Source organism: Heptranchias perlo, chromosome 22 (genome assembly GCF_035084215.1).
Source record: "Heptranchias perlo isolate sHepPer1 chromosome 22, sHepPer1.hap1, whole genome shotgun sequence".
Lineage (NCBI taxonomy): Eukaryota > Metazoa > Chordata > Chondrichthyes > Hexanchiformes > Hexanchidae > Heptranchias > Heptranchias perlo.
The window spans coordinates 12,750,266-13,310,462 of record NC_090346.1 but is presented as its reverse complement, the minus strand read 5'-3'; the positions used below and the strand labels follow the sequence as shown (position 1 = coordinate 13,310,462).

Here is a 560,197-nt window from a genome sequence, read left to right as displayed (position 1 = left end):
CACTGCACTGAAGTGTCAGTCTAGATTTTGTGCTCATGAGTGGGACTTGAACCCATTTCCTGACCTAGAGGCGAGAGTGCTGCCCACCGATCCTCAGCTGACAACTAATGTATGGATGTGAATGATGGGCTTTCAAGAGGTGCCTTTCAATCCCAAGTGAACTTTAATCTTCTTCACTGTTTCATATCAATAGCACGGAATCTGAATATGAACAGGCCTAAACAATTAAAGTAATCTGGAAATAGAAAGCTGGTTCAGTAAAAAAAAATGACCATGAAGCTGTCGGATTGTCATAAAACCCCAACTGCTTTACTAACTTTAGGGAAGGAAACCTGCTGTCCTTACCCAGTCTGGCCTATATGTGACTCCAGTCTCACACCAACACGGTCGACACTTAACTGGCCTCTGAAGTGACCGAAATTTCTGACAAATCGTCCGGTATATGGATGATATTTTGTTACATACTGAAACTATGGAACAACATTACAATCCGTTAAGAGAACTGTTAGAAATGATCATTGTGAGTGAATTAAAATTAAACCCAAAATAGCCATAAGTGGCCTGTGATCAGGTAGACTATCTCAGAGTGAGTTTAACTCCGGGGCTCAGAAAGATTCCGACCTATAAAGTAGCTGCTGTAGCTGCCACCCCCATCCCAATAGATGTACCAACTCTACGGTCATTTTTGGGGCTGGTAGGATATCACCGAAACTTTATTGAGGATTTTGCAACTAAAACCACCCCGCTGTACGCCTTGCTTAAAAAGGGGGCAGCATGGGAATGGGCTCCCCCACAGGAAGAAGCGATTGTGGGCTTGAAACAAGCTATTGACACTTCCCCAGTCTTAAAAACCCCAAAGGGTGGCGAACCATACTCGCTCGAAGTAGGGAACAGTGACATTGTGGTCTCGGCTGTTTTGCTCCAAGAATGACATGGTGTTAGGTGCCTGTAGCATATGCCTCTCAAGCACTGTCATTGGTGGAACAGACGTTCACTGCCTGTGAGAAACACCTTTTAACCGTCTACTGGGGCGCTGACAAATTTGCCTATATCACCGGATTAGATAAAGTCGTACTTCTGACTGCCCACACCCCCACCCAGTTGTTACTGTCAGGTTCATTAAAAGATGGTACGGTGTCCAATAACTGAATAGCTCGCTGGACGCTTGGGTTGCAGGAACGAAATCTGGAAGTGCGTCACACGCGCATCCCCCCGTACCTTATCTGCAGACATTGGCAGATATCAAATATCACAGCATGGTGACGTTTTGGACTAAAACTTAAGACCTGGATTTTGAAAATTCAAAATTACATAGAGATGGAAAAGCATTCATCAGCCTTGATCTTCTTTACTTAACCAAGAATACACCAAGTTGCTTTTCCTCTTTTGAAAATGTTTTGATTTGTTCTGCTTTAACCCATTTATTTTCCAAGACAGAGTGCTTATGGGCAGGTGGGGGGAAAGGGGGAGATATATCCAAAAGTAATTACAAGCACTTCTGTCTCTACTGTAAAACCACAAAGCCTGGACATAATTGGTTTCTGAAATTGGAATTGATAAGATAAATTAATCTGAGTTGTGGTTCAAGCACTCGAGAAGGGAAAATTTACCTGTAGTTTAAGGGGATAATCAAATTAAATTTTAAAATAAAAGAAGTCCAGTCTAAATGGTCCCTGCCCAATGCTGTGTATCTTGGAAGAAAGTATTTTGGGGGGAAATAAAATCGTACATTGAGAAGTCCTGTCAGTCCAACAATACTGCCCTCTGGAATTGGGATAATTTTGAAATAATGAAACGGACTCCGTCACAATGTAACGGGATATTTTAGGAAATAAATGCAGTCCTAGAAGAAATTTAAGTAAAATAAATTTAAAAATGTATTAAGATATTAGACCAGACTGTAAACATTGTATCGGACAGTAAAGTTCCTCCAGGGCTCATGAATGAGATGAAATGGTAATATAATGGGATGTGTAAAATTGGATGAGAGGAAGTGATTGAGAATATAAGACAGAAACACGGAAATTACACCACCAAATGGGAATTTTTCTAAAGTCATCACCCTGGGTGATGTTGAGGAAATAAATCACCTGGGCATGATTTACCAAAAGATACCAATCTGGTATAAATGTACAATCTATTGAAAGTCAGGAAAGCGTAGTTGAGAATAGTTAATTGATAGCTTGCCTATACTGAACAATGAGAAAACTGCATTTGATAACCTGGCTACTACCCAGACATCGGAACCATGCAGGGGGAGATAAGCAAAGACCTCCAGACAGCCCTCCCACCCACCCCGATCTTTTGATAAAATAACCTGAAAGCCCAAGAATGGCTACAATGGACGTGAAAGATACAAATGTATGTTGCCATCAATTGGAAACGGAGTCCAGATGAAGAATATGATTACAAAGGCCTATGGCCTGGTGAGCTATTGGAACCAATCTTCAAACAGAGCGTTGCTCTTACAGGATTGAATCTTACTGGACATATGATGTGTGCCATGGAAAACACATTCGGAAATAACATGAGGGAAAAGAAACTGGCCATTACCTGTGATATGTTTCATGCGAGGCAACTAGTATGCGGAAATGTGTGAAGAAGATGCACTGAAGAACGGGTCTCAGACATGCTCAGTTACTTGACAACAGCACGACATGAAATGGTTAATGTGGCTCAGGAGAGTGAGAAAACCTTTTAAACAAGGCACTGACACATGCTGCATAGAGAAACCGACTAATTAATGAAATAATCATGAAACACTGATACCAATCAGAGGGATTGAAATTAAAGTAAAGAGGGACATAGTAATTGGGATTTCCAAAATTCAGGGTTAAGTTCCTTTCAGCTAACAATGAAATTGGGCTAGGGAGAAATAATACTTAGCAAAAATATCCACAAGATGGATATTAGTAAAAGGAGAGCTGGAGAATCTTGTAAGTCCATGATTTCTTGCAATGTGTGTATGTTATGTGTGCTTAAGTGAACCTAATGTTGATAAAAGGTAAACTCAAGATGATCTTAGGCAAGACCAAGAAGAGAGTTGAGAGATAAAGTGAAAATTGAACCAGAGTGTTTCACTCAGGTTCAAGAGGAGGGAGATGTAAGAATATGGTTTGAAACAAGCATGGGCAAGAATACCGGCTCGCATAGCACCTGGCATCTTAGCAAGAGATGTTAAAGGGGAGTGGGGCGAAGATCAGAATGAGAAAGATAACTTACAGAAACCCAAGAGGTCATTGAAAGAATGCTGAGGCATTAGAATGGTGAAAACAACCAAAAGTCAGGAGACAGTTCGTACCAGATAGTTGCTAAGAAACCACATACTAAGACCTGATAACAGTGAAAGGCTACATAAACAGTAGACATAACGGGGCCTTGCAAGGCCATCCTTGGTTGTTTTCACAGAGTTAGCACAGTGGGATGTTTTACAACCAGGAGATAAGGACGGAGATGCTTGCATGCAGAACAATGTAGTTGAATAGTATAAAGATAGCGCATGCTCCCTCCCAAAATTAAGAGCACTCGAGAGGGAACGGTTGGAAGTCCATTGCCCAGGCAACCTACGGAGGTCAGATTTGATCAGTCTGAATTCGGGGGAAAAATCAGGTTGTATTGATTGCTTGTCATTTAATGTAATTTGAAGACAGTTCTAGTATAACTATAATACCATTGTGAGTCAATCTATTAAAGCTTGCTATTTTACAACTACTCGGGCTTGTATCAAGCAGCAGTTATTGTTGAAGGACTAACAACCCTTTTGTAGCGACAGTAACAGGAAAATCCACTAACACCTAGCAAGCCACTCAGTTGTATCAAAACCACCATAAAGAATTCTTTCAGGGATGGGCAATAAATGCCGACCTTGCCAGCGACGCCCACGTCCCGAGAATGAATAAAAAAAACCATCCATTGTATTATTTTTTCACTCGCACTGTATACACAGGTCCTGGTTCAAGGTGTAGGAATTCTTAGCATCTGTGCTGTACATTTACTGAGTCCTGAATGAATTCTTGCTTGGCGCCTTACTCAATAGCCCCAAAATTTTATTTAAGGTCATCATGGCTAGGTAATAGCCTGGAAGGGGAAGGATAGGGGAGAGGTCCTAGGTGGGACCAGGGCTTGAGTTTTGACCCTTATTTTGCAGCCGATAAACATCTTAACAAGATCAAACTGCCTGCTGCCATTCGCTAGCTGGGTTCATGCACAAAGGTGGTCGCGTCGGAGTTGAACCGAGGCCCCGTCTGCCCTCTCAAGTGGACCTAAAAGATCCTTTAAGGCACTATTCAAAGAAGAGCAGGGGCATTCTCCATGGTGTCCTGGCCAATATTTACCCCTCAATCAACATCACTATGATGATCTGGTCATTATCGCATTTCTGTTTGTGGGATCTTGCTGTGCGCAAATTGTCTGCCGCGTTTCCTCCATTACAACAGTGACTACACTTCAAAAAGTACTTCATTGGCTGTAAAGCGCTTTGGGTCATCCTGAGCTCATGAACGCAAGTTCTTTCTTTATTTTCACCTTCACCGATTAGACGGTAAACTATCGGGGTGAATCGCTCGCCCGTTTACAGACCCCCGCCTGTTTACAGACCCCCCCTCCGCCTGTTTATAGACCCTCCTCCCGTTTACAGAACCCCCCGCCTGTTTATAGACCCTCCTCCCATTTATAGACCCCACCTCTGCCCGTTTACAGACCCCCCACCCATTTACAGACCCCTCACCCGTTTACAGACCCTCGCCCGTTTACAGACCCTCGCCTGTTTACAGACCCCCCCCCCGCCTGTTTACAGACCCTCCTCCTGTTTACAGACCCTCCTCCTGTTTACAGACCCCCCCGCCTGTTTATAGACCCTCCTCCCATTTATGGACCGCACCTCTGCCCGTTTACAGACCCCCCATCCATTTACAGACCCCTCGCCCGTTTATAGACCCTCCTCCCATTTACAGACCCCCCACCCATTTACAGACCCCCCCGCCCATTTACAGACCCCCTCTCTGCCTGTTTATAGACCCCCCACCCGTTTATAGACACCCTGCTCATTTATAGATCCCCCTCCCGTTTGCAGACCCCTCCCTGCCCATTTACAGACCCCCCCATCCGTTTATAGACACCCTGCTCATTTATAGACCCCCCTCCTGTTTGCAGACCCCTCCCTGCCCATTTACAGACCCCCCACCAGTTTATGGACACCCGGCTCGTTTATGGATCCCCCTCCCATTTACAGACCCCTCCCTGCCTATTTACAGCACCCCCCCACCCGTTTACAGACCACCCCCCCCCCCGCTTCCCGCCCGATTTTCACTACCATTATGTGCAGATGATTTGCTCAGTCAATTTATTACCCAATAGGTGAAAATTACTCCCAAAGAATGGCCACTTTATATCAAAGCATGGGACGTTTGCCCAGGACTATGGAAACAAACCAGAGCAAGAGTCAGCACCCATCGACTGGGGGGAGGGCAATAGAAAGAAGGAGTGGGGGTGGAGGGGGGTTAATTCAACTGAGAGCCACTTGTTGATACCTTAGTCTTGGTGTAGGACTATTTTAAAATTCTCATCCTTGTTTTCAAATCCCTCCATGGCCTCGGCTCTCCCTATCTCTGTAACCTCCTCCAGCCCTACAACCCTCCGAGATCTCTGCGGTCCTCCAATTCTGGCCTCTTGCACGTCCCCGATTTTCTTCGCTCCACCATTGGCGGCCGTGCCTTCAGCTGCCTAGGCCCTAAGCTCTGGAATTCCCTCCTTAAAGCTCTCCACCTCTCTCTCCTCCTTTAAGAAGCTCCTTAAAACCTACCTCTTTGACCAAGCTTTTGGTCGCCTATCCTAATATCTCCTTATGTGGCTCGGGGTTAAATTTTGTTTGATAATTGCTCCTGTTACATAGATAGAGTTACAAAGCGTCTACAGCACAGAAACAGGCCATTCGAAGCAGCTGGTCTAAGCCAGTGTTTATGCTCCACACGAGCCTCCTCCCACCCTCATTCATCTAACCCTATCAGCATAACCTTCTATTCCTTTCTCCATTGTGTGTTTATCTAGCTTCCCCTTAAATACATCAATGCTATTCGCCTCAACTACTCCATGTGGTAGCGAGTTCCACATTCTCACCACTCTCTGGGTAAAGAAGCTTCTCCTGAATTAACTATTGGATTTATTAGTGACTATCTTATATTTATGACATCCAGTTTTGGACTCCCCCACAAGTGGAAACATTTTCTCTATGTCTACCTATCAAAGCCTTTCATTATCTTAAAGACCTCCAGGTCACCCCTCAGCCTTCTCTTTTCTAGATAAAAGAGCCCCAGCCTGTTCAGTCTTTCCTGATGAGTATATCCTCTCAGTTCTGGTATCATTCCTGTGAATCTTTTTTGCACCTTCTCCAATGCTTCTATATCCTTTCTATAATATAGAGACCAGAAATGTGCACAATACTCCAAGTCAAGGTTCGGTACAAGTTTAACATTAACATCACGTGGGATAGGACGCAGATTGCAGAGTTTTATGATGAACTGGAGTTGTTGCTTTTGTAATCTTACGCCCCCACTTAGAAAACCCAAAATATTACTTGCCTTTATGACATTAAGCAAGCACTTTCGAGGAATTATGTATTTGCAGCCCAAAGTGTCAGTTACTCTACCTCCTTCAGCATCTTTCCATTAGGTGCAGGTGAAGTGCCTTTGGACATTTTACGACATTAAAGGCGTTTTATAAATGCAACTTGTTGTTGTATAGTTTGGACTGATGGTGGTAGCGTTCCAGACACACACTGTCTCACGGAGGGAGAGAGAGCAGACACAATTATGAAGTGAGCACGCACGCCATACAATTTGAACCAAAACAGACAGTAATTCCTCTGCACTCCGGGTAATTTAACACCGAGAGCTTTTGCTAAACAGATGAACGCAGTGAAATAATTTAAAAATGAAAGAAAGATTTAAAAGTAAAAGGCAGTAAATGGAAAAGTAATCAAACAGATGGGGGCATTGCTTGATTCTCTGTGCCTGTTAACACAGGACCTGTGAGAGGCACTGTGCAGGTTATGTGATTTCAAAGCAAGTCAAAATAAATAGTATTTTATTGTGTTGTTTCCCTGTTTACAAGCAAAATGCAGAGAAAGCATCTTCTCTTGTAGGAGGTGGGTGTGTGTGGTATATACAAGAGTGCATGCATTGGCTAAACCTGACACACAATAAATATCTCCATAAGTCACTGACTAGTTAAGACAGGAGTGATAATGCCACAAGTGGAAACAGACATCGCTGCATTGTATTCATGATGTGGAGATGCCGGTGATGGACTGGGGTTGACAATTGTAAACAATTTTACAACACCAAGTTATAGTCCAGCAATTTTATTTTAAATTCACAAGCTTTCGGAGGCTTCCTCCTTCGTCACATCGTTCACCTGACGAAGGAGGAAGCCTCCGAAAGCTTGTGAATTTAAAATAAAATTGCTGGACTATAACTTGGTGTTGTAAAATTGTTTACAATTGTATTCATGACATTGCGGGAGGTTGTGATTGGGGGAGCTTTTGCGGATCAAGAAGATAATGGTACCAGGGATGAGGGACTTCAGTTGCGTGGATAGACTGGAGAAACTGGGATTGTTCTCCTTAGAGCAGAGAAGGTTAAGGGGAGATTTAATAGAGGTGTTCAAAATTATGAAGGGTTTTGATAGATTAAATAAGGAGAAAACGTTTCCACTGGCAGAAGGGTCAGTAACCAGAGGATACAGATTTAAAGTAACTGGCAAAAGAACCAGAGGGGAGGTGAGGAAATTTTTTTTTTAACGCAGCGAATTGTTATGATCTGGAACGCACTGCCTGAAAGGGCGTTGGAAGCAGATTCAATAATAACTTTCATAAGGGAATTGGATAAATACTTGAAGGGGAAAAATTTGCAGGGCTATGGGGAAAGAACAGGGGAGTGGGACTAATTTGATAGCTCTTTCAAAGAGCCGGCACAGGCAGGATGGGCCAAATGGCCTCCTTCTGTGCTGTAGGATTCTATGAGTTGATGTTTTTTCCTTTGTCACTTTGCCACATTTGTTGACACATCCACGGAATCTGATCGTCAACGCTCCACTTTCATCTCCGCTGAAGGTGCCAACTGGGCTGGGGTACGTGCCCACGGGTACTGGCAACCCTTCCAGCATCTTTCCCCAATTAAGACTTTTCAACCAAGGGGGCCATCGCTGCGAGCCCAATCCTGCTTTCACTCAGCGCCCATGCATCCAGCTGCTGAGATCAACTGGCTCAGCACAGACAGGGGATCGAAACTGGGGACCTTCCTGGTCAGTGTGGCTCAGTTACATAGAACTCCATAGAATGTACAGCACTGAAACAGGCCATTCGGCCCAACTGGTCAATGCCAGTATTTATGCTCCACACCCTACTTTACCTCACCCTATCAGCATATCCTTCTATTCCTTTCTCCCTCATGTGTTTATCCAGCTTCTCCTTAAATCCATCAATGCTATTCGCCTTAAATACTCCATGTGGTAGCAAGTTTCACGCTAGACGGGTACAATCACTCACCAATCCATTGGGGCCCTAATTACTATTCGCTTTGTGCAACACACAAGGCAAAATAAATAACATTTGATAATATAATTATTCCCTTCCCTCACATGAACACAGCATGCATTGAATGATGAAACTGTTGCATTTCTAGGCTACAGAACATTATACACTAAACATAGCTCTGCTGTCCTTGTTTATATACCATTTATTTTGCTTCTGGCTGCTGAATAGACATTGTGGCCATTTAGACTCTGGTGGATTTGCCATTGATACTGCCTCATATATGGTCTCTCTTGGCATTGCTCGTGGGCAGTCTTGGATCTGGGGCACGTAGGAACAGGAGGAGGCCATTCAGTCCCTCAAAGCCCCATCCGCCATTTAATTAGATCATGGCCGAACTGTACCTCAACTCCATTCACCTGCCTTTGCTCCATATCCCTTGATACCCTTACCCAACAAAAATCTGACTATCTCAGTCTTGAAAATTTCAATTGTCCCCCAGCATCCACAGCTATTTAGTTGATAACCGGGCCTGTGCCTCTAAATGGAGCAAATCCAGGAAATTGGAGGTGCTTCTCAGAAAGCAGTTGCAGCTGCTTGTAAATTTCAGCTTCCAGATCGGTGCCTTTCTTTTATGAGATTGTTCCGCTGTCACTTCTGCAATGTGATGGCTAGTGTTTTACTTATCGACTAGTGAATTCCCTGGGACGTTGGTCGTGTTAAGTGAGGTGATACACTGTTTTATAAAGACGGGAGTGTATTAACATGTAAAAGCACAATGCATTGTTGTGCTGCTAAAATGAAGTTGTGCTTTTTAAGCTCACAAAGCCTAACTGCTGTTAAGTAAACACTACTTGAGTTTCATACAGACTATTCGGTTTGGAGAACTCGTTTTGTTTGTGGGAAGATCAATGAAAAGGCTGCAGACAATGTGACGTTGGTGTTCTCTGCTGCTGGAGGTTTTCTTTGTACATTCCAAGTGATTCTCTTTCCCTCTTTATACTTCCCTCCCGTTCAGTTATTGTTCAGTGTCTCCCGTTGATGGGATTGGTAATGCAGCATATTTAGAAATAAAGGACATGCATTTATATAGCGCCTTTCACAACCTCAGGATATCCCAAAGCGCTTTCCAGCCAATGAAATACTTTTTGAAATGTTGTAATGTAGGAAACACGGCAGCAAAGTTCTACAAACAGCAATGTGATAATGACCAGATAATCTGTTTTAGTGATGTTGGTCGAGGGATAAATATTGGCCAGGACACCGGGGAGAACTCCCTGCTCTTCTTCGAAAAAGTGTCATGAGAACATTTACGTTCACCTGAGAGGGCAGATGGGGCCTCGGTTTAACGGCTCATCCGAAAGGCAGCACCTCTGACAGTGCAGCACTCCCTCAGTACTGCACTGGGAGTGTTGGCCTAGTTGTGTGCTCAAGTCTCTGGATTGGGATTTAAACCCACAACCTCCTGACCCAGAGGCGAGAGTGCTGCCCGCTGAGCCACGGCTGGCTCCTTTTACCTCCTGCTCCAAATTTTGGGGCCTTTGAAGGTTTTAAACATTTTTGATATTGTACCTTTCTCTAAAAGAGTTTCCTTTCCCTCTCTTCTCCTGAAGGCACTAAGTCCTGCTGGTTACAGCACTGCAAACACTAGGCACCCTCATTACATCACTCAACTGGCCATTGTGTGAGCTTAGACCCCCAAGGGGGTGAATTTCCTCGGGGACGCATGGGTTTCCGTTGAAGTTACAGTGGCAGAAGCCCTGAGGGCCTGGTTCAGGAGAGGGCGCCCGGTCTGGTTCGGTAATGGGGGCCCGGCCTGGTTTGGGAGGGAGGGCCTGGCTTGGTTCGGAACTAAATATTCCAGGGAACTTGATGTTTCGAAAAGACAAGCAGAATGGAAAAGGGCAGGGGGAGAGGTGGTTGCCCTGATAATAAAGGATGACATAAGGACAGTAGTGAGAAAGGATCTTGGCTTAGAAGATCAGGAAGTAGAATCAGTATGGATGGAGATAAGAAATAACAAGGGGCAGAAAACACCAGTGGGAGTAGTTTATAGATCCCCTAACAGTAGCTATACCATTGGACAGAGTATTAATCAAGAAATAATAGGAGCTTGTAACAAAGGTAATCCAATAATCGTGGGCGATTTTAATTTTCATATAGACTGAACAAGTCAAATTGGCAAAGGTAGTCTGGAGGACGAGTTCATGGAATTCATTCGAGACAGTTTCCTAGAACAATACATCATGGAACCAACCAGGGAACAGGTTATTTTAGATCTTGTCTTGTGTAATGAGACAGGGTTAATTAATAATCTCATAGTTAAAGATCCTCTGGGGAAGAGGGATCATAATATGATAGAATTTCACATTGAATTTGAGAGTGACGTACTTAAGTCCAAAACTAGAGTCTTAAACTTAAATAAAGCCAATTACATAGGTATGAGGGGCAAAATGGCTAAGGTAGACTGGGAAATTAGATTAAAAGGGTATGACGGTAGATAAGCAATGGCAAACATTTAAAGAAATATTTCAAAATTCTCAACGAATATACATTCCATTGAGAAATAAAAACGTCACGGGAAAAGTGATCCATCCGTGGCTAACTAAAGAAGTTAAGGAGAGTATTAGGTTAAAAGAAGAGGTTTATAATGTTGCGAAGAAGAGTAATAAGCCTGAGGATTGGGAGAGTTTTAGAAACCAACAAAGGACGACCAAAAAATTGATCAAAAGGGAGAAAATAGAATACGAGAGTAAACTAGCAAGAAATATATAAACAGATTGTTAGAGCTTCTACAAGCATGTAAAAAGGAAGAGAGTAGCAAAAGTAAATGTTGGTCCCTTAGAGGCTGAGACTGGAGAAATTATAATGGGGAATAAGGAAATGGCAGAGACGTTGAACAAATATTTTGTATCTGTCTTCATAGTAGGAGACACAAAAAAAATACCAGAAATAATGGGGAACCAAGGGTCTAATGATAGTGAGGAACTTCAAGTAATTAATATCAGTAAAGAAAAAATACTGGAGAAATTAATGGGACTAAAAGCTGATACATCCCCTGGGCCTGATGGCCTACATCCTAGGGTTCTAAAAGAGGTGGCTGCAGAGATAGTGGATGCAATGGTTGTGATCTTCCAAAACTCCCTAGATTCTATAAGGTCCCAGCAGATTGGAAGGTAGCAAATGTAACACCGCTATTCAAGGAAGGAAGGAGAGAGAAAACAAGGAACTACAGGCCAGTTAGCCTGACATCAGTCGTCGGGAAAATGCTGGAATCCGTTGGTAAGGAAGTGGTAACAGGGCACTTATAAAATCATAATATGATTAGGCAGAGTCAACATGGATTTATGAAAGAGAAATTTATTAGAGTTTTTTGTAGATGTAACTAGCAGGGTAGATAAAGAGGAACCAGTGGATGTCGTATATTTGGATTTTCAAAAGGCATTTGATAAGGTGCCACATAAAAGGTTGTTACGCAGGATAAGGGCTCATGGGATTGGGGGTAATACGTTAGCATGGATAGAGGATTGGTTAACGGACAGAAAACAGAGAGTATGGATAAATGGGTCATTCTCAGGTTGGCAGGCTGTAACCTGTGGGGTGCCGCAAGGATCAGTTCTAGGGCCTCAGCTATTTACAATCTATATTAATGACTTAGGTGAAGGGACCGAGTGTAAGTTTGCTGATGATACAAAGCTAGGTGGGAAAGTAAGCTGTGAGGAGGATCCAAAGGGCATGATTTTGACTCTGAATCGGGAAGGGTGCGGTGGGGTCAAATTGCGGACAGGAATCCTGGAAATACAGGTTTCACGGACGTCCTTAGGATTTTGGCACTTGGCACAGGGCACAGGGTCATGGGGCACAGGGGTATGGGGGGCACAGGGTGATGGGGCACAGGGGTATGGGGGCACAGGGGGCATGAGTTGGCATGGGGCATGGGTTGGTATGGGGGAGTCAGTCATGGGGGGAGGGATCGGGGGTCAGTCACGGAGGGGCGGATGTCGGGATCGGGGGTCATCACGGGAGTCTGCGATCATTGGTGGGTGAGTCGGGGTCGGGGGTCTGTGATCGTTGTGGGGGGGGGGGGGTCATCGCGGGGATCCGCGATCGTTTGGGGGAGTTCGGGGTCGAGGGTCTGCGATTTTTGGGGCGGGGCCGAGATTGGGGGCAGGGGTCCACTATCGTTGGGGGGTCGCAGTAGGTTGGCTTAATGGGCCTGTGGGAAGCACTCCTGCTCCTCCGGGCCCACAGGCTGTGCCAGAAAGGCACCTATCTATTAGTCTCGGGCCTTCTCGCCTCCTTTCATGTGGCGTGGAAGAGAAGGCCCAGCAATCCCGGCCCCCCGGGGCTGAAATCGGAAACTGTGGGAAAATGGAGACCTGTAGCCTCCTTGAAAGTTTTTAAGGCCTGACCTGCCTCATGGGAGCTGGTTGGTTGCCCGCCCCTTGTCCTGCCCTGGTGATAACCGGAAATGGGTGGGTTGGAGGCAGGTTGGGGGGGTGGGTTGGAGGCGGGTCTGAAAAGGTTGCGATTTTGAATGTCCCCCGCCCCCAACCCACCCGTTCTTCACTTTTAAAATCGAGCCCAAAGAGTCTGTAAAGGGATATAGACAGGTTAAGTGAGTGGGCAAGGAGGCGGTGGGGAAATGTGAGGTTATTCACTTTGGTAGGAAGAATAGAAAAACGGAATATTTTTTACATGGTGAGAAACTATTAAATGTTGGTGTTCAAGAGATTTGGGTGTCCTCATACAAGAAACACAGAGTTAACATGCAGGTACAGCAAACAATTAGAAAGACAAATGGTATGTTGGCCTTTATTGCAAGGAGGTTGGAGTACAAGAGTAAGGAAGTCTTGCTAATATTGTACAGGGCTTTAGTGAGACCTCACCTGGAGTACTGTGTATAGTTTTGGTCTCCTTGTATAATGAAGGATATACTTGCCTTGGAGGCGGTGCAAAGAGAGTTCACTCGATTAATTCCTGGGATGAGAGGGTTGTCCTGTGAGAAGCGATTGAGTAGAATTGGTCTATACTCTCTGGAGTTTAGAAGAATGGGAGGTGATCTCATTGAAACATATAAGATTCCGAGGGGGCTTGACAGGGTAGATGGTGAGAGGCTGTTTCCCACGGCTGGAGAGTCTAGAACTAGGGGGCAAAGTCTCAGAATCAGGGGTCGGCCATTCAAGACTGAGATGAGGAGGAATTTCTTCATTTGGAGGGTTGTGAATCTTTGGAATTCTCTACCTCAGAGGGCTGTGGATGCTGAGTCGTTGAATATATTCAAGGCTGAGATCGATAGATTTTTGGACTCTAGGGGAATCAAAGGAAACGGGGATTGGGCGAGAAAGTGTTGAGGTCAAAGATTAGCCATGATCTGATTGAATGGTGGAGTAGGCTCAAGGGGCCATATGGGCTAGTCCTGCTCCTATTTCGTATGCTCTTATGGTAGAGGGGCCGGCCTGGTTCCCTAGAGGGGCCCGGCCTGGTTCGGTAGAGGGGTCCGGCCTGGTTCGGTAGAGGGGCCCGGCCTGGTTCCCTAGAGGGGCCCGGCCTAGTCCGGTAAAGGGGCCCGGCCTAGTCCGGTAGAGGGGCCCGGCCTGGTTTGGTAGAGAAGCCCAGCCTGGTTTGGGAGAGAGGGTGCGTTCTGGTTCCCTAGAGGGCCCTGGCCTAGTTCCCTAGAGGGCCCTGGCCTGGTTCCCTAGAGGGGTCAGGCCTGGTTCGGTAGAGGGCCCCGGCCTGGTTTGGGAGCAAGGGTCCGGCCTGGTTCGGTAGAGGGGCCCGGCCTGGTTCAGTAGAGGGGCCCGGCCTGGTTCAGTAGAGGGGTCCGGCCTGGTTCAGTGGAGGGGCCCGGCCTGGTTCAGTAGAGGGGTCCGGCCTGGTTCAGTGGAGGGGCCCGGCCTAGTTTGCCCGTCTGAAGAGTGGAATTTTTTCTCTCTTTTATTTAATTTCACCAATTCTATCCACGTTTTTTTTGATTGAACTTCACCTGTTTTCTGCGCACTTCATTCACAGGCTGTACCAACTACAACAGTGTATTGATTTCACAGTGATGGATAACAACTACAAAGAACAAATTACAGGTTCACACCAGATGGAGCAAATTCTCATCAGAACCACAGCTTCATGGTGATGAAAGTTTTTTTGTGGGGTGGGGGAGGCGAAGAGTCGTTCTTATTGATAATAATGACTGTAATTTAACGGTGAGTGCTGAAGTGACGATAGACACACACCAACATTGGAACCCTAGTGTCAGGATCGAGTGTTGCCAGGTTACATTCAGCACAGGTTAGACACGGAGTGAAAATCCCTCTGCTCCACTGATGTGCCTTAACTCCTGAAGTAGTGCCCCCTGCTGCTGTGGTTTGACATTTCCCACACCAACCATCCTTCAGACCCCCTGAGCGGAAGTGCCAATGGTGCCAAATGAGAAGCATTTTTATTCTTTATCTCAAGGGGGCTGGAATATAAAGGGGAGGAAGTTATGTTTCAGTTGTACACAGCCTTGGTCAGATCCTATCTGGAGTACTGCGTTCGGTTCTGGGCACTGCACCTCAGGAAGGATATATTGGCCTTGGAGGGGGTGCAGCGCAGATTCACCAGAATGATACTGGGGCTTAAAGGGTTAAATTATAAGGACAGGTTGCATAAACTTGGCTTGTATTCCCTTGAGTATAGAAGATCGAAGGGGTGATCTGATCGAGGTATTTAAAATGTTAAAAGGATTTGATAGGGTAAATATAGAGAAACTATTTCCTCTGGTGGGTGACTCCAGAACAAGGGGGCATAATCTTAAAATCAAAGCCAGGCCATTCAGGAGTGAAATCAGGAAGCACATTTTCAAACAAAGGGCAGTGGAAATCTGGAACTCTCTCCCCCAAAAGGCTGTGGATGCTGGGGGTCAATTGGAGCTTTCAAGACTGAGATTGATAGATTTTTATTAGGTAAGGGTATCAAGGGATATGGAGTAAAGGCAGGTAAATGGAGTTGAGGTTCACTCGACTGATTCCTGGGATGAGGGGGTTATCTTATGAGGAAAGGTTGGACAAGTTGGGCCTGTATACATTGGAGTTTAGAAGAATGAGAGGTGACCTTATTGAAACATATAAGATCCTGAGGCGACTAGAAGGGGAGGATGCTGAGAGGATGTTTCCCCTTGTGGGAGAAACTAGAACTAGGGGCCACAGTTTAAAAATGAGGGGTCTCCCATTTAAGACGGAGATGAAGAGAAATTTTTTCTCTCAGAGGGTTGTGAGTCTGTGGAACTCCCTGCCCCAGAGAGCGGTGGAGGCAGGGTCATTGAATATTTTTAAGGCTGAGTTACATAGATTCCTGATTAACAAGGGAGTCAAAGGTTATAGTAGGTAGACGGGGAAGCAGGGTTGAGGTCACAATCAGATCAGCCATGATCTTATCAAATGGCAGAGCAGGCTCGAGGGGCCAAATGGCCTACTCCTGCTCTTAATTTGTATGTTCGTAAGTAGGTACAGATTGGCCATGATCTAATTGAATGGAGGAGCAGGCCCGAGGGGCTGAATGGCCTGCTCCTGTTCCTACGTTCTATGGACCCACCCACCAGAAACTGGCCAACCTTATTTTACATGAGACATTTTATTGCTGTTAATTAAAGATGAGTTTCATCCCAACAATCCCTCAATTCCAAATCACATCCCAGAGACATGCTAACCAATTGCTTTACTCGGTCCCCGTGTGTAGTTAAATGCTACCCATTCCTCTCAGCCTTTATGGTCGATAAAACAATGATAGCCAAGGTGCAAAGCAACCAATCTATTTCTAGCCCTGTGCTTGAAACACTTCAAGCCAACTGCCATTGGATGCTCAAGAGTGACGTGGTGTCGTCTCTCCCCAGGACTACAATGTCCCTGTTCAGCTCCTTCACACAGTTACACGCCTGAAGTTGGGAACTTCAGTTGAAGTTGAATTGCGAGGATGAAGCAGGGAGGGAAAGCAAACCAGCATCCCACACGGTCAAAAGAAAAACCATAGAAACATGCAGCACAGAAGGAGGCCATTCGGCCCATCGTACCTATCCAATTAGTCCCACACCCCTGCTCTTTCTCCATAGCCCTGCAAATTTTACCTCTTCGAGTACATATCCAATTCCCTTTTGAAAGTTACTACTGAATCTGCTTCCACCACCATTTCAGGCAGGGCGTTCCAGATCATAACAACTCGCTGCATAAAAAAGATTTCTCCTCATCTCCCTCCGCTGGTTCTTTTGCCAATTATCTTAAATCCCTGTCCTCTGATTACCAACCCTCCTGTCAGTGGAAACCGTTTCTCCATATTTACTCACGAGACACACACACAAACGTCTGGGAAAAAAAGGTCCTTTATAGATTGTTAGTCGTACTCCCTGTGTTTTTCGAAGAAAGCCAACAAAAAGAAAAATCGACAGCTCTTAGTTTAATGAAACTTGGTTGAGCAGGGCCGCCTCAGTTTAGCATTAACATTCACCCTCAGTGCTGCGGCTGGTATTTGAATGCCCCTTGCCCTATTGAATTCTTTTTGAACTTTAAATTCCATACATCAGTGGGTGTAAAGTAAAGGTCAGTACATCACAGTGCAGTGTTCCCTTCATTTTGTTGGGAAAAAAAATCAAAGGGGAAAGAAAAGAGTAGAAAGAAAGAAGGACTTGCATTTATATAGTGCCTTTCACAAACTCAGGATGTCCCAAAGCACTTTATTGCCAATGAAGTCTTTTTGAAGTGTGGTCACTGTTGTAATGGAGGAAACGCGGCAGCCAAATTGCGCACAGCAAGATCCCACACACAGCAGTGTGATGATAACCAAATAATCCTGTTTTTAGTGATGTTGGTTGAGGGATAAATATTGGCCAGAACACCAGGGAGAACTCCCCTGCCCTCAAATAGAATCATCATAGAATCATAGAAGTTACAACGTGGAAACAGGCCCTTTGGCCCAACATTTCCATGTTGCCCAGTTTATACCACTAAGCTAGTCCCAATTGCCTGCACTTGGCCCATATCCCTCTGTACCCATCTTACCCATGTAACTGTCCAAATGCTTTTTAAAAGACAAAATTGTACCCGCCTCTACTACTGCCTCTGGCAGCTCGTTCCAGACACTCACCACCCTTTGAGTGAAAAAATTGCCCCTCTGGACCCTTTTGTATCTCTCCCCTCTCACCTTAAATCTATGCCCCCTCGTTATAGACTCCCCTACCTTTGGGAAAAGATTTTGACTATCTACCTTATCTATGCCCCTCATTATTTTATAGACTTCTATAAGATCACCCCTTAACCTCCTACTCTCCAGGGAAAAAAGTCCCAGTCTATCTAACCTCTCCCTATAAGTCAAACCATCAAGTCCCGGTAGCATCCTAGTAAATCTTTTCTGCACTCTTTCTAGTTTAATAATATCCTTTCTATAATAGGGTGACCAGAACTGTACACAGTACTCCAAGTGTGGCCTTACTAATGTCTTGTACAACTTCAACAAGACATCCCAACTCCTGTATTCAATGTTCTGACCAACGAAACCAAGCATGCCGAATGCCTTCTTCACCACCCTATCCACCTGTGACTCCACTTTCAAGGAGCTATGAACCTGTACTCCTAGATTTCTTTGTTCTATAACTCTCCCCAACGCCCTACCATTAATGGACTAGGTCCTGGCCCGATTCGATCTACCAAATGCATCACCTCACATTTATCTAAATTAAACTCCATCTGCCATTCATCGGCCCACTGGCCCAATTTATCAAGATCCCGTTGCAATCCTAGATAACCTTCTTCACTGTCCACAATGCCACCAATGCCCTTCCTTATTTCCCAAGAGGAGGTCAAGTTTTGCCCCCTCTCTAGTCAGGCCATCCACATACTGAATGAGAAATTCCTCCTGAATACACTCAACAAATTTCTCTCCATCCAAGCCCCTAATGCTATGGCTGTCCCAGTCAATGTTGGGAAAGTTAAAGTCCCCTACTATTACCTCCCTATTTTTCTTGCAGCTGTCTGTAATCTCCTTACATATTTGCTCCTCAATTTCCCGTTGACTATTTGGGGGTCTGTCGTACAATCCTATCAAAGTGATCTCTCCCTTCTTATTTTTCAGTTCTACCCATATAGACTCAGTGGGCGAACCCTCGGATATATCCCCTCTCACTCCTGCCGTGATGTTCTCCCTAATCAAGAACGCAACTCCTCCTCCTCTCTTACCTCCTGCTCTATCTTTCCAATAGCATCTGTACCCTGGAACATTGAGCTGCCAGTCCTGCCCCTCCCTTAGCCATGTTTCAGTAATAGCTATAACATCCCAGTCCCATGTACCCATCCATGCCCTGAGTTCATCAAATAGTGCAGTGGGATCTTTTACATTCATCTGAGAGGGCAGGCAGGGCCTCGGTTTAATGTCTCATCTGAAAAACAGCACCGTTTGACAGTGCAGCACTCCCTCAGTACTGCACTGGGAGTGTCAGCCTGGATTATATGCTTAAGTCTCTGGAGTGGGGCTGGAACCTATAACCTTCAGACTCAGATACAACAGTACTACCCACTGAGTCACGACTGACACCTTAGAGTAAAGACTGACTCAGAGATGACTCACTGAGTGAAGGTCCTTTATTAAAAGTGTCACTAAGTGCTTCAAGGCTCAAAGAGGTTTTCCCTTAAGTTTGGCACTTGCATACTATGGTCTGTTCATGAGTTGAGAGATATTAGAATGTGCTAAATGCAGGGTGGGGGAGGGGACACATGAAGACTGGATGATACTATTGGGCTTGAATGGAACCAATGTCCTAAGCATCAACATACAGACTGGTGGGACAACAGTCTTCACACTCTCTGCCGATTGAATGGTCCCAATACACTAAATAGCACTAAACGAGTCAGCGCTACACAGAGAACCTACAAGGTGGCTCACACGGAAAGGGAACTGTCATACCAGTAGATTCGGGGTGCTCTTCTGAAGTTGGGGTTATGTCACCTTGGGGCTAAGTAGACACTTCACTCTGCATCCAGCCATGCCACACATGACCCCGGGAATGCTTGTTGCTGACACTGCAGGCTAGAGATGAAAACAAGTTGTAGTTCTTGACAATCCTCAGCTTGCTGAGCACTAAAGTCACCAAAATAGCATCGGCTCAATTAGCAACAGATTAAGTGTGATTATCTCTAAAAGACCCTTGCCCCCTCGTTACTTTAACTAGGCTGCAATACATCATGGGTTGGGGTGAGGTGGGGGGGAGGGTCCAACTCCCTGTAGACCTGTTGATGATGGTGATGCCAAGCATTGAATTTTACCTCATCCGTGCCTTTGTTACCTCTAGACTCGACTATTCCAATGCTCTCCTGGCCGGCCTCCCATCTTCCACCCTCCATAAACTTGAGCTCATCCAAAACTCTGCTGCCCGTATCCTAACTTGCACCAAATCCTGTTCACCCATCATCCCCTGTGCTCGCTCACCTACATTGGCTCCCGGTCCGGCAACGCCTTGATTTTAAAATTCTCATCTTTGTTTTCAAATCCCTCCATGGTCTCGCCCCTCCCTATCTCTCTAACCTCCTCCAGCTCAATAACCCTCTGAGATCTCTGCGCTCCTCTTGCGCATCCCTGATTTTAATCACTCCACCATTGGCGGCCGTGCCTTCAACCCACGCCCCAAGCTCTGGAATTACCCCCCCTAAACCTCTCCACCTCTCTACCTCTCTCTGCTCCTTTAAGACACTCCTTAAAACCTACCTCTTTGACCAAGCTTTTGGTCACCTGTCCTAATATCTCCTTATTTGGCTTGGTGTCAAATTTTTTTTGATAATCACTCCTGTGAAGCGCCTTGGGATGTTTTACTATGTTAAAGGCGCTATATAAATGCAAGTTGTTGTTGTTGTTGTTTACAAATCACAATAAAAATATTATTGCATTAATAATATGGGTTGAAGGACTTAGGAACATAGGAACAGGAGGAGGCCATTCTGTTCCTCAAGCCTGTTCTGTTATTCAATTGGATCATGGTTGATCTGTACCTTAACTCCATTTACCTGCCTTGGTTCCATAACCCTTAACACCTTTACCGAACAAAAATCTATCAGTCTCAGTTTTGAAATTTTCAATTGGCCCCCAGCCTTAACAGCTTTCTCGGGAGTGGGTGGGGGAGTTCCAGATTTCCACTACCCTTTGTGTGAACACATAATCTGGACTGACAGTGCAGTGCAGTACTGAGGGAGTGCGGCACTGCCACAGGGACCATACTTCAGATGAGACACCAAATCGAGGTCACTGCCATTTGTGGGACGTTGCTGTGCAGAAAATGGCTGCCGTGTTTGCCTGCGTAACTCAAGAATGACCGCACCTCAAAAAGTAATTTATTGCACGTGAGGTGCGATGGGATTCTCAAGTCGGACAATAAGGAGCTAAATAAATGCAGGAGTCTTTCTTTACCAGGCTCTTGATGCAGGTATTGTGGCTATTAAATAAGAAAGTGTGGAACAGAAAAATGGCCCTCAGCCCATTGGGTCCAAGCCCTCTAATGGACCAAGTACAATTTGTAACGTCAAGGTGTGTCTCCATAACTCATTTAAATTTTCCTGAGCAACATGATTAGGCACACAGTGTATTTCTTCCTTGGTATATCCTGAATATTGCTCCATAAACTATCTAATCATCGATGACTAAATTTATCCATATTACCATCAATCCCATTTCGAGCCAGATACCCATCCGACTCCTTTTTAAAGGAGCTCATTGATTTAACACTAACTTACTTCAACGGAAGCCTATTCCACACAGCAACCACTCAGATATTTTTTTAACGAACCCCTAGCCTCATTTGGCACTTGACTATTTTGTATTTATGTCCTCCAGTCTAACAATAAAAGTTGAAGTTAAAAAAAAACTACTCGCATCGATATTCTCCATTTCCGTCACCGTTTTAAAGAGCTGGCTCATGTTGCCTCATCGGTAATGAGCACCTCTGGGTGGATAACAAGTCTGTTGTCTGAAGAGAACACAATCATCAATCACTATATCACTAATCAGATCTTTCCAGTGAGGGGCCCTGGCTTGGGTATTCTCCCAGGCCCTGGAACAGTTACCACTTGCATGTTCAATAAGGAAACATCAAATCCATGCCCAAGTAACTCAAAATAAAATGAAAAAGAAAGAAACAACTTGCGTTTATATAGCGCCTTTCTGACCTCAGGACATCCCAAAGCGCTTTACAGCCAATGATGTACTTTTGAAGTGTGGACACTGTTGTAATGTAGGAAACGTGGCAGTTAATTTGTGCACAGCAAGATCCCACAAATGAGATAATGACCAGATAATCTGTTTTAGTGATGTTGGTTGAGGGATAAATATTGGCCCAGGACACCGGGGAGAACTCCCCTGCTCTTCTTCGAACAGTGCTATGGGGTCTTTATCGGTCACCTGAGAGAGCAGACGGGGCCTCGGTTTAAGGTCTCACCTGAAAGACAGCACTCCCTCAGTACTGCACTGGGAGTGCCAGCCTGGATTATGTGCTCAAGTCTCTGGAGTGGGACATTTAGGCATTCGATCAGGACAGGATTGGGCATGTTTGGGAGCCTCCCACAGTTGACCAGCTTGCCAACATTTACTGTCTAGACTCGCACATGAAAAATAGCTATTTGAGTGACGTGCAGCTGGCACCTGTGGTACGGTACCCAGGTCAAAGGCTGAACCTTAAGGAGAAAATTATGTGCACTTGTGGAGAGAAAAGGGAAATAAATGGATTGGTATGAGCTGAGATTGCAGTGGTAAGTGACATTGGGTTCTACCCTGATTCATATGGACAGGAGAGAGGAAAACAGCTCAATCAAATCAGTCTAGTTCAGGATTCCACCCACTTGCACAGCATATCACATCTACATAGACAACTGTTCCCTGCAACTTGCAATCCACTGTGTAATATAGTGTGAAAGCAATCAAACTGTATTGAAAAACAAATGAATATGAGTTTGGAAAAATACAGAATGAATATAAATGTGATTAGTGTTTCCCTCAGTGGTAGTTTTATTTGATAATTCTGGTGATAATTCTGTTGTCAACTCTGGGCTGGGACCAACAGTGTGAATCTTGCATGCCACTAGCAACGTTTCTGTGTTGCAATATCATTGGGCAAATTTGTTTCACTACAAAGCTGCCACAGGATAGACATTACATAAATGATAACAGGGTGAAATCAAACATAGATTTACATAGAATTTACAGCACGGAAACAGGCCATTTGGCCCAACTGGTCTATGCTGGTGTTTATGCTCCACATGAGCTTCCTCCCTCCCTACTTCATCTCACCCTATCAGCATAACCGTCTATTCTTTTTTCCCTCGTGTGTTTATCGAGCTTCCCCTTAAATGTATCTATGCTTTTTGCCTCAACTACTCCTTGTGCAAGCAAGTTCCACATTCTCACCACTCTCTGGGTAAATAAGTACTTCCTGAATTCCCTATTGGTGACTATCTTATATTTATGGCCACTAGTTTTGGTCTCCCCTACAAGTGGAAACATCTTCTCTATGTCTACCCTATTGAACCCTTTCGTAATCTTAAAGACGTCTATCAGGTCACCCCTGAGTCTTCTCTTTTCTAGAGAAAAGAACCCCAGCCTGTTCAGTCTTTCTTGATAGGTAGAACCTCTCAGTTCTGGTATCATCCTTGTAAATCAGTTTTGCACCTTCTCCAGTGCCTCTGTATCCTTTTTATAATATGGAGACCAAACACATTAACAGACAATGTCACCAAGGGGAACATGTAGACAAGAGAAAGGAGGGGACCAAGGATGGAGCACTGGGGCACATCGGAGGTGATTGTGAAGGATGGGATTAGAGACAGTTCCACACAAAATGGCTGCCTCTAATCAGAAGTTTTAAAACCAGAAATGACTATGTTTCAAAAGTAATTTCATTGGCTGTGAAGCACTTTGGGACATCATGAGGAACAGAAGCTCTTTCTATCTTTCACCGTTATGATACAAGAGAAGGTGTCTGCCTTTGTACTGTTGAAGACTGTGACAATTAGGTGAACCCAGGTTCTTTTTAATAGTAAACTTTATATTTGTACAGAGGCTCCCTATTTAAAGACTCAACTCTCACCCCGACCTGACCCTTTTCATCTGATGCAAAAAATTCAGCACCAGGGACAGCGGGTAGAGACCTGTCAGTGGTCCAGCACATTGATGCTCAAGCTAAACCTGCAGATCGGCCCCAATCTGGACTGAAACTGTCCTGATGACACAGAGACATACCAAGAGAGGCACACAGATTTAGGCAGAGAGAGAGACACACACACAACAGAGAGAGAGGGAAAAAGATAGAGATAGATGCAGACATAGACACACACCTATTGAGACACACAGACATGCATACAGAAAAAGAGAAAGAAAGACATTCATGCAGAAGGTGACAGAGACACACACAAAAAAAGAAAGATAAATAGGGAGAGGGGCACATAGATTCAGAGTCACAGGGAGAATTTAAGGGAGAGAACACACACACACACACACGCGCGCGTGTGTACTCTATCAAAACTCCCCAAATTTTGATCACCTCTATTAAATCTCCCCTTAACCTTCTCTGTTCTAAGGAGAACAACCCCAGCTTCTCCAGTCTCTCCTCATAACTGAAATCCCTCATCCCTGGTGCCATTCTAGTAAATTTCTTCTGCACCCTCTCCAAGGCCTTGACATCCTTCCTGAAGTGCGGTGCCCACAATTGGACACAATAGTCCAGCTGAGGCCTAACCAGTGATTTATAAAGGTTTAGCATAGCTTCCTTGCTTTTGTACTCTATGCCTCTATTTATAAAGCCATGCATTCCATATGCTTTTTTAACAGCCTTCTCAACTTGTCCTGCCACCTTCAAACATTGGAGTACATACACCCTCAAGTCTCTCTGTTCCTGCACTCCCTTTAAAATTGTACCATTTAGTTTATATTCCCTCTCCGCATTCTTCCTACCATTCATAACGTTGTATCATGTCAGCAAACTGCTTCACACGATGAGCTACTAGTTGAAGTGCAATCAGTTGTTGTGTGGGTGAACTCAGCAACTAATTCTGCTGCAATATTTCCCCACTATGGGGAAGTGAGATGCATGGCCAGTCAGTCTGCCTTTAGGTCGTGTTAGATGAGGAAGGAATGCTGGGTAGGATACTGGGAGAGCCCCTTGCTCTGTTTAATGTCACCCTGTCGATGTGACAGGAGTTCTGCCTGGCGCCCTGGCCGACATTTATCCCTCAATCAACACCATCAAAAAACAGATTGTCTGGTCATTTCATAGAATGATGCAGCAGAGAAGGAGGCCATTCAGCCCATCGTGCCTGTGCCGGCTCATTGTTCATTTATCTCATTGCAATTCATGGGACCTTACTGTGCAAAAAATGGATGCCATGTTTGCCTACATTACAACAGTGACTGCCCTTCAAAAGTAATTCATTGGCTGTAAAGCGCTTTGGGATGTCCTGAGAACATGAAAGTGCACTATTTAATAATATAAAATTATATAATGTGGAGTAGCGATTTGCACAGGCGCATTTAAAGGGAAGCTTGATAAGTACATGAGGGAAAAAGGAATAGAAGGATATCCGAAGCTCTGGAATTCCCTCACTAAACCTCTCCACCTCTCTCTCCTCTTTTAAGACACTCCTTAAAACCTACCACTTTTTCACCTGTCATAAAATCTCCTTATGTGGCTCGGTGTCAAATTTTGTTGGATAATCGCTCCTGTGAAGCACCTTGGGATGTTTTACTACACTAAAGGCGCTATATAAATGCAAGTTGTTGTTGTTAATAAGGTGAGATGAAGTAAAGTGGGAGGAGGCTCGTGTGGAGCATAAACACCGGCATAGACCAGTTGGGCCGAATGGCCTGTTTCTGTGCTGTAAAATTCGATGTAATTCCATTTAATTTTAAAACGGAAGTTCTTTTTCCTTTTCTTGATTCAAAATCCTCTCCAGGCTTTTACTGGGCCAAGGCATAATGAAACAGTGACTGTGATTAGGCAGCATCCTTCCAGTAGAAAATTTTATCTTAAACATTGGCACTTCTTTACATTTAATGAAGTTTTATTTTAGCCCCTTCCCTGTTTGTTGGGTTGAGTGTGATCACGTGGCACAGCTGGTGCTCGCACTGAGTTATTAACCTACGACCTTGGGGTCAGGCCTCCGGGAAGTGCTGCATGATTTTATTTAAAGGTGCTTTGCTCTTCTCAGACCTGCCTTTGCTGCTCTGCACCTGCCGTCTCAGCCTGTCAGTCTTCATTCCAGCACGTCAAGTTGCGTTGCCTGCGGTGACCTGGATTTTACTGTGTGGCCTAGTTACAAGTGGCCCTGGCAGCAGGATTTACGGCCCAAGAGGTAATCAGAGTTAGCGAGACCGGATGGTGTTGCAGAGAGAGGATGATATTATTGAGGTGGCTACAATACTGTGCATTGCAGAAGGTCTGACAACAAAATATTTAAAGGGGAAGGCATGTCTAGTGCTAGTGCTGTCATCCAAAATGATCCCTTATTTTGTACAGTGCACAATAAGAAACTCGTAAAAAAAATCCGTGCTCTCTCTAAGCAGAGGCTGGTGAACAAGCTTGGCAAACTGATAGGGAAAATCTGAGACCATAACAGTTATACTCACAACGCAGGGTGGTGCTGGGGGAGGGAGGGACAGCTGGTGAGCTGGTACATCAAACTGGGGCCACTAACAAAATCGACAACTCCTTCACCCCAACCTCGTCATCTGTTTTAATTATAAGCGGTTTTTTTGTTGGTGATAAAATAACAGGACAACATCCCCCCAGGAGCTAGTTAATTAAGGATCAATCAAGGGGAAATGTTTTTCCCCCTCAAGTTTGCTCCCCCTCCTCTCCTGAAGGCATCGACCCAGGCTGGGGTACAGTTCCACGGGCACCGGCCCCAGAATGGCCCCTCTCAGCCAAGCCCTGTGTCGACAGCTTGTTCAATTGCAGAGGCATCACAGCTCAGCGTGACCCTTTTTACGTTCAATATGCACACAATATGGCCGATCGTTCCTCTCCTGCTCCCGGATGTGGTGAGACCGACACCAGCACTTGGCCCCTCCGTTCCGGCTGAGGCCAACACAGATCAGGAATCGAATCTGGACCTTCCGGTCTGTGTGGGGCTAATTCTGACTTTGGGGCTAGAGGGTAAAACGGACGATATCAGATCACACACCTCTCCCGATTTTATTTTCCGTTAACTTCAATCAGGAGCATGTACAACGGGACGTCCAATCCCATCTCGCCCGCTTTACACTATCGCCCAAAATCAGAATTATCCCCAGTGTAAAAAGCCAGGTAGCCAGGTGGTGAAGGATAGACTACTAGAGCCTAATCTTCAGTTGCTTCCAAGCCTTTATTCTCAGATCCCCCTTACACACCGTGCACCGCCTAGATAAGCTCCCTCCTATAAATGGATACAAAAGAGTCCCCAATTGATACTCACCACCTGAATACAATTAACACTAATTGAGATAAATCACATGGATACAATTACCCTCCCAAGGGCCGAGAACTTGGTCCATTTATCGGGTGCTGCTCGGATTCGTGAAGCCCCAAAATGACGGGCAGGAAGCATGCGTGCATTTCCGGCCGGAAGTGCACTGCCCACAATATTGGGTAAGGGTAAACAAGAGGTGTCCTTTACCCACACCTGAAACGGGTGTTAGACCCTTTGCATGTGCAAATAATGGGCCTGATGCCTGTTTGGGGCTCCCTTCTGTCAGACTGGTTTGCCCTGAGGCAGCCAGCACCAACTCAGTAAAACCAGACCTCAGGATTGCCTGTAACCAAGAAGGCAAGTAAAGAAAAACAGAATATTTTTTAAGCGGTGAGAAACTATTAAATGTTGGTGTCCATAGAGAGTTGGGTGTCCTGGTACAAGAAACACAAAAAGCTAGCATGCAGGTACAGCAAGCAATTAGGAAAGCAAATGGCACGTTGGCCTTTATTGCAAGGGGATTGGAGTAAAAGAGTAAGGAAGTCTTACTACAATTGTACAGGGCTTTGGTGAGAGCACACCTGGAATACAGTGTACAGTTTTGGTCTCCTTATCTAAGGAAGGATATACTTGTCTTAGAGGCGGTTCAACAAGGGATCATTTGATTAATTCCTGGGATGAGAGGGTTGTCCTATGAGGAGAGGTTGAGTAGAATGGGCCTATATTCTCTGGAGTTTAGAAGAATGAGAGGCGATCTAATTGAAACATATAAGATCCTGAGAGGGCTTGACAGGGTAGATGCTGAGAGATTCTTTCCCCTAGCTGGAGAGTCTAGAACTAGAAGGCATAGTCGCAGGAAAAGGGGTCGGCCATTTAAGACTGAGATGAGGAGGCCTTTCTTCACTCAGAGGGTTGTGAATCTTTGGAATTCTCTACCCCAGAGGGCTGTGGATGCTGAGTCATTGAATATATTCAAGGCTGAGATAGATAGATTTTTGGACACTCGGGGAAATCAAGGGATATGGGGATCAGGCAAGAAAGTGGAGTTGGGGTCGAAGATCAGCCATGATCTGATTGAATGGCGGAGCAGGCTCGAGGGGCCGAATGTCCTACTCCTGCTCCTATTTCTTATGTTCTTATGTACCTGAATGTGGAGCAGAGAGGAGCAGGGAGGAAGTCAATGGAAATAAAAATCAGGAGAGATGTAAAATAGGCTGCTGATTCGCTATCACCCATTTTACACTATCGCACAAAGTCAAGATTTACCCCACTGATTTTTCACTCCCTACCCCCTTTTTTAAAGGAGACATTAATGAGTCAAATCACTCGCTCAGGAACATTTTTGCACTGAACTATTCATAATGAAAATGACAGAGTCTAAACTCTGCCATCTGCTGGCAGAAACCAATACTACACAAACAGAAGTTCTTGATTTTAAGCCACACAAATGTAAAGGGTATTTGCCTCACTGTTACCCCTTTAAAGGGAAGTAAAATTCAAGTATTTTTATTGACGTCAGATATAAACTTTTGGGGTGGGGGTGGAGGTTCTTGGTCACCAGGAAGGGATAATGTTTGGGAAAGTTGCGCAATATTTACATCAAAATGCAACGATTGGTTTTGATGTAAATTGAATCATCACATTGACTGTTTGTCGAAACACTCCGTTGCACAAATTGATGAATATTGTGCCCCTTTAAATAATCACCATTTTAAAATCAGCCTGTCTGGAAACATGAGCTAGGAACTCCCTGTGTAGGGCAGAGAAACCTCACCGAGTGACAGCAGCACTCACCGGACAAAATGGAGTCAGTCAAAGAAAATTCCATTTAATTCTCAGCCCCCCCTCCCCCAACATGGCGAATGAGCAGGATGCTGAACGAATACAAGGTGGTTTGATTCATCGGTGAGATTCTCCTCCGAGGTGCAGTCCTAGACTCATTTACATTCTAACTGTCTGAAACAATCAATGGCGGTGAGTCGATATGACTTATTTCCATTCTCTTTCTCTCCATCATCACTCAGGCAGTCCAACTTATGGGAACACCATCACCTCCAAGTTCTCCTCCAAGTCACACTTGGAACTATATCGGCCGTTCCTTCATCGTCGCTGGGTCAAAATCCTGGAACTCCCTCCCTAACAGCACTGTGGGAGAACCTTCACCACACGGACTGCAGCGGTTCAAGAAGGCGGCTCACCACCACCTTCTCAAGGGCAATTAGGGATGAGCAATAAATGCTGGCCTCGCCAGCGACGCCCACAGCTTGAGAATGAATTTTTTAAAAACTTGTTAATGTCAGCAATGCCAGTCCTTGACCAATTTTGCCAAAAGGCTAGTTCGAGGGTTCAGGAAACTAGTCCCTCCTGACTAACCCAGGCCGGCCTCTTCTCTCTTTACGTAACGCATTCACAACTGACAAGTTCCATCTGCTGCCTAAATCCTAACTTGCACCAGGTCCCGTTCACCCATCATCCCTGTGCTCTCTGACCTACATTGACTCCCGGTCTGACAATGTCTCGATTTTAAAATTCTCCATCCTTGTTTTCAAATCCCTCTATGGCCTCACCCCTCCCTATCTCTGTAACCTCCTCCAGTCCTACAACCCTCCGAGATCTCTGCGCTCCTCCAATTCTGGCCTCTTGCGCATCCCTGATTTTCATCGCCCCACCATTGGCAGCCGTGCCTTCAGCTGCCTTGGCCCTAAGCTCTGGAATTCCCTCCCTAAACCTCTCCGCCTCTCTACCTCTCTCTCCTCCTTCAAGACGCTCCTTAAAACCTACCTCTTTGACCAAGCTTTTGGTCGCCTGTCCTAATATCTGATTATGCGGCTCGGTGTCAATTTTTGTTTGATAATCGCTCCTGTGAAGTGCCTTGGAATGTTTTACTATGTTGAAGGCGCTATATAAATGCAAGTTGTTGTTGTTTTGTACACTGGCTCTCCTAAGTTCCTCTGAGTGAAAGAGCCAATTCAGAGTTGAATGAAGGGCAGTTTTGTACTGTGGGCCGATGCCCACTTGGAACTGGGTTGAGACTGTCACAACTCACTTCGCGTGAGCTATTTAAGGTCATAGATTTGTTTATAAATTCAATTTTAATCATCAGATTTCTCAGAGAATTTATCCAGTGAGTAACTGAGCCAGACACATTAGGAAGGAGAGGAACTCAACCTTTCATGTCTGAAGGATGTTTCAAAGTGCTTCACAGCCCAATAATTATTTCTGAAGTGTAATCAGTGCTGTTGTGTAGTAAAAAAAAAAGCAGGATTCAATTTGTGCACAGCAAGATCCCACAAACAGCAGTGAGATAGATGACCGGTTCATCTGTTTTTTTAGTGATGTTTTTTGAGGGATGAATTTTGGCCAGAACACCAGGAGATAACTCCTCTGCTCTTTTTTGAAATAGTACCATGGGATCTTTAATTACCATCGTAGAATCAGACGAAGCCTTGGTTTAACAACTCATCATGTTGACTGAGAGGAGTCACTGAGTCTGATAGTGTGAGGCAGCTGTGGGGCACAGTAACCCCTCCCAGCCATCTCCCCCTGTTACTGACTGTATCTCTGCTGATGTTAATCCAGCTGCCTGCATTTCTGACTGTATCTCTACTGATGTTAATCCAGCTCCCTGCGTTTCTGACTGTATCTCTACTGATGTTAATCCAGCTCCCTGTGTTACTGACTGTATCTCTACTGACTGTATCTCTACTGATGTTAATTCAGATCCCTGTGTACTGACTGTATCTCTACTGATGTTAATCCAGCTGCCTGCATTTCTGACTGTATCTCTACTGATGTTAATCCAGCTCCCTGCGTTTCTGACTGTATCTCTACTGATGTTAATCCAGCTCCCTGTGTTACTGACTGTATCTCTACTGACTGTATCTCTACTGATGTTAATTCAGCTCCCTGTGTACTGACTGTATCTCTACTGATGTTAATCCAGCTCCCTGCGTTTCTGACTGTATCTCTACTGATGTTAATCCAGCTCCCTGTGTTATTGACTGTACCTCTACTGATGTTAATCCAGCTCCCTGTGTACTGACTGTATCTCTACTGATGTTAATCCAGCTCCCTGTTTTTCTGACTGTATCTCTACTGATGTTAATCCAGCTCCCTGTGTTTCTGACTGTATCTCTACTGATGTTAATCCAGCTCCCTGCGTTTCTGACTATCTCTACTGATGTTAATCCAGCTCCCTGTGTTACTGACTGTATCTCTACTGATGTTAATCCAGCTCCCTGTGTTACTGACTGTATCTCTACTGATGTTAATCCAGCTCCCTGCATTTCTGACTGTATCTCTACTGATGTTAATCCAGCTCCCTGTGTTACTGACTGTATCTCTACTGACTGTATCTCTACTGATGTTAATCCAGCTCCCTGTGTTACTAACTGTATCTCTACTGACTGTATCTCTACTGATGTTAATTCAGATCCCTGTGTACTGACTGTATCTCTACTGATGTTAATCCAGCTCCCTGCGTTTCTGACTGTATCTCTACTGATGTTAATCCAGCTCCCTGTGTTATAGACTGTACCTCTACTGATGTTAATCCAGCTCCCTGTGTTACTGACTGTATCTCTACTGACTGTATCTCTACTGATGTTAATTCAGCTCCCTGTGTACTGACTGTATCTCTACTGATGTTGATCCAGCTGCCTGCATTTCTGACTGTATCTCTACTGATGTTAATCCAGCTCCCTGCGTTTCTGACTGTATCTCTACTGATGTTAATCCAGCTCCCTGTGTTACTGACTGTATCTCTACTGACTGTATCTCTACTGATGTTAATTCAGCTCCCTGTGTACTGACTGTATCTCTACTGATGTTAATCCAGCTCCCTGCGTTTCTGACTGTATCTCTACTGATGTTAATCCAGCTCCCTGTGTTATTGACTGTACCTCTACTGATGTTAATCCAGCTCCCTGTGTACTGACTGTATCTCTACTGATGTTAATCCAGCTCCCTGCATTTCTGACTGTATCTCTACTGATGTTAATCCAGCTCCCTGTGTTTCTGACTGTATCTCTACTGATGTTAATCCAGCTCCCTGCGTTTCTGACTATCTCTACTGATGTTAATCCAGCTCCCTGTGTTACTGACTGTATCTCTACTGATGTTAATCCAGCTCCCTGTGTTACTGACTGTATCTCTACTGATGTTAATCCAGCTCCCTGCATTTCTGACTATCTCTACTGATGTTAATCCAGCTCCCTGTGTTACTGACTGTATCTCTACTGATGTTAATCCAGCTCCCTGTGTTGCTGACTTGTTCAAATAAAAAGAAAAATTAACCTGCAAATGCTGTAGAATGTGAAACAAAGCAGTAAATTCTGGAAATACTCAGCCTGTCCCTCAGCACCTGTGAGGGGAAAGGACATTAAATGCTTCAGGTATCGATCCTTTCTCTGAATCAGTTTTAACTAGAAGGTCTAACCTGAAACCTTAACCTGTCTGTTCTCTTTACGGCTGTATCTGCACTGATGATAAATCGAGCTCCCTCGCACTGTCAGTCTGACCCAGAGGGGGATGAATGTTATTGGGTACCCGTCATGCCTGGGTACCTAGCAGGCACTCTCGTCCTTACATTACTCGCTCCGCAATGTGTCAGCCTTGGGAGAGGTGAGGAGTGAAAACAAAACAAAAAACAAACAAAATGAAATTATGCTAATGTGCTTTCACTTCCAGTTCATCATTAATCATTAGAAGGTGCGCTAACGAGAAACATGCTGGCAGTGCGGAGTGCTGCGGTTGGCGTAGTCACCATGGAGATGCCCAGCTCGTTGCAGGCAGTGCCCTCGATGGTCTGTATTACCATAATACCCCATGATCAGAGACAGTACCTCCAACATCTCAAGTTATTACGGCGTTGGTTAGTGCACTGCCCATGGATCTGTCTGCTTTCTCTCCTCACGGCTCATACCGGGCACAAGGGGCATCGGGCACTCTTTCTGCATTCCAGTGGTTGTTGAGATAATGCCTGGCCAATACTTATCCCCTCAACCAACATCACTCCCTGACTTTCGGATGAGACATTAAACCGAGGCCCCGTCTGACTTCTCGGGTGGACTTAAACGATCGCACGGCCACTCTTCTGAAGAGGTGTCCTGGCCGATATTTGTCTCTCAACCAACATCTAAAAACAGATTATCTGGTCATTATTTCATTGGCTGTTTGTGGGACCTTGTTGTGCGCAATTTGACTGCTGTGTTTCCTACATTACGAAAGACGGCACCTCCGACAGTGCAGCGCTGGGAGTGTCAGCCTGGATTGTGTTCTCAAGAAAATTGGGGATGGGGAGGAAAGAAATTCCCTTTAATAAATCCTTACTGATGGGCTTCTTAAAAGAATGTTGCCCCATGCATAATTAAGAGAGAACGCGCGGGTGAAAGGCTGCAGGATAATTATGCAAATCACAGCTTTAAATCATTGGCAAGGAGAAAACGGATTCATCAGGCTACAAAATAAAAAAACCCATTCAACTCTCTGCATTCAAAGCAAGGCTGTGAAAGCTCTTAATTAATAGACAGAGCAAAGATGACTGGGAGAGACATACAAAAAGGGCCCATAGAGCACGCAAAGCAAAACTGTGACAGAACAACACAATTAGCAGTTTATGCTAATTGGACCCAGGTTACGGAAGGCTCCCCGTGTGCAGCCTGCACAGTGGAGAGAGGGACCTAATTAGGATCATGATGTATTACTGGGGAAATGTTTCTGGAGTCAGTAGGCGTTTGGAGTTCGGGGAAAAAGAGGAGGAAGAAGAGGAGCTGGAGGAGGAGAAGGAGGAGGAGGAAGAAAAGGAGGAGGAAGAGGAGCAGGAGGAGGAGGAGGAAGAAGAGGAGGAGGAAGAGGAGGAGGTGCAGAGGAGGAGAGGAAGGAGGAGGGGAAGGAGAAGGAAGAGAAGTAGGAGAAGGAAGAGGAGGAGGAGGAGAGGAAGGAGGAGGGGAAGGAAGAGGAGGAAGAGGAGGAGGGGGCGGGGAAGGAAGGGGAGGAGAAGGAGCTGAAGGAGGAGGAGGAAGAGGCAGAGGAGAAGGGGGAGAAGGAGATGGAGGTGGAGGAGGAGGAAGAGGAGGAGGAGAAGGAGAAGGAGGTGGAGGAGGAGGAAGAGGTGGAGGAGGAGGAGAAGGAGGAAGAGGAAGAGGAGGGGGAGAAGAAGGAGGAGGAGAAGGAGAAGGAAGAGGAGAAAGAGCAGAAAGCAGCACAACAGTTTCACAAACTGACACAGTCTTGGCTCCTTGTGAGGAACAGTTCACTATAATTAGCTGTTCGAATGTGACCTGCTTTTCATCTTGAAATTGGATAGAAATTAAATGCCTGCAAAAAACAAAATAAAGGAGACATATATTTTTTTCAATCTCCCTGAGCAGCTGTCGAACCAGCTCTTGAAAGTTCTTTACCGTGAAACGCGATAGCGGGATCTTTTTGCAGCTTTTAATATCTTTCTGTCGAGAACGCTTTGCAGAGTTTTGATGCTGCCTTAACCGGGTCGCACCCCTGCGGGGGATTGAGTCAGACGGTTTAACCAGATGATCTCTGCCCAGCAGGGAGGCTGCTTCCTGAGGACCAGCCTGCAGGAGATCAAACTCGTTAAGCTCCTCCGCCGCTGAGCTCGATTAAAAATGGATGAATTCTTTTCAAACGACGCTGCAAGTTCCGTCCAATTCATTGACGACCTTCAGAAAGGCACCAAGTAGTAATAAAAGAAAGAAGGAGCTTGCATTTATACGGCGCCTTTCACGACCTCAGGCGCTTTACAGCCAATTAAGTATTTTTGAAGTGTAGTCACTGTTGTAACGTAGGAAAAGCAGCAGCAGGTTTGTACACAGCAAGATCCCACAAACAGCAATATGATAATGACCAGATCATCAGGTTTTTTTTCACACAGCTTTTAAGGATGGGGGGATGGCGGGCAGTGGGTTAGCACACTGCCCTTTCACCTCTGGGCCATTGGTTAGCATACTGCCCTTTCACCTTTGGGTCAATAGGTTAGCACACTGCCCTTTCACCTCTGGGTCAATAGGTTAGCACACTGCCCTTTCACCTCTGGGTCAATAGGTTAGCACACTGCCCTTTCACCTCTGGGTCAATAGGTTAGCACACTGCCCTTTCACCTCTGGGTCAATAGGTTAGCACACTGCCCTTTCACCTCTGGGTCAATAGGTTAGCACACTGCCCTTTCACCTCTGCTGTGAAACAGATGGGATTGGTTAACCGCTCGTTTTTACCTTCCACTGAAGTCAATGAAAAGTAGAATCTGATGGGGTGAGTGATGGGCAGACGATCCAATCCCGGTAAGTTTCCTGCCGGTGGTTTAAGTTAAAATTACTCCTCCATCTTTTCACCTGTGGGGCCTGAGTTTGAATCAAATCTGAATCGTTGGGAAGAGAATCTCGACTCTCTGATGAAAGGGTCCAAAATGAAATGGATACGAGGGAATCACAACCCAGTTCCTAGTGTGTGTGAGTCCACAGCAAAAAAAAAAACACCTGCAATTCAATACTAATCTGGCAGGTTTACCCAGTCTGTCTGCAAGGCAGGCTGGCATGTGAAAGAGAGTGGGAACCAGAGCAATAGAGTGAGCCTTTGGCTTAGTGGTAACATTACCTACATCTTAGTCAGAAGGTCTGGGGTTCAGACCCTGGCTCCAGACAGTCGCAGCGAGCAATGGCTCAGAATTCTGGGTTGACTTTGAGTGGGATACTTGTGTCCCCTCGATGGTATCAAGGGATATGGGGATCAGGTGGGAACTTGAGTTGAGGCTGAAGATCAGCCATGATCTTATTCAATGGTGGAGCAGGCTCGAGGGGCCATATGGCCTGCTCTTATGTTCTTATGTAGGGGCTGTGGGAGCCCATAAAACCCTTCCGCTGTACAGGACTAACCGCCCTATCAGCTGGTATGAAGATGGTTACGGCCATGGAAGGAGCATTCATGTTGTGGCCTGTCAGACTGTTAATCAGCCTGTGAATCCTCCCACTACTTCACACCATTCTCCAAGGGAATAGTGCGAAGATACGAAAACAATAACTAATGCAGTACAGAGGACTTGGGTTGATAGGACTTTGATGAATGTTAACCTATACCTAACCCATGTTCAATATGAACATTGGGTGTCAGAACAGGATGCATGCCCCAATTCCCCAGTATAGGCATCCAGCACCTTGGGAACTGGATGATGCAGTGGCCCATCAATAACTGGGACCTTCTGGGACCTAGGTTTGAATCCTGCCTAGACTAATGGGATGACCGCTAGTTTGGGTAGTCTCACTGCGTATGGGCCAACACACAAAACTGGCACAAATTCAACAACGAGGCCGCAGGAAGCCAGGCATGGGAATTGGAAAAATAAAACACATTGGTGCAGTGAAGAGTGTTCCTCTGAGGTTTGGGCTGTGCCACATTGTTCATAGATAAGAGCTTAACTATGTTGTACCTGACCTGGGCATACCTGATGCTAAGCACATTTATTCCCCAGCTTATTATCAAGACTGACACTTCAGTGCAGTACTGAGGGAGTGCGGCACTGTCAGATGTGCCGTCATTAGAATGAGCTGTTAAATCGAGGCCCCGTCTGTCTATGTAGGGAAATGGAAAAGATCCTATGGAACTATTCAAAGAACATAAGGGAATCTTGTCCAACATTCCACTTGCAACCAATGCCACCAAGAGCAGATTACCTGGTCATACATCTTGTTCGCTGTTTGTGTACACAGACTAGCCTAGTGATTATGGCACTGAACTAGCAAACCAGAGGTCAAGAGATCAAATTCAATAAAACTTGCATCAGAAAATTGACCATGAAAGCAGCCAGATTGTTCCAAGGGGTTTATGAATGTCCTTCAGGGAAGGGAACCTGCCACCCATGTGACTACATGTGACTCCAGTCCCACAATAGGTGGTTGACTCCGAAAGGCCTAGAAAGTCAATTGTAGAACAACTCCTATGGAACAGTAAGGAGAGTGAGAGCCACACGGACTGCAGTTCAAGGAGAGGGCCCACCACCACCTTCTCATGGCAACTAGGGGATGGGCAATAAATGCCGGCCTTGCCAGCGTTGCCCACATCCCAAGAAGGAATGAAAATAATTAATTTATTGTGAAGTGCTTTGGGACACCCTGAACACATCATGAGCTGCTACATAATTGCAAGTTCTTTCTTTCCCTGCAATCCCTCATCTGGAAAAAATAAACACACTCTGTCGGAGCTGTAAGAGCATTGAGTTGAATATTAACACTGGCTCGACTCCAGTATCATATAGCAGATAGGAAGAGGGGAGAGTATTGGACCAAAAGCCACAAGGGTACATCACTAAACCTTTACAATCCTCAGCTCTCCTGGGTGTAAAGTAAAAGTCCATCATTTCTTTAAATATATAATCAATTCCCCACCCCCATTCTCGCCAAGTCCTGTTCAATGCTGGGAGCAGTCATGTTTGGTTGGTAGCTAACCCGTCATAGAATCATACAGCACAGAAAGAGGCCATTCGGCCCATTGTGCCTGTGATGGCTCTTTGAATGAGCAATCCTATTAGTCCCACTCTCCTGGCTGCTCTGGGAGGGTCAGCGATAGGTCCAGAGAAGAACGCCAGGGGAGGCCCAGCGGGAAGGTGCCAGCTCGCTCAAGATGGACTCAAGCCTGAGGCGAAGGCAGCAGAGAAGGTAGGCTGTGGAGTAGAGATCAAAAGTGGCATAGTTGGCTGACAGGAAGAGGGGGGAAGAGGAAGAGGGAGAGAAGAGAGAAGAAGAGCAAAATAGCACTAGGCTCTGTTATGGGGAGGCAGCCATGGTGAATGGACACAGAGGTAACCTGAGTTCGATAAACATGACAGAGATGATGTTAAGGCATGGAGGGATCGTAGGTTGAGAATAGAGAGGAGAGAAGGTAAAAGTGCAAAATTGGAGGGGGTGGGAGGCAGCAGTGGGTCAGGGAAGCTTGGAGCAAACACCTGCCAGGTAAGAGAAGAGGTCAGGTTCTGAGCCAGTAGAGAAAAGAGAAAGATCCCAGGAGCTGTCGGAGGATAAAGAGTATTGGCCAAAGCACTAGTGGAGAGTGATCCAAGGTGCCCAGAGGAGATGTGGAGGTAGGTGCAGATAAATAGCGGAGGAGCAGAGATCACTCTAGGTATCCAGCAGAGGAACCTAGGAGCCATCATTACATAGAATTACATAGAATGTACAGCACAGAAACAGGCCATTTGGCCCAACAGGTCATGCTGGAGTTTAAGTTCCAAACAAACCTCCTCTCTCCCTACTTCATCTAACCCTATCATCATATCCTTCTATTCCTTTCTCCCTCATGTGTTTATCTAGCTTCCCCTTTAATACATCTATGCTATTCGCCTCAGCTACTCCTTGTGGTTGCAAGTTCCACATTCTAACCACTCTCTGGGTAAAAAAGTTTCTCCTGAATTCCCTATTGGGTTTGTTAGTGACTATCTTATATTTATGGCTCCTAGTTTTGGTCTTGCTCACAATTGGAAACATCTTCTCTATGTCTACCCTATCGAAGCCCTTCATACATTGTAAAGACCTCGATCAGGTCACGCCTCAGCCTTCTCTTTTCTACAAAAAAGACCCCCAGCCTGTTCAATCCTTCAATCTTTCCTGATAGGTATAACCTCTCAGTTCTGGTATCATCCTTGTAAATCTTTTTTTGCACCTTCTCCAGTGCCTCTATATCCTTTTTATAATATAGAGACCAGAACTGTGCACAATACTCCAGGTGTGGTCAGTTATCTGATAATGTATCAATGGGATAAGTGATTGGAAGGAGCCTGCTCCACCCGGAGACTGAAGATGGAGATACTGTTAGTGGAAGTTAACCAGGTGAATGCCACTGTGTAATGGCGTCTTACACCTTGATAAACGTTATTCCCTTTCTCTTTCAACCTTGAATTGCAAGTTGCTGAAGAAAAGTCTGCAATTAGCGGCAGAGAATGATATTCGGGAATGTGGTGGATCCCTTTAACAAGTTTTATGAGCTCTGGGAGTTCACGGTGGGAGTCACGTGGCAACCCAGTCCCACAATGCACAGGATAGGTCATTCAACAAACCTGGACTCCAGGTTTCTCACGGTTAGGTGCTTAAGTGACTGCACTTCCTCAGTACTTTAGTTTGTGGGGGAGCATAGAATCTTACAGCATACAAAGAGGCCATTTGGCCCATCATGCCTGTGCCAACTCTCTGAAAGAGCTATCCCCTTGCTCTTTCCCCATAGCCCTGCAAATTTTTTCTTTTTAAGTATTTATCCAATTCCCTTTCGAAAGTTACTATTGAATCTGCTTCCACCGTCCTTTCAGGCAGCGCGTTCCAGATCATAACAACTCACGGAGTAAAAATATTTCTCCTCATCTCCTCCCTGGCTCTTTTGCCAATTATTTTATATCTGTGACCTCTGGTTACCGACCCTCCTGCCAGTGGAAACAGTTTCTCCCTATCTACTCTTTCAAAACCCCTCATTATTTTGAACACCTCTGTTAAATCTCCGCTTAACCTTCTCTGCTCTAAAGAGAACAATTCCAGTTTTTCCAGTCTCTCCACATAACTGAAGTCCCTCATCCCTGGTACCATTCTAGTAAATCTCCTCTGTACCCTCTCCAAGGCCTTGACGTTTGTTTGGATGTTTGGACAACGTAATTGATGTCGAAAAGAGAGCAAAATAACAATTGCTTTCTTAGTGTAACCGGACATGAGGAGATGCCAGAGCATGTGACAAGGGGGGCGGGAGGGGGGGGGGGTGGGTAGAGGAGGAGAATGTGGCTTAAATAGAAAAAGATTGACAGCTGACAAAAATACAGCAGCAGATTTTTATTTTGTATGAGCTATCGAAGGAGGCCTCAAACAGGGACTTTATTCAATAGTCCAGTAACTGAACATCCATTGCAGACAAAGAGTGACAGAGAGAGACACAGCGACAGATAAAGAGACAAATACAGTGACAGAGAGGAATAGTGTCAGAGACACAGCACCAGATAAAGACAGACACGATGACTGACAGACAGAGAGACAGACAGACATGGAAGCAGACAGATGGATAGGAATAGCGAGGAGCCCTTTTGCACCTCATTAAGTACATTTTTGTCTAGTGAATTAAAGTGATCCGGTTCGATGACTTAAGACAGGTTGTCAACATGATTCTCAGTTAAATGGCACCTTAAGGGTGGGAGCTGAAAGAGAGAAAGAGAGAGTGAGAAAGAGAAAGTGAGAAAGAGATCCAGAGAAAGAGTGAGAAAGAGAGAGTGAGAAAGAGAAAGAGAGAGACAGGGAAGGAGAGAATGAGAGAGTGAGTGAGAAAGAGAGAGAGTGAGAAAAAGAGAGAGTGAGAAAGGGAGTTAGTGAGAAAGAGAGTCAGGCAGAGTGAAAAGGAATGAGAAAGAGAGAGAGTGAGAAAGAGAGAGTGAGAAAGGAAGAGTGAGAAAGAGAGAGTGAGAAAGAGAGAGTGAGAAAGAGAGAGAGTGAGAAAGAGAGTGAGAGAGAGAGAAAGACAGAGAGGGAGAAAAAGAGAGAGAAAAAGAGAGTGAGACAGAGAGAGTGTGAGAAAGAGAGAGAGAGAGAGTGAGAAAGAGAGAGTGTGAGAAAGACACATGATATAAATTTCATGCCAGCCTCAGAATGACACCACTATGATCACCCATGTGCCTACGCTGTAAGCTGGTGCCAGGCTTCCTTTATTCGTGAGTTGGCTTCTTTACTTCATAAACACTGAGCCTCCCACGTGGTCGAGTCCCTACACACTGAAAGAAGAACAAGACTTGCCATCGAGTCATTTCACGGCTGGGGTTTAAGGTGTTTGAGCTCCTCGAGCTTGTCTGCTCCAAGGTAGAATGCTAACGTGTCATGGGGACCTTACATAACGTTCAGGTTTTCCCCTGACCTACTTTGCCTGCAGTCTGCCCGAGAGCGCTGACGTTTGCAGCATCGAGTTGCCCAGTCGGGGTCCCGAGCCTGTGCCCAGGTACCAATCTGGTGCTATCCGCAGCACGAGGCTGGTGTAATATGCCACACGACAGTTGATTGATGCTTGCTTCAGCGTGTGTCTGGAACTGGACAGGTACACAGTCCACAGACGTGTAATCTCAATAATAAACACAGCAAAGGAAATAACTCTGTATGAGTAACATTACCACAAGGAACGGGAAACTTGGCACCTACAAAGCTTGCTATAAAACTGTCAATCTTCCTCGTAGATGGATGGATGCCTTGTGTCCCAGCCACAATCGTTTGATGGACAGATGTCAGTCTGATAGGGATTCGCTATTCAACAGCTCCACAACCTCAGTGCCAACAAGTTAACAAGGGAGAAACCGTAAGGGGCAGGCGGCTGTGTGAATATTATTATTTTAATAAAAGTGCTTTGCCATTTCTACTGGACGGATTTCACGGCTTTACGGTCAGATGGATCGCTGTGGGTGAGATAATTGGGGAGTCTAGTTGGAGCCAGCAAAAAAGCTACATCAAAATCAAGAGGCACTCCCATCAATCAGCAGCAGCAATTTTCTGATCTACATCTGAAGCAAACTCAATCCATCAAACGTTTTTTGACCGACTAGAGTAAAATAAGTGAATATGCGCTCTCCATAAAGCCCACACCGTAGAGGTGAACGAGGAGCGGGCAGGGGGAGGGGGGGGGAACATTGGCTCCGCCCTGTTTCTTCACCCACTTGCAATCTTAGAATGCTGGATGCAGAGGGGGCCATCTGTTAGGCCCCTCCCCAGGGGATAGAAAGTGAAGAGGGGCCTCTGTCAGGAGGCCCAGAGAATGGACATACTTGCACCTCATTAGTGAAATTAAAACATTTTATGTTCAAAACATTTTTTTTAAACAGGCAGCTCACTGGCCACCTTTTTCTGCCTCAGCCCCTCCCTCCCCCCCCCCCCCCCAAAGGATTACTACAGTAAGTCTCTGCCCCCTTTACTGGGGCAACTCCCCGGCTGAAGCCTGTCTCCCATATGTAGGTGACCTCCTGTGTTGAATAGCTTCGATTTGGGGTTCGGATATCCAGCAGGGAAGCAGCAGTTTTTCCTCCTCTTCCCACCCCCCCCCCTTTTCTAACTTTGCACCCTCCCCTACTGAAGGGAGGGGGCTCCTGCGCTCCCCCCGCGGTACCTCACCCAAAAGGCCATTCCTCCCGCGTCAGACCTTGGGTGAACAACACAGCCCAATTCTGCCCTCGTTCGATGTCCGCACACTCGCACTTTCAAGACGCACCTTTCAGCAGAGCTGGCCGGATAACAATGAAGAGTTTCTCCCCTCTCCCCTGAGGCTAATTGTGGCAGTCCGACCTCTGCCCTGGCTGAGACCAAGAGATTGAACCTTAGGCTTTCCTGGTTTATATGGCTTCGTTCCACACTGAGCGGTGCATTTACACATTGAGCCATCGGGAACGCTGCATCGGTTTTACGGATCAATAATCACTTACATTACAATTTAGATGATGCCACAAAATGGCTCACACACAATCAGGAGCATTAGGGAAACATGGGTGGGTTCTCATGGAAACTGATTATATTCGTATAATTTCTGTGGAATAGGCCCAATCCTAAACTTTAAAATAAGCAAAGCAAAGAAATTAAAGGAAAAATTTGGACTTACCGTTTGAATTTCGTTGTCCAATTGTAGATCACACTTTTAAAATGGCTTGTCGTCAGAATGAAAATGGCTGTAAATCTCCAAAATGCACCAATAAACTCAATGAAATGGCAGTTGCGTCACTCAAAATGGCTGCCGCATCACTCAAAATGGCTGCCACATCACTCAAAATGGCTGCCTGCCCCGTCTACACAAATCAAAAGGTGAAAGTAAGATCCTGATGCACCTGCCAGTTTTCACTTCAGCTCCGGTCTGTGCTGTAGCCTCCGTCGATGGCAGCCTTTGATTTTGGACTCGACTGTTAAGTAGCCTGCTATGTGTCAATGAAAATTGGAATTCTAAATTTAGGTCAAGCGTGAGCCAATAAAACACAGGCCGACCTAATAGATCTGATTCCTAAAGGCAGTGATGCTTAACACAAGGCTTGAATGCAGGGACCGTTCTCCACGAGGGGTTGGAGTGGCCAACTCTCCAGGATCGCCCTGGAGTCTCCAGGAATTAAACACTAATCTCCAGGACACTGCTGCGAGCAAATCCGGGAGAAAAATCTCGGGTCGTTAAAAAATTGTGTGTGTTTTTCATTTTCTTTGAACTCTTTTGTTTACTAGTTATAAAAATGCCAGAGATGGGGGAAAGAAAGACTGACTGACAGTTTATCCAATTGGGTAACGAAGAGTCTGTTCGCTATCCAATTGGTGTGGGAAGGCGGGATGGATGTGTCAAGTGACCAATAGCGGGAGTGGTGGGGGGGGGGGGGTGGGGTGGGGGCGGAGCGGTTGGAGGCGGGAGCTCACGTGATGAAATCTCCTGGAATACGTCCAACCAGGGTTGGCAACCCCTAAGGAGAGAGGGAGGGAGAGAGGGAGGGAGAGAGGGAGGGAGGGAGGGAGGGAGGGAGGGAGGGGGAGACTGCAGTAATAGTTTTGCTGGTGAAAATATTTGTACTCTCTGGCTCGATAGCACCTGCTCAGTGACAGGATTGATAAATTTATGAATGCACGGGCCCAGCAAGCGGACTTCCCGTGCTAGGGCCACAATCTTCTTTGAACGTTACTGGGGCTTTTAATTCTCCGATGCAACAGGCAGCGGCAGTTCCACAGCGGAGGGAAGACTCTGAGATCGGAACGACGGCTTCCTGGGGTTAGTGTTGCCACCTGCCGGTCTGGTTTTGGACGGGAGAGCTTCGGAGTTTTTGAATATTGTGCCCAGAAATTTCTATGGTGAAAACCAGACACCAAAAAGTCTGATTTTTTTTTTTAAAAACCCTTTTTATTTGCCTATTTCCTTCTGTGATCTCCTGGGCCGGTTTTGATATCCTGAGGTGGGGGGAGTAGGAGAGGAATTTTCCAGATTTTTTGTCCTTTGTTTTAATGGTTTTTTTTGGCCACTCCCAGGAGATTACATGCCTGCAAGGGGGGGGGAGTGGAGGGGCGGGAAGGGGGGCGTGGAGGGGCAGGGAGGGGAGCAGAGGAGCAGGGGGGGACCGGAGGGGTGGGGGGGAGCGGAGATGCTGGAGGGGGAAGCGGAGGGGCAGGAGGGGGGAGCGGAGGGGCAGGAGGGGGGAGCGGAGGGGCAGGAGGGGGAAGCGGAGAGGCAGGAGGGGGAGCGGAGGGACAGGAGGGGGGAGTGGAGGGGCAGGCAGGGAGCAGAGGGACAGGAGGGGGGAGTGGAGGGGCAGGAAGTAACAGTGGAGGGGAGGGGGGGAGCGGAGGGGGGTGGGGGAGCGGAGGGGTGGGGAGAGGGGGAGCAGAGGGGCGGGGGGGGAAAGCGGAGGGGCGGGGGGGGAAAGCAGAGGGGCTGTAGGACGGGAAGTGTTTAGTCACGATGCTCTGGCCATCCTGGTGTGTGGGCCAGGCTTGATGGACCAGCTGGTCTTTTCCTGCCCGTCAATTCCGTTCTGTGTCTCATGATGTGGAGGCTCTCGATGAACGTTCAACATCAATAAAACATCAGGACTCAAGCCGTGATCATCGCCCTCCCTGATCTTTTGGACATGCCGATCCTACATGGGGAGATGTTTTGTTGCCCAGTGGATGGCGAGATGAGTTTTTATCTTGTTCTCATCTCCTTGAAGCAGCAACACATGCAAAAAAAATAAATAAACTTAAATTGAAATAAATAAGATGGCATGGACCCCACCTCTTGGTGTTTTGTAGCAGGTTTCCAATCCCAACATTTGAAATTGGAACCAGAGACGCCTTGGTAGAAGATTGGGGCTGGTTTCCAGCCTACCCTCTTGACCAAGGAACCAGCGCAATGGGGAGGAAGGGGTATATTACGAAAAAAAATCTACTGAATCTTCTCTCCCAAAATTAGGATTGCTTCCAGATTAGACTTGGGCCGAAATATTCCTCCGGCTTCATTCCCGAGCAGATCAGAACGGTTGGGTTTAGGTCATTGGGCGTGGGGCAGCCTCTCAGTTATTTGCCAAGGTACTGCAGAGGTCAAGACCAAAGTCCTCACACACAGGTGGGAACTCAAAATGTGGAATACGGAACTGGATCATGAATGGGATGTTCTACGTTCAGTACACAGCGAGCGTTTGACCCTGCCCTAGGAGTAAGTGTGACACAATATCAAAAGTGGCGCAGAATGCAAGTCCGCAGACGGCTAGTTGGGAAGTCTCTGCCCAACTTGAACCTTGACAGTGATTGGCCTGATGTGCTTTATTATTGTGCAGTCCTCAAAGGGTTAAGTTGTGCCTACAGTTATTTGTAAAAGCAACACCCACAGCACCAGAGCCCCAATGTAACGTTGCACATTTGATAACTAACGTCGAGCTTTTTCAGACACGTGTCCATCCCCAGACACTGGTGAGAAGGATTATGGACACTGGATGATATCTCCATCCCTCTCTGAATCCACTGGGAATTGGGTCACAGCCTGGACTGACTCATTGGGCTATAGAAGTCTTTCTCCAATCTCCTTCTCCCAACAGGGAGGCTGCATTTGAAGGCAGTGTGGGTCAGAGATTGGGCTACATTGTAACCTTCATTCCCCCAACCCATGCTCTCTCCATGAGTGCAGCCCAGCCCTCCTCTGGGAATACCGGATTAGAGAATCACTCCTTCCCTCTCCAAAACCTGTAGCTCTCTTTCCTCCTCAAATCCCACCAATTCTGTTTCCCTCCCACCATTTTGCCTCCAGCTGTTGTTTAAGTTGCTCCCTCCTTCTCTTTACCATACATGTTTCTAATCCTGTTTTTTTTAACCCAACCCCAAATCCTCAATTTCACCTCTTCCAATTACATTTTCTTTCAATTATGTTTTTATTTTTTTCACTTTCTCTGCTGTATCTTTTGTTTTGCTTTTTGTTGTCTGAATCAGCTTCAGAATGTTCAACTCTGATTTAACCTTCTCTTGGGACTATTTTGCACATCTGACATGTTTTCCTACAATGCAGACCAGCCCAGTGAAGAGGTAGGGCCTGGTCAGTATTGGTCATCGCTGTGCCTGGCTCCGATGAGTTGCCTCTCACACAATAATCCCTAGTTATAGGTAGCATGCAATTGTCAATTAATTAATCTTTAGCCTTGAATGCCTCTCCAGATGCAACTCTGCGTTAGAGAGACTATGTGGCTAGATAGTACAAGTATGTACATGAGACAAGTACTCATGTCTCTCAACATCGGTACTTCATGGCTTCCAGTTTTTCATCAGTTCCAGGTACCTATTTACCTGCCACAAGAGTCAAAACCGTTCCAGAAGGATAATTAAAAATTAAATTAATAAATGCATCATAACTAGCGCTTTGGGGCCTGTTAATCTGTTAGCTGTAAGTGGGTGTTAATTAGATCAACACGTGCCCCATTGAGGGAGAGAGCTTGAACTCCATGCACTTTATCAGCAGACTGAACATCTCCTGAAGGGCACTCAGAAACCTATGAATCTCCAGCACAAACACACACCTAAACTCTATTTATATACAATTTATTTTTAATCAGCACAAAGCCTAAGGTGTGAATGACTTGTCAATTAACAATGCTCAGAATACACAGGCGTGTGAGGAGATCGGGCCTTTGCAATCTATCTTCTCTCCTCTTTACTTTCTCCTCAACATCCTTTTTTTATGTCTGATACTTTGGTTTCCATCAGTTTTTTTTGTCCCTCCAATTTTCTCCGCTCTTCTATTGAAGACACTCACTCATGCTGGGCTACAGCCCCTCTGATACTTTGTCCAAGTGGCCATTATTCATGTCTGAGCGTTGGACGATGAGAGTTAGTAGGCTATTCAACTATAGGGGGCATCGCAGAGTCCAATCCTATCCTCGCCAAATGCCCAGACAGCACTTTCCAGTAGTTGGGGGGTGGGGTGGGGGGAGGTCAATGGATAGCGATCGGTATTGGAATCCTGACTTATGAACTTACAAAATTGACGGGCAGGAAAAGACCAGTTGGTCCATCAAGCCTGCCCCACACACCATGATGGCCGGAGCATCGTGACTGGACACATCCCCCCACCCCTCCTTCTGCTTCCCTAGCCCAGCGTTGTTGAAGCTGACTATGGAAGCCATATTGTTACTCAGGCTAAGAACAGCTAACTGAGTATTGACCAGGCATTGAAGCTGGAAACTTCCTGTCCTGTTTGGCTCAGTTCCCACATTGGACAGCAAGTTTTATCAAGTTGAGCCACTTCCGTTGATACACCCTGTGCGGAGGGGTGGGGTTGGTCAAGGGAGGGTCGGGTCAGTGGCTAATGCAAGAGGGCAAAGAGAATGGGGGTATGGTCAGTGCGGGCGAGCTGAGTGGGAAAGTGCTGGGATTGTCATTTTTCCTTATGGGGGTAATGGAATGGTTTGATGAGATTCGAGGAGTCTGTCCAATATCTTTCCTCCCAACACCATTTAATGTCACTTTCAGGGTTGCCAACATAAATTATTGGATTTCAAATTAATTCACTGTGCGTGAAACACTTTAAGATGGTTGAGAGATATGATAAGGTGCTATATAAATGCAAATTTGTCTTTAAATATTCTCATTCTTCAAGTAGCCTTGAGATTAGTGTGACTGATTTGAACTGGCCCGAGATATTTCATATTATAATACAACGTCACTTGGTTGGTGCAAATTTCCTTTTAAAAAGCAACGCACTTATTCGAACAGTTCTATTCTCATTTCTTTTATGTGTTCAGAACTCCTGGGGAAGGGGCCAAGACCCCGGCACGGGACACCAGCAAGGATGAAAAGGGCAGGAGGGAATTCGAGATAAATCAAGGAACCGTGGTTAGGTTGGGCTTTAAAAGCCCCCAGATTGTGGAGTGAGAAGACTGAGGGAGGGGAAGGAATTCCATAGTTTGGAGATCCTGGGAAAGAATGAGTTGGAGCAGGAGGTGATGTGATGAGCCGTAGTTTTAGGGTAGTTGTTCAGTGATGTTAAAGGATATCAATTAATGTTTAATGAATTGATTATGACCCCTGGTTTTGGATTCCCCCACAAGTGGAAAGTTCTTACTCATGAATGACGAAAGCCAATTATTTCAGGTCAACAGTGATGAGAAATCTTTTTAGGTCAATGACTGAAAGTTACATAGAATTACATAGAATTTACAGCAAAGAAACAGGCCATTCGGCCCAACTGGCCTATGCCAGCGTTTATGCTCCACACGAGCCGCCTCCCTCCCTACTTCATCTGACCCTATCAGGATATCCTTCTATTCCTTTCACCCTCATGTGTTTATCTAGCTTCCTCTTAAATGCATCTATACTATTCACCTCAACTACTCCTTGTGGTAGCGAGTTCCACATTCTAACCACTCTCTGGGTAAAGGCGTTTCTCCTGAATTCCCTATTGGATTTATTAGTGACTATCTGATATTTATGGCCCCTAGTTTTGGATTCCCCCACAAGTGGAAAATTCTTACTCATGAATGATGAAAGCCAATTATTTCAAGGTAGGCGACATTATTCACTAAATTCAAAAATAAAAGCACCCTCGGGGTATTAGTGCCTCCTGCCGTGTACTGTACCCACGTACCCGTTTGGCTAGTCAAATATGGGGCCTAGGCCTCATTAGTGAAATTAAAAATGTTTTAAGTCCAAAAAATGTTTTTAAACAGGCAGCTGGCCGGCCACCTATTTTTGCCTCAACCGCCTCCCTCACCCCCACCCCCACCCCCCATGGATTATTGCAGTAACTTTTCCCCCCCCTCCCCCCCCCCCACCTTTACTGGGGCAACTCCCCGGCTCAGACCGAGGAGCCTGTCTCCTGCATGTAGATGATCACTGGGCCTGAAATCTGGCCAGGGCCAGTGGGGCATCTCTGGGGTGGGCGAGGACCCTGCTCTGCTGGAAATGTGCCTTAGTCGGAGAGGGCGGGCAAAAAATAGACGAGGCTGGTACGTCATTGACAGTTTAGTGCTCGAGATTTTCCTTGTCCTTAGTTGAAGTATTAAGAGAGCCAGAAATACGCAGAATCTGGCTATCAATCTTACTCCATCATAACCTTTCTTGTTTTGTAATATTTTATTGACATTCTAGAGTCATTGCTCTTCTGAACTTTCTTCTCTTATTCTTCTTAATAAGTAACAAGTATGGCATCCCATGAACTTTCCTTCCTCTCTGCATTAACATCAAGACTCGTTGGACTACCTCCTTGTTTTCCAGAATCTCAAAGCTACCCAACTCCTGACCTACATTAGTTTTCCTTCCCCCCACTCTCCTCTGGTCAATTGTCCCTCTGGACTGACCCCCCCACCCCCACACTTTCCTCTGGTCAATTGTCCCACTGGACTGCCGCCCCCACTCCCCTCTGGTCAATTGCCCCTCTGGACTGCCCCCCCCCACTCTCCTCTGGTCAATTGTCCCTCTGGACTGTCCCCCCCAACTCTCCTCTGTTCAGTTGTCCCTCTGGACTGACCCCCACCTCCACTCTCCTCTGGTCAATTGTCCCTCTGGACTGCCCCCCCACCCTCTCTGGTCAATTGTCCCTCTGGACTGCCCCCCCCCCACCCTCTCTGGTCAAATGTCCCTCTGGACTGCCCCCCACCTCCACTCTCCTCTGGTCAATTGTCCCTCTGGACTGCCCCCCACCCTCTCTGGTCAATTGTCCCTCTGGACTGCCCCCCCACCCTCTCTGGTCAATTGTCCCTCTGGACTGCTCCCCCACCCTCTCTGGTCAATTGTCCCTCTGGACTGCCCCCCACCTCCAGTCTCCTCTGGTCAATTGTCCCTCTGGACTGCCCCCCCACCCTCTCTGGTCAATTGTCCCTCTGGACTGCCCCCCACCTCCAGTCTCCTCTGGTCAATTGTCCCTCTGGACTGCCCCCCACCTCCACTCTCCTCTGGTCAATTGTCCCTCTGGACTGCCCCCCCACCCTCCTCTGGTCAATTGTCCCTCTGGACTGCCCCCCACCACCAGTCTCCTCTGGTCAATTGTCCCTCTGGACTGCCCCCCACCTCCACTCTCCTCTGGTCAATTGTCCCTCTGGACTGCCCCCCACCTCCACTCTCCTCTGGTCAATTGTCCCTCTGGACTGCCCCCCCCCACTCTCCTCGATTGTTCCTCTGGACTGCACCCCACTCTCCTCTGGTCAATTGTCCCTCTGGACTGCCCCCCACCTCCACTCTCCCCTGGTCAATTGTCCCTCTATTGCCCCTACTCTCCTCTGGTCAATTGTTCCCCTGGACTGCCCCCCCACTCTCCTCTGGTCAATTGTTCCCCTGGACTGCCCCCCCCCACTCTCCTCTGGTCAATTGTTCCCCTGGACTGCCCCCCCCCACTCCCCTCTGGTCAATTGTTCCCCTGGACTCCCCCCCCCCACTCTCCTCTGGTCAATTGTTCCACTGGACTGCCCCCTCCACTCTCCTCTGGTCAATTGTTCCCCTGGACTCCCCCCCCCACTCTCCTCTGGTCAATTGTTCCCCTGGACTGCCCCCCCCACTCTCCTCTGGTCAATTGTTCCACTGGACTGCCCCCCCACTCTCCTCTGGTCAATTGTCCCTCTGTACTGCCCCCCCACTTTCCTCTGGTCAATTGTCCCACTGGACTGCCCCCCCACTCTCCTCGATTGTTCCTCTGGACTGCCCCCCACTCTCCTCTGGTCAGTTGTCCCTCTATTGCCCCCACTCTCCTCTGGTCAATTGTCCCTCTATTGCCCCCACTCTCCTCTGGTCAATTGTCCCTCTGTACTGCCCCCCCCCCCCACTCTCCTCTGGTCAATCGTCCCTCTGTACTGCCTCCCCACCCTCCTCTGGTCAATTGTCCCTCTGTACTGCCCCCCCACTCTCCTCTGGTCAATCGTCCCTCTGTACTGCCCCCCCACTCTCCTCTGGTCAATCGTCCCTCTGTACTGCCTCCCCACCCTCCTCTGGTCAATCGTCCCTCTGTACTGCCTCCCCACCCTCCTCTGGTCAATTGTCCCTCTGTACTGCCTCCCCATCCTCCTCTGGTCAATTGTCCCTCTGTACTGCCCTGCCACCCTCCTCAGGTCAGCTGTTCTTCTATGTTATCTACCCAATAGCTCCAGTAGTCGACTCTCAACAAGGAGATCAACTTTAAATTGACTGACAGGCCACACATTCATTGCACAAAATGGAGATACATTAAATACACAAACTGTAATGGGTGTAAGAAACACATTGAACACATTCAGCTGGTAGCAGAATATTGGACTAAAATGTGAACTCGGAATAAAAAACCACAAGTGAAGGTTTAGGTTAAAGCGAATCACATTTGGTTACATAACTTACAAACCTAAAGGAGGGATGAGGTTTGCTGAAATGACAAGGAGGTAAGGAACAGCATTGAGAGCAGGAGGTAGGGAGAGGTCAAGGGACAGGACTGAAACAAGAAAAACAATATACGGATGGAGGGAGAGTAGGAATCAAAGACAAACACAGCAAGAGTATGGTGGTTGGGAGAAAGAGATCTGAGTGAGGTGGGCAAGAGAGACCAAGAGCCCCCAGGTGTATTGACCACAGATTAGCAATGAATACTTGAGAGATCAATTCAATGCAGGGGCTTCACAGTTTTCAAAAGCAAAACAAGGAAGAGTGCAATTGATGCTAAGCAAAGCCTCCAGCCTGTTCTACTCAAGCTTGCAAGGAAAGAAGGAAACATATGGATCAGTGCCACAGTGATGTCTCCCACTTTGTACAGTGTGGTCAGTAGAAGACTGAAAATTTGGAGGGCTACGGGGAAAGAGCAGGGGAGTGGGACTGATTGGATAGCTCTTTGAAGGAGCCGGCACAGCCACGATGGGCCAAATGGCCTCCTGTGCTGCATCACTCTATGATTCTAAGACATTAAGGATAGAAATGTTATACTCGATGTATCAGGTGACTGTTGATCAGCACCAGGGCTGGGATTGGTCCTCACCACTCTCTACTATTTGTCCTCCGCTTTCCTGCCTTGCACTTCCTGAAGGCACCTGCTCGTGCTGGAGTACCAGGCATGACTTTGCGAATGGGAGGCTCCTGCTGTGGAGCTTCATTCACTGGGAGCGTGATTTGATTTTTTAAAAAAATCAGCTCTATGGTCCTGCAGGGATTGGCCACATCCTCAGGTCCAAAGTGACCATCCTTCAATGGTGGACCTGGACAGCGAGTGTCAGAGCACTATTTCACCAGGGGAGAGGATATCCCAGCCCAGCTCAACCCTCCCTCACTCAATATCCACTTTCCAGCAGGGGTCAACAGAGAGTGATCAGGAAGTGGAACTCTGGCAGAATTCTTCTCTCTCCACCTCAGGGGGACTGAGGCCAAATATAGAGTATAGTTTCTGTACATCGCAGAAACAGGCCATTCAGCCCAACTGGTCCATGCTGATGTTTATGCTCCACATAAGCCTCCTCCCACCCTACTTCATCTCACCCTATCAGCATATCCCTCTATTCCTTTCTTCCTCATGTGTTTATCCAGCTTCCCCTCAAATACATCCATGCTATTCACCTCAACTACTCCATGTGGCAGCAAGTTCCACATTCTAACCAGTCTCTGGATAAAGAAGTTTCTTCTGAATTCCCTACTGGATTTATTAATGACTATTTTATATTTATGGCCCCTAGTTTTGGACTCCTCAAGTAGAAACATCTTCTTTATGTCTACCATATCGAACCCCTTCATAATTTAAAAAACTTCTATATTAGGTCACCCCTCAGTCTTCTCTTTTCTGGATAAAAGAGCCCCAGCCTGTTCAATATTTCCTGATAAGTATAACCTCTCAGTTTCTCTGACTTTGGGCGATAGTGTAAAGGCAGGCAATATTGAATCAGCCGCCTGTTATACACCCCCCCCATGTTTCCATCACCACTGGGAGCATTGGAGCAGTTGTCGTAGCCTCTAGAAGGACCTCGTATGTGTGGAAACAGAGATTTGGAATTTTAATTTTGCTTTATGCATGTCTATTGTTCCTGTTATTGTGATTAACTGGTCATCTTTTGCCTGAGTCAGCTATTTCTTACAGTCGCTGTTATATGGTTATTTATAACAGGCAGGAGAACAGAATGCTTAATGTATTGATCTGATGTTAATAATTATCTCCGAGCCCTGCATTGGTTGCTATGTGTTTTTTAAACCTGGCTTTGTGTTGTGGCTAAGCATTTGAGGAGTGGGTGCATACTGGGATTTTCCCGAATAGTCCTATTCCTCAATTTGCATATCTAAACCGCTTTAGGTTCAAAGGTCAGGCTGAATGGGCTACGAGAGGAGGAGAGGGCCCTGTTAGTTTATTCTTTGTCAAAGGAAAGTTGCCAGAGAAACTTTAAGTGTGAAGGATGTCAAGGCCTTGGAGTGAGTACAGAGGAGATTTACCAGAATGGTACCAGGGATGAGGGACTTCAGTTGTGTGGAGAGAGTGGAGAAGCTGGGATTGTTCTCCTTACAGCAGAGAAGGTTATGGGGAGATTGATAAAGTAGCTAGGGAGAAACTGCTTCTACTCACAGGAGGGTCAGTAACCAAAGGACACAGATTTAACATAATTGGCAAAAAAGCCAGGGGGTTGATGAGGAGAATCCGTTTTATGCTGCGAATTGTTATGATCTGGAATGCACTGCCTGAAAGGGCAGTGAAAACAGATTCAATAATAACTTTCTAAAGGGAAATGGGCCTCTACTTAAAAAGAAAAAAAGTGGGACCATGGGAAGGAGCCATGTTTTCAAATCCCTCCATGGCCTCGCCCCTCCCAATCTCTGTAACCTCCTCCAGCACTCCAACCCTCCAAGATCTCTGCGCTCCTCCAATTCTGGCCTCTTGCGCATCCCCCAGTTCCTTCACTCCACCATTGGCGGCTGTGCCTTCAGCCACCTAGGCCCTAAGCTCTGGAATTCTCTCCCTAAAGCTCTCTGCCTCTCCGCCCCTCTCTCCTCCTTTTAAGACGCTCCTTAAAACCTACCTCTTTGACCAAGATTTTGGTCACCTGTCCTAATATCTCTTTATGTGGCTTGGTGTCAAATTTTTGTTTGATTATAGTCCTGTGAAGTGCCTTGGGATGTTTTTACTATGTTAAAGACGCTATATAAATGCAAGTTGTAGTTGTTGCAAGCTGAGTTTCCAATGCAATTCCGGTGAAGTTACGGCAGGGGAGCAGGAGCAGCTCCGAGGAAATTCCTGGCCCAAATTTCCATTTTCCTTATTCTGAAGAAGATTGGCAGGAGCGGTCCGGGGAAGTGTCGACTGTGGGGAAGGTTCAGAGACTTGGAGACATACGTTGAAAGTTGCGAAGTTAGGAGTAAGAAGGGAAATGATTTCTTTTTAAAACACAGAAATTTGCCCTTCCTCTCCTGCCCCCCCCCCCACTCCCCACATACCCAAATTTGACACCATTTGGGATATTTGGCAAATTGTGATGAAAATTCTGAAGGTCTACAGGAAAACATAGATCGGCTAGTAGGATGGGCGAATAGATGGCGATTTGAATGGAATCATTGCTTCTGTATCTAGAAGCAAAGAACGCAAAGGCAAAGGAGGTCATGTTGAACATGTACACAGAAGACCACGATGGAATAACCATATGTAAACTTTGGAGGCAGCGGAGTTGATGAGCTGAGTGACCTTAGGGTTGCCAACCCTCCAGGATTGGCCTGGAGTGTCCAGGAATTAAAGATTAATGTCCACAACACTGCTGTAACCAAACACCCCGGAGAAAAATCATAGGGGCATTAAAAAAAGTTGTGTTTTTTTTCATTTTCTTTGAACACTTTTGTTTATTTGTTATAAAAATATTGGAGATGGGGAAAAAGGCTGTTTGGATGATTCAAGAATCATCCAATTGGATATTGAAGAGTTTTTTCGCTTTCCGATTGGCCGTGGGAAGGCGGGGCTCCGCTAGGATTGACATGTCAGGCAACCAATGGTAGAAGAGCAGAGCAGGGCGGTTGGCGGCAGGAGGTCACGTGATGAAACCTCGAGGAATATGTCCAACCAGAGTTGGGAACCCAAGTCTCACTCCAGACTTGATGTTCTTGTTATTTTCAGCATTCCGGTAAACCAACTGGGGCCCAGTTCACACTTAAGGACAACATTTTTTTTTGTTGAAAAGAAACCCTTTCCCAAAGAACAAAATGAGCCATTGTGAATAGACGCAGTAAGCCTCCTGTGTTTGATTGAAAAAGCTCAGCTACCCGGGTGTGGGACCCAGTCAGTGATGATTCCTCCCCCACATAGAAAGGATATAGAGGCACTGGAGAAGGTGCAAAAAAGATTCACAAGGATGATACCAGAACTAAGAGGATATCCTTACCAGGAAAGGCTGAACAGGATGGGGCTTTTTTCTCTGGAAAGGAGGATGAGCTGATAGAGGTCTTTAAGATAATGATAGGGTTTGATAGGGTTTGATAGGGTAGATGTAGAAAAAAATTTTCCACTTGTGGGGGAGTCCAAAACTAGAGGCCATAAATATAAAATAGTCATTAATAAATCCAATAGGGAATTCATGAGAAACTCCTTTACCCAAAAAGTGGTTAGAATGTGGAACTCGCTGCCACAAGGAGTGGTTGAGGCAAATAGTAAAGATACATTTAAGGGGAAACTAGATAAGCACATGAGGGAGAAAGGAATGGAAGGGTATGTTGATTGGGTGAGATGAAGTAGGAAGGGAGAAGGCTCCTGTGGAGTATAAACGCTGGTACAGACCAGTTGGGCCAAATGGCCTGTTTCTGTGATGTACTTTCAACGTAACTTGATGTAACTCGATGTTCTTTGGTGACAGATTGTGGTTTAATGAGTAATGACGACTGCTAGTTGGGAGTGATGAACGGGTACAGCTTGCTACCAATTACCTGTATTGATTTATGGTGAGGATTCTTTTCAATTATTTTCTCACAGAACCAGTCATTTTTTTTTGCTTCTTCATTCTCTCGCCCGCCCCTCCTCCCTTTTGAGGTTCCATCATACTTCATTCCATAGGCAAGAGGGAAAGTCGATGGGTTAATCCCTGGCTCCAGCCATTTCATCTGAGGCAACCTCGTGCACAGAGATGTCCAGCCTTTTGAAGCTGGACGTTGGACACATGTGTTAAAAGCAGTCATTGTCTGCAATGGATCCTCATTTCCTAGAGAGGAGTGAGCTTCTGGAACGCGTTTCCAGCTGGTGGGGTGGATGCTGACTCTCTCCACGCCTTCAAGAGAGAGCTGGACTGGTTCCTGACTTGGGGCAGAGATTGCGTCATATAGATCAACAGATAAGGAACGTGTGGTCCATGTGATCTCCTGGACTGGTTTCGGTCTCCTGAGGAAGATGGAGAGGAATTTTCCAAGGTATTTTTTCCCTTATTGGCCCTGGGTTTTTTCTCTGTTTTTTTGACCTTTCCCAGGAGATTACATGGCTGTGGGGCCGGTGTGGGGGAGGGTGGGGTGGGAGGGAAGGAAGGAAGGAAGGGAGGGAGGGAAAGAGGGAGGGTGGAGGGAGAGATGGAGGGAGGGAGGGAGGGGGGTGGGGGAAGGAGGGAGGAGGAGGGGGGGTGGGGAGTGGGGGGGAGTGTCTAGTTCCGATGCTACAGATATCATGAGTACAGGCCAGGCTTGATGGACCAGCTGGTCTTTTCCTGCCCGTCATTTTCTTATGTTCAGATGAGTCCTTGAACACAAAAGACCAAACCGTACAACGTCCCCCATCATCGCTCCTCCTTTTTCCCTATTCCTCAACGCCTCATTTTTTCACCCTCCTCTTCTCTTCCCATTCTTTCTCTATCTTCCCACCTCCCCTCTTCGCGTACTTTCCCTCTCCTCTTCTGGTCCCCTCTCTCTCTCGCTCTCTCTCTCCTTCGTTCCTCTCTTGCTTCCTCGTTTCAGCTTCCTTCCCTTCCACTTCAGGTCATTAGACATTTCAAAAGTATCCCATTATCTTAAGGAATATGAGCCCCCACTTCAAAAGAAATCTCCTCTGCGAACATGGAGTGGGAGAGAGCTGGCTGGGGCCTGTAACGGATCCTGGGGAGTGGGCTAGAGCAGGCTAGGACCTGTAATGGAGCACAGGGAATGAGAGAAGCAGGCTGGGGCCTGTAACGGAGCACAGGGAATGGGAGAGAGAAGGCTGGGGCCTGTAATGGAGCACGAGGAGTGGGAGAGAGCAGGTTGGAGCCTGTAATGGAGCACGGGGAGTGGGAGAGAGCAGGTTGGAGCCTGTAATGGAGCACGGGGAGTGGGAGAGAGCAGGCTGGAGCCTGTAATGGAGCACGGGGAGTGGGAGAGAGCAGGTTGGAGCCTGTAATGGAGCACAGGGAGTGGGAGAGAGCAGGCTGGAGCCTGTAATGGAGCACAGGGAGTGGGAGAGAGCAGGCTGGAGCCTGTAATGGAGCACGGGGAGTGGGAGAGAGCAGGCTGGAGCCTGTAATGGAGCACGGGGAGTGCGAGAGAGCAGGCTGGAGCCTGTAATGGAGCACAGGGAGTGGGAGAGAGCAGGCTGGAGCCTGTAAAACAACACGAAGAGCAGGAAAGTATGAGTCAGCTCTTTAAAATTGGCTGGTCTGGAGGACTAATAAAGGATGACTCCTGGTCAAAATCAATCAATCAAGGAGCAGCCTTTCTCCTGTCCTTAAGGCCTGGGATCTTTTAACAGTTTGACGCTGCCAAAGTTGGTTTTAGTGCACAAGCTCAAGTTTGGCTAAGATCAGAAACTCATCATGTGGGAGGAACAGACACAAATCCAATCCAATCCCTACACAAGCAGAACTGTCTAAAATAAACTGAGTGTTCAATTCACACATGGCTGGAGGGGTGGTAATTGGATAGTGCCAGGCTTCCCTGGACACAATCAAAATTGGGCCTCATTTAAATTAGACAGGCGTGTTGCGGACACCTAACCCGTTCATCGCTGACGGATTTTCAAAAGGAGTCCTTTAACGGGAGTTAGGCCCCTAATTTACATATTCAAGGGGCCTATCGCTTGTTTTAGACGTCCTTTTTCTTTATTCGTTCATGGGATGTGGGTGTCGCTCGCAAGGCCAGCATTTATTGCCCATCCCTAATTGCCGTTGAGAAGGTGATGGTGAGCAGTCGCCTTGAACCGCTGCAGTCCGTGTGGTGACGGTTCTCCCACAGTGCTGTTAGGTAGGGAGTTTCAGGATTTTGACCCAGCGATGATGAAGGAACGGCGATATATTTCCAAGTCAGGATGGTGTGTGACTTGGAGGGGAACGTGCAGGTGGTGTTGTTCCCATGCGCCTGCTGACCTTGTCCTTCTAGGTGGTAGAGGTCGCGGGTTTGGGAGGTGCTGTTGAAGAAGCCTAACCCGGAATGCCTAAAAATTGGGCCCGGTGAATTTAGCAGTGGGACCGATGCCTGCACAGGTTGGGTGCAGGCCGCTTCACCGCTAAATTGGTATGTTTCACAGCCGAGAAAATGGACGCAACGCACACCAATTTCTACCCCCCAAAATCTTACTTTTGACGAATATTGCTCCAGATGTATTCATTACCAATGCTCCAGGACAGGTAAGTACTTTGTGACAAGACCCTCTGTGTAAAAAACATTTTAAACACAGGCAATTTTTTTTTAACAGGAAAAAATAAGATATTTAGGGAGATGTAAGGACTACAGATACCTCTCGTCATACTCAATAAACTTGGCAATCTCGTACCTGAAAAGTGCTGTGCTTTACAGTAAAAATCACTCTGGCAGCCTGAGGATTGTTCAATTGGGGCCTAGTGTGTTGAAAATCGGGAGGGCAAAGGGCACAGAAAGAATGAGTTCAACTGAATGGAAATCCAGAGATTCAGAAGGGCTTGGGGACAGAGCGACTCTTGTGATGCGCACAGAATACCCGAGAAGGAACAAATTGCTCGTGTTCTGTGTGGGATTACGATCCATCGATTCCTCTCGGGTACCTGCATTTGATACCAGCTGCCACCTGGCCTCTTGTGCATCCTCCACTCCCTTCGCTCCACCATTGGTGGCCGTGCTGTCAGCTGCCTAGGCCCTAAGCTCTGGAATTCCCTTCCTAAATCTCTCTGCCTCTCTCTCCTCCTGTAAGATGCTCCTTAAAACCTACCTCTTTGATTAGGCTTTTGGTCACCAAAGGGATGCGACACTTTACCTTAAAACGAAGGTGTTATTATTCGCTGCTTAATTGGACTATGAAGTGCGGGCTGGCAGCATTTCACTATGGCGAACAATTTGCCTGGCTCAACTTTGTCAATTCTCCTTGTAAATATAAACAGCTGCAACGACTTGCATTTATATAGTGTTTTTAACGTAATGAAATGTCCCAAGGTGCTTCACAGAAGTGTAATCAGAAAAAATTGACACTGAGCCAAAGAAGGAGACTGTAGGACAGACGACCCAAAGCTTGGTCAAAGAGGTAGGTATTAAGGAGTGTCTAAAAGGCGGAGAGAGAGGAGAGAGGTTTAGGGAGGGAATTCCAGAGCTTAGGGCCGAGGCAGCTGAAGGCACGGCCGCCAAAGGTGGGGCGATGGAAATCGGGGATGCGCAAGAGGCCAGAATTGGAGGAGCGCAGAGATCTCGGAGGGTTGCAGGGCTGGAGGAGGTTACAGAGATAGGGAGGGGTGAGGCCATGGAGGGATTTGAACACGAGGATGAGAACTTTAAAATTCTAAAGTTTACGAGTAAGGTGGGAAGTGAAGTTATTGGTTTTAAATGTGATCGATGTAAAAATTGGGTAGTGGAAAAACAGAACAACCGTACAAATCATCAGAAGCGATTTTTGGCGGGGTGGGGGGTGCTAGATCGGAATCCTCCCATCCCCCTCCATAAGGAACAGTTCACTGGTGTGTTTTAATAAACAAAAGCCCTGTGATATCTGAGTGAGAATTTGGAATGCTTCCTGTCGCTCTGCGGACCACCGGCTGAGGTTTTCTGTAGAAAGCCAATTAAAAAAAAGAAAATAATTTCCCAGCAGCCACTGCAAACTGTCCCCTTAGAAGTGAAAAATAGCAATTTCTTATCTTAAAAATAAAATAACCCCCCCCCCCGCCCCTACGTGTTTACAGCTCAGACAGTGCTGCTCTGCTGGGTCAGTCAGAAAGCTCAACAGATAGGAAAGCTTGAAATCTACCCATGTGTTGCCATGGTGACTTGGAGCAAGTAAATGCACCACCTAGAGCAAAGCAGGAAGGCACCAGGCCTGTCATGATAACTGTACGGGTTATCAACCCCCCAGGATTGTCCTGAACACTGCTGCGAATAAATCCTGGGAGAAAAATCATAGGGACATTAAACAAAATTGTGTGGATTTTTTCATTTTCTTTGTTTTGTTCGTTAGTTGTAAAAATATTGGAGATGGGAAGGGAAAAGGCTGTTTGACTGACAGTCAACAATTATCCAATTGGGTAATGAAGAGTCTTTTTGCTTTCTGATTGGCCATGGCATTGTGAGGATGGACATGTCAGGTGACCAATGGGGGGATTGTGGGGTGGGTGGGGGGGGAACATTGATATGTCTGGCGACCAATGGCGTGAGTATGGGGGCGGGGCACCACAAAGATGGACGTGTCGAGCGACCAATGGCAAGATTTGTGGGGTGGGGCGGTGACCACCGTGAGGATGGACGTGTCGAGCGACCAATGGCGGGAGTATGGGGGGTGGGGGGGTGGACACACTGCGAGGATGGTTGTGTCGGGCGATCAATGGCGGGAGTGTGGTGGCGGGGCACCACGAGGATGGACGTGTCAGGCGACCAATGGTGGTGTGTGGGAGCGGGCCACCACGAGGATGGACGTGTCGGGCGATCAATGGCGGGAGTGTGGTGGCGGGGCACCACGAGGATGGACGTGTCGGGCGATCAATGGCGGGAGTGTGGTGGCGGGGCACCACGAGGATGGACGTGTCAGGCGACCAATGGTGGTGTGTGGGAGCGGGCCACCACGAGGATGGACGTGTCGGGAGTGTGGGGGTGGGGTGGTTAGAGGCGGAAGTTCATGTGTTGAAATCTCCAGGAATATGTCCAACCAGAGTGGGCAACCTCAGGTTGCAATGAGGAACCAAAACTGGCCTCTGTACCTCTTGGTTAGAGTGGAAAATACACAATCTAGGCTTGCATTCCTGGTACCAAGAGCCTGATTAGTCTTTTTTTTCTACTTCTGTGGCTTACAATATAAAAAGGTATGAATCAGGGAGATTAGCAGCAAAACAAAACATGAGAAATCGAGTCATCAATCTCACTGTTTGTCCAGTTGGAGATTTGGCAAATGGAGTTTAATCATAAATGATGCTCGACACAGGGTGAGCACAGAGGAGAATCCAGCAATACTGAAATATTCCTTTATTTCATTCTAGCGATGCCGGCATCGTTGGCAAGGCCGGCATTTATTGCCCATCCCTAATTACCCTTGAGCAGGTGGTGGTGGGCCTTCTTCTTGAATCGCTGCAGCCTGTGTGGTGAAGGTTCTCCCACAGTGCTGTTAGGGAGTGCGTTTGACCCAGCGATGATTTATGTATCGATAGAATCGGGGAACTTGTACGTCACTGCCTGAACCAGCCAAGCTATTGGGGAAGCACTGAACTTTCCTTTTTTTTTCTAAATACAGCTGCGTAGTTGCATGAATCAGAGATCGGGGAATCCAGGGGCTATAACTCCTGATTACACAATACCATACAAGTTTGTTTTTCTCCCAGAAGAGAAAGATTAGCGTTCCAACCTACTGCATCAATCAAGTCTCCAGCAGACAGAGCAGAGATTTTTCATCCGTCTCCTCTGCCTGGCGTGGTATCACACCCAAGGTCCCACCGGGGGACGAGAGAAGCTGACATTCCTTCTCTGCACAATTCCAAGAGACGAATGAGTGGGCAGTATCTTAATATACTGCACCACAAAGTCTCAATCAAAGTGATGAGACCCTCATTCATTTCCTCTGTTTGACCCAGATTCACATCCGACTCCCAGAGGCCAATGAGAGAGACAAAAAGAGAAAGACTTTGCTTGTTAATTCTGAGATGAACGGACAGTAACTTAATGCATGCTAACACAACAGCCTCAATTTTCCTGGGTTTGGGTGGGGGGGGGGGGGTTTGGGAAGGGTATGGGGGAGCCCGGTAGTGAGCGATGAACCTGGCAAGGCCGGGGATGTGCAAGCCCTGCCGATCTTAACAGTGGGGCCTCATTTAAATAAATCTATGTACAGATTGACTACCTGGCCGGCTGGTGGGAGTATGCATCTAGTGCCAGGAGGTCGCAGACGGGGACCCGTGTGTACGGTCCCCAGCAGTCAGTGGGGGAGTGGAAGCATCTGTCGGCAGGAATCGGGAGGGGGAGGCTTTGGGCAGGGATCGGGAGGGGGGTGGGGAGGGTGGCTAGCGGCAGGGATCAGGAGGGGGATGGGGAGGGAGGCTGTTGACAGGGATCGGGAGGGGGAAGGGGAAGCCTCTGGCCACCATCGGGAGGGGGAGGGGTGGAAAGACCTGTCAAAATTCGGGAGGGGGTTCTGTCCATCAAATCTCAATCAAGCACAGGAAACCTTCCTCCGTCTGTTCTGTCTTGCCTGTTTTCATCACTAACTCTCAGGGGAAGGAGACAGGCCCTCCACACTCAAGTCCGAGTGAATGAGTGATCTCCATCAATAAAAAGGAACTTTTCATCCCTTCTGTTTACCCTGCATTCACAACCACTCACTAAAACAATAACATTCTTATCAAAGAGTCACATTGTTGAACTTGTATTATAAACCCCTGGTAATTTCTGGTTTGTTGTTGAACTCTTTATTTCCCACTGTCTTCTCTTTAGGCTTTTAAAAACCCACACTTGGCACCATGTAGTCATTACTTACTTTACACAAGACTGAAGCCTGTCAGAACCTGATTGGTTGCAGTCCCACCCTCCAATCTATCAGATAATTACCGTCTCCTATTGTTTATTGTGTACAAACTCTTGGCAGAAAAAATTTAAAATGAGCTGATGGTTTCTGAGAGTCCCAGTTATGAGCGTGTTTATTTAGTGTTTGTCCCCAAGGAAGTTGATAGATGCACCTTCTAAAAAACCTTCTTTTAAAAAGAAAAGGAGCTTTCTGGGGCATGACTGAATGTCGTCTTGTGTGGCAGTTTATTTTCTTGGTTGCAGCTGCTTTTCCGAACTAAAGGTAGACGTTCCCTGGTGTGAAGGCATTCATTGGCTTTATGCAGCAATTCCTGTCACTGAACCTAACGCAATTGCCATGCTTTGGAACTAAAATGGCGGGGTGGGGGGGTGGGGGTAATTGTGACTTTGGCCGATAGTGTAAAATAGGCAATATCAGATCAGCCACCCCAATATACATCTCTCACCATTGAAGTCAATCAAAATCAGGAATTACACTATCGCTCTGATTGATGCAGTTGGTCAATTCTTGCTAGTTATCTAGATTGGCTTTGTATAACTTTAATCTGGTTTCTAGTCTACCTTTTGAAATTTGTGCTGTCCTGTATTGTGAGTCTTGTGAGGGTGGGGTGCAGGGGAGGGCGGTGGGGGGGGGGCGAGGAAGATTATGGGGAAAAGAAAGCGTTTCAATTTTTTATTTTCTCAGAATATCCACTTGGCATCCAGCATTACCTGGGTACAAATTTGCTCTAAGATGCTGCCAATTCTGCCCCTTATACAGGAGGTGAGTGAATACAGGGGGTTAGGGGAGGAGTTGAGACATGAAAACCCACCTCCTTCCGCCTAGTGTCCCAGCATATCGCTAGACCACCCCGGTCCACTTTCCAAAGTGTTTTTAAGAAAACAGCTAAGGACAACCATGGATTTCTCCAATCTGGCATTCCCGCCAACGTTAGATTCTAGATATAAATCGCCCTGTTTTATAATCAAGTCGGGTAAAAATGAGATATAATTGCACAGATTTATAATCAGGTCTTCACAGTTTTGCCTACACTTAGAATAGAAATAAGTGCTGAACATTACACAGTGACCTTAAACCTTGCTTTGCCCGTCAGATAGCTCATAATGAATAGTCCTTGTGAAGGATGAACTTTGTGGAGTGGTTGCCATAGTAAATATTTGACATTTATTCATAAAACTTGACTGGGTTGATAATTTGTATGTGTCTTGAATTGTTTTTTGGGGGGTTTTTTGGCCATCCAACACAGACAATTGTTTATCGTTTTAATTGCAAAAGATTGGTGCAGGACACCATCAAGACCGAAGAGAGTAGGAAAAAGACGAGATAAATCAAAAAGTACAGGTTAAGCAACACAAATCTTGGGCCTTAAAAACCTGAGTGAGGTGAGGAGTTCCACAGTTGTGAGAGGTCCTGGGGAAGAATGGGTTAGAGCAGGAGATAGTGATGAATCTTAATTTCAACATGATGGAGGATGGAGGGAGGAGGTGGAGTGTGCAGGACAGCAAATTTGGAGCTTGGAAGGATGAAGTGTGCCACCCCATTCCAGAAAATAAATTTTAAAAGTGAAATTTCATATGTTCTGCCCCTCACTTTGGGGCAAGACCTGAGTGACAACTTGTTAAATTGCCATGGTCTTAGAGACACAATTTCATCTTGTTCCGTAAGATGTGATCTTATCAAGCATCTGATTGTTTCAGCAACAGCCTGTCAACCATTCACTGCACGAGTAGTGTACAGCACGTTAGATACAAACAATTCTAACCATGCATGACTTTTATATATAATGAGGAGGAGTGGGGTCCCTCGAATGGTTCAGTTTGTAAATGCACCTCATGGTGAGATACTGAGCCAGGCTCGATCCTCAGTCCGTGTTTAATTACTTGATCTCAACTTAGATCTTTGTGGAAAGGCAGTTTTGATGCATTTATTTGTAACATTATTTGGTTTTAGTAAGTCTCCTGTGGCATTGCTCACTGATTAACTTGGATTGGAGTCTTGATGCTCCCCATTGCCGAAGGTGGGTAGTGCCTAGCGCATTAGGCTTGAAAGTGGCGCATTGCTGTCTCCCAGCTTATTCCTGTGTCCAAAACTTTCTTCATACTCCTCCCCTGCCCCGTTTCCCTCTGTGATCTCCTTCCCTCTCCCTATCCCATGAGCACCTTCTCTACCTCTTTATCTCTCTTTGAGCTCCTTCTCTAACAGTCTCTCTCTCTTCCTCCTCCTCCTCCTCCTCATGCGCTCCATCACTACTTGTTCTCTTACTGTGAGCTCCATCCCTGACAGTCCCTCTCCTGGTGAGCTGCCCCCCTCTCTCTACCACCGTCAGCTCATTCTTTCCTCTTCCTCTGAGTTCATTCACTCCCTTTCTTTCTCTCTGTGGGCTTCCTCCCTGCTCCTTTATCCTTCCCTGATGATGTTAATTTAGATTACAATTCCTTTTCTCCACTTCACAGCTCCGTTAGAGTTGATCTGTTGTGCACTCGTACATTGTTTTAGGGCCTGGTCACTATCATGGTCTGCTTTCCTCAACCGGACAGTTCAAAAAATTAATTCAAGTTGGGAGTCCAGCTGACGCTGCAAGAAACTCCAAATGTTATACAATAATTTTACCGGATTATGCAAGAAATAAATAGCTGGGGTGGGGGAGGAGGGGGCACAACCATTTTAAGCAGCGGGGGAGAGAATGAAGAGACAGTGCCAGAACATAAAGTATCAGGGGGATACTTGTGAGTTCCATGTGTCAGGTTGTGTGTGGGAAAGATGTTGGGAGTGACTGGAAGACGGGATGGGTAAGTTAGATTTTTTAAAAAATTTTTGTGTGTGTTTATTATGTTGCAAATTTTATTTTTAGGGTTACATACTGGGATGGTGAGCAACTGATTGGTTGAGGTTGTGGTTTTAGGGACGTGATTGGTTGAAAGGACAGCAGTCCCTAATTCTGCAATTAAAGGGACACTGCAACTCATGGACATAAGACTTGATAAATGTGACAGATTTATAACCAAATAATGCCATATTTTTAAAAACGATTTGTAAAATATACCAGGTTAACTTTTTCCTGTAGATTCTGAAGGAGTTTGATTTGTAAAGGGGAGAGATTCTATCGGAGGTTTTCTTAATAAATACTCTAGGTCCTCTGTATTTTTTTTGGCGCCGTAGAAATCGCAATGAGTGACGAAGGATTACGGCAAAGGCTCATCACAGGGGAGGGTATGTCGCAGGTTATCACTCTTGGAGAGAGGGGCAGTCCCTACCGGAGTGTTAGGAAAGGGTTCATAAGGTTCTTCCAGTGAGGCGGTGGGGGAGAGCAAGGAGTAATCTCCATCACGTGAACATTCCCGGCAGTAGCCATTACTCACCTTGCTGTAGTTAGGTGCTGGCTGGTGGGCCCCTTTAAACTGCATTTCACAGCAGGGCTCTGACATATCGGTGGGCTGGCTGTGTGTGTTTAAAGTATGAGGAGAAGGAGGTGGAAGTGGATGCAGTGACCCTAGGTCAGACTCTGTGCTGCTGCTGCTGGGAATGACATTTACACCCAGACAAAAACTGGCATTAAAAAGGGAATGCGACAGCAAGCCAGTCACGGTGAGCTTTGGTAAGTGTTTCACACAGTTCAAAATGCTTATATGCTGGTAACATTTTATCAGTGCGGGTCTTAACACCCTCCTCAAAGTACAAGAGATATTACCAGGGCTTTTGGAAACATGATGGCAAGAGTCTCTTCTGTTCAACGCAAGCTTGAACAGTTTGATGGGTGCCACCTGATTAGCTCACAGCTGGTAAATATACTGCCCCAATGTTACACTGAGCCACTCAGAACAGGTAGGCCCCAAGTCAGATCCCATAATCCGTGCCGAATTAGTTGTTAATTAATGAATTAATTAGTAGAGAAGATGTTTCCACTTGTGGGGGAATCCAAAACTAGGGGTCATAAATAAGATAGTCACTAATAAATCCAATAAGGAGTTCAGGAGAAACTACTTTATTCAGGGAGTGGTTAGAATGTGGAACTCGCTACCACAAGGAGTGGTTGAGGCAAATAGCATAGATGCATTTAAGGAGAAGCTAGATCAGTACATGAGGGAGAAAGGAATAGAAGGATATGCTGATAGGGTGAGATGAAGTAGGGAGGGAGGAGGCTCGTGAGGATAATAAACACCGGCATAGACCAGTTGGACCTAATGGCTTGTTTCTGTGCTGTAAAATTCTATGTAATTCTATGTAATAATTCAGCAGGAGTGGCAGTGCAGACAGTCTCAGAGCCCAGGGCTACAGAGGGTTCCTGCTCCTGACCTCCACCCAGTGAAAAATCTGGGTGTATAGATGTTGGGCGAGGACATGGTCAGGTTTAGCTGCGCTGTTCCCACGGTTGAATAGCCTGCTGACACTCGCCGTCTTAGTTGGCACATGAACAACGGCCACTTGAGAGAAGTACGAGAGAGAGCAGCTGACTCCCGGAGAACCAAATCCCCAGCACGAGTTGGCATCTTCAGGAGAGGAAGGGAGGAAGTTGGAGGGGGGGAGGGAGGGAGAAATCGGAATGGTATTTTCTGCTCTTGTTTTCCCCACAGAAACCTAAACCTTCAAACTGTTAGAAGTGTGAATCACCTAGAGATCTGAGGCTGTGAAAGGAAAGGTTTTAAAGCCTGAAAGGACCTTTCCTGAATAGAACATTATATAAAAGCTGTTTTTGCGTGAATAATGTTAGCCTTTATTTCTTCGCCGATAAAAAGGCTCTCAAAGATCCTGTTTTGCACAAGAATGAGAAAGTGATGGTGTTTCTGAAGAATTTGGGAGATGGAACCTCTTCCGAATCAGCACAGCATTAACTATATTTATCTACAAAGCGAAACGCTCAGCCTTTGCCCAGCTCTTTGCAAATAATTTTTAAGAGATGCCTATAATGGGCACTGTGACTCATGACCCTGAGGATCTGGTGAAAGAAAGTCTTTGGAAATCAAACTGTGGGTTATCTGCGACCATCTAATTTAAGGATTATAGTCGAAGACTTGAACAGTGCGCGTTGTAAGTAGACAAATGACAGAAAACTCTTACCTCAGGTCCACAGGGTTAGCTGCCTTTGCGAAGGGTTTCCTCTGATATAAGGCCAGGGCAGGATTCTGCTCATTTTCACCTGTGTCAAGAGAACAAGAGAAACATTGAGAGGTTGGTTGGACACAAGACGAGCATCACTACAGCTCCCTCCATGTTCTAACCCCCTGTGGTCCTCGATTTGGCTCAGTCGGTAACAGAGTCAGAAGGTTTCGGGTTCAGCCCCACCCATCAGTGCATAATCTGAGGGGGTGCTGTATTGTCAGAGGTGTCGTCCTTTGGATGCAGCATTGAGCTGAGGTCCTGTCTACCAGTACGTAGTTCAGGTGACTGTCTAAGAGTCCACAGCACTATTCAAAGTGGAGCAAGGAGTTCTCTTAGTGTCTTGGGGCATAAAGTGCCTTGGGACATTTCACTAGGTTAAAGGCGCTATATAAATGCAAGTTGTTGTTGTTGATGTTGTCCTGGCCAACATTCCTCCCTCAGAAAACACCAAAAAAAGAGATGAACAGCTCATTCATCTCATTGCTGTTTCTGGGTGTAAAATGGCTGTTGCATTTGTTTACATAAAAACAGTCACTGTACATTGAAAGTAATGAATTCTATATGAAGCGATGTGAAGTGTTTCTGAGGGTTTGTGCCACATAAATGCAAGACTTATTGACATGTGAGGTTAGTTTTAAGGTTTCTGAGAAACCCTCTCAAACTTAATGGATTGTAGGGAGGTACTAGCTGAGTGCGACATGGAGCCAGGAGATCTGAGTTATACTGCCGGCTCTGCACATACTCTCTAGTCAGGAAAGTGAGCTGTGTGTGCGCACTTGCATCCAGGGTCCTTCGCCACTGGCATCTGAATAACGGTTGCAGCTTTGAAAGTTAGTGGAGACCTGATTGTCCCCCTCCTCTCTCTGCTATCATCAAACAGAGCTCACACCACAGCTGCTGTGATGTGACAAGTGCTGTGCGACTATTTCCTGGAGGTGGGCTGCCAGCTTTAGCTTACATGCGCTCAAGGTGAATTCACGCTTGAATTACAACTCACACTTTACAACGAGGCTGAGCCAAAGCTATTTCATATTGACAGATTGCATCGGATAGCAGGCCTGTAAGATATATAAATATTGGGGCCTATTCCAGTGCGGTGTTCTGAGACCTAACTAAACCAGGGTGTTTAAAAGCTGTAGTCCCGCACATGATAACGTCAACGTGGTTTAGGCAGAAAAGAGATGACAGGTGTGTACTCACACTGGTCACACTCTGTCACTTTCACTACACAGCATGAAGCTAGATCATTAACATCAGTCTATAGGTTATATATCAGGAAAGACTGAACAGGCTGGGGCTCTTTTCTCTAGAAAAGAGGAGGCTGAAGGGTGACCTGATAGAGGCCTTTAAAATTATGAAGAGTTCGATAGGGTAGACGTGGAGAAAATGTTTCCACTTGTGGGGGAGTCTAAAACTAGGGGCCATAAATATAAGATAGTCACCAATAAATCCATTAGGGAATTCAGGAGAAACGCCTTTACCCAAAGAGTGGTGAGAATGTGGAACTCGCTACCACAAGGAGTAGTTGAGGTGAATAGCATCGATGCATTTAAGGGGAAGCTAGATAAACACAAGAGGGAAAAAGGAATAGAAGGATATGTTGATAGGGTTAGCTGAAGAGGGGTGGGAGGAGGCTCATGTGGACAATAAATGCCGGCATAGACCAGTTGGGCTGAATGGTCTGTTTCTGGCATCATAGAATTGTACTACACAGAAAGAAGCCATTTGGCCCATCATGCTTGTGCCAGCTCTTTGAAAGAGCTGTCCAATTAGTCCCACTCCCCCGCTCCGTCTTCTGTCAGCGTACTCTGTCGAGGACTGGTCTGTCACATGGCGGGGGGGGGAGGGGGGAGGGGGGGAAAGATCCAAAAGGATGAATTTTTGTTTGGAAAAAATGTTTGATAATTAAAATATATATATATATATGTTAGATCTAAACTAATTATCTTTTCCAATCTTCCGTGTCCCCTACTGGTCCAACCCTCCCACCCCTAAACGCCATTAGCTGATAGACTTTGCTGGAAAACATCTGTACCTCTGCAAGCATGGCTCCCAGCTCCCGCTGGGCTTTACAGGATCGCTTGCTCTGCGATGTATTTTAATTATTATATGCACATTTCAAATTGTGGCAGCTGGTTAGCTGCAGAAGCAAAATATTGGCAGGCGTGCTAGCAGCACCTCATTAAAGGGGAAAAGCTCCCCTTTAAGACATTTATACATCAGGTCCTTGGTGACATGGTTCTTCTAGTTAATTGGCTGATTTTTAAATTTCTGCTTCTCTACAGAGCTGACTGCCGATTAGATTGACTGCCCTTTGTAATGGGTGCTTGCCTGTCCTCTAATGTACAGTGTGTCTGGGTTTGGCAGCCGTGCCTTCAGCCTTCTAGGCCCTATGCTCTCGAATTCCCTCCCTAAGCCGCTCCGCCTCTCTACCTCTCTCTCCTCCTTTAAGACGCCCCTTAAAACCTACCTCCTTGATCAAGTGTTTGGTCTCCCTCTTTGGTTCAGTGTCAAATTTTGTCTGATAACCCTCCTGTGACGCACCTTGTGAAATTTTACTACTTTAAAGGCATGATAAAAATGTAAATTGTTGTAGTTGTTTACATCATCTACCTCAGAAAAACCCAACAACGATTCATTTACATTGCTTTGAGGTTTTTATACAGAAACAAATGCAGTTACCTCACTTCTGAGCTTTTCTACTGGATTAAAAAGGGGCAGGACTCAAACAGCAACAGAGTGAATGTTTATTGGACTCAAAGGAAAGATCCTTCACCTGCATTCTGCAGCTGAATTGAAGACAATTGCAAACAATTTTACAACACCAAGTTATAGTCCAGCAATTTTATTTGAAATTCACAAGCTTTCGGAGGCTTCCTCCTTCCTCAGGTGAATGTGGAAATGAAATCCTCGAACGTTCCAACGGGCAGTTGGAAAGACTATCTGTAATCACCAGGTATTGTTCTGTGATTTATAAATGCGAGAGGTTCGAGGATTTCATTTCCACATTCACCTGAGGAAGGAGGAAGCCTCCGAAAGCTTGTGAATTTCAAATAAAATTGCTGGACTATAACTTGGTGTTGTAAAATTGTTTACAATTGTCAACCCCAGTCCATCACCACATCACGAATTGAAGACAGGAAGGGCTTGCAGTGATTGGCATGACAGCAGCCAATCAAGATGAACCAAGACACAAAAAAAGTAGCCAACAAAAATCAAACCAATCATTCAAGCCCTTCAAATTGAGCCTTAGGCTCACAAGAAAAAAACTGCAGAGCTTTCTAACACTACGTACCTAACTCTGTGAGTAAGAATAAGAATTTAATTTAGAATTATTTAATATTTTTGAGTGTTTCCTAGGTCATAAAAATCAATTTTACTGCTGCTTTCACTGGGGGAAAAATTCATGATAGAAACTGACGTCACAATTTTTTTGACAATTTGATTGGTTTACTGGTAGATATCCCTGGTTTCTCATCCTTGATTTGTCGCTTTCGTAAATGTCGCCATTGCTACGTTTCCAGCTGCATTTGATTTCATTCCCCACCTGAGTTCTGATTCGTTGCTGTTTTGTGAATATAAACCTTGAGCCAATTGGAAATTGTGATGCCAAAGTGTGCACGTGTATAGAAAAGTCATGATCGCTACAGTTTAAATCACCCATCTTCAATGTAGGCAATCTGCTGTCTCCTTAAATCACAAAATGATTCATTCACATTCATTTATCAACAGAGCAGAGGGCTAGTCAAGTGAACCAATCAAATAACTCCCAAAAGTCCTTCTGACTGCCATTTCTTTCCTCGGTAACTGAAATTTTCAATGTCTAAAATAAGATTTTAAAATCACCGAAAACATGTATAATTTCACAGCAGCATGGTTACATTTATCTGTAGATTTTAATCTTGTATTTTTAATACCTTTATAAAGTTTTTACTTCAAAGCCTCAGCCTCTTTGAAATTCCTGGGCTTAAAGTTTGTATTTTGAGCTAAGCTGATGCCACAGTCTCAGCGTGTGTGCTGTGTTCAATTTTCCACCAGTAGAATTTTCCCAATATTATTTATCCTTTGAGAATATTCCTGATTCTCTCTCTTCCAAATGATTCCAAGACACATAGGAGAATAACATTTCAGTTCTTTTTCCTTTATTTGCATTTGTCCATTATCCATTATTGAATTAAACTGCTCACATTTTAACCTCAAGAGACAGACTATCCTCTGTTAATGCCAAAATAATTTGTTTACTTTCCCTCGATGAAAAGCTCACTCCCATTTCATTTTCCCTTCCTGTACATCAACTATTTCACGAATTATTTTTCTTTCAGTCAAATGAACATTCCCAGTGATAAAACCCCAAAAGATTGTGAAATAATTGTTTTTTTTTTGGATAAAAGCCTGAACATAACCCATGAAATAGTGCAACTTTTACCTGAAGAGTTCTGAGATAACTTTTGGAATTTTTCACACAAAGGGGTAGTGGAAATCTGGAACTCTCTACCCCCCAAAAGGTTGTGGATGCTGGGGATCAATTGAAACTTTCAAGACGGAGATTGATAGATTTTTATTGGGTAAGGGTATCAAGGGATATGGAGCAAAGACAGGTAAATGGAGTTGAGGTTCAGATCAGCCATGATCTGATTGAATTGATCATGGGGCTGAATGGCCTCCTCCTGTTCCTATGTTCCAGTTTTTCCAACTGATAGATTAGGCTGTGAGAGCGAAAGAGTCTGACTTGTTGCGAATTCTTCCCAGTCATCACCCGCCCCCCTCTTCCCCGGCCCTGTTCCCCCTTTTCATCCCCGATAAGCTGCCCGCTGTCAACAAAGTCTGTTGGTGACACAGGGCCTTGGAAAGTCTCTTGAGTTCAGGGGACATTGAAAAGTCCCCCAAATATTTTTTTGACACAATCTTAACCTTTTCAGATTGTGGGGACGTCCAGGGAATTTCCGAGTTTACTGGGTCAGCCATTTTGTTTTCTGTTTTCAGCTCACTCACTAGGACCCTGCATCCAACATTAATGTTCCAACATTAAAGATACTCAGATTACGGAAGGTACAGTGCCGACCCTATACAGTTGAAATACCCATCAACATCCTGTGGGTGGGGGGTAGATTTTAACCCTATTCGCCCAGCAGAAACCAGGCGGGTGGGCAGTTAAAATGGCCCAGGGTTACTTAACGCAGGAATTCTGGCTGGATCCCATCGTGCCCGATTTTAACCCGCTCGCTCCTGGTCACTATCCAGTGTGCACTTGTGCTGACATTGGGGGAAGGCTGAATCGGGCTTGTCAGTGATGCACACCAAGATCAAATATCATAGAATTGAATAGAATTTATAGCACAGAAACAGGCCATTCGGCCCAATTCGGCCATGCCGGGGTTTATGCTCCACACGAGCCTCCTCCCACCCCTCTTCATCAAACCCCATCAGCATAACCTTCTTTTCCTTTCTCCCTCATGTGTTTATCTAGCTTCCCCTTAAATGCATCTATGCTATTCGCCTCAACTACTCCTTGTGGTAGTGAGTTCCACATTCTAACACTCTCTGGGTAAAGAAGTTTTTCCTGAATTCCTTATTGGATTCATTACCAACTATCTTGTATTTATAGCCTCTAGATTTGGTCTCCCCCACAAGTGGAAACATCTTCTTTACAACTATCCTATCGAACCCTTTGATAATCTCAACGACCTCTCAGTATCCCGTTGATACTCATCATCAAAGTTCACGCAACAGGAACAGCTATTTTTGTAGAGATACCCCTGGGTTGCTGCAATTGTGGAACGGAATCTCCGCCAAGAGTGAACCTTTTCAGGAGGGGAGAACAAAAAAAATCTTTAAAAGAAATTAAACTACTGCTCAGTTTTTTCTTTTTGCTTTTCGTTTTCTTCCACTGTCGCTCTCTCTTCTACTTTTATTATTTTAACCTTGCCTTTCTCGAAAGTACAACCAATGGATAGCAAACCAGTTACTCTACATATATAACCCCCTCCTTCAGATTCCAGCCTGTAGCTCGCTCCCGAGTATCATTTTCCAATACTTTCAGTTCAAGTCGTGCTGGAGGACCCCTTTAATTGGTGCACAGAGAGGGTGAGGTGATCTAGGAGGTGTGAGGAGAGCTGGGACAAGATCTTAAGAGGCACCGAAAATTAGTGCACAGCAACGTACAACACTGCCTGGTATCTGAATATTACTCACAGATATTTCACTGCTGAAGGGGACCTGTGAATCACAGGTACGACGCTGTGAGTGAGCTGGGCAGTTAATTCATATTATTAGTCAGGATCACCTACACAGCTCACTCATAACCTCATACTTGTGATGTCTGAGCTCCCCCCTCAGCAATAAAATGGCTATTAGTCAACAGTCTCGTCACTGGGATCGATGATTCTATAATTCACCAGAATTCACTTTTCTTTTGAAGAGTGTACAGTTTGGGCCCTGATACAGCAACTTCTTTTACATGTAGAATAAGGATGTACCTTTGTGTCCATACTTATAGCACTGGGCGTTCATCCCTCTCTCTAAAGCAGTGCCCAACTGTATTATTCAAATTAATCTGTACGAGTTGATGATTTTTTTGCACTGATCTGTTGACAGACCCAGGAACATAGGAACAGGAGGAGGCCATTCAGCCCCTCGAGCCTATTCCACCATTCAATTAGATCATGGCTGATCGGTATCTTAACACCATCTACCCACCTCGGTTCCCTAACCCTTAATACCCTTACTAAACAAAAATCTATCAATCTCAGTTTTGAAATTTTCAATTGACCCCCAGCCTCAACATCTTTTTGAGGGAGAGAGTTCCAGATTTCCACTACCCTTTGTGTGAAGAAGTGCTTCCTGACATCACCCCTGAACGGCCTAGCTCTAATTTTAAGGTTCTGCCCCCCTGTTCTGGACTCTCCCACCACAGGAAATAGTTTCTCTCTATCCACCCTATCAACTCCTTTAATCACCTTAAACACGTCAACTAGATTGCCCCTTAATCTTCTATACTCGAGGGCATACAAGCCTAGTCTATGCAACCTGTCCACATAATTTAACCCTTTAAGCCCCAGTAACATTCTGGAGAACCTACGGTGCACCGTCTCCTAGGCCAATATATCCTTCCTGAGGTGCGGTGCCCAGAACTGAACGCAGTACTCCAGATGGGGTCTAACCAGAGCTTTATATAACTGGAACATCACTTTGTATTCCAGCCACATTGAGATAAAGGCCAACATTCCATTAGCCTTTTTAATTATGAATCTTTACCCGTCCTGGAGCAGCTGGTGAATACATGAAGCCAGAAAGCTGACTAGCGGCCGTCACAAACACAACCTGCCCATCAGTTCAATGACACAGTGTAAACACGAGCAGCCTCTTCTCCAAATTTCTAATTGGTTTTTGTCCAATTTTTTTCCACCTTTCCCAAGGCATTGGCTGTTGCCGTGATATAGTCTGTGGGTGGCAGCAGCCCCCCGGTACTTCACCCGACTGGTCATTCTTCACATCCAAGTTTAGACAGTGAACGTCGGCGAGGGAATTCAACCATGAGGTGCAGCACAGCCCAACTCAACCCAGTCGGTATCTAAGTGAGCCTGTTCTGCCATTCAATCAGATCACGGCTGATCTGTACCTCAACTCAATTGACCCGCCTTTGCTCCAAATCCCTTGATACCCTTACCCAACAAAAAATCTTTCGATCTCAGTCTTGAAAGCTCCAATTGACCCCCAACATCCACAGCCTTTTGGGGGAGAGAGTTCCAGATTTCCACTACCCTCTGTTTAAAGAAGTGCTTCCTGACATCTCCCGTGAACGGCCTAGCTGTGATTTTAAGATTATGTCCCCCTCATTCTTGATTGTCCCACCAGAGGAAATCGTTTCTCTCTATCTACCCTATCGACTCCTTTTAGCATTTTATCCTACGCTATGGGCCTTGACCTGTTGCCTGGGTAGCTCAATTAAAAAAAAAAGAGGGGGATTTATACACGCAATGCACTTTCAAGAAACAGTCGATATAAACACTGGGATCAGAACTGTCAAACTCGTGGACTTTGCTACTTTGCTCTCTCTGACGCCTTCAGTTGTGGTGACTTTGGGGAAATAACCAGTTTCTGTGAAACTTTATTGCTGCGAAAACTCAAATGTTTCATTAAAATGTCACTCTTTTCACCTTCCTTTCACTGAAGGATGTGAATGAATATCTTAATTCCGATGTCACTGAGACGAAGCCAAATGTTAATAGCCGCCCCTTCAATCTATCTCAACAGAAGTGGGCAGCTAATGACTTCAAATACCACAGCACTATACCTGCTTTGAGATGTTATTCAATGCCATGCAATGTGGACTGCCTGACTCGAGTAGGAGTTACTTCGGGAGAAGAGTATCCAGGGTAACTCGAAACCAGAAGAAACTCAAAGTTCATTGACAGACCAAAGAAAGAAAGTCTTGCATTTATACAGCAGCTTTCATGATCTCAGGACGTCCCAAAGTATTTTACAGCCAATGAAGTATTTTTGAAGTGTAGTCACTGTTGTAATGTAGGAAACGCGGCAGGCAATTTACGCACAGCAAGATCCCACAAACAGCAACGTGATAATGACCAGATAATCTGTTTTTTAATTATGTTGGTTGAGAGATTAATATTGGCCAGGACTCCCCCACTCTTCTTAGAAATAGTGCCGTGGGATCTTTTACATCCACCTGAGAGGGCAGACGGGGCCTCGGTTTAACGTTTCATCCAAAAGACGGCACCTCTGACAGTGCAACGCTCCCTCAGTACTGCACTTGGGGTATCAGCCTAAATTTGGTGCTCAAGTCTCTGGAGTAGGACTTGAATCCACAACCTTCTGTCTCAGAGGCAAGAGTGCTGTCCACTGAGCCATGGCTGACAGATGACCGTCCAAATTCGAACCTTCATACCAATTTAACCAATTCTTCTTCCTGGGCTGTTGGAGGACACCTCCTCGTCAGCACTGCTCTGCTCCGCCTTCTGCCTCACCATTTGTTTCTGTGATCCAAGTGCAGCCAATCAGATGGGGAATCCAGTTACATTGAGCCGTGCTCTTTATTGACTTTGTGTCAAGACTAATGTTTTGGTGCAAGGGTCACTCCCAAGAGGCGGTGCAACGAAGGTTCACTAGATTAATTCCTGGGATGAAAGGGTTGTCCAATGAGGAGAGATTGAGTAGAATGGGCCTATACTTTCTGGAGTTTAGAGGAATGAGAGGTGATCCCATTGAAACATGTAAGATTCTGAGGGGGCTTGACAGGGTAGATGCTGAGAGGTTGTTTCCCCTGGCTGGAGAGTCTAGAACTAGAGGGCATAGTCTCAGGATAAGGGGTCGGCCATTTAAGACTAGATGAGGAGGAATTTCTTCATTCAGAGTGTTGTGACTCTTTGGAATTCTCTACCGAAGAGGGCTGTGGATACTGAGTCGTTGAGTATATTCAAGGCATCAGCAATTCCACCCCCCCTCCCTCAATGTGAGTTCTGCTGTCAATCAGGTCACTGTCAGCACTTGCCAAGCGGAGGCCTGGCACCTACCCACAGGAATAACCAGCAGAAAACCATAATGGTTTTTTTTTTATTCATTCATGGGCGTCGCTGGCACAGCCAGCATTTGTGGCCCATCCCTAATTGCCCTTAAGAAGGTGGTGGTGAGCCGCCTTCTTGAACCGCTGCAGTCCGTGTGGTGACGGTTCTCCCACAGTGCTGTTAGGAAGGGAGTTCTAGGATTTTGACCCAGCGACGATGAAGGAACGGCGATATATTTCCAAGTCAGGATGGTGTGTGACTTGGAGGGGAACGTGCAGGTGGTGATGTTCCCATGTGCCTGCTGCTCTTGTCCTTCTAGGTGATAGAGGTCGCGGGTTTGGGAGGTGCTGTCGAAGAAGCCTTGGTGAATTGCTGCAGTGCATCTTGTAGATGCTACACACTGCAGCCATGGTGCGCCAGTGGTGAAGGGAGTGAATGTTTACGGTGGTGGATGGGGTGCCAATCAAGCGGGCTGCTTTGTTCTGGATGGTGTCGAGCTTCTTGAGTGTTGTTGGAGCTGCACTCATCCAGGCAAGTGGAGAGTATTCCATCACACTCCTGACTTGTGCCTTGTAGATGGTGGAAAGGCTTTGGGGAGTCAGGAGGTGAGTCACTCACCACAGAATACCCAGCCTCTGACCTGCTCTTGTAGCCACAGTATTTATGTGGCTGGTCCAGTTAAGTTTCTGGTCAATGATGACCCCCAGGATGTTGATGGTGGGGGATTCGGTGATGGTAATGCTGTTGAATGTCAAGGGGAAGTGGTTAGACTCTCTCTTGTTGGAGATGGTCATTGCCTGGCACTTGTGTGGCACGAATCTTACTTGCCACTGATCAGCCCAAGCCTGGATGTTGTCCAGGCCTTGCTGCATGTTGGCACGGAATGGTTCTACTCGAAGAGTTCTATCTCAATAGAGCCCATTCACTCGGTGTATGGAAGATGGGCTCAGCCTGCCTACTAGCATTCCTTAGCTGGAGAACCAAATGGCATGAGAACACTGAATGGCAGGTTAGTTAACAGCTGGGCAGGAATTGAAGGGAGACCCTGTGGCACATGGAGCAGCAAGCCTGGCAAGGGGCATAAAACAGTGGGTAAAGTCTCCTACTCCAGAAACTGCCCACTAACTGCTCGGCTGAGTAATACTTATTGGCTGGAGAGAAAACCCTCCACATGTCAGGTTGAAACCGGTGGCTCCTACTGGACATTTTTTGCCTTGTAAGTTTGACGAGAAGAGGATGTAGTGGGATTTGATCGGAGTGTAGCTGTCTGTCATCTTTCACAGAGCAGGAAACAAGAACGTAGTGATTGCTGGGTGTTTTTCCAGACTGGTCAGATGTAGAAACGGTGGTGTCCCCCAGTGATCAGTGTGGGAACTATTGCTCTTCTCTAAATGAACTGGACTTGGGTATAGGGGGCACAATAATCAAAATTTGCAGATAACACAAAAAACAGGGAATGTGGTTAACTGTGAAGAGAACTGGGAACATAGACAGGCTGGTGGATTGGGCAGATAGATGACAGGTGAAATTTCATCTGGAGCAATGCATGATAATACATTTTGGGAGGAAGAATAAGGAGAGGACATATACACTAAATTATAAAACTTTTATAATGGAAATAAAAATCGGGAGAGATGTAAAATGGATGGCTGAATCGACATTGCCTGTTTTACACTCGCCCAAAGTCAAAATTACCTCCAAGATTTTGAAAAAGAGCAGGGAGTTCCCCTCGTGCCTTGGCCAACGTTCCTGCCCTCAGCACACACTACCAAAACAGATGAACTGATCAAATCATCTTATTGCTGTCGGTGGGTTCTTGCTGTGTGCAAATTGTCTAGGATGAGACAAAATAAAGTACCACTGGGATGTTTCTGAGATGTGATAAGCATGTCTTCCTTCGTTTGTAACCTTCATTGAACATAAATAATGGAGACTGAGATATGCGTAGAACAGGAGTTTAAAGAAAGTGGTTTTGCCTGAAAGATCCTTGGGATTCCATGCACAGGTCAGAAGTTTCTCTCATCTTTAGTAACACAGAAAAGTTCTGCTCGTCAAACTGCAAGTGTTCCCCCAGCTACAAAGGTCAGGACATTCGTACAGGCAGAAAATAAAAATGATTTTCCTCTCTGTTGATAACTGCAGCGTGTGGGTGTGCGAGGCGATGTAGGAGAGGTACAAACATCTCTTCAAGGGGCTGACTGACTCACTGTAACAGGCACAGGGACTTCATTTGGAACAGATCCATTGTTCAGCAAGATGGGAAAGGACAGAAGCAATACGCCAACGTGCCAAGAAGCCCCCGCCACAGGCAAGTTTAAAGATCTATAGTTATTTAGGAATCAATGCAGAACAGTTTATCTCGATGTTGTAGCCAATATTCAACAACCAAGAAGTTCAGTGTTTTGAACCTCAAGTCAATCGTTGGCCCAGGCACTTTGTAGAAAACACTTGCATTTATACAGCATTTTAATATGTCATTGAAATATCCCAAAGCTCTTCACAACAAAAGGAAACTACCCCATAATATAAATGTGATGGTTTCTGTAGCAACTACTTCAGGAGACCATTTTGCACTGGAAAGGCAACACAAGGGGTTACAGAGAATGTTGGTTAAATCAGATTTATATGCAAGGAATGCATTTGAGCGCACCATTGAAAGGGTACATTAAATTAACCTTCTTATTTCGAATTTACATTATTTGGTGAATGTTTTTGCTCACTGAGATTTTAGTGCTCAATAAGTTGAACTCTTCCCACTTGTGGCACCCAATGTTGATACCGACACTCCAGGTCAGGTGTCGCACGCATTAAGTGCAGACTGAAAACTTGGCCTCCTCGACCCCAACAGTACCTTAGTCCTAACCTCAGAAGAGCATCTACTGCTGTACCAGGTTGTTACATTTTTCAATTCCCACAGCGACTAAACCTGTGGCTTTCCTTAGCAAAGCCACCATTTTTCATCTGGAATCTGAATATCCAGCCCAGACAGGTGGAAGAGAATCTTCTCTCTACTGGCAGTAAGGACCTAAAATTGATGTCAGCCATGGCTCAGTGGGTACCAATCAAAACCAGGCCACTGCATATGCCCATTTGTGGCCAGGATCCTGCGTAGCCGCATCCCAGTGAAGCTTCCAGCTGTTGCTCCAGACTCCTGCCAGAGGCAGACTGCAGGAACGGCTGAGTAAACTCAACCCCATAATCACCAGGAACAGGATTGAGACTGAAAGAAAAGAAAGAAAGACTGGCATTTCTATAGCGCCTTTCACAACCTCAGGACGTCCCAAAGTGCTTTACAGCCAATGAAGTACTTTTGAAGTGTAGTCACTGTTGTGATGTAGGAAACGTGGCAGCCAATTTGCACACATCAAGATCCCACAAACAGCAATAAGATAATGACCAGATAATCTGTTTCTGTGATGTTGGTTGAGGGATAAATATTGGCCAGGACACTGGGGAAGAACTCCCCTGCTCTTCTTTGAACAGTGGCTGTGGGATCTTTTACATCCACCTGAATGGGCAGACAGGGCCTCAGTTTAACATCTCATCTGAAAGATGGCACTTTTGACAGTACAGCACTCCCTCAGTACTGCACTGGGAGTGTTGACCTAGATTTTGTGCTCAAGTCTCTGGAGTGGGACTTGAACCCATAACCTTCTGCCTTGCAGGTGAAAGTGGTACCCACTGAGCCATGGCTGACACCAATTTTGGGTCCTTAACTCCAGTGGAGAGAAGATTTTCTTCCACCTGTCTGGGTTGGATATTCAGGTTCCAGATGAAAGGACAGCATGCTGGCAGATTAAAACACATAGTTTCTCTCCCCCTAAGCTCGCCTAACGAATTAACCACACAATTACTGCAATCATTGAAGACAGCATTAGGGAGACCCGGTATGGCTCAGTCCAAAGTGAGCCACACGCACCAGGAAGGTCACAGGTTGGATCACTGGTCCATGAGGAGTTGGCAAATCTTGGCTGGGGAGTGGGGGGGGGAGGGGGAGGGAGGTGGCAGTGAGCAAGTACACTTAGCCTCAGTGTGAATTGAGGGGAAGGGGGTGGGGAATGAACGGGAAGAGAGAAAGAGAAACATACTCCTGTGAAACGAGCCCATTGGACTGGTTGGGCAAAAGAAATTGTACTCGCAAGTATGTGCATCCATGGAAACATTAAACAATGCCTCTTGAATGCTGCAGACAACAGGTTGAGTAATTTCCCAGAAGACTAGTCATTACTGCTCCCTCCAAGTTGGAACATTCCGAACATAGGCGTCAATTCTAAACATTTTTCATCAACGACAAATGATGCATCTTTGGTGCATTCATGTACAGAACCCCACTGCGACTCCAATTTACAGCTGTGCGTAGTTAATCAAATTATTTTTCAAGAATAATAAAGGAGGAGGTTAAAATTATGATGCAATTTTCTCTGACAAACATTACTGGAAGATGAATTCATTCCAACAGCAATTAAACAAGTTATCCCGGCAAACACAAGGAAATGATTTACAAAAGATAATTACAATCATAAATCTGTTCAACTTAAGATGACCAGTTAAGCAAGTTTCCCAATCATTCTCCAAACCACTTCCATCCTTGTATTATGTAACTCAGTCTCAATCTGGAAATTTCTTAACTATCTGAAGGGACCCAAGTATTAAAGAAAGAGTTTAAATCCTGCCATAAACTCGAACCACTCCTGGTTTACATTTACCGGCCCAACGTGTGACCCCCTAGGGTTGGATCCTGAACACAAGAGCAAAAGTGTATGGGTTTGAAATGAAAATGCCTCAAGACTAGAGACCAGAACAAACCTTCTCCCCCAAGATAAATAGGAAAGTTACGGAGACAAAGCTCATCTAATCCCTTCAAAAAGGAGCTGGATAAATATCTGACTGGGAACAGGATTGCAATCTATATACATAGTATGGAATGAGATGGTCAAATATTTTACCAATGCCAGGAGTAGGGGGCGAGAGACAAGGGCCTAGAAATTTGGTTGCTCAGCGCCCGATTTTCTGGTGCGATGGGGTTTCTAGGCCGTGTCACCTGTGGAGGGCAGCAGGCCAGGATTGAACAGCGGAGATACGAGAATGGAGAAATATTCTGGAGTTTTGCACTATCATCTTTGGGGATCAGGGAGTATTTAGGCAGAACTTTCCCCTCAGGAGGTGCAACAATGGTCCATAATCAGGAAGATTTCACATAATCTGTGAAAGTAGAAGTTTGATGGACCAAACTGCATTTTCTTGTACCATTTAAAAAAAAATGTTCTTATAATCCACAAGGTATATGGACTCCCGGCAAGGACCTGTTGGGCCGAATGGCCTTTTTCTGTGCTGTACATTCTATGTAACATATTTCCAAGTTTCATGTACAACTCTCAGTCAATAGCACCCCCAAGGCTAGTAGAGTTTTAATTGTCTTCAGTCAAATGTGTCATAGATAAGTTTCCCATCTAGGGTTTCTGAGCATTCTGATGATGGCCACATGACCCAAAATATAAACAATCTCAGACCAAAAGTGATCCAGTCTGAGATACTGCAACAATAGATCAGTTACATCTCCAGCAATCCCTGAGAGAGCAGGTTTAATGTGAGAAATCACCTTAAAATAAATTAACTGTCGCCTAACATTTAGAGTAACCAGTGAGGATCTGTATATCTTTTATCGCCATTCCTTCATTGTCGCTAAGGTTCTACTTGTGTGATGGCACCCCTCCGTCCTGATACACTGTACTAAGGCAACTTGAGTGTTATGTTGAGAGTTGATTTTCCTCCCTGCATCTAAACCCAAAACTTCCTTGAAAGAAAACGATTTTAAAATTCCTGGGTGTGATTTTACACTCTCCCCTCCCCACTCACACTACAGTTTAGAAACATCTTCAACCATCTGGGTGCAGTGTTTGAGCAAAATCCTTGAGGTTAATCTCCATTTAATGATGTAGAATAAATGGAGAATTTTGATGGCAGCGAATGGTGACCGCAGACTGCTGAGTGACAGAAAGCAGGACTTGCATCTCTTTTCTTACATTTGTTCTTGGGATGTGGGCAATGCTGGCAAGGTCGCATTTATTGCCCATTCCTAGTTGCCCCTGAGGGCATTAAGAGTCATCCATGTTGTGTGGGACTGGAGTCACACGTAGGCCAGACTGGGCAGGGGTGCAGGTTCCCTTCCCTGATGGACATCTGTCTGGTCTGATATTATGGAGGTCTGCTGATATATTTCAGCTTATACTGAGAAACTATATGACTAGAGTTATCGACAGTTACCAACTCCAAAACTGGAATGATTGGCAAGATAGGGATAGGCCTGAGGGTTGGGATTATGCCTTTTGTGACTTTTAGTTTGCTGTTATTGGAAATTCAATTAAAACCTTACTAACTATCATATAACAAGGCAGATGAATCAGTGGGAAAAAATTGAGTCTTTCCAACCTCGAAACTTCTGGACAGCTGCACAAAAACCAGAGTCTCCGGCCCAAAGCCAGAGAGGTGGTAGCCTAGGGAGAAAAAGAGAGAGGGGGAGAAAAAGCAAGGAGAGAAAGGGGAGAAAAAGGAAGAGAGAGAGGAAGAAACAAGAGAAAGAGAAAAAGAGAGCACAAAAAAAGAAAGGATAAGAATAAAAGGAAGACTGAAAATAAGAAAGAACAATGGGTGTGAGGGATGTATGAGAGAGAGAGAGAGAGAGAGAGAGAAAGAGAGAGAGACAGACACGCACACAAATGCAAACACTGAATGAAAGACAGGAGCCTTTCTCACCCCTACCTTTGCTTTACAATAAGCTGGTACAAGCTCCAGTTGTGTTATATTACTGATACAAATCACTGGCCCAAAGCCAGGGAACATCAACAGAGATCTGGTCCAATGCAATAGAAATATTTAAAAATCTTCCCCAACTGAGTTTTTTTAATTAACTTCTTTTCCCAAAGGGACAAAGACTCCAACAAAATACGTTAGATCTCTGTCATTATCGGGATGTCCCGATGCAGACCTGTAGTTTGATGAATTTTTAATCTGTTTTGTTTTTAACTTGTTCATTCCGTAATGGATAGCAAGTTGGCTACAAAACAGAAAACAGAGTGTAGGGATTATGGGTAGCTACTCAGACTGGCAAAAGGTGGGAATTGGTGTTCCACAGGGATTGGTACTGGAACCACTGTTGTTCACGATATGCATTAATGATTTGGATTCGGGAAACAGAAGTACAATTTGAAAATTTGCGGACGACGCCAAATTGGGGGTGTAGTTAATACAAAGGAAGAATGCATCAAAATGCAAGAGGTCATTAATAAACTTGCAGAATGGGCGTGTAATTGGCAAATGAATATCAATATAGATAAATGTGAGGTGGTGCATTTTGGTAGGAAGAATAAGGAGGCCACATACTGCTTGGATAATAAGAGTCTAAATGGGATAGAGGAGCAAAGGGATCTGGGGGTACAGATACACAAATCACTAAAGTAGCACTGCAGGTTAATAAGCCACAAAAAAGGCAAATCAAGCACTGGGGTTCATTTCTAGAGGGATAGAATTGAAAAGCAGAGAAGTTATGTTAAACTTGTACAGAACTTTGGATGGACCACACTTGGAGTATTGTGCACAGTTCTGGTCTCCATATTATAAAAAGGATATAGATGCATTGGAAAGGGTGCAAAAAAGATTCACAAGGATGATATCAGAACAGAGAGGTTATACTTATCAGGAAAGGCCGAACAGGCTGGGGCTCTTTTCTCTAAAAAAGAGAAGGCTGAGGGGTGACCCGATAGAGGTCTTTAAGATAATGATAGAGTTTGATAGGGTAGACGTAGAGACACTTTGGGGGAGTCCAAAACTAGAGGTCATAAATATAAAGTAATCGCAAATAAATCCAATCGGGAATTCAGGAGAAACTTCTTTACCCAGAGAGTGGTTAGAATGTGGAACTCGCTACCATTAAGGGTAGTTGAGGCAAATAGCATAGATGCATTTAAGGGGAAGCTCGATAAACACATGAGGGAGAAAGGAATAGAAGGTAACCTGATAGGGTTAGATGAAGTAGGGAGGGAGGAGAAATCTGTGGAGCACAAACACCAGCATAGACCGAATGGTTGGACCGAATGGCCTGTTTCTGTGCTGTGGACTCGATGTAATTCAATGTAACAAGAAATTCAGACCACGGCACTAAATAAATTATAAGCCAAATTTTTCTAAACAATTTTAGTTCAGTGGGTTTAAAATTGACCCTCCCCCTCCCCCCACCACTGCCCCTGTTGTCAGGCTGCTTGTCCGACATCCAGTCCTGGATGAGCCACAATTAAACATTGAGAAGATCGAAGCCGTTGTCTTTGTTCCCCACCACAAACTCCATTCACTCGCCACTGACTCCATCCCTCTCCCTGGTCACTGTCTGAGGCTGAACCTGACCATTCGTAACCACGGCATCCTACTTGACCCTGAGCTGAGCTTCCGACCCCATATCCACTCCATCACCAAGACCGCCCACTTCCACCTCCATAACCTCACCCGACTCCACCCCTGCCTCAGCTCATCTGCTGCTGAAACCCTCATCCATGCTTTTGGTACCCCCAGACTCGACTATTCCAATGCTTTCCTGGCCGGCCTCCCACCTTCCACCCTCCGTATAATTCAGCTCATCTAAAACTCTGCTGCCCATATCCTAAGTTGCACCAAGTCCTGTTCGACCATCACTCCTGTGCTCGCTGGCCTACATTGGCTCCCAGTACACCAAAACCTCAATTTTAAAATTCTCATCCTTGCGTTCAAATCCCTCCATGGCCTCGCTCCTCATTATCTCTGTAACCTCTTCCAGCCCTACATACCCCTCCAAAATCTCTGCGCTCCTCCAATTCTGGCCTCTTGCGCATCCCCGATTTTCATTGTTCCACCGTTGGTGGCCGTGCCTCCAACCGCCTAGGCCCTAAGTTCTGGAATTCCCTCCCTAAACCTCTCCACCTCTCTCTTTTCCTTTAAGACACTCCTTAAAACCTACCTCTTTATGTTGCTCGGTGTCAAATTTTGTCTGATAATGTTCCCGTGAAGCACCTTGGGAAGTTTTTACTTTGTTAAAGGTGCTATATAAATGCAAGTTGGTTGTGAAGTTCTTGCTCCTGTGACATTGTGAATAGTTGTGTGCTGGTCACAATCCACCATCTCACTGAGACAATTGTTGGAGCGTGAACTCAATGTCACCATTCAATAAACACAAAACAGAAATTTAAGGAACATTCCATTAGATTAAACGGGAACTCACAAGACATTTTGATGGGAAAGTTACCCACTAAATTACATCTCCCCTCATACATCAGAAAATACATCACACACACGAGTTCAGAAAAACATCTTTAAGCATTCACACTGGGATAACGTTAGGAAATGAATGGTTAAGAATATGTGAATTAATGCACTTCATTCAACTAGGCCAGATATTGAATCTCTGTAGTCTTATTAAAGCCGGGTCAAGGGGCCTTTTTCAAGAAAAACTAATTAAAATTGGGAAAAGGCATTTGCATTAAACACTGGACTTCTCTCCGTCTCCTTCTCCTGTTCCCCTTAAAATCCACTTTCAGCTTACCGACCCATCTGCTTCTTAATTTTATGTGTGTGTGTGTGTTATTATATACATCTCCCCTCTCCTCTCTCTCTCTATATTTTTCCTCTCTAAGGGTCTCAGCTTTTTCCGTTCCACATTTTATCTGGTACATTTTTTCTTGAAAAATCTCTCCCACCCCCCTCCTCAGTGGACTTTGGGCTCAACACAAGGGATAGTGCTGGAAATGAACACTCCATGACAGCATGAAACACTCCTGGGTCAGGTGGACCATAGGTTGGATGTGGAGGAGACCTTTCTGCTTTGCCTAATCAATATGCCTAAACCTCAAAGTCAGAACAGCTGCCCCTAGTGGACTAATAGGGCCTTTCCATTCCCCACATCAGCCATCCTGATAACTTCTCCAGGTAACACTGCCATCTTAGTGGCAGTTTACATTGTGGACCCAATAGGTTTCGACTGCTTGAAAAACTTATTTCACATAAGGTGAAAGGGTGCCTTTTGATCCCATTAGTCCAACTGGATTTGAACCAAGGCTGCAGAGGTTAAACTGCAATGGTCTGACTCACTGTATGAGCTAGGCCCCAAAAGAGTGCATCATTTCAGCTTAATCATTGTGTCTATGCATCTTCATCAACAGAATATCCACTAGTTTCCTGGCACATGTTATAAGTGACAGCACTCAGAGAAATGGTCACATTAAGTACTTATTTCCAGCAGAGTTTAATGCCTGAAATTATTTAGAATTATATAGAGTTTGCAGCACAGAAACAGGCCATTTGGCCCAACAGGTCTATACTGGTGTTTTTATTTCCACACAAGCCTCCTCCCACTCTACTTCATCTAACCCTATCGGCATATCCTTCAATTCCTTTCTCCCTCATGTACTTATCCAGCCTCCCCTTAAATGCTCCATAAATGGAGAAGTACTTTTCCTACCTGCTAATACCAACGCAATATCTTTATCATTAATGCACTGTCACAACTACCAAATTCATAAGTTAACCTGCACACTAATAACTTTCAGCCAAAAGTCATTTCCTAATCATAATTCTGCTGGTGACCGAGATCAACTGCAAATATCACCTGGCTATTGGACTATGAGCTTCCCTTCTACATTTCATCTGTCATCCAACACCATCAGCAACTTGCCTTTAATGTAGCAAAACGTCCCAGGAGCGATTATCAAACAAAATTTGACACTGAGCCACATAAGGAGATATTAGGACAGGTGACCAAAAGCTTAGTCAAAGAGGTAGGTTTTAAGGAGCGTCTTAAAGGAGGAGAGAGAGGTAGAGAGGCGGAGAGGTTTAGGGAGGGAATTCCAGAGTTTAGGCCTAGGCAGCTGAAAGCACCGCCACCAGTGCAGCGATGAAAATCGGGGATGCGCAAGAGGCAAGAATTGGAGGAGCGCAGAGATCTTGGAGGGTTGTAGGGCTGGAGAAGGTTACAGAGATAGGGAGGCCATGGAGAGATATGAACACAAGGATGAGAATTTTGAAATTGAGACGTTGCTGGACTGGGAGCCAATGCAGGTCAGAGGCAGAACAAAAATCGAGGGCACGGGGTGGGGGAGAAAATGATAGTCCATAACCACACCCCATCGCTCTGTGGTCTGAACTGATGTTCCCAATCCCACTCTTACCACTTTTCAAATTTCTCTCCCTTTTGACGTCTTTCACTCCTCTCCCTTCCATTTCTTTCCAGTTTATTTTTAAAAAAAATACTTTTCTACATTTCTGTCACTTTCTTTCAAATTTTCTGACTCCATGGCTAACTTCCAGTGCCACACAGGATATTAAAAAAGAAAATGTATTTATTGGTAAGGGATGAGATTTGCAGTAAATTTATAGGTTCTTTTTTTCAAGTCGGCTCCCACGTCAGAATCTGTAAATAATGGTTAAAATTCAACCAAATAAAAAATAGGAAATCCTACAGTAACAGCTGATAAAATAAAAACATGGATATTTGATGTCTGATAGTCGCAGGTTCAGTCCAAGCAGAACTATGGAGAAGTTATCTACAAGCCCACAGGCTGAAGCAAATCAAATTGGAACAGCTTCTCTATAGTAGTCATGATTGAGAACTGAAAGCGTTCTGCCAGAACACTGGGGCCCTGGGCGTTCTATCAGATCAGAAGCGCGTTAGTGTCTGGAATAAGTACGATAATGTCCAATTCACGGAGATGTCAACAAAGCTTTTCAAAACCAGGAATGGGCTACATGCCTCACGCCATAGAGGAACTGCTGATGTGTTGGAACTCTCTCAGCCGTGGCTCAGTGGGTAGCACTCTCACCTTTGACTCAGGAGGTTGTGGGTTTGAGCCCCACTCCAGAAACTTGAGCACAAAATTCAGGCAGACACTTCAGTACTGAGGGAGTGCTGCACTGTCAGAAGGTGCTGTCTTTCCTATGAGATGTTAAACCGAGGCCCTGTCTGTCCTCTCAGGTGAATGTAAAAGATCCCATGGCACTATTTCGAAGAAGAGCAGGGGAGTTCTCCCCGGTGTCCTGGCCAATATTTATCCCTCAACCAACATCACTAAAACAGATTATCTGGCCATTATCACATTGCTGTTTGTGGGATCTTGCTGTGCGCAAATTGGCTGCCACATTTCCTACATTACAACAGTGACTACACTTCAAAAGTACTTAATTGATTGTAAAGTGCTTTAGGATGTTCTGAGGCCATAAAAAGGAGCTATATAAATGTAAGTCTTTCTTTCTTTCTCTGTGGAACCAGCTCAACTAAGACCGCTCCCCACTTTTGGTACAGTTTGGTAGCACGCAAAGGGATTGACAATGAAAGAACTCCCTCCTCCGCCATCATTTTCATTTCCAATGAACCTATCATCTCTTTTCCACTCTGCTCCGTCTATCAAGATCAAGAGTAAGCTCAACAGTCAGGAACAATTAAAAGGGGGTCACCGCTGGGTGGAAGGGCAGAATGTTCTAGAACAGGTCACTCCCATCAGCCATGATCTAATTAAATGATGGGGCAGGCTCGAGGGGCTGAGTGGCCTACTCCTATTCCTATGTTCAGAAAATGACAAAATCCCTGTAAAATCTAATCTATCTGGGGATGTCCCAGCATTTGCAGATTTCGTTCTTTTTATTTTTAGAGCCAATTTTCTTACAGTTCTTTTACCATGCAAAAAAAGATCACCACTCCATATGGAATTATTAGAGACTCCCATAAGTCAACTAAGTAGATCTCATCAGTGGTTAATCTGATTGAGGTTTGGAAGGCTCCAACATGTGGTTTCATCCTCAATGATGAAGAAGTTTTATATGGGAAATGAGGACTGTTGTGTTAATCAGTAATCAATAAATAGATGGTGTGGTGACTCGAGCTTGTGCTTACAATCTGCCTGCTGAATGATGGGTCAGCGGTGATTCTATGTTAAGTTGCAGACTCACCAGATTTCCCCTCACCCGACCAAAGGTATGAAGAAAAAGAGAGAGAGAGCAGTCACTCACCCCTTCACCTCATTCCCCCTGTGTTTCCATTATCTCGTCGCTACCTTCCACCGGCATTGCCTTCTCCGTCGTGCTGTACTCCATAATCCTTCTGTTTCCACTCACTCCCCCACTGCATATACCCTCTGTTTCCACTCACTCCCCATCACCATATACCCTCTGTTTCCACTCACTCCCCATCACCATATACCCTCCGTTTCCACTCACTCCCCCACTACAGATACCCTCTGTTTCCACTCACTCCCCCACTACAGATACCCTCTGTTTCCACTCACTCCCCCACTACAGATACCCTCTGTTTCCACTCACTCCCCCACTACAGATACCCTCTGTTTCCACTCACTCCCCCACTGCCATATACCCTCTATTTCCACTAACTCCCCACACACCCTCCATTCACCTCCCATTCACTCCCCACTCACCCCCAATCACTCCCCACTCACCCCCAATCACTCCCCACTCACCCCCAATCACTCCCCACTCACCCCCATTCACCCCCCACTCACCCCCAATCACTCCCCACTCACCCCATTCACCCTTCACTCACCCCCCACTCTCTCTGTGTTCCCACATTCTTGCTATGCACTCAGCTACTTCCTACAGTGAGCACTTCCTCCACTCAGCAAATCACAACCAAAACTGTGAAGGGTCATCAAATCGGGAATCCTTCTTTGGCTCAGTGTCAATTTTTGTCTGATTACGATCCTGTGGAGCACCTTGAGACGTTTAACTACGTTAAAGACGCTATATAAATGCAAGGTGTTGTAAAATGATTAGGATATCATTTCATCAAGTGTTGGTAAACATGTAATGGATTCCATTAAAAAAAATAGAAATAGTGCAGCAGTACAGCAGCACACTAATTGGCACTGCAGTATGTATGACAGCTAAGTTATCTCATTAGAAACACAACAGATTTCAAACAGTCACAGGTTTCTTTTCTTTTTACCTATTTGTACAGCAAACCTGTAACAGCATTTGTAAAATGCCATACCAAGGGGTCAGTCTGACTGCTGAGAATATAAATACATCTATTAGAGAAAGAAATTAAACAAAACGGCTTGAACTGGCAAAAAGAAACAGAAAAAAATAGCTTTAAATTGAGAGAACCTAAGCAAAAAAAAGGATAGAACATAGGGGAGATGAGAAGAATTTTTTCTACGCAGCGAGTTGTTTTGATCTGGAACGCGCTGCCTGAAAGGGCGGTGGAAGCAGATTCAATAATAACTTTCAACAGGGAATTGGATAAATACTTGAAGGGAAAAAATTGCAGGACTATGAGGAAAGGGCAGGGCGGAGTGGGACTAATTAGGCAGCTGTTTCAAAGAGCTGGCACAGGCACGATGGGCCGAATGGCCTCCTTCGGTGCAGAATGATTCTATGATTCTAGGTGCAGTGAAAATTTTTGTTTTAGTTTGGAGTCGACTCTAATTGAAACGATTTTTTGTGTTTGTCCTGTTCACTGTGCTCCGTCGTCACGGGCTGGCTCCGTGTTATTTTGGGAAAAGCAAACTTAACACAGATTGTTGTGAACACCCACTGGGGCCAAAGAGCAGGCCTGAGCTCACGGCTCACAAGTCTTGAGGGAAGCAGACAGAGCGGAGGAGTGGGACTAATCGGATAGCTCTTTCAAAGACACGGCACAGGCACAATGGGCCGAATGGCCTCCTTCTGTGCTGTATGATTCTAACTACTCTTCCAACTGAAAATGCCTTCTGTGTTGTAGTTTCCATGTAACTCGATGTAACTCAGTATTCAAAACAAGGTTTAGGGTTTGCAAGTGAGGAGGGCCTCCAAAAATGCTGCACTACACTCAAATCTCCTCGATCTTTTACGCCCGTTTATCGTTCCCTCTGCCTGAACGCGTCTCTGCCTATAAACCTGGCCCTGCCCCCAAATTCCAGAGCCTCATAAACGAGATTCCTGCAATGGTGCTTTGCTCAAAGGCTCTCTTAAAATTACAGCCAGATTTTCAGGCACAGCAGGAAACAAAAGTCTGGCCTTTTAATTGCAATTTTTTGAGTGCTTATTTTTAAAATGGTCCTAACTGAGCCCTGCTCTATATTTTCAAATTTCTTTCAATGCGTTTTTATGCCATCAGTGTAAGTCACATTAAAAATTGAAAAGCTTCCCCGATTGCGGGTTCTTAAATATGCTGTGCCTACTTTGCATGAATGATGGTTGAAACTTCCATACTTAAAGAAGAGGAATATATGGTATGAGCTCAGCACTTTCCTCAGGCCGCTGACTGTTTACACTGATATTACGCCCCTATTATGTTTGGGGAGTATTCGAATGAGATTAGCAGGAAATTTGAGCGCAACTTGACGTCGGCAGAATGGGCGGAAAACGGGCGTGGGAACGGGCGCGGGAGCGGGCGTGGGAATGGGTCTGACCTCCGGGTTGCGCCCACGGAAGAAATTCCAGGCCCTAGTCTCTTGACCTGGGCTTAAGCGCAAGTCAGATAGGCTGCAGCTTGAGAGGATCATTTACTGTGGCAATTATTGTTATTTTATTGGAAAACAGTAGGTATTTAAAAGAGAGTAGGGGTACAAAAGTTATATTTGTTGCACTGCTTTTGCATCTTTGCACATGTACGCTTGCTGCAGTACACAGTTTTCTGATTAGATGCATGCTTGAGTTTTAGTTGATGATGTTATTTCCACTTTGCTTTTAGCGTGGCTGCATTTTTTTCGGTTGCGTAGAATTGCTGGTTTGCAGAGAATGCACTTTCAGAAGCGACAGCTCCTTCCACAGGCTTTGGATCTGGGTTGGCACTAATAATTAATAGTTCAGCATTTTCTGCTTGAGCACTTCACTTAACTTTAGTTTCAGTCCTGAGAGCTTGTTTACTTATTCAGCTGAAATCGTAGCGATGCAAATGGGAATGGTTAAATATTAAAAATAAAATTCTCGAGTCGCTTATTATTTTATTGCAAATTTGCTAGAAATGACAGGACTGCTTGAGAGAACAGGCTGCTAAAAGGGTTGTCTGTAATATTGCTTTTGTTTTATTTTCTCTTTTTTAAAAAGGAGCCTCAAATTTAAAATTCTCGTCCTTGGCCACGATATATACAGGGAGGCGGGGGTGGCGGCTGGGAGGGTGGGGGGAGCGGGGAGGGAATGGGGGAAGGGGGAGCAGGGGAGGGAGGGAGCAGTGGGGGCGAGCGGGGAGGGAGTGGGGGGGAACGGGGAAGGGACCAAGGGGAGCAGGGGGAAGTGGGGAGGGAGAGATTGTCGGGGGGTAGAGTTTGCGGGGGGAGAGATCGCGGCGGGGGGAGATCATGGGAGGGAGAGATTGCGGGGGGGAGGGAGAGATCGCAGTGGGGGGGGAGAGATCGCGGGGGGAGAGATCGTGGGACGGAGAGATCGTGGGACGGAGAGATTGCGGGGGGAGGGAGAGATTGCGGGGGGAGGGAGAGATTGCAGGGGGGAGAGATCACGGTGGGGGGAGATTGCGGGGGGAGAGATTGCGGGGGGAGGGAGAGGTTGCAGGGGGGGAGAGATCGCGGTGGGGAGAGATCACGGGGGGGGGAGATTGCGGGGGGAGGGAGAGGTTGCAGGGGGGGAGAGATCGCGGTGGGGAGAGATCACGGGGGGAGAGATTGCGGGGGGAGAGATTGCGGGGGGAGAGATTGCGGGGGGAGGGAGAGGTTGCAGGGGGGGGAGAGATCGCGGTGGGGAGAGATTGCGGGGGGAGATTGCGGGGGGAGATTGCGGGGGGAGAGATTTCGGGGGGGAGAGATTTCGGGGGGGAGAGATTTCGGGGGGGAGAGATCGCAGGGGGGAGATTGTGGGAGGGAGAGATTGCGGGGGGAGGGAGAGATTGCAGGGGGGGAGAGATTGCGGTGGGGAGATCGCGGGGGGAGAGATCGCGGGGGGAGAGATTGCGGGGGGAGGGAGAGGTTGCAGGGGGGGAGAGATCGCGGTGGGGAGAGATCGCAGGGGGGAGATTGTGGGAGGGAGAGATTGCGGGGGGGAGAGATTGCGGGGGGAGGGAGAGATTGCGGGGGGGAGAGATCGCGGGGGAAGAGATCGCAGGGGGGAGATTGTGGGAGGGAGAGATTGCGGGGGGAGGGAGAGATTGCAGGGGGGAGAGATCGCGGGGGGAGATTGGGGGAGGGAGAGATTGCGGGGGGAGGGAGAGATTGCAGGGGGGGGAGAGATCGCGGGGGGAGATTGGGGGAGGGAGAGATTGCGGGGGGAGGGAGAGATTGCAGGGGGGGAGAGATTGCGGGGGGAGGGAGAGATTGCAGGGGGGGAGAGATTGCGGTGGGGAGATCGCGGGGGGAGAGATTGCGGGGGGAGGGAGAGATTGCAGGGGGGGAGAGATCGCGGGGGGAGAGAGAGATCGCGGGGGGGGAGATCGTGGGAGGGAGAGATTGCGGGGGGAGGGAGAGATTGCAGGGTGGGGTGGAGGGATTGCAGGGGAGGAGGCAGATCTCAGCAGGCTAGCTTGGGGGACCAGGGAGAAGCATGTACCTGCGGAATCCGGCAGTTCTCCCCTTCCTTTAGCTGCCGCATTTCCCGAGCTCTGGGAATCCCGGCCCACAGCCGCTAAAACCAAACGGCTGACAAAATCTGAGGCCCAGAGCCTCATTAACATATTATAAATACCAACCTGCCTCTTGAGACAGGGTTACTCGCCTGGCCCTGGTTAAATCGGAAGTAGGCGCATTCGCAGTGGGTTGGAGTTGGGTTTCCCACTTTTAACAATTGAATCCCCCCCCCCCGCCACTCTCCCACCCATCCTCGGGGGGGGGGGGGCGGGGGGAGGGTTAAAATTCCCTCCTTGTTTTCAAATCCCTCTATGGCCTCACCCCTCCCTATCTTTGTAACCTCCTCCAGCCCTACAACCCTCCGAGATCTCTGCGCTCCTCCAATTCTGGCCTCTTGCGCATCCCCGATTTTCATCGCCCCACCATTGGCAGCCGTGCCTTCAGCTGCCTCGGCCCTAAGATCTGGAATTCCCTCCCTGAACCTCTCCGCCTCTCTACCTCGCTCTCCTCCTTTAAGACCGTCCTTAAAACCTACCTCTTTGAACAAGCTTTTGGTCACTTGTCCTAATCCCTCCTTATGTGGCTCGGTGTCAAATTTTGTTTGATAACTGCTCCTGTGAAGCGTCTTGGGACTTTTTAACTATGTTAAAGGCGCTATATAAATGCAAGTTATTGTTAAAATTGTGTGTGGAGCCTTATTTCAGTGACTGTTAGAGCACAGAAAATCCAATTTGATTGGATTTTTCTCTCTCATTACAGCAAGTCTATGTTTCCATTTCCCCTCCTCTTGCCCTCCCTGATGTAAAGTTATTTGCAAATTCCAATCAACAGTTAAAAATAATGGAGTGAGAGAAACAAAAATATAACCGCTCCTCAATTAGGTGCCAGTTTATTGGCATCCACGGATCAGATTCATTGGCGAGTAGTTAAACTAAAACCCTTTTAATTTGATTTTAAATGTAATCGATGATTATCTACATTAAACTGTCGGAGAGAGTGGGAGGAGTGAGGGGCTGTTTCATCGTTGCTGCTGATAACTGTCGGGACATAAAATACTGCAATCATTGTTTAAATGTCCTTCTGACGTGAGGACTGTGTGACCACTCTGAGAGATCCTAGCACCGGTGGTCAAAGCAGAGGGAAGCTTGTGTCAAACGGATAACCTTGTGTGTGCACAGACCGCTGTTTCCCCAGGGCTAGTTACATCAGCTCGGGTGGGGGGGGGGGGGGGGGGGGGTTTGGGGGGGTGGGGAGTATTCTTGCTGCTGATCCCACTCCAGGCCAAGTTTTGATAAGAGGTGCAACCCGCAGGAGGTACTTTCACACTCTTGACCTTTCACATCAGCTGCAGCAACCTTTAACCTAATGAAAGAATGTCCTGTGGTGCCCACATATTAAAAGAACTTGCATTTATATGGCGCCTTTCACGACCTCAGGACATCCCAAAGTGCTTTACAGCCAACGTAGGAAACGCGGTAGCCAATTTGAGCACAGCAAGATCCCACAAAGTGCGATGTGATAATGACCAGATAATTTGATTTTAGGTGTTGGTCGAGGGATAAATATTGGCCAGGACACCGGGGAGAACTCCCCTGCTTTTCTTCAAAATAGTGTCGTGGGAACTTTTACCTCCACCTGAGAGGGCAGACATCTGGTTTATTGTCTCATCTGAAAAACGGCACCTCCAAGAGTGCAGCACTCCCTCAGTACTGCACTGGGAGTGTCAGCCTGGATTATGTGCTCAAGTCTCCAGAATGGGGCTTGAACCCATGACTTTCTGACTCAGAGGCAAGGCTGATATTGCAGAAAGCTACAAGCAAACCAATGGACACGACATAGTCTGTGTCAATGTGTCATATCAGTTTGAGTGTGTAATTCAGAGGCATTCAACAATTTGCTTGTATAGGTACATAGGAATGGCTGGACGATAAAGACCAAGGTCCATCTAGTTGACCTCTACCATCCTGGTAGTCACATGATACAACGATAATGGAGTTGTTGACTAATCACAGTGATCAATCTCTATCAATTAGTCTACAACAGACCCAGACTGGAGGAAAACCCCCCGCAGTGGAGAGCTTTGGGAACCATAGGTCTAAAGTCACCTGTTCCTTCCAAAACTGAGACTGATAGATTTTTGTTTAGCAATGGTATTAATGGTTATGGAACCAGGGCGGGTTGATGGAGTTAGGATGCAGATCAACCATGATCTAATCGAATGGCGGAACAGGCTCGAAGGGCTGAATGGTCTACTCCTATTCCTACCTTCCCGAGCATGCTACACTTACCACATATCATGATTCAAATTACTCATAAACTGTATCCCAAATGTTAGTTTCTGAAAGAAACCTATCTAATTTGCATTTGAATGAATCAATACCAACCGCTTACACCATCTCTCTCGGGAGCCTGTTACTTTGATGGGTGAAGTTGTCCCGATGTACATTTATGGGCCAATCGATCTCTAAAGTGGTTTGATGTGGAATTTGGGAGACAGATTTTAAATGGACAAGAAAAGAGCAGCCGGCAATGAGAAATATTACAATTGGAATTCATCACAAATCAGATAGATGGCAAACCTGAATATTGCACTGTGCCCCCAATCTCATTACATTTCAGTCTGACCATAGAGATCCTAATAAAATTTAACTGCGGTTCAGAACATAGCTCTGGCTGAGCGTGACACGCCTGGCAGTGTAGCTCAGGCTTGGGACCAGTATCTATAGTGCAACTGCCCTCAACTCCCGGGTCTGTGAATAGGAAATGAGCACCTCCTAAAAAGAATTTCAGAATAACGTGTTAATCCACAACCTAATTTCAGGGCCTATATTTTTAGAGAGCGATACTGGGGATGGATGAGCTTTGGGGACTGTAGTGGAGTGAGCACTTTAAGGCCTAATGTAGCCTGCAGATGGGTTCCAGTAAGCTGTGGTCTGTGGGTTGGTTCTGTCTCGAGAGTCATGGGACGCAGCCCATTTCAGCGTCACAAAGATGAGCTAAAACCGTCCTGGCAATTGCATAATCCCCTTGACCATCCCTCAGTGCATCAGTCAGCAGCCGATTTAAAATTTACATTTTCCTCCAGTGGATATTCTTGACCACTTGGATACCAAATTAATAAACGCATGATCTAAAAAGGAAAGGAAATGTGTTCTGCTGAAAGGCTCCGAAGCATTGTATCGGGGCTTGAAAATGTCTCTCGGTGGCCTTGTGTTGCTATGTTTTATGTGTTAAGTTGGCTGTTGGAGGCAGCCTCGGAGCGGCCATTTTGTCTACAATCCCCGCCCCTCCCCCCTCGATGTGACATCACGAAGTCCTGCTCCAGTGACATCAAAAATGGATTGACTACTTTGAAGTATCGTCTCGTATTCATGATTTCACATTAGGGAGAATCGTCACGTAATGTCTAGTGCCAGGCTGCTGCAGACGGCTCATTTCAAAGCATAAAGCACACATGCACAAAGAACATCAACTTGCATTTATACAGTGTCTTTAACGTAGTAAAAACATCCCAAGGCGCTTCACAGGAGCGATTATCACACAAAATTTGACACCGAGCCACATAAGGAGATATTAGGACAGGTGAAGAGGTAGGTTTTAAGGAGCATCTTAAAGGAGGAGAGAGTGGTAGAGAGGCAGAGAGGTTTAGGGAGGGAATTCCAGAACTTAAGGCCTAAGCAGCTGAAGGCACAGCCACCAGTGGTGGAGCGAGGGAAATCGGGAACGTGCAAGAGGCCAGAATTGGAGTGCAGAGATCTCGGAGGATTGTAGGGGTGGAGGAAGTTGCAGAGATAGGGAGGGGCAAGGCCTTGGATGGATTTGAAAACAAGGATCAGAATTTTTAAATCGAGGCAAGAGGATTTGAGTATAGGAACAAGGATGTCTTACTGCAGTTATGCAGGGCCTTGGTGAGACCACACCTGGAGTATTGTGTGCAGTTTTGGTCTCCTTACCTAAGAAAGGATATACTTGCCATAGAGGCAGTGCAGCGAAGGTTCACCAGACTGATTCCTGGGATGACAGGACTGTCATATGAGGAGAGATTGGGTCGACTCAGCCTGTATTCACTCGAGTTTAGAAGAATGAGAGGGGATCTCATTGAAACATATAAAATTCTGACAGGGCTAGACAGACTGGATGCTGGGAGGATGTTTCCCCTGGCCGGGGGGGTCCAGCACCAGGGGTCACAGTCTCAGGATACAGGGTAGGACATTTAGGACTGAGATGAGGAGAAATTTCTTCACTCAGAGGGTGGTGAACCTGTGGAATTCTCTACCACAGAAGGCTGTGGAGGCCCAGTCACTGAATATATTTAAAAAGGAGCTAGATAGACTTCTAGACACAAAAGGCATCAAGGGGTATGGGGAGAGAGCGGGAATATGGTATTGGGATAGAGGATCAGCCATGATCATATTGAATGGTGGAGCAGGCTCGAAGGGCCGAATGGCCTACTCCTGCTCCTATTTTCTATGTTTCTATGAGGCATTGCCGGACCGGGAGCCAATGTGGGTCAGCAAGCACAGGGGTGATGGGTGAATGGGACTTGGTCGAGTTAGGATTTGGGCAACAGAGTTTTGGAGCAAACAAGGGCACACATATCACTCCTTTATAACACTTGTGATTGTGTGACAATTCAGTGATGGTCCTGCCCTATTTAACCAGACAGGTACAGCTTAAAGAGTTTAATTTGTTGTCTTGAACGCACCATGTGATTGCTGTATTCATACAAGATGCTGGAAATGCAGAGCCGGTCCATAAGCATCTAAAAGGGAACGATGGGTCACACCCAAAATCTAAATTTCAAATTGATGAGAGACCTGCTGTGCAGTCCCACTCGTCGCTGGTCTTTGGGTTTTCAGACTGTGCGTTCTATCCTGGGACGCAGCCTGTGTCGTGAGTGAAATGGGACCAATGCCTTGAAGATAAAAGTGCTAATTTTATACCTGAAACTTGACTCGCTCTGTGCTTTCCAGAGACTGAGTTTCACCCACTGTCAAATACATGAAGCACTCAATTCCCAGCCTTTCAGGGTAACTTGAGTTTTAGAAAGCTCTCCCTCCCTGTTGGCTGAGGATAATGATGACGCTGAATCAGATGCCATTTCTTGTGATTTTACAATTGTTAGCTCTGTCTTTAGCAGCATCATCCATGGCTGTCATCTTTTTTACACAGAATTTACAGCACAGAAACAGGCCAGCACACAGTGCTCCACTTTAAAGGAAAGGAAATGCCAACAAAAGAAAAAAACAGTGCAAGTACCATCTATAAGTTACTCTGCCTCGCCAGTGTGTACAAATAGTAAAATATAGTTAACAGTTACAGCTGGCTGTACATGGGGTTTTACAGCTTGTTTAAAGAAGTGACCTGTTCACAGGATATTACAGTAGCTATAAAAAAGTGACCTGTACATGAGATCTTACAGTAAGTATAAAGAAGTGGCCTATACACAGGATATTATGGTAAGTATAAAGGCGTGACCTATACATGAGATATTACGGTAAGTATAAAGGCATGACCTGTACACGGGATATTATGGTAAGTATAAAGGCGTGACCTATACATGAGATATTACGGTAAGTATAAAGGCATGACCTGTACACGGGATATTATGGTAAGTATAAAGGCGTGACCTATACATGAGATATTATGGTAAGTATAAAGGCATGACCTGTACACGGGATATTATGGTAAGTATAAAGGCGTGACCTATACATGAGATATTATGGTAAGTATAAAGGCGTGGCCTGTGCTACTTCAATAAACTGTCTGGACTTGTAATAAGAAAAGCTGCTGAGGAGATAAGAGGAAATGAAGTTAATAATCCACATTTTCCTCTTAAGGCTCCTACACACTCTTCCTCCTCTCTGAACCTTCACTATGTCAAAACCAAATCTCATCACTCCACCTCCTACTATTTCCCAGGACCCCACATCAGTGCCATTCCACACCTCCCTAGTCTTCCCTTCTTTCTGCAATCGACAGACTTTTCAAACCACACACTTGGCATCACCCTAATCCCTGTTTCTTGATTTACCCCACCTTCTCTCCTACTCTTTCTCTCTTGGTGTCTTGCTCTATGGGCCTTGGCTCCTCACGTGGGATTCTGAATATTAATAATAATTTTAAAAGTTACCAACAAAAACAGCAATTCGGTTCAAATTTAAAGAAGGACGACACTCAATAGATTTTTCGAAGCTGAAAATTCCTGTTGAATAAAAAAGGTGCGGATTTTCTATTTACAAACCCTGCCTGTTAAAGTTTGATAACTCGCACTCGAAATTCAATTTTGCTGCTATACAGCGATTTTTCACACTCCTTCAGCCAGTGGGGTTTCCAAACATTTCCATTAATATCAATGCTTATTAAGCCTACTCATAACTTGGCATGACAACTCAGATTGTCACAATTGAAGGTTTTGTATGATTGGAATGCATTTTAAATCGGGATTAGGAGAGCCAGTGAAAGAGATATAGTTACAAAAACATCACATCACAAGGGACTGTGATCATTTCCCCTCTCTTTTCGTCTTATATATACTGTGCACAGTTCTGGTCATATTACAAAAAGGAAATAGAGGCACTGGAGAAGGTGCAAAAAAGATTTACTAGGATGATACCAGAACTGAAAGGTTATACCTATCAGGAAAGACTGAACAGGCTGGGGCTCTTTTCTCTTGAAAAGAGAAGGCTGAGGGGCGACCTGATAGAGGTCTTTAAGATTATGAAGGGGTTCGATAGGGTAGGCGTAGAAATGTTTCCACTTGTGGGGGGTGATCAGAAATTTATAAAGTGTTACTACATTAAAGGTGCTATATAAATGCAAGTTTTTGTTGTTGTAAACTGATTTTTAAAGATAAAAGTCTGTTTCTCTCCACCACCTCCCCCCACCTCTATTTCTGTGCCACATGATATGGAACTATCATCTAAGGTTTGTAATGAATTTTCAGCAACGAAGCAAAGCTCAGAACTCGAGTCACAATCTCACCACCTCTTGTCCATACCTGTCCCATTTAAGATCTGTCAAAAGGTGTCAACCCCAGCGATCGTTAATTGGCACTAGTGGAGGTAAGACATCCTCCTGTGAAACCCTCTCTCAGTGCAGAACCATGCTTGGTGATGGGAGAAAGCCCCCGCAGTGTTTCACTCCAACTTCTGTCACTCAGCTTACAGAGGATTGGTCATTTAAATGCTGCTGGCTCTTCACAGGCATGAGATTGAAGTCTGCAGTCAAATTAAAATTAAAACACAGATTCTGTTCTGTTGACATTTCTGTCACTGCGCCCTCTCCATTACTGCTGTGACAGATTGCCACATACAAGCTTTATGCTTAATCAGCCTGTAGCTCTTCTCCCAGAGTCCTGGGCCGCTGGAGCCTGTTCCACTTTGCCGGGTTTTCTGTGTTTCCATTTCTACTGTCTGATCCCCCATCCCCAAATGTATTCACACATTCTCTGTGCCTTGTAAATGTCTTTCATTTCATTGATTTCTCTCATTATGCCTCAGGTTAATAATATGACTTGCGCCATTTAATCATCTCCTATTTTTCACTTAAGCACTCTACAGGTCATTCTAGTGACATGTGTCTTGTGTTTATACTTGCCCTTCCCTTTTAAATGCTATTCATCTGGAATATCCTCCAGTTCTAATGAAGAGTCAATACAATCTCTCTCTCTTCTCTCCACAGGAGCTGACTGACCTGCTGAGTGTTGCCAGGACTATTATGGGTATGGTAGTGTCGTGGTTTACGTTACTGGACTAATAATCCAGAGAACAGGGGGGTAAATTTTAACTGCGAGCCAGGAAGGGAGCGGCGGGAAAAATGTTCGGGTGCGAATCCCGGAAGGTAAGTGGGCGGGTCACGGTCACAATGAGGCCAATCAATTTCACTTCCGGGCTTTGCGCCCAGCAACCAGTCTGATTGAGGCGGTCCTGCTCCTCCGGGCCCACAAGCAGTGCAATAAAGGCCCTCCCCTCCTGGATCGGGCCCTCCCCGCCTGCTTTCACCTGACGTGATTCGGAAACGATGGGAAACCCAAACAGGTAAAGTTCAATTCATTTTAATTTTCCAATACACAAAATATTAAGTACCTCAAGTATTTCAATGAGGTACATTGCCCCTTTAAATATCGGCCTGCCAGCTTTAAGTGGGGGCGGAACTTCCTGGTGTCCGTTGTCCACACGCAGACAAACCTGCCTTGGTTAAACCCAGAAGAGGGCGAGTTGGAACTGAGATGTGGTCCTGCTCCATAAACCTGTTATTTTAACCACCCACCCACCTGTTCTTGGGGGTTAAAATTTACCCCATGAGTTCAAATCCCACAGAAGCAGTTTGAGAATTTGAATTCAGTTTTAAAAAATCTGGAAAATGAAAAGCTGGTATCAGATGAAACTGTCGGATTGTTGTAAAAGTCCAGCTGGTTCATTAATGTCCTTCGGGGAAGGAAACCTGTCGTCCTTACCTGGTCTGGGCCTATACGTGACTCCAGTCCCACATCAACATGGTTGACTCTTAACTGTCCTCTCAAGCGGCCTAGCAAACCGCTCAGTTCATATCACCACCTTCTGAGGGTGACTAGGAATGGGCAATAAATGCCGGCCTTGCCAATGACGCCCACATCCCGAGAAGGAATAATTTCTTAAAAACCATTTCCTGTTTTTCTGTCAAATTTCCAGCATCCACAGATTTTTTTGTTTTTTGTTTCTGCCTGAAGTTCCCTCTGACCTCGACCACTTGTCTGATTGGAAATGACATCGATCCCACCCGTCCCCCCTCACTCTTCTGATCCAGTCTCTCCCCCCAAAACTCCCCCCTCCCCCCTCCCCAAAACTCACGCAGTCCCTCACACCCCCCCTCTCCCACACCTCCCCCTCTCCCACACCTCCCCCTCCCCCACACCTCCCCCTCTCCTCACACACCTCACCCTCTCCCGACACCCTCCCAACCCCACACCTCCCCCTCACCCCCGCACCATCGCCCCCCTCACCCCCGCACCATCTCCCCCCTCACCCCCACACCATCTCCCCCCTCACCCCCACACCATCGCCCCCCTCACCCCCACACCATCTCCCCCCTCACCCCCACACCATCGCCCCCCTCACCCCCACACCATCTCCCCCCTCACCCCCACACCATCTCCCCCTCACCCCCACACCATCTCCCTCCTCACCCCCACACCGTCTTCCCCCCTCACCCCCACACCATCTCCCCCCTCACCCCCACACCATCTCCCCCCTCACCCCCACACCATCTCCCCCCTCACCCCCACACCATCGCCCCCCTCACCCCCACACCATCTCCCCCCTCACCCCCACACCATCTCCCCCCTCACCCCCACACCATCGCCCCCCTCACCCCCACACCATCTCCCCCCTCACCCCCACACCATCTCCCCCTCACCCCCACACCATCTCCCTCCTCACCCCCACACCGTCTTCCCCCCTCACCCCCACACCATCTCCCCCCTCACCCCCACACCATCTCCCCCTCACCCCCACACCATCTCCCCCCTCACCCCCACACCATCGCCCCCCTCACCCCCACACCATCTCCCCCCTCACCCCCACACCATCTCCCCCTCACCCCCACACCATCTCCCTCCTCACCCCCACACCGTCTTCCCCCCTCACCCCCACACCATCTCCCCCCTCACCCCCACACCATCTCCCCCTCACCCCCACACCATCTCCCCCCTCACCCCCACACCATCTCCCCCTCACCCCCACACCATCTCCCCCCTCACCCCCACACCATCTCCCCCCTCACCCCCACACCATTGCCCCCCTCACCCCCACACCATCTCCCCCTCACCCCCACACCATCTCCCCCCTCACCCCCACACCATCTCCCCCTCACCCCCACACCATCTCCCCCCTCACCCCCACACTATCTCCCCCCTCACCCCCACACCATTGCCCCCCTCACCCCCACACCATCTCCCCCTCACCCCCACACCATCTCCCCCCTCACCCCCACACCATTGCCCCCCTCACCCCCACACCATCTCCCCCTCACCCCCACACCATCTCCCCCTCACCCCCACACCATCTCCCCCCTCACCCTCACACCGTCTCCCCCTCACCCCCACACCGTCTCCCCCTCACCCCCACACCATCTCCCCCTCACCCCCACACCGTCTCCACCTCACCCCCACACCGTCTCCCCCCTCACCCCCACACCATTGCCCCCCTCACCCCCACACCATCTCCCCCCTCACCCCCACACCATCTCCCCCCTCACCCCCACACCATTGCCCCCCTCACCCCCACACCATCGCCCCCCTCACCCGCACACCATCTCCCCCCTCACCCCCACACCATCTCCCCCCTCACCCGCACACCATCGCCCCCCTCACCCCCACTTCCCAATGACCCACCTGCCAATTTCTGGTCACCACCTTCAATCCAGAGTCAACCTGTTTTTTTGAGGCTAAATTTCAAATTGAGACAAATGCAAGAGAGGGGGGAAGGGGAAATACCGGACCTGAGAGCAGTAAACCTGCTGGAACATCATCAAACTGAAACAATGGCGGAAATTCAAACTGCTGTAAAAGGCTTATGCTGTTAAATAACCAAGAAGTCTATTGGGTCACCACAATAAAAAGTGACAGCATTAAATATTACCCAGCTGAATAAAGAGCTCCACAGGGTAAATCAGCTCCTGCAGGTCAGGTGAAACATATCAAACCTTTCACAGGTCACAGGCCAGGCCATTGGATTACTACATCACTCACGGTCGAATGTCAGATCAGAAATGCTGGCAAACAGGAAAGGAGAAAGAACACCCCAATGCAATAATAGTTTTTCGAGAGTCCCTCATTTCTGAGAATGGCCACTTTAAAGAAAGAAAAAGAAAGACTTGTATTTATATAGCGCCTTTCACAACCTCAGGACGTCCCAAAACGCTTTACAGCCAACAAAGTACTTTTGAAGTGTAGTCACTGTTGTAATGTAGGAAACGTGGCAGCCAATTTGCGCAAACAGCAAGGTCCCAGAAACAGCAATGGGATAAATGACCAGATAATCTGGTTGAAGGATAAATATTTCCCAGGACACCAGAGAGAATTCCCCTGCTCTTCTTGGAAATAGTGCCGTGGGATTTAATACATCCAACTGAAAGGGCAGACTTGGTTTAAAAGGATGATAAATTGGCTGCTGCGTTTCCCTACATCACAACAGTGAGTAAATTTCAGAAAAGTACTTAATTGGTCGTAAAGCACTTTAGGACATCCGGAGAGTATGAAAGGGGCTATATAAACACAAGTTCTTTCTTTCTTTCGTTCGTAGTTGGGTGCAGACACCATGCACCCACCAGTACCTTGTCTGAGTGATCATTCTGTATGTGCCAGCCTGCGCATTGAGAGTTGTGAAGCAATTTGAGGACATCACAGCCAAGTTCACCCATCATCCTCACACACACACACACACACACACACCACACGGCCGCCACACACACCCACACTCATACACACCCACACACACACACACACACACACACACACCACACGGCTGCCACACACACCCACACTCACACCCACACACACACACCACACGGCTGCCACACACATCCACATCCACTCTCACACTCATATACACCCACACTCACACACACACTCACACACACACACACACACAAACACACACACACCCCCACACACAAACACACACACACACCCCCACACTCATACGCACCCACACTCATACACACCCACACACACACCCCCATTCACACACACCCACACTCATATACACCCACACTCACACACACACTCACACACACACACACACAAACACACACACACCCCCACACACAAACACACACACACCCCCACACTCATACGCACCCACACTCATACACACCCACACACACACCCCCATTCACACACACCCACACTCATATACACCCACACGCACACATACACTCACACACACCCACATTCATATACACCCACACTCACACACACCCACACTCACACCCACACACACACACACACACCACACGGCTGCCACACACATCCACATCCACACTCACACTCATATACACCCACACTCACACACATCCACACACCCACACTCACACACCCGCACACCCACACTCATATACAACCACACTCACCCACACTCACACAAACCCACACTCACTCACACCTTACTGAAGTCATCGGAGCAGCTCGATCTGGTATTGATGACTCTTAACGAGAGTCTTTCCTACGTCTAAGAATGAAGAGGAATCTCCAAAAATAAAACAGGGGTAAATAAAATGAAAAACAAGATCAAAAATAAAAGAAAATCCTAGAAGGAGAAAAAAAACCCAGAAACTAGAATACAAGAAAATTAAATTAAAAAGTCGCAGAACAAGTTGATCAATGATTAAGATGCTTCTTTATATTTCTACAGAGGGTAGGCCCCAAAGCTGCATCCAGAGATATGAATGGCCAATCAGTTGAGTGTGTACATTCTAATTAGACAATATGGAAAGAGTCCAAAGCATCTGGACTGATCAGCCAGTTGACAAGAGGATGGAAATAAAGGGAGCACAGTATCAATATAATGTTTTACTGGATGTGGTGCATCATTAAACTTACAAAGGAAACTCTAGTCGGAGAGGAATAGCCTCATTCCCACAGCTCTGTCCCCGCCCGGAACTCTGAATTTGGGGAGATAAATAAACTCCTCAGCATCAGATCAGTTCGGACTTACAGATGATGCCCCAACTTGTTTGTGGTAAACAAGTCCATCTTCAAGGCACGGCCTCTTACTGTGCGTAAAATTGATTAACACACCAGTTTTCAATGCATTCAAGACTGGAAATCTAATCTGGAAGAAAGGACAGATTTGGAATGGCATTGCCCTCTTTCCCAGGGTGAACTGAGACAGTGCCCAGAATTCCCTGATTATTTCTCATTTTACCTGCATCATTCTTGCACCTCCTGTAAGTTAGGAATACCGTATGGTAACAGTCATTCCTATAATAGCCAAGGAAAACCTCTGCTTACAATGACAGTGGAGTGAGAGATGAGAGATAGAGTGATGTGGGATATTTCAGCTGTTAGCTGAGGCTCAGTGGGCAGCACTCTCGCCTCTGAGTCAGAAGGTTGTGTGTTTTGGTCCCACACCAGAGACTTGAGCACAAAATCTAGGCTGACACTCCCAGTGCTGTACTGAGGGAGTGCTGCACTGTCAGAGGTGCCGTCTTTCGGATGAGATATTAAACCGAGGCCCAGTCTGCCCTGTCGGGTGGATGTAAAAGATCCCATGGCACTATTCAAAGATGACCAGGGGAGTTCTGCCCGATGTCCTGGCCAAAATTTATCCCTCAACCAACATCACTAAAACAGATGATCTGGTGATTTATCACATTTGTGGGATCTTGCTGTGCATAAATTGGCTGCCGCGTTTCCTACGTTACAACAGTGACCATACTTCAAAAGTACTTCATTGGCTGTTAGGCACATTGGGATGTCCTGAGACGCTATACAAAAGCAAGTTCATTATAGCCCTGACTTACCTCAGCTGGGATAACCTTTTTCAGTCCTGTGCATAATGATCCCATTAGACATGGGCGAACAAGGATTTTATGGTTCTGACTCACTGACCAGGAATCTTTCCTGAGACACTTAAGGTTGGAAATTACCAGGGGACAGAGGAATGTCACATGAACACGTTGGGGGTAAATTTCACCTTCACCACCTGGGCAGTAATCTGACAGAGCGGATCGCACGCCTGCTGTACAGCCCATCCTGTTTTAATCCCGTGGCATGAAAATCGTATGGGTTCTACAAATGGCGAGTGATCTGCTCCGTCAAGTTCCTGCTCAGGTAGCAAAGGTGAAAATTTACCCTCTTAGGTGATCTCCCACTAATAACACCACCAATAGTTTCTACGCTTTGTTTTTAGGGTTAAGGACACCCTCCGATGACTCAGGTTGACCTGCGACTGAGTCATACAGTTCAGAAAGGTCCTATGTTTGTTTTCTGCTTTGTTACAGATATATAAAGCTCTGGTAAGACCCCAGCTGGAGTACTGTGTTCAGTTCTGGGCACTGCACTTCAGGAAGGATATATTGGCCTGGAGGGGGTGCAGAGCAAATTCACCAGAATGATACTGGGGCTTAAATTATGAGGACAGGATTGCTTGTATTCCCTCGAGCATAGAAGGTTAAGGAGCGATCTGATCAAAGTGTTTTGGATGATCAAAGGCATGGATAGAGTAGATAGAAAGAAAGTATTTCCTTCGGTGGGGGAGTCCAGAACAAGGGGGCATAACCTTAAAATTAGAGCTAGGCTGTTCAGGGGTGATGTCAGGAAACACTTCTTCACACAAAGGGTAGTGGAAATCTGGAACTGTCTCCCTCAAAAAGCTATTGAGGCTGGGGGTCAATTGAAAATTTCAAGACTGAGATTGATAGATTTTTGTTAGGTAAGGGTATTAAGGGTTACGGAACCAAGGCGGGTAGATGGAGTTAAGATACACATCAGCCATGACCTAATGGAATGCCAGAACAGGCTCGAGGGGCTGAATGGCCTACTCCTGTTCCTATGTTAAGTTAGCTGATCACTGTGGGAGCAGCAACAGGGGCTCTTCAATTGGTCTCAGAAACCCAGGACTGGGGATGAGATCAGCCCGAGTTCCCATCCATGGTCACTATCCATTGGCTTCAGATTGAAAGCCACATCGGACAAGGATTTGGATTGAGCTGTGAGGTTCTCCAGAGTTGAATAGCCTGCATTCATAGAATTCATTCTCTAGGCACACTGAAGAATGATTATTTAGAGGTTAACTGAGGCCCAACGAACAGTACTCTAGGCTGAGGGAGTGCCCTCAGGAGGTAAGGGATGTGCTGGGGGAAAAAGGTGTAAGGGTAAAAATGAAACCTAACTGAAAACAACCTCAAAATCTGGATCGAGACGAGAAAGAAAAGTCAATAAATATTTGTGAAAAATACAGAACCAAAACGGGGCACCAATAACACGACATCATCCACCAATGATAAATCATCCTTAGCCTCAGCCCAGCTGCTGAGTAAAATGCAAGGTCAAATTTCAGAAAATTCAATGGATGAGGCAGGAAATAGGAGAAAAATAGGAAAGAAGAATGAGAGAAGCCCTTTCACACAGGCCTCACAAAGAACTCATTGAACAATTTCAACCTTCCGCCAATAAGAGTGGTGAAAGGCAGCCAATAGATCCAAGGACAGTGTGGAACGCTGGGAAACGTTGCGAAACAAGGAAGACCAACACTGCTACTGTGATCAGGATAGAACAGCTGGCCGTTCCCCTCCCCCACCTGAACTACAACGAAAATCAGAAACAGATCAGTCTGCAAGAAGAAAAATCTACTGGGAGTTTCTTTCATTCTTACATCTCCTTTCTTTCGAAATCAAATAATGCACATGGGATAAAGAGATACTTGGCTCGCAGAGAACCTCTTCTCAGGAGGTCCGTGGGCACTGCTTTCATCTGCGACTGCTGTTTGAAGTGAAGGGTTTCTGCACACAGTCTGCCTGAGTTCCTGGTCTCCAGATACTGTACATCCCTCTCTTGTTGCTGGTCTGCCCACTGGTTTCCTGCTGTTCACCTTTAAAGAGCCGGTTCGAGACTTCCTTCAATCTGCCCCGTACACCCAGATGAAAACACGCCATCCCAAACTTCACAACCGTTGGCCGCAAGTGTCTATAGAGCTTCAGATCCTGAGGGGTGGGGCACTGCTAATTGGTTGGAAAGATCAAGCAGGAACATTCTGCTTCTAGTAATTCAAAGCAAAAGATTCCAGAATTACGACGGACTGGATTTAAGCAGCTTACAGCTCAGAAACCTTGACGAGAGACAGATTGAATCAGAAGAAGAATGTGTAAGGTCTAGAAGTGAAATCGCTACCCTCTAACAACAAGTGAGTGAGTGAGTGAAGAACAGAACGCATAGGGTAATGGAATGAAGGGCCCATTGACCAGGGACCGCAGGCAGCAATGGTGACAAAAGATTTGTGTTCATCTCTTAATAAATCAGCAAGTGTCAGAGGCTTTCAATGATCAGGCACCGCCGGCCTCGAAATGCCAACATGTTTGACATAGGGTTGCCAACCCTCCAGGCTGGCCCTGGAGTCTCCAGGAATTAAAGATTATTCTCCTGGACACTGCTGCGAGCAAAACACCCAAGAGAAAAATCATAGTGGCGTTAAAAATAAAATTGTGTATTTTTTTTTACATTTTCTTTGAAAACTTTCATTTATTAGTTATAAAAATATTGGAGATGGGGGAAAAAAGCAGTTTAACTGGGTGGGGTGGTTGGAGGGGGGGAGGCCATGTGATGAAACCTCCTGGAATACGTCCAACCAAAGTTGGCAATGCTAGTTTGACAAGAGGAAGTGCATTGCACTGAACTCTCTGAAAATCCTAAAATGTAATGGAGGGAGACAGATACTTGTCATTCTTATTGCGGAGTTGAGCTTGCTAATCAGTCATTTAGGAGGGAGACATTTTGTGTGGAACGCTCCTCTTCACCCTCCCCCACCCCCCAATCCCCCAGTGTGATATCATGAACAAAGAGCATTGGCCACACACTTAGCATTCACATTCATGGTTCCAGAATTGGAGGCGAGGAGGGGGAAGAAGGGACTAGTTTTACCCAAAGTATCTGCTTCCTGACTGCCTCTAACCAGCAGTTGAAAATTTTGACATACAAGAGCAAGGAATGGCCAAGGTTCATTGATGAAGTACAGATGTTTCCTTTTTGTGGATTATGGGGCAGTTCATTAGAACACTCTTCCCCATTAATGATAAAGGAGCAGAACCTGGCTGCATGCATGTCAGGATAGGTTGTAAAATGTCTCTCGAACATCCCAGGGCAGATCACCTACAATCAACGACTTGGCGCAAACAACAAAGAGATAAAATGACCATTTACTGTTCTGGTTGTATTGCTCGAGGGAAGAACGTTAGCCAAGACACCGCGAGAACTCCCTGCTCTTCAAATAGCACCACGGAATCATTAAGGGCATGTTTCAAGGACGCATCTGAAGGATGGCACCTCAGTCAATGTAGCACTCCATCAGCACTGTCCTGAAATGTCAGCCTAATGTCTCTGGAATGGAACTTGAACCTACAACCATCGATCTCAAGATACAAAAGCGCTAACAACTGAAACAAGCCAACGGTTGCACACAACTGGTCTGAACACAAATGAGGCTAGAAAATGTCAAAATTCACCGCTAGAGTGTTTTTTTTTCTGTTGCAGTATTGCCAATATTTATTTAAATATGTAAATATTTTCACCCCTATTCTCTGTAATGGTCTGTTGAATTCCACTGATTTTCAGGTTGCCATCTTTCCTCTGTTCTGGAGCAGACAGTCTGAAAATTTGTAAAATGTGAACCAGGCAGCAAAAATGCGATTTTTAAATTGAAATCCATTTCTTCCGCTTATTTCTGTGTTTCACATTGAGGCTGGGAGGGGCGGGGAGTGGAAATCAGCCAAGGTTTACACACTTGATTGGTAGCCAGTAGCCAGTTGCCAGCTGGCAATGCTGGTCCCCCCGCTCATTGAAGCTCGATACATGTTGGTGCAATTGAGCCATTCAGGTGGAATAGGAGTCAATTTGTATAATTTTCAAGGATCAAAATTTAGAAGGGAAAAAAGTTAATTTTAAACTTCACTATCGGGAACCCAAATGAAAAATGAACAACAAAAAACAAATTAAAACAAAAATGAACGACTTTGAAAAATGTTATTGATCCAACAAGGTCAAGCAGAAAATGAATGATCAAGATAAATTTGGCAGCGACCTAAAGCGAAGACTTGGCAACATTCAGTTATGAAGAAGAGGGAAAGGAAAAGGTCAAAGGAACCTTGAAAAGATCAGGAGAAGCAAAGTTACTCGTGAAAGAATAATGATTAAACCCCAGCACAGTCAGTGAAGGGAAGTGTTGGCAATGTTAATACTTGACTTGGAATTTAATGACAGCAATTGAAGAAAGAACGATTAAAGACTTGGGGACATGTTCACTGTGAGGAGCTAGCTCATTGATGGGGACATGTTCGCTGTGAGGAGCTATCTCAGTGATGGGGACATGTTCGCTGTGAGGAGCTATCTCAGTGATGGGGACATGTTCGCTGTGAGGAGCTATCTCAGTGATGGGGAGCATACTCCCAGTGAGGAGCTATCTCAGTGATAGGGAGCATACTCCCAATGAGAAGCTATCTCAGTGATAGGGAGCATACTCCCAATGAGAAGCTATCTCAGTGATGGGGAACACACTCCCAGTGAGGAGCAGACAGTGATGGGGAACACACTCCCAGTGAGGAGTAGACAGTGATGGGGAACACACTTCCAGTGAGGAGTAGACAGTGATGGGAACACACTCCCAGTGAGGAGCAGACAGTGACGGGGAACACACTCCCAGTGAGGAGTAGACAGTGATGGGGAACACACTCCCAGTGAGGAGTAGACAGTGATGGGGAACACACTCCCAGTGAGGAGTAGACAGTGATGGGGAACACACTTCCAGTGAGGAGTAGACAGTGATGGGGAACACACTCCCAGTGAGAAGCAGACAGTGATGGGGAACACACTCCCAGTGAGGAGCAGACAGTGATGGGGAACACACTCCCAGTGAGGAGTAGACAGTGATGGGGAACACACTCCCAGTGAGGAGCAGACAGTGATGGGGAACACACTCCCAGTGAGGTGTAAACAGTGATGGGGAACACACTCCCAGTGAGGAGTAGACAGTGATGGGGAACACACTCCCAGTGAGGTGTAAACAGTGATGGGGAACACACTCCCAGTGAGGAGCAGACAGTGATGGGGAACACACTCCCAGTGAGGTGTAAACAGTGATGGGGAACACACTCCCAGTGAGGTGTAAACAGTGATGGGGAACACACTCTCAGTGAGGAGCAGACAGTGATGGGGAACACACTCCCAGTGAGGAGCAGACAGTGATGGGGAACACACTCCCAGTGAGGTGTAAACAGTGATGGGGAACACACTCCCAGTGAGGAGCAGACAGTGATGGGGAACACACTCCCAGTGAGGTGTAAACAGTGATGGGGAACACACTCCCAGTGAGGAGCAGTCAGTGATGGGGAACACACTCCCAGTGAGGTGTAAACAGTGATGTAGAAAACGACAGGCAGAACAAAGAGAGGAGTTGCAGTTAATACAAGTGAAAGCGAGGCATTGGAAACACAAGACAGCTCAAACCGTTCACCAATTGCTTCTACTCTAGTCTTTAGAAGAGCACTCTCAGCAGTGCCAATGGGCCCTCCCCCTCATCCCCCGACACTCCAGTACCTCAACCAAGCAGAAATTCTGAAGAGAATTACAGATTCTCTTTCTTGCTTCCCCTTCGCATCAGTGAACTAAAAGGATGGCTGCCCGTATCCTAACTCGCACCAAGTCTGGTTCCCCCATCACCCCTGTGCTCACTGACCTACATTGGCTCCCAGTCCAGCAAGGCCTCGATTTTAAAATTGTTATCCTTGTTTTCAAATCCCTCCATGGCCTCGCCCCTCCCTATCTCTGTAAGCTCCTCCATCCCTACAACCGTCCGAGATCTTTGCATTCCTCCAATTTTGGCCTCTTGCGCATTTCCGAATTTCTTCGCTCCACCATTGGAGGCTGTGCCTTTAACTGCCTAGGCCCTAAGTTCTGGAGTTCCCTCACTAAACCTCTCAACTCTCTCTCTCCTCCTTTAAGACACTCCTTAAAACCTACCTCTTTGACCAAGCATTTGGTCACTTGTCCTAATATCTATTTATGTGGCTCGGTGTCAAATTTTGTTTGATAATCGCTCCTTTGAAGCGCCTTGGGACATTTTACTATGTTAAAGATGCTATTTAAATGCTTTAAAGAGTTTGCATGGTTGTGACGTTTTCCAGCACCACGTACAGAAGTCAAGACTAATACCATCTGCAATTCAACTTGTTTGGACCTACACCTGGCTTGGTGCCAATTAAGGAGCTAAGAGAGTACGGAGAAGGCTCCCTTTACATCAAAATTGCTTCGGGGACAGAGCCCGAGGATGATAGTTATGTGACAGAGAGCTCAGGCAGCCAGGCTGGTTGCTAGGATACGGAAAAAGCAGAATGCTAATTGAGAAGTCTTATTTTCCAGAATGATTATTTCTCTCACTGACCAAATCAGTTTTGATTAGAATAAATTTTGGAACATTTTTTTTCCAACGCAGTCAATTAAAATTGTTTAATTTGTCAAGAAAAATGATCTTCTACCAAGAATGTCTCATTAGGAATTCCCCTTTCCATGGTTATTAATTGCCCCCCTGAAATGTTACACAGGGTTAAATCAGTTTGAGATCAAATGCTAATGTGGAGGATCAACCTCGGGCAAGTACAGTAGGTATGTCCCCTGAGATGGGTCTAGGTATTGAGCAGCTCGTTTTAAATATGGTTTCATCCTCTGAGGGAGTCTCCTCCCAGGGGCTCCTCCCCCAGGGATTCCTCCTCCCAGGGGCTCCTCCCCCAGGGGCTCCTCCCCCAGGGATTCCTCCTCCCAGGGGCTCCTCCCCCAGGGATTCCTCCTCCCAGGGGCTCCTCCCCCAGGGATTCCTCCTCCCAGGGGCTCCTCCCCCAGGGGCTCCTCCCCCAGGGATTCCTCCTCCCTGGGGCTCCTCCTCCCAGGGGCTCCTCCCCCAGGGGCTCCTCCTCCCAGGGGCTCCTCCCCCTGGGGTTCCTCCTCTCAGGAGCTCCTCCTCCAGGGGTTCCTCCTCTCAGGAGCTCCTCCTCACAAGGGCTCCTCCTCCCCGGGGCCCTCCTTTGAGGGGGTCTCTCTATATCGTCCATTTCAGTAGCAAATAGACATTTCATATGTTATCAAGCAAGGATTCAATCAGCATCATCATATTGGTATCAGCTCAACTTGGGAATAAGAACTTGCATTTATATAGCACCTTTCACGACCTCAGGACGCTCCAAAGTGCTTTAGAGCCAATTAAGTACTTTTTGAAGTGTAGTCACTGTTGTAATGTAGGAAATGCTGCAACCAATCTGTGCACAGCAAGCTCCCACAAAACCCTTCATGACCAGCTCATCTGTTTTAGTGATGTTGTTTGAGGGATTAATATTGGCCAGGACACTGAGGTGATCTCCAACTCTCCACCCCTCCTCCCGCGATCTCCGACTCCCCCCACCCCTCCTCCCGTGATCTCTGACTCCCCCCCACCCAATGTCCGACTCCCCCCACCGTGGTTAAGCCTTAGCTGAAGTATTGTGTTCAATATTCATTTTAATAAGGATGTCAAGGCCTCAGACAGAGTGCAGAAGAGATTTACTAGAATGGTACCAGGGATGAGGGATTTCAGTTATGTGGAGAGACTGGAGACGCTGGGGTTGTTCTCCTTAGAACAGAGAAGGTTAAGGGGAGATTTGATGGAGGTGTTCAAAATCATGAAGGGTTTTGACAGAGTAAATAAGGAAAAACTGTTTCCAGTGGCAGAAGGGTCGATAACCAGAGAACACAGATTTAAGGTGATTGACAAAAGAACCAGAGGTGACATGAGGAAACATTTTTACACAGCGAATTGTTATGATCTGGAATGCACTGCCTGAAAGGGTGGTGGAAGCAGATTCAATAGTAACTTTCAAAAAGGGAATTGAATAAATACTTGAAGGGAAAAAATGTACAGGGCTATGGGGAAAGAGTTGTACTGGTGTGTAGTGTGTATGTGTAGTGAGTGTGTGTGTAGTGAGAGTGTGCAGTGTGTGTAATGAGTGTGTGTGTTGTGTGTCGTGAGTGTGTGTAGTGAGAGTGTGTGTAGTGTTTGTGTAGTGAGTGTGTGTGTAGTGTGTATAGTGAGTGTGTGTAGTGAGTGTGTGCTGTGTGTGTAGTGAGTGTGTGTGTAGTGAGCGTGTGTGCAGTGTGTGTAGTGAGAGTGTGTGCAGTGTGTGTAGTGAGTGTGTGTGTAGTGAGCGTGTGTGCAGTGTGTGTAGTGAGAGTGTGTGCAGTGTGTATAGTGAGAGTGTGTGCAGTGTGTGTAGTGAGAGTGTGTGTAGTGAGAGTGTGTGTAGTGAGAGTGTGTGCAGTGTGTATAGTGAGAGTGTGTGCAGTGTGTGTAGTGAGAGTGTGTGTAGTGAGAGTGTGTGCAGTGTGTATAGTGAGAGTGTGTGTAGTGAGAGTGTGTGTAGTGAGAGTGTGTGTAGTGAGAGTGTGTGCAGTGTGTATAGTGAGAGTGTGTGTAGTGAGAGTGTGTGTAGTGTGTATAGTAAGAGTGTGTGCAGTGTGTGTAGTGAGAGTGTGTGTAGTGAGAGTGTGTGCAGTGTGTGTAGTGAGAGTGTGTGCAGTGTGTATAGTAAGAGTGTGTGTAGTGAGAGTGTGTGTAGTGTGTATAGTAAGAGTGTGTGTAGTGAGAGTGTGTGCAGTGTGTATAGTGAGAGTGTGTGTAGTGAGAGTGTGTGTAGTGAGAGTGTGTGTAGTGTTTGTGTAGTGAGTGTGTGTGTAGTGAATGTGTGTGTATTGTGTGTGTAGTGTGTATAGTGAGTGTGTGTAGTGAGAGTGTGTGCTGTGTGTGTAGTGAGTGTGTGTGTAGTGAGCGTGTGTGCAGTGTGTGTAGTGAGAGTGTGTGCTGTGTGTGTAGTGAGTGTGTGTGTAGTGAGAGTGTGTGCAGTGTGTATAGTGAGAGTGTGTGCAGTGTGTGTAGTGAGAGTGTGTGCAGTGTGTGTAGTGAGCGTGTGTGCAGTGTGTGTAGTGAGAGTGTGTGCAGTGTGTGTAGTGAGAGTGTGTGTAGTGAGAGTGTGTGTAGTGAGTGTGTGTGTAGTGTGTGTAGTGAGAGTGTGTGTAGTGAGAGTGTGTGCAGTGTGTGTAGTGAGAGTGTGTGCAGTGTGTATAGTAAGAGTGTGTGTAGTGAGAGTGTGTGTAGTGAGAGTGTGTGCAGTGTGTATAGTGAGAGTGTGTGCAGTGTGTGTAGTGAGAGTGTGTGCAGTGTGTGTAGTGAGCGTGTGTGCAGTGTGTGTAGTGAGAGTGTGTGCAGTGTGTGTAGTGAGAGTGTGTGTAGTGAGAGTGTGTGTAGTGAGTGTGTGTGTAGTGTGTGTAGTGAGAGTGTGTGCAGTGTGTGTAGTGAGAGTGTGTGCAGTGTGTATGGTAAGAGTGTGTGTAGTGAGAGTGTGTGTAGTGAGAGTGTGTGCAGTGTGTGTAGTGAGAGTGTGTGCAGTGTGTATAGTAAGAGTGTGTGTAGTGAGAGTGTGTGTAGTGAGAGTGTGTGCAGTGTGTATAGTGAGAGTGTGTGTAGTGAGAGTGTGTGTAGTGAGAGTGTGTGTAGTGAGAGTGTGTGCAGTGTGTATAGTGAGAGTGTGTGTAGTGAGAGTGTGTGTAGTGAGAGTGTGTGCAGTGTGTATAGTGAGAGTGTGTGCAGTGTGTGTAGTGAGTGTGTGCAGTGTGTGTAGTGAGTGTGTGCAGTGTGTGTAGTGAGAGTGTGTGTAGTGAGAGTGTGTGTAGTGAGTGTGTGCAGTGTGTGTAGTGAGTGTGTGCAGTGTGTGTAGTGAGAGTGTGTGCAGTGTGTGTAGTGAGTGTGTGCAGTGTGTGTAGTGAGTGTGTGCAGTGTGTGTAGTGAGTGTGTGCAGTGTGTGTAGTGAGAGTGTGTGCAGTGTGTGTAGTGAGTGTGTGCAGTGTGTGTAGTGAGAGTGTGTGCAGTGTGTGTAGTGAGTGTGTGCAGTGTGTGTAGTGAGAGTGTGTGCAGTGTGTATAGTGAATGTGTGCAGTGTGTGTAGTGAGAGTGTGTGCAGTGTGTGTAGTGAGTGTGTGCAGTGTGTATAGTGAGTGTGTGTAGTGAGAGTGTGTGTAGTTGTGTAGTGAGTGTGTGTAGTGAGAGTGTGTGCAGTGTGTGTAGTGAGAGTGTGTGCAGTGTGTGTAGTGAGTGTGTGTGTCGTGAGTGTGTGTGTAGTGAGAGTGGGTGCAGTGTGTGTAGTGAGAGTGTGTGCAGTGTGTGTAGTGAGTGTGTGTGTAGTGTGTGTAGTGAGAGTGTGTGTAGTGTGTGTAGTGAGTGTGTGTGTAGTGAGTGTGTGTGTAGTGTGTGTAGTGAGTGTGTGTGTAGTGAGTGTGTGTGTAGTGTGTGTAGTGAGAGTGTGTGTAGTGTGTGTAGTGAGTGTGTGTGTAGTGAGTGTGTGTGTAGTGTGTGTAGTGAGTGTGTGTGTAGTGAGTGTGTGTGTAGTGTGTGTAGTGAGTGTGTGTGTAGTGTGTGTAGTGAGTGTGTGTGTAGTGAGTGTGTGTGTAGTGTGTGTAGTGAGTGTGTGTGTAGTGAGTGTGTGTGTAGTGAGGGTGTGGAGTGTGTGTGTAGTGGGAGCGTGTGTAGTGTGTGTAGTGAGTGTGTGTGTAGTGAGTGTGTGTGTAGTGAGTGTGTGTGTAGTGAGTGTGTGCAGTGTGTGTAGTGAGAGTGTGTGCAGTGTGTGTAGTGAGTGTGTGCAGTGTGTGTAGTGAGAGTGTGTGCAGTGTGTGTAGTGAGTGTGTGCAGTGTGTGTAGTGAGAGTGTGTGCAGTGTGTATAGTGAATGTGTGCAGTGTGTGTAGTGAGAGTGTGTGCAGTGTGTGTAGTGAGTGTGTGCAGTGTGTATAGTGAGTGTGTGTAGTGAGAGTGTGTGTAGTTGTGTAGTGAGTGTGTGTAGTGAGAGTGTGTGCAGTGTGTGTAGTGAGAGTGTGTGCAGTGTGTGTAGTGAGTGTGTGTGTCGTGAGTGTGTGTGTAGTGAGAGTGGGTGGAGTGTGTGTGTGTGTAGTGAGTGTGTGTGTAGTTGTGTAGTGAGTGTGTGTGTAGTGAGAGTGTGTGTAGTGTGTGTAGTGAGAGTGTGTGTAGTGTGTGTGTAGTGTGTGTAGTGAGTGTGTGTGTAGTGTGTGTGTGTGTAGTGTGTGTAGTGAGTGTGTGTGTAGTGAGTGTGTGTGTAGTGAGTGTGTGTGTAGTGTGTGTAGTGAGTGTGTGTGTAGTGTGTGTAGTGAGTGTGTGTGTAGTGAGTGTGTGTGTAGTGTGTGTAGTGAGTGTGTGTGTAGTGAGTGTGTGTGTAGTGAGGGTGTGGAGTGTGTGTGTAGTGGGAGCGTGTGTAGTGTGTGTAGTGAGTGTGTGTGTAGTGTGTGTAGTGAGTGTGTGTGTAGTGAGTGTGTGTGTAGTGAGTGTGTGTGTAGTGAGGGTGTGGAGTGTGTGTGGTAAGTATCGTAATTGGAAGAGTAGAACATTAGCTGGAAGGAGGGGTCTAAAGATTTCAATTCACATTCTCAGTGAGCACACTTCATTCCCCAATTTCTGGATTTATCCTTCAGATAGCAATCAGCACAGGACCACATCCAATTGGTCTTACTTCCTGGCATAGGTCAACCCATTTTCGAGGCATTTTGGTCCATTAAGATATTAAACCTTTGAGAGAAACAAAGGCAATTCAGCAGTCATCAGCACAGCGTCAATCATATTAACTCGGCAATTATCCAAGGGCACTTCGGAAACTCATCCTGGAATTGGCTGGGTGGGGGCGGGGAGGGGGAGGGAGGAAAGAGGAAAGGTTCAATTTGAATGATAATTACATTCTGAATTACATAGAATTACATAGAATTTACAGCACAGAAACAGGCCATTTGGCCCAACTGGTCTATGCCGACATTTATGCTCCACACGAGCCTCCTCCCACCCTACTTCATCTCACCCCATCAGCATATCTTTCGAAGATCAAAAAGCCCAAATTTATTTCCTTGTGAGGACACTCTTTCATTCTGATTGGAAACTGTGGATCAAAGGATCTCTTTTAGAGCCAATCAGAAACAGATTGAAGGGAGCTGATCGAACAATCTACTTCAAATCACCATTTGGAAACTAGATTTCCTTCTTCAAAGCTGGTTAGATTGACACAGTGACTACACATTCCTGTCTGGAAAGAAACCTGGCTCTGATTGCCAGAAAAATCTCAGAATGTCGGCCCATTCTGAGCAGGCATAGCAATAAAGTGAGATAATTAGACCAGCAATTAACTTGGTCTTTCAACTTGGGCTGGCATATTGGGTGAGCTCAACTCCAACCAGCTCAAACCAATGGAATAAATTCTCCTCTGTGGTCTCCAAGGCTACACGGGATGAATTTGGCAGGTTCAACCTCCAGTGGATGCTGACCCAAAGCCCTAAAACTTGCCACAACCGGAACAAATAAGCACTGAAGTGGCAGTTTCACTCAGAGAGGCCACACAGTGGCTAGAATATTGGTCACTCTTCTAAGATTGAATTTAAGGTACCTTGTTGGAGCACGGTAACGGAAGCTGGCTGTGCTGTATCCAGTCTGGGAGTCCTTGACCTGCAGACCAGCTCTCTCATGCCTCCATTCAACGCCCTTGCTCTCAGCAAATTGATCACCATCCCCCACACCATCGCTCCCCCGATATAGCTTCCTGTTTTGCAGCTTCAAGTCAGAGGAGTACAAACATGAACGCATAACTGACCTGGGCATCGATGGTCACATTTAGTCTGATCACGTCAAGCTTTACCAAACCTGTGCTCCTCAAAAAAACCCAGATACTACTCCAAGATGATCCTGGAGAGCAAGGACAACCCCTTTTCATGGCTAACCACCTCCTCAAACCCCTTCTCCACCTCCCCCCAAATATCACGTCCAATTCCAAGTAGGAGGAAGTCATGGCTTTCTTCCTCTCTAAGAATGAGATCATCCACACAGCTGCCTTGGCTACTTGCTCCTCCTTTAGAGACATTGTCAAAACCCTTTTTTTAAAATTCGTTCATGGGATGTGGGCGTCGCTGGTGAGGCCAGCATTTATTGACCATCCCTAATTGCCCTCGAGAAGCTGGTGGTGAGCAGCCTTCTTGAACCGCTGCAGTCCGTGTGGTGAAGGTTCTCCCACAGTGCTGTTAGGAAGGGAGTTCCAGGATTTTGACCCAGCGACGATGAAGGAAGGGTGATATATTTCCAAGTCGGGATGGTGTGTGACTTGGAGGGGAACGTGCAGGTGGTGTTGTTCCCATGTACCTGCTACTCTTGTCCTTCTAGGTGGTAGAGGTCGCGGGTTTGGGAGGTGCTGTCGAAGAAGCCTTGGCGAGTTGCTGCAGTGCATCCTGTGGATGGTACACACTGCAGCCACTGTGCGCCGGTGGTGAAGGGAGTGAATGTTTAGGGTGGTGGATGGGGTGCCAATCAAGTGGGCTGCTTTGTCCTGGATGGTGTCGAGCTTCTTGAGTGTTGTTGGAGCTGCACTCATCCAAGCAAGTGGAGAGTATTCCATCACACTCCTGGCTTGTGCCTTGTAGATGGTGGAAAGGCTTTGGGGAGTCAGGAGGTGAGTCACTCGCCGCAGAATACCCAGCCTCTGACCTGCTCTTGTAGCCACAGTATTTATATGGCTGGTCCAGTTAAGTTTCTGGTCAATGGTGACCCCCAGGATGTTGATGGTGGGGCATTCGGCGATGGTAATGCCGTTGAATGCCAAGGGGAGGTGGTTAGACTCTCTCTTGTTGGAGATGGTCATTGCCTGGCACTTATCTGGCGCGAATGTTACTTGCCACTTATGAGCCCAAGCCTGGATGTTGTCCAGGTCTTGCTGCATGCGGGCTCGGACTGCTTCATTATTTGAGGGGTTGCGAATGGAACTGAACCTAGCCTTCAGTCACCTCTTCAAACCTCTCTTTCTTGCTCAGCTTCTGTTCCTCTTACATTTGCTCTGTGAAGCCCCTTGGGATGTTTTCTATATTAAAGGTGCGAGTTGTTGTTGTTGTTGTTGTTGTTGTTGTTGATGATGATGATGATGATGATGATGATGATGATGATGATGATGCAGGCACTGAGCCCCCAGGTCAGAAATACAGTCCCACTGGCCAATACCAGCACCCTTTCACATTGACAAGCACATGCTTCACCCAAAAGAACTGACAGACAGGAGAGGGTGCAGCGCACATTCACCAGAACGATACCGGGGCTAAAAGTGTTAAATTATGAAGACAGGTTGCATAGACTCGGTTTGTATTCTCTTGAGTATAGAAGATTAAGGGGTGATCTAATTGAGGTATTTTAGATGATTAAAGGATTTGATAGAAACTATTTCCTCTGGTGGGGGGAGTCCAGAACAAGGGGGTATAACCTTAAAATTAGAGCTAGGCCGTTCAGGGGTGATGTCAGGAAGCTCTTCTTCACACAAAGGGTAGTGGAAATCTGGAATTCTCTCTCTCAAAAAGCTGTTGAGACTGGGGGTCAATTGAAAATTTCAAAACTGAGATTGATAGATTTTTGTTAGGTAAGGGTATTAAGGGTTAGGGAACCAAAGTGGGTAGATGGAGTTAAGATACAGATCAGCCATGATCTAATTGAATGGCAGAACAGGCTCGAGGGGCTAAATAGCCTCTTGTTCCTATGTTTCTATATTCCTAATAGATGCAGAGTGGTTTCTATGCAGAATGAACTGCATCAGAAAGGAGAGGGTGGAGTTGCAAGTAAAGCAGCTTGAACCTCTCAGCAGTCATTAATGTCTTCATCAATCAATTGTTGCAAAGGATTAAGCATCTACATACATGAACCAAGCTGAGGAGAGGAGCATGGTAATGTTTTGGACAAGAGAAACCCATTGGTGAATCTACCCTTCCAAACCTCCTAATAGATTCCTTAACTGATTCTAGACTGAACGGGGATGAAAATCGTCGTGTGCGGTAATGCAAAAGAGGTGATAGTAAATCAGCAGCCTGTTCTACACTCTGCCCGACTTTCTTTTGCATTGATATCAGGGGGTAAAAGAAATGCCTTTACCTCACATTATAAAATCCACAGAATGGGAGTGTTTACCTGTGCTGGAGTCATATCCATGTATAATAGCTATGTACACCAGAGTTATATAAATGTACAATGGGTACATGTGCCAGAATTACATCTATTTGCAGTGAGTATGCATTTAGGATCGTGTCTATGTACAGTGAAGTTCCTCTCTTAAATTTCATCTTAATTCCATCGATGACGGGAATGGAATTAGCTATAGGTGCAGAAAATAAAATAAAATGGGAGAAAGGGAGTCAGGCTTTTGGGGACTGCCAGTGTAACCTGAATTGTGATGAGTCAATACCATTAACTGCTCGAGAGGGCCAACTTAAAATCAAGACTGAATTTACTGAGCAACACGAATAGGAAACTCCATTTAACACTGTCTAATGCCTTTTTGGTGTCCAGATAAACCAATCAGCATTGTCAGGAAGCCAATCTTATTTAATGGCCTCTGTAGGTGAGTGATTGGGTGCGTCATGCACACACTTAGCACAATGCATTCACTCATTTCAGCAGCTTCAATATTCACCATCGCATTTATGACATCTGTTTGGTATTGTATGTATGTATCGTTGAGCTTACCTACCTAGAAACCTCTACATCTAGGAGTTAACATAGATGTTGTTTCTGAGGCCGAAGATTTTAAAAGCAGGAGTTTGAAACAGTTCTTCTGAAAGCGGGTGTTTCGTCAGAACAAGAGGATTGGTTTTCGCTCCTTGCTTACAGGACTAACTTGTACAGAAGGTTTGTGAATTGATAAAACAGCCTGATCCTTCCATCCAAAAACCTAAACTTTGTTCATTGAGTTTAGACAGACTTGTGCTCAATCTGAAGTAGGGCTGCCAACCCTCTAGATTGTCCTGGAGTCTCCAGGAATTAACGACCAATCTCCTGAACACTGCTGCGAGCAACACCCGGGAGAAAAATCATAGGGGCATCGAGAAAAATTGAGAGTTTCCTTTCATTTCCTTTGAACACTTTTGTTTATTAGCTAAAAAAATATTGGAGGTGAGAGAAAAAGGCTGTTTGACTGACAGTCAAACAACCATCCAATTGGGTAATGAAGTGTCTGTTAACTCTCCAGTTGGCCGTGGGAAGATGGTGAGCCACAAGGATGGATGTGGTGGGCGACCAATGACCGGAGTGTGGGGATGGGGCGGTTGGAGGCAGGAGGTCATCTGATGAAACCTCCAGGAATATGTCGAACCAGAGTTGGCAACCCTAATCTGAAACCATGCTTATGAAAGACAGCTGATCCATTAAGGACTTTTGTTCATATGTATTATTATGCTTCGCAGTGCTAGTTAATTGTAAATAACAAGATTAGTCCCTTTAGTCTTCAAACCTTTGGTCTGGGCCATGATATTCATAATTTCAAAAGAGAATTTGGTAGCGCTGTGCAAACCTATGTTAAATAAGCAGATTACTGCAAGTGTGGAAATAGTTAGCCCTCATAACTACTGCTGTGAGGACAGAGTGTAGAAAATGTACAGCTTCCAGATTTTAGGGGGCAGTTCTGCTCATCAGAACCACAGTTGGACCATAAGAGAGAACACTGTACAAAAAGCCTTTGTTCCTATTCCTGTTGTGACTGCTGGCCATTACATTGTCTTCCTCTCTTACTGGGGAGGGTTCAACAGTCTAGACTTCTCCACAGTACCTTGTAGTATTGCTTGGTAATTAGAGTTGGGGGGGGGGCAGTCTTCTGACTTTTGTCAAATAACATTTCCCCTTCCTGCTTATCACACATTCATGAAGCACAAAGCCCAGCTCAAAACCTGACAATCCCCATCTGTTTGAGTGATGCCAGTTTAGTGGCAGGATTGTCCTGGGTTTATACTCATTAGCTCCCGGTCATTTGCTTGAGCTGCTGAACCATCTGTAGAACCTGATCATTCCGCAGGGCCAGAAGTAAAGTGCAAGGAAGGGGTGGGGGGGAAGTGTTGGAGCATGTTCTTTACTGCACCATGCGGAAATCCTGGCTATTCAGCATTTGTTTTCTTAATCTAACCAGCAGGAACTTTCCAGGTTTGTCTTTTTTGCAGCTCAGCAAGTGTTGAGTCACCTGCAGGTCTCTAATATCTAAGCTTGGCACCACAGAGGAACAGGAGGAGGCCATTCAGCCCCTCGAGCCTGTTCCACCATTCAACTAGATCGTGGCTGATCTGTATCTTAACTCCATTTACCCACCTTTGCTCCATATCCCTTGATACCCTTCCCTAAGAAAAATCTAGTGATTTCAATCTTGAAAATTTCAACTGACCCCTAACATCAACAGCCTTTTGGGGGAAGAGAGTTCCAGATTTCCACTACCCTTCTTCCCAAGTCACTATATCCTGATTTAGGTTTGTTCTTTTGCTCCGAAAATTCTAGGCCCTCTCCCTTCACCCAAGTTTCTCAATTTCTTGTCACGGCTTGCTGTGGTTCAGTGCCCGAGGAGCAAGGATTCCAATTTTCTAGCTACAGAGCATTGCTGACATAGTCCGATATCAGGAGGCTCCATTTTAATTTTCAAAATACAGAAATGCACAGACGGCGAAAAGAGAAAGCAATTTCAAAAGAGACTTTGCTCTCTAGCCGATTACAAGCTACGGAGGATTTTTGTAAGTCCCAATTGAGTAGAAACAGCAGCTGTTCATTTGGCAATGAAAGGGTTAACTGGGGAGAAGTTTTAGTTGGGAGCCACGGTGGTGACACTCATTTCCGAGGGTTTGACACTTCACAAATTAGATTTTAAAATGACAACTCTGCTCCCAGGCAGGAACCTGCTGATGAATAAACTGCCCGATGTTTAATGACTTCAAATCAGTCTGATTCAAACTGAACCAAGCAAACTCGACTCCAGAAACTGGGCTGGTTTTAACGCCATCACGAACCCAGTCAAAAATGCTAAGCCTCTCTACCAGGACCCCCAACACAATGGGGTACAATTTCATCTTTGGGCAGAGCACAGAACGGGCGGTATCAGATCGGCCGCCCGTTATACCCTCGCCTGCCCGTTATACCCCTGCCCGTTATACCCCTGCCCGTTATACCCCTGCCTGTTATACCCCCTGCCTGTTATACCCCTGCCTGTTATACCCCTGCCTGTTATACCCCTGCCTGTTATACCCCCTACCTGTTATACCCCTGCCCGTTATACCCCTGCCTGTTATACCCCTGCCCGTTATACCCCTGCCCGTTATACCCCTGCCTGTTATACCCCTGCCTGTTATACCCCCTGCCTGTTATACCCCTGCCTGTTATACCCCTGCCCGTTATACCCCTGCCTGTTATACCCCTGCCTGTTATACCCCTGCCTTTTATACCCCTGCCCGTTATACCCCTGCCTGTTATACCCCTGCCTTTTATACCCCTGCCCGTTATACCCCTGCCTTTTATACCCCTGCCCGTTATACCCCTGCCTGTTATACCCCTGCCTTTTATACCCCTGCCTGTTATACCCCCTGCCTGTTATACCCTCACCTGCCTGTTATACCCCTGCCTTTTATACCCTCGCCTGCCCGTTATACCCCTGCCCGTTATACCCCAGCCCATTATACCCCTGCCTGTTATACCCCTGCCCGTTATACCCCTGCCCGTTATACCCCCTGCCCGTTATACCCTCAGCTGCCTGTTATACCCCTGCCCATTATACCCCAGCCCATTATACCCCTGCCCATTATACCCCTGCCCGCTATACCCCTGCCCATTATACCCCCTGCCCGTTATACCCTCAGCTGCCTGTTATACCCCTGCCCATTATACCCCTGCCTGCCCATTATACCCCTGCCTGTTATACCCCTGCCTGCTATACCCCTGCCTGCTATACCCCTGCCCGTTATACCCCTGCCCGTTATACCCTTGCCCGTTATACCCCTGCCCGTTATACCCTTGCCTGCCCGTTATACCCTTGCCTGCCCGTTATACCCTTGCCTGCCCGTTATACCCCTGCCCGTTATACCCCTGCCCGTTATACCCTCACCTGCCTGTTATACCCCTGCCCATTATACCCCTGCCCGTTATACCCTGGCCTGCCCGTTATACCCCTGCCTGTTATACCCCCTACCCGTTATACCCTGGCCTGCCCGTTATACCCCTGCCTGTTATACCCCCTACCCGTTATACCCTCACCTGCCTGTTATACCCCTGCCTGTTATACCCCTGCCCGTTATACCCCTGCCCGTTATACCCTGGCCTGCCCATTATACCCCTGCCTGTTATACCCCTGCCTGTTATACTCCTGCCCATTATACCCTTGCCTGCCCGTTATACCCCTGCCCGTTATACCCCCTGCCTGTTATACCCCTGCCTGTTATACTCCTGCCCATTATACCCTCGCCTGCCTGTTATACCCATGCCTGTTCTACCCCTGCCTGTTATACCCCCTGCCAATTATACCCCCTGCCCGATATCCAGTTCCGTTGATTGAACTGGATAAGCAGTTAAAAATAGAACTGGATATCGGGCCGGGCATACAACAGGTGGCCAATGCAATACCACCTGTTTAGCACAACTACCCAAGAAGAAGAAGAAGAAGAAGAAGAAGCATTTATACAGCATCCTTAACGTAGTAAAGTGTACCATGACGAATTTTTACCACAGCATAGTAAAGCATCTAACATTTCCCAGTATTAAATCTCACCACTGGCTTCTCCCAACCCATAAGTGATTGATCCCTGGACGATCAGTCTCCACAGAGACTTAAGCAAGAATGTCAGAAGTGCATTCCGCTGAGCTGCAGGATACGATTTACATGCCACAAGTCAGGCTAGCCCCAGGTCTTCTCAAGTAGCGATGAGTTCTGGTCAACACCACAAATGAGACATAAGTTATATCCCACAGGTCTTCATAATCTATTCTGTTCATATCATTCATTAAAGAGTAATTAGGTCAAGAATTGGGTAAAGTTAATTGGGTGAAGTGATGAAAGAGAGTGGTTTAATGCTGCATTGTACTCCTTTGTGGAGTCAATCCCAGTCCAGTCAGAGGCAGTGCGAGTGCTAATTAGTCTATTTTTTGTATGGTGAGGGGGGGGGGGCGTTCAGGAGGTTTATGCTTTGAACATTCCATTCACATTAATATTCAAGGCAAAATAATGTAGTTCCAGCAATTAGGATGTAATGTCATCTCCATGGAATGGAAAAATATTTCATGGAAAAGACACAATATACTTTTTAAACAAAAGCTTTACAAAAGCCAGGTTTCCCTTGAAGGGAATCTCAGATTGGCCAGGACAATCCCAGATGGCAAATAACTCCCCCAAATGGGCCCATTTAACACTAAATCCCAATGCTTCGCTAATCAAGACCAGAGTCAGTAGACATCTGTAGAGGCTCACTGGTGAAATCTGGAAGACTATTCTCTTGCATCAATCTAGGTACTCTCAGTTAAACATGAATTATAGCTCACTGGACACACTCTATCTCCTTGATTAGGTTCCCGCCTTGCGAATCATCCCTGCTATAAAGACCAGGCCAAGTCACTTCAGGTTGGATCTTACCATCATTTCCCCAGTGAGTTTTAGCTGGCTATTCTGCTCTGGGGCATCAGGGCCAAGCTCAATCCTGCCCCCATCCAATGCCCAAACAAGCCCACTGGATAGCCCAGGGGTGCTGTGACCAATGACAGCACCCGTAGTGGGGGACTGACGCTGGGATTGACCTAGCCAGTGTGACTCAGTGCCATACAAGATGGCACACTTACGAACATATGAAATTGACAGGCAGGAAAAGACCAGCTGGTCCATCAAGCCTGCCCCACACACCATTATTATTACCACAACTTCTATCAAAATGCTGTAACAAAATATCACATCCAGCTCCAATGAAACCCATTATTTCCGTCAGATTAATTTTGGCGCTGTATTAAATCCCAACGTGTAATTCAGGCACCCGCTGGATTTGATAAATTGTGCAACAGGTGGACTTAGTGTCATAACTCACGAGTGATTGTGTGTAGTTTGCGAGATTGGCTCCACTCATTAGATGAATGTTGTAACCAAAAGAAAAAGGTGTTTGATGTGTATCCCCTATTTATCATTAGCTGTCAGCTAAAGGTTAGCAAAACACTAGCTCATAATAAGCACCATCAGTAAATTTGAACAGAAACAATTTTTATTTTTTTTGTTTCCCAACATCTGTGCTGTTACGCCAGTACGATGAGACTGCCTAGTGTCAAACACGATTATGAAATGTTCATAAAAAGAGAAAAAAATTCTTAAATGCTCAGCAGCCTGTAAATTAAATTTAGAACATAGAGATTAAAAATAAGACTCTTGGCTGTGTGCCCAAGAAAACTGCAGTGACAGTCTAACCTCAAATAATCCCCCAAAACCCTACAGCCACTGACGTACAGTGTCTAATGCCTCACGTTCAGCAACTTGGAAGCTATGATTAGGCCCTGGGATGACGGTGTCAGCCGTGGTTCAGTGGGTAAGACTCTTGCCTTAGAGCCATAGAGGTCGTGAGTTCATAGTCCTTCTCTTGAGCCGCAAAAATCCAGGCTAATATGTCTGGTACTGAGGGAGGTGCTGTCTTTTGGGTGAGGTGTTAAACTGAGGCCTTGTCTGCCCTCGCAGGTGGATGCAAAAGATCCCATGGCACTATCTTGAAGAAGAGCAGGGGAGTTCTCCCCGATGTCCTGGCCAATATTTATCCCTCAACCAACATCACTAAAACAGATTATCTGGTCATAATCACATTGCTGTTTGTGGGATCCTGCTGAGTGCAAATTGGCTGCTGCATTTCCTATATTACAACACTTCAAAAAAGTACATAATTGGCTGTAAAGCACTTTGGGACATCCTGAGGTCGTGAAAGGCACACTATAAATGGAAGTTCTTTCTTTCAATGACAACATAAAGCACCTCAAGTGACGAGCAATCCTTTCTCCTCAAATCTCCAACCTTTAATTTCCTGGTCACAACCTTCCTTGTCTCTATTTTTCAATGTTACTGTGGTCATTGCACCATGCATCTTCGGTCCCTTGTGGCTCAGCTCCAATTACATCGCCCTCCATATTCGTCCTCCTCTCTGCACTGATAGAAGATTCAATGCATCATCTTCTACTTTAATTTATTCTTTCCCTGGAGCTCAAAACTCTGGAATTCCTCAACACCCTCCAGCCTTCCCTTCTTCTTGCAATCAAACCCAAGAATGGTGTCGACCAACCAAACGCAACTTGTCTCTTCTTCTCTCCTGCACTTTTCAACCTTGCTGGTGTCCTGCGCCGACCGTGGGCCTTAGCCCCTCCCCCACTCCACCTAGCTTCACAATTGTAAAAAAGCCCCCGGACCCAATGCTTTGCCATTTTAATATAAACATAGCAAGCTCTTTCCGACATTCTTCAAACAATATCCACAACATTCAAGTGAGATCACAATGTACGTTATTCGTGGAAATGGATGCAGGCTGCAAGTTGGAGTTCCACTACTCTTCCCCCTCCCTCAGGAGAGAGAAGGGGAGAAGGGGAGAGAGAGAGAGAGAAGAGGGAGAGAGAGAATGGCGGAGAGGGAGAGAAGGGGGAAAGAAAGAGAAGGGGAGAAAGAATGAAGAGGGAGAAAGAGGGAAGGGGCGAGGGGGAGGGGGAGAGAATGAAGGGGGAGAAAGAGAGGAGAAGAGGGAGAGAAGGGGAGAGAGAGAAGGGGAGAGAGAGAGAGAGAGAGAAGGGGAGAGGGGGAGAGCAATAGATATATTGAGATTGATTAGAGGATAGAGGTGAGAGAAGGTTTGATATTAAACAGGACAATATCTTTTCTCCTATTCAAGGAGAATGGTTCCTGTGTAGGATCTCACCACTTTGCCTGCTCTGAGCTGCAAAGTTCCTTTTTGTTGGACTCCAAAAGCTAATTTTATGCTGCACTTTTCAAGATGTCATAAAAATGACTGCATGTCCCTAAGCATGTAAGCAGTTTCTGGCATCCCCAGCCCGGCAGATAAAGAAAAATCACTGACAGTTTTCAGTTGCCATCACTTTTCCAGGTCAGTAAAAAAAATTGATTAGCATAAATACATTTTATTTTCTCTTTGCAAAGAAATATCAAATCAATGAACTAATGGCAAGGGGAATTTTAAAAAATGTACTTTTAATAATCTAAAATCTAAAATGCTTCTCGACAGGGAGAATACATCGTAGTTATGGCATCTTTGTTGAATCATAGACTCATAGAAAGTTATGGCACAGAAGGAGGCCATTTGGCCCATCGTGTCCGTGCCAGCTGAAAAAGAGCTATCCTCCTTAATCCCACGTTCCAGCACTTGGTCCGTAGCCCCGTAGGTTGCAGCATTTCAAGTGCACATCCAAATACTTTTTAAATGAGTTGAGGGTTTCTGCCTCTACCACCCTTTCAGTCAGTGAGTTCCAGACCCCCATCACCCCCTGGGTGAAAAAAATTCTCCTCAGCTCCCCTCTAATCCTTCTATCAATTACTTTAAAGCTATGCCCCCTGGTCACTGACCCCTCTGCTAAGGGAAATAGGTCCTCCCTATCCACTCTATCTAGTCCCCTCATAATTTTATACACCTCAATTAAATCTCCAAAGAAAACAACCCCAGCCTATCCAATCTTTTCTCATAGCTAAAATTCTCCAGCCCTGGCAACATCCTTGTAAATCTCCTCTGTGCCCTTTCTAGTGCAAGTGCATCTTTCCTGTAATGGGGTGACCAGAACTGTATGCAGTACTCAAGCTGTGGCCTAATCAATGTTTTATACAGTTTAGCATAACCTCCCTGCTCCTATATTCTATGCCTCAGCTAATAAAGGAAAGTATCCTGTATGCCTTCTTAACTACCTTATCTACCAGTCCTGCTACCTTCAGGGATCTGTGGACATGCATTCCAAGGTCTCTCACTTCCTCTACACTTCTCAGTATCCTTCCATTTATTGTGTATTCCCTTGCCTTTATTGCCCTCCCCAAAAATGCATTACCTCACACTTCTCTGGATTGAATTCCACTTGCTACTTTTCTGCCCACCTGACCAGTCCACTGACATCTTCCTGCAGTCTACAGCTTTCCTCCTCACTATCAACCACATGGCCAATTTTTGTATCATTTGCAAACTTCTTGATCAAGCACCCCACATTCAAGTCCAAATCATTAAAAGCAAGGGACCTAGTACTGAGCCTTACGGAACCCCACTGGAAACAACCTTCCAATCACAAAAACACCCGTCGACCATTACCCTTTGCTTCCTGCCACTGAGCCACTTTTGGATCCAACTTGTCACTTTCCCTTGAATCCCATGGGCTTTTACTTTTTTGACCAGTCTGCCATGTGGGACCTTCTCAAAAGCCTTGCTAAAACCCATGTACACAACATCAAATGCGTTACCGTCATCGACCCTCCTTGTTACCTCCTCAAAAAATTCAATCAAGTTATTCAGACACGACCTTCCCTTAACAAATCCATGCTGACTACCTTGATTAACCCGTGCCTTTCTAAAGGCCGTATTATTGCTGTCCCTCAGAATTGATTCCAATAATTTGCCCACCACTGAGATTAGACTGACTGGCCTATAATTACTCAGTCTATCTTTTTCTCCCTTTTTAAACAATGGTACAATGTTAGCAGTCCTCCAATCCTGCGGCACCACGTCTGCAGCCAGGGAAGATTGAAAAATGGTGGTCAGTGCCTCTGCTATTTCCTCCCTTGCTTCTCTTAACAGCCTGGGATACATTTCATCCGGGCCTGGCGATTTATCTACTTTCAAAGATGCTAAACCCTTTAATACTTCCTCTCTCACTATGTTTATCCCCATCCAATATTTCACACTTCTCCTCCTTAACTACAATCTCTGCATCGTCCCCCTCTTTTGTGAAGACAGACACAAAGTATTCATTAAGAACCATACCCATATCTTCCGCCTCCACACATAGGTTACCTTTTTGGTTTCTAATAGGCCCTACTCTTTCCTTAGTTATCCTCTTGCTCTTTATGTATTTACAAAACATTTTTGGGTTTTCCTTAATTTCACTTGCCAGTATTTTTTCATGCCCTCTCTTTGCTTTCCTAATTTCCTTTTCAATTTCCCCCCTGCACTTTCTATATTCCTCTAGGCTTTCTGCAGTATTGAGCTCGTGGTGTCTGCCATAAGCTTCCCTTTTTTTGCCGTATCTTACCCTGTATGCTCCTTGTCATCCAGGGGGCTCTAGATTTGGCAGTCCCACCTTTTTTCTTTGTGGGAACATGTTTATTCTGAACCCCTTGAATCTCCCCCTTGAATGCCTCCCACTGCTCTGACACTGATTTACCTTCAAATAGCTGTTTCCAGTCCACTTTTGCTAAATCACTTCTCAGCTTAGTAAAATTGGCCTTTCCCCAGTTTAGAACTTTTACTCCTGTTCTATCTTTGTCCTTTTCCACAACTATGCTAAATCTAACTGAATTATGATCACTACCAGCAAAATGCTCTCCCACTGATGCTTCTTCCACCTGCCCAGCTTCATTTCCTAAAACTAAATCCAGAACTGCCCCACCTCTTGTTGGGCTTGTTACGTACTGGCTAAAAAAGTTCTCCTGAATACAATTTAAGAATTCTGCACCCTCTATACCTTTTGCACTGATTGTATCCCAGTTAATATTGGGGTAGTTGAAATCCTCTGCTATTACTGCCCTATTGTTTTTGCACTTCTCAGAAATTTGCTAACATATTTGTTCTTCTATCTCCCTCTGACTGTTTGGGGGTCTATAGTACACTCCCAGTGTGACTGCCCCTTTATGTTCTTTAGCTCAACCCATATGGCCTCATTTGATGATCTTTCTAACATATCATCCCTCCTCGCAGCCGTAATTGTTTCTTTAACCAATATCGTCACCCCCCTTCCTTTTTTATCCCCCTCTCTATCTCATCTGAAAACCCTGTAACCAGGAATGTTGAATCATAGAATCATAGAATCTTAGAAAGTTACGGCACAGAAGGAGGCTATTCACCCATCGTGTCTGAGCTGCCATTCCTGCCCCTCTTTAAGCCATGTTTCAGTAATAGCTAAGATATCAAACTTGACTTTGAAAGTTTTATTGGAACCTTTTAAAGAGGATGGCTTAAAGATGAGAGAGAAAGAGGGGGAAATTCTGATTCCTTCCCAGTTACAGAAGCTCTAGTCCAAGGTAATGTAACCATGATCAGTCTTTGGCAATGATTACACAGTTGCTCTGAGGGATTGTTTGCAGCTCTGAGAAGAGGTTTTAAGACCAAATCAAATGTTTTGCGAAAGAAAAATAACTCAGTGCATTGTGCCATGCCTTGGATGGTCAGATGGGGTTTATACCCGTCAGTCCCCAAAGCCTATTCTCAGCAACGGAGGGTGGGGAAAGGATCCTGAATGGAAGGCGAGCACGTCTCCCAGAGGCAGTTAGGAAATATAAAGATCTCCTAGCTTTCGATCGCAGAATGTTAATGTCCCGACAGTAAGCTGTCGGCCACTTCTCATTCTCCCTTTCCTCTCTCCTCTCTTATTGGGCAATGAGGTGCTACAGTTTGTGCTCTCTTCCAGCTCTCTCTGTTTGTGCAAAATCCACAGGCAGTCGCACCTGTCCTATGATGTGAAACTTAATAATCGGGCACTTCTTGCAATATTTCACACCAAAGATTGCACAGGCTGTCTACCATGCACACTTGTCCACTCTAGAAGGTGGAAAACAACAAGCTGCTTGGCTGTTTTGTTCAGGCTAAAACTAGAAGTCAAATTTATTTACACTATTTATAATTACACAGAAGGAAAGGAATACGGCAGATTATCAGCAGCGCAATTCTTTGCTAACACAATGCTTAAGAAACTGCCTCAGAATAATATTGTCCAATATCTTGCATTCCTTTTTATAATCTTTCAGCAGACTTTGATGAACACAATATGTTTGCTCTTTTGCTCTACAGGGTCTGGTTATAATGTAGAAACAAATGATTGAAGCAAGTGAACCCCAGATTAGAGACATCCAGCAGCATTTATCCTACTTCAAGCTGGGTTTTGACATCCCTAATCAAAGCAGCCCTCTTACACTAGGCATAGAAATATACTATTAATTTATATTGTTGTTTAGGTGGATAGAGTGTGTAATCCAGACTTCTACACTTGATGAGTTTTGATAATCTATGATCTGATTTATATACCAAATTATTGCCTGTACTCAAACAGATAGCTTGACACCAGCATAAGACTGCAAACTTGCATGCATTTGCATCTCAAGAGCAAATGAATTGCTGATGCAATTAACTTGCAATATAGGCAATCAAGAAACTGGAAACTGAAACTAGTGGCTTCCTCCCTCCATAACCCAGAGCTGCCTCTAGACAGATTTATAATGTCTCACTTTCATCACACAAAGACAAAAAAATTCTTTGGTAGCCAAGAGAGCTCCGTTTTAAATTCAACATTTTATTATGCTTTCATATGAAAAGAGACAGATTTTGCAGTTTGGACAATAGCCTGAAAGAAGGAAGAGGGAAAACAAGCTTGAAGTTTTTTCTCCCCTATCGAGTTTTCTTATGCCACATGTTTTCCACAGCTGGTCAGATGGTCTGACAACCTGTAACTGAGCCTTCACCAATTCTGCTCTAAACCTAGCAAGGTAGGGCGACTGGGCAGAATGGGGGCATGTTATACAGGGCTACGGACCAAATGCTGGAAAGTGGGATTAGGCTGGATAGCTCTTTTTCGGCCAGCACAGACACGATGGGCCAAACGGCCTCCTTCTATGCTGTAACTTTCTCTGATTCTATGATTCTATGTCATGACTGAGATCAATAGGTCATTGCATGCGTCCCAAACACACACTATGGTGCCACACAATAGGGAGGTCATTTTGACTTTGTGTGAGAGTGTAAAACGGGCAATAGTGTATCAGCAGTCCGTTTTACTTCTCTCCCGATTTTCACTTCCATTGAAAAGAAAGGACTTGCATTTATATATCGCCTTTCACAACCTCAGGACGTCCCAAAGTCCTTTACAGCCAATGAAGTACTTTTGAAGTGTAGTCACTGTTGTAATGTAGGAAACACTGCAGCCAATTTGCACACAGCAAGATCCCACAAACAGCAATGTGATAAATGACCAGAGAATCTGTTTTAGTGAATATTGGTTGAGGGATAAATATTGGCCCAGGACACCAGAGTAAATTCCCCTGCTCTTCTTCGATATAGTGGCCATGGGATCTTTTACACCCACCTGAGAGGGCAGACGGGGCCTCGGTTTAACATCTCATCCGAAAGATGGGCTGTTGATTCACTTTTGCCTGTTTTACACTATTGCCCCAAGTCCAAATTACCACCTAGGTCTCAGTACCACTTTGATAAATGCAAATATAAATAAAAATGGTGTTGCCAGACGAATGTTATCATTCTTGACCTCAACCTTTGAGGAGTGCTGGGATACCCTTGTAAACGTTTTATGGCATCATTAGATACGTGGACATCGAAGATACCAACAGCGCCCTCTATAGGGCATGGCACACAACACGGGTCAGCACATCTGAAAAATCAGAGGCACAGCACTGGGCAACTTAAAACAACAAAAGCAACGGGTGAGCACAGAACTGGAGACCACGGCCCCAATTCTATCTCCGATGACGAGTGTCGCAAGTTAGAAACAAGATCAGGCTCGAGTGAGATGATGCTACCACCCAATAGCCCACCTGCACTTGTGGTTAGGGTCACACATAAAACACGCCAACCGGAGGAGCTACTGGAAGACTGTGGTCACTCTGGGGAGCTGTACCTCGGCATCAGTCACAGCAAGACACAGAGAGCCAACAGTTTCTAAAATGTAAACTAAATACCAAAAGACTATAATAGAATTCCATTCCTCTCCGCTGCCCCCCCACCCACCACTCCGCCAACTTACTTCTTGGGTTTTGCGACGTGTGCAGGCACGGATGATTAAAATTAAAATGATCATTGGCATTGGGAAAAGAAAGTGAATATTTTGGTTGCGATCCCTTATCAAAATCATCGATAACCCATTTTTTTCCTTTCAGACGCTGAAGGACTTAAGTTTGCTACCCTGCGTTCTCAATTCAGATTTCCAGTTTCTCTTTTTGTTTCTATTGATTAAAGTTTGTAACAGGTTTATTAGCAAATATGAGAACAAATCCACGACCCCACTCCATGCTCCCTCTCCTTTCTTTCCTTTTCTGCAGCCTCCCCACTCTCCAATTTTGGACTTAGTCAGATAATAGCCCTATAGAGGTGGGGGGGGGGGCAAGAAGAAAAGAGAAAAATCTCTGGTAAATCTTTGCTTGAATTTTCAGTATCTTCCGCTGCGGGATAAGTTCCTTAAATTTCGCTCAGTACTGTCAGTCTCAGTTATCACAAGCACACAGAACAAGGCTGTTCATCACATCAGCGGTTAATCTCAGAGTTTCAGGCTCCTCTGTAACTCCTATGGACCTTCCAGGCAGGACCAGGAAGAATCTTGTTATATTAATGGGAGATTTGTAATATCATTACATCAATGCTTGCACATGATACAGTGTGAAGTGCAAAGTGCTGATTCAGTAATTATCCATCAACACTTCTGGGTAGGGAGCATATATGAACACAAATATCTCTGGGATCAAAAGTGCTTCCTAATGAGTTAAGAATTTGCTCTCCACACTCTTCACTTCTGCACTTTTCAAATACTGCATTGTAAATGTCACTTAACTTCCACCAGGTGTCCTTTGAACTATACTTATTCCCTCGCAGTTCCTGCTGCAAGATATTGCACTGTGTTGATTAATTTGGCACATTTTCAAAGGTGGAATATTATTTCTCCAACAGGTTTACCTATTAACTACTGTCGACAAAGGTTATGTCAAACACCTAACGGATTAGCCTCATACTTTGTTTCAGTCTCTTTCACTACCCCATTGCCTCTGTTTTCTCTCCCTCACCCACTTTTGATGACTTGTGTGATAAGCAATCTGTTGACAGGATTTTTTATTTTGTTTAACGAGTCTTAATGGCCTATTATTCTGCAATGAAATATGAGGGCAACAACTTGTAAACATTGACATCTGCATTTCAAATCCTATCAAAACACAGTAATTATGCATCATTTACAAATCTCTGCAATTAATTGTATTGTTGTACTGAATTCTCTTTATTGGAATCTGAGGTTTGTTGCAAGAACTGAATTAATTCTCTGTGGAGCAGGAGGGTGCTTTAACAAAGTAGTAACTGCATTCTCAGTGTCATGCTTTCCGATTAGCACATTATAAGTGGCCATGCCATTTTCAATGCGCCACCCTATCACATGGCAACTGTGCCTCTACACTTCACCTTCTAAGTACAGGTTGGAGTTATGGGGACTGGTTTCTACGGGCCCCCTCCACACCTTATAATCGGGGAATCAGCTGTGACTCAGTGGCATGATGTCAAAATCGATCCCAGGGAATTTGTTTTGCATGCATTAGCCCCGTGTGCTTTTCAGCGTTCTATATCCAGTACTTTAATCTTGCTGGAAGCAAGAGAAAGCCCATTCAGTCCAACACACGACATCTGGAGAGGAAAAAAAGCCACAAATACCAAATATTGGTAATGAAAACAGAAAATGCTTTGACGTGGAGAGGTGATTAGCTATTGGCACCAGTGACATTTTTGGATGGGATGTGAACCTGCATCAAACCGATCTGAATAGCCAAAACAGTAAGGGAAACACTACAATACAGTATATCTGTAAAAGAAGGATAAGAAAGACTTGCATTTATATAGTGTCTTTCACAACGCCCCAAAGCACTTTATACCCAATGAAATACTTTTTGAAGTGTAGTCATTGTTGTAATGTAGGAAACGCGGCAGCCAATTTGCACACAGCAAGATCCCACAAACAGCAATGTGATAATGACCAGATAATGTGTTTTAATGATGTTGTTTGAGAGATAAATATTGACCAGGACACCAGGGAGAACTCCTCTGCTCTTCTTCAAGAAGTGCCATGGGATCTTTTACATTCACCTGAGAGGGCAGACAGGGCCTTGGTTTAACATCTCATCCGAAAAATGCACCTCCAACAGTGTAGCACTCCCTCAGTACTACACTGGAAGTGTCAGCCTGGATTATGTGCTCAAGTCTTGAGAGTGAGGCTTGAACCCATGACCTATTAACTCAGAGGTAAGAGTGATACCAACTGAGCCACAGCTGACACCTAGACAGGCAGCACTCCACTGATACCAATATTAAGGAACTGACAGGGCATCAGGTCTGAGAAGACATTTCTGTGCCTTTATATTAGTTTTTGCTGCACAGGCCTTTTCAAAATTCTATAACTTCATGTGTATGTCTGTGTGTGTGTGTGTGTGTGTATGTCTGTGTGTGTGTGTATGTCTGTGTGTGTGTGTGTGTATGTCTGTGTGTTGGGGGTGGGAGAGGAGCATTTCTTGGTGTTATTTTCCACAGGCGACTAGGAATCAATTGTCAATATAAACACCGGGAATCCACAGCTTTAACCACCGGAAAGGTAATCCCTCTACATCCTGGTGATTTCCCCAAGTGCAGAGGGGCAGTTTTATTGTGGACAGGAGACACGGCAGGAGCTGATTATAATCCCGAGCGGATGTCGGTCAGTTGACGTTGGGCAGTTCAATCACGCCACCTGCCCGACGTCGTCGCCATGAGGCCCAAGCCTCATTTCATTCTTTGCCGGCGAGCTATGAGGGATGTTCCGGTTCTCACAGGCATCTCACAGGTCAAGGGTGGTGGGGTGGGCTTGCAGCAGGTTGGAAGATTTCTGTGGGGTCTGGAGGAGAATTCATGCTCCTCCTGAGGGAGTGCTGCACTGTCGGAGGTGCTGTCTTTTGGATGAGACGTTAAACCGAGGCCCCATCCGCCCTCGCAGGTGGGCATAAAAGATCCCATGGCACTAATTCAAAGTAGAGCAGGGGAGTTCTCCCCGGTGTCCTGGGCCAATATTTATCCCTCAACCAATATCACTAAAACAGATTATCTGGTCATTATCACATTGGTGTTTGTGGGATCTTGCTATGCGCAAATTGGCTGCCACATTTCCTACATTACAACAGTGACTACACTTCAAAAAAGTACTTAATTGGCTGTAAAGCACTTTGGGACATCCCGAGGTCATGAAAGATGCTATATAAATGCAAGTTGTTTCTTTTCAAATAGGGTCCTGTCTGTGCATCCCATGCTGAGGCCCCAGCCAAAATGGGAATGGGCGGGAATCGGGGAGGTTAGGGTGGGGTGGGGCGTAAATGGATCACTGTAATTTTCAGAGCACTACCACCCCTATTCCCAGCAGCAGTTAAAATATCGACCCCAGCGTCTCAGGAATAAAGAAGTTTCCCTCGATGAAATGCCCTGTTAGCCTAGTCTGTACATTCATACAATCATTACAGCCCAGAAGGAGGCCATTCGGCCCATTGTGCCCATCACTTCTCTCAAGGTTCACCAGCTTCTGATGGATTTACATTTGATGAGAATCTTTTAATCAGCAAGCTCCCCGTCATGCCTTTAGTTGCTGTAACCCTTCATCTCAAAGTCCAATATGGCTCCTGCACAGCAGATGTTCAGACCGTCAAGTCTGAGTCATTTCAGTTAAATTAAAAATGCAAAATCTTATTTTGATATATCTCACTCCTAAAAATAAACACAGCTGCATGGGTCTGCAATTTGTCTCACTCTTTTGGATCAGAGAACTCACTATTAAAATTCTGATGCTGACAGTTCAGGCGCTGGTACAGGTAATCGGGCACCGGTACAGGTAGTCGGGCACCGGTACAGGTAGTCGGGCACCGGTACAGGTAATCGGGCACCGGTACAGGTAGTCGGGCACCGGTACAGGTAATCGGGCACCGGTACAGGTAATCGGGCACCGGTACAGGTAGTCGGGCACCGGTACAGGTAGTCGGGCACCTGTACAGGTAGTCGGGCACCGGTACAGGTAGTCGGGCACTGGTACAGGTAGTCGGGCACCGGTACAGGTAATATTAACAGTAACAAAAGTGGGGGAGGGGAAGAATTTTCATCTGCACAATTTGGAAATAATGAACTTTAAACAAAAAGCCATGGCTTTTGGAAAAAAATAATCAAATTGCAGAGTCCCCTAGTTCCAGAATTGTGGTTGTTTTAAGCAGGTCATGCTATCTTAACCACTCATTATATCCCACCTGAAGCTTCACACACCAATAGTCCAAGGTAGGCTGTACATAATCATTTTGCAAATAGTCTTTTCTAAATATATGATTTCGCGACATGAGGTGCAATAATGAAGCATTTCGATGAGCTACCTGGTTGCTCACACATCAAGATTAGACTGTCTGTACTTGCACAGAAAAATCCTGTTGCAAGTTAATTGCTTATATTAACGTTAAAAAAAAGCAGAGAGGGCGCATGTCACAGACATACTGCATGCACTATATACCTGTCACATAGGCTTATCCGGTTAACACGAGCAAAATATTCAAACTGTCTTTATTACCGGCTGTGCGGGGAGTAAGACAGATTTGGTAAGAATTTGCATTTTGTCATCTAGAGTAGAGGGAAGGGTCCACCCTTTTGGCTTTTGTCATCAGGTAAATTGCAAACCTGCCTTTATACAAACGTTTCAAACTGGGATTCAAGCTTATTGTCTCAGTTCATGGAGGAGTGTGTTGCTGTCCACCAGCACGGTTCTTTTTAGTGTGTGCGCGGAGCTGTAATCAGATGCATTAAAACAGCAGCGTGCTCTCAATAATACCATTTATTATAATAACCGATACTTGCATTTCTTGCACCTTGTCACAGTGTCCAAAAAACCCACAGACTGCTTCACTGTGAAATTTTCTTTCTCAGTACAGTGATTTACATTGATAAACCCAACAACCAGTCTATGCAGCGAGCGGATTAATAAGAACATAAGAACATAAGAAATAGGAGCAGGAGTAGGCCAATCGGCCCCTCGAGCCTGCTCCGCCATTCAATAAGATCATGGCTGATCTGATCCTAACCTCAAATCTAAATTCATGTCCAATTTCCTGCCCGCTCCCCGTAACCCCTAATTCCCTTTACTTCTAGGAAACTGTCGATTTCTGTTTTAAATTTATTTAATGATGTAGCTTCCACAGCTTCCTGGGGCAGCAAATTCCACAGACCTACTACCCTCTGAGTGAAGAAGTTTCTCCTCATCTCAGTTTTGAAAGAGCAGCCCCTTATTCTAAGATTATGCCCCCTAGTTCTAGTTTCACCCATCCTTGGGAACATCCTTACCGCATCCACCCGATCAAGCCCCTTCACAATCTTATATGTTTCAATAAGATCGCCTCTCATTCTTCTGAACTCCAATGAGTAGTGTCCCAATCAACTCAACCTCTCCTCATATGTCCGCCCCCTCATCCCCGGGATTAACCGAGTGAACCTTCTTTGTACTGCCTCGAGAGCAAGTATGTCTTTTCTTAAGTATGGACACCAAAACTGTATGCAGTATTCCAGGTGCGGTCTCACCAATACCTTATATAACTGCAGCAATACCTCCCTGTTTTTATATTCTATCCCCCTAGCAATAAAAGCCAACATTCCGTTGGCCTTCTTGATCACCTGATGCACCTGCATACTAACTTATTGATTTTCTTGCACTAGGACCCCCAGATCCCTTTGTACTGCAGTACTTTCCAGTTTCTCGCCATTGAGATAATAACTTGCTCTCTGATTTTTCCTGCCAAAAAAAAATCAGTTAATCTGTTTTTTCTGTTGGTCTTGGTTGAGGGAAGAATGTTGGCCAGGACACTGGGGAGAACTCCCTGCTCTTCTTCAACCAATGCTATAGGATCTTTTAACAGGCAGACGGGGCCTCGTCCCAAAAATGGCACCTCTTGACAAAGCAGCACTCCCACAGTACTGTGCTGGGGTATGACAGATAGTTGCTGAACTCCCAAGGCCCACAGTGCAGGGCACCACCAAGAGGGCGAGCAACTGAGCCACAGCTGATGCTAAACGGACTTGTAGCATTTTCTTCTTTTTATTTTGAATCGCTAGGAGACACAAAAAAATCGCATGCCTACCCGAGATGGAGGGGGAAGAGGAGGATGATACAGAGGGGCAGGATGTTTGTTGTCTTCGAGGCGAAGATCTCTGGCCTTCACCTGCCACCTCCCCTGAGCACAGCGGAGATTGTGAACCGAGTGAGTGGAGGGTGACGAGTGTGAATTGACACCCACTACAAGGTAGCTCCCAACCTCCTACACCAGCATGGCAGCTCCTCCCCGGGATTGGTAATGGACGGATGGGAACAGAACACCAGTCGTACAAGTCTTTATAAAACCTTTTCATTAGTACCAATTATACGCCGTAAACTGGTGCAGTGCTGATGCACGAGAGTATGAACTCCTCAGCACTAGAGATAATCACAAGTGCAGGCCTGTGCTGACTGCTCAATGGGCCGGTTACGCAGCGAGACACCCGCTTTAAATTAAAAACAAATTGCTATCAGGACACCTTCCAGGAGTCAAACTCTTAAAATTCTGTTCAACTAGCACACTTTTATCTCTCCGAATGTTGGATATTTCTGTTTTAGATGGGAGGCTTTGACAATGCCACCGACAGCACTGGTTATTGATAGCTAAATTCTTGAAGTACCCCCTCAGGTTAATGACCATCTCTGGTGCTATTAATGAGAGGGAGTAGAACAGGCGAGATAGTCATTAACCCAAGGTTGATGATGCTGATATCAAATTTATTTCCTTGTCATCCTCAATAACTCACTCAATAAGGAAGCATTCCCAATTTGAATAAAAATATGCCAAAGGTCAACGGAAGTGAACAGGGGTAAAATTTATATTAATCATTCTTTGTGGCTTTTTTTTAAAAAAGGTGTTCCTTTTAAATAAAAACTTGCACTTATACAATGCCTTTAACATAATAAAACATCCCATGGCACATCATAGAGGAAAAAAAGTTGTGGGTACAGAGCAGCAGCAAGAGTTCAGGGAGGAGATCAAGCAACGGTTAAATGGGAGATTTGTTTTGAGGAAGTTTTTGAAGGTGCGGGAGGAAATATTGAGGCAGAGGGTTTATGGAGAGTGTTTCAGAGTAAGAGGACAAGATGTCTGAAGGCTGTGTCACCAATGGTGAAGGAGATGGGGGAGGGAAGAGGTGGAGAACAGTAGACCAGGGTCAGAAAAGAAGGGGAAGCCCTAAATGAGAACAAGAATTTTGAAGTCAATGCATTGGGGGATAGGCAGCCAGAAGCAGAAAAATTGGTTTGTATTTAAGTCATAGTAAAAAAAGAGACTAGATTGCACAGCAGGTTGGCTTACTAACCTTTCATCTAGGGAGTAATGTTTGAATCTAGCTCAGATTCTCCGCCAATTTGTAAAGGACCTGTGGGAAATGAGTTGGTGCAATTCCAAATCAGTTGCTAGTGGGTACAAGTCCAAACACAACCATCCATAATTCTCAACAAGTGGATCAGTCTCAGAAGAAGCCACAATGATGGGTGGCATGGGATGTAGAAGCATCATCACACTGGCACAATATGGATTATTGTGCTGAGGCTGGAGCTAAGTCACATTGAGGCCAGAGTGAAGATAATTGGTAGAATGATTGGAGGGGAGTTGAGGAGAAATTTTTTCACCGAGAGGGTGGTGGGGGTCTGGAACTCACTGCCTGAAAGGGTGGTAGAGGCAGAAACCCTCATCGCATTAAAAAGTACTTGGATATGCACTTGAAGTGCCTTAACCTACATGGCTACAGACTAAGAGCTGGAAATTGGGATTGGGCTGGATAGCTCTTTTTTGGCTGGCACAGACATGATGGGCCGAATGGCCTCCTTCTGTGCCATAAATTTCTATGATTCTATGACAGGTAGTTTATCATGCATCTGGCCATACTAAACCTGACCTGTTCTGTTCTCCACTGTTAACAGCCCTCATCACAAATGGGCTGTTTCTTATATAAATTAGAAGTAAAACTTGTTGCACAGGGAGAGTGCTAGGAGGCCAATCACATTAAACTGTCAGGCTATAAGGAACGCTGTGTCTAGATTCACTTGGTAGGCTTTGTTAAGTTGTAACAACTGCCACAGATGGCACGAGAACAGAGTCGCTTACCAGGGCAATTCATTACATCACTGCATCTGGGATGGACAAAGAGAACATTTTCGGTGGAACAATACGTGACCTGATACCTGACTTAAAACAATTCCAGCTTTGTTCCTTAGGGGCTCTTCACAGTTCCGCCTCCATTTCATCTCCAGACAAGCTTTAGCGACAAGCACTTAGGAGGGAGGACAGACCATTATTTGCAAATTTCAGTGTTGAACTAAACTTTAAGGCAACTTTTTCTCTCCCTTGACCTTGAACAGACGGGAGGGGAAAACCTGGTGTTAATCGGAAAATCGGCCTTACTGGTGTTCTGGCCAATATTTATCCCGCAACCAACGTCACTTAAAAAAAGAACAGACTATCTGGTCATTATCTCATTGCAGTTTGTGGGACTTTGCTGTGCATAAAATGGCTGCCGCGTTTCCTACATTACAACAGTGACTACACTTCAAAAAGCACGTAATTGACTGTAAAGTGTTTTGGGGTGTCCTGAAGTTGTGAAAGACGCTATATAAATGAAAGTTCTTTTTTTTATATGATAAAATTGGTGCCAATTAATGCTAAGCCAAGTGATTGCTTTACAATTTCTGTACGTTAATTCTGGTCCTCGGAGAGCAGGTTTTATAGATCCTGTTACAATATATTGGCTCTAGCTACATCAGTTCTTTGTTGCTCAGCAGGAGTCGATAGGTAGGGATGGTGAGCTCTTACAACCCAAGTTTTTGATATTTATTGATGACTTGGACTTGGGTATAGAGGGTATAATTTCAAAGTTTGCAGATGACACGAAACTTGGAAATTACATAGACAATGTGAAGGATAGTAACAGACTTCAGGAGGATAAAGACAGACTGGTGAAATGGGCAGACATATGGCAAATGAAATTTAACTCAGAGAAATGTGAAGTGATGCATTTTGGTAGGAAGAATGAGGAGAGGCAATATAATTTAAATGGCACAGGAACAGAGAGACCTGGGGGTGCACATACACAAACCTTTGAAGGGTGGAAGGACAAGTTGAGAAGGCTGTTAAAAAAGCATATGGGATCCTGGGCTTTAGAAATAGAGGCATAGAATGCAAAAGAAAGGAAGTTGTGTCCTAGGCCCAACCATCTTCAGCTGCTTCATCAATGACCTTCCCTCCATCATAAGGTCAGAAATAGGGATGTTCGCTGATGATTGCACAGTGTTCAGTTCCATTCCCAGCCCCTCAAATAATGAAGCAGTCCGTGCCCACATGCAGCAAGACCTGGACAACATCCAGGCTTGGGCTGATAAATGGCAAGTAACATTCGTGCCAGACAAGTGACAGACAATGACCATCTCCAACAAGAGAGAATCTAACCACCTCCCCTTGACATTCAACGGCATTACCATCATCGAATCCCCCACCATCAACATCCTGGGGGTCACCATTGACCAGAAACTTAACTGGACCAGCCACATAAATACTGTGGCTACAAGAGCAGGTCAGAGGCTGGGTATTCTGCAGTGAGTGACTCACTTCCTGACTCCCCAAAGCCTTTCCACCATCTACAAGGCACAAGCCAGGAGTGTGATAGAATACTCTCTACTTGCCTGGATGAGTGTAGCTCCAACAACACTCAAGAAGCTCAACACCATCCAGGACAAAGCAGCCCGCTTGATTGGCACCCCATCCACCACCCTAAACATTCACTTCCTTCACCACCGGCGCACCGTGGCTGCAGTGTGTACCATCCACAGGATGCACTGCAGCAACTCGCCAAGGCTTCTTCGACAGCACCTCCCAAACCCGCGACCTGAAGGACAAGAGCAGCAGGCACAAGGGAACAACACCACCTGCATGTTCCCCTCCAAGTCACACACCATCCTGACTTGGAAATATATCGCCGTTCCTTCATCCTCACTGGGTCAAAATCCTGGAGCTCCCTACCTAACAGCACTGTGGGAGAACCTTCACCACATGGACTGCAGCGGTTCAAGAAGGCAGCTCACCACCACTTTCTCAAGGGCAATTAGGGATGGGCAATAAATGCTGGCCTTGCCGGTGACACCCACATCCCATGAACGAATAAAAGAAAAAGTTATGCTCAACCTTTATAAAACACTGGTTAGGCCACAGCTGGAGTAATGTGTTCAGTCCTGGGCACCACACTTTAGGAAGGATGTCAAGGTCTTAGAGAGGGTGCAGAAGAGATTTACTAGAATTTATGTGGAGAGACTGGAGAAGCTGGGGTTGTTCTCCTTAGAACAGAGAAGGTTAAGGGGAGATTTGATAGAGGTGTTCAAAATCATGAATGGTTTTGACAGAGTAAATAAGGAGAAACTGTTTCCAGTGGCAGAAGGGTTGGTAACCGGAGGACACAGATTTAAGATGATCGGCAAAAGAGCCAGAGGCGACATGAGGAAACATTTTTTTACGCAGTGAGTTGTTATGATCTGGAATGCACTGCCTGAAAGGGCGGTGGAAACAGATTCAATAATAACTTTCAAAAGGGAATTAGATAAATACTTGAAGGGATAAAAATTATAGGGCTATGGGGAAAGAGCAGGGGAGTGGGACTAATTAGATAGCTGTTTCAAAGAGCCGACAGAGGCCCAAAGGTCCGAATGGCCTCTTTCTGTGCTGTACCCTCTATGTTACTATGATACCATGAAGTCAATATCAGAGAGAAAGGAGCAGCCAATGAGTAGGAGCTGAGGAGCATGACAATTAAAAGCAACGGGTCACAAATAACAAAAGCCCAGTTGTGAAAATGGGAGGCTTGGTAATGAAAGGCTGCCTAGAGCTGAAAGCAGATAGAGAGAGAAGATCGTTCCAGGAGGACCTTCAAGCAGGGATTGCAATTTGCAACAAATCACTTCAAGATCTGGAAGTGATCCAGAGATTTGGCAAAAACAAAAGAAAGGGCTCTTTTCTTTGGAAGAGAGAAGGCTGAGTGGTGACTTAATAGAGTTCTTTAAAATTAGGAAGGGGTTTTAAAGGTAAACGTAGAGAAGATGTTTTCACTTGTTGGGGATCCAAAACTACGGGTCATAAATATAAGACGGTCAACAATAAATCCAATCGGGAATTCAGGAGAAACTTCTTTACCCAGAGAATGGTGAGAATGTGGAACTCGCTACCACATGGAGTAATTGAGGCGAATAGCATCGGTGCATTTAAGGGGAAGCTTGATAAACACATGAGGGAGAAAGGAATAGAAGGTTATGCTGAACTGGTGAGATGAAGTAGGGAGGGAGGAGGCTCGTGTGGAGCATAAACGCTGGCATAGATCAGTCGGGCCGAATGGCCTGTTTCTGTGCTGTAGACTCGATGTAATCTTGTAACCGGCACAAATGGATTTCTAATTTCCTCTAAACCCCCCCTTTCTTTTTTCTTCTTATCTCTTGAAGGCAGCTTATGGTGGAACATGGTACCAGAACTGCCTGGTGCCCTGTTCAGGTGAGCCAAGATGATGAGTATCAGCAGCCTTTTTGGGAGAGGCATTGCAGCTGAACTTGGTCCTATCCTCGTGTCCACATGTGCACTTTTCCCCAGGGTTTATAGATGCCAGGCTTATTTCTTCCGCCCCCTCCCCACCCCTCCATTCCCTAACTAGGAGCTATTGGACCAGTTGTAGTGCCCTTACTGCAGCTCTGGCTAAGATCTATTTACTCAGCACAGTCTGGGAGACGAGTATGTAATGTTTGTGTTCGGTGTATATGGCTCCGTTCCACACTAAGTGCCCTTACTGCCTGAGCCATTGCAGGCGGATTTCTGGTCGTAAAATACCATCATGGGTCTAAATCTGAGAGTGAAAAAATACTTCCTGCAAGGCTGTGGCTTTTTTAAAAAAAAGTAAAAGCCATAATGAAGTTTGTATTGAAAGTTTTGGATGCGGAAAATAGATTGAATTTTCCAACTGGATTTTCTAAGCTTGAAACAGCTTGCTCCTGTGTTCAAATTATTAGATCAGGGTCTGGTCTTGGCAGAGTTGTTTGACCACAATGTTCTAACAGAGTCTATTAATAAGTCTCTTAAATACAATGGATAGTTCAGACCATCTATCTCTATAAAATTTTACATCATCCATCCATCACATTTGGAAATGTCATGCGTACAAAGTCAGTGTTGTACTTGCATCTGACTGGCTCAAGTATATGCAGCAAACAGCAACAAACTAAAGAGACAGGGAAAGAATCAAAAAAACAGTTCAAATCTTAAATGAAAATCATGAAAGAAAGGAAGAGTGTTTCCAATAGTTAAGGGGCTAAAGATACAACAACAATTTGCGTTTATATAGCGCCTTTAACATAGTAAAGCGTCCCCAAGGAGCTTCACTGGAGCGATTATCAAACAAAATTTGACACTGAGTCACATAAGGAGATATTAGGACAGGTGGCCAAAAGCTTGATCAAAGAGATAGGTTTTAAGGAGCATCTTATAGGAGGAGAGAGAGGTAGAGAGACGGAGAGGTTTAGGGAGGGAATTCCAGAGTTTAGGGTCTAGGCAGCTGAAGGCACGGCCGCCAGTGGTGGAGCGATTAAAATCGGGGATGCGCAAGAGGCCAGAATTGGAGGAGCGCAGATTAAATGCAAGAGAAACTTGTTTACGCAGAGAGTTGTGAGGCTGTGGAATTCACTTCCAAGGTTAGTAGTTAAGGCAGAACCCTTGATTTCAATGCCCTAAGGGTGAAACGAGGAAAAAGAGCGTGTGTAGGACAATTTTTTTGGAGCTTACAAGAAACAAGAGGAGACTTCAGAGGTGCAATGTAGTAGTATCAATGAAAGAGAGCAAAAGCAAGCGAGAGAAACAGAGAGAGAGAGGAGCGGGGGAAATGAATGGAGCAGATTATAAAGATATCTTTCCTTTTGACTAATTTCACCAAGTTAGAGACCAACAAAAATTAAATCCAAGGTTTTTGGCGAATGAGTAAAAGGGATACTCGAGATCTTTAGATGCCCTGCTATCCTTTGAAGGAAGAGGCAGGAGCAAGAAGCCACTTTTCCTCTCTCAACTTGCTGTTTATGAAATCCAGCTTACTGCACAAAGAAACATTAAAGCAAAAGAACTAGGTCTGCAGACAGTACCAATGGGAATTGAAGAGTAAACTGATTGTTCCATTCTGCATGTAACTCTGGCATCTTCACAGCTGGATCAAGGAAACAGTTTGAAGGATTAGCAAAAAGGGCTTTTGGTTTATTAATAAATTAACTGGATTGGAAGTTGGAGTGCTTCATAAAATAATTGGACTGGGTTAGTCTTTCGTACTCCTTTGAAGTCAAACATTCAGCAACTGCAGTGTGGAATTTTTTTTGAGGAATATTTTTAAAACTTCTACCCAGAAACACCAGTGGAAATTAAAGAGAAATTAAATATTCCACAGACAGAGAAAGCTTCCGGCTAGTGATTCTTTGTCATTGCGATGTCGTGACTTTCGTAAGCAAGTTTTTTTTATAAAAAGAAAAGGTGATTCTTGTTCAGTTGAGATGTATCGCAGGTTGTTATACAGGGAATAGATATGGGGCAGAGTCCCATCAATATCAGTAAACTGCGCTGAGCAGAACCTACAAGCAGAATATTTTTTAAAAGGTGAGAGACTAAGAAATGTTGGTAGTCAGAGGGATTTGGGTGTCCTTGTACATGAATCACAGAAAGTTAACATGCAGGTACAGCAAGCAATTAGGAAGGCAAATGCTATGTTAGCCTTTATTGCAAGGGGGTTGGAATATAAGAGTAAGGAGGGCTCTGGTGAGACCACACCTGGAGTACTGTGTACAGTTTTGGTCTCCTTACCTAAGGAAGAATATACTTGCCTTAGAGGGGATGCAATGAAGGTTCACTAGATTAATTTCCAGGATGAGAGGGTTGTCCTATGAGAAGAGATTGAGTAGAATGGGTCTATACTCTCTGGAGTTAAGAAGAATGAGAGGTGATCTCATTGAAATGTATAAAATTCTTAGAAAGCTTGACAAGGTAGATGGGAGAGGCTGTTTCCCTGGTTGGAGAGTCTAGAACTAGGGGGCATAGTCTCAAAATAAGGGGTCGACCATTTAGGACCGAGATGAAGAAAAATGTCTTCGCTCAGAGGGTCGTGAATATTTGGAATTCTCTACCCCAGAGGGCTGTGGATGCTCAGTCGTTGAGTATATTCAAGGCTGAGATCAACAGATTTTTGGACACTAAGGGATAGGACAGGAAAGTGGAATTGAGGTGGGAAATCAGCCATGATCTGATTGAATGGCTAGCAGGCTCAAGGGGTCGTATAGCCTACTCCTGCTCCTATTTCTGGTGTTCTTATGTTTTTCAGACTTGGAGTTACGACAATTTATGAAAGAGTTATTCAGCGCTAATGTACAGGCTCCCAATCGGTGTTGGAACTATCTTAATGCTTTACACTACAGGTGCTCGAATTATAAATCCACAAGTTTCACAAATATTAGACCCAGCAAAGAGGTAGCTCAGTTAGAGGAATACAACAGTATTGTTCCTGTCAAAGGTTCTCGCTCTCCCAAAACTCCCCCCTTCCCTATCTGCCTGCATTTCTTACCGAAATAGTCTGCAGGGCAAGGGATCACACTGTGACAACGCAAGAGATTGCACCGTGACGGGGCGGGAGATTGCACTGTGACGGGGCGGGAGATTGCACTGTGACGGGGCGGGAGATTGCACTGTGACGGGGCGGGAGATTGCACTGTGACGGGGCGGGAGATTGCACTGTGACGGGGCGGGAGATTGCACTGTGACGGGGCGGGAGATTGCACTGTGACGGGGCGGGAGATTGCACTGTGACGGGGCGGGAGATTGCACTGTGACGGGGCGGGAGATTGCACTGTGACGGGGCGGGAGATTGCACTGTGACGGGGCGGGAGATTGCACTGTGACGAGGCGGGAGATTGCACCGTGACGGGGCAGGAGATTGCACTGTGACGAGGCGGGAGATTGCACCGTGACGGGGCAGGAGATTGCACTGTGATGGGGCGGGAGATTGCACTGTGACGGGGCGGGAGATTGCACTGTGATGGGGCGGGAGATTGCACTGTGACGGGGCGGGAGATTGCACTGTGACGGGGCGGGAGATTACACTGTGACGGGGCGGGAGATTGCACTGTGACGGGGCTGGAGATTGCACTGTGACGGGGCGGGAGATTGCACTGTGACGGGGCGGGAGATTGCACTGTGACGGGGCAGGAGATTGCACCGTGACGGGGCGGGAGATTGCACCGTGACGGGGCGGGAGATTGCACTGTGACGGGGCGGGAGATTGCACCGTGACGGGGCGGGAGATTGCACTGTGACGGGGCGGGAGATTGCACCGTGAGAGGGCGGGAGATTGCACCGTGACGGGGCGGGAGATTGCACCGTGACGGGGCGGGAGATTGCACCGTGACGGGGCGGGAGATTGCACCGTGACGGGGCGGGAGATTGCACTGTGACGGGGCGGGAGATTGCACCGTGATGGGGCAGGAGATTGCACCGTGACGGGGCGGGAGATTGCACCGTGACGAGGCGGGAGATTGCACCGTTAAGGGGCGGGAGATTGCACCGTGACGGGGCGGGAGATTGCACCGTGACGGGGCGGGAGATTGCACCGTGACGAGGCGGGAGATTGCACCGTGACGGGGCGGGAGATTGCACCGTGACGGGGCGGGAGATTGCACCGTGACGGGGCGGGAGATTGCACTGTGACGGGGCGGGAGATTGCACTGTGACGGGGCGGGAGATTGCACTGTGACGGGGCGGGAGATTGCACTGTGACGGGGCGGGAGATTGCACTGTGACGGGGCGGGAGATTGCACCGTGACGGGGCGGGAGATTGCACCGTGACGGGGCGGGAGATTGCACCGTGACGGGGCGGGAGATTGCACCGTGACGGGGCGGGAGATTGCACCGTGACGGGGCGGGAGATTGCACCGTGACGGGGCGGGAGATTGCACCGTGACGGGGCGGGAGATTGCACCGTGACGGGGCGGGAGATTGCACCGTGACGGGGCGGGAGATTGCACGGTGACGGGGCGGGAGATTGCACCGTGAGGGGGCGGGAGATTGCACCGTGACGGGGCGGGAGATTGCACCGTGACGGGGCGGGAGATTGCACCGTGACGGGGCGGGAGATTGCACTGTGAGGGGGCGGGAGATTGCACTGTGACGGGGCGGGAGATTGCACCGTGAGGGGGCGGGAGATTGCACCGTGACGGGGCGGGAGATTGCACCGTGACGGGGCGGGAGATTGCACTGTGACGGGGCGGGAGATTGCACCGTGAGGGGGCGGGAGATTGCACCGTGAGGGGGCGGGAGATTGCACTGTGACGGGGCGGGAGATTGCACCGTGAGGGGGCGGGAGATTGCACCGTGAGGGGGCGGGAGATTGCACCGTGACGGGGCGGGAGATTGCACTGTGACGAGGCGGGAGATTGCACTGTGACGGGGCGGGAGATTGCACTGTGACGGGGCGGGAGATTGCACCGTGACGGGGCGGGAGATTGCACCGTGACGGGGCGGGTGATTGCACTGTGACGGGGCGGGAGATTGCACTGTGACGGGGCGGGAGATTGCACTGTGACGGGGCGGGAGATTGCACTGTGACGGGGCGGGAGATTGCACTGTGACGGGGCGGGAGATTGCACCGTGACGGGGCGGGAGATTGCACCGTGACGGGGCGGGAGATTGCACTGTGACGGGGCGGGAGATTGCACTGTGACGGGGCGGGAGATTGCACCGTGACGGGGCGGGAGATTGCACCGTGACGGGGCGGGAGATTGCACTGTGACGGGGCGGGAGATTGCACTGTGACGGGGCGGGAGATTGCACTGTGACGGGGCGGGAGATTGCACTGTGACGGGGCGGGAGATTGCACCGTGACGGGGCGGGAGATTGCACTGTGACGGGGCGGGAGATTGCACCGTGACGGGGCAGGAGATCATACCATGACAGGACAACAGCATTGTAATTTCACCGTCATAGAACCACAAAACGTTCCTGAACTATAAAAGATCTTTCTCTCTCAGGTGAAGAAATGGCAGTGAGACAGTCACTGCTGGAATGAGTTCTATTGATTTCCTGGAGCTCTGTTTTCTTGCTTCATTTAAAGTAGTCCCAGAATGCTTTGCACGCTTAAGTGAGCATATGCGGCTGTGAACTTTTTTCCTTCTCCCCCTATCCCAGGTGAATATTTACATTTTGACAGTTTGTCAAATATAACAGAAAGGCCTGTATTGGATATATGCATCTCATATCAAGAACTCTCTGTATCTATAAGGGAACAATGCTGGTCAGTGCATAGCTGCACACAAAAGCTGAGTTAGCCAGGATCTGGTAAACATCGAGTCCAATAATGGGGACTTCTCGGGTCTTTCCATGCCAGTTAGGTCCCTCTCAAGATGCTGAAGTGTCAGCTTTGGCTGTCAGTAGCACTCCCACCTCTAAATCAGAGAGGTTGTGGGTTCAAATCCCACTCCAGAGACTTGAGCATATAATACAGACTGACACTTCAGTGCAGTACTGAGGCAGTGCTGCACTGTCGGAGGTGCCATCTTTCGGGTGAGACGTTAAACCGAGGCCCCGTCTGCCCTCTCTAGTGAATGTAAAAGATTCCACGGCCACTATTTCGAAGAAGAGAGAGGAGTTCTCCCCGGTGTTCTGGCCAATATTTATTCCTCAACCAACATCACGAAAGACAGATTATCTGGTCATTATCACATTGCTGTTTGTGGGATCTTGCTGTGCGCAAATTGGCTGTGGCATTTCCTACATTACAACAGTGACTACACTTCAAAAGTACTTCATCGGCTATAAAGCACTTTAGGAAGTCCTGAGGTTGAAAAAGGCGCTATATAAATGCAAGACTTCCTTTTTCTAATCATCCCCGCTCAGGTAATGATTGACTTGCTGTGCATTTCTACCAGTTTGTGTGTTTTTTTCTCCACAGTTCCAGTATTTGCCGTCTTTTTTTATCTTTCATAGATATAAAAGCTCAGGACCCCCTGGAATATATAAAGTACTTACAGCCGATCTCCACACACACAGTGCATATTTTGGATGTTAACATATAATTAAGAAAGAAAGAACTTGTATTTCTAAAGTGCCTTTCACAACCTCAGGATGTCCCAAAGCACTTTACACCCAATGAAGTACTTCTTGAAGTGTAATCACTGTTGCAATGTAGGAAACACGGCAGCCAATTTGGGCACAGCATGATCCCACAAACAGCAATGTGATAATAACCAGATAACTTGTTTTTAGTCGTTGGCTGGGGAGTAAATATTGGCCAGGATACCGGAGAGAACTCCCCATCTCCTCTTCGAAATCTTTTACGTCCCCGTGATGGGGCAGACATACCCATAAGTACCCATCGTTTCAAAATGGTCCTTTGGCTCAGTGAATGTGATTCAACCCCTGCAGCCTTTTGATGAGATCAGCTGGGTGTTTGCTACCTGGCCGTAGGATGATGAATCTTAACAGTTAGGAGATTGATGGAGCAATTACACAGAGAATAATAAGCTGCATACACAGAATTTCTGAATGCAAATTTCAAAGAAAAAATAATCCATCCTCGACCCCTGTGGTATAGTTACCTAGTCTCAAGTGATGGCTTATTTAAATGGCAGAATAATTAGTATCTTTGAATCAAACAGCCATTCGGCCCATCTTGCCTGTGCCGGCTCTCTGGAAGAGCTACCAATTAGTCCCACTCACTCTGCTCTTCCCCCATAGCCCTAAAAAAAATTTATTTTTAAGTAGAAATCCAATTCCCTTTTGAAAGTTACTATTGAATCTGCTTCCACCTCTCTTTCAGGCAATGCATTCCAGATCATAAGAACTTGCTGCATAAAAAAAATTCTCCTCATCCAACACCCCTCTGGTGCTTTTTTGCCAATTATTTTAAATCTGTGCCCTCTGGTTACCGACCCTCTTACCAGTGGAAACAATTTCTCCCGAGCTACACTATCAAAACCCCTCATAATTTTGAATACCTTGATTAAATCTCCCCTTAACCCTCTCTGCTCCAAGGAGAACAATCCCAGCTTCTGCAGAAAGACAAGGATCAGTAAACAAGAGTAACTAGGGAGAGAGTCGGGCCTCTTAAGGATCAACAAGGTCATCTATGTGCAGAACCACAAGAGATGGGTGAGATCCTAAACGAATATTTCGCATCGGTATTTACGGTTGAGAAAGGCATGGATGTTAGGGAACTTGGGGAAATAAATAGTGATGTCTTGAGGAGCGTACATATTACAGAGAGGGAGGTGCTGGAAGTCTTAACGCGCATCAAGGTAGATAAATCTCCGGGACCTGATGAAATGTATCCCAGGACGTTATGGGAGGTTAGGGAGGAAATAGCGGGTCCCCTAGCAGAGATATTTGAATCATCGACAGCTACAGGTGAGGTGCCTGAAGATTGGAGGGTAGCAAATGTTGTGCCTTTGTTTAAGAAGGGCAGCAGGGAAAAGCCTGGGAACTACAGACCGGTGAGCCTGACATCTGTAGTGGGTAAGTTGTTAGAGGGTATTCTGAGAGACAGGATCTATGGGCATTTGGAGAGGCAGGGACTGATTAGGAACAGTCAGCATGGTTTTGTGAGTGGAAAATCATGTCTCACAAATTTGATTGAGTTTTTTGAAGGGGTAACCAAGAAGATAGATGAGGGCTGTGCAGTAGACGTGGTCTACATGGACTTTAGCAAAGCCTTTGACAAGGTACCGCATGGTAGGTTGTTACATGAGGTTAGATCTCACAGGATCCAAGGTGAGGTAGCCAATTGGATATAAAATTGGATTGACGGCAGAAGACAGAGGGTGGTTGTAGAGGGTTGTTTTTCAAACTGGAGGCCTGTGACCAGCGGTGTGCCTCAGGGATCAGTGCTGGGTCCGCTGTTATTTGTTATTTATATTAATGATTTGGATGAGAATTTAGGAGGCATGGTTAGTAAGTTTGCAGATGACACCAAGATTGGTGGCATTGTGGACAGTGAAGAAGGTTATCTAGGATTGCAACGGGATCTTGATAAATTGGGCCAGTGGGCCGATGAATGGCAGATGGAGTTTAATTTAGATAAATGTGAGGTGATGCATTTTGGTAGATCAAATCGGGCCAGGACCTACTCCGTTAATGGTAGGGCGTTGGGGAGAGTTATAGAACAAAGAGATCTAGGTGTACAGGTTCATAGCTCCTTGAAAGTGGAGTCACAGGTGGATAGGGTGGTGAAGAAGGCATTCAGCATGCTTGGTTTCATTGGTCAGAACATTGAATACAGGAGTTGGGATGTCTTGTTGAAGTTGTACAGGGCATTGGTGAGGCCACACTTGGAATACTGTGTACAGTTCTGGTCACCCTATTATAGAAAGGATATTATTAAACTAGAAAGAGTGCAGAAAAGATTTACTAGGATGCTACCGGGACTTGATGGTTTGACTTATAGGGAGCGGTTGGATAGACTGAGACTTTTTTCCCTGAAGAGTAGGAGGTTTAGAGGTGATCTTATAGAAGTCTATAAAATAATGAGGGGCATAGATAAGGTAGATAGTCAAAATCTTTTCCCAAAGGTAGGGGAGTCTATAACGAGGGGGCATAGATTTAAGGTGAGAGGGGAGAGATACAAAAGGGTCCAGAGGGGCAATTTTTTCACTCAAAGGGTGGTGAGTGTCTGGAACGAGCTGCCAGAGGCAGTAGTAGAGGTGGGTACAATTTTGTCTTTTAAAAAGCATTTGGACAGTTATATGGGTAAGATGGGTATAGAGGGATATGGGCCAAGTGCAGGCAACTGGGACTAGCTTAGTGGTATAAACTGGGCGACATGGACATGTTGGGCCGAAGGGCCTGTTTCCATGTTGTAAACTTCTATGATTCTATGAAATCTCGGGCTGGGTGCCCAGGAAACCCTGGATTGTTAATATATAATCCCTCTGAAAATATCAGGAGGAGGGACACGGCCTACCTGCTCAACCCACCTGAAGAAAAATAAAATTAAACTAGCCTGTTACTGAGTCAGCTGATATCAATTAGGGGCCAGTCTTGAGGCACACTACAATAGTCCTCAGACGGTAGGCTGGAGATCAGCCAAGAGGGTCCTGCTCCAGGTCACTAGCCAGTGACCGGTGGTGGAGCATGCATGTATGGACATTGGGTGGGAATGAGATTGGGGTCAACTACAATACAAATGGAGGGGTGATGGGTTAAGCTGGAAGGCTGGGCTGCCTTGCTTTAAGACGGACTGCATATTAACTATGCACCTTAGGTTTCTTTTCCAGATCCTTATCTATTTAGAGCAGTAGTTAGTGATCCGGGGAGTCTTGAGACATCACTGAACAGTTAAATGACACTCACCTGGTGTGACTGGATCTATTACAATGGATATGAGATAAAAATGCCTTTGGGCATTTTCAGGGCAGAATCATAGAATCATACAGCACAGAAGGAGGCCACTCGCCCCATCGTGCCTGTGCCGCCTCTTTGAAGAGCTATCCAAATAGTCCCACTCCCCATAGCCCTGCAAATGTCTCCTTTTCAAGTATTTATCCAAATTCCTTTTTGAAAGTTACTATTGAATCTGCTTCCACCACCCTTTCAGGCAGTGCATTCCAGATCACAAAGAGAATGGAGATCGGATTAGAGAAGTTGTGCAGACCATAAAGAGCTGGGGCAGAGAGAAGCCAATGTGCAGATACAGCGCTCCCACCACAAGAATAGCTGGGATGGAAAGTGACAGTCAGTGTGCACTCCATCCCCCACCCCTCACCCCTCACCCCTCCAATAATTGGGTCAGATGAGGCATGGGGTTGGATTGAATGGGATTTATCCCTTTTTTTCTAAATAGAGTAGGCAGGGCTAGTTCCCATTAACATTCACATGGTTGCAGTGAGGACTGGTCCAACAATTACAATCTATTCTCATTGCCAATATGTTTCTAATGAACACAATAAATTCACACAAACTCTTTGCATCTTGCTGTTAAGTGTGACAAATAAAATAGTTACCAAGTGAGAAGGACTACACTAGGGATCAATGCTGCACTGAATGTTACTCAGGCATTATTATAAAACAGCCAGCTCACAGTCAGAAACAATATTAAAATAAACAATGCATTTTCAACTCCCACAAATGTCAAAAAGAATTTTACATTTTTACTCTCTCCACCACCACATTCCCCGAACTTTCCCACTCTTCTAAAGGCAGGGTATAGCCCACAATCTCCACCCCACTCTGGAGCTTTGCCCAAGTGTGTGAGGCTAAACAAAGAAGCTAGTCGTGGCTCAGTGGGCAGCACTCTTGCCTCTGAGTCAGAAGGTGGTGGGTTCAAGTTCCTGCTCCAGAGACTTGAGCACAAAATCCAAGCCGGCAGAACTGAAGGAGTGCTGCACTGTCAGAGGTGCCCTCTTTCAGATAAGCTGTTAAACCAAGGCCCTATCTGCCCTCTCAGGTGGATATAGAGGATCCCATGGCACTATTTCAAAGAAGAGCAGCAAAGTTCTCCCTGGTGTCCTGGCCAACAATGTCAGGACAACCCAAAGTGCTTTACAGTCAATGAAGTGCAGTCATTGTTGTAATATAGGAAACACAGCAGCCAATTTGTGCACAGTTATCAGATAATCAGTTGAGAGATAAATATTGGCCAGGACTCCCCTGCTCTTCTTCGAAATAATGCCATGGGATCTTTTACGTTCACCTTAGAGGGCAGATGGGGCCGTGGTTTCATGTCTCATCCGAAAGACAACACCTCCGATAGTACAGCACTCCCTCAGTATTGCACTGGAGTGTCAGCCTAGATTTCATGCTCATGTCTTTGAAGTGGGAACTTGAACTCACAACCCTCTGACTCAGAGGTGAGAGTGCTACCCACTAAACCGTGGCTGACGCCTAATGATAGGGTTACAGGGGAGAGTTCAGAACCAGAGTATTCACAGGGTAGGGGGGAGCAAAGAGAGAATCAGCTGTGGCCGATCTCAATACCACCTTGAGGTAACAGAGACTACGAAGGAGCAAAGTGGGAAAAAGGGATCTAACTTGCAGCTGGTTCGAGCTGAAGGTACCTACCCTACCATTCTAGTCCCCCGCAGAGAAAAATATCACAGTAATATGTTAACACCACTATAGCACAGCTGAATCTTAATAAGTGTCATACTGGGGACCAGATGTGCATTCATCCTCACTCAAGTATGCTACTAAAGAATAAAAAGACCATTAAAACATGGAGACAACTTACGGTCAGTGGGTACAACAGTTGCAATTGAACTCCCTGTTGAATGGGACGGGCGAGTTGGGGGGGAAGAAAGGAGAGAACGAAGATTATGTGAGTAGTGCTGATGTCAGTAAGTAAGCTGCTGAGATGTGCTGGTCATAGTCCTAGTCAGAAGGGTTGTCACAAAGCCCATGAACCTTCAAAAGAGCAGCAAACCTCACAGCTTCTACCTTTAGTCACCTAGTTGGGCCAGTGGAATAAATAATCCAACAGTAGCCGTCTGGTCTTCTATCCCTGCCCAGAATTGAACACATGGCAGAGTTAATAACCTTGCTTATTTTGGAACAGAGTGTTACTATCTACCCATCTCTTCAGATGTTATAGAGTGCATAAAGTATAAACACTGAACTAATGAACCAATTCTCCCTAGCTATTCAGAGCTCTTAAAAGCTGGCTTGGCCAAGAATCATAGGCCATTGAACAAAAGTTATACCACACAATGGGTCAAGGTAAGCTCAAAACAACTTCACCAATAACCAACTGGAAATGGGAAAGATATTGTTTATATATATATATATATATGTATGAGAGAGAAGGCTGAGGGGTGACCTAATAAAGGACTTTAAAATTATGAGAGTTTGATAGGGTAGACGTAGCGAAGATGTTTCCACTTGTGGGGGAATCCAAAACTAGGGGCCATAAATATAAGATTGTCACTAAAAAATACAATAGGGAATTCAGGAGAAACTTCTTTACCCAGAGAATGGTGAGAATGTAGAACTTGCTACCACATGGAGTGGTTGAGGTGAATAGCATCGATGCATTTAAGGGGAAGCTAGATAAGCACATGAGGAAGAAAGGAATAGAAGGTTAGGATGATCGGATTAGATTTAGTGGCTTCACTGACTGGGGAGCAAATCTGGGACCTCCCTGGGCTGTATGGCTGGGACCCACAATTCATGCACTGAGCTGTTGGGAAACTGCAACGTAGGCTTCAGAGTTAAAGAAGTTCATATGCTCCTATCCCATTAAATATTTCCATCATAGAATCATACAGCACAGAAGGAGGCCATTTGGCCCATCGTGCCTGTGCCGGCTCTTTGAAAGAGCCATCCAATTAGTCCCTCGCCTCCTGCTCTTTCCCCATAACCCTGCAATTTTTTTTCCTTTTCAAGTGTATATCCAATTCCCTATCGAAACCCCTCATAATTTTGAATACATCTATTAACTCTCCCTTTAACCTTCTCTGCTCTAAGGAGAACAAATCCCAGCTTTGCTAGTCTCTCCACATAACTGAAGTCCCTCATCCCTGGTACCATTCTGGTAAATCTCCTCTGCACCCTCTCCAAGGCCGTGACATCCTTTCTAAATCCATCAGAGTGAATAAATGTGGGATTTGCAAGCTGTAAGGAAACTCGATGGTTTCGGTGATTACATGTCAGAGCTCCGTGAATTTAAGATAACAAACGGCTCTTGCCTGCTGAATAAATGCCTCGGCTGCTAGATTATTTTTTATTGGTATGATTTTCAAGCTGGCAAAGGTTTGTCCAGTCTGTGGTGGTGGCTACCTTGAGCAGATCTCGTTTTACTGGTGAGTCCTGAGTTGGAAGCTCAGAGAAGTGCTCACTTCCGATTGCTATGTAATGAACCATACTGGAAAGTGCGCGTGTGCATCAGGTGATAGGTTACTGCTACAACGCTTCCTCCGATGGTTGAATGGCCTCCTGACACACAAGGACACCTTGGGCAAGGAGCGAGGGATTGACTGGTGGTCATGGCATCTCACTTCCTCTCATGAAAATGCTGACACAAGCGGGAGGATAAGAAATTTGGAGGGGAAAAAATTTTTGGGGCAGAAAAACCAAACAATTGAAGAGCTAGCACTGGCAAAAATGGGCTGAATGGCCTCCTGTTGTGCTGTAATTTGTAATTCTATGAAATGTGAACTCATTTTAAAATCCAGACTGAGTCGTCCAGTTCACTTAGAAGGTTCCAGAAATCCTGTTCAAAAGCTGGACCAGCTTGGTGCCATATAAATACAAATCTTTCTTTAAAAAAATAAGTGTTTTGTCGTAAATGGAGGGTTACACAAAACAAATTGTTTCCACCTTATTTCAGCAGCACATGGACGATGGGACCAGTGAACCAGTGATCCAGGTTATTCATCACAAATTAATACTTCCTCACACAGACTGTCAACAAGGGGTAACAGACAAGGGCAGAATGCTGAGCAAGACACCAGCCAGCTAGTCCAAATGCTTTTGAAAAGTACAAAGTTCCTTTCAGGATATTTGAACTGCCTGAAGTCTTAGAGATTTGGCTTGTCTTCAGTTACAGTCTCACAAAGATAAGTAGAGATGAGGCGGCCATTCAGCCCATCTAGCTCATTCCTCCGTAGGATCTTATGGCCCCTCCTCCATCACAATATCTGGCTGCCCCTTCAATGATTCATCTTTTTGCTTCCACTGCCCCTACCCAGAGCTCATCCTATAAGTAATGATCACTTTGTGAAGAAGTGCTTCCTGATATCAGTCCTAAACTTGTCAGTTTATACCCATGTTCCTTGTCCTCACATCATGGTTTAGCTTGAAGCAGTGCTCCAGGTTAATATTTTCTATTCCATCTGGTATTTCATGTACCCTCTATTAAGGTGCAAACTCATTCACCTTCTTCCATGCTTGGTATGCCAATATCTTTGCAGGACATATCAGATGGTCCTGAACACCAGGACGGACCAGCTCCCTGGTTTCAGCTAAAGTCAGGGAAGAACACTAGTTGCCATATACCCACATCACCCCTCTCTTCCCCACACTAAACTAAACTAGGAGTTCGATGGAGAATCATAGGCACAAATCTGTGGCCACAGTTAGCGCAGTACAGAGACACACCAACAGCTCACTGACCATTCTGCCCATGTTATGGCATTGACAAGTGGGAGAGGTTCAAAAGTCCCAAAGGTTTCTAATGCCGCAAGAGCCGGGCAAAAGAAAAATTGGACAATAAGACATTTCTGAGTAAGCAGCACTGCTCCAGCTCCAAACAATACTTGCATTGAACATCTCCTTTCACCCCACACTGACCTTTCTTAGTTTTTCATGGGGCGCTGGGTTGATTGTTTTCTTTGTAATGTAACACAGGGGTCAACTGTAGTGGAGCTCAGACAAGCAGTGGATTAGAGAAAGAAAACACTTCATTTAACTGCAGGCTCCTTTCTGCTGAGCGCTGACACGCGAGCACAGCTGCACTCACTGCCTGCGCCTCCTCATAAACCCTCGGCCTGCAACTTCAATTTTAACCCTTCAGTGCCAAGGGCAGGTTGTTCCGTCTTGGCTGACGACAACCGCAGATATGGCAACTCGATTTTTTTTTCTTTTTAATTAATTTGTGGGCGCCGCAGACAAGGCTGGCACTTATTGCCCATCCCTAGAACCGAGGGGCTCCCTGGACCACTTCAGAGGGCAGTTTAAGAGTTGATGTGGCACTGGAGTCACATATAGGCCCAGACTGGGTAAGGACGGCAGGTTTGCTTCCCTAAAGGACATTAGTGAACCAGTTAGGTTTTTATAACATTCGCGCCACACAAGTGCCAGGCAATGACCATCTCCATCAAGAGAGAGTCTAACCACCTCCCCTTGACATTCAACAGGATTACCATCGCCGAATCCCCTACCATCAACATTCTAGGGGTCACCATTGACCAGAAACTTAACTGAGCCAGCCATATAAATACTGTGGTTGCAAGAGCAGATCAGAGGCTAGGTATTCTGTGGCGAGTGACTCCCCAAAGCCTTTCCACCATCTACAAGGCACAAGTCAGGAGTGTGATGGAATACTCTCCACTTGCCTGGATGAGTGCAGCTCCAACAACACTCAAGAAGCTCGGCACCGTGGCTGCAGTCTGTACCATCCACAGGATGCACTGCAGCAACTCGCCAAGGCTTCTTCGACAGCACCTCCTAAACCCGCAACCTCTACCACCTAGAAGAGCAAGGGCAGCAGGTGCATGGGAACAACACCACCTGCACGTTCCCCTCCAAGTCATACACCATCCCGACTTGGAAATATATCGCCGTTCCTTCATCCTCGCTGGGACAAAATCCTGGAACTCCCTACCTAACAGCACTGTGGGAGAACCTTCACCACACGGACTGCAGTGGTTCAAGAATGTGGCTCACCACCAGCTTCTCAAGGGCAATTAGGGATGGACAATAAATGCTGGCCTTGCCAGTGATGCCCACATCCCATGAACGAATAAAAACAAAGACAACCCAACAGCTTCATAATCATTCTTTTCTTTACTGATATCAGATTTTTTTAAAAATTGAAGTCAAATCCTCAAACGGCCATGGTGGGATTTGAACTCATGTTCTCTGGACTTTCTTATTGACCTCTTTAAAAGGGTGGGGGGGGGGGGGGAGGTCAAAAAGAAAGTTGACCTGCTCGAACTTTTGGGACAAATGTATCAGTTTTGAGACTTCTGTCACACAACTCACTGTGGAGTCATTTCAAGCCAGTGACGAGTTTCTCTTATTGAAGTCCCACCCCCAAAATGGATCGTGAGATTCAGGAGATTCAAGGGGATGTGGGGGGAGGGGGAGGAGAAATGTTTAAATTTTAACAATTTTACAGTCACGTTAATCAGAAGAAAGAGGTGGCAATAGGAATGTAGAGGGTGGGAAAGAGAAGGGAAGACAAATGGAAAACAAATTTAATTTTTTTTTCTGAATCTAAACAGTTAACACGACAGCAATAGCTACTCCTGATCTCTGAGCAGCTGTGTTGCTGTAATGGGCCAGTTATACCCATCAATGTAATAGGCCAGTTACACTGCAATTTCTGTATCAATTCAATGTTTTCTCTCGGGTCACAATCAACCCAGATTCTGCAGTAAAACTGTGATTTTAAGTCAGCCCTTTCTTTGAGTGCAAATTGCATTTCGGCAGGCAATGCGAGACCACCTGAGAGGAAGGGGCCTGGCACTGTTTGGGCTCCACAGCCACTGTCAATGACCACAACTGGTGTGAAGACACCACTTTAAGCTTTTGAAAAAACAATACAAACAAACATTCAGAAGTGTTTCAATCAGAGTTCAAATTCAGCTCAGGCTAATGGGATGAAAGTGCCTGCTGTCTGGAAGGGTTCTACATAAAAATAGCTTTAGGCAGTCTTGATCTGGTTCCTTGTGATGATGGACCCAGAACATAAAACTGGAACTAACTGGCAATCTCAGTCATGAGAGGCTTTAGGTTGGCTGATGTAGCAGGTTGAAAAACCTCACGTTAGTGCGGTACGTGATGCTTTTGTGAGGTCGGTGCAGAGTAAAGGCAGATTTACACTGTGTACAATCTGGATACAACAGTGACTACACTTCAAAAGTACTTCATTGGCTGTAAAGTGCTATGGGAAATCCTGAGGTCCTGAAAGACACTATATAAATATGAGTCTTTCTTTCTTTCTCTTTTATTTCCCAGTGCCAAATGTTGAGCTACTCTCTCTCCCACCTCCATCTTGAGGCAAGAAAATGGGGCTCTTCAAGGAAAAAAATCACAGACCCATTATGGACAGACGGTAAGAAAAAACTTACATAGTGCCTTTCATGACCTCAGGAGGTCCCAAGGGCTTTTCATCCAATGAAATTCTTTTGAAGTGTAGTCACTGTTGTAATGTAGGAATCGCAGCAACCAATTTGCACACAGCAAGCTCCCACAAACAGCAATGTGATAGCCACGCCTCCAGCCAAGCTGTTCCAGTACAGCTACAACACTGGCATCTACCTGACAAAGTGGAAAATTGCCCAGGTATGTCCTGTCCACAAAAAACAGGACAAATCCAATCTGACCAATTACCGCCCCATCAGTATACTCTCAATCATCAGCAAAGTGATGGAAGGTGTCGTCAACAGTGCTATCAAGCAGCACTTATTCACCAATAACCTGCTTACCGAAGCTCAGTTTGGGTTCCGCCAGGACCACTTGGCTCCAGACCTCATTACAGCCTTGGTCCAAACGTTGACAAAAGGGCTGAATTCCAGAGGTGAGGTGAGAGTGACTGCTCTTGACATCAAGGCAGCATTTGACAGGGTGTGGCATCAAGGAGTCCTAGTAAAATTGAAGTCAATGTGAATCAGATGGAAAACTCTCCAGTGGCTGGAGTCATACCTAGCACAAAGGAAGATGGTAGCGGTTGTTGAAGGCCAATCATCTCAGCCCCAAGACATCGCAGCAGGAGTTCCTCAGGGCAGTGTCCTATGCCCAACCATCTTCAGCTGCTTCATCAATGGCCTTCCCTCCATCATAAGGTCAGAAGTGAGGATGTTTGCTGATGATTGCACAGTGTTCAGTTCCATTTGCAACTGCTCAGATAATGAAGCAGTCCGTGCCCGCGTGCAGCAAAACCTGAACAACATCCAGGCTTAGGCTGACAAGTGGCAAGTAATATTCGTGCCACACAAGTGCCAGGCAATGACCATCTCCAATAAGAGAGAGTCCAACCACCTCCCCTTGACATTCAGCAGTATTACCATCGCCAAATCCCCCACCATCAACATCCTGGGGGTCACCATTGACCAGGAATTTAACTGGACCAGCCACATAAATATAGTGGTTTCAAGAGCAGGTCAGAGGCTGGGTATTCTGTGGCGAGTGACTCACCTCCTGACTCCCTAAAGCCTTTCCACCATCTACAAGGCACAAGTCAGGAGTGTGATGGAATACTCTCCACTTGCCTGGATGAGTGCAGCTTCAACAACACACAAGAAGCTCGACTCCATCCAGGACAAAGCAGCCCACTTTATTGGCACCCCATCCACCACCCTAAACATTCACTCCCTTCACCACCGGCGCACTGTGGCTGCAGTGTGTACCATCCACAGGATGCACTGCAGCAACTCACCAAGGCTTCTTCGACAGCACCTCCAAAACCCGCGACCTCTACCGCCTAGAAGGACAAGAGCAGCAGGCACATGGGAATGCCACCACCTGCATGTTCGCCTCCAAGTCACACACCATCCCGACTTGGAAATATATCGCCATTAATTCATCATTGCTGGGTCAAAATCCTGGAACTCCCTTCCTAACAGCACTGTGTGAGAACCTTCACCACACAGACTGCAGCGGTTCAAGAAGGTGGCTCACCACCACCTTCTCATGGGAATTAGGGATGGGCAATAAATGCTGGCCTTGCCAGCGGCACCCACATCCCATGAAAAAAAATGGTTTAGTGATGTTGGTTGAGGAATAAATATTGGCCAGGACTGCCATACTCTTCAAATTAGTGCCATGGGATTTTTTACAACCACCTGAGAAGGCAGACAGCGACTTGGTTTAACATCTCATCTGAAAGACAGCAATTCCAACATTGCAGCACTCCCTCAGTACCACACTGCGAGCATCACCCTGGATTATATACTCAAGCTGCTGGAGCAGTGCTTGAACCCACAACTTTCAGACTCAAAGAGGTGAATGTGCAAGCCACTAGGCCACTGGCTGACTCACAAATAGTGATTTTATAGTTCTCCAATGTACTATACCAGGAGACGTCAATTTTCCTTCAGGCCCACAGCTCGCAAACATATGTACAAAATGCCAGACGTCCCAGTGAAAATAATCACTATGTTTGATCCTGTTTATCTATCTAAGTTGCATGACACTATCCCATGCATCAAGGAACACTGGGAAGAATCTGAAGTTCCATTTTCGAACTCCAGGAGGATCAGAGTGAAAAAAAGTTAGGTACAGTGGGCTACTCTCCCCCTCCCCCCACTTACTGTTTAGGACGGGATGTCCGAGAATAAATGGGAACGTTTGTGAATTTTACATGACAAGAGCAGTCACTCGGAAGATAAAAAACCATTGCAATCTGCTGCAAGCACCAGGAAATTTTTTTTTAAATCTGCTGGAAAATAAACAAGCAAGACTGATTTTTTTTTTTAAAGATTTTTTTTTAAAACAAGGAATGAATGAAAAGGAAAACACTGCATTAGAATGAAGTGAATGGCAGAATGAGAAGGAAGGGTAGCTAAAAATACCCTTCAATAATTCCCTACAAAAATACAAGAACTTCAATAAGTCTGCAGTTTTTTTTTTAAAGTCTTAATGGAGGGTCGGTACAGTTTTAATAGTAGGAACAATGCTGTAAATCCAAAATAAGATCATAAAATGCTGGACAGTCACAGTGTACGTCAGCACCTGAAAGAGAAAACAAAAAGGGCAACTTTTCTGGTGGGTCCAATCTGCATGAACCTGTCTATCAGATGCAATGAAACTTCAGCATGTTGCTTGAGAGGGGGGAATGGGAGTGGGGAAGCATCCATAGGAGCAGAACACATCTATATGTGGAGTACAATGTATGCAGTTTCTCCCTTCCTTTTTAAGCCAGCCGAGAGAGCAAAAAGGTAACCTATGTGCGGAGGTGGAAGATGTTGGTATGGTTCTTAATGAATACTTTGCATCTGTCTTCACAAAAGAGAGACGATGCAGACATTGTAGTTAAGGAGGAGGAGTGTGAAATATTGGATGGGATAAACATAGTAAAAGAGGAAGTATTAAGGGGTTTAGCATCTTTGAAAGTAGATAAATCACCAGGCCTGGACGAAATGTATCCCAGGCTGTTAGAAGAAGCAAGGAAGGAAATAGCGGAGATTCTGACCATCATTTTCCAATCCTCCCTGGATACAGGCATGGTGCCGGAGGATTGGAGGACTGCTAACATTGTACTATTGTTTAAAAAGGGAGAGAGGGATAGACCGAGTAATTACAGGCCTGTCAGTCTAACCTCGGTGGTGGGCAAATTATTGGAATCAATTCTGAGGGACGGGATAAACCATCACTTAAAAAGGCATGGATTAATCAAGGATAGTCAGCATGGATTTGTTAAGGGAAGGTCGTGTCTGACTAACTTGATTGAATTTTTTGAGGTGGTAACAAGGAGGGTCGATGTAGTCTACATAGATTTTAGCAAGGATTTTGACAAGGTCCCACATGGTAGACTGGTCAAAAAAGTACAAGCCCATGGGATCCAAGGGAAAGTAGCAAGTTGGATCAAAAATTGGCTCAGTGGCAGGAAACAAAGAGTAATGGTCGACGGGTGTTTTTGTGACTGGACGGCTGTTTCCAGTGGGTCCCGCAGGGCTCAGTACTAGGTCCCTTGCTTTTTGTGGTATATTAATGATTTGGACTTAAATGTAGGGGGCATGATTAAGAAGTTTGCAGATGATACAAAAATTGGCCGTGTGGTTGATAGTGAGGAGGAAAGCTGTAGACTGCAGGAAGCTATCAATGGACTGGTCAGGTGGGCAGAAAAGTGGCAAATGGAATTCAATCTGAAGAAGTGAGGTAATGCATTTGGGGAGGGCAAACAAGGCAAGGGAATACACAATAAAGGGAGGATGCTGAGAGGTGTAGAGGAAGTGAGGGACCATGGAATGCATGTCCACAGATCCCTGAAGGTAGCAGGACAGGTAGATAAGGTGGTTAAGAAGGCATATGGAATACTTTCCTTTATCAGCTGAGGCATAGAATATAAGAGCAGGGAGGTTATGCTAGAACTGTATAAAACACTATTTAGGCCACAGCTTGAGTACTGCATACAGTTCCGGTCACCACATTACAGGAAGGATGTACTTGCATTAGAGAGGGTAGAGAGGAGATTTATGAGGATGTTGCCAGGGCTGGAGAATTTTAGCTGTGAGAAAAGATTGGATAGGCTGGGTTGTTTTCTTTCGAACAAAGGAGGATAAGGGGAGGTGTACAAAATTATGATGGGACAAGATAGAGTGGATAGGGAGGACCTAGTTCCCTTTGCAGAGAGGTCAATAACCAGGGAGCATAGATTTAAAGTGATTGGTAGAAGGATTAGAGGGGAGCTGAGGAAAAAAATCACCCAGAGGGTGGTGGGGGTCTGGAACTCACTGCCTGAAAGGGTGGTAAAGGCAGAAACCCTCGTCACATTTAAAAAGTACTTGGATGTGCACTTGAAGTGCCGTAACCTACAGGGCTGCGGACCAAGTGCTGGAAAGTGGGATTAGGCTGGGTGGCTCATTTTTGGCCAGCGCGGACAGGATGGGCCGAATGGTCTCTTTCGGTGTCGTAAATTTTCTATGATTCTATGAAATCAATTTCTCGTTAATCGTTTGTTGATGCCTGTTTGCATAATCGACGTCCTTTCCCATAATCAAAATCTGAGCAGAAGTGGTTGTGATGTATCTCACTGGGTTAATAGTTATCGCTGCCTGCATGGGTAGTTACTGCTATTTCTAAGGCAAAATGCAAAACGGAAGGGACGGGATCGTTAAAAACTTTGGAAAGATTTAGTTGGACACCAAAGGGCCTATTTGGGTATCAGCAGCCAGGTGTAGAGCGCAGCCGTGTGACAGCATCTGAGAAGCAACCAGGAATCCTCACTTATCACCCAGTTACCTAGCAACCCAGACTGTACACTTGCAGAGTTATGTGTGAAAGGCAGCTCTCAATGGAATTGCAGACCCAGAAAGTATGAAAACACCAGAAAGCAGGTAGACAACAGGTAGAGATTGGGAAAATATTTAGAATCTCACATCGAAGTCTGTATTAGAGGCAAAAGTTGTTTTACAGCGAGCCCCACTTGAACATGGCCATATAAAAGGGCAACACACAACAATGTTTCCTTCCATTGAAGAGTCTACCCTGTGGTTCCTACAGAAACGTTGGGATTTAACTGGAAGCAAACTGCGGATTGAATTCATAATGGGAGGACACCCTACAATCAGGAATTACATCTGAACTGGAAATGCAATCAATGCCAAGGAAGATGAACTTGTATTTATACAGCGCCTTTCCTGGCCTCAGGATGTCCCAAATCGCTTTACAGCCAATGAAGTACGTTTGAAGTGTAGTCACTGTTGTAATGTAGGATACAGGACAGGACAGATCATGAATGGCAGAGTAAGGGTGTTGCTCTCTGATGCTTGTCGTCATTTACCATTTGAAACAAGTTTTTTTAAAATTGAGAGGAATGTTTTTGTTGCCTGTTTAACGAGAGCGTTATACCTGCTCTCGTCACTTTTCTCATATCTTGCGAGTTAAAAGGGCGTCTTTTTCTTTATAGATTATGTTACTTTGGAAGCAGATGGTTTTGCGAGAGTGGATTCGAGGCTCGTAACGAGGCTTGTAATCCTCTCACCGGTTCCCCACAGCGAACCACCGTGTTGGTTTCAGAAAGTCCAAAAGAAAACTGATAAATGAAGAGATGGGTCAAAGGCAGGGTCACCTCATTAAAACGGATTGCTGGAGCGTGGGGACTAGAGAGAGGTCGGTCCGTTAAACGACCCGGGTTTCCATGTCTACGATTCAATCTCAAGCTAAAGGAAAATCCAAGTAAGGGTTGAGGAGTGAAAGGGATACAAGAAGACCCTAGCGTTTGGGTTGTGCAAAAAAATTCAGATGGAACTTGCATACAAAACACAGCTGGGAACAACTGGGAGAGAGGGAGAGAGGGAAAAGGAGAGAGAAAGAAAGATAAAAAGAGGAGAGAGAGAAAAAGAAAGAGAAAAAAGAGAAAGAGAGAGGTTTCAGAGATTGGATCTGCTGGTAACAAATACAGATACCAATAACCAAGTCGCACATTCCCCAGAATCTAAATCGATACTCCATCTCCATAATGTACCTTGGTTTTCCTTAAACGACATCGACCCTTTCACTTGACTGGTGTGATAGCCACGAGCACAGGAGCCCTGCAATCAGGCTCCATTCAACCTACTGGTAATTCAACCAGAGATGTTAAGTACAATAGGGAATTTAGAAAAAGATTGAAAGAGAATTCTTCTTTACCATCCACGGTGACAAATTTGCCTCAAAACATCCTACAAGTGGTTTTCTTGGCATATGTAAAAAAAAAATCCTCATTTAAATGTTGTTTCCAGTTGATATCTTGCCTCGAATGAAACAGAATATACCCCGGCAACTCGGGGCACCTCAGTTTGTCCCAGGTCATCCCTGGCCAGGCATTTACAGCATCGGCCGTATTGTTCAGCCCAGCTGAACTCCCAGTATGAGTTTTTATTTTTGACAGAACGAATCCTTATGCAATTGAAATAGAATGCAATACATTTATTAAAAAATCCAACACCCACATTAAAACATTCAAAGTTGCCTACAATAAACAAAACTTTTAACTAAACGCTTACGTTTGATTGCAAGGACTGTTGGTAACACAGAAAGTATATTACCCACTCCCCCACCCCGCTTTCAGAGCCTTACCAAAAAAGTCATTACATGCGGCTTCCTCTTTAAATGACAGCATGGCTGCCTCACTCTAAGCTACAAAAATTGGCAACTTCAAAACGATTGTAATGTGTACAGGTATACACATTGGGTGTTAGTGATTGTAATATGTACAGGTGTACATGCTAGGTGTCTGGTAAACCTGCACTGTACCCCCTCCAAAGCCAATATATCCTTCCTGAGGTACTGTGCCCAGAACTGAACTCAGTACTCCAGATGGGGTCTGACCAAGGCTCTGTACAACTGAAGCATAAAATCCTCCTTCTTGTACTCCAACTTTCTTGAGATAAAGGCTGCCATTCTATTGGCCTTTTTGATTACTTTTTGTACCTGTGCTTTTGTACCTAGCTTTTAGTGATTTGTGTACCTAAATCCCTTTGTTCCCCCACAGCTCATAGTCTCTCACCATTAAGAAAATATTCCGACGTGTCTTTGTTGGATCCAAAAGTGGATGACCTCACATTTCCCCACACTGAACTACATCTGCCACAGTTTTGCACACTCAGTTCGTCCATGTCCCTTTGCAACTTCCTGCTCCCATCGACACAACTTATTGTTGCTTATTCCTCCTAATCTTAACCGGTGGACAAAAAAAAAGACAGTTATGGGTGCTTATCTGGATAACCTTTTCGATCGAGAATATAGAGAAAGATAACAACAGGCACACGCAGTGCTTCAAGTCCATCCTGATGGCCAAAGTAATCAATGTTTTGGAGTCGGCGAGGAAAGGAGTGAAACCTTTTAAACCCTAAAATATACTTCGCCCTTTGTTTAACAGTACATTGACCCAACCAATTCAACTAACGATTCAGTTTCACAAACAAGACTACGCCCCGTGGCCAAAGGCTGCAAACTTGTTGAAACAATCATGTGCGAGTTGTCTTGATTCATTATGAAGAGGCCTCCGGAGAGTTGCGCCAGACCAAGGACTTGTTAGCAAGCCTGGTGTGACCGCAGTTGAGCTGAAAGTGCCTGCTAGAGTTTCTCGGTGAGTCTCAACGTTAATGTCCCACGCGATCATAAATGTAATTCTGAGAAAATTACACGAAGACGAAGTACGGACTCCACTATTTTATTTCATCCCAGTGACCCGTCTCTCCACAATAATTCAGTGCATTTGGCAGCTGCTAAAAGTAGAAGGGGTGGTGGCGGAGAAAGGGGTGCAAAGATACGAACGTACGATTTCAAGGACCTCGCTTCTTCTCGAAATTCATTAGAAAAAAATCTTATCCTGGAACTCAAGGGACCAACGCTATGAAATGAGTACATTTTACTTAGAAATGAGATGAACAACGAAATTACTATGGTAGATTTCTTTACGCTACATGGCTACAATTGATGATTATACAGAACAAAAAATAAAATATATTTAGATCAAAGTGTACATTTTAATATTTTAAACAAAAAGGCAATAGCAATCTGTGCTGGTGACACCAGCAGTTTTCCACAACTAAAAGTACAACTGGATTGGCTGTGGAGAGGTATGAAACACTGACGTGTCAAGGTGCATTATTTCAGTAACAGAGAACCTGGATGTAATGCTGCCTTGGACACAAACAGCCAAAGTAGTGGCAACAGAGGCCGGAACACTCAATCAGCACCATGGACAGAGACACCAACCATAGGAACTGTACAGTAATCAATACCATGGACAGACACACCAACCATAGGAACTGTACAGTAATCAATACCCTGGACAGACACACCAACCATTGGAACTGTACAGTAATAGTGGGAACTACATCAACACCATGGGCAGAGACATCAACCATGGGAACAGTAGTGACAAAGTGCCGACTCCACCCAGTGAAAGTCCAACCCAGTCACAACTATATAGAGGAGGGCTCATTAATCATGTAAAGTGCCAGACATCCACAAAAAAAACATAATAAAGCAAGAATGAAGAAATACTTGCATTTATATAGTGCCTTTCACGACCTCAGGGTGTCCCAAAGTGCTTTACAGCCAATAAAGTACTTTTTGAAGTGCAGTCACTGTGGTAATGTAGGAAACAGAGCAGCCAATTTGTGCACAGCAAGCTCCCATAAACAACAATTAAATAAATTATCAAATAATCTGTTTTAGATGTTTGTTGAGGGGTACATGTTGGTTAGGATATCTGGAGAACTCTCCTGCACTTGACCGCATCTCCCACAATGCAAGAACTCCCGCTGTACTGCACAGAAGTGCTAACCTACAATATAGGCTCAAGTCTCTGGAGTGGGGCTTGAACCCACGGCCATTTGACTCAGAGGGGAGAGTGCGACCACTTAGCCAAGGGTGACACCGTATGCATATACAACCCAAATGTCAGTGCATATTGGAGGAATCCAGGCAATCCACAATTCATCTAATATATGCAGGAGGATATACATTCATCCCTAAAGCTTCGGTTTTACAAAAAAGAACGAGGTCAAACAACTTGTTTCCAAGTGTAAGAGTTAAAAAAAACATCACCTCTCCATTTACTCTGGACCTGGAGACAATAACTGATTTATCACCGATGGAAACTCACCTTTGGTTAGAAATAATCCCCCCCTCCCCGCTAGTTTTGGGGAAACTCTACATTGTACACCATACATGTGCAGTATAGTCGGAATTACAGACCTTTTTCATTAAACTGGCCTTGATAAAGCAACTTGAATTTATATAGCGCCTATATCATAATCTCTTAGAAACGCCCCAAAGTGCTTCATATGCCATGAATTAGTTTGAGATTACTGCCCACGTTACTGTTTTGGAGGCTATGGTGGTAGCCACGCTGTGCACTGTAATGAGATGAACAACCTGTTCATTTCTCTTTTTTTCCGGTAATATTGGTTGAGGGAGGAATTCTGGCCAGGACTTCAGGAGAATTCCTTCGGGTAGTGGGATCATTAACACACGAACCTCAACACAGTCACATCTCTACAGACTGAGACTGAAATATCATACAGCCTTTGACCCACTGTTCAGGTATCCCCAAGCCTTCTTTTCATTAATAGCCAACTAATTACAAAAGTCAAAAGTAATTTCTCTGCATCATTTGAGAAATCGACTACCACAGCCGGAAACAACATCTTATCCCCGAGTCTGCTTTTTGGAGGATCTCTCGAAATCCCTTTTTAAATACAACCAACTCCTTCAATCCATTCTATCGAAGTCTGCCAAGATCATCTCTCTCGCTATACGATCTATTATAAATGCCCATTACAAATATGCCATTTTAGAAATGCAATGTAATTGTTAAGAGATAACATAGACTTTGAAACTATCGATATTTTCCCCCTTCGGCATGCTCTTATCTGCTTTTTTTCTGACTTTTAAGAATCTGCAGCTCTCCAAGATAATTCTACACAACTAATAATTCCTCACTTGGACTGAAATTCTGTTAAACTCTCTAAACCCAGATCACCTAGATCCCAAACCCTTCAGGCCGTTATTGCTCGCTGCTTTCGCATAGATGAAGCGCCCTGGGCTATGCTGGTGCTAGGATTCTTTGAACCAACGATATCTATCATAATCCAAGAAAAAAATGGAGAGAGAGACGGTTTTTTTGCCTACACACCGTGGGCCACTTTTCTCCTTACAGAAGAAATTTCTGCTGACAAACTGATTAATGTTCCTAGGAAGTAATCTAGGAGTTAGGGTTGAGGCTGGACAGAGACTCCCATTTCCCTGAAGCGCTTCGGTTTGACACAAGTCGAGTCTGTTGATTCATTTGTTTAAAAGGCAATCCCTCATGTTAAATCGGGATGACGATAAACACAGGCCCGCAAAATAAAACTCCACAGAAGATGAATTCTGTCATGTTTAATCCAACATAAAGAAAGCAAAATTGTGCGCGCGAAGTGGGGAGCGAGAACACATTGAAGTTTCCACCTGTTAAAATGAATAACTGCATCTCGGGTAGTTTGTGCAGTTTGATAGCCAGCCCGGCATTGTCAACAAGAAGTGTTCACCTTCTTAAAACAGACCATAATTTTTAAGCAATGCCGTATTTTCAATTCTACCCATACTGGGGCCAAGTCTAGGGCATCTCATTGCTCCTTTTCTATACTTCACCACCGGGTGATGGGACTGCGAATGGAGGTACTTTGGGATTAAGCTTGTGCTCGTCAAATCTGTGAGTGGTCTGAACTGTACCTGAATGGAATCCACCAGATTTTAAAGCGTCCGGGTATGGAACAGATGGGAACCGGCTGGAGTGAGAATGTAGCCAGCAACCCCCTACCCCCCAAAAAAAAACCAGACCGCCTGTTTGGACCAGGTATAGTAAAGTTTCCAAGTGAGTTATTTTTTTTAAAATCATTTACTATGAAAGGTAGAATGCTAACTTTTTAAAACTTAAAGTGTATATATTCCAGTTAACCATTTAATAGTGTAACTCCTTCTCCAAGCAATAATGGGACAGTAAATCACAGAATAGAAACGTACAGCACAGAAGGAGACCATTCTGCCCATCGTGTCGGCTCTTTGAAAGAGCTACCTAATTAGTCTCAGCCCCTGCTCTTTCCCCATAGCCCTGCAATGTTTTCCTTTACAAGTCACCATTGAATCTGTTTCCACCGCCCTTTCAGGCAATGCATTCCAGATCATAACAACTAACTCGCTGGGTAAAAATTTCTCCTCATCTCCCACCTGGTTCTTTTGCCAATTGTCTTAAATCTGTGTCCTCTGATTACTGACCCTCCTGCCAGTGGAAACAGTTTCTCCTTAGTTACTCTATCAAAACCTCTCATAGTTTTTCTTGAAACTTCTCCTGGAGGCGGGTAGTTTCGTGCTGATTGGGATTACCAGCTTTCTGCACTGTGGGCCTCGGCCCTTCTCCTCGGGTCAACGCTCTTGTACACTGTGGGCCTTCTCCTCGGTTCCTTAAATCAAAATCCAATATCGGGTATTGTGCCAGAGAGCGGCTTTTTAAGAGCCCTTTTTAAACGTAAGAGGAAGATAGTTTCTACCAAACAGAAACCTCCTGGGTATTTCATCAAAGCTCAATCAGCTGCCTGGACACTTCAGACATGAGTTAAGATGACAGTGCAGCAGTGAAAAGAGCCTGTTAATTAAGTGTTCAGGGAGACCTCATGATACCGTGGTCCGAAAATCACAAATCCTATCTGTGTCAGAGTCTGCATCGAACACTGTCTTAGCGATGACTTACGTTTCAGTATAAACCACTTTACTGTATACCTATACGCGCGTACGCAATGTATAGCATTCGGCCAAGTGAACCTCACCTTAAGCTCTGTAGACTCCATCGCAGTTCCGATAGATGCAAACTGGTGAAGTCCAGCTCCCAACTTACACTCCGAGTAATATCATAAAATGTTATATTACATGCAGCTTTAGTCCATCTCAACCTGTTGCAAGCAAGAGGATTCCACCATCTACCAGACGCTTTAAGAGAATCTGGACGGTCTATCTCTCGACAGCCTGCAGTGAAACCTCGCCTTAGTTTGGACATGGTTCACCACCGCCCCCTCCTCCCCCCAGTTAGTCAAGCTAGCTCATGTTCACTATGCGCAGACCCCTTTTCGTTTGTGCTGTGATCACGGTGTGAGCTCCATTCACACCGGGCGTGGCACAGGGTGGTGTTAGCGTTGGACTAAGCCCGCCCCCGCCCTAAATCCGACGATGCAGCTGAGCTCCGTCCCAGCCCCAGCACCCTTTCCCAGAACCAGATGGACTGGCAAAGAGGAGAGAAGTAGAGACATCGCCCATCCATAGCACACATATCCAGGCCTGGAGAACTGTTTGCTTTTGAAGACCCAACTCCACAACAGGAAGTCGGGTTACTCGGTTACATTTATTCCGCTGTATTCAATATTTTGGGCCACAATTCACACACTCGCCTTCTCCACATACACACACTCCAATAATCCCAAGCCTACGCCTTACTGACATAGCCCATCTTGTTTAAGCATCTGAATACAACAGACGCGCTTAAATATAACGCTGGCACCCCATTAACCCACAAACAACACCAGGTACCTTATGGGCAAAATTGTGCACAATTCCAGGACCACACGATCTCAATTTGTCAGAATAAGTGTGGGCGTCTATCCAATTCATCTTGTGCTGATTCACACCACACGCTCACACACACGCATTTGTGTGTATTCATTCTCCCGTTGTTTGTAATATAGAAAAAATTAGGAATCCATCACCGTCCGCTTTGCAGTTTTGGCAACAGTCAGAGCGGCGGTTTAATGTTGATTCCCATCTCTTGACAGGGAGATATTAAGATGCTTGCGTCTGTGTGTTAACTCTATGCCGAGACCAACAGGAGGGATTGGAGAGATGTCTGCTCTTACTGCAAAGTGAGGTATTGATCCGATTTTAATCAACAGCAAAAAATGTGGTGTCTTTTTGGCAACCAGAGACGAGAGATGGGTGGCGGGGATAACTCGACACTTGAGCTCTTGAACATTAAGTCGATTTTAATAAAATTCACCATTTCAATTAATTACAATTTTCAAAAAAATAAGACACTTAAGTATCACGAGATGAAAAGTTTGGATTTAAGGACAAGTTACAACACAGGGGCACCCCAGAATATCCCGCGCTCCCGTCCGCCAAGAACGCGAGCCTCTGGAACTGAGACTGAACCCAGCTTTGGGCTGCGAGACACTGCTCCTAGTGAAGGGTTTGGTAAGACACAAAAACCATCACACCCCATTGCCAAAACACAGCCTGTACATCGAATCATAAAATGATACAGAACAGAAGGAGGCCATTGGGCCCATCGTGTCCGTCCTGGCTCTTTGAAAGAGCTATCCAATTAGTCCCACTCCCCCGCTCTTTCCCCATACCCCTGCAAATGTTCCCCTTCAAGTATTTATCCAATTCCCCTTTGAAAGTTACTATTGAATCTGCTTCCACCATCCTTTCATTCCAGATCATAGCAACTCGGTGCTTAAAAAAATCTCCACATCTCCCCTTTGGTTCTTTTGCCAATCACCTTAAATCTGTGTCCTCTGGTTACTGACCCTCCTGCCACTGGAAACAGTTTCTCCTTAGTTACTCTATCAAAACCCTTCACTATACACACCAACAATCCCGTATGCACCATTATATACAACGGGCACGTAGACACGAAGGGCGATATATATATACACACACACATCTATAATCCATGCACAACTTCCTTAAAGTTGGATGTGTACAGGAAGACTTGTAAAGTACACCAGTACTAAAGGATTGTCAGAGAGCTGGTTAATCCCCGACTGCCTACAGGTTTGAGTCTTTCTGCGGAGTTTCGGAAGTTCTTTTGCCGGAGGTTGGGGGGGTGTTAACGCGAACTGTAATGGGCAGACTCTGTGGTGTGCAGTCCCAACACTGCTGATCTGATGGGACCCACGGACCAGTGCTACCGAGGGGATGCACGCGTCAATAGGCGGACGCTCCCTCCCAGTCCTGCCCGATAGTTTCTTGCTCTGCACGAGTCCCAATCCACCGGTTAGAAGACATAATAAAAGCCCACCACACACACACCGCGTCTTTCAGCTCGATAAACAATCCTTCCCATAACTACTCAACACCTTCCCTCGCAGGTTGAACGTAACCCGTCCTTAGCCCAGGTCCAATCGGGTTTTACCGTTTTAACCGGCGCTGTACTGATCTCGCTTTTAAACGGGGCTCCTTTACACCGCCCTCGACAAGCGGAGTGAACTCGTTAGCCGCTTCTCCTTCATCCGGCGCCTATCCCGGAGATGTCGGGCCTATTTAAATTTGATATCTGAGATGGGGACCAGGGTTAGAGAGATTAAGATTGCCACACTACCTGGGATGGGAGTTTCTCAGATCCCAGCGCCGGTCCCAGTCGCCTCTCCTCAGCACGAAGTTTAGCCGAAGGATTATTGAAATTCGTTTAGTGCACTCAATCGATTTTCGCGCATTATCCAAATGCCTGCGAAGCAGAGAATTGCGCCTTTCACATTTAGATCTATTTTCTCATTAAGGCGAGAGCGACCGAAGTCGTGATCGGATCCAGTGGGTCGCAGTCACGGCGAGTCAGCGATGCAGAGGCTCAGCCGGAGGACACCGACATCCCTTCCCACACATACCCACTGTTATCCCCGTGTCCGCTCGCAGGCTTGTTCTCCCGAGGCGAGGGTGTTCAGGGTTAGAATATCAAGCTGGACAATTTCGTGATGGGCTTTTCAATCTCCGGTGTGCTCTCCTCTCCCTCTCTCCTCCTTTTCAATCCTCTGCCTTTTGGGAGGGTTTTCTCCACGCTCTAATTATGAAGTCCCTTTGGTGTTACAGTCCTTTCTCGCCCGCCCCACCACCGCCGCCCCTGTTCGCTCACCAATTCCCTGAGCTCGGAGTCTCCTTTAATCCCCAGAGTAACGGGCCTCGCAGGGGAGAGCACATGGCGAACGGTCACAGTAGGTAGCGGGCTTGAGATCCTACCAACCGGCTCAGAAGTAGTTCTGCTCTCGTCCCCCGGCACCGCTCACACAGTCCCCCTCCCGCCTGTCCTCCTGCATCTTTTTTTTTTGTCCCGGGGGATAATGAACTCGCTTGCCTGCCTGTCTGTACAATCTCTCCGACCGGCAGCCTCCTTCTCCTCTCTGTTCAGTCCACTTTGCTAAAGCTCGGCTCTTCTGTATCCACTGCACACGCTCTCTCTCACCACGAGTCTTTGCTTAGATACCTCGCATACAAAACAGCTGACTCAATCGACCTGACATCAAGATAAATAAGAGAGCACAGTCCATCGTTGGATACGGACAAACTAGCCCAGGCGAGCGATTGGGTTTGGTGCAACACCCGTGCCTCTCTGGGTAGCAGAGCTGGCGACAATCTCATATCACTGGCAAAGCTGTTTTAATTTGTAGTCAACTCAATACCGTGCAAACCACCAACTCAGACTACCAGGCCCACTGACGTTCCTTTGGATTCGTGAAATAAACCCAGGAGGGGAAGCTCACTATGTAAGAGTGACAAAAATCACAGAGATGCCTCCCTTAAACGGGGTTTGCCGTGTTTTATAATGAAAAACAGTCTCTTAACGTTCATCTAAATCTTCTCATCCAGCATTTACTACATGTTAAACTATGATACAAAATTACCTTTTAACACTCCCTAACCCCCTCCTCCTCCTCCCTTTCCTTCCTTCTCCCATAACCGCCTCCACTAACTCACTGTTTAATTACCACTCATTCGGTCTCTCTGATTTAATGGCTTTTGTTCAGGAACTGTGAGATTGAGACCGAAACATTTACATTCACATCAATGGTCCCATTTACACCGAACCGCAAACTTCTAAATATTTGATACGCTGTAAAGAGTTGAAAATTGAAGTACGGAGAGTCAATGTGGGCATTCCTGTGTGTCCGGAGAATGGCACTCGCAATGGGCCTACATTCAATCTGTGGCCATTAAGCACATTTTGTCTCTCTCTCTCTGCGATTATAACCTGCCCGGTTCAAGCAATTTGTATCAAGGCACTGCAGTAAATTACTTTAATTCAGAGCTGGATGTTAACGTGTTATTTTCATTAGCTGGTGTGGTTGCGTCAGCTAGACCATAATTTATCAGAACTCTACAGTCAAGACCGTACTCCCTCCCTCTCTTTTCCAGAAAAGTATAACAGGAGAAAGAAGCAACATACAGGCAGTTGGAACAAGAACTTAAATACCATCTCCCCCTCAATAAAGTCATGACAGACAGTGGTCTGGATTGGAAACGCTGGCTGGTTTTAAAGTCTATCAGTCATTCTGATCAATCCTGAACTGTTAGCTCGAAGATCGGAAGTTAAGAGCGGACCAACATATGAAAGGGGAGAGAGAGGGGGAAGAGAGAGGAGAGAGAGAAAGAGAGAAGGGGAGGAGAGAGAGGGGGAGGGAAGAGAAAGAGAGCGGGGGAGGGAGAGAGAGGGGAGGGAGAGAAGCGGGGGAGGGAGAGAGCGGGCGTGAGAGAGAGAGAGCGGGGGAGGAAGAGAGAGCGGGGGAGGGAGAAAGAGCGGGGGAGGAAGAGAGAGCGGGGAGGGGGAGGGAGAGCGGGGGAGGCAGAGAGAGCGGGGAGAGAGGGGGAGGGGCGAGAGAGGGAGGGGAGGGAGAGACGGAGAGGGGGAGGGAAGGAGGGAGGGAAAGGAGGAGTGGGAGAGATGGAAAGTGGGAGGAGAGGGGATGGGAGGAGAGAGAGGGATGGATGAGGAGATGGATGGGAGGAGAGGGGGGGTGGAAGGAGGAGAGGGCAGGAGAGGAGAGGAAGGGTGTGAGGGAGAGTAGGAGCGAGGGGGACAAAGAGGGAGGGAGAGAGAGAGAGGAGGGAGGGAGAGAGAGAGGGAGGGAGGGAGGGATGAGGAGGTAGAGAGGGAGGCCAGGCTCCTGGATCTCCTTTTAACCATCTATCTGACCACTGAAATCGCAGGCAATCGCCTTCAATGTAATTTAATTTGATCCGATTGAGGGTTGTGCCCTAATTATTAACTGCGTGCTTTGTTTTTCCCTAGCTTTGGTGAAAGCACATGAGCAGCTGGGTTTTATTTTGTGTGTTCTGTTATTTAGTGTATGGCGGCCTGAGTGTCTGTGTGTAGCGTTGATTGCTCCGGATGTCAGCAGCAACAGACGCTCCACGCTTGCCAGACACACACACGCTCCTGCACGGACAATGAGGCGTGAGCTGCACACTGTGCTCGCATGATTGTCACACGATAGAACGGGTTACATTTTGTGCTGGGCATAATTACTGCCTTGCTCATGAATCAGTGACTGGGAGACGCCCCTGCTGCTTCCTGGTGTTCCACTGACGACCACACTTGGCAGCTTATTTCGTTAATGGTCCGAGATACACGTCGTATTCCAGGACCGCCTCATGGGGCAGCGGACACGAGGGCCCTAAAGCCCATCTAAGGAATAGCCCGCGGACGTTGAATCAGAATTCAATTTACCAGTCTTGGAAAAGAGACGGCAACACCCTCCTCTTCACCTCCTCCCTCCCATATAACCATGATCGAGGGCGATGCATAATAAGGCAGCACGCTCCTTGTTATATAATTATTAAAGCACATTTCAGTGACAACGTGCCTCTTCTGTACTCTAGCTCCAATGTCCCTTCCTATCTTGGACGGCGGAGCGCTTCGGGGCCATAATAAGTGTCAACTGCTCCGTCCAACCAAGCCGGTGCTGAGAGGGACAGCAACATGTGTCAGTGGACGCGACTCTGCTCCAGTGTGCCGCAGGGAGGCTCCTTACCCATTATCACTGAACCAGCTACAGTACCACAATGTTTATTTTATAGGGTTGGACAACTGGACCATACACGAAAAGGGTGGGGGTGGAGGGTGTTAGGACGAGAGAGAGAGAGAGAGAGTGAAAAGAAACCCCAACCATAAACATAAAAGTTATCTGGGACAGGCAGGATGTCAGGTCGGATCGGATCAGCTCGGCCACTGCGCTCAGTTTCACTTTCCCGCCAAGTCCCTTTGGCACGGGTACAGAAAGTTGCCAGTTTGCGAGAGACGTGCGCTTTACAAGCATCGATGCCTGACGGAGTGAGATGATCGCAGCGCGAATCTACCTCAATGTTGCAACAAAGTCGTTCGTCCTGAAATTCGTTCAGGTGTAAACACAAGGCAAAAAAATAAGTGCAACCCCATCGCCTTATGAGTGAGGCGGCCAGGCAGGGAGCTGTCCCGGGCTCCCGGTGCTGAAATATCCAGCTTTTAACTTTCCCCCACCCACCTCCCGCACAATTTCAGTCTGTGCCCGTTTCATATATCGATGTGTTGTTATTATACAATGGAGATGGGTACCAGAGATGCGATCTATTGTATATTCTCTCCCCCTCCCCTCTCCTCCCCACCCACCCACCCCCGCCTGCTTCAACCCCATATTCCACCCTTTCCGCAGTCTGTCACTTACCCGGAGGAAAGGATCCCAGCGCTTCACTTCGGAGCTTTTTGCGTCTCACACCATTGCTCAGAAAGGTCCAGTTCAATTCAAACTCGTACAGAAATCCAGGGGCCGGATTCGGCCTGAGAGGCTGCGGCTTCTCGCTGCGCTCCGGCTCTGCGTCAAGCGGAGATTCCACAGATTATTAAATAGGAAGTGATTGATTTAAACCAAAACTGATTGAAGACTTGACCTGTTCTGTTTGAAACGTGTCGAACCTGGGCGAGAGATGTAAGCGTCCTGCATCAGCCGTGCGTTCTTGTCTATCGTGGTAATAAGAGGGGGAATAACACATCTAACATCGTGATCAAGTTCTTAATATTTTTCACTGGAAGCAAATGGGAATGGACCGGAGAGCGAGGCAGAAAGGAATGTGGTCCAGTACGTTGATGAAAAAAAGGTGAGGCTAAATCAGGTAATCAGCTTGTTAATAATGTCAGTCCATACATGGGTGTAAGGAAACAAACAACACGTAATGTAATCCCAATCCTACCACAACCTGCCTCTGATATTACATTACTTCCCAATTCTAGTAACCCATCTGCAAGCAATAAACTGGGCTGCGCCGAGGCAGATTCATCTCAAAGGATCGTTCTTTTTAAACAAGTCGTGGATAGGCGAAGCTCTGTATTAATAATTCAAAATATTTGAAAAATTTAAGGTTGGGAGTATACGGCAGCAATATTCACTGGGAACACAAGGGCGACTAGGTCGATAGGTGGAGCATTAGAGGTTGATTTATTCAAATCCTCGGTTTATTTGCTAAGCCCATTACGCTCTTAAATTAAAAGGAGTGCAGCTTGGATCCTGTTAGTTACTATTCAGCAGAGATTGACAACAGGCTGTATTTATAATGGGCCAGACTTCGCCGCCCGCTGCTTTGCATTCTAAGCATTGCCTACACACTCTTCAGATTGAATCACACTGCCTGACATTTAAGGCACCCATAGCATTTACTAGTGTGAGTGGATTTACAGGCACGTCTTTATCTGTGCCCGTGCACACAAACACACACACACATAAACACACACACAAACACACATACATACAAACACACACATATACATAAACACACAAACACACATACATACAAACACACACATATACATAAACACACACACAAACACACATACATACACACAAACACACGTACATACACACACATAAACACACACACATAAACACACAAACACACATACATACAAACACACACATATACATATACATAAACACACACACATACACATAAACACACACACAAACACACATACATACAAACACACACATACATACACATAAACACACACAAACACACATACAAACACACACAAACACACACATACAAACACACACATAAACACACACATACATAAACACACATATACATAAACACACACACAAACACACACACGCAAACACACACATACAAACACACACAAATACACATACATACAAACACACATACATACAAACACACACACATAAACAAATACATACATACACACGAACACACACACAACACACACAAACACACACAGATTTAAAATGTAAGCAGGATCTTGATGCTTCTTGGACTTCCTGTCAATTTCACACAAATTCCATTGGTAGGCACGTCAATTTATTTTCTTCAAAAGTTAAAACTCCACATATGGTTAACTGACAAATGCTTATAATATGCTGTTAACGAAATCCATTTAAATTCAGTTAGTGTATAAGATAGTGTTACCCTGTGATGTCACTTTCGAGTTGATCCTGCCTTCACCTTCCCCCACCCCCCACCCACCCTTTTATAAGAGCCAATTGTTTGAATTTGTAATGATAACATAGTTTGAAAGGGGGCGGGTTATAAATTATTAAAATCATTATATAAAGATGATGGTGTTTTTTGCATAATTGCCAATGCTGGTAAATGTGATTAAGGATAAGAGCCAGAGAAATTGATATCGATCTGTACGGACACATATCCGATGTAAGAATCCAAACGTGTTCTCCCTTTGGAAAATTCTCCGCAAAGAAAGAAAGACTTGCATTTATATAGCGACTTTCACTACCTCAGGATATCCCAAAGTGCTTTACAGCCAATTAAGTACTTTTGAAGTGTAATGTTGTAATGTAGGACAGGCCACAGCCAATTTGCGTACAGCAAGGTTCCACCAACAGCAATGAGATAACGGCCAGATAATCTGTCTTAGTGATGTTGGTTGAGGGATAAATATTGACCGGGACACCGAGGAGAACTCCCCTGCTCTCCTTCCAAATAGTGCCGTGGGATCTTTACTTCCACCTGAGAGGGCAATCGGGGCCTCGATTTAACATCTCATCTGAAAGACAGCACCTCCGACAGCGCAGCACTCTTTCGGTAATGCACTGGTGTGTTAACCTAGATTTTGTGCTCAAGTCTCTGAAGTGGGGCTTGAACCCACAAGTCTTAGGTACTTGAAACAATAATACGCGCAAAAAGATCATCTCAATATTCTTTTGTTTCCTGAAGTGACTGCCACCAGCATGAGGGTTAGGATGGTCCTTGTGAATAATGGGCACATTATAATCAATAAAAAGGTTTAATGGGATGCCATCTGCTTATGTTGTGCTGTGGTGGAGATGGAGGGATGTGCTTTATTCTCTTATTACACAAACAAATCATGAATCGAGAGGAGAGAGGTTGATTAACGGAGTGAAGTTCCTTCGTTTTACGTAATGAAACCCATTATAGTCACTGGACAGCGGATTGATTTTGCCTGGTCAGTATAAGTGGACTCTGCATGAACTGGAGATCTTATGACTAGACAAAAAAGGAATTACTAAAGAAGAATACTGTCTTCTTCATAGCCTGAGATATTTTGGAGAAGCATGGACTATTGTGATATTAACAGAGCCTTGTTATAAAGAATCTCAAATTTTTCATTGAAAAAGAGCCTCGCTATTAAGGCATTGTGTTTTAACCATGGATGCCTTTTTGTATTCACTGTTCACCTGTCCTGCCTAAAAAGGTTCCACCCAAGTTGATGGGTGGATAGACCTGCTGGTCTTGCCTCGATTCCAGCAATGGGGGAAAGGGGACATTCTACAAAATCTGTTTTCGTCTTTTGTATGATAAATATAGGGTAAGATATAACCTGGGGTGGATATCAAGGTGAGTATTTCACCAGACACCCTGTGAGGAAATCTCCAGTTATTTATCAACGTCCTCTCAGCTCTGAGCAGTGTCACCCATTTGAAATATACCGCAGCTTGTGTCCTTTGAGACATGTGTAGGTGGAGTGTGTGTGCGGTGGGTTTATTCCATATCCATCAAGTAGTTTGTTCAGCCTTTGGGTATCATGGCAGCAGTGATGGACAGTTATTGATTTGAACTGAAGTGACACTGGGTTTTAGTTCACTACTTCATACAGAGGAATAGCACTCCATGTGTATATTATATCCATGTTATCATACACAAGTGTAACATAAAAAAACTCTGCAGCCCCCAATAGCTCAGTTGGTAAATGCACATTGTAACAGCACACTGGAGCACTGATGCACAGTCACAAACAATGGTGTAACCCAGGTTTAGTTCTGTCACTGTGATGAGTTTTTTTTTCAAAAAATATACTTTATTCATAAAATTTGCAACAATACATACAATACAGTTGTCATATCTCATTCCAAACATACACGATACAGATTATACAATTTACAGGTTACATCAAGTACAGTTCAATGAACACATTGGACATAGTTACAGTTCATGACACTCTAGGGTGCCTCATTGCAACACAATCAATACAGGTGATTCATTACAGATTCATTACAGGTACATTACATTTCATTACATCAATTTGTATTTTACATTCTGCCCGAGGGGTTTTTCCCTGATTTTAGCCCCTCGGTACACAGTGGCGGGAAGACTCTAAACAGTTGCCTTTCCCCACAGAGCCTTTGCGGCGGCCGCACCCATCCTCAGTGCATCCCTGAGCACGTAGTCCCGGACCTTGGAATGTGCCAGTCTGCAACACCCTGTCGAGGACAGTTCCTTGCACTGGAAGACCAGCAAGTTTCGGGCAGACCAAAGTGGGTCTTTCACCGAGTTGATGGTCTTCCAGCAGCAGTTGATGTCCGTCTCAGTGTGCGTCCCCGGGAACAGCCCGTAGAGCACAGAATCCTGTGTTACGGAACTGCTCGGGACGAACCTGGGCAGATACCACTGCATCTCTCTCCAGACCTTCTTTGCAAAGGCACGTTCCAGAAGGAGATGGGTGACGGTCTCGTCTCCACCGCAGCCTCCTCGGGGACAGCGCGCGGTGGCGCTGAGACTCCGGGAGTGCATGAAGGATCTGATGGGAAAGGCCCTTCCCACCTCCAGCCAAGGTGGGTCTTGGTGCTTGTTTGACAGCTCTGGCGATGAGGCGTTCTGCCAAATGACATTGACAGTCTGCTCGGGGAACCAACCGACAGGACAGCTCCTTGCACTGGAAGACCAGCAAGTTTCGGGCAGACCAAAGGGCGTCTTTCACCGAGTTGATGGTCTTCCAGCAGCAGTTGATGTCCGTCTCAGTGTGCGTCCCCGGGAACAGCCCGTAGAGCAGAGTCTCGAGGACGTTACGTGCGGACCACTTGCTGATCGCCTTTTGGTCAAAGGTGTTTTTCTGCACAAACTTTTCCACGAAGGACAGGTGGGGCGGAACGGTCCAACTGGACGGAGCATTCCGTGGCAGCGTGGCCAGGCCCATCCTTCTCAACACCGGGGACAGGTAGAACCTCAGCACGTAGTGACACTTTGTATTTGCGTACCGAGGGTCTATGCACAGCTTGATGCAGCCGCACACAAAGGTGGCCATCAGGATGAGGGCTACGTTGGCAACACCTTTCCCCCCTTTCTCTGGCGATTTGTACATTGTGTCCCTGCGGACACGGTCCATTTTTGATCTCCAGATAAAGTGGAAGATGGCTCGGGTGACTGTCGCGGCGCAGGAGCAAGGTATGGGCCAGACCTGCGCCACATACAGCAACACCAAGAGCACCTCGCACCTGATGACCAGGTTTTTGCCCATGATCAAGAGGGATCGTCGATCCCACAGTCCCAGTTTCTGCTTAACCTTGGCAATGCGCTCCTCCCAGTTTTTGGTGCACGCCCCGGCCCCCCTGAACCAGATCCCCAGCACCTTCAGGTAATCTGACCTGACGGTGAAGGGGACAAAGGATCGGTCGGTCCAATTCCCAAAGAACATGGCCTCGCTCTTGCTACAATTTACCCTGGCCCCCAAGGCCAGTTCGAACTGGTCGCAGATGTTCACCAATCTGCGGATCGACAGCTGATCTGAGCAAAAGACGGCGACGTCGTCCATGTACAGGGAGGCCTTGACCTGAGTGCCTCTGCTGCCTGGGATTGTCACCCCTCTTATGCCCGCATCCCTCCTGATGGACTCGGCAAAGGGTTCGATGTAACACACGAACAAAACGGAGGAGAGAGGACAGCCCTGCCTGACTCCAGATCTGATCGGGAAGCTTTCTGATTCCCACCCGTTGATTGAAACAGCGCTACTGATGTTTGTGTAGAGCAGTTGGATCCAATTGTGGATTCCCTCCCCAAACCCAATTTTGGAGAGCACGTCCATCATGTATGTGTGGGATATTCTGTCAAACGCCTTCTCCTGGTCCAGGTTGATCAGGCAGGTATCCAGCCCCCTGTCCTGTACGTAGGCGATCGTATCCCTGAGTAGCGCCAGGCTATCAGAGATCTTCCTGCCGGGTACAGCACAGGTCTGATCGGGGTGGATCACCACCTCCGGGGCTGACTTGACCCGATTGGCGATGACCTTGGACAGAATTTTGTAGTCCACGTTAAGTAGTGAGATGGGTCGCCAATATTTGATTTTTTCCCTCTCCCCCTTCTGCTTGTAGATGAGGGTGATGATGCCTTTCCTCATGGAGTCTGACATGCTGCCTGCCAGGAGCATACCCCCATACACTTCCAGCAAGTCTGGGCCTATCCAGTCCCACAGAGCCGAGTACAACTCCACCGGTAAGCCATCGCTTCCGGGAGTCTTACTCTTCTCAAAGAAACAGACGGCCTTTGTCAGTTCGTCCAGAGTTAGCAGGTGATCCAGACTCTCCCGCTTGCTGTCATCTAGAACCTCCGTGATAGACGACAAGAAGGACTGGGAGGCCGCGCTGTCTGTGGGCTTCGCATCGTACAGTCCGGCATAAAAGGATTTGCAGATCCTCAGTATGTCGGGCTGCAAGGACGTGACCGAGCCGTCCTCTTCCTTCAGGCTGCTGATCACAGAGCTCCCTCTGTGCACTTTATGGAAGAAGAAACGCGAGCAAGTCTCGTCCTGCTCCACGGAGCGGACTCTGGACCGGAAGATGATCTTGGAGGCCTCAGAGGCAAAGAGCGAGGCTTGCTGGTCCATCACCTCTCTGAGTTCCTCCCCGACATCGATCCCCATCGACTGCAGCAGGAGAAGATTCTGCATGCTTTTCTGGAGTCGGGACGTTTCCCTCTGCCTCTCTCTCGCCTTCTGAACACCTTTGAGGATGAAGAACCTCTTGATGTTCACCTTGATGGCTTCCCACCAGTGCACTGGGGAATCAAAGAGGGGCTTTACGGTTCTCCAACCTTTGTAATTCCTCTTCAGTTCCTCAATGTTTCCCGGGGTCAACAGTTTCACGTTCAGCTTCCATGTCCCCCTGCCCACTCTCTGATCTGTAGGTGACAGTCGGCCAGGAGGAGGCAGTGGTCAGAGAAGAACACCGGTGTGACCTTGGTGGATCTGACCTTGAGCGTCGGGGACGCAAACAGGAAGTCTATCCTGGAACGGACGGACCCGTCTGGTCTGGGCCAGGTGTATAGACGCGCCGCTCCGTCTGCAGGGTTGCTGAAGACGTTGCACAGCTTGGCGTCTTTCACCGCTTCCATCAGGAGTTTGGACGTGGCGTCCAGTTTGCTGTCGGCTCTGCCGGATCGTCCAGCCGCATCGATGATGCAGTTGAAGTCACCGCCGAGAACGACCGGCCTGGACGTCGCCAGCAGCAGTGGGAGCTGCTGGAAGACGGCCAGCCGCTCGCTCTTCAGAGCCGGGGCGTACACGTTGATCAGCCGGAGCGGAGCGTTTTTGTACCTTACGTCTGCTACGAGGAGTCGACCCCCCACCACCTCCTTTACTTCGGTGATGGTGAAGTTACCTCCCCGCAGCAGAATCCCCAGGCCGGAGGCATGGCAGTCGTTGCCTCCCGACTAGATCGACAGCCCGTGGGCCCACCACTGCGACCATTGCCGGTAATTGCTGAGGTGCGGCCGCACTCCTGCAAGAACAGCAGGTCGCTCTGGACCTTGGCGAGGTAGTCCAAGGTCGACACACATCGCGTAGTGCATTTAACATTACACACATTAATGGATGCGACTTTCAGACCCATTTTAACAACAGTTTAAAGTCTCACCCGACAGCCCGTTTATTGTTTCCAGCTCTTGGCCGTGTCCCTGCATCCAGGCGATCTGTGCAAAGTGTTCCACGCTCCCTGAGCTGAGGTACGAGTCCTGTTCTGCCACAGAGTGGGGGTCGTTGTTCCGCCGGGGTGACATCGGCGGCGTGGTGTCGGGTGAAGAGTCCGTGTGATCCTCGATAGGTTGGAGCTCCTCGTTGTTGCTGCTCCCGGTTTCCTGGAGCCGTTCTTCGCTCTCTGTGGTGCTGCTCCCGGTGTCCCGAAGCTGGTGTGCGCTGGGTACTTTGCTGCTCCCGGCATCCTGGAGCCGGAGGGTGCTGGAGGCGTTGTCGCTCCCCGTGTTCTGGAGATGGGGGGTGTCGATCGCGTCGGTGTCGCCTTGGACGTTTGACGCTTTCGGTGGGAAGCCTGGCTGCTTCGCTGCTGTCGTCCCTCCTCGTCAGACGCGGGGTAGTCGCTGCAGTCCGACTGCGACTCGAGCGCTCTTTTACCCCTGGTTGCAGTGTCGGCAGGAGCTCGTTTCCTTTCCTCTGGCTTCCTCTTTCTGCTCTTCTTGCTCACGAGCTGCCATTCTTGCTCTGCTGCCTCCTCGTTCATGGACTCTGTTGGCTGGTGGGGAGTCTCGGAGCTGGGTGTCAGGGTCTGGCAGTTTTTGGCTTGACCCTTTTCTCGCTCCTTGTCTTCCTGGGTCAGGGACTTCTTGGAGTGGGCCGTGGTGGAGCAAGGGTTCTTGGCCTTCTTTGGGGCAGCCTTGCTTGTTGCCCCCTCCTCCGCTGTGGTGCTCTTGGTCGCCTGGGCGTAGCTGAAGCTGCTTTTGGGGCAGGCCCTGTCGAGATGGCCATCCTCCCCAGGTTGCAGCACTTGCTATCCTTGCAGTCTTTAGTCTGGTACCCTTCCTGCTTGCAGTTCTTGCAGACGGTTGCAGTGCAGGAGGCCGCCACGTGGCCGGATTTGCCGCAGGTGCGACAGACTCTGGGTTGCCCCACGTACAAGATGTACCCTCGACTTCCTCCGATGGTGAAGCTGGAGGGGGGGGTGAAGGATGTTGCCTTGTGCGTCCACTCTCAACGTTGCCGTGACCTCCCTCTTGCTGTTCCAGATCCCGAACTGGTCGGTGACGTCAACGCTGTTCTCCGCCCTGTTGTCGTATCTGGCGAGGAACGTCAGCATATCGACGACCGGGACATGTGGGTTGTACATGTGTACGACCAGCTTCCGATTCCTCTGCGTTGGGAGGGTGAAGAGCGGCTCCGCAGTGAGAATCGCCAGCGGTCCTTCACTCCCCTTCTCCTCGAAGACCTGAAGAAGCTTCTGGCATCCAGCGACAGTCTTAAAGGTGACATCAAAGTATCCGCTTCGAGGGAAATCCTGTAGGCAGAAGATGTCCGCTGCTTTGAATCCACAGCACTCGACCAAAACTCGTCTCACGAAAAACGCACGATCCATCAGCGTAACGCTTTCAACCGTCTTTACCGTCACCCTGACGGTGTTTGGCACACCATGGCCGAGTGCCTGGGTGCCCTTCACTGCCATTGCAGTATTGATTTCATTCCTATGCAAATTTAGGGGCGGAGCCAGCACATGAATCGACCAATCGCAGCAAAGTCCACATTTTGCGAGTGCATGAGGTCGCAGCCAGCTTTCCGATCCGCTCAGATCCAAATAAGACCGAATAGGAACACACTTGACCTTAGCCAAAAGGTCGTGATGAGTTCCCAATCACAGCCACACTGCCAACCCCCTCTCCAGAATGAGGGGAGAAATGTTCAGAGGGTCAGCCAAACCCTGACCACTGACTGGTGCCACCTTACACTTGGCTCACAGCAGGATTGGTGGAGGGCGGCCTTGGAGCACATTACATAGCAACCACAATGCATAGCATCCATTTCAACCACTTGTGTTGTATGACCTAGAGAGGTGGGTGGGGGTGGGGGTGGGGGGGGGTGGTGACGAAATTAGAATATAAGACCTTTTATGGTCAAGAAAAAGGCCATTGGACGCAATGAGCAGTCCCTTTTTGATTGATGTCAACCATAAGTCCAGTTCCCCCTCTATCCAGGAACACATTCGTTCCCTCTTGAATCTACTTCAAATGTCTATGTTCAGAAAGCCAAGATGCTGAAGAAGCCCAAGTTTGAATTGGGCAAACTGATGGAGCTGCACGGTGAAGGGAGAAGTAGCTCAAGCAAGCCATCTGGTGAAGAGACTGGTGCTAAAGTAGATCAAGCTGACAAATATGAACCCCTGTCCAAGAAACTGTCTAAAAACTTGTATAGTAAAATACCGCTTCTATGAAAAAATTATTTCCACTTCAATGACCTTCCCTGGTAATATATTCTTAGCTAAAAAAAAGTCTCTTGCTCCTACATTCTTCATTTTAAACTTGTGTTTCCTGATATTTAAATACTTCACCATAACAAAGAAGAGTTAAAAGGGAAAAAAGAACCCTTAAAACGATGGTATTTGTTCAGCACAGAATGTTTCACATCTCCTCCTGTTCCTTTCTAATTCAAATCTTCAATAGTCGGGAACAAAATGTAATCCCAGCAAAAGAATGGCACAAATGTTTTTTTTTATTCGTTCATGGGATGTGGGCGTCGCTGGCATTTATTGCCCATCCCTAATAAATGTGGAATAAGATACATTAGTGCAGGCAGTAGGAAGGGGCTTTTGAAAAATAATGTGTAAATAAGAATTATTTTTGAAAAAATAAATCAATTGTACAATCGTTTTGAATGTTTACAAATAAAATTCAAATTTTCCTTCTTCAACTGTCGAACTGTATATAACCATTTCTGTAACAGTTGCAGAGGCATTAAGTGATAACAATAGTAAACTCTCTCCCTCTCTCTTTTTTAATCCACATCATTGACATGTGGATTATAGGACAAGAAATTATCTTTCTGAATATGTATTGCATGGCTATTGATATCATTTTTAATCTTTTTAATTTTTTTTTTGCAGACCAATGCATTTTAGTTTCATAAGAAATGACTGACTGTTTGGGAGTTAGTTGAAGGTGCAGAGCCCTGAATTTGTCAGAATATATTTTTCTGATGTATAAATAGAAGGCAGAAGCTAACCCGTTGCAACAAATTCTACCCAGGAGCATTAACAATACATTCAAGACTCCATATCTCTCTGATGCATTTTGTGTACATCACACGTCTCTGACATGTACTCATATCACATTATTTTGATATTTAGTGTATTTGATTCAAAACAATTTTATTAACACCTTGACTTGTCTTGTCACTCCTGTTTACCTCCCATATATCTAGCACACATCTCACAGTCTGGACAGGATAGAACAAGCTTGTCATTTGATCATTCTCTCACCGCTAACCTATACTTTCTCTCTCTCTCCATTGCAGCCTTTCTTGTCTTATTCTGAACATTCCTCTCTTATTCCTCCTAAGTTCCAAATATGCTAAACTGTCTTTTGCTCTTTCTCCTCCTACATCTTCATTGTGTTCAAATCAAGACTCATCGTACAGACTCCTCCTCTAAGTCATTCTTTCTCAGGGGTCTCAAAACTGAAGACTTCCTTCCTCTGTTCACAACAACAAACAACAATAACTTGCATTTATATCGCACCTTTAACATAGTAAAACGTCCCAAGGCACTTCACAGCAGTGATTATCAAACAAAATTTGACACCGAGCCACATGGGGAGATATCAGGACAGGTGACCAAAAGCTTGGTCAAAGCGGTGGGTTTTAAGGAGCGTCTTAAAGGAGGAGAGGTAGAGAGGCAAAGGGGTTTGGGGAGGGAATTCCAGAGCTTAGGGCCTAGGCAGCAGAAGGCATGGTTGCCAATGGTGGAGCGATTAAAATCGGGGATGCGCAAGAGGCAAGAATTGGTGGAGCGCAGAGATCTAGGAGGGTTGTAGGGCTGGAGGAGGTTGTAGAGATAGGGAGGGGTGAGACCACGGAGGGATTTGAAAACAAGGATGAGAAAACAGCCAAAAAAGGGACCAGTGACTTTCAAACACAATGGACATGAGGTGATTATTGATTGGGTAATGACCCGCTTATTATTTACAATCTATGGGAAAACATCAAAGCTAACTCATTGGCATCTTACTTACCAATCATCTCAGAGCTCTTTTACCAGGTGATTTCTCAGTCTTCCTTAGAAGAGATTGAAGAAGCTCACATCTGAAAGACACAAATATATATTCCTGATCGCAGGTGGAGACTATTGCTACAGGCCTGGTTCACGCTATCATCTTGTTCGATATTGTGAAGTGCAGGCATACCCCTAAACGTAAGGCACGTAGAACGCTTATGGGAGTGACCAGCACCATTGTACCCAAGAGAACATATGAGCCAAGACCCAAACTTGTAACAGAAGTCACAGAGACACCTCCACTCTTTCCCCAAATCAACAACCACAGTTTGAAGTATCAAATCTCCACATAAAATGGGAGTCTGCTGTGCAGTTTCACTCCTGGTTTACAAAGTATCTCCAGATGTGTTGAGAATTCTAAATATATCCCTGTAATTCTATTGTGCTGTATATTTTTCCACCTGCAGATTGTGTAGCAAGCTGAACATGTCAAAATACTGCCCACCCAGAAACATAACTCACACAAAAAAAGTTTTTTTTAATAAATATAGGTTGTCAGGAGACAATTTTTATTTTAGTTCACCCATGAAATGTATCTTCAGAGTGGATTCATCATATTCGTGTCATGTTACCCCACCTCCAATCCCATGAGCAGTTATTTTCTCCTCTCCTGAGGTTGCTGGTTTGTCCCGAGGTATGATTCAACAGGTGTTCAGTCAACCCTACGGTATCTCATTCAAATGATCGCACTCTGCGTCTGCACCTTGGCTTGTGAGCATCAGCAAGCTATTGTACTGTGGGGAGGAGCAGCATTGAAGCCGAGTCTCTCATCCCATCGTGCTGGATGCTTTCCATTTGCTGACATGCCATCGATAGTTTGTCACTGGATCCTGATACCTGAGCATCTCCCAGCAGCTGAAATGATTAGGAAACTTGTTCTGTGTGTTTTGCTGTTTACCTCATCCTACAGTACAGTGTGACCACTAACCTGCAGTGAGCTTCTGTATTGATTATTCGCAGTGAAAGCCTGCCTTTATGAAAAGAAAAGCTCAACTGTTGACATTTCTAGTTTCCCTGTGTATTCCAGCAATCAGTGTGACACTATCACCTAGAGGCGAAAGCCCAACAGTCCCTTCTAAGCAGTAATCGGCTGCTGTCAGGAAGTGAAAAAGATTCACCTTTAAGCTATTATAGTTTGAACTGCAGATGAAAGGATCAAAATTAATTGGTTTCAAGGAGTAGAAGGGAGGAATCTTTATTCAGAAATCATGGGGAAGAGCCAAGGGTCAGATTGCAGGGCACCAACAAGGCTGAGAAGAGTAATAGAGAAGAAGAGATGAATCAAAACATAGCGATTAGACGATGCCACGTTTGGGTTTCAAAGCTTTAGGAGGAACGGAAGCCTGAAGGAGGTCAGGAGTTGAGAGGTCCCTGGGAAAGAAAGAGTTAAAGTAGGAGACAGTGTGTCGGGTCTTGATTTCAACATGGTGAGGATGCAGGGAGGATGAAGATCATACATGAGTATACGTCAATAAAATAGACCAAAAAATGTTGCAAGGGAGAGAGGGGAAGGCATTCTACTGGTTGCTAAGTGTAGAAGCATCGTAAATGCATTCACAAAGGAGATGCTTATTATGCTGCTACACATAGCAACTGCAGAACCCTTCCTCCAGTGAGATTAGAATTAGAGAAAGATCACCCATCAGACAACAAGCTTTTTCTCAGGTCCTCTCTAGAAGCGGGAGAGGTGCTAGGAGAACCTACTGCGTTATAGGAGAAATAGTGAAGAATAAGCAGACTTCGGCTTTATAGAATGTTAAGAGCCATTGAAGGGAAAAAGAAGATTGGATGAGTGGTCTGTAGGTTAAAAACAAGTAGTTTGGAGCAGGGAGTTCCATTTGATTTGTCTCCCTGATGTGTCCATCTCACCTGGAGATGTGTAGAAATCAGCATCCACACCCAAATTCCACCATCTCTACCACATAGGTAGTCTGCATTATACCATCCTCCAAAATACCCATGCTTGAGTACTGATAGCTATTTGTCAATAGATTAATGTAATTCTTTCAGAACTGACAGGACTCTCCCACAGCAAAAGAGAACCTAGGATCAATGGACAACCATGGATTCGCCAGCTTCACACAGCTCAGATAAACATCCCCTCTCTCTCTCTCTCTCTCTCTCTTGAGACTGTGTCTTGCCCTCAACACACCCACATCCAGTGCACAGTGAGACCTCCATTCCACACCCCCTTCTCGAGCCAAGACCACCTCCCCCCCCACAACACAACTAAGGAACAAACCCAACCCTGTTACCTCTCAATGTGTGATGTTATAAAACAATACAGTACAGTGTGAGATCCTCATTGTAAGTATATGCAATCTCCAACGCATCATAGACCCAGAAAACTTTGCTGAACTCAATAAGGAATACTTAAAATGAACTGAGAACAACATAAACAGTGAGTAACAAAATTAAAATTCACCTGCGCTAAGGCAAAGAGACCAGCGGGGACAGAGGATGCAGTTAAATATTTGCAGGATTTAAGCCAGTTATGAAATTGGGAAGACAAGTGGCAAAAGAAATTTTACACTGACAAGTGTAAAGTAAGGCACACTGACTAAAAAGAGAAGTGCAACAGAAGTATAATAGGTTGGTAAGTGAAGAGCACATAAAATTAAATTAGTGATAAGTAAATTTAAAGCAGATATTAGGAAGGACTTCGCTCAAATATAGCGCCTTTCGTGACCTCAGGACATCCCAAAGCGCTTTACAGCCAATGGAGTATTTTTGAAGTGTTGTTCACTGTTGTAATGTAGGAAACGCAGCAGCCAATTTGCGCACCGCAAGGTCCCACAAACAGCAATGTGATAATGACCAGATCATCTGTTTTAGTGATGTTGGTTAAGGGATAAATATTGGCCAGAGACCAGGGCTAACTCCCCTGCTCTTCTTTGAAATAGTGGCCACAGGATCTTTTACATCCACCTGAGAGCGTAGACGGGGCCTCGGTTTAACATATCGTCTGAAGGACAGCATCTCCAACAGTGCAGCACTCCCACACTGCTGCACTGAAGTGTCAGCCTAGATTTTGTGCTCAAGTCTCTGGAGTGGGACTTGGACCACAACCTTCTGACTCAGAGGGAAGAGTGCCACTCACTAAGCCATGGATGACACTTTGGGCAGGTAAATTGATCAAAAATTTTCCCTCATGAGATTAAACAAGTTGGGAGTCTATGATAAACTACATGTCCTGTGGAAGGAGTGGGTTTAAGGGCCTTTTCTTGTTCTAATGTTTTTAAACTAAAATAAAGCACAAGTGATGCAGAGAGGAAGGTTATAGGTTAGACATTGGCATTTCACCTCTGGGACCTTGATCTGATGGATGAACGTTCACCATCTATAAATGTCTGAAGTAAAATGAGTTTGGCAGGCTCAGCCCAGCTGCAAGTGGATGCAAATTAGCAGCATAAAATTTCCCAGAACTTGCCACTGCTTTGTCTCATGCAGGGTAGAAAAATGGCTGGTGTGGGAATCACTTATACTGGTAGTGTGGTGATTATGTTACTAGACTAGTAATCCAGTAGGCCTAGACTAATAATTTAGAAAATGTGAATTCAAATCCCACCATGGCAGTTGAAAATTTGAAGTCAGTTTAAAGAATCTGGAAATAAAAGGCTAGTATCAGTAAAAACCCAACTGGTTTACAAATGTCATTTCAGAAAAGAAACCTGCTGCCCTTACCTGGTGTGATCTATATGTGACTCCAGTCCAATACCAACATGGATGACTCTTAACTGCCCTCTGAAGTGGCCAAGCAAGCCACTCAGTTGTATCCAACTGCTACAATTGCAGCGGTTCAAGAAGGCCCACCACCAACTAGGGATGGGCAATAAATACCAGACTTGCACATCCTGAGGAGAAAGAACAGAATACAAGAAGCTTTAGTTGGTTACAGTGTACAATTTCTTCCTTTAGAGATCTTTTTTGATTGTAGCAGGATAGTAGAGGAATTGACAGCCTCAGGAAAGAAGGGAATGCAGAAAGTGTGAAATATTTCTTTCCCCAACTTTGACATCCCTCTCCTTGACAAGTTAAACATCTTGAGGCCTCTATATCAGCAGCACGATTATACGTTACAATTTTTTTCTTTTCGGGTTGCTGTCCATTTAACTCAAGTCCATAATGGAAAATACTCCTCACTTGTGCCTGGTGGTTGCTGAACCGTCCATCGAGAGATAACAATCACTGAAAGGGTATCTGTACCTGGTCTGGTGCTTCCATCTCCAAGATACTGCAATGTCCAGCCTATCACACAGGGTAATAAATCATGCAGCACAAAGGAAGGAAGCCAGCAGCCTGATGTCAGTCTATAGTCTGGCTTTCCGCTCTGCTGCTGATATCATCACTTGTCCATCCTATCACTAGGACAATGAGGTCACAGGACTTGCCAAGTTCAAGAAACAAATTCCAATGAGGTTATTCTGGGCCAAACCCCAACACCCTCATTCCACACAAAATCATACTTTTAATCACACCCTTTATTGGGCAAATTCTAGATGAAATTATTGAATTATATACTCTGGTGTAATGACATAAAAGGTTAGATTATAAGAATGTTCTCGATGCTTATTGGGTAAATGTACCATATGGTTTGGTACTAAGCCTTATACACAAGGATGGTGCCAAAATCGATCCCCTAACTGTGTTGAGTTAGTGGTACAACTAACCTCAGTACTACTTGGGTTAGGCATGGGAAATCGCATGGTTACAGCTCCTGATCGCTATCCCCAACCCCTGCCCGATGTACACATAGACCAAGGATAAGGACAGGATTGGTTTTGTCTGTAATACATGAACAATGGTCACTTGTGAGAGTTATTGGATGCAGGCCAACCCCTGTCTTGGGAATCTCCTCTCTGTGTTAAGGCCAAACAACAGCCCAGAGACAAAGCAACACAGGAGGGAACATTATCTCATTCACCCACAGACTAAGCAACACTCCCATGACTGCTGCTATGTCTGACGCGGGTTGTGATATCCAACAAGGCTTGCGGTCAAGGTTTGTCAATCTTGGAGAAATATTATAATCAACTGTGAGGGAGGGTTTCTTTACCCTTATAGAGACACAGTGTTCGGTTCTCAGACAGTTCAATGGCAATGGCAAGGAGATGCCCACCACCAGTGGCTTAGCAGGTCAACATGGTGGCAGAAGGTTGGAGGTCAGGATAACAGCCTATCCATGATGCCACATAACTCTGACCACATTTCCTCTGGCACTTCACTGAAGGGTGTCCTCGATATAATACTCCAGCTCCAGGGTGTGCCAATAATCCCTCAATCATCCACTCTAAACAAGGTCCACTGTGCCACCTCCCATCAATGGCACAGCCACTAGAAGTGTAGTACAGAGGACATAAAGCCATAGGGTGAGAAGAAGTAGAAAAGTTTCACTTGTGAGACCTCATCGTACACACAGCGGGTACACAAACAGTGGATTTGAAAAACAGCAAATCATCTTAACTCACCACCTGCGCCTCTGTCATCTTGTTACATGCTCTTCTGCCTAGCCATAGGTTAACAGGAAGTTCAGCTACTGGAAATAGAAGCTTGGGCAACATAGGAATAGCAGTACTATGGAATACAGCTGGCATCCCTCACCTCCCATGACTGTGGCCCTGGTGTGTTCTTTGTTGAATTTGAACTAGTGCTCCTTTCCTCAGGACCAGGTGAAACCTCATGCAGGAGACCAAAAATATCTTGCGCACTTTAGTTGGCTCATATTGTAAAGCCCCCCTCCCCAAGCAGTCATGCCATTGTAATCACTGCTTGCGGGCCATGACTGTATCATCTTGTGTGCCTTGTTGTAGCTGCGTTTGACTTGTGGCTATGGATTGAGCAGTGCAGCGATGAGCCATATTATTAAGGCTGCAGCATCAACCAGCCTTGTTCAAGTGTTACAGGCAGAAATGACTGGCTGAGAAGGAAGCAAGCATGTATTGATTCTGGGTACTGTGCACTGACGTACAAGATCCTTCCCTGTGCGTTGCAGACCCCCTCCATACTGATTTAATGTATGCCTTTTCAGTTAATGTAGTTCATTCCGGGTGCCCTAATCTTCACATGTGCAGCTGATGATGCTCAGGACCTTGGGGAAGGCAGTAGATTTGATGCTGTCTGCAAGTGTCGCTTGGCATCTGTGTAAATGGATGAGCTTGCAGCCCCTCTGGTGCATTGATCACATCTTGAATGCAGGTGGACTTGCTTCACTGGCTAAACGTTTCAGAGCAGCTGCAGCAACCAGTTCCAGTGACAGAGGAGGCCCTCGAGCTCAAGTCCTCTGCCACCATTTGACACACTTCAGTGACTACACCTCTGGAGAGCTTCAAACCCCTCGCCCACTGCTCCTCCATCAATCTTTGCTGTGAGATTTGCCGTGGCCATAAGGGGCAGTGCAGCACAATTGCAGCTGACCAATCAGGAGCCATTTACAAATCACATGACACTGTGACTGACAAGAGATTCTGAAGCCACCATTTTGAGTGTTGGAGATGTGCCAGAATTCACCCATGGGAAGATTTCGAATGAAGCCCCTCCTTTTGTCCAAACCATATACAATTTAAGTTAGTCAGGTATATTTTGAAAATGGAGGGCACTTGTTCCTTGATTTTTTTTAAATCTTTCTATTCTGGTCTTTTGGTAAAGTGTAATATTTCATTGCCACAAAGAAAAGGATAAAAATGATCTAATTTGTGTCCAATGGCAATAAATTGGACACACACTTATTCTTGGCTCCTCTTTCGCATTCTTCCCATCTCTCTGCATCTCTTCTGTGCTGCCAAGATTACGCCATGATGGAGCTCAGTCAGGGTTGCCTGCTTGGAGCTGTCAGTTTGATGTGAAACAGTTCACATGACAACATGACACAATGGCAATCTCACCGCAACAAGAGTTGGCTGATACCACCGAGACTCACACTCAGAAATAAGTAACACTGAGGATTTGTCTCCACTGAAGTGTTGGGACAGCCGGGCAAGAACATTGTACTCAGACAGCTTCTGTAGATAATACCTCTAGCCCTCCACTTGAATGCGTAATAAGCACTACGAAGTGTGGTTCTGAATGTCAAGAAATTATTGTTTTTGCGTTACAAAGGCATTGCCTCCATATAACTGCATTTTGCAAAGGAACTACTTGGACATTGTGAAAGGATCCCTTCTCTAATATTTTTGCTGCTTGGTTTCTGATGATGCGGTGGGTTAGCACATTGTCCTTTCACCTCTGCATTTGAATCCAACCCAGATTGGCGTGATGAAACTCTCCTCTGTTTGCTATCTGTAAGAGCCCTACGTGAAGAGAGTTTGAGCAGTGTCAATCCCGTGCCGAGTGATGATAGCTTTTCAGCACAAAGTACTGCTAACAGCAATAAACTGGAACTTGGTTGATGTCTCAAAGTTTAGTTTGAGAAATCGGAAAACTCGCAGCAAATGCTTTTCTGAGATTGCAGTCAAGGCAGTTTGTTGAGACAGAATAGAGAGAGCTTTACTCTACATCTCATTCTTTATGTACCTGATCTGAAATTGCTTGATAAAACAATGCAGGGGAAACATTACTCTGCATCTACATAGAATTACATAGAACGTACAGCACAGAAACAGGCCATTCGGCCCAATTAGTCTATGCCGTTGTTTATGTTCCACATGAGCCTCATCCCACCCCACTTCATCTAACCCTATCAGCATATCCTTCTATTCCTTTCTCCCATATGTACTTATCTAGCTTCCCCTTAAATGCATCTATACTATTCGCCTCAACTACTTGTGGTAGCGAGTTCCACATTCTAACCACTCTCTGGGTAAAGAAGTTTTTCCTGAATTCCCTATTGGATTTATTAGTGAAAATCATAGATTTAGAATCATAGAATCATAGAAGTTACAACATGGAAACAGGCCCTTCGGCCCAACATGTCCATGTCGCCCAGTTTATACCACTAAGCTAGTCCCAATTGCCTGCACTTGGCCCATATCCCTCTATACCCATCTTACCCATGTAACTGTCCAAATGCTTTTTAAAAGACAAAATTGTACCCGCCTCTACTACTGCCTCTGGCAGCTCGTTCCAGACACTCACCACCCTTTGAGTGAAAAAATTGCCCCTCTGGACCCTTTTGTATCTCTCCCCTCTCACCTTAAATCTATGCCCCCTCGTTATAGACTCCCCTACCTTTGGGAAAAGATTTTGACTATCTACCTTATCTATGCCCCTCATTATTTTATAGACTTCTATAAGATCACCCCTAAACCTCCTACTCTCCAGGGTATAAAGTCCCAGTCTGTCTAACCTCTCCCTATAAGTCAAACCATCAAGTCCCAGTAGCATCCTAGTAAATCTTTTTTGCACTCTTTCTAGTTTAATAATATCCTTTCTATAATAGGGTGACCAGAACTGTACACAGTACTCCAAGTGTGGCCTCACCAATGCCCTGCACAACTTCAACAAGACATCCCAACTCCTGCATTCAATGTTCTGACCAATGAAACCAAGCATGCCGAATGCCTTCTTCACCACCCTATCCACCTGTGACTCCACTTTTAAGGAGCTATGAACCTGTACTCCTAGATCTCTTTGTTCTATAACTCTCCCCAACGCCCTACCATTAACGGAGTAGGTCCTGGCCCGATTCGATTTCCCAAAATGCATCACCTCACATTTATCTAAATTAAACTCCATCTGCCATTCATCGGCCCACTGGCCCAATTTATCAAGATCCCGTTGCAATCCTAGATAACCTTCTTCACTGTCCACAATGCCACCAATCTTGGTGTCATCTGCAAACTTACTAACCATGCCTCCTAAATTCTCATCCAAATCATTAATATAAATAACAAATAACAGCGGACCCAGCACCGATCCCTGAGGCACACCGCTGGACACAGGCATCCAGTTTGAAAAACAACCCTCGACAACCACCCTCTGTCTTCTGTCGTCAAGCCAATTTTGTATCCAATTGGCTACCTCACCTTGGATCCCATGAGATTTAACCTTATGTAACAACCTACCATGCGGTACCTTGTCAAAGGCTTTGCTGAAGTCCATGTAGACCACGTCTACTGCACAGCTCTCATCTATCTTCTTGGTTACCCCTTCAAAAAACTCAATCAAATTCGTGAGACATGATTTTCCTCTCACAAAACCATGCTGACTGTTCCTAATTAGTCCCTGCCTCTCCAAATGCCTGTAGATCCTGTCCCTCAGAATACCCTCTAACAACTTACCCACTACAGATGTCAGGCTCACCGGTCTGTAGTTCCCAGGCTTTTCCCTGCCTCCCTTCTTAAACAAAGAGATAGAACAGCAGTGGGAAACATTTAAAATGGTGATCAAGAGAGTTCAGGAGCAATATATTCCTCTAAAAAACAAGAACAAACTAGCCAATAATAAAACACCATGGATGAATAAAGAGGTAAGGGTAAAATTGAAACAAAAAAAAGACATACTCTAAGTACATAGGCAATAAAGGAGAGGACGACAAAAAGGAATACGAAGAGGTTAGGAAAGAAGTAAAAAAAAATTAGGAAAGCAAAGAGGAACTATGAAATTAAATTATCAAGGAATATAAAAAGAAATAGTAAAGTATTCTACAGACACATAAATAACTAAAGAAAAATCAGGATAGGGATCGGGCCTCTAAGGGATGCACAATAAGGGATCACAGGTAATGACAGCGAAGTGGCAGAAATATTGAATAGTTACTTCATCTTATGATTTATCAGTGAGACTAACAAGGTGGGCATGACATTAGAAGAAAAGATCAAAAAAGATATGAAGACATTTAAGATAGAAAGGAGGGAGATAATTGATCAATGAGTCAAACTTAGAGAGGATAAAACTCCTGGTCCAGGTAGATTTCATCTGCGCATATTAAAAGTTAGGGAAGTGATAGCAGAGGCATTGTTACATATATATAAAAATTTATTACCAAAGGGAATAGTGCCAGAGGACTGGTGGACAGCTAATGTCAATCCTATATTTAAAAAGGGAGCTAGAACAAGTCCAGGGAACTGTAGACCAGTTAGCTTAATGTTGGTGATAGGAAAGATAATGACTATCTTATATTTATGGCACCTAGTTTTGGTCTCCCCACAAGTGGAAACCCACACAGCACCTGAACTGGGAACATTCAATGCTGATGCCAGGTGCAAAATGTGGAAATGTTTCTCATTTCAAAAAATTATTGTTGTATTGGTTATATGATGTTTAAAATTATCTCATACAGATAGTTTGTCCAAAGTAATTCTATGACCTCGGCAATGCATCCTGTTGTAATATATTATTGCCCCTCTCCTTGACTTTCACTTGGTGCTCCTGCCCTGCCACATGCCTGAGATTGGTAACTCTGTACCAAGGATAGTGCTCACCGAGACAGCCCTAACCAAAGTCACAAATGACACTGTTTGTGACTGTGGCCATGATGCATTATCCCTTGGCTGTACGGTTCTTTGGGACATCCTGAGAATGTGAAAGGCGCTATATAAATGGCAAGTTCTTCCTTTCTTTCTTCTTTGTCACCTCCAGACTCAACTACTACAATGCTCTCCTGGCTAGCACCACATCCTCCACCCTCCATAAACTGCAGCTCATCCAAAACTCTGCTGCCATTATCTTACCCATTCTCCTGTCACTGCTGACCTACACTGGGTCCTAGTCCCGTAGCAGCTCAAATTTAAAATTGTCACTACCCGCATCCCCCCCCCCCCCCACCCCCCCCCGCCACCCCCAAAAACTCTTTGTTGCTCTGTCTCTGGCCTCTTGTACATCCTCCTCCCCTTTGTCCCACCATTGGTGGCTGAGCCTTCAGTCGCCTCGCCCTGCATTCTGAAATTCCCTCCCTAAACCCCTCCACCTCCCTCTCCTCCTGTGTAACCTTCTTTATACCCATTGTCTTGACCACACCTCCTAATCTCTCCTTCTTTGACTCAGCATCGTTTTGTTTTCCTTACACCTCTGTGAAACGCCATGATACATTTTTCTACGCTAAAGGAGGTATATTCATGCAAGTTGTTGTAAATTTCTGAGCTCTGCTGACGGCTTATTGAGTAACATAAAGATCAAAGGCATACAGATCGGGATGGTCCCGGGTTTGATCCCCAGTCTGTGTTGAGTTAGCTGATCTCAGCCTGGGCAGTGATAGTAGTGCTACAACAGGCCTCAGCATGCCTGGGTTAGGGAAATGAAAAATCCACCAGCATTCCTCATCAGCATCCAGCAAACAGAGAAGGGTAGGCTCAGCTGTATAGCTGAGCGAAATAGCTTGCTAAAGGAACATAAAATGAAAGAAATACACAGCGCCTTTCACAACCTCAGGACATCCCAAAGTGCTTTACAACCAATGAAGTACTTTTGAAGTGTCGTCACTGTTGTAATGTAGGAAACGCTGCAGCCAATTTGCTCACAGCATGGTCCCACAAACAGCAATGAGATAATGACCAGATAATCTGTTTTAGTGATGTTAGTTGAGGGATAAATATTGGCCAGAACATCAGGAAGAACTCCCCTGCTCTTCTTCAAAATAGTGCCTTGGGATCTTTTACGTCAACCTGAAAGGGCAGATGGGGCCTCGGTTTAACATCTCTTCCAAAAGACGGCACCTCCGTCAGCACAGCACTCCCCCAGTACTGCACTGGAGTGTCAGCCTAGATTTTGTGCTCAAGTCCATGGTGTGGAGACTTGAATCTACAACTTTTTGACTCAGAGGCGAGAGTTCTACCACTGAGCCACGGCTGACACCTAAACATAGGAACGTAGGAATTAGTTATCGGAAAAAGACTATGGTCCATCTAGTTCGCCTTCTACCATCCTGATAGTCATTGTTTTGGCCCACAATAGAAAAAGGAACACTTTGTTCAGAATCAATAGGGGTTCCAGCACCTGTGAATGGCACTCCAGCAAAAGTTAACACCTTTGGGAGTGGAAGACTAAAAATTCTGGGTCTAGATGCTGCTGCAAATTCATCATGTGGGTATTTAACAAATGAAAAATTATCTTTGTTTGGCAATCACTTAATTAATTGCATTGTCTATGTCTAAGTGGTTCCGTTGCACATATTTATCCACAAGTCTGCTTCATTTTGAAATCCCTGTTCATCACCTTCACCCCTGCTGATAAATGGAGCTGAGATCAGTCAGTAAGCAGAGCACAAAGAGACAGGAAAGATGCTGCAGGATTCAGAACTGAGGTCTACAGGTACTTGGGGCAAAATTAGTTGTGGGCAGCAGTGCAAGCCGAGTGATGGCCAATCGGCAGCCCGTTTTACACGCTGAAGTCAACGGGCGGGGTGTAGAACAGGCTGCCAATTCGCTATCGCCCGTTCTGCACTAAATCCTCAAGACCAATTTCACCCCCACTGACTCACAGCCAGTTCGCGTGATCATACCAGCCTAATCCGGTGAATCTACGCCATTTAAAATTCAAACCAAAATTGCTCAAAACTGTCGCTGGGTTTCATTATACGCACAGCTACCAGTTTGAGACCACTATCTATCTTTCTTGAGGATTCCCCATTTCCTTCACCTCACCATTGGTGGCCGTGCCTTCAGCTGCCTAGGCCATAAGTTCTGGAATTCGCTCCCAACACCTATCTGCCGTCCTTTCCTCCTTTAAGATGTTCCTTAAAACCTACCTCTTTGACCAAGCTTTTGGGCACCTGTCCTAATGTCTCCTTCTTTGGTGCGGTGTCAATTTTTGTCTGGTTAGGCTCCTGTGAAGCACCTTTGGACGTTTTACCACGTTAAAGGAGCTATATAAATGCACGTTGTTGTATGAGGAATTTCGTGTTCTGGCCAGCTGAAGAGCTGGTTCTGTGCATCCATGTGCTTCCTTCGTGATACTTGTTTCACAGCGTGCTGACGGACATTAGGCTGGATAGCATGCAGGCTCCACATCAATTCCCAGGTCAGGTTCAGGTTGGATTAGATGCAGGGTAATAATCTCCATCCCCTCTGCCCCAACATTCTCCTCAGAATAAATCTCCTGTAAACTTTTCCCACACCAGCCTCTTTTTATTTATTCATTCATGGGATGTGGGCGTCGCTGGCAAGTCCAGCATTTATCGCCCGTCCCTAATTGCCCTCGAGAAAGTGATGGTGAGCCCCCTTCTTGAACCGCTGCTGTCTGTGTGGTGAAGGTTCTCCCACAGTGCTGTTAGGTGGGAAGTTCCAGGATTTTGACCCAGCGGCGATGGAGGAACGGTGATATAATTCCAAGTCTGGATGGTGTGTGACTTGGAGGGAAACGTGCAGGTGGTGTTGTTCCCATGTGCCTGCTGCTCTTGTCGTTCTAGGTGGTAAAGGTTGTGACTTGGGGAGGTGCTGTCGAAGAAGCCTTGGTGAATTGTTGCAGTGTATCCTGTAAATGGTACACACTGCAGTCACGGTGTGCCGGTGGTGAAGGGAGTGAATGTTTAGGGTGTTGGATGGGGTGCCAATCAAGCGGGCTGCTTTGGCTTGGATGGTGTCGAGCTTCGAGTGTTGTTGGAGCTGCACTCATCCAGGCAAGTGGAGAGTATTCCATCACACTCCTGACTTGTGCCTTGTAGATGGTGGGAAGGCTTTGGGGAGTCAGGAGGTGAGTCACTCGCCGCAGAATACCCAGCCTCTGACCTGCTCTTGTAGCCACAGTATTTATGTGGCTGGTCCAGTTATGTTTCTGGTCAATGGTGACCCCCAGGATGTTGATGGTGTGGGATTCGGCAATGTTAATGTCATTGGATGTCAAGAGGAGGTGGTTAGACTCTCTCATGTTGGAGATGGTCATTGCCTGGCACTTGTCTGGCACGAATGTTACTTCCACTTATCAGCCCAAGCCTGGATGTTGTCCAGGTCTTGCTGCATGCGGGCATGGACTGCTTCATTATCTGAGGGGTTGCGAATGGAACTGAACACTGTGCAATCATCAACAAACGTCCCAATTTCTGACCTAATGATGGAGGGAAGGTCATTGATGAAGCAGCTGAAGATGGTTGGGCCGAGGACACTGCCCTGAGGAACTCCTGCAGCAACCGGGTACGGTAGCATAGTGGTTATGTTACTGGGCTAGTAATCCAGAGGCCTGGACTAAAATCCAGAGTCATAAGTTCAAATCCCACCACGGCAGCTGGTGAATTTAAATTCAATTAATTAATTTAAAAATTCAATTAATGAAATAAAAAATCTGGAATTAAAATACGAGTATCAGTAATGATGGTCATGAAACTACCGGATTGTCGTAAAAACCCATCTGGTTCACTAATGTCCTTTAGGGAAGGAAGCCTGCCGCCCTTACCCGGTCTGGCCTATATGTGACTCCAGACCCACAGCAATGTGGTTGATTCTTAATTGCCCTCTGAAATGGCCTAGCAAGCCACTCAGTTGTAAAATCTCGCTACGAAAAGTCATAATAAGAATAAAACCGGACGGACCACCCGGCATCGGACCACTAGGCACCGGACACGACAACGGCAAAACACCAAGCCCAGTCGACCCTGCAAGGTCCTCCTTACTAACATCTGGGGACTTGTGCCAAAATTGGGAGAGCTGTCCCACAGACTAGTCAAGCAACAGCCTGACATAGCCATACTCACAGAATCATATCTTTCAGCCAACGTCCCAGACTCTTCCATCACCATCCCTGGGTATGTCCTGTCCCACCAGCAGGACAGACCCACTAGAGGTGGCGGGACTTCAATGTCCATCACCAAGAGTGGCTCGGCAGCACCACTACTGACCGAGCTGGCCGAGTCCTGAAGGACATAGCTGCTAGACTGGGCCTGCGGCAGGTGGTGAGCGAACCAACACGAGGGAAAAACTTACTTGACCTCGTCCTCACCAATCTACCTGTCGCAAATGCATCTGTCCATGACAGTATTGGTAGGAGTGACCACCGCACAGTCCTCGTGGAGATGAAATCCCGTCTTCGCACTGAGGACACCATCCAACGTGTTGTGTGGCACTACCACCGTGCTAAATGGGATAGATTCAGAACATATCTAGCAGCTCAAAACTGGGCATCCATGAGGCGCTGTGGGCCATCAGCAGCAGCAGAATTGTATTCCAGCACAATCTGTAACCTCATGGCCCGGCATATTCCTCACTCTACCATTACCAACAAGCCAGGGGATCAACCCTGGTTCAATGAGGAGTGTAGAAGAGCATGCCAGGAGCAGCACCAGGCGTACCTAAAAATGAGGTGCCAACCTGGTGAAGCTACAACTCAGGACTACATGCATGCTAAACAGCGGAAGCAACATGCTATAGACAGAGCTAAGCGATTCCACAACCAACGGATCAGATCAAAGATCTGCAGTCCTGCCACATCCAGTCGTGAATGGTGGTGGACAATTAAACAACTAACGGGAGGAGGAGGCTCTGCAAACATCCCCATTCTCAATGATGGCGGAGTCCAGCACGTGAGTGCAAAAGACAAGGCTGAAGCGTTTGCAACCATCTTCAGCCAGAAGTGCCGAGTGGATAATCCATCTCAGCCTCCTCCCGATATCCCCACCATCACGGAAGCCAGTCTTCGGCCAATTCGATTCACTCCACGTGATATCAAGAAACGGCTGAGTGCACTGGATACAGCAAAGCCTATGAGCCCCGACAACATCCTAGCTATAGTGCTGAAGACTTGTGCTCCAGAACTAGCTGCGCCTCTAGCCAAGCTGTTCCAGTACAGCTACAACACTGGCATCCACCCGACAATGTGGAAAATTGCCCAGGTATGTCCTGTCCACAAAAAGCAGGACAAATCCAATCCGGCCAATTACCGCCCCATCAGTCTACTCTCAATCATCAGCAAAGTGATGGAAGGTGTCGTCGACAGTGCTATCAAGCGACACTTACTCACCAATAACCTGCTCACCGATGCTCAGTTTGGGTTCCGCCAGGACCACTCGGCTCCAGACCTCATTACAGCCTTGGTCCAAACATGGACAAAAGAGCTGAATTCCAGAGGTGAGGTGAGAGTGACTGCCCTTGACATCAAGGCAGCATTTGACCGAGTGTGGCACCAAGGAGCCCAAGTAAAATTGAAGTCAATGGGAATCAGGGGGAAAACTCTCCAGTGGCTGGAGTCATACCTAGCACAAAGGAAGATGGTAGTGGTTGTTGGAGGCCAATCATCTCAGCCCCAGGGCATTGCTGCAGGAGTTCCTCAGGGCAGTGTCCTAGGCCCAACCATCTTCAGCTGCTTCATCAATGACCTTCCCTCCATCATAAGGTCAGAAATGGGGATGTTCGCTGATGACTGCACAGTGTTCAGTTCCATTCGCAACCCCTCAGATAATGAAGCAGTCCGAGCCCGCATGCAGCAAGACCTGGACAACATCCAGGCTTGGGCTCATAAGTGGCAAGTAACATTCGCGCCAGATAAGTGCCAGGCAATGACCATCTCCAACAAGAGAGTCTAACCACCTCCCCTTGACATTCAACGGCATTACCATCGCCGAATCCCCCACCATCAACATCCTGGGGGTCACCATTGACCAGAAACTTAACTGGACCAGCCATATAAATACTGTGGCTACGAGAGCAGGTCAGAGGCTGGGTATTCTGCGGCGAGTGACTCACCTCCTGACTCCCCAAAGCCTTTCCACCATCTACAAGGCACAAGTCAGGAGTGTGATGGAATACTCTCCACTTGCCTGGATGAGTGCAGCTCCAACAACACTCAAGAAGCTCGACACCATCCAAGATAAAGCAGCCCGCTTGATTGGCACCCCATCCACCACCCTAAACATTCACTCCCTTCACCACCGGCGCACTGTGGCTGCAGTGTGCACCATCCACAGGATGCACTGCAGCAACTCGCCAAGGCTTCTTCGACAGCACCTCCCAAACCCGCGACCTCTACCACCTAGAAGGACAAGGGCAGCAGGCGCATGGGAACAACACCACCTGTACGTTCCCCTCCAAGTCACACACCATCCCGACTTGGAAATATATCGCCGTTCCTTCATTGTCGCTGGGTCAAAATCCTGGAACTCCCTTCCTAACAGCACTGTGGGAGAACCGTCACCACACGGACTGCAGCGGTTCAAGAAGGCGGCTCACCACCACCTTCTCAAGGGCAATTAGGGATGGGCAATAAATGCTGGCCTTGCCAGCGACGCCCACATCCCGTGAACGAATAAAAAAATTTTTTTTTTAAATTTAAAAAAAAACGTCCTGGGGCTGAGATGATTGGCCTTCAACAACCACTACCATCTTCCTTTGTGTTAGGTATGACTCCAGCCACTGGAGAGTTTTCCCCGATTCCCATTGACTTCAATTTTACTGGGGCTCCTTGGTGCCACATTCGGACAAATGCTGCCTTGATGTCACCTCACCTCTGGAACTCATCTCTTTTGTCCATGTTTGGACCAAGGCTGTAATGAGGTCTGGAGCCGAGTGGTTCTGGCGGAACCCAAACTGAGCATCGGTGAGCAGGTTATTGGTGAGTAAGTGCCACTTGATAGCACTGTCGATGACACCTTCCATCACTTTGCTGATGATTGAGAGTAGACTGATGGGAGGGTAATTGGCCAGATTGGATTTGTGCTGTGGACAGGACATACCTGGGCAATTTTCCACATTGTCGGGTAGATGCCAGTGTTGTAGTTGTACTGGAACAGTTTGGCTAGAGGCGCGGCTAGTTTTGAAGCACAAGTCTTCAGCACTACAGATGGTATGTTGTCGGGGCCCATAGTCTTTGCTGTATCCAGTGCGCTCAGCCGTTTCTTGATATCACGTGGAGTGAATCGAAATGGCTGAAGACTGGCTTCTGTGATGGTGGGCATATCGGGAGGAGGCCAAGATGGATCATCCACTCGGCACTTCTGGCTGAAGATGGTTGCAAACACTTCAGCCTTGTCTTTTGCATTCAGGTGCTGGACTCTGCCATCATTGAGGATGGGGATGTTCATGGATCCTCCTCCTCCTGTTAGTTGTTTAATTGTCCACCACCATTCATGACTGGATGTGGCAGGACTGCAGAGCTTTGATCTGATTAGCTCTGTCTATAGCATGTTGCTTCCGCTATTTAACATGCATGTAGTCCTGTGTTGTAGCTTCACTAGGTTGGCACCTCATTTTTAGGTACGCCTGGTGCTGCTCGTGGCATGCTCTTCTACACTCCTCAGTGAATCAGGGTTGATCCCCTGGCCTGTTGGTTATTGTAGAATGAGGATTATGCCGGGCCATGAGGTTACAGATTGTGCTGGAATACAATTCTGCTGCTGTTGATAGCCCACAGTGCCTCATGGATGCCCAGTTTTAAGCTGCTAGATCTGTTCTGAATCTATCCCATTTAGCACGTTGGTAGTGCCACACAACACGTTGGATGGTGTCCTCAGTGTGAAGACAGGACTTCGTCTCCACAAGGACTGTGCGGTGGTCACTCCTACCAATACTGTCATGGACAGATGCATCTGCGACAGGTAGATTGGTGAGGACGAGGTCAAGTAGGTTTTTCCCTCGTGTTGGTTTGCTCACCACCTGCCGCAGGCCCTGTCTGGCAGCTATGTCCTTCAGGACTCGGCCAGCTCGGTCAGTAGTGGTGCTACCGAGCCACTCTTGGTGATGGACCAGCCATTCTGAGTGAAGCTGCCTGTTTCCTGTCAAGTAACGCTGAAAAGGCAAATTTGTGCTGTGGACACACACACACACACACACACACACACACTAAGAAGTGGGCTAAGAATTCTGCATAGCCATTTCAGATAAGACCCTTATAGTTGTCAGAATAAGGAAATGTTCATCCCATCAGCCCGGGTTGGATTTGAACCAAGATTCCCTGCTGATGTTGATTGGGCATTCAAACTTCACTCATTAAAAGCAGCCCATTGAATTACTGCCATAGAACACACTGTCAGCATCTATTATCCTACATTAAATCTAATTGAGAGGTTCCAGTGAAGTACTGAGCAGTAAGAGCAAAAATCTAGTGTTTTATACTCGTAGTTAATAAACTACACAGGAAGTCTTCTGTTTAGAACAACTCAAGTATTTTATGCATGCTCTTCATTGCACCATCTTCCTCAAATACCTACTCCTGGCTCCCCTCTTTCTAGCCCTTTCATCCTAGCTGGTCTGATCTGTCACAAAACAGGAAATGGAGTTTACTTAAGCGAATGGAATGGATGTGACTATCGCAAAACATGCAAAGATATATATGTGACAATAGGTATCTAAAAAACGACAACAAAATATCCAAGCATCTGTTCAAGATTAGTTGTGAACTCCGAAGACTCAATTGATAAATGCACTGCCAATAATGGGAATTGAGCCACATCGACCAGGAAGGTCCCAGAATTAATCCCTGAATTAGCTGATCTCAAGTGGGACCAGCAGAAAGGATACAATTGAACTCAGTGCCCCTGGGATAAGGAGGGAAAAGATCAGCCAAGATTCCTGTTCCTGGTTGCTACCTAGTGACTCCTTCTGGAAAGTATGAGTGTGTGGACACTGGGTGAGGTCTGCATTAGATTCCACTGCGATACCTCACAGTTGAATAGCCTGCTGATACTCAACATCTAGACTCACGCTGAAGAATGGCAACACTAGATGGGCTGCCAGCACCCTTGGAACTTTGCCCCTGCAGGAGTCAGCAACTTCAGTACAGCAGGGGATAACATTTGAGTGTAAAAAGCGAACAGTACCACACATAAGGGGCAATCATTATTGGGCTATTCTCATGTCACACCTTCCAAAATGTTTTCGAACTCAAAGAATAAACTCAGCGCCGCTCTCTTAATCCTGGTGTGCAAGTATGCAATATATGGGTAAGAACTCAAGAGAGGATTCTGCCCAATTGGAGACAGCAAAACACATCGAAAGTGCCTGTGCTCTCTGGGTTAAAAGATATTTTTAAGGAGGGAGCCTTTGATATTTCTGTAGTGTGGATGAATGTTCATGAAGTTCCTTCATTGATTGACTGGTTACCACAGGCACTTATGAAAGTGCATTGATCAGTTTCCCAAGGGGATTCAGTGGGACCTGATTGATCATCAAGCCTTCATGGATATTCATGAGCTGCTTGATCATTCATGATTTGTGACTGGCTGCAGGTTCAGCCAACGACGGGGCCATCAGAACTCGAGAAGCTGCTGTGTAAGGTTTGTCGACTTTCACAGGTGGACGTGACTGGCGTTCCGCAATGTTCACAATCAGAGGATCATGGAAGTCCCTCCGTTTCTATGGACGTTTGAGCGGCATTGACGCAAGAAGGAAGCTGTATGCAACTTTTCCACACTGCGATTCAAATTTCACATGAACCTGATGAAAAATATATGTATCAACACATGATCCTCAAATTAATCTTTATAACAGGACCCTGGGAGCCAAGTATTCTGTATTCTATAGTATGATGAGGACACGCAGCAGTGACTAATTCAGCAGTAGGTTCACTCAGAAATTCCCTTTCCCTAATGAAGCCTCTGCCTTTCGCTAAGGTGCCAACCCATATTTTAGAACTAACAAGTTCCGCCTGTGACATAGCTCTTCAAAGCCAAACGGAAGAAAGATGTTTCTACTCCAGATGTCACAGTGACCGTTTTGGTAAGACGGAGTGGGTTTTCTGTCATGAATGATACGTCCTTTCTTGCACGGCTTCCTTAGAAACTGCCTGGGGAGAAGAAAAAACAGCCCCTTTTGACAGCAGACAGCCCCTGTCCCAGATAACTCAGTCTCAGAGCCACTTAGTCTCAAAGGATCACCCGGAAGTCTCAGCATTTATTCATAATTTACTTTTATTAAAAGCCCTCATTTATTCCAGAACAGAACGGTGATAGTTTGTCTCTTCAGGGTTGTAGCTACAACCTGATAAATCCCTTGCTTCTTATTCTGTGCTAGCTCCCCCATTTGTTGTAGCTTTTGTCAGTTTTCTGGGTTTTCTTAGAACAGTGGGATAGGAGTATCCACTTCTATGAATCCAGAAAATCACCTCTCAGATAAACATAAGAAGATATTAAGATATGTGACCAAAAAATTGGTCAAAGAGGTGGGTTTCAAGGAGCGTCTTAAAGGAGAATAGGGAGGATGAGATGTTTAGGGAGGGAATTCCAGAGCTAAGGGCCTAGACGGCTAAAGGCACTGTCGCCAATGGTGCAGCGATGAAAATCAGGGATGCGCAAGAGCCCAGAATTGGAGGAGTGCAGAGATCTCGGAGGGTTGTAGGGCTGGAGGAGGTTACAGAGATAGGGAGGGGGCGAGGCCATGGAGGGATTTGAACACGAAGATGATAATTTTAAAATCGAGGTGTTGCCTGACCAATGTAGATCAGCAAGCACAGCAGTGAGGGGTGAACAAGACTTGCATGCTGCAATCTTCTGTGATGGTGAGCTAGCACAGAATACAGCCAAGATGCTGTCTCACTTTCCATCAAATGACATGAACAAAATTGTAATGTCAGTCAACATGTGAATGAGGAAGATACATGAAGGGACACAATGGTTTACCAAAATCTAGATCAGAAAGAAACACTTGGCACAAAACTCAACAGCTTCCAAAATCTCAAATGTGAAAAATTATTGTTGTATCGGTGTTGCCACTAGCCCCTAGTCACCTCTTCAGTCCGGCCTTGATTTGAACCCAAGTTCCATAGATGAAATTACAATGTTCTAACACATTGTTGCGCCCTTAAGAATTTAGTAGTTCTGTTTAATATTAATCTACCTCAGAATCTTCATGTCGCCAAATTATCGTTACACTGCAGAAAAGTTCTGGAATGAGATAGACAAACTATAAGTCCCAATATGCATAGCAGTAACCCCAAGAAGAGTTCAGTAAGAGTGCATCTTGCAGATCATGTCCTAATGTTACTACTTCTATTGAAATTATTTACCACCAAGTGCTATTGCTGTAGACAAGTCTGCTGTAAACAAAAAGGACAGTTTAAATACTCAGATAGAGCAGGGGCAGGTCTGTTAATAGCCTCACGTGTTTCTCTTCAGTTAATTTCTCTGACCAACCAATCCTATGTTACAATGACAGTCCTTGAAATTATGCCATGTGAATATTAAGCACATAAATGCTTAATGTCTCCTGAGCTAGCATTCAAATAGCATTAAGAACTTGGAATTCAGTACTTCTCAAAGTCAAACGATGCTTCAGCAGTCTATGAATCAAAAAATTAAATCAAATGGATGGATGATTTCATAGCCAACTCATATCTTCCCCCTTTCCTTGAGAAATAATTTCTCCCCTTTCGTTATGCTTCCCCTGGGAGAAGTGTAAGGGTAAAATACTTGATTAGTTGAGATCTTTTTTCTCTGTCTGTTTCAGGAGGAATTACCTATTGGTGTATAACGCTGACCATGGTGATATTGGCCTGTCAATCCCTAGCTCTGTCTACCTGCACGGTCAAGCCCCTAGAGGCTGATGCCTGTCTGAGACCTTGGTGAGAATGTACTTGTCTTATTGAAATTTATTTCCCTTTATATTTCTTTCTTTGGTATTAAAAAAGTTACTTTAAGACTAAACCCCCAACTACAGATAATCAAACAGATTTTAAAATTAGACTTACAGACAGCAGCGGCAGGACCTTTATGGAGAGGCACTCTGAGGATGCAAGGGCAATGTAGTCATTCGGATGATACATTAAACCGAGGCGCAGTCTGCCCTCTTAGCTGGACGTAAAATATCCCATGGTTACCCACTGAACCACAGGGAGGAGATCTGGTTGATATGTTCTAAAGAGATTCACACTCTGCCTCCATTCCATGGTCCCTCCATTCCATGGTCCCTCCATTCCATGGTCCCTCCATTCCATGGTCCCTCCTTTCCGTGTTACTCCAATAAAGAAAGAAAAAGAAAGACTTGCATTTCTATAGCTCCTTTCACGACCTCAGGATGTCACAAAGCACTTTACAGCTAATGAAGTACTTCTTGAGGCGTGGCTACTATTGTAATGTAGGAAACAAGTAGCCAATTTACGCATAGGAAGATCCCACAAACAGCAATGTGATAATGACCAGATAATCCGTTTTAGTGATGTTGGTTGAGGGATGAATATTGGCCAGGACACCGGTGAGAACTCCCCTGCTCTTCTTTGAATAGTGCGGTGGGATCTTTTACATCCAGCTGAGAGGGCAGACCGGGCCTCGGTTTAACGTCTCATCCAAAAGATGGCACTTCCGACAGTGCAGCACTCCCTCAGTGTTGCACTGGGTGTGTCAGCCTGGATTATGTGCTGAAGTCTCTGGAGTGGGACTGAAAGGTTTCGAGATGAAACCTTCCTCGTCCCTTTTAGGGGCTGATTGACTTGCTCTGCATTTGCAACATTTTGGAATTTTGAAGATACTGCTGCTTTGTTAGATATTCGACTGATAACCATGACCAGATTAGGATTTGGGTTCCGTTAATGGGTGGTGAGGAAGAGAGGCAGGGTTGGGAGTTTTGTGTATCTTTAATGGATGCCTGAATTTCACAGGTAAAGCCAAATTAGTTTCTGTTTTTAAACTGTTCGCATTCTGGAGCAATGTTGTTCCTCCTTTTATAGATTTCCATGTACTCTGGAATTTTTCTTTCTCTCTGAACTGAAACATTCATCACATACATAAAAAAAATCTAGCCAGAGGGCAGCTAAGATTAAAAGGAAATATTCCTTTGTTTCTTCTTTCCAATTTAATCATTTTCTGGAACGTGAAGTACCATGTTCTGAAAATGTGATTAACCGAAGAAAAAAAATCTTTAAAAAAGTTCGTCTTTGATATAACTCGACTATTTAAGTTGTGAATATCGGTGTTTAATCAATCCGAGTATGATATTGAAAAATGTAACGGGGAGATTCAGCTGTCTGATGCGAGATCAAAATGGCATAACATGACATTTAATAAATCTTTACACAATTTAATTAAATCCCCTTAATAAATCTGAAATCCAGGAATGCGCCTGAACATATTTTATTCAACTCAAAACAAGATTTACTATATTGAAGTGAGGTTGAATCGATCGAAATGAGTTAATTAATTTTAAACCAGTTTTAAAGGCATTCAATAGTGACATTACTGTGCATCTCTCTCGATGCATTGGTACCATCGAGACCCATCGTAAATCAATATTTATGGCAGATCTGTTGTTGATTTTCTGTCAAAACCTTATAGAATCATAGAAAGTTACAGCATAGGAGGAGGCCATTCAGCCCATCGTGTCCGTGCCGGCTGAAAGAGAGCTATCCAGCTTAATCCCACATTCCAGCAGTAGTCCGTAGCCCTGTAGGTTATAGCACTTCAGGTGCACATCCAAGTACTTTTTAAATGAGTTGAGGATTTCTGCCTCTACCACCCTTTCAGGCAGTGAGTTCCAGACCCCCACCATCCTCTGGGTGAAAAATTTCTCCTCAGCTCCCCTCTAATCCTTCTATCAATTACTTTAAATCTATGCCCCCTGGTCACTGACCCCTCTGCTAAGGGAAATAGGTCCTCCCTATCCACTCTATCGAGTCCCGTCATAATTTTATACACCTCAATTAAATCTCCCCTCAGCCTCCTTTGTTCCAAAGAAAACAACCTCAGCCTATCTAATCTTTTCTCATAGCTAAAATTCTCCAGTCCTGGCAACATCCTCGTAAATCTCCTCTGTGACCTCTCTGGTGCAATCACATCTTTCCTGTAATGTGGAGACCAGAACTGTACACAGTACTCAAGCTGTGGCCTAACCAACGTTTTATACAGTTCTAGCATAACCTCCCTGCTCTTATATTCTATGCCTCGGCTAATAAAGAGAAGTATCCCGTATGCCTTTTTAACCACTTTATCTACCTGTCCTGCTACCTTCAGGGATCTGTGGACATGCACTCCAAGGTCCCTTTGTTCCTCTACACCTTTTAGTATCCTCCCATTTATTATGTATTCCCTTGCCTTGTTTGCCCTCCCCAAATGCATTACCTCACACTTCTCTGGATTGAATTCCATTTGCCACTTTTCTGCCCACCTGACCGGTCCATATAAATAATTTGTTTCTTGATCTCCAGCTGAAGTAGATGCTTTGATAACGGAGATACAGAGTAACATGAGTAACATGAAAAAACTGGAGGTTTTTTTACCCACGCTCTCCAATTTTCTCTGCTGACTCATGCTGGGCTCCAGTTCCATGGTGGTGGCAAGTCCTCAGGTACCTCGTCCAACTACCCAATTCATCACGTGAGCCTGGACAGTAAAGCGTCATCGGGCGATTCAACCTTGGAAGGCATCACAACCCGAGCTCGATCCAGTTAAGCAATGCACTGCACCGCCATAAGGCTGTGAGGGTCGGAAGGCAAATATAAACAGGAAGTGCTGATGATATGAGATGAAGTAGTTAGTGAGCCCCACAGTGTGAAGGAGTTTATTAATAGCAATAGAATTACTGAATTCAGCATTGAGAAGGAATTGATCTAACCTCAGTGGAGATATAGACAGTAACATGGGGGTATTGGTTTGTGAGAGCTAATCAACCTGACAGTGCAGTGGAGCAGGACTAACATTGGTAGAGATACAGTCAATAACACAGGGCACTGGGTGGGAGGAGTTACTGCGCCTGACAGTGAATTAGTATCAACATTAGTAGAAACATAATCAATAACAGGGCAGTAGCAGGGAAGAATTATTGAGCCTGATAATGTGACGGAATTGGATTAACATCAGCAGAGATACAGTCATTATACCTTGAGTACTGTTTCCGATTCTGTCCACCAAAGCACCAGGGAGGCTTTCAGGCCCAGGAAGCCACAGAAGAGTAGTTGGTCTGGTCCATAATGTTAGAGGACGGAGTTTGAGGAAAGATCGGGAAAGCTTTGGCTCTTCAGCTCTGAAAGGAGAAAACTGCGTGGAGCCTTATTGAGGTATTTAGGATAGTTAACAGTCCGAAAAAGATTGATTCCAAAAATTATTTTAAACTAAACCCTGACAATGAAAAGCTAATTTAGGACTAATATGAGGAAAGAGTGATCAATACATGAAATTGACATTTGGATAGGATGGTGAATGCAAAATCAAGTCAATGAGAGGTAAATCGGGCAGGGTGCAAATCGGGCAGGGAGTTAAACGGGTGGCCGACCTGCCGCCAGCTGTTTTCCGCTCGGTGGGAACAGTTAAAAACAGTCAGATTCCAGCTTCCAGCCACCAACCGTGCTGGATATTGGGGGAGGTCTGTAAGGGTCAGCAATATAAGAATCACATCGCAGCCAGAACAAAACAGCAGGGCTCCAGTGGCACCTCCTCTACATTTGTAACCAGTGTCAGTAGCATGGAAGCTTGCCTCTTTAAGATGGCTGTCTGTGGCTCTGCAAGTGGTGCTGTAATATAAACAGGGTGTTAATAACAACACAACTTGCATTTATATAGCGCCTTTAACGTAGTAAAAGGTTCCAAGGTGCTTCATAGGAGCGATTATCAAACTACATTAGACACCGAGCCACAAAAGGAGATATTAGGACGGGCGACCAAAAGCTTGGTCAAAGAGGTAGGTTTTAAGAAGTGTCTTAAAGGAGAGAGAGGTAGAGAGGCGGAGAGGTTTTGGGAGGGACTTCCAGAGCTTAGGGCCTAGGCAGCTGAAGGCATGGCTGCCAATGGTGGAGCGATTAAAAGCGGGGATGCACCAGAGGTAAGAATTGGAGGAGCGCAGAGATCTCGGAGGGTTGTAGGGCTGGAGAAGGTTACAGAGATTAGGGAGGGGCGAGGCCATGGAGGGATTTGAAAACAAGGATGGGAATTTTAAAATCGAGGCATTCCCAGACCGGGAGCCAATGTAGATCAGCGAGCACAGGGATGATGGGAGAACGGGACTTGGTGCGAGTTAGGACATCAGAGTTTTGGATGAGCTCAAGTTTATGGAGGGTGGAAGGTGGGAGGCCAGCCAGGAGAGCATTAGAATAGTCCAGTCTGGAGGTAACAAAGGCACGGATGAGGGTTTCAGCAGCAGATGAGCTGAGGCAGGGGTGGAGACGGGCGATGTAATGGAGGGGGAAGTAGACAGTCTTGGTGATGGAGCGGATGTGTGGTCGGAAGCTCATCTCAGGGTTAATTAGGACACCAAGGTTGCGAATGGTCTGGTTCAGCCTCAGACTGTGGCCAGGGAGAGGGATGGAGTCGGTGACTAGGGAACGGAGTTTGTGGCGGGAAACAAAGACAATTGCTTCAGTCTTTCCAATATTTAGTTGGAGGAAATTTTTGCTCATCCAGTCGGACAAGCCATGTGACAAATGAGAGACAGTGTAGGGGTCGAGGGAGGTGGTTGTGAGGTAGAGCTGGGTGTCATCAACGTACATGTGGAATCTGATGTTGTTTTCGATGAGAGTGGAGGGAGTAGGGAAGAGGGGTTTCAGAAGACGGTTTATAGTAGAGTGGAGAAGCCAGGGGTTATCTTTGCAATCCAGGATGATCCTGGAGTAGTGAGCAGTTTTGGCAGAGGACCCGAGGGGAGCAGGACCCGATAGTGTTTTATGTGATCCAGCCAGATCTGGCGATGAATGGCTAAACCAATTGTCCACCATAAACGTTCAAGTCTGCGTCCCTTGGACTTAAGGGAGTGGGGATGAGGGCCGTACCAGGGGGGACAACCAGGTTGAGAGAGAGTAATGGTTTCAATGGGGACAAGGGCATCAAAAGGTGAGAGGTGAGGGAGGTGGAGGTTAAATTGGTACAGCAGTGCCATGAGGGGTAGAACAATACCGCAGGGAGGGAGGAGCAATGCCACGAGGAGGCAGAGCAATGCACGAGGAGGAGCAATGTCACAAGTTGGGTGGAGCAACGCCACGAGGTGGGCGGAGCAATGCCACGAGGAGGAGGAGCAATGCCACGAAGATGTCCAGCCTCGGCAGTATTTTGCTTTTGTCTCATTACCAGCCTATTGGGTGCAGCTGAGATCAAGTACTCTATCGAGTGAGAGTGGATATTGGGCCTGATCCCACTCCAAGGCACCATGATAAATCACACCAATCCTTTAACCTACTTCTAGAGTGAAAATACAATCATAATCATAGAAAGAAATCATAGAAAATTCACGGCACAGAAGGAGGCCATTCAGCCCATCGTGTCCGCGCCGACCGAAAATGAGCCACCCAGCCTAATCCCACTTCCCAGCACTTGGTCTGTAGCCCTGTAGGTCACGGCACTTCAGGTGCACATCCAGGTACTTTTTAAATGAGTTGAGGGTTTCTGCCTCTACCACCCCTTCAGGCTGTGAGTTCCAGACCCCCACCACCCTCTGGGTGAAAACACTTTTCCTCAGCTACCCTTTAATCCTTCTACCAATCACTTTAAATCTATGCCCCTGGTTATTGACCTCTCTGCAAAGGGAAATGGGTCCTTCCTATCCACTCTATCTAGGCCCCTCATAATTTTGTACACCTCAATTAAATCACCCCTCAGCCTCCCCAGTTCCAAAGAGAACAACCCCAGCCTATCCAATCTTTCCTCATAGCTAAAATTCTCCAGTCCTGGTAACATCCTCATAAATCTCCTCTGAACCCTCTCTAGTGCAAGTACATCCTTCCTGTAATGTGGTGACCAGAACTGTACACAGTATTCAAGCTGTGGCCTAAATAGTGTGTTATACAGTTCTAGCATAACCTCCCTGCTCTTATATTCTATGCCTCGGCTAATAAAGGAAAGTATTCCATATGCCTTCTTAAACACCTTATCTACCTATCCTGCTACCTTCAGGGATCTGTGGACATGCATTCCATGGTCCCTCACTTCCTCTACACCTCTCAGCATCCTCCCTTTATTGTGTATTCCCTTATCTTGTTTGCCCTCCCCAAATGCATTACCTCACACTTCTTCAGATTGAATTTCATTTGCCACCTTTCTGCCCACCTGACCAGTCCATTGATAGCTTCCTGCAGTCTACAGCTTTCCTCCTCACTATCAACCACACGGCCAATTTTTGTATCATATGTAAACTTCTTAATCATACCCCCTACGTTTAAGTCCAAATCATTAATATATACCACAAAAAGCAAGAGACCTAGTACTGAGCCCTGCGGAACCCCACTGGAAACAGCCGTCCAGTCACAAAAACACCCGTCGACCATTACCCATTGCTTCCTGCCACTGAGCCAATTTTTGATCCAACTTGCCACTTTCCCTTGGATCCCATGGGCTTGTACTTTTTTGACCAGTCTGCCATGTGGGACCTTGTCAAAAGCTTTGCTAAAATCTATGTAGACTACATCAAACGCACTATCCTCATCGACCCTCCTTGTTACCGCCTCAAAAAATTCAATCAAGTTAGTCAGACATGACCTTCCCTTAACAAATCCATGCTGACTCTCCTTGCCTTTCTAAGTGACGGTTTATCCTGTCCCTCAGAATTGATTCCAATAATTTGTACACCATCGAGGTTAGACTGACTGGCCTGTAATTATTCGGTCTATCCCTCACTCCCTTTTTAAATAATGGTACAACTTTAGCAGTCCTCCAATCCTCCGGCACCATGCCTGTATCCAGTGAGGATTGGAAAATGATGGTCAGAGCCTCCGCTATCTCCTTCCTTGCTTCTTTTAACAGCCTGGGATACATTTCATCCGGCCCTGGTAATTTATCTACTTTCAAAGATGCTAATCCCCTTAATACTCCCTCTCTCACTAAGTTTATCCCATCCAATATTTCACTCTTCTCCTCCTTAATTACAATCTCTGCATCGTCTCTCTTTTGTGAAGACAGACGCAAAATATTCATTAAGAACCATACCAACATCTTCCACCTCCGCACATAGATTACCTTTCTGGTCTCTAATAGGCCCTACTCTTTCCTTAGTTATCCTCTTGCACTTTATGTATTTATAAAACATCTTTGGGTTTTCCTTGATTTTACTTGCCAATATTTTTTCATGCCCTTTCTTTGCTTTCCTAATTTCCTTTTTAATTTCCCCCCTGCATTTTTTATACTCCTCTAGGCTTTCTGTAGTATTGAGTTCTCGGTGTCTGACATAAGCTTTCCTTTTTTGCCTTATCTTACCCTGTATGCTCCTTGACATCCAGGGGCTCTAGATTTGGCAGACACACCCTTTTTCTTTATGGAAACATGTTTACTCTGAACCCCTTGAATCTCCCCCTTGAATGCCTCCCACTACTCTGACATTGATTTACCTTCAAGTAGCTGTTTCCAGTCCACTTTTGCTAAATCACTTCTTAGCTTAGTAAAATTGGCCTTTCCCCAATTGAGAACTTTAACTCCTGTTCTATCTTTGTCCTTTTCCATAGCTATGCTAAAAGTAACTGAATTATGATCACAAGCACCAAAATGCTCTCCCCCGATACTCCTTCCGCCTGCCCAGCCTCATTTCCTAAAACTAAATCCAGACCTGCCCCCACTCTTGTTGGGCTTGCTACTTGGCGCATGGAGGTACCAGGGCAGAATAGTGGATTCTATGAAGTATCAGGTCACTTTGATAACAGGGACTTGTGAGTGCACCAAGTGAGGCCAAATTCTGGAGTATTGGGCCATTTGAACAAAGTAATACACTGCAGGTTTACGACAAATGAGGAGTTTCCTGATCTCGAAAGCAGATCTGTGCAACAAAGAGGTCCAAGCATTTGCCCGTTGCGTAGAGAGGGAAGGAGAAATTGGAGGTGCAGTCACCCCATCCCTCTGCCAGCACTGAGGGGACCCAAGTGGCAGCAACCAAGTAATCGGCTGGTGAATGGCGTACAAGACTGCAGCCTTGAAGAGAAGGACGACTGAGATGGACAAGTACTCCATGGGGTGTTGGGCTTACAGATGGGCTGGGGGCGTGGGGGTGAGGAGCTGTCTGCAGAGAGTAGCAGGCCAGAGCTGAATAGTGACATGAGGATGGATGGAGTTTTGCTTGATTACTTTTGGGAATTGGGGGATATTTGTTCAGAATTATCGCCTCTGAGTCAGAAGGTTGTGGATTCAAGCTCCACACCAGACACTCGAGCACAAAATCTAGGCTGACTCTCCCAGTGCCAATACTGAGGGAGTGCTACACTGTCGAAGGTTGGTCTTTTGGATAAGACATTAAACCGAGGCCCCATCTGCCCTATCAGGTGGACGTAAACGTTCCCACGGCACTATTTGAGGAAGAGCAGGGAGTTTTCCACGGTGTCCTAGCCAATAATTGTCCCTCAACCAACATTACTAAAACAGATTATCAGGTCATTTATCACATTGCTGTGCGCAAATTGGCTGCCGCATTTCCTACATTGCAACAGCAACTACACGTCAAAAGTACTTCATTGGCTGTAAGGCGCTTTGGGATGTCCTGGGATCGTGAAAGGTGCTACATAAAAGCAAGTCTTTTTTCTTTCTTTAGAACTTTCCCTCAGGAGGTTAACTGTGTCGGTAGAGACAATAAGACAGGTATTATATACAGGTAACAGTGACTGCCCTTGACATCAAGGCAGCATGATAACTGCCAGACTGGCCTGCAGCAGGTGGTGAGCGAACCAACACGAGGGAAAAACTTACTTGACCTCATCCTCACCAATCTATCTGTCGCAGATGCATCTGTCCATGACAGTATTGGTAGGAGTGACCATCGCATAGTCCTTGTGGAGACAAAGTTGGATGGTGTCCTGAGGACACCATCCAACGTGTTGTGTGGCACTACCACCGTGCTAAATGGGATAAATTCAGAACAAATCTAGCAGCTTAAAACTGGGCATCCATGAGGCGCTGTGGGCCATCAGCAGCAGCAGAATTGTATTCCAGCACAATCTGTAACCTCATGGCCCGGCATATTCCTCATTCTACAATAACCAACAAGCCAGGGGATCGACCCTGGTTCAATGAGGAGTGTAGAAGAGCATGTCAGGAGCAGCACCAGGCGTACCTAAAAATGAGGTGCCAACCTGGTGAAGTTACAACTCAGGACTACATGCATGCTAAACAGCGGAAGCAACATGCTATAGACAGAGCTAAGCAATTCCACAACCAACGGATCTGATCAAAGTTCTGCAGTCCTGCCACATCCAGTCGTGAATGGTGGTGGACAATTAAACAACTAACAAGAGGAGGAGGCTCTATTGCCACCTCGTCCTCAATGATGGCAGAGTCCAGCACGTGAGTGCAAAAGACAAGGCTGAAGCGATGGCAACTATCTTTAGCAAGAAGTGCCGAGTGGATGATCCATCTCGGCCTCCTCCCGATCACCCCACCATCACAGAAGCCAGTCTTCAGCCAATTCTATTCCCTCCACGTGATATCAAGAAACGTCTGAGTGCACTGGATAGAATAAAGGCTATGGACCCTGACAACATCCTGGCTGTAGTGCTGAAGACTTTGTGCTCCAGAACTAGCCGCGCCTCTAGCCAAGCTGTTTCAGTACAGCTACAACACTGGCATCTACCCAACAATGTGGAAAATTGCCCAGGTATGGCCTGTCCACAAAAATCAGGACAAATCCAATCCGGCCAATTACCGCCCCATCAGCCTACTCTCAATCATCAGCAAAGTGATGGAAGGTGTCATCAACAGTGCTATCAAGTGGCACTTACTCACCAATAACCTGCTCATCGATGCTCAGTTTGGGTCCAGGACCACTCGGCTCCAGACCTCATTACTGCCTTCGTCCAAACATGGACAAAAGAGCTGAATTCCAGAGGTGAGGTGAGAGTGACTGCCCTTGACATCAAGGCAGCATTTGACTGAGTGTGGCACCAAGGAGCCCTAGTAAAATTGAAGTCAATGGGAATCAGGGGCAAGACTCTCCAGTGGCTGGCGTCATACCTAGCACAAAGGAAGATGGTAGTGGTTGCTGGAGGCCAATCATCTCAGCCCCAGGTGGTTGCTGCTGGTGTTCCTCAGGGCAGTGTCCTAGGCCCAACCATCTTCAGCTGCTTCATCAATGACCTTCCCTCCATCATAAGATCAGAAATGGGGATGTTTGCTGATGATTGCACAGTGTTCAGTTCCATTCGTAACCCCTCAGATAATGAAGCAGTCCGTGCCCGCGTGCAGCAAGACCTGGACAACATCCAGGATTGGGCTGATAAGTGCAAGTAACATTTGCACCAGACAAGTGCCAGGCAATGACCATCTCCAACAAGAGAGAGTCCAACCACCTCGGCATTACCATCGCCGAATCCCCCATCATCAACATCCTGGGGGTCACCATTGACCAGAAACTTAACTGGACCAGCCACATAAATACTGTGGCTACAAGAGCAGGTCAGAGGCTGGGTATTCTGCGGCGAGTGACTCACGTCCTGACTCCCCAAAGCACAAGTCAGGAGTGTGATGGAATACTCTCCACTTGCCTGGATGAGTGCAGCTCCAACAACACTCGAAGCTCGACATCATCCAGGACAAAGCAACCCGCTTGATTGACACCCCATCCACCACCTTAAACATTCACTCCCTTCACCACCGGTGCACTGTGGCTGCAGTGTGTACCATCCACAGGATGCGCTGCAGCAACTCGCCAAGGCTTCTTCGACAGCACCTCCCAAACCCGCAACCTCTACCACCTAGAAGGACAAGGGCAGCAGGCCCTTGGGAGCAACACCACCTGCACGTTCACCTCCAAGTCACACACCATCCAGCCTTGGAAATATATCGCCGTTCCTTCATTGTCGCTGGGTCAAAATCCTGGAACTCCCTCCCTAACAGCACTGTGGGAGAACCTTCACCACACGGTTTGCAGCGGTTCAAGAAGGCGGCTCACCACCACCTTCTCTAGGGCAATTAGGGATGGGCAATAAATGCCGGACTTGCCAGCGACGCCCACATCCCATGAACGAATAAAAAAAAACAGTGTATGGAAGTAGTGGGCTTGAAGGACTGAATGACCTTGTTCTCATTCCATACTTCCAACGGTATAGCAGGCAAGGGAAAGAAATAAAAGCTGAATAAAACCTGACACAACGTGACACAAGTTGCAGTAATCTGAAATTTTATTTGACTGTTTGATGCAAGGTAATAACAGGCCTTGTATATATTATTGCAGGGTACCTCATTGGTGACAGTGAATTACTGTTGCTCTGTCGTGTGTGTGAAGGCCCATCGCTTATAAGTGACTCAGAGAGGTTTGTTCTAATGAGTGAGAGGTTGCTGGAGAATCCATCATCTCCAGTCAAATATCCCAGGGACTTCAAATGCTCGATCCATGCAAATGTTCCAAAGTGGTTGTGTAACGTAGAATATCGGTTCACTGTCTTGATACCATTTTAGTGAGGAGGAGAGCTAACCTATACCCCTCCCCTCCCCTCCCCTCCCCCACCCCGCCCTCACCAACACGATCATCAGAAGTCCCTGTCAGCAGCAGAAAATAATAAGCCTCGTTCTCTTCGTGTTTGGGATTGTTTACTAGACAGGGCACCTTGAATTATACAGTGCAGAGGGAGGCCATTCAGCCCATCATACCTGTGCCGGCTCTCCAATTAGTCCCACTCATCCGCTCCTTCCCCATGGCCCTGCAATTTTTTCCCAGTGTCTAGACAAGTTGTATAAGGAATTGCTTGAGTGGGGGAGAAAGAGACAAAAACTTGCATTGATATAGCACCTTTCACAAATGAAGTACTTTTGAAGAGTAATGTAGGAATCACAGCAGCCAATTTGTGCACAGCAAGGTTCCACAACCAGCAATGAGATAATGAGCAGATAATCTGTTTCATTGATGTTGGTTGAGGGAAAAATATCAGCCAGGACACCTTCTCCTACTCTTCTTTGAAAAGTGCCATGGGATCTTTTACATCCACCTGAGAGGGCAGATGGGGCCTTGGTTTAACATCTCATCCGAAAGACAGCACCTCCAACGGTGCAGCACTCCCTCAGAAGTGCACTCGGAGTGTCAGCCTGGATTATGTGCTTAAGTCTCTGGAGTGGGGCTTGAACCCATGACCTTCTGACTCAGAGGCAAGAGAGCTACCCCACTGAGCCACAGCTGACACTGCTTGAGGGAGAGGCATGATTCTAAAGTAAGGAAAGCTTGAGGTAAACATAACTCTTTTTCTCCCCTCCTACCCTGGCTGCTTGTGGGGCACATTTCCAAAGTCACCCGAGTACTAACCGGTACCTCTCCCAAATGGCCATTCTTGTGTGAGGCAAGACATTGAGTGTCGGAGGTCAGTGACCCAACATCCGTACACACGCTCTATCCAACAGGGTCACTAGATAGCAAACATGTTTCTCCCCTCTCTACACCAGAGACACCAAGGGCAATTGTCATGCCCCAACCCCTGTCCTGGCTGAGATGAGTTAATTCAGCACAGATTGGGAAATGAACCAGGAGCCTTGAACAAGTACATTTAGCAACTGGGCATCAGGGAAATTTTAAAAATATATATTTTGATGCTGTGGCACTTTATCATTTTCCATTACACCTTCAGCACCTGGGGTACCTGAACAACACAGCTCCTGACCTCGTGTTTGAAAGTGCAGTTTTGGAAGATAATTTTTAAAATTAAAAACTTGTTTTATTAATGCTATGTCCCGGTAATTTGTGCTTTCTTACATTTGATGGTTTTTGTGCTAGCAACACACACCTGCTGGTTGACGTTTACAAATAGTCGTCTCCAAATATGTGAATGATGCTATTGCTGTCACAGCCTGACTGCAGCCCATCTGTTGTACCATGCTGCCCTCTACAGATACATCCGGCAATTACAGCACAATTCATTTCAGCGTTAGAAGTAGATTGATTGCACTGGGTTACAGTATTACCTGTTCACCTCTGGGATCTTGGTATGAATCAATCCTAAAGAGATAGGAGGAGAGTTTCCTTTCTCTTGTGGTACCAAGTAAAAGGAGTTTGGGGAAGCGTCAACTCAGACTCTGGTGGGGGGGGCGCTAATGGCTCAGAGGAGACAACTGCGTACAAATTGGCAGTAAATTGCCACTTATCGACTTGTTCAAAAAAGCCACAAGGATGGATGGTGCAGGGAATGGAAATGTTGCAAGCTTCTGAAACTTGGGTGCAGTAAAGCAAGTGTGTGCAAGCCTTTGTGGTATATATCATGGAGACCTGGGGGCTACATGAAACAACAGCACTCCTGGAGTGGATTCAGCCTGCAATGACCTGAATCCACCGGTATTTCCAGACGCAGGTTCATTATCCAACACCCCCCCCCCCAACACCCCGATGTGCCCTGACACAGTCCATGCCCAAGCAGAGTCTTACACCTGGAAATACAACCATTTCTGTAGGACTGAGAGATCTACAGCAGTGGGAATGGCCACCAGTACCTGGACCTTCAAAAACAGCAGCAGCAAATCTCCAAATATCTATCTCTGAAACTAAAGAAATTATCTTGGGTCCTACCAACAACACCCAAATCCAGAGACTTGAACACATAATCTAGGCTGACACTCTCAATGAGGTACTGAGGGAGTGCTACGCTGTTGGAGGTGCCGTCTTTCAGATGAAATGTTAAATGTCTGCCCTCTCAGGTGGATGTAAAAGATCCCATGGCACTATTTCGAAGAAGAGCAGGGGAGTTCCCCCAGTGTCCTGGCCAATATTTATCCCTCAACCCACATCACTAAAAATCAGATTATCTGGTCATTTATCTCTTTGCTGTTGTGGGAACTTGCTTTGTATAAATTGGCTGCCACCTTTCCTACTAAACAAAAGTGACTACACTTCAAAATTAATCCATTGACTATAAAGTGCTTTGTCACATCATGAGGACATGGAGAGAGATGGAAAAAATCAGGGAGGGTTCCCACTCCTTATCTCTCCCCAGTGATGCCTGGTGGAAAATGTAGGTGGCTGGACTTTGGGACGAGAACAGGATCAGGATCAGGCTCACCTGTGATACGCTTTCCACAGTCAAATAGCCTGCTGACACTCACTGTCTAGGTGCGCACATCAAGAATGGCCATTTGAATGAGGTACTGGAGGGCAGACAGCACCTCTGGAAACACATCCCACATTCAAAGACTTCAAGAGAAGAGAGGAGAAAACTGAGGAAATAAATCCAGGACAATTGGTGTTAACTTGGTTTTGAAACCAAAGCACAGCCTGTGACTAATAGACATTAGTATGAGCTGAATGAACCAAAGAGCTTTTTCTTGTTCCATATTTCCTTATGCTCCTGCAGTTATGCCTCCAGTCGGTTTCCTAATTACTACTAACTCCTGGTAAATTGCACTGCTGTTTAAGAGAGGCAAGCCTTTGTCTCAAATACACAGGGGTGATCTCTAATGGCATCTATCAAACACTTTAGTTAAAATGTTTGGGGTTTTTTCTACTTATCAAGAATGCCATTAAATCATTTTCTGCACCCGTCGAAATCTTCCAGGTCATATATAGCGCAAGTTAGATTCAGATTAAAACTGCCTCTACACTGTCCCACAAATGTTTCTAAAGCAGCGCTCTGCCTCAGGCAGAGTTGGTAGTCGTGAATAATTCATACTGTGACTCCTCTGGTTTGTTAAAAACTAAATGCAATGCGAACTGGGTGTTACGATGATTATACATTATCTGTTCAGCTCTGGGACTTGGGTTCAAAACCAGCCAAATCCTTGAGTTTAAATTGCAGACGGGAGGGATGAGAGTCTCTTCAATTTAAGATAGTGTCAAACCAGTTCCAGTGGGTCCACAAAACAAAGCTCTCCACCACTGGGGTTTTCCTCACCTCATGTCTGGGTCTGTTGTAGACTAATTGATAGAGATTGATCGCTATGATTAGTCAACAACTCCATTATCATTGTATCATGCGACTAGCAGGATGGTAGAAGGTGAATTAGATGGACCTTGGTCTTTTTGCATCTATGTTGCAATGGAAGTGTCACACTGGTGCAGTGGGGTTGAGTCTAAGTCACGTTGTTGGGGCAGGAGAGGGAAGTTTGCTCTGCATCCAACTGTGTTATACCTGACCTTGGAGTGCTTGATGATGACACTGGGTGACAAAGGTTAGACTCTCTGATGCTGAATGAACACAAAATTCACCAGCCCCTCCCCCCCCCCAAAAAAACAAGTTAAACTTCTCTTTAACCTCAGAATAGCGTACTCCACTGAACCAGTGTGGCATTCCCCCCACCCCCTCTCTCTCTCTTACACACACACAAGCTACACATCCTCGCAGCATCTCAAAGTGAGACTATCAATTTCATGCCACTTGGTGCAGAATATTGGGCAGCTACATAATTTATGCAGTTGAAGTGTAGCAGGGGACCGTAGCACAGGACTTCACTTGCTTCTATGTTTTCAATGTATGAGGCTATTTTAAATTTTAAATCTCACAGCTGAGTCAAGAGAATCACAAACTCGCTTCACTTGAGCACGTCAGGGCTCAGTCATTCCAAAACTGATAACAATAATAATAATAATGGGTTTGATAGAGTAGACATAGAGATGATGTTACCACTCGTGGGGGAGACCAGAACTAGGGGCCATAAATATAAGATAGTCACTAATAAATCCAATAGGGAATTCAGGAAAAACTTCTTTACCCAGAAAGTGGTTAGAATGTGGAACTCGCTACCACAAGAAGTAGTTGAGGCGAATAGTATAGATGCATCTAAGAGGAAGCTAGATAAACACATGAGGCAGAAAGGAATAGAGGGCCATGCTGATAGGGTGAGATGAAGTAGGGAGGGAGGAGGCTCGTGTGGAGCATAAACCCCGGCATAGACCAGTCGGGCCGAATGGCCTGTTTCTGTGCTGTAAATTCGATGTAATATGTAACAAAACAAGAACAGGAACGTCCGCCTAAGAGAGTAGAACACTTTTCATTGAAGAATTGAGATTTCGACTCCTGCGAGCTTCAGCTGGATTCAAATCCAGATTCTAAAGGTGAAGAGACAATTTGGTAACCCAATGTGAATGGCACGTGGAGGCCTACCATCGGTGCCATGTTTGGCGGGAGTCCTGCATGTGTCATTGTGATTTTCTGCCCATTCACTGCACGATCGCAATATCATGCACCCTTGTGCCAATGGTAACTCTTTGCTGCTACCTAGCCCCAGAGCAGGAGATTTGTTGCTGCAACTGGTTTCTTATTTCTCAAATCCACCGGGAAAACAATATTTTCACTGCCCATTAGGACTTTTCAGGCAAAAATATGGACATCAGATAACAAATCAAACGACACTTTGTAGTGAAGTGTACAGGATTTGTTGCACCACGTCAGATCACTTGTCCTGTCTCTCACTGGCTTTCCCAGCATTCATAGTGGTAAGGAAAGTGCTCTATTAAAACCATAGGGTCTATAATCTGCACTTGCTTTCTTTCAGAGACTTCGGCACAGTGGGTAGCACTCTCGCCTGTGTGTCAGAAGGTTGTGCGTTCAAGCCCCACTCCAGAGACTTGAGCATATAATCCAGGCTGAAATGCAATACTGAGGGACTGCTGCATGTCGGAGGTGCCGTCTTTCATACGAGACATTAAACCGAGGCCCCGTCTGCCCTCTCAGGTAGATGTAAAAGATCCCAAGGCACTATTTCAGAGAACAGCAGAGGAGTTCTCCCCGGTGTCTTGGCCAACATTTATGCCTCAACCAACATCACTAAAAGCAGAATGGCCGGGGATGTGCTCCAAAAATAACGGAGAGCCGAACAGCGCTCACCGTTATCTCAGGGCAAATGGAAGAGCAAGTTCCAGCGAGCGTGTATGCGCAGTCAACCGCAAATCCGGAAGTTGCTCTTCCATTTGCCCTGCTGGTTTGAAAGCTGCGTGGGAAGAACAGCTCATTGCCTGAATGAATGGACCAGCGCAAAGTTGCTACACGGCCCAGCTGGAAACAGGTTAATCTACACAGAAAAAAGGTAAGCTGGGTTTTTTAGGTCTAAACCAACTTTTAACAGCGTGGTAAGTCTTAACGACTGCCAAGCAACCTCTCTGGAACTGAAAATTTACTTTTAAAAATGTGGAGTTTCATTTCTTCTGATTTTAATTGTAGTTGGAGATTTTTTTTTAAATGTTTTTAATTTTTATTTTTTTACTTTTTATTTCTGCTTCTTTTATCTCTGTCTTTTAATTCAATATTTTTCACCCTCTCTTTATTTTGCTTTCTTTAACTGATTTGACATTGAATTAACTGTTGTAGCTTTCACTTCCTGGTTCTGACTCATGTCAGGATGCTTCAATTGGATTGGTTGAGGGGACAGAGCGATCCTTTCCCCGTTCACACAGCTCACAGATTCCCGGGAAAGGGCCCTGCACTTTTTGCAGCTCACAAAAGAGGAAGTTCCTGCACTAAAGGAGCAAGTTTAAATCTAATGAGCGGTGGGCACCGTTCATTCGCCGCTCAGAGCAAACTCCTGGCCATTATCTGGTCATTTATCTCATTGCTGTGTGTGGGAGCTTGCTGTGTGCAAATTGTCTGCCGCGTTTCCTACATTACAGCAGTACTTCTAAAGTACTTCATTGGCTGTAAAGCGCTTTGCGACGTCCTCATGTTGTGAAAGGCGCTATATAAATGCAAGTTCTTTCTTTTCTCTCTAGCAAGATAAACACTCACAAATCCCACAGCCTGATGGCAATAAAGAGAGAAAGAGCAAAGCAGAAAAAGGGAAAGACAGGGAAAAGTGGATAGGAAAGAGAAGGGAAGAGAAGAATTCATCAATGCCAGTGGCCATTCCCTGCGGCCCTTGTGATGGACACAGCCTGTGTCTTTGGTGCGTGGCAACTCCTCTGATATACGGCTTGCGAAAATCTCACACCCAGGGCCTGTCTGATCTTGACAGTTTAGTATGTATGGTGCAGAGAGACCACGGAAGGGGAAGAGGGAAAAAAATATCAAAGAATCATAAAGCTGGCTCTTTGAAACAGCAATCCAATTAGTCCTACTCCCCCCTGCTCTTTCTCCATAGCCCTGCAAATGCTTCCTTTCCAAATATCTCTAGATATAATACATGATGAGTGGAGTTAATTTTACATCAAGTCATTGCATTGTCTCAGGCCGCTGGAACACTATATCCCTCATTAGTCTGTGGTATTAGTGCTAATCTTTGGCAACCCCACAGTAAATTATTCTCTACTTCACATACCATTAAACACTAACAAACTTAGAAAGTTATTCTATTAAAATAATACATCTCACGGTCCAAACAACCTCGTCAACGATCCGGCTTGAGATACGGTTTTGATTGGATATTTAAGCATACTGTGTAACTCACTTGTGAGTGGGCTGTTTGTTCTCATTGAGTAGTACAATGTCACTGCTCAGAAGCAGGACACTTTCTCACTTCTAACATCCAGTGTTAGTACCTAGCACTCCCAGGATAGATATACTGTTGTGTCAGGTGCATGGTAGGATTCCTTCTGTAGTGCCCAGCAAGCACTCTCAAGTCAGGGATCGATGCAGAGTAAAGCACTTTTTACCTTGTTCCATATCAGGCTTAGCATAGGATAGATGCAGTGTAAAGCCCCATCAAATTTCCCAGGTCAAGATGGGGAAAGAACAGGGGAGTGGGACTAATTGGATAGCGCTTCCAAAGAGCCGACACAGGCATGATGGACTGAATGGCCTCCTCCTGTGCTGTACCTCTTATGATGCTATGAAGTATAGGATAGGTTAGATGCAGAGTAATGCCCGTACTAAGCCATGGGAATCAGGAAGATCGTAGGCTTAATATCTGGTCTGTGCTAAGTTAGCTGATCTAAACTGGCTGGTGGTAGAGGGTAAGGAGGGGGGGGATGTCCACCAGTGTTCCTAATTCCGTTCATTCTCCATTAACAGCTGCTGTAAGTTTGCGTGTGTAGGTGGCAGATGAGTAGATTAAGCTTGGCTCCAATGCCCATCACTATCAAATACCCTGCCTCACATGCTAAGAATGAGCATTTTGATTAATTCCCCCAATGGCTCAATTCAGATATTCCAAACTGGGGGGCGCGCTGAGGTTATCATGGGTGCAGGCTGGCCAAAAGTAGAGAAGTTATGTTAAACTTGTATCAAACTTTGGTCAGACCACACATAGGAGTACTGTGCACAGTTCCGGTCTCCATATTAGAAAAAGGATATAGAGGCACTGGAGAAGGTGCAAAAATGACTTACAAGAATGATACCAGAACTGAGAGGTTACAACTATCAGGAAAGACTGAACAGGCTGGGGCTCTTTTCTCTAGAAAAGAAAAGGCTGAAGGGTGACCTAATAGAGGTCTTTAAAATTATAATGGGCTTCGATCGGGTCGACATTGAGAAAATGTTTCTGCTTGTGGGGGAGTCTAAAACTAGGGGCCATATATATAGGACAATCACTATAAATCCAGCAAGGAATTCAGGAAAAACTTCTTTACCCAGAGAGTGCTTAGAATGTGGAACTTGTTACCACAAGGAGTAGTTGAGGTGAATAGCATTGATACATTTAATGGGAAAGCTGGATAAACACGAGAGAGAAAGGAATAGACGGATATGCTGATAGGGTGAGATGAAGTAAGGAGGGAAGAGGCTCGTGTGGAGCATAAACATCGGCACAGACCAGTTGGGCCGAATGGCCTGTTCCTGTGCTGTAAATTAGATATAAAAACGAGATCCACTGATAGAGCCTCGCATAGCTAGGGCGACCTCAGCATGGAGCCGGATGTCTGAATCTCCACTGATTTCTGGAAGCGGACACTGGCAAGACCGGCATTTATTTCCCATCCTTGGTTGCCCTGAGGAGGTGGTTTCGAGCCTTCTTCTTGAAACCCTGCATTCTTTGTAGTGGTTTTGATACACCGAGTGGCTCGCTAGGCCACTTCAGAAGGGCACTTAAGAATCAACCATGTTGGTGTGGGATTGGAGTCACATATAGGCCAGACTGGCAGGTTTTCTTCCCTAAAGGACATTAGTGAATCAGTTGGGTTTTTATGATAATCCGAAGACTCCATGGTCACTTTTACTGACACCGAAATTACAGAGCCACTAAATGTAGTGGTGGAAAACCCACAATATGACAGCCTGCGTTCACTGAGACAAGCACTTACTTTGCTTTTTCCTTTTAAAAAAAATATTTTCACATTGTTGGGGAAGGGGCATTTATCTTAGAAAGAAAGAAACACTTGCATTTCTATAGCGCCTTTCACAATCTCAGGACGTCCCAAAGCGCTTTACAGCCAATGAAGTACTTTTGAAGTGTGATCAATGTTGTAATGTAGGAAACACAGCAGCCAAATTATAAACAGCAAGCTCCTACAAACAGCAATGAGATAATGATCAGATTATCTATTTTTAGTGATGTTGGTTGAGGGATAAATATTGCCCAGGACAGCAGGGAGAACTCCGCTGCTCTTCTTCGGAATAGTGCTATGGGATCTTTTACCTGAGAGGGCAGACAGGACCTCGGTTTAACATCTCATCTGAAAGACGGCACCTCCAACGGTGCAGCACTCCCTCAGTGCTGCACGAAGTATCAGCCTAGATTGTGTGCCCAAGTGGGGCTTGAACCCACAACTTTCTGACTCAGAAGGTGAAATTGCTACCCACTGAGCCACGGCTGACACTATCTTAGGTAGAATGGTTAAGGACAGCAACCTTCTTACTGGTTCTCACTGCAACCGCAGCAGTAAAATAGAACCAGGAAGAGCTTTCCCAATGCCCCAGTGGGCAAATGCATCAGCCGGGGTGTTATTGAGACATACCGACCCAGAAAGATCCCATGCTCTACCCCCAATCTGTGCTGAATTAGCTGATCTCAGCTGGGGTAACAGTAGAGGTGCTGCAAATAGCCTCAGCACTTATAAATAAGATAGGTGGCAGCACCAGACCAGGCCAGGGTGCTAGGGAGATTCATATCTTTCTCCTGGTGGGCACTGTGGTTTGCTGGGGGAGGGGGGTGGCTTGGTCTTATGGGCCTGCAGGAATGCTTTGTACCTAGGCCCTAATTAACTACCTACAACAACTTGCATTTATATAGCACCTTTAATGTAGTAAAGCGTCCCAAGGCGTTTCATAGGAGCGATTATCAAACAAAATTTGACACCGAGTCACATAAGGAGATATTAGGACAGGTGACCAAAAGCTTGTTCAAAGAGATAGGTTTTAAGGAATGTCTTTAAGGAGGAGAGAGGCGGAGAGGTTTAGGGAGGGAATTTCAGAGCTTGGGGCCTAAGCAGCTGACGGCACGTTAGATCTTACTTTTCTCAGAAAGGAAACGGATCAGCAAATGAAAATAAATTAGGAAGCCTTGTTGACAGGAATTAAAGAGAACTGATACAGAATGAAAGGGTTCAATCTTCTGAGCAGAATGATAACGAGCCTGCTCTATTTGTGAGAGAACTGATATTTACAAGGAAGCCCCAGATCAAGCAAGAACAGTAAAGTTCCTCTTCAATCAAGTGACAGGATGAAGTTGGTGGGAAACGAGGTGATTTATAGGGCGGCACAAATTACATAGAATTACACAGAACGTACAGCACAGAAACAAGCCATTTGGCCCAACTGGTCCATGCCAGTGTTTATGCTCCACGCGAGCCTTAACACGAACTTACTTCATTTAACCCTATCAGCATATCCTTCTATTTCTTTCTCCCTCGTGTGTTTATCTAGATTCCCCTTAAATGCATCTACGCTATTCGCCTCAACTACTCCTTGTGGTACATTCTAACCACTCTCTGGGTAAAGAAGTTTCTCCTGAATTCCCTATTGGATATTTAAGTGACTATCTTATATTTATGGCCCCTAGTTCTGGGCTCCCCTGCAAGTGGAAACATCTCTACGTTTACCTTATCGAACTTGTTCATAATTTTAAAGACCTCTATCGGGTCACCCCCTCAACCTTCTCTTTTCTAGAGAAAAGAGCCCCAGCCTGCTCAATTTTTCCTGATAGGTATAACCTCTCAGTTCTGGTATCATTTTTGTGAATCTTTTTTGCACCTTCTCCAGTGCCTCGATATCCTTTTTATAATGTGGAGACCAGAACTGCTCACAGTACTCCAAGATGAAAAAAACAGATGATGAACACAGAGAGGAAAAAGAGATAAATACCAAAGTCGTATATAGAGCCATGTGAGGCTGAGAAAGTGCAAAAGAGTGTTCGATTCCCCGCCACCACAACAAATACTGCAGAGTGTTCCTCTTAAAGCTTTTGTGATGCTCATCATATCGTTAAAGTCGCCCACACAGTGAACTTACGAGATCCTTTCCCATTAATGCATTCAAATGCACTGTGCAACACTGTAGCAGTGGGGGGGGGAAAGAAATAAGAATAATTAAGGAGAATGGGAAAGCAGAGTCTTGTCAATTTCAAAATGCTGTAGGCAGAATAACATAACCATCTGCACCAGCAGGTCATGTGGAGCGAGCATGGTCATGCATTGAATTGCAAAATTATATCAGGACACTTTATTTTCATTAATTATATATCGTTACAGGATCATATGCAAGTGAATCAAACCCCTTAACCAAAAGGAAATGGAATCTTTCTTCCGCCTCCAAAATAAGACTTAAAGGGGCCGCACCTTTGTGGAAAAATGTTTTGGTTAATCTTTTTTGCTGCTTGTTCGCAAAGATACCACTCGGTCACGGGCATCGTGTCAGAATGCACCTCACCGAGACTAAAATGACACATGGCTGCTTTCTCTCTGCAAATAAAAAGAATCGTTTGTCAAACAATTGTGTGACGCGAATGGTTTTCAGAAAAAAATCTAACCTATCTATGTATTAAAAATCTTAGCACCTGTGCTAAGCTTCCTGTCCACGAATTTATTTTCTGTTGTCGGCACACTCCCTAATAGTGCACTCCTGCTGGGAGTGTATATCAGGGAACATCACACCCTCAGCCCACGATTTTCCATTCATTCATTTTAACAAGCAGAAAATTTGTGCCTAAATGCTAGAAGGCAAGAACACAAAGAACTGGCTAACAAAGAGGATGTGGAGGTGGGGATATCCGATACGTGGGAGCACAGGGGGGTTGAGAGTCTGATGGTTCAAAAGGGGTCAATGGAAGTTTTGGGTCCCATACTTCTGGGTCCTCCTCCCCCGTATGGATACTGCTCCACTCAATACTGCCAGATCCCAGCTAATCCCAAATCCTCCAAACCCCTTCCTCAGTCCTGCTGGACCTCAGAATCTCCCTCCTCAGTCTTACTCCACTTCCCCCCAATCCTAGATCCAGCGACACCTTCTCAGTGCTCATAAATCCCTTGAACACATTCCCAGTTGTCCCTTGACCCATAACTACCCCCACTGCTCATAAACCCTGATAACTCCCTCCCGAGTGCCTCAAGATCTCAGGATCCCTCTCCCAAAGATCCAGATCTCAGGCCTGCCCCAGTGCTCCTAAAATCTACCTCTCCAGTGTTGCTAATAACCCTCTGCGTAAAAAAAAATCCCTAACCTCTCCCTTTGTTCTTTTGGTAGTGATCTTATACCCTCTAGTTACCAGCTCACCAACTAGAGTGAACGTTTTTTTTTAAAGAAATACATTAAAAGTTCATACTGTAGATATAACATATATAGTGTCAGCTGTGGCTCAGTGGATAGCCCTCTCGCCTCTGAGTCAGAAGGTCATGGGTTCAGGTCCCACTCCTGAGACCAAAGCACAAAATCTAGGCTGACATTCCAGTGCAGTACTGAGGGAGTGCTGCACTGTCGGAGCTGCCGTCTTTTGGATGAGATATTAAACCTCTCAGGTGGACGTAAAAGATCCCAAGGCGCTATTTTGAAAAAGAGCAGGGGAGTTCTCCCTGGTGTCTCAGCCAATATTTATCACTCAAGCAACATCATTAAAACAGATTATTTGGTCATTATCACATTGCTGTTTGTGGGAGCTTGCTGTGTGCAAATTGGTTGCAGCGTTTCCTACATTACAACAGTAACTACACTTAAAAAGTACTTAATTAGTTGTAAAGCACTTTGAGACATCCTGAGGTCATGAAAGGCGCTATATAAATGCAAGTCTTTCTTTTTTATCCAGCAGCACAAATTTATTGTAATGGTCAACACCATGAACTTTCAGCCTAGGCTTGTTACAAATGCGTCCCTGAGTTTTACAGATTGCAGATTTGATCAGGTGTTGTGTGCTCTGAAGGTTACTCAAAACTGCCTTCAGTTAGAGGGGGAAAGAACAGCAAAGCAAATCAAACAACCTTGATTATGCATCCAACAACAATCTGGAGTGTTTAGCAACACCAGGGAAATCTGCTTGGATAGTCCGGCTCATTGAGAGTCAGGAAAGGACACATATGATGCTATAAAAAGCATGCTCAGGAAGAAACTGCTAGACAAGAAAATGGGTTGTGTTCAGCACATCCCCAGGCTCACACCATACGTCTTCAGTGTTGACAAGTCCTCGGGCTGTGTTTCAAAGGAAACTGTTAAAGGCGAAGCACCTTAACAGATCCACTTTTTATCCCCATGTTTGTGAACACCGGAAGGCAATATCAACACGGTCTGCTTTTACCCATTACTCATATACAGGACACCCAGGTGCAACAGGGATTTCTGTAGGCACAGGAAAGCCCTGCTTAAAATCTGGAGATAGAGAGGAGAATCAGGAATGCTGGAAATCAGAAATCAAAAAAACTGAAAATAGCTGGAAATACAGAGTGGGTCAATCGGCATTTCAGATGCTGACTGAGGTGTGGTGTATTTCCAGCTTAAAATTTGTTCAGTACAAGGACAAACCCCCCCTCTACCAGCCCGAGTCAGTCTGCTCTCGGTCCATGCAAGCCCTTCATCTTGGAAGCATTGGGCCTTTCATGATCCATAGAATGGAGTTTTGTCAATGTGAATCAGTTGTGAGTAATAATGTGCTCTAGAGTGCACAGTCTTTACTAGAAAGGACATGCATTTATGTAGCACCTTTCACGTCCCAAGTTGCTATACAGCCAATGAAGTACTTTTGAAGTGTAGTCACTATTGTAATGTAGGAAACGCGGCAGCCAATTTGTGCACAGCAAGATCCCACAGGTGGCAATGTGATAATGACCAGATAATCTGTTGTAGTGATGTTGGTTGAGGGAATACATATTAGTCAGGACACCAGGGAGAACTCCCCTGCTCTTCTTCGGAATAATGCCATGGGATCTTTTACGTCCACCTGAGAGGGCAGACAGGGCCTCGGTTTAACATCTCATCTGAATGACAGCACCTCCGACAGTGCAGCACTCCCTCAGTACTGCACTGGAGTGTCAGCCTAGATTACGTGCTCAAGTCTCTGGAGTGGGCTTGAACCCTGACCTTCTGACTCAGAGGCGAGAGTGCTGCCCACTGAGCCACGGCTATCATTTGGCAAAATAGCACCACAAGCGCAATGCTTCCAAGCTCATTCAGGCTGCATTTAGTTTTTGACAGTACACAAGATGATTCCAGCTAAAATGCTGGAAGTGCACAGCATCTGAAAGAGGAAGGCAGGTTAGCATTGCAGGTGGGTCACTTCATCTGACCTGGCACAGTCAGGTCGGACAAGCTGCTGGCAGGAACGGCCAAAAGAAAGATATGCAGAGTTCACAAAGAAGTAACTTAAAGGCTTTAGGGACATAGGAACAGGAGGAGGCCATTCAGCCCCTTGAGCCTGTTCCACCATTCAATTAGATCATGGCTGATCTGTACCTCAACTCCATCTACCCGCCTTGGTTCCATTACCCTTGCTCAACAAAAATCTATCATTCTCAGTTTTGAATGTTCAATTCACCCCCAACCTCAATAGTCTTTTTGGGAGAGAGTTCCAGATTTCCACTACCCTTTGTGTGAAGAAGTGCTTCCTGACATCACCCCTGAATTACCTAGCTCTAATTTTAAGGTTCTGCCCCCTTGTTCTGGACTCCCCCACCAGAGGAAATAGTTTCTCTCTACCTACTCCATCAAACCCTTTAATCATCTAAAACACCTCAATCAGATCACCTCTTAATCTTCTATGCTCGAGGGAATACAAGTCTAGTCTATGCAACCTGTCCTCTGATGAATCTGCACTGCACCCCCTCCAAGGCCAACTAACGGCTTTAATGTTTCTATTAATTAAATAGATTCAGAAATGCTGGAAGGAAAAGTCAAGTGCTGTTCGTTATACAAAGGTCTCCTTAATCAGCAGCCTTTAAAAGGCAAAGGAACAAGTCACTCACCATTACCTCAAAATAGAAAGAAAGCTAACAGATTGTGATTGGGGAAATTTAGCAAGAACAACTGGGACAACGGCTCAGGTCTAAAGTTGAAATCTATGCTGAAGTTAGAGAGCTGAAGGGTGCCCAGGAGAAAGATGTTCACTTTTGATACTTAAAGCTACACAGGGATATTTTAGCTAAGAGCTGGAAGCTATAGATATATTACCTTCAGTTTACTTAAATTCTATGTTTTTTTAAAAAAAAGAAAAGCATTAAAATAGTTTGTGCAATGCAAGCTAAATGTGACCTTGAACATGGCAATGGAGCAGCACAGTGTATGAAGCAGCCTGTCACTAGAATTGAACCTTCCCGGAAATTGCCCAATGCTTTAGGGCTGCTTTTGATTTTTGTCACACTCCGATGGTATCACTCTTATCAAAAATATCATCATGTTGTAATATCGGAAAATAAGCAAGTGTGCTGCCCACAATTTCTTGATATTCACATCCAGTGGGCAACATTTCCTGCTGGCAGCAGGTACTTGGAAAATTATCCCTTGTAAGCCACGAGCACGAAGCTCTTAATGCTTCAATTACACCCACTGCCTGCCAGCTGCTAAAGGCATGAGATACCACCCAGGTTGGATCTCTGATTTTTCTCCATTAGCAAATCTTCCGTGGCATTGCTCATGATAACTGAAAGGTTACACTGCTGAAAGGGGATACTGGGCCTTGCGAGTGGGGGAGTACTGCACATGGAAACCCCTTGTATATATCTAACCCCTCAAATATAGATAACCTTTGTAGAATATCAGGGGAGAAAATTAGAGCCCAAAAAGATGGTAAATTCAGAGAAAATCAGTTTTTATTTTGAACATCATTAAACCAAAAGAAAAGAAGCAATATATCAATAACATTTATGAATAAACTGTACACTAAAGTTAATGTTCAAATTAGCACATCACCAGCACAGTATCGTGAAGCACAGATTTTTTTCAGGTCTGACTGAAATATGAAACTATTAAATTTTTAATTTTGCATTAAGTGCTTTGAACAGTATTTTTGCATTGTACCCAGTGTATCCATTTTGTGACCAGTGTATCCATTTTGTGACCACTGTACACAGTGTATCCATTTTGTGACCACTACACTCATTATATCCATTTTGTGACCACTATATCCAGTGTATTAATTTTGTTAATAACATTGCTGGAGTCAGTATCAAGGCTCTACAATGTGTATCCTGACATTACGGATGCAATACGTGCACATCTCCAGACTTGACCTTCGGTAAGCAAGCAAAGGGTCATTTTTTCTCAAATATGTGAGGAAATCAGTTTTTAACGATTCACCCTTCCAAAAAGCATCTGGGCATCTCCCAGTGAAAAGCAAAGAAAAGATGTTAAAGATCCCTGCAGACACAAAACAAGTAAATAAAATGCAGTTTTCTTCCAAAGTGGCTGTTTCTTCACAAAATAAGGCTACAGTTTGCACTGCCCATTAACTCCAGTTATTCCTTAAAAACAAGCTGTCTGGCCACTCAGTAACCTTTCTGAAGAGCCACTGAATTAACATCACAAGTTCAACTGGAACTCTTAACTGAAGCTCACACTTATTGGATCAAGGTTTTGTGACAGCTCTCAGGCTATCTGATAGGTGGAGCTCGGTACAGTAGCAGCAGCACAGTGCCCAGTCTCGAGGGGGAGGGGGCAAAGTGTTAAGGACTTTTAGCAGCAGACTACCTACCAACTATTAAAGCAACTCTGCGAGTGGGCTGAGGGGGAAGGGGGCGTTGTCACAGATTTTTTGCATATTGGATTGGGGTTAGGGGCTGTTGGACTTCTCAAAGATCAGTGTAGGCTCAGCCACAGTTGGGCTGATGGTTTTCTCAGAGATCAAACTGGGATTTGAGTAAACCAGGCTGTTTGTTTGAAATGTGAATTGGAATGTGTACTTTAGAAAAAAAACAGAACTCTGGAAACAGTACAATATTGAACACTCCTTTAAAATACTGTGGAAAATACTGTGTAAAACTGCCCTCTTCTGGCAAAATGCCTTTACTGCCATCAACTAAAATATGTAGTCAATTTCTCTCAAGCAGCAGATTATTTGCTCTTCCCCCCACTAAAGAAGTAACATTCAGATCAGCAAAGACATATTAAAACAGAGTCATTGGTTCCTGTATAGTTTGTAGTCCAGTGAATTCTGTTTTGCGAAACATACGGGGTCAACTTGCTATCACACTTGCCTAAAAATGTTCTACTAGCAGATAATAACTGCGCACATTATGCAACTGCATCTTCAGTAAAGACTGGAAGAGTTATACAAACAACCTGGCTGGATCCACGTCCCCTGGATGATCTGCAGTTGATCAATATACTGAACTATTGGCTGTCCCTCCAGCTGATATATCTGGACCTGGATCATTAGACTATATTCCTAAATGATAACATTGGTTACCCAAAGTTAATGTTCCTCACTGGCTTTTTATCTAGAGCCACAATCCCGACCACTATCTTATCAAGGGCCACTCTCAGGAATAATGCAACAAAAAAATATATTTTTTTAAAAGATAAAAAGACATGTTCAAGTAGCTGCGCCTGGTCCACTAATTCTTGGCTTGTCTGCCCATGAGGGCCAGATGCCTAGAACTCCTCTTCGTCTTCCAAATCCAGGACAGCCATTGGCAGTGCTTGTAGCTGGAGTTCAGCAACTAGTGACAGCAGGAAGGCTATGGTTGAGGTGTGCACCAAAGGAGTTTTGAATTCAAAAAAGCCAGCAACAAACAGCCAAAAAAATTGCACTAACAATGGTGCAAAACAGTTGGATCCCATATGCTTGGCCCTCACTTCCTTCACAAGGCTGCTAGACCCTGTCTCCTCCCCCGATACCTGGCAGACCCTCAATATTGTCAGATTCTGGTCCCAACATCACCCTCAGAGCCTTCGCCACAGTCCTCTGAGACCCCAGGACTTCCCCCCCCCCCCAGGGTTTCCTCCCTTCTCCCAGATCCTGGGAGCCCCTCCCAATGTTTATAAGTACAAATCTTTTTCTCTTATTGTGCAGAACATTCACTTGAATTTTGTTATTGGACAAGCAACGGTCTCACCTCCACAGTGGCCCCAGTGTTGCTCACTTGACTGGTACAAGCAACACTTTGATTTCCATTAGTTATCCCACTGTTGCTCTCAAGCCCCCATCATCCTCTGCGGAAGGCTGGAAACCCCAGATCTGGGCATCTGGCCCTGCACTGCTCAAGGGATGCAGGATACATGGAGATGTCTACAGAATGGTCCATGCCACCTGATGAGTCACGTAGATCTGGAAAGAAGCCTGAAAGAAAATAGATGAGAAAAAATTACAAGTAGGAAAGGGGGATAACATGCCTTTACTACCTCTAGACTCGACTATTCCAATTCTCTCCCGGCCGGCCTCCCATCTTCCACCCTCTGTAAACTTGAGCGCATCCAAAACTCTGCTGTCCGTATCCTAACTCGCACCAAGTCCCGTTCACCCATCACCCCTGTGCTCACTAACCTATATTGGCTCCCGGTCTGGCAACGCCTCGAATTTAAAAATCTCATCCTTGTTTTCAAATCCCTCTATGGCCACGTCCCTCCCTATCTCTGTAACCTCCTCCAGCCCTACAACCCTCTGAGATCTCTGCTGTTCCTCCAATCCTGGCCTCTTGCGCATCCCCGATTTTCATCGCTCCATCATTGGAGGCTGTGCCTTCAGCTGCCTTGGCCCTAAGTTCTGGAATTCCCTCACTAAACCTCTCTACCTCTCTCTCCTCCTTTAAGATGCTCCTTAAAACCTACCTCTTTGACCAAGCTTTTGGTCGCCTGTCCTAATATCTCTTTATGAGGCTCGGTGTCAAATTTTGTTCAATAATCGCTCCTGTGAAGCACCTTGTAATGTTTTACTGTGTTAAAGGCGCTGTATAAATGCAAGTTGATGTTATAGTTGTATGAAAGATAGTTCCTAGACACTGGGACTAGCCTGACGTGGCCTTTTCCCAGTGCTGTGAGGAGATAGCCGGGAAACAACCATGCACAGGAGGCAGGAAATGTGGGCGCAACAGGCACAGTCCCCCCCCGGAGCCGGCTTGTTGCTACAGAGCACGCGCAATGCGCGCCAGGAGCCGGCTTGTTGCTACAGAGCACGCGCAATGCGCGCCAGGAGCCGGCTTGTTGCTACAGAGCACGCGCAATGCGCGCCAGGAGCCGGCTTGTTGCTACAGAGCACGCGCAATGCGCGCCAGGAGCCGGCTTGTTGCTACAGAGCACGCGTAGTGCGGCCAGGAGCCGGCTTGTTGCTACAGAGCACGCGTAGTGCGGCCAGGAGCCGGCTTGTTGCTACAGAGCACGCGTAGTGCGGCCAGGAGCCGGCTTGACGTTATAGAGCACGCGCAATGCGCGCCAGGAGCCGGCTTGATACTGAGCGTGCGCAGCTCGTTAGCTGGTTGTGCTCAGCCAGTGAGTGTGAAGCCTGGGTGCTCGCGTAAAACTTCAGCCGGGAATGGTTGCGCTCAGGGCTGGGGTGGGTGGATAGGTGAGTGCCGAGTGGGTCCCTGTGTGCAGAAGGGGTTTAAAGGGCTGGGAATCCGGCCCAGCGGCTGCAGGGCCCAGGATGCGTGTTCATGGCGGCGGGTCCCTCGCCCATTGAGCAGAGAGGCAAAAGCAGCTCAAACAGAACATTCTGGAAACTCTCAGCAGGCCCATCAGCGTCTGAAAGAGAAAAGAATGGTTCATGTTGCAAGTGGGGCCTATCTGTCCTCACCAGCATTCTCTACTATATATAGAAAGAGAAAGACTTGCATTTATGTAGCGCCTTTCACGACCTAAGGACGACCCAAATCGCTTTACAGCCAATGAAGTACTTTTTGAAGTGTAGTCACTGTTGTTATTGTAGGAAATGCGGCAGCCAATTTGTGCACAGCAAGATCCCACAAACAGCAATGTGATAAATGATCAGATAATCTGCTTTTTTTTTAAAGTGATGTTGGTTGAGTGATAAATATTTGTCAGGTCACCGGGGAGAACTCCCCTGCTCTTCTTCGAAATAGTGCCTCGGTTTAACGTCACATCCGAAAGATGGCACCTCCGAAAGTGCAGCACTCCCTCGGTACTGCACTGGGAATGTCAGCCTAGATTTTATGCTCATGTCTCTGGTGTGGGACCTAAACCCACGACCTTCTGACTCAGTGGTGTGATTATATATAATCTCGCCCAATCTAGGGTGTCTGATTTTAGGGCAGGCAGCTTAGATTACTTGTAAGATACAAGCCTGACACCAGAAGCCCGACTTGCTGAACCAAAGTATGTTCATTTCACTTATTTTTGCGGTATTGGCGCTATGTGGCATCAGTTTGTTGCCTGGGAAATGCTGAAGGACCTGCCACCCAGCAAGGGTGCAGCCTGTGATTACTTTAGATTTTAAATGTGCAAACTTTGTGCATTTTGCAAGGGAATCTGTTCAATGTGTTACTTGGTACGAATAAATGGCGGGTGAAATATGACTGAATTAGGAGCAATTTAACATCTTGAAAATGCATTTGTTTTGAGACTTACTTTTTTGTTTCCAATTAGATAAAGACTGTTTGAGTACAGAGCTAATCAGTCCTGACTGAGTTGTATTTGGTCTGGAATCAGCCATCGTGTCATTCTAAGTGAACTCTTATGGCAGCAGAATGTATTATCCGGTCCAAGCAGGCCGCAGAAGCCATTGGTGGAATCCTGACTGAGGTCGTGTGCACGGTTTTCAGTGATCACATCTTTGTGGTGGTCACACAGTACGGCAAAATGGGGACATTGATCTCTGTGACACCACATAATGTGGCGAATGAGATCAGCAAACCAACGTTCACCACAAAGATCCTAATGGGAAAGGATGAGGTAAGAAAAACATTAAGAGGCAGACAGAGAGGATGCAAGATGAGCTCCAGATTAACATCAGCCTTTAGATGTAATTAGCTAGACTGCATTTAGGATTAGGGACTTTGGGTTGATTCAAATATTCCTATAACTGTTTTAGAGTACTGTGCACAGTTCTGGTCTCCATATTATAAAGATAATATAGAGGCACTGGGGAAGGTGCAAAAAAGATTTACAAAGATAATACTAGAACTGAGAGGTTATACTTATCAGGAAAGACTGAACAGGCTGGGGCTCGTTCTCTATGAAAGAGAAGACTGAGGGAATGACCTGATAGAGGTCTTTAAGATTATGAAAGTGTTCGATAGAGTAGATGTAGAGAAAATGTTTCCACTTGTGAGGGAGACCAGAACTAAGGGCCATAAATATAAGATAGCCACTAATAAATCCAATAGGGAATTCAGGAGAAACTTCTTTACCCAGAGAGTGGTTAGAATGTGGAACTCGCTACCACAAAGAGTAGTTGAGGTGAATAGCATAGATGCATTTAACGGGAAGCTCGATAAACACATGAGGGAGAAACGAATAGAAGGATATGCTGATCAGGTGAGATGAAGAGGGGTGGGAGGAGGCAGCTCATGTGGAGCATAAACCCCGGCATAGACAAGTTGGGTCGAATGGACTGTTCCTGTGCTGTACATTGAATGTAATTCTATACTCTCCCTGATCGAACACCATAACCTATATATTCTGTGTATCTGTACTCAACTTTTGCCTTATGTTTTAGTTATCCCTTTGTCCATTGTGGAGCTTACAATATAGCCTCACTGATTCTTTTCTGTGCCCATATTCAGTCTCATGCATAGTACCTGGAAAGGCATTTGGCAAGATCAGTTGAGGGATGTAGATAGGGACCTTGTGTATTCGGAATTTGAACTTGAGAGCAGCCTGGTGGACCAAAATAGCCTTTTTTGGTCCTCTGTGTTCCGATGACACTTTTGTCAGTCTGAGCTGGATTTGAATCCATGTCCTAAAGTGAAGTGACATTGCAGTAACCCAATGCAGCACCCAAATCTCAGTGAAAATTCTAGAAATCTACAGCATCTATAAAAAGAAAAGATAGGTTAACTTCGTCAGAACTGAAAACTGGAAGACTGTTGAGATATTTAATGGAACTGGACAAAACAAGAAGGGAGGGGGAGAAAGGGAGATAATTGGTCAAATGCCCAAACAGGTTTGATTGAAAAATTGGTAGCGATCATCTCAGCGAGGCAATGGAAAGACACTAAAAGAATCTTTTATGTTGCAGATGATCTTCGTACATCCTCAGGCAGTCTTCACGTCTTTCCAGCTTTTCAGTAAAACCTGATTGATAGGTTATCTCTCTCCCTCTCCCTGCCACATCTTTTTTTGTTCTGTTCCATGACACAGCTCACTTGTTTCCCAGTTTTCAGTTCTGATGGAGTCCACTCAACCATTCAGCAGCCTCACTCATATACTGTGACCTTGTTGAGCATTACTGTAATGTATCTTAATGCACTTGGCTTCAGTCGTCACCCTGTTCCCCAGTTGAATGTAGAATCGCCTGTCGCACACTTCAGGTTAAATTGTATCTTGCTTGTCATTAAGATTATTGTACTGTAGGTCTTTATAATATTTTTAATGTCTGTGCTTTTCTTTACAGCCTCTCATCCATGTCTACGCAAAGCACCTTGTAACCTTCGTGTCTGAGGAGTCTGGGAACAAACCGGTACTACTTGCACTGGCTCTGAAAGATGCAAATGTGGACAGTATTAAGTCTATCAAACAGTTGATTCAGAGTTGCCGACTCTGGTGAAATCTGCTAACCAGACATCAGGGCTGAAACTAACTAACAAACAATAGTAAAAGAACAATGTGACTTTTCTTCTTTCTATATGGGCAAGAATATCACAACAGAATGCAATTTACCAATGCAAATCAGACTTTTTAAATAGAGCAGCGATGTAGCTGATTGGAAACAGAGGAGCAGCTTTATTCTCTCTGTAATTTTGATACTTTCCTGTTCTGTGATGATGTGCTAGTCTTTATACTCAGTTCAGGAACACCATTGTGGCATCTTTGAAGACTATGCACACTCCCAAGTCAATAGGTTCCCTCCAGATGTTAATTAAGGCTGAAATATGGCTTGCTGTAACTGGATATGGAAGGGCCAATTGGGACACTGGTCAAGATGAGACCAACTGGCTTTTGCATTCCATTCTCCAGAGTTCAGGATGAACAGAGGCAGAGAACTAATAGAGATATTGGGAGAATGTAAATTACAAGATTGGATTGAAATAAATGTATATGAAAAAGATTCATCATTAGGGTTTGTGGTGCCCTTGGTTCTACCTGGTGTTTGTAGTTCCTTAATCTGCATTGTTTACTGCTATTAAACAAGTAGTGCTTTTTACTAACGTCCGAGCTGGTTTTATTCTGTATGGAGTGCGTCATCATTAGTCCTCTTCGAGGTCTTCTGTAGATGCTTAGTTGCTTCCTGACTTTGGACTGTGATTCTAGGAAAAAGGCTGCAAGACTTCCCAGTGTGGAGCTCACGTTTAGCCTGGCTCAGCTGCAGCAGTCTCTCCACTGCATCGAGAGGTCGTGGGTTCTCCCAGGAACCTTTCTCATCATGACTAAGCCACCACTGAATTTTTAAAGAACAGAAATCTTATATAAACACTTAGTCATTATACAATACAATATATAGTATTAACTCTTTGATTGTCTTAGCAAACCAAGAGTCTTTTTTTCTACTTACATTAGGGGATTTTCAGGACTTAAAAAAAAAACTTGCCATTCATGCCATGAAATCTGCCACCAGGGAGCTTTTATGTGGTTATGGGAGACAGTAAAACTTTTTTTTACGCAGTACATTTTTGGAGAGTCAGAAACAGAGAATTACATTACTCTGTCTACTTAAGATATATTAAAATGCTGCAGAACATTTTCAAAGCAATGCAGTTCTGTAATGGAAGTTATCAAAATTCATGCTGTACATGGTGATTGTTCTTGTGATAGATGTTGAACTGTTAAAAAATCAATCAGCCGTTCCTTTGTGGCTTAGTTTCTTGCCAATTTTCTTTCTCTCCCGAAGACACTGACTCCTTGCTGGACTCGATGCCTTCGGGTGCCATCTGATAGTTCACTCAAGTATTGATTCTCCATGTGCAAGCCTTGATGGTGAGCGTTAGGCTATTTGACAATGTGGGGCATCATAGCTGAACTTCGCGCCCCCCCCCCCCCCCCAAATCCAGCATTCTCACAAGTACATTTTCTAACTGAAGCTGCAGGAAGGTGATCTGGAGCAGTTTTCTGAGACCGGTTATAGTGCCACTACCACCTTCCCAGCTAACTCAGTGCAGCCCAAGGATACAACGTGGGGCCTTCTCGGTCTGTTTGCACTAGTACAGATGTTCCCTGCTTCCTGCACCAGGCATCCTTATATTCTCTGAGCAAGATTGCCAAATTAGTGCCACTTAGTACCAGTTTTGTGCAGTGGATCCTTGCCCAATAGGAACTGCTTGACGCTGCTCTAACGCACTATGCATAAGACTCTTATAGTTTTCAGACAGTGGACGCTTTTAGCCCCTTAGCCTGAGCTTGATTCAAGTTTAGGGATATGGTAGCGTAGTGGTTTATGTTATTGGACTAGTAATCCAGAGTACGTGAGTTCAAATCCCACCATGGCAGTTTGAGAATTTGCCACTACCTTGCGGAGGCTGAACGCCAACTCTCCGACACCTCCTCCTTCCTCTCCCTGGACCGTGACCCCACTGCTGAACATCAAGCCATAGTTTCTCAGACCATCACTGACCTCATTGCCTCTGGAGATCATAGTCCCCAACCCCGCACAGCCCGCTCCTACCTCCTTCCCGAGATCGACAAACACGATTGCTCTGGGAGACCCATCATTTCAACCTGTTCTTGCCCCACAGAACTTATTTCTTCCTATTTCAACTCTTTTTCTCCCCTTATCCAGTCTTTTCCGACCTACATCGGCGACTATTCCGACACCCTCCACCACTTTAACAGTTTCCAGTTTCCCGGCCCTAACCGTCTCCTTTTCACCACAGATGTGCAGTCCTTCTACATCTCCATCCCCTACCAGGACGGTCCACAGGCCCTCTGCTTCTTCCTTGAACGTAGGCCCAAACAGTCTCCAACTACCACCACCCTCCTCCGCCTGGCTGAGCTTGTTCTTATGTTGAACAACTTCTCCTTTGACTTTGCTCACTTCCTCCAAATAAAAGGTATTGCTATGGAAACCCGTATAGGTCCCGGTTGTGCTTGCCTTTTTGTGGAAGATTCCTTGTTCCAGTCCTACTCAGGTGCCCTCCCTCACCTCTTTCCAGTACATTGATGACTGCATCGGTGCTGCTTCCTGCTCTCGCCCTGAACTGGAAAATTTCATCAACTTTGCTTCCAATTTCCACCCTTCCCTCGCCTTCACGTGGTCCATCTCCGACTCTTCCCTTCCTTGACTTCTCTATCTCCATTTCCGGGGATAGGCTGTCAACCAATATCTATTATAAGCCCACCGACTCCCACAGCTACCTTGATTACATTTCCTCCCACCCCGCTTCCGTAAGGATTCTATTCCCTTTTCCCAGTTTCTCCTTCTCCATCACGTCTGTTCTGACGATGCCACCTTCCACACCAGTGCTTCCGTATGTCTTCCTTTTTCCTCAACCGAGGATTTCCCTCCACTGTCGTTGACAGGGCCCTTGACAGTATCCGTCCCATTTCCTGCACTTCTGCCCTCACCCCTTTCCTTCCCTCCCTCCCAGAACCATGATACGGTCCCCCTTGTCCTCACCTTCCACCCACTAGCCTCCACATCCTCCGCCATTTTCGCCACCTCCAGCGCGATACCGCCACCAAACACATCTCCCCTCCCCTTTCAGCATTCCGCAGGGACTGCTCCCTCCGCGACACCATAGTCCAATCTTCCAACACCTGCTCACCTTCCCATGCGAGCGCAGGAGATGCAACACTTGCCCTTTCACCTCCTCCCTTTCCACTGTCCAGGGCCCCAAACACTCCTTCCAGGTGAAACAGCCATTCACTTGTACTTCTTTCAATTTAATATACCATTTTCGCTGCACACAATGGGGAGACCAAACGTAGATTGGGTGATCGCTTTGCTGAACACCTCCATTCGGTCTGCAAGCGTGACCCTGACCTGCCATTCGCTTGCCATTTTAATTCCCCATCCCATGCCACTCTGGCCTCTCTCCTCGGCCTCTTACATTGTTCCAGTGAAGCTCAACGGAAGCTCGAGGAACAGCACCTCATCTTTCGATTAGACACTTTACAACCTTCTGGATTTAACATTGATTTCAATAACTTCAGATCAGAACCACTGCTCCCATTTTTTTTCGTGGGGCTGCAGGTGCTGGTAATGGTTCTGATGTTGCCATTTACAGCTCCTCTAGACCCATCTTTTGTTTCTTTACTTGTCCCATTCCCACCCTCCTTGCCTTGTATCATCATCCCTTTTGTCATTTAATCACTCCTGCCCTCCACCCTATCAGAGACCTTCCCTTTTATCCTTTCCTTCCCTCCCTCCCCCTCTTTCCCTGGCTCTGTACTTGCTTAAAAACTGTTTAATCTTCAACTTCTTCCAGTTCTGACGAAAGGTCATCGACCTGAAACAATAACTCTGTTTCTCCACTTGCTGAGCATTTCCAGCATTTTCTGTTTTTATTTGAGAATTTGACTTCAGTTTTTAAAAATTCTGGATATAAAAAGCTGGTATCAGATTGTTATAAAATCCCAACTGGTTCATGTCCTTTAGAGAAGGAAACCTGCCGTTCTTACCTAGCCTGGCCTGGCCTACATGTGACTCCAGTCCCACACCAACCTGGTTGACTCTCAACCGTCCTCTCAAGTGGTCTAGCAAAACACTCAGTCGTATCAATACTGCTACTAGCGGTTCAAGAAGAAGGCTCACCAGCACCTTCTCATGGGTAACGAGGGATGGGTAATAAATGCCAGTGATGCCCACATCCTGAGAATGAATAAAAGAAAGGTAAAAGCCCAGAGTCTAACTCACTGCATCACCCAGTTCACCCTGACCAATAAACTCAATGACAACTAATTTCTGGAATTAAGCAGCTTGCTCATGCTAATAAGCCTGACATCTCTGTTTAGGATAATAGGAACACAAGGGAATGCTCATACATTGTGTCTAATTTGGAACAACCTGCTCTGTTTGCAGTTGATTAATTAAAGTTAAATATTTCCATCAAAGCCCTTGGATTTTATTACCACTATATAAACAACAGTTGACAAAGAGATTGTTCATCAAACATCTCATTTATTCATCACCAAGTTGATGTACAGTAATTAAAACCTAACAGGATCCCCATCACTGATCATCTCTCTGACATCACGTCATTTAATTAATTACCACAGCAGTCAATTAAAAAAGCATATTTCAAGTGGATTAGGTGGCATGGTTGGTTAGTACACTATTCTTACACCACGGGGACCTAAGTTTGAATCCATTCCAGGCTAATGGGATAAAAGTTCTTTCTGTCTGAAAGGGTCGTGGGTGAAATAGATTTGGAAAGGCTCGAACCAATGTGTGTGACAACATATAGAATCATAGAAAGTTACGGCACAGAAGGGAGCCATTTGGCCCATTGTGTCTCTGCTGGCTGAAAAAGAGCTATCCAGCTTAATCCCACTTTCCAGCACTTGGTCCGTAGCCTTGTAGGTTACAACATTTCAAGTGCATATCCAAGTACTTTTTAAATGAGTTGTGGGTTTCTGCCTTTACCACCCTTCCAGGCAGTGAGTTCCAGACCCCCACCACCCTCTGGGTAAAAAAATTTCTCCTCAGCTCCCCTCTAATCCTTCTACCAATTACTTTAAATCCTTGCCCCCTGGTCACTGACCCCTCTGCTAAGGGAAATAGGTCCCCCCTATCCATTCTATCTAGTCCTGTCATAATTTTATATACCTCAATTAAATCTCCCCTCAGCCTCTTTTGTTCCAAAGAAAAACAACCCCAGCCTATCCAATCTTTTCTCATAGCTAAAATTCTCCAGCCCTGGCAACATCCTCGTAAATCTCCTCTGTACCCTCTCTAGTGCAATCACATCGTTCCTGTAATGTGACCAGAACTGTATGCAGACTCGAACTGTATGCAGACTCGAACTGTATGCAGACTCAAGCTGTGGCCTAACCATTGTTTTATACAGTTCTATATTCTATGCCTCGGCTAATAAAGGAAATATGCTACCAAAGAAAAATTGACAATTTTTTAAAAGGCAAATTTAATAATGAATCTATCTTGTATCCTGAATCATACGTTCTAGGATGCAGTTCTCAGATATCTAGCCGATCCCCAAGGAAATCTGCAAGCTCATCTGATGTCTACCAGGACATACTATGCTGGGGCCGAATGGCCTATTCCTACTATGAGGGGCCGAATAGCCTACTCCTGCTCTTAATTCGTATGTTTGTATGTCCAAGCACAACGTATTTAGAATTTTGATTTTTTTTTTCTGTATCTGTTAAGTTACTAGTGCGTGACTCCTATTGTGGAATGCTAATCAAAATGTTTTCTGCAAAGATGGCGCTATTTTCTTTTGGGTAGGTGGCAGTGACTTTTGACAGTAGGACAGGGGTCCCTCACGAGTGTGTCAACATTTGCACGGGGTCCCCAGGAGTGTTTCATTATTTGCACGGGGTCAGAAGTGTGTCAACATTTGTACGGGGTCCCTCGGAGTATGCCAGTACTCGCATGGGATTCCCAGGAGTCCCACTCCAGAGGCTTGAGCACATAATCTAGGCCGGCATTCCAGTGCAGCACTGAGGGAGGTCCCGTCTTTTGGATGAGACATTTAACCGAGACCCCATCTGCCCTCTCAGGTGGAAGTAAAAGATCCCATGGCCACTATTTCAAAGAAGATCAGAGTTCTCCCTGATGTCCTGGCCAATATTTATCCCTCCCCCAACATCACTAAAACACATTACCTGATCATTATCACATTGCTGTTGTGGGATCTTGCTGTGCACAAATTGGCTGCCACATTTCCTACATTACAACAGTGACTATGCTTCAGAAAGTACTTCATTGGTTGTAAAGCGCTTTGGGACGTCCTGAGGTCATAAAAGGCGCTATATAAATACAAGTTCTTTCTTAACTTTTGTCCAATGCCTTTTGGATGTCAAGGTACCACATGCCCTTAGGGTTTTCCATTATCCACTCGGAATGCCATTTTCTCAAAATAGTCAAGGAGGTGAATCAAACTGGTTCTGAATCTTTGGTGGCCGCTGTTTGCTGGGTTATCTTCATCCGAGTAATGATGGAGAGTTGTGAATAATAAACCTGCTCAACTGAAGAACAAGAATCTTGAAACACCTATTTGAGTCAAGGTTGTTCCTGCTGCCTGGGATGGGCGGGGCCCATGGGGGGAGTCACTCTGGCCCCCTGCCTCTCTTCCACGGCATTGTCCGTACCCAGGTGGTCCTGGAGGGAGGAGCACGCAGCGTCCACTGGTACGCTTCAGGCGTTCCGTGACCGGTGGGTACCACAAGGTATAGGTTGCATACTGGGTGCTCACAATAACATTATCATTTCATTATTGATTACATTATTGTTTGTTTATTGTACTTGTGCCAACAACGGCACTTGCTTTAATATGTTTTGTTTCCATCCAGTGATATTGGGGCAACTCAATGGGACCTCAATTATGTGAAGAGATTGGAGACGCTGGGGTTGTTCTCCTGAGAGCAGAGAAGGTTAAGGGGAGATTTGATAGAGATGTTCAAAATCATGAACGGTTTTGACAGAGTAAATAAGGAGAAACTGTTTCCTGTGGCAGACGGGTTGGTAACCAGAGAACACAGATTTAAGGTGATTGGCAAAAGAACCAGAGGTGACATGAGGAAACATTTTTTTAAGCAGCAAGTTGTTATGATCTGGAATGCACTGCCTGAAAGGGCTGTGGAAGCAGACTCAATAGTAACTTTCATGTCACGCTACACGTTACCCCACCAGCGAACAAATGTTATCTGTTTTTAATATAATGGGTCATTTGCTGGCTTTCTCTGCCTTCCGGATGTTTCTGCCTCTCTCTGTTTTTTTTCCTGTTTGTTTTTTTGTTGAATGTGTATTCGGGGGTTCTGCAGGTGACACCTCTCTGTCTGAACACGGTGATTGCCTTGGCAACGGGCAGTTGCAGGGGCATTCTGTAAACACCATGTATTGTTCTATATGTATAAATGCGTAGGCTTCGAGGAGCTCCTGAACATTTACCTGAGGAAGGAGGAAGCCTCCGAAAGCTTGTGAATTTAAAATAAAATTGCTGGACTAAAACTTGGTGTTGTAAAATTGTTTACAACTTTCAAAAGGTAATTGGATAAACACTTGAAGGGAAAAAGTTTGCAGGGCTATGGGGAAAGAGCAGGGGAGTGGGACTAATTGGATAGCTCTTTCAAAGGGCCGGCACAGGCACGATGGGCTGAATGGCCTCCTCTTGTGCTGTACTATACTATGATTCTATGATACCCCCACAGATGCACTGAAAAAAAAGGCACCTGCTGCCTGTAACCAAAAGGGGTGGGTGCAGAAGAGCTGATGTCAGCAGAGCATGCGCATTGATGACCTAATCCTTCCTAGCGTCCCACCTGGATCAGCGGGAGCGCATGCGCATAGTGCCCTATTTGGATGTTTGGCAATGGTTCAGGTGAGTCGGACTCGCCAGCATGGCGCACCTGAGATCGCACTTTCATTAACGAAAGTGGGAGAAAGGAAACTCGAAATTACTTATCCATGTGAAAAATTTTCTTTAAAATAAAAATGTTTTATTTGTAAAATAACTTAAATAAAATTTACCTGAAGTATCTTGAGTGAGTTTACCTGGGGACTCGGTGCTCACCTGTCACCTGAGCGACCGTACAGCTATAAACCGGGACTAGGAAGCCGAAGCCGCCGCCTTTATTATCATCCCCGGGATGTTATGGGCCTCCCAGTTTAAACCTGACAGGAATTGACACCAGCACCTTCCTTCCTCACAGATTGAACCTGGACTGAGAGTGGATTTAAACGGCTGGAAGGTTGGTCGGTTCCCAGCATTTCTTTCTTGTTTTGTTTGTTGTAACTTTTATTCCCACCTTTCAAATGCACGAACCCAACAAAAGAGCGCAGCGACTCCACTATTGCAGCATTGATTTTATATGAAAAATACCAGAGCTGATTGCATAGATGAACACCTTCCCTTTCCTTTTTAATTGAGAATTGTCAGATCCCTGGGCACTGGAACTAATCCGCTACAGTAAGAATGTAATGCTTGGTGATTCAGGTAAAGTGAAGCTGTTCTTGGCTGCAATACAGACAGACAGGCAAAATCCAGTGCTCTGCGTTTCCTGTTTGTCTGCAATGCTTTTATTCCCTCTCTTCCACCTTCCTGCCTCTGTAGTGAAGCCTAACTAATCTTAAGAACAGTACTGTAAGGTATTTATAAACAATTGTAAACAATTTTACAACACCAAGTTATAGTCCAGCAATTTTATTTTAAATTCACAAGCTTTTGGAGGCTACCTCCTTCCTCAGGTGAACGATGTTCACCTGAGGAAGGAGGTAGCCTCCGAAAGCTTGTGAATTTAAAATAAAATTGCTGGACTATAACTTCATATTTATAAACAGACAGCTCTCTAATACAGGCTGAACTCTATTAATCATCACTAAATAGATTATCTGGTCATTAACACATTGCTGTTTGTGGGATCTTGCTGTGTGCAAATTGGCTGCCGTGTTTCCTACAGTGCAACTTTCTTTAATTTACTTTAGGAACTAACAGTGACTAGGGAAGGTAGTTCTTTGTAACAACTATAACAGTGCAACTGGATAGGAAATTGCACTGTGGTACCAGCTAATGTTTCCTTGCTTGTACATTACCTTCAAAATAATCTAATTGTATTTGGTTGAGTACCCTGTTGCATTTTGTAGCCTTTCTTGAGGACTGATTAGATGCATTTAAACTGTCATAAATTCTTAGTTCTAGAGCACAGGAGAAAGACCTGGAGACCCATTCAGCAGTGACATTATTTTATGTGAGAAATTAATTGCCCTGTTTTTCTGTTGGGAAGGGGGAGAATCGCAATCAAGCTTGTTAAGTTTTCTTTCTTTGGTTTACTGGTAGCGCTGTTGCCTCTGAGTCAGAAAGCCGTGAGTTCAAGCCCCAATCCAGAGTGCGTTATGGAGGCTGACACTTCCAGTGCAGTACTGAGAGAGTGCTGCACTGTCGGAGGTGTCATTCTTTCAGATGAGACATTAAACTGAGGCCCCATCTGCCCTCTCGGGTGGATGTAAAAGATCCCACGGCCACTATTCGAAGAAGAGCAGGGAAGTTTTCCCCGGTGTCCTGGCCAATATTTATCCTTCAACCAACATCACTAAAACAGATGATCTGGTTGTTATCACATTGCTGTTTGTGGGATCTTGCTGTGTGCAAATTGGTTGCTGCATTTCCCTTTATTACAACAGTGACTACACCTCAAAAAGTGCTTCAGTGGCTCCAAAGTGATTTAGGACATCCTGAGGCTATGAAAGTTGTGGTATAAATGCAAGTTCGTTCTTCTTTCTTTGAAACATTGCGGAGAGAAATTGGTGGTGCTGGATCTCCTTTTGCCTCTGGAACCCATTTCTGACCAAGCCCAGATTAGTGGAAAGTTCATTCTCCTCCTGCAAGAGGTACTAGTCAAAAAGGTTTTGCTTAGATCCAGTTTGTGCTGACAGCACAAAATCTCGCACAATGCTGCAGTTTTCCAATCTGGCTCTCGCCAGCCATAAGGGCAGTTGGGGTGGGAGAGTAGGAATATTACATTCATGCAGGACTGTTCTTCTGAGGCACATCCTTTGGGCAAAGTATAAGAAAATTTTACTCAGCACCCAGCCATGCTGCCTTATGTCCACAGAGTGCATTTAGTGCCATAAAATGTTAAACTGTTCCATTCTCCAGCAATGAGATTCCTCCCCCCCACCCCCCCCCCCCCGCCAAACAAAAAAACTCACCCCTAAAATAAAAAATAATGTTATGGGAGTCTATGCTTATCCGTTCATACTGAAGGTGCAAAGCAATTCTTTGGCTCTGGGGGGGATAAAAAAGACTTTCACTTCCATAGTGCCTTTCACGACCTCAGAATGTCCCAAAACGCTTTACAGCCAATGAAATATTTTTTGAAGTGTAGTCACTGTTGTAATATAGGAAATGTGGCAGCCAATTTGCACACAGCAAGATCCCACAAACAGCAATGTGATAATGACCAGATAATCTGTTTTAGTGATGTTGGTTGAGGGATAAATATTGGCCAGGACACCGGGGAGAACTTCCCTGCTCTTCTTCAAATAGTGCCGTGGGATCTTTTACATTCACCTAAGGGGGCAGGCGGAGCCTCGGTTTAATGCCTCATCCGAAAGACTGCACCTCCGACACTCCCTTAGTATTGCACTGAAGTGTCAGCCTAGATTATGCATTCAAGAACTTGAACCCACAGCCTTCTGACTCCACTGAGACACAGCTGATATGATATTTCCATATTAACTGACTCCATTTCCTGATATGTAACTGGGTTATTGCTCAAGATTTTGTAGCGATTGCATCAATTACCAGTCCTCCAGCATGATTGTCTTTACATGTTAATACCTGAACTGAACAAACGTGCCTGGTTTATGGCCAAATCTTGGAAAATATTTAAGCAATTTAAATGTTGCATTTTCATCTTGTGGTTCATGAAATGTTTATAAGCCATTTGCTTCTCTTGCAATGTTTCTGAGTTCATGTGTATCTTGAAGTGGAAAAGCAAACACGTATTGTGCATGATTTGAACTTCAGGTCAAGTCATTGGAATCATGGGAAGCCATGCTACGTTCAGTGTCCTGCCCCTGCACATCCCAATCAAAAATAGGCGAAACCTACTGGCACAAATTCACCAGTCTGTATTATATGGAGTAACCACATGGAGTGCATTTTGAAGGTAAATTCATCAAGGGGTTCTAATGACCCAATGAACGCTTTAAGCTTACTGTGGCTTAAGATATCATTTGAACCTTTTGAGCTGTGTTATTGTGCCAACTTGGCTCAGTGATAGCACTCTCCCCTCTGAGTCAGAGGTCATGGGTTCAAGCTCCATTGCAGGACTTGAGCACATCAATCGGGCTGACAATTCAGTGCAGTACTGAGGGAGTGCTGTCTTTTGGAGGAGACATTAAACTGGTTCTCTGTCTGCATGTTCAGATGGAAATAAAAGATTATGCATTTTGAAGAAGAGCAGGGTTGTTCTACCAATGTCCTGGCCAATATTTATCCCTCAACTAACACCTGGTTATTCATCTCCTTGCTGTGCCCACTGATGGTACAACTTGGGCACTGCAATTTGAGGACATTGATGGTCGGGATGCCCCGAGTTTTTTTTCAAAGTGGAAAATAAAAATTAAAAATTTGCTTGTGCTTTGTGAGGTAAATTCCAAAAATAAGTTTTTATAGTACCTATTAAAATTCTACACTGAATACCAGTTGTCTGGAAGTAATCACCTCCATCAACTTGAGCTCATCTAGAATTCTACTGCCTGTATCCTAATTCACACCAACTCCTGTTCATCCATCACCCTGTGCTCACTGACCTACATTGGCTCCCAGTCTGGCAGCCCCTCTTTTTTTCAAAAAAAATTTCATCCTTGTTTTCAAATCCCTCCATGGCCTCATCCCCTCCCTATCTCTGTAACCTCATACAACCCCCCATGATCTCTGTGCTCCTCCAATTCTGGCTTCTTGCACATCCCGATATTCATCGCTTCACCATTGGCGACCATGCCTTCAGCTTCCTAGGCCCTAAGCTCTGAAATTCCTTCCATAACCTCTCTTCCTCTGTCTCCTCCTTTCAGATGCTGCTTAAAACCTACCTCTTTGACCACGCTTTTAATATCTGTCCTAATATCTCCTTATGTGGCTCGGTGTCAAATTTTATTTGGTGATCGCTCCTGTGAAGCAACTGGGGACGTTTTACTATGTTAAAGGAGCTATATAAATGCAAGTTGTTGTAATGTACCTGATGAAAGGGGGTTTTAGATGTTCACTACAGGACTGATATTTTATTTTCTCCTTTGCACACAGATGAACACCAGTGAAAGCCTGTTACTTACAGGAGTGACTTCTGATGAAATACTCACAAAATTTGTTGATTTGGCTGTAGCAAATGCAAGCATATCCAGAACAGTGAACATCTCCCAGGAGATGTCTGTCAGAAACTCGAGTATAGAGGAGCAGAGGATTTTCTTGGAGACTCCAGCAGCGCAGGCAATCTCTGGGATATTTGTTTGGGCAGCACTGATTGTGACCTTTCACCAGGTGAGATTGAGGTTGCTCTTACATAGAATTACATAGAAATTACAGCACAGAAACAGGCCATTCGGATCAACAGGCCCACGCCGGTGTTTATGCTGCACACGAGCCTCCTAGAATCATTAGAATGGTTATAGCACAGAAGGAGGCCATTCTGCCCGTCGAGCCTGTGTCGACTCTCTGCAAGAGCAATCCAGCTAGTCCCAGTCCCCCGCCCTTTCCTCATAGTCCTGCAAATTTTTTTCCTTCAAATACTTATCGAATTCCCTTTTGAAAGCCACAATTGAATCTGTTTCCACCACCCTTTCAGGCAGTGCATTGCAGATCATAACTACTTGCTGTGTTTAAAAAAAAAAAAAAGTTTTTCCTCATGTCACCTTTGGTTCTTTTGCCAATTACCTTAAATCTGTGTTCTCTGGTTCTCGACCCTTCTGCCAATGGGACCTGCTTCTCTCTATCTACTCTGTCTAGACCCTTCATGATTTTGAACACCTCTATCAAATCTCCTCTCAATCTTTTCTGCTGTAAGGAGAACAACCCCAGCTTCTTCAGTCTATCCACGTACCTGAAGTCCCTCATCCCTGGAAACATTTTAGTAAATCTTTTCTGCACCCACTCTAAGGCCTTCACATCCTTCCTAAATTGCGGTGCCCAGAACTGGACACAATACTCCAGTTGTGGCTGAACCTGTGTTTTATAAAGATTCATCATAACTTCCTTACTTTTGTACTCTAGCCCTCTATTTATAAAACCCAGGATCCCAAATGCTTTTTTAATTGCTTTCTCAACCTATGAAGAGAGACTGGGAAGATTGGGTTTGTTTTCCTTGGAGCAGAGGAGGCTGAGGGGGGACATGATTGAGGTGTACAAAATTATGAGGGGCATAGATAGGATGGATACTAAGGAGCTTTTTCCCTTCGTTGAGGGTTCTATAACAAGGGGGCATAGATTCAAGGTAAAAGGCGGGAGGTTTAGAGGGGATTTGAGAAAGAACTTTTTCACCCAGAGGGTGGTTGGAGTCTGGAACTCACTGCCTGAGAGGGTTGTGGAGGCAGGAACCCTCACAACATTCAAGAAGCATTTGGATGAGCACTTGAAATGCCATAGCATACAAGGCTACGGACCAAATGCTGGAATATGGGATTAGAGTAGACAGGGCTTGATGGCCGGCGCGGACACGATGGGCCGAAGGGCCTCTATCCGTGCTGTATAACTCTATGACTCTAACCTGCCCTGCCACCTTCAACGATTTGTGCTCGTATACCCCCAGGTCTCTCTGTTCCTGCACCCCCTTTAGAATTGTACCCTTTAGTTTATATTGCCTCTCCTCATTCTTCCTACCAAAATGTATCACTTCGTACTTCTCTGCGTTAAATTTCATCTGCCACGTGTCCGCCCATTCCACCAGCCTGTCAATATCCTCTTGAAGTCTATCACTGTCTTCCTCACTGTTCACTACACTTCCAAGTTTTATGCTCCCTACTTCATCAAACCTTATCAGCAAATCCTTCTATTCCTTTCTCCTTCACGTGTTTATCCAGCTTCCCCTTAAGTGCATTTATGTTATTCCTCTCAACTACTCCCATGTGGTAGCAAGTTCCACATTCTAACAACTCTCTGGGTAAAGGCGTTTCGCCTGAATTCCCTATTGGATTTATTAGTGACTATCTGATATTTATGGCCCCTAATTTTGGTCTCCTCCACAAGTGGAAATATATTTTCTACATCTACCCTATCAAACCCTTTCATAATCTCAAAGACCCCTATTAAGTCACCACTCAGCCTTCTCTTTTCTAGAGAAAAGAGCCCCAGCCTGTTCAGACTTTCCTAATGGGTATAACCTCTCAGTTCTAGTATTGTCCTTGTAAATCTTTTTTGCACCTTCTCCAATGCTTCCATATCCTTTCTTTTAATTTGGAGACCGGAGCTGTGCACAGTACTCCCAAGTTTATGTAAAAATTGAACGTTAATATTGAGCAATCTCGCTATCTCATCGATAAATCAGAATGGGTCCAAAGTGTCCATGAATCTCTCTCTTCATCTGCAGCAGGGCTGTTAATCATTAGCAGGGCACCAATGAGCACTTATCCACAAACTGGTTATAACCTGACAATCTGGTCAGAAGCCAAGTAATAAACTAGATAAAAGTAAAAGCAGAATGACCGATGTCACTTCTTACTGTAAATCTGGTTTACAAGCTTCCATCCTATATTTACAGTGTGGTTTAAAAAGGACAAGATCGAGATGAAGGGTCAAAGCCTATTAGTGCAGGGGAGAAACAAGGCTTCAGGGTGAATTAGTGATTAAATGATGGCATGCTTGGGTTTCAAATGCCTGAAGATTGTAAGAAGGAAGAATGGGTGGGGGTGGGGGGTGGAATAGCAAAGCTTTACAACACACCTTTTGCTTGCAGTACTATTTCCTCGAATGTTGTAACCTTGAATTCTGCCCCTAGTATCACTTGCTTAACCAAGGCTGTGGGCATAGTTTGGGTACAGCACTGCTGCTTGGCAATACTTTGTCCCAACATTTGACTTTGTGCTCTACTCTACTCTAATTACCCAAGTCTCAACTCCATAAAATTACCTCCACAATTCAGTGTTCATTAATGCTAATTGGTTGATTGTAGTTAGAGAGACTGAGGCTGGCTGGAATGCTTTGTTGCAACCACTGGGGAAGGATATGTCAACAGTATCTCCGGATTGTGTTCCCCTTCTCCTCCACTCCAAATCCTCAAATTACCTTTGTTGCCCCCCACTCCCAAATGCTGTACAGGTAATGCCTGTGCTGGGGTGAGGAATGCTGATATAAGAGTGCAGGGCTGTCCAAGTTTCTCATCTTCATGTGAGAGTGTATATCATGGAGCCTTAGAGGCCATATAGGAAGCTTAAATCCACGTTCCAATTGACTTGCAGAATACCTCGAGTTGCTGATAATAACAGATCTCGGTGTTCTGATTTAGGATTTATTCACCAATGAGGCAACAGTGCTGAGAACAGCCATTTTCAAACTTCTAGGCACTCAAAATTCAAAAGGGGACAGACCAACGGGTAAATGCAAATGGAACCCAGTTGCCTACTTCACGGGCTGTTTCTTGCTCTGGGCTTTAGTGTTCCGACTTTAATTGCACTCTGTTTGTGTTCCCAACCTGCCTGGCTTGTTACACGGCTAAGCCTAATCAGGCCTAACTTTTATGATATTGATTTTATTTTAATTATTACTTTCTCTAGTATTTAACTGTGGAACCCCTGTTGTTTCTCCCTCCTTGTTCTTTTTCCTTTCCAAAATCAAAAACGTTGCATTTGTAACTCTTTTCTTCCACCCTCCCACCCTACCTCCTCTTTGCCAAGTTTCTCCTATTTCCCCTGGCCCCCCCTTTCCTCTCTTGAAGGTGTTGATTTCTTGCTGCGTCACATGCCCTCTACTGCCTCGTCACGTGGAAGCGTGAAAAGTGAGTGTTGGCTGGCTATTCGCCTACAGAGGGCATTGCATGCAGGCCCTTTCCCAAAGCTCACGCACACAGCCCACAACCTCAGCGGAGGTTGAACAATGATCAGTGTTCCTGGTCTCTTTCCGCCGCCCCCACCTCACCTTAGCTTCAAGCTGCTGAGGCCAACGACAGCTCCCTGACCACTGCTCCACTTGAGATCAGTTAACTGAGCACAGACTGGGAATCAAACCTCGGACCAACCTGGTCTGGATCACTCAGCTTCTTATTTGACCAGTTGAGCCATCAAGGGCAAGCTGCCAAGTTCTTATTCTGCAATCACTTGGAATTGAACAAGGCATTATACTTTTTAAATGAATTAGTAATATCCACCTAAAGCCCCTTGCACAGTGACAATGAGGATGGGACCTCCTGCGGCTTCAAGGTTGTGCCTGTGTTTTTATTAAATCAGTGACTCATGAGGTTGTGCTTGCCGGGGACGTGAGCTGCATTGTTTGCCATGCCAACTCAGACTGCGTAATCTGTCGTTTGTGGAGGCAGGTGACGCCTGGTACAGGAAGGATGTGATTGCTCCATACCAAAGTGCCCTGAATCGGAGTCCGACTAGAAATGTCAGCTGTGGTGCATTGAATTAATGTTCGAAAAACACATTCGGCTGCATGTAGCTTCAAAAATTTGGCAAAACGTAGATGTACAGGACAAATTTGGCTTTATTTTGTCAGTGTTTTACACTTTGGTGCATTTTACATTTTGCTTACGCAGAATTTACAGGAGCTGGCACTGATGCAATGAATCTGTTGACATGGGTTTTAATCCTTTTTCAAGTATTTATCCAATTCCCTTTTGAAAGTTACTATTGAATCTGCTTCCATCTCCCTTTCAGGCAGTGCATTCCAGATTGTTACATCTCACTGCGTTAAAAAAAAAATTCCACCTCATCTCGCCTCTGGTTCTTTTGGCAATTATCTTAAATCCTATTTTGAAGCGGATCAGGGAGTTCTCCTGGTGTCTTGGCCAACATTCTTCCCTGAGCCAACGTCACCAAAAAAAAACAGATTAACCGGTCACCTTTTATTTACTATTTTGTGGGATCTTGCTGTGTGGAAAGTAACTGCTGAATTTGCTTACATAACAACCGTGACTTCATCCAAAAGTAATTCCTTGGCCTTGGGATGTTCATCTGTGCTAAAGTGATGCAAGTTGTTACTGGGTGTTTGGGTGAGCATTGAATCTGACACAGCTATGGTGCCGCACCCCATGGCCGGATAGGCTGCTATATTTGCAGTCTTAAGTGAAGAAAGGCTATTTCGGACAAGATGCTGATGGGTGGCCTTCAGAAATGAGGGGAGAAAATAAACCTTGCCCATTGGTGATTTGAGAAACACCAATGTTTCTGTGCTGTGTCAAAAATAACTGTATCACGAGCAGCGGAAAGGTTTATTACTGTGTGCGGTTAACTAAATTGTGTAGGTTATCAACGTACCATTCAGATTAGAATCATTTTTATTTAAAATATGGAATGTATGATCTTTTCACTTCCATCATCTCTTTAATTCCCCTCAAAAGATTTACCAGCATCTCCGATCCTACAGCATGCCTAATGAGCAGCGCTATATTCTCCGAATCCTTTTCATCGTTCCCATCTACTCCTTTGACTCTTGGCTCAGCCTGCTCTTCATCAGCAATGATCAGTACTATGTTTACTTCGACTCTGTGAGGGATTGTTATGAAGGTGAGTAACCTTTGTGATACCGGAAATTTGTTTTATTGATATGTTGAATGTTAACCCGTTGAGAAGGAAGCATCGTAATAATACAATAAAAGCCTCATCGACATTAATCTCTGTCCAGGCTTTCGGAGCATCTCTCCCACTCTCTCTAACTGTTCTCTGGATGTGGCTGATGCTGTCAGGCCTGCTCCACTTAATTGTCCAATGCTAGTTGATGCAGGGTTTCCAACTCTCCAGGATTGTCCTGGAGTCTCCGGGAATTAAAGATTAATCTCCTGGACCCTGCTGCAAGCAAACCCGGGAGAAAAAAATAAACATTGTGTTCATTTTCATTTTTGTTTTGATCATTTTCATTTATTTATAAAAATATTGGAGATAGAGGGGAAAAAAGGTTGTTTGACTGTCAGTCAAAATCATCCAATGGGGTAATGAAGAGACTGTTCGCTTTCCAATGGGCGTGGGCTGTGAGGATTGACGTGTCAGGTGACCAATGGCTGGAATGTGGGGGCGGGGCGATTAGAGTTGGGAAGTCATGTGATGAAATCTCCAGGAATCCGTCCAACCAGAGTTGGCAACTCTAAGTTGATGTGACAACTGAGCAGCATTCTAGGCCATTTCAGAGGGCACTAAGAATCAACCACATATTGTGAACTAGTCAGTTGAAGGATATTGATGAAGCAGTTGGGTTTTTACAGCAATCTGATGACTTTTGTGGTCATTTTTTCTGGTGCCAGCCCACAAATGACCAGCTTTATTCCGTTTTGAAGCTTGCCATGTTGGGATTTCAATTCATGGGCTCTTGGGTTCTGCTGAGGGTGTTTGAGCAGTTAGGGACTAAATTAAAAAGCAGAAGCACAAAGCTGGTAATCTCTGGATTATTACCTGAACCACGAGCAAATTGGCACAGGGTAAATCAGATCAGAGAGATGAATGCGTGGCTCAAGGATTGGTGTGGGAGAAGTGGGTTTCGGGGCACTGGCACCAATACTGGGGAAAGAGGGAGCTGTTCTGTTGGGACGGGCTTCACCCGAACTATGCTGGGACCAGTGTTCTGGCGAACCGAATAACTAGGGCTGTAAAGAAGGCTTTAAACTAAATAGAGGCGGGGAGGGTTCAGTTAGGGCGAAGTTTAGATTGTAAAGAGAAAAGTCAAGGAAGTAGTACAGGAAAGTGATGGGGGTAATGATAAACAGAGTGTGTCAGGAAGGGACAGAGTGTACAAACATAAGAGTGCGCTAGCAAATGGGGCCGGGGTAGGAAAGAATGGTAAAAAGACAAAATTAAAGGTTCTTTATCTGAATGCGTACAGCATTCATAATAAGATAGATGAATTGACGGCACAAATAGAAACAAATGGGTACGATCTCGTGGTCATTACAGAGATGTGGTTGCAAGGTGACCAAGGTTGGGAGCTAAATATTCAGGGTTATTTAAAATTTTGGAAGGATAGGAAAAAAGGAAAAGGTGGTGGGTAGTTGTGTTAATAAAGGATGAAATTGGTATAATAGTGAGAAATGATCTTGGCTCAGATGATCAAGATGTCGAATCAATTTGGGCAGAGGTAAGAAATAACAAGGGAAAGAAATCACTGGTGGGTTAGGTGCCCCTTAACAGTAGCTACACTGTAGGGCAAAATATAAATCAGGAAATTAGGGGTGCTTGTAAAAAAAGGTAATGCAATAATCATGGGCGATTTTAACTTTCACATAGATTGGACAAATCAAATTGGGAAAAAATAGTCCCGAGGAGGAGTTCATAGAGTGTATTAGGGATTGTTTCTTAGACCAATACATCGGGGAACCAACCAGGGAACATGCCATTTTGGATCTGGTAATGGGTAACGAAACAGGATTAATTAATGATCTCAATGTAAAGGATCCCTTGGGAAGCAATGATCATAACATGAACAGTTTAAGAGCAAGGATCTTGGGTCTGAAACTACTATATTAAACTCAAATAAGGGCAATTACAGAGGAATGAGGGTGGAATTGGCTAAAGTGGACTGGGTGAACAGATTAGATGGTATGATGGTGGATAAGCAGTGGCAAACATTTAAAAAGATATTTTATGACTCTCAACAAAAATATATCCCTGTGAGGAGGAAAGACTCCATAAAAAGGGTGAGCCAACCTTGGCTAAGGAAGTCAAGGATGGTATCAGGTTAAAAGAAAAAGCATACAATGTGGCAAAGATTACTGGTAAGCTTGAAGATTGGGAAAACTTTAAAAACCTGCAAAGGATAGCTAAAAGAATAATAAAGAGGGAGAAAATAAATTGAGAGTAAACTAGCAAGAAATATAAAAACTGACAGTAAAAGCTTCTACAAGTATATAAAAAGGAGGGTAGCTAAAGTAAACATTGGTCCCTTAGAGGATGAGACTGGGGAAATAATAATGGAAAACAAGGAAATGGCAGAGGAATTGAACAGATATTTTGTATCTGTCTTCACAGTAGAAGACACTAATAACATACCAATAATAGTAGAAAATCAAGAGGCAAAGGGGGGAGAGGAACTAAAAACAATCACTATCATTAGAGGAAAAAGTACTAGGTCAACTAATGGGTCTAAAGGCCGACAAGTCTTCTGGACATGATGGCTTGCATCCGAGGGTCTCAAAGGAAGTGGCTACAGAGATAGTGGATGCATTGGTTGTAATCTTTCAGAATTCACTAGATTCTGGAAAGGTCCCAGCGGATTGGAAAACCGTGAACGTAACACCCCTATTCAAGAAGGGAATGAGACAGAAAGCAGGTAATTCTAGACCAGTTAGCCTAACATCTGTCATTGGGAAAATGCTAGAATCCATTATTAAGGAAGTAGTAGCAGGACATTCGGAGACTCGTAATACAATCAAGGAGAGTCAACATGGTTTTATGAAGGGGAAATCGTGTCTGACAAATTTATTAGAGTTCTTTGAGGAAGTAACAGGCAGGGTGGATAAAGTGGAACCAATGGATGCAGTATATTTGGATTTCCAAAAGGCATTCGATAAGGTGCGACATAAAAGGTTACTGCACATGATAAGAGCTCATGGTGTTGGGGGTAATATACTGGCTTGGATAGAGGATTGGCTAACTAACAGAAAACAAAGAGTCAGGATAAAAGGGTCATTCTCAAAATGGCAATCTGTAACTAGTGGATTGCCGCAGGGATCAGTGCTGGGGCCTCAACTATTTACAATATATATCAATGACTTGGATGAAGGAACAGAGTGTCTTGTGGCCAAATTTGCTGATGATACAAAGATAGGTGGAAAGCAAATTGCGAGGAGGACACAAAGTACCTGCAAAGAGATATTGACAGGTTAAGCGAATGGGCAAAAATTTGGCAGATGGAATATAATGTGGGAAAATGTGAACTCATCCACTTTGGGAGGAAAAATAAAAAAGCAAAATATTATTTGAATGGAGAAATACTACAAAATGCTGCGGTACAGAGGGATCTGGGTATCCTCGTACATGAAACACAAAAGTCAACATACAGGTGCAGCAGGTAATCTGGAAGGCAAACAGAATATTGGCCTTTATTTCTAGGGGGATGGAATATAAAAGCAGGGAAGTCATGCTCCAACTGTACAGGGTGCTGGTGAGACCACACCTGGAGTACTGTGTACAGTTCTGGTGCCCTTGTTTAAGGAAGGACATACTTGCATTGGAGGCAGTTCAGAGAAGGTTCACTAGGTTGATTCCGGGTATGGAAGGTTGAGAGTTAGCACAGGAGAAACATCTTTGTTGCTTTGACAATTTGAGGAGAATCGTATCTTGTGTAATTACAGCTTGTACTGAGTATTTTTCATTTACCTGTTCAGTGTTAACTAAAGATGTTGGTTTATAGCCTGAGCTTCAGTTTAGAACATTCATCCACCTTCTGACGTTCGAGAGGTCACGTGGTGGCATGTGAGATAGAATTTTACAGCACAGAGGAAGGCCATTTGGCCCATCCTGCCTGTGCCGGCTCTTTAAAAGAACTATCTAATTAATCCCACTTCCCTGCTCTTTCCCCATAGCTCAGCAAATTTTTCCTTTTCTAGTATATGTTCAATTCCCTTCCAGGAAGGGAATACAGTTGCATGATTTCTCTCACCCCTAGGTGTCGCTACATTTAGATAGTGGGCAGCTGAAGGCACCCTCTGGCATGAGGTCTGCTTAGGGAGGGGGTTGCTTTTTTTTTATTCGTTCATGGGATGTGGGCGTCACTGGCAAGGCCAGCATTTATTGGCCATCCCTAATTGCCCTTGAGAAGGTGGTGGTGAGCCGCCTCCTTGAACCGCTGCAGTCCGTGTGGTGAAGGTTCTCCCACAGTGCTGTTAGGGAGGGAGTTCCAGGATTTTGACCCAGCGACTATGAAGGAACGGCGATATATTTCCACGTCGGGATGGTGTCTGACTTGGAGGGGAACGTGCAGGTGGTGTTGTTCCCATGTGCCTGCTGCCCTTGTCCTTCTAGGTGGTAGAGGTCGCGGGTTTGGGAGGTGCTGTTGAAGAATCCTTGGCGAGTTGCTGCAGTGCATCCTGTGGATGGTACACACTGCAGTCACAGTGCGCCAGTGGTGAAGGGAGTGAATGTTTAAGGTGGTGGATGGGGTGCCAATCAAGCGGGCTGCTTTGTCCTGGATGGTGTCGAGCTTGTTGAGTGTTGTTGGAGCTGCACTCATCCAGGCAAGTGGAGAGTATTCCATCACACTCCTGACTTGTGCCTTGTAGATGGTGGAAAGGCTTTTGGAGTCAGGAGGTGAGTCACTCACTGCAGAATACCCAGCCTCTGACCTGCTCTTGTAGCCACAGTATTTATATGGCTGGTCCAGCTAAGTTTCTGGTCAATGGTGACCCCCCCAGGATGTTGATGGTGGGGGATTCAGTGATGGTAATGCTAGGTTTGCTGAATCCAAAGAGAATATGTAGCATAAAAACCCCAAAACGTACTGGGCCGAATAGCCTTCCTCAACCATATACATCCTGTAATTTTTACGAAAAGAGCAAAATGTATGTTGAGGGGACAGGGACATGGAGGTGAAATTGAAAACATACTGTCAAAAAAAAATGTCTACATGTAACACATTCCAAATACACTGACTTTATTGCCGTCCCTGTGATATTTACAGCTCAAACAGGCATTCGGCCCAACTGGTCCATGCCAGTGTTTATGGTCCACAAGAGGCTCCTCCCACCCTTCTTCATCTAACCCTATCAGCATAACCTTATATTCCTTTCTCTCTCATGTGTTTATCTAGCTTCCCCTTAAATGCATCTAATATGGATAGAATGAACTGCACCTTACTAAATGAAACTAACCCAAGATATGATGTAACCCAAGGAAAATGAAGGACTAGAAAGTGCTCATTTACCCCATTGAAGCTCACCTGTCTGGTACCCCATGTCTCATCTTTCACTCAACTTCATTTTGAACCTCTGATATTTTTGTTTCCATTAACCTTCCTGGTAGATTATTCCAAACAGTCCTTCCTACTATCTGTTTTAAAATTTGCTTTTCACTAATTTACATTTATATCTTCTGCAATTTGTACGAATTTTAAAATTCGAATTGGCTCTGGGTTCAAGCTCTCTTTGATGGTTTCAATCTTGGTCAACACTCAAAAGCAAAGCTAACGCCTTAAGAGGATTACGTCACTTTTACACTAAGTATGTTGCCATTGTGCCACAGGCAGCTCTCCTCCCTGCCGCTGACACTGGCTCAACAGTAAACAAAGAATGAACTTCGTGTGACACAGTCAGAGACCGCAGGTTCAGATTCCTTAATTGTTTCCATTCTGTCATAATGTTGTTATCCTGGAAGAGCAGGTTTGTTTTCTGGGTGTGTTCTAAGTGTGCATAGGAGATGTGTATTCTTATCCATCTACACTTCAAAAGTATTTAATTGACTGTAAAGCACTTTGGGACATCCTGAGACTGTGAAAGGTGCTATAGAAATGCAAATCTTTTTTCCTTTCCCACAACGAAAAATCGGCAGGACTATGGGGAAAGAGCAGGGGAGTAGGACTAATTAGCTTTTTTAAAGAACCGGCACAGGCATGATGGGCCGAATGGCCTCCTTCTGTGCTCTAAGGTTCTATGATTCTGTACTCCGATGACCATAGGATTGCTAGTGATTACAGAATATGCTCAACACAGAATTTGGCTTGCCGCAAAGTATGTTCCTTGGATGGTTTTCTTTCTCAAAAGCTTTATTAGTCTGGTGCTACGTTAGTTGATCTTTACCAGGACAATACATAAGATCAGGAGTAGACCATTCAGCCCCTCATGCCTGTTCTGCCATTCAATTAGATCGTGGCTGATCTGTATCTTCACTCCATCTACCCCGCCTTTGATTCTGTAACCCTTAAAACCTTTGCCTAACAAAAATCTATCAATCTCAGTTTTGAAATTTTCAATTGACCCCCAGTCTCAACAGCTTTTTGGGTGAAGAGAGTTCCAGATTTACCTGGGCTATGGAGAGGCGGCTACGGTGCCTGCTCCTGTTTGATTTTTTTTTTATGTGGTAGTTTTCTTTCCTTATGTTCCTAATCCTGTCCTCATCACTGCTCATCGCCACCACTTAGTCCAAGGGCGGTGATGCCAATTGTAACACCCCAATTGCTCCCCCAACTGAGACTTGACTCAGCACAAACCAGGAATCGAACCTGGGACCTCATGGCCTGCATTGCCTATTATTACACTGGACAATATCTTTACTCACCAGGTCATCAAGGGATCTAACTGATGATTCTTTGATAACATACAACAATTTAGATGAATGAATGCGTGTCTTGGGTGTGAAAGTTCGGGTTGCTAATTTGATGTGTGCTGTGCTCACAGCTGGAAGGTTTACAGCTGGAATCCTAAGAGTTCAGTCCACATTCTGTTCTTTCAAGGGTAGTAGAAGAGTTCCACTAACGAGAGAGTGAAAAAAAAAAGTCTCTGTATATGAGCAGTGGCCACACCAGTGTGGCAGAGTGGCACTCCCAGCTTAGAAAAGGCCTTAGACGTGGTGAGGAGCAGCATTTCTAATGAGACCAATCTCCTGGGGCCCATCCTTTCCACCAGAGAGGGATGTCTCTACAGTGCTGTGTCGTCTAACCGTTCAATATAATTGGGTGCATAAATGCTTTATAAATTTTAATCACTGAATCAATTGGAACCTGCACAATCTGGGGTTTGCTTTCTGACATACGAGATTGGATGTCTTATGCTAGGTTTGTCTCTGAATTATTTATGAATGTGCACCTGTTGTGCTTTCCCACCTGTGGGATAATGCAGTTTGTGCAGTGTTGCCTGCTGTGCCATATGGTACAGCTGTAATTTGCAAGAGCAAAGTTTGGGTGTGTTATCTCAACCCCTAGGTGCATTACTGCCTTGTAACGTGCTGCAGCCCTTGGGGAGGCTTTGTATGCTACATGCACAAGTAATGATTTCATACAATTGATAGCTTTATTTGGAGTGGACAATGATGGATATCGGGCTCCCAGAATTAACGAAGTGTGATTTATCAAGCAACAATATTTTGCCAAATGACTTGACAATCAATGATTATCGGGTTTACTCTATTGACTGATTCAGGGGACTAGTACAGCTTCTGGATGATGACTAAACACAATTATTCCATAGGGCAGTATACTAACTTCCTTCCCTCCCCAGGGTAGTGATGTGTTGGAAGATTCCATATATAGCCATTCTGTGATTAGTAACTGCGATAAGGTTACATTTCTTCTAGGTGAAGAACTTTATATGGCATAGTCCAACTTGCCCCTCGTCCATCGAGGACAGTTGAGTTTGAACGACAATGGAGATTCTCTTGACTTGATAAGTTAGTTAAAATCTAAAAGCAGCCACGTAACATGTCCTGTGCAGCACGATACTAGCATCTAGGACAGATGCTGCTAATCACTCCCATGGCGACCACACACTGTTTTGCTGTTTACTGCAGCAGTGTTCATGTTATAAGGTCACTTTAGTCAGGGCTTAGTTGCCTAAATGCTAATCAACAGTGCAGATTAAAATAAAATGATTCTGAATAGCAGCTGGAGCAGATTATAGATTACTGAAGCAGTGATCTGTTTGTTTCCTTGGGGGGGAGGGGTAGGGAAGAGAGTTGGGAAGGTAGTTGAATCTCCTGTTCAATTTTTCTTGAAGTTGTGGGGTGAAGTATTAGTATTCCTAAGAGAGATGGCTCATCTACCTCTCATCCAACTGGTTGGAGCTTTTGTTCATCATTCACAATGCAACGAGAGGCCAATTGAGGTTTTTGATGGGGAAGGAAGGCCGGTGAGTGACATTACATTCCCCCCACCCCATGACCCAGGCCTGAGTTGGGATTGGTGAGCGTCTAACAGCAGCACCAACAACTTGCATTTGTAAAGTGCCTTTAATGTAGTAAAACCTCCCAAGGCGCTTCACAGGAGTGTTATCGGACAAAATTTGACACCGAGTCACATAAGGAGATATTGTGACCAAAAGCTTCGTCAAAGAAGTAGGATTTAAGGAGCATCTTAAAGGAGGTAGAGAGATGGAGATGGAGAGGTTTAGGGAGAGCATTCCAGAGCTTAGATCCTAGGCCGCCAATGGTGGGGCGAAGGAAATCGGATGCACTAGAATCATAGAAAATTTACAGCACAGAAGGAGGCCGTTCGGCCCATCATGACCGCGCTGGCTGAGAAACGAGCCACCCAGCCTAATCCCACTTTCCCACATTTGGTCCGTAGCCCTGCAGGTCACGGCTCTTCAGGTGCACATCCAGGTATTTTTTAAACGAGTTGAGGGTTTCTGCCTCTACCACCCTCTCGGGCAGTGAGTTCCAGACCCCCACCACCCTCTGGGTGAAAAAAAGAGACCAGAATTGGAGGAACACAGATCTTGGAGGGTTGTGGGGCTGGAGCAGGTTAGAGATAGGGAGGGGTGAGTCCATGGAGGGATTTGAACACAATGATGAGAATTTTAAATTCAAGGTGTTACTGGACCGAGAACCAGGGTGATGGGTGAACAGGACTTAGTGCAAGTTAGGGTATGGGCAGCAGAGTTTTGGATGAGCTCAAGTTTAAGCTAATATCCCACGATTTCCCTTGACCTGAGAGTCCCTGTGTACCTCTTTCTGCTGCACTAATATCTGCCCGTTACATGCTGCAGCTCACCACCACGTCCGAAGTAAGGGCTGTCCGTGGGATCTCTCCGCAGATCACTAGGAGGGAAAAGCGATGTTGTCCGATGCCTCCAGTTATTACTTTTTTTGCATTAATGGTCAAACATAATTGGAAACGTTAACGAGCTGGGTTCTGCTTTCCCACACCTGTCAGATTGGATTTCTAATGCTAGGTTTGTCTCTGCATAATGTATGAATATGTATCCGTTATGCTTTTTCTCGGCTGTCGAACAGCAAATAATCTGCAACGTATTGTTGGGCAGTAGAATTGTACAGCATAGGAGGAGGCCATTCGACCCATTGTGCCTGTGCTGGCTCTCTGAACGAGCTATCCGATTAGTCCCATTCCCCTGCTCTTTCCACATAGCCCTGCAAATTTTTCCTTTTCAAGTATTTATCCAATTCCCTTTTGAAAGTTACTATTGAATCTGCTTCCACCACCCTTTCAGGCAGTGAATTCCAGATCATAACAACTCGCTGAGTTTTTAAAAAATTCTCCTCATCTACCCCGTGGCTTTTTTTGCCAATTGTCTTAAATCTGTGTCCTCTGGTTACTGACCCTCCTGCCAGTGGAAACAGTTTCTCCCTATCTACTCTATCAAAATCCCTCATAATTTTGAACACCTCTATCAAATCTCCCCTTAACCTTCTCTGCTCTAAGGAGAACAACTCCAGCACATTGAGAGATGGAGATAATGTCATAAATTGAAAGAGCAAAGCTCAAGTGGGTTTATTATATCCACCCCAAAATGTGTTACTGCCTCATAATATTCACTAGTCCATGAGGTCTCTATACTGTATGCAAATATAATGATTTTGCACATTTTTTGGGTGAGTGCAGTGATGGATAACTGGTTGCTACGATTAAACGTACATGATGCGAGAACCAGTGATCATTTTATTGACGCAGAGACGTATTACAGCTTCTGTACAATTTTTTTAAAAATCAAAGCATATTATCATTTCTTTCCTTTTCTCCTCCCTCCAAGAATGTGAGATGACTTGGACTTTCCATGGCAATATTAGAACCATTCTGTGACCCGCAATAGCAAGTGTGAATCTGTAAGATTGTCTTCCCTCTCTTGTATCTCTCTCGCTCACTCTCTAGGAATTCACAACCTCTCTGGCTGACGGTGTGGTAAAACACAACTCATTCCTAATGATCAGGACTCCAGAGGCTGTAAGAGTTCATGGAAATAATGTGCAAGAATAATGTAAAAAGCTATAAGGAATCATCTGAAATGTTTAAAAAGTCATAGTTGTCTTCTGACCTAGAAATGGAGATTTATCAACCGATGCAAGATTTTTTTTTCAGCCAACTCTGCATTGCTAACCCTCAACTTGATTGCAATCAGGATTTTTCTTTTTGAAACTTCATCAAGTTGATCTTTATCTGCTACTACCACAGATGCTTTAGTCTTGTTCAAGCACCACAGGGAGATGGGGAAAATATACACAGATACAGGCCAAGGAGAGGAAAGAGCTTATACCTGCTTATCACAAGTGTGCTTTACTCTCCCTTGAGATAACTGGGTTTGAACGTTCTGTTCAGTTCATCACTTCCACTACTTACAGATGTTTTGAAAGTCGCATAACTTTTCTTGATTCAAAACATTCTGAATGCAATTGAGAAATGTTACAAGACGTTTTTATTTTGGGTACATCAGTGCCTGCCCTAGTCCTGGAAATCTTGCTGGGAAAGTTACTTTCTTAACGGACCCATTACAGTTTAATTACTTGTGTTTCCAAACCCAGCTCAGATTATTGGACTGTCTCAGCTGGCTATAAAGCTCTTGCACCAAATGAGCTCGGGATATTCCCAATCTAGTTCTCTGTAGGCATGGGCCCAGAGCGGACAACTACCTGTAATTTGACATGAGCTGTACTAGATTGTCAGTCTCACTGATAGGCCCTCCGGCTGGCTGGTGTTGGAACTGCAGCATTTGCTCAGCTACAGCTGGGGTTGAGTGTAATGTTGTTGATCCCTCTACTTGTCCCAACAACAACAACTTGCATTTATATAGCGCCTTTAACGTAGTAAAAGGTTTAGGGCGGGATTTCCAGAGCTTAGGGCCTAGGCAGCTGAAGGCATGGCCGCCAATGGTGGAGTGATGGAAATCAGGAATGTGCAAGAACGTTACATAACGGGCAGTTGTGCTTAATGTTGACATGGGTGCCTGCAATTTAAAAAAAAAATTATTCCATTCCCTTGTGCTGATGGGTGATAAGAGACATGCTAAGTGGAGGCAAGGAGCCTGCCTTATTATAGGGGAGAGTATTGGTCGTACGTAAACCCACTACACTCTTGTACACCTACTGACCTGGGAGCAGGTCTCCTGCCAGATGACAGGAATGGGCATGGTGTATGGCTGAGGCTTGAAGGAGGAGAGAACTACAGATGAAAGTAGTGAAAAGGACAATCGCTTTTAGAGTACTTGCACTGATCTGTGTGATCTTCCCGGCAGCCTTCGTGATTTACAACTTCCTCAGCCTGTGCTACGAGTACCTGGGTGGAGAAAGTGCAATAATGTCGGAAATCAGAGGGAAACCCATTAGGTGAGTTGTTTCTGTCTTTTACGCACATCTACCTACACATCGTGCACTAAGTCACAGACTTCGAAGAGAAAGGGGTTCACGTTTAAATTACAACAGAGTGCCGTTCTCCAAATGCCATTGATCTGAATTAACCTGTAACTGGACTTTCCAGTGCATTCTCCACAGAACAAAATGAAAGTAAAAGATCAAAACAAAAATGCATTTTTTTTAATTAAAACCACTAACGTTCTTCTGAAACAGCTGAGCCAACAATTCAGAGGAGAGGCTGAGCTGTTCATTGGGGGCTTTTTGCACAGTTTACTGCTCAGCTGCTGAAAGTGCCAATGAACTTCAACCAACAGGACTGGCCAATGGGTTGGAAACTACATCTGAAGGTGGGGTTTACAGGACAACTGAAGGGAAATGCACTGAGTTAATACAAATGGGTTTTGGTCAAGTATGATCTGAAAACTCTGTGATCACTAGAAGTGGATTCTACTGTGTAACTATTTCACTGTGTATTTTATATCCTCTTTCCCGTATAGTGTTCTAATCCAATCCCAACCCATTTGTATTTTCGAAATGACAGTGTTATTTGCACTCACAGCTACATAATTATGGATTTAGAATATTTTATTTGTCGATGTACTGCTCCCTCTATTTATTTCTGTTTCCATCTTGTCCCCAGATCAAGTTGTATGTACGGAACGTGCTGTCTGATGGGTATGACCTACTCCATTGGATTTTTACGGTTTTGTAAACAGGTGAGGTCACGAGAAGTCTGAACGTCAGGTTTGTGCATTTGATGCCGGTGACGTTTGGGTAGCAAATTCCATATTCACTTATGTTGTTTACTCAGCCAGGGCTTAACCCATTGAAGAGCAATGTGAAATAGCTCTAAAACTGTACTCCTAAACTGTGGAATAGTAAAAGGCCATTCGGTCCTTCGAGCTCAATCCTTCCACGGACCACACATAGTCTACCTCGTTGTTGTCCAATTAAAATCGTTGACTAGCCATGATGTAGCTATGACTCCCCATTTTAGCCACATGCACTAATTTTAGTAGAAAACGCCTTACACACAATACAGGTAAATGTACTTCAAGTGTATATTTACTTAAAAAGCATCTACCGCCATTCAGTAACCAAAGAAATCAAGCACTCACAGTGATCAAGAAACACTTGCACACTCTGCTTTTCGTCTTACCATTTTACCAACGCACACAGGTTAAAGTTCATTTGCAAACGCCGTGCGAATGAGTATTGAGATCACATGCCCAACCACAGTGTCTATTACTCTTTTTATTTACTATTCCCAAATGCAGTTACCAATTAGCTACATGTGGCTAGCAGCTAATGTACAGTAACACTGGTCTAGCTTATCACTAACTCATTCCTGCCCATTTAATATTGAGCGGAAGTCCTATATTAATCCATAATCCTAAAAAAGTTATTGAACAACACTGCAGAATATTCATCCATCATCATATCTCCACTATTCAACCCAGACTGCTGCCTTGCACAGGTATCATTTACTTAATGTCCCAGGAGCACAGGAGCCATTGTGCTCTGTGGACTATTTGATCATTTCCATCTCTACCTAGTCTTATAACCACCAATAAACACTCAGCAGGTCAGGCAACATCTGTGGAGAGAGAAACCGAGTTAACATTTCAGTTTGATGACTTTTCATAACCACCGACCCCATTCCCAACTAAATGCTTATCCAGTTGTTTTTGAACAGCACAATTGGCCAATCACCCCTCTCCATCCACTTCCTTTGGAACATCGGAACCGGAGTAGGCCATTTAGCCCCTCAAAGCTGTTCCACCATTCAATTAGATCAAGGCTGATCTGTGCTTCAACTCCATCTACCCATCTTTGTTCCATATCCCTTGATACCCTTCCCTAATTTAAAAAAGCTATTGATCTCGGTCTTGAAAATTTCAAGTGATCCCCCAGCATCTAAAGCCTTTTGTGAGAGAGAGGTCCAGATTTCCACAAACCTTTGTGTGAAAAAGTGTTTCCTGATTTCACACCTGAATGGCCTAGCTCTAATTTTAAGATTGTGCCCCCTTGTTCTGGATCCCCCACCAGAGGAAATAATTTATTTGTATCTACTCTATCGAATCCTTCAATCATTTTGAATACCTCAACGTTCTAAACACAAGCCAAGTTTATGCAACCTGTCCTCGTAATTTAACCCTCTAAGCCCCGTCATCATTCTGATGAATCCGCGCTGTACACCCTTCCAAGGCCAATATATCCATCCTGAGGTGCGGTGCCCAAAACTGAACGCAGTGCTCCAGATGGGGTCTGACCAAGGCTTTGTATGATGGAAGCATCACTTCCTCACCTTTTTTGTATTTTTTTAAAATTCATTTATGGGATGTGGGCATCGCTGGCAAGGTCAGCATTTATTGTCCATCCCTAATTGCCCTTGAGAAGGTGGTGGTGAGCCACCTTCTTGAACCGCTGCAGTTGGTGTGTCTTTTTGTAATGGGATTGTACAACTGAGTGGCTTGCTAGGCCATATCAGAGGGCAGTTGAGAATCAAACACATTGCTGTGGGTCTGGAATCACATATAGGCTCTTCCCTAAAGGACATTAGTGAACCAGATGGGTTTTTAACAACAATCTGGTAGTTTCATGGTTACCATTACTGATTCTGGCTTTTCCAGATTTTTATTTAATTAACTGAATTTACATTCCTCAGCTGCCATGGTGTGATATGAACTAATTTCTCTGGATTATTAGTACATGCTTCTGGATTACTAGTCCAATAACGTAACCACTATGCTATCGTACCCAAGTCCAAGCCCTTTGGATTATTTTTTTATACCTGTGCACTAGCTTTGTGTACCTGGACACCCTTTACTCTTCCACAGCTCCTAGTCTCTCACCATTAAGAAAATATCCCAATTTGTCTTTCTCTGATCCAAAGTGGATGACCTCACACTTCCCCACATTGAACTCTGTTTCTTTGCTTTTGAGTGCATTCTGGTATACAAAGTGGCTTGTTACTGTACGATGCTGTCAATGTCGATCATGCCTTTCACTGAATGGAGTGATAGTTGGTTGATACCAACTTTTGTTTAATACTTTTAGTAACCATATATGGTCAGCAACACAGATCTAAGAGCTGACTTCAACTTTTAGCTCAGTGAGTGAATTACTGCATTGTGTGCTACCAAACTGCACAGGTCAGACCTGAGTAAGTTCTTCTCCAGCCAGGACGATAGTTGGGTGCTACAATTGGCCAAAGTGTCCCTTGGCTGATGAAGAAAAAAATCAACCAGGATTCCCCCTGCTGATCGTTCCTCACTGGTTCCTGCTGAAAAGGTGTAGGTGTGGACATTGGACGGGGAACAGGATCGGGTCCAACTATAAGAGCCCTATCCCCACCGTGGAATAGCTGGCCAACACTCGCTGGTTAAACTTGCACGTGAAAGGTGGCCACAGGTGAGGTACTGGGTGGTGACTAATGCCCATGGAGCTGCCTTCAAGAGAGGAAGGGAGAAAATCGGGGAAAAAGAGGGGGTTTGCTCCTACAGAATTTAACTTGATCATTATTTGTTTGTCAGCCATGGCTCAGTGGGTAGTGCTCTTGCCTCTGAGTCAGAAGGTCATGAGTTCAAGCCCCACTCCAGAGTCTTGAGCACTTAATCCACGCTGACTGCAGTACTGAGGGAGTGCTGCACTGCCTGAGGTGCCGTCGTTCGGATGTTAAACCGAGGCCCCGTCTGCCCTCAGGTGGACGTAAAAGATCCCTTGGTACTATTTCGAAGAAAAGCAGGAGAATTCTCCCTGGTGTCCTGGACAATATTTATCCCATAAGCAACATCACTAAAATCAGATTATCTGGTCATTGCCACATTGCTGTTTTTGGGACCTTGCTGTGCACAAATTGGCTGCCGTGATTCCTACGATACAACAGTGACTAGGCTTCAAAAAGTACTTCATTAATTGTAAAATGCTTTGGGATGTCCTGAGGTGGTGAAAAGTGCTATAGAAATGCAAGTCTCTCTGTCTGTCACTCCCTCCTAGTGATGCACCTTTCCCCAGGGAGAGTGCGCTCATGTTCCCTGTGAGCGTGTCCTTTATTCCTTGTAGGGAAATCTACTTCATCTACTCGGCACTAACTTCTTGACAGTGCTTATGAGATTGGGAATTTGCCGCCTTCGGGGGGGAAAGGAGAGAACGGGTGGGAATCGACCCTCCTAAGTCGGTTGCGTTGCAATGAATTTAAGGATGCTTTTTTGCATGGGGAGATTGGTGGTCGATTTGTGCTGGGAGTGATTTTAATTGGCTTTGCTATCATTTTTGTTGTGTTTGATCCTGGTTACTTACCATTAAAATGCTTTCTGTGTCCTTCCAGGCCACCCTGCAGTTCTGTGTGATTAAACCCCTGATGGCAGCCATCACCATTATCCTGCAAGTGTATGGCAAATATCACGATGGAGACTTTGAGTAAGTTGTCACTATTTGCTTTTGTAAAACATCTCATTCTGCAAGTGTAAGCTGTGGCTTTTATTACTGGGAACTTAAAATCTTTGTGCTGTTCCATTTTTAAATGGGGCATCCTCGGGGTGTAATGTGGGGTGCTGGCTTTGATACTTTGCTGAGGCCAACTAGAGTGAGGGAGTCGAAGCATTCTTGGGTTAATGACGACCTCTCGCAAATTCAGCTTCCCCTGGATAAGTTGCATATGTACCAAGTGACTCACCTCCTGACTCCCCAAAGCCTTTCCACCATCTACAAGGCACAAGTCAGGAGTGTGATGGAATACTCTCCTCTTGCCTGGATGAGTGCAGCTCCAACAACACTCAAGAAGCTCGACACCATCCAAGATAAAGCAGCCCGCTTGATTGGCACCCCATCCACCACCCTAAACGTTCACTCCCTTCACCACCGGCGCACTGTGGCTGCAGTGTGTACCATCCACAGGATGCACTGCAGCAACTCGCCAAGGCTTCTTCGACAGCACCTCCCAAACCCGCGACCTCTACCACCTAGAAGGACAAGGGCAGCAGGCGCATGGGAACAACACCACCTGCACGTTCCCCTCCAAGTCACACACCATCCCGACTTGGAAATATATCGCCGTTCCTTCATCGTCGCTGGGTCAAAATCCTGGAACTCCCTTCCTAACAGCACTGTGGGAGAACCGTCACCACACGGACTGCAGCGGTTCAAGAAGGCGGCTCACCACCACCTTCTCGAGGGCAATTAGGGATGGGCAATAAATGCCGGCCTTGCCAGCGACGCCCACATCCTGTGAACGAATAAAAAAAAAAAAAGTGGCTTAGTTCTTTGCTGTACAGAAGGCTAGGCTGGTACTACAGAGCTGTAGAGAAGTCCTCTACTCATTAAAGATACCCTTGGGAGATCGTAACTGAGAGAACCTTTCCTACAGTACAGACAGGGTGAAAGGCGGTATCTACACCTATTTGGGGCTACACAAACTTCTCTGTCTTGTTTGTGTACACTGTAAACTAGGTGACTCATACACCCCACACAAGTGGAAGAACAAGTACTTCTCTACCGTCTTGGGTGGGGTTGCTGTAGGGAAGCCGACTGATCCAAGAACACTAGAAGTCGTGAACCAAGACCGCCCGCATCTATAGGTGTCTGGTTCAGATTGATGGCCAAGAAAGCTGGGAGAAGGTGACCTCCCAACCCATGTGGCCAGAGCTGGTGACCCGAAGAGATGGGAGAGGGAAAAAATGGCAGACGGCAAAACTAGTGCATAAATATAAACGTATTTGTTTATGTATATAACATATTTATGTATAATATTTGTGTGTATTTATATTTAATGTTTAATATTAGTACAACTTCAGTCAATTGTTCTTGGCCATTGTGGCTTGCAAACAATCTGAGTCCAGATACAATATAATAACTCCATGTGGCTTTAGTCAGCCAACTAAGGACTAACATTGGACACTGATCAACATATCAGATTGTTCAATAAGAACATTGTTCTACTAGGCTTTACAGCTGAGCTGTTTGTGGCATGTTTCTACAATCTTCTAATATAGGTCGGAACAGGAGCAGGCCATTCAGCCCCTTGAGCTTGTTCTGCCATTCAATTAGGTCGTGGCTGATCTGTATCTTAACTCCATCTACCCGCCTTGGTTCCACAACCCTTAATACCCTTACCTAACAAATCTATCAATCTCAATCTTGAAATTTTCAATTGACCCCCAGCCTCAAAAAGCTTTTTAGGGGAGAGAGTTCCAGATTTCCTCTACTCTTTATGTGTAGAAGTGGTTCCTGACATCACCCCTGTGTGGCCTAGCTCTAATTTTAAGATTATGCCCCCTTGTTCTGGACTCCCCCACCAGAAGAAATAGTCTCTCTCTTTCTCTCTCTCTCTCTCTCTCTCTCTCTCCATGTTTTTCATAGAATCATAGAAAATAGGAGCAAGAGTAGGCCATTCGGCCCTTCGGGCCTGCTCCTCCATTCAAAATGATTATGGCTGATCGTCTAACTCAGTACCCTGTTCCAGCTTTTTCCCCATATCCCTTGATCCCTTTAGCATTAAGAAATATATCTATCTCCTTCTTGAATATATTTAATGACTTGGCATCCACTGCCTTCTGTGGTAGAGAATTCCACAGGTTCACCACCCTCTGAGTGAAGAAATTTCTCCTCATCTCAGTCCTAAATGGCATACCCCGTATCCTGAGACTGTGACCCCTGGTTATGGATTCCCCATCCATCGGGAACATCCTCCCTGCATCTAGTCTGTCTAGTCCTGTTAGAATTTTATATCTTCCGATGAGATCACCTCTCATTCTTCTAAACTCTAGTGAATATAGGCCTAGTCGACCCAATCTCTCCTCATACATCAGTCCTGCCATCCCAGGAATCAGTCTGGTAAACCTTTGTTGCACTCCCTCCATGGCAAGGACATCCTTCCTCAGATAAGGAGACCAAAACAGCACACAATACTCCAGATGTGGTCTCACCAAGACCCTTTACAACGGCAGTAAGACATCCCTGTTCCTGTACTCAAATCCTCTTGCAATGAACGCCAACATACCATTCGCCTTCCTAACTGCTTGCTGCACCTGAATGCTTGCTTTCAGCGACTGGTGTACAAGGACACCCAGGTCTCGTTGCACCTCCCCTTTTCCCAATCTATCACCATTTAGATAATCTGTCTTTCTGTTTTTACAATCAAAGTGGATAACCTCACATTTATCCACGTGATACTGCATCTGCCATGTTCTTGCCCACTCACCCATCTTGTCTAAGTCACATTGGAGCCTCTTTGATCATCTTAAACACCTAAAATTATTTTCATGAGGCTTTGAAAGCAGGGAAAAGGACGAAGAGGCAGAATTGATGGGGAAAGAGCTCCAGCAGCCAGGACATTGTGGCCTTAGGAGCTGTCACCAATGCTGGAGCAGGAAACAGGAAACAAATAGGCTGGTCTGTGAGGAGTGGGTACAGGGATGTAAGGCTGTAGGAAGGTCATTGAGGTAGGGTGTGGCAAAGCCACGGATCGATTTGAAGGAGTGGTTGAGGATCTTCAAGTCAATTGTAGGCAGGCGTTGAGTAGAATGAAATTCCCTGCAATTAGAAGTATGGGGCAGTACATATTGGGGCAGCACTGACACTGGCAGGAAGTTGAGGGTGTAGGGTTTTCCAATGGTCGTGGGTGCAGGTTCCGGAATGCAACTCCCTAAGAGCTTGTAGGTTTTCTTAACTCTCTCTTTACTGCTTTAGGGTACTGAGGTAAGGATCAACCGAGGCTGAAAACCTTTCTAAGTAATTGGTTTTATTGACATTAAAACCCAACAGTTTTACAGATAAAGATGCTTACAACCTTGGTCAGTAATTCAACTCTTTGCTTAGGATGGCTGAATTCTTCTGCTTCTGGAGGTTGAGGGGTTAATTCTCCGTTGACATCCTTCTTGGTGTTCTCCTGGTCTGTCTCCTTGAACTTGCTAAAGTGGCTGTTTATGTATCGTTCTTGCTGATGCAAAAACAATTTCTGATGTTTGACAGTTTCTCACAGTTTTTCAAGGCCTAGCTAGGCAGCCATCTTATCTTTAACCTCTCCCCTTATCTCCGCAAAAGTACATCGAATCTCAGTTAGCCTTCAACAGTCTGAAGCAATAATAATACCTTTCGAACGTGGTAGTAATCCAGGGTTTCTAGCCCATCCTTTTAGTTTCCCTTAAGACTGGTATTAAAAGTCCACATTGAAAAGTCCAAAATCCTACAAGCTGAGTTTCCCGATCTGTGCCATTCTGTTGTAAAGCAGAGACTAGGGGTGAAAAATCTGAATGAGTCTGTCCAGGGAGATCCCGAGCATACATCTGAGTATCTCTTACAGGTGGTATTGGCAGAGGTCTGAAAGATGCACTCTGGGGTATGGTGCACTCCTTAGGAAGAGCTTACATTTAAAACTAAAGGGAGTTAGAACGTTAAAAAGTGGGCCGGGTTGAAAATTCTTTTTTTTTAAGCAAATGTTTGAAAGTATGTGTTCACATCAGAAGCATCCAATCATCTTGTTGCTCGTTAATTGTGCACATTTCATTTCCACAGTGTGAGAAGCGGATACCTATATATCACCATTATTTATAACATCTCTGTGAGTCTCGCACTCTATGCTCTGTTCCTCTTCTATTTCGCTACCAGTGAACTCCTCAGTGCATTTGATCCTGTCCTGAAATTCCTGACTGTGAAATCAGTCATTTTCCTCTCCTTTTGGCAAGGTAGGTATCCAAATTTTAAAAACCTGTAAGACCTTTACTAAATGACCTTGTTGAGTAAAGAGGGGTAACAAGGTTATAAGGGACATGGGAACCTAAAATAAGTGAAGGGGAGGGACTTAGTGGATTTAATACAAGTTTTTTAAAAAATGGTAATGGTAAAAATAATGAGATGTAAGATAAACAAATCTCCAGGTCCTGATGGTCTCCACCCAGGGTATTAAAAGAAATAGGCGAGGAAATTGCAGGTGCATTAGTCATAATTTTCCAAAGCTCTCTAGATTCAGGAATTGTGCCTTTTTGGATTAAAAAATTGCAAATGCCACTCCATTATTTGAGGGAGGGAGGGAGGGAGAAAGAAATCAGGTAACGACCGGCCTGTCAGTTTAACATCAATTGTGGGGACGTTACTGAAGTCCATCATTAGAGACATAATGACTGAGCATGTGGACAAATGTCAGCTGATCAGAGAGTCAGCATGGATTTGTGAAGGGTAGATCAAGACTGACTAATCTAGTTGAATTCTTTGAGGAGGCTGCTAGCATGGTGGATAGGGTGGTGTCTATGGATGTTGTCTATATGGACTTCTAGAAGGCATTTGATGAGGTTCAACACAAGGGAACGTTATAAAAAGGGACATTAAAGATCCCATTGGCACTATTTGAAGAACAGGACATTCCTCAGGTGTCCTGGTCAAAAATCCCTCAACTAAATGCACCAGATCCAAATTAATTGGTCATTCATTTCTGCTATTTGTGGGACATTGCTGGCCACAAAATGGCTGCTGTTTGCCGATATAACTGATACTGCACTTCAAAGCAACTTGTATGTGAAGCACTTTGTGATGTTTGAGAGGTGTGATGAGGTGCTAATATTTGAATTCCATTGTTTTGAAATTAATTTAGAGTTAGAGGTATGTTTTCATACTGTTAATGCTGCACCACATTTTATTGTAATTGCTGACGTGGATTGGCTCAACGTTCCCTCAGGAATGCTGCTGGCGATCTTGGAGAAATGTGGAGTAATCCCAGAAGTCCAGATTATTGATGGCCATGAAGTCAGGGCGGGGACAGTGGCTGCGGGCTACCAGAATTTCATCATCTGCATCGAGATGTTATTCGCTGCCATTGCCCTCCGCTATGCCTTCCCTTTCCAGGTGTACAGGGAAAAGCGCGACACTGCACAAGGTAGGAACGCTCACTGCACTCTGCTCCAGCACCTGGCTGAAGGAATGTGTAGCGCAAAAGTTACCTGCATAGCCCCCCTCAATGATTAAAGGAGGGGTACCGAGTAGAATGTACCAGATTCTGTTCAAGGCACCAGATTTAGTTAACAGATCCCAGCTTGGGGCAGCAGTTGGCTGCTATCACAGTTGGTACAGCACAGGAGGAGCCCATTCGGCCCATCGTGCTGGCTCTTTGAAAGAGCTATCCAATTAGTCCCACTCCCCTGCTCTTTCCCCGTAGCCCTGTAAATTTTTTCCCTTCAAATATTTATCCAATTCCTTATTGAATCTGTTTCCACCACCCTTTCAGGCAGTGCATTGCAGATCATAACAACTCACTGCATTAAAAAAAAAATGTTTCCTCATGCCGCCTCTGGTTCTTTTGCCAATTACCTTAAATCTGTGTCCTCTGGTTACCGACCCTTCTGCCACTAGAAACAGTTTCTCCTTATTTACTCTATCAAAACCATGCATGATTTTGAACATCTCTATCAAATCTCTTAGCCTTCTCTGTTGTAAGGAGAACAACCCCAGCTTCTCCAATCTCTCCACATAACTGAAGTCCCTCATCCGTGGTACCATTCTAGTAAATCTCCTCTGCACCCTCTCTAAGGCCTTGACATCCTTCCTAAAGTGTGGTGTCCAGAATTGAACACAATACTCCAGCTGAGGCCTAACCAGTGTTTTATAAAGGTTTAGCATAATTTCCTTGCTTTTGTACTCTGCCTATATTTATAAATTGTAAACAATTTTACAACACCAAGTTATAGTCCAGCAATTTTATTTTAAATTCACAAGCTTTCGGAGGCTACCTCCTTCCTCAGGTGAACGATGTGGATTTCATTTTCACATCGTTCACCTGAGGAAGGAGGTAGCCTCCGAAAGCTTGTGAATTTAAAATAAAATTGCTGGACTATAACTTGGTGTTGTAAAATTGTTTACATATATTTATAAAGCCAAAGGATCCCATATGCTTTTATAACTGTCTTCTCAACTTGTCCTGCACCGTCAAAGATTTGTGTACATAAACCCCCAGGTGTCTCTGTTCCTGCATCCCTTTAAAATTGTACCATTTAGTTTATATTGCCTCTCCTCATTCTCCCTAACTATAATTGACCCCTGCTCCCCTGAGCCAGAGCAGTCGGAAAAACCTACCTCTTCTGATTACTGTCTCTCTCTCTCTTTGAGAGAGAAAAATAAATGAATGTCGGGTGAGAATGATATTGAGCTTGGCTCTGATGCCCATCAAGGTTGAAAAGCCTGCCAACTTTCACGGTCCAGACTCCTCTCGAAGAATGGGCACTTGGCTAAAATACCGAAGAGCTGCCAGTCTGTGCCCAGGGAACCATACTCCTCAATCCCGAGTCCATGCCTTTTGATAGAGGAGAAGATTAAGAAACGACACCGAATTGTTGCTTACAGAGTAGACCCTTAGAATCTTGCAGCACAGAAGGAGGCCATTCGGCCCATCATGCCTGTGCCAGCTCTTTGGAAGAGCTGTTCAATTATTCCCACACCCCAGCTTTTTCCCATAGCCCTGCAAATTAGTCCATCTTTAAGTACACGTCCAATTGCCTTTTGAAAGTTCCTATGGAATCTGCTTCCACTGCCCTTTCAGGTAGTACGTTCCAGATCTTAACAACCCTCTATGTGAAATTTTGCCAATTATTTTAAATCTATGACCCCTGGTCACTGACCCACTTGCTAGGGCAAACAGGAAGAAACTGTTTCCTCTATCAAAAGTCCTTCATAATCTATCAGGTCTCACCTTAACCTTCTCTGCTCTAAGGAGAACATTCCCAGCTTCTCCAATCTCTCCACATAACTGAAGTCCCTCATCCCTGGTAAACCTGCTCTATACCTTCTCCAAACCCTTGACATCCTTCCTAAAGTATGGTGCCCAGAATTGGACACAGTACTTTGGTTTGTCATTCATTCATTCCTCTTATCCTTGGTAGGGTAAGACTAGCTGGATAAGTTACGTGGAAGAGTCTTGTACACGCTGTGGATAAAAGCCCTGCTCAGATCGCAGTGTGAATGTGAGGAGGGGAATATCCCAAAGGCTGTGAGGATTTTGTTTTTTCAGGACTGTGCTGACTTTTCAAGTCTTTTTTTGGTCTTTATTTTTGGAAAGTGGGAGACTAGAGACTTAAAAAAAAAAGTGTTTTCACATCCGGGAACACAAATGACTTGAGACGCTAACCCTGCAGTACCTCCCGACTGAATGGACTCTCCCGCCTCTTATCCCTCCATTTGCTGGGAGTGGCTGAGATGACAGAGGCCAACGGCCGCTGGGCTTCATGCTGTTGATGTGTGATTAATGCTGGTTTAAGTTTGCGAATGTGTAGCTAGTAAGTACCGTTTATATAAAAACAACACAAGCTTCACTGTCTTGAAGAATGCACTTCAATTTTCTCCAAATATCTTCCTTCTGATCTGAAGGCAGTGATTCCCTGGCTAACAGCAGCCTTTGCTGCCTCACTTAACTGGCCATTCCTCCGGCACGAGCCTTGACAGTGAGAATTACATAGAATGTACAGCACAGAAACAGGCCGTTCGGCCCAACTGGTCTATGCCGGTGTTTTTATGCTTCACATGAACCTCCTCCCTCCCTACTTCATCTCACCCCAACAGCATAACCTATTCCTTTCTCCCTCATGTGTTTATCCAGCTTCCCCTTAAATGCATCTACACTAGTCGCCTCAACTACTCTGCGTGGTAGCGAGTTCCACGTTTTTACCACTCTGAGTAAAGAAGTTTCTCCTGAATTCCTTATTAGATTAATTAGTGATGGCAGGCTGTTCACTGGTGGTGATCCCAGCCTTGCATGAGGCTGACCCTATCCCCGGCTACTATACTGGCACTTCTCGGAGGCTGGTGGATAAGAATTGGTGGTTGAGAGTCTGAGAGTTCTCTCCTTCATACCCAGTTTTGAGCACAGAGACACTGATCCAATTGCGTGGTCCCATCGCAGTAGCTGAGACCAGCTAATTCGAGAAGACGTTTCCTTTTGAGGGGGAATCCAAAACTAGGGGTCATAAATGTAAGGTAGTCACTAATAAATCCAAAAAGGAATTCAGAAGAAACTTCTTTACCCAGAGAGTGATTAGAATGTGGAACTCGCTACCACAAGGAGTGGTTGAGGTGACTAGCATAGATGCATTTAAGGGGAAGCTAGATAAGTACATTAGAGAGAAAGGAGTAGAGGATATGCTGATAGGGTTAGATGAAGTAAGGAGGGAGGAGGCTCGTGTGGAGCATAAACATAGTTGTAAAATCTCGCTTAAAAAAAGTCATAATAAGAATAAAGCCGGACGGACCACCCGGCATCAGACCACTAGGCACGGGACACGACGAAGGCAAACCAAGCCCAATCGACCCTGCAAAGTCCTCCTCACTAACATTTGGGGACTTGTGCCAAAATTTGGGAGAGCTGTCCCAAAGACTAGTCAAGCAACAGCCTGACATAGCCATACTCACAGAATCATACCTTTCAGCCAATGTCCCGGAATCTTCCATCACCATCCCTGGGTATGTCCTGTCCCAGGGATGGTGATGGAAGATTCCGGGACATTGGCAGGACAGACCCACCAGAGGTGGCAGTACAGTGATATACAGTCAGGAGGGAGTGGCCCTGGGAGTCCTCAACATTGACTCTGGACCCCATGAAATCTCATGGCATCAGGTCAAACATGGGCAAGGAAACCTCCTGCTGATTACCACCTACCGCCCTCCCTTGGCTGATGAATCAATCCTCCTCCATGTTGAACACCACTTCGAGGAAGCACTGAGGGTAGCAAGGGCACAGAATGTACTCTGGGTGGGGGACTTCAATGTCCATCACCAAGAGTGGCTCGGTAGCACCACCACTGGCCGAGTCCTGAAGGACATAGCTGCCAGACTGAGCCTGCGGCAGGTGGTGAGCGAACCAACATGAGGGAAAAACTTACTTGACCTCGTCCTCACCAATCTACCTGTCGCAAATGCATCTGTCCATGACCATATTGGTAGGAGTGACCACCGCACAGTCCTCGTGGAGATGAAGTCCCGTCTTTGCACTGAGGACACCATCCAACATGTTGTGTGGCATTACCACCGTGCTAAATGGGATAGTTTCAGAACAGATCGAGCAGCTCAAAACTGGGCATCCATTAGGTGCTGTGGGCTATCAGCAGCAGCAGAATTGTATTCCAGCACAATCTGTAACCTCATGGCCTGGCATATTCCTCACTCTACCATTACCAACAAGCCTGGGGATCAACCCTGGTTCAATGAGGAGTGTAGAAGAGCATGCCAGGAGCAGCACCAGGCGTACCTAAAAATGAGGTGCCAACCTGGTGAAGTTACAACTCAGGACTACATGCGTGCTAAACAGCGGAAGCAACATGCTATAGACAGAGCTAAGCGATTCCACAACCAACAGATCAGATCAAAGCTCTGCAGTCCTGCCACATCCAGTCGTGAATGGTGGTGGACAATTAAACAACTAACGGGGGGAGGCAGCTCTGTAAACATCCCCATCCACAATGATGGCAGAGTCCAGCAAAAGACAAGGCTGAAGCATTTGCAACCATCTTCAGCCAGAAGTGCCGAGTGGATGATCCATCTCGGCCGCCTCCCGATATCCCCACCATCACAGAAGCCAGTCTTCAGACAATTCGATTCACTCCACGTGATATCAAGAAACGGCTGAATGCTCTGGATACAGCAAAGGCTATGGGCCCTGACAACAACCCAGCTGTAGTGCTGAAGACTTGTGCTCCAGAACTAGCCAAGCTGTTCCAGTTCAGCTGCAACACTGGCATCTACCCGACAATGTGGAAAATTGCCCAGGTATGTCCTGTCCACAAAAAGCAAGACAAATCCAATCCGGCCAATTACTGCCCCATCAGTCTACTCTCAATCATCAACAAGTGATGGAAGGTGTCGTCAACAGTGCTATCAAGTGGCACTTACTCACCAATAACCTGCTCACCGATGCTCTGTTTGGGTTCTGCCAGGACCACTCGGCTCCAGACCTCATTACAGCCTTGATCCAAACATGGACAAAAGAGCTGAATTCCAGAGGTGAGGTGAGAGTGACTGCCCTTGACATCAAGGCAGCATTTGACCGAGTGTGGCACCAAGGAGCCCTAGTAAAATTGAAGTCAATGAGAATCAGGGAAAAATCTCCAGTGGCTGGAGTCATACCTGGCACAACGGAAGATGATAGTGGTTGTTGGAGGCCAATCATCTCAGCCCCAGGATATTGCTGCAGGAGTTCCTCAGGGCAGTGTCCTAGGCCCAACCATCTTCAGCTGCTTCATCAACGACCTTTCCCTCCATCATAAGGTCAGAAATGGGGATGTTCGCTGGTGATTGCACAGTGTTCAGTGCTATTCGCAACCCCTCAAATAATGAAGCAGTCCGAGCCCGCATGCATCAAGACCTGGACAACATCCAGGCTTGGGCTCATAAGTGGCAAGTAACATTCGCGCCAGGCAATGACCATCTCCAACAAGAGAGAGTCTAACCACCTCCCCTTGACATTCAGTGGCATTACCGTCGCCGAATCCCCCACCATCAACATCCTGGGGGGTCACCATTGACCAGAAACTTAACTGGACCAGCCATATAAATACTATGGCTACAAGAGCAGGTCAGAGGCTGGGTATTCAGTGGCGAATGACTCACCTCCTGACACCCCAAAGCCTTTCCACCATCTACAAGGCACAAGTCAGGAGTGTGATGGAATACTCTCCACTTGCCTGGATGAGTGCAGCTCCAACAACACTCAAGAAGCTCGACACCATCCAGGACAAAGCAGCCCGCTTGATTGGCACCCCATCCACCGCCTGAAACATTCACTCCCTTCACCACCGGCGCACAGTGGCTGCAGTGTGTACCATCCACAGGATGCACTGCAGCAACTCGCCAAGGCTTCTTCGACAGCACCTCCCAAACCCGCGACCTCTACCACCTAGAAGGACAAGGGCAGCAGGCACATGGGAACAACACCACCTGCACGTTTCCCTCCAAGTCACACACCATCCCGACTTGGAAATATATCACCGTTCCTTCATCGGAGCTGGATCAAAATCCTAGAACTCCCTAACAGCACTGTGGGAGAACCGTCACCACACGGACTGCAGTGGTTCAAGAAGGCGACTCACCACCACCTTCTCAAGGGCAATTAGGGATGGGCAATAAATGCCGGCCTCGCAAGCGACACCCACATCCCATGAACGAATGGAAAAAAACACCGGCATAGATCAGTTAGGCCGAATGGCCTGTTTCTGTGCTGTACGTTCTATGTAATTGGGCATAGCTCACAATTGTGTAAGGGGCTGTGGGTGGTTTGGGTTGGTATCTACCCTGGAAGGAACTGGGGCGGGGGGACGAAAGCCTGACACTTTCTGTAACGGTTGATGTGTGTGTGTCTGTGGTTCTTGCTTCACTGGGTCTTGCGTCCGTTGCCCGCAGGTAATGTGGCTCCCATGCAGAGCATATCCAGCGGCTTGAAGGAGACCATGAACCCCAATGACATTGTGCAGGACGCAATCCACAACTTTTCACCGGCATATCAACAGTACGCGCAGCAGTCGACGAAGGACGAGGTGATTCCCAGGCACAATGGGCACGTCTTGCCCCACACCCGTACCCGGATTTCAGGCCGGAGAAAGATCGGCGAGAAGATTATCCTTATCAGCTCGGAGGATGAGCTGTAGACTTTGTGCGGAATTGTTTTTAAAAAAAAAATGAAAGGCCGAGAGAAGTAGTGGGCTGACGTTACCGTGGCATCCGTTCAGCGATGATGAATTCCATCCGGCCCGCCCCCTTCTCCTCTCCTGGGAACCAGGCTGCCATCTTCGTTTTTTTTCACGAGCAGCTTTGACTTGAAACAGATTCCTAATTCTGAAAGTAAAGCCGAGTGTGGATGCAGAAATGGGGCAAAGCCTTGGAATTTCACTGATTAAACCTGAAGCAGCCTCCCACCTAACCCCAGATACACACACACACACACACACACACACACTTGCAGACGGAAAGATAGATTGGCTCCGCAGAACGCCCACTGCTGTATCATCCAGCCAAAGACTTTCCCACACTCTGTGAAAATGTATCTGCTAGTGTTTCAATTTTCCTCCGCTTATCTCCAGACTCTGTGTAAAATCACTATGGAGGATAAACGTGCTTTTTATGACCAAGACTTCTAAATACCTGGTGCTTTTAAAGCTGGGGCTAGGATTCCTGTCAATTTTGACATTTCGGAAGGATAGGAAGAAAGATAAAGTTGGTGGGGTAGCTCTGTTAATAAAGGATGAAATTGGTATAATAGTGAGAAATGATCTTGGATCAGAAGATCAAGATGTCCAATCAATTTGGGTGGAGGTAAGAAATAGCAAGAATAAGAAATCACTTAAGCCCCCTAACAGAAGCTGCATTCTAGGGCAAAATATAAATCAAGAAATAATGGGGGCTTGTTAAAAAAAGGTAATGCAATAATCATGGGCGATTTTAACTTTCATATAGATTGGACAAATTAAATTGGCAAAAATAGCCCTGAGGAGGAGTTCATAGAGTGTATTCAGGACTGTTTCTTAGACCAATACGTCAGGGAACCAACCAGGGAACAGGCCATTTTGGATCTGGTAATGGGTAATGAGGCAGGATTAATTAATGACCTCAAAGTAAAGGATCCCTTAGTGATCATAATATGAATTTCACATCCAGTTTGAGAGTGAGGATCTTGGATCTGAAACTACTGTATTAAACCTAAATAAGGGCAATTACAATGGCATGAGGACAGAGTTGGCTAAAGTGGACTGGGAAAACAGATTAGATGGTATAATGGTGGCTAAGCAGTGGCAGACAGTTAAAAAGATATTTTATGACTCTCATCAAAAATATATCCCAGTAAGGAGGAAAGACTCCACGAGAAGGGTGTACCAACTGTGGCTAACTAAGGAAGTTAAGGATGGTATCAAGTTAAACGAAAAGGCATACAATGTGGCAAAGATTAGTGGTAAACCCAGAGACTGGGAAAATTTTAGAAACCAGCAAAGGAGGACCAATAAAATAATAGAGGGAGAAAATAGACTGAGAGTAAACTAGCAAGAAATATTAAAAACTGACAGAGCTTTTACAAGTATATAAAAAAGAAGAGAGTAGCTAAAGTAAGTATAGGTCCCTTAGAGGATGAGACTGGGGAAATAATAATGGGAAACAAGGAAACGGCATAGGCATTGAACAGATATTTTGTATCTGTCTTCATGGTAGAAAACACTAATAACATACCAATAATAGTAGATGATCAAAGGGCAAAGCAGAGGGAGGAACTAAAAACAATATCACTAGAGGAAAAAGTATTAGGCAAACTAAAGGGTCTAAAGGCTGACAAGTCCCCTAGACCTGATGGCTTGCATCCGAGGGTCTTAAAAGAAGTGGCTACAGAGATAATGGATGCATTGGTTGTAATCTTCCAAAATTGACTAGATTCTGGAAAGGTCCCAGCGGATTGGAAAACCGTAAATGTAACGCCCCTATTCAAGAAAAGAGGGAGACAGAAAGCTGTAACTATACGCAAATTAGCCTAACATCTGTCATTGGGGAAATGCTAGAATTGATTATTAAGGAAGTAGTAGCAGGACATTTAAAGACTCAAAATAAAATCAATGAGAGTCAACATGTTTTTATGAAGGGGAATTTGTGTTTGACAAATTTATTAGAGTTCTTTGAGGAAGTAACAAGCAGGGTGGATAAAGGGGAACCAGTAGATGTAGTGTATTTGGATTTCCAAAAAGCATTCGATAACGTGCCACGTAAAAGGTTACTGCACAAGGTAAGAGCTCATGATGTTGGGAGTAATTTATTAGCATGGATAGAGGATTGGCTAACTAACAGAAAACAAAGAGTTGGGATAAAAGGGTCATTTTCAGGATGGCAATCTGTAACTAGTGGGGTGCCGCAGGGATCAGTGCTGGGACCTCAACTATTTACAATCTATATTAGTGATTTGGATGAAGGAAGCGAGTGTACTGTAGCCAAATTTGATAGGTGGAAAAGTAAATTGTTAAGAGGACACAAAGTGTCTGCAAAGGGATATTGACAGGTTAAGCGAGTGGGCAAAAATTTGGCAGATGGAGTATAATGTGGGAAAATGTGAAGTCATCCACTTTGGTAGGAAGAATAAAAAAGCAAAATATATAAATGGAGAAAGACTACAGAATGCTGCGGTACAGAGGGATTTGGGTGTCCTTGTACATGAAACACAAAAAGTTAGCATACAGGTGCAGCAGGTAATTGGGAAGGCAAATGGAATATTGGCCTTTATTTCAAGGGGAATGGAGTATAAAAGCAGGAAGTCATGCTACAACTGTACAGGGTGCTGGTGAGACCACACCTACAGTACTGCGTGGAGTTTTGGTCCCCTTATTTAAGGAAGGATGTACTTGCATTGGAGGCGGTTCGGAGAAGGTTCACTAGGTTGATTCTGGGTATGGAAGGGTTTCCTTATGAGGAAAAATTGAGCAGGTTGTGCCTATACTACTGGAGTTTAGAAGAATGAAAGGAGATCTTATTGAAACATATAAGATTCTGAAGGGTCTTGACAGGGTAAATGCTGAGAGGATGTTTCCCCTCCTAGGGGAATCTAGAACTAGGGACATAGTCTCAGAATAAGGGGTCGCCCGTTTAAGGCAGAGATGAGGAGAAATTTCTTCTCTGAGGGTTGTGAACCTTTGGAATTCTTTGCCCCAAAGAGCGGTGGAGGCTGAGTCATTGAATATATTTAAGGCTGAGTTAGACAAATTTTTGATCAGCAAGGGAGTCAAAGGATATGGGGAAAGGGCAGGAAAGTGGAGTTGAGGTAAAAATCAGATCAGCCATGATCTCGTTGAATAGCGGAGCAGGCTCGAAGGGCCAATTGGCCTACTCCTGCTCCTCTCTCTTATGTTCTTGTTACAACAAACTGTCAGTTGTTACAAACTTCTTTCAGAATTGGCTCTTCTCTCCCAGGCTCCTCCCACTAAGGTGTCCCTGCTGAATGAGAGAAATGCCATTTACAGTAATGGCATCCCACCTCACCAGGCCCACAGACTGGTGGCATTAGGGGCTCATTGCACCTATGGCTCCCTCCTCTCGTTGCATGAAGTGGGTAAGGAAGGGCATGAAAATGAAAATGCCTTCAAATATATGGAGGGTGCAGTAACGTAGACGCTGACCTCTAGGACCGAGCTCAAATCTAGCCCAGTCCGATGAGGTGAAAATCCCTTCTGCCTGTGGAATAAGTTTGGACAGTCACAATAATGTGACGTGGGACCCCAGCATAAAACTGCCCTCTTTGGCAATCTCACAGGATGACTGGTGTGGTCAAAGAATGCTCTTCAGATGTCAGGGGGCACTTGCCACGTTGTGTACCTGACACTGGGCGTGCTGGATGCTGATACTGGGAGTCCAGAATGGAAGACGCTCGTTCCACACTACGCTCAAATTCAAAAACTTAAATAAAGGCAAATGCTGTCAACAAGATGGCTCCTGGTCACAAATTACAGCCTCTAGTGTACTGAACAGTTTGACTCTGCCAACATTTCAAGAAGAAGGGATTATCTGTTTAATAGCAGATATGGATCCAGGTTCAGAACCAGATTCAGGATCCCTAAGCAGTTTAAATTGCCCATTGGAATGAGGAAGTAGAATATCATAGCTCTAGCCGGTTAAAGGATTGAGTAGTTGTTAAAATTTAGTTGACCACGAATGCATTAAATGTCCATGGGGGATGGGGAGGAACAACGAATGCGTGTACTGAACCCCACATCTTGCTCTTAAGTTGTAGGACTATCTTTGTTACAAAGGAGCTGGACGCTGGATCTTATTTTTTCTCCCTCCATTTCTTGCCCTGTTCTGGGACATTTCCATCGTTCCAATTGGACAATGCGGTTACTGTCAGAGTAGAGTGAAGTTGGAGTTTGGGTTAACCCTAACGCAGTTCATTAATAGATACTAATCTTACTTTGCACTTATTTTATCATGTGATTGCTCAGCAGGGATGTAGCTATTTGCAAAAATGTAATTTGTTAATTAACATTTACGACATAGAATCCAGTTACACAAGCAATTTTGTACTTTCCTCCCAATCGCTAAATCGGTGGTTTGAGTCTGGTGGGGTTTCAGATGATTTTCCTCAAGTCACCAGTCAAGGATTACAGAGGGATTACAGGACAAATCCAATCCGGCCAATTACCGCCCCATCAGTCTACTCTCAATCATCAGCAAAGTGATGGAAGGTGTCGTCGACAGTGCTATCAAGCGGCACTTACTCACCAATAACCTGCTCACCGATGCTCAGTTTGGGTTCCGCCAGGACCACTCGGCTCCAGACCTCATTACAGCCTTGGTCCAAACATGGACAAAAGAGCTGAATTCCAGAGGTGAGGTGAGAGTGACTGCCCTTGACATCAAGGCAGCATTTGACCGAGTGTGGCACCAAGGAGCCCTAGTAAAATTGAAGTCAATGGGAATCAGGGGGAAAACTCTCCAGTGGCTGGAGTCATATCTAGCACAAAGGAAGATGGTAGTGGTTGTTGGAGGCCAATCATCTCAGCCCCAGGGCATTGCTGCAGGAGTTCCTCAGGGCAGTGTCCTAGGCCCAACCATCTTCAGCTGCTTCATCAATGACCTTCCCTCCATCATAAGGTCAGAAATGGGGATGTTTGCTGATGACTGCACAGTGTTCAGTTCCATTCGCAACCCCTCAAATAATGAAGCAGTCCGAGCCTGCATGCAGCAAGACCTGGACAACATCCAGGCTTGGGCTCATAAGTGGCAAGTAACATTCGCGCCAGATAAGTGCCAGGCAATGACCATCTCCAACAAGAGAGAGTCTAACCACCTCCCCTTGACATTCAACGGCATTACCATCGCCGAATCCCCTACCATCAACATCCTGGGGGTCACCATTGACCAGAAACTTAACTGGACCAGCCATATAAATACCGTGGCTACGAGAGCAGGTCAGAGGCTGGGTATTCTGCGGCGAGTGACTCACCTCCTGACTCCCCAAAGCCTTTCCACCATCTAAAAGGCACAAGTCAGGAGTGTGATGGAATACTCTCCACTTGCCTGGATGAGTGCAGCTCCAACAACACTCAAGAAGCTCGACACCATCCAAGATAAAGCAGCCCGCTTGATTGGCACCCCATCCACCACCCTAAACATTCACTCCCTTCACCACCGGCGCACTGTGGCTGCAGTGTGCACCATCCACAGGATGCACTGCAGCAACTCGCCAAGGCTTCTTCGACAGCACCTCCCAAACCCGCGACCTCTACCACCTAGAAGGACAAGGGCAGCAGGCGCATGGGAACAACACCACCTGCACGTTCCCCTCCAAGTCACACACCATCCCGACTTGGAAAAATATCGCCGTTCCTTCATTGTCGCTGGGTCAAAATCCTGGAACTCCCTTCCTAACAGCACTGTGGGAGAACCGTCACCACACGGACTGCAGCGGTTCAAGAAGGCGGCTCACCACCACCTTCTCGAGGGCAAATAGGGATGGGCAATAAATGCCGGCCTTGCCAGCGACGCCCACATCCCGTGAACGAATATAAAAAAAAAAGCAATGTGCTGCATCTCAGGAGTGCAAACCAGCCCTGCCCTACCCCCTCTGCAGAAATACCCTCTTATTCCAAGCAACTGCTATGTGGTAGTGCTAGTTCAAGCTCCTCATGCCAAGAAGGGCAAATCAAAGGCAAGGAGGAGCAAAAATTCAAAGGATGGAAGTAAATCTTTAGTCTGTGGCTCAGTGGGTAGCATTCTCACCTGAGTCAGAAGATCATGGGTTCAGAGTCCCACTCCAGAGACTTGAGTCCCATAATCCTAGGCTGACAATCCCAGTGCAGTCCCAAGGGAGTGCTGCACTGTTGGAGGTGCTGTCTTTCGGAAAAGATGTTAAACTGAGGCCCCATCTGCCCTCAGGTGAATGTCAAAGATCCCATGGCACTATTTTGAAGAAGAGCAGGGGAGTTCTCCCTGGTATCCTGCCCAATATTTATCCCTCAACCAACATCGCTCAAAAAACAGATGATCTGGTCATTACCTCATTGTTGTTTGTGGGATCTTGCTGTGCATAATTAGCGGCCACGTTTCCTACATTACAACAGTAACTACACTTCAAAAGATACTTAATTGGCTGTAAAGCGCTTTGGGACATCCTGAGGTTGAGAAAGTCGCTATATAAATGCAAGTTCGTTCTTATTGGCACAAGTTAAAATTCAAATAGAAATCTTGCTCCCTCAAAGGCTAAAAAAAACTTGTTTTTTATTTTTAAAAAAAAGTCAATGCACAATAATCGATTGGCTCTCAAGCTGATGATGGGAAGATTCCTTTTCTCTTTTATCCCCCAAAGTGTGAAGTACCAGCCCAATTCATTCCTAGAAACACAATTGAGCCGGGGGTGCAGTTGACGAGAGGAACGATTGGATCAGGCGTTGGATGTCCGTAAGCAACAGCTGCTGCCTCCTTCCTGTGTGGCAAGCTCCCGGAAATAGTCCAGGTGCTGGAATCGGAGCACCTCGTTACCCCAGCTGGTCCACCCCGGCTGCAGGTTGCGGGCAAACAGTTCCAGGCACTGGGGGTGAGGTCCGGTGAATCCCTTCAGCACCTCGCCCAGCGGCGGCTTGTGAGAGTGAAGGGCGCAGGGAACGCTAACAATCAGCTTGGAGTCGGGGACGGTGACTCTTTCGGCAACGGGTTCTCCATCCTGCCTTTCCGGGCTTCCTTTGTACCTGCCCAGTACCAGAATCTCGTAGGGCTTCTTGTGGGCGGAGTCCAGGGGGACCACGAACTCTCCTCGCCGGGTTACCTTCACCCAGTGCCACTCGGCCACCACCTCCACCCACCAGCGAGGGTACAGCTCCTCTTTGACGAAGCGCAGGTGCTTTTGCCGATTGGTGACCCAGCTCACCACCAGGCAGCCCGGAGCAGAGAGCGCCGGCACCGGGATCTGTTGGATCTGCCAGGGGAAGAGGTGGCTGTAGCCATTGCTCCTCTTGACCGACTTGTTCTCCCAGGGCGGGTCCAAAGTGATCACGTCGTACTTTTTGTAGCCCAAGAGGGGCTCGATGCAGGAGATGTCTGACAGGAGGAAGCTGGAGCGCGGTGGGAGCAGGTACCTCTGTCCCATCAGTGTCACCGTCCTGGCGCAGTCTGTGCCATTCTCGGTCAGGCGGGCTAACAGGTCCAAGTCTGCCGTGGCCTCTGTCTCCTCGTTTATCACCTGCACCGGCTGGTGCTGTTCCTCTACCATCTGCTTCGCCATGGTGCACAGCTCCACCAACATGCAGTCCGCAGTTACCTCTGCGATTCTCCTCTTACCGCAGTCGCCTCCGGTCCATGCCCCCGCACCGGCACGCTCGGCCCCCGCACCAGCACGCTCGGCCCCTGCGCTGGTACATTCCACCAGCTTTCTGGTGCCATCCCGAATGGCCAGGCTAACCTTCTCATGGTACTCCTGCGCCTCCGTCTCTCCCTGATTCGGTTCGTGACCCTTTCTCTTCCGCTTTCTGCCTTTCGGTCTCAAGTCTTCGCCATCCAACTCCTGAACTGCTGAAATCGCAGAGTCGGCAATGTGGGGCTTCACAATATCGAAATATTCTGCCCTAAAAACGTACCTGCGGCACCGAGTGTCTGTCGGACTGTGGTGGCAGCATCTGTATGACTGGTTGATGTAGACCAGATGATCCAGTAACCATCCCACAGGATCTGTCCTGACCACAGACATTGCTCCCTATGCTCAGAGCAAGAGTGTCGAGCTGGTCTAAGACACACCCCCCCCCCCCACCCCCCCCGGCTAACTTGCCTTGCCCTGCCCCCTCCCCGCTAACTTGCCCTTACCCCCTCTCCCCACTAACTTGCGCTTATCCCCCTCTAACTTGGCCTTCCCCTTTGCCCCCCCCTCTAACTTGGCCTTCCCCTTCGCCCCCCCCTCTAACTTGGCCTTCCCCTTCGCTCCCCCCCTCTAACTTGGCCTTCCCCTTCCCCCCCCCCTCCTCTAACTTGGCCTTCCCCTCCCCCCCCCCCCTCCTCTAACTTGGCCTTCCCCTTTCCCCCCCCCCCCTTCTAACTTGGCCTTCCCCTTCACCCCCCCCCCCTCTAACTTGGCCTTCCCATTCCCCCCCCTAACTTGGCCTTCCCCTTCCCCCCCCCCCCCTCTAACTTGGCCTTCCCATTCCCCCCCCTAACTTGGCCTTGGCCTTCCCCTTCACCCCCCCCCCCTCTAACTTGGCCTTCCCATTCCCCCCCCTAACTTGGCCTTGGCCTTCCCCTTCCCCCCCCCCTAACTTGGCCTTCCCCTTCTCCCCCCCCCCCCCTCTAACTTGGCCTTCCCCTTCCCCCCCTCTAACTTGGCCTTGGCCTTCCCCTTCCCCCCCCCCTCTAACTTGGCCTTGGCCTTCCCCTTCCCCCCCCCCCCTCTAACTTGGCCTTGGCCTTGGCCTTGGCCTTCCCCCCCCCCCCCCCCCCCACCCCTCAGCACAGTTGTGGTAACGGAACCAGAATCTTCAGAAAGCCAGGTGGAAATGAGGGAAATCTGCGGATTTAAACCATAAATAAAAAAATGATTTGAGTTTTTTTTGCAATGCTACGATTGTGTAGTGAGCAAATATGAGCTTCATTACTGAGGAATGGAAATACAATTTTTCTTTAAAAAGGAGCCATAAATATTCAAAGGCCACTTGAGGCTAGTGCCTTGGGTACAAGTCATTATCACTGGGATGTATATTCTCCATTCTGCATCGAGCCTGCTACAGCGGATCTGTCGGTGCTTTGAGACATCATTGGAGAGACAGTGACAATGTGAATCACCCAGCACCAGGATCCTCCCTCCACTCGATGGGCTCTGCTCTTTAATAGCACTACTGGCCGTTCACGCTCCTTACTGGCGTAGAGTTCTCCCAGTGCTGGGCACCCTCCACATGGACATTCACAGGCCAGGCTAGGCTTGACCCCAAAGTACTGTCGGGCTGTCTCACCGGCATCTGACACCTATTTCTAGCAGAGATCGCTAGATAGTGATCAGGCCTGGGAACCCTGGCTGATCCCCCCCCTCCCGCCTATCCCAGAGGCACTGAGGTCCAAAGTACCACCTCTCGCGCTTCGAACACAGCACAAATGGAGGATCAAATCTTGGGCCTTCCTGCTCACTACCACTGCCCCACTAAGTTATTGGGGGATTGCACTTACTTTTCCAACAGGGAACCTCTCCTTTAGTGAGTGAATAACTTCAAACCTTACTTGCTATTGTCATGATTTTTGGACATGCAATTCTGTCAACATTTCCTGTTCAATTTTGCTATGTCAACGGTCACGGTGTAATTGCAGGCTGTGGCCACTAGGTGGCTGTGCAGATTGTGTTTCCGGAGTCTCTCTGAACTCCGTTGCCATCTTGTTTATATATATATATATATATAAAAAAAACTTGTATTCATCAGCTGACCGTAGGCAACGCCAAGGCTAAGTTTCCAGTGCGGTTCTAACGTTGGGGGAGTGGGAATCAGCCAGGCAATCCATGGTGAAGTCATGCCCCTGTAGCAACAAACCTCTTCCAGTTCAGTGTCTAACCCACTTTTGTGCATTTTATTTTTGCTTTACAATGATTCCATAAAAGCGGTCAGATCTGACATTGGGCACTTCACCAGTGAAAGGATTCAAATTCCAAATGTACTGTGTGTGTCTGTGTGTGTGTGGTAGTGGGAATAGTTTTATAAATAAATGGAAATGTTCTTCTGAGTATGTGTAAAGATCTTGGTTTTTAATTTTTCTTTTGTTGAAATGTTATGAAACTGTGAATGTTAATTTGAATTAAAACTTTTTTTTAAAACACTTGGATCTGACTGCAGTTACTTGAAAAAAAGACTTGCATTTATATAGCGCCTTTCACAACCTCAGGACATCCCAAAGTGCTTTTACAGCCAGTGAAGTACGTTTGAAGTACTGTTGTAATGTAGGAAATGCAGCAGCTAATTTGCGCACAGCAAGATCCCACAAACAGCAATGAGATAAATGACCAGATAATCTGTTTATAGTGATGTTGGTTGAGAGATAAATATTGGCCCAGGACACCGGGGAGAACTCCCCAGCTCTTCTTCGAAATAGGGCACTGAAACTAATTCCCGTAGCCCCCCAACACCTCCTCCATCCCACACACACTCCATCCCACACATACCCCCCCCCCCCACACACACACACACACACACACCCTCCCCACACATCCCACCCCCACCCCGCACAGACACATCCCGCACCCTCCCACCCAGATTGATAGATTTTTGTTAGGTAAGGGTATTAAGAGTTACGGAAGCAAGGTGGGTAGATGGAGTTAAGATACAGATCAGCCATGATCTAACTGAATGGCGGAACAGGTTCATGGGGCTGAATGGTCTCCTTCTGCCCCTATGTTCCTACCTAGAGGTTTTAACATCCGCCAGCAAAAGCAGACACGTCTTGGGTTAAAGGATGGAAAATTAGACTTGGATAATCCCTCTAGTGAAGCTAAGCAAAACGTAACTGTTTATCCTTTTCTAGAGTGTAGGGCGAAGGAGAGAGACACTCACTTCACTACAGCAGTCTCCATGAAATGATTCTGTACCGGAAGTTTTCCCAGGGCTCCTCCTTTTGGTTCTCCGCTGAGAAACTTGGAAACTAATTGGTCACAAATCTCAACCGTTAAAATGAACAAAGACACAGACTCCAGATGAAAGGTGACAAACAGCACAGCTCATGACAGGAAGTTGCATCAGGAAGAGGAAGTTGTATCATTAGCTGATCCAGATAGCTCCTCCAATCAGAGTGTTTAACCAGCTCAGGGACAAAGGCGAGAGAATACTCAGATGGCTTTTTGACAGACTGGCACAGGTGTGTCAAAGGCCTGAATGTTACACTGTTAAGGTATCTTGTGATCATAGTTGGTTCAAAATATTGTCCATTGAGTAACTGAGCCCTACACTTATCGTTTTCACGCAGCGAGTTGTTATGATCTGGAATGCACTGCCTGAAAGGGCGGTGGAAGCAGATTCAATAGTAACTTTCAAAAGGGAATTGGATAAATACTTGAAAAGGAAAAATTTGCAGGGCTATGGGGAAAGGGCAGGGAAGTGGGACTAATTGGATAGCTCTTTCAAAGAGCCGGCACAGGCACGATGGGCTGAATGGCCTCCTTCTGTGCTGTACAATTCTATGATTTTACAGGTTAGGGACAACGACAGCAACTTGCATTAATATAGAAAAATACCCCAGGGGATCCCAGATTCAACACCCGGTCCAGTGCTGAGTTACCTGACCTCTGCTGAGGGAGTGGGGATGGAATGGGCACATCTCCCGCCCCCCCCCCCCCCCCCTCCCAACCCTCTGGGCTAGTGAGAGGAATAGTCAGCCAGACTTACTGCCCCTGATCACCATCCAAAGGCCCCTGCTGGATAGTGGGTGCTCACGGACATCAGGCAAGGGCAAAGTCGGGCGTGACTGCACACCATGGTCGAATAACCAGCTTGGTCACTTGTGAGAGCTACCAAAATGCTTGCAAAAGTGTCAGCCATGGCTCGGTGGGTAGCACTTGTGCCTCTGAGTCAGAAAGTCATGGGTTCAAGCAAGAGTCACTCACCACCTTCAGAAGAGGAGGGTGAAAAGGTTTAAAAAAAAACCTGTTTACTGTAAACATTGCAGACACATGGAGCTTTCCACAACCTGACCAAGGGTCCTAACTTACCCTGTAGTCAGGTTAAGCTTCGGATAATAAAACTCACTTGACGGGTTCAGGCTAGCTTGTGATGCCTCCTGCAGTCAAATAGTCCACTGGTACACCCTGTTGAGGCTCACACACCAGTTACGGCCACTCGTGCAGGGTGTGAAAATATACACTCCTCCCTGAGGAGGAGTCAATGAAAGGGGTGAAAATTGGCACACATAAAAATTTATCACGAATAATTGACACATGGCTTGTAGTACCATCACCTTCCTGGTAGTGGTGCTACTGAGCCATCGGAAATTCAGTGAGCTCTTCCATTGGGTCACAGAGAGGAATTGCAACACTCCAGCACAGAGCGTGGATACATTTATAATATTAAATTATTGGTGCTGGTTCCTCCCTCTGCTAATGTTTCTCCTATCCCCTCCTCTCCTGAAGGCTGCCGTATGTTTTAGCAGCACAAGGTACATCATCAGGGGTTTTGATAGAGTAAATAAGGAGAAACAGTCTCCACTGGCAGGAGGGTCGGTAACTAGAGGGGATAGATTTAAAGTAATTGGCAAAAGAAGCAGAGGGGGAGATGAGGAGAACTTATTTTATGCAGCAAGTTGTTATGATCTGGAATGCACTGCCTGAAAAGCTGGAGGAAGCAGATTCAATAGTAACTTTCAAAAGGATATTGGATAAATACTGGAAAAGGAGAAATTTGCAGGACCAAGGGGAAAGTGCAGGGAAGAGTGGGACTAATTGGACAGCTCTTTCAAAGAGCCGGCACAGGCACGATGGGCTGAATGGCCTCCTGCGCAGTATGATTCGCCTGAATGGCTTTTACTCATATCACCTGTGAGCCCTGACATGAACATAAGAACATAAGAAATAGGAGCAGGAGTAGGCCATACAGCCCCTCGAGCCTGCTCCACCATTCAATCAGATCATGGCTGATCTTTGACCTCAACTCCACTTTCCCGCCCAATCCCCATAGCCCTTGATTCCTCTAGAGTCCAAAAATCTATCGATCTCAGCCTTGAATATACTCAACGACTGAGCATCCACAGCCCTCTGGGGTAGAGAATTCCAAAGATTCACAATCCCCTGAGTGAAGAAATTCCTCCTCATCTCAGTCATAAATGTCCAACCCCTTATCCTGAGTCCATGTCCCCTAGTTCTAGACTCCCCAGCCAGGGGAAACAACCTCTCAGCATCTACCCTGTCAAGCCCCCTCAGAATCTGATATGTTCCAATGAGATCACCTCCCATTCTTCTAAACTCCAGAGTATAGGCCCATTCTACTCAATCGCTCCTCAAAGGACAACCCTCTCATCCCAGGAATCAATCTAGTGAACCTTCATTGCACCGCCTCTAAGGCAAGTATGTCCTTAGATAAGGAGACCAAAACTGTATGCAGTATTGCAGGTGAGGTCTCACCAAAGCCCTGTGCAATTGTAGCAAGACTTCCTTACTCTTGTACTCCAAACCCCTTGTCAGCAAATCGTCCAACCACAGTGAGGGAGGAGTTGGGGGAGAAATCACAGGTGAACCTGGTCCTGTTTTCACCCAACTTCCGCACACACTCCCAGGAGGAATCTGTGGAAAGCGACCAGGAGCGAGAATCCTGTCTGATTTTGCCCTCCTCCCCAAACCAGGCCCACTAATCGCCCCCTATCACCAGCACTCTGGCTGAGACTGACTAACCCAGCACAGACCTGGGGTCGAATCTGGGATCTTCTTGCTCCGTATGTCTCAGCTACTCAGAGGCATCAGGTGAGCTGTACGCCATAACTTTTAAACTCACTGCACGTCTCCACTCGCCGGAAGTTGCTATCTGATTTACACGTAAATAACGGTGAGTGCAGTTAACCTCCCCGTTATTTTCACAGCAAAATCTGGGCCTCTGCTTCCTTATTTTTGTTTTTACAGGTGCAGTGCCGTGGTCCAATAAATATGGTGCCACTTAATCTCATTAAATGACAAGTGTCTGACCAAGACGTGGGCATTTCTAGGGACAGTCACTAGGCCTGACCCTTTTTGCTAAATCTTAAAAACCTTCGCACCATGTACCTCAACTCCTATCCCCAGAAACACTTCCAATTGACTCTTGAACCCAGTTATATTGTCCATATCTCTAGCCTCTCCTGTTAGCTGGTTTCACAACCCTGTTATCCTTTGGGTGAAAAAGTTCCACAGTGGCTCCATCTTGTTTATTTGTAACGTTGGTCCAATATAGTCTGCGGCTGCGATTGTTCGTTGTGCTCTGTGACGTTTACAACACCCCTGTTATCAGATGTAGATGTGATGAAGAGGGAGCCTGCGCAACAACAACTTGCATTTATAGAGCATCTTTAAAGTAGTAAAACGTCTCAAGGCGCTTCACAGGAGCGATTATCAAACAAAATTTGACACCGAGCCACATAAGGAGATATTAGGACAGGTGACCAAAAAGCTTGGTCAGGGAGATAGGTCTTATACGAGGAGAGAGAGGTAGAGAGACAGAGAGGTTTAGGGAGGGAATTCCAGAGCTTAGGGCCGAGGCAGCTGAGGGCACGGCCGCCAATGGTGGGGCGATGAAAATCGGGGATGCACAAGAGGCCAGAATTGGAGGAGCGCAGAGATCTCGGAGGGTTGAAGGGTTGGAGGAGGTTACAGAGATAGGGAGGGGCAAGGCCATGAAGGGATTTGAAAACAAGGATGAGAATTTTAAAATTGAGGTGTTGCAGGACCAGGAGCCAATGTAGGTCAGCGAGCGATGGGCAGGTTTATACCGTTTCTTATTCTGGGAAATCTGCTCTTTAAATTTACCCAGGAAAGGTAGGATAACAGTCGGTGCTTTTCTTAACAGGCCCTGTTAAGAGTCCAAAGTGTAAAGAGCCAGGACGGTCTCAACCCAGTTCCCAGTGCCCTCCGATGAATCATCTGCTGGTACTGATCCAGCAATGATGTGGAGATGCCAGTGATGGACTGGGGTTGACAAATGTAAAGAATCTTACAACACCGGGTTATAGTCCAACAATTTTATTTGAAAATCACAAGCTTTCGGAGATTACCTCCTTCGTCAGGTGAGTGAGTGGGACTCCTTGAACGTTTCGCATTTATAGTCAGAGAACAATACCTGGTGATTACAGATAATCTTTCCAACTGCCCGTTGTCAAGGCAATCAAAGTGTTCATACAGAGAGGTGTTACCTTCAGGACCACCGAATACACAAACGGCCAGAACACAAGACAGAGAGAGAGAGAGGGAGAAACATCCGAAAGGAAGAGAAAGACAGAGAATGACCCGTTGTATTAAAAACAGATAACCTTTATTCGCTGGTGGGGTTACGTGTAGCGTGACATGAACCCAAGATCCCGGTTGAGGCCGTCCTCATGGGTGCGGAACTTGGCTATCAATTTCTGCTCGACAATTTTGCGTTGTCGTGTGTCTCGAAGGCCACCTTGGAGAACGCTTACCCGAAGATCGGTGGCTGAATGTCCTTGACTGCTGAAGTGTTCCCCGACTGGGAGGGAACCCTCCTGTCTGGCGATTGTTGCGCGGTGTCCGTTCATCCGTTGTCGCAGTGTCTGCATGGTCTCGCCAATGTACCATGCTCCGGGGCATCCTTTCCTGCAACATATGAGGTAGACAACGTTTGCCAAGTCACAGGAGTATGAACCATGCACCTGGTGGGTGGTGTCCTCTCGTGTGATGGTGGTATCTGTGTCGATGATCAGGCATGTCTTGCAGAGGTTACCGTGGCAGGGTTGTGTGGTGTCGTGGACGCTGTTCTCCTGAAAGCTGGGTAATTTGCTGCGAACGATGGTCTGTTTGAGGTTGGGTGGCTGTTTGAAGGCGAGTAGTGGAGGTGTGGGGATGGCCATAGCGAGGTGTTCGTCGTCATTGATGACATGTTGAAGGCTGCGGAGAACATGGCGTGGTTTCTCCGCTCCGGGGAAGTACTGGACGACGAAGGGTACTCTGTTGGTTGCGTCCCGTGTTAGTCTGCTGAGGAGGTCTACGCGATTTTTCGCTGTGGCCCGTCGGAACTGTCGATCGACGAGTCAAGCATCATATCCCGTTCTTACGAGGGTGTCCATCGCGTTCCTACTCGTCTGAGCAGATCCTGTGTATTCGCAGGGCCTGTTCATAGGGGATGGCCTCTTTGACGTGGTTAGGGTGGAAGCTGGAAAAGTGGAGCATCGTGAGGTTGTCCGTGGGCTTGCGGTAGAGTGAGGTGCTGAGGTGCCCGTCTTTGATGGAGATTCGTGTGTCCAACAAAGAAACTGATTCTGAGGAGTAGTCCATGGTGAGCTTGATGGTGGGATGGAACTTGTTGATGTTATCGTGTAGTCTCTTCAGTGATTCTTCGCCGTGGGTCCATAGAAAGAAAATGTCGTTGATGTATCTGGTGTATAGTGTTGGTTGGAGGTCCTGTGCAGTGAAGTCCTGTGCAGTCAAGGCACTTTGATTGCCTTGACAACGGGCAGTTGGAAAGATTATCTGTAATCACCAGGTATTGTTCTCGGACTATAAATGCGAAACGTTCAAGGAGTCCCACACTCACTCACCTGACAAAGGAGGTAATCTCCGAAAGCTTGTGATTTTCAAATAAAATTGTTGGACTATAACCTGGTGTTGTAACATTCTTTACATTGATCCAGCAATGGGAGAGGCCACTGGGTGTGGCAGATGGAATGTTTCAGGGCCACAGTGAAGAGGTTAGAGCTGAGGTACATGGTCAGACCAATGTAGGTGAGTTTAGTAATGCCTCTGACTCCCTCTGTTCCTGGACAAGGCATTGCAATCTGCAAAGTTTGCAAGATCCCACAAACATCAATGTGATAATGATCAGATAATCTGTTTTAGTGATGTTGCTCGAGGGATAAATATCAGCCAAGACACTGGGGAGAACTCCCCAGCTCTTCTTTCAAATAGTGGCCGTGGGATCTTTTACGTCCACCTGAGAGGGCAGACGGGAGCCTCGGTTTAGCGTCTCATCCGAAAAACGGCACCTCCAACAGTGCAGCACTCCCACAGTGTTGCAGTGGGAATGTCGGCCTGGATTATGGGTTCAAGTCTCTGGAGTGGGGCTTGAACCCATGACCTTCTGACTCAGAAGTGAGAGTGCTACCCACTGAGCCACGGTTGGGGGTTGGGGAGAGGGGAAAATTAGATTATTACTTGGAGAGGGTAAAAAACATTTCACAAAAACTAACAGTTTCAGGAACTCCACCCCATCCCTCCGTGATTTAGTGGGCAAATGAACCACTGGTTCGGCACTGAGCCATGCAGACTATGAAGGCCCAAGGTTAGATCCCCACTCTGTGCTCAGGTGGCCAATCTCGACCAGAGCCTTACAATTGACCTTAGCATCCTTGAGGTAGGAAGGAGATTAAATCAGGCAGGGGCGCTTCTCCTGATCACTGTCTTACTGACCCCTGTCCTGCAAAGTGTGCCGGTGTGGATGCGGTAAGAGGGCAGGATTGGGCTTGGCTGTGATGGCTCACGCAGTTGAACAGTCTGCCGGCACCCACCGCCATAGGTTCACACACACACGAAGACTGGCCACCTGGGGCAAGGTCGACTGACCTCCATGGAGAAGTCGCCAGCCCATCGAGGAGTCAATGCCTTGAGGAGAAGAGGGGACAAAATCGGGGGGCGGCCAGGAGGAAAATAGTTCCTTCTAGGAAATTGGATAACTCCGTGTTTTGTCCCTCAAGAGATTTTTCCAGATTGCATTCTGGAAGAATTGGTGCCAGCTATTTTTGAGCATTGGCATGACATCACATAGCAACAGAAACCAACTGCATAGCGATGGTTTTGACCTCCCAGCTCAGACAGTCACAGTGACCCAGCCTTCCATTTACCCTTTACTGTCATTGGGAATTTCTTTTATACTGTCCCCATAATCATTCTAACTGTTGGGGTGGGGTGGGGGGGGAAACAGAAATCTTTTCTTTTTTTTTGAGTTGAACTGATGCAGGAATGAAAGAAATGAATGGAATAGAATTGAAAAGCAGGGAAGTTATGTTAAACTTGTATCAACCTTGGTCAGACCACACTCAGAATACTGTGCACAGTTCTGGTCTCCATATTACAAAAAGGATATAGAGGCACTGGAGAAGGTGAAAATAAAATTTACTAGGATGATACCAGAACTGAGAGGTTATAATTATCAGGAAAGGCTGAACAGGCTGGGGCTCTTTTCTCTGGAAAAGAGAAGACTGAGGGGTGACCTAATAGAGGTCTTTAAAATTAAGAAGGGGTTTGATAGGGTAGATGTGGAGAAGATGTTTCCGTTTGTGGGGGAGACCAGAACTAGGGGCCATAAATATAAGATAGTCACTAATAAATCCAATAGGGAATTCAGGAGAAATGTCTTTGCCCAGAGAGTGGTTAGAATGTGGAACTTGCTACCACATGGAGTAGTTGAGGCGAACAGCATAGATGCATTTAAGGGGAAGCTAGATAAACACAAGAGGGAGAAAGGAATAGAAGGATATGCTGATAGGGTTAGATGAAGGGGGGTGGGAGGAGGCTCGTGTGGAGCATAAATACCGGCATGGACCAGCTGGGCCGAATGGCCTGTTTCTGTGCTGTAAATTCTATGTAACTCTATGTACCAGTTGGGTTTTTAAGACAATCCAACAGCTTCATGTCTCTCGATATCACTTATCTCTCGCGATGTACAAGGCTCTATGTGTGCAATCGCACTTTTGGGGGTTGACTAAACTGCTGAACTCTGATTTTAGGTTTGATTTGAATCAAGTGTCCATTCAGGCAGCTGGGAAGCCACGTTTGACCCATTCATTTAAAGATGCAGGGTCACCGTGGTAAATGCCTTATAGAATCATAGGTCCAGATTTGCCATTCGTTAGACTTGCACTTGCCCATAGACTTTCCATGTGGTTTTGCACAGCAAGTTACTGTCAGCGGGAGATCGAGCCAGTGCACACCCTCTACAGGGCATCTGGAACCTGTGTGAACAGGGCAAGCAGCTGGGTATCTCCTTAACCAATCAGATTGAAGAATCATTAATGAGCAGCGCAGAGTCTGAACCAGGAAGTGTAAGTTAGAATAGTGAATTCAATGTCAAATCAGGTACAGAAAGCGAAATAAAGAGAGGGAAAGAAAAATTGGATTAAGAGAGAGAAAAGAGACAGAAAGAAAAAGTTTTTTAAAATTTCAATTTTTTTTTAAAAACCCCAACAATAATTAAAAGCTGAAGGAATGTGACTCTTCCTTGTAAAAGATAATTTTCAATGCCAGAGAGGTGGTTTCTCAGTAATTAAGACTTACCATGCCGTTGAAAGGGTATTTAGACTGGAATGGACAAGCCCTAACTTTTTGTGAACAATTTTACAACACCAAGTTATAGTCCAGCAATTTTATTTTAAATTCACAAGCTTTCGGAGGCTTCCTCCTTCCTCAGGTAAATGTTACCTGAGGAAGGAGGAAGCCTCCGAAAGCTTGTGAATTTAAAATAAAATTGCTGGACTATAACTTGGTGTTGTAAAATTGTTTACAATTGTCAACCCCAGTCCATCACCGGCATCTCCACATCATAACTTTTTGTGGTGAGTTTAGTCCTTATCTACCACATCAGTACAGGACCTTCACGCCTTTCAATACATTTGAATGGGGAGCCAGACGGCGAGATGCCCTTTTCGTGCAGCTTATGGAGGGGCAGCGCATCTTGGACAGCAACTTCCGGATTTCTGCGTTTAACTGCGCATCTCTGCTTGCCGGAAGTTGCTGTCCGATTTGTACATAAACCGCTGTTCGCCTTCCCTTTATTTTCACAGCAAAATCTGGGCCATAGAACGTTACAGCACAGAAGCAGGCCAATTGGCCCATTAAATCTGTGTTGGTGTTTTTCTCCACATGAACTATTTAGTCTAATCCCACGCTCCTGCTCATTCCTTGTACCAATTAATATTTCTCTTTTTCAAGTAACCATCTAATCCTCTTTTAAAATAATTAATGGACTTTGATTCAAGAATGGTTTGTGGCAGAGAATTCCACATTCTAACCACCCCCTGCGCAAAGAATCTATTCTAACATCCCTTTGTAATTATTTTAATTTTACATACACTATTTTGTACATCATTTATATTCAGTATTCTATATATAATTTATACACAGTATTTTATATAATTTATATTCAGTATTCTATATATAATTTAGATTAAGTAACTTTTTATGTAATTTATACTCAGTATGTTATACAATTTATGTTCAGTATTTTATATATAATTTAGATTATTTTATATATAATTTATCCTCAGTATTTTATATATAATTTAAACTCAGTCTTTTGTATAATTTACATACAGTATTTTATATATAATTTAATTATTTTGTATATAATTTATCTTCAATAATTTATATATAATTTAGATTGTGTTTTGTATATAATTTATAATCAGTATTTTGTAAATTTATGATTTTGTGGGTTATTCTGCTTTTCCCGCCACCTTCAGCATCCCAGTGACGTTGGCGGAATTTTCATGAATGAAGTCACATGGGCAAACAGCAGCTGACGTCAGCGCTCCCGGAACTGGGCGCCCGTATGTGTGAGCGCGTGCGGACACCGCCAGCCCGGGACCCGGAGCAGCACCGACTGCGCGCCCCCGACACCGCCCCCCGCCCCCCGCCCCCGCGAAAGGTAGGTGCGCGCCTCTGGGGAGGGGGGATCGCTGCTTCTTTATTTATTTGTAACTTGTTGTTGTTGTTGAGTGAGCGGAACACGCGTTGCTCAATCGTTCATAACCAGCACCGGCAGACCGGGCACTGAGAGACCGACCGGGTATTGGGAGACCGGGCACTGAGAGACCGACCGGGCACTGGGAGACCGACCGGGTATTGGGAGACCGACCGGGCACTGAGAGACCGACCGGGTATTGGGAGACCGGGCACTGAGAGACCGACCGGGTATTGGGAGACCGGGCACTGAGAGACCGACCGGGTATTGGGAGACCGGGCACTGAGAGACCGACCGGGTATTGGGAGACCGGGCACTGAGAGACCGACCGGGTATTGGGAGACCGGGCACCGAGAGACCGACCGGGTATTGGGAGACCGGGCACCGGGAGACCGACCGGGTATTGGGAGACCGGGCACTGAGAGACCGACCGGGTATTGGGAGACCGGGCACTGGGAGACCGGGCACTGAGAGACCGACCGGGTATTGGGAGACCGGGCACTGGGAGACCGACCGGGTATTGGGAGACCGGGCACTGAGAGACCGACCGGGCATTGGGAGACCGACCGGGTATTGGGAGACCGGGCACCGAGAGACCGACCGGGTATTGGGAGACCGGGCACCGAGAGACCGACCGGGTATTGGGAGACCGGGCACCGAGAGACCGACCGGGTATTGGGAGACCGGGCACCGAGAGACCGACCGGGTATTGGGAGACCGGGCACCGAGAGACCGACCGGGTATTGGGAGACCGGGCACCGAGAGACCGACCGGGTATTGGGAGACCGGGCACCGAGAGACCGACCGGGTATTGGGAGACCGGGCACCGAGAGACCGACCGGGTATTGGGAGACCGGGCACCGAGAGACCGACCGGGTATTGGGAGACCGGGCACCGAGAGACCGACCGGGTATTGGGAGACCGGGCACTGAGAGACCGACCGGGCACTGAGAGACCGACCGGGCACTGGGAGACCGGGCACTGAGAGACCGACCGGGCACTGGGAGACCGGGCACTGAGAGACCGACCGGGTATTGGGAGACCGGGCACTGAGAGACCGACCGGGCACTGAGAGACCGACCGGGTATTGGGAGACCGGGCACTGAGAGACCGACCGGGCACTGAGAGACCGACCGGGCACTGGGAGACCGGGCACTGAGAGACCGACCGGGCACTGGGAGACCGGGCACTGAGAGACCGACCGGGTATTGGGAGACCGGGCACTGAGAGACCGACCGGGCACTGAGAGACCGACCGGGCACTGAGAGACCGACCGGGACTGAGAGACCGACCGGGCACTGGGAGACCGACCGGGTATTGGGAGACCGGGCACTGAGAGACCGACCGGGTATTGGGAGACCGGGCACTGAGAGACCGACCGGGTATTGGGAGACCGGGCACTGAGAGACCGACCGGGTATTGGGAGACCGGGCACTGAGAGACCGACCGGGCACTGAGAGACCGGGCACTGAGAGACCGACCGGGTATTGGGAGACCAGGCACTGAGAGACCGACCGGGTATTGGGAGACCGGGCACTGAGAGACCGACCGGGCACTGAGAGACCGACCGGGCACTGAGAGACCGACCGGGCACTGAGAGACCGACCGGGCACTGAGAGACCGACCGGGCACTGAGAGACCGACCGGGCACTGAGAGACCGACCGGGTATTGGGAGACCGACCGGGTATTGGGAGACCGGGCACTGGGAGACCGACCGGGTATTGGGAGACCGGGCACTGGGAGACCGACCGGGTATTGGGAGACCGGGCACTGAGAGACCGACCGGGTATTGGGAGACCGGGCACTGGGAGACCGACCGGGTATTGGGAGACCGGGCACTGAGAGACCGACCGGGTATTGGGAGACCGGGCACTGAGAGACCGACCGGGTATTGGGAGACCGGGCACTGAGAGACCGACCGGGCACTGAGAGACCGACCGGGTATTGGGAGACCGGGCACTGAGAGACCGACCGGGTATTGGGAGACCGGGCACTGGGAGACCGACCGGGTATTGGGAGACCGGGCACTGAGAGACCGACCGGGTATTGGGAGACCGGGCACTGAGAGACCGACCGGGTATTGGGAGACCGGGCACTGGGAGACCGGGCACCGAGAGACCGACCGGGTATTGGGAGACCGGGCACCGGGAGACCGACCGGGTATTGGGAGACCGGGCACCGGGAGACCGACCGGGTATTGGGAGACCGGGCACCGAGAGACCGACCGGGTATTGGGAGACCGGGCACCGAGAGACCGACCGGGTATTGGGAGACCGGGCACCGAGAGACCGACCGGGTATTGGGAGACCGGGCACCGAGAGACCGACCGGGTATTGGGAGACCGGGCACCGAGAGACCGACCGGGTATTGGGAGACCGGGCACCGAGAGACCGACCGGGTATTGGGAGACCGGGCACCGGGAGACCGACCGGGTATTGGGAGACCGGGCACCGGGAGACCGACCGGGTATTGGGAGACCGGGCACCGAGAGACCGACCGGGTATTGGGAGACCGGGCACCGAGAGACCGACCGGGTATTGGGAGACCGGGCACCGAGAGACCGACCGGGTATTGGGAGACCGGGCACCGAGAGACCGACCGGGTATTGGGAGACCGGGCACCGAGAGACCGACCGGGTATTGGGAGACCGGGCACCGAGAGACCGACCGGGTATTGGGAGACCGGGCACTGGGAGACCGACCGGGTATTGGGAGACCGGGCACTGAGAGACCGACCGGGTATTGGGAGACCGGGCACCGGGAGACCGACCGGGTATTGGGAGACCGGGCACCGGGAGACCGACCGGGTATTGGGAGACCGGGCACCGAGAGACCGACCGGGTATTGGGAGACCAGGCACTGGGAGACCGACCGGGTATTGGGAGACCGGGCACTGAGAGACCGACCGGGTATTGGGAGACCGGGCACTGAGAGACCGACCGGGTATTGGGAGACTGGGCACTGGGAGACCGACCGGGTATTGTGAGACCGGGCACTGGGAGACCGACCGGGTATTGTGAGACCGGGCACTGGGAGACCGGGCACTGAGAGACCGGGCACTGGGAGACCGACCGGGTATTGGGAGACTGGGCACTGGGAGACCGACCAGGTATTGGGAGACTGGGCACTGGGAGACCGACCGGGTATTGGGAGACCGGGCACTAGTATACTGGGCACTGGGAAACCGGGCATTGGGAGTGAGACCGGGCACTGGGAGTCTGGGCATTGGAGACTGGGCACCTGGAGACCGAGCACTGGGAGTGAGACCGGGAGACTGGGCACTGGGAGTGAGACCGGGCACTGGGAGTGAGACCGGGCACTGGGAGTGAGACCGGGCACTGGGAGTGAGACCGGGCACTGGGAGTGAGACCGGGCAGTGGGAGTGAGACCGGGCACTGGGAGACTGGGCACCTGGAGACCAGGCTCTGGAAAACCAACTGAGCACTGGGAGAATGGGCACCGGGAGACCGGGCTCTAGGAGACCGACCGAGCAATGGGAGACTGGGCATTGGGAGACTGGGCATTGGGAGACTGGGCATTGGGAGACTGGGCATTGGGAGGTTGGGCATTGGGAGGTTGGGCATTGGGAGACTGGGCACCGGGAGACTGGGCACCGGGAGACTGGGCACCGGGAGACTGGGCACCGGGAGACTGGGCACCGGGAGACTAGGCACCGGGAGACTGGGCACCGGGAGACTGGGCACTGGGAGACCGTGCACTGGTATACTGGGCACTGGGAGTGAGACCAGGCACTGGGAGACCGACCAGGTATTGGGAGACTGGGCACTGGGAGTGAGACCGGGCACCTGGAGACTGGGCACCTGGAGACTGGGCACCTGGAGACTGGGCACCTGGAGACTGGGCACCTGGAGACTGGGCACCTGGAGACTGGGCACTGGGAGACCGACTGGGTATTGGGAGACCGGGCACTGGGAGACTGGGCATTGGAGTCTGGGCACCGGGAGGGAGACCAGGCACCTGGAGACCGGGCACTGGGAATGAGACCGGGCACTGGGAGACTGGGCATTGGAGACTGGGCACCTGGAGACTAGGCTCTGGAAGACCAACTGAGCAGTGGGTGAATGGGCAGCGGGAGACCGGGCTCGAGGAGACCGACTGAGCACCGGAAGACCGGGCACCAGAAGACCGGGGACCGGGAGACCGGACACCGGGAGACCGGACACCGGGAGACCGCGGGCTCCGGGAGACCGGGCTCCGGGAAACCGGGCTCTGGGAGACCGACTGAGCAATGGGAGACTGGGCACAGGGAGAATGGACACCGGGAGAATGGACACCGGGAGAATGGACACCGGGAGACTGGGCACTGGGAGAATGGGCACTTGAAGACCGACCAAGAGATGGAGCACGGGGAGACTGGGCACCGGGAGACCGGGCACTGGGAGACCAACTGAGCAGTGAGTGAATGGGCACCGGGAGAATGGGCAGCAGGAGACCGGGCTCTAGGAGACCGACCGAACACTGGGAGACTGGGCACCGGGAGACCGGGCACCAGGAGACCGGACACAGGGAGACTGGGCACTGGGAGACTGGGCACTGGGAGACTGGGCACCGGGAGACCGATCAGGCACTGGGAGACCGGGCACTGGGAGAGAGAGACCAGGCTCTGGGAGACTGGGCACTGGGAGTATTTACTTAGCAGGGCTACAAGAACGAAAGTAACAGTTTAAATTAAAAATCATTGCTGCTGGAAATCAGGAATAAAAGCAGAAAATGCTGGCAATGCAGAGCAGGTCCATCAGCATCTGAACGAGAAAAAAAAACTTCCATCAGAAATGGATCCTGAAACGTTAACCTCCCTCGTTCTGTTCCATGTACTGACTGACCTGTTGTGCATTTCCAGCATTTTTCTGTTTTAACAAAAAGAAATATTTAGGGCATGTGTTTTTTGCACAGCACGATGTCCAACGAATTTCTACCCACGCTATTCAAAAAAGTACAGATTCACAGAGAAAGTCTCAGAGGCAACACTTGTGTCAGTCTGTGACTGAGCTGAGCATTTAAAGAATCCCCTTGGCCGGTTAATTGAGGAGAGGGTCATATTTGCAATTGTTTTCCTTAAAGGTGTGGATAGGGTGGATAGAGAGAGACTATTTCCTCTGGTGGGAGAGTCCAGAACAAGGGGGCATAAAATTAGAACTAGGCCATTCAGGGGTGATGTCAGGAAGCACTTCTTCACACAAAGGGTGGTGGAAATCTGGAACTCTCTCCCCAAAAAGATGCTGAGGCTGGGGGTCAATTGAAAATTTCAGTACTGAGATCGATAGACTTTTGTTGTGTAAGGGTATTAAGGGTTACAGAACCAAGGCGGGTAGATGGAGTTAAGATACAGATCAGCCATGGTCGAATTGAATGGCGGAACAGGCTCTAGGGTTCAAGGGATATGCAGATTGGGCAGGAAAGTGAAGTTGAGTCAGCCATGATCTTATTGAATGGGTTGAGGGCCATATGGCCTACTCCTGCTCCTATCTCATATGTTCTTATGTTCTTACTCATGTTCCTATGTTGCTGAAGTCAGCCAAAGTGGGAATTATTTGGTGAATGTTAACTTGAAGTAAAATCTCGATTTAACCTTTCCGTTACAATTTTGAAATCTTATTAAATCTTATTTTGAATGCTACGATGGAAAATTATTAAAGAAATATAAGCATAGACATCAGTGTTAGAATGGAAAGGGCTCTAGTACTGAACAGTGTTGTCCGATCATAGAATCATAGAGCACAGAGGGAGGCCATTTGGCCCATCGTGCCTGTGCCGGCTCTCTGAAAGAGCTATCCAATTAGTCCCACTCCCCCTGCTCTTTTCCCGTAGCCCTGCAATGTTTTCCTTTTGAAAGTTACTATTGAATCTGTTTCCACCACCCTTTCAAGCAGTGCATTCCAGATCATAACAACTCGCTGCATTTTAAAAAAAAATTCTCTTCATCTCCCCTCCTAGTTCTTTTGCCAATTATTTAAAATCTGCGTCCTCTGGTCACCCACCTATATTCATGAACTAATGAATGCAGAGTAAGTCCTGGCTTTCTGATTGGTCTGTGCTATCCATGTGGCATGTACTTAGCAGTAACCAATCAAATCCCAGAACTGCAAGGGTGCAAGTTCTTTAGGCCCTGCTCAACCAGGGTTGTTAATTAAATAATTTGAGATATATGTAGATTAATGGATTTAAATTTTATCTGTAGGCACCATGCTCTGTAGTGCACACCTGGACAACCCACAAAGGTGAAAGTTTTAATAAAATGCAGTGTGCCATGCTTTTGCGTGCATGTGTGTGTGTTAGGTATGGTAAACTTTCAGTCCCTGGTTCCCTGCTGTTGGTGGTGGTTATCTGTGGTCTAGCCCAGCACCCTTGCAGTATCTGAGTGAGCTGAATCCTCAGTAAACATGATGACTCATCACTCTGCTCTGAGACTTTGTACCGTTCTCTCAATCCTGTGAAGGTAGCTGGTAAAATGTAGAAACGTCTGTGTTGTATTATATACGCGTCTAGTGCAAATGCATAGCCTCTTGAGTGCATGCGTATAACATTTTTAAAATATATATATATATAAACATATATATTCTGTGTCGTCAGTTAGATCACTGCTTACTTTTTACAGTTGCGAGGCTGTAAACACAGTGAGTCATTGCTCAGCTATGCCAATTTTAGAGCATGTCGTGGGTGTGTGGGTTGATGAATTGTGTGGTTTGGTGTCTGTCTGTAACTATATGCAACCGTATCGCGAATCTGTCTGCAGGATTTCTGTGTATCTTTTCAAATTTTATTATGCGGGAGAGCTGTTCAATAAGGGCGATTAACCTCTAAAACTGTGGCCATTTACACACACGGGCATGTAGCTGCATCTTATTGCTAGTAAGAAGTTAAACATTATTCTAAGTTCGTGTCTCTAGGGAATGGACCTTGAGTGACGATTGACGCCATAATTCCGCCTTTCTTGTTTTTGTTTCAATTTGTTTGCCGGTTAACGCCTATGGTTATCCCTCCGAAACCTGGTACAAAAAAATTCTGAGTGTTGTTACTAGGTTCATTTGGTGTATTAATAATCAATATGCTTTAGGAAATATTACACCTGTGCCAATACAGTTCAATATTGTACGTGACTCTTAAATTTTTCACCTCTAATTGCTCCCACCACTTGGCACAGACCTGTCACTGCCAGTGATTGACCCTACTGTTGAGAATCCCTACGTGGTCAGTTTTTGGTAAAATATTAAAATGCCTACGTGGCAAAGAAGCAGAATGCAAAATGGTTAGAAAGGGTTAATTAGTTAGTAACTGAGATTGATACAAGTGGCCTTGCCCTCCTGCTGGGCCATATGTTTGCTTAGTCAGCAGGCCTGCATTGTCTTATCAATGATAGGTCTTTGATGTGAGTCAAGGACTGGTCTGAATGTCTCCATGTTTATGGCAGATCAATATAGGTAACGAGCTTAGCCAAAGTTGAAAGACATTCCAGGTTGGGAGATAAGGAGCAGAAGGAACAGGGAAGAACATTCCAAGTTGGAAAGTGAGGAAGTTATCCCCTTTGATGTCTAACAGCAGCATGATCAGCACATGGACGATTTATGATTGGTCGGAAATAATGTAACCTCGCATGGCAACCTATGCCCGGCTTATGATTGGTGTTGACCCTCGTTAAGTATGTTCCAACCCTATTCATCTGTATAAAAACGTGTGGATTTCTGTATGTTGTTGTTCTTGCTCTGCCAGCATAGAGGGACTCTATCAGGAGTCCAAATCAATGCTGCAGACTAAGAACCCTGCTATTAAAGATGTGATGAACTTTAAAATGTATTCGACTTCAGTTATTACTGAACCAGACTGAGGGGAAAGAATCCGGATCGTCATTGTCACACTATTCAAGGAAGTTTTTCACACAAAAAGTGATAAAGACATGCAATGGACTAATGGGTTGGGCAGGGAAGGCAGAAACCATGGAATTATTAAACAGCTGGATGCCATGATGGGATTGTAGTGTCTTTCTGCATGGATGAGCTAGGCTGGGTAAAATAGCTTTCCTCATCTGTATCTATCCATTATCCGCCTTCCCAATTATCTGCCGGAATTTGGTGGGGCAAAGTCTTGCAGGAGGTGTTGCCTCATTGCACATCCACCAACACCAATCTCTATCTTCCATAAAAGCCGGTAAATCCTTTATCCATGCTTGCTGTCACCTCTTGGCTCAATATCTTCCTTGTCGAACGCCCATCCTCCATAAACTCCAACTTGTCTGAACTCAGCTGCCCGTATTTTGTCCCACACTATGTCCTGTTCGTTCATCACTCCGTCCCCCCTGACCTACATTAGCTCCCCAGCCCCAGAGCCTTGAATTTATAATCCTCTTCTTTATCTTGAAATCCCTCCAGGACCTCACCACGTCCTATCTCCATCGAACCCCTTTCAAGGTCTATATCCGCTCCAGCAACCTTTAGTCCTCCGACTGTGGCATGCTCGGCATCCTCCCCCCTTCACCCTGCGACTGGTGGATGAACCCTTCACTGCCTAGCCCTTCTCTCTGGAGCTCCCTTTGCTTCTCTTCTGCCAACAAAACTTTTGGTCATGTCTCCTGTTCCTTTAATCATTTTTTCACTTTCTCTCTAGTCTCCTTCCATGCCTTGGGATGTTTTCTATGTTAAAGCTGCTACGTAAATCATTATCCGCAATAAGGATTAGATTGAGTTTCTGTTTGAATTGTCCTTGTCTTCATCCCCGTACCAAGGGCATTCCATTATCCCCCAGGACGGTCCCTTCGCTATGGAGGTTCCACTGTGTCTCAGAATGATCTCTCTGGACATTATTGGAGTTTGGAAGGGCACAAGTGGACATAAAGATTGGATCAATACACTTCACTGAAATCATAGTGAGAACATTGGTCAATATTTATCCCTCAACCAACACTAAAACAGATTATCTGGTCATTATCTCATTGCTGTTTGTGGGGGACCTTGGCAAATTGGCTGCCGCGTTTCCTACATTACACTTCAAAAAATGTATTTCATTGGCTGTAAAGCACTTTGGGATGACTTGAGGAAATTGGCCAGGACACTGGGGAGAACAGTCCCACTCTTCTTTGAACAGTGCTGTGGGATCTTTTACATCCGCCTGAGGTGGCAGACGGGATTTAACATCTCATCCAAAAGGCGGCACCTCCGACTTTGCAGCACTCCCTCACTACTGCACTGGGAGTGTGAACCTAGATGTGCTCAAGTCTCTGGAGTGGGACTTGAACCCACAACCTTCTGACTAGGAGGCGAGAGCCACAGCTGACTCTGACTGGAGAGGTTGATGCCACAGAAGGCAGTGTCGTATCAACTGAGCCATCAGAGAATCCTAATAAAACACCACTGATTTTGTTAGTTCAAAAATTTGGGACTTGCCGGCATTCAGTGTGATGAGAATCTGGGTGCATCACTAGACTTCAGTGAGAACATAGTGAAGCAAAAACCGGGAGTTGAAGCAGAGGTTTATAAGAACGTATCCTGTTTGTACGTCATGAGAAACTGGGTGCTAAACACATACAGCACATGTCTGCCTTTGATGTACAACTTTGGAGAGACAGGAGCCAGCAGTCACACTCTATGCCCGGAATTAGCTGCGTGTTTGGTTCTCCTGAAGTCTGCTACACAGAACGACTGATGGTTCTGCTGTGATGGGTTATATGTGTCTGTGTTTGTACAAGTTCATGTGTAATGATAAAATTGCCATGGATTGGGGTACTTCTGTTTGATTTTGAGCTCACCCCCCTGTGCTCGCTGAACTATATTGGCTCCCGGTTCGGCAACGCCTTGATTTTAAAATTCGCATCCTCGTGTTCAAATCCCTCCATGGCCTCACCCCTCCCTATCTCTGCAACCTCCCCCAGCCCTACAACCCTCCGAGACCCCTGTGTTCCTCCAACTCTTGTGCAGCCCCCACTTCCTTTGAGAATCCCTACGTGGTCAGTTTTCGGTAAAATATTAAGATGCCTACGTGGCAAAGAAGCAGAATGCAAAATGGTTAGAAAGGGTTAATTAGTTAGTAACTGAGATTGGTACAGGTGGCCTGGCCTCCTGCTGGGCCATATGTTTGCGTAGTCAGCAGGCCTGCATTGTCTTATCAATGTAGAGTCTTTGATGTGATTCAAGGACTGGTCTGAATGTCTCCATGTTTATGGTAGATCAATATAGGTAACGAGCTTAGCCAAAGTTGAAAGACATTCCAGGTTGGGAGATAAGGAACAGAAGGAACAGGAAAGAACATTCCAGGTTGGAAGGTGAGGAAATATCCCCTTTGATGTCTAACAGCAGCATGATCAGCACATGGACGATCTATGATTGGCTGGCAATAATGTAACCTCGCATGGCAACCTATGCCCGGCTTATGATTGGTGTTGACCCTCGTTAAGTATGTTCCAACCCTATTGATCTGTATAAAAACGTGTGGATTTCTGTATGTTTGTTCTTGCTCTGCCAGCATAGAGGGACTCTATCAGGAGTCCAAATCAATGCTGCAGACTAAGAACCCTGCTATTAAAGTTGTGATGAACTTTAAAATGTATTCGACTCAAGTTTTTACTGAACCAGACTGAGGGGAAAGAATCCGGATCGTCATCTTCACCCCACCCTAAGCTCTGCAGTTCCCTATCTTAACCTCTCCGCCTCTCTCCCTCCTCCTTTAAGGCACTCCTTAAAACCCACTTCTTTGACCAAGCTTTTGGTCACTTGTCCTGAGCCCACATAAGTGAAGACGAGGGAGGCCATTCAGCTCATCCTTCCATAGAAACCTTTGCCCCTCTCCTATTGAGTCATTGCAGAGTTTTTACCCCTACTACCCCTTCGCAGAAGGACAAGGTTCACACTTTGTGTGAACAAAGTGCACCCTGACACCAGTCCTAAACTTGTCTTTTACCAGTTTGTATCTACCTTCCCACGACCTCTGAGTCCCGTTTAAGTTGAAATCAGCGACAGCCTTTTGCATTCTATTAGTAGCTTGGGTTCCCTACTGAGGAACACGTTTCCTGAAGCAACCTCTTGTTTGCATTTAATTATTTATTTGCGCGTTGCACTCCACCTAGGATCAGCCGGCTCTCCCAGTGCCCTGTCAATCACGCCGGCGCGCGCAAAAGGGCTGCGGCTCGGCGCGCCGCAACAATCGCGGTTTCCATGGCGACCTTGGCCGGGTTTGATTCGATTCGATTGTTCTCTCTCCGTCTCCATGGCGACCATCTCCCGGGGCGAGGAAGTCGCGCGCGCGCGCGCGCGCTTGGGATGTTTGGAATGGAGAGCGGAGAGAAAAAAACAACCGAAGCGGCCGCAGGAGGAGGAGGCTACAGGGGTTCTGGAGCTCCCCAGCCCGGACCCTGCCAGCCAGCATCGGCAGGCAAGACCCTGGCACAAGCAAAACAGTATTGTGCATTTAAAGGGAATCGGTTTTATGTCTTAAATGCATTGCTTAAAACTGCAGGTGAGCAAGCTGCTTGCACAGGCTGGACCTGTGCGTGTACTGGTGAATGCATGTGTGTGGGAGGCTTTTGCACTGTTTTCATTCTTCCTTTCATGCATCTCTTTGCAGCTTGTGTGCAGCTTGTTCCCCCCCCCCCCCCCCTCACGTCTGCCACGCATTTGAAATCATTTACCTGGAGGTAGATTAGCATAAGATGCCTTTAAGGGGAAACTAGATAAGTACATGAGGGAGAAAGGACTGGAAGGATATGGTGATAGGATGAGACGAAGTAGGGAGGGAGGAGGCTCGTGTGGAGCATAAACACTGCACAGGCGGAATGGCCTGTTTCTGCGCTGCAAATTCTATGTTAGAAGTCAATGTTATTAGAGTATCCAGTCCAGATCTAAGTGTCAGTGCATCTTATAAAATAACATTGAAGGTGCCCAGGATCTGCAGCTCACTGCTTGCTATTAACGGAATGATGGACGGGGAGTGTACTGCTGGAAAATGATTTTCTTTGACTGAAACCATGCACACTGGCAGGTAAGTGGGAGCTGAGTGGAGATGGTTATCTGCAGTCTGATGGATCCCATCAATCAGTTAGTAACCTTGTATCTGCTTGGCTGAGTTGGTGGTACCCTTTGCTCTGAAGGTTATGGATTCGAGCCCCAACAACTTGCATTTATACAGCGTGTTTAATGTAGTAAAACGACCCAACGCACTGCACAGGAGCGATTATCAAACAAAATTTGATACTGAGCCACATAAGGAGCTATTAGGACAGGTGAGGGTCATGGAGGTACGTTTTAAGGAGCGTCTTAAAGGAGGAGAGAGAGGTGTAGAGGTTTAGGGAGGGAATTCCAGAGCTTAGGAAGTTCTATAAGACTCAAGCATATAATCTAGACTGACTCCAGTGAGGAAGGCCCCTTGTACCTGTTCTGGTGGTTCAGGTTGATACGGAGTTCTCCTGATGATCTGGTCAACATTTTCCACCCCCTCAACCAAAACTTTTCCCTGTACTACACATTTGTCTCAGTTCTGTGAACCTACCGAGTCATTCATTACTGAATCTTTAGTTCCTCTTTTGCAAAGTGAAATTTCAGTCATATTTTAGAAAGACTAAACCTCTGATTATGACTGACTTGTGGTCTCACTTCTCGCAAGATGTGAGAAGCAATGCTCGGGGTACGGTCCCGCAGGTACGAGCGGTTCTCTGCCATCTCATCCGAGTGGTTATCATTCATGTGTGAACTAGGACGGGTGAACGTCAGGCAGCTTATTTGGTGGTTGGTTCGATGAGGGTCTTCATAACCTGACCAGACCCAGTCCCCGCCTGCTGTCCATTTCCCAGTGTGTGCATGCGTAGATGTCCAATGAGGACAGGGTGAGTCCTTCCTCGCCCGGGCACACCGAGGCCAGGTGTAGGCCCATACTGCTCCTCTGGACGGGGATCGACAAACTTGGCACGGATCAGCGATGGAAACCGTGGACGTTGCTGCTGCGTACGGCTCAGTGGGCTTTTCTGTACCTGCCGAGCCATTGGCGCCCTCCAACTGTCAGCCGCCGCTCAGTTGGTAGCTCTCTCGCCCCTGAGTTAGAAGGTTGTGGGTCCAAGTCTCCACTCCAGAGACTTGACCTCAAATCCAGGATGACGCTCCCAGTCCAGTACTGAGGGAATGCTGCCATCTTTGGGATGAGAAGATGTTAAACCGAGGCCCCATCTGCTCCCTCAGGTGGATGTAAAAGATCCCATGGCACTATTTGGAGGAAGAGCAGGGAGTTCCCTCCGGTGTTCCAGCCAATATTCATCCCTCAATCAACATCACTAAAGAACAGGTTATTTGGTCGCTATCACATTGCTGTTTGTGGGACTTTGCTGTGTGCAGGTTGGCTGCTGCCGTGTTTCCTACATTACGACAGTGATTGCACATCAAAAAAGTACTTAATTGGCTGTAAAACGCTTTGGGACGTCCTGAGGTCATGAAAGGCATTCTATAAATGCAAGTTCTTTTCTATTTTTTGTTGTTGTTTGGAACAATTGGGGTAAAGAATAGATCAGTTGTATCATGCAATGGAAAGAAGGGAAAAAACTGGGGGAGCAGGGGGAAGGGATATGATGGTCTACGTGACACTGGCATGTGTGACCAACCTCTGAAAAGGTTCTTGTTTGCGTGAACCCAGCTCTGGGGTGGGAAAGTCATCCCAGATAGCTGGGTGTTTCGGAATTCAGTTGGACCTTTTGTAACAAGGCATAACCACAGTGATCTATGGTAAGGGAGCGTTTGGTTTCCATAGTGACAAATGAGGTTTCAGTTTTGAATCAAATTATTGTCTTTAGAGAGAAACTTAATTAAAAAATTCCCTTCACTATTCTTTGCTCTGACCACAAGTTTTTCAGTCTTTCTTAGATTATGCAAATCGAAGGCCGGGGACTGAAGGGCAGTCAATGAAACATCGTTGCTCAGGGAATATAGGAACAGGAGGAGGCCATGCAGCCCCTCGAGCCTGTTCCGCCATTCATTTAGATCACGGCTGGTCTGTATCTTAACACCATCTACCCGCCTTGGTTCCATAACCCTTAATACTCTTGCCTAACAAAAATCTATCAATCTCAGTTTTGAAGTTTCCAATTGACCCCCAGTCTCAACAGCCTTTTTGGGGGAGCCAGTTCCTGATTTCCACTACCCTTCATGTGAAAAAGTGCTTCCTGACATCACCCCTGAAGGTCCTAGCTCTAATTTAAAGGTTATGCCTCCTCGTTCTGGACTCTCCCACCAGAGGAAATAGTTTCTCTCTATCAAGAAAGGAGAGGTGGGTAACCGGGCTACTATAGACCAGTTTGTCTGATCTCAGTCGTGACCAAACCCTTAGAATCCATAATTCAAGATCAAATTAGTTGTCACACAGAGGGACAAAGGACAGTCAGACAGGCAGCTCAGATTTGTTAAAGGCAAGCTGTGTTTGACAAATTAATAGAGTTGTTTTTTTGAAGAAGTGTCTGGTTGTACAGGTAAAGGAAATGAATTAAGTGTAAGTGTAAATGGATTTTCAGAAGACATCCTTATGATAGAGACGTCTCACAAGAGGCCTGTTAGAAAAGTTCACGCAAACAGTACAAGAGGAAATGTAGCAGGGCAGACAGATAGGAAATGCAGGGTCATGGTAAAATAGATGTGGAACTTCAAGGGTTGGAATTGAAAGAAAGACTTGCATTTATATAGCATCTTTCACAACATCCTAAAGTGCTTCACAGCCAATGAAGTACTTTTGAAGTGTAGTCACTGTTGTAATGTAGGAAACACGGCAGCCAATTTACGCACAGCAAGCTCCCATGAACAGCAATGTGATAGTGACCAGATAATTGTTTTTTTAGTGATGTTGGTCGAGGGATAAATATCAGCCAGGACACCAGGGAGAACTCCCCTGCTCTTCTTCAAAATAGTGCCGTTGGATCTTTTGCGTCCACCTGAGAGCGCAGACAGGGCCTCAGCTTTGTGAAAATTGGATAGCCATATGGTGAAGGATAGAATACCAAAGCCTGGTCTTTAGTTGCTTCCAAGCCTCTATTCACAAAGATTCCCCTTACGCATACCCCACACCCTTGCTAAGCTCCCCTATAAAAAGGATATAATAGAGTCCCCAATTGATACCTACCACCTGAATACAATTAACACTAACTGATATAAATTATGCAGTTAACAAGTTTAACGTCTCACTCGAAAGACGGCACCTCCGACAGTGCAGCACTCCCTCAGTACTGCACTGGGAGTGTCTGCGTGTATTTTTGTGCTCAAGTCTCTGGAGTGGGGACCTGAAACGACGACCTTCTGGCTCAGAGGTGAGAATGCTTCCCACTGAGCCGCGGCTGGCACTGGAGTATCCCAGGGCTCAGTGCTGGGTCATCTTATGTTGTTGAGACAGATAGATGACTTAGACTTGGGCATGGAGAGAATGATACCAAAAAGTAGAGGCGAACAGTAAACAAGAGTGGGCATTGAAACCGGGGCTCTTCCTGATCCGTTTGTCCGCACGAGGGGTCGTGAACTTACCAACCGACCCATTGGGGCCAAGCGGACAGGAACTGTTTGATTTTTTTTTTGACTGAATCGAACGAGGCCTCGGGAAACACGTCCCAGGCCTGCGTGTGTGCAACGGCTGACATTGTCCCCATGCACGTGCGACCGTACCTGCAGTTTGGGCAATCCTCCGAACATGCGGTTTGTGGAGGGAGAGGTGTCTGCAGTCTGCCCGAGTGACGTCTGCACAGTCAAGACGTGCGAAGCAGTACAGACTGAAGTGGTCGTAGGATCAAAGACACGTTGCAGCCTGTGGAAATATTGGTGGGTCGAGTCGGGTTTTGCATGATCAGTTATTTATCAAATATCCAGGATGTGGTAGTTTTCTGCGAAGTTCGTACGTAAGTGTGGATGGGGGGGCTTAGCTACGACCTCCCTCTCTTAAAACGTCACCCAGCACTCACTCCCACTTATTTGCCGCTTTCATTTTAAATAGTTTCCTAATTTATTTGCTGTCTCATTCTTTCCACTATCTAGGGGGGCCCTTTTTAAAATCTCTCTCTCTCTCGCTCTCGCTCGCTCGCTCTCTCCTGCTTATTGGTTCTTTCTAATCTAACCGTCTCCCAGGCAAGGTTTTCATAGTTTGCTTTTTAGAAGTTCGTTTGTGACAGAAAAACAGCAAAAAGTGCCCCCTTTCTCCCTCCTCCCAGCAGGTAAGTGCTAGTTCTGTACAAGTTTTTTTCAAATAACAATTAAACAAATTTGGGGGTGGGTGTAAGTGTTTATGCTCCTTGGGTTGTGTTTTGGGGATGGAAACCTTTTGCCCATTCTGGGGTGTCGAGCATTCGCAGGTCGTGAGGTTAGTTCAGTATTAACCTCTCACGAAAGGGCCACAAACACAACTAATGTCTAACAGCAGGGGGGAGGGGACAATCTCCGAAAGGCAGCATCAGGGAGTGTCGGGACTGGGTTGGAAGAGCAGGGGAGTTCTCCCCAGTATCCTGGCCAACATTTATCCCTCAACCAACATCACTAAACAGATGATCTGATCATTTATCACATTGCTGTTTGTGGGATTTTTAAAAAATTCGTTCATGGGATGTGGGCGTCGCTGGCGAGGCCGGCATTTATTGCCCATCCCTAATTGCCCTTGAGAAGGTGGTGGTGAGCCGCCTTCTTGAACCACTGCAGTCCGTGTGGTGACGGTTCTCCCACAGTGCTGTTAGGAAGGGAGTTCCAGGATTTTGACCCAGCGACGATGAAGGAACAGCGATATATTTCCAAGTCGGGATGGTGTGTGACTTGGAGGGGAACGTGCAGGTGGTGTTGTTCCCACGTACCTGCTGCTCTTGTCCTTCTAGGTGGTAGAGGTCGCAGGTTTGGGAGGTGCTGTCGAAGAAGCCTTGGCGAGTTGCTGCAGTGCATCCTGTGGATGGTACACACTGCAGCCACTGTGCGCCGGTGGTGAAGGGTGTGAATGTTTAGGGTGGTGGATGGGGTGCCAATCAAGCGGGCTGCTTTGTCCTGGATGGTGTCAAGCTTCTTGAGTGTTGTTGGAGCTACACTCATCCAGACAAGTGGAGAGTATTCCATTACACTCCTGACTTGTGCCTTGTAGATGGTGGAAAGGCTTTGGGGAGTCAGGAGGTGAGTCACTCGGCGCAGAATACCCAGCCTCTGGCCTGCTCTTGTAGCCACAGTATTTATATGGCTGGTCCAGTTAGGTTTCTGGTCAATGGTGACCCCCAGGATGTTGATGGTGGGGGATTCGGCGATGGTAATGCCGTTGAATGTCAAGGGGAGGTGGTTAGACTCTCTCTTGTTGGAGATGGTTGTTGCCTGGCACTTGTCTGGCGCGAATGTTACTTGCCACTTATGAGCCCAAGATGGATGTTGTCCAGGTCTTGCTGCATGCGGGCTCGGACTGCTTCATTATCTGAGGGGTTGTGAATGGAACTGAACACTGTGCAATCATCAGCGAACATCCCCATTTCTGACCTTATGATGGAGGGAAGGTCATTGATGAAGCAGCTGAAGATGGTTGGGCCTAGGACACTGCCTTGAGGAACTCCTGCAGCAATGCCCTGGAGCTGAGATGATTGGCCATCAACAACCACTACCATCTTCCTTTGTGCTCGGTATGACTCCAACTACTGGAGAGTTTTCCCCCTGATTCCCATTGACTTCAATTTTACTAGGGCTCCTTGGTGCCACACTCGGTCAAATGCTGCCTTGATGTCAAGGGCTGTCACTCTCACCTCACCTCTGGAATTCAGCTTTTGTCCATGTTTGGACCAAGGCTGTAATGAAGTCTGGAGCCGAGTGGTCCTGGCGGAACCCAAACTGAGCATCGGTGAGCAGGTTATTGGTGAGTAAGTGCCGCTTGATAGCACTGTTGACGACACCTTCCATCACTTTGCTGATGATTGAGAGTAGACTGATGGGGCGGTAATTGGCCGGATTGGATTTGTCCTGCTTTTTGTGGACAGGACATACCTCGGCAATTTTCCACATTGTCGGGTAGATGCCAGTGTTGTAGCTGTACTGGAACAGCTTGGCTAGAGGCGCAGCTCGTTCTGGAGCACAAGACTTCAGCACTACAGCCGGGATGTTGTCGGGGCCCGTAGCCTTTGCTGTATCCAGTGCACTCAGCCGTTTCTTGATATCACGTGGAGGGAATCGAATTGGCTGTAGACTGGCTTCTGTGATGGTGGGGATATTAGGAGGAGGCCGAGATGGATCATCCACTCGGCACTTCTGGCTGCAAACACTTCAGCCTTGTCTTTTGCACTCACCTGCTGGACTCCGCCATCGTTGAGGATGGGGATGTTTACAGAGCTGCCTCCCCCCGTTAGTTGTTTAATTGTCCACCACCATTCACGACTGGATGTGGCAGGACTGCAGAGCTTTGAATCTGATCCGTTGGTTGTGGAATCGTATAGCATGTTGCTTCCGCTGTTTAGCATGCATGTAGTCCTGAGTTGTTGCTTCACCAGGTTGGCACCTCATTTTTAGGTACGCCTGGTGCTGCTCCTGGCATGCTCTTCTACACTCCTCATTGAACCAGGGTTGATCCCCTGGCTTGTTGGTTATGGTAGAGTGAGGAATATGCCGGGCCATGAGGTTGCAGATTGTACTGGAATACAATTCTGCTGCTGATGGCCCACAGCGCCTCATGGATGCCCAGTTTTGAGCTGCTAGATCTGTTCTGAATCTATCCCATTTAGCACGGTGGTAGTGCCACTCAACACGTTGAATGTTATCCTCAGTGCGAAGACGGGACTTTGTGGTGGTCACTCCTACTAATGCTGTCATGGACAGATGCATTTGCGACAGGTAGATTGGTGAGGACGAGGTCAAGTAAATTTTTCCCTCGTCTCACCACCTGCTGCAGGCCCAGTCTGGCAGCTATGTCCTTCAGGACTCGGCCAGTAGTGGTGCTACCGAGCCACTCTTGGTGATGGACATTGAAGTCCCCCACCCAGAGTACATTCTGTGCCCTTGCTACCCTCAGTGCTTCCTCATGGAGGAGGACTGATTAATCAGCTGAGGGAGGGCAGTAGGTGGTAATCAGCAGGAGGTTTCCTTGCCCATATTTGGCCTGATGCCATGAGATCCGGAGTCAATGTTGAGGCCTCCCAGAGCCACTCCCTCCTAACTGTGTATCACTGTACCGCCACCTCCAGGGATGGTGATGGAAGAGTCTGGGACATTGGCTGAAAGGTATGATTCTGTGAGTATGGCTACGTCAGGCTGTTGCTTGACAGGTCTCCCAATTTTGGCACAAGTCCCCAGATGTTAGTGAGGAGGACTTTGCAGGGTTGACTGGGCTTGGTTTGCCTTTGTCGTGTCCGGTTTTCTTCTTATTGTGACTTTTTTTTAAGCGAGATTTTACAACTGAGTGGCTTGCTCGGCCATTTCAAAGGGCAATTAAGAATCAACCACTTTGCTGTGGGTCTGCAGTCACATATAGGCCAGACCGGGTAAGGACGGCAGGTTTCCTTCCCTAAAGGGCATTAGTGAACCAGATGGGTTTTTACGACAATCCAGCAGTTTCATGGCCACCTTTACTGGTACTAGTATTTTAATTCCAGATTTTATTTAATTAGAATTTAAATTCTCCATCTGCCATGGCGGGATTTGAACTCATGACTTGGATTATAAATCCAGGCCTCTGGATTACTAGTCCAGTAACATAACCACAATGCTACCGATCTTGCTGTGTGCAAATTGGCTGCTGCATTTCCTATATTACAATGACTACACTTCAAAAATACTTCATTGGTTGTAAAGCACTTTGGGACACCCTGAGGTTGTGAAAGCCGCTATATAAATGCAAGTCTTTCTTTCTATACTTGGGATACAGGCGTCACTGGTAAGGCTGGCATTTACTGCCCATCCTTAGTTGCCTTGAGAAGGTGGTGGTGAGCCGCCGCCTTGAACCGCTGCAGTCCGTGTGGTGAAGGTTCTCCCACAGTGCTGTTAGGAAGGGAGTTCCAGGATTCTGACCCAGCGACCATGAAGGAACGGCGATATATTTCCAAGTCAGGATGGTGTGTGACTTGGAGGTGATGGTATTCCTATGCACCTGCTACCCTTGTCCTTCTAGGAAATATGTCACCGTTCCTTCATCGTCGCTGGGTCAAAATCCTGGAACTCCCTCCCTAACAGCACTGTGGGAGAACCTTCACCACACGGACTGCAGCGGTTCAAGAAGGCGGCTCACCACCACCTTCTCGAGGGCAATTAGGGATGGGCAATAAATGCCGGCCTCGCCAGCGATGCCCACCTCCCCATGAAGGAATAAAAAAAAGGATGGAGGTGGCGGGTTTGGGAGGTGCTGTCGAAGAAGCCTTGGTGAGTTGCTGCAGTGCATCCTGTGGATGGTACACACTGCAGCCACTGTGCGCCGGTGGTGGAGGGAGTGGGTGTTTATGGTGGTGGATGGGCTGTCGATCGAGCAGACTGATTTGTCCTGGATGGTGTTCCGGCCCACGGTGCCACGATCAGTTGCAGCACTGATGACCGAACTGTGATCAGCGAACTCTATAGTGGTACTGAACCCTGCGAATTTCCTGCTGTGTGTGGGGCAGCCACATTGGGGAATCTTGTGCAGTCACTGAATAGCAATTGGGAGTTGGGAACCCTGGCTGTTTATTCAAAGGAAGTTCTAAATATTGCCACTCTCAGCTGTCAGTCGGTTTGATACTGAGATGGTTGTACTGTGCTGGCCATTTATTGCTCCGTTTCTCTGATGTAGGGAAGAACCTGATTTTGTATTAATGATTTAACTTTTTAAATTCTAGTTAATGATTTTTACTTTCTTATCCTTGCAGTGTATTTTCTGTTCCTGGGCTCACGGGTGTTGACAGGGCATGACGACCAATCTTAAAGGAAGCAAAGCATTAAAGGTGAGGATTCTTTTTGTTTATTTGTCTCATTTTGCTGATCTTTAACGGTTTACCTCAATAGTTTTTGTCCCTTCTGAAGAGACCACCGACACACGAGCAGCAAAGTGGGAAGTTTTATCTTTTTTTGGAAAAAAAAATCTTTTTATTTCTTCTCACCCTGTTTATTCCCCCTTATTTTAAATAACCCATTTCCGACACCCCCCCCCCCCCCCCCCCCCCCCCCCACTTGAACAATGTTTGTTTCATCACTGAGGCGAGGATAACACCCGCTCCCTCCGCACTGTGGGAGCACCTTCACCGCAAGGACTGCAGCAGGTTCAAGAAGAAGGCCCACCACACTTTCCAGCACCACCAAGGCCGGCATTTATTGCCCATCCCTAATTGCCCTTGAGAAGGTGGTGGTGAGCCGCCTTCTTGAACCGCTGCAGTCCGTGTGGTGAAGGTTCTCCCACAGTGCTGTTAGGAAGGGAGTTCCAGAATTTTGACCCAGCGACGATAAAGGAACGGTGATATATTTCCAAGTCGGGATGGTGTGTGACTTGGAGGGGAACGTGCAGGTGGTGTTGTTCCCATGTGCCTGCTGCTCTTGTCCTTCTAGGTGGTGGAGGTCGCGGGTTTGGGAGGTGCTGTCGAAGGAGCCTTGGCGAGTTGCTGCAGTGCATCCTGTGGATGGTACACACTGCAGCCACAGTGCGCCGGTGGTGAAGGGAGTGAATGTTTAGGGTGGTGGATGGGCTGTCGATCGAGCGGGCTGATTTGTGCCGGATGGTGTCGAGCTTCTTAAAGGATTTGGTGCGGAGAGTCAAGTGTAAATCTCCCTTGTCTGATGGCGTGTGAGCAAGTGTGCGGGCTGTGGTGTGAGCAGGTGTGAGCGAGTGTGCGGGCTGTGGTGTGAGCAGGTGTGAGCGAGTGTGCGGGCTGTGGTGTGAGCAGGTGTGAGCGAGTGTGCGGGCTGCGGTGTGAGCGAGTGTGCGGGCTGCGGTGTGAGCGAGTGTGCGGGCTGCGGTGTGAGCGAGTGTGCGGGCTGCGGGGTGAGCGAGTGTGCGGGCTGCGGGGTGAGCGAGTGTGCGGGCTGCGGGGTGAGCGAGTGTGCGGGCTGCGGGGTGAGCGAGTGTGCGGGGTGAGCGAGTGTGCGGGGTGCGGGGTGAGCGAGTGTGCGGGGTGCGGGGTGAGCGAGTGTGCGGGGTGCGGGGTGAGCGAGTGTGCGGGGTGCGGGGTGAGCGAGTGTGCGGGGTGAGCGAGTGTGCGGGGTGAGCGAGTGTGCGGGGTGAGCGAGTGTGCGGGGTGAGCGAGTGTGCGGGCTGCGGGGTGAGCGAGTGTGCGGGGTGAGCGAGTGTGCGGGCTGCGGGGTGAGCGAGTGTGCGGGGTGAGCCGGGGTGCGGGGTGAGCGAGTGTGCGGGGTGGGCGAGTGTGCGGGCTGCGGGGTGGGCGAGTGTGCGGGGTGGGCGAGTGTGCGGGGTGGGCGAGTGTGCGGGGTGAGCGAGTGTGCGGGCTGCGGGGTGGGCGAGTGTGCGGGGTGGGCGAGTGTGCGGGGTGGGCGAGTGTGCGGGGTGGGCGAGTGTGCGGGGTGGGCGAGTGTGCGGGGTGGGCGAGTGTGCGGGGTGGGCGAGTGTGCGGGGTGGGCGAGTGTGCGGGGTGGGCGAGTGTGCGGGCTGCGGGGTGAGCGAGTGTGCGGGGTGAGCGAGTGTGCGGGGTGAGCGAGTGCGGGGTGAGCGAGTGTGCGGGGTGAGCGAGTGTGCGGGCTGCGGGGTGAGCGAGTGTGCGGGGTGAGCCGGGGTGCGGGGTGAGCGAGTGTGCGGGGTGGGCGAGTGTGCGGGCTGCGGGGTGGGCGAGTGTGCGGGGTGGGCGAGTGTGCGGGGTGAGCGAGTGTGCGGGCTGCGGGGTGGGCGAGTGTGCGGGGTGGGCGAGTGTGCGGGGTGGGCGAGTGTGCGGGGTGGGCGAGTGTGCGGGGTGGGCGAGTGTGCGGGGTGAGCGAGTGTGCGGGCTGCGGGGTGGGCGAGTGTGCGGGGTGGGCGAGTGTGCGGGGTGGGCGAGTGTGCGAGTGTGCGGGGTGGGCGAGTGTGCGGGGTGGGCGAGTGTGCGGGGTGGGCGAGTGTGCGGGGTGGGCGAGTGTGCGGGCTGCGGGGTGTGCGGGGTGGGCGAGTGTGCGGGCTGCGGGGTGGGCGAGTGTGCGGGGTGGGCGAGTGTGCGGGGTGGGCGAGTGTGCGGGCTGCGGGGTGGGCGAGTGTGCGGGGTGGGCGAGTGTGCGGGGTGGGCGAGTGTGCGGGCTGCGGGGTGGGCGAGTGTGCGGGCTGCGGGGTGGGCGAGTGTGCGGGCTGCGGGGTGGGCGAGTGTGCGGGGTGGGCGAGTGTGCGGGGTGGGCGAGTGTGCGGGGTGGGCGAGTGTGCGGGCTGCGGGGTGGGCGAGTGTGCGGGGTGGGCGAGTGTGCGGGGTGGGCGAGTGTGCGGGGTGGGCGAGTGTGCGGGGTGGGCGAGTGTGCGGGCTGCGGGGTGTGCGGGGTGGGCGAGTGTGCGGGCTGCGGGGTGGGCGAGTGTGCGGGCTGCGGGGTGGGCGAGTGTGCGGGGTGGGCGAGTGTGCGGGGTGGGCGAGTGTGCGGGGTGGGCGAGTGTGCGGGCTGCGGGGTGGGCGAGTGTGCGGGGTGGGCGAGTGTGCGGGGTGGGCGAGTGTGCGGGGTGGGCGAGTGTGCGGGGTGGGCGAGTGTGCGGGGTGGGCGAGTGTGCGGGGTGGGCGAGTGTGCGGGGTGGGCGAGTGTGCGGGGTGGGCGAGTGTGCGGGGTGGGCGAGTGTGCGGGGTGGGCGAGTGTGCGGGGTGGGCGAGTGTGCGGAGTGTATGCGTCGATGCGGGAAAGGGGTGTGGAACAAGCAGAGAGGCCGAGGGAGAAAAGACAATAACTTGGGAGTATTTTGTGATGACAGGTTAAGAAGGAGGCCGGTGAGAATGCCCCCACCCTCAGTGACCGGGAGCTGCTCTCCATGACGGTCCGGGAATTGAATCAGCACCTGCGGGGCCTGAGCAAGGAGGAGATCGTGGAGTTGAAGCAGCGGAGGCGGACGCTGAAGAACCGGGGCTACGCGGCCAGCTGCCGGGTCAAGCGGGTGACGCAGAAGGAGGAACTCCAGAGGCAGCGGACCGACCTGCAGCAGGAAGTGGCCAAGCTGGCCAGGGAGAACGCCAGCGTGAGGGCGGAGCTCGACGCCCTCCGCTCCAAGTACGAGGCCCTCCAGAGCTTCGCCCGCACTGTAGCCAAGGGACCCACCCTGCCAGGCAAAGTGGCCGCCACCAGCGTCATCACCATCGTCAAGTCATCTGACTCCTAGGCCCCACCCCTTTCTCGGCCTCCCGCTCGTGGGACAGCTTTGGCTGGAAGGGTTGGGTGAGGGTATTAAGAGTTACGGAACCGAAGGCGGGTGGATGGAGTAAAGAGACAGATCAGCCGTGGATCTAATTGAATGGCGCAACGGGCCCGAGGGGGTGGTGGGGGGGGGTGGTGACGTTGAATGGCCTCTTCCTGTTACTCCTACGCAGGGGGAACCCTCGTAACCAGTGCGCCGTCTGGAGATCACTTCCTGCAGCTCAACAGGGGGACTCCCCTTGAACGTCACGGTGCTCGGAACGGCAAGGTGAAGCCAGCGAGCTCGCTAAGTCCGGGTGGTAAAAATCCCAGGGCCAAGGCTTGAAGCCTCATTCAGAGATTTAGGCCAAGCACCTGAGAAGCACTGTTATTTTGGAGTTGACTGCTCTGAAGGCTGGAGAGAAAGATCTCTACGTGTGGAAACTGTGCACGTGCAGAGGTCAGGCTTCCCCCCCCACCCTCCCCCTCCCCCTCCCCCTCCCCCTCGTGCAGCCGTATCTTGTCTTGGCTGATTCTCACCATCCCATCAACCACCCAAAGACCTGTGGGAATGTTCTGGAAGGTAATCCACACCCAACAAAGACTTGGAGCGTGTCTTTTTTAAAACCTTTTGAGCGCTGAACACATACGGCTATCAAAATCTGTGGTTTCCCTCCTGTGACTCTCGAGCTAAAACATGTTTAATCAGAGGAGTGCGTACAAACGTCAAATACTGTGTCCCTCGTAAGCTGTACAAAAAAATATATATATTTTTATTTAGGCTTGAAGTCCTCCTTCAGTACTCACTGTGTACAATCCTTTGTAAACCTGCGTGTAGGTGAATTTTGTAGACGGGGTAGCCATTTTGAATGAGTGCGGCCTACAAATGTTGCCCTCTAAAATTGAGCCCAAGGCTGGGAGCGAGTCGCTGGCCATGGGAGGTTCTTCCTGAAAAGGATTTGATTCTGATTGACCGGGATGACAGATTTGATATATCCGTTAGTGTTGGAAATGAGGGGGTGGGGAAGGAAAGGGGGAAATAGTAACATTTGGGAAATTGACCAAATTATTTGGTATCCAAAGCTGGTGGCCCCGAGTGGCCGTCTTACTTAACGACAGAGTCTCGCTGTTTGAACTTGTTTTAAAAAGGGAAAGAATTCGAATTAAAGCCCTTGGGTTTCTCGCAGCCTGCCTGAGCGGCAAAGGAACGGTGAAATCAGGATGGTTGAGCAAAATCAATCTTTAGGGGGAAGTGTGGGTAAAATAAGCAGAAACTGAACTGTTAAAATCAGCGGCAGTCTGTGCACCTACACCCAAAGTGGCAATCTGAGACCCTGAGTCAGTCGGAAAATAGGGTCTGTCTGCCTGTGTGTGTACTTGCTGTGACGCACTTGGTGTCTGACCAACTTGGGCCCACACATTACCGCTTTAGACTAGGGGAGGGGCTGCAGGTTACCGGACTTTATGTTGGTTAAGTTTATGCCGATTTATTCTGTGGCAGCGGATGTGTTCAGTTAAGATCAGAGCTAGTACGACCCATGTGCAATTTGCATTTATATAGCGCCTTTCACGACCTCAGGACGTCCAAAAGCACTTCACAGCCAATGAAGTGTAGTCACTGGTGTAATGTAGGAAACGCAGCAGCCAATTTGTGCACAGCAAGGTCCCACAAACAGCATTGAGTGATGGTGGTTGAGGGATAAACGTCGGCCAGGACAACGGGGAGAACTCCTGCTCTGCTTCGAAATAGTGCCATGGGATCTTTTACATTCACCTGAGAGGGCAGACGGGGCTTTGGTTTTAATGTTTCATCTGAAAGACGGCACCTCTGACAGTGCAGCACTCCCTCAGTACTGCACTGGGAGTGTCAGACTAGATTTTGTGCTCAAGTCTCTGGAGTGGGGATTTGAACCCAAAACCTTCCTGACTCAGAGGCGAGTGTGCGGCCCACTGAGCCAAGGCTGACACTTGGGGCCTTTGGGCTGGGGAGGTGGGGGGGGGGGGGGGGTGAAGGTGCATGCAAATTAGGCGTTCCAAAATGGAAAGTAAAGATTACGGTCTTGTGTATGTGTAAATAGGAAAGTGAAAGATGTGGGGGCTTGTGAATGCATCTCGTTCTATTAATGGAACAGAAACTCGGGGTGTAGGTTTGTAGAAGGGTTGGTTCTATTTATACAGTGAGGTGGGCAGGTCACCCGTTCTGTTTTTAGATTCAGAAACCGTGGGGTTGCCACGGTGACTCTGACTCATACGATTCACTCGGGTATGACACAAAGCGACCGTCTTGTTTAAGGACGTTGCATTGAGGTGTTCTGAACTGCCTCACTGCAACAGTTGGTGCTTCAGCACATCGATCACCTGTCCTGACACCTCATGGTTAGAAAAATTTCCATCCGCGCAGTATTTCAGTGCAAGTTGATGCCTCGATTAGATTCCAGACTGTAACTCATTCCCGGGTATCTGTTATTCTATATATTAACCCCTCGATTAGATTCCAGACTGTAACTCACTCCCGGGTATCTGTTATTCTATATATTAACCCCTCGATTAGATTCCAGACTGTAACTCACTCCCGGGTATCTGTTATTCTATATATTAACCCCTCGATTAGATTCCAGACTGTAACTCATTCCCGGGTATCTGTTATTCTATATATTAACCCCTCGATTAGATTCCAGACTGTAACTCATTCCCGGGTATCTGTTATTCTATATATTAACCCCTCGATTAGATTCCAGACTGTAACTCACTCCCGGGTATCTGTTATTCTATATATTAACCACTCTCCTGTCTGGTGAGAGGTGACTTGTTGGTTTAAGTTGTGTGTTTTGTTCTCTCCTCTCCTGAAGGTGTTGACCTTTAGCACCTCACGCAAATGCCCATTATCCACATTTACCTGACGAAGGAGGAAGCCTCCGAAAGCTTGTGAATTTAAAATAAAATTGCTGGACTATAACTTGGTGTTGTAAAATTGTTTACAATTGTCAACCCCAGTCCATCACCGGCATCTCCACATCATTATCCACATGATCAGAGTATTAATCCAGAGAACATGAGTTCAAATCCCACTGTGGCAATTTGAGAATTTGCATTCTGTTTAAAATAAAAAGCTGGTATCAGTAAAAGTGACTATGAAGCTGTCAGATTATCGTAAAAACCCAACTGGTTCACTGATGTCCTTTAGGGAAGGTCTGGGCCTATATGTGACTTCAGTCCCACACCGACTCTGGTTGACCCTCTGAAGTGGCCCAGCAAACCGCTCAGTTGTATCAAAACCGTTACAAAACAAGAAATGTAAGCATTTATTTAGCACCTTTCATGACCTCACGACGTCCTTAAGCGCTTTACAGCCAATTAAGTACTTTTTGAAGTCTAGTCACTGTTGTAATGTAGGAAATGAATAACAAGCAGACTGCAGTAGTTCAAGTAGAAAGCCCACCACCACCTTCTCAGGGTGACGAGGGATGAGCAATAAATGCCGTCCTTGCCAGCGACGCCCACATCCCGAGAATTAAATTTTTAAGAAGCCTACGCAGCTTTGAGCTGAGTCCCGCCTGGTCTTTACCCTACTCACTCATACCTCGTGACTCTCCCCTTCAGACAGGATACTGCCGATGTTGCCTTCTCTGGAAAGTTACGGATCCTTCGGACAATCGGCCGAGGATTGAGTGCTGCTCGTGCCCCAGCGTTGTTTAATTGCACTGGTAATTCTCTGCGGCAAACCACAAACCAAGGCACTTAATTATTTCAACAACAACTTGCATTTATATCGCACCTTTAACATAGTAAAACGTCCCAAGGGACTTCACAGGAGCGATTATCAAACAAAATTTGACACCGAGCCACATAAGGAGATATTAGGACAGGTGACCAAAAGCTTGATCAAAGGGGTAGGTTTTAAGGAGCGTCTTAAAGGAGGAGAGAAAGATGGAGAGGTTTAGGGAGGAAATTCCAGAGCTTAGGGCCGAGGCAGCTGAAGGCACGGCCGCCAATGGTGAATTGAAGGGAATCGGGGATGCGCAAAAGGCCAGAATTGGAGGAGCGCAATGATCTCGGAGGGTTGCAGGGCTGGAGGAGGATACAGAGATAGGGAGGGGCGAGGCCATGGAGGGATTTGTAAACGAGGATGAGAATTTTAAGATCGAGGCGTTGCCGGACCGGGAGCCAATGTAGGTCAGCGAGCAACTCTCATTTGGTATTTGTGATTCAGAATGCTTTTCCTGTCTGTTCTGGTGATTTAAGTCTCTCATTTAAATATTTATTTTAATTTTCACTTTAAGAGAATGTAAATTATTGGATTTTTTTAGTAACTTTTGAGTTAAGGTCACTGCAGATCTTGCCTTGTGTATATAGTGATCTGAAGCCAGTTTCCGTGGTAATTTATTGCTGTGCTCGGTTTTATACGTTACAAATAAAGCATTTTCTCACACATGTGTCGCTGATTTGTTCCATTCCTTGCCTGAAAAAGGGGCACAGACTATCCCCCCACCTCACCTCTCAGTCGCCCCCCTTTCCAGGTTGAACAGCCCAAGTTTCTCCCTTTTTTTTTTCCCCGTCAGCTGTGGCTCAGTGGGTAGCACTCACGCCTCTGAGTCAGAAGGTTGTGGGTTCAAGCCCCACTCCAGAGACTTGAGCTGACACTCCAGTGCAGTACTGAGGGAGTGCTGCACTGTCGGAGATGCCATCTTTCGGATGAGACGTTAAACCGAGGCCCCGTCTGCCCTCTCAGGTGGACGTAAAAGATCCCATGGCCGCTATTTCGAAAAAATGGGAGTACTCCCTGGTGTCCTGGTCAATATTTATCCCTTAACCAACGCCACTAAAAAAAAAATTAATTCTGGTCATTTATCACATTGCTGTTTGTGGGATCTTGCTGTGCGCAAGTTGGCTGATGCGTTTCCTACATTACAACAGTGACTACATTTCAAAAAGTACTTCATTGGCTGTAAAACGCTTTGGGATGACCTGAGATAGTGAAATATAAATGCAAGTCTTTCTTTTCTATAAGTCAGACCTTTTAGACTAGGGTTTGACTCGTCTCCACACTGCCCACCCCCCAGTGCTTAACTGTCTCCCTTGTATCTTGGCCCCTAGGGCTGGACGCAGAGCTCACCGTGTGGTCTGACCAGAGCACGGCAGAGTTCGATCTGACTAACACTGCTTTTGATCTGTAGTTGAACATTCTACTTGACTGTACCCCATGTCAGCATGTCAGCCACTATATCTCCTGTTCCCTGGTCACTTGTACACAGGAATCATAACACCAGTAAAGTGAGAGCTCTTACCCAGTGTATGGCTTGAAAACAATAATCTTAGGCCTCAAATATCCCACCAGCCTAAATTTGAACAGTACCCCATCACCATGCACTAGGACTGGAGCACTGTTCAAATTGAGGCCGGGGAAGAAATTTTGAGGCCTACAGTGCCAGTTATTCATAAAATGCAATCGAGATTTAGCTTAAACCTCAGAGGTGAATACTATCTCACCAATACAGATATTTTGATGATGTAAACTGACAAAAATACCTTTTGTTTTACTGTAATTCCATCCTGAATTTCTCCTTGTTCTACCAGAATTAGGGACTGAAACCCAACACATTAACTTTCTCTACAGCACCACGCAGTGGCGTATCTGTTAAGCTCCAGGAACAGCTTACAAAAGTCCTCTGAAATACTGACCGCATATAAAGCTGGTCCTTTTCTTCCGAAAGAGAACGGGACATTTAAAAGCAGGTCACGTTTAATTTTGACCCAGAAAAGAAAATGGTTCTGTTTCCTCCCCTAGCAAACTGGGACATGAGAAAAGAAAACTGCAGGCTGCCTATTAACTGAGTCCATTTTAATCTCAGAACCGCACTTCTCTATTAGGCTAAGCCGACCTGGTTTCTAATTTGCTAAACTGGAACATTTCCAGTTTGAGAGATAGGGGAGTGATAGTGCATCAGTGGGACACTTTAGGTGGTTTTTTTTGTGTTAAAGGGAAGGGGAGGAGAGGGATACTGAATCCCACACCATGTCCTGTTCACCCATCACCCCTGTGCTCGCTCACCTACATTGGCTCCTGGTCCGGCAACGCCATGATTTTTAAAATTCTTATCCTTGTTTTCAAATCCCTCCATGGCCTCGCCCCTCCCTATCTCTGTAACCTCCTCCAGCCCTACTACCCTCCGAGATCTCTGCGCTCCTCCAGTTCTGGCCTCTTGCGCATCCCCGATTTTCATCGCTCCACCATTGGCGGCCATGCCTTCAGCTGCCTCGGCCCTAAGCTCTGGAATTCCCTCCCTAAACCTCTCTACCTCTCTCTCCTCCTTTAAGACGCTCCTTAAAACCTCCCTCTTTGACCAAGATTTTTGGTCACCTGAACTAATATCTCCCTATGCGCTCGGTGTCAAATTTTGTCTGAAAATCGCTCAACACGTTAAAGGCACCATATAAATGCAAATTGTTATTGAATATACAGAAAGAGCTGAGTTTATCTTTCGTTCCAGCTCGTAAACACATGAAAGGACATTGAGTTTGCATTTAAATAAAAAACAGAATGATATTGATAAAATAACTGCTGCCCTGACAAGGGTAAATGTAAGAACCCCAAAGTGATTTAAAGGTGCTTTTGAAAACTGCAAGTGCACATTTCTTGTGCTATAGTCAGTTGTAGAAACTATACTGCACGGCCGTTCCAATGCCAACGGAGACACACTTTTTCTGCGGGACTCCCCAGCTGCCACCCTGTTGCCTCCCCCCCCCCCAGTGCCAGTTGGAAACGTAAATGGGGAGGGGGTAACAGCAGAGCTTGTGGTAGCTGGAGAGTCCTGCAGAAAATGTGGGTCCTCGTTGGCCCAAGGTGCTTCGCAGGAGGGATTATCAGAAAATGTGACGCCACATAAGGAGATATTAGGACAGGTGACCAAAAGCTTGGTCAAAGAGGTAGGTTTCAAGGAGCGTCTTAAAGAAGGAAAGGAAGAGGAGGAGAGGCTGTTTCTTGGGAGATTTGAGGTGGGAGAAAGGGAGATACTGAAAGGAGAGGCTATTTTCTCGCCTGCCCTCTGTGTGGTGCTGCTCCTGTCTGACCTGTTTCTCTCTCGCTGACTCGGATGCTCCTGCCTCTCTGCTGTAATCTACAGCTGCAGATGGAGTCTCTGATCTGATCTACTGTGGGAGCGATGCTCAGTTTGTTCTGCTAATTATTTTAGCACCAAATAACGCTGAATCACATTGACATTCAGAAACCGTACAGCACCGGAGCGAGGGAGGAAGATTACAACCTAAAGGGTCCTCACACAAGGTCAGATTTCCCATCCTGCCTTCTAGTGACAAAGCTGTTTGTGGGATATTTTGGAGATCATTAGTGTTCCAGTCAACAGACTGGTGCAGGAGAGTTGCCTTGTCTAAACACGCAAATTGGCAATTAAAAATCAAAGTGAAATCCGAATACTGGAGTATTAGACAAGCACGGGGCGAGAAGCTGCACTTTCAGCTGTCACTAAAGCCTCATCAACTGGGACAAGCGAACTTGTCAGAATTTTGGGAGTCCTAAAAATGCGAATTCTATTACAGCCGAAGAATAAAGTTACTAATTAAGATCCACCAGATGGCTCTCGTCCCAATTTGTTATGGTTACATCAGGTTAATGAATGGCCAGAGCCCTCAAACCAGACTCGGTGCAGTGTTTTTCATACTTTGAGCACCAGGTTTAACAGCTCACAGTCCAGGATGCTGCCACACTGTTTAGAGTCACTCACGGCTCTGAGTCAGAGGGTTGTGGGCCCAGGACTTTAGCACATAACCTAGGCTGACACGTCCTTCTCTACTTCCACTCCCATTTCACCTCATGCCCTCTCCGAGCTCATCTCATCTACAAGACCCACCTCCTGCTCCCTCGACCCTATTCCCACTAAATTGCTGACCACCCAACTTCCGTCCCTGGCCCCCATGCTAGCTGACATTGTAAATGGTTCCCTCTCCTCAGGTACTGTCCCCCTCCCTCCGACATTTTCATCACCCCCCCCCCACCTCCTCAACAAAACCCACCCTCGACCCCTTCATCCTTGCAAATTACCAGTCCATCTCCAAACTTCCCTTTCTCTCCAAGGTCCTTGAACGTGTTGTCGCCTCCCAAATCCGTGCCCATTTTTCCTGCAAATCCCAGTTTGAATCTCTCCGGGCAGGTGCCACAGCTCCGGAACGGCCCTAACCAAAGTCACAAATGACATCCTCTGTGACTGGGACCATGGTGCATTATCCCTCCTCATCCAGGAGTAGACTATTCAACCATGATCGAATTGAATGGCGGAACAGGCTGAATGGCCTCCTCCTGTTCCTATATTCCTAGCCCCCTCGGGCCTGCTCCAACCTTCAATCAAATCTAATCTCAGTAAAGGTGGCCATGAAACTACTGGATTGTCGTAAAAACCCATCTGGTTCACTAATGTCGTTTAGGGGAGGAAACCTGCCGTCCTTACCCGGTCTGGCCTATATGTGACTCCAGACCCACAGCAATGTGATTGATTCTTAATTGCCCTCTGAAATGGCCTAGCAAGCCACTCAGTTGTAAAATCTCGCTAAAAAAAGTCATCATAAGAATAAAACCGGACGGACCACCCATCATCAGACCACTAGGCACCGGACACGACAACAGCAAACCAAGCCCAGTCGACCCTGCAAAGTCCTCCTCACGAACATCTGGGGACTTGTGCCTTCATCGTCACTGGGTCAAAATCCTGGAACTCCCTCCCGAACAGCACTGTGGGAGAACCGTCACCACACGGACTGCTGCGGTTCAATGAAGCGGCAGCTCACCACCACCTTCTCAAGGGCAATTAGGGATGGGCAATAAATGCCGGCCTCGCCAGCGACGCCCACATCCCATGAACGAATAAAAAAAATCATGGCTGATCTGCACCTCAACTCCATTTACCCGCCTTTGTTCCATATCCCTTGATACCTTTACCCAACAAAAATCTATCATTTGCATGAAAAATGCTTGCAGATTTCACTCCTAAATGGCTTAGCTCTAATTTTAAAATGATGCCCCTCTTATGCTGGTTCCCCCCACCCAACTCTGCCTTCGTATAAAATCCCATTGTCTTTTTATTTTAATGTGTTTATTTCAAATGGGTTACTAACTGCGATAAGTTAGCAGACGGAGGAAATTAACGGGAAGCATTGTGTTAACTGGAGGATATTAAAGCCCGCTGATTATCTTGGGGTTCAGACTCTTGTAATGGGTTCCCCGGCGGGAAGATGTGTGGCTGAACCTCCTGATGGTTCCAGCAGAGGGCAGCCGTGCGACACGTACATGAGAAAAGGCTTCTGCAGCAGCCGACGCCTCAGTGAGGATCAAGGGTAAACTCAGTCGGAGTAACAGCAGGGGCCAAAGACACACAAACTGCTGGTCATCTGTCTGCAAGATCCCGGGGAACCTGTCTCACCAGCAACAAAAACTGCAGTAAGAACGTCGGGATCACTGCAGGTCTGTGAAAAGGGAACGGTGCTGGGTATGAAAAGGTCGATAAAGTACAGGGTGTCTCTGCGACCAGTGAGATAAGCTGCCCGCTGCCAGCAACAGAGGATATCAGCACTGCTGTTCAGAGAAATCAATACAGACACGACAGACAGGCTGTGGGCGTGTTGCTCTTTAAATGGATTTATTGTTGAAAGTCTGGCTCGTCACAGTGTTGCCCTGTTAACAAGGAGCTGGTTTATTTTCGTCTGGTGTGTTGAGTAAGTGCGTTGCTTGGTAGAATAGTGAGCTTGAGAGTCGAGAAGGTCCCAGACCTGTTCCCTGTCCAGGAGTGGGGGGAATCCAGAACAAGGGGGGGAGGGGGGCATAATCTTAAAATTAGAGCTAGGCCGGTTAGGAGGGAAATCTGGAAGCATTTTCACACAAAATGTCGTGGAAATCTGGAACTCTCTTCCCCCATAAAGGCTGTGGAAGCTGGGGGGTCAGTTACATAGAGTTTACACACCACTGTGCTGTGGACTAATTGATAAGAGATTGATCACTATGATTCGTCAACAACTCCATTATCATTGTATCAAGCGACTAGCAGGAAGATGGCTGGTGAACGAGATGGACCTCAGTCTTTTTCTGTGCTTCTATGTTTGTACGATTACTCTGCCCTGCCGGGTGTCTGGGCTCGAACGGGTGGAAGTGCTGGACGGCCGATTCCCGGCTTCAGTGAAGCAGGAGAGAAAATCCAAAACTAACCACCGTTTTTTTTTTTTTTCGCCTTTGCAGAATCCGTATGGACCTCACTTCTTTTTGGCCCCTGTCGCCCACCGACTGAGGTAAGTGGAGCAGACCCTGCAATGTAACCGGAGTGGGGGGCCACCTGTAACTTGCCCCTTGACACTCAGTTCAATATCTCCACTGCTTTCTTTGCTCATAGAAACTGCCAGAGTCAAATCTGTGAGGCAGCTGGTCTGGCCCCAGTCAAATCCACTTACACCCTGTCAGTATAAGACTATAGGAACAGGAGGAGGCCATTCGGCCCCTCGAGCCTGTTCCGCCATTCAGTTAGATCATGGCTGATCTGTATCTTAACTCCATTTACTCTCCTTAGCTTCATATCCCTTTATACTCTTACCTGACAAAAATCTGTCAATCTCGATTATATGCCCCATAATGTATGAAAAAAATCTCCTGAGTTTCAAAATCAGTGAGTGAGGCGATACTCTCCGTTTCAAAGTGTACTGGAAACTCCTAAAGTTCGAATTGAGACTGCAGTATAGCTAGGGTCTGTCTGGTGATCAGACTGCAGTATAGCTAGGGTCTGTCTGGTGGTGATCAGACTGCAGTATAGCTAGGGTCTGTCTGGTGATCAGACTGCAGTATAGCTAGGGTCTGTCTGGTGATCAGACTGCAGTATAGCTAGGGTCTGTCTGGTGATCAGACTGCAGTATAGCTAGGGTCTGTCTGGTGGTGATCAGACTGCAGTATAGCTAGGGTCTGTCTGGTGATCAGACTGCAGTATAGCTAGGGTCTGTCTGGTGATCAGACTGCAGTATAGCTAGGGTCTGTCTGGTGGTGATCAGACTGCAGTATAGCTAGGGTCTGTCTGGTGATCAGACTGCAGTATAGCTAGGGTCTGTCTGGTGATCAGACTGCAGTATAGCTAGGGTCTGTCTGGTGATCAGACTGCAGTATAGCTAGGGTCTGTCTGGTGATCAGACTGCAGTATAGCTAGGGTCTGTCTGGTGATCAGACTGCAGTATAGCTAGGGTCTGTCTGGTGATCAGACTGCAGTATAGCTAGGGTCTGTCTGGTGATCAGACTGCAGTATAGCTAGGGTCTGTCTGGTGATCAGACTGCAGTATAGCTAGGGTCTGTCTGGTGATCAGACTGCAGTATAGCTAGGGTCTGTCTGGTGATCAGACTGCAGTATAGCTAGGGTCTGTCTGGTGATCAGACTGCAGTATAGCTAGGGTCTGTCTGGTGATCAGACTGCAGTATAGCTAGGGTCTGTCTGGTGATCAGACTGCAGTATAGCTAGGGTCTGTCTGGTGATCAGACTGCAGTATAGCTAGGGTCTGTCTGGTGATCAGACTGCAGTATAGCTAGGGTCTGTCTGGTGATCAGACTGCAGTATAGCTAGGGTCTACTGATTGCATGTCTATGGAAGTCTATGATCTGAAGCCCATTGGTAGAGTCTCCCGACCTATTCTTGACACACTGTGACCTTTGTGAGATGTTTTCCCATTTTCCAGTTCATCGAACTTTAATGACTTGCTTTCAGTTCTCATTCTCGGGTGAGTGTGTCATTATCCTGCTCCCATCACTCTGACTCCACTTCCCACTTTCTCTCCAATCAGTTAAGTTGGTGTCAGCCCTTTACTGGGGCTGTTTCGTTCCATCGAAGCCGTGGCTCTTCGTTCCAGTTCTACTCTGGCTCAACTATTTTCTTTTAATTGTTCAACACCATGTTGGAGAAAAACAAGTAGGAGAGGTGGTGAGGTATGTGGAGAGGGGTTGAGGTAAGTGGAGGGGTGGTGAGGTATGTGGAGAGGGGTTGAGGTAAGTGGAGGGGTGGTGAGGTAAGTGGAGGGGTGGTGAGGTAAGTGGAGAGGTGGTGAGGTATGTGGAGGGGTGGTGAGGTGTGTGGAGGGGTGGTGAGGTAAGTGGAGGGGTGGTGAGGTAAGTGGAGGGGTGGTGAGGTAAGTGGAGGGGTGGTGAGGTAAGTGGAGAGGAGTTGAGGTAAGTGGAGAGGAGTTGAGGTAAGTGGGGGGGTGGTGAGGTAAGTGGAGAGGAGTTGAGGTAAGTGGAGAGGAGTTGAGGTAAGTGGAGAGGAGTTGAGGTAAGTGGGGGGGTGGTGAGGTAAGTGGAGAGGAGTTGAGGTAAGTGGAGAGGAGTTGAGGTAAGTGGAGGGGTGGTGAGGTGTGTGGAGGGGTGGTGAGGTGTGTGGAGGGGTGGTGAGGTGTGTGGAGAGGAGTTGAGGTAAGTGGAGGGGTGGTGAGGTAAGTGGAGGGGTGGTGATTTAAGAGGGTTGGGGGGTGGGGCACCAAACAAGGGTCTTGGAAATCCTACAGATTGTAGGAAGACCAGGGGAGGTGAGGAGTTCTGCAGGTTTGAGGAGGAATGAAGCAGAGTTGGAGATGGAGAGACGAGCCTTGATTTCGACACAGTGAGGAAGTGGGGAGGAGGAAGGACACAGAGGGTAGGGTGTAGGGAGCTTAAGAGATGGGTGGATTAACGCACCGGACTATGGGGCTCGAACCCAGGAATCCCAGTCAAATATGGGACCTTTGCCAAGGGTCCCATGGAAATTAAGCAGTTTCATTTCAGGGTCGAATATTGTGATATGATCCTCTTTATGCGTGATGCAGTGTGAGAACATTCTATAGGCCTATTTCTTCAGGAGTTTTACTACACGTTTGTGCTTTAGTGGGTCGGGGGGAGAGGAGGGGCCCCTGAATATTCTCAATCCTAGGGTCCCGGGAATCCCCAATCCGGCCCTGCTTAAGAGAAGAAGTTTCAGAGGAACACTGAGCATAGTGACATCGATGAAATAGGGTATGGTCTTGTTCCATCAACACTGGTTGATGCCTCTGTCATCCTGAGGCGGGCACTGGGTTTTTTTGTGTACGAACGTACGAAAATGTCAGACAGGAATAGACTAGCCCGCCCCATCTAATTGTGACGGCCCCATGCATCGTGATACAGACGCTCCCCACCCTCCCAGAGCCATGTGATCTCCTGGCAAAAATCCAGGACCATTGGGGGAAAAGAATCTGGGAAATTCCTCTCCGACCTCCCCCCCCCCCCCTTTTTAGGCGGTCGAAACTAGTCCAGGAAATCACTCCGGCCTTGATGATTCTATACATTACCCACCTCCTGTACCAGGTGATCTCCGCCCCAGTCAGAAACAGGTCCAGCTTTCGCTTCAAGGAATTCAGCGAATCGGCATCCACCGCACAAGCCAGCAGCCTGATCCAGAGGTCCACTATTCTCTGGGACATGAATTGAGTAGAATGGGCCGAAACTCTCTGGAGTTCAGAAGAATGAGAGGTGATCCCATTGAATCATTTAAGATTATGACGGGGCTTGACAGGGTAGAAGCTGAGAGGTTGTTTCCTCTAGCTGGAGAGTCTGGAACTAGGGGTCATAGTCCCAGGATAACGGGTCGGCCATTTAAGACTGAGATGAGGAGGAATTTCATCACTCTGAGGGTTGTGAATCTTTGGAATTCTCTACCCCAGAGGGCTGTGGATGCTGAGTCGTTGAATATATTCAAGACTGAGATCGATAGATTTTTGGACTCTAGAGGAATCAAGGGATATGGGGATCGGGCGGGAAAGTGGAGTTGAGGTCGAAGATCAGCCATGATCTTATTGAATGGCGGAGCAGGCTCGAGGGGCAGTATGACCAACTCCTGCTCCTGTTTCTTATGTTCTTATCGAGAAGAACCACCTAACAATATGGCAGTTCCAAATTTCTGTCCCTTCGATTTAATGCTGGGACTCTGTCGCCTTGAGCTGCACTGACCGCCTGTAGACCGAAGCAAGTCTTGTTTAGCAGACTGTGCGTATTCCCGCTTTGATTAAAAACGACTTATTTACTCTGACCACTCACCCAGTGGAACAAACTAACGAAACAGACACTGCACTGTGAGGGGTTCCTCACTACGGTTGTAAGGGCAGGCAGCTCAGCCTTGGGAACAAACAGATAGAAAGAAAGAACTTGCATTTGTAAAGCGACCTCAGGACGTCCCAAAGCTCTTTACAGCCACTGACACTTTCCCCAATCTCTGCTGCAATTGTCCTCTGCACACTTGGCTTGGGAGTGTAGTTTGCCATTCTGTCTTCTCTGTCTGTCTCTTTCTCTCTCACTCCCCGTTACTCTGGGTTTATTCTAAATGCAGCTGAATATTCAGCTTACTATGAGATCACAGAATGTTATAGCACTGGAGGAGGCCATTCTGCCCATCATGCCTGTACCGACTCTCTGAGAGAGCTACCCAATTAGTCCCACTCCCCGGCCCTTTCTCCATACCCTTTTAAATTTTTATATTTTTTAACTTTATTCACTTCCCTTATAGATAAACTATTCAAGATTCAGTTTCTACCACTGTTTCTGTTCTCGACACATGCACAGTATAGAGTTGGGGATTAGGCATCAGGGCAGATCTGGGATGTGAAAGGGGAGTAGAACAAGGGTCGTAACCTCGGAGTTGTTCCGTTAAGTTTATTGTTGAATCAAGACTCTTATATAAAAAAGCTGGTGCCTCTCAGGACTGACAGGATGTTGTACTGATCCATTCTGGCTGGGCTTGACCCTTGCCCTCTGCTGATTGTAGTTGGAGTGGCTGGACCTGGGCTACTTTAATCGTTCTCAATCTTTGGGTTCGGGAGGGGCAAAGTTCACAGAACATAAAGTCTAGTCTATGGTGTGTATGCAAGTAGTTAGAGGGAAGTCAGCTAGGGTTCCTGCTCCTGACCCCTCTGCAGTGTGTGTCTGTCTGTGTGCTTATTTGCATGCACATGTGTGTGTATGTATGTATGCATGTATGCATGTGTATGTATGCATGTGTATGTATGTGTGTGTGTATGTATGTGTGTGGGTATGTGTGCATGTATGTATGCACGTGTGTGCATGTGTGTGCATTTGTTTGTGTGTGCGCAAGTGTGTGTGTTTGTGTGCGTGTGTATGCATGTGTGCATTTGTGTGTGCGTGTGTATGCGTTTGCATGTGTGTTTGCGTGTGTGTTTATGTGCATATGTGTATGTTTGCATGTGTGTGTGCATGTGTGTGCGTGTGTTTGCACGTGTGTGTGTGTGCTTGTGTGCGTTTGCCCGCGTGTGTGTGTGCGTGTGTGCATGTGTGTATGCGCGTGTGTGCATGTGTGTATGCGCGTGTGTGTGTGTGCGCGTGTGTGTGTACATTGGCTGAGGACAGGATCAGGCTGACCTGTGCTACGGTCTACGATTGACACTCACCTTTGGTGAATGGACACACGGCCACTCGGTGTTGAAGAGAGGCTCCCGCTCCTGGACCTGTCCCTCAGTCAGGAGTCAGTGTGTTGGGGACGGGGACGGGGAGTGGGGGGCGGGGAGAGAAATTGGAAAAAAACCAAAGTAAGTTACATTCTTTATATTTATTTCAGCTTCATTGAGATGTCGTGTGGGAAGGAATTCTTGGTGGACCCATCGGTGCAGAATAGGCGGGCGGGTGAAGAAAGCCCAAGGATTGACCAGCGCAGAGCTCGCCCCAGCTGGCACCTGTGGCTCCTGATACCCACTCTGACTCTCCTCCTCGGCTTGACCGGTGTCTGGCACAGCGGGCAGACAGTCTGGCAGCCGGCTGGCGGGGACGGGGGGCAGGCAGAGTTGCCTGAGAAGGGGGCGCACGATGAGCTTCCTCGGGACGGCCAGCCGGCCGGAAGGACAGACCCGGAGAGCTGCCCCTGGACCCCGGAGTCTCTCCGGTTCGACTGTTACCCGGAGAGGGATCGGGTGGTGACCCGGGCGCTGTGCGAACAGAGGGCCTGCTGCTACCTCCAGGTGACCTCCGATCTGGCCGGGGTGCCTTGGTGCTTCTACCCGCCCAGCTTTCCCAGTTACTCCCTGGGGAAGCGGGAGCCCACGGAGTTGGGCGAGGTGGGAGAGCTGACACGAAGAAATAAAACCTACTACCCGAAGGACGTTTGGAAGCTCCAACTAAATGTCATGTTTGAGGCCGACCACCGGCTCCATATCAAGGTGAGGAATCTCCGTCTAGCAGAAAAGGTCAATTTGACTATTTAAAAAAATATTCAGTCTCTGGATCTGGGCATCGCTGGCAAGGCTGGCATTTATTGCCCGTCCCCTAGTCGCCCCATTGAGGTGGTGGTGGGCCCTCTTCTTGAACTGCTGTTGTCCGCTTCTTAACTGGGGGACTTGCTCGGCCACTTCAGAGGGGCAGTTAAGAGTCAACCATGTTGGTGTGCGGGACTGGAGTCGAGCATAGTCCCAGGTAAGGACGGCAGGTTTCCTCCCCTAAAAGGACTTTAGTGAACCAGTTGAGTTTTTACGGCAAGGAGTGTGTGGGGCAGAGATCTGGCAGGACCCAGGTCAAAGCTGCCAAGGCTTTTTTTAAACTTGGGATGTGGGGGTTGCAGGCAAGGCCGGTATTTATTGCCCATCCCTAGTTGCCCTGAGAAGGTGGAGGTGGGCCTTCTTCCTGAACCGCTGCGTTCCTCTTCTTATTCATTTCCTACATTACAACATTGACTGCACATCAGATTGGCTGTGAAGCTCTTTGGGACGTCCTGAGGTCCTGAAAGGCGCTATATAAATGCAAGTTCTTTCTTTCTTTGTCGCGGGTTTGATACAACTGAACGGTTTGCTAGGCCACTTCAGAGGGCGGTTAAGAGTCAACCAAGGACTGGAGTCACATGTAGGCCCAAACCGGGTAAGGACGGCAGGTTTCCTTCCCTAAAGGACATTAACGAACCTGTTGGGTTTTTACGACAATCCGACAGCTCCGTGGTCACTTTTACTGACACCAGCTTTTTATTTCCAGATTTTTAAAACTGAATGCAAACTCTCAAACTGCAATGTCAGGATTTGAATTGACGTTCTCTGGATTATTAGTTCAGTAAAGAAAGAACTTGCATTTATATAGCGCCTTTCATGACCTCAGTGTTATAAAATTGGATAGCCAGGTGGTGAAGGATAGACTACTAGAGCCTGGTCTTCAGTTGCTTCCAAGCCTTTATTCACAGATCAACATCACACACCATGCACCCCCGAGATAAGCTCCCTCCTATAAATGGATAGGACAGAGTCCCCGATTGATACACACCACCTGAATACAATTAACATTAATTGATATAAATCACATGGATACAATTAACACTCAGGACGTCCCAAAGCGCTTTACAGCCAATGAAGTACTTTTGAAGTGTAGTCACTGTTGTAAATTAAAGAAAAGCAGCAGCCAATTTGTGCACAGCAAGATCCCACAAACAGCAATGTGATAATAGACCGGATCCTCTGTTTTTTAAAATTTAAATTTCCATGTGTTGTAATGTTGACCCTGACAGACGAGATTTTTGGGGTGTGTGTTTTGTGAAATGTTCCCCCCCCCCCATTATCTCCGATTCTGACCCGTTAAAGACGTGTTGCTGAGTGTAGTGTGCCTGACATCAACAGTGTGACTGCTGGCTAATAAAAAGCACAAACACAAACGGAGAACAGAGATTGGGTGAATGTTTCCTCCCAGTCAGTGTCTCACGGAGAGCTTTGGCTACAGGTGGTGACCATCGCTGGCCTCTCGAAACGACAGCAACACAGTCAGACGCTTTTACGATCGATTCTCTTTTCTTTCTGCCACGCGGCTTAGATAAACGACTCCACGAATCCGCGGTACCAGGTCCCCATCGAGGTTCCCAAGGCAACGGAGAGAGCTGAGAGTCCGCTGTACACCGTAGAATATTCCGAGGATCCGTTCGGAGTGATTGTGAAGAGGAAATCCATGGGAACCGTGCTGTATGCTTTTCCAGAGATTTCATTCGCCCTGTGTATTCACCGGAACTTTCTAAATGGGCTGGGGGGGGGGGGGGGTGAGGGGGTAGAATAATTCTTTATTTTTTTGGATCTAGATATGTGTGAGTGTGTGAGGTGAGTGTGTGAGATTGAATCGGGGACAGGGACTCGATAAAATTAACATAAGTAAAGCAACAGTAATGAATAAAATAATAGCACTAAAGAGTGACAAATCCCCAGGACCAGATGGTTTCCATCCCAGGGTTTTAAAGGAAGTAGGTGAGCAGATTGCAGATGCCCTAACTATAATCTTTCAAAGTTCTCTAGATTCAGGAACTGTCCCTCTAGATTGGAAAATTGCACATGTCACTCCGCTTTTTAAGAAAGGAGAGAGAGGGAAACCAGGGAATTATAGACCAGTTAGCCTAACATCTGTTGTGGGGGAAATGCTGGAGTCTGTAATTAAGGATAGGGTGACTGAACACCTCGAGAATTTTCAGTTAATGAGAGAGCCAGCATGGATTTGTGAAAGGTAGGTCGTGCCTGACAAACCTGATTGAATTTTTTGAAGAGGTGACTAGAGTAGTGGACAGGGGAATATCAATGAATGTTATTTATATGGACTTCCAGAAGGCATTTGATAAGGTCCCACATAAGAGACTGTTAGCTAAGATAAAAGCCCATGGAATCGAGGGAAAAGTATGGACTTGTTTAGGAAGTTGGCTGAGTGAAAGGCGACAGAGAGTAGGGATAATGGGTAGGTACTCACATTGACAGGATGTGACTAGTGGAGTCCCGGAGAGATCTGTCTTGGGGCCTCAATTATTCACAATATTTATTAACGACTTAGATGAAGGCATAGAAAGTCTCATATCCAAGTTTGTTGATGACACAAAGATTGGTGGCATTGTAAGCAGTGTAGATGAAAACATAAAATTACAAAGCGATATTGACAGATTAGGTGAATGGGCAAAACTGTGGCAAATGGAATTCAATGTAGACAAATGTGAGGTCATCCACTTTGGATCAAAAAAGGATAGAACAGGGTACTTTCTAAATGGTAAAAAGTTAAAAACAGTGGATGTCCAAAGGGACTTAGGGGTTCAGGTACATAGATCATTGATGTGTCATGAACAGGCGCAGAAAATAATCAATAAGGCTAATGGAATGCTGGCCTTTATATCTAGAGGACTAGAGTACAAGGGGGCAGAAATTATGCTGCAGCTATACAAAACCCTGGTTAGACCGCACCTGGAGTACTGTGAGCAGTTCTGGGCACCGCACCTTCGGAAGGACATATTGGCCTTGGAGGGAGTGCAGCGTAGGTTTACTAGAATGATACCCGGACTTCAAGGGTTAAGTTACGAGGAAAGATTACACAAATTGGGGTTGTATTCTCCAGAGTTCAGAAGGTTAAGGGGTGATCTGATTGAAATTTATAAGATATTAAGGGGAACGGATAGGGTGGATAGAGAGAAACTATTTCCGCTGGTTGGGGATTTTAGGAGTAGGGGGCACAGTCTAAAAATTAGAGCCAGACCTTTCAGGAGCGAGATTAGAAAACATTTCTACACACAAAGGGTGGTAGAAGTTTGGAACTCTCTTCCGCAAACGGCAATTGATGCTAGCTCAATTGCTAAATTTAAATCTGAGATAGATAGCTTTTTGGGGATATGGGCCAAAGGCAGGTATATGGAGTTAGATCACAGATCAGCCATGATCTTATCAAATGGCGGAGCAGGCACAAGGGGCTGAATGGCCTACTCCTGTTCCTTTGTTCCTATGTGTGTGTGTGTGTGTGTGAGGTGAGTGTCCAGCTGTGTCTGTAACATTGGCAGAGAAGCTTCAGAAGGGGACAGTCACACAGGTCGTGTTTGAGATTAAGGGGACGGGAAGATAAACAGAGAGCAAATACCCCCCAAAAAATAAAACATTCGAGCGACTTTCTGGACTATAAATAAATCCTTTTGAATTTGAAATGGATTCTGCAACTTCATAGAATCATTGAGCACAGGAGGAGGTCATTCAGCCCATCGTGCCTGTGCCAGCTCTTTTAAAGCCACTCCCCTGCTCTTTCCCCATAGCCCTGCAAGTTTCTCCCCTTCAAGTATTTATCCAATTCCCTTTTGAAAGTTACTATTGAATCTGTTTCCACCGCCCTTTCAGGCAGCACATTCCAGATCATAACAACTCACTACGTAAAAAAAATTTCTCCCCATCTCCCCTCTGGTTCTTTTGCCAATTATCTTAAATCTGTGTCCTCTGGTTACCAACCCTCCTGCCACTGGAAACAGTTTCTCCTTATTTACTCTATCAAAACCCTTCATGATTTTGAACACCTCTATCAAATCTCCCCTTAACCTTCTCTCCTTTAAAGAGAACAATCCCAGCTTCTCCAGTCTCCCCACACAACTGAAGTCCCTGGTACCATTCTAGTAAATCTCCTCTGCACCCTCTCTAAGGCCCTCACATCCTTCCTAAAGTGTGGTGCCCAGAACTTGACACAATACTCCAGCTGAGGCCTAACCAGTGACTTATAAAGGTTGAGCATAACTTCCTTGCTTTTGTACTCTATGCCTCTATTTATAAAGCCCAGGATCCCATATGCTTTTTTAACCGTTTTCTCAACTTGTCCTGCCACCTTCAGAGATTTGTGTACATACACCCCCAGGTCTCTCTGTTCCTGCATCTCCTTTAAAATTGTACCATTTAGTTTATATTCCCTCTCCTCATTCTTCTTTATACATACATGAAAATTTACAGGGCGATGGGGAAAGGGTAGGGGGAGTGGGACTAATTGGATAACTCTTTCACAGAGCAGGCAAAGGAACGATGGGCCGAATGGCTTCCTTCTGAGCCGTATGATGGTGTAGCCTGTCCCGTACAATTGTGGTGCCCCATGCACCCTCCATATTAAATTTATTTCTTCCCCTAAGGTTCCTGCAGGCCCAGGGAGGGGTAGGTTGCCCACGGATTGGCAGCCGAGTGATTGGCATATTAGGTCCACCCATCAGTGACCCCCTTCACTGCAGGGATATTGGAATATTAGGAACAGGAGGAGGCCATTCAGCCCCTCGAGCCTGATCATGGCTGATCTGTACCTCAGTTCCATTTACCCGCTGCCCCTCTTGTCCCGCCTGCCTCTCCCAACCCCCCGGCACGGGATGAGGAATGAGGCAGGCAGTCACTGTGGCCCGATGTTCCCGTGACGCGCGCGGTCCCAGCTCGCGGAGCCTCCGACGGTCGGACACCGTGGGCTCTTACGTACGTTAGCCGCGACCCCGGGGCTGCTGACCCCTGCTGACCTCTGTTTATGTGTGTTTTTGTTTTAAAAACAGGTTGAACACGACAGTGGCTCCCCTCTTCTTTGCTGACCAGTTCCTGCAGGTGTCAACCTCGCTGCCTTCGGCCTACCTCTACGGCCTTGGGGAACACCGGGCCGGATTCCTGCACAGCGTCCAGTGGAACACTCTGACCTTCTGGGCCCGTGACTGCCCGCCTAGGGTGCGGTCTGACTTGGAACATTCCAAAAACAACTTCATGATAGTTGAGGGGGAAATTCTGTCCTGGTTGCCGTTGGCAACATGGGTAGCCATTTTTTTTCCCCGGCTGCAGCTCAGCTCAGTCTATACAGGCGGGGATAGGGTTGCCAACCCTCCAGGATTGCCCTGGAGACTCCAGGAATTGAAGATTATTGTTTATTGGTTATAAAAATATTGGAGATGGAGGGACATAAGTCTATTTGACTGACAGTCAACAATCATCCAATGGGGTAACGAAGAGTCTGTTCTCTTTCCAATGGGCTTGGGAAGGGTGTGGGCCATGAGGATTGAATTCTCGGGTTACCAATGGCTGAAGTGTGGAGGGACGGTTAGAGGCGGGAAGTCATGTAATGAAACCTCCAGGAATACGTCCAACCAGAGTTGGCAACCCCTCGGGAGGGGAACGTGTTGGTTTGTCCAGAACATTCCGCCTGACACCTGGGAGGGGCTCGGGGGCTTGGGGAGGGGGGGTCAGAGAAGGTCCACAGTTAAAGGCCTGACCTTTGAAGGGTCGCACGCCATGTGTCTCATTTGAGCACAGGTGTTGACGGACGGGGTTTATTGAGGTCAAGCTTTGCCCACCTGCCTCAGCAGCAACTTGACCGACAAGTGTGATGGGCAGAGGTTTCTGGGAAGGCGGGGCAAAGCATCCTGGGATAGCTGAGGACCACTTTGAACCGTAAATTGAGAGCAATGGTAGGCTTAGGGCATCTGCACTCTAACCAGGGCCTCTCATTCACACTGCATTCAGTCAGTTGCTTTTGATTAGTGTTTTAACAAACATTAATTTAGACCAATTGAGATCTAATCACATAGATGATGCCAATTAACCCACCCCCCAGTCACAAACTTTGCTTGTAGAGGTTGAAGAATTAACTGGAGTGCACTGCACCATTACTTGATAATTAATAGGATGTGTTAAATCCCATCAAATCCACTCTACATGTTATACTATAATGCATTTTATTTCCTGTTCTTTTCCCCTCTCCCCCTGAAGGTGTTGACTCACGCTGAGGGACAGCTCCAAAGGTGCCAGCTTTCTCCCATACCCCAGCCAAGTGCCGTTCTTCATTTCTGAGCCCTGAGTGTCAGTTGGACATTCAACTGTAGCGGCATCACTGCTAGGAACATAGGAACAGGAGGAGGCCATTCAGCCCCTCGAGCCTGTTCTGCCATTCAATTAGATCATGGCTGATCTGTATCTTAACACCATCTACCCGCCTTGGTTCCGTAACCCTCAATACCCTTACACAACAAAAATCTGTCAATCTCAGTTTTGAAATTTTCAATTGACCCCCAGCCTCAACTGCTTTCTGGGGGGAGAGAGTTCCAGATTTCCACTCCCCTAATCCTGTGCTCACCCAGTGGCCACACACATTGTACTTTCCAACTGGTTAGCAGGAACCCTGGCTGATTCCCAATCCCCATCTCTTTTGCTGCCCCAAGGACACTGATACCAGTGATACTAATACCCACCCCCCCCCGAGATCAGGTAACTGAGCACGGACTGGAGATAGAATAGGCCCGGGTGGCTCAGTCAGGTTATTCAGGGAGTAACTGAGCTAGGAGCTCCCAGGTTTTATCCCAGGCCTGTGCTGAATGACCGGACTTGGGGGAGGGGGGGTTGGTAAGGGGGTAGGAGGGGTTGGGGGGCTACAATTGGGCTCAGTGCCCCCAGGGTTAAGGAGGGGATAATTGGCCAGGTTTCCCACCTGTTACTGTTGCCCACTGGACCCTGTTGGAAAGTGCACGTGAGCACAGCACGAAGTTCAGCACTGTGTCACCCTCCTGACTCCTGCTGGGCATTTGTGATCTGTGAGTGTTGGCTGCTATTCGCCAGTGGGGGGCATCACCGCCGAGCTGAATCCAGTCCACACACATTGCACTTTCCAACTGGATTCCTGGGATGCAGTTCCACAGGCACCGTCAACCCCCTGATACTTCATCCAAGTGGCCACTCTTCATACGTGAGCCTGGACAACAAATGCTGGGAGGCTAGTCTACCATTTAGGGTTTTACAGCAAAGCCTTATCTTGTTTCCCCCCCCCCCCCCCCCGCAATGTCTCCACACAGTTATTTCTAGCCTGGGTTTGCTGGACAATGATCAGGAGCAGGGATCCTGAGGGATTATTTTTTGTGTCCTTGGGTCAATGGGAATGGAGTCCTAGACTCCTCGCTGATATCCTGGTTAAGACCAGCAAGCTCAAAGCAGGACAGGGAGCGAAGGCAAGACCTTCGAAGATTGTGTGAGCTGGCAGTGCATAGGGAAGCGCCTTCACTGTGCTGGTGGGGAATCGAAACAATAGCCGACACAGAATGCTGCTGTAACCTCCGCCTACCCTCCGAGATCTCTGCGCTCCTCCAATTCTGGCCTCTTGCGTTCACTCCACCATTGGTGGCCATGCCTTCAGCCACCTAAACCTTAATCTCTGGATTTCCCTCCCTAAACCTCTCCGCCTCTCTCTCCTCCTTTAAGACGCTCCTTAAAACCTACCTCTTTGACCAAGCTTTTGGTCACCTGTCCTAATATCTCCTTATGTGGCTCAATATCAAATTTTGTTTGATAATCGCTCCTGTGAAGCCCCTTGGGACGTTTTACTGCATTAAAGGCGCTATGTAAATGCAAGTTGTTGTGCAGACGAGTGCAGATACCCCTAATGTACACCCTGATTTACTTTGGCTAACTCCACATCATAAACCTTACCCCAGTGGAAATATCTGCATCAGCCAGAACTGCTTCTAGCGTGTGATGTGAATCTTGGTTCTGAACATTGCCTCTTCTCGTGCTGTAGGAGTTTGTTAACCTGTATGGAGTCCACCCCTTTTACCTATCGCTGGAGGCTGATGGGATGTCACATGGTGTTTTCCTCCTCAACAGCAACGCAATGGGTAAGCGCCAGAGCAGCACTGGGTTGTGGGAAGAAGCAAAGCGTCATGGGAAAGCTGATTGACTCCATCTGTAACTGGGCAAGTTTCCCCTCCAGCTGAATGTGATGTTTATGGGGATGTGTTTGATGGGAATCCACAATTCACCATATGCCATTACATTTCACACCCATTACCACTTACTGCAGGTTATTACTGATTTTTTACGCAGCGAGTTGTTATGATCTGGAACGCACTGCCTGAAAGGGTGGAGGAAACAGATTCAATAGTAACTTTCAAAAGGGAATTGGATAAATACTTAGAATCATAGAAAGGTTACAGCACGGAAGGAGGCCATTTGGCCCGTCAAGTCCGTGCTGGCTCTCTGCAAGAGCAATCTAGCTAGTCCCACTCCCCCGCCCTTTCCCCTTTGCCCTGCAATTTTTTTCCCTTCAAGTATTTATCCAATTCCCTTTTGAAAGCCATGATTGAATCTGCTTCCACCGCCCTTTCAGGCAGCGCATTCCAGATCATAACAACTTACTGTGTAAAAACGTTTTTCCTCATATCACCTTTGGTTCTTTTGCCAATCACCTTAAATCTATGTCCTCTGGTTCTTGACCCTTCCACCAATGGGAACAGTTTCTCTCTATCTACTCTGATGGTTTATGATTTTGAACACTTCTATCAAATCTCCTCTCAACCGTCTCTGCTCTAAGAAAAACAACCCCAGCGTCTCCAGTCTGTCCACATAACTGAAGTCCCTCATCCCTGGAACCATTTTAGTAAATCTCTTCAGCAGCCTTTCGAAGGCCTTCACATCTTTCCTAAAGTGCGGTGCCCAGAACTGGACACAATACTCCAGTTGTGGCCGAACCAGTGTTTTATAAAGATTCATCATAACTTCCTTACTTTTGTACTCTATGCCTCTATGTATAAAGCCCAGGATCCCGTATGCTTTCTTAGCTACTTTCTCAACCTGCCCTGCCACCTTCAACGATTTGTGCACATATACCCCCAGATCTCTCTGTTCCTGCACCCCCTTTAGAGTTGTGCCCTCTGGTTTATATTGCCTCTCCTCATTCTTCCCACCAAAATATATAACTTCACACTTTCCTGCGTTAAATTTCATCTGCCATGTGTCCGCCCAGTCCACCAGCCTGTCTATGTCCTCTTGAAGTCTATCACTATCCTCCTCACTGATCACTGCACTTCCAAGTTTTGTGTCAGCTGCAAATTTGGAAATTGTGCCCTGTACACCCAAGTCCAAGTCATTAATATATATCAAGAAAAGCAGTGGTCCTAGTACCGGCCTTGAAGGAAAAAAATTGACAGGGCTATGGGGAAAGAGCAGTGGAATAGGACTAATTATGTAGCTCTTTCAAAGAGCCAGCACAGGTGCGATGGGCTGAATGGCCTCCTGTGCTGTACCTACTATGATACAATGGGCATTCTCTTAATTCCACAAAACTTTTTTTTAGTGTTGTTTAGCACTCCCACAGTGCTGCGCTGGGAGTGTCAGCCTAGATTTTGTGCTCAAGTCTCAGGAGTGGGACCTGAACCCATGACCTTCTGACTCAGAGGCGAGAGTGCTACCCACCGAGCCACAACTGACAAATTGGGTATTTGGTTTGGGTTTTGGTTTCTGATGTTGGGCTGTTGAGTATTTGGTTTGGGCTTCGGTGTCTCATGTGGAGGCGTTGGCTAGAGTTACATAGAATGTGTAGTACAGAAACAGGCCATTCAGCCCAACTGGTCTTTGCGGGCCTTTATGCTCCACACGAGCTTCCTCCCACCCCTCTTCACCTCACCATATCGGCATATCCTTCTATTCCTTTCTCCCTCATATCTAGCTTTCCCTTAAATGCATCTATACTAGTCGCCTCAACTACTCCTTGTGGCAGCAAGTTCCACATTCTAACCATTCTCTGGGTAAAGAAGTTTCTCCTGAATTCCCTATTGGATTTATTAATGATTATCTTATATTTATGGCCCCTAGTTTTGGACTCCCCCACAAGTGGAAACATTTTCTCTATATCAACTAGGGTTCAGAAATGGGCCAATTTCAGTGGGAGAGAGCGGTGGGAGAGAGGGTTTGATTGTGGTGCTGAAGCACACTTCACTGTAGAGAAGAGCAGAGGCCAGTACTTGGCCATGGGGAGAGGGAAGGGAATGATTAGAGGGAGCATCACCTCAGGCTGCTCTCTTAAACCCACCTATGGCCAATTCGGAGAGACCTGGGGAAAGATGGACCATAGAATCATAGAATCATAGAAGTTACAACATGGAAACAGGCCCTTCGGCCCAACATGTCCATGTCGCCCAGTTTATACCACTAAGCTAGTCCCAATTTCCTGCACTTGGCCCATATCCCTCTATACCCATCTTACCCATGTAACTGTCCAAATGCTTTTTAAAAGACAAAATTGTACCCGCCTCTACTACTGCCTCTGGCAGCTCGTTCTAGACACTCACCACCCTTTGAGTGAAAAAATTGCCCCTCTGGACCCTTTTGTATCTCTCCCCTCTCACCTTAAATCTATGCCCCCTCGTTATAGACTCCCCTACCTTTGGGAAAAGATTTTGACTATCTATCTTATCTATGCCCCTCATTATTTTATAGACTTCTATAAGATCACCCCTTAACCTCCTACTCTCCAGGGAAAAAAGTCCCAGTCTGTCTAACCTCTCCCTATAAGTCAAACCATCAAGTCCCGGTAGCATCCTAGTAAATCTTTTCTGCACTCTTTCTAGTTTAATAATATCCTTTCTATAATAGGGTGACCAGAACTGTACACAGTTTTCCAAGTGTGGCCTCACCAATGCCCTGTACAACTTCAACAAGACATCCCAACTCCTGCATTCAATGTTCTGACCAATGAAACCAAGCATGCCGAATGCCTTCTTCACCACCCTATCCACCTGTGACTCCACTTTCAAGGAGCTATGAACCTGTACTCCTAGATCTCTTTGTTCTATAACTCTCCCCAACGCCCTACCATTAACGGAGTAGGTCCTGGCCCGATTCGATCTACCAAAATGCATCACCTCACATTTATCTAAATTAAACTCCATTTGCCATTCATCGGCCCACTGGCCCAATTTATCAAGATCCCGTTGCAATCCTAGATAACCTTCTTCACTGTCCACAATGCCACCAATCTTGGTGTCATCTGCAAACTTACTAACCATGCCTCCTAAATTCTCATCCAAATCATTAATATAAATAACAAATAACAGCGGACCCAGCACCGATCCCTGAGGCACACCGCTGGACACAGGCATCCAGTTTGAAAAACAACCCTCTACAACCACCCTCTGTCTTCTGTCGTCAAGCCAATTTTGTATCCAATTGGCTACCTCACCTTGGATCCCATGAGATTTAACCTTATGTAACAACCTACCATGCGGTACCTTGTCAAAGGCTTTGCTGAAGTCCATGTAGACCACGTCTACTGCACAGCCCTCATCTATCTTCTTGGTTACCCCTTCAAAAAACTCAATCAAATTCGTGAGACATGATTTTCCTCTCACAAAACCATGCTGACTGTTCCTAATCAGTCCCTGCCTCTCCAAATGCCTGTAGATCCTGTCCCTCAGAATACCCTCTAACAACTTACCCACTACAAATGTCAGGCTCACCGGTCTGTAGTTCCCAGGCTTTTCCCTGCCGCCCTTCTTAAACAAAGGCACAACATTTGCTACCCTCCAATCTTCAGGCACCTCACCTGTAGCGGTGGATGATTCAAATATCTCTGCTAGGGGACCTGCAATTTCCTCCCTAACCTCCCATAACGTCCTGGGATACATTTCATCAGGTCCCGGAGATTTATCTACCTTGATGCGCGTTAAGACTTCCAGCACCTCCCTCTCTGTAATATGTACACTCCTCAAGACATCACTATTTATTTCCCCAAGTTCCCTAACATCCATGCCTTTCTCAACCGTAAATACCGATGTGAAATATTCATTCAGGATCTCACCCATCTCTTGTGGTTCCGCACATAGATGACCTTGTTGATCCTTAAGAGGCCCGACTCTCTCCCTCGTTACTCTTTTGCCCTTTATGTATTTGTAGAAGCTCTTTGGATTCTCCTTTGCCTTATCTGCCAAAGCAATCTCATGTCCCCTTTTTGCCCTCCTGATTTCTCTCTTAACTCTACTCCGGCAATCTCTATACTCTTCAAGGGATCCACTTGATCCCAGCTGCCTATGCATGTCATATGCCTCCTTCTTCTTTTTGACTAGGGCCTCAATCTCCCGAGTCATCCAAGGTTCCCTACTTCTACCAGCCTTGCCCTTCACTTTATAAGGAATGTGCTTACCCTGAACCCTGGTTAACACACTTTTGAAAGCCTCCCACTTACCAGACGTCCCTTTGCCTGCCAACAGACTCTCCCAATCAACTTCTGAAAGTTCCTGTCTAATACCATCAAAATTGGCCTTTCCCCAATTTAGAATTTTAACTTTTGGGCCAGACCTCTCCTTCTCCATAGCTATCTTAAAACTAATGGAATTATGATCACTTGTCCCAAAGTGATCCCTCACTAACACTTCTGTCACCTGCCCTTCCTTATTTCCCAAGAGGAGGTCAAGTTTTGCCCCCTCTCTAGTCGGGCCATCCACATACTGAATGAGAAATTCCTCCCGAATACACTCAACAAATTTCTCTCCATCCAAGCCCCTAATGCTATGGCTGTCCCAGTCAATGTTGGGAAAGTTAAAGTCCTCTACTATTACCACCCTATTTTTCTTGCAGCTGTCTGTAATCTCCTTACATATTTGCTCCTCAATTTCCCGTTGACTATTTGGGGGTCTGTAGTACAATCCTATCAAAGTGATCTTTCCCTTCTTATTTTTCAGTTCTACCCATATAGACTCAGTGGGCGAACCCTCGGATATATCCCCTCTCACTACTGCCGTGATGTTCTCCCTAATCAAGAACGCAACTCCCCCTCCTCTCTTACCTCCTGCTCTATCTTTCCTATAGCATCTGTACCCTGGAACATTGAGCTGCCAGTCCTGCCCCTCCCTTAGCCATGTTTCAGTAATAGCTATAACATCCCAGTCCCATGTACCCATCCATGCCCTGAGTTCATCTGCCTTGCCCATCAGACTTCTTGCATTGAAATAAATGCAGTTTAATCTAGACTTCCCTTGGTCTTTGCCCTGCTTTCTCAGACCATCTGTCCGGTCATGTTCTGTACACTCTCCCTTACTGCCTTTTGTTTCTGTCACCACTTTATTTCCCACTGACTTCCTGCATCGGTTCCCATCCCCCTGCCATATTAGTTTAAACCCTCCCCAACAGCACTAGCAAACACTCCCCCGAGGACATTGGTTCCAGTCCTGCCCAGATGCAGACCGTCCAATTTGTACTGGTCCCACCTCCCCCAGAACCGGTTCCAATGGCCCAGGAATTTGAATCCCTCCCTCTTGCACCATCTCTCAAGCCACGTATTCATCCTAGCTATCCTGTCATTCCTACTCTGACTAGCCCGTGGCACTGGTAGCAATCCTGAGATTACTACCCTTGAGGTCCTACTCTTTAGTTTAACTCCTAACTCCCTAAATTCAGCTTGTAGGACCTCATCCTGTTTTTTACCTATATCGTTGGTGCCTATATGCACCACGACAACTGGCTGTTCACCCTCCCCCTCCAGAATGTCCTGCAGCCGCTCCGAGACATCCTTGACCCTTGCACCAGGGAGGCAACATACCATCCTGGAGTCTCGGTTGCGTCCGCAGAAACGCCTGTCTATTCCCCTTACAATCGAGTCCCCTATCACTATAGCTCTGCCACTCTTTTTCCTGCCCTCCTGTGCAGCAAAGCCAGCCACGGTGCCATGAACCTGGCCGCTGTCACCTTCCCCTGGTGAGCCATCTCCCCCAACAGTATCCAAAACGGTATACCTGTTTTGGAGGGAGATGACCGCAGGGGACCCCTGCACTGCCTTCCTACTCTTCCTCTGTCTGTTGGTCACCCATTCACTATCTCCCTCAGTAATTTTTATCTGCGGTGTGACCAACTCACTGAACGTGCTATCCACGACTTTCTCAGCATCGCGGATGCCCCAAAGTGAGTCCATCCGCAGCTCCAGAGCCGTCAAGCGGTCAAACAATAGCTGCAGCTGGACACACCTCCCGCAGGTGAAGGAATCAGGGATACAGGAAGGATCCCTGAATTCCCACATCCCACAAGAGGAACATGACACGGCCCTGGGATCTCCTGCCATGACTTAACCCTTAAGTTAGCTTAACAAGAACTGCAATGTCAAGAGAAAAAAAAGGAAAGAAAAACTACTTACCACTCCCTTTAAGGAGTTTACTCCTTTAAATTGTTCTTAATTTAGAGAATGTTAACTACACTAGGGACCTTGATTCACTAAAAAAAACGCTACTTCCTATAAGACCTGCAGACCTTCCCTTTCTTTTTACTTTAGTTACTGTAGATAATTAGAAATACTCACCTGAACCTACTCACCAATCAGGTGCCTCCCCTGTGTCGCGTCCCGATCTGATTCCTGACGTCACTTCGAACTCGGTCGCAGCTCGGCTCGGCTCCTCTCAGCTGTTCTCAGCGCTCTGAAATCCCGCCTTTTATCGGACGCTCCCTCCGCTCGGCTCGGCTCCTCTCAGCTGTTCTCAGCGCTCTGAAATCCCTCCTTTTATCGGACGCTCCCTCCGCTCGGCTCGGCCCCTCTCAGCTGTTCTCAGCGCTCTGAAATCCCTCCTTTTATCGGACCCTCCCTCCGCTCGGCTCGGCCCCTCTCAGCTGTTCTCAGCGCTCTGAAATCCCGCCTTTTATCGGACCCTCCCTCCGCTCGGCTCGGCCCCTCTCAGCTGTTCTCAGCGCTCTGAAATCCCGCCTTTTATCGGACGCTCCCTCCGCTCGGCTCGGCTCCTCTCAGCTGTTCTCAGCGCTCTGAAATCCCGCCTTTTATCGGACGCTCCCTCCGCTCGGCTCGGCTCCTCTCAGCTGTTCTCAGCGCTCTGAAATCCCTCCTTTTATCGGACCCTCCCTCCGCTCGGCTCGGCTCCTCTCAGCTGTTCTCAGCGCTCTGAAATCCCTCCTTTTATCGGACGCTCCCTCCGCTCGGCTCGGCTCCTCTCAGCTGTTCTCAGCGCTCTGAAATCCCGCCTTTTATCGGACGCTCCCTCCGCTCGGCTCGGCTCCTCTCAGCTGTTCTCAGCGCTCTGAAATCCCGCCTTTTATCGGACGCTCCCTCCGCTCGGCTCGGCTCCTCTCAGCTGTTCTCAGCGCTCTGAAATCCCGCCTTTTATCGGACGCTCCCTCCGCTCGGCTCGGCTCCTCTCAGCTATTCTCAGCGCTCTGAAATCCCGCCTTTTATCGGACGCTCCCTCCGCTCGGCTCGGCTCCTCTCAGCTGACCACTATTGATTGTGCCTAGATCAGGGAATGGAAAACCCAATTGTCAAACAAAAAGATGATTGCCATTCCTACATGGCTTTAGGTTGTTAAACAAGTTACTGCTGTACTGGGTAAATGAAGGAGACAAGAAATGACCATCAAAAACAATCAATTAATAAGGCTTTCGTTAAACATCTTTCTTCCTGATGCAGATGTGGTTCTCCAGCCTGCGCCTGCCCTGACCTGGAGAACAATCGGAGGCATCCTTGACTTTTACATATTCATGGGCCCTGACCCCAACTCGGTCATCCAGCAGTACCTCGAGGTCATCGGTGAGTTAGAGAAGATTACAGGAATAATGAGCTACCAGCGATGTATTTGCGCGGTCAGGTGTCTATCTTTAGATATAGTGGTGGAGCTGCGGCATTGCTGAGTAAGTAGGATGATACGATGCTTTATAACGGCAGGAGCGTTATACCATGTAACACACAATATAATATTCTGCTGCTCAAGTTCAGCTGCGCTAACCTGGCCTGTCCCTTTAAGGACTATGACGTTGTCCAATATTCTGAGGTTAATTGCTGTTGGCAAGGGAAGTTTGCGGATTGGCAGGTGCTTGTAAATTTCCCGCTCCAGGTCAGAAGAAGACAGCGTGAGATGCCCACCATAGTCAATCTCCATTGGCGCTGTTGATAGTAAGTCAGAAGGTGCTGTGTTTTACGAGGACGGGAACATTATCCCAGGTAAAATAGAATGTAATTGGTGTCCCTTTAGTACGACAAGGCGCAGTTGCTGGTGAAATGAATGGGGGTGTCAGGTTGCAGATGAGAATCTATTGTTATGATCTGGAACGCGCTGCCTGAAAGGGCGGTGGAAGCAGATTCAATAATAACTTTCAAAATGGAATTGGATAAATACCTGAAAAGGAAAAATTTACTGGCCTATGGAGAAAGTGCGGGGGGGAAGTGGGACGAATCGGACAGCTCTTTCAAAGAGGCGGCACAGGCATGATGGGCTGAATGGCCTCCTTCTGTGCTGTAATGATTCTATAACCCTGGACTCGTTTGATTGATGAGGTCAATTAAGTTGTTGGACACTTTGTGAAACCATGTTCTTGGAGCAGAAGCATGCAACATTTTGAGATTACTCTGCACCGGTGAGGAAAGAGACAAGTGCTAGAGGTGGAAAGTGTAAATGATCCTAATTGGGAACATGATTGTTTACGGGTTTAAGGGTTCCCACATTTACATCTAACTTGAAGCTGTTCACTTGTTTTTAACTTGCTTGACCATGGGCTGGCAGTGAATCATGTGGTAAGAATTACCCAATCGGGTGTGGTAGAATAAATTTGTCTAGGTTAGAATAAATTTGCCTATGGTTAAGTGTGTTTGAGAAGTGTTACAGAAAGCATTGCACAAAAGTGTTACAGGAAGTGTGTAACAGTGCGTGCTGTGCACAGACTGTTAATACGTTAGCAGATATGATATGGTTGTGCCGTCACATTTTTAGTTGAACTCCACACAAAAGATCATAAAGGTTAGTACAGACGAAGGTGTCCATTTGGCCCTAGCTTATCCTTTTATAGAAGCCAGTGATTACCCGCTCCCTCTTTAGCCCATCTCCGTGTGGAACTGCCTCTTGAACGATTCCAGAGGTTTATCTTCCCTGGAGACCATTCCAAGTACTGGTGACTCTTTGGGTGAAGAGCTGCTCCCTGATGTCAGCCCTGACCCTCCCTTTTACCCGCTTATACCTATGTCCCCTTGTCCTGCAGCCATGGTTTAACCTGAGGTAGTGCTAAGGTTTAATCTTTACTAGCATTTGCGTCACTCTCTCCTTGTGTTGCTGTTACCGTGGTTACCTTGACACTCTTAATGCTTTGTGTGTGCCAGGTTTCCCAGCGATGGTGCCCGCTTGGGGTCTCGGATTCCATCTCTGCCGCTGGGGATATGAGACAAGTAACGCCACCTGGGAGGTCGTTAAGCAGATGAGGAAAGCTGGCATGCCCCAGGTTCATGAAATGAATGTGTTTCATGTGTGTCGGAAGGGGTGGGATGCCTGTCGGAAGGGGTGGGATGCATGTCAGAACGGATAGAATGCGTGCTGGAAGGGGCAGGATGTGTGTCGGAAGAGATAGGATGCATGTCGGAAGGGGTAAGATGTGTGTCGGAAGGGGTAAGATGTGTGTCGGAAGGGGTAAGATGTGTGTCGGAAGGGGTAAGATGTGTGTCGGAAGGGGTAAGATGTGTGTCGGAAGGGGTAAGATGGTGTGTCTCTCTTTGCTGCGACTGGGAATTGACATGAGGGAGATTGGCTGCAGTTACTGAGAGTTGGTGGGGATGGGACCCTATCTGGAGTGAATGCTTGTGGGAGAGGTGTAGGTCGCATGTCTGACTGAACTGGTTGCTGAGACGTAGACAATTACTTTTTTTGTTAAACATTTCCCTCTCTCCCCCAGGATGCTCAGTGGAACGATATTGATTACATGACTGGCTATCGGGATTTCACCTTTGACCCCCAGAAATTTGCTAGCCTTCCACAGCTGGTGACGGACCTGCACTCCCACAGACAGCAATACGTCATGATTGTGGTAATTGTCGCCGGCCGACTTGACCCAGATGATATCCCCGCAGTACAGTTGGGGCCCCATACGGTTCATGAGCAGACATGGGAACACCATTGTCTCCAAGTGCCCCTCCAAGTCACACACCACCCTGACTGGGACATGTATCATCTGTTCCTTCATCAATGCCCCATCTTTGCTGAGTTCGCTGATCACACTTGGGTCATCAGGGCTACAACTGACCATGGCACCGTGGGCCAGAACACCATCCAGGACAAATCAGTCCACTCAATCAGCACCCCATCCACCACTTTAAACACCCACTCCCTCCACCACCGGCGCACAGTGGCTGCAGTGTGTACCATCCACAGGATGCACTGCAGCAACTCGCCAAGGCTTCTTCGACAGCACCTCCTAAACCCGCCACCTCTACCACCTAGAAGGACAAGGGCAGCAGGTGCATGGGAACAACACCACCTATACGTTCCCCTCCAAGTCACACACCATCCCGACTTGGAAATATATCGCGGTTCCTTCATCGTCGCTGGGTCAAAATTCTGGAACTCCCTTCCTAACAGCACTGTGGGAGAACCGTCACCACACGGACTGCAGCGGTTCAAGAAGGCGGCTCACCACCACCTTCTCAAGGGCAACTAGAGATAGGCAATAAATGCCGGCCTCGCCAGCGGCGCCCACATCCCATGAATGGATTGAAAAACAGTATTGTGTGTCAGGGAAAGTGAAGAAACTGGTCATTGTACCAAGCATTTTACAGGCCAAACACAGCACTAGGTATCTAAAGAGGGGATTGCGTGCTGACTGTTGCTATGACGATGATCCAGTCGGGTTGTTGATCTCATCTGCTGCTAATGTACGATTACAAAGCAGTGCAGCTCCTCTCTGGCTCAGCTTCATAAAGCAATCCAGAGCCGGAAGGTCCCAGGTTTGAGTTAGCTGGGGTAGGGATAGGGCTGGAACAATCGGCTCCAACGCCCTGGCTCAGGGAGGGGGGGAAACAATCACAGCCCGGGTTCCCGCTCCAGTGACTGTCTGAAGAAAAGGACGATGGAGGTGGGGGGAGGAATCAGCACTGAATCCACCTTCCACAGCCAGCAGGCTATGGAGTGAAGCCCAAAGGTACAGGGGAGCAGCAAGTCTGTCGATGCCAGCAGTGGAAGGGGTCAGACCCCGACTCTGTGGGAGGGGTCAGACCCCGACTCTGTGGGAGGGGTCAGACCCCGACTCAGTGGGAGGGGTCAGACCCCGACTCTGTGGGAGGGGTCAGACCCCGACTCTGTGGGAGGGGTCAGACCCCGACTCAGTGGGAGGGGTCAGACCCCGACTCAGTGGGAGGGGTCAGACCCCGACTCAGTGGGCTGTGACTCTTGCCTCTGAATCAGAATGGCAAGTCCCCACTCCAGAGACTTGAGCGCATGATTTAAGCTGACACTCCAATGTAGTACTGAGGGAGTGCTGCACTGATGGAGGTGCTGTCTTTCGGAGGAGACATTAAACTGAGGCCCTGTCTGCCGTCTCAGGTGGATGTAAAAGATCCCATAGCACTATTTCGAAGAAGAGCAGGGGAGGTCTCCCAGTTTTGGCCAATAGTCCAAGCCAATATTTATCCCTCTACCATCATCACTAAACCAGATTATCTGGTCATTTATCACATTGCTGTTTGTGGGATCTTGCTGTGCGCAAATTAGCTGCCACTTTTCCCACATTACAACAGCGACTACACTTCAGAAGTATTTCATTGGCTGTAAAGTGCTTTGGGATGTTCTGAGGTGGTGAAAGACGCTACATAAATGCAAGTCTTTCTTTCCCAAGCCTTGTTATGTTGGTGGGGCCTTTGCCGGAGAAGAGCTTGTTATGGAGGGATAGGATTGGGGGAAGAGGTGCAAAAAAAAGTAACATGAATTAACCGTCATCCACAGAAAGGTGAAAGTATGTGTTGTGTTTGCAGGACCCGGGGATCAGCAGTGTTCAACCAGCAGGCTCCTACTGGCCATACGATGAAGGCCTGAAACGTGGAGTTTTCATCAGCAATATGACTGGAAGGCCTCTGATAGGGAAGGTATGGGCCCTTCTAGCTGGTTGACTAAGGTTGGAATTGTCGTTGCATTGTAGGGCAGCGGTTATCAAGGCGAGTCACCCTGATATTTGATCCAGCGGGTGCCTTAGATTTATTTCCAAGTAGATTTTGGCACATTATTGCCGGCACCACATTCGGTGTATTGGGCCTGTTCTTGGGTTTGGTGTTTACCAATCTACCTGGAAGCAGCAGAGTGGGTTCAAGGTTGGTGCCAAGGGTGGTAATGAATCAATGAGGTATGAAGAGAAGCAAAGAGCTCCCCTAATAACCCAAGTGTGTAAATGCGTCTTGTGTTGTGGTTCAGACCAAGAGGGAGGGGTGAAGAGAAGGATCCCAGATTCGATCTGTAATCCATGCTGAGTTAGTTGATCATGGTGGGCACTGAGGGGAGGGGAGGGGGAGGGGGAGGGGGAGGGGAGGGAAGCCCATCTGTCCACCAGAGTGTCGGAGCTAGGTTTGGCCGACTGGGGTGGGGTGGGGTGGGGGGGGAGGGGTCGAACTCAAGATTTGGCCAACTTGGCAGGAAAGGGGACCGAGATCGGACCTGAAGCCCAAAGACCAGGAACAGAGGTTCCAGGGAGCAGATTGAAGGCGGTCCCCCAAAGTTGAGGTTGGCCGACCTCAAAATATGGGGCAGGGGTCATGACCCCTCCCCGATTCCCCACCGGTTGAAGGTAAAGTTGGAGCCAGTTTTACCGTGAGGTAAATGCCGATTAAATTCATTCCTCTTGGAGGGAGGAAGATCATGACTGGAGTTGTACTGAGTGTACTTTTTACTCCCAGATGAATGCTTGGATTTAATGGGACTTTCTCTGTTATATTTTGGGATGCAGGTTTGGCCCGGACTAACGGCATTCCCTGACTTTACAAATCCCGACACGCATCAGTGGTGGTTCGAGAACTTGCTGCAGTTCCACAAAGTTGTACCTTTTGATGGACTCTGGATCGTAAGTCACCGAGGGGCCGTTTATAGCAACAGGAGGAGGCCGTCCAGCCTCTCGGGCCTGCTCCGCCATTCAATCAGATCATGGCTGATCTGCACCTCAACTCCATTTACCCACCTTAGCTCCGTATCCCTTGATACCCTTGGTCAACAAGCGTCTGTCGATCTCAGTCTTGAAATTGTCCCCCAGCATTCACAGCCTTTTTGGTTGGAGAGAATTCCAGATTTCCACTACCCTTTGTGCGAAAAAGTGCTTCCTGATTTCACTGCTCAGTGGCCCAGCTCTAATTTGAAGACGATGTCCCTTTGTTCTTGATTCCCCCCACCAGAGGAAATAGTTTCTCTGAATTTGGGCGAGGCTGGCAAGGCCGCATTTATTGCCCATCCCCTGTTGCCCCTGAGGGCATTAAGGGTCAACCATGTGGTGTGGGACTGAGTGACAGGCAGGTTCCCTTCCCTGAAGGGCATTAGCGAACCAATTGGAGTTTTTAAACCACAATCTGGCAGCTTTCATGGTCATTTATGTAGCGCCTGAGGTCGTGAAAGATGCTACATAAATGCAAGCCTTTCTGTTTTCTTTTTACGCCAAGACTGACTCAGCGACAATGAGCCGAGCAGAATTTATGCCCTCACTTAGTTTCTACATGGGCTTAACCTTCCGAGCGCAAGGAGGGGTAAATCAGCTGGGGTTCCTGCTCCTGAGTGCTCGCCAGTGATGGAACGCCAATACACATGTGGGCTGTGGGTGAGGACAGGATCAGGTGAGACAGTGATGGTCCCCAGGAGGGAATTGTCTGCTGACACTCCCCTGTTTCTCACACGTGACGGACAATAACAACAACTTGCATTTATATAGCACCTTTAACATAGTAAAACGGCCCAGGGCGCTTATCAAACCAAATTTGACACTGAGCCACATAAGGAGATATTAGGACAGGTGACGAGGTAGCGTCTTAAAGGAGGAGAGAGAGGCGGAGAGGTTTAGGGAGGGAATTCCAGAGCTTAGGGCCTAGGCAGCTGAAGGCACGGCCACCAATGGTGGAGTGATGAAAATCGGGAATGCGCAAGAGGCCAGAATTGGAAGAGTGCAGAGATCTCAGAGGGCTGTAGGGCTGGAGGAGGTTACAGAGATAGGGAGGGGCGAGGTACTGGAGGGACTTGTAAACAAGGATGGGAATTTTAAAAGGACACTCCCTCCCTCTTTGGATGAGATAGCGGAGGGGCACAGGGGAATTGTCCCCCCCATCTATCATCAAGAGTCAGAAGAAGGGCGAGTATATATGTCTGAAAAAGATCCCAAGCTCAGACTGGAGCCCTGCTGTGTTTTGTCATTTAAATAGGACACGGGTCGGGACTATTCCTTCTTGTGCAGTCCCCTCCTCTGTGTGACCCAGCTGCTTGTGAGGCATTTACCAGGGGGTCGAATGTCCCCCATTTGCATTTTTACATAGAATTTACAGCGGAGAAACAGGCCATTCGGCCCAACTGTCTGTGCCAGTGTTTATGCTCCACACGGGTCTCCTCCCGCTCCTCCTCGTCTCACCCTATCAACATATCCTTCTATTCCTTTCTCCCTCGTGTGTTTATCTAGCTTCCCCTTAAATACATCTATACATTGGCCTCAATTACTCCTTGTGGAAGTGATTTTCACATCCTAACCACTCTCTGGGTAAAAGGTTTTCCTGAATTCCCTATCTTATATTTATGACCCTAGTTCTGCTCTCCCCCACAAGTGGAAACATTTTCTCTGCGTCTATCCTATCAAACCCCTTCATCATTTTAAAGGCCTCTATTAGGTCAGCCCTTAGACTTCTCTTTTCTAGAGAAAAGAGCCCCAGCCTGTTCAATCTTTCCTGATAGTTATAACCTCGCAGTCCTGGTGTCATCTTTGTCAATCTTTTTGCACCTTCTTCGGTGTCTCTATATCCTTTTTATAAAATGGAGACCAGAACTGTACCTAGTACTCCAAATGTGGTCTAACCAAGGTTCTGTACAAGTTTAATAACTTCTCTGCTTTTCGATTCTATCCCTCTAGAAATGAACCCCATTTTAATACCTTTTTTAAACCCGTCTCTGGAATATTCTAGGACATGAACGAGCCCTCGAACTTTGCAGATGGGTCACAGGACGGTTGTCCTTCCAACGAGTTTGAAAATCCTCCGTTCGTCCCAGGTGAAAACTGAGTCAGATCTCCAGGGTTTACAGACGGGAATAGAGAGAGGCATGTGAGCGGGCTATCACACCAGTCACACTGGTCAGTAGTGAGGGGAGACGGTGGGGAGTGTCAGTAGTGAGCAGGAGATGGTGGGGAGGTTCAGTAGTGAGCGGGCTATCACACCAGTCACACTGGTCAGTAGTGAGGGGAGACAGTGGGGAGTGTCAGTAGTGAGCAGGAGATGGTGGGGAGGTTCAGTAGTGAGCGGGCTATCACACCAGTCACACTGGTCAGTAGTGAGGGGAGACGGTGGGAATGTCAGTAGTGAGCGGGAGATGGTGGGGAGTGTCAGTAGTGAGGGAGGTATCACACCAGTCACACTGGTCAGTAATGAGGGGAGATAGTGGAGAGGGTCAGTAGTGAGGGGAGTGTCAGTAGTGAGTGGAGACGGTGAGGAGTGTCAGTAGTGAGCGGATTGTCAGTAGTGAGTGGAGACGGTGGGGAGTGTCAGTAGTGAGCGGAGTGTCAGTAGTGAGTGGAGACGGTGGGGAGTGTCAGTAGTGAGCGGAGTGTCAGTAGTGAGTGGAGACGGTGGGGAGTATCAGTAGTGAGCGGAGTGTCAGTAGTGAGTGGAGACGGTGGGGAGTGTCAGTAGTGTCAGTAGTGAGGGGAGTGTCAGTAGTGAGGGGGAAACGGTGGAGAGGGTCAGTAGTGAGGGGCAGATGGTGGGGAGTGTCAGTAGTGAGGGGAGTGTCAGTAGTGAGGGGGAGACGGTGGGGAGTGTCAGTAGTGAGGGGCAGATGGTGGGGAGTGTCAGTAATGAGTGGAGATGGTGGGGAGTGTCAGCAGTGAGGGGGAGTCAAAAGAGAGGGATATTTTGTGTCTCTCTGCTTTGTAACCTGTCCTGTATGTTGTGTCCTTTCTCTGTTAGGTGTGCTGGGCGGTAGATTACGCAGTAAGACCATTTGTGCTTCAGTAAAGCAGAGCTCTGCAATGCACTATAACGTGCACAGTCTGTACGGGCTGATGGAGGCCAAGGCATCTGCAAGGTCAGTCTGTAGTAAACTTTCATATGAACCATAGTGAGATCAGTATTAATCCATCAGAAAAAGTATGAAGTAAAGTGAAACAAAAAGGGTCTGGGATGGTGGACAGAGTCCGTTCACCTCTGAGATCCAGGGTTGAATCCAACCCTGACTGATGGGCCTGGGGTTAGTGATGGGGCCTGCGGTCAGTGTCGGGGCCTGCGGTCAGTGTCGGGGCCTGCGGTCAGTGTCGGGGCCTGCGGTCAGTGATGGGGCCTGCGGTCAGTTTTGGTGCCTGCGGTCAGTGACGGGGCCTGGGGTCAGTGACGGGGCCTGGGGTCAGTGACGGGGCCTGGGGTCAGTGACGGGGCCTGGGGTCAGTGACAGGGCTGGGGTCTGTGACGGGGCCTGGGATCTGTGATGGGACCTGGGATCTGTGATGGGGCCTGCGGTCATTGATGGGGCCTGCGGTCATTGATGGGGCCTGCGATCATTGATGGGGCCTGCGGTCATTGATGGGGCCTGCGGTCAGTGATGGGGCCTGGGGTCAGTGACGGGCCTGGGCTCAGTGACGGGGCCTGGGCTCAGTGTCGGGGCCTGGGCTCAGTGACGGGGCCTGGGCTCAGTGACAGGGCCTGGGGTCAGTGACAGGGCCTGGGGTCAGTGTCGGGGCCTGGGGTCAGAGATGGGCCTGGGGTCAGAGATGGGCCTGGGGTCGGTGATGGGCCTGAGCTCAGTGATGGGCCTGGGGTCATTGTCGGGGCCTGGGCTCAGTGACGGGGCCTGGGCTCAGTGACGGGGCCTGGGCTCAGTGACAGGGCCTGGGGTCAGTGTCGGGGCCTGGGGTCAGAGATGGGCCTGGGTTCGGTGATGGGCCTGGGCTCGGTGTCGGGGCCTGGGGTCGGTGATGGGCCTGGGGTCAGTGTCGGGGCCTGGGGTCGGTGATGGGCCTGGGGTCAGTGTCGGGGCCTGGGGTCGGTGATGGGCCTGGGGTCAGTGTCGGGGCCTGGGCTCAGTGACGGGGCCTGGGCTCAGTGACGGGGCCTGGGCTCAGTGACAGGGCCTGGGGTCAGTGTCGGGGCCTGGGGTCAGAGATGGGCCTGGGTTCGGTGATGGGCCTGGGCTCGGTGTCGGGGCCTGGGCTCGGTGTCGGGGCCTGGGCTCGGTGTCGGGGCCTGGGCTCGGTGTCGGGGCCTGGGGTCGGTGATGGGCCTGGGGTCAGTGTCGGGGCCTGGGGTCGGTGATGGGCCTGGGGTCAGTGATGGGCCTGGGGTCAGTGTCGGGGCCTGGGGTCGGTGATGGGACCTGGGGTCAGTGATGGGCCTGTAGACAGGGTTAATGCACCTTGTAAGTAATGGACAGACAATGTGCGAGTGAACCTCCTCCCCGCCCCGGGGCCTGTAAAAGAGAACTGAATAAACCTATGACTAAATACTGCTTCTAACGTGTTTATTGACTGAAATGCTACTTTCTCTTTGACTCAGTGCTTTGGTTAAAATCCGTAAGAAACGCCCATTTGTAATTTCCCGATCGACATTCCCGAGTCAAGGCCGGTACTCCGGACACTGGCTGGGAGACAACAAGAGTCAATGGAGGGACATGTACTTTTCTATTCCAGGTACTGAGTGGCTCCTCATTCTGTGTGTGAGCATGCGTGTGAGTGCACGTATGTTGTGCATATATGAACGGGCACGATTGAGCATTTGCATGCATGTATGACGTGTTGTGCATGTGTTTGAGTGTGCATATGTGTGCGAGTTGTACATGAGTGTGTGGGTGTGTGTCTACTTCATGTCACCGAGTCCTGTTCACCCATCACCCCTGTGCTCACTGACCTACATTGGCTCCCAGTCCGGAAACGCCTTGATTTTAAAATTCTCATCCTCGTCTTCAAATCCCTCCAGGGCCTCGCCCCTCCCTATCTCTGTAACCTCCTCCAGCCCTACAACCCTCCGAGATCTCTGCGCTCCTCCAATTCTGGCCTCTTGCGCATCCCCGATTTTAATCGCTCCACCATTGGCGGCCGTGCCTTCAGCTGCCTTGGCCCTAAGCTCTGGAATTCCCTCCCTAAACCTCTCCGCCTCTCTACCTCTCTCTCCTCCTTTAAGACACTCCTTAAAACCTCCCTCTTTGACTGAGCTTTTGGTCGCCTGTCCTAATATCTCCTTTTGTGGCTCGGTGTCAAATTTTGTTTGATAATCGCTCCTGTGAAGCACCTTGGGATATTTTACTACATTAAAGGTGCGATATAAATGCAAGTTGTTTTTGTTTGTGAGTGAGACAGTCCTCTCTTTGTGCTCTCTTTAACCCTGTCTTCCTGTCTCTGTTAGTACACTGGTTGATTTGAAATAGTTAGATAACTGCATTAAAACAATGGACGACAGGAGTTTAATGCAAACAGGAACTGAGAGCATGGAGAGGGAATTAAATCACGTAGCACAGGATATCCTTCTCCAAGATACTTCTGCTATTTCTGCAAGAATTCAGTCAGAACAATGTTAATATCATTTTATACAGGTTTAGTTAAAAAACTAAACATGTGTTGGAGGCTGGCTGGTCCAGTGCCTAAAACAATGTTATTTCATCTCTGGAACCGAGGTCCAAATCCAGCCCAAGGTAAAAGGCTCCTCTTCCGCCAGCTGCAAGTGTCCTCTGTGATCTAGTTCCTACTTCACGAAGTCACAGCACAAAACTGCTTCTAATTGGGAAGGTGTGAGGATGGTCTCTGTGGGAAATGGAAACGTCACGTCACTGCACCGGAGATCGGCTCGCCGCGCCGGAGATCACTGCACCGGAGATCGGCTCGCCGCGCCGGAGATCACTGCACCGGAGATCGGCTCGCCGCGCCGGAGATCACTGCACCGGAGATCGGCTCGCCGCGCCGGAGATCACTGCACCGGAGATCGGCTCGCCGCGCCGGAGATCACTGCACCGGAGATCGGCTCGCCGCGCCGGAGATCACTGCACCGGAGATCGGCTCGCCGCGCCGGAGATCACTGCACCGGAGATCGGCTCGCCGCGCCGGAGATCACTGCACCGGAGATCGGCTCGCCGCGCCGGAGATCACTGCACCGGAGATCGGCTCGCCGCGCCGGAGATCACTGCACCGGGGATCGGCTCGCCGCGCCGGAGATCACTGCACCGGAGATCGGCTCGCCGCGCCGGAGATCACTGCACCGGAGATCGGCTCGCCGCGCCGGAGATCACTGCACCGGAGATCGGCTCGCCGCGCCGGAGATCACTGCACCGGAGATCGGCTCGCCGCGCCGGAGATCACTGCACCGGAGATCGGCTCGCCGCGCCGGAGATCACTGCACCGGGGATCGGCTCGCCGCGCCGGAGATCACTGCACCGGAGATCGGCTCGCCGCGCCGGAGATCACTGCATCGGAGATCGGCTCGCCGCGCCGGAGATCACTGCACCGGAGATCACTGCACTGGAGATCGGCTCGCCGCGCCCGAGATCACTGCACCGGGGATCGGCTCGCCGCGCCGGAGATCACTGCACCGGAGATCACTGCACCGGAGATCGGCTCGCCGCGCCGGAGATCACTGCACCGGAGATCACTGCACCGGAGATCGGCTCGCCACGCTGGAGATCACTGCACCGGAGATCGGCTCGCCACGCCGGAGATCACTGCACCGGAGATCGGCTCGCCGCGCCGGAGATCACTGCACCGGGGTTCGGCTCACCGCGCCGGAGATCACTGCACCGGGGATCGGCTCGCCGCGCCGGAGATCACTGCACCGGAGATCACTGCACCGGAGATCGGATCGCTGCACCGGAGATCGCTGCACCGGAGATCACTGCACCGGGGATCGGCTCGCCGCGCCGGAGTACGCTGCACCGGAGATCACTGCACCGGAGATCGGATCGCTGCACCGGAGATCACTGCACCGGAGATCACTGCACCGGAGATCGCTGCACCGGAGATCACTGCACCGGAGATCGCTGCACCGGAGATCGCTGCACCGGAGATCGCTGCACCGGAGATCACTGCACCGGAGATCGGATCACTGCACCGGAGATCACTGCACCGGAGATCGCTGCACCGGAGATCACTGCACCGGAGATCGGATCACTGCACCGGAGATCACTGCACCGGAGATCGGATCACTGCACCAGAGATCGCTGCACCAGAGATCACTGCACCGGAGATCGCTGCACCGGAGATCGCTGCACCGGAGATCGCTGCACCGGAGATCACTGCACCGGAGATCGGATCACTGCACCGGAGATCACTGCACCGGAGATCGGCTCGCCACGCCGGAGATCACTGCACCGGAGATCGGCTCGCCACGCCGGAGATCACTGCACCGGAGATCGGCTCGCCGCGCCGGAGATCACTGCACCGGGGTTCGGCTCACCGCGCCGGAGATCACTGCACCGGGGATCGGCTCGCCGCGCCGGAGATCACTGCACCGGAGATCACTGCACCGGAGATCGCTGCACCGGAGATCACTGCACCGGAGATCACTGCACCGGGGATCGGCTCGCCGCGCCGGAGTACGCTGCACCGGAGATCGCTGCACCGGAGATCGCTGCACCGGAGATCGCTGCACCGGAGATCACTGCACCGGAGATCACTGCACCGGAGATCGGATCACTGCACCGGAGATCACTGCACCGGAGATCACTGCACCGGAGATCACTGCACCGGAGATCGGATCACTGCACCGGAGATCGCTGCACCGGAGATCACTGCACCGGAGATCGGATCACTGCACCGGAGATCGCTGCACCGGAGATCACTGCACCGGAGATCGCTGCACCGGAGATCACTGCACCGGAGATCGCTGCACCGGAGATCACTGCACCGGAGATCACTGCACCGGAGATCGGATCACTGCACCGGAGATCACTGCACCGGAGATCGGATCACTGCACCAGAGATCGCTGCACCAGAGATCACTGCACCGGAGATCGCTGCACCGGAGATCGCTGCACCGGAGATCGCTGCACCGGAGATCACTGCACCGGAGATCGGATCACTGCACCGGAGATCACTGCACCGGAGATCGGCTCGCCACGCCGGAGATCACTGCACCGGAGATCGGCTCGCCACGCCGGAGATCACTGCACTGGAGATCGGATCACTGCACCGGAGATCGCTGCACCGGAGATCGCTGCACCGGAGATCACTGCACCGGAGATCGGATCACTGCACCGGAGATCACTGCACCGGAGATCGCTGCACCGGAGATCACTGCACCGGAGATCGCTGCACCGGAGATCGCTGCACCGGAGATCACTGCACCGGAGATCGGATCACTGCACCGGAGATCACTGCACCGGAGATCGCTGCACCGGAGATCACTGCACCGGAGATCGGATCACTGCACCGGAGATCACTGCACCGGAGATCGGATCACTGCACCAGAGATCGCTGCACCAGAGATCACTGCACCGGAGATCGCTGCACCGGAGATCGCTGCACCGGAGATCACTGCACCGGAGATCACTGCACCGGAGATCGGATCACTGCACCGGAGATCGCCGCGCCGGAGATCGCTGCACCGGAGATCGGCTCGCCGCGCCGGAGATCGCTGCACCGGAGATCGGATCACTGCACCGGAGATCACTGCACCGGAGATCGCTGCACCGGAGATCACTGCACCGGAGATCACTGCACCGGAGATCGCTGCACCGGAGATCACTGCACCGGAGATCGCTGCACCGGAGATCACTGCACCGGAGATCACTGCACCGGAGATCACTGCACCGGAGATCGCTGCTCTTCTTTGAACAATGCCATGGGATCTTTTACGTCCACCTGAGAGGGCAGATATGGCCTCGTTTTAACGTGTCATCCGAAAGACGGCACCTCCGACAGTGCAGCACTCCCTCAGCACTGCACTGGGAGTGTCAGCCTGGATTATGTGCTCAAGTCTCTGGAATGGGACTTAAACCCACGACCGTCTGACTCAGAGGCGAGAGTGCTACAACTGAGCCACGGCTGACACCTAAATTAAGGGACCATTGTGTGCAGTTGATAGTGATTTAGCAGTGTTAGTGGGGAGTATTTGTGTGTGAGGCAGGTTGCGATGGGGCACGATGTCATCATGCCGGAACCTCTACCCTTCTCTGTTCTTCAGGCATCCTGAACTTCAACATGTTTGGAATTCCTCTTGTGGGAGCGGATATTTGCGGATTTGGCGGGAGTACCACGGAGGAAATGTGTGTCCGATGGATGCAGCTCGGTGCCTTCTACCCGTTCTCCCGGAACCACAACGTCGAAAAGGAGAAGGTAGCCGGGAGATTGCGGGTTGTAGACAAAATACGTTTTATATATTTTAAAAAAAACTCACGTTGAAACGTTGTGGAAAGAGAGACTTGTATTTATATAGCGCCTTTCACAACCTCAGGACATCCCAAAGCGCTTTACAGCCAATGAAATACTTTTGAAGTGTAGTCACTGTTGTAATGTAGGAAACACGGCAGCCAATTTGCACACAGCAAGATCCCACAAACAGCAATGAGATAAATGACCAGATAATCTGTTTTAGTGATGTTGGTTGAGGGATAAATATTGGCCCAGGACACCGGGGAGAACTTCCCTGCTCGTCTTTGAAAGTGCCCGGGGATCTTTTGCGCTTCGGTTTAATGCCTCATCCAAAAGACGGCACCTCTGACAGTGCAGCACTCCCTCAGTACTGCACTGGATTGTTAGCCTAGTTACTCTGTTCCAGTTACTCTGTCCCATTGTTTGCTCGAAGGGTCACAATCCCAACTGATGTCTTACTCGAGGGGGCCACTCCCTGCAACCCTGCCATATGGAGTGATGGGGTGCAGGTCTGGGCTGTTCCCCCCCCCCCCCCCCCCACCATACGGTGTGCTCCTGATTCATTGATGCCGTTGTAGACAGTTTTCTCCCTGGAGGTCAGGCACTCCCTCACAGGAGGGGACAGTAAAACTATAGCACTGTTTGATTTTGGGGAGGGGTTTTCTTTACTCTCTAGAGGGCCTCCCCCCCTGATGGGTGCAGGCATCTGGTAGCAATAACACTCCAGGGCCTCCTCTTCTATTCAAAGTTATATCCATAGAGAATGTTGCAGAGGTCTTGGAGTAAAAGCAGCCATTACATCACCACACCGACTCGAGTGTTTATCGGACATAGCGACCAACAGAGAGCATGGTTAGGAGAAGGAGTGGAGTTGCGGATGACATCTTGCTCTTCGATCCTCTCCCCCCCCCCACCCCTCCCCCCACCTACTGCAGGATAATGTCAGGCTTCCCCCATGCAATGGGTCAGAGGTCAAGACCTCAAGAGAACCATTAGCAACCCCGTGCCCTTGAACTCGATGTCGCTCTGCGTTGCTCCCCTGCCATCTGTCAATTTTTTGACTAAAAGGTGACTGGCGTTTTTGAAATTTTAATAAATATAGTCTCGCATTTCCTAACATTGATTATTTTTTTTCTCTGCTTCTCCAGGCTCAGGACCCAACCGCGTTCAGTGAACCCGCCCAGGCGGCCATGAAACGAGCCCTCCTTACCCGTTACTCTTTGCTCCCATATCTCTACACGCTCTTCCACCGCGCCCACATCCTTGGGGAGACGGTCGCCAGAGCCGTTCTGTTTGAGTAAGTTGCTACTTTCTCAGAGCTCGTTCCCTGACATTAGTCCAATCGCCCCATTCCCAGCATCCTCAGAGACAAGGCACTGTGGCAGGAATTACACGCCACAGACTTAGTCTCTCAGGTAGAGGGGTTTTAAGTGCACGTTCTGCTCGTTTGTCCAATGATAGTGGATAGGATCCCCTAACATTCCTAAATCTACCTGACCATCCCTGAACACTGACCCTCACACCAGGCTAATTGTGTTAAATACCCAAAGGGTTTGTCTTTAGTTCCCAGCGTGAGGCAGTGCTTTCAAGAACGGTGGGCGGGGGGGGGGGGGGGAGGGGTGGAATTTGCTTGTGGAGAACCCTCCATTTTTTGGCCAATGATTTTCTGAAATTGTCCATCTTTTAAAAAAAAAATTCAGGTTTCCTGAAGATACAAACACGTACTCCGTCGACAGACAGTTCCTATGGGGACGCAGCCTCCTTGTTACCCCAGTGTTAGAGCAAGGGGCGGATTCTGTGACCGGATATTTCCCCAAAGGGGTTTGGTACGACTTTTACACGGTAAGTGCGGGTTCCCAGTCAGTCAGGGACTGTATTGGAATGGACAGTGGGTTGGTGGAGTAGAACCTTTGGATCTGTGGCTGTGGAGTATCTGGTGATCTATTATCATTGGTGGTAGAACAGCTGAGCCTGATCATAACCGTGGCCCATCTCCACCCGCATGTACGTTCCATCAGGGTCACTCCCTGAGAATCATGAGCAGGAATCCTGGGGAACGCTAAGGCCGGATTCATCGCTCAATTGCAAATGTGGCTGAGATCGGTTAATTCGACTTAACTGGGGATTCTTTACTGGGGCCCCTTCTGCCCTCTCAGGTGGACGTAAAAGATACCATAGCACCATGCTGGCCTTCTTCAAAAATAGTGGCCATTAGATCTTTTATGACCACCTGAGAGGGCAGACAGGGCCTTGATTTAACGTCTAATCTGAAAGACGGCACCCCCAACACTGCAGCACTTCCCTCAGTACTGCACTGAAGTGTCAGCCTGGATTTTGTGCTCAAATCTCTGGAGTGGGGACTGCGAATCCACAACCTTCTGACTCAGAGGTGAGAGAGCGACCCACTGAGCCACGGCTGACACAATAGGTGGCTATTCGGCTGACTCTCATTCCAGGGACAGTCTTCTTAATTTCACCAGCCTGAAATCTTTGTTTCCCCCCCATCGTTCATTCCCCTCTGAATTATGGGCTCTTTTGTCTTACACCCGTGTTCAAAAATGTCCAAACTTACTCTTGGGGCCCCTGGGTTGACATCTGGCTGAACCACCTTCTCAGTTACTTGTTCTCTTTTCTAACAGGGCTCGCCCCTCAGAGGCACCGGAGACTACATCAAACTGCCCGCTCCTCTGGACACCATTAATCTGCATCTTCGAGAGGGGGCCATCATCCCTACACAGGTACCTCATTCCAACTCTTCACAGCGCTTTCTGTTTCATATTTAGATTTCCTGCTGTGTTTTATTCCCCACCCCCCACCCCCCCAAGGTGGGGACAGAAACATAGAAAATAGGAGCAAGAGTAGGCCATTCGGCCCTTCGGGCCTGCTCCGCCATTCAAAATGATCATGGCTGATTGTCTAACTCAGTACCCTGTTCCTGCTTTTTGCCCATTTCCCTTGATCCCTTTAGCATTAAGAAATATATCTATCGCCTTCTTGAATACATCTAATGACTTGGTCTCCACTGCCTTTTGTGGTAGAGAATTCCACAGGTTCACCACCCTCTGAGTGAAGAAATTTCTCCTCATCTCGGTTTCTAAATGGCATACCCCGTATCCTGAGACTGTGACCCCTGGTTCTGGACTCCCCAGCCATCGGGAACATCCTCCCTGTATCTAGTCTGTCTAGTCCTATTAGAATTTTATGTTTCGATGAGATCACTTCTCATTCTTCTAAACTCTAGTGAATATAGGCCTAGTCGACCCAATCTCTCCTCATACGTCAGTCCTGCCATCCCAGGAATCAGTCTGATAAACCTTCATTGCAATCCCTCCATGGCAAGGACATCCTTCCTCAGATAAGGAGAGCAAAACTGCACACAATACTCCACATGTGGTCTCACCAAGGCCCCATACAACTGCAGTAAGACATCCCTGCTCCTATACTCAAATCCTCTTGCAATGAACGCCAACATATCATTCGCCTTCCTAACTGCTTGCTTCACCTGAATGCTCGCTTTCAGCGACTGGTGTACAAGGACACCCAGGTCTCGATGCACCTCTTTTTCCAATCTATCACCATTCAGATAATAATCTGCCTTTCTGTTTTTACAACAAAGTGGATAACCTCACATTTATCCACGTTATACTGTTTCTGCCATGTTCTTGCCCACTCACCCAACTTGTCTAAATCACATTGGAGCCTCTTTGCATCCTCCTCACAGCTCACATTCCACCCCAGCTTTGTGTCATCTGCAAACTTGGAAATGTTACATTTAGTTCCTTCATCCAAATCATTGATATTTGTTGTGAATAGCTGGGGCCCAAGCACTGATCCCTGCGATACCCCACTAGTCACTGCCTGCCACCCGGAAAAAGACCCATTTATTCCTACTCTCTGTTTCCTGTCTGTCAACCAATTTTCAATCCATGCCAGTATATTCCCCCCAATCCCATGTGCTTTAATTTTGCACACTAACCTCTTGTGTGGGACCTTATCAAAAGCCTTCTGAAAATCCAAGTACACCACATCCACTGGTTCTCCCCTATCCATTCTACTAGTTACATCCTCAAAAAACTCCAGTAGATTTGTTAAGCATGATTTCCCTTTCATAAACCCATGCTGACTTTGTCCAATCCCGTTAATGCCTTCCAAGTGTTCTGTTATCTCATCTTTTATAATAGACTCCAGCATTTTCCCCACTATTGATGTTAGGCTAATTGGTCTGTAATTCCCTGTTTTTTCCCTCCCTCCTTTTTTAAATAGTGGGGTTACATTTGCCACCCTCCAATCTGTAGGAACTGTTCCAGAGTCTATAGAATTTTGGAAGATGATCACCAATGCATCCACTATTTCCAGGGCCACTTCCTTTAGTACTCTGGGATACTCTGGATTCATGGCACTGGACGGTTTGTAGGTCTCCAGAGGAACAGGAGTAGGCTGTTCAGCTCTCTGGGCCTATTCCTGTTCCTATGTTTCTATGGAGAACTGCAAATCGTCCAGCGCCATGAACTGCGCTTTGGGGTGGGGAAGGGAGAAAACTGGTAGAAATCTTGAAAGGGGAGGGGGTTCGGGGACAATCAGATCATGGCTGATCTGTACCTCAACTCCATTTACCCACCTTAGCTCCAAATCCCTTGATACCCTTACCCAACAAAAATCTATCGATATAAAAACAGAAATAGTTGGAAACACTCAGCAGGTCAGGCATCGTCTGGGGAGAGAGAAACAGAGTTAATGTTTCAGGTCGATGACCTTTCATCAGAACTGGAAGATGTTCGAGATTTAACCGTTTTTAAGCAAGTACAGAGCCAGGGGAGCAGGGACAGAGCAAAAGAGGAAGGTCTAAGATAGGGCGGAGGGCAAGAACAATTAAATGACAAAAGGGACGATGCTGCAAGGCAAAAGGAGGTGATAATGGGGCAAACGTGGAAACAGAAGATGGGTCCAGAGGAGGTCTAAATGGTTACAGCATGTCCAAGAGAAAATGGGAGCCGTGGTTAAGATCTGAAGTTGTTAAACTCAATGTTGAGGCTGGAAGGCTGTAAAGTGCCCAGTGGAAAGATGAGGTGCTGTTCCTCGAGCTTGCGTTGAGCTCCATTGGATCAGTGTAGGAGGCCAAGGACGAGAGTCTCTCAATCTCCAGGTTGACGTCTTGTCTCTTTTTCTAAACAGGAACCTGCCACGACCACTTGGGTGAGCAGTGGGAACCCACTTCACCTGCTCGTGGCTCTGTCCCAGAATGCGTCAGCGAAGGGTTGCCTCTTTTGGGACGACGGGGAGAGTCTGGACACTTACGAGAGAAACGAGTACACGTACGTTGAATTTGCCGCTGCCGAGGTACGATCCTTAACCCAAATCGTTTCCTTCAAGGTCCCATGTTGCTGAGTGATTGTTGGTGGGACGTTAACTGTTGATATTTCATACCCAGATGGTCTATTTTAATCAGGTACCCTCCCCTAAATTCCTCTCCCTTCTCTACTGAAGATATTGCAACATAGGAACAGGAGGAGGCCATTCAGCCCCTCGAGCCTGTTCTGCCATTTAATTAGATCATGGCTGATCTGTACCTTAACTCCATTTAACTGCTTAGCTCCCTATCCCTTGAAACCCTTACCCAACAAAAATCTATCAATCTCAGTCTTGAAAGCTCCATTTGACACCCACAGCCTTTCGGGGTAGTGAGTTCCAAATTTCTACTACCCTTTGTGCTTCCGGATTTCCCTCATGAATGGCCTGGCTCTAATTTTAAGATTGTGTCTTAAAAGGGAATTTCTGTTGAGTAAATGGATTTATCCAGGGGCTGCTCTGTTGTTGCAGAGATAACATTTTTTAAAAACTGAAAGCACGTACAGGGTTAAGGGAAAGGAGAGGGGGCTGTCTCTCCTAGTGACTCAGTGGGTTTCGGCAGTGAGTAGCCAAGCCAAACAGATCAGGAATTTCCCGGGATCGGAGCCTGGCAGGACACACTCCCCACTCCTGACCACCATCCAAAACCCCATTGGACATCTACGCACATGGGCACTGGGTGAGAACTAGATCGTGCTTGGCTGTGTAACCGTACTGCGGTTGCCAGCTCTGGTTGGACGTATCCTGGAGGTTTCATCACATGACCGTCTGTCTCCAACCGCCCCGCCCCCGCCCCCCCCCACCATTGGTCGCCCGACACGTCAATCCTGCTGTGCCCCGCCTTCCCGTGGCCAATCGGAAAGCGAACAGACTCTTCGTTGCCCAATTGGTTGATTCTTGACTGTCAGTCAAACAGTCTTGTTTTCTCCCCATCTCCAATATTTTTATAATTAATTAACAAAAGTGTTCAAAGAGAATTTTAAAAAAACACAATATTTTTTATTTCCCCTATGATTTTTCTCCTGGGTGTTTTGCCTGCAGCAGTGCCCTGGAGATTAGTCTTCAATTCCTGGAGACTCCAGGCCAATCCTGGAGGGGTTGGCAACCCTACACCATACTCCAGCAAGGAGTGAACACCTTTGGGAGAGAGCTTTTAAAAGGCACACAGATGAGATGAGAGTCACTCACTCAGTGCCATGTCTTGCCGGTTTGGTTTGGGGCTCCTGCATTTTGCCAGGCAACGATACAATTCTGTAGGCGTCCCTTTCGCTGGATCCGCTCGGTGACCCCCTGACTGACTGGCTCGGGTCACATGGACCTGAGGCCAACCCTGAGCGTCTGATGAATGCTCTGCCCTCAGATTGAATCCTGCCTCTTACTATGCTGTGTGTTCGCTCTGTAGAACCAACTGATCTCCAGTGTGCTACATGTGAACGTAGAGGCTACCTACATCAAGGTGGACACCCTGAGCGTGTTTGGGGTCAAGTTCTGGCCATCAAAGGTCATCGTAAATCAGACCGCTGTTCCCTTTTCCTTCTCGTCAAACCAGGTGAGGCCACACATGCTACAAACACCGGTATTTCATCAGCAATCATTCTTTTACTTGTCCTTCAAAGGTCTCCACAAAAGCTATCTCTGTAACCTCCATATTTCTGCAACCTCCCTTCTCCCTAATCTCCCCATCTCCCTAATCTCCCCATCTCTGTAACCTCCCCATTTCTCTAATCTTCCCATCTCTGTAACCTCCCTACCCTGTAACCTCCATGTCTCTGTAACCTTCCGATGTCTGTAACCTCCCTATCTCTATAACCTCCTGCAGTCCTACAACCCTCCAAGATTTCTGTGTCCTTCCAACTCTGGCCTCTTGTGCCTGTCCCCCACTTCCTTCGCTCCACCATTGGCCGCCATCTGGGCCCTAAACTCTGGAATTCCCTCCCTAAATCTCTCCTCCTCTCCTCCTCTCTCTCTCCTCCTTAAAGACACTCCTTAAAACCTATCTCTTTGACCAAGCTTTTGGTCACCTGTCCTAATATCTCCTTATGCGGCTTGGTGTCAGTTCGTGTCTGATAACCTTCCTGTGAAGCGCCTTGGGACATTTTACTCATATACCAGGCCCTGTATGTACACTGGTGCCCATATACCAGACCCTATATGCACACTGTTACCCATATACCAGACCTGTATGTACACTGGTGCCCATATACCAGACCCCGTATGTACACTGATGCCCATATACCAGGCCCTGTGCGTTGACTGGTGCCCATATACCAGGCCCTGTATGTACACTGGTGCCCATATACCAAGCCCTGTATGTACACTGGTACCCATATACCAGACCCTGTATGTACACTGATGCCCATATATCAGGCCCTGTGCGTTGACTGGTGCCCATATACCAGACCCTGTATGTTCTCTGGTGCCCATATACCAGACCCTATACATTGACTGGTCTTGTATTGATCACTACTATGAATATGTCAAGCTGCCTTTTGTCAAGAGAGTTTGAATTGAATGATGTGCGTTTTGAATGAATATATTGTTTTCTCTGTCTCCTTGCAGGTTCTGACTGTCGATAATCTCCACCTCCCCCTCGCTAAAGAGTTCAACATCTCGTGGTCATGACATTAGTGAGCAGACTGCACACTGAGGATTTGCGCTGCTGTGGAGAGCAGGCCTGTCGGTACCAACACAGAACCTGTTGGGACCTGAGGAGAGAAAATATGGGGGGGCTTTTCAGATACGGCCCCCCCCCCACCACGTTCAGAGAGGTCCGTTCCTCCGAAGAATCTCTTCATGAGCTCAGGACGGCCCAAAGTGCTTTACACCCAATGAACTTTGCTAACCTGCTTTTAATGGATTCAGATGCCGATGGACCTGGTGTATTTTCAACATTTTCTGCTTTTATTTCTGATTTCTATCATATGTTGTTTTCTTCCCCCCTTTTTACTGTTTATTCCCCTTTTTGTGCAGCTCGACGGAGCTGATATTTTGCTATCGTTTACGTTGGTGCGTAAAATGAGGCCTTGAGGCAGATGCTGCTTTTACCGCAACTGAAGAACAAATCGAATCTGTTAATTCGCCCCCCCCCCCCCCCCCCCCCCCCACTATATTCACATCTTGGCAAAAAACTAGTGTAAACACTGGATCTGATGTGGAAAAGACTCCACGGTGTAAAATTGTTTTTTTTAAAATGGAAAGTAAAAGGATGAGGTTCCAAGGAATGAAAGACCTCCGTTATGTGGAGAGACTGAAGAAACTGGGATTGTTCTCCTTAGAGCAGAGAAGGTTAAGGGGAGATTTAATAGAGGTACTTAAAATTATGAGGGGTTTTGATGGAATAAATAAGGAGAAACTGTTTCCAGAGGTCACAGATTTAAGGTAATTGGCAAAAGAACCAGAGGGAAGATGAGGAGACTTTTTTTACGCAGTGAGTTGTTATGATCTGGAATGCACTGCCTGAAAGGGTGGTGGAAGCAGATTCAATAGTGATTTTCAAAAGGGAATTGGATAAATACTTGAAGGGGAAAAATGTGCAGGGGGAGTGGGACTAATTGGATAGCTCTTTCAAAGAGCCAGCACAGGCACGATGGGCCGAATGGACTCCTTCTGTGCTGTACGATTCTATGATAAAAGAATGAAGCGTCTACACTAGACCCTTGACTTTGGTTTGTGTTGTTTCCCTGCGTTCTCGTTGAGTTAAATGAAGTCCAAGCACAAACTGGGGTTGGAAACTGTACAAGACGGGATTTCCATCGGTCAGTCTGAAGGTGACTTTAGTCACATACCTGGTCAAAAGGGTAATTTTGTTACCACAAAATCTCCCTGCCTCCTAAGTATTTCTTCAATAGGACCTCAAAACTGTGGCACTCCTCACCTCCCTCAGTGCTTCCTCCTACAATTACAAGTTTTTAAAACCGATGTTTAATTTGTTTTCAGATGTAGCTGGCAAGGCCGGCATTTATCGCCCATCCCTAGTTGCGCTTGAGAAGGTGATGGTGAGCCGCCTTCTTGAACCGCTGCAGTCCGTGTGGTGAAGGTTTTCCCACGATGGTGTTAGGTAGGGAGGTCCAAGATTCCACGGCACTATTTCGAAATAGAGCGGGAGAGTTCTCGGCCAAGAAAGGATGAAGGAAGGTCAATATATGTCAGGAGGTTGGGTGGTAGTGGTCCTATACTATCGCTGCTCGGGTTCCCCTCGGTGATAGAGGACGGGACTGGTGCTGCTGCCGAACTAACCTCGAAGAGTTGGCATCATCTCATCGAGATTTCTTTTGCCTCTTACTCTTTTCAACCCTTTCCAGCCCCCCGTACTATGATATTTGGCCTTTCCCCATGGCTTCTCAAGAGCACAAGTTCCAATCTTGCCAGCTATAGAATGGTGTTGCCTTTGAGCAAAGTTACTTGCTACATACTATACACTTTGTCAAATAATAAAGGGGCTCCGTATTGTAGTTTCAATAGAATGGAGACCCCCCCCACAATCCCAAGCTCGGTATAGCAGAAAAAACTATAGTCAGAAATAAGACACAAAGAACCTGCATTTATATAGCGCCTTTCACAACCTCAGGAGGTCCCAGAGTGCTTTACAGCCAATGAAGTACTTTTGAAGTGTAGTCACTGTTGTAATGTAGGAAACACAGCAGCCAATTTGCACACAGCAAGATCCCACAAACAGCAATGTGATCATGACCAGATAATCTGTTTTAGTGATGTTGGTTGAGGGATAAATATTGGCTGAGAACTCTCCCGCTCTATTTCGAAATAGTGCCGTGGGATCTTTCATGTATGTTAAAGAATACATGTACAAGAGTCTTCTTAAGTGCCGAAAATAATTGTTTGTCAAAGGAGTGAGTTCATCTTTTGGCTTAAACTCCTTTATTAAATTCGACGTGGAGAGCAGTTGAACAGAGTACAATCAAATGTAGATATGTGTTCTTTAATTCCAGTCTGTCTCTGGGTACAGTAGAGACATCGCCTTCAGTATTGCATGATAAACTAAGAGCAAAGCATGGTCTTTTTATGTTACCTTTCCTTATACTTGGACACACCTACTGAAACCTATTTAATATACATAGACTGAGTGTCTCTGTTCGCCACTCAAACACTATTTAAAAACAACTGGCTTAGAAATGGCTATTTCCTTACAAAGATCGCTGTGTCTTTGTTTACTTAAATTATGTGTGATATTCCTCCCATCAAACTTGATTTTACCCAGATTAATGTGTCCTTGTTTACTTCCCCTTTACTTGATTGCTCTGATTGTCTTTGCAAATAACAAGGTCAGGGCTAATTTAACAGTCAACGGGACTACCTTCTTCTTATGTATATTTCTCCCGGGCTTGAGTGACCCCAATTTGCATCGATACAATACCAGTCAATTGACATGTTTCGACTTCCTTGCTCCGAGGAATTCCCTATAATTTATACCAGTATTGACTGACTGTCTCACTTCCCTTTAATTGGGTGGCTATTCAATCCCATCAATCTCACACTGTTTCATTTCCCCTCATCCATGTCTCAACGACGTCCACCTGAGAGGGCAGACGAGGTCGCGGTTTAATGTCTCATCCAAAAGACGGCACCTCCGACACTGCAGCACTCCCTCAGTACTGCACTGGGAGTGTCGGCCTAGATTTTGTGCTCAAGTCTCTAGAACAGGACTTGAACCCACGACCTCTGACTCGGAGGCGGGAGGGCTACCCACTGAGCCACAACCAATAAATAATAATTGTACTTTTCCCACTTCTGAAGGTACTGAATCAGTAAGTAGGAGACCAGACCAACAAAATTAACAGAAAGAAGAACCACAAGTAAAATTTCTCTCCTCTTAAACACACCGATTGATGAGGCAGCATCACGGAATCAAATCATTGCAGTCTGAGTTAGGGCACCAAGCATCTTTTAATAAGTGATTTGTCCTTTCACGCAGTTCAGACAATTGCTTTTGATGACTTAGGCGGACGATTGACTTCATCCATTCTTTGGCGCATTCAAATCTTTTAGCATTTTCACTAAAACAACATTAACGCCCAGTGGGGAGGGAGAGGGGGAGAGGGGGAAGGGAAGGGGTTGGGGTGAGGACGAAGGGAGAGGGATAGGAGAATCCCTCTGTCTGACTAAATTGTAATTCTTTTTAAATGACTTTCCGATCGACTTACACAAAACCTTCCCCAATATTTGCAATATTAACGCCTTGTGTGGACCAGTCATTACTTAGGCCTTGCTGCAAATTACGCCCTCTCCCCTCCTCATCCAACCCCCCTGACTGAGGGGTCAGTCCTGCCCCCTCCCATTTCCCCCATTATTTGTAGACTTCACGTTGAGTTATTGCCCCTGGACCACCTTGTTCTCTGTCCTTTGCTACCAATGGGCATCATGCAGCTCAGCGACCCTCTTCAGGAATTGGGAGTGAATGGCGTAGAGCTGCAGTTCCTGGTCAATGTCGAACCACTGGACGTGCCCAGCATCGTCGCCCGCTTGTAGATCCAGCTGCCCAACACTGTCTCCTGGAAAGAGAGATGACGTTACTACCAAAGTTTTTAATTGGAGCTAGATTCTCTGTCACTGGTTCCCATAAAAGACAGAAATAACTTGCATTCATATAGTGAGTTTCACAACCTCAGGACGTCCCAAAGCGCTTTACAGCCAACAAAGTATTTTTGAAGTGTTGTTCACTGTTGTAATGTAGGAAATGTGGCAGCCAATTTGCGCTTGGCAAGATCCCACAAACAGCAATGTGATAATGACCAGATCATCTGCTTTTTAGTGATGTTGATTGGGGGATAAATATTGGCCAGGGCACCGGGGAGAACTCCCTTGCCCTTCTTCAAAATAACGGCCGTGGGATCTTTTACCTACACCCGAGAGGGCAGACGGAGCCTCAGTTTAACGTCTCATCTGAGAAATGGCACCTCCAACAGTGCAGCACTCACTCTGTACTGCACTGAGTGTCGGCCTAGATTATATGCTCAAGTCCTAGAGTGGGGCTCGAACCTACGACCTTCTGCCTCAGAGGCAAGAGGGCTACCCATTGAGCCACAGCTGACACCAACATGAGAATAACAGGGGGGCTCTTGATGGTTCAGCAGAGAAGACCATCGCCTGGTTTCAGTACTGAGTCGTGCAGACCAGTAAGGCCTCTGGTTTAATCCTCAGCTTCTGCCGAGTTAGCTGGTTTCCACCAGGGAGTGACAATCAGCCTCCCCGTTATTGTGGAGAGGTAGATGGGGGGGGGGTGGGGGAAGACTCCCAGCCACAGTTGCTCCTCCTGTTCACAATCCAGTGACCCCGCCCAACCCCCTCCAGCTGGAGGTGAGCATCCGTGGGTGTCGCGTGTCAGGATTGGGCTGGGCCGCGATGCCTTACATATATGAATAGCTCGTCAGCACTCAAGTGTCCATAGTGAAACCAGAGGTTGCCTGGTTCAGTGGAGCCTCCGCCAACAATGCTGTGGGAAGTGTGTCAAGCCAACCATGGGAGTAGCACTGCTTCCGTCCCTCACCTCCTCCCTCTCCTCTCCCTCCATCCTTCTCCACCTCCCCTCCTCTCCCTCCCCTTCCCTCCTCCTCCTCCTCTCCCTCCCCTTTCCTCCTCCTCTCCCTCCCCTTTCCTCCTCCTCTCCCTCCCCTTTCCTCCTCCTCTCCCTCCCCTTTCCTCCTCCTCTCCCTCCCCTTTCCTCCTCCTCTCCCTCCCCTTTCCTCCTCCTCTCCCTCCCCTTTCCTCCTCCTCTCCCTCCCCTTTCCTCCTCCTCTCCCTCCCCTTTCCTCCTCCTCTCCCTCCCCTTCCCTCCTCCTCTCCCTCCCCTTCCCTCCTCCTCCTCTCCCTCCCCTCCTCCTCCTCCGCCTCTCCCTCCCCTTCCCTCCTCCTCCTCCTCTCCCTCCCCTTCCCTCCTCCTCCTCCTCTTCCCTCCTCCTCCTCCTCTTCCCTCCCCTTCCCTCCTCCTCCTCTTCCCTCCTCCTCCTCCTCTCCCTCCCCTTCCCTCCTCTCCCTCCCCTTCCCTCCTCTCCCTCCCCTTCCCTCCTCCTCCTCCTCTCCCTCCCTCCTCTCCCTCCCCTTCCCTCCTCTCCCTCCCCTTCCCTCCTCTCCCTCCCCTTCCCTCCTCTCCCTCCCCTTCCCTCCTCTCCCTCCCCTTCCCTTCCCTCCTCCTCCCCTTCCCTCCTCCCCCCCCTCCTCTCCGCTGTTCCTTCTCCATTTCCCCCTCCACCTCCCACCTACCTGTGTCATCATGGAAATTGACGGCCACGGTCTCGATCCAGGCGTTGTCAGTGTTCCGTGGATCATCCGTGTATCCTTTGAACACCTGGACGAGAAAGTTAGGAAAACAAACAGCGTGAACTGGACTGGAACCAATCCCAAGTTTCCTGATAACGGTTCGCTTGCATCTGGTGCCCGCCCCTTTTCCCAGCATGAATCAGGAGCCTCCCACCCCACCTCCAATCTAATTGGGTTCTTGTGTTGTTTGATTCATCCCCCCTCCCTCTATTCCCTTAACCTTCTCTGCTCTAAGGAGAACAAATCTCTCCACATAACTGAAGTCCCTCATCCCTGGCACCATTCTAGTAAATCTCTGCTGCACCCTCTCTAAGGCCTTGACATCCTTCCTAAAGTGTGGTGCCCAGAACTTGACACAATACTCCAGCTGAGGCCTAACCAGTGTTTTATAAAGGTTGAGCATAACTTCCTTGCTTTTGTACTCTATGCCAATATTAATAAAGCCCAGGATCCTATATGCTTTTTTAACAGCCTTCTCAACCTGTCCTGCCACCTTCAAAGATTTGTGTACGTAAACCTCCAGGTCTCTCTGTTCCTGCACCCCCTTTTAAAATTGCACCGTTTAGTTTATATTCCCTCTCCTCGTTCTTCCTTATATATACTTGAGAATTTGCTATGGGGAAAGAGTAGGGGGAGAGGGACTAATTGGATCGCTCTTTGTTGACACAGGCACGATGGGCCGAATGGCCTCCTTCTGTGCTGTATGATGCTATAGCCTGTCCCATCCAGTTGTGATGCCCCACGCATCACGACACAGACACTCCCAACTCACAGGGAGCTACGTGATCTCCTGGGAGAGGTGGAAAACCACTGGCCAATTCGGGGGATAAAAAACCTGGGAAATTCCTCTCCGACCCCTTTGGACGATCAAAACCAGTCCTGGAGACCACATGGAGCCTAATCAGCGGGGAATAATACAAGAAAACGCACAGAGCCATCGGCCCAATGCAGGACACAGATCTGTTAGCCCACTGGCCCTCCAGGGTGAGAGAGTCAGGGAAGGGGACACCCAGAAGAACCCACACCCTCCGCCCACTCACCTCCACGGCGTTCTCCTTGCTGAAAATGGTTCGGAACAGTCCCCTCAACCGATCCTTCTGGGGGCTGGAGGTGGCCAGAGTGTCCAGCGCTTCTTCCCCGAACTCCCGCTTCAGCGTCCTCGACAGGCTCTCACCGGCATCCACCATCCCCTGTGCCATGAGAAGGAAAGCGCCAAGTAAAGCAGGGTCAGAGGCTGTCCGTTCAACCCCCGGGAACTGGGCTCAAAAAACACCAGCTCACGGTAATCTACTCGGGGGCAAAGGTCAATCGAATCCTTCTAAAGGTTTGGCACCTGTATCCACGCCAGCTCTAGTCCACACTCAGAGTCCAGGTGCTCACATCGGGTGTAAAGGGGAGCCTCCAGATTCACTCCTCCTGGTCTGCGATGAATTGGCTGATCTCAGTATGGAGGCTCCGGATAGGGAGGTGGGGGGGAATATATAACACCCAGAGGTGCTGCTCCAGGTCCCACCATCCAGCCCAGGGACATGGGCACTGGGTGAGGACGGCAGTGGGCTCTCCGCAGCTGAATGACCCTCACTGTCCAGGGTGACGGGCCCTTTGGGTGGAGGACTGGTGTTACCTGTGAGACTGGACCCCAGTAAGGGTCAGGAGTGGAGGGTAGATTGGGAAGCAAATAGCGGGAGGGGAACAAGGTTTGGGGTTCGTGCAGTGTCAGTGTAACTTAGTGTCAGCTCTGTATTTAATGCATCCCATACATGACCTGGGTAGAGGTTGCCAACCCTCCAGGAATTAAAGATTAATCTCCAGGACACTGCTGTGAGAAAAACCCGGGAGAAAAATCATCGGGGCATTGAAAAAAGTTGTGTTTTTGTAAAATTTTCTCCGAACACTTTTGTTGATTAGTTGGTGACAGTCAAGAATCATCCAATCGGGTAATGGAGAGTATTCGCTTTCCAATTGGCCATGGGAAGGCGGGGCGCCGCGAGGATGGACGTGTCGGGTGACCAATGGCAGGAGTGTGGGGGCGGGACTTGTGGAGGCAGGAGGTCATGTGATGGCACCTCCAGGAATATATCCAACCAGAGTTGGTAACCCCTAGACCTGGGAGCGTTCAGTGCCGATGCTGGATTGCAAAATGGGGGGGGGGGGGGGGGGGGGGGGTACAGTGTCGGGGTGGAGGGAGGGCTGTGTTATCATGTCTTTGTGCTGCACTGTAATTGGGAACTCTCGATGCTGACTGAGTCCAACATCCCTCCTCATCAAGTAATTCCCACCGGTTTCACTTATCATCCATGTACTTGACTCATTATTTGAGATGGGGGGGGGGGTCAGGGAGCAAGTTTCGCTCCCGCTCGCGTTTCTGACCCCCCTCTCCCCTCCCCTCCTGGCCGCAAGTCTTGGGAAGAATCCTAATTCAAGGTAAAAAAAAAAGAAAAAATACACACGGCACAAACCCACGCAGTCCATCCCAGAGAGAAAGGGAGAGTCACGATGATCTGGCCATCATGGTGTGTGGGGCAGGCTTGATGGACCAGCTGGTCTTTTCCTGCCCGTCAATTTTCATATGTTCATATCCCACTATACCCAAGCTTGGCGGGAGCCTAAGAGCAGGTGGGTGCTTGACATCGTGTCCAGGCTACTGGGGAGAAATAACCAGGACACCAAGGGGATAGGGACACATTTCGGGAATGGGGGGGGAGGGATTAGACTACGCAAAGTCGCTCACCCCGGGAATCGCCCATTCCCCACAGTCCTTCCGCTTTATCGCCACAAACTGCAGGATAGGTTTGCCTGAAAGCTCGTGAATCACCTTCTTGTCGTCCTCTCTCTTCCACCTGCAAGGCAGAAGGAAAACGTCCCTCAGTCAGGTACAAATTAAAAAATTATGAGTGGTTTCGATAGAGTAAATAAGGAGAAACCATTTCCACTGGCAGGAGGGTCGGTAACCAGAGGACACAGATTTAAGGTAATTGGCAAAAAAGGGGGGGGTGGGGGGGGAGATGAGGAGAAATCTTTTTACACAGCGAGTTGTTATGATCTGGAATGCACTGTCTGAAAGGGCGGTGGAAGCAGATTCAATAGTAACTTTTAAAAGGGAATTGGATAAATACTTGAAAAGGAAAAATTTACAGGGCTATGGGGAAAGAACAGGGGGAGTGGGACTAATTGGACAGCTCTTTCATAGTGCTGGCACAGGCACGATGGGCCGAATGGCCTCCTTCTGTGCTGTAAGATTCTATGAAAAAAAATGTGAAGAACGCAGAACAGGGCAGGAACAGAGCTGCATTAGTGGACAAAAATGATCTAAAGTTTCAAGCAAAAGAAAGAAATGTTTTTCGAACAAAAGGGACAAGTAGAACTGGAGCCTATGGGATCTCTCTCGAGTAACAGGACCAAGGTTCCTGTGATTGGTTGATCCCAGGCATTGAACAGAGAGTCGACGCTCCCCCATAAAGAGGGGGACAGAGAGGGAGCAGATCTCCTGACTGCGCTGTGCGACAAGATAAAGGATGGGGAAAGACTACAGCTCAGACAGAGAGGTGAAAGCTCCCCATTGTCCGACTGGGGCCTGAGTAGCTCTGCTGGTCAGACACTATCCTTCCACCTCTGGGGATCCAGGTTCAAATCTAAGCCAGACGAGAGGGATGAAGACCTCCTCCTTCTGATGGGGGACTAGTTGGTGCAGTGAGTTAGACACCGTCATTTCACTCCACTCCCGGTGCAGTGCTGAGGGAATGCTGCACTGCCGGAGGTGCTGCCTTTCGGATGAGATGTTAAACCGAGGCCCCGTTTGCCCTCTAAGGTGGATGTATAAGATTCCCACGGCCACTATTGCGAAGAAGAGCTGGGGAGTTCGCCCCGGTGTCCTGGGCCAATATGCCTCAACCAACATCACTAAAAAAATGTTATCTGGTCATTATCACTTAGCTCTATGCGGGATCTTGCTGTGCACACTTCAAATAGTACGTCGTTGGCTGTGAAGCGATTTGGGACGTCCTGAGACGGTGAATGGTGATCTACAAATGCAAGTCTTTCTTTCGCTGCTAGGACCCAGGTTCCCTTCAGCCGAGACCGGAGGGATGTGAGGCACTGATTGTGCGCTGATGAGACAGTTTGTTTCCCGCCTCTCTGCGTGTTACGTACCGCGTGACGATGGGGTCAGCAGCATGGTTCGGTCCCCACTTTCCCAGCAGTCCTCGAGAAATGATTCCTGTTCTTCCCATTGGATTCCTAGGGATGACATCGGAAGCAGGAGCCATTAAAGTGTTGTGTCCCCCTCACCGCGCGACCAGCTGGCTACAGGCTGGTCCTTCACCGCACCCCACTCACAGGTCTCCCTTGTTGCTGCTCACAATGGCCCGAGTCCCCGCTAGATTGTGCTGTTTATTTTCACCGCAAAGCATCGCGGAATTTCGATTTGCGTATTTCGAGTTTCCACAATGATTTCCGCTGGCTCAGATCAAAATCGCGCTGGAGCTGGCTCCATCCACAAAACTGGCCACGCCCCCCACCCCGATCGAAATAACGAGTTTCTGACGATTACACCCGCCTGCGGCCGTTCGAGGAGGGACTTCAAATTAAGCTTGTTTTCTTAGGCATTACAGGCACTAGTGGGCACGGTTTAAACATTTTTAAATATTAAAAAATATTTAATTTACTAAGAAACTGGCTAGTGTGCACCAATGAAACTAGTAAACGGTTTAGTATAGTTTTTTTTAAGTCATTTTTAGTGATTTTAAAATCAGGTTACTCACAGGTGGAGGAATGGACACTCTCATTAAAAATGCTTACTTTTGTGATAAACCCATTTTCTGCTGCATTAATAAAACTCCACCAGGTTACCTTACGTACATCAATGAATATTTTTTATTACCAAAAAAAAAGCAATTGGGCCATGTTAAGTTGCCGGATTGCACTGACTCATGAAAGGTTTGTGATTATGTTGATGTAATTTAGCAGAAACTCACAATAAAACCCAGCCAGCCCAATTTGCGCCCAAATGCCGATTGTGGAAATTCAGAGCCGGTGAGTTTGATGTGCCGGTTTTATAAGGACAGGGACATTGTAACATGTAAGGCACAGTGTCTTATTATGTGAAAGTGGAGCTGCATCTCATCGGGTCTACGTGCTGTTAAGTAAACATAGGGCTAGGTCAATCAGAATTTAATTGCAGATTAATAAATTGCTTGTTAATTTCAGGCTCCAGGTCAGTGACTTGGCTTTCTTTTCGTCATGTTTCTTTTGTGACGAAGTGTGACATCTGGAGCATGACGGGCTAACGCTAGATGCAAGACCTGTACATTAAGACTAGTGACTTCTTACCTGGCAGATCATAATCACTTTGAATAAATCAATTCTTTTTAATATCCGTTTTAAATGTACTTTTCACTCATTTAAACTATGCCCTCTGGCCCGATTCTTCGGCTTGCTTTAAAGTAATATTTCGCAATCACCTTATCGGAATTATTTAATATTTTCTAAAGTTCACTGAGATTCCTTCTCAATCTTCTCAGTAGACTGGCGAGCTTTCTTCCTAAATCATCCTATTTTGAATATTTTTGTTGCTTTTCTCTGCACCGTCAACAATTTTGTAATGTGCTGACCACTGTAAGCTGGGTGAGATCGGGTCGGTTGCTTAGCATAACCTCTGGAGACTAATGCACTGCAGTACTGGCTATTTGTATCCAAAAGCCTATTAGCTTTGTAAATTGTACTGCCACATTGTCTAGACATTGACAGTGATGAGCCCACTATTACTCCCAGCTCTCTCACCACATCACCCTGTGCTAATCCTATTGTCCTCATTTCCAATTTATAGATCTTTTTCTCCCAACAAGCAACTCTTCAGCTTTAAGTTTCATTTGGCATTTCTCTGCTCAATTGGACTCTTGATCTAAATCCTCTGCAAACCATTAACCACATCCTCTGTCTCAAATGCACTTCCCATTTTAGTGTACTTTATAAATTTGAGAAGCTTATAGTTGCTTTTAATGTACACGTCATTTATCAATCTTGACATTTTCTCTCTTGAAGGTGCTAGCTTGTGCTGTCAGCCATGGCTCAGTGGGCAGCACTCTCGCCTCTGAATTAGAAGGTGGTAGGTTCAAGCCTCACTCCAGAGACTTGAGCGCATAATCCAGGCTGACACTCCCAGTGCAGTACTGAGGGAGTGCTGCACTGTTGGAGGTGCCGTCTTTTGGATGAGACGTTAAACTGACACCTAAAGCAGATTAAGCACTTTGGGACATCCTGAGGTCATGAAAGGCGCTATATAAATGCAAGTCTTTCTTTCTTAATGCTGGGCTACAGTTCCACAAGCTGACATCTGGTACCTCACCCTAGTGACCATTCCTCATGTTTTGGAGTGACATTGAGTAACAGAAGGCTATTCAACTATGAGAGGATCACAGCCCAACGCGATCCTATCATTACCCATATCCGACAGGAGTCACTGTATAACAATCAGTACTGGGACCCTTGTCTGATTCCACCCCTCCACATCCCAGGAGCACTGAAGACAAATTGTACAGTTCCCTAATGCCATCCCAACCGAGATAAGCTAATTCAGCACAGAGCAGGGATCGAATCTCACACACCAGGTGGTGCAGTTACCAACTCAGCCATTAGGGGTGCTGTCACCATTTTCTTTAAATTAACAACGAGAAATTGCATTTATATAGCGCCTTTAACATTTGTAAAACGTCCCAAGGCGCTTTACAGGAGCGATTATCAGACAGAAATTGACACTAAGCCACATAAGGAGATATTAGGACAGGTGACCAAAAGCTTGGTCGAAGAGGGAGGTTTTAAGGAGCGTCTTAAAGGAGGGAGCGGTAGAGAAACGGAGAGGTTTAAGGAGGGAATTCCAGAAGTTAGGGCCGAGTCAGCTGAAGGCACGGCCGCCAATGGTGGAGTGATGAAAATCAGGGATGCACAAGAGGCGGTTCTAAGAATGGCCTCGTGTGCATCTGTCACTGTTTCTAACCTCAGCAACTCACCATCCAACTGAAATGAGTGAGTGGGATCAGCACTCACCGAGGTAACTTGTCCTTATCCAGCTTATAGCAACCCAGGAAGCTCCTGCGATCTATTGTGCCATCCAGTAAATTGAATTGTGGAGCATGTTCCGATTGTCCTTCCTTCCTGTGTCAGTACGTTAAAGAGGATGCAGACAAAGAATATTTTTTTAAACCGAGCAAAAGGGAACAACGGCTGACTGATGAAAGGAAAATAAAAAGGCACCAACTCGCACCCAAGGTCAGGACCCCCACACAGGGCAAGGGAGCTACGCACGGGCACACGGGGAGAGAGAGAGAGACGGGCACACGGGGAGAGAGAGAGAGACGGGCACACGGGGAGAGAGAGAGAGACGGGCACACGGGGAGAGAGAGAGAGACGGGCACACGGGGAGAGAGAGAGAGACGGGCACACGGGGAGAGAGAGAGAGACGGGCACAACGGGGAGAGAGAGAGAGACGGGCACACGGGAGAGAGAGACTGGCCAGAGAGAGAGAGACGGGCACACGGGGAGAGAGAGAGAGACGGGCACACGGGGAGAGAAGAGAGAGCGGGCACAGTTCAAGAGACGGGCACACGGGGAGAGAGAGAGAGACGGGCACACGGGGAGAGAGAGAGAGACGGGCACACGGGGAGAGAGAGAGAGACGGGCACACGGGGAGAGAGAGAGAGACGGGCACACGGGGAGAGAGAGAGAGACGGGCACACGGGGAGAGAGAGAGAGACGGGCACACGGGGAGAGAGAGAGAGACGGGCACACGGGGAGAGAGAGAGAGACGGGCACACGGGGAGAGAGAGAGAGACGGGCACACGGGGAGAGAGAGAGAGACGGGCACACGGGGAGAGAGAGAGAGACGGGCACACGGGGAGAGAGAGAGAGACGGGCACACGGGGAGAGAGAGAGAGACGGGCACACGGGGAGAGAGAGAGAGACGGGCACACGGGGAGAGAGAGAGAGACGGGCACACGGGGAGAGAGAGAGAGACGGGCACACGGGGAGAGAGAGAGAGACGGGCACACGGGGAGAGAGAGAGAGACGGGCACACGGGGAGAGAGAGAGAGACGGGCACACGGGGAGAGAGAGAGAGACGGGCACACGGGGAGAGAGAGAGAGACGGGCACACGGGGAGAGAGAGAGAGACGGGCACACGGGGAGAGAGAGAGAGACGGGCACACGGGGAGAGAGAGAGAGACGGGCACACGGGGAGAGAGAGAGAGACGGGCACACGGGGAGAGAGAGAGAGAGACGGGCACACGGGGAGAGAGAGAGAGACGGGCACACGGGGAGAGAGAGAGAGACGGGCACACGGGGAGAGAGAGAGAGACGGGCACACGGGGAGAGAGAGAGAGACGGGCACACGGGGAGAGAGAGAGAGACGGGCACACGGGGAGAGAGAGAGAGACGGGCACACGGGGAGAGAGAGAGAGACGGGCACACGGGGAGAGAGAGAGAGACGGGCACACGGGGAGAGAGAGAGAGACGGGCACACGGGGAGAGAGAGAGAGACGGGCACACGGGGAGAGAGAGAGAGACGGGCACACGGGGAGAGAGAGAGAGACGGGCACACGGGGAGAGAGAGAGAGACGGGCACACGGGGAGAGAGAGAGAGACGGGCACACGGGGAGAGAGAGAGAGACGGGCACACGGGGAGAGAGAGAGAGACGGGCACACGGGGAGAGAGAGAGAGACGGGCACACGGGGAGAGAGAGAGAGACGGGCACACGGGGAGAGAGAGAGAGACGGGCACACGGGGAGAGAGAGAGAGACGGGCACACGGGGAGAGAGAGAGAGACGGGCACACGGGGAGAGAGAGAGAGACGGGCACACGGGGAGAGAGAGAGAGACGGGCACACGGGGAGAGAGAGAGACGGGCACACGGGAGAGAGAGAGACGGGCACACGGGGAGAGAGAGACGGGCACACGGGGAGAGAGAGACGGGCACACGGGGAGAGAGAGACGGGCACACGGGGAGAGAGAGACGGGCACACGGGGAGAGAGAGACGGGCACACGGGGAGAGAGAGACGGGCACACGGGGAGCGAGAGACGGGCACACGGGGAGCGAGAGACGGGCACACGGGGAGCGAGAGACGGGCACACGGGGAGCGAGAGACGGGCACACGGGGAGCGAGAGACGGGCACACGGGGAGCGAGAGACGGGCACACGGGGAGCGAGAGACGGGCACACGGGGAGCGAGAGACGGGCACACGGGGAGCGAGAGACGGGCACACGGGGAGCGAGAGACGGGCACACGGGGAGCGAGAGACGGGCACACGGGGAGCGAGAGACGGGCACACGGGGAGCGAGAGACGGGCACACGGGGAGCGAGAGACGGGGAGCGAGAGACGGGGAGCGAGAGACGGGGAGCGAGAGACGGGGAGCGAGAGACGGGGAGCGAGAGACGGGGAGCGAGAGACGGGGAGCGAGAGACGGGGAGCGAGAGACGGGCACACGGGGAGCGAGAGACGGGCACACGGGGAGCGAGAGACGGGCACACGGGGAGCGAGAGACGGGCACACGGGGAGCGAGAGACGGGCACACGGGGAGCGAGAGACGGGCACACGGGGAGCGAGAGACGGGCACACGGGGAGCGAGAGACGGGCACACGGGGAGCGAGAGACGGGCACACGGGGAGCGAGAGACGGGCACACAGAGCAGGAGACACATCCAGACAGAGCAAAAGACATGCACACAGAGTGATAGACTTGCAGTATGAGAGACACATGCACACAGGGGGAGGAAAAGAGAACACGTGAAGCCCACAGAGTTAGAGGGTGAGAAAACTGAAAGTGTGATCGGTGTGTGCCCGTGAGAGAGTGTGCACACATGGTACGAGCGACACAATGACAGCAAACGTGGGATCATCGAGGTATACAAAGTTAGGGTGAGAAGGAGCAACACAATGGTGCAGCTCGGGAGGCGCTGGGACACAGGCCTGTGCCCCAATCATGGACATGCTGAGTTCCTCGACCTCAGTGCGCCAGGCGGCTCCCCCACAAAGCCAGGGTACGGGTGCAGAGTACAGGCAAGAGGAGGGCAAATACCCACTTCGACTGCAGACGGTCAAGACCACCAGAGTGGGATTCACCTCTTCAAAGCGCAGAGACCCCTCCCTCCTACCGCCGCGCCACCCCTCTCCTACCACCCCCGCCAACCCTCCCCTCTCCCCATGCCTCCTCCCCGCCCCTCTCCACCCCCCCCCCGCCGATGTTACCTTAAGTCGGGGTCTGCCCAGACGGGCCCAGCTGTGACAGTCTCTGCCGTGTAGTCCACTGGTTCGTAGTCCGGCCACGCAATGTTCCAGCTGACATTGTCATCAGGGACATGGAAGCGCTCGACCTTTGACCCTGGGTAGGGCGAGCTTCGTGCCTTGACGTGAATCATTGGTAGGGTTCCCATATTGCGATCAGCAGCGAGGCACACTGGGTAAGTCGCAGGCGGGTGCCAACTGGGCTGGGTCAGGCAAGCACTGAGATCAAAATGATTTGCCGTTAGGAATTTGTTTTCCTGAGCAATCCGGTCCCTCACAACCCAACTCTGCTCAATATTTACACCACTACTACATTCCCCCCACCCTGGTGTCCTGGCCAATATTTATGCCCCAACCAACATCACTAAAACAGATTATCTGGTCAGTATCACATTGCTGTTTGTGGGATCTTGCTGTGCGCAAATTGGCTGCCTCGTTTCCTACATTACACTTCAAAAAGTACTTCACTGGCTGTAAAGTGCATTGGGACGTCCTGAGGTTGTGATAGGCGCTATATAAATGCAAGTTCTTTCTTTCTTTACTAAATTCCGGCATATTTTGTGCAGTCCAATTCTCCTGATACTCCCAACATTACTTGGGTCTGAGGTGCCCACTTAAGTGTGACTTAAGTCTCAATACACCTCTAGGTACAATGTTATTCAGTATACACTGCACCCACTTCAACAACACTCTTAAATACTCCCCCCCACCCAGTCTCTCTACCTACTTGATACCCCTCCTGCAACGTTTACAGTAACATTTCCTCCGATTACTGGTTTTAATTTAGTTTCCAGTATCCTGCCCCACCCTGACCTTCTGTGGATCGAGAGGCTGCTGACGATCTCTTTGCGGATGATAGTGGCTGCTCTCTCTCTTAGTCAGCAAGAGAAACACTCGACATTGGCTGTCCCCGAGCAGATGGATTTTCTTTTAAACAACTGATCACAGTTGGTCAGTGGACAACGGTCGCTGGCTGGAATATGATTGATTCCTTGTTTTTTTTCCTGCCTGTTATTGAGAGGTTGTTGTTACGACGACACACAGGGAAACCAGCCAGCAAAAATTAACAGCTGGGGAAAAAAATTGAGTCACTTCCTCAAATCAGCCACTCCAATTAATGATTTAAAATTACACTAGAGATTTAAACAGACATATTTCTTTGTCGCTGTTTTAGCAATTGTTTTTTTAACCATCCAATTCTCTCCTGACGTGCCACATGGTGGCCAGCAGTCCTTCCAGTAACTCACCGAAGTGCTGACGGTGGGTGTCAGAGCTGTTCAACCGTGGCAGGCTATCAGCTGTGGCTGTGCGTAGCACTCTTGCCTCTGAGTCAGACAGGTTGTGGGTTCAAGTCCCTCCTCCAGAGACTTGAGTCCCATGATCTAGGCTGACACTCCCAGGGCAGTACCGATGGAGGTGCCGTCTTTCGGATGAGACGTTAAATCGAGGCCTTGACTGCCCTCTCAGGGAGACATAAAAGATCCTGTGGCACTATTTTCGAAGAAGAGCAGGGGAATTCTCCCCGGTGTCCTGGCCAGTATTTATCCCTCAACCAACATCACCAAAAAAGCAGGTGATCTGGTCATTATCATGTTGCTGTTCGTGGGAGCTTGCTGTGCGCAAATTGGCTGCCGCGTTTCCTACATTATAACAGTGACTACACTTCAAAAAGTACTTAACTGTATAAATGCAAATCTTTCTTTTTCATCTGGAGTCCGCAGGCAGGTGCTTTTTCCAGCAGGATCATTAAGTGATGAATCCTGGCTGGCTTTTCCCTTTCCTAGTGCAGGGGGAACATAAGCCAATCGTAACATCCCCACTGCGATCACCTAACTCAGCACAGCCTGGGATCGAAGATGGAACCTGCTGGTTTGTGTGGCTCCAATGCACGAGGGAATGTGCCCACCAAAAGAGCATGAACAGGATTTAAAAAAAAATCTTAACAAACAAAACAATTGTATAAATCTTTTGTGAAGATGTCACTGCATCATTGTGACCAAAAAAAATGATGCTCAGTTCTTGTGGCTCCTTCTCTATCCCCCCAATCTGGGAGACAGCGGTACCCTCAGGATCTGAGACAACGACCCAGAGACAGGGCCTGAGCTTCAAGTCTGTGAGTTGGGATCAGGTGCGGCATCTGTCAGGGTGACTGTACCTGTGTCCAATCCAAATGCTGCATACGATGGCAGTACAGAGCAGGTACACACTCATAGTCAGATCCCAGACACCATCCGCTGTCCTTGCTCACACTCACACCATAGTCTCTGCTCACACTCACAGCCCCAAACTTACACTCAGCCCCTAATCACATCATACCAACAACCTGCACTCTCAGCTTTCATTCACACTCAATGGTTACGCTCACAATCACAGTCCACAACTTACACTCACTGCTCACACTCAGCCCTTGTTCACCTTTACAGCCTCCCCCACCTCCTGCTCACAATCACAGCCCAATACTTAAACTCACATTCGGCCCTTGCTCACACTCACTGTTTACACTCACAGCACCCCTAGATCTTAATCACTTTTACAGCCCAAAACTCATTTTCACAGCTCACACTCCCTGCTCACCATTCACAGCTCACACTCCCTGCTCACCATTCACAGCTCACACTCCCTGCTCACCATTCACAGCTCACACTCCCTGCTCACCATTCACAGCTCACACTCCCTGCTCACCATTCACAGCTCACACTCCCTGCTCACCATTCACAGCTCACACTCCCTGCTCACCATTCACAGCTCACACTCCCTGCTCACCATTCACAGCTCACACTCCCTGCTCACCATTCACAGCTCACACTCCCTGCTCACCATTCACAGCTCACACTCCCTGCTCACCATTCACAGCTCACACTCCCTGCTCACCATTCACAGCTCACACTCCCTGCTCACCATTCACAGCTCACACTCCCTGCTCACCATTCACAGCTCACACTCCCTGCTCACCAGCGAGACTCAGGTCCCTAAACTCAATGACATCAGCGCGCAATGATGTCATGGTGAAAGTCTCCCACCCATTGGCAGCAAAGGCTCCGCCCCTCCCCGGGATTGGACCAATCACAAGGCGCGTTTCTCGGGCCGCCCAGCGTGCTGTTGAGTGACAGGCGGTGGGGGCGGGGCCTGAGCGAGCAGCGCTGCGTCACCCCCCCACCCCCGCCGGTGTAAACAGCGCAACTTCCGGTCCGCGACGTACCGTGTCCGGTGAGGAGGCTTCCTTGTGACTTTTTGCCGGTGTGCGCGGTCGGGGGAAGGATTTGCATGGGGTACGGGGACGGTGGTGGGGAGAGAGACGGAGCGGCTGGAGTCGCTGTGGGGCTGGAGAGGTAGCGAGGAGGTGAGGGAGCGGGTAGAGGGGGAGCCAGCGAGGGGGGAAGGCAGGCAGCCGCTCGGTTACTATGGAAACAGAGCCTTAAAGGGATCAGTGGGCCTGGGGCACGTTAATGTGGTTAAAGAGAGGGACATGCATTTATATAGCATCTTTCACATCCTCACGAAGTCCCAAAGCGCTTTACAGCCAATGAAATACATTTGACGTGTAGTCACGGTTGTAATGTAGGAAATACAACAGCCAATTTGCGCACAGCAAGATCCCACAAACAGCAATGTTGTAATGACCAGTTAATCTGTTTTAGTGATGTTCGTGGAGGGGTAAATATTGGCCCAGGACACCGGGGAGAACTCCCCTGCTGCTCTTCAAAATAGTCCCATGGGATCTTACAGGTCCCCTCCTGAGAGGGCAGATGGGGCCTCGGTTAAATGTCTCATCCGAAAGCAGCACCTCCGGCAGTGCAGCACTCCCTCAGCACTGCACCGAGAGTGGAGTGAAAGGACCGTGTCTAACCCATTGCACCAACTAGTCCCCATCAGAAAGAGGAGTCCTGTACCCCAGTCTAGGATACAGCTGTATAGATCTGTACCCCAGTGTGTTCAGGGTGAAAGAGACTATTTGAAAGAAAAGTACAATTTTTAAAAACTGTTTGGAGGGGGAAAGCTCTTAAACTTTCAGTGTTAAAACAAATCGGTTTTGAGAGGAATTGTATTTGTTAAAGCCCACTTAATATCAGTCCGTTCTGACAATGGCGCTACAGACCTCATGAAGGGTCCACACCCAAAATGTTGACTATCATTTCCAGATACCGACTGACCTCTGAGATGTTTCAGATTTTCCAGCATTTAGAGGTTTTTTTTTCTTTTTAATATTTTTGTTTATTTGTGTTTCTTGTTGACAGGCTGGGATGATCGCATGCAATTCACGGCAGTAAGGAAAGGCAACGTGTGTAGTTTGTCAGGATGAACCGGCCGAAAGCTGTGGCAATCCGACGCCCCAGCAGTGCCAAACCCAGTGGTGAGTGAGACCTCCTTTTAAAATTGTGTAGATTTATTTTTTTGCTAAAATGTTATTACTCAGCATAGTTGCATTGGACTCTGAAGAGAGCTGTCTGAAAGCAGATAATCGTGGACGCACCAGCCTTTCATTGTTTTCACTTCTTGGTTCCGATATTGGACTCCTGAAAATTGAACCTTGAATTCTGACAGCACCAGTTTCCAAACTGTGCAGTGAACTACAGTGAGAGAATGGGCAACATTAATGTTGTGGACCCATTACCAGAAATTAGGGTTGAGACTGCCCCAGTTCATTTCACTTGGAAGTGTTATATGTCGGAAGGAACATAGGAACAGGAGTAGGCCATTCAGCCCCTTGAGCCTGTTCCGCCATTTAATTAGATCATGGCTGAGCTATATCTTAATTTCATCTACCCACTTTGGTTTCGTAACTCTTAATACCCTTGCTTAACAAAAACCTGTCAATCTCAGTTTTGAGATAGTCTGCAGAGAGGGGAGACTTTCCTACAGTCAGTCTGGGCTGGTTGAAAGGACTGTGACAGAATACCTTAGCATCCAGTCCTTTAGTGAAACCCTCTTTTAACTGCTTTAGTCACTGTCCACATATGTGTTCTCCATGATGGCTCCGGTGTCATTGCTCTTAATTCTAAATTTGAAGAGGTGAAGCTTCCTGATCCTATTTCATTCTCTTTTAAGTTTTGTATGTGGGCAGATCACTCTTTTAAATCTTGCTGCAATCTCTTTCTGTGGTTTCATCTAATTGTTTCCATTTTTTCCTCATTTTTTGGGTTGTTTATAATTTTCTTTCCTTCAGGTCACCCACCTCCTGGGGATTTCATAGCGCTGGGTTCAAAGAGTCAGGCCTCCGATGCCAAGGCACCGACAACATTGCTGAAGCCAGCACAGGCGGGACTGCAGTCCGATCGGAAACGAGAGGGATCGTCGGCCTTGGCCTCAACCTCTGGCCTCTCGAAGCGCCCGAAGATCTGTTCCACTCCGCCGCTCAGCGCACTTGGGCGCCTGGCAGAGGCCGCGGTCGCTGAGAAACGGGCCATATCGCCTTCGATTAAAGAGCCATCTGTCATACCAATTGAAGGTAAGTGTTGCAGGCTGCAGGGTATTGCATGGTGTGCACTTGTCTGCCTTATCTAATGCCTGGGATTAAGTACAACACAGTCCGATGCACTCCTACATCTGGCATTTTCACTGTGTTGAAATCAAGATTCATTGCATAATTTGCTACTTTTTAACTCATTCCTTCCCAGGACTTCTAAAAAGAAAGACTTGCATTTATACAGCACATTTCACAACCTCAGGCCGTCCCAAAGCCATTTACAGTCAATTAAGTACTTTTGAAGTGTAGTCACTGTTGTAATGTAGGAAACGCGGTAGCCAATTTGCGCACAGCCAAGGTCCCACAAACAGCAATAAGATAAATGACCAGATAATCTATTTTTTTTGATGATGTTGACTGAGGGATAAATATTAGGTTTTAAAATCCAAGCTTGACAACACCTAACCACTGTGTGGTTTAACTTGCCTTTTGCTCTTTTGACACTTGATGGTGTCCCACACCATGGGTTTTGGTCTTCACCAAAAAATAAATAAAATGAAACATGATTTACATCACAGTAGAAAGTGTTTGTGATTGCAGGGTATTGATCCATTCAGGTGGAGTATAAATCAGGAGTGCAAGTTGAGTGATTTACTATCTAAACTTGGGGCTCCCATTTATCTATTCTGTTTTATAATTTATACGGTGAAGTCTGTTTTGGGCATAGTTTTGTTTTATTTTTGTCCACTGCATATATTTTGTGGATATCCATGATTCATGACAACATCCACACTGAAGGATTAACGATTGTGATATCAATCACCGAATTTGAACGCTAATTCATGGTTCAGCACTAGGAAATAACATTGTCTGTGTATATGCTCCACTGGTTTGTTGCTTTTAAAAGTAGTTGCTCCGAGAAGCTTGTATGAATCGTAGAATCATACACCACAGAAGGAGGCCATTCGACCCATCTTGCCCGTGCCAGCTCTCTGAAAGAGCTATCCAATTAGTCCCACTCCCCTGCTCTTTCCCCATAACCGTGCAAATTTTTCCTTTTGAAAATGGAATTTCAAAACCCTGATGCAATCGATGAGATATTGGAACGGTAAATCTAGTACTAACTTTCAATTGTTTTTAAAATTAGGTTTATGTTTGTAGGCTTCCTCTGAAGGGTTACTGGATTTACATAGTCAGTATTTGAATCATATAAACCAGGAAGGTGCCCAGTTTCATCCCTTAGTGTGTGCTGCTTTAGCTGATACTAGCAGGGGTGCAAGAGATGGCTCCAATGTCCCTGGATTGGGAGGGCTTCCACTGTGAAGAGCTGTCCTATGACCCCATCTAGGAGATACTTGAATTCATTGCTTCCTGGCCTGTATGGCTCAGTTACTGGATAGACTGACTGAGACGTTGAGGTAGCCTGGTAGTCATTTGAACAGTGAAGCCACAAATCCTGCAAACATGGGGATGAGAGGCACTCGCCGCTCGCCATGGGGCGGGATTCTAGATTTATCTTAAGGCTTCCGATTCAGATAGATGAGTGATTTTGGTTTGCTTTGCGATAGTTTCCCCAGCGATGCTGCTGGATGAGATCGAGGCGGCAGAATCGGATGGAAACGATGACCGCATCGAGGGGCTGCTGTGCGGAGCGGTGAAACAGCTGAAGCTCAACCGAGTGAAGCCAGACACACCGCTGTTCCTCAGCCTGATGTACTTGGCTAAAATCAAACCCAATGTCTTTGCAACAGAGGGTGTCATCGAGGTAAGAGTCGGCGGATGTAGATTACGTGGGAGAGGAGATAGGAATCACGGGACGATAAAAGACCAAGGTCCATCTAGTTCACCTACCACCACCCTGGTAGTCGTATGATACAACGATAATGGAATTGTTGACTAGTCATAACAATCAATCTCTATCAGTTAGTCTACAACAGACATGAGGTGAGGAAAACCCCAGTGATGGAGAGCTTTGGGAACCATAGGTCTAAAGTCACCAGTTCCTCCCAAGCATGTTACACTCACCACGTCATGTCTCAAATTACTTGTATACTGTATCCTAAAATGATATTTTCTGAAAGAGATCTATCTAATTTGCATTTGCATGAATCAATAACTGCTTCCACCATCTCCCTAGGGAGTCTGTTCCATAGATTAACCACTCACTCACTGAAATAATGTTTCTGCTGATTAGTTTTGAATTTACCCCCTTCAAGTGCATGCCGTGTCCTCTGGCTCTACTGTTCTGAACAAGGTGAAATAGTTCCTCGTGGTCTACATTATCTGGTCCCTTTTCAGTTTACTCCATGTAAAACCTGTATTTCTGGGAAATACCCAGGCTGCAGACCTGGCTAAGAACAGAACATGAATCAAATCTGGCATCTCCTGATCTGTATGGCACATACTGGGTGGTGCATTTAGCCATTGAGTCGTCAGGACTTTTTAATACAAGCAAAGATGCTTTTAAGGGGAAGCTAGATAAGTACATGAGGGAGAAAGGAATAGAAGGATATGTTGATCGGGTGAGATGAAGTAGGGTGGGAGGTGGCTTGTCTGGAGCATAAACACCGACATAGACCAGTTGGGCCGAATGGCCTGTTTCTGAGCTGTAAGTTCTATATTACTCAATTAGATGCTCGATCTCCTGTCACTCCTTCAAGAAAGGAGAGGAGTGGGAAAAAAAGTGGAAGGAGAAAGAGCATTACCCAGGTACTGACATGTCCTTTTATCGTCCCTCTGAACTAGGCCCTGTGTAGTCTGCTTCGACGAGACGCCTCCATTAATTTCAAAGCAAAGGGGAACAGCTTGGTGTCGGTGCTCGCTTGTAATCTCCTCATGGCAGCCTACGAGGAAGATGAGAACTGGCCTGAAATCTTTGTCAAGGTATGGCTAAGGGGAGTAGTTTATACGTTAGTGATAGCGTAGGGCTGGCTCATTGATACGCTGCTGTGTCACAGTCGTAGTGAAGTGTGCTTATTTTAACTGTAATTTTCTGCTTCTTTTGTTCCTTGTGAACTATTCGTGACCAAGGTGATTTGTTTGCTGGGTTGGAGACCAGCTGCTTGTGGTGGGAAGGGGGACTACTCTGTTTTCTTTTCATGCTCCTCCATGGCCACTGGTGCATGCCTCTTGTCTGCTTGTAACCCCCCCCCCCGTGCGATTGGGACTCAGTTTCTGGGGGAGCCATGAGCATGAGCCTTATCACTGCACGGTGAAGCGAGGTGGTGAGCAAGTCGCTGAGCCGCTGTCTCGCTCTCAAGAACTCAAACAATATTGCTCTGTGTCATAAGGTGGCAAATTCACCTACCAGGTGTTGTCATATTGCCCCTAAAGAAAGAAAGAGACTTGCATTTATGTTGTGCCTTTCATGACCTCAGGACATCCTAAAATGCTTTACAGCCAATGAAGTACTTTTTTGAAGTGTAGTCACTGTTGTAATGTAGGCAAAGTGGCAGCCAATTTGCACTTGGCAAGGTCCCACAAACAGCAATGAAATAAATGATCAGATCATCTGTTTTAGGTGTTAGTCGAGGGATAAATATTGGCCAGGACCCCGGGGAGGTCTCCCGTGCTCTTCTTCGAAATAGTGCCACGGGATCTTTTACATCCATCTGAGAAGGCAGACGGGGCCTCGGTTTAACGACTCATCCAAAAGGCGGCACCTCCGACGGTGCAGCACTCCCTCAGTACTGCAGCACTCTCACTTATTACCCACATTGTATGGGTAATAAGTGAGAACAATTGGGAACAACACCACCTGCACGTTCCCCTCCAAGTCACACACCATCCCGACTTGGAAATATATCGCCGTTCCTTCATTGTCGCTGGGTCAAAATCCTGGAACTCCCTTCCTAACAGCACTGTGGGAGAACCGTCACCACACGGACTGCAGTGGTTCAAGAAGGCGGCTCACCACCACCTTCTCGAGGGAATTAGGGATGGGCAATAAATGCCGGCCTTGCCAGCGACGCCCACATCCCGTGAACGAATAAAAAAAAATGTAATGCAATTTATTAATATGTCACTTCGTATTCTACTATAGCAAGTTTGCTTCTTTAATATTGGTTCCCGTTAGCAGTTTCTGTTGACCGAGGTGCATTTGTAATTGGCTTCTGAAAGCGGTGATTAGGGTACACTAAATGATTCCTTTATCTCAGCTATTTCTTCTCTCCTAAGCCTAGTTATTGAAAGCAGTGGTCCCAACATTTGCCTCCTCCCCTATTTCAGGTGTACATCGAGGACTCGCTCGGGGAGCGTATCTGGGTGGACAGCCCCCAGTGCAAGACTTTCGTCGAGAACATTCAGACTGCTTTTGGCACAAAGATGCCCCCAAAAAGCATGTTGCTGCAGGCGGACGGTGGCAAGATTGGTGGCGACCTCAGTGCAGGTAAGAACTGCAGGGCAGTGGGCATGAAAACCTCGGGATCCTAAATGCCAAGGCAGAAAAGGAAAAACCAGTAATCAAATAAAAACAGGAAATGTGCAGCAGGTCCATCATCATCTGACAGTTTAATGTTCTGATTACCCCGAGTTCTTCTGACAAAGGCAGGCGCTCCGAGCATGAAAACATCTTTCTCTTTCAGATGCTTCCTGACGTGTGGCGAGCCTCCGGGTTTTCTGTTTTCAATTTTTAACATAGAAACGTAGACGTAGAAAATAGGAGCAGGAGTAGGCCATTCGGCCCTTTGAGCCTGCTCCGCCATTCAATATGATCATGGCTGAACCTGTATCTCAATACCATATTCCCGCACTCTCCCCATACCCCTTGATGCCTTCTGTCTCTAGAAATCTATCCAGCTCCTTCTTAAATATATTCAGTGACTGGGCCTCCACAGCTTTCTGTGGTGGAGAATTCTACGGGTTCACCACCCTCTGAGTGAAGAAATTTCTCCTCATCTCAGTCCTAAATGTCCTACCCTGTAACCTGAGACTGTGACCCCTCGTTCTGGACCCCCCGGCCAGGGGAAATATCCTCCCTGCATCCAGTCTGTCTAGCCCTGTCAGAATTTTATATGCTTCAATGAGATCCCCTCTCATTCTCCTAAACTCGAGTGAATACAGGCCGAGTCGACCCAATCTGTCCTCATACGACAGCCCTGCCATCCCAGGAATCAGTCTGGTGAACCTTCGCTGCACTCCCTCTATGGCAAGTATATCCTTTCTTAGGTAAGGAGACCAAAACTGCACACAATACTCCAGGTGTGGTCTCATCAAGGCCCTGTATAACTGCAGTAAGACATCCTTGCTCCTATACTGAAATCCTCTTGCAATGAAGGCCAACATACCATTTGCCTTCCTAACTGCTTGCTGCACCTGCATGTTTGCTTTCAGTGACTGGTGCACAGGAACACCCAGGTCCCTTTGTACATCAACATTCCCCAATCTATCACCATTTAAATAATACTCTGCCTTTCTGTTTTTCCTTCCGAAGTGGATAACTTCACATTTATCCACATTATATTGCATCTGCCATGTATTTGCCCACTCATTCAACTTATCTAAATCGCCTTGAAGCCTCTTTGCATCCCCCTCAGAACTCACAATCCCACTTAGTATTGTGTCGTCAATGGCTTTTCCGGGGCGGGGGGCGGGGGGGAGGAGGGATGGTGTGTGCAAGTGGCCTGTAGTTGCACAGATTAGTTTTAAAAATACCGAGCCAGCTTTTGTGTCGTGTAATGTCACGGTTGTGGTATGGCACTCTGATGTCATTCCTTTGTGCAGAAATGCGTCTGGTATTCTGGGTAGGGTGGGAGATTAGAGAGGAGAGAACAGGAGGAGCCTTGAACATAGGAGCAGGAGTAGACTATTCAGCCCCTTGAGCCTATTCCGCCATTGACCGGAAGACGGGATTCCCTTTAAATCACCTTTAATGAAATGTTGGGGTCAACAATTACATAGATTTTACAGCACAGAAACAGGCCATTCGGCCCAACAGGTCTATGCCGGTGTTTATGCTCCACATGAGCCTCCTCCCTCCCTACTTCATCAAACCCTATCAGCATAACCTTCTATTCCTTTCTCCCTCATGTTCTTATGGAGCTTCCCCTTAAATGCATCTATGCTATTCGCCTCAACTCCATGTGGTAGTGAGTTTCACATTCTAACCACTTTCTCGGTAAAGAAGCTTCTCCTGAATTCCTTATTGGATTGATTAGTGACTATCTTATATTTGCGACCCCTAAAATTGTGCAGTGTGTTCTGGCAGCCAATGTTCTTATACTGACTTTCCTGCAGGCGGGAGTCCACATCCATCCACACCGGATGACGATGATAACCAGACCGAGCTGCTTATCGCAGAAGAGAAACTGAGTCCAGATGTGGAGTCAGGCCAAGTGATGCCCAGGTAAGAGCGCGTTGCGTTATTCTTGTTGCGAGCAGGGGAGAGAAGACGACCATGGCTGAGAAGAGCCTGAGGTTCAGGACTGCGTTGTAGTATGGCATCGAGGGATTTAGTGAATTGCTTAACAACATAGTGTTGAGTGTAGTGACGGAAATACGTTTTTAGGAGCAGTTCATGGCATTCCCTAGCTTCTGAAGCTCTGTAAACGAGTTGAGTGTGTTAATCATGAAATGAGCCTACAAAGGCCGGTTTGCCTTGTATACTACCCATAAAATGTGCAAAAGCCACGGGTTGGGACCTAGGTCATCATTTGAGCCTCTTTGACGAGAAAGTGTAATTCAAGTCAGAGAGGGAAAATGAACGTGGACTGACATTTATGGGACTGTCTGTAATTTTAATTTTTCCAGAATATGGAGAATACTTTGAGGAATTGGTTTAGAGAATTGATTTTTTGGCCATTTCATTTTCTTCTATACATATATAAACAGTTTTCATATGGAGATCAAAAAGTCAGATTCTGGTTTTCTTGCATAGGACTCTTTGCAGGTGCTGTGGGGATCAGATTCTGTGACTCTGCCCACATATAATGAAAGCTACTGCTTTACGGTGACCGAATAAGTTAAAATTCCTGCCATTGTTAACTGGCTTTTGGGGGAGCATATTCTGCTATTCTGTCCGTTTTTCTCTGTGAAATCCGTAAGCCCAGTGACCTCTGGTCCTTTTTGCAGTAAAAGATTTTGCAAAGGTAGAAGGAGGAAGTACGAGGTCACTTCTTGCTCTAGTGAAACCGGGGCCTTTATGGATGGCCCCTTCTCAATGTCGCAGTCTCTCTCTCGCGCTCTCTCCAGTATAACCGGGCGGGATTCTGAAATAGGTTTTATTTTGTCCGATTATTTCTCTGTAGGTACGAGGACCTGGCTGAGAGTGTGGAAGATTATGTAATCGACGTGCTTCGCGACCAGCTCAACCGGCGGCAGCCCATGGATAACGTCTCTCGGAACCTGCTGCGGTTACTTACTGCCACCTGCGGCTATAAAGAAGTCCGTCTGATGACCGTTCAACGGCTGGAGATGTGGCTGCAGAACCCAAAGGTGGGAAGTCATTGGTTGAAATAGAACCAAAGGTCACGGGTTAGGGGTTGTTGTGGGAGATGGGTTAAAGGAACTTAGCTTTATTGAACATGGGATCTGAGAATGGGTGGTGAGGGGGAGCTTTTTTAAAAAACTTCCCCTCCCACTTTGGACCCCAATTTCCCCTGAATGAGGGAACTTTGTCAAATTAACTTGTAAACATTGTCCATGTTTGACCAAGCTCCAGATCCTAGTTTATCCAAAAAAAAATTTTAAACTTTTTATGTTTTCTTTTCCTTATTTCATTCCCCCCCAACCTCCCCGCCAAGAAAGTGCACAGGTGATGTCTTCTAAGGCCAATAGTAGTTTTATACTGTTTATTAGGAATTGGATTGAGACTGCACCAGAATTTCAAATGAAAACCCTTATAGCAAGCAGAGACTTTAACCCCATCCAAAAATAATTTGTGTGTATGTATAATATGTAAGTAGGTATGTATGTATATAATCTGTTTATGCATGTATATATGTGTGCACATATAATGTGTATGTATATGGGTGTGTGTGTATATATATATATATAAAAAGCTCTAGGTGGCACCGATACACTGATGTGTATGTGCAATGATATTTAGATTTATTGATGTGTGTTCTCCTTTTTTTTCTCCCCTCCACTCAAATTTAAGTGAACCTTGTTTGCCTTAATTTTTAGATTTGTTATTGAGCCTACCATAGTTTGTGAAAGGGGAAATTCTAACCTCATTGGTGCGTTTTGCACATCTCAATTTGAATGGACATCTCGCCGTGTGTGTGTATAACTGTTTCCTGTCTCTCTGGTAGCTGACCCGCCCAGCTCAGGACTTGCTGATGTCTGTCTGCACCAACTGCTCTTCACATGGGACAGAGGACATGGAGGTCATGTCGAATCTCATCAAAATCCGTCTGAAGCCCAAAGTGTTGCTGAACCATTATATGCTGTGCATAAAGTGAGTGTTGGAACCACCAGCTGGTCCTGTTAACTGTGCTTATGATTGTCTAGGACGCCAGGCAGGCTACGGAGGCCAAGGGGAAACAATCCGAGCCAACAATCCTAGACATAGAGACGATGTTTCCACTTGTGGGGGAAGTCCAAAACTAGGGGCCATAAATATAAGATAGTCACCAATAAATCTAATAGGGAATTCAGGACAGATTTCTTTACCCAAGGAGTAGTGAGAATGTGGAACTCGCTACCAAATGGAGTAGTTGAGGTGAATAGCATAGATGCATTTAAGGGGGAGTTAGATAAACACATGAAGGAGAAAGGAATAGAAGGATATGCTGAATGGGCTAGATGAAGAGGGGTGGGAGGAGGCTCATGTGGAGCATAAACACCAACATGGACCAGTTGGGCCGAATGGCGTGTTTCTGTGCTGTAAATTCTATGTAACTCTATATAACAAAGGGTCTTTTTATTAACACCGAAAGTACGCCTACAGCCTTTACTTCTCTAATTGATGTAGAATCCTGTTATATGCAATATGTTTGGGTGGTCAGTGGAGCAACTGGACTAATCGTAGCTCCTGGATACGTACTGTGCATGCAGGGGCAGGGCAATATCCCGATCTTCTAACACACTGACGATTCTCCATGCTATAACTGTCCGATCTTAGTTACGCCTTTGGGCGGTAGCTCCCAACTGGGGAGTATAAGGTACATGCATCACCACAGGAGTGCAAGTTAGATGGTCTGTTGCCCTAGGCTGCTCTTGCACACCTCTTAAAGTTTGGATCAAATTGGCATCATTGGAGAGCTTGGTGCTGGTCGCCTGACTGTTACAGCCTTATGTGACAAGGAGAGTTTTAAAGGTGGTGCCGCAGGTATTAATTGTCCTAAGGCACTGACCCCCATCCTTTCAAAAATACCGTCATTGTCCCCTCAACAAAACCCACCCTCGACCCCTCTGTTACATCTCCAATCTCCCCTTCCTCCCCAAGGTCCTTGAACATGTTGTTGCTCAACTCTCTTGCATGTCCTCATGACACTGAAGCACCTTGGGGTGTTTTTCTGCATTAGAGGTGCTATATAAATGCAAGTTGTCGTGCGTGTGTTGTCCTATTTCCTTTATATACAGGATAGGCTGTGTTTTGCTGTTTGTTTTGGTGAACTTTGTGGCCATCAAGTTGAGGGATGTCAGTGCTGGGACTAACACTTGCGCATTTCAGTGCCAGCATTAAGCAATCCAACGGCAATTTAATGTTAAATTAGAGCTAGATTTCCTTACAGCCAACAGACATCGCATTAGTTTGGGCTGGATTTGAGCCCAGGTCTCGGAGCTGACAGGGCACTGTGTTATCCACTGCACCAGCCAGCACTTCCGCAGATTGCCGTTGATACTTGAAGAGTATGCGAGGACTTAGACTGTCGTGTACTAAATCAGACTAATGTTGGGTAATGTGCAAATACAGATCAATTTTGCTGCGTGAACGTGAAGAACCATAAGATGGTTTGTTTATAGAATAGAATAGAACCATAGAATGATACAGCACAGAAGGAGGCCATTCAGCCCCTCGTACCTGTGCCGGCTCTTTGAAAGAGCTATACAATTAGTCTCACTCCCCTGTTTTTTCCCTATAGCCCTCCAAAATTTTCCCCTTCAAGTATTTATCCAATTCCCTTTTGAAAGTTATTATTGAATTTGCTTCCACTACCCTTTCAGGCAGTGAATTCCAGATAATATATTATGTTTATTATAATATATTATGTTTGTGTAATTCCCTTGTTGTAAAACATTTTTTCCCTGTGATTCGGTCTCAGGGAATTGCTGAACGCTCATCGGGATAACCTGGGAACGCTGGTGAAGTTTGTGATTTTTAATGAGCTGTCCAATGCCCGGAACCCAAACAACATGCAGGTCCTTTACACGGTGCTGCAGCACAACTCGGAGCTGGCCCCCAAGGTGAGCCCTGCACGCACATACACTGCGGAAAGTCAATTCTATCGGCTCCAGTGGCTCACTCAGTAAACGTTAGGCAAGGAAATGTATGCCTAAAATGAATACTAGCCATGCAACAACTGCATAGCTATGTAATCAGTACAGTGCCAAATAGACCCAGGGTGGGAGGGGGAAAACAGTCGGAGGATGAGTCACTTCCCCCAGCAACCAGTTTGAGAGCAATAACCCTGAGAGCAGGTTGTGTATGTTGCTTATTGCTAAGTGAATGGCCCATGGGAGGGTCATAATGATGAGCGACAGCTGAATGTGCAGCTCATTTCTTGGAAACATCGGAAGGATATGAGATGCTCTTCTCTAATTCACATAGAAGCTAAACAAAAATGTGAGGATTAAAACGGTCCCGGTACCGTCATTTATCTGGTGTACTCATCTCTGGCTGATGCTTCTCCCCACCCCCACCATAATTCCTAACACAAGGACGCTGAGGCTAAGTGTAGCCACATTTGCTGAGAACAGCCGACTGATCACAGATCAGCGATAGAACTTGGCACCTTCCCGATAGGCGTGGTTCAGAGAGCGGACTGAACCACCAGCAGTTCAGATTGTCCCGCAACTTTGTATCTGGCTAGTGCTGGGCTACGCATGCGTTGCATGTACAGTTTTGTGGGTGGGGTGGGCTATGTATATTAAGGTTGTTATCTGTCTGTGTTTCTTTCTATCAGTACCTGGCCATGGTGTTCCAGGACCTGCTCACCAATAAGGACGATTACCTTCGTGCATCTCGAGCTCTGCTCCGGGAAATTATTAAGCAGACCAAACACGAGATCAATTTCCAGTCCTTCTGCCTGGGTCTGATGCAGGAGCGGAAGGAGCAGACGTATCTCGAAATGGAGTTTAAGGTGCGCGGTTGTTTGTAGGCATGTGCATGAAGTATTTACGGTCAAATGGAGCTAACTGGGCTTCGAGTCTTTCTGTTGTGGGAAATCATTCAGCAGGACCCGGAAATGAGTTGTCTTTTTATTAGAAGTTTTCTTCTGTGTTTTCCTCCGTTACGATGCTACGTTTGCTTCCCTGCGATTCCACACTCAAGTGGCCATTCTTCACATGTGAGCCAGGGTAGTGATTTGACAGGTTGTTTGATGCCCTTATGGGAGGCTCCACAGCTCTTCACCCGACACCTGTGCCCACTCGGTTCTCAGCAGGCGTCACTGGTTAATAATTATATTCTTAACCTAGGCTAGTTTTAGTGCCCTGGCTGAGATCAGTTAACTTGAACACAGACCAACGATTAAACTGGACCCCCCCCTCCCATCCCGCTCTGTATGGCTCAGTGGCACTAATACATAGAATTAGAATTACATCAAATTTTTACAGCACAGTACAGGCCACTCGGCCCAACTGGTCTATGCCGGTGTTTACACAAGCCTCCTCCCACCTTACTTCATCGAACCCTATCAACATAAGTTTCTATTCCTTTCTCTGAGGGTTCATGGGGTTGGGGGTAATATATTAGCATGGATAGAGGATTGGTTAACTGACAGGAAACAGAGAGTAGGAATAAACTGGTCATTTTCAGGCTGGCAGGCTGTAACCAGTGGGGTGCCACAGGGATCGGTGCTTGGGCCTCAGCTATTTCCAATCTATATTAATGACTTAGGTGGAGGGACCAATTGTAATGTATCCAAGTTTGCTGTCGATACAAAGCTAGGTGGGAAAGTAAGCTGTGAGGAGGACACAAAGGGCTCCATTTTAGCACCCGCGATCGGGTGCGTTCCTGGCCGGGGGGCTACGAAAATCGGGGATTCCCGGGACGGGGCGGGAGCCCGGCTCCAACCCGCCCCATTTCCGGGTTCCCCACTGACGCGCTGACATGCGCGCGCAGCCCCCGCATGTTAGACTCCCGCTGGCAATTAAAGCCGGCAGGGTGCCACTTAAGGTATTTATCTCGGTATTTCCGGTCGTTTAGAGACCTGATTAACGTGATATTTTAGGAGGGTTGGGATTTTGCAAACAACTGGGACTGTTTCCCATACTGGGGGAAACACTCCCAGTTCAAATGGATGTGTTGCAGCCATCAGCTGTGGCAGCTTCAAAGGTCCATTTGACAGGTGGTGGGGGGAGACCCTCACTCATTGCAGGAGGGTGGTGGAGGCCACAAAGTTTGGCCTCCACCACCCTCCTCCTAACAACAAAATTCACCAATTTGCACACTTACCCCGGTATCCAGACACGTGTACCTACCTTGCGAACCCCCTCAGATGTACATCTTCCGGATGGGGGCCGCTGTAGCTGAAGTTATGACCTCCTCGGAGGGCGAACAGCCTCGCCGGCCACGCCGTCTACCTCGGACACGTGGAGCTCCACAACAGAGTGCTGTGACACATCCACCTGCACAGCAGGAGGGAGGGCAACCGCAGAGAGAGATGCGTCGCAGAGGGCACTACCCTCGCCACAGGGTCCACAGACCGAGGCTCAGCTTCCTGGACCTCTCTGAGCAGCAGTGCACACGGAGGCTCAGAGTCACTCGACATGTAGTCGTGGACATCTGCAGCCTCCTTCATGCCAAGCTGCTCCCGGCTGGCCTGAGCACCATCTTCTTGCCTGTCGCTGTCAAACTGCCCTCAACAACTTCTCCGCATCCTTCCAGGGTGCCACCGGGGACATCGCCGACGTTTCTCCGTCGTCTGCACTAAAGAGCCCTGCAAATACACCTACACCCACTCTGCAGTGACACAATGGGTGGCATCAGTTGTGGGTCTTCATTGTGATCCTCAGGAAAGGGCATTATTGCACAAACCAGACAAGATTCGCAAAGATGTGGCAGTAGTGGTGCCAATATAATATGTAATGTGAGTTGGTCAGAAATTCAATATAAGTAAAAACCATGACAAACCCTCAAACACTCTTGTGCATCCCCTTCATGCTAACGACACGTTTGCCTTACGCTGCCTACTGCACATATGTGATGCATGCCCTGTGGCTGCAGCACAGGTAGTGGCAGGTTGAGTGAGGCTGACTGTGAAAGAGATGCATGAGAGGGTGAGTATGAGATAGAGCCAAGTATGAGGATTGGGTTGAGTGGTAGTGGCGGGATGAGTACTGGCGAGGTAAGTGCAGGTAAGATGAGGATGAGGTTTGAGTGGGTGTGAGGGGTGATGTGACAATGTAGTGTTGGCTGTGCAGAAGGAGATGTGGGGTGGGGGCGGTGATGTGGCAGACGGAGTGTAGGGGAATGAGTAAGTGTACTCACTTTGGCTGACCTACTCAGGTCATTGCAGCGCCTCCTGCACTGTATGCAGGTGGGCGATATGTTGGTGGTGCAGGTGACCTCCTCTGCCACCTTGAGCCAGGCCTTCTTGGTGGCAGAGGCAGGCCGCTTCCGCCCGCCCGCCGGGGGGGAAGATCTCTGTCCTCCCCCTCCTCCTCACCCCATCCAATAACAGCTGGAGTGAGGCATCATTAAACCTGGGAGCAGCCTTCCTCCTGGGCTGCTCCATGCTGTAATTTTTCCTATTTCTTGCAGCATCAGTCAGTGGAGGACTGCCCCTTTAAATAGAGCTCCTTCAGCTGACAGACCTTACTGCGCCTGCGCAGTCCGCCCGCCGCGCAGCTTAGCAGCGGGGAACCCGGAACAACAGGTAAGTGGATCCAATCAGCCTGCGATTGTGCATGGGGCAGACTGATTTCACCGGGCGCGTGGACCCCCCCGCTGCGAACCCGCTGCCACGGTAATATCGGGCCCAAAGAGTCTGCAAAGGGATATAGACAGGTTAAGTGAGTGGGCAAGAAGGTGGCAGATGGAGTATAATGTGGGGAAATGTGAGGTTATTCACTTTGGTAGGAAGAATAGAAAAACAGAATATTTTTTAAATGGTGAGAAATTATTAAATATTGTTGTTCAGAGAGACTTGCGTGTCCTCATAAAAGAAACTCAAAAAGTTAGCAAGCAGGTATAGCAAGCAATTAGGAAAGCAAATGGAATGTTGGCGTTTATTGCAAGGGGATTGGAGTACAAAATTAAGGAAGTCTTACTATTGTACAGGGCTTTGGTGAGACCTCACCTGGAATACTGCCTACAGTTTTGGTCTCCTTATCAAAAGACCAATAAGGATGTATTGCCTTAGAGACGGTGCAGCGAAGGTTTACTAGATTAATTTCTGGGATGAGAGGGTTGTCCTACGAGGTGTGGTTGAATAGAATGGGCCTATACTGTCTGGAGTTTAGAAGAATGACAGATGATCTCATTGAAATATATAAGATTCTAAGAGGGCTTGACATGGTCGATGCTGAGAGGATCTTTCCCATGGCTGGAGAGTCTAGAACTAGGGGGCATAGTCGCAAGATAAGGGGTTGGCCATTTAAGACTGCGATGAGGAAGCCTTTCTTCACTCAGAGGGTCGTGAATCTTTGGAATTCTCTACCCCAGAGGGCGGTGGATGTTAAGTTGTGAATATATTCAAGGCTGAGAGAGACAGATTTCTAGACTCTAAGGGAATCAAGGGATATGGGGATCGGGCTGGAAAGTGGAGTTGAGGTCGAAGATCAGCCATGATCTGATTGAATGGCGGTGCAGGCTCGAGGGGCTATGTGGCCTACTCCTCCTCCTATTTCTTATGTTCTTTCTCCCTCTGTACTTATCTAGCTTCCCCTTAAATGCATCTATGCTATTCGCCTCAACTGCTCCTTGTGGTAGCGAGTTCCACATTCTCACCACTCTCTGAGTTGAAGTTTCTCCTGAATTCCCTATTGGATTTATTAGTGACTATCTTATTTATTGCCCCTAGTTTTGGACTCCCCCCAAAAGTGGAAACATCTCTTTGTCTGCCCTATCGAACCCCTTCAGTAATTTTAAAGACTTCTATCAGGTCACCCCTCAGCCTTCTCTCACTCACCTGTTCCTCATGTGTGAACCTAGACACTGAGTGTTTGATCTGGCCACGGGGTAGCATCACAGCGGAGCCCAAACATCATCCTGTTCCTCCACCAACATCCACTTACACACATTTTCCAGCAGGAGTCACTGGGTAGCAATGAGCAGCAGGAACCCTGGCAGATTTCCAACCCCCCTCCCCCCGCTAAAATCAATTATAATGTCTCTGCCGCCCCCTCAGCTAAGTCAGCAACGATGTGCGACCTTCCCGCTCTGTATGGCTCAGTACCACAAGGCAGTGAATTTGTCTACTGAGCCATTTGGTGAGTCATATTTTTAAAATTTTTAATTTAATCATTGATTGATTTCCATAGAAACTACAGAATAATGCACCAGTGTTGAGTGAGCATAATGCAGGGGCAGACCATATGGCAATGTAGCCGTGATCATGAGCGGGATTCTAGTCTGTTTAGAGGCTTACTGTTCATGATTTGGATCAGCAGGATTGTGGTGCTAACAACAGAGAAATGACATGATCTTATGTGGGTTGTTTGGCACGGCAGCAAGGTGGCTGACCAACGGAAGGGCTGAATCAACAGCATTTCTTCCTCTTCACGTTTGATGAAGCGCCATCATCTAATCATAGACCGGCGTTGCCAGAGACTGTGGCAGTGTCTCTGTGTCCGTGTTCGCCTATTATTGTGACCCTCCTGAGCTCAGGGTTTAAGGCCCAGGGGTTTACAAAGAGGCAAAATGAATAGGGAAACAATTTTTGCAGAAATGACTTCTGGATGCTAGAAAAAACAGGAAATAATTCCGCCCGTTGATTGGATTCTCCGTTATCCTCTCGCGCAATAATACGGTAAACGTATTGTGCAGCCCGACCTTCTAACTTGCTTTCTTGGTTTTATAGGAGCGCTTTGTGATCCAGGTGACGGACTTGCTGACCCTGTCGATGATGCTGGGGATTACAGCTCAAGTGAAGGAAGCAGGGCTCGCCTGGGACAAAGGCGAGAAAAAGAGTAAGGATAAGCACTTTCACTAGGGGGTGGGAATTGGACAGCTGCTTTTGGGAACTGGGCAGTTGGACAAGTCAAGTGCACACTATTTTATTTAGAAACCATTAATGAAAGAAAGAAGGAACTTGCATTTATATAGCGCCTTTCACCACAGGACCCTTACAGCCAATGAAGTACTTTTGAAATGTTGTCACTGTTGTAATGTAGGAAACGCAGCAGCCAATTTGCGCACAGCAAGATCCCACAAACAGCAATGTGATAATTACCAGATAATCTGTTTTAGTGAAATTGGTTAATGGCTACAGTAGAAACTATTTTTGAGGGGAACCCATAAAGCTATGTTCTTTCTGACTTCAAGGTTTAAAATGAACAGGTGCCACAGCAAAAAGCGTTAAGGCTGTGTTACTTAACTCCTCCAAAAAGGAGTAGAATAACCAGATGAACATTTTATTAATGGCCTTTATCTGGCTTTTGAGCCCTGGCAGTCTGTCTCATGAACCGCAGGTGATTCAGTCTATTTGGATTTATTGTTTTGTCCTGTTTTATTTTAGTTCTCCTGGAGGTTTGGAAGGGGCTGTTCTTCATGTTCTTGTGTCATTGGCAGATAAATCCTAAATTGGAACACCTGAGTCTATTAAAGAAGGAACTTGGTTCAGCAGGTAGCACTCTTGGCTCTGAGTCAGAAGGTCGTGGGTTCAAGCCCCATTTCAGAGACTTAAGCCCATAATCTAGGCTGACAATCCCAGTGTGGAGAGGGAGTGCTGCACTGTCGGAGGTGCCATCTTTCAGATGAGGCGTTAAACCGAGGCCCCATCTGTCTCCTCAGGTGGATGTAATCCTCGGCACTATTTCAAAGAAGAGCGGGGGAGTTCTCTTGGTGTTGTGGCCAATATTTATCCACCAACCAACACTTAAAGAAAGTAGATGATCACATCATTTATTTCATTGTTGTTTGTGGGATCTTGCTGTGCGCAAATTGACTGCTGTATTTCTTGTGTTACAACAGTGACTACGCCTCAAAAGTACTTCATTGGCTGTAAAGCACTTTGGGCCATCCTGAGTTGGTAAGGCGCTATATAAGAACATAAGAAATAGGAGCAGGAGTAGGCTGTACGACCCCTCGAGCCTGCTCCGCCATTCAATAAGATCATAGCTGGTCTTGGACCTCAACTCCACTTTCCCGCCCAATCCCCATATCCCTTGATTCCCTTAGAGTCCAAAAATCTATCGATCACAGTCTTGAATATATTCAAGGACTGAGCATTCACAGCCCTCTGAGATAGAGAATTCCAAATATTCACGACTCTCTGAGTGAAGAAATTCCTCCTCATCTCAGTTCTAAATGGCCGACCCGTTATCCTGAGACTATGTCTCCTAGTTCTAGACTCCCCAGCCAGGGGAAATATCCTCTCAGCATCTACCTTGTCAAACCCTCTTAGAATCTTATATATTTCAGTGAGATCACCTGTCATTCTTCTAAACTCCAGAAAGTATAGGCTCATACTACTCAAATCTCCAGCTCTGTTTATTTTAGAACCGTAAAAATTTGCAGCATAGAAGGCCATTCAGCCCATTGTGTCTGTCCCAGCTCTTTGCTAGAATAATCTCACTTCCCCATTGTTCCCCAAGCCGCATAACTTCCTCTGATTCAACTTTTGCCCAGCTTTCCTTTAAAAGATGCAATGGTTTCTGCCTCAGCCATTCCCTATGGCAAATCATCCCATGAAAAGAAAGAAAGACTTGCACTTATATAGTGCCTTTCACAACCTTAGGATGTCCCAAAGCGCTTTATAGCCAATTAATTACTTTTGAAGTGTAGTCACTGTTCTAATGTAGGAAACACGGCAGCCAATTTGTGCACAGCAAGGTCCCACAAACAGCAATGTGATAATGATCAGATAATCTGTTTTAGTGATGTTGGTTGAGGGGTAAATATTGGCCAGAACACCGGGGAGAACGCCCCAGCTCTTCGAAATAGTGGCCATGGGATCTTTTATGTCCACTGAGGGAACAGACAGGGCCTCGGTTTAAAGTCTCATTCAAAACCCCTTTTTGAACAAGGGTGTAATATTTGCAATTCTCCAGTCCTCTGGCACTACCCCCGTATCTAAGGATGATTGGAAGATTATGGCCAGTACCGCCACAATTTCCACCCTTTCTTCCCTCAACAACCTAGGATGCATCCCATCCGGACAGGTTGACTTATCTACTTTAAGTACAGCTAGTATTTCCCCTGTATGAATTATTAGCCCATCTAGTATCTCAACTACATCTTCCTTTACTGAGACTCTGGCAGCATCTTCTTCCTTGGTAAAGACAGATGCAAAGTACTCATTTAGTATCTCGGCCATGCCCTCTGCCTCCACGAGTAGATCTCCTTTTGGTCCCAAATGAAGAAACTTTTAAAGCGTAAGCCCCATGGAGACAAGTCGAGCAGATCAGATTTAAAGTCTCTCCAGCGCAAGTGCACTATGGTACAAAAGCTATGAAGTAAGCAAAGATATCAATAGCACAAGCAGTTGAAGGGTGTTGGCAGAAAACAGGTCACATTCAGCCCTTTGTTTAATGCGCAGAGTATAATACAATGGTGTTTATCATTGCTCTCTGTTCTGTATGGGCTTCTGGCAGCAAAATGATTCTCATTTATCGTATTAATAGAGAGTTCTTAACACTGCATGCCCCCTAGGAACTTGAAATTTAACGGCAGTTAATTCACACACTATCGGGGGACCTAACAACTTTAATAAGGAAAACACTGTCAGAATAATACAGCCTGCTTCATTTAAATGTACACCTGTAAACAGGAATGTCTAAGCTTTTCATCTTTGAGAGCCACTATGGAGAATTCCATGGAACCTTGCAGGCCCTATATAAAGTCTAAAGATCCCATTAATATGCATATATCTCAAGCTGTTAATACTAATTAGATTCAAAGGCCTTGCATTTAGATAGATAGCAAATGTAACCCCGCTATTCAAGAAAGGAGAGAGAAAACAGGGAACTATAGGCCAGTTAGCCTGATATCAGTAGTAGGGAAAATGCTAGAATCTACTATTAAGGTAGTAGTAACAGGGCACTTAGAAAATCATAATATGATTAGGCAGAGTCAACATGGTTTTTACGAAAGGGAAATCGTGTTTGACAAATCTGTATGAGTTTTTGAAGGTGTAACTAGCAGGGTAGATAAGTGCTGGCTAAATATTTGATAGGGAACAGGATTGGAGATTATCAGGATAATTGTATTTTCCAATTTTGATTGGTTATCTGTTGGTGATCAGGGAGTATTTATGTAGCAATTTTCCTCGGGACCAGTAGATGTAATATATTTGGATTTTCAAAAGGCATTCGATAAAGTGCCACATAAGATTAGGGCTCATGGGATTGGGGGTAATATATTAGCATGGATTGAGGATTGGTTAGGAGACAGAAAACGGAGAGTAGGAATAAATGGGGTCGTTTTCACATTGGCAGGTTGTAACTAGTGGGGTGCTGCAGGGATCGGCAGTTTCCCTCGGGTGATTGAATGGGTGGGATGGACTTCATGGTAGCTTAGGTTGTACATGGACTGTGGTAGGAATGGATCTGATGGGCTGGAGGCCCTTCTCTTGTTCCTTGCTTTCTTGTGCACATTCCTTTTTTATGTTGACTAAACAGTCCTTTCGAGGGACTTTTTGTGAAAAGGTTATTGATCATAATCTTATGAAAATGCTGTGAATTTCATCTACAACATGTATTCCTTCCTTTCCTTGTCCCTCATAAGATCCAAGTAGTCCAGAGACTCCATGTTATAGGCGTCTGTAGCGAATCTTACTTCTTTGTTTTCATTGACTGAAGTTGTTGAGAAAACCATTTTTTTCTCAACAAGTGATGTGAATATGGCTGGTGACTGTCACTGTTGAAGCAGAGATTGGTAGGATGGGTACAGGAGTCTGTCTGCATTACTGCTCGGGATTGGATGTTGGGCAGCCAGCAGCTACAGTTCTGGTCACCACATTACAGGAAAGATGTGATTGCACTAGAGAGGGAACAGAGGAGATTTACGAGGATGTTGCCAGGACTGGAGAATTTTAGCCATGAGGACAAATTGGATAGGCTGGCATGGTTTTCTTTGGAACAGTGGAGGCTGAGGGGAGATTTAATTCAGGTGTATAAAATTATGACGGACCTAGATAGAGTGGATAGGAAGGACCTATTTCCCTTAGCAGAGAGGTCAATAACTAGGGGGCATAGATTTAAAGTAATTGGTAGGATTAGAGGGGAGCTGAGGAGAATTTTTTTCACTGAGGCTGGTGGAGGTCTGGAACTCACTGCCTCAAAGGATGGTGGAGGCAGAAACCTCAACGCATTCAAAAAATACTTGGATGTGCACTTGAAGTGCTGTAACCTACAAGGCTATGGGATTAGGCTAGATAGCTATTTTTCAGCCGGCACAGACACGATGGGCCAAATGGTCTCTTTCTGTGCCGTAACTTTCTATGATTCTAACTTCAGAGCCAGTGGGGGTTGGCATTTTTACTAATCATTGCCAGGGGTTCCCCTGATGATAAATATACAAAAGTACTGAGCTTTGGTCAGACCCCATCTGGAGTATTGCATTCAGTTCTGGGCATTGCACCTCAGGGAGGATATTCTGGCCTTGGAGGGGTTACAGGGGTAGTGGTTGTTGGAGGCCGCTCATCTCAGCCCCAGGACATCGCTGCAGGAGTTCTTCAGGGCAGTGTCCTAGGCCCAACCATCTTCATCAATGACCTTCCCTCCATCATAAGGTCAGAAGTGGGGATGTTGGCTGATTGCACAATATTCAGCTCCATTCGCAACCCCTCAGATAATGAAGCAGTCCGTGTCCTCATGCAGCAAGACCTGATGACATCCAGGCTTGGGCTGATAAGTGGCAAGTAACATTCGCACCACACAAGTGCCAGGCGATGACCATCTCCAACAAGAGAGAGTCTAACCACCTCCCCATGACATTCAACAGCATTACCATCACCAAATCCCCCACCATCAACATCCTAGATAGTGAGAGCTTCTTGAGTGTTATTGGAGCTGCACTCATCCAGGCAAGCGAAGAGTATTCCATCACACTCCGGACTTGTGTCTTGTAGATGGTGGAAAGGCTTTGGGGAGTCAGGAGGTGAGTCATTCGCTGCAGAATACCCAGCTTCTGACCTGCTCTTGTATCCTGGGGGTCACCATTGACCAGAAACTTAACTGGACCAGCCACATAAATACTATGGCTACAAGAGCAGGTCAGAGGCTGGGTATTCTGCGGCAAATGACTCACCTCCTGACTCCCCAAAGCCTTTCCACCATCTACAAGACACAAGTCCGGAGTGTGATGGAATACTCTTCGCTTGCCGGGATGAGTGCAGCTCCAACAACACTCGAGAAGTTCGACACTATCTAGGACAGAGCAACCCGCTTGATTGGCACCCCATCCACTACCCTAAACATTCACCTTCTCCACCACCGGCGCACCGTGGCTGCAGTGTGTACTATCCACAGGATGCACTGCAGCAACTCACCAAGGCTTCTTCGTTAGCACCTCCCAAACCTACGACCTCTCCCATCTAGAAGGACAAGGGCAGCAGGCGCATAGGAACACTACCACCTGCACATTCCCCTCTAAGTCACACACCATCCCGACTTGGAAATATATCGCCGTTCCTTCAGCGTCGCTGGGTCAAAATCCTGGAACTCCCTGCCTAACAGCACTGTGGGAGAACCTTCACCACACGGACTGCAGCGGTTCAAGAAGGCAGCTCACCACCACCTTCTCAAGGGCAATTAGGGATGGGCAATAAATGCTGGCCTTGTTGCGATGCCCACATCCCATGAATTAATTTTAAAAAAACAGCGCAGATTCACCAGAATGATAGCGGGGCTTAAAGGGTTAAATTATGAGGACAGGTTGCATTAGCTTGTTTGTATTCCTTTGCATATAGAAGATTGAGGGTGATCTAATCGAGGTGTTTAAACTGATGAAGGGTTCAATGGAGTAGATACAGAGAAGCTATTTCCTCTGGCGGGGGAAATCTGGAACAAAGGGCATAATCTTAAAATTAGAGCTAGGCCATTTAGGATTGAAATCAGAAAGCAGTTTTTCACAGAAAGGGTAGTGGAAATATACCCTGGGTAGATTTGGGCTTTCAAGACTGCGATTGACATTTTTATTAGGTAAAGGGTATCAAGGGATATGGAGCAACAGGGGGTAAATGAAGTTGGGCTACAGATCAGTCATGATCTGATTGAATGGCAGAACAGGCTTGAGGGGCTGAATGGCCTACTCCTATTCCTATGTTCCTATACTGCTCCTAGTATGGAACTGAGTTATACAGACCAGGAAGGTCTCAGGATCCACCTGTTAGTTAGCTGATCTCAGCTATGATAGGAGCACTACAATCAACTGGTTGGAATTTTTACTTTGACGTACTGCTTGCACTTGATTGTTTACCACAGTTCATCCTGCAGAAACAAGTACAAATAAGCAGCTTTGGTGTTGTCTGGGCTTTAATGTGCAAACTGCTTTGAGAAATCCAGTCAATGGATGCGTGAAAGATACTTGTCTTTTGTGTCTGTCTCTCTCTCTCTTTCGCCACTCCTCCTGGACTGAAGACCTGGAAGGACTGCGTGCATTTCAGACTCAGATTGCAACGATCCAGCGAGATGCTGTGTGGTGGCTGCACACAGTGGTACCGTCCGTCTGCAAGCTGAATCCTAAGGATTACATCCATTGGTACGTACCCTGATTTGGAGACTTGAAGTCAATGTTGTGTGTCATACCAGTCACCTGGGAGGATCTTGACCAATTGTGCTGGTTCCTGATGTCACAGGCAACAGCCCCCCCCCACCAACTGCACTGCTTCAGTGGAACAGGGCAGTCAGCAAGTTTGCCGGTAACATCAGCATTTGATACGGGAGATGTATTTCCCCCTGGGTAAATGGGGAGACTTTTATGGTACTTTCAAGTACTGCAGTACAAAGGGATCTGGGGGTCCTAGTGCAAGAAAATCAAAAAGTTAGTATGCAGGTGCAGCAGGTGATCAAGAAGGCCAACGGAATGTTGGCTTTTATTGCTAGGGGGATAGAATATAAAAACAGGGAGGTATTGCTGCAGTTATATAAGGTATTGGTGAGACCGCACCTGGAATACTGCATACAGTTTTGGTGTCCATACTTAAGAAAAGACATACTTGCTCTCGAGGCAGTACAAAGAAGGTTCACTCGGTTAATCCTGGGGATGAGGGGGCGGACATATGAGGAGAGGTTGAGTAGATTGGCACTCTACTCATTGGAGTTCAGAAGAATGAGAGGCGATCTTATTGAAACATATAAGATTGTGAAGGGGCTTGATCGGGTGGATGCGGTAAGGATGTTCCCAAGGATGGGTGAAACTAGAACTAGGGGGTATAATCTTAGAATAAGGGGCTGCTCTTTCAAAACTGAGATGAGGAGAAACTTCTTCACTCAGAGGGTAGTAGGTCTGTGGAATTTGCTGCCCCAGGAAGCTGTGGAAGCTACATCATTAAATAAATTTAAAACAGAAATAGACAGTTTCCTAGAAGTAAAGGGAATTAGGGGTTACGGGGAGCGGGCAGGAAATTGGACATGAATTTAGATTTGAGGTTAGGATCAGATCAGCCATGATCTTATTGAATGGCGGAGCAGGCTCGAGGGGCCGATTGGCCTACTCCTGCTCCTATTTCTTATGTTCTTATGGTATACCAGAGATAAATGTTATAGTGGGCATGGAGAGCTTTAGCTAAAGTAGCCTCCAATTTTGACTCTTTGTGAAACTGCTTCTAACACATCAGCACTTTTTATTGGGGGATGGAGAGGTTGAGGGGGGAGGGGAGGGGAAATTATACTTAAGAATGTTGCGATGTGTGCTTTTAAAGGGACAGTATCCCTCGTGATTTCCCTCATTTGGATGTTCATTAGGTCTGTAATTTGTACACTGAGTTTGAACCTAATTAAATGAATGAAGAGGGCCATTCCAAAAGCAGGTCAACTTAACATTCTGCAATCATGGTGTTTGAATTGGAGATGTCTCTTACGCCCTGACCGAGCCCCAGTTGGGGCATCTTAGCAACCCCACATAAATGTAGGTTTTAATTTTAAATAATCTATTCTTGGGATTTGGATGATGGCCGCACTTGTTGCGCTGAGAAGGTGGTGCTGGGTCACATTTCCCCGTGGCAGTTGTTGTCTTCTACAATCGCATATCTTGCTAGGTCACTTTAGAGGCCATTAAGAGTCAACCACTTAGCTTGGACTCGAGCTGTGTAAAAGCTCAAGCGATGTAGGGAAACAGATGGGTTTTTACCACACTCTAGCCGATCTTCCTGGTGCCAGCCCATGAAATACCAGATTTATTGAATACAATTTCACAAATTGAATAGGTTTGATAGAGTAGACATTGAGAAAATGTTTCCATTTGTCAGAGAGTCCAAAACTAGCAGTTATAAATATCAGATAGTTACTGATCAATCCAATACCGTATTTAAGGCTTAATTTGTTTTTTGCTTGGTTTAAGTTAATCTAATAAATTAAGGCATGGCAGGGCAGCTCAGACCCGTGGAATGCATGACCTGTGCCATGTGGGAACTCCAGGATGCTTCCCATGTCCTGGACAACCACATGTGCAGGAAGTGTCGTCAGCTGGAGGAGGTGGAGCTCGAGCTCCGGGTTTCGGACCTTGAGCAGCAGCTGGCGTCACTGCAGTGCATCCGCGAGAGTTTCGTGGATAGCACGTTTCAGGATGTGGTCACCTCGCAGATTAAGAGGGTGCAGGCAGAGATGGACTGGGTGACCGCCAGACAGACAAGGACGGCCAGGCAGGTAGTGCAGGAGTCCCCTGAGGGCATCTCACTCTCCAACCAGTATTCAGTTCTGGGTACTGGTGGGGGAAGAGCGTTCCTCTGGGGAGTGCAGCCAGAACCAAATCCAAAGCACCATGGGTGGCTCAGCTGTACAGGGGGGGAGGAGAAAAATCGAGCGAGCAATAGTGATAGGGGATTCTATAGTTAGAGGAGCAGACAGGCGTTTCTGCGGCCGCAAACGTGATTCCAGGATGGTATGTTGCCTCCCTGGTGCCAGGGTCATGGATGTCACTGAGCGGCTGCAGGACATTCTGAAAGGGGAGGGTGAACAGCCAGAGGTCGTGGTCCATAGCGGTACCAACGACATAGGTAAAAAGAGGGATGAGGTCCTGCAAGCAGAATATAAGGGGTTAGGAAGTAAGTTTAAAAAGCAGGACCTCAAGAGTAGTAATCTCAGGATTACTCCCAGTGCCACGTGCTTGTGAGTATAGGAATAGGAGAATAGATCAGATGAATACGTGGCTGGAGGGTTGGTGCAGGAGGGAGGGATTTAGATTCCTGAGGAATTGGGACCGATTCTGGGGAAGGTGGGACCTGTACAAGCCGGACGGGTTACACCTCAACAGATTCGGGACTAATATTCTTGCAGGGAGGTTCGCTACTGCTGTTGGGGAGGGTTTAAACTAGAGTGGCAGGGGGATGGGAACCTGAGCGGTGAGTCAGAGGAGAGTAAAGTTGAGAGAAGCAAGAGAGGGGAGGACCCAGGGGAAATTTACAATACAAATTGTACAAATAGTTCAACAAGTGAAAGGGGAAAGCGTAGAGCAGCAGAAAGAAAGTGTACTTTAGGCACTACAGATAAAGTGAAAACTAGAAGGTGTAAAGCGACTAACCCAACATCAAAGCTGAAGGTCAGGCTAGGGTGTGTGGCCCAACTAAGAGTTCTATATACAAGCGCACAGAGTAAAAGGAATAAATTAAATGAACTACAGGCACAAATTCAAATTGGAGGGTATGACATGATTGCTATTACTGAGACATGGCTGCAGGATGGTCAGGATTGGGAACTAAATATACCAGGTTATAAGGTCTACAGGAGAGATAGGGAAAATGGAAGAGGGGGAGGAGTAGCCTTAGTGATTAGAGATGAAATCACTTCAACGATAAAGGAGGATATAACGAGAGGTAAGCAGCCAACAGAGACCTTATGGGTTGAATTGAGAAATAGGAAAGGATCTAAGACTATAGTGGGAGTTTTGTATAGGACCCCTGGCAGCAGCTGTGAAGTGCTAGGTTGTATATATGCAGAGATTAGACAAGCGTGTAACAGAGGCATAGTGGTCTTAATGGGGGACTTTAACCTTCACGTAGATTGGGAAAAGACGACTAGCAACTGTCAGAAAGGTAGTGAATTTCTTGAGTGTGTCCGGGATAGTTTTCTACAGCAGTATGTCCTAGAGGCAACAAGGGGGCAAGCCATACTAGATTTAGTAATGATTAATGAACCAGATTTAGTTAACAGCTTGACTGCTTGAACATCTATCCAATAGCGATCATAACATGATCGAGTTCAATGTAGTGTTTGAAAGGGAAAAAAGTGAATCAGCTGCTAAGATTCTAGACTTGGGTAAGGCCGACTTCAATGGGATGAGACAGAGACTGTCCACAGTAAACTGGGCAAATCTGTTAATGGGTAAAATGACTGATGATCAGTGGGAAATGTTTAAAGAAACGTTTAACGAGATAAAGAATCGGTTTATACCACTGAGGGGCAAGAACTCTACTTGCCAAAAAAAAACAGCCATGGACAACTAAAGAGGTAAGGGACAGTATAAGACATAAGGAAAGGGCATACAAAAAGGCAAAAAATGGCACAGATCCTGGTGAATGGGAAAGATACAAAGATCAACAAAGGGTCACAAAACAGATAGTAAGAACTACAAAAAGAGAGTATGAAAGGAAACTTGCAAAGGATATCAAAACCAATACGAAGAACTTTTATAGTTATATTAGGAAAAAGAGGGTGGTCAGGAGCAGTGTTGGCCACTTAAAAACTGAAAGTGGGGATACTGTCATTGACAATGGGGAAATGGCGGACATGTTGAATAATTATTTTGCGTCAGTATTTACAGTAGAAAAAGAGGATGGGATGCCGGAAATCCCAAGAAAACTAATATTGAATCTAGGACAGGGACTCAATAAAATTAACATAAGTAAAACAACAGTAATGAATAAAATAATAGCACTAAAGAGTGACAAATCCCCAGGACCAGATGGTTTCCATCCCAGGGTTTTAAAGGAAGTAGGTGAGCACATTGCTGATGCCCTAACTATAATCTTTCAAAGTTCTCTAGATTCAGGAACTGTCCCTCTAGATTGGAAAATTGCACATGACAGTCTGCTTTTTAAGAAAGGAGAGAGAGGGAAACCAGGGAATTATAGACCAGTTAGCCTAACATCTGTTGTGGGGAAAATGCTGGAGTCTATAATTAAGGATAGGGTGACTGAACACCTCGAGAATTTTCAGTTAATCAGGGAGAGCCAGCATGGATTTGTGAAAGGTAGGTCGTGCCTGACAAATCTGATTGAATTTTTTGAAGAGGTGACTAAAGTAGTGGACAGGGGAATGTCAATGGATGTTATTTATATGGACTTCCAGAAGGCATTTGATAAAGTCCCACATAAGAGACAGTTAGCTATTTTAAAGCCCATGGAATCGAGGGAAAAGTACGGACTTGTTTAGGAAGTTGGCTGAGCGAAAGGCGACGGAGAGTAGGGATAATGGGTAGGTACTCACATTGGCAGGATGTGACTAGTGGAGTCCCGCAGGGATCTGTCTTGGGGCCTCAATTATTCACAATATTTATTAATGACTTAGATGAAGGCATCGAAAGTCTCATATCTAAGTTTGCTGATGACACAAAGATTGGTGACATTGTAAGCAGTGGAGATGAAAACCTAAAATTACAAAGGGATATTGATAGATTAGGTGAATGGGCAAAACTGTGGCAAATGGAATTCAATGTAGGCAAATGTGAGGTCATCCACTTTGGATCAAAAAAGGATAGAACAGGGTACTTTCTAAATGGTAAAAAGTTAAAAACAGTGGATGTCCAAAGGGACTTAGGGGTTCAGGTACATAGATCATTGAAGTGTCATGAACAGGTACAGAAAATAACCAATAAGGCAAATGGAATGCTGGCCTTTATATCTAGAGGACTAGAGTACAAGGGGGCAGAAATTATGCTGCAGCTATACAAAACCCTGGTTAGACCGCACCTGGAGTACTGTGAGCAGTTCTGGGCACCGCACCTTCGGAAGGACATATTGGCCTTGGAGGGAGTGCAGCGTAGGTTTACTAGAATGATACCCGGACTTCAAGGGTTAAGTTAGGAGGAGAGATTACACAAATTGGGGTTGTATTCTCTAGAGTTTAGAAGGTTAAGGGGTGATCTGATCGAAGTTCATAAGATATTAAGGGGAACAGATAGTTTCTCTCTATCCACCCTATTTCCGCTGGTCGGGGATTCTAGGAGTAGGGGGCACAGTCTAAAAATTAGAGCCAGATCTTTCAGGAGCGAGATTAGAAAACATTTCTACACACAAAGGGTGGTAGAAGTTTGGAACTCTCTTCCGCAAACGGCAATTGATGCTAGCTCAATTGACAAATTTAAATCTGAGATGGATAGCTTTTTGGCAATCAAAGGTATTAAGGGATATGGGCCAAAGGCGGGTATGTGGAGTTAGATCACAGATCAGCCATGATCTTATCGAATGGCGGAGCAGGCTCGAGGGGCTGAATGGCCTACTTCTTTTCCTATGTTCCTAATAAGGAATTCAGGACAAACATCTTTACCCAGAGAGTGATTAGAATGTGGATCTCGCTACCACAAGCAGTAGTTGAGGCGAATAGCATAGATGCATTTAAGGGAAAGCTAGATATACACACAAAGGAGAAAGGAATAGAAGGTTATGCTGATTGGGTGAGATGAAGAGGGCTTGTAGGAGGCTTGAGGGGAGCACAAACACAGCATAGACCAGTTGGGTCGAATGGCCTGTTTCTGTGGTATAAATTCACATGATGAAGAATCACAATTTGATCTTATCTTACCTTATCTTTACTCTTTTCAGATGTGGACAGAATTGCTCGGGATTTACAGCATTTTCTGTTTGCAATAATTAGCGTATTGGGGAGGGGGTAAAGGGCCCTTATCTTTTGGCTCCTTACAATGAAGTGGCCTGAGCCAGAATATCTTCCTGGGGTAGAGGCATCTCCCAGACCCATTGGGATGGGTTGGTCTTAGCCAACAATTGCTGGTTCACAGTTTTGTTCCTGTCTGATCCAGTGTCAGCCTGACACACTCGCATTTAAGTCGGAAGGTTGTGGGTTCAAGTCCCACTCCAGAGACTTGAGCACAAAATCTAGGCTGACACTCCAGTACAGTACTGAGGGAGTGCTGCATTGTTGGAGGTGCCGTCTTTCAGATGAGGCATTAAATCGAGGACCCGACTGCCCTCTCAGGTGGATGTAAAAGATCCCATGGCAATTTTTGAAGACGAGCAGGGGAGTTCTCCCCGTTGTCCTATCCTATATTTATCCCTCAACCAATATCCCTAGTCCAAAAAAAACAGATTACCTAGTCGTTATCAAATTGCTGTTTGATGGAGCTTTCTGGCTGACACATTTCCTACGTTACAGTAGTGACTACACTTCAAAAGTATTTCATTGGGGTTATGTGCACAAATTGCTGAAGGTGGCAGGACAGGTTGAGAAAGCGGTTAAAAAAGCATATGGAATCCTGGGCTTTATAAATTAGAGGCATGGAGTGCAAAAGCAAGGAAGTTATGTTGAACCTTTATAAAACACTGGTTCGGCCACAACTGGAGTATTGTGTCCAATTCTGGGCATCGCACTTTAGGAAAGATGTCAAAGCCTTAGAGAGCAGAAAAGATTTACTCGAATGGTTCCAGGGATGAGGGACTTTAGTTATGTGGATAGACTGGAGAAGCTGGGGTTGTTCTTCTTGGAACAGAGAAGATTGAGAGGAGATTTGATAGAGGTGTTCAAAATTATGAGGGGTTTGGATAAAGTAAATAAAGAGAAACTGTTCCCATTGGCAGAAGGGCCGAGAACCAGAAGATACAGAATTAAGATGATTGGCAAAAGAACCAAAGGCGACATGAGGAAGAATATTTTTACATAGCGAGCAGTTATGATCTGGAATGCGCTGCCTGAAAGGGTGGTGGAGGCAGATTCAATCGTGGCTTTCAAAAAGGAATTGAATAAATACTTGAAGGGAAAAAATTTGCAGGGCTACAGGGAAAAAGCGGAGGAATGTGACTAACTGGATTGCTCTTACAAAGAGCTGGCATGTGCTCGATGGACCGAATGGCTGCCTTCTGTGCTGTAACGATTCTGTGATTGGCTGTGAAGGGCTTTGGGATGTTCTGAGGTCATGAAAGGCGCTGTATAAATGCAAGTCTTCCTTCTTCCTTCCTGGTTGGAAGATCAGTCTGTATGCTATTCTGTGCCGGCTTTTAAGCAAAATTTCAACTTATCATCTTCCCTTTTGCAGTTTGCATAAGGTGCTCTTCACCGAACAGCCAGAGACGTACTACAAATGGGATAACTGGCCTCCGGAGAGTGATAGAAAGTAAGCACACTATTTTTATTTGTGTCTCCAACTAGTGGTATGAAGCAAGATTCCTTGCCACGATGCTGCTGAATCAATTACAACTTCTGCTAGTGACTTTAGTTACCATTTAAATGTACAGGCAAGGGTTTTGTTTCCGTCTCTGCCGTGTTAGTGAATCTCAGCAGCCGTACAATGGGGCCTCAGCACTCTGGATTAGAGAGAGGGAAAGAAAGGCAGCCGGTAATGTCTGCTGGAAAGTGCCGAGAGCTGAACTGGACTCTTATGATGCCTCCCCCCTCATGGGGATCAAATAGCTCGCTGGCGTTCACTATTTTTGCTCATTTACATACATCCTATTTACATTGCAAGTAGACAACATTAAATTGAATCAGAACTTTTTGTTTACAAATGTAAATTGGCCTTATTCCCTGCTGGGTTTTTTTTCTTCTGACCAGAGAAGCTGGGATTGTTCTCATTAGAACAGAGAAGGTTAAGGGGAGATTTAATAGAGATGTTCAAAATTATGAAGGGATTTGATGCGGTAGATAGGGAGAAACTGTTTCCACTGGCAGGAGGGTTGGTAACCAGAGGATACAGATTTACAATAATTGGCAAAAGAACCAGAGGGGAAATGAAGAGAAACGTTTTTATGCAGCGAGTTGTTATGATCTGGAACGCGCTGCCTGAAAGGGCGGTGGAAGCAGATTCAATAATAACTTTCAAAAGGGAATCAGATATATACTTAAAAAAGAAAAATTTGCAGGGCTATGGGGAAAGAGCAAGGGAGTGGGACTAATTGGATAGCTCTTTCAAAGAGCCGGCACAGGCACGATGGGCCGAGTGGCCGCCTTCTGTGCTGTAAGATTCTATGATTCCTGTCAATTCTCTTCATCTCCTTTCAGTTTCTTTCTGCGGCTGTGCTCGGAAGTCCCGCTCCTGGAGGACACCCTGATGAGGATCCTGGTGATCGGACTGTCGCGGGACCTGTCGCTGGGGCCTGCTGATGCCATGGAACTGGCTGACCATCTGGTGAAACGTGCAGCATCCGTGCAGGCTGATGGTAAGGTGACTGGTAAGGTAACTGGCCTAGTGTGTAATATATATATACATTGTTTTACTCATTGTTGGGATGTGGGCGTCGCTGGAAAGGACGGCATTTATTGCGTATCCCTAGTTGCTCTGAGAAGGTGGTGGTGAGCCGCTGCCTTGAATATGCTGTAGTTAGTTTGAGGGTTCCTTTCTCCGGCAGCACCTGCCAAACCTGTGACTTCCACCACCTAGAAGGATGTGGGCAGCAGGCACACCATCACCTCCGAGCTCCCGTACAAGTCTCTTATGTTATAAACTGGATACCCAGGTGGTGAAGGATAGATTACTAGAGCCCTAGTCTTCAGTTACTTCAATCCTTTATTCACAGAGCTCCACATTATCGCCACCGCACCCGAGATCAGCTCTCTTATAAATGGATATGAGAGTTCCCAATTGATACGCACCACCTGAATACAATTAACACTAATTGATATAAATCACATGGATACAATTAACATCATAGACCATCCTGACTTAGACTTATATCGGCCGTTCCTTCGTTGTTGCTGGGTCAAAACCCTGGAACTCCCTCCCTAACAGCACTGTGGGAGCACCTTCACCACACGGACTGCATCGATTCAAGAAGGCGGCGGCAGCTCACCACCTTCTCAAGGGCATCTAGGAATCATAGAATCTTACAGCACAGAAGGAGGCCATTCGTCCCGTCATGCCTGCGCCGGCTCTTTGAAAAAGCTGTCCAATTTAGTCCCTCACCCCAACTTTTTCCATGTAACCCCGTGTACTAGTAACCCTATGAGTAAAGTCACTACCCTCTGCTAATACCTCCCTCCCTCTCTGTCTCTGGTTTGTGTAAGGATGTTTTTTAAAAAAAACAAATGCTAAAATAACACAAAATGCTGGATATGCACAGCAAATCATTCAACATCCAAAAGAGATGAGGAACATTTCGGGTGCGGCCCTTCATCAGAGTTCTGATGATTTGTCCCTTCTGGCAAGTTTCCCCAAACTGCTGTGCATGTTGTGTGTTTATTTTCGTATTGTTTGCTAACTGTGTGAAAAAAAATTTTAAAAAACAAGATAAAACATTTCTCTAGTTATTTTGTGTTATTTCTCTTTCAGACCTGGAAGTTCTTCACGTGGAGAGGATTCAGCTGATCGATGCAGTTCTGAATCTGTGCACCTATCACCACCCTGAAAACATTCAGCTGCCGCCAGGGTTTGTCCACAATCCAGTCACCCTTCCCGAATGTAGCTTGTTTTGCTGCTTTTAAAAACACACACGTTAAGAGCTGTTATGAGGAGATAAACCCTGACCACTTTAAATCTACTCAAAAAAAAAGTTAGACGTTGCTGAAGTAGCCAATCTCTGCTGTGACAGAGTTTAGGGTTCATAGAATCATACAGCACAGAAGGAGGCTATTCGGCCCGTCTGCCTGTGCCAGCTCTTTGAAAGAGCTATCCATTTAGTTCCACACCCCTGCTCCTTCCCCATAACCCTGTAATTTATTTTCTTTTCAAGTATTTATCCAATTCCCTTGTGAAAGTTACTATTGAATCTGCTTCCACCGCCCTTTCAGGCAGTGCGTTCCAGATCACAACAACTCGCTGAGTAAAGAAATAATTGTCCTCATCTCCCTTATGTTCAATCAGCCTCAGTGATCCTGTGCTAGGGAGGGGAAGAATCAGCCTGCCCCTGATCGCCAATCCAGTGACTAACACTGAAAAGTACACGTGTGGGCCTCGGGTGAGGACAGAATCGGGCTCTGCTGTGATGCTCTCCGCAGTTGATTAGCCTACCAACACTGACTGGGCTCACGCATGTAGAATGGCCACTTGTGCGAGGTACCCGAGGGTGGCCAATGCCCAAGGAACTGCCCCTGTACAAGTCAGTGCCAGGAGGAGGGGAGAAACTTGAGGGGCTGGGTGGTGCGGGGGTGAAGGGAAACACAGGCATTTGAAGATGTATTTGCTGTGTGCAGGTGAGTGATCAGGCAGCCTCAGTGATGCAGTATGTTGGTGCAGTCGCATCCTGAATTCATGGTTTGTACACGTGATCACCTGCTGGCTGTGATCTCTCATCCTGGAGAGATGGAGGATTGGCAGTTAGCCTCTACTGTTTCTGCTTCCTTCTGGAGGACATATATACATAATATGTAACATATATAGTGCAGCGCATCAAGGCAGTAATGTCACGACTCAGGGTTTATTGCTTACCCAAATATCTTAAGAGTGTCGTCTGAACCTTCTAACACCCTCCCCAAGAATTATTACTGTCTTGTTATCTGTATGATTTATACCCATTGTAATATGCAGCAAAATGCATACCAGTTACAGTACCCATTTTGCTTATGACTATGTGTAATATGTGCTCTTTGATGTGAATGGACTTTTGTTTCTTATCCTCCAGGTACCAGCCTCCTGCACTGGCTATCTCCTCCTTGTACTGGAAGGCTTGGCTGCTGCTGTTGGTTGTAAATGCCTTCAACCCGCAAAATATTGGTGAGTTTCCTGGTGAAGTGCGGATGCCACTTCCCCAAAAAATGGACAGGTCCTTTATTAGCTCATACAGCCTGTTGCGTGCTGCACCTGTAGATGTAATTGAAAGTGCAAAAGCCTTTATGTTGATGTTTGTCACGTAGATTAGTTACATCCCCCGCATTCAGCTTTTCAAATTGAAACAGTCTCCGTGAGAAAGTGTTTGATGCGAGTAAACACACTTTGTGATGTCGTGCTAGGCGGCACAGACCAAAAGGTTCCAGGTTCGATTCCCTGTCTGTGGTGACCTCGGGTGGTGCAGCTGTCGGGGGTGTTACGATTGGCTTCAGAGCTTGGGAGGAGCTAAATCAGCCACGGTCACCACTCCTGAATGCTGGTGACCCCTGCTGGAAAGTGCACATGCGCACTTCAAGCAAGGACAGAATCCAGGTTGGCTGTGACACCCTCCACAGTCAAATAGCCTGCTGCCACTCACCGTCTGTGCTCGTACATAAAGGATGGCCTCGTTGGGTGAGTTGTTGTCAGGCTGTGCAACTGTACGCAAGTGAGAGTGAATGTCTTCCGTATAGGAGGGGAGAGAAAAGGCAAATAATTGCAGGCAGGCTGCAAGAGTTTCAATATTAGAATGCGGGTGGAGGAAGGCTCACGAAGGTAGGATTGATGCGTCGCTCAGTGAGATCATCTCGGTTGCATGGAGATGGATGAGTCCTGAGGTTTTAGTTGTCTCTTTCAAGGAGTTAAGTGAAGAATATGCAGAAGGATAAGCAGATACGGTGAGATGAATTAGGGTGGGAGGAGGCTGGTGTGGAGCATAAACACCAGCACGCACCTGTTGGGCCGAATGGTCTGTTTCTTTGCTGCAAATTCTATGCAAGAAATTGCACAATACTTGACTTTCCTTATTTCTGCCCGTTAACCCTGACGGCTCCACAGACCTGCCTCCGTCATGCAGACCTGCAATCTTGTCACTGAGGCATAGCTTCAGCAGGTGGGAGGTTTACCTGACTCTCCCTCTCCACAAAGGAGGCTGAGACAACCACTTCAGTCATGTATGCTTTCATCTTGTTCACAGCACTGGCAGAGGCCTGGGAGTAAATTGTTTGCTGATAGGCAAGTTGTGGGCTGGGGTGGGGGGGAAGTGCGGGGAAGCTAAAACTAGGAGGCCGTGCCTTCAGCTGTCTAGGCCCTAAGCTCTGGAATTCCCTCTCTCGGCCTCCCTCTCCTCCTTTTAAGACGCTTCTTAAAACTTACCTCTTTGACTGAGCTTTTGGTCACCTGTCCTAATATCTCCTTATGTGGCTCAGTGTCAAATTTTGTTTGATAATTGCGCCTGTTTAGCCCCATGGGACGTTTTAATACGCTAATGGCGCTGTATAAATGCAAGTTGTTGTTGATAATAAACACTTATATGGAGTTCTAAATTCTTTTTAAAAATTGAAGTATTTGTGTCCGAGTTGTCTTATTTGATGGTTTATGGGAATGGCGATTAAATGTTTCCACTCTCTTTCTGACACTTGCAGGTTTGGCTGCATGGGAAGGCTACCCTACCCTGAAGATGCTGATGGAAATGGTGATGACAAAGTGAGTGACTTTAACACGGAATCAAAAATTCATGGGAAGGGAGTTGGTCCGTGCCCTCCGTTTCCTCATGTGGTTCCTGACTTTGGCCAGCCTATTGTGAGAGGGAATCCAAAGCGAGGTGCTTCCTTACGGTGATAGAGGGGAAATCGAAGGACATGTTGATCTACGCCCTCACATCTCCTAATAACGGGGAGTGTTTCCTCTTCGTGTTATGCATGAGGAAACTGTAAACCAGTTTATGGAGAATGGGTTTATGATTTTGATGTATGTAGAGCACAGCTGAAATTCTCCCTCTGGTTGCTAAGAGTGTAGTTATAACTTACTTTCATGCCATTAGAAAGTGATTTCCAAAAGTGACAGTACAACACCAGTCAGTTTCTGATCTGACTTCAGAAGACAACAGTGTGAGACCCACTTCAAGAGACAGTCACCCGCCCCTTAGGCTCAACACCACATGCTGGATAACTCCAGTTCGGTGCCAAGCCGTATTTTAAAAAGTGTTTAAGCTTCTGTTGTACCTCCAGAATACCTTTTATACACTGCAAAGCTTTTTGCAATGTAAACATTTTTGCCTGGGTTCTCAAAACTGTCAAAATTTGCCATCTGAGAGCAGAGCTGTCTGTACTATGTAGCTTTGTGTGTAATTTGTGTGTGTGTGTAGCTTTGTGCGTATTGTGTAGGGGTGTGTGTATAGCTTTGTGCGTACTGTGTAGATATGTGTGTGGTGTGTGTAAATACATGTGCACAGAACTGTATCCTGGTGCCCAGAGTATGTATGCTGCAGCTATCGGTCTCAGACCATTAGTAAAGTATAATCGCAGCCTCAGTAACATTGACAGAGGCATTAGAACAGGTCAGCTTCATACTCCCTCAATTTGTAATATCATAAAAGTAACAGAGGTATCAATATATGTTTGGTCCCACTTCTGGCTTATTTTTCTCTCTTCTCTTTCCCCCCCTCTCCCGTGCCCACCAGAAATGCAGATGATTTTTGGTAGGAGGTAATATCAGGGTTGCCTGGTGAAGCTCACTGTCTGGTTCCTTGCTGCTGTAGGAAGAGTCTGGTCCCCTCTTTCTGTATCTTTCACTCCCCTCAACAATGCTGCAGAGATCAAGAACTGCACAAATGTGGGTAGAAATCACAAGACAAAAAGTTGCCCTTAGTGAGGCAGAGATAGGCAACTGAGAGAATAAATTAAAAAGGAAAAACTGGAAATCAAGCAGAGAATGCTGGGAATAGACAGCAGGTCAGTCAGCCACTGTAAAGAGAACCGGTGGGTTATAATGTTTTAGGTGTGGACCCTTCATCAGAACCCCTACTGTTGTGATGAAGGTGCACACCTGAAGCATCATAACCTGCCTCTTCTCTTTACAGATGCTCACTAACCTGCTGTGTTTTTTTTCTCTCTCTGTTTCCCAGCTCTCTGTAGGGGTGGGAGGAGGCTCGTGTGGAGCATAAACAATGGTCTGGTTCTGTGCTGTACAGTCCATGTAATTTCAACAGTGTGAGCAGTTTGCACTGTATTCCGCCCTTGTGCTGTTGTACCCTGCCAGAGCTCTAATGGTCACCCCCTTGACCTCTGAAACGTGAAGATGCAAGAACATTAGCGTGGGGTGGGGGGTACATGGGAGCCAGCACGTTAACATGATCACGGTCAAGGCCGGGTAAATGTTCTGCGTTTATGTTTTCAGTAACTTCTCTTACCCGCAATGCACTGTGATCGACGAGGAGACCCGGAACGACATGATAAATCGGGAGCTGCAGATGTCGCAGAGAGAGAAGCAGGAGATCTTGGCCTTCGAGAGCCACCTGGCAGCCGCGTCGACGAAGCAGACCATCACCGAGAGCAACAGCCTGTTGCTGTCGCAGCTGACCAGCCTCGATCCACAGTGAGTCTGGGGCAGGGACTGCCAGCATTGACCCCTCCCCCAAGTGAGTGTGGGTGGGCATGCTCGTGAGTAAACTCGCACTGTTTTTCCTCAGTATGCTGCTGATGGTGCTGACCCTGCTGGGGTGCAGTACCACAGGCATAGACAACTCTTCCATACCCAGCTGGGGTGACCATTCAACAGCCTGGGCTCTTTCCTCTTAAAGAGGAGGCTGAGGGGTGACCTGATAGAGGTCTTTAAAATTATGAATGGGTTCGATAGGTGGACTTAGAGATGTTTCCACTTGTGGGGGAATCCAGAACTAGGGGGCAATAAATATAAGGTAGTCACTAATAAATCCAATAGGGAATTCAGAAGAAACATCTTTGCCCAGAGACTGGTTAGAATGTGGACCTTGCTACCACAAGGAGTAGTTGAGGTGAATAGCATAGATGTATTTAAGGGGAAGCTGGATAAATACTTAAGGGAGAAAGGAATAGATATGTTGATGAGATTAGATGAAGTAAGGTGGGAGGAGGCTTGTGTGGAGCATAAACACCGGCACAAACCAGTTGGGCTGAATGGCCTGTTTCTGTGCTGTAAGTTTTATGTAAAATTGGAGGCCTGGTCCTGGGCTGCTCTTAATAAAAAAAAACCTTTGTCGTGGTCTCAGGAATGACATTCAGGAAAGCCCGTTGGGTAGTGGCCTGAAGAGGGGGCACATTGAGTCTTTCTGAATGTGAATTTATTGGTTTTCAGTTTACTGACCGTTTGCCTCCCTCTCCCTCAGAGGAGTCCCTCGCCGACCACCTCCACAGGTTCTTGAGCAGTTGAAGAGCTTGAATCAGTCACTTCGCCTTGGGCATCTGCTGTGCCGCAGTCGCCATCCCGACTTCCTGCTCAACATCATTCAGAGACAGGTGAGTGAGAGCAGCTTTGGCTGGGGATAGAAACCATCTACAGGTAGAAAGAAAGAAAGAACTTGCATTTCCATAACGCCTTTCGTTATTTCAGGACCTCCCAGTGCGCCGCTTCACTGCCATTGAAGTGCTTTTGAAGTGTAGTCAGTTAATTATTATGTGGAATTTACAGCATAGAAAACAGGCCGTTCGGCCCAACTGGTCTATGCCGGTGTTTGTGCTCCACACGAGCCTCCTCCCACCTTATTTCATCTCATCCTATCAGCATATCCTTCTATTCCTTTCTCCATTGTGTGTTTATCCAGCTTCCCCTTAAATGCATCTCTGCTATTCGCCTCAACTACTCCTTGTGGTAGCGAGTTCCATTCTAAATACTCTCCGGATAAAGAAGTTTCTCCTAAATTTCCTATTGGATTTAATCATGACCATCTTCTATTTATGTCCCCTAGTTTTGGACTCCCCACAAGTGGAAACACCTTCTCTACGTCTAATTCTGCACCAGGGGCTCCCGTCCTGGGAGGTGAGGGGGGGTTCCTGGTATTTTCTATGCTCCCCTCATTTTAAAAATTAGATGCAGCTCTCCCAGCGTGGATCAGCCCATTTGCTTGGAGCAAGGGATTTGTTGCGCTGGGAGATCCAAAAAATACCAGGACTGGGCGGTGGCTGCTCCTTAAAGGGTCACCTGCACTTTATTGTTTTGGAAGTGTCATCTTCTAAAATTGTTTTCAGCTGCTGCATTAAAGCTTGGGGAGGAGGTTGAAAGGGCGCAAGGAGGAGGGGTAGGGGACTGCTCCCTTTACAGACACAGCCTTGCAGGTAACATCGGGACGGGTAAAGCAAATGAGGGTTGAAATCTTTGGTATGGAGGAGCATCCTCCTCAGAAGGAGACCACATGGGGCTCAAGGGAAGAGAAGGCACAGCAGATGAACGCAGTGAGGTAGGTGGCCCTTATCTCAATGTGAAAGAAGGTTAACATATTAAAAATCTTTGCCACTGTTGTAATGAAGGGAAACGCAGCAAGATCCCACAAGCAGCATTCAGATAATCTGTTTTAGTGATGTTGATTGAGGGGTAAATATTGGCCAGGACACCAGGGAGAACTCCCCTGCTCTTCTTTGAATAGTGGCCATGGGATCTTTTACGTCCACCTGACAGGGCCTCGGTTTAACATCTCATCTGAAAGATGGCACCTTCGATAGTGCAGCACCCCCTCAGTACTGGCACTGGGAGTGTCAGCCTAGATTATGTGCTCAAGTCTCCAGAGTGGGGCTTGAGCCCATGACCTTCTGAATCAGAGTTGAGAGCTACCACTGAGCCAAAGCAGACACTGTGCTCCTGTGCTGAAATGTCTCTGCTCTGATGACGTCCTCAGAATACACACTTGTATAAAGACAGAGCCTTTAATGAGTGCCTGATTTCAGCATCTCACTTTGATAATGGCGCTAAAATTGGGCAGATGCAGTGTGCGGAGCTGTAGGTGGTGAACTTGTTCTACTGCACCGGAGATATTTGGCTTTGTTAAAATTTCCATTGAAGTGCTTCCATTTTACATCTGGTTCCTCCATATCTGCAGACTGAAAGCTCCGGGAAATAAGACACTATAAATCTAGGACCCTGATAGCTTTGTAGAAAAGTAGGAGAGAAACTTGCCTTAACATGGTGATATGTTTCTGCTTTGAGGAAATGTCTACATACTAGGCTCTTTGGAGGAACATTGTGAAGTCTCTAATACAAGCATTGTGACGGCCAAAAGCTGATTTGGTCAAACCCATGTTGAAGTAAGTGGTGCTGAGGGTTTGGATGACCTTGTGTACCAGCCAGACTGCACCTTAATGAGCCTCTGTTGCTGTAAGGGTTTTGTGTTTTACTAAATCTTAGAATAGAATCATTCGGCCCATCGTGCCTGTGCAGGTTCTTTGAAAGAGCTACCCAATTAATCCCACTTCTCCCTGCTCTTACCCTATATCCCTGCAAATATTTTCTCTTCAGGTATTTATCCAATTCCCTTTTGAAAGTTATTATTGAATCTGCTATCAGGCAGTGCATTCCAGATCATAACAACTCGCTGCGTAAAAACCTCCCTCCTGATTCTTTTGCCAATTATCCTAAATCTGTGTCCTCTGGTTACCGATCCTCCTTCCTTATCAATTAATTATTATTAATTAGCAACAAATTAGCAACACTTAAAATTAAATTTAAAAGTTATATTTGATATTAAAAACAGATCTGTTGGTAATTTGTTAAGTGTTTTTGCCCCCCTGCTTCCCCACTCTAGGCCTCGTCCCAGTCCATGCCCTGGTTAGCAGATCTGGTGCAGTCTAGCGAAGGCTCTTTGGATGTGCTGCCTGTCCAGTGCCTGTGTGAATTCCTGCTCCACGATGCAGCGGACGACGTGTCGTCCACGGAAGAGGAGGAGGAGGGGGAGAGCAAAGAGCAGCGGGCCAAGAAACGACAGGTGAGGCTGCAGGTGTGCGACTGGGTCAGTGGCACTAATTATGTTGGTGGCTGCAAATGGCTGATTTTAAAAAAAAAAGAAAGGACTTGCATTTATATAGCGCCTTTCGCAACCTCAGGACCTCTCAAAGTGCTTTACAGCCAATGAAGTACTTTTTGAAGTGTAGTCACTGTTGTAATGTAGGAAATGCAGGAGTCAATTTGCACACAGCAAGGTCCCACAAACAGCAATGAGATAATGACCAGATAATCAGTTTTTTTTTAGTGATGTTGGTGGAGGGATAAATATTGACCAGGACACTGGGGAGAACTCCCCTTCTTTTCTTTGAATAGAGCCATGGGATATTTTACATCCACCTGAGAGGGCAAGCAGGGTCTCAGTTTAACATCTCATCTGAAAGTCGTCACCTCCAACAGTGCAGCACTCCCTCAGTACTACACTGGGATTGTCAGCCTGGGTTTTGTGCTCAAGTCTCAGGAGTGGGGACTTGAACCCACGACCTTCTGACTCAGAGGCTGAGGGATGGTTGTAAGGGCCTCAATTCCTGCAGTGAATTTGAAGAAAGTGGCACAGCTCTTTTTTTTGGCCGAGTCTTCTGTGGGCAAGAGGTTTGCCTAAGCCCTGTAAAACCATTTGAGTATCTTGCCTCGGAAAAATCTATAGATTGTGTCCTTGTTTGAATGGATTGCTTTTGCTTTTCTCCTTTAATGCAGAGGGCCAGACGGAGCCTCGGTTTAATGTTTCATCCAAAAGACGACACCTCCGTCAGTGCAGCGTTCCCTCAGGACTGCATTGGGAGTGTGGGCCTAGATTCTGTGGTCAAGTCTCTGGAGTGGGGCAAATTGTGTCCTTGCTTGAACCGAATGCTTTTGCTTTTCTTCTGCAATGCAGAGGCAACAGAAACAACGGCAGCTCCTGGGCCGCCTGCAGGACCTCCTCCTGGGCACCAAAGCAGATGAACAGACGACCTGCGAAGTGCTGGATTACTTCTTGCGTCGCCTGAGCTCCCCACAGGTGGCCTCACGCGTTCTGGCCATGAAGGTAAGTCGGAGGAGAGCGCGTGTATATTAAGGCAACGACGTCTCTTCCATTTGTGAAGTTCGAGCAGTTATTGCTTTGAAGGAAGAGCAAAATGGGAGGGGGGTTGGGGGAGGTGCGGAAAGAGCCACTTTTCGATCACCTGCTGCAGCTTTCTTCTCTCCCCTCTCCTCCTCTCCTCTCCTCTCCTGCGGTGCTGACTCGGGCACCTGCCAACACCCTTAGCCAAATGACCATTCTTGGCATGTGAGCACCTGGACAGTGAGAGTCGGCAGGTTATTTGACTGTGAAGGGAGTATGCGGATGTTTACACTCCACACGAGCCTCCTCCCTCTCTATTTACTTTATCTCACCCTATCAACATATTCAAGTCAATGCTTCAGTAGGAGTGATGGAACAGTGGCCTGCTTTGGTTTTTGCAGAGCAAATTTACATCCTATTTGTTTATTTTAATGTTTTAATTTTGACTTCTCCTTTGGAGGACTTCTCGTCACTATGTGCTCCGATATGTTGGGATCCAGGGAAAAGTGTGGACATGTGTATGCGGCCTAATATTTCTCATTTGCTCCAGGGCTTGTCTCTGGTGCTGACTGATTCCGAGACCAGTCTGCGAGATGTGGAGGAGCGAGATCAGATGATGGAAGAGGACTCGAGTGATGGGGAGCCGCTCCCTGGATATCAGTGGCTGCTGCGAGATCTTCCCAAGCTGCCGCTCTTCAGCAGTGTCTGCAACATGACCTCCCTGGCACTGCAGCAGGTAAGGTTTGCAATCGAGCAGAAAACCAGAAGGCATAAGCTTTTCTTTTTTTATTATGGCGTAGCCTAGGTAAAGGACCAGAAAGAAGGACTTGCATTTATATAGCGCCTTTCACGATCTCAGGATGCCCCAAAGCGCTTTACAGCCAATGAAGTACTTTTGAAGTGTAGTCACTGTTGAAATGTATTAAACTTCGCAGCCAATTTATGCACAGCAAGGTCAATGTGATAATGACCGGATAATCTGTTTTAGTGATTTGATTGAGGGATAAATATTGGCCCAGGACACCGGGGAGAACTCCCTGCTGTTCGTCGAAACAGTGGCCATGGGATCTTTTACGTCCACCCGAGAGGGCAGACGGGGCCTCGGTTTAACGTCTCATCCGAAAGACGACACCTCCGACTGTGCAGGACTCCCTCAGTACTGCACCAGAGCAACAGCCTGCATTATGTGCTCAAGGTTCTGGAGTGGAGCTTGAACCTGCGACCTAAATGAATGATCAAGGTAAGTCACACACAGACCTGGGCACTCTTCCACTTGCTGCAGGCTTTGCTGGCAGTTTCCCTCCAAGTGTTTATTTGGTCGGCTGAGAGCACATCTCTCTCCACCACATGGTGGCGCCAGATTCTGTTTTTCTCAGAAGTAAAGCCTGTGTTTGTGCACTGTGCTCTTCTGATACTGTAGCGCGTTTTAGCTCTATTTAGGATTTAGTCAGATAATAAAAGGGTGAAATACATAAGCATACGTAGCCAAGACGGAGATAGAAAATAACAGCATATCAGGGATAAGACACTTTTCCATGTCCAACATGTTTGGAGTGTGCAGGTGAAGATGATTTGAATTCTGAATTTGTTCATTTTTAATTTTTAACTCCTAATTTTAATTTGCAGGCCATTCATGTGGAGACTGACCCCCAGACTATCAGCGCCTATGTCATTTATTTGTCACAGCACGCACCAGTAGAGGAGCAGGCTCAGCACAACGACCTTGCTCTGGTAAGAACGATACGAATAGGCTTGAGTGTGGAGAGGGGGGGAAGCAACAAGAAAATAATAGATCAATGTTGGAACGGTTTGTTGTCTCACTTGCCCAGCTTGTGCCAATTTTCTTTAAATTTAATGAGATGCAAAAAGATTTGTTGCTAAGCTGCGCTGTACTTGCACCAACTCCCGTTCACCTATCACTTCCTGTGCTCGCTAACCTACATTGACTCCTGGTCTGGCAATGCCTCGATTTTAAAATTCACATCCTTGTTTTCAAATCCCTACATGGCCTCACCCCTCCCTATCTCTGTAGCCTCCTCTATTTATAAAGCGCCTTTAACATAATAAAACGTCCTAAGGTGCTTCACAGGAGCGATTATCAAACAAAATTTGACACCGAGCCACATGAGATTTTAGGACAGGTGACCAAAAGCTTGGTCAAAGAGAGAGGTTTTAAGGAGGAGAGAGAGATAGTGAGGCGGAGAGGTTTAGGGAGGGAATTCCAGAGCTTAGCGCCTAGGCAGCTGAAGGCACGGTCGCGGTGGGGCAAAGTAAATCGGGGATGCGCAAGAGGCCAGAATTGGAGGAGCGCAGAGATCTCGAAGGGTTGTAGGGCTGGAGGAGGTTAGAGATAGGGAGGGGTGAGGCCATGGAGGGATTTGAACACAAGGATGAGAATTTTAAAATCGAGGCATTGTGGGACCAATGTAGGTCAGCGAACACAGGGGTGATGGATGAAAGGGACTTGGTGTGAGTTAGGATACGGGCAGCTTGTAGTTTGCAACTCATTAATAAAAACAGAAATGCACAGCAGGTCCATCAAGTGCCTATAAAAAAGAAAACAGCAGGCTAACTGGTTTTGGGTAGAGACCCTTCACACAACGTTTGGAGTAGGTCTTCATCGGGGATCTGACATGGTTTACCAGGGCTCCAAGGGTTAAATTATGAGGGGAGATTACATAAACTAGGCTTATATTCCTGGAATATAGAAGGTTAGGGGGTGATTTGATTCAGGTTTTTAGGATTTTGAAAGGCATTGATAGGGTAAATGTGAGGAATCTTACAACACCAGATTATAGTCCAACTGTTTTATTTGAAAATCACAAGCTTTCGGAGGCTTTCTCCTTCGTCAGGTGAGTGTGGGATAGAGTAGATAGGGAAATAGGGAAAGGGTAGATAGGGAAAAGCTTTTTCCGCTGCTGGGGGAGTTTAGGAAAAGGGGACACAACCTTAAAATCAGAGCCAAGCCATTCAGGACAGAAGTTAGGAAACACTTCTTCACACAAAGGGTAGTAGAAGTGTGGAACTCTCTCTCACAAAAAGCAGTAGATGCTAGCTCAATTAATAATTTTAAATCTGAGATTGATAGATTTTTGCTAACCAAGAGTATTAAGGGATATGGAGCCATGGCGGGTGGACAGAGTTAGGATACAGATCAGCCATGATCTCATTGAATGGCGGAACAGGCTCAGGGCTGAATGGCCTCCTCCTGTTCCTATGTTTGTACCAATAACATTGACTTATTTTCCTCTGTTCGTAACCCGTGATTCTGTTTCCTCAGGATGTCGCTCGTTTAATCGTCGAGCGGTCCACCATCATGACTCATCTTTTTGCCAGGCATTCCTACAGGACAGAGGGTGAGTCTGTGCTGGTGGCGCTGACCGCCATCTTCTCGCGGTACGTGAAGCGGATGCGGAAGACCAAGGAGGACGAGGAGGTGTACAGCTGGGTGAGTCAGCCGCCTTGTCAGAACGCCGGGCGGGCGGGTGGGTTTGAGCGCAGGCGGCTGGCGCTGGTGAGGGGAGCTGGCAGAGCAGGTTATATTCTGCAGCTCCACTGACTGGACTACTGCGTGATCCTGTGCTGGGTTTTGGGTGCATTCCTGAGCCCCCTACCTGCAGTACAGCTGTTGAAGAGATTGTCACCTGTCCAGTGTCTGCCACAACTGTTTGAATCTTTTCGTAGAGTCCACTATCCAGGAAAGAAGTTAAATTGGAATTTAATTGAAAAATTGCCATGGAGTACTGGAAGGTTGCATGCACAAAGAGAATCAGGGGGTGAGGGTGGGGGTTGGGGGGTGTTGGGGAGAGATAGAAAAGAGAAGCAGGGATTGTTCTCCTTCGAGCAGAGAAGGTTAAAGGGAGATTTAATAGAGGTGTTCAAAATCATGAAGGATTTTGATAGAGTAAATAAGGAGAAACTTTCCACTGGCAGGAGAGTCGGTAACCAGAGGATACAAATTTAAGATAATTGGTAAAAGAACCAGAGGCGAGATGAGGAGAAATATTTTTATGCAGAGAGTTGTTATGATCTGGAATGCACTGTCTGAAAGGGTGGTGGAAGCAGATTCAATAGTAACTTTCAAAAGGGAATTGGATAAATAATTGAAATGGAAAAATTTGCAGGGCTATGGGGAAAGAGCGGGAGAATGGGACTAATTGGATAGCTCTTTCAAAGAGCTGTATCATTCTATGATTCCAAAAGTTTAGAGTGGGGCCATCGGAGAGACAGTCCAATGGGTCAGGCAGTGATGAGGCTGTACCACTTCCAAAATGTTTCCTATAGAATCCTATAGCACAGAAGGAGGCCGTTCGGCCCATCTTGCCTGTGCCGGCTCTCTGAAAGAGCTATCCAATTAGACTCATGCCCTGCTCATTCCCGAGAGCCCTGCAAATTTTTTCCTCTTCAAGTATTTATCCAAAGCCCTTTTGAAAGTTACTGTTGCATTGAATACATTACAGACTTGAATGCGATTTGATTCTAGGAAACCGACTTGATAATGTTGGTTCCTCCAGGGAGAGTGTTTCGTTTGCTAACTGTGTGTTGTGTTTCTGACCCACAGTCAGAGTCCCAGGACCAGGTCTTCCTGCGTTGGACGACGGGGGAGACGGCCACCATGCACATCCTGGTGGTTCACGCCATGGTTATCCTCCTAACGCTGGGTCCCCCTCAAGGTATAAATCTAACACAGGAGGCGGGGGAGTGGGTGCTTGTCTATGGATTGAGTTTAACCTTCTGTGTTTGAGAAAGTAGGGGGAGACACTAATTAAATTAATTACATCGAGATACGTCAAGTCCACAGCACAGAAACAGGCCATTCAGCCCAACTGGTCTATGCTGGTGTTCATGCTCCACACGAGCCTCCTCCATCCCTACTTTATCTAACCCTATTAGCATATCCTTCTATTCCTTTCTCCCTCGTGTGCATATCCAGTTTCCCTTTAAATGCATCTATGCTATTTGCTTCAACTACTCTTATAGGTGTCAGCCATGGCTCAGTGTTAGCACTCTCGCTTCTGAGTCAGAAGGTTGTGGGTCCAAGTTCCACTCCAGAGACTTGAGCACATAATCCAGGCCGACACTCCCAGTGCCAGTACTGTGGGAGTGCTGCACTTTCAGAGGTGCCATCTTTTGGATGTGATGTTAAACCGAGGCCCCATCTGCCCTCTCGGGGACGTAAAAGATCCCATGGCACTTTTTCAAAGAAGAGCAGGAGAGTTCTGGCCAGTATTTATCCCTCAAATCAACACCTAAACACATTATCTGGTCATTATCATATTGCTGTTTGTGGAACCTTGCTGTGCGCAAATTGGCTCCTGCGTTTCCAGCATTACAACAGTTTCTATCCTTCAGAAGTATTTTTTTAAATGTTTGTGTCTTGGTTGCTTATTTGTGTGCACGCTCTGAATAAAAAGCACTCCTCCTCAGATTTCTCTTCCCCAAACACAAATAAACTCTTCAAAGAGGAAGGGGTTTGTTCCTGAGCTAATGGTACGAAGAGCAATAACTCAGATTTTATCCCCTTTTCAATCTATTTTCCAAATTTGCTTAATATCCAGCTAGTTCACCACGCAGTCCCTGCAACTTGGTTATCATCTTTTTCACCTCTGACGCCTGGATTCAAATGTAACCTAGACGAGTTTCTCCTCTCTCTACTGTTCGTAAAGTGAAGCGAATTCAGGAAGTCAGTCCCCATTAGTTCTAAATGGATGCGAGTCTGCAGTGGAAAATTGTCCACAATTTGGCACAAATTGACAATCTCGCTCAGACAACACGCGAATGGGTGGTGTGGGAAATGGAAATGTCACCGATATAATAAGAGTCCTGCTCTGAGGTTGGTTGCAAAGTCGTCCATTCCCGTACAGTTCTCACCTTGGTGAGTCGAAAAATCCATGGGACGAGCACTTACGGCTCTTTGAGAAGACAGTCTTGTACTGCAGTAATGTTTCTGTATAGCCTGGCGGTTCGCTTGTATGTGTATGGTACATACTCGCATCATCGCACTGGGCAAATGCAATTTAGTCTTCAAAATATCCTCATTGTGTTGCCTCTGCTGTATGCCATGCCCTCCAGGACAAAGCATTCAGCTTAATCCAGCTTAAACACCCACTCCCTCCATCACCGGCGCACCATGGCTCCAGTGTGTACCATCTACTGGATGCACTGCAGCAACTCCCCAAGGCTTCTTTGACAGCAGTTCCCAAACCCGCGACCTCTACCACCTAGAAGGACAAGGGCAGCAGGTGCACGGGAACACCATCACCTCCAAATTCCCTTCCAAGTCACTCACCATCCTGACTTGGAAATATATCGCTGTTCCTTCATCGTCACTGGGTCAAAATCCTGGAACTCCCTTCCTAACAGCACTGTGGGACTGCCTTCACCTCACGGACTGTAGCGGTTTAAGAAGGCGGCGGCTCACCACCACCTTCTCGAGGGGCAACTAGGGATGGGCAATAAATACTGGCCTTGCCAGCGACGCCCACATCCCGAGAATGAATTAAAAAAACAACCTTGGCCAAGAAGATGAGCAACAACAACAAGTTGCATTTATATAGCGCCTTTAATGTAGTATAACGTCCCAAAGCGCTTCACAGGAGTGATTATCAAGCAAAATTTGACACCGAGCCACGTGAGATATTAGGACTGGAGAGGTAGGTTTTAAGGAGCGTCTTCAAGGCGGAGAGGTTTAGGGAGGGAATTCCAGAAGTTGGCAGCTGAGTGGTGAGGCAACGCTGACCGTAGCTCCTGCGAATTAAATTAACGGAAATACTCACTGCAGGGTCTGTGGCATCGAATGCTTGAATTGCTTGAATTTGAACTTTAAACAAATGTGCGCTACTAACCCAGGCTCTGAGCAGTGTGAGTTGCCACGCGGGGCTGGAAAAGTATGAGGAGAAGACACGCCCACAGATTCAGGCTGCATTGCTCAAGCAGGCCAGCAGACTTCATTCATTTAAAGTTACTATTCTGTACGTCATTGTAAATAAAAATTGTAATTTTTTAATATATTAAAAAGCCAAATAAATAATTGAATTAAATTAGAGACAGAAGGGAAAAGTAAAAAGAATTTTTTTTAATTTAAAAAAGTTTTTAAAAATTAACTTTTACTTGTTTGGCATTCATTAAGACTAACTGCGCTTTTAAAACTTAGTTTAGACCTGGTATTTTTTTAGTGTACCTGTTTGGTGGTGTAATTAGTTACTTTCCAGCTGAACAGATAAGCAAGTTGGTGTTTTTTCAATGATTTCCCTGATTGCAGCGAGCAATGACCCTTTAATTTGAAGCTGTCATATTGCCGGTGAACCACTAGGAGCAAGTTCCGGATTTCCACGTTTCACTGTGCATGTGCTGCATGAACGTGCTCCTTCAATTCACCACTAAAAACGGAGAGTGCTGTTGAGCTCCTCTGTTATTTCAGGAGCGATTCCTAGCCCTTAGTGTTTTAAACCTAAGGGTGTGGGAGCAGACCAGAGGCACCCACTGATTATTTTTTTGCTCTGTCTGGGTAGGCGGTGGGTGTGTCTGGCTGCTACTGTCTCTATGGTGATGCTTCTCACTCACGCGCTGTGGACGAGGAACTCTGTGTAACCTCGAGCCTGAGTATTATCGCAAGCTCCCTCCGTTCCAACAATGCGCATCAGCTCCCTTTGTCTAGTTCTTCGATGGCCCTGTAGGGCTGAATGTGATTATAGGTTTCCTGGGACAATCTACCTGAGCGCTCCTGCGGGAATGGTACGATTATTACTGGCATCTAATGGCTCCTGAATCGTGGCTTGCAGGCGAGAGTGATTTCTACCACCTCCTTGACGTCTGGTTTCCCGACAAAAAGCCGCTCCCCACGGCGTTCCTGGTCGACACCTCGGAAGAAGCTTTGCTTCTTCCCGACTGGCTGAAGCTCCGGATGATTCGCTCGGAAGTGTCTCGATTGGTGGATGCCGGTAAGAGATTTGTTACTTAAGCAGAAACAAATTAAGCAGCCCTGTGCTCAGTTCGAAGGTTAACACAATATTCTCCACATTTTACAACAAAATGATCTTTCCAGTTATTCATGAAAGGTATTTCCTCCCTGAAATTAACTTTTTTTTTATTTTGTTGAGGGGTGGGGCACGCTGTTAGTCACCTTTTTGAGACTTGGGTTCCAATTCAGTCCAGGCTAATGGAAGAAGTGTCTCTTCATCTCTGTTGTTTGTTAGGACCCCACACGGAAAGGGTTGGTGCACCCTTAAGCCAGTTATTGGTGTATCCAAGCAGCGGAGAGTATTCCATCACACTCCTGACTTTAGATGTGTTCCTCTAAACCTGCCGTGTGACCCACAAGTCTCCAGGGTAGGCACCACCGAGACAAAAAGCTTGGGCGCTGCTGGTGTAAAGTGCAGATGAGAGCGGTAGGCTATACGTGTTTTCTGGAACAAGAAAGTGCTCGAGCATGTCCAATGCCTGTGCCTGGTTAGTGGAGGCAGCGAGGAGGGTATCTGGAAAAACAACAACTTGCATTTATATAGCACCTTTAACATAGTAAAAAGTCCCAAGGTGCTTCACAGGAGCGTTAGCTAACAAACTTTGACACCAATCTACATAAGGAGATATTAGGATAGGTGACCACAAGCTTGGTCAAAGATGTAGGTTTTAAGGACCGTCTTAAAGGAGGAAAGAGAGGCGGAGAGGTTTAGGGAAGGAATTCCAGAGCTTAGGACCTAGACAGCTGAAGGCATGGCCGACAATGGTGGAGTGATAAAAATTGGGGATGCGCAAGAGGCAGAATTGAAGTAGCGCAGAGATCTCGGAGGGTTATAGGACAAGGAGGTTACAGAGATAGGGAGGGGCGAGACCATGGAGGGTTTTGAAAACAAGGATGAGAACGAGCTGATGTAGAGGGTGATGGATGGTTCACGGTGAGTTACAAGGCAGTGATTCAATTGAGTCGCCTTAATGACATTGTAAACCACGAGAGCGAATCTTGAGCATTTTATGAATGTCAGTACAATGTGAGGTTGAATTATTGTGTTAAACTCCCTGCTTGATGTTTGTTAATATTGGTTCTGCAAAGAAACTACATTCTCACTAGAGATTGTTGGGCTGCTCCTCCTCGGGAAGGAGCAGTTAGAAGCAGGCTGCTCTCCAGTATTCTGCCCCGTTTCCATTTTTCCCCATACGAGTCTAGAGAACAGCTATTCAACTGTGGAGAGAATCACAGCTGAGTCCATTCTGGGCCCCCTGATGCCCACCTACACATGCCTTCCAGAAGGGGTGTTTAGATAGGAATGGGTGCAGGCCATTCAGCCCCTCACAGATGCCAGCCCTGGCTGTTGATTTTTATCCCTAGCCCAGGGGCACTAAGCCAATTGCAGCACCCCAATTGTTGCCCTTGCTGGGAGCGGCCAGCTCAGTGGAAAGATAGAGGTTGAATCTGGGATCTTCCTGGTCTTTATGGCTCTTCGATACCAACTGGCGCACCTTCCGCACCTTGTGGGAGTCCAAAACTAGAGGTCATCAATATAAGGTAGTCATTAATAAATCCAACAGGGAATTCAGGAGAAAATTCTTTACCCAGAGAGTGGTGAGAATCTGGAACTCGCTACCACATGGAGTAGTTCAGGCGAATAGCATTGATGCATTTAAGGGGAAGCTAGATAAACATATGAGGGAGAAAGGAGTAGAAGGGAATCCTCATAGGGTTAGATGAAGTAGGGAGGGAGGAGGCTCGTGTGGAGCATAAACACCGGCATGGACCAGTTGGGCTGAATGGCCTGTTTCTGTGCTGTAGACTCGATGTACCACTAAGCCATTGAGTGAGTTGTGAAGTGTTTCTGGCCAATACCTTGGATTAAAATAATTCTTCCACTCCCCCTCTTTCAGGATTTTGCCCTGTAATGTTGCACAAGTTGCATATATCGATATAGCTTTATAAAGCAACATATCTCCCAGTCGTTCTCAATAAAGTAGCAAGAATGCAGTTTCGATCATTAATGCTCAGTCTGAACATCATTGCCCATCAGCAACAAAGAGCATGCTGACAGTAACTGATGTCCAATAAAAGCTGAATAAAGCCACTCTCTGAAGTTGATTACTTGTATAATTAGGTGTCCTGGAGTGATTCCAAGCCTTGGCGTTAAGTTGACAGTTCTAATAAACCACTTGAGGTTCATTCTCGGGGTTTATGGTGTCATCTGTACTCCGTGAATTAAATTACAGCCTTGTAATCCCTGCCAGGTGTTTATTTTTTAATTGTGAAACCTGGGCAAAGGGCCTGAGCCCCTATCGCCAGCTACCACCAACGGTGGAATGAGCAGCAGAAAAGACACGATAAATCAAGCAGTGGGGGTTAGGTGTGGCACGTTTGTGTTTTAAAAGCCTTGGATTGTAGGAGGAGGAAGGGAAGACTAAGGGAGATGAGGTTGGAGGGAAAGACCGAGTTAGAGTAGGAGACAATCTGTATCCATTGTTCCGTATGTAACTTCCTGCTGTGTCCTTTCGGCTGCAGCATTCTTTACAGGGTCAGGAACTGAGGTGGAAACAATTTACACTTGGCACTGGCTGGGTGAAGGGTATCTACGTTCTGTAGCATGCACGGCAGCTAACCCATGGCTCATTCCCTTTTCTCGTGCTCTCTCTCTCTCTCTCTCTCTCTCTCGCAGCTCTCCAGGACCTGGAGCCTCAGCAGCTGATCCTATTTGTCCAGTCCTTCGGAATCCCGGTCTCCAGCATGAGCAAACTCCTGCAGTACCTGGACCAGGCTGTGTCCCACGATCCCCAGACGCTCGAACAGAATATCATGGACAAAAGTATGAGTTTCAATACGGAGGAGATATTAGTTAGTTCTCCCTTCTCTTCTGGAGGCACTGATGTATATTTGGGGGTTGCGAGGTGGGGGAGGGGGTGGAATACTGTCAGCCCTTCGGCACCTCACCAAGTGGTCAGTCAGTTTAGAGAGTGAGTATCAACAGCTATTCGACCGTGTGAAGGAATCAGGATCACGAAAGACTTACATTTGTATAGCGCCTTTCATGACCTCGGGCGTCCCAAAGCACTTTACAGTCAGTGAAGTACTTTTGAAGTGTAGTCACTGTTGTAATGTAGGAAATGTGACAGTCAATTTGCACACAGCAAGCTCCCAAAACAGCAATATGATAATGGCCAGGACACCGGGGAGAACTCCCCCACTCTTCTTTGAAATAGTGCCATGGGATCTTTTACATCCACCTGAGAGGGCAGACAGGGCCTCGGTTTAACGCCTCATCCGAAAGACGGCACCTCCGACAGTGCAGCACTGGGTGTGTCAGCCTGGATTATGTGCTTAAGTCACTGGAATGGGACTTGGAGTCAGAAGGTTGTGGGTTCGAGGCGAGAATGCTACCCACTGAGCTGAGGCCTGATCTTGTCTCTCCTGAGCACCACAGGGCCCACCTGATACATGCTGGGAGAAGTAATTCTGGCTGCTTTTTGTTTTTAATTCATCCCTCTCTCTTGCCCAGAGAGGCTGAGGCCAATTCTAGCACCTCAACTTGCTGAGATCAGGAGATTGCATTTCAAAAGGTGCTTGTTGTCGTGAGTTGGCTGCTGTTCACCCCACTTGTGCGTATACCAGGCCAAAATTAGCAGGGGACTGCGTGGGCCCCTCAGTAATCCATCTTGGACCATCTGCTGCATCCAGCACAGTCATTGTGATTAAATTAGATGGTGTTACTGAATGGATAGTTGTAATAAGCAGACTACACAGGGGAGTGGATGATCGCAATGCTTCTAATTCAAAATAATGGATGGTAATTAAAAATGAAGGATGAATGATTCAGAAGTGGAAAATTACAAATTTATTGCGGTGTTCTTTATGATATTGGAACATAAATTATATTTTTTTAATTCCCGATTATTTAACATGCTATTATTTCTGGTTTTCCAATGTTGGTTGTTTGCATCAGACACCCAAAGGCAATGTTCACTGCTTATCCAGCGTTAAGTGACTTGCGCTTGTTTTATTTATTTATGTTTGTTCCAATTTTCAGACTGAGTTTCACACTCGCCTCCTAGTTTTCAAGGGAGCAAATTTTCCAGTGATTATTTTTTTTTTGGCAATAGACTTGTGCTGGTCTGGTGATTTCAGAAAATGATAATTATGGTTTTTAAAAATAAGGCAGACATTTTTTAATTTGGGTAACGTATTATGAAATTCAGATAATGAAACCTGGGAGAGCCACATGTTTATAGGTTTTGAATACCTGCATGCAGACCAAAATCCCTGAGGAGCCTTCTCTGCTTGACAGTAGCAGCCACTGTACCATCTCTGTGACTGCAGGCTTAAAGGGGAAGGAGGGTGAAGGAAATGAGCACTTTGCCATATCAAAGGCTCCTTATTAGAGAATCATACAGCACAGAAGGAGGCCATTGGCATATCATGCTTGTGCCATCACTTTGAAAGGGCTATCCGATTAGTTTCACTCCCCCGCTCGTTCCCCAAAACCCTGCAAATTTTTTCCTTTTGAAATACTTATCCAGTTCCCTTTTGAAAGTTACTATTGAATCTGCTTCCACTGCCCTTTCAGGCAGTGCATTCCAGATCATAACAACTCGCTGCATTAAAAAAATTTCTCCTCATTTTCCCCCCATGGATTTTACCGTAAATCTGTGTCAAGCTTCCCCGATAGCTGTGAGTTTATCCAGTGAGTTACTGAGCCCCACAGATCAGGAAAATCGCAAGTCCTATAAGCAGTAGTGCTGAGTTAGCTGATCTCACAGTGGTATGGGTGCTACCATCGGCTCCATCGCCCTGGATTAGAGAGTTGTAAATCGGTCAGGTTCCCACTCCTTGTTGGTATTTGGTGACCTCTGGAAGTATGCATATGTAGACACAGGCCAAGGACAGAATTTAGTCCAGCTGTGATGCCCTGTGGTTGAATATCCTCACTGTTGAGGCTCACACATAAATAGCAGCTACATGGGTGCGGTGTTGGAAAGGAATCTAAAGCCTGTGGAACAGTATCCTGGAACATTGGTGTCAGCTGTGGTTCAGTGGGTAGCACTCTCGCCTCTGAGTCAGAAGGTTGTGGGTTCAAGTCCCACTCCAGAGACTTGAGCCCAAAATCTAGGCCGAAAGTCCCAGTGCAGTATTGAGGGAGTGCTGCACTGTTGGAGGTACTGTCTTTTGGATGAGACGTTAAACCAAGGCCGTCTGCACTCTCAGGTGGACATAAAAGATCCCATGGCCACTATTTTGAAGAAGAGCAGGGGGGGAATCTCCCCCGTATTCTAGCCAATATTCATCCCTCAACCAACACCACTAAAACAGGATTATCTGGTCATTATCTCTTTGTGGGACCTTGTTGTGAGTAAAGTGGCTGCCGCATTTCCTACATTACAATGGCGACTACACTTCAAAAGTACTTGGCTGTAAAGCTCTTTGGAACGTCCTGAGGTAGTGAAAGGCGTTATATAAATGCAAGTCTTTCTTTCTTTCTTTCTTTCATTATCCCAGCGAGTAGTCAGTGAGAGGGGAAGAGAAGGAAATTGGGAGGGGGGTGGGGAAAGAAGTCCAGTCGCCATGTAATGTGTGATAAAATATCAACCGAGTACCTCAAAGTGTCCTGTTGCCAATTGTACCCAGATTACAATCCCCTACATATAATGACTCACATAAAGCTGCTTGGCCACCAGTATTTCTTAGACTAGTTACGTGAGGTTTGTGCAAGCACGTTCTAATTATCTTGTCTTTCTGGCTGTAGACTATATGGCTCACCTGGTGGAAGTGCAGCATGAGAGAGGAGCGACTGGTGGACATACCTTCCACACGCTTCTCACTGCCACCCTGCCCCCAAACAGAGGTAACTGTGGCAGTCTGAGTTCTTCATCGTTTTCACGTTCAGTGCCCTGCTGAGAGTTTCTGTAAGACGACTCCATCTTCACCATCTGAAAAATATCTCCTCACTTTCTTGCCTCTGCAGTGTTTGTGGATCCAGGGTTAACTTATTCCATTCATAGTACTTCTATCAGATTAAACATCAGGGGCTCGACAGACAGTGCCGGGGGGGTGGGGGGCTCGACAGACAGTGCCGGGGGGGTGGGGGGAGCTCGACAGACAGTGGCGGGGGGGTGGGGGGCTCGACAGACAGTGCCGGGGGTTGGAGGGAGCTCGACAGACAGTGCTCGACGGACAGTGACCGGGGCGGGTGGGGGGCTCGACAGACAGTGCCGGGGGGGTGGGGGGAGCTCGACAGACAGTGGCGGGGGGGTGGGGGGAGCTCGACAGACAGTGCTCGACGGACAGTGACCGGGGCGGGTGGGGGGCTCGACAGACAGTGCCGGGGGGGTGGGGGGAGCTCGACAGACAGTGGCGGGGGGGGTGGGGGGAGCTCGACAGACAGTGCTCGACGGACAGTGACCGGGGCGGGTGGGGGGCTCGACAGACAGTGCCGGGGGGGTGGGGGGAGCTCGACAGACAGTGCTCGATGGACAATGACCAGAATGGGGGCTCGACAGACAATGATTGGGGTGGGGCTCGACGGACAGTGACCGGGGCGGGTGGGAGGCTCGACAGACAGTGACCGGGGGTGGGGGCTCGACAGACAATGACCGGGGGCGGGGGGTTGACGGTGACCGGGATGAGGGCTCGACGGACAGTGACGGGGTTGGGGGGGGGGGGGGGGGGGGGTCAGTGACCGGGGGAGGGGTTTCGACAGACAGTAACCAGGAGTCAAGTTTTCACCACAGTGGCCTGAGGCCAGTCTGTGGGACAGCTCCTGAGATCCCAGCGGACGTCAGCTAACTCGGCACAGTCTGGGGATCGAACCTGGCTCTTTCTTGTATTTTCTGGCTCTTTACCGTATCATTTACTAATCTAGCCAGCAGATGGAGCTCTTTTCAAAACTTTCTCTCTGTTCACTTCAATGGGAAAGCCTCTCGTTTTGCTTGACGTGTTTTGAAATGACTGTGTTGGATTATTAAAATGTAGATTTCTAATATTTTTTCCCAGAAAATGCAGACCTCAACAGACAGAGCTCAAGCCACACAGCTCCGCAATGTCCTGTCCGCATTCGAAGGCCGACACAGATACCCGTTATTGGGGCCGATGAAGATCTGGCTGGGCTGTTCCTTCAGGTACAGACCTAAGAAAATGTTTTCCCTTCACATACGGTAATAGTATCGCCGAAACGTAACGTGCTTCCACTAACTGTGATCTCCTGGACTGGTTTTGATCGCCTCGGGGTCGGAGAGGAATTTTCCAGGGTATTTTTCCCCTTATTGGCCCTGGCTTTTTCTCTCTCCCTTTTTTGCCTCTCCCAGGAGATTAGATGGCTGTGGGGGAGGAGGAGTGAGGAAGTGCCTAGCCACGATGCTCCGGCCATCGTGGTGTGTGGGGCAGGCTTGATGGAGCAGCTGACCTTTTCCCGCCCGTCAGTATGCTAACGAGGATCTTCTTCCTTTCAGCTTTTCCCCATGAACCCTGACCCGAGGTGGAAAAGCTCGAACACCCGCTCAATCTCGCTGACGCTGCAGCACACTCTAGCCCAGGAGCTGCGCCAAGTTCACCAGGGAAAGATGGAGGAGAAGGGAATTGCCAATCGACTGCTTCAGGCTATCTCCGCACTGCTGAACTCTCCGCACAGTGGTGCGTTTGTTTTGTCGATGCACAGGAATTATGTCATCTCCTGTCCTTTAATGAGGCAACTCTATCAGTATCAGGTACTGTTGTGTGCAGGTACTTGTATCTATGTTTGTGGCAGACTGTAGGAGTGTGAGCACGATGACGTGTAACTGTATGTATGAGCCGAGTATTTATCCATATTAACATATTTGTGTGTTTAAGGGTGATAAATCACTGTGTATAAGTTCAGTATATATATGTATAGACTCATAAAATCTTACAGCATTGAAAGAGGCCATTTGGCCCATCGTGCCTGTGCTGGCTCTTTGAAAGAGCTGTCCAATTAGTTCCACTCCCCCGCTCATTCCCACAGCCCTACAAATTTTTCCTTTTCAAGTATATATTCAATTGAAAGTTACTATTGAATCTGCTTCCACCACCCTTTCAGGCAGCACATTCCAGATCATAACAACTCGCTGCTTAAAAAAAAAGTCTCCTCATCTCCTCTCTCTCTGGTTCTTTTGGCAATTATCTTAAATCTGTGTCCTCTGGTTACCAGCCCTCCCACCAGTGGATGTATGTTTTGTGTGAGCATGTATTGGTGAGGGTGTGTCTTTCTTTACGTACAGGGCTGTTGTTAAGGCCTGTGGCTGTGTTGATGTGGGTGTCCCAGTGTTTTCAGTTTTAGTATCATGAATTTATGAGGGAAGATTAATGAAGTTTGGCTTATTTTTCTTCGGCATAGAATTGACTTTGAGGCGACCTGGTTGAAGTTTTCTAGATTATGAAAAGAATTGACCGAGTTGATCCAGGCAAATTGTTCACTTTAGCAGAAGATTGGGTAGTTTGATGCTTTGGAGTTTTGCTTGATTACCATTTGGGTTTGGAGAGTGTTTGAGGCTCTCCCTCAGTAAGTGTCTACGTACGGTGGGGTCCATGATGGAGTGGGCTATACATGAATCAGGTGAAAGAAACAGTTTTATAGTTTTTGTGCTTACTAATTGTATGGAAAGGTTATTGTATGTTTTACAGAAGTGTTCTTTCTCGACTTTTCATAGCGATGGAATGGAGTCTTAAATCAGTGATTTTCAAATTTTTCAGTGTCTGAGATTCCTGCCAAATTCCCAGAGACCCTCCCCAACTTCTGAAAGACCCACATGAAAACAGTACAATCATTTAGATAAAACTAACAACTATCTAGGAACCTCTGGGATCCCCTCAAAGTTCTGGAGATTGAAGTTTGCAAATCTATTGTTAAATAACAAATATTTTGTTTCAAGGAGCTCATGGACTTCTTCTGTCACTAAGATTGAGACCATCCGTTCAGCTGCCTCTGCCGCCTCCCTCCCTTCCCTACCCACCAAGACAAACTTCCCCTACGGTCCCCCCTGCCCAAGCCCTGAACTCGCATCTTTCTCCAGTTTCTCTCCTATTTCCCCTCATGCCCTCTCCGAGCTCATCTTGACCATGAGACCCACCACCTGCTCCCTCGACACTATTCCTACTAAATTGCTGACCATCCAACTTCCCTTCCTGGCCCCCATGTTAGCTGATATTGTTAACGGTTCCCTCTCAGGTACAGTCTCCCTCCCCGTCAAATCTGCTGTCATCATCCCCCACTCAAAAAAAACCACCCTTGACCCCCCTGTCCTTGCAAACTACCACCCCATCTCCACCCTCCCTTTCCTGTCCAAAGTCTTTGAACGGGTTGTCGCCTCCCAAATCCGTGTCCATCTTTCTCGTAACTCCATGTTTGAATCCCCCCAATCAGTTTTCCATCCCTGCCACTGTACTGAAACAGCCCTTATCAAAGTCACAAATGACATCCTACGTGACTGTGACTGTGTTAAACTATCCTGTCTGCAGCCTTTGACATGGTTGACCACACCATCCTCTCCTCTGTCGTCCAGCTGGGTGGGACTGCGCTTGCCTGGTTCCATTCTTATAAATCCAGTTGTAGCCAAAGAATCACCCGCACAATGGCTTCTCTTCCTGCTCCCGCACTGTTACCTCTGGAGTCCCCCAAGGATCTATCCTTGGCCCCCTCCTTTTTCTCATCTACATGCTGCCCCTCGGCAACATCATCCGAAAACATGTCAGATTTCACATGTACGCTGACGACACCAACCTCTACCTCACCACCACCTCTCTCGACCCCTCCACTGTCTCTCATTTGTCACACTGCTTGTCCGACAGTCAGTACTGGCTAAGCAAAAATTTCTTGCAACAAATATTGGGAAGACCGAAGCCATTGTCTTTGGTCCCCACCACAAACTGCATTCCCTAGCCCCCCTCTCCCTGGCCATTGTCTGAGGCTGAACCAGACCATTCACAACCTTGGCTTACTATTTGACCTTGAGATGAGCTTCCGACCCTATATCCTCTCCATCACCAAGACCCCCTACTTCGCCCTCCATTACGTCGCTCGTCTCTGCCCCTGCCTCAGCTCATCTGCTGCTTAAACCCTCATCCATGCCTTTGTTACCTCCAGACTTAACAACTATTCCAATTCTCTCCCATCCAGCCTCCCATCTTCCACCCTCCATAAACTTGAGCTCATCCAAAACTCTGCTGCCTGTATCCGAACTCGCGCCAAGTCCTGTTCACCCATCACCCCTGTGCTCGCTGACCTACATTGGCTCCTGGTCCAGGAACACCTCGATTTTTAAAATTCTCATCCTTGTTTTCAAATCCCTCCATTTCCTCGCCCCTCCCTATCTCTGTAACCTCCTCCAGCCCTACAACCCTTTGAGATCTCTGCGCTCCTCCAATTCTGGCCTCTTGCGCATCCCCGATTTTCATCACTCCATCATTGGCGGCCGTGACTTCAGCTGCCTCGGCCCTAAGCTCTGGAATTCACTCCCTAAAGCTCTCCACCTCTCCATCTCTTTACCTCTCTTCGGTTCTTTAAGACGCTTCTTAAAACCTACCTCTTTGACCAAACTTTTGGTCACCTGTCCTAATATCTCCTTATGTGGCTCAGTGTCAAATTTTGTTTAATAATCGCTCCTGTGAAGCGCCTTGGTACGTTTTTACTACATTAAAGGCGCTATATAAAGGCAAGTTGCTGTTGTTTATTTCCAGTTACTTCTGCCCCTTCCAACGTTTTCTTCCCCACCCCCCCCCCCCAACGTCCCCCTCCTTCCCACGTCTTTTCCCCCCCTCCCCCACCCCTCCCATTTCCCACACCCCCCACCCCCTTCCCACGTCCCCCTAGCACAATGCTACTTAGTAGTCAACACAAATTGCAGCTAGCTGAGGAGGTCAATCACCTGATTGTATCCTCAGAAATAGACATTGGAGAACTGCTGCTGCTAATCTCAACAGCGATGGGCAACTTGGGGCTGTAAACTGCGTTTTTTTTTTCTCTTTTGCAGAAGAAAGTTACTCCAGCCCCCAAGAGAGTGTGAAGCCTCCAGTAGATCAGTCAGCAAACTTAAAGTTCTGTTTTTTCTGCCACCGAACTCAGTAGAGTCTTGGCATTTAGTGCAGTGCAGTAATATGTAAATGTGCTGCGGTACAGGCCCACATGGATAGCTAGGCTCCAGGGAACTTTTTTTTCCCCTCTCCAATTCTTTTTCCCCATCCTTTCTTAGCCATCGACTTACCCTGCGGTACAGTTCTGTGAGTGCCGGTGGTCTTTGCTCGAGCAGCCGTTGTCTGCGCGTCAGCCCGGGCAGTGAGTGCGAACTGGCTATTGAAGCGGGGAGGGGGATCACGGGCAAGCTCGATGCTGCAATTACCAAAGTTCGCCTGGGTGTGCTTTCCAACACAAGGCAGTTGAGATGGGCAGTGCCACTGGGTTTACCAATCCGGACGCACGGACACACGCACACACTCTCTCTCTCTCTGCCTCCTTTTGTACCTAAGGATGAGTGTTTTTATGCAAATAAGTAGGCTGTGATTTAATGCATTTTTTTTATTTGTTTGTTTGTCTGCGCCTGGACTTCGCGAATGCTGACAGCTGGTTTTGTCCCATTGACAGAGAAGCTTGCCGCAGGATGCTGCGGCTGTGTCCCTGTTCTACAACGTGGTGATGCAGGTGCGGACGTGGTTAGAGAATCCAGCAGTGGAGGAGGGACCGCTCCGAGCGCTACTGAAGTCCTTGGCTGCTCAGTACTCAATGAAGCACGGAATGGGCGACGGTACTGTATCATCTCCGCGTGTTGCCTGACCGTGTGACTGGCTAATCTACATTTTTACTGCCTTATAAAGCTCAAGCTGGGCGTTGCCTAACTAACACTTAATTTGCCTTGACTTTCAACCCTGGCAGTGCCCAGCAGTATGGGCTTAGACCCTTTGCCTAGGTTTTTCAATAATAAGAACAGAAGAAGAAAAGAAAGAACTTGTATTAATGCAGCGCCTTTCCCGGCCTCAGGACGTCCCAAAGTGCTTTACAGCCAATGGAGTAGTTTTGAAGTGTAGTCACTGTTTATAATGTAGGAAACGCAGCAGCCAATTTGCGCACAGCAAGATCCCACAAAAAGCAATGTGTAAATGACCAGATAATCTGTTTTTAGTGATGTTGGTTGAGGAATAAATATTGGCCGGGACACCAGGGAGAACTCCCCTGCTTTTCTTCGAAAGAGTGCGATGGGACCTTTTAAGTCCACCTGAGAGGGCAGACGGGGCCTCAGTTTAATGCCTCATCCAAAAGGTGACACCTCCGACAGTGCAGCACTCCCTCAGTACTGCACTGGAGTGTCAGCCTAAATTTTGTGCTCAAGTCTCTGGAGCAGGACTTTAACCCACAACCTTCTGACTCTGAGGCAAGAGTGCTGCCCACTGAGCCACAGCTGACTGGTTCTCTGACTTGTTAATTGAAGTTGTCCAGTCTACGAGCTATGTTCTATTTCTGATACGTACTTCTGCACACCCCCCGCACTAGCACCATTGCCCCGCTGAACACCTCGTCTTGCCCGGGTCTCCATGGAGGAGCCCCTTTCAAGAAAAAGGGAACGTTAGAAGGAGGGACAGCCCTCGCCCATCTTCTGGCAACTTGTTTCAGAGTAGCATCTGCAGCAGGAAGAGCGGAGATTGCCCACCTGCTCTCCCTGTAGCCATGACGCACGGTGTGACCCAGACCAGGGAAGGGGACAGAAATGACTTAATAAGAAAGAATTTCACCTTTCTCATTTCCCTCATCCCAGGAGAATTTTAAAAAATAATCAGTATTCTGCACAACCCGCTCTCTCTTAAACAGCCAGCTGGGGGCTGCCAACTAACTCTCTGTTTTCTGTCAGCCTCGCACACCCAATGACACAACAATTAGTAAAACTGAATGTGAAATTTGCCAATTAGCGACGTTGACCGGTGATGGAGGCTGGTCCCAGGTCCTGGCGGGTTAGCTGCTGCTCTCATGTGACACTGGTTTTACACCACGCATGGACCCTCCTTTAGAATTAATTGGGCTCAAAATACAATCTGCTGAAATCAGCCCCTTTCTGTTCTCCGTGCACCCTGTGAGTCCAGTTGCAATAGCCCAATGTGATTGTTCAGTCTTTTAGATGCATTTAAGGGGAAGCTAGATAAGCACACGAGGGAGCTAGGAATAGAAGGGTAAGCTGATAGGGTTCGATGAAGTAGGGAGGGAGGTGGCTCGTGTGGAGCATACATGCTGGCATAGGCTAGTTGGGCCTTATGACCTGTTTCTGTGCTGTAGACTTAATGTAGTCCTGAGAATTTGACGTCTGTACCAAGAACTTTTTAACAAAAATTGTTTAAATTTCCCCCCCAATCCCCTCTCCTGAAGGCTTGGCTCGTGCAAGTGTATGGTTAGACAGCGGCTGCAGTCCTTGTTTATGTACTGGGAACGAGAGTTCCAAACACCAGAGTCAAACACTTACAAGTTTATTAACGGTTAAATGAACGTTCTCACAGACAACGTCCCGGGACACACAGCAATGCTTTGCTGCAAAAGATCACACGTTACAGTCGTTGAGCTCAGCTCTCTGAATTTTCAGTGTCAGCCGTGGCTCAGTGGGTATCTCTCTCGCGTCTGAGTCAAGTCCCATTCCACAGACTTGAGCACAAAATTCAGGCTGACATTCCCAGTGCAGTCCTGAGGGAGTGCTCCGACTGTTGTCGGAGGTGCAGTTAAACTCGAGGCCCCATCTGCCCTCTCAGATAGATGTAAAAGACCCCCCGGCCACTATTTGAAGAGCAGTGGAGTTCTCCCCGGTGTCCTGGTCAATATTTATCCCTCAACCAACAGCACTAAAAACAGATTATCTAGTAGTTATCACAGTGCTGTTTGTGGATCTTGCTGTGCACAAATTGGCTGCTGCGTTTCCTACACTGCAACAGTGACTACACTTCAAAAGTACTTCATTGGCTGTAAAGTGCTTTGGGACTCCTGAGGCCATGAAAGGCGCTATTTAAATGCAAGTCTTTATTTTTTCTTCCAATTCGCGTTACAATCCCGTCCCTTTTTATATCTTTCTAACTACATCACATTCTATGACCTTTATGCACTTTGCACCAGCTCGTACCATCAAGAAGTTCTAGGCTCTCTAAACACCTGTCATCCGTGGTCCCAGCATAAATTGCTGGTGTTTAGGTTAAGCAAAGCACGGCTACGCTGCAGATAGGTCAGTATCTAAGTATACATGAATTGTGAGAAAGTTCAGATCTAAATGTACTCATTGTGTTATTTAACCTCGAGATCAGGCTGTTTGTGACTTCTGTGAAGACTGTCAGCAAAGTTCTGCAGATTTATAATCTTAGAGGCTTGGTGCACTATTGATTCCTTACTTACAAAATGGGTCCCTCACTTGCTCTCGATCCCTTAACACTAGTGTACAGTTCCGAAAGTTCAGGCAGCGCTCCAGTACGTCACCCACGTGGCCATGTACGTGTGAGCCCAGACACCTAGCATTGTTTGGCCATTCTACCAAGGTGGGGGAGGGGTGTGGTTGGGGAGAGAGACTCGATCCCGTCCTCACTTGATGTTCCACCATGCGCACTTCTCTAGCAGGAGCTATTGGATAAATAGCCAGGAGCTGGAACAGTGGCTGATTTTCCTTTTTCTCTCTCTCTCTCTCTCTCTCTCTCTCTCTCCTTTCTTTCTTTCTTTCTTTTTTTCTCATTCCTCCCTCCCCCCAAGCCCAAAAGCACTGAGGTTAGATGTAGCACTGCTCCCCGCCACACCCCCCCCCAGCTGAGATCAATTAACTCCGAACAGAGTGGGAAACGCACCTGAAGCTCTCTGGCCCAAGTGGCTCAGTGCTGCACCAGGTGGTGCTTTAAACCCAATAAGCCAACTGGGGAGTTCATCAGAAGGCACGTTAAATAAGGGAATAATGGATTAGCTCAAGCTATTTGAAAAATTCAGATGCTGTCTTGCCAGTAGTGCAAATTTCGAGTGGTTCCGAACTGACATGTAATCCCTCGGATTGTTATTTTAAAATGCATCCTCAGGATGTCTGTTACTTTTTGTAACCTATACTGTAACATTTATCAGGTTTTATTTTGAGCTTGTGTCTTTTTGTGCCCCTCAGTGCAGTTGTTGGTCACTGATCGGGGATGACATTTATAGTGAATGACTAAAATCACAGCGTCATTATATCAAGTTTGTAGGGGCCTTATTTCCAACCAATAATTGGGATTACATAGAATGTACAGCACAGAAACAGGCCATTCAGCCCAACTGGTCTATGCTGGCGTTTATGCTCCACAAGAACCTCCTCCCACCTTACTTCATCTAACCCTATCAGGTATAATTCCGAGGTTATGTGTATGTTACAAGCCCAGCCTAATCGAGGGCTTCAGCTGATTGCATAAACAAGAGTAAAGCACTCACTGTACCACAGAGGTTAGACCACAGCTTGTAACTCCCTCTTGTTACTTGTAGTGTTATGGTGTCAGACGTTATGCAGCTCAGAATACATAATGGGAGTTGCCTTTTAATAAATTCATTGTTTCCTCAGTAAGAGCTGGCTTTCTGCACCTGGCGGAACAACTGACCTATCGGCAGGACCAGGAGCTGATCGATTCGGCGGTGCAAGGAATAATATCAACTCTGAAAGCTGGAGAGAAGTGCAATGTGGAGCCAGAGTTGAAGGGAAGAGGTACGGAATTATATAAACGCACCCCAAACACATCCTATTCGGTTCCGAATTAGTAACTGGATGGAAATAAACAAGTTCTGGGTCAATAGCAGCTAAATTATTAAAAAGTAAGAACGGATGATAAGTGTGTAGAACTGAGCTTTACAGGTCAGAAGCGTCTCTGATCTGTGCTCAGTTAACTGGTTTCACATGAAAAAAAGATCGATCTTGAATTTATATAGCGCCTTTCACGACTTCAGGATGTCCCAAAGCTCTTCACAACCAATGAAGTACTTTTGAAGTGTACTCACTGTAATGTAGGAAACATGGCAGCCAATTTGCGCACAGCAAGCTCCCACAAACAGCATTGTGATAATGACCAAATAATTTGTTTTAGTGATACTGGTTGAGGAATAAATATTGGCCAAGACAGCAGAAGAACTCCCCTGCTCTTCTTTGAAATAGTGCCGTGGGATCATTTGCGTCTTTTAATCATAGAATCATAGAAGTTACAACATGGAACCAGGCCCTTCGGCCCAACATGTCCATGTCGCCCAGTTTATACCACTAAGCTAGTCCCAATTGCCTGCACTTGGCCCAGCATACCCTTCTATTTGTATGAACAATGGAGTGGTTTGCTAGGCCACTTCAGAGCCAACCACGTTGGTGTGAGACTGGAGTCACATATAGGCCCAGACCAGATAAGGACGGCAGATTTCTTTCCCTAAAGGGCATTAGTGAACCTGTTGGGTTTTTATGACAATCCGACAGCTTCATGGTCACATTTACTGATACCAGCTTTTTATTTCCAGATTTTTACAAACTGAATTTAAATTCTCAATGCCAAGGTGAGATTTGAACTGACATAGACTTATATAGACCCAGCTGGTCTATGCCGGTATTTATGCTCCACACGAGTCTCCTCCCACCCCTCTTTATCTAACCCTATCAGCATACCCTTCTATTTGTTTCTCCCTCGTGCTTATCCAAGCTTCCCCTTAAATGCTTCAATCCAGGTGCATTCTGGATTACTAGTGTAGTAACAACCACAGAGTGAGTCATATTCTGGTCATTAGTTCTTAAAGGTTCCACTCCTTCTGACCTATAAATACTGTCCTGATAGCTCCCTAGAACTAGATCAAGATGTGAGTTATCGCCAGTCAGGCTGTTAACTAAATCGAATGCACAATAATTCTACTCAACTTAGCTGCACAACTGAGTCGAATTAACACAGTGAGACTCGGGAAGAGACTTTGGAGTAAAAGTGTACTTTTCACTGTCCATGTCTCAACAATGTGGAAGGCAACTTTTTTTTAAAAAAGCTAACAAAAGATTGGAATGTACTGTCTTAAAAGCAGAATGCAAGCTGCCTGAGGTTGTGCTGAGGCTGTGCAACAAGCTGGTCAGATCACATTTGTTTGATGTGCAATCTGTTAAAGAAGGTGCAGAGAAAAGCAGATGTAAAGAGGGATGAGCTTTGAGAAAAGGTTAAAATGTCCAATTGCTACAGTGTAGAGAGAGGTCTTGTTGCTGCGCATATATAATATTAGATCTGTATAAATCTAGAATGTTGCTTTATTGGAGGAAATGCGAGTAGGCCAAAAAATGCAAGTATAAAATAATGAAAAGTAAATTTACAGTCAAACAATTTTGCAATGGGTGATAAGTACCTGGAGCAATTTTGCCTGGTCTCTGTGGGTCTGTAGCACACTGGGTGATGCATTTAACCACCAGGCTGTTTGGGAGGAGCCATTTGTCTTTCATTTCTATTTTTGTTTGCTGTGTAGGCAGAAAAATACTGAAAATACATGATCAGAACTGTCTTTAAATAGGCTTAGTGCTCTTATCTACTGCCTAACACGAGTTATGGTTTATTTTCTTCAATTATAATTGAACGTATTGTATGCTGTTAAACCTTTTAAGAGTATTTTCTTTCTGTTTTTTTTTGGATTTCTGCTCAAAGAACATTACCTCACTAAAAATTCTCTTGGTCCCACAGTGATAAAGGGTTTAATGGAGATGCGGTCTCCCTACCTGGAGGAACTTCTGACCCTCGTCCTCTCTGCTGGCACAGAAACAGGCGTAAATCAGGCTGGGACAGATCCTGTTGCCCTAATAACCACGCTTCTTCAACAGGAAGGAGAAGAGTCAGCTGTAAAGATGGAGATTGACGGTGACAGGTAGCTTCGGAGGAACGATGTGGGACAAAGGTGGGGGGACTGTGGGCAAAGGTCCACTGCAGGAGGTGGAAACAAAGCTTACAACTGTAAGTGGCAGAGGATGTTTAGCAGGTAACCGTTGGAACGGGAGGTGTCCGGCAAGCACTGTGTGAAATAGGAGGATGCAGCTTATTCTTGGGGCATTGAGGGTCGGCTGGCGCAGGCATTAAACTAGCAGTCATTTGACATCTATTACAAGACGATTGTGCAGTTTGCCAGCTCCAGCCTCCTGTCCTCAAGCTAATGGTTTGGATTGCAGTCTCTGGTGTCCCTACCTCAAGGTGGCAGTGCAGGTCGTTGACTCCAGTGAGCCTTTCATGAGCTGACAGCCACAGACGACAGTGTCCCTTCTTCAGGTCAAGTCTTGGTCACAAACTTGGTCCTCGAGCTGCTGGCACTGAGAGTCGAAGATTCGAGTGCCCCTTCCTTCAGCTGAAAGAGAGATCGACTCAGCTCAAAAGCACTGCTGCCCCTTCCAACCTGAGGGAGATCAGCCGAGAAAATTGCCAAATCTCTAGCTTTGAGCACACGGCCCACAATATCCAGCTTCAGAAGTAAAAAGATAAAAAAGAGAGTGGGGATAAACGGGTAATTTTCAGGTTGGCAGGCTGTAACTAGTGGGGTGCCGCAAGGATCAGTGCTGGGGCCTCAGCTATTTACAATCTATATTAATGACTTAGATTAAGGGACCGAGTGTAATGTATCCAAGTTTGCTGACGATACAAAGCTAGGTGGGAAAGTAAGCTGTGAGGAGGACACAAAGAGTCTGCAAAGGGATATAAACAGGTTAAGTGAGTGGGCAAGAAAGTGGCAGATGGAGTATAATGTGGGGAAATGTGAGGTTATTCACTGGTAGGAAGGATTGAAAAACATAATATTTTTTAAGTGGTGAGTAACTATTAAATGTTGGTATTCAGAGAGACTTGGGTGTCCTCGTAAAAAAACACAAAAATGCAGGTACAGCAAGCAATTAGGACGGCAAATGGCATGTTGGCCTTTATTGCAAGGGGGTTGGAGTACAAGAGTAAGGAAGTCTTGCTGCAATTGCACAGGGCTTTGGTGAGACCTCACCTGGAGTACTGCATACAGTTTTGGTTTCCTTATCGAAGGAAGGATATACTTGCCTTGGAGGTGGTGCAGTGAAGGTTCACCAGATTGATTCCTGGGATGAGATGGTTGTCCCATGAGGAGAGATTGAGTAGAATGGGTCTATACTCCCTGGAGTTTAGAAGAATAAGAGGTGATCTCATTGAAACATATAAAATTCTTAGAGGGCTTGACAAGGTAGATACTATGAGACGCGTTATCCCCTGGCTGGAGAGTCTAGAACTAGGAGGCATAGTCTCAGGATAAGTGGTCGGTCATTTAAGACTGAGATGGGGAGGAATTTCTTCACGCAGAGGGTTGTGAATCTTTGGAATTCTGTATCCCAGAGGGCTGTGGATGCTGAGTCATTGAATATATTCAAGGCTGAGATGGATAGATTTTTGGACTCTAGGGGAATCAAGGGATATGGGGATCGGGTGGGAAAGTGGAGTTGAGGTTGAAGATCAGCCATGATCTTATTGTCTGACGGAGCAGGCTCGAGGGGCAGTATGGCCTACTCCTGCTCCTATTTCTTACGTTCTTATGCACAGGAGGTCCACCAGCAGCTGTAGGAGATGGACACATTTCAGCTGGGCACCATCCATTAAAACTGATGGTGCCCCATCCCAATCGTTGACCTGCCTTTGTCTTCCACATACTGCCATCTCCAGTCTTTTGTTTTAAGTTTAGATTTCCAGCTATTCAATTCATTTTGTTTCGGAAGCTTTGATTCCTTGTGGACATAGGAACACGACGCCCCACCTTGTAGCTCTACGCAGGCTTGAGGAACAGCACCTCATCTTTCGATTAGTCACTTTACAACCTTTTGGCCTCAACATTGAGTTCAACAACTTTAGTGCTATCAAGCGGCACTTACCAATAACCTGCTCACCGATGCTCAGTTTGGGTTCCGCCAGGACCACTCGGCTCCAGACCTCATTACAGCCTTGGCCCAAACATGGACAAAAGAGCTGAATTCCAGAGGTGAGGTGAGAGTGACTGCCCTTGACATCAAGGCAGCATTTGACCGAGTGTGGCACCAAGGAGCCCTAGTAAAATTGAAGTCAATGGGAATCAGGGGGAAATCTCTCCAGTGGCTGGAGTCATACCCAGCACAAAGGAAGATGGTAGTGGTTGTTGGTGGCCAATCATCTCAGCCCCAGGACATTGCTGCAGGAGTTCCTCAAGACAGTGTCCTAGACCCAACCATCTTCAGCTGCTTCATCAATGACCTTCCCTCCATCATAAGGTCAGAAATGGGGATGTTCGCTGATGATTGCACAGTGTTCAGTTCCATTCGCAACCCTTCAGATAATGAAGCAGTCCGAGCCCACATGGAGCAAGACCTGGACAACATCCAGGCTTGGGCTTATAAGTGGCAAGTAATATTTGCGCCAGACAAGTGCCAGGCAATGACCACCTCCAACAAGAGAGAGTCTAACTACCTCCCCTTGACATTCAACGGCATTACCATCGCCGAGTCCACCACCATCAACATCCTGGGGGTCACCATTGACCAGAAACGTAACTGGACCAGCCATATAAATACTGTGGCTACAAGAGCAGGTCAGAGGCTGGGTATTTTGCGGCGAGTGACTCACCTCCTGACTCCCCAAAGCCTTTCCACCATCTACAAGGCACAAGTCAGGAGTGTGACGGAATACTCTCCACTTGCCTGGATGAGTGCAGCTCCAACAACACTCAAGAAGCTCGACACCATCCAGGACAAAGCAGCCCGCTTGATTGGCACCCCATCCACCACCCTAAACATTCACTCCCTTCACCACCGGCGCACAGTGGCTGCAGTGTGTACCATCCACAGGATGCATTGCAGCAACTCGCCAAGGCTTCTTCAAAAGCACCTCCCAAACCCGCGACCTCTACCACCTAGAAGGACAAGAGCAGCAGGCGCATGGGAACAACACCACCTGCACGTTCCCCTCCAAGTCACACACCATATCACTGTTCCTTCATCATCGCTGGGTCAAAATCCTGGAATTCCCTTCCTAACAGCACTGTGGGAAAACCTTCACCACACGGACTGCAGCGGTTCAAGAAGGCGGCTCACCAGCACCTTCTCAAGGGCAATTAGGGATGGGCAATAAATGCCGGCCTCGCCAGCCACGCCCTCATCTCACGAACAAATTTTTTAAAAATTATAACCACCGCTCCCGTTTTCGCAGACAGCAGGTGCTGGTAATGGTTCTGCTGTTGCCGTTTACACTGCCACTGGATCAATCTGTTTTTGTTTCTTTACCTGTCCCATTACTACCTCCTTTTGTCATCTAATCACTCCTGCCCTCCACCCTATCACAGACCTTCCCCTATGTTCTTCCCCCCCGACCCCACCTTTCCCTGGCTCTGTACTTGCTTAATAATGGTTAAATTTCTAACTTCTTCCAGTTCTGATGAACGGTCATCGACCTGAAACGTTAACTCTTGTTTCTCTCTCCCCAGATGCTGCCTGACCTGCTGAGTGTTTCCAGCATTTTTTGTTTTTATTTGTAGATCAGTTTGCTTGATTCACGAGTGAAAGCGTTGGCCATTGCTGCAAGGTTGTGGGAATCACGTTATCTAGAACCCCGCCCCCCCCCCCCCCCCCCCCCCCCCCCCCCCATTTTTAAAATCCTCCTCCTACCTCCTCGTTAGCCTGCATCTCATCACTAGCTCTGCTTCTCTCTTGGTTTACACAGTGCGGAGAGCATGAAGCCCGTATCAACGGCAGGGCTGCTTATTGATTGGTCTGAACTCCTGGACCCGGAGGTCATTTCCTGCTGCCCTGACCAACAGCAGAGGCTCCTGTTTGCCAGCCATAAGGTAAAGACTAATGAGTTACCAGGGAAAATCAAGTAAATACTGCATCATACACCAAGGAGTAGGTCGCCATGCCTAATTAACTAAATTAACATCAGCAGAGTCGTTAACCCTGGAGTGTTTCAGCTTCAGTTGTGTGCATTAATTCAGCTCCCACTGCTCCAAGCCTGTTGGGAATTTTTGCGATCATCAAACCGAAGGAAGTTGGTGCTGGGGAATCGAGCCTGTTTTCCCATTTATTTTTGGAGCCCAGCGTCAGCATTGAGCTTTCTTCTGTTCAGCATAGGGGCAAGCTAGACGCAGAGTAAAGCTTCCTGCAGCAACCCGCCTTGCTGCGGAGAAAGAGGGTCTCCGGCGTGATGCTTCCATTCTCTTTCTCTCCCCTCTCCACCCCGGCACGGTCTGGTCACCTTTGTGGCCTTCTCCCTCGCCCCCCCCCCCCCAACTTATTTTACAGCCGGCTGACAGCGCCCTGACTTCAGTGGCAGTGCTGTGAAATGAAAGAGGGCGCAGCTCCTCCCCCTATCTCCGGAGGAGGAGAGGAGCCAAAACCCAGGTGGTTGTTGCCAGTGCCCAAGGAACGAATTTCGCCAGTGGCTCCAGAGAGACTTTCACCTTTTCCAGCCGTCGGTGGACTGAGTGCTCAGGCTGCCCACTCAATGCCAATGATGCACCTCTTCCGTATGTTGGCCAGTGGCCAAAAAAAAAGTTGCAAACTGTGACTTGTGAACAAGCACCAGTGTGTACGTGTGTCGTTCTTCTGTTACTCCAGTGCTGTGGATTCTGCCATGCAGTAGAACAGAGTCAGATTCTACAATACTGGCAGCCTCCGGCTAACTTAAAAAAAACTAAATAAACAAATTCATCCTATGTGAAGCACTTTGGGATAGTTCTGAGAGACATGCTATGTAAATGCTTGTTCTTTTATTCTGTAAGTATAAAGAGAGCAAGAGTGAGATGACTAATTCATTGCTGAATTGTGTGCAATTTGGATTCGAAAGGGTAGATGCAGAGAAACTATTTCCTCTGACGGGAAATCAAGAACGAAGGGACATAACCTTAAAATTAGAGCTAGGCCATTTAGGTGGGAAAACAGGAAGGACTTTTTCACACAAAGGGTAGCAGAAATTTGGAACTCTGTTCCCCCAGAAGGCTGTGGATGCTGGGACTATTGAAGCTTTCATGACTGAAATATATAGATTTTTGTTGGGTAAAGATATCAAAAGATATGGAGCAAAGGTGGGTAAATGGAGTTGAGCTACAGATCAGCCACGATCTGATTGAATGGTAGAGCAGGCTCGAGGGTCTGAATGGCCTCCTCCTGTTCCCCTGTTGCTGTGTATATTTGATAACATTGCCCAACAGTTTGTGTGCACTTGGGCTAATTTAGAAATTGATTTGTCAGGATGATAGGATTAGGATGAATGAATAAAACTGTAGAAGTTTAAAATCGTGACATTGTTCAATAGTATCTTTGTGTGGTTAGATGCCCAGGGTGAGAGGCTTCCTTAGTCTTTGGGCCCTCGTGTTAATCTGACTGAGTTCTGCCTTGTCTCCAGATGACGGGTCAGCAAGGATCACAGCCGCTTTCGTTCCGACCTTACCTTCTGGCTGTTCTCACCCACCAGTCAAACTGGACCACACTACATCGGTGCATCAACATTCTGCTGAGTAAGCACGGGGAGCTCAGGTGAGTCGTACCTGCAGGCACAAACCAAGAGCTCAGGCCTACGAGACTGGGCAGACAGGTAAAAGGAGAGCTTGGCTCACTGAACAACAGTGGTGACACTTCAAGTAGTTAAACGGGGGTCTTATTTCATCAGTTTGAAGTTTTGCTTGTTCATTTAGAAAAACTAAAATATATGCGCGCACACACACACACACACACACACACACACAGACTTTCTTTCTGTTTCTTTTTTTCTGTCTGTCTGCTCTTTCACTACCTAATTCCCTTCTTCTAATTGCAGGCTTGACCCGACCGCATCTCTGGATTTTCTCTGGGCCTGTGCACACATTCCGAGAATCTGGCAAGGACGTGACCAAAGAACCCCACAGGTAGGATTTGGAATCGGATGGGATAGAAGAACACCCAGTAACTGTGTGCAGGCCATCGACACAGTGAATTTGGGAAGAGCACTGGCTTGTGAGGGACATAAATTCACAGGGATTTTCCAGATTGCCGGGTCCGTTCTCTTGAGCGGTCTGGATTAAATCTGTGGAAGTAGAAAAACATGTCCTGCCGACTTTATACAGTCCATGGAATGATCTCAGACCATCACAATCTTAAAATTAGAGGTAGGCCGCTCAGGGGTGATGTCACACAAGGGATAGTGGAAATCTGGAACTCTCTTCCCCCAAAAAGCTGTTGAGGCTCTAGATTTCAAATCTGAGATCGTTAGATTTTTGTTAGGTAAGGGTCTTAAGGGATATGGAACCAAGGTGGGTAAATGGAGCTAAGATACAGATCAGCCGTGATCTAATTGAAAGGCGGAACAGGCTCGAGGGGCTGAATGGCCTACTCCTGTTCTTATGTTCCTATTGCTAGCTGATGCTGGACTTAACCTGGAAGCAGCCTCCAGTGGAACCAGTTCTGCAATATGCTGCAGCAACACTGGAACACACACAGGTATCACTGGCAGCAGGGAATGAAACCGGTTTGCGAGGCGGTACCCCCGCCTCAGGAGGTAGCACTTAATTACAAACAAGACCGTCACCAAATTGAATGGTGGAAAATCGTCTATTGTACTGTGGCATGTGCGGTTCCCACTCTCCATGCCTGTCCTCACCCGACCCTCTCTCACTTGGAGTACTCGGGCCGTTCATAGAACCTGAAGTGAAGCCCCAGCTAAGGTCTGCATTGATCAAGGATCAACCCTGATACTCCCCTTGCCTGTGCCTGTCAGCCCCAAAGCACACAGTGGATTTATGCGCTAATCCATTGAGGAGCAGGGTGCAGATTTTCAAACAAAAAGAAAAGTTTTACTTTGAAGTTTTGAAAGAAAAGAAAGAACTTGCATTTATATAGCACCTTTCACAACCTCAATGTCCAAAGTGCTTTTGAAGTGTAATCACTGGTGTAACATAGGAAACGTGACAGCCAATTTGCGCACAGCAAGCTCCCACAAACAGCCTTCCTTTCTGCCCACCCAGCAATGTATCAAAGTCATGTTTCACTGGCGTGCATCATTGTTGTCTGATTTGGGTTTGTAGCTACCATGTGTGTACTTTGCCTTGTAGAAACACACAGAGGAGTACGTCCTGCGCTTGAAGAAGGCGGAGCTCATCAGCCTGGTGGATATCATTCTTTCAGAGTCCGAAGCGAAAAACCGCAATGGGTCGCATGCCAAGAAGTCTGCTGAAGATGTCACAGGCACCCTCATCCGCTCACGGCTCCCCCTGCTGCTCAGCTGTTGCCATGGAAATTTGGATAATGTCAAGAAAGTGACTGAGTATTTGATCAGTTGCATCAAACAATGGGGTGACAGGTAAAAAAAAACAAAGGTTCATGTCTGTTAACCTTTTGGTAGTCTGGTACACCGAAATTAATTCCCGATCTGGTAGAACGTTCCAGAAGTAAGATTTAATTTATCAGGGAGCCACGTACCATATTGTACGATGACTTGTCACAGTTCTTTTTTGTCAGACTATGTCAGAAGACGCACATACTATATTTCAGATGAATACACAGAACGCAGTCAGGTGCTGTGTGTTGGGGGTAAATACAGTTATTACTTAGTTGCTGAATGGATACGTAGATCACTCTAGACCACACAGTGCACGGCAAATACTGAGATTGGGCAGGGCCTATTCTATGTATTGATGCACAATATTATCACTTTTTGAGCAATGAGAACCAACAGCACGGAGTTACACTGTCTACTCTTTTCTAGTTCAGTAAAGGCTGCAAGTCGCTTTCCTTTGGAGTCTCGCTCAGGTTGGCTGTTGAGGGTGCTGCAGTGGGACTCCATGGGCCTGATATTACCAGGGCGGCAGGTTCGTGGCGATTGGGCGCGTGGGTAACGCGCCTTGTGAAATCAGTCTGCCCCGAACGCAATCGCAGGCTAATTGGATCCACTTACCTATTGTTCCGGGTTCCCCGCTGCTAAGCTGCGTGGCGGGCTGACTGCGTATGCGCAGTAAGGTCTGTCAGCTGGAGGAGCTCTGTTTAAAAGGGCAGTCCTCCACTGACTGATGCTGCAAGAAATAGGAAAAATTACAGCATGGAGCAGCCCAGAGGGAAGGCTGCTCCCAGGTTTAATGATGCCTCACTCCAGGTATCATTGGATGGGATGAGGAGGAGGGGGAGGACAGAGATCTTCCCCCCGGCGGGCGGGAGGAAGTGGCCTGCCTCTGCCACCAAGAAGGCCTGGCTCGAGGTGGCAGAGGAGGTCACCTGCACCACCAACATATCGCGCACCTGCATACAGTGCAGGAGGCGCTTCAATGACCTAAGTAGGTCAGCTGAAGTGAGTACACTTACTCTTTCCCCTACACTCCGTCTGCCACATCACCGCCCCCACCCCACATCTCCTTCTGCACTGCCAACACTACTCTGTCACATCACCCCTCAAACCTCATCCTCATCTTACCTGCACTTACTCACCTCGCCAGTACTCATCCCGCCACTACCACTCAACCCAATCCTCATACAATCTCATGGCTCTATCTCATACTCACCCTCTCATGCATCTCTTTCACAGTCAGCCTCACTCAACCTGCCACTACCTGTGCTGCAGCCACAGGGCATGCATCACATATGTGCAGTAGGCAGCGTAAGGCAAACGTGTCGCAAGCATGAAGGGGATGCACAAGGGTGATTGAGGGTTTGTCATGGTTTTTACTTATATTTAATTTCTGAGCAACTCACATTACATTTCATATTGGCACCACTACTGCCACGTCTTTGCGAATCTTGTCTGGTTTGTTCAATAATGCCATTTCCTGAGGATCACTATGAAGACCCACAACTGATGCCACCCATTGTGTCACTGCAGAGTGGGTGTAGGTGTATTTGCAGGGCTCTTTAGTGCAGACGACTGAGAGACGTCGGCGATGTCCCCGGTGGCACGCTGGAAGGATGCGGAGGAGAAGTTGTTGAGGGCAGTGGTGACTTTGACAGCGACAGGTGCACTGCTGCTCAGAGAGGTCCAGGAAGCTGAGCCTCGGTCTGTGGACCCTGTGGCGAGGGTAGTGCCCTCTGCGACGCATCTCTCTCTGCGGTTGCCCTCCCTCCTGCTGTGCAGGTGGATGTGTCACAGCACTGTGTTGTGGAGCTCCACGTGTCAGAGGTGGACAGTGTGGCCGGCGAGGCTGGTGACGCTGTTCGTCCTCCGAGGAGGTCATGACTGCAGCTACAGTGGCCCCCATCCGGAAGATGTACATCTGAGGGGGTCCGCAAGGTAGGTACATGTGTCTGGATACCGGGGTAAGTGTGCAAGTTGGTGAATTTTATTGTTAGGAGGAGGGTGGTGGAGGCCAAACTTTGTCCAAAGTGACAGAATGGCCTCCTGCAATGAGTGAGGGTCTCCCCCGCAACCCCCCCCCCAACCTGTCAAATGGACCTTTGCAGCTGCCACAGGCTGATGGCTGCAACACATCCATTTCAACTAGGAGTGTTTCCCCCAGTACGGGAAACAGTCACAGTTGTTTGCAAAATCCCAACCCTCCTAAAATATCTTGTTAATCAGGTCTGTAAACGATCTGAAATACCAAAATAAATAGCTTAAGTGGCACCCCGCTGGCTTTAATTGCCGGCGGGAGTCCCACATGCGGGGGCTGCGCGCGCATGTCAGCGCGTCTGTGGGAAACCCGGAAGTGGGCTGGTTGGAGCCGGGCTCCCGACCCGCCCCGGGAATCCCCGATTTTCGGAGCCCCCCTGCCACGAACGCACCCGATCGCGGGTGCTAAAATCGACCCCCATATGTCCAGCAAGTGGGTTTCGGCTTGGCCTATGATATCATCCCCTATTGTGGAATCGCCCAATGATGTTCGTAGTCTAATCTCACAGTTAAAAGAAAGGACTTGCATTTATATAGCGCCTTTCACAACCTCAGGACGTCCCAAAGTCATTTACAGCTAATGAAGTAATTTTTGAAGTGCAGTCACTTTTGTAATGTATGAAACTGTGCAGCCAATTTGTGCACAGCAAGCTCCTATAAATAGCAATGTGGTAATGACCAGATAATCTGTTTAGTGATGTTGATTGAGGGATAAATATTGACCAGGACACCGGGGAGAACACCCCTGCTTTTCTTCGAAATAGTACCATGGGATCTTTCACGTATACCTGAGAGGGCAGACGGGGCCTCGGTTTAATGTCTCATCCGAAAGATGGCACCTCCGACAATTTAGCATTCCCTCAGTACTGCACTGGGAGTGTCAGCCTAGATCTTGTGCCTAAATCTCTGAAGTGGAACTTGAACCCACGACTCTGTGACTCAGAGGCGAGAGTGCTACCACTGTTTAGTTGAGGAATGGCTAGCTGAGTCAGGTACTGGAAGGCTGAGGGTGCCCAGGGAACTGTACCCCAGCCAGCGCTATCAGGACAAGGAGGGGAGAAAATTGCAGGGGCATAGAAAAGATAGCCAGCTTCACACTAACACAAGGCGTGCAGCATTAAACCTTTCCTCAAACAAATTTCTCAGAAACTGAAGTAGCGACAAACTTGAGACGTGCATTATCTTAATCTAGAGAATGTAATGTTTAATTAGGCAATAAATTATCAACATCCACACAATATTTGACCACTAGGGTTTCACGTAAAGATGGATTCTGGGGCTGAGTTCAATTAAAATTTTAATTGAAAGTTGAATGTGACTTTATTCTGAAGAATTGTCAATTTATAACCTTGAAAGAAGCATAACTTCACAAAGGATTATCATGTCTGAGCGAGTCAAAGGATTTAAATGATAGATGCGAGAAATATGAATGCTATATCTCATTATTTCTAAATTTAACATTTGCATTAGGGGGCAGGTGGGGGCTGCCAGTGTAATACTGCGTGTATAATTGTGACAAGTAAACAGGTAGCACTCATCCGTAGCTCCATAAGTATGTGACTTGTTACATTGTGGATTAACAGGAAAAACGGCACAAAAAATGAGTTAATGTTGGATTATGCAAAATAATATAGTAATCGAATTGGGAATTGCATGCTTCAGTGCTAAAGGTAGATTATTGTATCACTGCAGTTCTTTCCTAAACACTTCATCCTTAAAAAGTAGGGAAAACTTGATCTGCAGTAAGTGCTTGCTTTATTTTGCCACTTTTCTTGCCATTCCTTCCCCTCCTGCTCAGTGTTGACTCCTGCTGGGGGCTGTACCTCACCTAGGTGCTCATTCTTCACATGGGAGTGTCAGTAGGCTGATCAAATGTTTGAGCATCACGGCTTAACCTAGTCCTCACCTGACGTCCACTTTCCAGCAGAGGCTGCTGTATCGGGAGCCCCGGCCAGTCCCTCTCTTTCCCCCCAATGGCCAGTCCCCCACCTCCCAGGCCAGTCCCTCCCCCGCCATTGCCGCCCTGCCTGAGTTCACCCATGTATTAAAACTGCTACTGTCTCGTCTGTATGGCTTCGCTATATATTGCCTTTACCAATTAAGCAAATGAAAAAATAATCTTTTTTGGTGATGGTGGGGGGGATTTGGGTAGAAATACTTTCCTCTTCTCCTTTTCCACCTCCCCAGAAAAAACATTCAAAATTAGTTAAAAGTACCAAGATGCATGATATTTTGTTTTGGAAAATATGGGAGAAATGTCTGTCTGTCCTGATCGGAGGAGACCCACGGCTCCAGCTGTTACTTGCCGCTGTTTATATTGCAGTCCCACTGTCAGAATCCAGGAGCAGGAAGGATCTTTGTCCGTGTGAATGGGGAGGCATTTGCCACATTCGTTATCCAAGCGGCACTTTCCTTTCTAGCTGAGCTGACGTGGGTCTCCAGGAATCTGGAATTCCCCGCATAAAATGGCAAATGCTTCCTTGCGTGTATTTAATCAGTGTTTCTGGGGCGTACTGTAGATTGAAAGTACCTCCTGTTGCGGCTCAGGCTATTGTTCCTTTTAGCATATAATGCGAGATCCTGTCTACTTGTTAAGACGATTGTGATTGTCACTTTCTGAATGATATTTTCTGTCTCCTTCCTGTGTCTTGTGTGCAGCAGTGTGATGGGCAAACGTTGTCAGAATCTGCTGCTTCAGATTTACTTCCAGGTCGCAGAGGTTATCCGCCACATCAATCTCCCAGACTCTGTGCTAAGCAGCGATGGCACCGGAGACGGGAGTATCTGCAAGGTATGAAGTAACAAACTGCACCAGTGCTGCTGTGGTGAGGTTTTATAGAATCATAGAACGATACAGCACAGAAGGAGGCCATTTAGCCCATTGTGCCTGTGCCGGCTCTTTGAAAGAGCTATCCAATTAGTCCCACTCCCCCCGCTCTTTCCCCACAGCCCTGCAAATTGGAGCAGTGCAGTCCCAGCAGGTTTTACAAGCGTCTTTCCTTCTCCCTTTCCCAGATGGACGCACTAGTGCATCGGTTGCTAACGCTGCTCGCTGACAACAGTGACTCGAAGATGTCGGAGAATCGCATGGCAGATGCCAACATGGCGTGCAGAAAGTTGGCAGTGGCACATCCGGTCCTATTACTTAGGTATTAACTGGTTCACTTTTAAGGGGTCCGTTTCAAGATGATTTAAAGGGCTTCTTTTCAATTCAGCATTTCTATGATGCACGCATTGCCTGACCAGTATCACCACTAGCCCCCGACCCCCGCTCTCAACCTTTCTTGCCTGTTTTATTAACGCTGCTGCAATCATTCCTTCTCTGAGCTTTCTTCTCTTGGGTGGGCGGGTGATGGTTTTCCCGGGTGGGCGGGTGATGGTTTTCCCGGGTGGGCGGGTGATGGTTTTCCCGGGTGGGCGGGTGATGGTTTTCCCGGGTGGGCGGGTGATGGTTTTCCCGGGTGGGCGGGTGATGGTTTTCCCGGGTGGGCGGGTGATGGTTTTCCCGGGTGGGCGGGTGATGGTTTTCCCGGGTGGGCGGGTGATGGTTTTCCCGGGTGGGCGGGTGATGGTTTTCCCGGGTGGGCGGGTGATGGTTTTCCCGGGTGGGCGGGTGATGGTTTTCCCGGGTGGGCGGGTGATGGTTTTCCCGGGTGGGCGGGTGATGGTTTTCCCGGGTGGGCGGGTGATGGTTTTCCCGGGTGGGCGGGTGATGGTTTTCCCGGGTGGGCGGGTGATGGTTTTCCCGGGTGGGCGGGTGATGGTTTTCCCGGGTGTGCGGGTGATGGTTTTCCCGGGTGGGCGGGTGATGGTTTTCCCGGGTGGGCGGGTGATGGTTTTCCCGGTGGGGCGGGTGGGCGGGTGATGGTTTTCCCGGGTGGGCGGGTGATGGTTTTCCTAGGGTAATGATAGATGGGTCCTGCTCCAAGTCATCTGCCAATGGTGCTTTTATCCTTCCCTCACCACCACACCCCCCCTGCCCCCACAACCCAAACACACCTTTCCAAACAAAAATTGTTTACATACTGATGTTCTACCATTCCATGGCTGAATGCATTGGTCGATAAAGCCACTGTCTCACCAGTCACTGTTGGAATCCTATGTAATGGGAATGAGAGGGACGGGCGTTTGGTCCACGAAAATTTGGCTTAGCAGGAATAAATGAAGAGACATTATAGCCAGTCACACTCTTTCAGTGTGTTGGGTCGACTGGTATTGCTAGATTTTTGTTGGGTAAGGGTATTGAGGGATATGGAGCAATGGCGGGTAAATAGGGTTGAGGTATGGACCACCCATGATCTAACTGATCAGAACAGGCTCGGGGCTGAATGGCCTATGCATTTACCTTTAGTTGACTTTCATCTGCTAAGTCCTTATCCGTGATTATTTCTGTGTTGAAGAGTGATGTTTTGGTGTTTTTAATGTTTTATTTTCAGACACTTGCCGATGATTGCTGCCCTGTCAAATGGACGAGTTCACTTGAATTTCCAGGAGTTCCGCCAGCAGAACCACTTGACCTTCTTCCTGCACGTCCTGGGGATCCTGGAGCTGTTGCAGCCGTATTTATTTCAGAGTGAACACCAGGGGGCAATGCAGGACTGCCTGCTCTCCTTCATTCTACTCCTGCAGGTCAGTGGGAGCCAGGCTGGCATATTGGAATCCATTCACAGATCATTCGATGAAAAGTGAGGTTCCTCCTACAGGGAGAAACGTTTTCGATTTTAAGCATGTGTCCAGTTGGGTAAATACATTGTCCCGGTGTAGAATTGTGCCACGCGGACCTGACCGATCCCAGGGTTCACCCACCCCCACCAGTCTGTGCTGAGTTACCTGGTCTCAGTAGGTGGGGCACAGGGATTGGTCTCACTGCCCTCGGCCAGGAAGGTGGGAAATCGGCCAATCTGCTCCTGAGCTGGAAAACGCTTATTAGTGGGAGTCAGGTATGGATGGGATTGAGTTCCCTTAGCAGCCTGCTGTCATAGGGAACATAAGGACATGGGAACAGGAGTAGTCCATTCAGCCCCTTGAGCCCGTTCCGCCATTCAATCAGATCATGGCTAATTTGTATCTTAACTCTGTCTACCCACCTTTGGTTCCGTAACCCTTAATACCCTTACCTAACAAAAATCTGTCAATCTGAGTTTTGAAATTTTCAATTGGCCTCCAGCCTCAACAGCTTTTTGGGGGAGACAGTTCCAGATTTCCACTACCCTTTGTGTGAAGAAGTGCTTCCTGACATCACCCCTGAATGGCCTAGCTCTAATTTTAAGGTTATGCCCTCTTGTTCTGGACTCCCCACCACAGGAAATAGTTTCTCTCTATCTACGCTATCGACTTCTTTAATCATCTTAAACACCCCAATTCGATCACCCCTTAATCTTCTATACTTGAGGGAATAACTGTTATTATCTGAATTACGGGGCGGGGGGTGGGGTGTGGAAGGGGGTAAGGGGGAGCCAAAATACCAAATTGGATCCTCTAAAGCTGGAGATTTGAACTCTCGCTTTGCTACTTTTAGACCATATTTTTGTGTTTAATCCAGAGTTCTTTCCATTTTAAAGTGTCAGTATCTAGTCTTTGAAACTGTACAACAAAGAATATTTGCTGGCGCCACTCGAGATGTGTAACCTGTTCTTTGCGGTGGGGGATGCTTTGTTGAAGACCCAGCCAGTTTATCCAATCAGTAGCTGAGCCGTACAAACTCGGAGGGCCACTGGTTCAGTCCCTGGTTCAGCAAATCTCAGCCAGCACGCTATGTCAGATGCTGCGATAGGCCTTCGTAATCCGGGTTAAGGGAGGGGCGACTCGGTCTGGGCTTCTGATCAATATCCAGCCACTTCTGGCAGAATGCATCAGTGGTGCCTGCTGAAGGTGGCATCTGGCTTGGTTGCAATGATACCCCAGTTAAATAGCCTGAGGGCACAGACTGCCATAACTCAGAAATGAATGGTCAATCGGTCACGGTACTGCAAAGTGACCTGCTCCCGTACAACCGTACCGCAGTGTGGGTCCGGAATGGAGGAGAGGAATAAATTGATGAGGGGGGGAATGCATCAGGTTTCAGCCCAACTTTTCATACTCAGTGCACAGATTGTCGAATAATTCTGACTACTTTTCTTTTTAACAGAATTACGGGAAATACGCCAAACAGTTTGCTTCCTTCATCAATAAGTGTGTTAATTTTATTCACAAATTTATAACATACAACGCAGCAGCAGCCATCCCTTTTCTTCAGAAGCACTCGGACGTTCTCCAGTGAGTATCCCTTTGGCTTTATTGAAGCTGGAAGGAGGGGTTAAGGAAGAATGTGTTATTAAAGAGGCCGTTATCAATCCAAAGTACCTTGCCTGCGTCCCAAAAAGGTTCAGTACTTGGATGGTAGGATTTCAACTTGTCCACTTTAAACTTCACAATTTCTGAACAGCCCACTCAATAACTGGATGCTCAGAGTATGGTTATTAAAAGAGACGGTCCTTTTCTCACTGCGTCCCATTATGTGCAGGCAATACTTATTAATATTGTTAAATTCCTTTTGCCGAGTTTTAATCAAGGGCCGCAAAGCAAACATCCGAACTCGAGCCCTGATCCCACCACCTGCTTTGGGCCTGTCTGGCTTTGGATTGGAAGGGGGAAGGGGGGAAAAGGGAAAGGGGCAGCTACTTGGCTGGTGTTGAACCAGGGAATGAATGGCAGCTGCAGAGCAACATCCAGAAATATATGGGGTGCCGGTTTGGCCGAGCCGGGGTTGAACTTTCAAGATTCGGCCAATTTGGGCAGGAGGGGGACCCAGCTGGGAATTGGGGAATTCCGATGTACTCTAGTCAGAAGATCGAGGCGGGAACCACACAGACCCGCAGGCTAAGTCACAGTCCGTAGCTAAGGTGACAGAGGTTCCTGGGAGCGTAACGGAGGTAGTCCTCAACCTGGCCGACCGCAAAATGATTTTGGGGGGTAGTCATGACCCCTCCACTTGCCCTCTTACTGGGTGATGGTTGATTGAACCAATCGCCAAGGGGGGCTGAGCATTGCTCAGGGCCTCAGCCAGAGTGGAAGTGTTTGGTGACGTTGAGATGCAAAGCCTGGTCGAATTCTGAATTTCTCCCCGCAAAACAAAAATGAACAAATAAACCCTTGCAATTCTGCTCAGTGGTGAGGGCTGTCCTTATTTCATGTCTGAGGCTTAAACATGGTCATTTGCAGCAGGCAATGTGTTGCAAGATGAGGTTGAATGACAACTGCACCTACTGTGTTGGGGGTGGGGGGTATATAGTGCAACAAGTAGGGATCCCGGTCCTGATTATTACCACGTGATAGTGTGTGCATATGAACGTCAGGTGAGAACAGGATTGTCCGGCAGTGATGCTGGCCATGATCAACGCACGTGCACAATCTAGGGTCGCACAAGGAGAGTAAATGGTTGGGTGAGATACCAGTGACTAGTGGAAGTGTATATGAGGATGGGTTTAGGAGGGATTCCCAGTACAATACCCCTGGCCTATAAATAGAGCAAACGATCACTCTGATATGATCAGAAACCTTTTAAGCAAAGTGATGGTACTCAGGTGGCAAATGTCACGACATGCAGCAAGAAATTCACAGGATTTTGTGCCATTTTTTGTGCAATTATTTGCCCCATGTCTTACACACTGTCAGCCCAAAGCAAGTCTGCAGCAATGATCTCCTGCTCAGTGAGGTTATGGATCTCGGACATGCCGCGTTGGGGAGGTAGATGTCAAACAGTGACCTGCCGCTGTCCTGCAGTGAGTGGGTTCGACAGCGGCCTGGAAGTAGCTCCTCTTCCTCGGCTGCGAACACGGAGAGGCTGGAGGAAGGGAAGAACGCGTCTTTTTAAAAAATTCCACCTTTGGAGGAAGTCTCGCCCTCTCCAACGAAATGCAAAGTCTTTTTTTTAAACTAACATTCTCTTTCTTTTGACACATCACACAAAGTTACTTGTCACGGGAATATCCAGAGATGGCCCTGCTGAAGTCTCTGCTGGCCGGACTAACATTCCCGACCCGGGGCGGACTCATTGAGGAGAATGCAGAGGATGAGGATGGGGGTGAGTGCCAGTCCGTTCCTGGTTAATATCCTTAGTGTATGTGGGGTTTTTGAGCAATTGCCAGTGGTAGGGGGTTGGTCGTGGGCAAAGGAGAAGGGGGAGGGGTTCGTGTATCTGCAATGGAATCGTTTCTATTACAAGATCTAGCTCTGCCATGCCAGTATTAATGCAGCATCCTTCCTAAACTCAGTGCAGAGGCGTTAACATGCTTGTACTATAGGACTTTAAACAAAAAGAGAAACAGAAAGACTTGATTTATATAGTGCCTTTCAGGACGCCCCAAAGTGCTTTACAGCCGATGAAGTACTTTTGAGGTGTAGTCACTGTTGTAGGAAACAAGGAAGCCAATTTATGCATAGCAAGATCCCACAAACAGCAATTAGATAATCATCACATAATCTGTTTTAATGATGTTGGTTGAGGCGTGAATATCGACAAGAACACCGGGGAGAACTCCCCTGCTCTTCTTCAAAATAGTGCCACGGGATCTTTTACACCCACCTGAGAGCGCAGACGGGGCCTCAGTTTAACGTCTCATCCGAAAGACGGCACCTCCGACTGTGCAGGACTCCCTCAGTACTGCACTGGGAGCGTCCGCCTGGATTATGTGCTCAAGTCTCTGGGGTAGGACTTGGACCCACAACCCTCTGACTCTGAGGCGAGAGTGCTGTCCACTGAGCCACGGCTGACACATCGCTCTTGCTGTGTATCTAATCATGTCTCGGGGAAGTCTCCACGCTTCATGCCCAATGGATTGCTTTGAAGTGCAGCGACTTTTATTTCGGCCAATTTAACTGGGCAATGTTGACTTGGGGCAGTTTCTTCTATTTATTTTTTCTTTCTTGCGTCTGTTTTTCTTTCGAACCCTGGAAAGGAATGAGATTTATTTCTTCGTTCAGAAGCCGGTGCTGCTGCCTGCCTGCGATCGCCTCGCCAGACTGTGTCCCGGCTTTACATCGCATGAGGAATGAGATGGGGGGTTGCGGGGGAGCTCGACGTAGAATTACAGGCGCAAGCTGTGTCTGGCCAATCCCTGGTGATCTGCCTATGGCGAGGAGCTCCTGTTTGAGACCTCTCCAGTTTCTAACCAAATGATTAAACGAGACGTCTCTTAATACACTTTCTCTTCCAGAGGAAGAATCAGCAGGCTCCCTTCCGTTGGTCAGTTTCTCCACCACAACACCGCTGACCTCAGCCGATGTGGCTCCGTACCTCCAAAAGATCGCGAGGGGACGAGCTCTGGAAGGTAAGGCAGCTGGTGAGGGATTAGACCCGGCCTGTAGGACTTAAGGGTAAGCTGGATATACACAGGAGGGAGAAGTGAATGGAAGGTTATGCTGATAGAGTGCGTTGAAGAGGGGTGGGAGGAGGCTCGTGTGGAGCATCAACACAAGCTGGGGCTCTTTTCTCTTGAAAAGAGAAAGCTGAGGTGGTGACGTAATAGAAGTCTTTAAAATTATCAAAGGGTTCGATAGGGTAGACGTAGAGACGTTGTTTCCACTTGTGGGGGAATCCAAAACTAGGGGTCATAAATATAAAATAGTCACTAATAAATCCAATAAGGATTTCAAGAGGAACTTCTTTAGCCAGAGAGTGGTTAGAATGTGGAACTTGCTACCACAAGGAGTAGTTGAGGCGATTAGCATCGATACTTTTAAGGAAAAGCTAGATAAGTACATGAGGGAGAAAGGAATAGAAGGATATGCTGATAAAGTAGGGAGGGAGGAGGCTTGTGTGGAGCATAAACACCGGCCAGTTGGACCAAATGAGCTGTTTCTGTGCTGTAAATTCTATGTAATTCAATGTAAGCTGCAACGCTAGTGTGTTCTGTATCTTCAGAAAGACTGGAAGCTGCATGCAGGATTCTTCAACGTTATTTACTGTGCCACTTTCGGTTGTAAAGAGTAAGAGAGAAGATGAGGTAAATTGAGATATGGATCCAGTTTAAACCTCTTCTTCTGTCTCTCTTTTCTCTTTCCTTCTGCTCCACCACCATTGGTGGCGTGTAAACGGTCAGCACCAGGAGTTACTGTACGTACCAGCGAGATCACTTTGGTTTAATGCTTCGATGATAGCTGTCACGGTATCTGTCCCTCAAAAGGTCAGAATCCAGAGATTTGGAGACCCCCTGTGTTACTCATTGTGTCTGTAGTTTAGAAATGTTTTCAGTTTGATTTAGTTACCGATGTACAAAGCTTTTTTAGGCCTTTCCGCTGCTGCTGGGATAGGGGACGCCTTGCAACATTTTAACAGAATTTGATCTTCAGCTCTTCCTTCCTTCCTGAAATTGGCGAACCCATGCTGAGGACAGGGATGGTTCCAGCAGGATAATTAAATGAGATCGAGGTGACACATGCAAACAAATCAAGATCTCTGCTTTCCTCATTCTCGTCCAACACTCTTGTCTCCCAGCCTAAGCAGCTGTGTGGGTCTGACCATAGGTTGCCTTTGGAATGTGGGCAGAGACAAAGAACTGGACTGTTACTGAAGCTACAAACCTAGCTGCAGTTACTCAGTCCGAACCAGGCTGGCCGTAAACACCACCACAGTTTGTCATTGCATTCTCCCCTCTACAACAACAACTACTTGCATTTATATAGCGCCTTCAATGTAGTAAAATGTCCCAAGGCGCGTCACAGGAGTGATTATCAAACAAAATTTGACACTGAACCACATAACGAGATATTAGGACAGGTGACCAAAAGCTTGGTCAAAGAGGTAGGTTTGAAGGAGCATCTTAAAGAAGGAGAGAGAGGTAGAGAGGCGGAGAGACTTAGGGAGGGAATTCCAGAGCTTAGAGCCTAGACAGCTGAAGGCACGGCCGCCACTGGAGGGGTGATGAAAATCGGGGATGCGCAAGAGGCCAGAATTGGAGGAGCGCAGAGATCTCGGAGGGTTGTAGGGCTGGAGGAGGTTACAGAGATAGGGCTATTGTAGAAAGCTATTGTAAGTATTGAAGCTGTCAGAAGTATTTGCATTGGCAGCAGTGGTGTGATGTAAACCAGGCAGTGTTACTGGCGAGGCCATGGAGGGATTTGAAAACAAGGATGAGAATTTTAAAATCGAGGCATTGCTGGACCGAGAGCCAACGTAGGTCAGCGAGCACTCTGAACGGTTTGATGTATTCCATGCCTAACCTGTCCCCATTCGCTCGCTCAGACACTCTAGAAGTCCTGAACGATATTGATGAGATGTCAAAGCGTCGAGTGGAGGTCCTCTCCTTCTTTGCTGTAAGTAGAAAATAAACTAATTGTCTCTCAAAGCAAACAAGATTCAGCCACAGTTTGCCTGCAGCATTTAATTAGCACTAGAACTGTATAATGCCCTGCACTCTGCTAACAAGTGGAGCCGACTGGTTTTGATTGCAGCTAATAATGTCTCTAGCTGTGAGCTGTCTGCACACAGCCTTCGAGAGAAAGCTATTGTAAATATTGAAGCTGTCGGAAGCATTTGCGTTGGCAGCAGTGGTGTGATGTAAACCAGGCAGTATTACTGCCGTTGGAGGAGCAGGGATCTCCCTCTCCCTCTCTCTCTCTCGCTCGATGATATGTTAAGCCCCGTGCCACCACAGATCACAGATCCTAGTGGCAAAAGCTGGTGTCGCTCACCATTTTTTCGGACCATGAGCAGGCTGAACACTGGCCCCACCTGTGCAGATCATAAATGCTTCCATCCGTACTCTCAGAATCGTAATAAATAAATGCCTGGATAGTGGAGTGGATCATGTGTTTAAGTACATGCATAGAGTTCTCTCCTGGCCAGCAGAAGTGACTCACAGCCTGCAGTATTACTCTGACTGGGTTGAGCCAGATGTCGGTGCACAATAGTGCCAATTTAAGCCCTGATTTTAACCTAACTCACCAGGCGAGAATGGGGCTGTTTCAGATGGGACGCCCGATTTATAGCCCACACTCTGCAGCTACTGATCTGTGACCAGTAGAACATCTGACTGTGAGGCGACTCCCCTCCCACTCTTTAGCCTTCCCAGCTGACATAAGAACATAAGAAATAGGAGCAGGAGTAGGCCATACGGCCCCTTGAGCCTGCTCTGCCATTCAATAAGATCATGGCTGATCTTCGACCTCAACTCCACTTTCCCGCCCGATCCCCATAATCCCTTGACTCCTAGAGTCCAAAAATCTATCGATCTCAGCCTTGAATACACTCAATGACTGAGCATCCACAGCCCTCTGAGGTAGAGAATTCCAAAGATTCACAACCCTCTGCGTGAAGAAATTCCTCCTCATCTCAGTCTTAAAGGGCCGACCCCTTAATCTGCGACTTTGCCCCCTAGTTCTAGACTCTCCAGCCAGGGGAAACAACCTCTCAGCATCTACCCTGTCAAGACCCCTTATATGTTTTTTTTATATAAATATATATATATATATATATATATATATAAATAAATAAAATCTTATATGTTTCAATGAGATCGCCTCTCATTCTTCTAAACTCCAGAGAGTATAGGCCCATTCTACTTATCCTCTCCTCATAGGACAACCCTCTCATCCTAGGAATTAATCTAGTGAACCTTTGTTGCACGGCCTCTAAGGCAAGTGTATCCTTCCTTAGATAAGGAGACCAAAACTGTACACAGTACTCCAGGTGAGGTCTCACTAAAGCCCTGTACAACCGTAGTAAGACTTCCTTAACCTTGTACTCCATCCCCCTTGCAATAAAGGCCAACATGCCATTTGCTTCCCTAATTGTCTGCTGTACCTGCATACAAACTTTTTGTGTTTCTTGTACGAGGACACCCAAGTTTTTCTTAACACCAACATTTAATAGTTTCTCACCATTTAAAAAATATTCCATTTTTCTATTCTTCCTACCAAAGTGAATAACCTCACATTTCCCCACATTATACTCCATCTGCCACTTTCTTGCCCACTCACTTAACCTGTCTATATCCCTTTGCAGACTCTTTGCGTCCTCCTCACAACTTACTTTCCCACCTAGCTTTGAATCGTCAGCAAACCTGGATACATTACACTCAGTCCCTTCATCTAAGTCATATTAAGATAGATTGTAAATAGCTGAGGCCCAAGCACTGATCCTTGCGGCACCCCACAGGTTACAGCTTGCCAACCTGAAAGTGACCTGTTTATCCCTACTCTCTGTTTTCTGTCCTTTAACCAATCCTCTATCCTTGCTAATATTTTACCCCCAACCCCATGAGTCCTTACCTTGTCTAACAACCTTTTATGTGGCACCTTATCGCATGCCTTTTGAAAAGGTTTGACCAGGTTGATATGGGGTCGGGGTGGGGGAATTCACCATTCGGGAACTATGAGTCCTAAAGCACAATCCTCACGGTGACTGGCACAGAACGTTCTTTCGCCGACCCACCGGATGGCCCGGCCCGGATCTGGTGCCGTTCATCCTTTGGGAAGGCCGTCACTGTACTGAAAGCTTACTCGTTTCTTGCAGAACGATCTCCAACGGCTGATGAGCTCCCCGGAGGAACTGTCGCGCAACGCAGCGTTCGCCTTGGCCCTGAGGAGTATCCAGAACAATCCACGGTAATGGGGGGCATCGGCGAGAGGGTGGGCTAGTAACGCATTAAGGGTGTCACTTTTCCCAGGTGCTCCACCTTGTACAGGCTCAGGCATACTGAAGGGAACTGAGTCACTCCTGTTTTCTTGCTATGCCGTGCCAGCACTCACTGCTCAAACATCGTCAGAGGCCTGGTTCTGCAACTCAACCCAAACTGTGACTGATGCAGACGTATTGGCACATTAAGAATGCAGATGTATCACAAGGTTCCATACCCTTTGCAGCCTCTGAGTGTAATCGTTCGACGTTTCCTGTTTGCTTCTGCTATAAGACTTTTCCCAGCCTGCCTTTTTGGCAAAATAAACATCTTCCCCCACCCACACGATGAAATTTTGTTTGGTTTCTTCCTCCAGCATTGCCACTGACTTTCTGCCAACGTTCATGTACTGTCTTGGCTGTGGAAACTACGATGTGGTGCAGACAGCCCTAAAGAACCTTCCGGAATACACACTGCTGTGCCAAGGTAAAATCACTGCGTCTTGTAGTCGAGTCTTGGACTTGGTTTGTTATGTAACAAGTGTTTAAACTTGGCCCACTTTCCTCTCTTGCCCCCCTACCCCGGCAGCCTGTTCAAATGGCCATTACACGGTCCACAGAGGGCATCGCAGCCACGCCCTTAGAGATACAGGTACGGGTACAGTAGCATAGTGGTTATGTTACTGGACTAATAATCCAGAGACGTGAGTTCAAATCCTGCCATGGCAGATGGGGAATTTAAATTCAGTTAATTAAATAAAATCTGGAATGAAAAGCTAGTATCAGGAATGGTGAACCATGAAACTACCCGATTGTTGTAAAAACCCATCTGGCTCACTAATGCCCTTTAGGGAAGGAAGCCTGCCGTCCTTACCCAGTCTGGCCTATATATGACTCCAGACCACAGCAACGTGGTTGACTCTTAACTGCCCTCTGAAGCGGTTCAAGATGGCGGCTCGCCACTACCACCTTAGGGCAATTAGGGATGGGCAATAAATGCTGGCCTTGCTAGTGACGCCCACACCCCATGAACGAATCAAAAAAAACACACTTTCCTGCAGGGGATAACTGAGGCATGCGGACACCTGGCTGACTTCACCCTATCCTTAGCCCTGCGGTGTTGAGCTTAACAGCAACGCCTGTAATGCCCCACTCCACCACTGGGTGGAGATTGAGTAACTGCACAGAGTGGGGATCTTCCACGTCTGTTTTGCTCTGAAAGGCACCAGGCAGTATATTTGCCCATCAAACCACTAATGGGACTCCTTATCTACATGCATATGTTATTGTAACGTTATTATTGACCAGTTTATTTTCCTTAGATTTGGATGGTACAGCTACTGTCAGCCGTGGCTCAATTGGTAGCACTCTTACCTCTGAGTCAGAAGGTCACAGGTTCAAGTCACACTCCAGGGATTTGAGCACAAAATCTAGGCTGACACTTCAGTGCAGTACTGAGGGAGTGCTGCACTGTTGGAGGCGCCGTCTTTCAGCCCTGTCTGCCCCCTCAAGTGGGCGTAAAAGATTCCACGTCACTATTTCGAAGAAGAGCAGGGGAGATCTCCCCGGTGTCCTGGCCAATTATCCCTGAAACCCACACCTCAGAATAGATCATCTGGTCATTATCACATTGCTGTTTGTGGGACCTTGCTGTGCGCAAATTGGCTGCCACATGTCCTACATTACAACAGTGATGCATTTCAAAAGTTCTTCATTGGCTGTAAAGCGCCTTGACATTTTGAGCGAAAGGTGTTTTTAAAAAAAATGCAAGTCTTTCTTCCTTTCGCTCACTTCTGTCACTCGCTTACTCTTGCACCACTTTCTCTTCACAGAGCATGCAGGGGTTCTCTTACACAAGGCCTTTCTGGTCGGGATGTACAGCCAGCTTGACACAAGCCCACAGATCGCAGAGGCCATGAAAGTTCTACACATGGAAGCCACGACTTAAAGACGGGGCGATGTAAAAAGTGGTGTGGACTTGGGAGGGGAAAAAAACATGGTTGAAGGATTTGTCGGGGAGGTGCTTCCAGTATAAAGTCATTTAATCTCTTAGATGTTCCACAAGAAGAGATTGTCAAGAAAGCTTCAACCTATCCAGGATGCTGCTGTTCAGGAGGGCTTCCCACTCGAGTCCCAAATACACAACATTTCATCGAAGCAAATGAGAAGTAGCGGCTTTCGCCATGAATTTTCCCACATAACAGTGGTCACCGCACTTCAGTTCATCGTGTGAAGCCCTTGAGACATTTCTGAGATGCTCAGTAATGTGCTATATAAATTCAAGTTCTTTTTTCTCTTTTTTTTTTTCTTCTCTCCTCTCTCTTGCTCTTTCATAAGAACATAAGAAATAGAAGCAGGAGTAGGCCATATGTCCCCTCGAGCCTGCTCCGCAATTCAATAAGATCAGGGCTGATCTTCTACCTCAACTCCATTTTCCTGCCCTATCCCCATATCCCTTGATTCCCTTAATGTCCAAAAATAATTCCCTAAGTATCCAAAAAAACCCACTTTTTTTTCTCTTTCTCCCTCTCTTTTTCTCTCCCTCTCTTTTTCTCCCTCTTGCTTTTTCTCTCTCTGACACACACGCACGCATCCACCCCTAATTTGGGAGAGGGGTTGGTGGGAGCATACCTCTCAATGTCCCATTTTAATCAAGATGTCCCAAAAATAAATGACACGGTCAAGAAAAGCAGCAGCGGTGTGCACAAGTCTCCCAAGACAGCAGGAATCGCCAGTTCTACAGAAAACCGCACTCCTGTTCCAAGCACAGACCCAGGTTCCACCCTTTCAGCCTATTGCAGGGTGAGGCTGACAGCTGGAAATGCATAGCAGGCCAGTTAGCGTCTGAAAGAGAGGTGGCGGTATAACCCTTCCTGATTATCATCAACGCCCAGGCGTTTCTTTTTAATCCAGGATTCAGCAGGGCAGATTTTAAAATGGAAAAACCACCAGTCACCGTGTACACACAGAATAACCTCACAGCACTGACCAGAATTTAAAGGATGCTCTTCATGCAGCCTAAAGTCTGCAGAGCACAACTGTGTTTTGATGAAGCTCCTTACATAGAATTTACAGCACAGAAACAGGCCATTCGGCCCAACTGGTCTATGCCAGTGTTTGTGCTCCACACGAGCCTCCTCCCTCCTTACTTCATCTAAGCCTTTCAGCATGTCCTTCTGTTCCTTTCTCCCGCATGTGTTTATCTGCCATCGGAAGGACAGTGCTGTGGACCGATGAGGTCTTGTGAATGTGTGGGGCTGTGAGGTAGACCTGGAGAGGAGTATTCACTCTGCTAAAATACAGCAACACGGGATCCAGCAAGAAATGTATTTTTTTCCATATAATTCTGTTAAAGCATTGTACTTTTGTTAGGAAATTTTTATTAAAATGGAGTTTGACAACAAAAAAAAACACGAGTCATTTTTATTTGCTGTCTTGATGGCAGGCTGAGCAGGTAGCCTGTGAGAACAAGCGGCAGGATCCTGAATGTTTACCAACACCAGCAGAAAGTGAAACTGTTTGGAAAAACAGTAACAGAGCAAAACTCCAAAAGCCATTATTGGTGTGCTTGAAACTTAAAAGTATTTTCACTGGAGGAAGATGGATGATGATTTTCAGGAATTAAAGTATTATAAAGGATAACTCTTAAGAGGGAAGATCATTTGAACTTTATCAAGAGTAGGCTCAGGAGCTTGTAATCCTTCCTGTTGTGATTGTCATGTCATATGACATGCATTGAGTTGCATTGAATCTACAGCACAGAAACAGGCCATTCGGCCCAACTGGTCTATGCTGGCATTTATGCTCCACATGAGCCTCCTCCCTCCCTACTTCATCTGACCCTATCAGGATATCCTTCTTTTCCTTTCTCCTTCATGTGTTTATCCAGCTTCCCTTTAAATGCTTCGATGCTATTTGCTTCAACTACTCCTTGTGGTAGCGAGTTCCACATTCTAACCATTCTCTGGGTAAAGAAGTTTCTCCTGAATTCCCTATTGGATTTATTAGTGACTATTTTATATTGATGGCCCCTAGTTTTGGACTCCCTGACAAGTGGAAACATTTTCTCTACGTCTACCCTATCAAACCCTTTAATTACCTTTAAAGACCTCTATTAGCTACTGCAGCTGCTGGAGGCACGAAGTCACAGCCAACAGGTAAGTGATTGGCTGGTGACTGGTAAGTAGTTTTTCTTTCCTTTTTTTTCTTGACATTGTAGTTGTCGTTAAGCTAACTTAAGGGTTAAGTCATGGCAGGAGATCCCAGACCCGTGTCATGTTCCTCTTGTGGGATGTGGGAATTCAGGGATCCTTCCTGTGTCCCTGGTTCCTTCACCTGCGGGAGGTGTGTCCAGCTGCAGCTACTGTTTGACCGCTTGACGGCTCTGGAGCTGCGCATGGACTCACTTTGGGGCATCCGCGATGCTGAGGAAGTCGTGGATAGCACGTTCAGTGAGTTGGTCACACCACAGATAAAAATTACTGAGGGAGATAGTGAATGGGTGACCAACAGACAGAGGAAGAGTAGGAAGGCAGTGCAGGGGTCCCCTGCGGTCATCTCCCTCCAAAACAGGTATACCGTTTTGGATACTGTTGGGGGAGATGGCTCACCAGGGGAAGGTGACAGCAGCCAGGTTCATGGCACCGTGGCTGGCTCTGCTGCACAGGAGGGCAGGAAAAAGAGTGGCAGAGCTATAGTGATAGGGGACTCGATTGTAAGGGGAATAGACAGGCGTTTCTGCGGACGCAACCGAGACTCCAGGATGGTATGTTGCCTCCCTGGTGCAAGGGTCAGGGATGTCTCGGAGCGGCTGCAGGACATTCTGGAGGGGGAGGCTGAACAGCCAGTTGTCGTGCATATAGGTACCAATGATATAGGTAAAAAAACGGGATGAGGTCCGACAAGCTGAATTTAGGGAGTTAGGATTAAACTAAAAAGTAGGACCTCAAAGGTAGTAATCTCAGGATTGCTACCAGTGCCACGGGCTAGTCAGAGTAGGAATGACAGGATAGCTAGGATGAATACGTGGCTTGAGAGATGGTGCAAGAGGGAAGGATTCAAATTCCTGGGCCATTGGAACCGGTTCTGGGGGAGGTGGGACCAGTACAAATTGGACGGTCTGCATCTGGGCAGGACTGGAACCAATGTCCTAGGGGGAGTGTTTGCTAGTGCTGTTGGGGAGGGTTTAAACTAATATGGCAGGGGGATGGGAACCGATGCAGGAAGTCAGTGGGAAGTAAAGTGGTGACAGAAACAAAAGGCAGTAAGGGAGAGTGTACAAAACATGACCGGACAGATGGTCTGAGAAAGCAGGGCAAAGACCAAGGGAAGTCTAGATTAAACTGCATTTATTTCAATGCAAGAAGTCTGATGGGCAAGGCAGATGAACTCAGGGCATGGATGGGTACATGGGACTGGCAAGTTATAGCTATTACTGAAACATGGCTAAGGGAGGGGCAGGACTGGCAGCTCAATGTTCCAGGGTACAGATGCTATAGGAAAGATAGAGCAGGAGGTAAGAGAGGAGGGGGAGTTGCGTTCTTGATTAGGGAGAACAGCACGGCAGTAGTGAGAGGGGATATATCCGAGGGTTCGCCCACTGAGTCTATATGGGTAGAACTATGATTCTATTAGGTCACCCCTCAGTCTTCTCTAGAGAAAACCGCCCCAGCCTGTTAAGTGTTTCCTGATGAGTATATCCTCTCCGTTCTGGTATCATCCTTGTGAATCTTTTTTTCACCTTCTCCAAAGCCTCTATATCCTTTTTATAATATGGAGACCAGAACTGTGCACAGTACACCAAGTATAATATATATATGTATAATATATATGTATAATATATATGTATATATGTATAAAATGTATATATGTATAAAATGTATATATGTATAAAATGTATATATGTATAATATGTATATGTATATATGTATAATATGTATATGTATATATGTATAATATGTATATGTATATATATGTAAAATATGTATATGTATATATATGTAAAATATGTATATGTATATATATGTAAATGTATGTATGTATATATATGTATATGTATATATGTATATGTATATATGTATTGTATATATGTATTGTATATATGTATTGTATATGTATATATGTATTGTATATATGTATTGTATATGTATATATGTATTGTATATGTATATATGTATATGTATATGTGTATATGTATATGTATATGTGTATATGTATATGTATATATGTATATATGTATATATGTATATATGTATTGTATATGTATATATGTATTGTATATGTATATATGTATTGTATATATGTATTGTATATGTATATATGTATATGTATATATGTATTGTATATGTATATATGTATATGTATATATGTATTGTATATGTATATATGTATATGTATATATGTATTGTATATGTATATATGTATATGTATATATGTATTGTATATGTATATATGTATGTGTATATGTATATATGTATGTGTATATGTATATATGTATGTGTATATGTATGTGTATATGTATTGTATATGTATATATGTATATGTATATATGTATTGTATATGTATATGTGTATATGTATATATGTATTGTATATGTATATATGTATTGTATATGTATATATGTATTGTATATGTATATATGTGTATATGTATATGTATATATGTGTATATGTATATGTATATATGTATTGTGTATATGTATATATGTATTGTGTATATGTATATATGTATTGTGTATATGTATATATGTATTGTGTATATGTATATATATATGTATTGTGTATATGTATATATATATGTATATATGTATTGTATATATGTATTGTGTATTGTATATATGTATTGTATATATGTATTGTGTATTGTATATATGTATGTATATATGTATATATGTATGTATATATGTATGTATGTATTGTATATATGTATTGTATATATGTATTGTATATATGTATTGTATATATGTATTGTATATATGTATATATATATGTATATATATATGTATGTATATATGTATTGTATATATGTATTGTATATATGTATGTATATATGTATATATATATGTATTGTATATATGTATTGTATATATGTATATATATATGTATTGTATATATGTATTGTATATATGTTTGTATATATGTATGTATATATGTATTGTATATATGTATTGTATATATGTATGTATATATGTATTGTATATATGTATGGTATATATGTATGTATATATGTATTGTATATATGTATTGTATATATGTATTGTATATATGTATTGTATATATGTATATATATATGTATTGTATATATGTATATATATATGTATTGTATATATGTATATATATATGTATATATATATGTATTTGTATATATGTATATATATATGTATTTGTATATATGTATATATATATGTATTTGTATATATGTATATATATATGTATTTGTATATATGTATATATATATGTATTTGTATATATGTATATATATATGTATTTGTATATATGTATATATATATGTATTTGTATATATGTATATATATATGTATTTGTATATATGTATATATATATGTATTTGTATATATGTATATATATATGTATTTGTATATATGTATATATATATGTATTTGTATATATGTATATATATATGTATTTGTATATATGTATATATATATGTATTTGTATATATGTATATATATATGTATTTGTATATATGTATATATATATGTATTTGTATATATGTATATATATATGTATTTGTATATATGTATATATATATGTATTTGTATATATGTATTGTATATATGTGCAAAGCATTTGACAAGGTACCGCATGGTAGGTTGTTACATAAGGTTAAATCTCATGGGATCCAGGGTGAGGTAGCCAATTGGATACAAAATTGGCTTGACGACAGAAGACAGAGGGTGGTTGTCGAGGGTTGTTTTTCAAACTGGATGCCTGTGTCCAGCGGTGTGCCTCAGGGATCGGTGCTGGGTCCGCTGTTATTTGTTATTTATATTAATGATTTGGATGAGACTTTAGGAGGCATGGTTAGTAAGTTTGCAGATGACACCAAGATTGGTGGCATTGTGGACAGTGAAGAAGGTTATCTAGGATTGCAACGGGATCTTGATAAATTGGGCCAGTGGGCCGATGAATGGCAGATGGAGTTTAATTTAGATAAATGTGAGGTGATGCATTTTGGTAGATCGAATCGGGCCAGGACCTACTCCGTTAATGGTAGGGCGTTGGGGAGAGTTATAGAACAAAGAGATCTAGGAGTACAGATTCATAGCTCCTTGAAAGTGGAGTCACAGGTGGATAGGGTGGTGAAGAAGGCATTCAGCATGCTTGGTTTCATTGGTCAGAACATTGAATGCAGGAGTTGGGATGTCTTGTTGAAGTTGTACAGGGCATTGGTGAGGCCACACTTGGAGTACTGTGTACAGTTCTGGTCACCCTATTATAGAAAGGATATTATTAAACTAGAAAGAGTGCAGAAAAGATTTACTAGGATGCTACCGGGACTTGATGGTTTGACTTACAGGGAGAGGTTAGACAGACTGGGACTTTTTTCCCTGGAGAGTAGGAGGTTAAGGGGTGATCTTATAGAAGTCTATAAAATAATGAGGGGCATAGATAAGGTCGATAGTCAAAATCTTTTCCCAAAGGTAGGGGAGTCTATAACGAGGGGGCACAGATTTAAGGTGAGAGGGGAGAGATACAAAAGGATCCAGAGGGGCAATTTTTTCACTCAAAGGGTGGTGAGTGTCTGGAACGAGCTGCCAGAGGCAGTAGTAGAGGCGGGTACAATTTTGTCTTTTAAAAAGCATTTGGACAGTTACATGGGGAAGATGGGTATCGAGGGATATGGGCCAAGTGCAGGCAATTGGGACTAGCTTAGTGGTATAAACTGGGCGACATGGACATGTTGGGCCGAAGGGCCTGTTTCCATGTTGTAACTTCTATGATTCTATGATTCTATATATGTATATGTATATGTATATATGTATAATGTATATGTATATATGTATAAGTATATATGTATAATGTATATGTATATATGTATAAGTATATATGTATAAGTATATATGTATAAGTATATATGTATAAGTATATATGTATAAGTATATATGTATATGTATATATGTATATATGTATATGTATATATGTATATATGTATAAGTATATATGTATAATGTATATGTATATATGTATAATATATATGTATAGTATATATGTATATATGTATAATATATATGTATAGTATATATGTATAATGTATATGTATATATGTATAATATATATGTATAGTATATATGTATAATGTATATGTATAATGTATATGTATATATGTATAATATATATGTATATGTATATATGTATAATATATATGTATATGTATATATGTATAATATATATGTATATGTATATATGTATAATATATATGTATATGTATATATGTATAATATATATGTATATGTATATATGTATAATATATATGTATATGTATATATGTATAATATATATGTATATGTATATATGTATAATATATATGTATATGTATATATGTATAATATATATGTATATGTATATATGTATAATATATATGTATATGTATATATGTATAATATATATGTATATGTATATATGTATAATATATATGTATATGTATATATGTATAATATATATGTATATGTATATATGTATAATATATATGTATATGTATATATGTATAATATATATGTATATGTATATATGTATAATATATATGTATATGTATATATGTATAATATATATGTATAATATATATGTATATGTATATATGTATAATATATATGTATATGTATATATGTATAATATATATGTATATGTATATATGTATAATATATATGTATATGTATATATGTATAATATATATGTATATGTATATATGTATAATATATATGTATATGTATATATGTATAATATATATGTATATGTATATATGTATAATATATATGTATATGTATATATGTATATGTATATATGTATAATATATATGTATATGTATATATGTATAATATATATGTATATGTATATATGTATAATATATATGTATATGTATATATGTATAATATATATGTATATGTATATATGTATAATATATATGTATATGTATATGTGTATAATACATATACATATATATTATACATATATACATATACACATATACATATACATATACACATATACATATACATATATATATGTATATATGTATAATATATATGTATATATGTATAATGTATATGCATATATGTATAATGTATATGCATATATGTATAATGTATATGCATATATGTATAAAATGTATATGCATATATGTATAAAATGTATATGCATATATGTATAAAATGTATATGCATATATGTATAAAATGTATATGCATATATGTATAAAATGTATATGCATATATGTATAAAATGTATATGCATATATGTATAAAATGTATATGCATATATGTATAAAATGTATATGCATATATGTATAAGTATGTATATGCATATATGTATAAGTATGTATATGCATATATGTATAAGTATGTATAAGTATATAAGGGTGTATCACATACCCAACACAGACATTGTATAATGAAATGCATTACGTAGGGAAATGTATGGGAGTGGGATCAGACTAGGTGGGTATTGAAGGGCACCGGGAGAGAGTGGGATCAGACTGGGTGGGTATTGAAGGGCACCGGGAGAGAGTGGGATCAGACTGGGTGGGATATTGAAGGGCACCGGGAGAGAGTGGGATCAGACTGGGTGGGATATTGAAGGGCACCGGGAGAGAGTGGGATCAGACTGGGTGGGATATTGAAGCGCACCGGGAGAAAGTGGGATCAGACTGGGTGGGATATTGAAGGGCACCGGGAGAGAGTGGGATCAGACTGGGTGGGATATTGAAGGGCACCGGGAGAGAGTGGGATCAGACTGGGTGGGATATTGAAGGGCACCGGGAGAGAGTGGGATCAGACTGGGTGGGATATTGAAGGGCACCGGGAGAGAGTGGGATCAGACTGGGTGGGATATTGAAGGACACCGGGAGAGAGTGGGATCAGACTGGGTGGCTCACAGAGAAAAATACTGGCGCAGCCGCCATTGGCCGAATTACCCGTTTCTACAGTGTAGCATTTCCACGATTTGTGTGTGTTTTGCAGCCCATCGAGCATCGTTGACCATCGGTTGTAACTGGGGAAGAGTCGGCAGGGAGGTAACACTGAAATCAAGCCGGGAACCAGGATTTCTGGCTTTTAGTTACTATCTTGTCTAAAGCTTTTCACTTTCTGCTGGAGTGGGAACAAATTCACCGTGAAATGCTGTCGTCGTTCCGGTACCTGCATCTAAATTAAGGCTTTCGGTTTACACAATGAATGGATCCTGCAAACCCCAGCCCAAATTGCTGCAATCAATGACACAGATCAGTAATAGTTTCCATGGAGGGGGGGGGGGGATGAAATGCTGATGTACAGAAGGATTGTTGAGATCCACTTGTTTTGTCATGCTTTACATTCCAAACAACACAGAGCAAAGATCAGTTTGCAGCAACGGGAAAGTTTTGCTTTTGTTTTTTTTGCTGCAGTTTTTAAAAATGAAAGTTTGTGAGATTGCGTGGTTGATTGGAACGGCCGGGTTAGAGGGTGCTGACAGATTGCTTCAAAGAGCCCAGCTTATTTCTGAGGGGGGTGCAAAAAGTGAGTCCAACCCCGTCGGTCCCTTCAGCCTCTGGTTGTGCGAGTGGATGGTTGAAAAGAGGATTGGGCTCAAAGCTGGTGTCGGGCTCACTGTACTTTGGAAGTGAAGTGGAACTAGTAGAATGACAGGTTGTGGGGAGGGGGGGGGATAAAATAAACAACAAACCAGCCATTTTCTAGAGAAGAAAGTGACAGAGTTTAAGAGGGGTTAGTGATGGTTTGACGGGTTACTGATGGATCAAGCCACCGGGTTTTTATTTTTCTTGCTTTGTGGTTGTTAACTGGTACATTTGATCTTCTGCAAGGGCAGGTTTGCCTTTTTGGACAGAAGACTGTTAAAGGGAAAGTATCTCCCTGCGAGTTCAGATAAAATCGAGCTAACCTTCTGCCCACACAACCTTTTAAATGGCTTTTCAAAGAAATATACGCTGCATTTTTCCTCCTCCCCCCACCACATGCGCCACACTCTGGTATCCTGTGGCAGTTCTTTGTGTATTTTCTTTGATAAAGCGTGCCAGCGGGCTATTCAATTGTGTGGGGCATCACCACGCCTATACCAGTAGGGGTTGAGTAGATAAAGGACAGAAGCAGAAACCAGGCCGGGATTATTTCCTCTCCCAGGCCCACCTCCCTCCCTCACAGACCCCCCCACCCCTCTCCTCCAGCCCAATGCCACTGACAGCAATTGTAGGAACCCCACCTGCTTTTTCTTGATTGATGAGGTAGCTCAACACAGACCAGGGGATCACAGTTGGAACCTCGCTAGTCTATGTGGCTCAGTCCCACACAGGGTAGCAAGTTTATCAGTCGAACTACTGGTGGTACATCCTTGTTGTTAAACCGAGGCCCCATCTGCCCTCTCAGGTGGACATAAACGATTCCATGGCCATTATATCGAAAAGAGCAGTGGAGTTCTGGCCAAAATTCCTAAAACCAGATTATCTAGTCCATTTATCTCATTGCTGTTTGTGGGATCTTGCTGTGTGCAAAATTGGCTGCCGCTTTTCCTACATTATAGCAGCGACTACAATTCAAAATGTACTTCATTGGTTGTAAAGGGCTTTGGGACGTCCTGAGATCGTAAAAGGTAGTATATAAATGCAAAACTTTTATAATGGTTTCAGGTTTCTTGGGCCTCCAAATTTTCAGGATTCCTTTGGAAGTATTCCTTATAGGCCCTGAAACCTACCTCAACCTACAGATCAAAAGGAAGCCTGAAAGAACCTACATTTATAGAGTGAATTCCATAACTTCAGGACGTCCCAAAGTGTTTCACAGCCAATGAAGTACTTTTTGAAGTGTAGTCACTGTTGTAATGTTGGGAAACCGAAGGGATAAATATAGATTATTATGAATCTGTGATGCTAAATGTATTCAGAGTCTTTTAATTTCACCTAGGTCGAGTGGCTTGCTTATGTTGCAGTGCAAGCTGGTGAAAAGACTGCAGCGCTCTGAGGGTTAAGGGTAGGTGTTTAGGGTTTGCTTTGGATTTTCATTGGCTGGGCCCTAATTGAATACTAATGGACAACCTTTCAGACTAAGCCACACATTCCGGCAGCAACGAGTCAGCACCTGAAACTGCACACCTGTCCAACTTGCTCCTTTCTCAACGCCATTTCACAGCAAATCACCTAATGCTCTTCCACGCATGAACTCCTGCCTGCTTTGCACAGAAGTATGCAAACCGCTTTCTCAGCCCAATTTTCCCACTTTGAAGTCTGAAGTGTGATTGCTTTGGATTTTAACCGCTCGCTTTATCATTTCTACATGAGCTCATCTTCCAGTCTCATATCTTCTCGCTGCCAGTGATCCCCGACTAAACCAATCAACCCTCTGAATACGGGATCCGATTACATAGAGAGGCCGAGATACCACTGCTTGGTGCATAGATTCTTCACAGCACTGGGCTTTAAAAAAGGGGTCTCACCCGGATAAGGAGGGGGAAAATCAGCCAGCGTTCTATCTTCTGGGTAGTGTCCACTACAATAACAATTACTTGCATTTATATCACACCTTTAAAGTAGCAAAACGTCCCAAGGCTCTTCACAGGAGCAATTATCAAACAAAATTTGACACCGAGCCACATAAGGAGATATTAGGACAAGTGAAGAGGTAGGTTTTAAGGAGGAGAGAGAGAGGTAGAGAGGCAGAGAGGTTTAGGGAGGGAATTCCATGAGCTTAGGGCCTAGGCAGCTGAAGGCACGGCCGCCAATGGTGAGGAATGAAAATCAGGGATATGCAAGAGGCCAGAATTGGAGGAGTGCAGAGATCTCGGAGCGTTGTAGGGCTGAAGGAGGTTAGAGATAGGGAGGGGGGAGGCCATGGATCGGATGAAGCTTTCCCCCCAACCCCCACTCTATGATTGTATGGCCTGCTGGCACTCATTGGCTTAGACTTGAAGAGTGGGCAAGGCAGTGAGGAAGTGCTGCTATGTTGCAAAGAACCGATGTCTTTAGCAGAGATGGAGAGAAAAGTGCCCTCTTGTGCACCTCCTAGTAGAATGGAGTTAGCGGAGGCCTGAGGAGTGTGATATGGTGTGAGTCAATTGCGAGAGAAGTGAAAATAAATACAGCAGATTTTGTCCTCACAAATCTATGTAACTGCATAAAGGTCTGCTTTGAGTTGCGATGATGTATGCTGCCAGAAGTGCAGCTTATATAATCTTGAAGCTATACTTGCCTTTTCTGCAAAATCTTAACAAGACAAGTCGTTGTGGTGAGTTTGCAAGCACTTCTTATCTCTTTTCGTTTTATTCTCCAAATCTTCAGTATGTTGCACTGCATTAAATGAGGTTTCTGTCCAGTTTCTGGCAGGCATTGGCTCACGGTAAAAAAGTGCCCCCACTTCTGCGGTGAGTGACTCACCTCCTGATTCCCCAAAGCCTTTCCACCATCTACAAGGCACAAGTCAGGAGTGTGATGGAATACTCTCCACTTGCCTGGATGAGTGCAGCTCCAACAACACTCAAGAAGCTCGACACCATCGAGGACAAAGCAGCCCGCTTGATTGGTACCCCATCCACTGTCTTAAACATTCACTCCCTCCGCCATCAGCGCACCGTGGCTGCAGTGTGTACCATCCACAGGATGCACTGCAACAACTCGCCAAGGCTTCTTTGACGGCACCTCCCAAACCCGCGACCTCTACCACCTAGAAGGATAAGGGCAGCAGGCACATGGGAACAACACCACCAGGAAGTTCCCCTCCAAGTCACACACCATCCTGACTTGGAAATATATCGCCGTTCCTTCATCGTCGCTGGGTCAAAATCCTGGAACTCCCTTCCTAACAACACTGGGGGAGAACCTTCACCACACGGACTGCAGCAGTTCAAGAAGGCGGCTCACCACCACCTTCTCAAGGGCAACCAGCGATGGGCAATAAAGGCTGGACTTGCCAGTGATGCCCACATCCCAAGGGTGAATTTTTTTTTAAAAAGAGCAATCTCACTCAGATAGGTATCTGGATGGTGAGTGTGGGAAATGGGAAAATGTCATACTGGTGTAAGTGGGGGGTGAGGGGTGAGCTGTTTTTCTGAGCTTGGGCTGAGGTATGTCGTTGGCCTAGGCTACACGGAGCTTTGCCTTCCGCTAACCATGTGAACTGAGTGGCTGATAACTGACGCGGGTGTCTGAATAGTGTTCCATCCCCCAGCGCTAACGTCCCTCGCCCACCCGAGCTCAAAATCCTCGCAAGTTAATCCCAATCATTGTTGAACAGGTACGATCTTCTTGCACTTGAAGCAGATTTCTTCGGTTGTTCAGCTGCAAACCAGCAAGACTTTGGGTTCAACCCACAGTCCGTGCTGTGTTAGCTGATCAGACCCGAGGACATGTTAAGGCACGACAACTGACCTCAGCCACCCCAGGGTTAGGAAGGAGAAAATCAGGCAGGATTCCCACTCCTGAACACAATCTGTTGGACCCTGCTGGGAAATGCAATTTGGGCGAGGACGTAGGAAGGGACATAGGAACAGGAGGAGGCCATTCAGCCCCTCAAGCCTGCTCCACCATTCAATTAGATCCATGGCTGATCTGTATCCTAACTCCATCTACCCGCCTTGGTTCCGTAACCCTTAATAACCTTTGCCTAACAAAAATCTATCAATCTGAGTTTTGAAATTTTCAATTGACCCCCCCAGCCTCAACATCTTTTTTGGGGGGCAGGGGGAAGAGTTCCAGATTTCCACTCCCCTTTGTGTGAAGAAGTTCTTTCTGACATCACCTCTTAACGACTTTGCCCCCTTGTTCTGGATTCCCCCCACCAGAAGACAAGATGGGCTCCGGCTGTGACAGTCCTTGGGGTCAAAAAGAAGGATGGAATTGTCGCTGTTTAAGCTCACAAATGAACAGCCACTTGGGTGGATGACAGAAGGGCCAGTGATGCCCATGGAACTGTATCCTGGAATTCTGTCCCCACTTGAGGAGAGGAGCAAAATGGCTGACCAAGAAGAAAGGGACAGGGAGGGGGTGGAGCGGAGCTGGGCGGGGGCGGGGGGGAAGACATTCCTGTAAATAATATCCACTACTAGCATTTCATACCAGGATTCCTTTGTGTATTTCAGACAACATTCTTAACTGGAGTTCATTCTCTCTCCATCACCTGATTACTGGGGGAGCGTTTGCATGGATTTCCTGGGCTCAGCGGCCTGCAATGTGATACAGGGACAGTGCACTGTCCAGGGCTGCGAGATTTGTAACAGAGAGTGGGGCCACCATTGTTCACTTGATCCCCCCCAGGTTAGCGACATGAATGTAATTTGTAATTGCAGTTGACAGAATCCTGGGCTGAGCCTTTTATACTGATTACTCCAATCTGAGGAATTAGTTCGCTGGTGAAGAAACAAACAGCTGAATAAAAGCACGGGAGTTTCTGACTAGTCTCCTCAAATCCGACGTTTTCTGCACAGAATTCTGACCACACACACAGACAATAGTTGCGCCAAAGAACAGAGGACTTCACATCTGCATGGCATTCAGTGAATGAAGTTCGCAACCAATTCACTCAACATTTCTTTCAAAAGAAGAAAAATGCAAAGAATCATCAGTTACAAAAACAGCAAACATTTAAGTCATTAAAACTTTTTTTCCAGCAAAAACTCTAAAAACAGAATACTGAAAAGTCACCAGCAACTCTTTGTGCTTAAAGTGCTGGCCACACTATACCAGCTGCATGGCAATTCTGTTTTTTTATATTCTTTCTTGAGACTTGAGTGTCGTAGCAAGGCTGGCATTTATTGCCCATCCCTGTTACCCTTGAAAGAAAGAAAGAAAGAAAGACTTGCATTTATGACCTCAGGACGTCCCAAAGCGCTTTACAGCCAATGATGTACTTTTGAAGTGTAGTCACTGTTGTAATGTAGGAAATGCAGCAGCGAATTTGTGCACAGCAAGATCCCACAAACAGCAATGCGATAAATGACCAGATAATCTGTTTTAGTGATGATGGGAAGGTGGTGGTGAGCTGCCTTCTTGAACAACTGCAGTCCGTGTGGTGAAGGTTCTCCCACAGTGCTGTTAGGTAGAGAGTTCGTGATTTTGAACCAGTGACGATGAAGGAATGGCCGATATATCTCCAAGCCGGGATAATGTGCGAATTGGAGAGGAACTTGGAGGTGGTGGTGTTCCCAAGCACCTGCTGCTCTTGTCCTTCTTGGTGGTGGAGGCCGTGGGTTTGGGAGGTGCTGCCGAAGAAGCCTTGGCGAGTTGCTGCAGTGCATCCTGTGGATGGTACACACTGCAGCCACAGTGTGCCGGTGGTGGAGGGAGTGGATTGTTTGGAAGGTAATAGGTGAGGGTGCAGATCCCCTAATGGCTCAGTTGGTATATTTACTGCCCATTGTGACATACTAGAACATAATGGGTTTGATCCTAGATCTGTGCTGAGCACTTGCAATGAATGCCTCAGTGGTGTATGCAAAAGACAAATATTCATTGAGGGGCAGTTGGAAACTGTGGGGGAGAGGATATATCTAGATGGGTTTATCTAGGTGAAGGAGTAAAGATGACTATGTGTCTTGCCTCTGGTATATCTTGTGGTTGAACGATGCGTATTCTAACCTGCAGTGAGTCAAAGAATTAAATTATTTTCCTACCTGACCTGATATATTTGCTCAGTTGTAAATGTTGTTATGTTTATTTTTTAAAGTCTATCCTTTTCTTACGCGATGAAATTGCCGCTTCAAACAGATGTCAGTAAGTGGAGTTTGTCTTCTTTAAAAAAAATACATGATTTGTTGATGAGCATGCTTTGTCAGCACCTGGGTTTGTATGGGGGCCCTGCATGCTTGCTGCGGTCAGATAGCTGAGGTGTTATTCACAGTGTAATTAAAGGACTATGTTTTAAACAGTTCAGAAGCCAAAGGGTAGGGGTGAAATTGGACATTATTGGGCCTGTTTTCCGGACGGAAATGTTAAGATTGGGGCGACCGATTTCGGGTTGTGATCACTCGCACCCCATCTCCCCCACCCCTCCCTCCCCAGTTGTCAAATTGGAAGCCAGCGACTCCCAGATGTGCAGAGCACCCGCCTGAAACAAGCATTAGGCACCTTGCATGTGTAAATCAGGGTCCTGAGGCAGGTTTTAGGAGCTCCCCCCGCCCCCCCCTCCGATGTAAAATTGGTCATCAATGAAGTGGAGCTTGTTCCAGGTTTTCAGCAGCCCAACCAGCAGCCTAACTAGCGGTCTAACTACTGGCCTAACTAGCGGCCGAACCAGCAGCCTAACCAACAGCCTAGCCAGCAGCCTAACCAGCTGTCTAACCAGCGGCTAAACCAGCGTTCCTTAAAGGGAAGCCACCCATAAAAAGGCAGGAGACTTTTTTTCATAGTTTTGCTTCAGTGGAGCCAAGAGGAGGAGTGTTCCTCCCGGTTGCACAAAAATACTGTGGGCTGCCGTTGGCCCAGGCTCACCCCCAACCCCACTGTGGTTCACTTCCCCAAATCTCTGCAACCCCACCCCACCCCCAGGACCTACCTAAGGCCCCAACCGATAAACTGCATCGGGACGCCCAATTAGCATCCACAGCTCACGGGTTTTATGCAGATGAGGCCGGAGGTCCAATTTTGATTGGGTCTCAGGCCAACGTCCCTAAGCACATGTTTGCTTCACATCACAACGCCTAGTTTGCACCGGTTTCCAGCACCGCTCCAATTTCTCCTCTCCCCCCCCCCCCCCCCTCCCCCCTCCCCCACTCCCAAACCCCCTCCCATATCTCTATTATTGGACTCCCTGCTTAAAGACATTCGGGTGGATATTGTCAAGTTGGATACCCCAAAGCTCTTGAGAAGGGAATTGGTGGGAGAATCACTGGACAGTCTTCCATCAAATTTCTGACCTCAGCCAAGACGCTCCATGTCGGGTCTCCTGCCTCCAGGCTGCTTCAGTGATATCACTGACGATACAAAGCCCCATGTGTCTGGGAACGGCTTCATTCATTGAAATGGGGGCCCCACAGCAATCTGGGAGCTCAACTGGGCTCAGGCGACCTAGGACAATTCACTGTCCGCTGTACCTGCCACGTATCCAAAAGTGCCAGCCTGATTCAATTGGGTAGTGATCTTGCTCCCGGATCAGAAGGTTGTGGGTTTGAGCCCCATGCCTGGACACGAGCACAGAGTCTGGGCTGACCCTCCAGTGCAGTGTTGAGGGAGTGCAGCACTGTCAGAGATGCCGTCCTTTGGATGAGACGTTAAACAGGCATCTCTTGCTGCCGATGGTTGCAGTAGATGTTAAGGATTCCATGGCACAATATGAATGGCTGCAGCAACAGTTACTGTATTCCAAAAAAGTAATTCCTTGCATCAAGCGCTTTGACATATTGCGATGAGGGGAGAAAGCACTGCTTTGAGTGGAAGCCTTTCTAACTCTTCCCCCTCCTCCGTCTCCTTGTACAAACGTTCCTTCTCCTTTTAATTTGTTCAAAGTTGTCCACTGCAACTGGCTCAGGGCTTGGAACAGTTTCTCTACCATTTCAGGTTTGGTGCTTGGAGGTGGTGTGTTACATGTAAACGTACTCTGGCCTTCACTCACAAACACAGATCAAACCTGAACATTACTTTCCATTGCCACAGGACCTCAAAACGAACGGGCGACCGGTCGGTGCGTTCCATCGATCGGCCGCCAATGAGTCAAAATCAACCATAACTACATTGTTGTGGGACTGGAGTCACGTATAGGCCAAACTGGGTAAGGACAGCAGGTTTTCCATCCCTAAAGGGACATTAGTGAACCAGTTGGTTTTTTTTACAACAACCCGACAGCTTTTATGGTCTTTTTTTAAACTGACAACCAGTTTTTTTATTTCCGGATATTTTTTTCTTTAAACTGAATTCAAATTCCCAGACTACCATGGTGGGATTTGAACTCATCTTCTCTGGATTGACCTGTCCAGTACCATAACCACCACACTAACGGACCTATTTAACGCTTGGCCCCAGTTGCCCAAGTAGTGCCGTTAAGTGGGCTTGCTAGGCCACTTCAAAGGGCATTTACAGTCAACCATGTAGAGTGGACTAGACCCGAGTGTGGGTGATCCTGGGTAAGGATGGCAGGTATTCTTTCCTGAGGGCCATTAGTGAAGCAGTTGGATTTTGGTGATGTTGGGAGAGGGGGAGGTACTGAGTGGAGTTCCCTCGAGTTTGATGCTGGGTGCTGGGGCCACTACTCTTCCTAATATACACGAGCAAACTGGATTGAGAAACCTTACATGAACTGATACTAAATTTGGGAGGAGTGGGTACAGTAGAGTCTGATGAGGCAGCCAAAGACCCATAAAATCAGTAAGTGGTGGGACATTGGCACAAAATTCAATACAACCTACTATATAATCTACTGCACACTGGAAGAGAGAATGGGTGGCATGCGTACTCTGTGAATGGTGTCGGACTAGCTAAAGGTGAAGTTGAAATAGATTGAGGGATGTTTGTAGTCTTGGCACATAACAAGTCCACTTCTCATTGAAACATATAAGATTCTGAGGGGGCTTGACAGGGTAGATGTTGAGAGGTTGTTTCGCCTGACTGGAAATTCTAGGGGGGCATAGTCTCAGGATAAGGGGTCAGCCATTTAAGATTGAGATGAGGAGGAATTTCTTCACTCTGAGGGTTGTGAATCATTGGAATTCTCTACCCCAGAGGCTGTGGATGTTGAGTCGTTGAGTATATAGATTTTTGGACACTAAGGGAATCGAGGGATATGGGGATTGGGCGGGAAAGTGGAGTTGAGGTCAAAGATCAGCCCTGATCTTATTGAATGGCGGAGCAGGCTCGAGGGGCCGTATGGCCTACTCCTGCCCCTATTTCTTATGTTTCTCATCGTGCTGTAACAGTGAACAAAGCAAATACATTGGTAAATCAGTATAATGTAAGGCACAGGATATTACGCTGATGCTCCAGTTAGACCACACCAGTTTGGGTCACCAAAAACACAAGGGAGGCATTACAACAGTGACTACACTTCAAAAGTACTTCATTGGCTGTAAAGCGCTTTGGGACGTCCTGAGGTCATGAAAGGCGCTATATAAATGCAAGTTCTTTCTTTCTCCCGTCAAGCTCTGGAGATGGTGTGGAGAGGAGTAACCAGGCTAAACCCTAGATTCTGAGGATTGAGTTATAAGGAAAGACTGGAGAAATTATGGCTCTTTGAGAAACCAACAGGGAGGGAATCCTTATGGAGGTACAGAAACTATTAAATGGTGTAGAAGAGATAAATCCGGAGCATTATTTTAAGATCAACCTTGACATTAGGACAATGACACACAAGTGAAAGGCAAATTTAGGACTGTTGTCAGAAAGATCTTCACCCAAAGAATGATCAACGCATGAATAGATATCTGGAGGGGGGGCGTGGAAGGAAAAGTTTGGAGACATTTATGAGGGGTTTTGATAGAGTAGATAGGGAGAAAGTGTTTCCACTGGCAGGAGGGTCGGTAACCAGAGGACACAGATTTAAGATAATCGGTAAAAGAACCGGGGGGAGATGGGGAGAAATGTTTTTTATGCAGAGAGTTGTTATGATCTGGAATGCACTGCCTGAAAGGGCAGTGGAAGCAGATTCAATAGTAACTTTCAAAAAGGAATTGGATAAATACTTGAAAAGGCAAAATTTGCAGGTCTATGGGGAAAGAGCAAGGGAGTGGGGCTAATTGGATAGCTCTTTCAAAGAGCCGGCACAGGCACGATGGGCCGAATGGCCTCCTTCTGTGCTGTAAGATTCTATGAGTCTATAAGAGACAGTTGGATGGTGTAAAGGGGGGATTGTAGTATTTTCCTAGATGGATGAACGGACAAGACTTCCTCAACCCCATTTATCTTGTGATTTTTGTGCTGACTGTTACCACAACTTCCCTGAGCTGCCATTGCAATCTGGAGTCAGATCAGGGACCTGTTAATGGCCATATGCTGATAGTATTTCCAGTTCTGTGGAACGATAGATTCAGTCCTGGATTCCCAGCTGTCACCTCCACACATACTGGGACGTGCATTTCTACACCAGCTTATAGCACTGTTGTGAAACACTAACCATCTCCTGGCCAGTGTCCAACAAGCACTAATGTTCAGGAGATGACAGCCAAGCTGTGAATCCACAGTCTGCAGGGGTTGGGTACAGCCCGGTGGAAACAGATGGCAACAGGTAATGACTAACAGATAACATCATAACTTTTAAAATCCAAGTCATTACTTTAGGAACTTGTTTGAGGCTGTACAAAATACCCAACATAATAACAGTTACTGCATTCCAAAAAGTAATTTATTGGAGGTCATTTTGACTTTGGGCGATAGTGTGAAACGAGCGATATCATTTCAGCCGCCCCGTTACACATCTTTCCCGATTGAAGGCAACGGGAATACAAATCGGGAAAGTTGTGCGACGGGCGGGTGGATCAATATCGTCCGGTTTACACTATCGCCCAAAGTCAAAATGATCCCCATTGTGTGAAACACTTTGCGCTGTTTTGTTGTGATAATGTGCTCTATAAATGTATTATTATCAAATCCTTTCACTTTGACTCTTACAGCTGGGAGAGAGAAGACCTTCATCCATTAACCAGGGCACCATTCAAACTCAACCCTGAAAGGTTGAGCGGGCCATGTGTTAACTGTGTCATGTGATCTGACTGATGATCTTCTCCACTCTAATCACCAACCCATCTCTCTGTCGCAACCATTCTTGCCTATCTATCAATACAGCTACGGTCAGTGCCATTGAGAATCTTCCTCTCTTCTTTCTACTAAGCTCCAAATGCACAGTCCTAGAAAGCTGTCTCCCTCCCTGCATCCTTACTGTGTCTATATAGCACCTTGTAAGGTGTAGTGATGTCCCAAGGTACTTCATAAATAGGAGTAAAGGAAATGGAGGGCACGCTATGGAGGTAGAAATTAGGAGGGGTAACTGAAAGTTTAATTGAAGAGATGGGGGTAAATTTTAACTGGGAGCCGGGAGGAGGGTCGGGGTGGGAATTCCTGATGGGAAACCCGGAAGTACAGGTTTCCCGGACGTCGTTACGATTTTGATGTAAGGACACCTTTCATTTTTTTTTTTCTGTAGGTTTCCTGTCCAACAGGCCAGTCAGATCGACAGGCTGGCTGTCAGTCGGACTGGAGAGCGGCCGGGGAGTGGATGCCAGCAGGTAAATCTTAGATCGGTGTTGGGGGGGGGAGGGGGGGCGGTCGGGGTCGGGGTTCATTAAGGGGCGATGCTGGTCATCGGGAGGGAGTCGTCAGGGGTGGAGTCAGTCACCGGGGGGGTGAATCATTGGGGGTGGGATCGGTCATCGGTGGGGAGTCATCGGGGGGGTTGGTCATCACGGGGAGGGTTTGGTCATTGAGGTTTCGGTCACCGGGAGGTTGGTCATCAGAGGGGTTGGTCATGTGGGGGTCACTGGGGTCATTGGGAGGGGGTCGGTTATCGGGGGTGGCAGAGATCATGGAGGGTGGTGTCTGAGATTGTGGGGGGCGGTCGGAGATTGTGGGGGGCGGTCGGAGATCGTGGGGCGGTCGGAGATCGTGGGGGGGTCGGAGATCGTGGGGGGGTCGGAGATCGTGGGGGGGTCGGAGATCGTGGGAGGGGTCGGAGATCGTGGGAGGGGTCAGAACGTGTGGGTGTCAGAGATCGTGGAAGGGGTCGGACATGGGGAGGGGGTGGGGTCAGCTGATCACGTGTGTGGGATCGTAGCAGGTAGGTTTGTTGGGCCTTTTTTAAAAATTCGTTCATGGGGGGATGTGGGCATCGCTGGTGAGGCCAGTATTTATTGCCCATCCCTAATTGCCCTTGAGAAGGCGGTGGTGAGCCGCCTTCTTGAACCGCTACAGTCTGTGTGGTGAAGGTTCTCCCACAGTGCTGTTAGGAAGGGAGTTCCAGGATTTTGACCCAGCGATGATGAAGGAACGGCGATATATTTTCAATTCGTGATGGTATGTGACTTGGAGGGGAACGTGCAGGTGGTGGTGTTCCCATGTACTTGCTGCCCTTGTCCTTCTAGGTAGTAGAGGTCGCGGGTTTGGGAGGTGCTGTCGAAGAAGCCTTGGCGAGTTGCTGCAGTGCATCCTGTGGATGGTACACACTGCAGCCACTGTGCGCCGGTGGTGAAGGGAGTGAGTGTTTATGGTGGTGGATGGGGTACCAATCAAGCGGGCTGCTTTGTCCTGGATGGTGTCGAGCTTCTTGAGTGTTGTTGGAGCTGCACTCATCCAGGCAAGTGGAGAGTATTCCATCACGCTCCTGACTTGTGCCTTGTAGATGGTGGAAGGGCTTTGGGGAGTCAGGAGGTGAGTCACTCGCCGCAGAACACCCAGCCTCTGACCTGCTCTTGTAGCCACAGTATTTATATGGCTGGTCCAGTTAAGTTTCTGGTCAATGTTGACCCCCAGGATGTTGATGGTGGGGGATTCAGCGATGGTGATGCCGTTGAATGTCAAGGGGAGGTGGTTAGACTCTCTCTTGTTGGAGGTGGTCATTGCCTGGCACTTATCTGACGCGAATGTTACTTGCCACTTATCAGCCCAATCCTGGATGTTGTCTAGGTCTTGCTGCACGCGGGCACGGACTGCTTCATTATTTGAGGGGTTGCGAATGGAACTGAACACTGTGCAATCATTAGCGAACATCCCCATTTCGGACCTTATGATGAAGGGAAGGTCATTGATGAAGCAGCTGAAGATGGTTGGGCCGAGGACACTGCCCTGAGGAACTCCTGCAGCAATGTCCTGGGGCTGAGATGATTGGCCTCCAACAACCACTACCATCTTCCTTTGTGCTAGGTATGACTCCAGCCACTGGAGAGTTTTCCCCCTGATTCCCATTGACTTCAATTTTACTAGGGCTCCTTGGTACCACACTTGGTCAAATGCTGCCTTGATGTCAAGGGCAGTCACTCTCACCTCACCTCTGGAATTCAGCTCTTTTGTCCATGTTTGGACCAAGGCTGTAATGAGGTCTGGAGCCGAGTGGTCCTGGCGGAACCCAAACTGAGCATCGGTGAGCAGGTTATTGGTGAGTAAGTGCCGCTTGATAGCACTGTCAACGACACCTTCCATCACTTTGCTGATGATTGAGAGTAGACTGGTAATTGGCCGGATTGGATTTGTCCTGCTTTTTGTGGACAGGACATACCTGGGCAATTTTCCACATTGTTGGGCAGATGCCAGTGTTGTAGCTGTACTGGAACAGTTTGGCTGGAGGCGCGGCTGGTTCTGGAGCACAATACTTCAGCACTACAGCCGGGATGTTGTCGGGATCCATAGCCTTTGCTGTATCCAGTGCACTCAGCCGTTTCTTGATATCATGTGGAGTGAATTGAATTGGCTGAAGACTGGCTTCTGTGATGGTGAGGATATCGTGAGGAGGCCGAGATGGATCATCCACTCGGCACTTCTGGCTGAAGATGGTTGCAAACGCTTCAGCCTTGTCTTTTGCACTCACGTGCTGGACTCTGCCATCATTGAGGATGGGGATGTTTACAGAGCCTCCTCCTCCCGTTAGTTGTTTAATTGTCCACCACCATTCACGACTGGATGTGGCAGGACTGCAGAGCTTTGATCTGATCCGTTGGTTGTGGAATCGCTTAGCTCTGTTTATAGCATGTTGCTTCTGCTGTTTATCATGCTTGTAGTCCTGTGTTATAGCTTCACCAGGTTGGCACCTCATTTTTAGGCACGCCTGGTGCTGCTCCTAGCAAGCTCTTCTACACTCCTCATTGAACCAGGGTTGATCCCCTGGCTTGTTGGTAATGGTAGAGTGAGGAATATGCCGGGCCATCAGGTTACAGATTGTGCTGGAATACAATTCTGCTGCTGCTGATGGCCCACAGCGCCTCATGGATGCCCAGTTTTGAGCTGCTAGATCTGTTCTGAATCTGTCCCATTTAGCACGGTGGTAGTGCCACACAACACGTTGGATGGTGTCCTCAGTGCGAAGACGGGATTTCATCTCCACAAGGACTGTGCGGTGGTCACTCCGACCAATACTGTCATGGACAGATGCATCTGCGACAGGTAGATTGGTGAGGACGAGGTCAAGTAGGTTTTTCCCTCATGTCGGTTCGCTTACCACCTGCCGCAGGCCTACTCTGGCAGCCATGTCCTTCAGGACTCGGCCAGCTTGGTCAGTAGTGGTGCTACCGAGCCACTCTTGGTGATAGACATTGAAGTCCCCCACCCAGAGTACATTTTGTGCCCTTGCTACCCTCAGTGCTTCCTCCAAGTGGTGCTCAACATGGAGGAGGACTGATTCATCAGCTGAGGGAGGACGGTAGGTAGTAATCAGCAGGCGGTTTCCTTGCCCATGTTTGACCTGATGCCATGAGATTTCATGGGGTCCAGAGTCAATGTTGAGGACTCCCAGGGCCACCCCCTCCTGACTGTATATCACTGTACCGCCACCTCTGGTGGGTCTGTCCTGCCGGTGGGACAGGACATACCCAGGGATGGTGATGGAAGAGTCTGGGACGTTGGCTGACAGGTATGATTCTGTGAGTATGGCTATGTCAGGCTGTTGCTTGACTAGTCTGTGGGACAGCTCTCCCAATTTTGGCACAAGTCCCCAGATTTTCGTGAAGAGGACTTTGCAGGGTCGACTGGGCTCGGTTTGCCTTTGTCGTGTCCGGTGCCTTGTGGTCCGATGCCGGGTGGTCCGTCCGGTTTTATTCTTATTGTGACTTTCTGTAGCGAGATTGTACAACTGAATGGCTTGCTGGGCTATTTCAGAGGGTGATTAAGAATCAACCACATTGCTGTGGGTCTGGAGTCACATATAGGCCAGACCGGGTAAGGACGGCAGGTTTCCTTCCCGAAAGGACATTAGTGAACCAGATGGGTTTTTACGACAATCCGGTAGTTTCATGGCCACCATTACTGATACTAGATTTTTTTTATTCCAGTGGCCTGGTTGGTCACCCACCCCCTCGACCCGCCTCCTGAGAGCGGGTTGGTCACCCACCCCTCGACCAGCCTCCTGAGAGCGGGTTGGTCACCAGCCCCTCGACCCACCTCCTGAGAGCGGGTTGGTCGCCCGCCCCCTCGACCCACCTCCTGTGAGCGGGTTGGTCACCCGCCCCCTCGACCCGCCTCCTGAGAGCGGGTTGGTCACCCGCCCCTCGACCCGCCTCCTGAGAGCGGGTTGGTCACCCGCCCCTCGACCCGCCTCCTGAGAGCGGGTTGGTCACCCACCCCTCGACCCGCCTCCTGAGAGCGGGTTGGTCACCAGCCCCTCGACCCACCTCCTGAGAGCGGGTTGGTCACCAGCCCCTCGACCCACCTCCTGAGAGCGGGTTGGTCGCCCGCCCCCTCGACCCACCTCCTGTGAGCGGGTTGGTCACCCGCCCCCTCGACCCGCCTCCTGAGAGCGGGTTGGTCACCCGCCCCCTCGACCCGCCTCCTGAGAGCGGGTTGGTCACCCGCCCCTCGACCCGCCTCCTGAGAGCGGGTTGGTCACCCGCCCCTCGACCCGCCTCCTGAGAGCGGGTTGGTCACCCGCCCCTCGACCCGCCTCCTGAGAGCGGGTTGGTCACCCACCCCTCGACCCGCCTCCTGAGAGCGGGTTGGTCACCAGCCCCTCGACCCGCCTCCTGAGAGCTGGTTGGTCACCCGCCCCTCGACCCGCCTCCTGAGAGCTGGTTGGTCGCTGCCCCTCGACCCGCCTCCTGAGAGCGGGTTGGTCACCCGCCCCCTCGACCCGCCTCCTGAGAGCGGGTTGGTCGCTGCCCCTCGACCCACCTCCTGAGAGCAGGTTGGTCGCTGCCCCTCGACCAGCCTCCTGAGAGCGGGTTGGTCACCCGCCCCCTCGACCCGCCTCCTGAGAGCGGGTTGGTCACCCGCCCCTCGACCCGCCTCCTGAGAGCGGGTTGGTCGCTGCCCCCTCGACCCGCCTCCTGAGAGCGGGTTGGTCGCTGCCCCTCGACCCACCTCCTGAGAGCGGGTTGGTCACCCGCCCCCTCGACCCGCCTCCTGAGAGCGGGTTGGTCGCTGCCCCTCGACCAGCCTCCTGAGAGCGAGTTGGTCGCTGCCCCTCGACCAGCCTCCTGTGAGCGGGTTGGTCACCCGCCCCCTCGACCCGCCTCCTGAGAGCGAGTTGGTCGCTGCCCCTCGACCAGCCTCCTGTGAGCGGGTTGGTCACCCGCCCCCTCGACCAGCCTCCTGTGAGCGGGTTGGTCACCCGCCCCCTCGACCAGCCTCCGTTAAAACCGGGAGTGGGCGGGTTGGAGGCGAATTGCGGTCGGATTTACTTTTTATGAATTTTACCTTCCCACCCACTCCCAGTCCACCCATTCGTGGGGTTAAAATTTATCCCCTGGGGTTTGGAGGGGTTTTCAAAGGTGGAGAGAGAGGTGGAGAAGCTCATCATGAGGCTCCATTGCTGGGTAAGTGTATCAAGGGATATGAAGCTACGGCAGGTAAATAGAACTGAGGTACAGATCATCCATGATCTCATTGAATGGCAGAGCGGGCTCGAGATGGCTGAATGGCCTCCCCCTGTTCCTATGACTGGGTGAATGGTCCACGGTACCAAGATTTACCAGGCGACTTTCTCATTGACAGTTTACGGAGATCTTGATCTGAATGTTGCATTTCCTGGCAAACTGCTCATGAAGGTGAATTGTGTGCAATGATCCGGGGAGGAGACAGCATTATATTTCAGCAGTTTGCCTTGTTTTTCAAGCTCTTCAGGTCCCCTGGCCCTCTCACCCTCTGATAATTTTTTGCTGTGAGCCTTTGGCTTGGAAGAAAGAGTCGGGAGTGTCAGCCATGACCATGTTAATACTGTGGATCAAGTGGGGAGAGCAGTGTATCTCTCAGGAGGACAATACCAAGTCGATATTTCTTCATGGGGGAGGGGGGGGGAATGGCAGGAGAAGAAAGCCTGTCATGATTGTGTCCAGCCAACACATCATGATGTTAACATATTGATCACCGCAAAGACTAAAACCTCAGTCTTCGTATGGCTTGCTGTTATACTGCGCATAGTGTACAGTGTCTATGTTAGGGCACAGCACTAGGGTTGTCGGCCTAGTTGGGGGATAGGGTTGCCAACCCTCCAGGATTGTCCTGGAGTCTCCAGGAATTGAAGATTAATCTCCTGGACATTGCTGCGAGCAAACCCGGGAGAAAAAAATCATTGGGGTGCTAAAATAAAAGATTTTTTTTTCATTTTCTTTGAACACTTCAATTTATTAATTATAAAAGTATTAGGGATGGGAACAAAGGCTGTTTGACTGGACTGGGCAATTGGAATTGGGAGATCATGTAATGAAACATCCAGGAATATATCCAAGCAGAGTTGGCAACTTTAGTTGGAGAACGGCATCCAGATTCATAAAATTTTACAGCACAGAATCATAGAATGATACAGCACAGAAAGAGGCCATTCTGTCCATCGTGCCTATGCCAGCTCTTTGGTAGAGCTTTCCAATTAGTCCCACTCCTCCCTGCTCTTTCCCCATAGCCCTGCAATTTTTTCCCCTTCAAGTATTTGTCCAATTCCCTTTTGAAAGTTACTATTGAATCTGCTTCCACCACCACTTCAGGCAGTGCATTCCCGATCATAACAACTCGCTGCGTAAATTCTTTTCCCTCATGTCGCCTCTGGTTCTTTTGCCAATCACCTGAAATCTGTGTCCTCTGGTGACCGACCCTTCTGCCACTGGAAATGGTTTCTCCTCATTGCACCTGCACGGCCCTCTGAAAGAGCTGTGCACGCGGTCCCAATTCCCCGTCCTTGCCCCATACTCTATTTTCTTTTGAAGGCGTCGGCTTTAACACCTACGTTAACCGATCTCAGTCAGGGCCAGTGGATGGGTTTGCTGCAATTGGCCTGAGTGGCCCTGAGTTAGTGAAGGCAGTGGGTGGCAGAGCGACCAGCCCCCGTGCCCAGGCCTGATCACTATCCGGTGATTCCTGCCTGAAGTACATGTCAGGCTCAGCTCACGATGCTCTCCAAGGTTGAACAGCAGGCCAGCTCATTGGATTCTAGATTCACTTGGGCAACTGGGCCCCCCCTTCCCCCCACAGCGTGACTCTGCATTATCAGGACGGGAAGGGGGATAATTGAGGGAGGGGGGAATAGGTCAGCGCCCCTTAAATTTGCTCGTTGTTGGTGATTCTGATGGAACTGGTGCAACTGATGATTAAGTAAGAGCTGCGAAAATAATGTCCAGTGAGTAAAGGTGATCAGGCTCTGCGTAAACAAAAAACAACCAAGTGAGCAGAGCGGAAAGCTTCCATTAAGTAGATAATTACTTTATTTGCCTAAAACAAACGGCGGTGTGAATGGGATGAGTGTGCCCTGCCCCCGATCACTCTGGCCCCTAATTAAATTACCTGTTGACCCAGTTTGAATGGCTGATGGCAGCCTTTAGAATTCCTTTCCACAGAATGTCAGCGAGAATCTTCACGCGGCACATAAGCAGCCTTCAAAGGCTGAGGTGAGCTGACCCCGAACCGCCAGCTTTCCTGCTTTCATTAGCCAGCTCCCAGCAGCCTCTGTCTCCTTGTATCGCCAGGCGCCGGGCAGAGGGAATTACTTTGCCACAAAATGCAACCGTTTTCTGAGTCGTTTCTCTCTCCCTTTTGCTTACATCACACGAATAAATCCAACAGGGAATTCAGGAGAAACCTCTTTACTCAGAGAATGGTTAGAATGTGGAACTCACTACCACGAGGGATAGTTGAGATGAATAGCATCGATGCATTTAAGGGGAAGCTAGATAAACACACAAGGGAGAAAGGAATAGAAGGTTATGCTGATAGGGTGAGATGAAGTAGGGTGGGAGGAGGCTCGTCTGGAGCATAAACACCAGCACAGACCAGTTGGGCCGAATGGCCTGTTTCTGTGCTGTAGATTCTATGCAATATATTTTTTCTCACTTTTACAATGTTTATTTGTGTTTTTACTTTTCTCATGTTTTTTTCCACGATTCTCTTTCTCCTTTCCTCTGTGGGTGGCTTGTTTCTGCTCTACCCTACAGCCAGGCCACAGTTTCTATTCCTGTGGGGGAGATACTACTGGTCTGAGCTCAGACATGTGACTTGTGGGATTTACAGCATGCTGGGCCTCTGTAAACCCTGCAAATCTCAACAATTAACTCTATTCTTTCTGCTGCCTCCAATTATTCCCTTTCCAGATTCTTGAGCACATAATCCAGGCCGACACTCTGGTGCAGTACTGAGGGAGTGCTGCACTGTCAGAGGGGCAGTACTGAGGGAGTGCTGCACTGTCAGAGGGGCAGTACTGAGGGAGTGCTGCACTGTCAGAGGGGCAGTACTGAGGGAGTGCTGCACTGTCGGAGGGACAGTACTGAGGGAGTGCTGCACTGTCGGAGGGGCAATACTGAGGGAGTGCTGCACTGTCAGAGGGGCAATACTGAGGGAGTGCTGCACTGTCGGAGGGGTAGTGCTGAGGGAGTGCTGCACTGTCAGAGGGGCAATACTGAGGGAGTGCTGCACTGTTGGCGGGGTAGTGCTGAGGGAGTGCTGCACTGTCGGAGGGGCAGTACGGAGGCAGTACTGCACTGTCAGGGGGGCAGTACTGAGGGAGTGCTGCACTGTCAGGGGGGCAGTACTGAGGGAGTGCTGCACTGTCAGAGGGGCAATACTGAGGGAGTGCTGCACTGTCAGAGGGGCAATACTGAGGGAGTGCTGCACTGTCGGAGGGGTAGTGCTGAGGGAGTGCTGCACTGTCGGAGGGGCAGTACTGAGGGAATGCTGTACTGTTGGAGGGGCAGTACCTAGGAATGTTGCACTGTTGGAGGGTTGGTACTGAGGGAGTGCTGCACTGTCGGAAGGGCAGTACTGAGGGAGTGCTGCACTGTTGGACGGGTAGTGCTGAGGGAGTGCTGCACTGTCGGAGGGGTAGTGCTGAGGGAGTGCTGCACTGTCGGAGGGGCAGTGCTGAGGGAGTGCTGCACTGTTGGAAGAGCAGTACTGAGGGAGTGCTGCACTGTTTGAGGGGCAGTACTGAGGGAGTGCTGCACTGTTGGAGGGGCAGTACTGAGGGAGTGCTGCACTGTTGGAGGGGCAGTACTGAGGGAGTGCTGCACTGTTGGAAGGGCCGTACTGAGGGAGTGCTGTACTGTTGGAGGGGCAGTACTGAGGGAGTGCTGCACTGTCGGAGGGGCAGTGCTGAGGGAGTGCTGCACTGTTGGAAGAGCAGTACTGAGGGAGTGCTGCACTGTTTGAGGGGCAGTACTGAGGGAGTGCTGCACTGTTGGAGGGGCAGTACTGAGGGAGTGCTGCACTGTTGGAGGGGCAGTACTGAGGGAGTGCTGCACTGTTGGAAGGGCCGTACTGAGGGAGTGCTGTACTGTTGGAGGGGCAGTACTGAGGGAGTGCTGCACTGTCGGAGGGGCAGTACTGAGGGAGTGCTGCACTGTCAGAGGGGCAGTACTGAGGGAGTGCTGCACTGTCGGAGGGGCAGTACTGAGGGAGTGCTGCACTGTCGGAGGGACAGTACTGAGGGAGTGCTGCACTGTCAGAGGGGCAATACTGAGGGAGTGCTGCACTGTCGGAGGGGTAGTGCTGAGGGAGTGCTGCACTGTCAGAGGGGCAATACTGAGGGAGTGCTGCACTGTTGGCGGGGTAGTGCTGAGGGAGTGCTGCACTGTCGGAGGGGCAGTACGGAGGCAGTACTGCACTGTCAGGGGGGCAGTACTGAGGGAGTGCTGCACTGTCAGGGGGGCAGTACTGAGGGAGTGCTGCACTGTCAGGAGGGCAGTACTGAGGGAGTGCTGCACTGTCAGAGGGGCAATACTGAGGGAGTGCTGCACTTTCAGAGGGGCAATACTGAGGGAGTGCTGCACTGTCGGAGGGGTAGTGCTGAGGGAGTGCTGCACTGTCGGAGGGGCAGTACTGAGGGAATGCTGTACTGTTGGAGGGGCAGTACTGAGGGAGTGCTGCACTGTCGGAGGGGTAGTGCTGAGGGAGTGCTGCACTGTCGGAGGGGCAGTACTGAGGGAGTGCTGCACTGTTGGAAGGGCCGTACTGAGGGAGTGCTGCACTGTCGGAGGGGCAGTACTGAGGGAGTGCTGCACTGTCGGAAGAGCAGTACTGAGGGAATGCTGCACTGTCGGAAGAGCAGTACTGAGGGAGTGCTGCACTGTCAGAAGAGCAGTACTGAGGGAATGCTGCACTGTCGGAGGAGCAGTACTGAGGGAATGCTGCACTGTCGGAGGAGCAGTACTGAGGGAATGCTGCACTGTCGGAAGATCAGTACTGAGGGAATGCTGCACTGTCGGAGGGGCAGTACTGAGGGAATGCTGCACTGTCGGAGGAGCAGTACTGAGGGAATGCTGCACTGTCGGAAGAGCAGTACTGAGGGAGTGCTGCACTGTCGGAGGAGCAGTACTGAGGGAATGCTGCACTGTCGGAAGAGCAGTACTGAGGGAATGCTGCACTGTCGGAGGAGCAGTACTGAGGGAATGCTGCACTGTCGGAAGAGCAGTACTGAGGGAATGCTGCACTGTCGGAAGAGCAGTACGAGGAAGTGCTGCACTGTCGGAGGTGCCATCTGAGACGTTAAACTGAAGGCCCTATCTGCCCTCTCAGGTGGACGTAAAGCATCCCATTGCACTATTTTGAAGAAAAGCAGGGGGAGTTCGCCCCAGTGCCCTGGGCCAATATTTATCACTCAACCAACATCACTTCAAAACAGATTATCTGCTCATTATCACATTGCTGTTTGTGGGATCTTGCTGTGTGGAAATTGGCTGCTGTGTTTCCTACATTACAGCAGTGACTACACTTCAAAAAGTGCTACATTGGCTGTGAAGTGCTTTGGGAAATCCTGAGACTGTAAAAGGCGCTATATAAATGCAAGTTCTTTCTTTCTATTCCTCCTTATCCTGTCCCAGTCCATCATTGAAAACCCCAAACCATGGATCCAGGAACAGCCCTGGGTCCACCTCTGTGTCTCCCCAGCTCCACTTTATTTGGCCTTGGTGAGACACTTACCCCAAAGAGGTTGGGCCTGGGAAGGAAATAAAGCATCATTATTTACGGGTTCTCTTTTCTTGGAGCTCAAAAGAGGACATCAGATTCAGGGTGTGTTTATAATGAAACTGCAGCACCATCGCAAAGTGGTTCACACTTCACAGCAATGCTAAAGTTGCAGTATAAATCCAGAGTTGGGCCCTGACCTCTGTGCTCTGACTCAGGCCTCTTGTGCAACTCCCCCTCTTTTCTCCCCACTGTTGGTGGCTGTGCCTTCAGCCTTCCTAGACCTCATGTTCTGGAGGTCCCTCTGTAAACCTCTTCACCTCATCCTTTAAGACCCTCCTTAAAACCCACCTCTTTTACCAAGTTTGACCTCCTGACTCTGGTTCTTTGGCCCACTGTCCATTTTTCCTTGCACCTCTGTGATGCGCCTTGGGATGTTTTTCTACATTAAAGGGCTGGATAGTGTTCCTGTTGATAGATTATTCCAGTTTAACAGGTTGGGGAGGATCAGAGGCCACGAGTTGAAACTATGGAAGAGTAGACTGGATATTGGGCAGAGAGTCAGCACCCACCACACCAGCCGGCAACACATTCCAGAGTAGTGAGCCTCTGGAATGTGTTGCCGGCTGGTGTGGTGGGAGCTGACTCTCTGCCTACAGGAGGGAGCTGGACCGGTTACTGACTGGGGCAGAGATCACATCATACAGAGGGTAAGTGTCTTTATAGATAACACTTGGTCCATGCGATCTCCTGGACTGGTCTCGATTGCCTGAGGGAGTTGGAGAGGAATTTTACAGAGTATTTTTCCCTTATTGGCTCTGGTTTTTTTTTCTGTTTTTTGCCTCTCTCAGGAGATTACATGGGTGCGGGGGGGGGGGGGGGGGGTTGGGTGTGAGGTGGGGGAGGGGGAGGTCATGGGAGGGAGGAAGTATCTAGTCATGATGCTCTGGCCATCATGGTGTGGGACAGGCTTGATGGACCAGCTGGTCTTTTCCTGCCCGTCAATTTTGTCTGTTTGTAAATAAATACAAGTTTTTGTTGTTGTGGAAATTCCAATCAGTTTGACTATTTCCTACGAATTCAGCTTACTGAACGGAGTCCAACCACTTATATAAACTTTCATTGGTCACAGTGCCTTTCAAAAATGACACTTGCGTTCAAAAATAATTGGCTGGTGTACATTTAACTGAACAAATCACACAGCCTGTGTTTGCTCATAGCTTGATTTCCCCACTCAAGCCTAGATTTCTAAAATACCAATTCAAAACATCATCACAACATTGATATTGGATTTGGTCTGGACATGGTTTTCTCTTAAACTACAGCTGCCTTTAATCTCTTCACGTGTCCTGACTGGATTTAAAGGGGCAGCCACCCAGCCCAATCTAGGCAAACGAAAGGACTACATTTTTGTCACACTTGTAACCATTAATGCACAGACATCAGTCTTGGACAATTGCTGTTTCAACCAGGCTGTGTAAAACAACCCCACCCCCACCCCCGAGCCCTGGCAATCTGTCCCTTGAAGGTCAGGCAACTCAGTAACAATATGCCTTATAATTCTTACCGGCTGCTGGAAATTAGAAAACAACAATTTGCATTTATGTAGCACCTTTAGCATAGAAAAATGTCCCAAAGTGCTTCATAAAGACACTGAGCCAAAGGAGGAGAGATTAAAAGGGGTGACAAAAAGCTTGGTCAAAGAGGTAAATTTTAAGGAGGATCTTAAAGGAGGAGAGAGAGGGCGGAGGGGTTTAGAGAGGGAATTGGAGCAGGGGGCCTAGGTGGCTGAATGCACATCACCAATGTTAATATGGGGAGCGGGGGGTGGGATGGGGGGGGAGTGCACAGCAGAGGGATGTACTTAATACTTTAAAATAATTCCAGGGCTTTGGCCTCCTCTACTCCATCTGGAAGTCCAATCAACATGTTGATCACTTTTTCTGTGAAGAAACTTCTGATATCGTTCCTGTAAGTTATATTGGACAGTGCCTCACTGGTGGACAAACCTTACATCAGAACACCAAGATATGCTGGTAACAGCAACTTCAGATAGATTGGGAACATGGATTTAAACTTTATATATGCCTCCCCCAAGGTTCCATGGAATGCACCTAAACAGCCCATAGAGACAAAAAAGCATAGCCACCTATACACTAGTATTGGGACCTCATCAGGACAAAATTAACACCTGTCTGCTCTGCCTCTTTGCCCTCCACAAAGGTAGGAAATATTTACTGATTTTAATTCAGGTAGTGCCCCTTTAATCTGTTAATTCAAATCATTCCCCATTCACAATGCCACTAATCATAACCAAAAGAGTTGAATATAAGTCAGAGGAAGTCATGATCAAAATGTACAGTGCTCTGGTCAGAATGCATCTTGGGAACTGTGTCCACTTCTGGTTGTCAACACAGAAGGGAGACGTTTAAGCAGCGGGGGCAGTCCAGAGATGAGACTGATCTCTGGTGTTTGAAGACTGAGCTATTAGAAACTTGAGGTCTTCAGGTACTACAACAACTTGCATTTATATAGCGCCTTTAATGTAGCACTCACAAAAGCGATTATCAAACAAAATTCAACACCGAGCCACGTAAGCAGATATTAGGACAAGTGACCAAAAGCTTGGTCAAAGAGGTAGGTTTTAAGGAGCATCTTAAGAGAGGTGGGAATTCCAGAGCTTAAGGCCTAGGTGGCTGAAGGCATGGTCGCCAATGGTGGAACGATGAAAATCGGGAATGCGCAAGAGGCCAGAATTGGAGGAACACAGAGATCTCGGAGGGTTGTGGGACTGGAGGAGATTACAGAGATGGGGGGTAGGGAGCAAGGCCATGGAAGGATTTGAAAACAAGGATGGAGAATTTTAAAATCGAGCCATTGGCAGACCAGGAGCCAATGTAGGTCAGTGAACACAGGGTGAACAGGACTTGGTGCGAGTTAGGATATGACAGTTATGGGTTTGCAGAAGGTAAATCCGGAATATTACCTGAAGTAAACTGCAAGACTAGGATAAGGGGACACAGGTTCAAACTGGTGAAAGCAAATTTAGGACAGATATCAGGAAACTGTTCTTCACACAAACAGCAATCATTACATGGAGTGGCCCGGATAGGGTAGTGGAGGAAAAGCCCTGGAATCATTTAGGAGACAATTGGATGTTGTGAGGGGAGGGGAACTGCAGGGTGCTTTTGGATTATTGAATTAAGATGGGTGCAATGGCGTCCCTGATCTGTAATTATCTGGTGATTTGGTCCATGAGCTAGATTGGTTTGCTGTTATGCCACAATATATATTTAAGATCAAGTCTCAAATATGAACAGATGAATTCATTAACAAGTAAACAGAGGAGCTCCTGTTTGCAGATTTGATAAGCTGCCAAATAATATTCAGTAAATTATACTGGACAGTGCCTACTCTCCACTCTTAATCAACAAACAATACCCACTCTGTGTTTAAATGTGTTGTGCTGGGTGATCTGATTTGTATTGTGTACAGTTTAGAAAGTACAGAGTTCTAATACAAAGCTACGCCTTCAATTGGAAAATACCGCGTCATTTAGGAATGAAATCAGTAAAGTTAGTGTTTCTGAAAGTTGCAGAACAGAGAGATTCACTAAAAATCAATACATGACGGTTTGTTTGCGTTGGGACGTATCCAGTTTAAAGAAATGATGTCTCTGGGTTTACCTTTCAAAGTTGCAGTTTGACAGTAGTTTAACGGGAGCGATTTTATTTAATTTAACCCTCAATTAACTCGATAACATCTCCCTGCTTTTGTTTACTCGCCAGACAAACAGACACACCGACCCTGCAGTCTGCGGGCTAGAGGGAGGCGAGGCTGACTTTCAACTCGAGTCTGAACGGACACACACAAAAAATAATCACAAGCCACAAACAAAACAAAGAGAAGAGCCCGACCGCCTACACTGACAGGACGGGTAAGCAGTGAGAATTAACCGAAGGTGGAAAAGATATTGGTGGGAGTATACGTCACTGAGAAAAGTCATGTTGTAAACACAGCGTGTTTGTTATTTGAACTTTTATTTCATAATGTTTGTACCTCCAGCATGTCCCTAACCGTGATCCGTTCCCAGTATTTTATTTGTGATTTAAATCTATAATTCTATTTGTTGTACTTTTCAAAATAATGGTTTAAAACATGTAGTTCATCCAATAATAACATTTACATCGAGGGCCGTTTAAGGTGAGGATTGGATTTCAAATAAGCCTATCTAATATTGGACAGTAAAACCTCAGTAACAGTCATTAAATCTCCCTGCCCCTGTACGAACCACTATATTTATTCACGGGCCGCTCTCTCAAGTTGTCTGATCGTAAATGGTCGAGGCATTGGAAAAGAGAAACAACAGCTGGCGGCAAGGGGAAATAATACATCCGAATTCATTACAAATCGGATACGTTACAAATGTAACAATGTAAAATCGCGTATATAATATGATCTATTTCAGTCCGATATTTCAAAAAACTGACATCAGAAATCTGATACATTGTAAATCTGATATATTATAGATCTAATATATTACAATCTGATACTTTATAAATCTGATATTATAAATCGAATACATTTCAATCTGATATTATTAATCTAATACATTATAATCTGATATTATTAATTAATACATTATAATCTGATACATTATAATTCCGATACATTACAATCTGATACATTATAAATCTTTTACTGAAACTGGTCAGATAGCTCATGGGTCAGATCAGTAATATGATTGTCGACTATCATGGGAAGAAATGCAAAACTGAATCCAAGACCTAGCAGTCTCACAACACTTGGCCATGCAGTGTAACTACAATCTGGTGTGAATCCAACTGGGAACGTTTTACACTTAATTTGTAATCTTTTTAATGCTAGCTGAGAGGTAACTGTTAATATTGTTTCAATCATCTGCCTCCTAACATTAAAAATGCAAACATTGTTCAGAAGTTAATAAGCAGATCTCTGCAGATGCTAGCACAGATAGAATGAAGCTGGCCAGGATAGAAAGAACTTGCATTTATATAGCACCTTTCACGACCTCAGGACATCCCAAAGTGCTTTGCAACCAATGAAGTATTTTGAACTGTAGTCACTGTTGTAATGTAGGAAATGCAGCAACCAATTTGTGCACAGCAAGATCCCACAAACAGCAATGAGATAATTACCAGATAATCTATTTTTTTAGTGATGGTGGTTGAGGGATAAATATTGGCCAGGACAGTGGGGAGAACTCCCCTGCTCTTCTTCAAATAGTGCCATAGGATCAGTTACATCCACCTGAGAGGGCAGATGGGGCCTCGGTTTAACATCTCATCTGAGAAACAGCCCCTCGGACAGTGCAGCGTTCTGTCAGTACTGCACTGGGACTGTCAGCTTGGATTATGTGCTCGAGCCTCTAGAATGGAACTTGAACCTACGACCTTCTGACTCAGAGGCGAGAGTGCTACCCACTGAGCCAAGGCTGACACCTTATAGATTAAATTTGGTACTGATAAATAAACCTGGCATTGGTAGAATAAATCTGGCACTGGGATTAGTTTTGGATTGTTCCAGCAAAGAACTGGCACAGATACAATGGCCCGAATGGCCTCCTGTACTGCGAAGTTCTATGGTTAAATCCATAATGGGTAAAATAAATCTAGCGTGCATAGAGTAAACCTGGCATGGGTAAAATGAATCTGACACAGTGATAGTAAACTTGGCATAGGTTCGAAAAAAATCTGCCATAGTTACAACACATTTGGCATGGGTAGAACGAACCTGGCATGGATAAAATAAATTTGGCACAAATAGAATAACTTTGGCATGGGTAAAATGCATTTGGCATGGGTAAAATAAACCTGGCTTAGATAAAATAAGTTTGGCATGAGTGGAATAAATTTGGCATTGGGTAAGATACATTTGGCATGGATAGAATAAACCTGGCTTAGGTAAAATAAATTTGGCATGGGTAAGATACATTTGGCATGGGTAAAATAAATTTAGCATGAGTAGAATAAATTTGGCATAGGTATAATAAATTTGGCATGAGTAGAATAAATTTGGCATGGGTAAAATAAATTTGGCATGAGTAGAATAAATTTGGCATGGGTAAAATAAACCTGGCTTAGGTAAAATAAATTTGGCATGAGTAGAATAAATTTGGCATGGGTAAAATAAACCTGGCTTAGGTAAAATAAATTTGGCATGGGTAAAATAAATTTGGCATGGGTAAAATAAACCTAGCTTAGGTAAAATAAATTTGGCATGGGTAAAATAAACCTGGCTTAGGTAAAATAAATTTGGCATGGGTAAAATAAATTTGGCATGGGTAAAATAAACCTAGCTTAGGTAAAATAAATTTGGCATGGGTAAAATAAACCTGGCTTAGGTAAAATAAATTTGGCATGGGTAAAATAAATTTGGCATGGGTAAAATAAACCTGGCTTAGGTAAAATAAATTTGGCATGGGTAAAATAAACCTGGCTTAGGTAAAATAAATTTGGCATGGGTAAAATAAATTTGGCATGGGTAAAATAAACCTGGCTTAGGTAAGATACATTTGGCATGGGTACAATAAATTTGGCATGGGTACAATAAATTTGGCATGGGTAAAGTAAATTTGGTATGGGTAAAATGAATTTGGCATGGTTAGAATAAATTTGGTATGGGTGAAATGAATCTGGTGTGGGTAGAATAAATTTGGCATGGATAGAATAAATTCAGTATGGATGGAATAAATCTGGTGTGGATAGGATAACTTGGATAGGCACGGTTTGTTCTGGATCGAGTCTAAGAGGTGGAAAGGAGCGGTTATCTGCGGGACCTGCAGTCTCAGAATGACCCAGGTAATATCTCAAAGGCTGGAATAAATGTTCTGGACTTGCTTTGGTCGGACAGCCAGGTGTGAAGGCGTTGGTTGGCGAAGGGGCGATGCTAGGAGTGCTCCCACTGCAGAGGGGAGGATGTGGGATTCCCTTCGCCGTGAGACAGACACACATTTGCCTTTTTAAAAAGTCACTGGATCCGAGTAAAGGGGCCGCTGTGTGGGTCAGTGCAATGCCTGGAGATGAAGGCTTGGGATATTGACAGAGAAACTCAAGCCCCTCAGCCTGTTCCGAGCTGATTGAAGACTTTACTTTGAAGTCTGTCAGAGGTGCTGAGTCTCAGGATGACGTGATTTCAGAGGGAGTTTTTTGTTAGTGAGTTTCAGGTGAGTTTCAGTCCCGCCAGCTCACACACACCTGTCTGCAGGTGAGACTCTGCACCCCTCCAGCATGTTCCGTCCCGGCCATTTACTGCCTCCGATTCCGCCAGGGATATTCTCTCATCACACTGCCCACATCTGCCCGGCTTTCCCGGCACGGATCGGCTCGTCCCCGCTCACTAACGTGCTCTTGCCTCCCGCTCCCATCTTCAGCTATGAGCTGCTCCAAAGCTACGTGCCGCCGGATCCCTGCAAACAGGCTCTGATGTTGGCCACGCAGGCGGCAGGACTGGCCGGGGTGTCGGAATACTCCGGTAAGAGAGGGAGAACAGTGTGTGTGTGTGAAAGAGAGAGATGGAAAGCGTGTGTGTGAGAGAGATAGAGAGATGGAAAGTGTGTGTGTGTGTGTGAAAGAGAGAGATGGAATATGTGTGTGTGAGATAAAAGGAAGATGTATGTAAGAGACAGTGAAAGATGGATTATGCGTGTGTGTGAAAGAGATGGAATATATTTGTATGAGAGAGAGATGTAAAATGTGTGTATGGGAGATTAGTGTCTATGGATGTAGTTTATATGGATTTCCAGAAGGTATTCGACAAGGTTCCACATAAGAGACTGTTAAAAAAAGTGAGACCGCATGGAATTGGAGGCAACCTATTGGCTTGGATAGGGAATTGGTTAGAAGGTAGAAGACAGAGAGTAGGGATAAAGGGCATGTACTCAAATTGGCAGGATGTGACTAGTGGTGTCCCTCAAGGGTCTGTACTGGGCTGCAGCTTTTCACTATATTTATAAATGACTTGGAAGAAGGAATAGAGAGCCTAATATTTAAACTTGCTGATGACACTGAGTTAAGTGGCACAGTAAATAGTGTAGATGGGAGCAAAAAGTTGCAAAGAGACATTGCTAGATTAAGTGAGTGGGCAATACTGTGGCAGATGGAGTTCAATGTGGGAAAGTGTGAGGTCATCCACTTTGGATCTAAGAAAGATAGATCAGAGTATTTTCTAAATGGCGAGAAGCTAGAAACTGTGGATGAAGAGAGAGATTTAGGGGTCCAAGTACAGAAATCACTAAAATCTAGTGGACAGGTACAGAAAATAATTATAAAAAGGCTAATGGAATGTTGGCCTTTATCTCAAGAGGGCTGGAATACAAATGGTTGGAAGTTATGTTACAGTGTACAGAGCTCTGGTTAGACCCCATTGGAGACTGCATTCAGTTCTGGGCACCGCACCTCAGGAGAATATATTGGCCTTGGAGTGGGTGCAGCGCAGATTCACCAGAATGATACCGGGGTTAAAAGGGTTAAATTACGAGGACAGGTTGCATAGACCAGGCTTGTATTCCCTTGAATATAGAAGACTAAGGGGTGATCTAATCAAAGTGTTTAAAATGATTAAAGGATTTGATAAGGTAGATAGAGGGAAACTATTTCCTCTGGTGGGAGAGTTCAGAACATGGGGGCATAACCTTAAAATTAGAGCTAGGCCATTCAGAGGTGATATCAGGAAGCACTTCTTCACACAAAGGGTAGTGGAAATCTGGAACTGTCTCCCTCAAAAAGCGGTTGAAACTGGGGGTGAATTGAACATTTCAAAACTGAGATTGAGTTAAGGCATGATCTAATTGAATGGCAGAACAGGATCAAGGGGCTGAATGGCCTTCTCCTGTTCCTATGTTCCTATGTGAGAAAGAGTGAGAGAAAGAGAGATGGAATATGTGTGAGATGGAACATGTATGTGTATGTGAGAGAAAGGGAATATGTGTGAGATGGAACATGTATGTGTATGTGAGAGAAAGAAGGAATATGTGTGCATGTGAGAGTGAAAGGAAGAGAGATGGAATATGTGTATATGTGTGTGTGAGAGATGGACTATGTGTGTGAGAGTTGGAATATAAGTGTATATGTGAGAGAAGGAATGTGTGACAGAGAGAAAGATGTGACAGAGAGGGAATGTGAAAGAAAGCAAAAGGAATTAGAGGGAAATGTGTTTGGCAGAATTAACAAAGCAAAAGAGAAAATAGAGATGGTCCATGTGACAGACTGAATAATGATGAACTAAAGTATGTTTGATAGAGAAAACGTGGGAGAGAAAGTGTGAGAGAGGGAGTGAGAGATAGTCAAAGAGAAAGAGAGAGCTTTACCGAGAAAAGTGAGGTAGGAGAGAAAAGAAAAAAATGTGAGACCAATTGGAGATAGAGGGCACGACATGTGATAGAGAGGAGAATGAACAGAGCGAAGGACAAGTAGAGAAAAGGAAAGTAAATGAAGTCTGAAAGAACGAGAGGAACATTCACTAAAACCGAGGCAACGACCAGAGAGAAGCAGAGCGAGTTCTGCGGCCTTTCAAATTATATCGACATTTTCAGCTCAAAACAAAACGTTGTTTGATCGAGACTTTGAAAGTTGAATGTTGAATAGTATCAGATTTTCTATACATAAACATACACAGTGTGTGTGTGGGAGGGGGTTAATTATAGGAGAGACTTGGAGGTTTATCCATTGTAGATCAGTTCACTGATTTGTTCACCCGGAGTTTAGTGAACTTTAATAAAAATTGCAGTGGTTGTGAGAGTTAGGAGAACCGATGAATCGCCCGGACTATCACCCTACTTACTCCCTGTGAGCTCCTCACTGATACCGACCAGGGAAGGTCCCGCGATCGAATCCATTCCCAGAAAGTTGTTAATAAGGAAACTAAAAGGTAATAAGGGTCCTCAGCACTAGTAGATGTCCAGCCCTTCATTCTAATACAATCACATGGGAAGATTGGTCAAATCCAGCTCCTTATATACCTGTCTACATATCAAATCTACAACAGTTACATCGATACAATCACTTCATGGCTGCAGTCGTGTGTTCCTTTTCGATTTGTTGTTATATTTACTTCTCTGTGTTTTATCTGTTCTACTTTTTATTTCTGGTTCTCTATTTGTTTTACATTTTATTTTTTATTCCACCTGTGAACGACTGGCTTCAACTTAATTTACTGCTTTGCACATTTTATCTATTTTAGATTTTATTAATCTGCATGTTTTATCTGTTTTATATTTTGTTTCTTACCTGGTTGTTTACTGTTTTAGAATTTGTTTTGTGTGTTTTATCAGTTTTTAAATTCATTTAATGCTCTGCATATTTATCTGTTTTACATTTTATTACTTGTTCTGTGTGTTTCATCTCTTTTATATTTTATTGTTCCATGTATTTTAGAGTTTATTGCTTGCTTTGTGTGGTTTATATGTTTTAAAATTCATTTATTGCTCAGTGTGGTCTTTTTTGTTTTATTTATTGGTCCATGAGTTTTATGTATTTTATATTTTATTGCTAATTCTGCATGGTTTATTTGTGTTAGATTTCATTTATTACTTTGCCTGTTTATCTGTTTCCTATTTTATTATTTACTCTGTGTACTTTTATCTATTTTGTATATTAGTTATTCTGTTTGTTTTATCTGTTGGTCTCTTTTGTGTATTGTATCTTGCTCTGTGTGCTTTATCTGTTTTATATTTTATTTCTTACCTGTGTCTTTATCTTCCTTAGAATTCATTGATTGCTGTACATGTGCTACCACTTTCATGTTTTATTTATTGCTGTGCAAGTTTAATGGGAGTGAAATTCATCCTGGGAAGTAGTGCAAAATGTGCGATAGTGATTTGGCCACCCATTTTACTTCCCACCTGATTATCTTTTCCACTGATTTCAATAGAAAAAAATCAGGACAGGTGTAAAACATGCTTTCAATTTGTTATCGCCCAAGATGGATTTCATCTCCAATGTGTTTTATATTTTATTACTTGCTGCATGTGACATAAGTGCTGTAGAATTCATTTCTTGGTGTGTGTATTTTATCTGTTTTATATTTTATTTCATGTTCTGTTTTTTATGTCATTTTGTTTTCTCTCATTTGTATTTTGTTTCCTGTTTTGTCTGTTTTCTATTTAATTATTTGCTCTGTGTATTTTATTGATTTTATATGTTCCTTATTTGTTCAATTTGTTTTGCATGTTTTATATTTTATGATATGATCTGTGTTTTATCTATATTGCAGTTTATTTCTTGCTCTGCTCATTTTATCTGCTGCATATTGTACTTCATGCTCTATTCTTTACCTGTTGTATATTTTATTTCTTGCTCTTTAGATTTTATCAGTTGCTCTATTTTTAAAATTCATTTTATATTTTATTTCCTGTGCCAAGTGTTTTATCTCTGGTATATTTCATTTCTGACAGAGAGAATATTATAAGTTTTGTTTTTTATTTTTTGTGAAGTGTTTATATCTGTTTTATATTTTATTATATGCTCTGTGTTTTATCTGTCTTGTACCTTATTTCTTACACTGTTCATTTTGCCTGTTGCATACTTTATTGCATGCTCCTTGCTTTATCTGTTTATAATATGTCTTGATCTGTGTGCTTTAACTGTTTATAATATATTTCTTTCTCTGTGTGCTTTATCTGTTTATGATATATGTCTTGCTCTGTGTCCCTTTATCTATTGTATATTTTATTTCTTGCTCTGTGTGCTTTATCTGTTTATAATATATTTCTTGCTCTGTGTGCTTTATCTGTTGTTTATTTAATTTCTTGCTCTGTGTACTTTATCTGTTGTATACTTTGTTTCTTGCTCTAACTGTTTTATATTTTATTAGTTGTTCTATCACTTTAATTCATTTTATATTTTATTTCCTGTTCTGACAGTTTTATCTTTAGTTTATATTATTTCTTGCACAGAGCATATTATGTTTAATACTTCATCTGTAATGTAGTTTATTTCTTGTTTGCATGTTTACTCTGTTTTATATATTATGCTTTGATCGCTGTGTTTTATCTATTTTATACATTAATACTTGATTTACGTTTTCTATGTGTTTCATATTTTATTTCTTGTTCTATATGTTTTAGATTTTATTTTGTATTCTTTTATCTGTTTTATGGTATGATCACTGTGATTTATCAATTTTCCTCCTTCATCATTTCTTTCTTGTTTCTTTCCTGTTCTGTTTAATCTGTTTTGCCTTGATCTGTGTGTTTTCCTAAATTTATATTATATTTATTGCTTTGTGCATTTTATTTGTTTTATATTTTATTTTTTGCCTGTTTGTTTTATATTTTATTTCTTGCTTTGTGTGTTTATCTGTTTTAGATTTTATTTGTTGCAATTTTTAAAATCTGTTTGTATCATGTCTTGCTCTTTGTGTTTTATCTTAAAGTTTACTAGTCTTTGCTTTTGTTTTATATTTTATTTTCTGTTCTGTGTGATTTATCTGCTTGATAGTTTATTGCTGAGTGAGTTATCTATTTTAGTTTTTTTGCGCTGTGTGTTTTATCTGTTTTCATTTTATTCTCTCTGTTAATCCTGTTTTCTGAGTTATTTGTTGCACTGTGTGTTTTATCTATATTGAATTTTATTTCTCATGCTGTATTTACTTGACTTGGTCTCTGTTTTATTTGTTTAAATGATTTACTTGATGCTCTGTGTAGTTTGTCTTTTAGATTTTATTTTTAAATGTTATTCTGTGCTTTATCTGGTCATATTTTATCACTTGTTCTGCATATTATCTATTTTATATTTATTTATGGTTCTGTGTGTTTAGCTTATTTATATTTAAGTTTTTCCTGTCCTTTTATTTTATTTATTGTTTTGCATGTTTTATCCGTTTTACATTTTATTTTTTACTCTGTGTGGCGTATTTTATATTTAATTTCTTGTTCTAAATATTTAATTTATTTTCCTGTGTGCATTATCTGTTTTATATTTACTTTGTTTTTCTGTGCATTTTATCTGTTTTATATTTAATTTCTTGGTCTAAATGTTTGATCTATTTTATATTTTATTGATGGTTATGTGTTTTAGCTGTTTCATATTTTAATAGTTGTTCTTGTGTTTTATGTGTTTAATATTTTATTTCTTGCGCTATGTTTTATGTGTTCTACATTTTATTTCAAGCTCTGTGTGTTTCATCTGTTTTTATAATTTATTTTTGGCACCGTGGGGTAGATTTTGACTTTGTGCGATAGTGTAAAATGAGTGATAGGGAATTGGTGGCCTGTTTTACACCTCTGTAAAGTCTTACATCCACGGAAATCAAAATGGGGAGAGATGTAAAACGGACTGCTGATTCGCTATCACCCGTTTTAAGTTATTGCACAAAATCAGTCTACCCCTGTGCATTTTATCTGATTTACAATAAGTTTCTCACTCTGGGTTTTATATCTGTTTTATATTTTATTTCTCACACTGTGTGCTTTATCTGTTTTATATTTTATTTCTCACACTGTGTGCTTTATCTGTTTTATATTTTATTTCTCACACTGTGTGCTTTATCTGTTTTATATTTTATTTCTCCCACTGTGTGCTTTGTCTGTTTTATATTTTATTTTTCACACTGTGTGCTTTATCTGTTTTATATTTTATTTCTCACACTGTGTGCTTTGTCTGTTTTATATTTTATTTCTCACACTGTGTGCTTTATCTGTTTTATATTTTATTTCTCACACTGTGTGCTTTGTCTGTTTTATATTTTATTTCTCACACTGTGTGCTTTGTCTGCTTTATATTTTATTTTTCACACTGTGTGCTTTATCTGTTTTATATTTTATTTCTCCCACTGTGTGCTTTGTCTGTTTTATATTTTATTTCTCACACTGTGTGCTTTATCTGATTTATATTTTATTTCTCACACTGTGTGCTTTATCAGTTTCATATTTTATTTCTCACACTGTGTGCTTTGTCTGTTTTATATTTTATTTCTCACACTGTGTGCTTTATCTGTTTTATATTTTATTTCTCACACTGTGTGCTTTATCTTTTTTATATTTTATTTCTCACACTGTGTGCTTTATCTGTTTTATATTTTATTTCTTACACTGTGTAATTTATCCTTTTTATATTTTATTTTTCATACTAAATGCTTTGTCTGTTTTTTATTTTATTTCTCACACTATGGGGGTTAAATTGGTTAACCCCCGAAAACGGGCACAGGAATCGCGGTGCGAGATTAACCTGCGCCCGATCATTGAGATGCAGGCAGCACGTAACATTCATGCTGCCTGCTGTTTTACATGATTGCTGCCTGTTGCCAGCCCTCCCTGCGCTGTTGAGTGGCTGTTCACCTACAGGGGGCCCAGATATTGCGAGTGGCTAGCCCCATTTATGGGTAGTCTGCACCTCTTAAAGGGAAGGTGTGCTGTGGCTGCAGGAAGCGGTGAAAGTCAATGGTGAAGGGAATCTGTGCTGCAGTATGGTGAAGCATGGTGATGATGGGAACTCTGGAATTTTAATCAGCAACAACTGGGCTGCTCAAAGTTTGAGGGACTCTTATATTTTCAAAATATAAGATATGGGTCTCAACAGAGATCAGAAATTGCACACTTAAAATACAGACGCAGGCCCTGTCCTTATGTTTATAAACTATTGAGTTCCTTCAAAATATTGAGTAAAGGCGGCTCAGCACTACACCACACCCATCACCCACCTACCAACAAACTCTTTCAATCAGTATGCAACTCTTCCAATCAGATGCTTCCTCTCACCCTCGCACATTACCACTGTTGCAAGCCGCACACCCAAAACTCACAGGTCGCACACACTGGCAGCTATTTAACCATGACAGCTACATCACCCAAACATCTTGCAGGACACTCACCAACACACTTCCCGCTTTCTTGCAGAAGGTGGTGCATAACAGAAGGCAGCAAACGGCAGCGGCTCCATGGAACATGAACCTGCTGTGCTCCCTTAGGAGGACAGCAATCCTGACCCACCCCACCACTCTGCCAGTGCTTACGCTGTTGCCTGTCTGCCAGCCCACTTCTTGTAGAGTATTGAAACTTTAATATAGGAACATAGGAAGATAGGAACAGGAGTGGGCCATTTAGCCCCTCGAGCCTGTTCCACCATTCAATGAGATCATGGCTGATC

General features: G+C 46.6%; 8 protein-coding genes and 2 long non-coding RNA genes across 19 annotated transcripts in view; 6 read left to right on the top strand and 4 right to left on the bottom strand.

Annotated features, from left to right (window-relative positions):
- Positions 1–222,084: 222,084 nt before the first annotated feature.
- LOC137340868 (uncharacterized) lies at positions 222,085–249,297 on the bottom strand. 2 transcript variants are annotated; one of them, XR_010966893.1, is made up of 3 exons: positions 249,051–249,297; positions 248,339–248,562; positions 222,085–222,166 (listed from the first exon to the last, which is right to left on the bottom strand). It is a non-coding gene; the product is annotated as an uncharacterized lncRNA (long non-coding RNA). The 2 variants fall into 2 exon arrangements; XR_010966892.1 differs by lacking the exon at positions 222,085–222,166 and adding an exon at positions 246,166–246,641.
- A 316-nt stretch (positions 249,298–249,613) lies between these two features.
- psmg3 (proteasome (prosome, macropain) assembly chaperone 3) lies at positions 249,614–253,539 on the top strand. Of its 3 annotated transcripts, none has more exons than XM_068003671.1 (3): positions 249,614–249,707; positions 250,821–251,126; positions 252,790–253,539. In XM_068003671.1, the coding sequence occupies exons 2-3, from the start codon at positions 250,911–250,913 to the stop codon at positions 252,940–252,942; spliced, it is 369 nt and encodes a 122-aa protein (XP_067859772.1). In that variant the 5' UTR covers positions 249,614–249,707; positions 250,821–250,910; the 3' UTR covers positions 252,943–253,539. The 3 variants fall into 3 exon arrangements, with proteins under 3 accessions (XP_067859772.1, XP_067859771.1, XP_067859773.1); XM_068003670.1 differs by having other exon boundaries at positions 249,670–249,783; XM_068003672.1 differs by lacking the exon at positions 249,614–249,707 and adding an exon at positions 250,166–250,550.
- Positions 253,540–260,843: 7,304 nt separating this feature from the next.
- On the top strand, positions 260,844–299,461 carry tmem184a (transmembrane protein 184a). Its single transcript, XM_068002942.1, has 9 exons — positions 260,844–261,200; positions 265,256–265,489; positions 270,498–270,663; positions 282,255–282,345; positions 283,013–283,088; positions 286,703–286,794; positions 290,887–291,056; positions 292,043–292,240; positions 298,741–299,461. Exons 2-9 carry the CDS (start codon positions 265,256–265,258, stop codon positions 298,983–298,985), a joined length of 1,272 nt encoding a protein of 423 aa, XP_067859043.1. The 5' UTR covers positions 260,844–261,200; the 3' UTR covers positions 298,986–299,461.
- A 6,099-nt stretch (positions 299,462–305,560) lies between these two features.
- mettl4 (methyltransferase 4, N6-adenosine) lies at positions 305,561–307,094 on the bottom strand. Its single transcript, XM_068002940.1, has one exon. It carries the CDS (start codon positions 307,037–307,039, stop codon positions 305,741–305,743), a length of 1,299 nt encoding a protein of 432 aa, XP_067859041.1. The 5' UTR covers positions 307,040–307,094; the 3' UTR covers positions 305,561–305,740.
- Positions 307,095–307,775: 681 nt separating this feature from the next.
- On the bottom strand, positions 307,776–349,505 carry LOC137340484 (uncharacterized). Of its 2 annotated transcripts, none has more exons than XR_010966818.1 (3): positions 349,400–349,505; positions 347,454–347,585; positions 307,776–307,846 (listed from the first exon to the last, which is right to left on the bottom strand). It is a non-coding gene; the product is annotated as an uncharacterized lncRNA (long non-coding RNA). The 2 variants fall into 2 exon arrangements; XR_010966817.1 differs by lacking the exon at positions 307,776–307,846 and adding an exon at positions 346,773–346,966.
- On the top strand, positions 319,511–348,323 carry mafk (v-maf avian musculoaponeurotic fibrosarcoma oncogene homolog K). 3 transcript variants are annotated; one of them, XM_068002944.1, is made up of 3 exons: positions 319,511–319,640; positions 340,468–340,542; positions 343,458–348,323. In XM_068002944.1, the coding sequence occupies exons 2-3, from the start codon at positions 340,507–340,509 to the stop codon at positions 343,857–343,859; spliced, it is 438 nt and encodes a 145-aa protein (XP_067859045.1). In that variant the 5' UTR covers positions 319,511–319,640; positions 340,468–340,506; the 3' UTR covers positions 343,860–348,323. The 3 variants fall into 3 exon arrangements, with proteins under 3 accessions (XP_067859045.1, XP_067859046.1, XP_067859044.1); XM_068002945.1 differs by lacking the exon at positions 319,511–319,640 and adding an exon at positions 326,040–326,133; XM_068002943.1 differs by lacking the exon at positions 319,511–319,640 and adding an exon at positions 330,958–331,136.
- Positions 349,506–353,203: 3,698 nt separating the features above from the next.
- On the top strand, positions 353,204–401,760 carry gaa2 (alpha glucosidase 2). Of its 3 annotated transcripts, none has more exons than XM_068002935.1 (21): positions 353,204–353,342; positions 354,111–354,160; positions 359,473–360,067; positions 361,692–361,837; positions 365,173–365,338; positions 368,169–368,265; positions 375,825–375,944; positions 377,505–377,623; positions 378,071–378,202; positions 380,142–380,252; positions 381,104–381,217; positions 383,301–383,385; positions 384,300–384,417; positions 385,878–386,011; positions 390,489–390,640; positions 391,825–391,973; positions 392,377–392,518; positions 393,316–393,414; positions 395,849–396,013; positions 397,425–397,571; positions 398,582–401,760. In XM_068002935.1, exons 3-21 carry the CDS (start codon positions 359,483–359,485, stop codon positions 398,642–398,644), a joined length of 2,844 nt encoding a protein of 947 aa, XP_067859036.1. In that variant the 5' UTR covers positions 353,204–353,342; positions 354,111–354,160; positions 359,473–359,482; the 3' UTR covers positions 398,645–401,760. The 3 variants fall into 3 exon arrangements, with proteins under 3 accessions (XP_067859036.1, XP_067859038.1, XP_067859039.1); XM_068002937.1 differs by having other exon boundaries at positions 353,204–353,593; XM_068002938.1 differs by lacking the exons at positions 353,204–353,342; positions 354,111–354,160 and adding an exon at positions 355,761–355,826.
- Positions 401,761–401,904: 144 nt separating this feature from the next.
- Positions 401,905–417,548, bottom strand: LOC137340479 (ADP-ribose pyrophosphatase, mitochondrial-like). Its single transcript, XM_068002939.1, has 8 exons — positions 416,721–417,548; positions 414,530–414,784; positions 411,335–411,442; positions 408,443–408,529; positions 407,025–407,133; positions 405,334–405,483; positions 404,237–404,321; positions 401,905–402,528 (listed from the first exon to the last, which is right to left on the bottom strand). Exons 1-8 carry the CDS (start codon positions 416,774–416,776, stop codon positions 402,383–402,385), a joined length of 996 nt encoding a protein of 331 aa, XP_067859040.1. The 5' UTR covers positions 416,777–417,548; the 3' UTR covers positions 401,905–402,382.
- A 287-nt stretch (positions 417,549–417,835) lies between these two features.
- On the top strand, positions 417,836–514,338 carry ints1 (integrator complex subunit 1). Of its 2 annotated transcripts, none has more exons than XM_068002934.1 (48): positions 417,836–417,905; positions 418,801–418,916; positions 419,730–420,011; positions 421,538–421,734; positions 422,715–422,852; positions 424,197–424,356; positions 426,204–426,312; positions 427,214–427,400; positions 428,219–428,364; positions 430,175–430,316; positions 431,036–431,212; positions 436,097–436,205; positions 442,818–442,938; positions 450,601–450,678; positions 451,563–451,720; positions 452,830–452,926; positions 454,118–454,209; positions 455,727–455,787; positions 457,480–457,677; positions 458,447–458,576; positions 460,853–461,032; positions 461,924–462,073; positions 462,642–462,827; positions 463,718–463,822; positions 465,372–465,539; positions 466,653–466,764; positions 469,873–470,031; positions 472,729–472,875; positions 475,807–475,905; positions 477,054–477,178; positions 477,509–477,763; positions 481,651–481,810; positions 485,594–485,734; positions 487,713–487,893; positions 491,712–491,835; positions 493,392–493,522; positions 493,803–493,890; positions 495,073–495,320; positions 499,992–500,124; positions 500,349–500,482; positions 501,770–501,962; positions 503,461–503,588; positions 505,283–505,395; positions 506,528–506,641; positions 508,555–508,625; positions 510,826–510,917; positions 511,305–511,414; positions 512,760–514,338. In XM_068002934.1, the coding sequence occupies exons 2-48, from the start codon at positions 418,862–418,864 to the stop codon at positions 512,873–512,875; spliced, it is 6,600 nt and encodes a 2,199-aa protein (XP_067859035.1). In that variant the 5' UTR covers positions 417,836–417,905; positions 418,801–418,861; the 3' UTR covers positions 512,876–514,338. The 2 variants fall into 2 exon arrangements, with proteins under 2 accessions (XP_067859035.1, XP_067859034.1); XM_068002933.1 differs by having other exon boundaries at positions 451,563–451,732.
- A 38,005-nt stretch (positions 514,339–552,343) lies between these two features.
- The window catches only part of si:dkey-43p13.5 (paired mesoderm homeobox protein 1), a 17,053-nt gene continuing 9,199 nt past the window's right edge, over positions 552,344–560,197 (top strand). The window contains exon 1 of the mRNA XM_068003737.1: positions 552,344–552,587. Within this exon, the coding sequence (XP_067859838.1) occupies positions 552,344–552,587 (244 nt within the window). The remainder of the gene's footprint in view (positions 552,588–560,197) is intronic.

Bases quoted from the DNA above. Each gene is read 5' to 3' on its own strand.
- psmg3 (XM_068003671.1), top strand. From the start codon at position 250,911: ATGGCAGCAGAATGTATTATCCGGTCCAAGCAGGCCGCAGAAGCCATT. The intron at 251,127-252,789 runs GTAAGAAAAACA...TTTTCTTTACAG, and splicing joins TCCTAATGGGAAAGGATGAG to CCTCTCATCCATGTCTACGC.
- tmem184a (XM_068002942.1), top strand. From the start codon at position 265,256: ATGAACACCAGTGAAAGCCTGTTACTTACAGGAGTGACTTCTGATGAA. The intron at 286,795-290,886 runs GTAAGTTGTCAC...TCATTTCCACAG, and splicing joins TATCACGATGGAGACTTTGA to TGTGAGAAGCGGATACCTAT. The intron at 292,241-298,740 runs GTAGGAACGCTC...CGTTGCCCGCAG, and splicing joins AAAGCGCGACACTGCACAAG to GTAATGTGGCTCCCATGCAG.
- mettl4 (XM_068002940.1), bottom strand. From the start codon at position 307,039: ATGTCTGTGGTCAGGACAGATCCTGTGGGATGGTTACTGGATCATCTG.
- mafk (XM_068002944.1), top strand. From the start codon at position 340,507: ATGACGACCAATCTTAAAGGAAGCAAAGCATTAAAG. The intron at 340,543-343,457 runs GTGAGGATTCTT...TTGTGATGACAG, and splicing joins AAGGAAGCAAAGCATTAAAG to GTTAAGAAGGAGGCCGGTGA.
- gaa2 (XM_068002935.1), top strand. From the start codon at position 359,483: ATGTCGTGTGGGAAGGAATTCTTGGTGGACCCATCGGTGCAGAATAGG. The intron at 386,012-390,488 runs GTACTGAGTGGC...TCTGTTCTTCAG, and splicing joins CATGTACTTTTCTATTCCAG to GCATCCTGAACTTCAACATG. The intron at 397,572-398,581 runs GTGAGGCCACAC...GTCTCCTTGCAG, and splicing joins TTTCCTTCTCGTCAAACCAG to GTTCTGACTGTCGATAATCT.
- LOC137340479 (XM_068002939.1), bottom strand. From the start codon at position 416,776: ATGAGTGTGTACCTGCTCTGTACTGCCATCGTATGCAGCATTTGGATT. The intron at 407,134-408,442 runs GTACGTAACACG...TCTGCCTTGCAG, and splicing joins GCTGACCCCATCGTCACGCG to GTGGAAGAGAGAGGACGACA. The intron at 405,484-407,024 runs GTGAGCGACTTT...CTCATGGCACAG, and splicing joins GGGAATGGGCGATTCCCGGG to GGGATGGTGGATGCCGGTGA.
- ints1 (XM_068002933.1), top strand. From the start codon at position 418,862: ATGAACCGGCCGAAAGCTGTGGCAATCCGACGCCCCAGCAGTGCCAAA. The intron at 508,626-510,825 runs GTAAGTAGAAAA...CGTTTCTTGCAG, and splicing joins AGGTCCTCTCCTTCTTTGCT to AACGATCTCCAACGGCTGAT. The intron at 511,415-512,759 runs GTAAAATCACTG...TTCTCTTCACAG, and splicing joins ATACACACTGCTGTGCCAAG to AGCATGCAGGGGTTCTCTTA.